The sequence below is a fragment of the Scyliorhinus canicula genome, chromosome 15 (assembly GCF_902713615.1).
Source record: "Scyliorhinus canicula chromosome 15, sScyCan1.1, whole genome shotgun sequence".
Classification (NCBI taxonomy): domain Eukaryota; kingdom Metazoa; phylum Chordata; class Chondrichthyes; order Carcharhiniformes; family Scyliorhinidae; genus Scyliorhinus; species Scyliorhinus canicula.
The window spans coordinates 27,057,296-27,634,011 of NC_052160.1; the positions used below are offsets into that span (position 1 = coordinate 27,057,296).

The 576,716-nt window shown below is 45.6% G+C and overlaps 4 protein-coding genes and 2 long non-coding RNA genes across 13 annotated transcripts; 4 read left to right on the plus strand and 2 right to left on the minus strand.

The window, feature by feature from the left end:
- Window positions 1–55,707: 55,707 nt before the first annotated feature.
- Window positions 55,708–212,249, plus strand: adcy9 (adenylate cyclase 9). 3 transcript variants are annotated; one of them, XM_038819435.1, is made up of 11 exons: window positions 55,708–57,596; window positions 165,374–165,561; window positions 173,712–173,816; window positions 174,625–174,824; window positions 179,709–179,811; window positions 193,762–193,967; window positions 200,382–200,541; window positions 200,989–201,137; window positions 202,628–202,666; window positions 209,133–209,883; window positions 210,132–212,249. In XM_038819435.1, the coding sequence occupies exons 1-11, from the start codon at window positions 55,889–55,891 to the stop codon at window positions 210,156–210,158; spliced, it is 3,636 nt and encodes a 1,211-aa protein (XP_038675363.1). In that variant the 5' UTR covers window positions 55,708–55,888; the 3' UTR covers window positions 210,159–212,249. The 3 variants fall into 3 exon arrangements, with proteins under 3 accessions (XP_038675363.1, XP_038675361.1, XP_038675362.1); XM_038819433.1 differs by having other exon boundaries at window positions 55,709–57,596; window positions 209,133–212,249; XM_038819434.1 differs by having other exon boundaries at window positions 55,709–57,596; window positions 209,136–212,249.
- A 2,790-nt stretch (window positions 212,250–215,039) lies between these two features.
- On the plus strand, window positions 215,040–227,263 carry LOC119978826. The gene is made up of 3 exons (XR_005463579.1): window positions 215,040–216,384; window positions 220,984–221,215; window positions 226,870–227,263. It is a non-coding gene; the product is annotated as an uncharacterized LOC119978826 (long non-coding RNA).
- Window positions 227,264–231,051: 3,788 nt separating this feature from the next.
- On the plus strand, window positions 231,052–449,349 carry LOC119978481 (CREB-binding protein-like). Of its 6 annotated transcripts, none has more exons than XM_038820142.1 (32): window positions 231,052–231,582; window positions 233,997–234,733; window positions 286,752–286,928; window positions 288,119–288,386; window positions 297,588–297,701; window positions 304,741–304,974; window positions 329,833–329,932; window positions 330,464–330,598; window positions 331,495–331,612; window positions 338,569–338,764; window positions 342,873–342,935; window positions 356,799–356,923; window positions 358,067–358,252; window positions 359,813–360,232; window positions 361,376–361,555; window positions 364,439–364,622; window positions 366,057–366,175; window positions 382,750–382,989; window positions 384,171–384,259; window positions 391,066–391,176; window positions 391,325–391,372; window positions 397,251–397,307; window positions 398,095–398,172; window positions 399,604–399,671; window positions 402,185–402,335; window positions 403,759–403,905; window positions 404,223–404,336; window positions 406,793–406,958; window positions 425,182–425,349; window positions 439,992–440,153; window positions 445,171–445,452; window positions 446,332–449,349. In XM_038820142.1, the coding sequence occupies exons 1-32, from the start codon at window positions 231,498–231,500 to the stop codon at window positions 448,570–448,572; spliced, it is 7,563 nt and encodes a 2,520-aa protein (XP_038676070.1). In that variant the 5' UTR covers window positions 231,052–231,497; the 3' UTR covers window positions 448,573–449,349. The 6 variants fall into 6 exon arrangements, with proteins under 6 accessions (XP_038676070.1, XP_038676072.1, XP_038676071.1 ...); XM_038820144.1 differs by having other exon boundaries at window positions 231,498–231,582; window positions 391,096–391,176; XM_038820143.1 differs by having other exon boundaries at window positions 231,498–231,582; window positions 364,466–364,622.
- Window positions 449,350–473,900: 24,551 nt separating this feature from the next.
- trap1 (TNF receptor-associated protein 1) lies at window positions 473,901–506,593 on the plus strand. The gene is made up of 18 exons (XM_038819754.1): window positions 473,901–474,083; window positions 475,128–475,292; window positions 476,935–477,017; window positions 477,179–477,319; window positions 478,324–478,395; window positions 479,399–479,559; window positions 480,056–480,165; window positions 480,731–480,804; window positions 481,331–481,486; window positions 483,635–483,755; window positions 485,213–485,282; window positions 487,086–487,233; window positions 489,924–490,109; window positions 493,707–493,845; window positions 494,162–494,247; window positions 497,159–497,304; window positions 500,294–500,366; window positions 506,085–506,593. The coding sequence occupies exons 1-18, from the start codon at window positions 473,951–473,953 to the stop codon at window positions 506,184–506,186; spliced, it is 2,166 nt and encodes a 721-aa protein (XP_038675682.1). The 5' UTR covers window positions 473,901–473,950; the 3' UTR covers window positions 506,187–506,593.
- A 2,045-nt stretch (window positions 506,594–508,638) lies between these two features.
- Window positions 508,639–513,493, minus strand: LOC119978267. Its single transcript, XR_005463414.1, has 2 exons — window positions 512,608–513,493; window positions 508,639–509,051 (listed from the first exon to the last, which is right to left on the minus strand). It is a non-coding gene; the product is annotated as an uncharacterized LOC119978267 (long non-coding RNA).
- A 15,363-nt stretch (window positions 513,494–528,856) lies between these two features.
- On the minus strand, window positions 528,857–546,961 carry atp6v0cb (ATPase H+ transporting V0 subunit cb). The gene is made up of 3 exons (XM_038819821.1): window positions 546,659–546,961; window positions 537,791–537,974; window positions 528,857–529,656 (listed from the first exon to the last, which is right to left on the minus strand). The coding sequence occupies exons 1-3, from the start codon at window positions 546,732–546,734 to the stop codon at window positions 529,452–529,454; spliced, it is 465 nt and encodes a 154-aa protein (XP_038675749.1). The 5' UTR covers window positions 546,735–546,961; the 3' UTR covers window positions 528,857–529,451.
- Between the last annotated feature and the right edge of the window lie 29,755 nt (window positions 546,962–576,716).

Consider the following 576,716-nt stretch of genomic DNA (forward strand, 5'->3'; position numbering starts at 1 on the left):
CTAATTGCCTTTGAAATGGTGATGGTGAGCTGCCTTAAACTGCTGCAGTCCATGTCAATGGTGACCTATAGGTTGTTGAGGGTGGGGTATTCAGTGATGGTAATGCCGTTGACTATCAAGAGGAGATGGCTGGATTGCTTGTTGAATCTAGTCATTGCTTGGCCCTTGAAGAATGTGAATGTTATTTGTCACTTATCAGCCTAAGCTTGAATGTTGTCTGGATCTTCCTACATATGGGCAAAGATTGCTTCAGTACCTAAGGAGTTGTGAATGATACTGAACACTGCAATCATCAGCAAACATCCCCATTTTTTCACCTTATGGTGGAGGGAAGGTAATTGTGAAGCAGCTGGAGATAGTTGGGCCTGGGACATTATCCTGACAATCTCCTGTAACAAGGTCCTGAGGCTAGATGATTAGCCTCCAATAACTTCAACCATCTTCTATGTTAGTGCAACTCCAAACAATGGAACGTTTATCCCACCTGTCGATCCTAATGACTTCAATTTTGTTAGGGCTCCTTGATGCTAGACTTGGTAAAATGCTGGTTTGATGGCAGGAGCAGATACTCTCACCTCATATCTATAATTCAGCTTTCATCCATGTTTAGACGCTGGTTATAATGAGGTCTTGGGGAGCAATGTGGCCTTGGCAGAACTCAGTGTTGAAAAAAGTTTAATTCATATTGAGCATGACTGATCTCAACTGGAGTGATAGGTACAATTTATTTGAGCTGATGAGATAAATTAGGGCAGGATTCATTTCTTTGATTATTATTGAATAATCCCAGTTCAACAAACTCACACAAGAATTACTATTTTAGAAGAGGTGCTCAAGGGAGCATGGTTCATGCAAACCCATTCTTCAGCTATAATCAACATCTCCCTGAGAGAAAGGAATACAGAAGAAACAATCTTTCAAACAGGAGTGCCTGGGGTTTTCAGAGTTTTTCCCAACGTAACGTTGGCAGGAGATTAACATAAACCCTAGAGAAACAGATTTCCATCCATCTTCTGCTCAAGTTACACCAGCAGCGTGGAAGATCAGCAGAGAAATTGTACTCGGGAACAAGAAAATCCCAGACTGAGAAAAGACCAAATTTGACATATTTTTTGAACAACTTTAGGTAGCAGAGCTAAAGCAACAAGAAAGATACTTTGACAAAGAGTCATCCAGACTCAAAACGTTAGCTTCGTTCTCCCTCCACAGATGCTGTCAAACCTGTTGAGATTGTCCAGCAATGTTTGTTTCAGATTCCAGCATTCACAGTAATTTACTTTTATTTACGCAATGCTGCCCCTCTTCTTGCCAAGGTGAAAACCCAAGTGATGCTGGAAATAGTGCAGATGTGTTTCCCCTTACCCTGGGATAGGGAATAGAAATATTGATATGTTAAGTAGACTTCTGCAATTGTAATTGAAAAGGATATTTCAATGTGTTGTGATCCCCATAGAGACTGATCATTTTAAAAAGATTAATTGTTCCTCCCAGTGACTGACAGAATTGAAGGGCATGATTTCATGTTTTAAGACTTTATCTGGAACAAACCAAAATCAACATTCATCAAACATTATTTAACAGGCCACACATACATCAAATGAGAGAAAAGGTACTTCAGCTAACCAACGCAACTGAAATACTATTTATGAAACCCTTCCACTGTGCTCTCCACTTCTGGTAGATATATAGTATTGTAGGAACCAAACCACAGTCACTCCCAGTTCCCCAGCAGGAAACTTTTCTCTCCCATGTCAGGTTGAAACTTCCAGTGCCCTTCCACAATTGTTCCAGTCCATGTTCGAGCTTTCTGGATCCAATTATCACCAGAAAGACACATCTTGGTCTCCCCGTTTCTCTGCCCATGGCAACCAGATCACATGGACATGTCCAACATGCCATACACAATTCTTACCATATATGTTTATATTTAAAGCGTCCCAAAATTGCTATTATTTACAATATATATGTATTGATGCCACATTTCCAATGTGTCATCACTTGGAAATGCCAAGGGACTTCACATAGGAAGGGGAAAAGGCTGGGCATACCCAGGCTGTTCTAATGCACCTGGGTATTAACCACTGATATAGGTTAATGAAAGCGTGTGGAGACTGCTGCCGAAACCCTCATCCATATTGTTGTTACCTCTAGACCTGACAGTTCTAATGCACTCCTTGTCGGCTTCCCATTTTGCATTCCCTGTAAACTTCACGCCATCTAAAACTCTGCTGCATCTGTTCTAACTCACACCAACATTTGGTTATTTGTGCCCCTTGGATCCTCCCTCCCATCCCGTTGACTCCATCACTTTTCCAATTCAACCTCTTACTGTGTATTAACTATACACTGACCTTCCTTCTAGACACTGAACAATCTGTGCTCAGCAAAGGACTCAGTTATATCTCCTCATGCCCTTACCTTAATTAATTTTGGGCTTGCACAACAATGAATTCTTCTGCAACTGCCTCCACCTGCGTGGTTAGTTCTTTGGCAGGAGTCCTCCCCCCCAGCCCCCCTGTTCAATGGATGGTTTTACCTAATAAGTTCCCTCTCCCTGGACCCCTTCCTCTTACTTGCTCTTGATCTTTTCATTGAGACAACAACCTCCTTAATTTCACCGCTGCCCTCACACAGTCTAACCTCTCTCCTTCTGAACTTGCTGCACTGGTCTCTCAGGTTTAATCTTGACTTTGTTATCAAAGCTGTTGACAAAGACGGTGCTGTTGTTGTCAGATGTAGAATCACAGAATTTAGTGCAGGAGGGCAATTTAGCATAGCCAATCCACCTAACCTGCATATCTTTGGACTGTGGGAGGAAACCGGAGCACCCGGAGGAAACCCACACAGACACCGGGAGAACATGCAGACTCTTCACAGACAGTGACCCAAGCCATGAATCGAACCTGGGGCCTTGGAGCTGTGAAGCAACTGTGCTACCCTCTACCTTGTAAAAGCCTTGTCCTACCTTCCCCTGGACCATGACCCCGCCACCGATCATCAAGCCTGTGTTTCCAGGACTTTCACTACCTGCATCTCCTCTGGAGACCTTCCTCCACAGCTTCCCATCTTATAGTCCCCTAACAGCTTGTCTCTACTTCCTTGCCAAAATCCACAAACAGAACTGTCCTGGTGGACCCATCATTTCAGCCTTTTCCTGTCTCACTCAAATTATTTCTTCCTCTCTTGACTCTACTTTTTCTCCCTGTGGTGAATTATAAACTGAGTAATTCACACTGTGTTCCATTATATGTATTGTGTCCTTGTGGTCTCTGTATACGAGCCGTTGCGCGCTCTGCCCATAGGGGGAGATGAGGAGTTTGTACTGGGCTCCACCCGTGGCTCCTCCCACTAACAGGAAGTATAAAGCTCCGCAGTCGTGAGCCAGCTGCCAGTTCATCTCGTCGCAGGCAGGCTCTGTTGTAAAATTATTAAAACCACTGTTCACTTCCAATCACGTGTCCTGTGAATTGATGGTCACATCAATTTAATAATCTTAGGAAACTTGAAGAAAACTACTATGGAATCAGCCCTCAAACCTGACCGACTGGAACTCGACCCGCAGGCTGCAGAGGCGAAATAAATCTTTCTACACTGGCTCAGATGTTTCAAGGCCTACCTGGCTGAATCAAGCATTTCAGAAACTATGGAGGAGCAGAAACTCAGCCTACTGCACGCAAGGGTGAGCCACCGTATCTCTACTCAACTCAACAGTACTTCATCGTATACGGAGGCCCTGGCCATGCTCGATCGAATGTACGTGAGGCCCATCAACGAGGTCTACGCGCGCCATATTTTTACGACCCGCCGCCAGCGCCCCGCGGAGTCGCTGGATGAATTCCTGCGTGATTTAAAAGCCTTAGCTCGGGACTGCAATTATCAAGCTGTTTCAGCCGCCCAGCATATGGAGCTCGCTGTCTGAGATGTGTACGTGGCAGGGCTCAGGTAAAACTATGTGCGCCAGCGGTTGCTTGAAAAAGGGGCCCAGAACTTGGAGGACACTGTAGAGTTAGCTACAACCATGGAGGTCTCGTTCCGCAGCCTCACCTCGTTCCCCGCGGACCAAACAACCACATCCTGGGCCCCCGACCAGTGACTGCTCCAGGCCTGCGCCGCGCAGCCACCCACCCACTACGCAGCCCCAGTGTGTCATTTTTATGGGCAGCCCCAACACCCTCGGCAGCACTGCCCGGCCCACAACGCGAGCTGCGGTCACAAAGGACACTATGCCTGGGTCTGCCTGGCGAAGAAATCCCCCTCTCCAAACTCTCCCGCAGCCTAGAGCACTCTCTTCCAAAACTCACAGGCCCGCAGGCCCCGAAATGCTGCGGCCTGTAGGCCGACTCCGCCTCCCCTCGACACCTGCGACTCATGGGGGCCGCCATCTTGGCAACCCTCCTCCACGCGGCCGGCCACGTGCGACTCATGGGGGCCGCCATCTTGGACGCTATCTTCTTCGCCGCCCTCCATGTGCGATCCACGGGGGCGGCCATCTTGGGATCCATCCTCTTCAAACACTGAAACTCACCTCGAAGACTACGACCTCAGCGGACAGTCATCACGGGGCCACTCCAGCACAGCTGATCGAGCCGTCGACTACCCGCAACTCAGCGCGGTCACGTTGGACCAGTCGCGTCCGAAACACCTCCGCAACTCAATGATGACCGTTAAAATCAACGGGTACAGTGCACCGTGCCTCTTCGACTCCGGGAGCTTCGTACACCCAGATCTGGTAAGACGCTGTTCGCTCCCTATCTTCCATGCATGGCAAACTATCTCCCTCGCTTCGGGCTCACACTCTGTTCACCTCCAAGGGCCCACCGTCGCGACCCTAACGATACAGGGTGCCAGCTACTCGAACTTCCAGCTATACGTACTCCCTGAACTCTGCACCCCACTCTTACTGGGACTCGACTTCCAGTGCAACCTCAAAAGCCTCATACTCAGCTTCGGCGGGCCCCTACCTCCACTCACTATCTGCAGTCTAGCGACGCCAAAAATCGACCCCCGGCCACTCTTTGCCAATCTCACTCTGGACTGCAAACCCGTAGCCACTCGTAGCAGGTACAGCCTGCAGGATAGGGTGTTTATCAGAACCGAAGTCCATAGGCTCCCACGTGAGGGGATCATAGAGGCCAGTAACAGCCCCTGGAGAGCTCAGGTGGTGGTCGTCAAGACCGGGGAAAAATTCCGAATGGTAGTGGACTATAGCCAAACTATTAATCGGTTCACGCTCCTCGATGCGTACCCCCTCCCCAGGATTGCAGACATGGTGAATCAGATCGGCCAGTATCGCATTTTCTCCACGGTGGATCTGAAGTCTGCATACCACCAGCTCCCAATCCGCCTGGAGGACCGCCACTACACGGCGTTCGAGGCAGATGGTTGCCTCTTCCATTTCCTACGGGTTCCCTTTGGCGTCACGAATGGAGTCTCGGTGTTCCAACGAGCAATGGACCGAATGGTGGACCAGTACGGGCTGCGGGCCACGTTTCCGTACTTGGACAACATCACCATCTGCGGCCATGATCAGCAGGACCATGACGCTAACCTCCATCGATTTCTCCAGACTGCCCAGAAATTCAACCTCACGTATAACATGGAGAAATGCGTTTTCCGCATGACCAGGCTAGCCATCCTCGGCTATGTCGTGGAAAACCGAGTCCTGGGCCCCGACCCGGACCGTATGCGCCCCCTCTTACAACTCCCTCTCCCTCATTGTCCCAGGGCCCTCAAAAGGTGCCTGGGATTTTTCTCTTATTATGCCCAGTGGGTCCCTCAGTATGCGGACAAAGCCCGCCCAATATTTAAGACCACACTCTTTCCTCTGTCAGATGAGGCTTGCCAGGTCTTCACCTGCATCAAGGAGGACATCGCCAAAGCGGCCATGCGGGCGGTGGATAAATCCGTCCCCTTTCAGGTGGAGAGCGACGCCTCAGAGGTCGCCCTCGCAGCCACACTAAATTAGGCAGGGAGACCAGTCGCCGTTTTCTACCGAACCCTCTCCGCTTCGGAACTTCGACACTCCTCAGACAAAAAAGAAGCACAAGCCATCGTGGAAGCTATACGACACTGGAGGCACTACCTCGCAGGTAGAAAGTTCACCCTCATCACCGACCAAAGATCGGTTGCCTTCATGTTTGACAACTCACAAAGGGGCAAAATTTAAAATGATAAGGTTCTGCGGTGGAGGATCGAACTCTCCACCTACAAGTACGATATTATGTATCGACTGGGGAAGCTCAACGAGCCCCCAGATGCCCTGTCCTGCGGCACGTGCGCCAGCGCGCAAGACGACCGCCTCAAAGCTATCCACAATGACCTCTGCCATCTGGGGGTCACCCGGCTCGCCCACTACGTCAAAGCCCGAAATCTGCCTTTCTCCACCGAGGAGGTAAAAGCCATCACCAGGGATTGCCCGATCTGTGCGGAGTGCAAATCGCATTTCTATAGACCAGACAAGGCCCACCTGGTAAAGGCCTCCCGGCCCTTTAAACGCCTGAGCATCGATTTCAAAGGGCCACTCCCCTCGACCAATGTGTACTTCATGAACGTCATCGACAAGTTCTCCCGCTTCCCCTTTGCTATCCCGTGCCCCAATATGACCTCCCACACAGTCATCAGAGCCCTGCACAGTACCTTCACCCTGTTTGGGTTTCCCAGCTACGTACACAGCGACAGGGGTTTGTCCTTTATGAGCGACGAGCTGCATCAGTACCTGCTCGACAAGGGCATCGCCTCGAGCAGGACTACCAGCTACAACCCCAGGGGAACGGGCAGGTGGAGAGGGAGAACGCAATGGTCTGGAAGACTGTCCTACTGACCCTCCGGTCCAGGAATCTCCCGACCTCCCACTGGCAGGAGGTCCTCCCCGACGCGCTCCATGCTATTAGGTCCCTCCTATGTACAGCCACCAACCAGACCCCTCACGAACGGCTATTTGTTTTTTCTAGGGGCACTACCACAGGGGGTTCGCTCCCAGCATGGTTGAAGACACCAGGCCCGGTTCTCCTCCGGAAGCATGTCCGGGCACACAAAACTGACCCACTCGTAGGAAGAGTGCTCCTACTCCACTCCAACCCTCAATATGCTTTCATCGAATACCGTCAGGACACTGTTTCCCTCCAGGACCTGGCGCCTGCAAGATCCAATCCCAGCACTACTACTGCCGAGGTACCCCTCACACTACACCCCGCACAACCCTCCGTGCTCTGCGCCCTGTGCCTATGGGTTTCCGGCGCTCTCCGTCGCCAGTCGAACCAGTCGGGTACGAAGCTCGGACCAAATCACCCCCGGAGTCCTCTATCGTACCCTCACCGACCGCCACCACCCAGCCACCAGAAGAGGCTGCAACCCCGGTGCTTCGCCGATCCCAAAGGACAACTCGGCCGCCGGACCGGCTCAATTTTTAGACCCATCACCCCCGCCGGACTTTTTTTTTTTTTACAGGGGGTGAATGTGGTGAATTATAAACCTAGTAATTCACACTGTGTTCTATTATATGTATTATGTCCTTGTGGGCTCTGTATACGAGCCGTTGCGTGGCTCTGCCCGTAGGGGGAGATGAGGAGTTTGTACAGGGCTCCACCCATGGCTCCTCCCACTAACCTGAAGTATAAAGCTTTGCAGTCGTGAGCCTGCTGCCAGTTCATTCCGTCGCAGGCAGGCTCTGTTGCAAGATTATTAAAACCACTGTTCACTTCCAATCACGTGTCTTGTGAATTGATGGTCACATCACTCCCCTTGTCCAGTTTCTTCCCATCTACCTTTGTGATTCTTCTGGCATCCTATTTTATTTTTAAAATGTCCAGTTTTGTGGTATTAACTTCCTCCTCTTCAATATGGACCGTACAGTCCCTCCACACCTCTAAACCCCACCAGGACAGTGAGGGTTCTCTGCTTCTTGAATGGAGCCCCAAATAGTCCACATCCACCACCACCCTTGTCCGCGAGTTTGAACCTGTTCTCTCATTAAATAATTTCTCCTTCCTCCAAGTAAAGGGTACGGCTATGGATAACTGTGTGGGTCCTAGTTATGCCAATAATTTTGTAGAATATGTGGAACGTTTCTTGCCCAGTCCTACTCGGGTTCCTTTCCGCAACTCCTGTGACATGTCCCTTCTCCAGGACATCAATAACTGCTTTCGGTGCTGCTTTCTGTACTTGTTGGAAGCGGAAAAAATGACCAATTTTGCTTCCAATTTCCATGCTTCTCTCACCTTCACATAGTCCATCGCCAACATTTCCCTTCCCAACCTTTCCTTTCCTTCTCTGTTTCCATTTCTGAGGTAAACTGTCTACTGGTATTCATTATAAGCCCATAGACTCCGAGAGTTACCTCGACTACATTTCCTCACACCCTGCTTCCTGTAATACATTATTCTATTCTTCCAATTTCTCCATCCCCATTGTATCTGTTCTGACACTTATCTTTCACAAAGGTGTTTCCAACATGCCTTTCTTTTTCCTGAAATGGGGATTCCGCATCCTTCCCTCAGCCCAATTCGGCTTTAAGGGCCCTCACACACATCTGACCCATTTCTTGTACTTGTTAACAAAAAATTAGAGTACCAATTTATTTTTTCCAAATAAGGGGTAATTTAGCGTGGCCAATCCACCTAACCTGTACATCTTTTTTGTTGGGTTGTGGGGGTGAGACCCACGCAGACAAGGGGAGAATGTGCAAACTCCACACGGACAGTTATCTGGGGCCGGATTAAATCCGGGTCTTCAGCACGTAAGCAGGAGAAGGGACTTACAGTTGTCTTCCCTAATTTTTTTCTTTTTTTTTCACTGGTCCTTTTCTTCTTATATACACATAGGGTGTGATTTTATGGCCATCCTGTGCCCGAAAGGCAGCTCGCTGCGGTGCAGCGTGGCCGATAGAAGCCGGGAAGACCCTACTCCCAGGATCTACCCGGATTACAATGCCTCACGAGATCTAACGCGATCACGCGAGATGTTGCGATATGAATTCTGCTCATTGTGGGCGAGATCATTTTTAAATAAACCTATAGCTAGTCTCACTTTAATGTGCAGAGTCCGAGATATCCGAGGCGTGGGATCTGTCCCCCTTGTCTTGGTAATCTCGGGTGAGCACTGTTCAATACTGGTCTCCACAAGTAGGGACCACACGGAACTGCAGTCGTGGGAGTCTCCCAGGTGCATGCCCTTTGGGCAGGATGGTACCCTGGCATGGGTGGTGTCACCTGGGTGTCAGCTTGGTACTGTCAAGGCACCCAAGTGGCACTAGCAGCTGGCAGGGGCATTGCCAGGGTGCCAGGTTGGTACTGCCAAGGTGCAATTTTTTGCTTGGGTGCAATCGGGCTGGGGGTGACCTGCATGGGGACCCTCTGAGATTGGAATGCCATTTAAAAATGGCGTTCCAATATCTTGCTATACTGGAGTCCCGGTGAGAGGAGCTCCTCAATGCACAAAATGAGGCTATGTGCGGCCTCGGCTGTGTGTTCCCTGTTGAGGTCCCTTATCAAACGTGAGTTGCATTTTATAGCCATGTGTTTCTTGGTGCTGCGAGTGCAATTCCGGTCCCCGCTTGTGGAGACCAGGATTCAATGGCACTCGCCCGCAATTTCCGAGGCGAAGGAGATAGATCCCATGCCTCGGGAAACTCAGGAATTTGCACATTAAAGTGAGACTAGCTATGTCACTTTAATGTGCAGGTTTGCCAAAAAGTGATCCCGCCCACAATGAGCAGGATTCATATCGCACCGTCTCGCGAGATCGCATTAGATCTCGTGAGGCATTGCGAGTCGGGTAGATCCTGAGTGGGGTCTCCCGGTTAAACATGCTCGCTATGGGACTTTGTTCCCATTTAGTAAAATCGCGCCCAAAGAAACTTTTACAGTCACTTTTATGTTGCTTGCAAGTTTACTCACATACTTGGTTTTTCCCCTCTTAATCAATCTCTTGGTTCTCCTTTGCTGAATTCTGATTTGCTCCCAATCCTCAGGCTTGCTACATTTTTTATCAACTTTATACGACTTCTCTTTGGATCTAATACTATACTTAATTTATTTTGTTAGCCATGGTTGGGTTGCTTTCCTTGTTGTGTTTTTGTACCAAAATGCAATGCATACAATTGTTTGCTAAATATTAGCTGCTGCCCATGATTGTTATGTCTTTTGATGAAGTTTTCCAATCTATCTTAGCCAACTCATGTCTCATACCTTCGTAGTTTCCTTTGATTAGATTAGCACCCTGGTTTCAGATCGGACTTCTTCACTTTCCATCCTAATGAAGAATTCTATCATGTTATGGTCATTGTTCCCTAAAGGACCCCATACAAGTTTATTAATTAATCCCTTCTCACTGCATGATACCAAATCTAGGATAGAATGTTTCCTAGCTGGTTCCTCGACATACTAGGCTAAAGAAAATATCTCATACACAATCCAGGAATTCATCCGCTGCAGTATTATTGCTAATTTGGTTTACTAATATGTAGATTAAAGTCACTCATGATTATTGTTGCACACTTGTTACATGCAACTCTAATTGCTTGCTTAAAGCCATCCTCTACATTACCACTACTGTTTGGAAGCTTAAGACAACTCCCACTAATGTGTTCTGCCCTTGTTGCTTATTAGTTCCACCCAGACTATTTAGATTTTCTGAGCCAATATCTTCTCTCGCTGTTGTACAGATTTCATTCTTAACTAACAACACCTCCCCACCTCTTTTTTTGCCTGTCCTCCCTAAATATTGAGTAACCTTGGATATTCAGTTCCCAGACTTGGCTCAGTGGCAGAAAACAAAGGGTATGATTGACAGATGTTTTTGCAATTGGAATGCTGTTTCCAGTGGGGTTCAGCAGGCCTCAGTACTCGGTCCTTTGATTTTTGTGGTATATATTAATGATTTGAACTTAAAAGGGGGCATTTGAAAGCAACAGAAAAATTGGCTGTGTGGTTGATCGTGAGGAAGGTAGCTAAAGACTAGAGGAAGGCATCATTGAACTGGCCTGGTGCGCAGAAAAGTGGCAACCTGGAAAAGTCTGAGGTGATGCATTTGTGGAGATCAAACAGGGCAAATTAATACAGAATAAATGGGAGGATACTGAAAGGTGTAGAGGAAGTGAGGGACTTTGGAGGTTATGCTGGAGCTATACAAAATGTGAGTTAGACTGCAACTTCGGAACTGCAGGCAGTTCTGGTCACCTCATTACAGAGAGGATGTAATTACATTAGAGAGGGGTATGGAGGTGATTTATGAGGATGTTGCCAGGACAGAAAAGTTGCAGCTATGATGAAAGATTTGGTAGGTTGAGGTTGTTTTCTTTGGAACTGAGGAGGCTGCAGGCAGATTTGATTGAGATATACAAGGTGATGAGGGGTCTGGTTAGAATGGGCACATTTCCCCTAGCAGAAAGGTGAATGACTAGGGACAGAGATTTTAAATTATTAGTAGAAGAATTAGAGGGAAAATTAGGAATTTATTTCTCACCCAGAGGTCTGGAACCCACTGCCTAACAGAGTAGTAAAGCAAGAAACCCCCAACTCATTTATAAGGTCCCTGGACATACACCAGGACTAACCTTGAGGGCAACGGACCAAGTGTTGGAAAGTGTGATTCAGCTGAGTAGTTTAATTTTTGGCCGGCATTGACATGCTGGGCAGGGTGGTCTCCTTCTGTACCCTGAATTTTCTAAATATCTGAAATGGAAGAATGAGCAGGGATGGGGGGAGATTTGGGGTTAGTGGCAGTGAGTTGCTCTGTAGAAGAGCTAGTGCAGACACGGTAGGCTGAATGGTCTTCTTCTGTGTTGTAATGTTTCTACTTTATTCACTCCTCCACATTAGTGCGGTAAACCACTGTTACACCTGTATTAGGTGATGTAAGGTAGGACCTGTACTACAGGTTCGCCGGTAACCCCTGCCTGCTGGCTCCGCCCAGTAGGAGGAGCGTGTCCTCTATTCAGCAGCCATTTCGCCAGCTGCTATGGGAGGCCACACATTTTACTGCAATAAACTACAGTTGTATCCAACCTTAGTCTTTGTACAATTGATCGTGTATCAATTTATTGCAGTAAGATTTTCTAAAAGATGGACCTCCGAATCAAACCACATCGCCTGCAGCTGGATCCGCAATCAAGCGACGCTAAAAAGGACTTTAATCAATGACTAGCTTGCTTCGAGGCCTATATCAACTCAGCGACCACCCCTCCGACGGAGGCTCAGAAGATACAGATCCTGTACTCAAGGTTGAGCACCAACGTGTTTCCGCTGATCCAGGACGCCCCGAATTATGCAGACGCCATGGTGCTCCTGAAAGAAAACTACGCACAGAAAACGAATACACCCTTCACCAGGCACGTACTCGCCACTCACTCTCAACTCGCCGGTGAGTCCATAGAAGACTTCTGGTGGGCCCTAATCCCACTCGTCCGGGACTGTGACTGTCAGGCCATTACGGCCACCGAACATTCCAACCTTCTTATGCGCGATGTGTTTGTAACGGGGATTGGGTCGGACCTCATACGCCAAAGACTGCTAGAAGGGGCCACGCTCGACCTAGCTGAGACTAAAAAGCTAGCACTCTCCATGACGGTCGCCTCACGTAATGCTCAGGCCGACCCCTCCGGCCGCGCGGCCCACCCCTCCCATCTCTCGTGGACCCAACAGACGGCCGCCCCAGCCGGGGCTTCACCCAGCCAGTATACCTGTGCCACACGCCAACCCACGCACCCCGGAGGTCCCCGATGTTACTTCTGCGGCCAGCAGAAGCACCCACGCCAACGCTGCCTGGCCCGCACTGCCATTTGCAAGGCTTGCGGCAAAAAGGGGCAGTTCGCTGCGGTGTGCCAGGCCCGCGCAGTGGCCGCTATCGCCCCCTCCCCCCTGACCTACACACAATGGGCGCCGCCACCTTCGTCCTGGACCACGCGCTGCCATCTTCACCTCCCCGGACCACGGGTAGCCAGTGGGCGCCACAATTTTCACCTCGCGGGGCCATGCGCGACCAGTGGGTGCCGCCATCTTCCCCCACCCCCTCAGTCCATGTGCAGCCCATTGGCGCCGCCATCTTGTCCAGCCCCCGCAAGGTGCGGCCCATGGGCACCGCCATTTTGTCCCCCGCAGGATCTTCAGGCACCGCCATCCTGTTTTCCCCACGGGGCATGGACGCCGACAGCATTCCACGACCTGGGCCCCCCACACTCTCCATCTACTGACGCCAGCGACGACTGACCACAGCTCGCCTCAGTGACGAACGACCAGTCTCGTCCGCACAACCTGGCCACCGCTTCGACCAGTGTGAGAGTCAACGGTCACATGACCTCTTGCCTGCTGGACTCCGGGAGCACCGAAAGCTTCATCCACCCGGATACGGTAAGGCGCTGCTCCCTCGCGGTCCACCCCGCCAATCAAAGAATCTCCCTGGCCTCCGGATCCCATTCCGTCACGATCCGGGGGTTCTGCACGGTCACTCCCACGGTCCAGGGCGTAGAATTCAGCGGCTTCCGCCTCTACGTCCTTCCTAATCTCTGCGCTGCACAACTACTCGGCCTGGATTTTCAGTGCAATCTCCAGAGCCTTACCCTCAAATTCGGCGGGCCCCTACCACCCCTCACTGTGTTCGGCCTCGCGACCCTAAAGGCCGACCCACCCTCCCTCTTTGCCAAACTAACTCCGGATTGCAAACCCGTTGCCACCAGGAGCAGACGGTACAGCACCCAGGACAAGACCTTCATCAGGTCCGAGGTCCAGTTGCTTTGGGAAGGCATCATCGAGGCCAGCCACAGCCCCTAGAGAGCCCAAGTAGTAGTCGAAAAAACTGGGGAGAAACACAGAATGGTTGTGGACTACAGCCAGACCATCAATCGGTATACGCAGCTCGACGCGTGCCCCCTCCCACGCATATCTGATATGGTCAATCAGATTGCGCAGTACCGGGTCTTCTCAACGGTAGACCTCAAATCCGCTACCACCAGCTCCACATTCGTAAATCGGACCGTCCATACACTGCTTACGAGGCGGACGGTCATCTCTATCACTTCTATCACTTCCTTAGGATTCCCATCGGCGTCACTAACGGGGTCTCGGTCTTCCAAAGGGAGATGGACCGAATGGTCGACCGGTACGGTTTGCGGGCCACCTTCCCGTACCTAGACAACGTCACCATCTGTGGCCACGATCAGCAGAACCACGACACCAACCGTGCCAAATTCCTCCACACTGCCACTCTCCTCAACCTCACCTACAACAAGGAGAAGTGCGTGTTCAGCACAACTCGCTTAGCCATCCTCGGCTATGTGGTCCAGAACGGAGTTCTGGGGCCCGATCCCGACTGCATGCGCCCCCTCATGGAGCTTCCCTTCCCCCACTGCCCCAAGGCCCTCAAACGCTCCTGGGGTTCTTCTCCTAATACGCCCAGTGGGTCCTGATGTGACCATCAATTCACTCGAGACACGATAGGAAGTAAACTGTGGCTTTAATAGACTTACAACTGAGCCTGCCTGCGACCAGAAGAACTGAGGGCAGACTCACAAGGCTGCAGCCCTTTATACTTCTGGTAGTGGGAGGGGCCATGGGCGGAGCCGAGGGTGGAGCCCTGTACAAGCTCCACATCTGCCCCTGTGGGCAGAGCCGCGCAACGGCTCACAGACAGAGCCCACAAGGACACAATGCTATAGTGTGAACATAATACTATAGTGTGAATTATATGATGTACATTCACCACAGGTACCAAAGTATGCAGACAAGGCCCGCCCACTCATTCAGTTCATTCACTTTCCCCTTAAGGCCGAGGCACAACAGGCCTTCGCCCGTATCAGAGCTGATATAGCCAAGGCCGGGATGCACGCAGTAGACGAGACACTGCCCTTCCAAGTAGAAAGCAACGCATCAGATATCGCACTTGCCGCCCCCTCAATCAGGCAGGCAGACCAGTGGCATTCTATTCTTGCACCCTTCATGCCTCAGAAATTCGGCACTCGTCCGTCGAAAAAGAGGCCCAAGCTATCGTTGAAGTTGTGCGGCATTGGAGGCATTACCTGGCCGGCAGGAGATTCACTCTCCTCACTGACTAACGGTCGGTAGCCTTCATGTTCAATAACACACAGCGGGGCAAGATCAAAAACGATAAAATCTTGCGGTGGAGAATCGAGCTCTCCACCTATAATTACGAGATTTTGTATTGCCCCGGCAAACTCAACGAGCCCCCAGATGCCCTATCCCGAGGTATATATGCCAGCGCACAAGTAGACCGACTCTGGGCCCTACACAACAGCCTTTGTCACCTGGGGGTCACACAATTGTACCACCTTGTCAAGGCTTGCAATCTGCCCTATTCCGTTGAGGAAGTACGGACAGTCACCAGGGACTGCCAGGTCTGTGCGGAGTGCAAGCCGCACTTCTACCGGCCGGACCGTACGCGCCTGGTAAAGGCCTCCCGCCCCTTTGAACGCCTCAGCATAGATTTCAAAGGGACCCTCCCCTCCACCGACCAAAACACATATATTCGCAGTGTGGTCGATGAGATTCCCCTTCGCTATCCCATGCCCCGATATCGCGTCTGCCACCATCATCAAAGCCCTAAACACAATCTTCGCTTTGTTCGGTTTCCCGCCTGCATCCACAGTGACAGGGGATCCTCATTCATGAGTGATGAGCTGCGTCAGTTCCTATCCAGCAGGGGTATTGCCTCCAGCAGGACGACCAGCTATAATCCCCGGGGAAACGGGCAGGTAGAGAGGGAGAACGGGAAGGTATGGAGGGCCATCCAACTGGCCCTACGGTCCAGGAACCTCCCAGCCTCTCGCTGGCAGGAGGTCCACCCTGATGCACTACACTCCATCCGGTCACTACTGTGCACCGTTACGAATAACACACCTCATGAACGTCTTTTTGCCTTCCCCAGGAAGTCCACATCCGGGGTGTCGCTCCCCATTTGGCTCGCAGCTTCAGGACCGGTCCTGCTCCGTAGGCGCGTCCGACTCCACAAGGCGGACCCGTTGGTGGATAGGGTGCACTTGCTCCATGCCAACCCCCAGTATGCCTATGTGGCGTACCCCGACGGCCAGCGCCGGCCCTAGGGTTGCTGGCGCCCCGGGCAAGCTGAACTTTGGCGCCCTTGGGGGGGGGGGGGGCCGGCCCGAGGGGGGGGGGGGGGGGGGGCGGGGGAAGCGGACCGAGCGGGGGGGGGGGGGGGGGGGGGCGGACCGAGGGGGCGCCTTGGGGGAGGGCGGCCACCGCGCATGCGCTGGTTGGCACCAGCCCAGCTGCGCATGCGCGAGACCGGAGTCTCTGGCGCCCCCCAGCACATGGCGCCCCGGGCGACTGCCCGAGTTGCTGGTGCCTTGAGCCGGCCCTGCCGACGGCCACCAAGATACTGTCTCCCTCAGGGACCTGGCACCGGCAGGTTCCACCCATACACACTTCTCCGGCCCGGCACCACCCTTCCCTCCCCCGGCGCTACCAACATTAACCCCACCAGGACCATCCCTCCTTCCCCTGCCCACGCCAGAGGATGAAGAGGATTTCGACACACTCCCGGAATCATCCAACATTAGGCCAGCATCGACATCACCAGCATCGACATCGCTGCCACCGCTACGTCGCTCCCAGCAGAACGTCAAGTCACCAGACTGGTTGAATCTCTAACTGGCACCAGACTTTCAAAGGACATTTTTTTTTCTTTTCCCTGATAAAACACTGTACATAAATTCACTCCTGTATATAGTTCTCCACCATCCCCGCCAGACTCATTTTTAACAGCGGGTGAATGTGGTAAACCACTGTTACACTGGTGTCCCAAAAGATGGTGCCGGAGCGAGGCGACTCTCTGCAAGCTCTCCCCAACAGATCCACGTTTAACTTAACTTATACTCGTTCTAACCTTTTAAAAATTAATTCTAAAGCTAACATTATTACTAACCTGTTTAATTCCCTTTTCTTCCATGTACTTAATGATCTGTTGAGCTGCTTGCAGAAAAATACTTTTCACTGTACCTCGGTACACGTGACAATAAACAAATCCAATCCGATTAGGTGATTTAAGGTAGGACTTGTACTACAGGTTTGCCGGAAGCCCCTGCCTGCTGGCTCTGCCCAGTAGGAGGAGCGTGTCCTCTATTCAGCAGCTATTTAGCCAGCTGCTGTGGGAGGCCACAGATCTTACTGCAATAAAGCCACTGTTGTATCCAACCTTAGTCCTTGTACAATTGATTGTGCATCAATTAGGCAGACCAAATTGGGTAACTTCTTTGTGGAACACCTCCGCTCAGCCCACAAACATGATCCTTACCTTTCAGTTGCTTGCCATTTCTATTCGCCATCATGCTTTCATGCTCACATTTTGTACCTCGGTCTACTGTAATGTTGTGGTGAAGACCAAGCTGGAGGAACAGATCCTCGTCTTCCACTTAGACACTTTAGAGCCTCATGGATTAAGTTCAAGAACTTCAGCCTCAGAACCCTGTCCTCCATTTTGATTGATCCCCCCCAAAAGACAGAGATGGCCTTTATTCTATTAATACCTACTCTGAACCAATGTTTAGTTTCTTTACTACATAACTACAAGCATGACCCATCCCTTTGCCTTTCGTTCCAGAATCTCTTCTGCATTTAATCTCGCCAGCCCTCTAACCTATCCCTGACTGTACTCCTTTTTTCTTTTTTTAATATAAACTTAAGTGTACCCAATTCTTTTATTTTTACAATAATGGGGAAACTTAGCATTGCCAATCCATCTAGCCTGCACATCATTTTAAAAAACAAAATTAGAGTACCCAATTAATTTTTTCCAATTAAGGGGCAATTTAGCATGGCCAAACCCCCTAACCTGCACATCTTTGGGTTGTGGGGGTGAAACCCACGCAGACAATGTGCAAAATCCACACAGAGAGTGACCCAGAGCTGGGATTGAACCAGGGACCTCGGCGCTGTGGGGCAGCTGTGCTAACCACTGTGCCACTGTGCTGCCCCCTGCACATCCTTGGGGTTGAGGTGGTGAGACCCATGCAGACAGGGGGAGAATGTGCAAACTCCACACGGACAGTGACCCTGGGCCGGGAACGAACCCAGATCCTCGGCACTGTGAGGCAACATTGCTAACTACTGCGCCACCACGCTGCCCCCCCCCCCCCCCGTCCCCCTTTTCAACAGCACAAAATTCTCAATATTTCTACCTTACTTCAGTTCCGAATAGGAGTCATATTGGACTTGAAACTTTAACTCTCTTTCTCTCTACAAAGATGTTGCCAAACCTGCTGAGTTTGTCCACGCTTTCTTCTTTAAATCAGATCTCCAGTAATTTGCTTCTTTTTTTAAACAAGCAATTTTATTGAGGTATTTTTCGGCATTGTAAACAGTTACAGATAACAAACAAAAAAAAGACAAAAATATGCAAACACCTACGTAAACCCAATGCCTCAATTGAACCATACTGCACAAGCCCGCTCCTCTCCCATAGACACTACCCGCCTATTTATCCCTCCTACTCTACTCTAATCTCCCCCCCTTTGCTGACGTTCACTCTCCCGCGAAGAAGTCGATGAATGGTCGCCACCTTCGGGCGAATCAAGGCGAACTTAATTTTTTCCATACCCAGAAAACTAGACATGTCTGAAAGCCATAGCTCGGTCTTCGGGGGTTTAGAGTCCCTCCATGCCAGCAGTATTCGCCGCCTACTAGGGAAGCAAAGGCCAAAACATCGGCCTCTTTCTCCCCCTGCACTCCCGGGTCTTCCAAAACCCCAAACATTGCCACTTCTGGACTCATCACCACCCTTGTTTTAAGCACCCGGGACATGATCCCCGCAAACCCCTCCCAGTACTCCCTAAGCTTAGGACATGCCCAAAACATGTGAACATGTTGCTTCAACCGATGCCAATGCTTATGTAGTTACATTGTATATCTTGTGTTGCCCTATTATGTATTCTCATGAATTTGGTTTAATTCCCTTTTCTTCCATGTACTGAATGATCTGTTGAGCTGCTTGCAGAAAAATACTTTTCACTGTACCTCGGTACACGTGACAATAAACAAATCCAATCCAACATGGTTCGCTGGTCCTCCTGCGCATCTAGCGCACTTGTCCTCTACCCCAAAGAATTTGCTCATCCGAGCCACCGTCATGTGGGCCCGGTGCACGACCTTAAATTGAATCAGGCCGACCCTTGCACATTTTGCGGTTGAGTTTACCCTACTCAAGGCTTCTGCCCACAGCCCGTCCTCCATCTCCCCGCCAAGCTCCTCCTCCCATTTGAGTTTCAGTTCCTCCGTCTGGGACTCTTCCCCCTTCATGAGCACCTTGTAAATATCCGAGACTCTACCCTCTCCTCCAAAGACTATTCTGTCCTGGATCCCCGTTGGCGGGAGGCGTGGGAAGGATGGGACCTGTCTGCGGACAAAATCCCGCATCTGTAAGTACCTAAAGTCACCCCTTGTGTGCCCAAATTTCTCTTCCAAGCCCCTCAAACTCGCAAAGCTCCCCTCCAGGAACATATCGCCCACACTCCTCACCCCCGCCCGCCACCATGTTCGAAACCCTCCATCCATGTTCCCGGGGGCAAATTGATGGTTATCACATATTGGAGCCCAGACAGATGCACCCACCTCCCCATCATGCCTCCTCTACTGGCTCCATATCCGCAGCGTCGCCCCCACTACCGGGCTGGTGGAGTACCTGGCCGGCGACAGCGGTAGAGGAGCAGTGACCAGGGCTTCCAAACTGGTGCCCCTGCACGAAGCCGCCTCCACCCGCTCCCAGATTGACCCCATACCCACCATCCACTTCCTTATCATGGCTATGTTAGCCGCCCAGTAGTAGTTAATCAGACTCGGCAATGACAGCCCTCCCTCGCTGCGGCTCCTTTCAAGCATCGCCTTCTTCACCCGCGAGGATTTTCCCGCCCATACAAAGCTCATGATGATTTTGCCAGTCCTCTCGAAGAAGAACCGTGGGATGAAGATCGGGAGGCACTGGAAGATGAACAGGAATCTGGGAGAATTGTCATCTTTACAGTCTGCACCCTTCCTGCCAGTGACAAAGGGAGTGCATCCCATCTCCGAAACTCCCTCTTCATTTGTTCCACCACTCTCGTCAAATTTAACTTGTGTAACCTGCCCCAGTCTCGTGCCACCTGTATCCCCAAATACCGGAAACTTTCCTCAACCAGCCTAAATGGCAGCTCCTTCAGTCTATTCTCCTGGCCCCTTGCCTGCACCACAAACATCTCACTCTTGGCCATATTTAATTTGTACCCTGAAAACTGGCCGAACTTCCTCAATGTTTGCAGTATACTCTCCATCCCGGCCAGCGGGTCCGACACGTACAGGAGCAGGTCGTCGCATAGAGAGAGACTCTTTTCCACCCCCCCCCCCCCCCATTCATTCCCTTCCATCCCTTCACAGCTCTCAACACAATCGCCAATGGCCAGCGCTAACAACAACGGGGAGAGTGGGCATCCCTGTCTGGTCCCGCGATGCAGTCTGAAATGGTGACCAATTTCTTGAAATAAACAATAAAAGGCTGCCATCTCCGATAGAGCCTGTCGATTGCTCCCCTCATGGTGTTCTTCACTTTCTCGAGGTACAAGAACTCCATCATATCTCCCAGCCACACAGAGGCACTAGGTGGAGATGGAGACCTCCAGCCCTGCAGTACTTGCTTCCAGGTAATTAGGGAAGCAAAGGTCAGGACATCAGTCCCTGTGTCCGTCTGCAGCTGTGGCAAGTCTGACACCTCAAAAATGGCCATAAAGGACAGGGCTGCAACTCAATCTTCAGAATCGCCGATATAGTGCTAAAGAAGGTGACCCAAAAAACCCCAAGAGCTTGGGACAAGACCAGAACATGTGTGCATGGTTAGTCGGACCTTTTGAACAGCGCTTGCATCTATTCTCCACCTCTGCAAAGAAACAACTCATTCTGTATTTAGTCAGCCGCACCTAAAAACTACCTTAAGTTGGATCAAACCAAGCCTCGTGCACGAGGAAGTGGAGTACACCCTGCAAAGGGCCTCACTCCAAACCTTGTCATCTAAAAATGGGCAGCACGGTAGCACAGTTGCTGCACAGCGTCAGGGTCCCAGGTTCGATTCCCGACTTGGGTCACTGTCGTGCGGAGTCTGCACGTTCTCCCCGTGTCTGCGTGGGTTTCCTCCGGGTGCTCTGGTTTCCTCCCACAAGTCCCAAAAGATGTGCTTGTTAGGTGAATTGGACATTCTGAATTCTCCCTCAGTGTACCCGAACAGGCGCCGGAGTGTGGCAACTAGGGAATTTTCATTGCAGCAACTTCATTGCAGTTAATGTAAGCCTACTTGTGAGACTAATAAAGATTATTATAATCTCGCAGGCTCGAACCCAGTTTAAAATATTGGTGAAATGGTCTCCATATCTTCAAAGTGGAAACAACCACTGGATTTGACACTTTGTCAGTGAGAACAGGAGCGAGGCGGTCACTAATGCCCCCAGACCAGACCCCCTACCTGACCTTGATTCTATCTGCACCCACGTAGCCCCTGGGTCACTACACCAACCTCATCTGCATCAGCTGTACAGTAGTAAAATATTGTGTTCAGCAATGACCCCCGACTATCTATCCCTTTGAAGGACTACCCCATGAATCTTCCAGGTCTTGCCTGTCCATATAAAGGATGATATCAACTTCTTGACCATCCCAAAAAAAGATTTAGGAAGGAAAGCCGACAGACACTGGAACAAATTTGTGGCAAATTGTTCATCTTGATCGACTGGATTCTGCCTGCCAAACATAGAAAATATGAACAGGAGGAGGCCATTCGGCCCTTTGAGCCTGCTCCGCCATTCATTATGATCATGGCTGATCATCCAACTCAATAGCCTAATCTCACTTTCCCCCCATATCCTTTGATCCCCTTCGCCCGAAGAGCAAACTGCTTCTTGAAAACATGCAATGTTTTGGTCTCAACTATTTCCTCTGGTAACGGAATTCCACAGGTCGACCCTTCGCTGGGTGAAGACATCCCTCCTCATTTCTGTCCTAAATGGTCTACCATGTATCCTCAGTCTGTGACCCCTGGTTTCAGAATAATAATAATCTTTATTATTGTCACAAGTGGGTTTACATTAACACTACAATGAAGTTACTGTGAAAATCTCCGCACAGACAGTGACCCAGCCAGGAATTGAACCCGGTCCTTGGCGCTGTGAAGCAACAGTGCTAACCTTAAACTAAGCAATTTAAGATGCTATCTCTTAACCTCAGGGATTTGAATTTTCTAAATAAAATATTTATGAAGATGAAATTTCCTCCATGAACCTTGAAATCTTTCTACGGAGAGGAAAGCGAGTGGTCACTCAAAAACAGTGTGTGTGATCCTGCAGAGTTATCCACTTTGGTTCAGTGCCGGGGACTGATCTAGATTACAGGTGGTTTCAAAGGTTGATGACGTATTAAGGGACTGAAAAACAACTCTGGCTGCATTTACTTCACTCCCTTCAATGGTACCAGCAAGCTATCAGCTTTGCTGTATGGAACCTCATGCATTTACACAGAGTAATCAGCAGGTTGCGCTAGTACACCAAACAACAAGCTATAAGTTATATAGTGACTGGGCACCATATTGTTCCATGTGATGGGCAACGGCCAAAGCTCTGAGCCGGTTAAAACATTGACCAGAGCAGCATTCGGCAAAACTTTAAAAAAATTTTTTTATTGAAAAATGTTTAATTTATACAACAACAACGAACCATAATAAAATACCAAAACTAACAATAATATTAGCAATCATAAACATTCGCCCCACCTCCATGAACAACACAGCATATTAACAACAACGCAAATTAACACAGTATTAAGTTACATAATAGAAACTACAATAAGGAACACCCCCCTTCCGGGTTGCTGCTGCTATTGACCAAGTTACCTATCTTTGAGCCAGGAAGTCCAGAAAAGGCTGCCATCGTTTATAGAACCCTTGTATTGATCCTGTCAGGGCAAATTTGACCCTTTCCAATTTTATAAATCCCGCCATGTTACTGATCCAGGTCTCCACACTTGGGGGCCTCGCATCCGGGGGCCTCGCATCCTTCCACTGCAGAAAGATCCTTCGTCGGGCTACTAGGGACGCAAAGGCCAGGACACCGGCCTCTTTCGCCTCCTGCACTCCCGGCTCTACCGCAACTCCAAAAATCGCGAGTCCCCACCCTGGTTTGACCCTGGATCCAACCACCCTCGACACCGTCCCCGCCACCCCTTCCAGAATTCTTCCAGTGCTGGGCATGCCCAGAACATATGGGCGTGGTTCGCAGGACTCCCCGAACATCTGGTGCACCTGTCCTCACCCCCAAAGAACCTACTCATCCTAGTCCCAGACATGTGGGCCCGGTGCAGCACCTTAAATTGGATGAGACTAAGCTTTGCACAAGAGGAGGAAGAGTTGACTCTCTCCAAGGCATCCGCCCAAGTCCCGTCCTCTATCTGCTCCCCGAGTTCCTCCTCCCATTTAGCCTTCAGCTCCTCCACTGACGACTCCTCCACCTCCTGCATTACCTTATAGATGTCAGACACCTTCCCCTCTCCGACCCACCCCCCCGAAAGCTGTCCATCGTCCCCTGCGAGGGCAGCAAAGGGAATCCCTCTACCTGTCGCCTAGCAAACGCCTTTACCTGCAAGTATCTGAACATGTTCCCTTGGGGAAGCCCAAATTTATCTTCCAGTTCCCCCAGGCCCGCAAACCTCCCGCCAATAAACAGGTCCCTCAATTTACTGATGCCCACCCTTTGCCACCCCCTGAATCCCCCATCCGTGTTCCCCGGGATGAACCGATGGTTGCCACCCAATGGAGCCTCCATCGAGCCCCCTGTTTCCCCCCTATGCCGTCTCCACTGTCCCCAGATTCTTAGGGTCGCCGCCACCACCGGGCTCGTGGTAAACCTCTTAGGGGAGAGCGGCAACGGCGCCGTTGCCATGGCACCCAGGCTCATACCTCTACATGACGCCATCTCCATTCTTTTCCACGCTGCCCCTCCCCCCTCCATCACCCATTTACGCACCATTGACACATTGGCTGCCCAATAGTACCCCAAAAGGTTGGGCAGCGCCAGCCCGCCTCTATCCCTTCCTCGCTCCAGGAAAACCCTCTTCACTCTCGGAGTCCCATGTGCCCACACAAAGCTCAAAATACTGCTAGTCACTCTCCTAAAGAAGGCCCTGGGGATAAAGATGGGCAGGCACTGAAAGAGGAACAAGAACCTCGGAAGCACCGTCATTTTGACGGACTGTACCCTCCCCGCCAACGACAATGGCAGCATGTCCCACTTCTTGAACTCCTCCTCCATCTGATCTACAAGTCTGGTGAAATTATGTTTGTGAAGAGTCCCCCAGTCCCTGGCCACCTGCACCCCCAGGTACCTAAAGCTCTCCCCTGCCCGCCTAAGCGGGAGTCTACCAATTCCTTCCTCCTGGTCTCCAGGGTGTACCACAAACACCTCACTTTTACCTAAATTTAGTTTATAGCCTGAAAAGGTCCCAAACTCAGCTAGCAGCTCCATCACCCCCGGCATCCCTCCCACCGGGTCCGCCACATACAGTAACAGGTCATCGGCATACAACGACACCCTATGTTCCTCCCCACCTCGCACCAAATCTCTCCACCTCTCTGAATCCCTCAACGCCATCGCCAGCGGCTCGATTGCCAGTGCAAACAACAAGGGGGACAGGGGGCAGCATTCGGCAAAACTAATCATGAAATTAGATGTTTACCTAAATGGTAATCTTACACCCTACATCTGTTCTGACTCAAACATACTCAACTTCAACTTTTCTTTTTATGCAATACTTTACTCTCCTTTAACGAGGTCGCATAATGTACTGTGTGAAGTGTTGGAACTCGAAAGAAATCATAAAATGAGAGCTGTGCATCTGAAGATGAAATCTTTGACAGATAGGAAGAAAGGGATAACAACAGATAGTGGGTGCGTAAAAGATGGTAAAATATGTTTTTGAAAGGGAAGCAGTAGTCATAGTCATAGAATTTACAATGCAGAAGGAGGCCATTCGGCACCCGGAGGATACCCACGCAGACACAGGGAGGACGTGCAGACTCCGCACAGACAGTGACCCAAGCTGGGAATCGAACCTGGGACCCTGGAGCTGTGAAGCAACAGTGCTAACCAATTTTCCATCATGCCGCCAAAAGTAGCAAAAAGATGGACAGAATATAAATATGAATTACCTGATGATCCAAATTGTGGGATTCCTCAAGATATAGAGGGAAATGATGAAGCAAAAATCAGAGGTATAGAATGCTTTGAAATTGACAAGTTCAGGGAAAGCTCCCAGTATAGATGAAGTAACAACAGATCATTTAAAAGCCCTTGGAGAAACAGAAAGAGCAGGCATAAAAACAATTGTGATCAAATATATAATCATAGAATTTACAATGCGGAAGGAGGTCATTCGGCCCATCGAGATCGCACCGGCCCTTGGAAAGAGCACCCTACTTAAGACCACACCTCCACTCCATCCCCGGAAACTAAGGGCAATTTAGCATGGCCAATCCACATAACCTGCACATCTTTGAACTGTGAGAAGAAACCGGAGCACCCGGAGGAAACCCATACAGATACGAGGCGAACGTGCAGACTGTAGCCACCTGGGTTGGCCACTTCCCGACTTTAAAATGGAGATTCACTAAGAACGCAGGGAAAAATGGACAGGTACAGGGAAGCAAGCAGAATGCAAAGCTTCCTGTATATTAAGACTCGCAAAAAACCAGACAGCACTGAAACTAACGACCATCTGCATATTGATGAGCGATCCCCGGGAACAATAGCAACAGTTAAGATAATCGAGGCAAAGCCAGACTCCTCGGCGCCAGCGGTAGCCAAAACAAAAGAAGCCAACGGACACTTCGGAACCGCCCAGCGATCAGGGAACAGCCCCAGTATTGGGGAAATCAAACCAATCGATTGGAACATAGTCCAATCAATTGGATCCAGGTACGGGGTCTTCCCAAAAGTGCGCAAAGCCCCTGGGGACTATAGAGTCCCCAAGTTCAATTCGGTCTCTTGGCAAGTCTTCTTAGCAGCCGTCAAAGAACTCGACCGTGACTCTCAACTCGGAGAGACTTGCCTAGCAGCTGCACCAACGAGTAAGTGTCCAGTCAATGCACGCTACGAGATAGGCGCTCCTAACCCTTAGTCCATACCAGCTGGAAGCCTGCAGTCTCAGGATCGAACGAGAGGCCATTGTTCCCTGACCTAGTGGGTTCCTTTTCCAAAGCTAAGTATTGGCCTTTAGTGGTAGAAATAGTCTAGTTCTGTAGTATTTTATGCATGAGTAGCGATTGACTGTGTATATAATAAATGTGTTTTGAACCTTACTAACTGGTGTATTGAGTTATTGATCAGCACTTGAACTTGAACCTCATGGTGGTATCATAAAGATACCTGCCGACTCTAGAGCAAGGTTATAAAACAGAGCAATTACGTGTAAAGCACACTTAGCAAAACGAGCAACAAGACTCCACACAGACAGTGACCCAAGCTGGGAATCGAACCTGGGACCCTGAAGCTGTGAAGCAACTGTGCTAACCATTGTGCTACCGTGCTGCCCCCAAAGGATAAATTCCAAGTGACTTGAGACATTCATTAAGATACCCAAGAAACCTAAAGCAATGGAGTGCAATTATTTTACAATGAGCTTAATCAGTCAACTCATTCAAGTGATCATGAAAATCTTAATAGAAATAAATATGTAACATATTTGAAGCAGAAAATGATAAACGCTATCTGGATTTAGACCTGGAGCAGGAACAAGAGGTAGAATATTTAACGGAAGAACAATCTTTGATAGAGGTAAACAAGAACATTTACATAGGCTTCATAGATTTTTTTTTTAAATTTAGATTACCCAATTATTTTTTCTATTAAGGGGCAATTTAGCGTGGCCAATCCACCTACTCTGCACATTTTTGGGTTGTGGGGGCGAAACCCACGCAGACACGGGGAGAATGTGCAAACTCCACACGGACAGTGACCCAGAGCCGGGATCGAACCTGGGACCTCAGCGCCGTGAGGCGGTTATGCTAACCACTAGGCCACCGTGCTGCCCTATAGGCTTCATAGATTATGAAAAATTATTCAGTTGTGTTTATCACCAAAAGCTGAAAGGCACATTGCTGAAATATCACATTGAGAGTGAAGATGTGAGATTCATCCATTGTCTATTTTGACAAAAAATAGCAAGCATCAGGCTAGATGATGGACAATCATCTAGGTTTCAAGTGAAGAGAATGACAAGGAGGGCAACACGGTGGTGTAGTGGTAGTACTGCTGCCTCACAGCGTCGAGGTCTCAGGTTTTATCCTGGTTCTGGGTCACTGTCCATGTGGAGTTTGCACATTCTCCCCGTGTTTGCGTGGGTTTTACCCCTACAACCCGAAGATGTGCAGGGTAGATGGATTGGCCACGCTAAAGTGCCCCTTGATTGGAAAAACAAATACTCTATCGGAAATTGATACTCTAAATTTTAAAAAAGCTAGGGAGAGGGGCAGCATGGTGGTGCAGTGGGTTAGCACTGTGGCCTCACGGTGCCGAGGTCCCAGGTTTGATCCTGAGTCTGGGTCACTGTCTGTGTGGAGTTTGCACATTCTACCCCTGTTTGCGTGGGTTTTGCCCCTATGTTCTATACAAAGCTTTAAATTGAGGGGTGGTAGATATAGGACAGATGTCAGAAGCAGTTTCTTTACTCAGAGGGGCAGCAGGGTAGCATGGTGGTTAGCATCAATGCTTCACAGCTCCAGGGTCCCAGGTTCGATTCCCGGCTGGGTCACTGTCTGTGTGGAGTCTGCACGTCCTCCCCCTGTGTGCGTGGGTTTCCTCCGGGTGCTCCGGTTTCCTCCCACAATCCAAAGATGTGCGGGTTAGGTGGATTGGCCATGCTAAATTGCCCGTAGTGTCCTAATAAAAGTAAGGTTAAGGGGGGGTTGTTGGGTTACGGGTATAGGGTGGATATGTGGGTTTGAGTAGGGTGATCATGGCTCGGCACAACATTGAGGGCCGAAGGGCCTGTTCTGTGCTGTACTGTTCTATGTTCTATGTTCTAGAGTAGTAGGGGTGTGGAACGCCCTGCCTGCAACAGTAGTAGACTCGCCAAATTTAAGGGCATTTAAGTGGTCACTGGATAGACATATGGATGAAAATGAAATAGTGTAGGTCAGATAGGCTTCAGATGGTTTCACGGGTCGGCGCAACATCAAGGGCCGAAGGGCCCGTACTGCGCTGTAATGTTCTATGTTCTAACCCAAAAGTGTGCAAGCTAAATTGCACCTTAATTGGAAAAAAATGAATTGGGTACTCTAAATTAATAAAACAAAAGCTAGGGAGCAGTTAGTATTGGAGCCTCATCAAGTGAAAGGTATAAGTAATGGTTACACAGAAGAGAAAGCTAGCTTTGAAAAGCAGATTCGGGGGAAAACTGAGATCCCGCATCAAATTGCATAGAAATTCCAGCATGCCAGTAGTCATCTATGTGAGCTAGAAGGGGAGCGACAACTACCTCAACAAGAGAGGGAATTAATCGCAAGACAACAGGTTGCAATGAAAGAAAATGTAGGAATTGTGGAGCTCCAAGATGCAGTCAAATTCCTGTCATGGTAGTGGTGATACTGGGATCTGATCAGGAGGTACAGATGAAAGACTGGAAAGGTCTCACTTCACCATTTCACAGAGAGCAACTTCAGTGGTGGAATACTGAATCCAGAGGCTGAAGAGCTAGTACAAATATAGCCAGAATATTCAGCAAACTTTCAGCATACAATGATTGTTATCTTGCACTGTCCGAAGGTACCAGTTGTTACCAATTATTTTGGCTATCCTCAACAGGCACCAAAGGAAGCAGAAACAGTTTATAAATGTGAAGAACTCTTGACAACTGCTGGAGCCTTGATCAACAACCTATCTTCCGATCAAGTGAGGAATTCTGCTGGCAGGGTCAGGCGACTGCATATAACTGAACTGTTGATGATGCTTTTGTTGTGGAATAATATGGATGAAATCTTGGAGGCTGCCTGTGTGTTTGGAAATCTCTCTCACTTCATTATCATGACTGTGGCATGTGAGAAGGCTAATTTGGACTATATTTATCTGATGTTTGCCTGGCTAAATAATAAAATGATATAACATGTAGGATGTGCGGTGAATGTATGCTATTACAATCCACCACTGTACTGTGTTGTATTATGTTGATGCCCTTGTGGGCTCCGCCACCTCGGGGGTGGTATATAAACCTGTAAGCCTGTAGGTGGCACTCAGTACAGAGCAGTCGCAGGCAGGCACAGATCTAGCATATTAAAACCACTGTTCACTTCTACTAATTGTCTCGTGTGAATTGATGGTCGCATCAGGATGTAAGTCGTATGTAATCTTAAGAAATGTTTAACGTTAAAATGGTTTTAGAGCTAGGCGAGCTAGCTCCCGGCAGCGCAGTGCAGGGTGTGCATGTTTGATTTAGTAAAGGGGTTGGGTTACGGGGTGTTGTTACTAGGAGAGGGGGGTGAATGTTCTGCTGACGAACATTCGTCAGACCGGTGGAGGCGCGGAGCATGGGCTGGAGGCAGGCCTAAAAAAGGGGATGGCTGATCGGTGGAGGGTGGATGATCCCCCTAACTAGGCTGATCACCTGGAATGTTCGAGGGTAAATGGGCCGGTCAAAAGGGCACGTGTGTTCGCGCATCTTAGGGGGTTGAAGGCGGACGTGGTAATGTTGCAGGAGATGCACCTTAGAGTAACGGATCAGGTTGGACCTGGGTCAGTCAGGCCTTTCACTCGGGACTAGATTCAAAGATTAGACGGGTCGCAATCCTGATCAATAAGCGGGTGGTGTTTGAGGCTGGTTGCATAGTCTCAGATGTGGGAGGTTGGTACATTACGGTCAGTGGGAAGCTAGAGGGGGTGCAAGTGGTATTAGTAAATGTGCTTGCGCCAAATTGGGATGACGTGGAGTTTATAAAGAGAATGCTAGGGAAGATACCGGACCTGGACTCGCACAGGTTGGTCATGGGAGGGCACTTCAACACAGTTATGGACCCTGGCTTGGACCGGTTAAGCTCAAAGACGGGCAGGGTGCCAGCAATGGCAAAGGAACTAAAAGGGTTCATGGAGCAGATGGGAGGGGGGAGGGGGGGTGGAAACATAGAGATTTGGACAGCCGAAGGTGAAGGAGTTCTCCTTCTACTCACACGTGCATAAAGTGTACTTCCGGATTGATTTCTTTATTTTGAGCAGGGCCTTGATGGCTGGGGTGGTGGACACGGGGTACTGGGCGATTACAATCTCAGACCATGCACCGCACTGGGTTGACCTGCAGGTTAGTAAAGACAGTAACCAGTGCCTGCACTGGAGGTTAGTTGTGGGACTTTTGGTGGATGAGGAAATGTAATCAGAGCTATCTGCAGGTCAATGACACGGGGGAAATTTCAGCAGCGGTGATGTGGGAAGCACTGAAGGCGGTGGTTGGAATGGAGCTGATCTCGATCCGGACCCATAGGGAGAAGGTGGACAGGGCAGAGACGGACCGACTGGTAAAGGAGATACAACAGATCGATAGGAGGTATACGGAGACCCCAGCGGCAGGCCTTTTAAGGGAACAGCAGTGGTTACAGGCAGAGTTTAGCTTGCTGATCACAGGGAGGGCGGTGGAGCAGCTGAGAAAGGTGAGGGGGGCGATCTATGAACATGGAGAGAAGGACAGCAGAATGCTTGCACAGCAGCTTAGAAAGAGGGAGGCAGCTAGGGAGATAGGAAAAGTAAAGAACGGAGATGGGAACCTGGTTGGTGATTCAGTAGGAGTAAATAAAGCGTTTAGGGATTTCTATAGCAGGTTGTACAGGTCCGAACTCCCTACGGGGCCGGAGGGGATGAGGCACTTCTTGGAGGGACTGTATTTCCCAAAGGTAGATGTGGAGCGGGTAGAAGGGCTGGGGGCCCCAATCGGGCTGGAAGAGATAGTGGAGGGCTTGAAGGCCATGCAGGCGGGTAAGGCCCCGGGGCCGGATAGGTACCCAGTGGAGTTTTATAAAAAGTTCTCGTGGATATTGGGGCCGGTGTTGTTGAGGATGTTTAATGAGGCAAGGGAAAGAGGGGTGCTGCCCCCGACGATGTCACAGGCAAAGATTTCGCTGATTCTGAAGCGGGCCAAGAACCCTGAGCTGTGTGGGTCCTACAGGCTGATCTCCCTGTTGAATGTAGATGCCAAGTTGCTGGCCAAAATCTTGTCCTCCAGGATCGAGGATTGTGTTCCGGACGTTATTGGAGAGGACCGGATGGGGTTTGTTAAGGGCAGGCAGTTGGTGGCCAATGGTCACCAATGGTCAGGTTCTTGTATCAGTCTCCTGTGGCAAGTGTACGGACGAATAGGACAACATTGGACTATTTTAGACTGCACCTGGGGACGAGACAAGGGATGCACCCTCTCCCCACTATTGTTTGCGCTGGCTATGGAGCCGTTGGCAATTGCTCAGAGAGCCTCGAGGGGCTGGGGAGGACTGGGGGGCGTGGAGCACAGGGCTTCGCTCTATGCGGATGACCTGCTTTCGGACCCAATGGAAGGGATGGAAGAGATCATGAGGATTCTAGGGGAATTTGGCCGGTTTTCGTGGTATAAATTTAATATGGGAGAGAGTGAGATGTTTCTGGTCCAGGCGAGGGGACAGGAGGCAACTGGGAGAGCTGCCGTTTAGGTTAGTAGAGGGAAGCTTTAGGTACCGAGGCATCCAAGTGACGCAGAAATGGGACCGGCCCGGCTAGTGAACTACATGAAGGACGATTTTCGGAGATGGGACACGCTTCCGTTGTCTCTGGCTGGGAGGGTGCAAACAGTGAAGATGACGGGCCTCCTGAGATTCCTATTTGCATTTCAGTGTCTCCCCATCTTTATTCCGCGGTCCTTTTTTAAGCGTGTCAACAGAGTAATCATGGGCTTCGTCTGGGCTGGCAAGACCCCGCGAGTAAAGAAGGTAATGCTTGAGCGGTGTCGGGGAGAAGGCGGCCTGGTGCTGCCAGTTTTTAGCAACTATTACTGGGCGGCTAATATAGCCATGGTGATGGGGGAGGGGTCGGCATGGGTGCGTATGGAGGCAGCTTCATGTAAGGGCACCAGTTTGGGGGCGTTGGTAACTGCGCCTCTGCTGTCCCCACCGCACGGTACTCCACCAGTCCAGTGGTGGTGGCAGCCCTGAGAGTTTGGGGCCAATGGAGGAGGCATGTGGGAGCATCGGTCTGGGCCCCAATCTGTGAAAATCACCGGTTTGCCCCAGGGAGTACGGACCGGGATTCTGGTTATGGCGGAGAGTGGGGATTGAGAGGATGGGGGATATGTTCATAGAGGGGGGGGGGGGGGGCGGGATTCTGCCATAATCGGCGGGGCGGGCAACTCCGGAGGGACGGAGTGGCGTGAACCACTCCATCGTCGGGCCTAGACCCTGAAGGTGCGAAGACACCGGAGTGGTTTGCGCCCCGCCGGCCGGCCGGAAAGGGGCTTGGTGCCACACCAATTGCCGCCGAAGGGCCTCTGCCGGTTGGCGCGAGTTGGTGCATGCGTGGGAGCGCCAGCGTGTGCTGGCGCCATCCCCGCGCATGCGCAGAGGGCTTCGTTTCCGCACCGGCAATGGCGGACTGTTACAGCCGCTGGTGTGGAAGAATAGAGTGCCCCCACGGATCGATGGGCCCCGATCGCGGGCCAGACCACTGTGGGGGCACCTCCCGGGGCCAGATCCCCCTGCGCCCCCCCAAGAACCCCGGAGGCCGCCCGCGCCGCCAGGTCCCGCCGGTAAGGGACCTACTCTAATTTACGCCGGTGGGACTGGCAAAAACGGGAGGGTCGGAGAATTCGGGCAGCCCCGGGGCCCATTGAGATGCGCCGGTCCGATTTTTGGTGGGCTGGAGAATTTAGAGGACGGTGGGGGCGGGATTCACGCCGACCCCCGGCGATTCTCCGACCCTGCGGGGGGTCGGAGAATCCCGCCCGGGAGCTTTCCGAGTATGAGGGCATTGGAGGAAAAGTTTGGGTTGGCGAGGGGAAATGAATTCAGGTATCTGCAGGTGCGGGACTTCCTTCGTAAACATGTGTCAACCTTCCCGCTCCTACCGCCAAGGGGGATTCAGGACAGGTTAGTTTCCAGAGGGTGGGTAGGAGAAGGGTGCGTCTCGGACATTTATAAGGAGCTTATGGGGTTGGACGAGAATGCAGACCGAGGAGCTGAAGTGCAAGTGGGAGGAGGAGCTGGGAATTGAGATAGAGGATGGTCTATGGGCAGACGCATTGAGTAGAGTCAACACTCCGCAACATGTGCCAGGCGCAGCCTGATACAATTTAAGGTTGTTCACCGGGCTCACATGACAGTGGCCTGGATGAGCTGATTCTTTGGGGTGGAGGACAGGTGCGCAAAATGTGCGGGAGGACCGGCGAACCATGTCCACATGTTTTGGACATGTCCAAAGCTTAGGGGATTTTGGCAGGGTTTGCGGATGTCATGTCCACGGTGTGAAAAACAAGGGTGGCGCTGAGTCCAGAGGTGGTGATTTTCGGGGTGTCGGAAGACCCGGGAATCCAGGAGGAGAAAGAGGCAGACATTCTAGCCTTTGCTTCCCTGGTAGCCCGGAGACGGATACTATTAGCTTGGAGGGACTCAAAGCCCCCGAAGTTGGAGACCTGGCTATCGGTCATGGCTAGCTTTCTCTATTTGGAGAAAATCAAGTTCCCCTTCAGAGGGTCAGTTAGGGTTCGCCCGGAGGTGGCAACCATTCGTCGACTTCTTTGCGGAAAATTAATTGGCAGTGGGGGGGGGGGGGGGGGGGGGGGGATAGTTTAGGTTAGAGTAGGGGGTCAATAGGGGTGGGACATGTACGAGAGGTGAATGGCTTTTGCACTATGTCTATGGTTTCATGTACATTGTTTATTTTGTTGTTGTTACTATACCAAAAATACCTCAATAAAATGTTTATTAAAAACAAACGGGTTTTAGAAAAATGAAGCCATCTGTTTTCATTGCTGGTTCATTTCTTTTAAGGCGGGAGGTGTGACAATTGGAGGATTTTAGGAATATTGGCTTCTAAATATTTGGACAAGAGTTAAAATCCTGGGGATATAGTGCGTGGTTGCAATGATCATGGTTTTAAAAAGGATTTTGTTTTGCTTCTCGGCAGGTGAAATTGACAATGGAATGTGTTTTTCAGTCTAGGCTAATGGACTGTGGTTTGACTGGAGAATTCCCCAGGGAGTTAATGTGCTTTTGCAGCCTGCAGAGGTCATTTGTTTTTTTTAGCTTGGGTAAGGAGGTCATTCCTGGATAGAGTTCAGAAAGGCTGAGGGGCAGTGAGTTTTGGAGAAGCTCAGAGAGAGAGAGAGAGTTCTGATCTGCCTGACTCTGAGTTCACAATTCTTTCCAAGTAGGCTAGTAAAACATGTGTCAACCTTCCCGCTCCTATCGCTAAGGGGGATTCAGGACAGGGTAGTTTCCAGAGGGTGGGTAGGAGAAGGGTGCGTCTCGGACATTTATAAGGAGCTTATGGGGTTGGACGAGAATGCAGACCGAGGAGCTGAAGGGCAAGTGGGAGGAGGAGCTAGGAATTGAGATAGAGGATGGTCTATGGGCAGACGCATTGAGTAGAGTCAACACTCCGCAACATGTGCCAGGCGCAGCCTGCTACAAGACAAGGCAGATGCTTAAACACCTAGTTGTAGCAGCTATTCGAAAATATTCAGCCAGAGTCTGAAGCGGTGCTAACCGGAGCCAAATCTGGTTTACAAAACACGTATTTCCTTATGCCCTGCTCATTTTAAGCTGAATTTAAGAGCTGTATATTTATTTTCTTGTTGTTTAATGGGAAGTTGTGATAAGGGGTAATTATAAGCGGTACTCACCGACAAATATGCAATTGAGAATGTGTAGGAGAGAGACAGCTTGTGTGTATGTTTGTGTGCTACTCTCTGAGTCGGCGAATGTGGGTTGAAGTGCCACTCCAATATTTAATCTAAGTCTAGAGGGGCCCAAATGGTTTTCAGTGCATTCATTTAAATGAATGGAAAAATCAAACTGAACTCAATTACAGGGTGCATTCTTTAACATCTGATCCGTCTGCATTCTCAGTACCGAGCTGATCTACTGGCAACAGTTCCTGAAGCAGGGCCAAGACTTGGAAAATCTCCTATGCAGCCTGCATTTCACAAACCTATTACAAAATAAGATTGGTTAGTTTGATCCATTATGTTAAGTGAACAATTCCGTTGTTGAGCCGATTATTTGTCATGGGGATTTTTCTTATTATTTTAGCTATAATGAGGACAACATATTATTGCACTTTATAACTTGCATTCTGAGTCCAAATACCCTGAATGATGTAAGGCGACTTTCCCCCCATCTGATGTCTCTTGGGGAGAGTTTAATCTGGAGCACTCAACTTGAATAATTGCCTTAAGGCAGCATGGTGGCGCAGTGGTTGATACTGCTGCCTCATGATGCTGAGGACCTGGGTTCAATCCCGGTCCTGAGTCACTGTGGAGTTTGCACATTCTCCCCGTGTCTGCGTGGGACTCACGCACACAACCCAAAAGATGTGCAGGGGAGGTGGATTGGCCACGCTAAATTGCCTCTTAATTGAAAAAAAAAGAATTGGGCACTCTAAATTAATTATTTTTTTTATTGATTAATTGCCTGGATTGGAGCTCGTCTTTATTTACATACTGTATTTTATGTTCTATGTACAAACAATTTACTGGGATGTATTCTGTGAGTGATGCTATGCTTGTCTGAAGCAATTTAATTTGATGGGTTTTATTTGTTTAGCTCCTGCTGTCAAATTATACGTACATTCACTGTTGCCGTCAAAAGTTTCAAGCTCAAGTTGTGTGGGGGCTACATTGGTCACTGTTCACACACATTCAGGTGAATAATTATTGAAACTTTAAATAGTCACCTTAATCAGTAAAACTCTTGCAATAATTGAAAGAAAAGCGTATATGGAGTAAAATTAATTAGTTTATATAGTTCAACATTAAATGCATCTATTAGACAAAGTGCTGAGAAGAGCTGAGCTCAGCAGTAATTTGTGACTAGACTCTCCGGTAATTTGCTACTCAACTAATCCAATATACAGTGTCAGGTCGTAGGATGATGCAGGACTGTGCTCATCTTTCTCCTCATAACAGGCTCTTACCGCAACTTGTGAGCAATGCCACTGAAGGTTTTCTAGTATTTAATAAAAAGGCACGTCTTTCAGGACCAGTGGGAGGAAACCGGAGCAGCCGGAGGAAACCCATGCAGACATGGGGAGACTCCGCACAGTCACCAAAGCCGGGAATCAAATCTTCCCAGTGAACCCCTTAGAAGGAGTATCAGAGTTGGAAGAACTACCATTTAAAGTGACCCAAACCAAGTTCAGTTACCTGGGATACAAGTACCCCAAAAGTGGATAAGGCTCCATAAGTGGAACCTCTCCAGCCTGGTGGAGGAGGTGAAGAGAGACTTGCAAAGATGGAACTCACTCCCTCTTTCACTAGCGGGACGGGTACAGACGGTCAAAATGATCATGCTGCCTAGATTCTTTTTCGTATTCAGATCACCCTGATCTTCATCCCCAAATCCTTCTTCACCAGGGTCAACAAGCTAATCATGGCCTTTGTCCGGTGGGGCGGTACAGTGGGCAAAGAGCCCCTAGGATATGCAATACCACTTTGTAGCGAGGGCGACACATGGGAGGACTGGCCCTACCGAACCTCTTATTCTACTACTGGCCGGCAAACGCGGAGAGGGCGAGGGGGTGGCTGAGGAAACTGGAGACAGACTGGGTCCAGTCGAATGGAGAACGCCTCCTGTACGGGGACGTCTTTCCGAGCGCTGGCCACCACACTACTCCTGACCCCCCCCCCCCCCCCCCCCCCCCCCCCCCCCCAAACACACACACACACTCTAGGAGCCTGGTGGTAGTGGCCATATTAAATACTCGGAACCAATTCAGGCGTCACTTCAAGCTTGGTGGTATGTCTAGAGAGGCTCCCATCGGCAACAACCATAGGTTCACACCAGCGAAGATAGATCCCACATTTGGGGCGTGGAGGGAGGACAGAGGACATTGAGAATAAAGGACACATACATGGACGGTAAACTGGCTAACGTGGGGGAACTCTTGGAGAAGCCCCAACCCCCAAAAGGGAACGAGCTCTGATACCTGCAGCTAAGTGGCTTTCTCTGCAAGGAGATACAAACGCTCCCCCAGAGACCCAAATACACACTTTTGGACACAATGGTAGGGCTGGACTGGTTAGAGTACGACATTTACAGATGACACACAGAAAAGGTCAGTACCATACTGGACGAGACCAGATGGAAATGGAGGGAGGTTCTGGGAATGGAGATGGGGGAGGGCTCTGGATCAAGGCGCTGCACAGGATCAACTCCACCTCCTCTTGCACTGGGCTGATACAGCTCAAGGTGGTGCACGGAGCTCAACTTACTAAGAAACTCATGAGCAGGTTCGTCCTGAAGATGGAGAATAAGTGCAAGTGGTGTCAGGGGGCCCGACCAAACACATTCACATGTTCTGGTCCCGCCCCAGACTCAGAGTTCTGGATGGTCTTTTTTGAGTCCAGGGATATGGGGGTCGAGATGGAGCTTTGCCCATCTGTGGCAGTTTTCAGGATGTTAGAGCATCCAGAGCTCTACACAGGGAGGGGGGTGGATGCCCTGGTTTCGCCTCACTGAAAGCCAGGTGTAGACTTCTGCAAGATTGGAATTCGGCCGCGTTCCTGAGGCTAGTGAAGAAGAGAAGATAACATTCTCAATCAGAAGGTCTGAGGAGATATTCCATGGCACATGGAAGAAGTTCACAAACCTCTTTTGAGGACCTGTTCGCAACCAGCAACTAACTATGGGCGGGAGGGGAGTACTGCCGGGATGAAAGTGAGATTGCGTAAAGCAGATGAGAGATGAGGAGGAAGGTCATTCACCAGAGGGAACGCAGATCCTTACTTCAGATAGAAAACCGAGGAGGCGGACAAATCTAACCTCCCTCGTAAACTCCATGGGGAAACAGGATTTCCCTCCCCCCATCAAGAAGAGTGCAAATATAAAGAAAGTAAATAATTCCGTCATTGATTGTAAACACAAATGTAAATAAGATAATGCGAGCTCGGGAACCTGGGTCACAGTGAGAACCTGTTGTACAGTTGTTTATAAAGTTGGTGTTGCTTGATTTATTCTTTTGCATTTTTGCCAATGGCTCTGTCTCTTGTGTATAAATCTTGTTACTAAATGTGAAAAACTCCAATAAAAATATAAAAATAAATGAAAAACTCCAATAAAACATTTTTAAAAAGATGACAGGGCGAGTTCTCCTTTTTTTTTCTTTCTTTTTTTTTATAAATTTAGATTACCCAATTATTTTTTCCAATTAAGGGGCAATTTAACGTGGCCAATCCACCTACTCTGCACATTTTTGGGTTGTGGGGGCGAAACCCACGCAGACACGGGGAGAATGTGCAAACTCCACACGGACAGTGACCCAGAGCCGGGATCGAACCTGGGACCTCAGCGCCGTGAGGCGGTTGTGCTAACCACTAGGCCACCGTGCTGCCCTGAGTTCTCCTTTTTAACCACTCTATTAACAGCCGAGATCTTGTTCGTATTTTGGCAAATTAATACAAAAATACCGTGAAAGTTCGGCGGTTGATTCGGCGGATCATTTCTCTAGAAACTGATCTGAGTTCAGTCGTCGAATATTACAAATCATTGAAGGTCAAACTGAGTGACTGGAAAATAGACCAGGAGGCAGAACATTTGCATTGTGGGATTGCCGGAGGGGACGGTGGGCAGTACCATTACTGAATATTTTTCGGGCATGTTTTGCAAGATGGTGGGTGAGTGTGTGTTCACATCCCTCCCAGAGTAAGACTGGGCCTATTGCTCTCTGCGACCAAAGCCTCGATCTGGTGATCCGCCTTGGGCGGTTATCGTACGATTTCATAGCTTCAAAGAAAAAGTTACAAACAACTACGAAACAGAACATCTGGAGGCCTTTTTCATCGTGGCCGGAGACTTCAACAAGGCCAACCTCAAGAGTGTACTCCCAAAATTCCACCAGCACATCCCCAGTCCCACTAGGGGTGACAACACTCTCGACCACTGCTACTCAAAAATCAAGGGCGACTACCATTCCATCCCCCGATCGCACTTTGGGAAATCAGACCATAAGACGGTGCTCCTTCTCCCGGCATACAAGCAGAAACTAATCCAGCTAAGAAGGTCGTGCAGTGCTGGTCTGAGGAAACAGAAGAGCTCTTAAGTGACTGCTTAGAGACAGTGGACAGGTCCATATTTAAGAAATCAGCGACCAACTTAAATGAGTATGCCACCACCGTCACAGACTTCATTAGCAAATGTGTGGACGACTGCGTGCCAAAGAAATCAGTACGTACGTTCCCAAACCGGAAACCATGGCTCAATCGCGAGATTGACCCTACTGAAGGACAGATTTGAGGCGTTCAAGTCAGACAACCCTGACCTATATAAGAAATCCAGGTACGACCTCCGCAAAGCTATCCGAGATGCCAAGAGAGAATATCAAACCAAGCTAGAGTCACAGACAGACTCTCGCCGATTGTGGTAAGGACTAAACAACATAACGAGCTACAAAGCAAAGCCGAGCAGTATCTCTGGCAGCAGCGCACCCCTCCCCGATGAATTCAATGCATTCTATGCTCAGTTCGAGCAGGTAACCAACAATCCACTGTCGAGTGCCCCAGCAGCCCATAACTCACCCATACCCACCATCACAGCTTCCAAAGTCAGATCGGCCTTCCTGAAAGTGAACCATCGGAAGGCGACGGGCCCGGACAGGATCCCTGGTCATACACTCAGATCCTGTGCGGACCAGCTGGCAGAGGTATTCGCAGATATCTTTAACCTGTCACTAATCCACTCAGAGGTTCCCACCTGCTTCAAGAAGACACCATCATACCGGTGCCAAAGAAGAACCAGGCAACCTGCCTCAGTCGTAATGAAGTGCTTCGAGAGGTTGATCATGAAGCGCATCACCTCCATACTCCCAGAACACCTTGATCCACTGCAATTCACATACCATCGCAACCGGTCCACAGCAGACCCCATTTCCCTGGCGCTGCACTCATCCCTAGAGCATCTCGACAACAAGGACTCCTACATCAGACTCCTATTTATTGACTACAGCTCCGCCTTCAACACCATAATCCCAGCCAAGCTCATGTCAAAGCTCCAAAACCTAGGACTTGGCTCCTCACTCTGCAACTGGATCCTCGATTTTCTGACCATCAGACCACAATCAGTAAGAATGAACAACAACACCTACTGCACAAGAGTCCTCAATACAGCCCCGCAAGGCTGCATACTTAGCCCTACTCTACTCCCGTACACACACGACTGCATGGCAAAATTTGGTTCCAACTCCATCTACAAGTTTACTGACAATACGACCATAGTGGGTCGGATCTCGAATAACGACGAGTCAGAATACAGGAGGGAGATAGAGAACCCAGTGGAGTGGTGCAGAGACAACAATCTCTCCCTCAATGCCAGCAAAACTAAAAAGCTGGCCACTGACTTCAGGAAGCAAAGTTCTGTACACACCCCTGTCAGCATCAGCGGGGTCGAGGTGGAGATGGTTTGCAGTTTCAAATTCCTAGGGGTGCACACCTCCAAAAATCTGTCCTGGTCCACCAACGTCGACGCTACCACCAAGAAAGCACAACAGCGCCTATACTTCCTCAGGAAACTAAGGAAATTCGGCATGTCCACATTAACTCTCACCAACTTTTACAGATGCACCATAGAAAGCATCCTATCTGGCTGCATCACAGCCTGGTATGGGAACTGCTTGGCCCAGGACCGCAAGAAACTTCAGGGAGTCGTGAACACCGCCCAGTCCATCACACAAACCTGCCTCCCATCTATTGACTCCATTTACACCTCTTGCTGCCTGGGGAAAGCGGGCAGCATAATCAAAGATCCCTCCCTCCCGGCTTACTCACTCTTCCAACTTCTTCCATCGGGCAGGAGATACAGAAGTCTTAGAACACGCACAGACTCAAAAACAGCTTCTTCCCCGCTGTCACCAGACTCCTAAATGACCCTCTTATGGACTGACCTCATTAACACTACATCCTGTATGCTTCATCTGATGCCGGTGCTTATGTAGTTACATTGTATACCTTGTGTTGCCCTATTATGTATTTTATTTTCTTCCCTTTTCTTCCCATGTACTTAATGATCTGTTGAGCAGCTCGCAGAAAACTACTTTTCACTGTACCTTGGTACACGTGACAATAAACAAATCCAATCCAAAAAGAACAGATTCTTAGTTGGGCTAGAGAGCATCAAGATTTCAAATAGAAGGGCCACTTCATCAGGCTGTACCAAGGTCTGAATGTGGACCTAGGGGCTGGTTTAGCTCACTGAGCTAAATCGCTGGCTTTTAAAGCAGACCAAGCAGGCCAGCAGCACGTTTTGATTCCCGTACCAGCCTCCCCGGACAGGCGCTGGAATGTGGCGACTAGGAGCTTTTCACAGTAACTTCATTGAAGCCTACTCATGACAATAAGCGATTTTCATTTTTCATTTCAAAACGAAGAGCTGCCTTCCACAAAGTGAAAGCCATCTTGTATAAAAATGGAGTCAGATTCGGAATGGTTTACCCAGCTTATCTTCAAGTGACTGTTGGGGAGAAGGAACACTTTTTTTGATATGCTGGAAGAGGGAGACTCCTTTGTTCAAAAGCTCAAATTGGGCACTGTTTAATCTATTTTATGACCCTGCGGACGGGCACTTCATATTTTATGTTTTTTCATGTTCAGAGTATGGGTGTGCTCACACCTTTGGTTAAATTTGAAGGTTCTCAGCGATCGTTTTTTTTCTTTTTGTTTGTGCACGTTTATTGTTCACTTCCTCATTTCATCCTTGTTGTTGGGTTTGATAATTGAACACTATCATGGCATTGTAACCTAGATAAGGTATAACTTTCCAGTTGGGAGTCTCCCTGCTAATGAAGGGGTTAGCTAACAGCAGCCGAGATAGAGGGTTTTCTGCAGCAATAATCTATGAGAATGAGTTTAAAGCGTATAGTTAGTTGTGTTTTGTTAACTGGAGGTTTTGGGTTTTTTTTTTTTTACTATTTCGATATGGTATAATGAGGTGGGGGAGAGGAAGAGGTTTTAGTGTTAGTTTGCTGACGGCCTCGGTGAGTTCTCCTTTGTAGAGACCTCTGACTTGGCTTGGTGGCCAACTTAGGTGGATTTCTTTACTTCACCTCATCAGGTATGGTTTGGTATTCCTCTTTGGGAATGGCTGACTCCAGATTAAGGAGTGGTGGGAGACCTCCAATTCATTTGGTTACCTGGAATGTTCGGGGTCTGAATGACCCAGTAAAACGGTTGAGGGTATTCACCCATCTTAAGAGCCTTAGCTCCAATGTTGTCTTATTGCAAGAATACCACTTGCGGGACCAGACCAAGTTGCTTTAAGAGTTGGGTCGGGCGGGTTTTTCACTGCAGTGTTAATGACAGGGCCAGGGGCACAGCAATTTTAATTAAACAGAGTTCAATTCTTCTCCTCTTGTATTATATCCAACCCTAATGGTTGTTATATTATTGTTTTGCTGAACACTCCGGTAGTCATGGTGCCCCTAACTGGGATAACACAAATTTTATCAATTCTCTTTTAAACTCTCTTCCCAGCCTTGACGCACACCAGATAGGAGGCAACCTGAATTGTGCTTTGGACCCCTAAATCAGATCGTTCCAAACCTAAATCTCTTGTCCCATCCAAGATGGCCAGGGCCTGGCGACAAGACACCACTCTGCTGTCAGACAATAAATTTTGTAAGCATTTGTCTAGCTCCATAGGGGATTATATTAAACTAAACAAGTCAGACTCAATTTTTCCCTTCATGCTTTGTGAGGCTCTTAAGGCAGCCATTAGGGGGGGGTAATTATTTCTTATCGGGCATATATGCTGAAGACGGCGGGATTGGAGCAGCAGAGGCTGGTGGATTCCATCCTAGAGGTGGACCACCGATACCCGCTTGATCCTACTCCGGAGTTACTGGCAAATAGGAAAATAATTACAGATCCAGTTCAAGCTGGTTTGCACTGGCAAGGCTGTGTGTCAGTTACAACGCTCCAGGGGTGTGTTTTATGAGAATGGGGAGAAGGCCAGTTGGATACTGTTGCGGGGGACGACTTACCAGGGGTAAGCAATAGGGCACAGGTCTCTGGCACTGAGTCTGTCCCTGTTGCTCAGAAGGGAAGGGAGAAGAGGAACAGAGCACTTGTCATTGGGGACTCCATAGTTAGAGGAACAGACAGGAGGTTCTGCGGGAACGAAAGAGACTCACGGTTGGTGTGTTGCCTCCCAGATGCCAGGGTTCGTGATGTCTCTGATCGTGTTTTTGGGATCCTTAAGGGGGAGGGGGAGCAGCCCCAAGTCGTGGTCCACATAGCTACCAACGACATAGGTAGGGAGAGAGATGGGGATTTGAGACAGAAATTCAGGGAGCTAGGGTGGAAGCTGAGAGCTAGAACAAACAGAGTTGTTATCTCTGGGTTGTTACCCGTGCCACGTGCTAGTGAAGTGAGAAATAAGGAGAGAGAGGAGTTGAACACGTGGCTACAGGGATGGTGCAGGAGGGAGGGTTTTGGTTTCCTGGATAATTGGGGCTCATTCTGGGGTAGGTGGGACCTCTACAAACAGGATGGTCTTCACCTGAACCGGAGGGGTACCAATATCCTGGGGGGGGAGATTTGCTAGTGCTCTTCGGGGGGGTTTAAACTAATTCAGCAGGGGGATGGGAACCTAAATTGTAGTCCCAGTGTACAGGATGTTGAGAGTAGTGAGGTCAGGGATAGGGTTAAAATTTCGAAAGAGGGCACCGGCAAGCAGGACGCTGGTTTGAAGTGTGTCTACTTCAACGCCAGGAGCATCCGGAATAAGGTGGGTGAGCTTGCAGCATGGGTTGGTACCTGGGATCTCGATGCTGTGGCGATTTCGGAGACATGGGTAGAGCAGGGACAGGAATGGTTGTTGCAGGTTCCAGGATTTAGATGTTTCTGTAAGAACAGAGAAGATGGTAAAAGAGGGGGGGGTGTGGCATTGTTAATCAAGGAAAGTATTACGGCGGTAGAAAGGACGCTTGAGGACTCGTCTACTGAGGTAGTATGGGCCGAGGTTAGGAACAGTAGAGGAGAGGTCACCCTGTTGGGAGTTGTCTATAGACCTCCGAATAGTTCCAGAGATGTAGAGGAAAGGATTGCAAAGATGATTCTTGACAGGAGCGAGTGTAACAGGGTAGTTGTTATGGGGGACTTTAACTTTCCAAATATTGACTGGAAATACTATAGTTCGAGTACTATAGATGGGTCAGTTTTTGTGCAGCGTGTGCAGGAGGGTTTTCTGACACAGTACGTAGACAGGCCAACAAGGGGCGAGGCCACATTGGATTTGGTACTGGGTAATGAACCCGGCCAGGTGTTAGATTTAGATGTAGGTGAGCACTTTGGTGATAGTGATCACAACTCGGTTATGTTTACTTTAGCAATGGGCAGGGATTAGTATATACCGCAAGGCAAGAATTATAGCTGGGGGAAAGGCAATTATGATGCTATTTGGCAAGATTTAGGATGTATAGGATGGGGAAGGAAACTGCAGGGGATGGGTACAATCGAAATGTGGAGCTTTTTCAAGGAACAGCTACTGCGTGTCCTTGATAAGTATGTACCTGTCAGGCAGGGAGGAAGTTGTCGAGCAAGGGAACCGTGGATTACTAAGGAAGTTGAAGCACTTGTCAAGAGGAAGAAGGCGGCTTATGTTAGGATGAGACATGAAGGCTCAGTTAGGGCACTTGAGAGTTACAAGTTAGCCAGGAAGGACCTAAAGGGAGAGTTAAGAAGAGCGAGGAGAGGACACGAAAAGTCGTTGGCGGATAGGATCAAGGAAAACCCTAAGGCTTTCTATAGGTATATCAGGAACAAAAGAATGACTAGAGTAAGATTAGGGCCAATCAAGGATAGTAGTGGAAAGTTGTGTGTGGAATCAGAGGAGATAGGGGAAGCGTTAAATGGATATTTTTCGTCAGTGTTTACACTGGAGAAAGACAATGTTGTCGAGGAGAACACTCAGGTTCAGTCGACCAGGCTAGATGGAATTGAGGTTCAAAAGGAGGAGGTGTTAGCAATTTTGGAAAGTGTAAAAATAGATAAGTCCCCTGGGCCAGATGGGATTTATCCTAGGATTCTCTGGGAAGCCAGGGAGGAGATTGCAGAGCCTTTGTCCTTGATCTTTATGTCGTCTTTGTCGATAGGAATAGTGCCGGAAGACTGGAGGATAGCAAATGTTGTCCCCTTGTTCAAGAAGGGGAGTAGAGACAACCCTGGTAATTATAGACCTGTGAGCCTTACTTCGGTTGTGGGTAAAATGTTGGAAAAGGTTATAAGAGATAGGGTTTATAATCATCTTGAAAAGAACAAGTTGATTAGCGATAGTCAACACGGTTTTGTGAAGGGTAGGTCATGCCTCACAAACCTTATTGAGTTTTTTGAGAAGGTGACCAAACAGGTGGATCAAGGTAAAGCTGTTGATGTGGTGTATATGGATTTCAGTAAGGCGTTTGATAAGGTTCCCCACGGTAGGCTATTGCAGAAAATAAGGAAGTGTGGAATTGAAGGTGATTTAGCGGTTTGGATCAGTAATTGGCTAGCTGAAAGAAGACAGAGGGTGGTGGTTGATGGCAAATGTTCATCCTGGAGTTCAGTTACTAGTGGTGTACCGCAAGGATCTGTTTTGGGGCCACTGCTGTTTGTCATTTTTATAAATGACCTGGAAGAGGGTGTAGAAGGATGGGTTAGTAAATTTGCAGATGACACGAAGGTCAGTGGAGTTGTGGATAGTGCTGAGGGATGTTATAGGATACAGAGGGACATAGATAAGCTGCAGAGCTGGGCTGAGAGGTGGCAGATGGAGTTTAATGCGGAAAAGTGTGAGGCGGTTCACTTTGGAAGGAATAACAGGAATGCAGAGTACTGGGCTAATGGCAAGATTCTTGGTAGTGTAGATGAACAGAGAGATCTCGGCATCCAGGTACATAAATCCCTGAAAGTTGCCACCCAGGTTAATAGGGCTGTTAAGGCATATGGTGTGCTAGCCTTTATAAGCAGGGGGATTGAGTTTCGGAACCACAAGGTCATGCTGCAGCTGTACATAACTCTGGTGCGGCCGCACCTGGAGTACTGCGTGCAGTTCTGGTCACCACATTATAGGAAGGATGTGGAAGCTTTGGAAAGGGTTCAGAGGAGATTTACTAGGATGTTGCCTGGTATGGAGGGAAGGTCTTACGAGGAAAGGCTCAGGGACTTGAGGTTGTTTTCGTTAGAGAGGAGAAGGCTGAGAGGTGACTTAATAGAGACATATAAGATAGTCAGAGGGTTAGATAGGGTGGACAGTGAGAGTCTTTTTCCTCGGATGGTGATGACCAACACGAGGTGACATAGCTTTAAATTGAGGGGTGATAGATATAGGACAGATGTCAGAGGCAGTTTCTTTACTCAGAGAGTAGTAGGGGTGTGGAACGCCCTGCCTGCAACAGTAGTAGACTCGCCAACTTTAAGGGCATTTAAGTGGTCACTGGATAGACATATGGATGAAAATGGAATAGTGTAGGTCAGATAGGCTTCAGATGGTTTCACAGGTCGGCGCAACAGCGAGGGCCGAAGGGCCCGTACTGCGCTGTAATGTTCTATGTTCTATCTCCTGGCTCATCTACTCAAATGGCAAGCAGCCTCACGGGAGATCCCCAGGATACGCATTAAAGGTGGCAATTTTGTTTCCGTCCCTCTCCAGGTCAACACAGCTTTTAGATTTTATTGCTACGACCGGTGTAAGTCAGAATCCCCGGAAATAAATCGATCATGGCCGACGTCTTGGATGATCTGCACATCCCAACTGTTGAATTGGGCAAGAGTCGTCAATTAGATTCCCCATTGTGCCAGGACGAGATTTTAAAATATATTCGGCCGATGCAACTTGGCAAGGCCCCGGGTCCTGATGGCTTCCCGGTCGAGTTTACAAAAAACACTTGGAACAGCACATGTCCTTAATATTGGAAATGTTTAATGACTCAGTGTCTCGAGGTTCATTGCCTCAGATTCTCACTCAAGCATTAATTTCTTTGCTCCTTAAGAGGGACAAGAGCTCAGCCAAATGCGGTTTCAACTGACCCATCTCACCTCCAAACACGGACGTTAAGCTGCTGGCAAAGATCCTGGTGCTCTGGCTGGAGCCTTGCCTCCCAGGTGTAATTTCGGAGGATCAAACAGGCTTTGTGAAAGGCTGACAATTATCGGCTAATATTCACTGCCTTTTAAACGTTACTCTTTCCCCCTCCCCAGCACTTGAGACTGAGGTTTATAGTATTTCTGAATGCTGCAAAAGCACTTGATAAAGGGGAATGGGATTATCTATTTGAGATTCTTGGGAGATTTAGATTCGGCCATAAATTTGCCTCCAGGATTCGTCTGGCGTATAATGCCCCTACTGCCAATGATCGCATGAACGTTCTACACAGATTTCTGATTTCTACTTTTATTTGGTCAGGTAAGATTCCCAGAATCTGCGGTGTTCTGCTCCAGAGAGACAGGTGGATGGAAAGCTTGGCTCTTCAAAATCTTTTGTTTTAATATTGGGTTGCTAACATCCAAAAAATTGTGCAGTGGATGGATTAGTGACCCCAACTCGATTTGGGACAAAATGGAGGCTCACTCGTGCACTACCTCTACTTTTCATTCCATCCTTACTGCATCACTGCCCTTCTCTCTTGCTAGATTTTCCTCAAATCTGGTGATGCACTCCTCTCAGGATTTGGATGCAGTTTCATCAGCACTTTAAGCTTTTTTCCTGTCTTCTGGCCTATATTTGTAACAATCATCTCTTCCTATCTTCTGGCTTTGACCCTTCATTTAAATAGTGGAATGCAAAGGGTCTTATATTTTATGGACCTATTTGTAGAGGGGAGATTTGCCAGTTTTATAGAGCTGGCTGACAAATTTCAGTTGCCTAATTCTAGCTTCTTTCGTTATTTTCAGATTTGTAACTTTTCCCATAAAGGTTTCCTTTCCTTTGGCCCCGCCATCCTCCTTGCTGAAGGAGGTTTTATCCTTGGCTCAACCTGGCAAGGGCTCTAATTCAGACTTGTATGGCGAAATTCTCTCATCAGAGCCGCAATTCTCCGGAAATATTTCTCAGTGTGATGAGCGGGAACTGTTGCAAGCTTCTCGGTGCTCAGCCCGGCAAAATACAATGTTAATTGGTCCACTTAATGAGGCCCCATGGGACTCGTGCTGCAAATGAAGGATAACCAGTCAATTTGCTGGGCCTGCGCTCGCCAGCCCCCTAACAAGGTCGAGGAGCACTTGCACAGCCAACCTCAGTCACCTTGCAGCCATGGTACCCAAGGTTTGGAGATGCAGATCTGAGAGGCCAGGAAGGATGTCCTGTTCCTCCAAAGGTCCCGGAGGGTGAGCCACAGGGCTGCCAGTGCCGACTGGGATGAAGTGGCAGCACCGACAGCTCAGGAAGCATGACCAGGAGGACTTGCTTCCAGTGCCTCCAGAAAGGTCAACGGCCTACATCGGGCCTCACAGGGTGAGTGGCCACCCGCCCTGGGACCTTCCCACCCCCCACAAGCAGCCCCCCCCAGCCCTCCATGTGTCCCTAAACCCTCCCTTAAAAGCCCCCTTCACTGGTAGCTCTCAGGCGAATATTGCTTAGCTGAGGTTCCCATCCCACCTGGTGCTTCTGCCTGGCTGGGCGATTTAATGACATTCCTGCACTTAGAAAAAATGAAATATACCATCAGGGGGTCGGTGGGGATGTTCTACCTTAGATGGCAACCATCTATTTCCTTTTTTAAGGATCTAGACACCATCAGCTATTAAGGGGTTTAGTTACAATTTTTAGGTTTCAATTTGTGTTTTTCATTGGTTACATTTGTAACTTTTTGACATTGTACTGTAGGAATTCATATTGTTCAAATAAGAGACATGGGTTCGGTAGTAGTGTGTGATTGAGTTTTATGGCAAAAATCAAGTTAGTGCACTTCATGTGGTGAACCACTGTGTGCACCTGTATTAGGGGATGTAAGGTAGAACCTGCACTACAGGTTTGCCGGTAGCCCTTGTCGGCTAGCTCCGCCGACAAGGAGCCGTATAAATATGCGTGTCCTCCTTCTGATCAGCCATTTCGCCAGCTGCAGTAATAAAGCCACAGTTGTACCAATCTGAGTCTTTTGTGCAACTGATCGTGCATCACTTCACAAACTACAAACATACAAAATTAAAGAAGCAAAAGCCTAGCAGGGCATAAGAAAGAACAAAGGCGAAGAGAGAGAGAGAAGAGAAGACACACAGGCAACACACAGTTGTGTCAGTAACCTTCCACCTGTGTTTAATACTGCCCCCTCTTTGTTTAAAATTTTTGAATTGTGATTTTTAAATGGGGGGGGTTTACCATCACTCACACTGATATCCAACTTACTGGCTGTACTCCCTTTGCAGTCTAACTGAGAGGCTGGTGTAAGGTTTCACTGCCAAGCTGACTTTGACTCTGAACAATGCAAGCTTGTATTTCAGCTGCAGTTACAATATTTTTAAAACCTGGATTTTAACTATTTCCCTACAGTGAGCATAAATATCCGGTGGTTGATTGCTTGTCATATTGTTATGGCTTTTATATAATACTTCCATAAATATATTTGAAAAGAAATAGCTTAGTGAATAAATGCATCATGTGATGTGATATTCAGCCTTAAGAGACCAGAGGCCCCAGGGCGAAATTCAATGGAAAAATTTCCAAGTTAATTTGTGTCGTGTTTTTCAGGGAGTTTCCCGCCGGCTCGCTCCCCATCGCTTTCCAATGACACTTGGTCTCTTTTTTTGAGCCCTAGGGAGTTCCTCACTGGTTCAGCCCACACTCACAGGACACAATTCTCTGGCCTCATTTCGTTCTCGCTCAAGCGAAACGAGGCCAGTGAATAGCGGGAGAGGCAGAAAACGAGAATGACATTACTCGCCAAATAGTTTGCGATGCAGCCGCCCCGCTCCTGTAGGCGAAATTGAGATCTCGCTGTAGTGTGGCGAGAAGCCAATAATCACCATTTAAATCCTATTTCCATAACATTAACGAGAGCCACAGCATTGAGTACTCTAAATTTATTAAAAAAAGAACAGCCAGATTTCTTCATGGGGAGGAGGGCCGACACCCTTGCCTCCCTAATTGTCTGTCGGAGAATCCTGCTTGGCTGGCAGTCAACAACACCATCCAAAGCTGCAGACTGGCTGTCCGACCTATCGGAATTTCTCCAAATGGAGAAAATTAAATTTGCCATCCAAGGGTCGGATGAGGGCTTTGACAAAACATGGGAGCCATTCACTAGGTTGCCCAAGACCTGTTTGTAGCCAACAACGAAGAAGGATTGCACCAACATAACAGCAGCAGGATACAAGTACAGATGAGGGAAGAAGACAAGCTAAATTACCAGGAGGTGGGGGCAGCAGAATCAAAAAAAATACTCGGGAACAAAAACAGAAAATCGTAACCACTACTGTAAATAATGCAAGTTGTCCACGCTTATCCTTGTTTCGTACACCACATAAAACTCAATAAAAACATTTTAAAAACATGTTTAAAATCTCATCCAAAAGACACTACCCAATAGTGCAGCACTATAGAAGACGCAGAAGGAGCATTGTTAGCCCCATGCGTGGTTCACAGTGGTGGAGGATGGGAGGGTTGGGGGTTGAAGGGGGAGGGTTGGACGGCGCATGGGGAGTAGGGATGTGGATTCTTCCTGGGGGGGCATTGTCTACTCACTCGTGCTGCCCGTTGAAGGTCGTTGGCCTTTCAGCACTGGAGGCCAGTCCTCCTGATCACATACCCCGAGCTCACAGCTACCGCCACCTCATCTCAGGCAGCACTCGCTGCCTTGTGGCTGACTCCCCGGGACCCTCGGGGGAACAGGACATCCCTCCACTGCATTTAGGAGCCTTCCCAGGTCAGCATCCCTGAATCTTTGGGCCTGTCTCCTGGATGTGAGCTGGCTGAGGTTGGCTAAGCAAGTGCTGCTCGACCTGGTTAGCAGAGCAGGGGGGGGGGGGGGGGGGGGGGGGTGGCTGGCAAGCACTGTGCAGGCGAATCAGCTGGTGAGCCTTCATTTGCAGCGAGAAGCCCGTGAGACCGCGTTATGTGGAGCTAACATTGAATAGCATTGCCGAACTCGATGGGACAAATGCCGGGAAGCTCGCGGCAGTTTCCGCCCGTTACAATGCTTAGAACGCAATTGTCCGGAAAGGTTTCTAAGTGGATATGTATTCTCTTGAACACACGACCCTCTGACCCAGAGGCAAGAATACTACCACTGAGCCAAAGTTGGCCAATATAGAATAACAAAATTAGTTTTAAGAAGAAGTCAAAATACCAGTAAAATTCAAAGACTTTCTCAAATAATAAACCCAGAATTTGAGCTACTCTCACACATTAAATCATGATACATGGCACAAAGACTGTTTTATATAAAATTAGGTTAGTCCCAACCAATGAGCAGTGCCGTAAATGTGCTAGTGGTATATCAAAAATTAATGTAATTTTCTGTACATCACACTGAATAATCAGCAAATTTAAGCAAAGGGGCTTTTCACAGTAACTTCATTGAAGCCTACTTGTGACAATAAGCGATTATTATTATTAAATATTAGGCAAATCTTTCTCACAGTAACTTTTATTTCTAAATGTATAATTGGAGAAAAGAACAAGTAAACTTTTGGCAGACATGATCTGATTATATAAAAAATATAATAGAGAAAGCACCTCATAAAATCCCTTTCAGCTGCTGTTTCTCCCCCTGCCAAGATTCAAAATAAACTAGCATAATGAAAATATGAATATTTAAATATTGCAGACAAAAATAGACAACTGGTGAACTAATGTTTCAGAAGCTTTATTGAGGTTTTAAAAAGCAGTCTTGGCCTGTCTCAAATTTCTGAACTTGAAGTTGTCACATTGTTCTGGAGTGCTCATTCGTAGATTTGGGTGGATGGTGCATTCTGAGCATATTCAAAAGTTCTAACACATATATCAGTTGGATGCTATCACTGCCTTGATAATTGGATACCATGGGCGAAATTCTCCGCAACGCCTGACGCCGGAGTGAAACCCGGAGTGTTTCACTCCGGCGTCAGAGGCCGCTCCCCCCCCCCCCCCCCCCCGGAGGGGCTAGGAGTGGTGTTGCGGGAAACTCGGCCGCCGGGCCTTGACGCTTGCGTCAAAGCGGTGCGCCGAGAATGACGCGGCCGGCGGCGCCTAAGTGACATCAGCCGCGCATGCGCAGGTTGGCCGGCTCCAACCCGCGCATGCGTGGTTGCCGTCTTCCCCTCCACTGCCCGCAAGACGTAGCGGCTTGATCTTGCCGGGCGGCGGAGGGGAAAAGAGTGCGTCGTTTACAGACGCCGGCACGACGATCGGTGGGCACCGATCGCAGACCTGTCACCTCCTGAGCACGCCCGTGGTGCTCGATCCCCTCTCCGCTCCCCACAGGCCCCACACTTACCTGTCGCACGCTGTTCACGCCGGCAGCGACCAGGTGTGGTTGCTGCCTGCGTGAACCCGTTGGGGTCGTCAGGCCGCTCGGCCCATCTGGGCCGGAGAATCGCCGGTCGCCGGGAAAAACGGTCACACACAGTACCTTACGGACAGAGACTAAAAGCAGACTGTTAGATTTGGCAAAAACATTGCTGTTAACATTACCTGACAAAATGTGAAAAGATGAGGTAATTATGGTGGTGGCTAAGCATTTAAAGTTGCCTGAGACACAGTCTGATTCAATAGAAATGGCAAAGATCCAGTTGCAGATTAAGCAACTTGAACATGAGAAAGAATTAAAGCACCTTGAATATGAACGAGAGAGGAAAAAGAGAGAGAAGAAAGGAAAACAGGAAGAATAGCCCTACCAAAACAAAAAGAAAGAGAAAGGGAGATACAGATCAGGGAAAAAGATAACGAGAGAGAATTTGAACTTCAGAAAATGGCCATGAAACATGACAGTCAGTTAAAATTGGCAGACGTAAAGGGAAACGTACAGTTGGAGGATAGTGATGAGGATAGTGAGAAAGAGCGTCACAGTCGAAGGCTTGGTGGGGACCTATTTAAATATGTCCAAGCATGCCAAGCTTTGATGAGAAGGAGGTGGAAGCCTTTTCCATTTCATTTGAGAAGATAGCTAAACAAATGAAATGGCCACAGGACATGTGGGTATTACTGATTCAAACAAAGCTGGTAGGTAGGGTTAGTGAAGTGTTTGCATCACTACCGGAGGAGGTATCTGGGATGTATGAGGAAATGAAAAAATCCATCTTAGGTGCATATGAACTAGTGCCTGAAGCCTACAGTCAAAGATTTAGAAATTTAAGGAAATAATTTGGACAAACATACATGGAGTTTGAAAGGCTCAGAGTAATTTTGATAGGTCGATAAGGGTTTTGAAAATAGACCAAACGTATGAAGCTCTCAGAGAAATTATGCTTTTGGAGGAGTTTAAAAATTCAATTCCTGATGTAGTGAGAACTCATGTGGAAGAGCAGAGGGTTAAAACTGTGAGATTAGCAGCAGAAATGGCAGATGATTATGAATTAGTTCATAAATCAAAGCTTGGTTTCTGACATAGTTTCAGCCTGTGAGGGATAGAAACTAGGGACATGAGAAATACTCAAGTGGTACAAGTAAAGGTGATCTGATGGGAGATAATAAGGAGAGTGTACCAGAGATTATAAAAGAAATCCAGGAGGGTGGAAAAGAAATGAAAAATTTCAAATGTAGAAATCCAGGAGGGTGAAAAAGAAATGAAAAATTTCAAATGTTTTCACTGTAATAAACTAGGCCATGTAAAATCACAGTGTTGGTGGTTGAAGAAAAGCACTGAAGGAAGGCTGATGTGGTAAAACAGGGTAAGACAGTAGGGTTTGTTAAAGTGGTAAAGGAAAGCCCAAATGAAGCGAAGGATGGGCAAAAGATTGTACAGCCTGATCAAGAGGTGATTGATAAGAAGGTGCCAGATCTCTTTAAAGAATTTACTTGTGTGGGTAAAGTTTACTCATGTGTATCAGGAGGAGCAAGTAAAGAAGTCACAATTTTAAGAGATACGGGAGCTAGTCAATCTTTAATGGTAAGAGATGAGGAGTTATGTAGTTTGGGAAGAATGCTGCCAGAAAAGGTGGTAATATGTTGAATTCAGGGTGAGAGGAGTAGTGTTCAATTATATATGGTAAGGTTGGAAAGTTCAGTGAAGAGCAGTGAAGTGGTAGTAGGAGTAATAGAGAAACTATCTTGCCAGGAATACAGGGCGCAATTCTCCGCACTCACGACGGTGCGGAGAATAGCGGGGGTCGTAAAATTTTACGGCTACGCTAGTCCGACGCCCTCCCGCTATTCTCCCCCCCCCCCCCCGACTCCCGATACGAATCGCTGCCGCCGTTTTTTTTACGGCCAGCAGCGATTCTCAGCTGGCCGATGGGCCGAGTTCCAAGCCCTTTACGGCTGTTTTTACGAACGGCAAACACACCTGGTCTGGCCGTTCGGTGGGCACCGATCGCGGGCAGCGGGTCCAATACCCGCGCACTCTTTGTCCTTCCGCCACCCCGCTGTATCACTTCGCGGGGCGGCTGAGGGGCATCCCGGCCCGCGCATGCACGGGTTTCGCGCAAATGCGCGATGATGTCATCCGCGCATGCGCGGTTTGGAGTCTTCCAATCCGCGCATGCGCGGCTGACGTCATATGACGCGTCAGCCGGCGCAAACGATGCTGGAGTTTACGGCGGCGGCATGCTAGCCCCAACCGGGGACCAGAATCGGTTCCCGGTCAGGGAGGTGGGGGCTGGCGTCAAACCCGCCCGGATTTGACGCCAGCCTTACGATTTCTCCCTGTGTGGGAGAATCGCGCCCACAGTTTATCTTGGGTAATGATATAGCTGGATCGCAGGCTGGAGTGATGCCTACTGTGATTGATAAGCACGGTTGCGGCGATTCTCCGGCCCGGGGCTTGGAGAATCACCCCCCTTGGGTCTGGACGGATAATCTTCCAACAATCACAACCTTCTTCCTTTGTACTAGGTATGACTCCAACCAGGAGTTTTCCCTGTTTCCCATTGGCTTCAATCGACTTCCACTGCCCTGCGTACCACAGGTCGCAACAGCTCACTATTAAAAACGTTCTGCTCCTTACATATCTCTTGATTATTGACCTCCTGTCAATTAAACTCATTCATGATTTTGAACACCTCGAACAAATGTCCACTTTACCTTCTCTGCTCAAAGGATAACCCACCCAAGTCTCTCCATGTAAATAAAGCCTTCATCCGTGATACTATTGTAAAAATCTCCATTTTTTAAATGATGGACTTATCCCATTGAATTATGAGTTCTACGCTAAATGACGAACTTATTTTACCTTTCTGACGGTGCAGTTTGTTATTCAGCCACTACTTCGCCTCAATCTCTTCACATTTAGCGCCTTCCCGCCTCCCTGTGCCGGCGCTTGCGTACTGGAGGCTCAGGCGCGCGGATGGATCACGTGACCATGCCCGTTGGCAGTTGGGATTTTATTTGACTGAAGGAGCAGACAGCGCGCGCCTGCGCATGAGCGAAGTTTCTGGCGACGAGTTCCCGGATGAGAGCTCCCTCCCCCTTTCCCCTCAGTCCCGGCCGCGGCGGAAATGGTGGATGGAGCGAGTGAGCGGCCGTACACTACACAGCACAACACGGCGAGAGTATTAGCGGCGGGGCGCCGACTCCGGCTGCCACCACAGTCCCCGGCGGGTCGCGGACACTCTACATGGCGGCCCAGCAGTTGCGCGGCACCGAGGTTTACTGCGACGCCAGCGGAGACTGCAATCATGTTGCTGTCAAAATCAAGAGCCACAACAGCCAGCAGCAGCAGGAGGAGGAGGCGGGGGCTCCTCAGCACCAAGGCCCAGGGCCCATCAAGTACAGCATCTCGTCCAGCTGCAGCTCGGGGGAGTCAGCCAAGCGAGCGGCCCGCAGTCCACGGCGTCGCCGCCGCCGCAAGTTTCCTCAGCTCTTCGAGCGGGCGTCGGGCAAGTGGTGGGACCCCGCCTTCGATTCGCGGAACTTGGAGGACGCGTGCCTGGAACGTTGCTTCCCGCAGACCCAGCGCCGCTTCAGGTACGCGCTCCTCTACCTCATGGTGGCCGCGCTACTTTGGGCCATCTACTTCGGCTGCAGCGTGAGGGAGGTGGACCAGGCTCTGGGGGTTGCTTTCCTGGCGCCCACCCTGCTTTTCATGCTGTGCTGCGTTGGCCTCTTGGCGGTCACCTTCAGCGGACTCTACTCCCACCACTACGTCCGAATCTCTTTGCTCTTCACGCTGCTGGTCTTCGCCTTGTCCCTGGCTACCCGCTTCCAGGCAGGCAGAAGCAGCAGCCTGGGCTGTAGCGGGAACGACAGTCGGGCCCCTTCTCTCTGCTGGAGTTACCTGTCGCCCGTCGGGAGTTTCTCTATCTGCGTGGAGGTACTGCTGCTGCTCTACACCGTCATGCCGCTGCCCCTATACCTCTGTTTTCTCTTCGGCGTCTCTTACTCGCTGCTCTTCGAAGTATTGGGCTATCACCTGGGCAGCGCGGAGTGGCCCCAGCCGTCGGACTCCGTTCAACACCTGCTACTGGAGGCTCTGGCCAAGCTTTTCCTACACGCCTGTGTCCATGCTGTGGGCATCCACCTCTTCACCATGTCGCAGGTACGCTCCCGCACCACGTTCCTGAAAGTGGGCCAGTCCATCATGCACGGCAAGGACCTGGAAGTGGAAAAAGCTCTGAAGGAACGCATGATTCACTCGGTTATGCCCAGGATGGTGGCGGACGAGCTGATGAAGCAAGGGGACGATGAGAGCGAGAACTCCTTTAAGCGTTATTCCACTTCCAGTCCGAAAAGCAAGAAGAAGAAAACCTCCATCCAGAGAGCGCACATAATCTTCAGGCCCTTCACCATGCAGCGCATGGAGCCCGTCAGCATCCTGTTCGCGGATATCGTGGGCTTCACCAAGATGAGTGCCAACAAATCCGCCCACCTGCTGGTCGGCCTTCTCAACGACCTTTTCGGACGCTTCGACCGTCTCTGCGAAGGCACCGGCTGCGAGAAGATAAGCACTTTGGGCGACTGCTACTACTGTGTGGCTGGCTGCCCTGAGCCCCGCTCCGATCACGCGTATTGTTGTATTGAGATGGGACTGGGCATGATCCAGGCAATCGAACAGTTCTGCCAGGAGAAAAAAGAAATGGTTAACATGAGGGTCGGGGTGCACACGGGCACTGTCCTATGCGGCATTTTGGGAATGAAACGCTTCAAGTTTGATGTTTGGTCCAACGATGTTAATTTGGCCAATTTGATGGAACAGCTCGGGGTGGCCGGAAAGGTCCACCTTTCCGAAGTTACGGCCAAGTACTTGGATGAACGTTATCAGAAGGAGGATGGGAAAGTGCTTGAGAGGGTTGGCACCCAGAGTGTGGTGGTCGATCAGCTGAAAGGTAATTCATTAATTTCTGTCTCATAGTATTTGATGGAATATTAGTTAATTGACTGGGAGACAAATTGACAATGGATCACTCTTTATAAACCGTTTGAGTGTTTGTAGATGTAGCGAAGAAAGTTTATATTATTAACAGTGTGTTCATTATTATTAGGTGTTTGCCACTGACGTTTTCAACAACTTTATGAAGTGTTTATGAATTGATTTCCTGCTGTTTTTCCCAGAAGGGACATATTCCTGGTCCAAAAATCACCTGGTGCTTTGTAATTGTACCAATTGGACGTAATGCTGCTTGTTTTATTAACGCTACCCTCCATAAAAGGTGGGCCCCTTCCCTTTCATGAAGCTGCACTGCATTTCATCTACGTTTTTGGGTCATCAAGTAAAGCACTTAGATTAATTTGTTTAACAGCAAACAGAAGTCTTGTCACGAGACTGGCATTTAATGGGACTGTGAAATTTTCAATATTTGACTATTTTAATGACTAGAAATGCCCAGAAGTGTAATTCAAGATTTTGTAATTCCAAAAGTAAGTTGCTGGAGGGATAACTGGGAGTGGAAGAGATGGTGTCTGGTAAATACCAGTAAATGGAGAATACCATTTACCAATGGAGGTCACCAATATATCTTGCAAAATGAACTAATACATAAGTACTCAGGAAGTAAAGATCAGTGTACCTTTTATTTCTAATCTTCAACATTTACTCTTAAGTATAAAATAGCGTGGGCTGCATGGTGGCCTAGTGGTTAGCACAGCTGCCTCACGGCGCTGAGGTCCCAGATTCGATCCCGGCTCTGGGTCATTGTCCATGTGGAGTTTGCACATTCTCCCAGTTTCTGCGTGGGTTTCGCCCCCCACAACCCAAAAATGTGCAGAGTAGGTGGATTGGCCACACTAAAATTGCCCCTTAATTGGAAAAAATAATTGGGGGGTACTCTAAATTTATGGAAAAATTTTTTTTAAAGTATAAAATAGTGCTGTACACATGACGGCTTCTGGGTAACATGTAATTGCTTCCGGTTGGGAAAGTGATTTGCTCAGTAGAAAATTCTGGTGTTTAGAGTGCTGGATAACATACAGTTTAATGTATTTAGCACAAGGTGAAATACTAGAGGTGGATTGGAGCTAGAAATAGTATCTTAATTAGTAATAATAGTTAAGTGAGTGGTTTTGTCTTTACAGATAGCTGTATTACCCAATCTGAGATGAGTCAAAAAGATGAGCGCTTGGGTTAAATTAAGCTCTAAAGCAAGCAGTGGTGTTGGAGTTCATAAATTCATAAGATGTAGGAGCAGAATTAGGCCATTTGGCCTATCGTGTTTCCTCCACCATTTGATCATGGCTGATCTCATCCTGGCCGTAATTCGACGTCCTGACCGTTCTCCTTAACCCATTACCAATTAAAAATCTGTCTTAACTCTTCAAATTTACTCACTGTCCCAGCATCCACCGCATTCTGGGGTAGTGAATTCCGTAGACTCGCAACGCTTTGTGAGAAGTAGTTACTTACTCATCAACTCCGTTTTAAATTTGCTACCTCTTATCCTAAGACTGACCTCTCGTTCTAGAATGCCCCACAAGAGGAAGCATCTGCTCCATGTCTACTTTATCCATGCCTTTTATTTTGTATACCTTAAGTTAAGGGCTGTATGCTCTTTCACCCAGGAAAGTATCTTTTCAAAGTTGGAATCTGAAGGAGTCTGACAGAAATATCAATAAAATGAACCTATCTTTGGAAAAATGGTTATTAGTTTTGTCATCTGTCTCAATCAGAACTTTAGATCAGGGAAAAAGAGAATTTCAAATATTTTTTTCTTAATGTATGAAGAGCTAATTCTGAAGAAATTGTAAACAAGCAAGTTGTATAATTCACTGTAAAGATATTTTCAGTTACCCTGCCAGCCATCATTGAAAAATTAAGATCTGTTGTGAAATACAAGGGCTACAGAACCAGTGCTTCAGTTAGGCCAGGATTCCAGGTTATGGAAGTCAGGTTTTATTCAGACTTTAACATGTTGTATGAAAGATAGTGAGAATCCAGAAATAATCCCTTGTGCTTCAAAATATAATTATTGTAAAAGAAACATTTCTACATGAAAAGTTTACAAAACTGCAGGATAGTAAGTCAACTGCCAAAGCAGAACTTTGTATCCAATGTACATCTGATGCAAGTTGTTATCTCTGGTTTGAGCCAGGCATCATGAACGTCTCCAGAGATGAACATCCCCAGAGACCTAATGAAGAAATAGGGAACCAGCAAAGATTTCAGTTGGTTAGCAATAGTTTTTTTAAAGGACAATTTAATGTGCGCTAACATTTTGAAAGCTAGATTCCTGCCTCATTCCAACTGGTCTAGGTTCCATAAGCTAAAACTTTTTCTGAAACTGATTGGCATCATAGACAAGGTTGGCTTCTTTGGGTCCCTGTCTGTGATTGGTTACAGGACTGTTAATTAATGCTATTCCATTGAGTGAGAAATTGCTCAACACTACACCCTTCCTAGTTCCTTACCCCCTCCACCCAATCAAAATGATATGTGAGAAATAATTGACTGTTATCCCTTAAACCATATATGCTACAGGGTACCTTTGAACAAAAATCAAAATCATTCAAATGTTAAAGATGCAAAATTTGCAGAATGCTAGATGATTTGCCATTGTCATCTCTTGATCTTGTTTGTGAGAGTAAGTCATTTTGTTTACCATTTCTTTTGCAGCTCATTCTGGGTAAACGTGTCTGTTCCTGTGTGTTAACTGTGAACTACATTTAACTTCCATAACATAAAGTAAATCAAAATCCCCTCTAGGCAAAATCGGGTTACAACCTGATTTTGTGCAGCACTAGGCACAAGGTTCGCACTACTGCCTCAGGGACCTGGGTTCAGTTCCAACCATGGGTAACTGTGGAGTTTGCACATTCCCCCTGTGTCTGCATGGGTTTCTTCCCACAGTTCAAAGATGTGCAGGTTAGGTGGATTGGTCAGGCTAAATTGAACATTAGAACCAAAAAGATTAGGTGGAGTTACGGGAGAGTTGGCCTGGTGAGGGTGCTCTTTCAGAGGGTTGGTGAAGACTTGATGAGCGGAATGGCCTCCTGCACTGTAGGGATTCTCTGATAACCTGATTAGCACCTCAGGATCATTATATACTGGTACAGGTAATATTTTATTTGTGTGATACTATAAAACCTATAGTATTTGTTCACAGTTTAGTGTTATCTAATTGTACTCCCCAAGAACTTCAGGAATCTCTAAAGCAACTTATCTGCCAAACACATTTCAAATCAATTTTTCTCATGCTTCAATCCATTGCTTTATTTGCAATTCGTTGCTGTGCTGGTATTTTTAGAAAAAAATTTCAACTGCGAATTATACGAAGAAATTGTTATTGGGTGAATTATTTAGAAAGTAGTGATTATGCAGTATGGAAACTGGATATATGAAATCTAATTGGCTTAAAACCTCTAACTGTATGTTAGATAAATGTGCCACATCATCCTGTAATTGAAGTGTAACATTTTTAAATGCTTCAAAGTTGCATCTGGCACAGCTTTCGAGAATGCTACTGAATATCGTTCTTTATTTCATCTGCAGTCAGCACCTATCCATATTATTCCTGCGGCCATAAAAATGCTGTGGCTAATACAATTAAGTGCGAAAGCACATTTAGGCATTTGAATATCTTTTAAAATATAGTAATCTTTATTAGTGTCACAACCTTTGACGCGTTGACCACACCACCCACCTCCAACACTTGTGCTGTGGGGTGAGATGTGGATTTATTAATTGTGCCCCTGCAAATCAGGATGCAACGTTGATGTGTGTTATATGCAGGGAAGTAATAGCAAATGAAAGATTAAACCCCTCAAAAACTTCAAAGGCATTTGAAGACTACGCACAACGAGTTTGAGGACAAACCTCTTTTTTTTTCAATGAATACAGTGAGATCTTAAATCATCAGCTGAAGTCCTTAGCAGAAATATAACATTGAATGACAAAGTGAGATTGTGAGGACCAAGCAAGCTCACCTGTCACATTAAAAGGTAAGCAAAAATGGTGTGTCGTGAAGAGGCCTGTGTGGGTCCCGTTGGATGGCGGTTGGTAAAAATGGGTCCCGGGCAAAAAGGATGGAAAAACACTGTCCAAGAATGTTTGAGGTAATTTGATTGATATTTATTGTCACATCTACTGAAGTACAGTGAAAAGTATTTTTCAGCAGCCAAGGGAATGTACAGAGTACATTGACAATGGTACATCAACAAATAGTGATTGGTTACAGTGCGGAAGAAGGGTCAAACGAGCAGCCATGGTGTCGTGAATAGTATTCTTCCAGGGAACAGATCAGTCCGAAGGAGAATCATTAAGGAGTCTAGTAACTGTGGGGAAGAAGCAGTTCCTATGTCTGGATGTGTGGGTCTTCAGACTTTTGTATCTTCTGCCTAATGGAAGGGTCTGGAAAAGGGCAAAGCCTGGGTGTGAGGGATCGCTGACAATGCTGTCTACCTTTTGAGGCCACGGGAAGTGTAGACAGAATCAATGGGAGGATGGCAAGCTTGTGTGATGCATTGAGCTGAGTTCACCACACTCTGCAGTTTGTTGCAATCTTTGGCCAAGCAGTTGCCATACCAAGCTGTAATGCAGCCGGCTAGGATGCTCGGTACAGCACATTTGTAGATGTTTGTGAGAATCGATGCAGACATGCCGAATTTCTTTACCTTCCGTAGGAAGTAGAGAGGTTGTTGGGCTTTCTTGACTGTTGCGTTAACGTGAATGGACCAGGACGGGGGTTGTGGTGTTGTGCTACAATTCCTGAAGTTGAGCAGTTCCTTGGTCTTTCCAAGAGGTTGTTTTTGATACACCATGCAACTAAGTGATCTATCTCCCTTCTCTTGTTTGAGATACGACCCACCACAATTGTATTATCTGCAAATGTATATATTGAATTGAAGTTGAATTTTGCCACAGTCGTGTGTTGGACTGAGCATGCATCCTTGCGGGGCCCTGGCGTTGAGGACTGTTGTAGAGGAGATGGTGTTACCTATCCAGATAGATTGCGGTTTATTGGTGAGGAAGTCGAGAATCGAGCTGCACAGGGCGGGATCAATTCCAAGGTTGCAGAGTTTGTTTATTAGTCTTGTTGGGATAATGGTGTTGGAGGCGGAGCTGTAGTCTATGAACAGCAGTCTGATGTAGGTGTCCTTTTTGTCAAGATGTACAAGAGTTGATTGCAGGGCCAGAGAGATAGCATCTGCTGTGGATCGGTTGCCGCGGTAGGCAAACTGCAATGGATCGAGACCATCTGGGAGGCTGGCGTTGATCCATCACATGACTAGCCCCTCGAAGCATTTAATGATAACAGATGTCAGGGCTACCTGTCAGTACTCGTAGAGACACACTACCTTGTTCTTCTTTGGTACTGGTATTATGGTGCTCTTCTTGAAGCAGGTAGGGACCTCTGAGCGGAGAAACGAGGTATTGAAGATATCTGTGATGGGAAATGGGAAAGCAGTCTATGGACATCTGGGACTATGGCAACTTTACCTTTACCTCACAGCACTAGGGACCCTGGTTCAATTCTGGCCTTTGGTGACTGCCTGTGTGGAGTTGGCATGTTCTCCTCGTTTGTGCAGGGGTTTCCTCCAGGTGCTCCAGTTTCCTCCCACAGTACAGGTTAAGTGGATTGGCCATACTAAAATATTGCTTAGTGTCCAAAGATGTTCTGGTTAGATTGGGTTACGGGGATAGAACGGGGGAGGTAGTGATCTTTTGGTGCGTCTGTGCAGATTTGAGGGGCCGAATGGACTCCTGCACTGTCTCTACACGCAATAGGGTGTGTTAGAGAGTGAGCAGGAGCCTTAGTTAATTGTTTAAAAATCCCCCCCATTTGTTTTGGGATCAGTTCTAAAGCGGCAAATAACAATTCGACTAACCAGCACAAAAGAGGCATCTATAAGTCTAGTATATCTCAGTGACATGTGTGGTCTTTGCATATTTTGATTGACATGTAAGCGAATTATTTTATTTTTCAATGATATGCCTGCACTTATCCTTCTCCAAAAGATGTAACTAGGCATCTCCCATTTGACATTTTTGCCTTGTATTGCTACACCAGCTGGAAGCGAAATGACCAACACAAAATGAAGGTCCCATTATCCCCTGTCTTATAATGCAAAACCTGCAATGAGGCTAACTTTTATTCTTTCATGGGATGTGTGTCACTGGCAAAGCCAGAATTTGTTACCTGCCCTAATGGCCCTTGAGAAGGTGTTGGTGAGCCAACTTCTTGAGCCACTGAGTCCACCTGGTACAGGCACACTGGTGCAGCTGAGAAAGGAATTCCAGAATTTTTATCCCATGACAGTGAAGAAATGGTGATATGGTTCCAAATCCGGGTGTGTGACTTGGAAGGGAGTTTGCAGGTGGTAGGTTTCCATTGTATCTGCTGCCCCATCCCTTCTAGGTGTTAACCTTCGGGCAGCACTGTGCCTTCACAGCGCCAGGGTCCCAGGTTGGATTCCCTGCTGGGTCATTGTCTGTATGGGGTCTGCACGTTCTCCCCGTATCTGCGTGTGTTTCCTCCAGGTGCTCCGGTTTCCTCCCACAGTCCAAAGATGTACAGGTTAGGTGGATTGGCCATGATCAATGCCCTTTGTTACCAAAAAAGGATAGGATGGGTCATTGGGTTACGGGAATAGGGTGGAAGTGAGGGCTTAGGTGGGCCGGTGCAGACTTGATGGGCCGAATGGCTGCCTCCTGCACTGTATATTTCATGTAATAATTATGGGTTTGGAAGGTACTGTTGATGGAGCCTTGGTGAGTTTCTGCAGTGTATCTTGCATATAGTACACACTGCTGCCAATGTGGATCAGTGGTGGAGGGAAATGAATGTTTAAGTTGATGGATGGGCTACCAATCAAGCCGGTTGTTTTGTCCTGGATATTGTTCAGTTTCTTGTGTTGTTGAAGCTACTCGTATCCAGGCAAGTGGGGAGTATTCAGTCACACTCCTAGCTTGTGCCTTGTGATAGACAGACTTTGGGGAATCAGGAGGTGTTACTCTCCACAATTCCCTGTCTGAACTGCTCTTGTAGCCACCGTATTTAAGTGGCTGGTCCAATTCAGTTTGCAGTAAATGGTAAGCCCAGGATGTTGACAATAGAGGATTTGGTGACAGTAATGCCATTGAATGTCAAAGGGGCAATGATTAGAGTCTCTCTTGGGAGGTGGTTATTGCCATTTCTGTAGCACAAATGTAACTTGCCATTTATCAGCCCAAGTCTGAATGTTGTTACAAATGGTGCTGAACATTGTGCAATCATCAGCAAACATTCCCACTTCTGACCCTATGATGGAGACGAGGCCATTGATGAAGTGACTGAAGATGATTGGGCCTAGGACACTATCCTGAGGAACCCCAGCAAATGACCTGGGGCTGAGATGATTGGCCATCAGCAACCACATTTATCTTCCTTTTGTTCTCGGTATGTCCCCAACCTGTGGAGCTCTCTCCTGGTTCCCATTGACTTCCATTTTGCCAGGACCCTATGGTCAAATGCTGTAACTCTCACCCAACATCTGGAGTTCAACTCTACTCCATGTTTGGACCAAGGCTGTAATGAGGGCAGGAGCCAAGTTGCTGTGACAGAACCAGTGAGTAGGTTATTGTTACGCAAGTGCTGCTTGATAACACCTTCCATCACTTTTCTGATTGTCAAAGTAGGATGATGGAATGCTAATTGGCTGGGATTTGCCCTGTTTTTTTTGTGGGCTGGACATACCTGGGTGATTTTCCATATTGTCGGGTTGATGTCTGTGTTGTAGCTCTATTGAATATGTTTCTGCACCCACGAGCGTGCAACTAATTGTATGAACCGTAGTAAAGCAGCGATAATTACATAATTAATGTATAGGTGACTGGATTAATTCTTTCAATTGGATGCTTGTGCTCAGTTCCTACATGTATACACACACCAGTAATTGATACTTGGCGTCTCTCTGGAGAGACTGCCTTTGTTTAACTTTTTAAGAATGGATCTTACAGCTGTGTAACTCTTCTAAAGAATGCAAGCGTGAAATTAAAAGATGACTTGGGATCACAGTTGCCATTGGGTAGTGATCGGATTTTTTCCACTCCCTAGAACAGAGCCACCAATGTCAATCAGCGCGAGCTCGTATACTGTCATCTTAAACTGTCGTCAGTTAATTCTGCAGAGTGGGAATTGAACCGGGAAGATAGCCCGTGCACCAACTCTGTTGCTTTGCAAACTGAGCCAGAAAAATTAAAACACGTATGTGTGCAACTGCGTTGATGTGCATGCTATGTAGTGCAAGTGTTGATCAGCACTTATTGCTAATCTGTCGGGACCAGTAATGTTTTGGATATGCAGACCCCTACATCAGTAACAGATAAATGATCCACTCCCTTCCTCGGACCCTTGTAAATGCACAATTTCCTGTCTGTTCCTGTCGAGCTGAATGGAGAGTAATGTAAAAATTGCAATAATCAGGAGTGAAAGTTGTGTGGTAGGAAAAGAGGTTAACCATAGCTGTATGATATGGGGGAATGATGGAGGCAGATTCACTCATAGCCATCAAAAGATAATTGGGTAATTATTTGAAAAGAAAATTTGCAGGAGTATGGAGCAAATGTGGGAGAGTGGCAGTAAGTAAAATGCTCCTACTGACTGAGAGCTGGCACAGACACACTGAGCCAGATGGTCTCCTGTGCTGTAACAATTTGGATTAGGTGAGTTATGGATAACCATAATGAGTTTGCAAAGCTTTCTTAGTTTTAAATCGATTTACAGCAAGATGTTTATTATTTGGCACGTATTGGGACTGGGCGGTGCCAGTTAATCAAAAATACTTGTTAACTAAGAGTTCCATGAGGGCAGCATGGTGGCCTAGTGGTTAGCACAACCGCCTCACGGCGCTGAGGTCCCAGGTTTGATCCCGGCTCTGGGTCACTGTCCGTGTGGAGTTTGCACATTCTCCCCGTGTCTGTGTGGGTTTCGCCCCCACAACCCAAAAATGTGCAGAGTAGGTGGATTGGCCACGCTAAATTGCCCCTTAATTGGAAAAAATAATTGGGTAATCTAAATTTTTTTAAAAACTAAGAGTTCCATTTACCAGTTGAATACAGTGCAATTGTTGTAACATGAACTAAAATGCAAATACTCAGGAAGTAAAGAACAGTTTACTTCAACAGTCCATTAAAACATAAAATATTAAATAGTACGGTATACAGGTATGGGTTCCAGGTAACTTTGTTAATTGTTTCTTGTTATTCAGGAAAACATCTGAAGTTCCTGCTACGTAATTCCGGTTGAGCACTGGATAACACACAATTTACTGTATTTAGTAATGGCCCTGTTTTTAAAAGGAAAATTAAAAACTTTGCTATGCTGCCTCATTGAAACATTGGGCAGTTAAACTCCAGAAAGTCAAAAGTTTAACTTGATGCAAAACTCAGTCACTAAGTTTTTGTGGTCAAACTTTTTTTGTAATTGGGAAAATAAAAGAATGCCCTGGTCATGCAGGGATTAACATTTTACACAACTGTCAATTTTGGGGTGCTGAGGTTTTTTCTCCGTTGATGTAAATCTTCGAACCTTCGCGGTTACAGCATTGAAGGAGGCCATTTGGCCTGTCCTGCCCTTGTCAGCTCTCTGCTAGAGCAACGCTGCTGGTCCCATTCGCCCAGTTTTCTATTTATTGACTCTGCCTCCACCACCTTCTTGGGTGGCCTTTCCAACATCCTAACCATTTGCTATTGAAAAACAATTCTCATCATGTTATTGCTTTTTTGCCAGTCACAAATGAATCCTTTTATTCTCATCCTTCTGCCAACGCAACCAATCTCTCCCCTGTCCACACTATTCATACCCCTTTTGATTTTTGCACACCTCTATCAAATCTTGTCGTCTCCAAGGACTACAGCCCATTTTCTCCAATCAATGTAACAGAAGTTCCTCATTCCTGGAACTATTCTTGAGAATCTTTTCTGCACCCTTTCTAATGCCTTCACATCTTTCCTGAAATGTGACACCAGATTAGTTTTAGTACTCCAGTTGAGACCAAATCAATGTTCTATAGAGGGTTGCCATAACTTCCTTTTGTACTCTGCACCCCATTTATAAAGTCCAGGATTCTATATGCTTAATTAATCGCTTTCTTGCTACCTTCGATGATTTGTGCACATACTCCCAGGTCCCTCTGCTGTGGCACATTCCAAAGAAATTGTACCGTTTATTTTAAATTGCCTCTTCTCATCCTTCCTACCAAACTGACTTCAGACCTTTTCTGCAATGAATTCTCTGCATGAAATTTCATGTCCTACCTGTCCACATGTTCCATCAGCTTCTCTGTCCTCTTGAAATTTATCACTATCGTCCTCACAGTTCGTAATTTTCAAGTTCTTGAAAATTTTGAAATTGTGCCTGTTCACCCAAGTCATCAAAAAAAGCAGGGGTCCTAACACCAATTCCTAGGGAACCCCACTGTATAAACCCTCTTCTAGTACGGAAACAACCATTCACCATTACTGTTTCCTGTCACTCAGCCAATTTTGTATTCATGCTTACAAAAGCAGCAGAAACATGGGGACGCAATCCTTCCAAAACACCTACTTCGATTTATTTAGTAATGGTCCTTTTTTAAAAGTAACTTGTACCACATTACTATGTTACCTCATTAACAATTTGCATTAACTTAAATCTCCTGAAAGACAGAGTTTGACTTGAGAATGCGAAGTGCAGTTACTCCATTTTTGTGGTTTAACTTTTTTTTTGTAATTGGGCCAGACTACCAATTATATATTTTGAAGTCCTGAAGCTCCCTGCTTGACACCACTGGTGTGGGAGTGTTTTCACATTGCAGACTGCAGTAGTTCAAGTTGGTGGCTCAACACCAACTTCCTGAGGTCGATTAGGGATTGCTGAGGATTGCCGATGAACACTGAACACTTGCATCCAGTGAATTAGTAAAAAGAAAAGCATCCATGATAGTCTTTTGTACACATCACACCTCTAGAATTCTGTGGAGTTGATCTTGCTGGCTATTTCGGGGGAATGTTATTACTTTTTAGTCTTCACTGGCTTGCACTGACTTGGATATACACTTTGATTTGGGAAACAAAGCCTGAATTATGCTTTTTGGGAATGTCTCCTAGCTTTATATGCTGCATTGTTGACCTGCATTGCTGCTGTGGTATGATAGATGTGGACTCAGGCTGAACTGTGATTCCGTCTGTGATCTCTCTCCATCTATACTGTGTAAATCCTGTACTCCTGCATGGACATATTTCCATATCTATTCCCAAACTCAACAATTGCCCACTGCTGTTTATCACTATACTTCTGTCCTTGAACTTCCTTAGCATATGAGCATTGTGTATTTCCCTACTTGTTGTAAAGAGCGTTTTCCATCATGCTTGTACCACCCCCATTGCTCCTAGTTTCTCTCCTTCCTATTCTGTCTCTATTGTTACCTCCTTTAATATTTAAGATGTTTTTCTGTGCAATGAAAGTTATATGCTGCATTGTTGACCCGCATTGCTGCTGTGGTATGATAGGTGTGGACTCAGGCTGAATTGTGATTCCATCTGTGATCTCTCTCCATCTACACTGTGTGAATCCTGTACTCCTGCATGGGCTAGGTAGCCGATGAGTCAACAAGTTTTGGAAGCATGGAAATGGGCTCATTGATTTTCAAATTCCAAGCAGTTGAATATCCAGCTTTTGTTTTTATGCAGGAGGGAGGGGGGGACGTGTTGGTAATAGCTTCCACGCGTTTCACATTTCCACGGAATTCATAAAACTAAAGGTCAAAAACTGCAATGCAAGACTGCTTTCCTGCTCCATTCAGTTTGGTGCTCTTTGTTAAATGGAGGGAGTGTTTTATAGTTCAGTACGTAACTGGCTAACAAGGACTAAAAACTGTGCATATATAACTGTTTATTTGAGACTGTTCCAAACTTCTGGAATTCTGGACTCTAAACAGAGGAACTTTGAAGAGTGCTTCAACATGTCTATAAATGTTAGTTTTCCATTTGTACTAAGCTGGTTTCTATCATTGTGGCTTTGAAAGAAAGTATTAGTATTATGCTTTCACTGGGAGAGTGATATCGAGGCATGTTTCTTTCCACTAACCTGCTGACTTCTATCTTCCCTTCCTGGCTCACATGGTTCGCTGATATTGTTAATGGTTCCTCCCTATGTACTGTCCCTCTCTTTCAAACCTACTAGCATCACCTTTCTCAAAAAAACTGACTCGACTGTCCTTGCAAACTAGTGCCCCATCTCCAACTTCACATTTCTCTCAAATCCTTAAAACGTGTCATCTCCAAATCAGCGCTAATCTTTTCCTGAATTCCATGTTTGAATCCCGCAATCGGGTCAGTTCCTGCCACAGTAACAAAACATCTCTTAACAAAGTCCAAAATGACGGTCTGTAATTCTGACGAAAGTAAACTATCCTTCATCCTTAACCTGTCTACAACCTTTGATCCGTTGACCACACCTTCCTCCTCCAATGCCCCTCCAACTGGGTGGAACTGCACTCACTTGGCACCGCTCTTATCTATCTAACCGCAGTCAGGGTTTCATTTGCAATGACTTCTCTTCTCTGTCCCTATCCTGCACTATTAACTGTCTTCCCTGAGGAGTTGTACTTGGCCATGTCCGATTTCTCATCTATATGGTGCCTCTCAGCGACATCATTCGAAAACAACAGTTTGCAGATGTATGCTGATGAAATGCAACTCTGTCTCAGTACCACTTTTCTCAACTCCTTTACTGTCCTTAAATGATCAGACTGTTTGTCTGACATCCAGTGCTCGATGAGCAGAAAACATCTCTTGTTAGACAGTGGTATTAATCATCTTTGTTTTCAATTCCTGCTACAATCTTAGCTCCCAAGCTAACAACTCCATTTCTCTCCTGAGTAGTTGTCTGAGGCAGAACCAAACTGTTCAAAACTTTGTTGTCAAGTTTGACCCCGAAATGAGCTTAAGGCACAGACATTGTGCTACCACGAAGCTTGCTTATTCCACCTCTGAAGGTTAGCATTACTTCACCTTGCCTCATCACCTACTGTTGTAACTTTCCTCTATGCCGTTGTCTCTAGCCTTGACTTTTCCAAAGCTCCTCTGGTCAGCCTCCCAGTCTATCCTCCATTAACTTGGTCATCCAAAACTCTGCTGTTCATGACCGTACTTGCATAATTATCCCTTTTGTTCGCTGACCTACATTTTCAAGTCCCTTCATTACCTTGCTCCCCTACATCTAATCTTTTCCAGCCCCACAATTCTGAGATATCTGCACTGTCTCTAATTCTGGTCTCTTGTGAATCCCGATTTTAATTGCCTTACCATTGACAAATGTGCATTCGGTCCCCAGGCCCTGTGCTCTAGCACCCTCCCATAACTTCTCTGCCTCTCTTCTCTTTCAGTACAATCTCTAAAACCCACCTCTATGATCATGGGCAGCCATAATATCTCTGAGGCTTGATGTCAAGCACATGGAATATTTTATGTCAAAAGCTGTTATGTGAACACATGGAGTGTTTGCTAAATGAGCTAATTGTCCTCTTCCCCTGCACTCTTGAAATCCATGATAATCTTGCATTTTAACCACACTGTGCAGATTGCAAATTATGTTGCAAAGTCCACCATCAACTCCCTGCCCAAACCACTTTAAATGAATTGTACGATGGGTGCTGCTGAACCAGACATATCAAGCAGTCCCCTTATTGATCTATGTTGAATTAATGGCTATTATCTGTGGTAGAGATCCTCTAAATGTGTACCTAGTTTAGGGAGTGGAATAATGTGAGGTTCTTGGTTCTCGTGTTGGAATTATCTGTGTAGAAATTGGGTTAATTCGTAAAGCTGAACCATGCGCTAATTGGGAAAAATATTTTGAAAACTTTGTTAGCAATTGGCAAATGGAAAGTGCTCGAGAAAAATAGGTGATTTTGGGACCTACATTGCCGAGAGTTTCCTCGTCTCCTGTCTGGGTCTGCTATGTTCGTAAACAACTGTGATTGTCAGGATGGCAGATGAACTTGATGGAGCATGGGCTCTTTTTTGTCTAGAATTCCTATTCGAGTATCGTTAAAGAATATAATTGATTTATACTGACTATATGGTCAGTATAAATGCACTCAGTTGATGACAGCAGTAAATATGTTGAATATGTTTTTTAGACGTTTGATTCACTGGGAAGTTAACTTGGTTGCTCTCATTCAGGAAATAAATAAAAGCTCCAGGTTGCAGATGATAATCGCTTATTGTCAAAAGTAGGCTTCAATGAAGTTACTGTAAAAAGCCCCTAGCCGCCACAGTGGGACCTGTTCAGGGAGGCCGGTACGGGAATTGAACCCGCGCTGCTGACCTTGTTCTGCATTACAAGCCAGCTGTTTAGCCCACTGTGCTAAACCAGCCCCTAGATAGAGGAATGCACTCCCAGCCTGACCCCTCCCATCTAGCTAAGTACTAAACATAACTATTTGAGGGATTGCACCAAACTAGTTGATGTAGTTCATGTGCAGATGAGATTTCAAATCTGCTTGCAGTTATTGGAGCATAATTCTTCAGTATTCTTGCCGGATTGTTGTCAGAGCCCACAACCATTGCAGTATCCAGTGCCCTCAGCTGTTTTTTGATATCACATGGAGTGAATCAAATTGGTTCAATGTTAGCATCTGTGATGCTGGGCACCTTGGGAAGAGATCAAGGTGGATCATCTACGAGGGACCTCTGGCTGAAGATGGCTGCAAAGGGAGCCTTGTCTTTCGCACAAATGTGATGAGCTGCCCCATTGGGGATGTGGATATTTGTAGATATTCTTCCAGTTAGTTCTTTAATTGACCACTACCATTGTCTGCAGAGCTTCGATCTGATCAGTTGGTTGTAGGATCACTTAACTCTTGTCTATTGCACTGCCTCCATGTTTAGTAAGCTAGTCTGTGTTGTAGCTGATGCCTCATTTTTTGGTATGCCTGGAGTGCTCCTGCACTCGTCATTGAACTGCATTTGATCTTTTTGCAATCTAAATACAATTTTAAAATATCTTTTATTTGACCTGTTTGGATTTAATCACCAAACTTGAATAGTTTGCAGCATTGCCATTGACCACCTTGTGTTGTAGAACTGGTCAATTAGCTTAGTATCTGTATGAAGCCTGTCCCCCAAATTTACACTTTGCTGTCTTCCCTCCCCACTCTAACCTTTTTAGCCACTTTTCCTCCTCCGGAATTGCTGGCTCACTTTGCTCACTTCACCCAATTGGCTATTCATGCATGAGTGCATGGAAGTGACTATCATTAGACTATTAACTGTGGATAGTTCCTTAGCTAAGCCAGATCCTGTTCTATTTGATTTTTATGTGCTTACACGTCCAGCTGGAGTCACTGGTCAGGAACATGAGCAGTGGAATGATTGTAGTGTTTTGGCAAAGGCCAGCTAACTCCGACTGGAAGCATTCATTGGAAATGTCAGATTTGTAAGTAGTTAATACTAGAAATCTGTATTCTGTGTTATTTCAACATTATGAACTACAATGCTGTAAAGAAAAGTTATTTAGGCAAATTCTAACTATCGTAAAATCTGGATCACAAACCACACCTCGTGTTATCTTTGAACAAAGTGACTTTCTCTGGATATACTAAGAGTGCTGGCTCTTTACAGTAATTCTGTTTTGTATGTTTTGATGCAGCTTACTTATACATGAGAAAATAAATTAATTATTTTTCTTAACTTATGGATGATTTCTCCCTCTTCTACGCACCCAACTCCATCCACCACCTTTTGAAGCTGTTTATGCATTTCTGTGCCTTAGTTCCAGGGGTGTTTATCTCACTCAGTTTGTCATTGTTGTGCTTCAGTAGTGTCGGACTGAGCATCTCACCGTGCCATCATTTTGCACCCATTTGCATGTCCATTGAAGGTCTTTGGTAGAGGATTGATGATAGGATGTCAAATTAGTCTTTTTCCTCTCGCCTTGGGCGCACAATCTCCAAATTAATTGGCAGAGGTCAGGTTATTCGGGAACTTGACAAAACTTATTGATCTGTGGTACTTTTGTGCAATTTATCCTGTAAAGATCCTTTAAAAATAAATTCATTTCTTAGGGGAGATTGCCGATAACATTGTTATGATCATACAATAAGTCCCTTTTGTTGCAAATTGTCCAGCAGAGCACGAGAGTCAGGATATAAAGTTAGAGTGACACTCTTGTATGTCCAAGGATTAATATATGCTGCGAGACTCTACCCAAAGATAAACCAGTTTTGGGCAGCAGTAAACTCGGGCTGAAAACTGTAGCCTTTTCTGGGTGGGTTCATTAGTTTCTTTTCTGTTGATCACAGTATCTTCTATATTTTGCGACACAGGCTGACTCATTTTAAAAGATTGTGAGGCACAATGACTTCATTCTATGGGAACTTGATGAGCCACTGGGAAAGATTGCTGTATGTCTGAAAAATGATGTGCTGAAATGTGCACAACATTAAGAACATCTCCGCTGGGATGGGAATGGTAGAATTCAGTTGGCGTAGTTCACTTGGGTGCCAGTGATTAAGGTAGTACTAAGAATGTTTTGCTAAGGGAATACAAGTAGTGAGGGGCTAAATTAAAAAAATAATCTTTGGTTTACCACCTGAGCCACTAATAAATTGGTTTGGGATGAATAAAATCAGAGAGTTGAATGTGTGACTCGGATTAGTGTGGGAGAAATGGATTTCAATCTATTGAGCACTGGCACCAATATTGAAAAAAGAGGGCAAGCCCATTGGGATGAGTTTCACTTGAACTGCTGGAACCAGTGTTCTAGCAAATTTAATAACTAGAGGGGGATTTGGAGTAAATTGTGAGGTGGGGGCTTGGGGAAGGATTCATGTGAGGGGAGAATTAGAAAATTAATGAGAAAGGACAGGTAATACAGTGTGGGATAGGGCTATCTGGTAATAACCAGCGGGTGACCAAAAGACGCACCAAATAGGGTCATAGTAGCCATACAGCAAGACAATGGAAGCCTCTATCTGAATACTGAACTGCTTGTAAAATTATGGATAAATTGATAGCACAAATAGAAATTAAAATGTACTTTATTATTGGCATTAGAGAAATGGGTGCAGAGCAATTAGAACTGGGAAATGAATATCCACAGGTAACCGATGTTTCTGAAGGTGAGGAAGAAAGCATAAGGTAGCTTTGTTAATCGAGGCTGAGATGAGTACAGTATGAGAAATGATTTTTGGCTCAGAAGAACAACATGTAAAATCAGTTTGGGTGGCGATAAGAAATAGCAAGGGAAATAAGTCACTGGCGGGATTAGTTTATAAACACTCTTAACAGGTACATTATTCGGGGCAGAGTATAAATCAAGAAATAATGAGGACGTATAAGAAAGGTGCTGTAATAATTGTGCGTGACTTTTATTCATCATACAGTTTTGGCGGTCGTCCATCTCGAGAAACGGTGGACTGTGCCCAGGGCGCAGGTCATTTCTGAATTGAACATCGTCTATTGCAGCTGTAGAGCTCTATTTGTGAGTGGCAGTTCCTTCCGCACCTGCTATAGATGAATTGCGTTGGCCTGAAGTAGACTCTTTTCTTTTTCCTTCCCACAAGCTCTCGTTTCTGCCATCTGGTCATTTATTTTGCCCTCTGCTTTTTCCACACCCTTCCCAGCTGCAGGCAATCTGGTCAGCAGCAAGAAGTTCCCATGCATCGATTCCAATTCTAGTCAACTTGAAATCCTGTTTGCAGACATCCTTGTATCGCACACATGGATGACCCGTTAGTCTCATGACAATAGCAAGCTCACCCAGAGCCTGTCTTTGGGGATGCAGCCATTATCCACTCAGCTCACTTAACCTAGCCAATGGAGTTGCCTCTGACTCAAGTTGGCAAACATGCTGGTGATCCCTACACACCAGTGTACTTCCTTATTTTGCACTCTTGCCGTGCCAGGATACTCCCAATACCCATCTGAGGCAGCAGAGGTAGAATCTTTTCAGCTCCTTTCCTTAGCTTGCACAAGAGTGATCACAATATTTTGTTGAGGGGGGAAACGTAGTCTGAAGCCAGTGTATTAAGCTTAAGTACATGCAATTAGAAATGTATGAAGACTGAGTCAGCTAAAGTAGACTGGAAAATAGGTTAAATGGCAAGACAGGTGGCAGGCTAGAAGATTGGGAACATTTTCCAAAACAGCAAAGGAATACTAAATAAAGGAAAATGAGTAAGCTAGGAAGAAATATTAAAACACATGGTAAAAGCTTTTAGAGGCAAATATAAGAGAGTAGCTAAATTCCTTAAAGATGCGACCTGGAATTTAATGGGAAATAAAGAAATGGCAGAGACTTGTACTTTGTGTCTTCTGCGCTAAAGACAGATTCAAAGAATTCCAATAATTGAGAGTCAAGGACAAAAGATGTGATAGGCCTGAATACTAGGGTCTTTAAGAGATATTGGATACATTGGTTGCAATCTTCCACAATTCCCTAAATTCTGGAAAAGTCCTAACCGATTGGAAAGCCACACAAACACTGCCCCAGTCAAGAAAAGATGAAACCAAAATCAGGAAACTCGAGGCCAGTTAACCTAACATCTGTATTGGGGGCATGCTGGAACCTATTATTAAGTAGGTAGTAGCAGGGCATTTAGAAAACACAATGCAATCAAGCCATATCAACATGGTTTTATGAAAAGGAAATTGTGTTTAACAACAAGTTCTTTGAAGATGTAGCAAGGAAGGTGGATGAGGGGAAATGAGTAGACAGTGTATTTGTATAATCAGTAAGGTTCTACATGAAAGGTTAATACGCAAGTTAAGAGCTCATGACATTGGCGTAATAGATTAACAGATGTGTTAACATGGACAGAGGATTAGCTAATGAACAGGAAAAATTCCAAATAAATGGGTCGTTTTCAGGTTGGTTGTAACTGGTGTAGTGTCGCAGGAATCCGTGCTGGGGCCTGGACTGTTTACAATTCATACTTATGACTTCCCTCTAACATCCCTCCTACATCTTCCTTTATGAACCTTATAGTTATGCCCCCTTGTAACAGCTACATCCATCCGAGGAAAAAGTCGCTGAACATCCACTCTATCTATCCCTCTCACTATCTTATACACCTCAATTAAGTCACCTCTCATCCTCCTTCGCTCCATTGAGAAAAGCCCTAGCTCCCTCAACCTTTCTTCATAAGACCTACCCTCCAAACCAGGCAGCATCCTGGTAAATCTCCTTTGCACCCTTTCCAATGCTTCCACATCCTTCCTATCATGAGGTGACCAGAACTGCACACAATACTCCAAATGTGGTCTAACGAAGGTCTTGTACAGTTGCAGCATAACCTCACAGCTCTTAAACTCAATCCCCCTGTTACTAAATGCTAACACGGGGCAGCACGGTGGCACAGTGGTTAGCATTGCTGCCTCGTGGCACCGAGGTCCCAGGTTCGATCCCGGCTCTGGGTCACTGTCCGTGTGGAGTTTGCACATTCTCCCCGTGTTTGCGTGGGTTTCGCCCCCACAACCCAAAGATGTGCAGGCTAGGTGGATTGGCCACACTAAATTGCCCATTAATTGGAAAAATGAATTGGGTACTCTAAATTTATAAAAAAAATAATAAATGCTAACACACTATAGGCTTTTATCACTGCTATCCACTTGGGTGGCAACTTTCAGAGATCTATGGACATGAACTCCGAGATATCTCTGCTCCTCCACATTCTTCAGAACCCTGCCGTTAACCCTGTAATCCGCAATCAAATTTGTCCTACTAAAATGAATCACCTCACACTTATCAGGGTTAAACCCCATCTGCCACTTTTCAGCTGAGCTCTGCATCATATCAATGTCTCTTTGCAGCCTACAACAGCCCTCCACATTATCCACTACTCCACCAATCTTGGTGTCATCAGCAAATTTACTAACCCAACTTTCAACTCCATCATCCAAGTCATTGATAAAAATCACAAATAGCAGAGGACCCAACACTGATCCCTGTGGTACACCGCTGGTGACTGGGCTCCAGGATGAAAATTTACCATCTACCACCACCCTCTGTCTTCTATGTGATAGCCAGTTACTGATCCAATCGGCCAAATATCCCTCTATGCCATACCTCCTTACTTTCTGCATGAGCTGACCATGGGGCACCTTATCAAACGCCTTACTAAAATCCATGTCTACGACTTCAACTATGTACTTAGTTACCCCTTCAAAGAATACAATCAAACTTGTGAGGCAAGACTTGCCCCTCACAAATCCGTGCTGAATATCCTGGATTAAGCTGTATCTTTCCAAATGATCATAAATCCTATCCCTCAGGACACTTTCCAATAATTTACCTATGACCGAAGTGAGACTAACTGGCCTATAATTCCCAGGGTTATACCTATTCCCTTTCTTGAACAAGGGGACAACATGCGCCTCTCTCCAGTCTTCTGGCACTATTCCTGTAGACAGTGAGGACATAAAGATCAAAGCCAAAGGCTCTGCAATCTCATGCCTCGCCTGCCAAAGAATCCTAGGATATATCCCATCACGCCAGGGGACATATCTATCCTCGAGCTTCTCAAAATTTCTAACACATCTTCCTTCCGAATATCTACCTCCTTCGGCCTACCAGCCTGTATCGCACTATCCTCAAAAACGTGGCCTCTTTCTCCTTTCTGAACACTGATGAAAAGTATTCATTTAGGACCCCTCCTATATCTTCAGACTCCATGCACATGTTCCCACTACTGTCCTTGTCCGACCCTAACTTTACCGTGGTCATTCTTTATTTTATTCCTCATGAGTGGAAAAAGCCTTGGGTTTTTCCTTGATCCTACCTGCCAAGGACTTCTCATGCCCCCTCCGAGCTCTCCTAAGCCCTTTCTTGAGCTCCTTCCCAGCTATCTTTTATCCCTCAAGTGCCCCAACTGAACCTTGTTTTCTCATCCTTACATAAGCCCCCTTCTTCCTCTTGACAAGACATTCAACCTCATGGTTCCCTCACTCGACCATTTCCTCCATGCCTGACCGGGACATGCATATCAAGGACATGCAGTATTTGCTCCTTGAACAAGCTCCACATATCAATTGTGCCTATCCCTGACAGTTCCTGTTTCTAGCTTGCCTAATCCACCTTGCTGCTCAATTCTTGCCTAATCGCATCGTAATTACCCTTCCCCCAGTTATAAACCTTGCCCTGCCGTATGTTCCGATCCCCCTCCATTGCTATCGTGAAAGTCACCGGATTGTGGTCACTATCTCCAAAGTGCTCTCCCACAACCAAATCTACCACTTGGTCCGGTTCATTTACCCCGTATCAAATCCAATGTGGCCCCACCTCTAGTCGGTCTACCCACATATTGTGGTTAAAAACAGCTCCATCCAAACTTTTTGAATTATAGTGGTTCCAATCAATATTTGGAAAGTTAAAGCCACCCATGACAACTACCCTGTGACTACTGCACCTATCCAAAATCTGCATTGCAAACTTTTCCTCCACATCTCTGTTACTGTTTGGAGGCCTATAGAAAACTCCTAACCAAGTGACCGCTCCTTTCCTATTTCTAACTTCAGCCCACACTACCTCAGTAGGCAGATCCTCCTCAAACTGCCTTTCTGCAGCCATTATACTATCTTTGATTAACAATGCTACTCCTCCACCTCTTTTACCACCTTCCCTAATCTTACTGAAACATCTAAACCCCTGAACCTCCAACAGCCATTCTTGCCCCTGTTCTATCCACGTCTCCGTAATGGCGACAACATTGTATATCAGGACTGATTTTTGGTGATGTGCACGAGATTTGAAGCTATCAACCATCCCCACTGTGGCCCCGTTGATGCTGACAGGGTGTGTACAGTACTTTACTTCCTGAAGTCAATGACCAGCTCTTTAGTTTTGCTGGCATTGAGGGATAGATTGTTGTTGTTGCACCACTCCACTTGGTTCTCTCCCTCCTGTACTCTGACTTGTCTTTGTTCAAGATCTGGCTCATTATGGTTGTGTCGTCAGCAAACTTGTAGATGGAGTTGGAACCATATTTTGCCATGCAGTCAAGTGTGTATAGGGAGTATAGTAGGGGGCTAAGTACGCAGTCTTGTGGGGCCCCGGTATTGAGGACTATCGTGGAGGAGGTGTTGTTTATCCTTACTGATTGTGGTCTGTGAGTCAAAGTCGAGGATCTAGTTGCAGAGTGAGGAGCCAAGTCCTAGGTTTTGGAGCTTTGATATGAGCTTGGCTGGGATTATGGTGTTGAAGGCGGAGCTGTAGTCAATAAATGAGAGACTGATGTCGGAGTCCTTGTTGTCGAGATGCTCTTGGAATGAGTGTCGGGCCAGGGTGATGGTTTCTGCTGTGGACCGGTTGCGGCGGTATGCGAGTTGCAGTGGATGTAGGTGTTTTGGGAGTAAGGAGTTGATGCGCTTCATGACCAACCTGTCGAAGCACTTCATGATCAATTGTCAACTCCAGAAAAGAACGTCAAAGATAGATATTCTGAGTGAAACTCCATAGGGGATAGAAATTATTCATGTGGGTTGCAGAATTAGAATTGTTGAAGGTAAAATAATTTGTTTGCATTTCTGTTTGAGAACATTCAAGATCATGCAATGCCGTCATGGAGACAGGATGTGGTGATTGAACTTTCTTTTGTTTAATTTATCTGTGTTTACTGCCAGAAGCAAGCATTCCGGGGGTGGGGTGGGGGCGGGAAGTAAAAAGTAGTTTAATTGTGTAAGGAATTATAAACTAGTGTTAAACTAATACTGTTTGCCTTTAAAAAATTTTGTATGCAATGAAACTTGCTTTTTAAAAAAAAAACACAGACATTTTACAGCGTGGCTCTGGCTGTTAATTGCTGAACGATTGGATTTCTTCTTTAAATTTTAACGACCCCTAACAGGATATTAATAACAACAAACACTTGCTCAGTGCATCTGGACAGATGTTTCTTGCAAATAAAATAGATTACCTTGATCTGAAGTCTGACATCCTACAGCATGTGAAAAGTATAAGCACTCCACAAGTATGCCAATATATCAATGTGCTACACCACATAGTTTAATACCAATCTGCAAAGTTCTCAGCTACTCCACTACGGTATGTGAACACAAATCTCGCCCACATAGAAAAACTGACCGGGAATGAATGCTGACTGTATACCACACACAAAACAATGCATACTAGTATCTGCAAAGTTCAGCAACAAAGCCATGGGCAAGATATTGCACTGGAGAAACAAGCTTTCACTAAATTTATTTATCTTTTTAAAAATTAAATTTAGAGTACCCAATTATGTTTTTTTTCCAAATAAGGGGCAATTTAGCCTGGCCAATCCACCTAACCGGCATATCTTTGGGTTGTGGGGGTGAAACCCACGCAGATATGGGGAGAATGTGCAAACTCCACACGGACAGTGACCGAGGGCCGGGATTCGAACCCGGGTCTTCAGCGCCGTAGTCCCAGTGCTAACCACTGCGCCATATGCTGCCCGTTTCACAAAATTTATTAAACATTCCTCATCTTGTCCCAACACTTTGAGCAATGATCAAGCAGAGGCTATGCACTTTCCCATTTTCTTTCCTTAACAGCATCATGACATTAATCACCTGTACAATTGAAGAGATGCGAAAGTTGGAAAGACTGACCTCAAATTGAAACAGTGGTATTTGAATCCGAAATAAAGCACAGCCGATCAGGAGTAGCTGATAATGAGCTGATTTTCAGCCTGTTTGTTGTACCTGTTAACTTCAGTCAGTCGAATGCTGGGCTGACCTGAAGTGTATCCCCAAGATAAAATACTAAAAATAAATTGTATCACCTACAACCCTGTAATCACTTCAGTTTACTTAACAAACTTCCAATCAACTAAAACTTGAATGTTGTTGGCAGTTGCAGGAGTAAAATATGAGCTGTTTATAATAACATGTCCAAATTGTTAGCGCTGCTTGGGGCATTTGCTACGGAGACTTGGACAACATTTCTAAAAATTTAAATTCACATTCCTGCAAATTTGTATACATTTCAAATTGCTGGTAACTATTAGATTATAGTGTTCTGATTTAGAATTATTCACCAATGCTTCTGGATAACAGGTCAAAGTGACTTTTTTCAAACAGGACAAATCAATGCATAAGAAATGTATGCACAAATATGACTCGAGTTATCTGGCATGGGATTCTGAGCTGCAATTTGGGAAGTGTCATGTTTGAAATCAGTCTGAATCGCTTTTATAGCCCTGACATTCCTAGCTGACGTAAAGAAAAAGGATCATTTATACGTTTTACATTATGGCTAATAAATTAAATGCGACCAGGTTCCCATCTTTTTTGACATAGAACATGCAGTACAGAAGGAGGCCATGTGGCCCATCAAGTCTGCATCGACCCACTTAAGCCCTCACTTCCACCCTCCCCCCGTAACCCAATAACCCCTCCTAACATTTTTTGGTCACTAGGGCAGTTTATCATGGCCAGTCCACCTAACCTGCACGTCTTTGGACTGTGGGAGGAAAGCAGAGCCACCGGAGGAAACTCACGCAGACACGGGGAGAACGTGCAGACTCCGCACAGACAGTGACCCAGCAGGGAATCGAACCTTGGACTCTGGCGCTGTGAAGCCACCGTGCTAATCACTTGTGCTACCGTGCTGCCCAACTGGAATTTGCAATGTCTTTTATGTTCATTCTCTGTATGAGACTACAATGGTACGATCTGTTATATGTCTGAAGACTTGACTGCATCATATTCTTTGGGGTTTTTAAACAAATTGTCTATGTACATTTTTTTGTTGATTAAGGAGTTTAATTTCCCCCCCTTTTTATTGCATATAAACGGTTGTCCCCAATTTCAATTTCTTCCCATGCCTTGCTACCGAAATAATTCTGAAATACACATTCCAGCCTATACCCCTTTGAACATTTTAGAACATATCTGCGTAAAGTAAAGCAGTCCAGGATTAAAATATAAATTCCCAATATCCGAGTACGGTCAAAACCTTTCTTTCACACTGCTGGCCCCATCAATGTCTACAACTTCAGGATGTGCTCCCCTGATATCACAGCAACCTATATTCATAAAGTACCCATAATGTGTAAAAAGAATCCAGTGCACTTCTGAGAAGTATTTTCAAACAAAATATGATACCAACCCTGAGATATTTTGACAGGTGGACAAAAATTTGGTTAAGAGATTGGTTTTAAGCAGTGTCCTAAAGGAGGAAAGTGAGGTTGAGTGCAAATAATTGTAGAGAGGAAATTCCCAATGGGGACTAAACTATGGAAGAAGTAATGGTGGTGTGTTTAAAATGAGCTTCTGAAGAGACGAGAACTAAATGAGCGCAGGTATCGTGTGGTACCCCAGACTTTTCATACAAATGTGGATTTCCCCCCCCCTTTTTGCCGCAAAAAACATTTCAGTTTCAATTATTTAGATTCAGGACCTAAGTCTCAGAATCAACAACTTCATTCCCCCCCCCCCCCCCCCCCCCCCCCCCCAAAAAATGAGCATAACTAGATTGCCAATTAACTAATTTCACATTCCACAATTCCTGGTCTAGATGGTGTTTTCTCTTTGATCTACAACATATTGGTCCAAAAAATCATTCTGTATACACTCCAGGAATTCCTCCTCTACGGTATTGTTACAAATTTGATTGGCAGGAATTCCTCCCCTGTGCTGTTGTTACTCGATTTGCCCAATCCATATGCAGATTAAAGTCACCCATGTTCCTTTATCATATGCATTCCTAACTTTCTGTGTAATACCATTCCTAACATCACCACTGCAGTTTGGGGTCTATATACAACCCGCTGCTACTGTTTTTTTCCCCCTTGAGGTTTCTCAGCTCTACCCATACAGATTCCATATTGTTGTATCCTTCGTTATGTTTATGTTAATATCCTCTTTAATCAGCAATGTAACCCCACCACCTATCATGAAGTTATCAAGGACCATAATCTCAGGATTATTTTTGTAGCCATGTGAAAATTGACATAGGACAAATTAGATTAGAAAGTTGAATGCATGGCTTGTAGGTAGATGTTGGAAAAGTGGATTCTTCGTAAGGCACTGGTACCAGTACTGGGGAAAATGGGTTCTGTACTGCTGAAACAGTCTTTATTGGCCTCTGCACAGTTTGGGTGTTTTTACGAGTTACATAACGAGGGAAGCAGAGAGGGTTTTCATAGTATCATAGAATTTACAATGCAGAAGGAGGCCATTCGGCCCATCGAGTCTGCACCGGCCCTTACAAAGAGCACCCTACTCAAGCCCACGTTTCTACCCTATCCCCGTAACCCAGTAACCCCCACTTAACCGTTTTTGGACACTAAGGGCAATTTTTGCTTGGCCAATCCACCTAACCCGCACATCAGGCAGGAATAGAGGTGCCAGCCACCTGCCTGCCCAGAAGGGGAAAAAAGCAGTAATACTGGTCCAAACTGTTTTATTCCCTTCTGGGTGAGTTCAGCGACACCCTTGCATCCTGCCCACCCGGTCAGCCTCTGGTGGCAGACTGGCTTTTTTTTATTGGGTGAAAAATGTGGAGATTGGGAACCTTCATTTCAAGCACCCTCTCCAATTACTTTTGGTGCTGCTTCCAAGATAGGCCAATTATTGCCCCTTAGGCTTCAGGAGCCAGCCCACCATCCTTAATTGGATGGTGAGCTCCTTTCCCGTCCATTAATTGGCCAAATTAAGAACAATCGCAAGTGAGTGACTGTTTCCTACACAGTGCAAACTTCAGCCTGACTGCAGAAACATAAAACGTGTCCAAGAAAATCCTGCCCCAACTAATTCATGGCAGAATCCTTCTCGGACAAGTGGGGCTTGTCTGAGAAGACAAGTGGGGCTTATAACAGACTGAAAATGAAAAGACTGCTAGCAGCAGAATCAAAAGGACATGCCCACACCTGGATGAGTGACATGGTCACATTCAGAATTAAACTTGTTGGGGAATGTATGAGGTGATTCACTTTAGATCCATTACCATTCGGGACAACCTTGTTTGACAAGCCATTATCCCATTAGAGTCTGATGACCCATTTGTCCGTCAATGGAAGGCTAGTTGCATATAAATGGCATAGCTCTGGTCTTTTGTGTAGACAGGAGTGGGTAATCAAACCCACATTACAGTTTGAGTTCCAGTCTGGACATCCCGGAAGAGAACCTTTTGTTTGAAAGGCTGGACGGAGAGAGAGAGAGAATCGATTTGGAACAGAGAGAAAGGTGTGTGAGCAGCCATGAAAGAGGCATGAAAACTGTCACACGGGAATAGGATTCTGAAAGAGATGTCCTAACTGAAGAAAGATTGCTTCTTAAATGCAAGTGTTGCCTGTGTCTGTATGTGCAAGTGGAATGAGAGCTGTATTTTCATGCAAAGTGTTTTAATGGGAACTAGTGTAAGGTTAAGAAACTATATGTAATCTGTTGGTGCTAGAATTGTGAAGTAAAAGTTTAAATATCGTTTTCTTTTGTTTCAATAATGTTTGTTTACAAAATAACCAAGCCCTGTTTCTTATATTATCACTCCTGGAACAAATCAATCTTCAGTCTTCAAACGTTTTTTTTTAAAGTCACGTGTCTGGTTAAGTCTTCTCTTGGCCATTGTTAAGGGCTGACCAGAAGTCAGTCACAAGAGTCACAGGAATCCCAAATGGCTTTTAGCAACAAAATATTTATTAAATGTGAAAAGTTTGACTACAATACAATACTCTTTCACTCCCCCATAAGATATAGCAGCAGAATTAGGCCACTCAGTCCATCAAATCTGCTCCATCATTTGATCATGGCTTATATGTTGCTCATCCCCATTCTCCTGTCGTCTCCCCATAACCCCATATCCCCTTCTTAAACTAGAAATCCCCAAGAATGTCAGATGTGTGATTGAGGTGCTGTTAACCTACAGGGCTACAGATCAAGAGCTGGAAGGTGGAATTAGCTAGATTATGTCGGTCTTAGAACATAAGATCTGGGAGCAGGAGTAGGCAATTCGACCTCTCAAGCCTGCGCTACAGGTTCAATGTGATCATGGCTGATCTCATCATTGCCTCAACTCCACCGTCCTGCCCGTTCTCTGTAACCCTTCAACCCATTACTAATTAAAAATCTGTCTACCTCTTCCAACCTAATTGTTCTCCCAGCACCCTCCGCACTCTGGATAGCGAACTCCACAGATTCACGAGCCTTTGGAAGAATTTCTCCTCATCTGTTGTAAATCTGCCATCCCTTATCCTGAGCCTAGGACCTCTCCTTCTCGAATGCCCACAAGAGGAATCATCTGCTCCACGTCTACTTAATCGATAACGTTTAACATTGTATATACCTTAATTTGATAGCCCCAGATTCTTTAAACTGGGGAGTGTGCTCAACTCGCGTCGTAAAGACAAACCCTTCACCTCTGGAATCAATCTAGTTGAGCTCCCCTGAACAGCCTCCAATAACACTGCATCTTTCCTCAATATGGAGACCAAGACTGTGCACAATCCTCACGATGCTGTTTCACTGATGGCTTGTTGCAAAACACTTCCATACCGTTATATTCTTGTCCTTTAGCTTTAAATGCCAACAATCCATTTGCTTCCTTCATCACCTGCTGCGCCTGCTTGCTAGTTTTTGATGAATCATGCACGAGGACATCCAGATCCCTCTGCACCAGGGCACCCGAAGTCTCTCCCCATTGCACAATAAGTTGCTGTTTCATTTTTCTGACCGAAATTGATGACCTCGCACGTATCCACATTAAACTCCATCTGCCACATTTTGGCCCACTCACCGAACCTATCAATATCCATTTTTAAAGTTTCTCTTTGCAGTTTACTGTCCCACCTATTTTAGTGTCATCTGCAATTTTGGCTATAGAGCCTTCTATCCCTGTATGCAATTCGTTAATTGAGATTGTAAATAGTTGGGGCCCAAGGACCGAACCCTGTGAAAATCCACTAGTTACATCTTGCTATTCAGTAAATGACCCATTTTCCCCGAGTCTCTGTCTTGTGGCCGTCAGCCAGTATTCTAAGTAAATAAATTACCCCAAGCCCCATGTGATCTAACCTCGTGTATTAAGATTCTGGAATGTGTTTGATGAGGTGCCGCACAGAAGTCCAGATATCCTACATCTACAGGATCCCCATTATCCACTTGGTTTGTTACATCTTAGAAGAATTTAGCAAATTAGTCAAACATGATTTACCTTTCATAAAACCATGCTGACGTTAATGGATTAAATTTTTACTTTCCAAATGGCGTGATATTCCTTAATGATCGATTGTAACAATTTTCCAACAAATGTTAAACTAACTGGTCTGTAATTTCCTGCATTCTGCCTTCCTCCCTTTTTGAATAAGGGCGACATGTTAGCATTTTTCCAATCCACGGGAATCTTTCCCATGTGCAGAGAATTTTGGAGTATTATAACCAATGGATCCACTATCTCTGCTGCCATTTTCTTTCTCACCCTAGGATGTAGGCAATCAGGCCCTGGAGACTTGTCTGCCTTCAATCCCAATAATTTGTTAAGTACTATTTCCCTATTGATGCTGATTGTTCTAAGTTCCACCCCCTCTATTACCTCTGAATTACCCGTTGCAAAGGGATGGTAATAGTTCCTGCCACCATGACAACTGAGGCAACGTATGCATTTAGCATCTTTGCTATTTCTGTGTTCCCCACTATTAACTCTTCGGTTTCATCTTCTGAGGGACAAACATTTACTTTCTTCCATTTCCAAGTGACACTCTTCCATTTTATGTACGTAGAAGCGTTTCCTATCCTTTTTGATATTTTGTGCTAGTTTGACTTAATTTACCGTAGTCCTTTTTATTTCTTTTTTAGTAACCCTTTGTTTACATTGCACACCTTAGTTTTTGTCTTTACATTGTCTTTGGTCTCCTTGCTTAGCTATGGACCTTTTTTTATTTACCTCTCTTACCATCTGTCTTCCCCTGTGGAATATATTTTAGTTGTGCGGAATTGAGTATCTTCTTAAACAACTGCCACTGCTCATCAGCTGTCCTACCTTTAAGCCTTCCTGCCCACTCTACTCGGGCCAAATCTGTCCTCATGCCTATGTTATAACCTTTGGTTAATTCCAGAACACTCGTGTGGGACTCCAAATTGAATTTTAAATTCTACCATACTAGGGTCACATTCCCTACATGATCCTTAACTATGAGGTCATCGATTAATCCTCACTCATTACACAATACCAAATCCAGAGTAGTCTGTTTCCTGGTTGGTTCCATAACATGTTGTTCCAAGAAACAATTTCTAATGCGTTCAATTAACTCTCCCTCGAGGCTACTCATGCCAATTTGATTAATCCAGTCTTTGTGCATATTAAAATGACCCATGATTATTGCTGTACCTTTCTTACAAGCCCCCAGTATTTGCAGTTTATACTGTGTGCCACTGCAGACCTACTGTTTGGGGACTTTTATCTTCACAAATGTACATTGGTTTTAAGGATAACACAGGTTGCACAATAAATCTTATGCTAGAATGTTCTCAATAATCTCTGTCCCTTTAGACCCACAGGCTGATTGTGGTTAGAGACTCTCTACTCTGAAACCAAGTGGCCGATACCACTCAATCAAACATCTGTGGATTTCTTCTCTAATCCTTCCAGATGATTGTCATATGAGTGTTTCCAAATTTCACTCTCGGAAAGACACGCTTTAAAATCTTTCAAACTTGCTTTCCACCTTCCTGGTTTTCCAACTATTCTTTCAGTATTTATTGTCTTGAATTGTCACAGCATCCAAACTTTACACAAGCTCTCGGGTACTCCGTCCACAACAGAATAGTACTGTTTCCAAAGGTTGAAAGTAAGAACACCTAATTCACAATTACTTCCAATCTTTGTCTGTCTTTTCACAAGCCAATTTCACCCAGGTCTGTGCTTTCAGCTCTTGTAGCTTTGGTGACCAGTGCCATGTTCCACTGGCAGTTCCCCGTTGTTCCTTGACTTCCTGTTCCTGTGCTATGTTGCTCTTTGTTCTTTAAGAGGTGCTGATAGTTTGGCCAAGGGTGTATCATGACCGTCACAAGTTTGGAGGGCCGAAGGGACTGTTCCTGTGCTGTATTGTTCTTTGTTCTAGTTTCCTGGAGTTTCTTTTCTATCCCCTGGTTTCAGGAACTAACTGTTCTTTTGGTTCTGGACTTGCTTTCTTGCTCATTATTCCATGGTATTGTTTTTCTGCTTCAAGCAGTGATTAGAGCTGTTGTTCTCTAGCTTTAACTCCCTGAATCCAGTTAAAGTAAAACCTCAAAAAGCCTTCCTACCCTATAGGTGCCCTTGGTTGCTTAGCAATATCTCTTTCCCTAAACTTCTGTTTACTTTTCCCAGCACAGTAGAAACACTGTTTGAACTGAAACCAAAACCCCCCATACATACAAACACCTTTCTTTAATATGAATCTAACTGAGGTGTAACTGCTACACAAAATACTATATACCTGCGGGAAGTGCACCCAACTCCAGCTCCTTAGAGACAGTGTTAGGGAACTGGAGCTGGATGAACCTTGGATTATCTGGGAGGCAGAGGGGGTAATGGAGAAGAGTTACAGGGAGGTAGCCACACCCAAGGTACAGGACAAGAGTATCTGGGTTACAGTCAGGGGAAAGAAAACGAACGGGCAGGCAGTGCAGGGATCCCTCGTGGCCGTTCCCCTTCAAAACAAGTATACCATTTTGGATGCTGTTGGGGGAGGGATGACCTACCGGGGGAAGGCCCTAGCGGCCAGGTCTCTGGCTCTGGGGCTCAGAAGGGAAGGGGGGAGAATAGAAAAGCAATGGTGATAGGAGACTCGATGGTTAGGGGAATAGATAGGAGACTCAATGGTTAGGGGAATAGATAGGAGATTCAGTGGTCGCGAGCGAGACTCCCGGACGGTATGTTGTCTCCCGGGTGCCAGGGCCAGGGATGTCTCGGATCGTGCCTTCAGGATCCTTAAGGGGGAAGGTGAGCAGCCAGAAGTCATGGTGCACATTGGTACCAACGACGTAGGTAGGAAAAGGGGTGTGGATGTAATAAATTAGTTTAGGGAGTTAGGCTGGAAGTTAAAAGCCGGTGCCACGTGATAGCGAGGCTAGGAATAGGGAGAGAGTGCAGTTGAACACGTGGCTGCAGGAATGGTGTAGGGGGAAGGACTTCAGGTATTTGGATAATTGGAGCCATTCTGGGGAAGGTGGGACCTGTACAAGCAGGATGGGTTACATCCGAACCAGAGGGGCACCAATATCCTGGGAGGGAGGTTTTCTAGTACTCTTCGGGAGGGTTTAAACTAACTTGGCAGGGGAATGGGGACCGGACTTGTGGTCCAGCAACTAAGGTAGTCGATATTCAGGACGTCAAAGCGTGTAGTGACGCAGTGGGGAAGGTAACACTGACAAAGGAGAGTACTTGCAGGCACGGAGATGGGTTGAAGTGTGTATAGTTCAACGCCGGAAGCATCAGGAATAAGGTGGGTGAACCTAAGGCATGGATCGGTACTTGGGACTATGATGTGGTGGCCATCAGGGAAACTTGGATAGAGGAGGGGCAGAAATGGTTGTTGGAGGTTCCTGGTTATAGATGTTTCAATAAGATTAGGGAGGGTGGTAAAAGAGGTGGGGGGGGGGGTTGCATTATTAATTAGAGATAGTATAACAGCTGCAGAAAGGCAGTTCGAAGAGCATCTGCCTACTGAGGTAGTATGGGTTGAAGTCAGAAATAGGAAAGGAGCAGTCACCTTGTTGGGAGTTTTCTATAGGCCCCCCAACAGCTGCAGAGATGTGGAGAAACAGATTGGGAAACAGTTTTTGGAAAGGTGCAGAAGTCACAGGGTAGTAGTCATGGGTGACTTCAACTTCCCAAATATTGAGTGGAAACTCTTTAGATCAAATAGTTTGGATGGGGTAGTGTTTGTGCAGTGTGTCCAGGAAGCTTTTCTAACACAGTATGTAGATTGTCCGACCAGGGGGACGCCATTTTTGATTTGGTACTTGGTAATGAACCAGGGCAAGTGATAGATTTGTTAGTGGGGGAGCATTTTGGAGATAATGACCACAATTCTGTGACTTTCACTTTAGTAATGGAGAGGGATACGTTCGTGCAACAGGGCAAGCTTTACAATTGGGGGAAGGGTAAATATGATGCTGTCAGACAAGAACTGAAGTGCATAAGTTGGGAACATAGGCTGTCAGGGAAGAACACAATTAAAATGTGGAACTTGTTCAAGGAGCAGATACTACGTGTCCTTGATATGTATATCCCTGTCAGGCAGGGAAGAGATGGTCGAGTGAGGGAACCATGGTTGACAAGAGAGGCTGAATGTCTTGTTAAGAGGATGAAGGATACTTATGTAAGGCTCAGGAAACAAGGTTCAGACAGGGCGCTGGAGGGATACAAGATAACCAGGAGGGAACTGAAGAAAGGGATTAGGAGAGCTGAGAGGGCATGAAAAATCTTTGGCGGGTAGAATCAAGGAAAACCCCAAGGTCCTTTACACATATGTGAGAAATATGAGAATGACTAGAGCGAGGGTGGGTCTGATCAAGGACAGCAGCGGGAGATTGTGTATTAAGTCAGAAGGGATAGGAGAGGTCTTGAACGAGTACTTTTCTTAAGTATTTACAAAAGAGAAGGGCCATATTGTTGGAGATGACCGTGTGAAACAGCCTTGTAAGCTCGAGGAGATACTTGTTAGGAAGGAAGATGTGTTGGGCATTTTGAAAAACTGGAGGATAGACAAGTCCCTCGGGCCTGACGGGATATATCCAAGGATTCTATGGGAAGCAAGAGATGAAATTGCAGAGCTGTTGGCAATTATCTTTTCGTCCTCACTGTCAACAGGGGTGGTACCAGGGATTGGAGAGTGCCGAATGTCGTGCCCCTGTTCAAAAAAGGGAATAGGGATAACCCTGGGAATTACAGGCCAGTTAGTCTTACTTCGATGGTAGGCAAAGTAATGGAAAGGGTACTGAGGAATAGGATTTCTGAGCATCTGGAAAGGCACTGCTTGATTAGGGATAGTCAGCACAGATTTGTGAGGGGTAGGTCTTGCCTCACAAGTCTTATTGAATTCTTTGAGGAGGTGACCAAGCACGTGGATGAAGGTAAAGCAGTGGATGTGGTGTACATGGATTTTAGTAAGGCATTTGATAAGGTTCCCCATGGTAGGCTTATGCAGAAAGTAAGGAGGCATGAGATAGTGGGAAATTTGGCCAGTTGGATAACGAACCAGCTAACCGATAGAAGTCAGAGAGTGGTGGTGGATGGAAAATATTCAGCTGGAGCCCAGTTATCAGTGGCGTACCGCAGGGATCAGTTCTGGGTCCTCTGCTGTTTGTGATTTTCATTAATGACTTGGATGAGGGAGTTGAAGGGTGGGTCAGTAAATTTGGAGACGATATGAAGATTGGTGGAGTTGTGGATAGTGAGGAGGACTGTTGTCGGCTTCAAAGAGACATAGATAGTATGCAGAGCTGGGCTGAGAAGTGGCAGATGGAGTTTAACCCTGAAAAGTGTGTGGTTGTCCATTTTGGAAGGACAAATATGAATGTGGAATACAGGGTTAACGATAGGGTTCTTGGCAATGTGGAGGAGCAGAGAGATCTTGGGGTCTATGTTCATAGATCTTTGAAAGTTGCCACTCAAGTGAATAGAGCTGTGCAGAAGGCCTATAGTGTTCTAGCGTTCTAGCATTAGCAGAGGGATTGAATTTAAGAGCCGTGAGGTGATGATGCAGCTGTACAAAACCTTGGTCAGGCCACATTTGGAGTACTGTGTGCAGTTCTGGTCGCCTCATTATAGGAAGGATGTGAAAGCTTTGGAAAAGATGTAAAGGAGATTTACCAGGATGTTGCCTGGAATGGAGAGTAGGTCTTACGAGGAAAGGTTGAGGGTGCTCGGCCTTTTCTCATTAGAACGGAGAAGGATGAGGGGCGACTTGATAGAGGTTTTTAAGATGATCAGGGGAATAGATAGACAGTCAGAGACATTTTCCCTGGGTGGAACAAACCATTACAAGGGGACATAAATTTAAGGTGAATGGTGTAAGATATAGGGGGGATGTCAGAGGTAGGTTCTTTACCCAGAGAGTAGTGGGGGCATGGAATGCACTGCCTGTGGAAGTAGTTGAGTCGGAAACATTCGTGACCTTCAAGCGGCTATTGGAGAGGTGCGTGGATTACGGTAGAATGATGGGTTGTCGAGTAATTTGTTCTTAATCTCGGACAAAAGTTTGGCACAACATCGTGGGCCGAAGGGCCTGTTCTGTGCTGTATTTTTCTATGTTCTAATACAAAACTCGATCACTTAAACTACCTGTTTCCTGACGTGTGAGTGGGTGCTCTCATTAAAAATGAGAAAAAGGTAAGACTTGGAATTATTTGTTGAATACCAGAACAATTTTATTATAATAAATATATACATACAAGACATAGAAACGTGTTTTTGTAAGTTTGTACCTAATTGAACAATTTTTTTTTTTTTGCGGTTGAATTTTTTAATATAATGTTTCTCAGGGGTTCCTTCAATACTTCCTGGGAGGTCAAAAGTGTTCCACAGATTGAAAAGTTTGGAAACCGTGAAGCAACACAACAGATGTGGATTGAATTTGAATTGGTTTTTGGAGCAGGCAAGGAGCTGGATTAGCGGTTTCCCCCTGTCCACACTCTTGAGCTCTGGCTTTGTAACTCTGATAAAGGAATTTTAAAAAACTGTTCCCTGGGTTCTCCCCTCTGCCTGTATTTTCTTGTTAGCCTGCTTGCAACTGTAAAAACCTTGGTTGATAGCAGTGTGCACCGGGTTGGAGAGGCAATAATTTACTTTCTATTTACACTATCAGCAGGAACTATTGACCTCACAATCTGGAATGTGGGTTGTGAATACAGTAAGGATCAAACATTTGTCAATGGAGTACTCTATAGCCCCTGTTGCTCTCTCCAGTTGGTGAGGTTACAATAAATTAATACAATTCCCAACTTGGTCATTAGAGTTTTTTTAAATAAACATTTTATTGGGGTATTTATGATTTTATAACAATAACAGAAGAAATGAAAATAAAAAATGAAAATCGCTTATTGTCACGAGTAGGCTTCAATGAAGTTACGGTGAAAAGCCCCTAGTCATTCCGGCGCCTGTCCGTGGAGGCTGGTACGGGAATCGAACCGTGCTGGTGGCCTGCTTGGTCTGCTTTAAAAGCCAGCGATTTAGCCCAGTGAGCTAAACCAACCCATGTGCATAAAATATAAACATAGGGCAATGGTTATGTTCCTCTCTCCCCCCCCTGACAGTTTCCCTAAAAAAGTCAGCAAATGGCTGCCACCTCCGGACGAACCCTAACATTGACCATCTCAGGGTGAGCTTTACTTTCTCCAGACAGAGAAAGCTAGCCATGTCAGTTAGCCAGGTCCCTGACTTGGGGGCTTTGAGACCCTCCAAGCTAATAGTATTTGTCTCCGGGCTACCAGGGAGGCAAAAGCCAGAACGTCTGCCTCTTTCTCCTCCTGGATTCCCGGATCATCCGACACTCCGAAAATCGCCACCTCTGCACTCTGTGCCACCCTTGTTTTTAACACCTTGGACATGACATCCGCAATCCCCTACCAGAATCCCCTAAGCTTCGGGCATGCGCAGAACATATGAACATGGTTCGCTGGTCCTCCCGCACACCTTGTGCACCTGTCTTCTATCCCAAAGAACCTGCTCACCGGCCACTGTCATGTGTGCCCGGTGAACGACCGTGAACTGTATCAGGCTGAGCCTGGCACATGTTGTCGACGCGTTGACCCTAATCGACGCATCCGCCCAGAGACCATCCTCTATCTCGCCTCCTGACTCTTCTTCCCATGTGTGTTGAAGCTCTTCGGTCTGCGTTTCCTCTGACCCCATATGTTCTTTATAAATGTCCAAAACGTTCCCTTCTCCCACCCGTACTCTGGAAACTATCCTGTCTTGTATCCCCCTTGGCGGTAGGAGTGGGAAGGTTGAGACCTGCCTGGGTAGGAAATCTCGTGCCTGCAGGTACCTAAACTCATTCCCACCCGTCAATTCAAATTTCTCCTCCAACTCCCTCAGGCTTGGAAAGTTCCCCTCTATAAACAGATCTCCCATTCTCTCGATCCTTGCTCTTTGCCATCCACGAAACCTTCCATCCAGATTGGAGACCAGACTGATGCTCCCTCTGCTCCCACATGTTTCCTCCATTGCCCTCAGGGTCGCCACCACCACAGGGCTGGCGGAGTACCGTGCCGGCAGGAATGGAAGAGGCGCATCCCCTTTTTTACTCGCGGGGCCTTACCCGCCCATACAAAGCCACACATCACCTTATTAACCAGTTTAACCCATGGAATAAAGAGGGGGAGACACTGGAAGACAAACAGGAATCTCGGGTGGAGCGCATTTTCACTGTCTGTACCCTCCCAGCCAGTGATAGCGGGAGCATATTTCACCTTTGGAAGTCTTCCTTCATTTGGTCTACTAGTCAGGTCAAATTTAACTTATGTAGCTGTTCCCATTCCCATGCCACCTTGATGCCGAGGTACCAAAAGCTTTCCCCTACCACTCTAAACGGCAGCTCCCCCAGTCACCTCTCCTGCCCCCTTGCCTGGATCGCGAACATCTCACTTTTCCCCATGTTCAATTTATAACCCGAAAACAGGCAAATTTCACCAGAATCCTCAATTTCTCCTATTCCTTCTAGTGTGTCAGAAACATATAGAAGCAGGTCATCTGCGTATGGCGAGACTGTGTTCCACCCCTCCCCGAACAAGCTCCTTCCAGCCCATTGAGGCTCTCAGCGTAATTGCCAGCGGCTCTATGGCCAGCGCAAGCAGCAGTGGAGAGAGGGGGCAGCCCTGCCTCGTCCCGCGGTGCAGCCTAAAATAGCCCGATGTCAACTGTTTGCACACTCGCCACGTCGCCGGATACAGCAGCCTAACCCAGTCGATGAAGCCCCGTTCAAACCCAAACCACCCCAGCACCTCCCACAGATATCCCCATTCCACGCGATCAAATGCTTCTCTGCGTCCATTGCGACCACTACCTCCACGTCCCTACCCTCTGGAGGCATCATGATCACATTCAGCAACCTTCTAACGTTGGCCGCCAAATGCCCTTAATGTCCTTAATGAATCCCTTCTGGTCCTCCCCAATCACACTTGGAACGCAGTCTTCAATCCTCGAGGACAACAGTTTGGTGTCCACATTTAATAAAGAGATCGGTCTGTAGGACCAGCATAGCTCCAGGTCCTTATCCTGCTTCAAGATCAGTGAGATTGTGGCCTGTGACGTCGTCGGGGGAAGCGCCCCTCGCTCCCTTGCCTCATTAAATGTCCTCATCAGCAGAGATCCCAACATCCCAGAGAACATTTTGTAAAACTCCACTGGGTACCCATCCGGTCCCGGGGCTTTACCGACTTCATGGCATTGAGCCCTTCTGCTATTTGTTCCATCTCGATCGGGCCCTGCAGCCCTTCTACCAACCCTTCGTCAACCTTCGGGAACCTCAGCCCCCCTAAGAATTGCCTCATCCCCTCCGTCCCAGCTGGGGGTTCTGACTCATACAGTCTGCTATAAAACCCTATTAACCCCTGCTGAATCTGTGACCAGGTTCCCTTTTTTTTTACATAGAACATACAGTGCAGAAGGAGGCCATTCAGCCCATCAAGTCTGCACCGACCCACTTAAGCCCTCACTTCCACCCTATCCCCGTAACCCAATAACCCCTCAGAACCTTTTTTGGTCACTTAAGGGCAATTTAGCATGGCCAATCCGCCTAACCTGCACGTCTTTGGACTGTGGGAGGGAACCAAAGCACTCGGAGGAAACCCAAGCAGACACAGGGAGAAGGTGCAGACTCCGCACAGACAGTGACCCAGCGGGGAATTGAACCTGGGACCCTGGCGCTGTGAAGCCACAGTGCTAATCACTTGTGCTGCTGAATAATTTTTTCCCAATTAATACGCAATTTAGCAGGGCCAATCCACCTACCCTGCACATCACTTTGGGTTGTGGGGGTGAGACCCACATAGACACGGGGAGAATGTGCAAAATCCGCACCGACAGTATCCCGGGGCTGGGATCTAACCCGGGTCCACAGTGGCGTGAGGCAGCAGTGCTAACCAATGCGCCACCGAGCCGTCCTAAATCTCTGTCCCTTACTTTCCAAATCTCCCTGACTGCCTCCCTGTTTCTGAGCTGCTGTGTGAGTATTCTGCTGGTCTTCTCTCCATATTCATATACCCCCCCCCCCCCCCCCCCCCCCCAAAGCTTTCCTCAGCTGCTTCACTGCCTTCCCTGTAGTTAACAAGACAAACTCCCGGTTGGAGCCTTCGTCGTTCCCTTAAAAGCCCTGCCTCTGGAGTCTCTGCATAACTCCTGTCGACCTGAAGTATTTCCCTCATCAGTCGGTCCGTCTCTGCTCTGTCTACCTTCTCCTGTGGGCCCGTATCGAGATCAGCTCCTCACTCACCGCCGCCTTCAGTGCCTCCCAGACCATTACAGCCGAGACTTCCCCCGTCCTTGAGCTCGACCGGTCTAGTCCTGGGTCAATGACTGTGTCGAAGGCCCCCCCCCCCCCCCCCCCCCCCCCCCCCCCCACATGACCAACTTATGCGTAGCCAGGTCCGCGATCTTCCCCAACATCCTCCTTATGAACTCCACATCATCCCAATTTGGGATGTACACATTCACAAGTACCCCCGGCAGCCCTTCCAGGGCAGCACGGTTGCACAAATGATTAGCACTGTGGCTTCACAGCGCCAGGGTCCCAGATTCGATTCCCTGCTGGTCACTGTCTGTGTGGAGTCTGCACGTTCTCCCCGTGTCTACGTGGGTTTCCTCCGGGTGCACCGGTTTCCTCCCCCAGTCCAAAGATGTGTGGATTAGGTGGATTGACCATACTAAATTGCCCTTAGTGATCAAAAAAGGTTAGGAAGGGTTAGTGGGATAGGGTGCAGAGGGCTTAAGAGGGTCGGTGCAGACTCGATGGGCCGAATGGCTCCTTTCTGCACTGTATGCTCTGTTATTCCCTAACCGCGATGTACCAACCTTCCACGTCCGAAACTATTCTTCCCGCCTCGAATAACACTCTTATTAATCAGGATTGCGACCCCTCTAGTCTTAGAGTCCAGCCCCGAGTGGAAAACCTGTCCGACCCATCCCTTCCTTTAATCTAATCTGATTGGTTACCCTAAAATGAGTCTCCTGTAACATTGCCACATCCGCCTTCAATCTCCCCCCCCCCCGGTACGCCGATCAGCCATCACCTTGCACCACCGTCAGCAGAGCAGTCCCTGTCTCTCTCTCCTCCTCTCTCTCTTTCTCCCCCCCCCCCCTCCCCAAAATAGCAGCACTATACAAACAGCCCCCAATCCAACAAGCATAACATCTGCTCAACCCCCACTGCGCTTCCGTGAGCCAGCCTGCCGAGCTAGCTTGGTAGCCCCCACCCATTGCGGCAGACATTTTCCCACCTATTGCCCCCCCCAAAAAACTCGGACACACATATGCAAAGGTAAACAAACCCAGCCCAGTTAACCGAAAGAAACACATCAAAAAGCAAAAACCCACATCGAAAATTCACACCTCCATCTCCCATCGGTACAAATGCAAACTTTAACTTACACAAATATGCGGCAGCCCCAGGATGAATACAGAAGGCATTACAGATATAGTCCAAAAGCAAGAACTGTTTTAACGTTAACGCTGCAGCAAAGTTCAAACACCTTAGTCCACACCTTTCCTTCTGGAGAAGTCCATTGCTTCCTCGGGCAACTCAAAATAGATATGTTGCTCCTCATAAGTGACCCAAAGACGGGCCGGATGCAGCAGTCCAAACTTCACCTTCTTGAAAAGGGTCGACTTTACTTGGTTGAACCCTGCTCTTCTCCTGGCTACGTCTGTGCTCAGGTCTTGGTAGGTATGCAGGATGCTGTTCTCCCACTTGTAGCTCCGTGTCTGCTCGAGTTATGAGAGACAGAAGTACTGGGCTGCCATCACACTTAAGTTTAGCTATTCAGCGCTCAGTGCTTCCACACCGCATCTGTCTGTTCGCTTTGAAATAATCTGCCTCTTGGCTAAACCTGTGTATTTACTTGGCAGTGGCTGGAAGACTGGGGTAGCTGGTTCAATCGTTATTGCTTTAGGGTTTAGGAAAATATCTGTTGCAGGGATTCAAGTGGGCATTGAGCACAATTTTAACACAACAAGCCTCCTGCTGTGACAGAACTTTCCAAACTGGCAGCCTCTACCACTCAGAGGGACAAGGGCAGCAGGCGCATGGGGCATACCACCTGTAAGTTCTTTGCCAAGGCACACACCATCCTAAATTGGAACTATATCCCTTCACTGTTTGCTGGGACAAAATCTTGGAACTGCCTTCTGTTATGGGCTAGGGTTTAGAGCACCCCAAAGTGTATCATGGAATTCACCTGACCCACAACTTTTAATAGATTGTGGTATGGGGAGCACATGTCCCACTCTACAGGTGTGGTACAGCAGAAATGGAATTATGTTTATTCTATGAACTCAAGTTAACCTTTTTAAAACATACAGTGAACATCTTAGCAACCATTAATTCAAATACAACCCCCTAAGAATACAACACTAAGTAATCCTTTAAGCTTTCCTTTTAACATCCATAAGACTTAAAACACCTTTTACCAGAAGCACATTAGGTCTGCATTCACTACTGAGAATATTTGTAATTCTGAATTCACCAAATGATCAAGAGATAGTCTTTTGATAGCAGAGAGATCAACCGTGCACCTGCTCTGTCTGGCTTCAGCTCCAACACTGGAAACAAAACTAAAATACACTCTGCAGCAAACAGCCTAAAACGAAAATAAAAAGCTTGCAGAGATTCTCACATATCCTGCTGTGATTGCAGCTTCTCCAAAACTAAAATGAAACCCACCCTACAGCAAAAAGCCTAAAGCGAAAGTAAAAAGCTGACAAACAGCCCAGCTCCACCCACACTCTGACATCACTGCAGTAATAAACACCCATTTCTTAAAGGTACTCTCACTGCAGATATTTATATACACACCCATTTATAAACACCCATTTCTTAAAGGTATTCTCACTGCAGATATTTATATACACACCCATTTATTAACACCCATTTCTTAAAGGTACTCTCACATGACACTTCTCAATACATTGTGTGTGTGTGTACCTAGACCGGATGGACTGCAACGATTCAAGAAGGTGGATCCCCACTATCTTACTAAGGGCAATTAAGAATGGCTAGTAAATGTAGGCCTTGCCAGCAATGCTCACGCCCCATGGAAGAATTATTTTTAAAAAGGGTTGTCTCCAGAGGACTCTGTGAAATATTTGTCTTTCGTATAAATCCTGCCAGTCAAATCAACTTTGGGCTCGTGACCATTTTTGGTATTCTAACTTAATGGAGATTTTTTGCGGCTTCAGTTCAGAGTACCTCTGGGCATTTTCTTGCTGTTTTTCTTTCCACGTTTTCAAAACATTATTCAGTTGAACTTCCTAGCTTTCTTATTTTAATAAGCAACAGATCAATGCATGTGACAGCAGGTTAATAGTTTATGATGAGAAGATTGTAGTACTGGAATTATGCCAGACTGTTCGGGTATTTTGTGTTCCCTTCGAAAGTAAGATATTCGGCAAACTGTTCCCTTTAAGCCTAAATTAAATTTACTTTGCCTGCAGATATTCCCATTATAACCGTGGGAATTGAGTAGTGTTGTGTTGCCTTGGTTAAAGAGACCATAATCTATCTCTGCTGATATACAGGCTGCACATTTTAAACATTGCTGCCAACTGAGGGCAACAGCTGTGTTTTTTTTTTGTCTCATCAGCTAAAGTAACCTTTGTTTTAAATATATTGCTCTTCTGTTTTCCACAGTGAACACAGATCGAATTGAATAAAATCACTTCAAAATAAACCAAACAATGCCAGTCTTGTACTGCCTTTGTTCTTGCCACTCAAATGATCTAGGATAGCATTTGTTTAGCTTCAATATACCGTAACCTAATAAGATTAAAATTTGCCCTGTGACTATGTAAATGTTTCCAACAGGCCCTCCAAAATAAAAGCCGATTCATATATATTATACTACATGAAGCTCAGAAGCCTTGATTACAATGTTTAACAGTTGGAAGTCCACATCCTCTTCAAAGTGTTTTGGTGCAGAGGGATTTTGTGGTCAACAAAGTAGATTCCCAGAATCCTTGCTCCATATAGTCCTCAAAAGACTGAGCACCAGGAAATGTGATGGCTGCACGTATCTGATTTGAGATTACATGGCAGGTAAGGGAAATGGTTTTCAACCTGATAAATATGCTGACCGTTCCTATATTATGAAGTGACTTAACTTCAAAGAATCTTCATTGACTGTAAAGCACTCGAGACATCCTGGAGTCATGAGCAACACTTTATGCTTTTCTTGATAACATACTCTCAGCTATCTTCATCTTGCTGTAATTTACCCTGACATCTTGTGTACACAATGGTCACTGAAATATTAGGAATTGCTGAAGTCTATGCAGTTTACTAACCAATTTGTTTTCTTGACATTAGATCTTAGAATGTGACTGGTTTTTGTGGCAGCCTGGTGGTGTGAAGCTGCAGCTGCTTGTTTTGCCCCAAATAATGGCTGGTGTGTTGAAAATGGCAGGTGCACTGAGACTTGCACACCAGTTTATTGGGTGGAACCGTTGCTTCATTTGAGGCAAGTGCCGGGAATGGTCCTGTCTGTATTTTAATGAGTGAAAAAAGAGAAATAGCACAAGTGACTTGGTCACCATACTGCGATTGTTCATAAAGAAGTACTTCCATATTAACTTGCCTCTTTGACTGATTTATGAGCTATGTGCATCCTGGGAGAGCTCAACTTATTACTGGTTTCTAATAGTTACAGTAAAAACTTGCTTCCAACTTGCACTTACTCCTACTGAGTCCATTATGTGGATGACAGTGAACACTTGGGAAGGTATGGGTAAACTGTGGCTAGTCAACAGATCTGTATGAGATTACTTTAATAACTTAATTAAATTCTTGAATGAAATAACTGTGCTTACATGTTTTCCAAGCACCGTTAACATAATAAAACATCCCAAAATGCATCACTAACATTCTTAAACAAAATGACACTGAACCGCCATGCAACAATTGGGTCAGCTGACCAAAGTCTTGGCCAAGGATAAGTGGTAATAGCAAGGCGATAGCCCAGTGGAGAGACGGAGAGGTGTAGGGAGGTTATTCCAGAACAACTGAAGATTTGGTCACTTGTCGGTGCAGCAAAATCATAAATGCTCAGAATTAGTTGAAGACTGATTTCTTGGAGAGTTCAGGGTGACACTGTTGTCTCACCGCTGGGGACCTGGGTTCAATTTCAGCCTTGGGTGACTGTCTGCGTGAAATTTGTGTTCTCCCTGTGTCTGCGTGGATTTCCTCCGGCTGCTCCGGTTTCCTCCCCCAGTCCAAAGATGTGCAGATTAGCGGATTGGCCCTTAGTGTCTAGTAGGATTACTGGGTCCCGGGGCTAAGGTGGAGGCGTCGGCCTAGATAGGGTACTTTTCAGAGGGTCAGTGCAGACTCGATGGACTGAATGGCCTCCTGCGCTGTAGGGTTTTCATGGGTTGTTGGACTGGAAGGGATTGCAAGGGAGGAATGTGGCGAGGCCATGGAAGGATTTTAAAACAAAGATAGAATTTTGGAAGACATAGCTTGATTGGGAGCCAATGTAGGTCACGCTCATCTGTCTTGCACCATCCCTGCTCGTATGCAACCACTCTGACCTCTTGTCATCCTATACCGAGGTCGACCCCTCTTTCTGTTACTCCATTTTGTCACTTGGCAGAGTTTGCTAGCTTTCAGCTCTGATCAAATGGCTGAAATACTGACATTTCCTTCTCTAGATATCATTTTTTGGAGCCATTTTTGCTCTTGTATTTTCAAACATTTCTTTTGTTTTATGGTTTGTGTTTGGAATTTTAAACATTTGTCTCAGCATCCACATTACAAAGACCTCTATTTTCTTTATCGTTATTTATTGTCCACGTTTCTGAAGCGTACGGGCAAGTGGGTAGAATATGCAGCTTCTAATAAATTTTTGCCTTGTTAACAAGCTTGAGCTTTCTTGATAACGCCTCCTTCATCTTCACAAAATTACTTCTGATTACCTCTGGCCTCTTCTGACTTTGGCATTGCATCTACCATCTTTTATTATAATTTGTCCTCTGGAGCCAACTTATTTACTTGTTCCAGGGTCACACCATCCTCTTCAATCTTCACTCTTCTAAAGTATCCCTTCTGACCACCATTATTTTTGTCTTTTTGTTGTGTGTACTCAATTGATATTCTATAACTTCTGGATTTGATTTGATCTGCGATATTTTTTAGGGCCTCTTATTCTGCAAGTGGAGCTGTGTGGTCAGTGTGACACAGATTTTGTATTCTTGCCCCTGATTTTTACTCCTGGAAGAGCACCTGACTCAATATTTGTTCTCTGTAATTTTGGTGACACAGCCGTGCCATTCTCCTGCATTTGAAACATCTGTCCATCGTCTAGTCTAATGCTTACTGCTGGTCCCAATATAGGCACTGGATAATTAAAAAAAAAAAATTTACAGGACCCAATAAGGGGTATTTTTTTAGCATGGCCAATCCACCTACTCTGCACATTTTGGGTTGTGGGGGTGAAACCCATGCAGACACGGGGAGAATGTTCAAACTCCACATGGACAGTGACCCAGTGCCGGGATCAAACCCGAGGCCTTGGCGCCGTGAGGCAGCAGCGCTTGCCACTGTGCCGCCCCGGCTCTGGATAATCCGAGAATAGAATCCCTACAGTGCAGAAGGAGCCCATTCATCCCATCGAGTCACACTATCCCTGTAACCCACCTAGAGCCAATTTAGCATGGCCAATCCACCTAACCCGGGTCCCTAGCACTGAGGTAGCAGTGCCACCGTGCATCCCTGGATCAAGAAAATATGTGCATGCAGAAATGTTTTTTTCCCAGTAAATTGCAAGCTGTTTTATGTACAGTTGATAAGTTATTCTGATTCTGCTTAAAAGAAGGGAGAAAAACTCAAGCCAATAATTCTTGCAGAGTTACTGGCGCAGTTGACCCAAGTTGTGTGCACAGTTTTTTCAGGTGGCGCCTGGTCTGACCAGCTTTCATGGTGTTTTCATTTGCCCACATGTTGCAGGTGATTGCATAACTTGGAAATCGGACTCCGAATGAACAAAATCTGCATACTAAGTCGTAGATTGCACAGCTTTTAATTTGTACAGTGGGTGTTAGTGTAAATCACGTGGCTGTGTCATTGCAACTTTGAAGTTCTAAAACTTCTCAACTTGTCACTGCTTACCTTAAAGCACTGTGCAAGAGAAGCTTTTTTTACCATTTGGACTTCAGTTAAGTATAGCAGTGGCACAATGAAACTTGTCATCTTATGTCCAAAGTATGAAGTAAACAGAGGTACAATTCTAGATTTTGTTTTAAATTCTGATTGAAAATCTAACACTTTTTCTGTTCAATCCCTTCTTTCTTCCTCTTGCATCTCAAGAGTTCTGCAAAAGATAATGCTGTACAATGGGCACATGCTTTATCACGATTGTCAGTAATGATATAAATGGGACATGTAAATATTAAGACGATCACACTGTTACCTGCTTGACATGTTAAGAGTTTAAATGAGCAACCAATCCATCAAATTGACTCACTACTTGTAGAAAATAGTAAAATGTGGTCCAGGTTGTTGTTGGTGAATTATCTGACCAGGGCTTCATTTCAGAAAGCATTGTTATTGAGAATGCATCTAATTATCAGTTAATTGCAGATTGGTGATTATAGCTCTCAGCTGACCGAGGAAGCCAAAAATATCAAATGGGTTTTTGTTATTAGGAATTAACATTGATAGGATCTGAACAATCACAAAATATTACAGTTAGGTGTCTGTTCATTGTTCTGCTGTGAATCTTGCACATGGGAAGATTCACCAATGTTTAGCTTGTGTGATAGGTCAGAATATTTACATTTTATTTTGTGTAAGAAGTGTCACTTTAAAGGCGGTAAGCAGATATTTTATTTACACAGTCAACAGTTTTGAATGTGCACGAGTGTTTGTGTGCGCAATACATTTGTTTGGAGTGTGCTTACTGTTAAGTAGGCAAATGTGACAGTGGTTTTGTGGACAGCAAGATCCCATAAATGAAGTAATCTGTTATTGATTGAAAGGGATATGGTCTTGAAAACTGTTAGAAGTGACACACATTGGAACGATGCTGTTGGACATATAAAGTCCATATCAGCCGCTAGAATAGACAATTATTACTGGTTTGATGTCCTTATCTGAAGGTTGTCAACCTGACAATCCAGGATGTTTTAAACAAACATTTTTACATCAGCCGAGATAGTGTATCAAGTTCGCAATTTTGATTTCAAGACAAGAGTGCTACCAGTTGTGAGCCAAACTGATTCCTTGAGTTTTGATAGAGGAGGTAAAGCATTCTCCTTCATGCTTTATTATTAAAAATGTTGGTTTAATATAGCTGCATTTGAAAAATTAATTGCGCGGGACTCTTAAGTGGGGGAGTTTAGAGTAATTAAGATCTAGCCTCGAGGATATTTTGTGGTGAATTTTTATTACACAATCACAAAACCTGAATTGTAAATATATTCCCTTTAATGTTTGAATTCAATTTATAATTAACTATATTTAAACTTGTTTTGCATCTGCCTTTCTGCTGGCTGTTTTCAAATGTGTATTGAAACCCCACATTGATTTCAGGGAATGAGTAACAAACGTATTCACTCCGCTCCTTCCACACCAACCCCATGATTCTCGAGTGGTTTATCCTTTCTGTATCTTCACTTGAACATGACTTTCCACTAGAAAGGGCAGTTGCTCTTGCGTTCCCAAAGCCTCCTTTGCAACATAAAATGATATAGTGCCTTAACACAGCTGTAGGAAATCGCAAAGAAACTTTACAGCAATTACTTTTGAAGTAAAGTTATTGTTGGGTAGGCAGGCTTGCTGTCCAAACAAGACATTTCCATATGCTTCGAGACTGCTCCTCCCTGAACCAAGTGTGAGATTAAGCATTTTATTGTCCCACTCGGGTGCAGACCAATATTGCTCATGTCATACTAGTGTTACGACACTCTCAGCTAGTGCGTAGTCAATCCCAGTCCCACTTGACCTGGAGTCGCAACACAATTGAAATTTACAAATAATTTTAAGAAAATGCCCTATGTCTTTGGGGCTGCCCAATAACTAAAGTCACCTGGTTTATAAATACAATTTTATTAATAACAAACTATAATTAAATATGCAGCAAATTCAACTGATTAACTATTATCTAATTCCTAACACCCCCTCCACTCTTTAACTCACCCTCCCCTCCTCCTCTCTCTATAAATACATGCGCGCAGAATCAGTCACTTGCGTGACCCGGTCACGTGCGCAGACACGCATACAGGCATGCACAGACATGCGCACTGACACAGGCGTGCACGTAGGCGCGCAGGCAGAGACACAACACGCACAGACATGCATATAGGCATGCAGGGGCACACACACAGGCACGCACGCCGCACACAGACACACACACACACGCAGGGGCGCACACAGACACACACGGGAAAGAGGGGTATAAAATAATGATAAAAGTAAAAGGATAAGGGTCTTTGTTTCAGATGGACATCTTCCAGTACACCTTTCTTCAGTATGGACCTTCAATTCCACGTTACCATGAAAAGCCCTTAGTCGCCACATTCTGGTGCCTGTTCGGGTACACAGAGGGAGAATTCAGAATGTCCAATTCTCCTAACAAGTAAGCCTTTCAGGACTTGTGAGAGGAAACCGGAGCATCCGGAAAAAATCCACGCAGACACAGGGAGAACGTGCAGACTACGCACAGACAGTGACCCAAACGGGAATCGCACCTGGGACCCTAGCGCCGTGATGCAACAGTACTAACCATTGTTCTATCGTGCAGGGTACCAACAGGAAGGGTCATTGCAGAAGGAGGCCATTCGGACCATTGAGTCTCTACCAACTCTCCGAAAGAGTGTTCTATCTAGGCCCAGTTTCCTGTCCCATGTCTGGCATGATCATGGCCAATCCATTTAACCTGCACATCTTTGGACAAATAATTGCCTGTGTCTAGTTGCCAGTCCTAATTGGTATAACGTTGTTGCTGCAGTAGCCATTGCTAAAATGTGTCCAGAATTAATTTGATATTTGAAAAGATTCTGATGCTTCATGGAAGCAGCTAAGAAATATTAAAAACCATAGTAAATAACTACAAAGCTAAGATCTTAATTGGGTTGGCAAGAGTTTGAACTGTAGCATTCTTTCTCCAAGGAAATTAACTATTGTTTGAACATGATATAGGGGGAGTAAAAGCATCAGGAGCTGAGTTAGCGGCTTTGTTTTTTTTTAATAAACAATGTTATTGAGATAGTTTTTGGCTTTGTAAACAGCTAAGATATCAACAGAAAGAAAGCAAAAAAGGCAAAAATGTGCAAACATCCACGTACATTCAATACTTCAATCGTAACATACTGCACAAGCCCGCTCCTCTCCCACCGGTACTACCCGCCATTTTATCCCTCCTACTCTACTCTCCCTCAAAGAAGTCAATAAATGGTTCCCACCTACGGGCGAACCCCTGTACGGATCCCCTCAAGGCGAACGTAATTTTTTCCATACCCAGGAAGCTCGACATGTCCACAAGCCACAACTCGGTCTTCGGGGGCTTTGAGTCCCTCCACGCCAATAGTATTCGTCGCCGGGCTATCAGGGAAGCAAAGGCCAAAACATTGGCCTCTTTCTCCCCCTGGACTCCCGGGTCTTCCGAAACCCCAAAAATTGCCACCCCTGGACCTATCATCACCCTTGTTTTTAGCACCCAGGACATGATGCCCACAAATCCCTCCCAGTACCCCCTAAGCTTAGGGCATGCCCAAAACATGTGAACGTGGTTCGCTGGTCCTCCCGCGTACCTAGCACATTTGTCCTTTATCCCAAAGAATTTGCTCATCCGAACCACCGTCATGTGGGCCCGGTGAATGACCTTAAATTGAATCAGCCCGAGCCTGGCACATGTTGCGGTCAAATTTACCCTACTGAGGGCCTCTGCCCACAGCTCGTCCTCCATTTCCCCGCCTAGCTCCTCCTCCCATTTAAGTTTCAGTTCCTCCATCTGGGACCCTTCCTCCCTCATGCGCACCTTATAAATATCAGAGACTCTACCCTCCCCTTCTTCCCCCCTAGAGACTGCTCTGTCTTGGATCCCCATTGGTGGGAGGCGTGGGAAAGATGGGACCTGTCTACGAACAAAGTCCCGCAACTGTAGGTACCTAAAATCATTTCCCCTTACCAGCCCAAATTTCTCCTCCAAGCTCCTCAAACTCGCAAAGCTCCCTTCCAGGAACATATCGCCCACCCTTCCTACCCCCACCCGCCGCCATGCTCGAAAACCCCCATCCATACTCCCGGGGGCAAACCGATGGTTGTCGTAGATTGGCGCCCAAACAGACGCCCCATCTCCCCTACATGCCTCCTCCACTGGCCCCATATCCGCAGGGTCGCCACCACTACCGGGCTGGTGGAGTACCTGGCCGGCGGCAGCGGTAGAGGAGCCGTGACTAGGGCTGCCAGGCTGGAGCCCCTGCACGAAGCCGCCTCCACCACTCCCAGATAGACCCCGTACCCACCATCCACTTCCTTATCATAGCGATGTTGGCCGCCCAGTAATAGTTAATCAGACTCGGCAAAGCCAGCCCTCCCTCGCTGCAGCTCCTCTCAAGCATCGCCGCCTTCACCCGCGGGGATTTTCCCGTCCAGACAAAGCTCATGATCATCCTGTTAACTCTTTTGAAGAAGGACTGTGGGACAAAGATCGGGAGGCACTGAAAAACAAACAGAAATCTAGGGAGGATTGTCATCTTTACAGTCTGCACCCTCGCTGACAGCGACAGCGGGAGTGCATCCCATCTCCGAAGCTCTCCCTTCATTTGCTCCACCACCCTGGCCAAATTTAACTTGTGCAGCCTGCCCCAGTCTCGCGCCACCTGGATTCCCAAATACTGGAAATTTTCCTCAACCAGCCTAAACGGTAGCCTTCTTAATCTGTTCTCCTGGCCCCTTGCCTGTACCACAAACATTTCACTCTTGGCCGAACTTCCTCAACATTCCCAGTATACTTCCCATCCCGGCCAATTGGTCCGACACGTACAGGAGCAGGTCGTCTGCGTAAAGAGAGACCCTATGTTCTACCCCACCCCTCACCATCCCCTTCCATCCCTCTGCGGCTCTCGGCGCAATCGCCAGCAGCTCTATGGCCAGCGCAAACAGCAGCGGGGAGAGCAGGCAGCCCTGTATGGTCCCTCGGTACAGCCTAAAGTACTCCGACACTTCTCTGTTAGTCCTGACGCTGGCCTTTGGGGCCTGATATAATAATTTGATCCAATTCACCAGTCCCTCCCCGAATCCAAACCGTCCGAGCACTACCCATAGATAGTCCCACTCCACCCGGTCAAAGGCCTTCTCGGCGTCCATCGCCACCACTACCTCCACCTCCCTGCCTGCCGGGGGCATCATTATCACATTAAGTAATCTTCCAGGTTGGCTGCCAGCTGCCTACCTTTCACAAACCCAGTTTGGTCCTCCCCAATCACCTCCGGTACGCAGTCCTCCATTCTAACCGCCAGTACCTTTGCCAGGAGCTTGGCGTCAACATTAATCAGGGAGATTCACATGTAGGACCCACACGCCTCCGGGTCTTTACCCCGCTTTAATATCAGTGATATAGTGGCTTGCGACATTGTCGGCGGCAGGGTCCCTCTATCCCTTGCCTCATTGAAAACCCTCACCAAGACCGGGCCTACCAGCTCAGAAAACTTCCTATAGAACTCTACTGGGGGCCCTGGGGCTTTTCCCGACTGCATGGCTTTTAGGCCCCCCAATACCACCTCCACTCTAATCGGGGCCCCCAGCTCATCCACTCATCCCCCACCTACTGTTGGAAATGCTAATCAGTCCAGAAACCTTTTCATCTCCTCCGGTTCTTCCGGCGGCTCCGAAGTATACAGCTTGCGATAGAAGTCCCGGAATACCTTATTCAATCCTGCCGGGTCCTCCACTTTGCGCCCCTCCCCATCCATCACTCTACTTATTTCCCTGGCCTCCTCCCTCTTCCTGAGTTGCTGTGCTAACAGTCTGCTAGCCTTTTCCCATGCTCGTACACCACGCCCCTCGCCTTCCTAAGCTGTTCCACGGCCCTACTTGTGGATAGTGCCCCCAGTTCCGCCTGTAGTCTCTGCCTCTCCCTGAGTAAAACCTCCCCCGGGGACTCCGCGTGCTCTTCATCTATCCGACCCATTTCCCTGACCAATCTATCCATCTCTGCCCTGTCTGCCTTGGCTCTGTGGGCCCCAATTGAAATCAGCTTCCTCCACACTACTGCCTTTAGCGCCTCCCACAGGGTCACCACTGTGACCTCCCCCGTGTCATTCACCTGCAGGTAATTTTGCATACACCTCCGAAGCCTCTCACAACCTCCGCCAACAGCAGTCCCACGTCTAGCCTCCATTGCGGGCGTTGGTAGTTCGGCCCCCCCCCCCGATCTGCAGGTCTACCCAGTTCAGGGCATGGTCTGAGATAGTAATTGCCGAATATTCCGTGTTCTTTACCTCCCCTATACAATCCCTGCTTAGTACAAAGAAATCTATCCTAGAATATACTTTATGGACGTGCGAGTAAAATGAGTAGCCCCTTCCTGTCGGCTGTCTGGCTCTCCAAGGGTCCACTGTCCCCATTTGCTCCATAAACCCTTTCAGCTCCCAGGCCATTGCTGGGAGTCTACCCGTTCTGGGACACGACCGATCCAAAGCCGGGTCAAGGACCATGTTAAAGTCCCCCCCTTATTAGCCTGCGAGAGTCCAGGTCCGGGATCTTCCCCAGCACTCTTTTAATGAAGTCCACGTCATCCCAGTTCGGAGCATATATATTCACCAGCACCACTCTTCTCCCCTCCAGTCTGCCCCCCCTGTCTGCAGCTATGCCTTCCGCCTCAAATTGCACCCGCTTGTTGGTCATGATTGCCACCCCCCTGGACTTCGAGTCCAAGTCCGAGTGGAAGACCTGGCTAATCCAGCCCTTCCTTAGCATGGTCTGGTCAGACACTTTCAGATGTGTCTCCTGCAACACAATAACGTCCGCCCTCCGAGCCCGCAAGTGCGCCAACACCCACGCCCTCTTAACCGGCCCATTCAGTCCCCTGATGTTCCAGGTGATCAGCCTGGTCGGCCCCACCCCCCCCCACGCCGGTCAGCCATAGCCTTTCTCGGGCCTGCCCCCGGCCCGTGCGTCGCGCCATTCCTGGCCCGCCTGTTGGCTGCCTCCACCCTCGACCTCCTTTCCAGTGCCTATTTCAAGTTCCTCCCACGTCAGCAGAACAACCCCTCCCCAACAACATCCCCCGATACCCCCACCCCTAACATCCACTGGCTGTGACCCCCCCCCCCCGAACCTGACTCCCTTGACTAGCCAATTTGCTAGCCCGGTGACTCAACACTCCGGCGCCTTCCTGTCTCATTCCCATTGTTTCCCCGTCCTCCTCCCCACTCCCCAGCGCCCCATCCCCCCCTCCAACCCACTGGAGCAAACTCACTGGCACAGGAAGGCATGGACATCAACAAAACAAAACCCCCCAACCCACGTCCTTGGCCCCCCTCCTTGCTGACCGGCCCCCTTCGTTACCGTGCCGGCTCCAGTGTCCTCCGCAAGCCACGTAGAAAGTACAAATCCGCCCAAAAAGGAAAAAGAGGAAAAAAACAAAAACATAAGAGGAAAAAGAAAACGGAAAAAAACCTAAACCAATGTCCATGAACAAAGGAAAGAATCCCAAATGTTCCGCTTGCCACCTTTGACCCAGCAAACCGTTGAACAGCAGTCCAGGCCCATTCGACGTACCTTCCCATGGTAGTCCTCGGGCCCTAATTCGCGCCCGAGGGGCCTCTTTTTGGGACCAGCCCCGATCCCTCGCAAAGTCCATCGCTTCTTCAGGCTCGGAGAAGTAGTGGTGTTGACCCTGGTGCGTGACCCAGAAACGAGCCGGGAACAGCAGACCAAACTTCACGTGCTTCTTGAACAGCACCTCCTTGACATTCTTTAAAGGCTGCTCGCCGCCGAGCCACCTCTTGGCTTTGGTCCTGGTAAATGCGGAGGACACTGTTGTTCCACGCGCTGCTCCTGGTGCTCTTTGCCCACCGCAGCACCCGCTCCTTGCCCACGAACCTGTGGAACCAAATCACCATCGGGGGGGGGTCTGCCCGGCCGCCCCTGCCTCGCCTGCACTGTGTATGCCCCTCCAGCTCTGGCTGGAGCAACAGAGAAAACTGCACCACTTTACCGATGATCGTGAGTAGGCAGACGAGGCAATGGCCCTGCTGGATTTGTCCTGTTTCTTGTGTGCAAGACCTATGTGGGCAATATTCCACATTGCTGGGTGAATGCCGATTGTTGTAGCTGTACTAGAACAGCTTGGCTCGAAGTGAACCAATTTCTGGTATGACTATTAGTATGACACTAAGGCTGTTGCTTGACTAGCCTGTGAGACGGCTCTCCCAATTTTGGCACAAACCCTCAGATGTTAGTAAGGAGGATTTGCAGGGCTGGGTTTGCCATTGTTTCCTGTGCCTAGCTTATGCAGAATGCCCTGGTTTCAGCCAAACCTGTTACTGGACAGAACTCTACTCTTGGATTATAGTATTTGCAAAATGAAGAGAGGAAAGAGATACGCATGTTTGTACCCATATGTTTCCGACTGAACAATCCGATATTAACATGTTCAATTGTATTTGTTTTCAAATTCTGCTGAGAAGTGATATGGAAATAAATTGTCTCAGTTCCAAATATATACTTGTGGTAATAAGGATATACTTTAATTAGCTGCTTACAAAGAATATCTTTATGTTGTGGACCATATACTGAGATGTTGAATACTAGTTATACATATAGGAGTTATGTCATGGTTTTAATTCAGAATCCTTGGAGCTCTCATTGCAAATTCAAGTTGTCATTGTACAGTTTTAATTGAAGTGTAGAAAATTGAGGAGCCTAGACAGAGTAGATAATGCAGTAGATATTTCCCTTGGAGGGCAGTAAACAGGGGGAGACATTGATTTAGAGAAATTTGTAGAACAAACGGGTGGGAAATTTTCTCACCCAGAAGATGATGGAATTCTGGAACTCATGGCCTGAAATGGTGGCAGGGGCAGGAATGCCCTCACCATTTTGGAAAAGTAGATGCACCTGAATTTCTGTAACTGGCGCTGTGAGGCATCAGAACTAACCACTGTGCTACCCCTGCCATCATGATGCCACATTTCAGCAGTCTTGAGGCCTACATCTGCTTAAAAAAGCATCTCAAATCTGTTTTTTCCCAATCTTTGATTCTGGGCGAGATCCCTTTCCCATTCAATGGAAGTAGTCCTCCTCCATTTGAGTATTTTAACATTTGATTTTGCCTAGTTCTTTTCCAGCTTTGATTCTAGGGATGACACTGTTTCTTATATTCAGAAACTTGTGGGCTTAAGCCCCACTGCACAGACTTGAGCACAAAATCAAGGCTGACACTCCACTGTAGTGCACAATTGGAAGTTCTGTCATTGATGAGATGTTAAACTGAAGCTCTGTCTGCTATCTTGAGTTAATAGAAATGATATAGGGGCATTGTTTTGACAAAGAGCTGGGAATTCTCCCTGGTGCCATAGCCAATTTTGGACAGTATCTTAAAAAAAAAGATCTGGTCATCACATTTCTGTTTGTGTCACTTCTTAATTGTTTTTATATTTGGATTGTCTTTTTTTAAATATTTAAAGTATCCAATTCATTTCCCCCCCCCCCCCCCAATTAAGGGCAATTTTGTGTGACCAATCCACCCACCCTGCACATTTGGGTTGCTGAGTTGAGACCCACAGAGACGGGGGGGATATTATGCAAACTCCACACAGATCGCACGCTGGGGCTGGAATGAAACCTGGCTCCTCGGCGTCCTGAGGCAGAAGTGCTAACCACTGTGCCACTGTGCTGCCCTGTATTTCAATTGTCTTGAGGTCATGAAAGGTGCTACATTAAAAAAAAAAATTTGACCTCTAAGCCTAATAAAGTTGTGATCATTCGTTTCCAAATACTTTCCAAGTTTGCTCCCCCCCCCCCAAAAATCCCCATTTATACTGTTATTACCCGAGTCTATGTTGGGATAATTAAGTCCCCCAGTATTACTAAAGCTGCTGCATCTTTCCACGATTTGCATGCAAATTTACTTTCCCTTCTCCGTCCCAATATTTGGTGGCTTTTGTTAAACACAGCTGCCACTTTATTCATTCATCCTAACTACCGTAAATAGATTCTGTCTTTGAAATCTCAAGCACGTCATCCTTTTCTAGTGCTGTAGTAGTATCTTTGATCAAAACTGGCACACCTCAATCTCCTTTTTGCCATACCTTATTGTATCTTGAACACATTCTATCCAAGAACATTAAGTACCCATTCGTCTTGTTTGAGCCAGGCTTCTTGTTATTATCAATATCGCATAGTCCCATGTGGTTACTTATGCCTGCCCCTCACCAACCATATTTTTTTATAAGTGCATTTACAAACAGTAACGGTAGCACAGTGAGTAGCACTGTTGCTTCACAGCTCCAGGGTACCAGGTTCGAGCAAGTGACTGGGTCACTCTGTGTGGAGTCTGCACGTTCTCCCTGTGTCTGAGTGTGTTTCCTCTGGGTGCTCCGGTTTCCTCCCACAAGTCCCGCAAGACGTGCTTGTTAGGTGAATTGGACATTCGAAGTCTCCCGAATAGGCGCCGAAATGTGGCAAGTAACTTCATTGCAGTGTTAATGTAAGCCTACTTGTGACAATAAAGATTATTATTAAACATATATTGGTCCATTGCAGAGAGAAACTGAGCTAGCATTTCAGTTTGATGACCCTTCATCGGAATCAAGGAAACAATATAGATTTTGAGCAGAAGGGAGGAGGGGGAGTAAATACAAATGGATGATCTGATAGGATGGAGGACAAGGCAGATGATATGATAAAGTTTCATGATAGAAAAATGGAATGGAGTGGAATGCGCGAAGTAAAAAAACATTGAGGAGGCTTCAGGCCAATCCACATCCAATGACCTGCTCTGTAAATTCTGCTCTCATTTAAACAACTGTGACCAATTCCACCATAGCAACTGAGGCAATCCACAATAATCTAAAACTATAAACAAATGTTCTAAATAAAACAACACACAGCATTTTTAAAAAGAAAGTCAGTTTGCTTTATGGAATGAGATGAGCCCAATCCCACTTTACTAAATACTGGTTGAGAGACATGGAGGAAAATGTATGCTCAACCATGTCAAAAGTTGCAGACACCAACAACTACTTACACCAAAGACACCAATAAATATAATATGTCCCAAGGCACTTCACGGTATTGTAAAGCAAAGTTAGATCCAAGGTTAAGTAAGGTGATATTAGAGTAGGTGGCCAAAACCTTGGTCAGAGGTAGGTTTTAACGAGCATTTTAAAGGAACAAAGCGAGAGGGCTCAGTTTAGGGAAGGAATCTCTGAGTTTAGGCATCAGCAGGGCCCTGGGAGATAAATCATGGGCCCTGGTGTTTCTTCTGTTTCCAAGTCCCTTTAGATCAGTTTACGAAAAAATGTTTGCGCATCACTTTTTTTTCAGGAGGGTGATGCCGTTAAATGCCATAAAGGCAATGAAACTTCTTTTTAAAGAGACACGTGAGCATACACGTCAGGCACTGGAGTAGGCCCTTCGCCCTGTCAATTCAGCTCTGGCACTTGATGATAAGATCATGGCTGATCCCATTATGGCCTCCACTTTACTGTCTATCCCTAAAGCCTTTGATTCTTGACAGATGAGGGAGTCCATCGAACTTGGCCTTGAAAAATATTCAATGACCCTGCCTTCACAGGGGAAGACTAACTAACTACCCGTAGAGAAAAAACTTCTTCTCCCCTCCGTCTTAAATAGGAGACCATATAAACATTTAAAATAGTAGCAGAAGTAGACCATTTGACCCCTAAAGCCTGCTCAATAATATTGTGGCTGATCTGTTTGTGTTCAGAATTCCACATTCACATCTACCCCGATAACCTTTTGGTTTCCTGTACCTTATGGCCTGCTTAAATTGCCTTCTGGGACTCACCCACAAGAGGAAACATCCTTTCCACATTCACCTTGTCAAGACCATTCAGGATTTGTACTCCTAAATCCAGTCACCCCTCGCTGTTCTAGATTCCAGTGGAAATGAGCCCAGCCTGTCCAATCTTTCCTCCTAAGATATTCATTCCAGTTATCAATCTAGTAAATAAAAGCAAATCACTGCAGATGCTGGAATTGGAAACAAAAACAGAAAATACTGCACAATCGCAGCAGCTCTAACAGCATATGTGGAGAAAGAAGGGAGCTAATACTGGATAACTCTTTGTCAAAGCTAGAGAGAACTGGAAAGAGTCAGATTTCTACTGTTGTGGAGCAGTGGGGTTGAATAGGGGACCAGCGACAGGTGGAGATTGACAAAGGTGTCGCGGACAGAAAGACAAAAAGAATGTAAACGGGGGTGATCTATAGTGGTACATAGAGATTATAATGTGTGAATGACAAAGAAAGGTGAACAATGTGTCAACGGGCAACTGGGAATACGGAAAAGATGTGGAGAGGGGGACAATGGTGAGGGTAAAACAAATCTATGGAAGAAATAAAGATAAATTGACAGAAATTAAAATGGGGTGAAGGTGGACGAGAGAGTTCACAGTCTGCAGTTGTTGAACTCAGTGTTAAAGTCTGTGCCTCGTCGTGAAGTTTGCGCTGGGTTTCACTGGAGCATTGCAGTTGGCCAAGGACGGAGGAGGTTGGTGAGTTGAAATGGCAAGCGACAGGAGGCTTGCTTGCAGATGGATCGAAGGTGTTATGCAAAGTGGTCACCCAGTGTGCGTTTAGTCTTTCCAATGACGAGTAGGCCACAGGCTACCTTCTATCTGTCCGTAAGACGTACAGAAACTCTCCTCCATTTTTAACCAATCCGCTTCCAGCTTTTTCACTCATTTCCTCATTCTTTCTGCGGCGTCTGCCCAGTGGTAGAATTGGAGTTTTGGAAGGCCAGGCCCCACCCCCATATTCTTCCTCCTCTGTAGTATCCATTTGTGAATCCTTGTGTTGTCTCCTCCTATCCCCCTCCCCCAACAAACGTACACACGTGTTCCATTTGTGGATCCATGTCCAGACGTAAGGCCCACCCCAAACCCAGTGGGCTCACAGGGAAGAGTCCCCTCTGATGCATCTACAAACTCCTTATGTACTGAAGTCCAGTGAAAAGTGTTCTGCATACAGTCCGGACATATTGTTCTATATATGATAACACATAGGACATACTTAAATACACAATGTAAATACATAGACACAGGCGTGAAGCATACAAAGTGTAGTATGACTCAGTAGAGAAGAGTGTGAAGAGATCAGTTCAGTCCATAAGAGGGTCATTTAGGAGTCTGGTAACAGCGTGGAAGAAGCTATTTTTGAACCTTTTAGTGTGTGTTCTCAGACTTTTGTATCTCCTGCCCAAGAGAATAATCTGTGTGGGAAGGGTCTTTGATTATGCTGCCCGCCTTTCCAAGGCAGCAGGAGGTTTAGACAAAGTCGATGGATGGGAGGCGGGTTTGTGTGGCAGACTGGGCTGTGTTTACGACTCTGTAGTTTCTTACAATCTTGGGCCAAGCAATCTTGGGCTCTGAAGCAGCCAGATTGGATGCTTTCTATGATGCATCTGTAAAAATTGGTCATGTGGACATGCCAAATTTGCTTAGTTTCCTGAGGAAGTATAGGCACTGATGTCCTTCCTTCGTCGTAGCATTGATGTGGTGGACCAGGACAGACTGTTGGTGATGTGCACACCTAGGAATTTGAAGCTGTCAACCATCTCCACCTCAGCACCATTGATGCAGATGTGTACAATACTTCTTTGCTTCCTGATGTCAATGACGAGCTCCTTGGTTTTACTGATGTTGAGGGGGAGATAGTTGTCGTTACACCACGCCACTAGGTTTTCTATCTCTCTCCTGTACTCTGATTCATCGTTGTTCGAGATACGACCCACTGCGATCGTCTCATCAACAAACATGAGGGAAGGCTGCAATGGGAAACGAGGTTAGGTGTGTGGGCAACCATGGAGTAGATTGTAGAAAGTGCAAAGTTATTCATTTTGGTCGTAAGAATTAAAAAAAAAACAGAATTTTAAAAAAAAAAGTATTTTATTAGCCACATGTATCAAAATAGATTACAACACATAAACATACTTCCCAGCAATCAACTATACAGCCTGTACAAATCCCACACACCCCCACCCCCGGCGTTGCTGACCGCCACTCCAGTAAAAGTTGCCACCGTGCAGAGAGGTAAAGGCCACAAAATCGACTTTCCTCTTCTCCATGAGCTCCGGCTTCTCTGAAACCCCAAATATCGCCCCCAAAGGGTCCACCATCATCTCCTCTGCTATCCTGGATAAGATCGTGAACACACCTGCCAGAATCTTCCCAATTTTTTGCAACCCCAAAACATGTGCTCGTGATACGCTGACCACTGCCCACACCTCTCACCTGTTACCTCCTGAAAGAACCCACTCATTCTTGCCCAAGTCATATGCACCCTGTGTACCACCTTAAACCATACCGGCTCATCCTTGCACGGGAGGCGGTCCCATTTACCCTACACAGTGCCTCACTCCATACTCTCCAATTGATCACCCTCCCAACTCTCTTTCCATTTCTCCTTGATCTTCACCTGCCCCCCCCCCCCCCCCCCCCCCCCACCCCACACACACGCACACGCAGCAGTCACTCCAGCAGGGTGTATCCCACCATTCCTCCAAGTACAGATCCCTTGCCTTGACCAGCCACACTTTCCCTTCACCTCCTGTATAAACTATCCATCCATCCACCCTCCCAGCTCAAACCCATGATTCTCCACTGCGGCGTTAGCACCAACATCCCTTCCAACCCAAAATGCCTCCTCAAGTGATTCCATATCTTCACTGTGGACTGGACCACCGGGCTCCCTGAATACCTACTCTGAGCGATTGGCAGCCTGCCGTCACCATAGCCCTCAAACTATACCCATTCCAAGATTACTCCTCTATCCCAACCCACTCTCCTTCCCACCATCGCTACCCTTATCCACATTTTTGGCCAGAATTTTTGTTTTAAAGGTGTGAAAGTTGTAAGTGTTGATGTTCAAAGTGACTTGGGTGTGCTTGTACAAAGAATAGAAAGTTAGGATACAATTGCCTCGAGCAATTAGGAAGGCAAATGGCATGTTGGTCTTTATTGCAAGGGGATTGACAGAAATGTCAGGAATGTACAGGAATGAAGTATTTACAATTGTACAAGGTTGTGATCAGGCCACATCTGGAATAGTGTGTGCAGTTTTGGTCTCCACATTTAAGAATGAATATACTTGCATTGGAGGCAGTACTGCAAAGGTTCACAAAATTGGTCCCTGGAATTAGGGACTCGTTCTGTGATAAGAGGCTGAGTAAATTGGACCTATATTCTGTGGAGTTCAAAAGAATGTGAGATGATCTCATTGAAACATACAAAATTCTGAAGGGGCTTGACAGGGTTGACCATGGCTGTTTCTGCTCGGTGGGGAATGTAGAACATGAAAGCAAAGCCTTTGCTTAAGGAATTAGGACTGAGATGAGAAATAATTTCACTCAAAGGGTTGTGAATCTTTGGAATTCTCAGCCCCAGAGGGTTGTGGATGCTTTGTAGTTTAATTTTTTCGGCTGGGATAGACAGATTTTTGGTGTTTCAGAATCTAAGGATATTCGGAGAATGCAGAAAAGAGCAGTTGAAACCCAAGATCAGTCATGAGCATATTACATATATAGATACATAGAACGTACAGTGCAGAAGGAGGCCATTCGGCCCATCGAGTCTGCATCGACCCACTTAAGCCCTCACTTCCACCCTATCCCAATAACCCCTCCTAACCTTTTTGGACACTTAAGGGCAATTTAGCATGACCCATCCACCTAACCTGCACGTCTTTGGACTGTGGAAGGAAACCGGATCACCTGGAGGAAACCCACGCAGATACTGGGGGAACTTGCAGACTCCACACAGATAGTGACCCTGCGGGGAATTGAACCTGGGACCCTGGCGCTGTGAAGCCACTGTGCTAGTCACGTGTGCTACCGTGCTGCCCATAGTTGATTGGAGGAGCAGGCTTGACTGGCCATGTGGTCTGCCCCTATTTTTGTGGTGTTCTGTTTATGCCTGAATAATTTTTTTTCATGTTTGCAGATAATGATCTAAATTGTATGGTAATATTTGTGTGGGCATGGACCCTGGTAGTTTGCACCTTGTGCACACCCCGCTCCCTCCTGGGACCTAGTAGATGAAGTCCACAAAATGGGGAGCAATTAAAATCTAGGATCCTCAAAACTAGAAGATGGGCAGACTGGCATCACAATGGATTGTGAGGTTGGAGGAGATTGAGACAGGAGTAAATCCATGGATGAATTTTAAAACCAGGTGTTGCTTGACTCGGACCTAACATAGGCCAGCAAGAATGGATAAAAACAAATAGGGATAGATTTCCTTGTCAGGGAAACACTGGATGTCAACTATTATTTTGTTAAAAGCCACTTTTATACTATGACAGAATGGGAAACTGATTGGAGGGATTCAGACAAGGGAGCCAGGAAAAATGTTCTTAGATTTGAGAGGCGCAGTATCGTTCAGAGACTTGTGTCGAGGAAAGGAAGTTTGGAAATGGGGAGGTAATTTGCATGAATGAGTACCTGCTCTTTGGAACGCCTCTCTTCGGTCTGCAAGTGTCATCCTTTCAGTAGCCTGTCATTTTAATTTTCTACCATTCTGAACTTGTTCCAATGAGGCTCAATGCTTACAAACTTCAAAACACAAGTGTCCAATATTAAATGTGATTCTGCGGTTGGATAGCACTTGCTAAGCAATCCTGATTGGACTTGAAAGAACACTTGACAACCAATTTAAGATTCATTTGAACTTGCAAGTGTGGCTCACTTCCACATGCCAGAAGCTACACAGACTGTTGCAGACAGTAGTGTCCATGCATTGTTCCTTTTGCAGCTAAACAAACACTTGGACAGCAATTCCCTGTTTCATTCCCTGGGGCAATGCCTTGCCCAGAATCAACCTACCTGATTTGAATGTCAATAAAAGCTTGGCAGTTAATTGGTCCCTGGTGCATTCTCCATTGCACATCCTCTACTAATCATAGTCTACTTGTCAACTCTCCTAAGCAGTATAAATTGTTGTTCCCTTTATAATTGGTATTTTTGCAAATCTGAACTGATTAGATTAGGATGAAAAATATTGATAGCATGCCCCTTTTTTTTCCAGCAATGCCATCCTTTATTTGTTGCACACACACACACACACACACACACACACACACATGCTCCAAACATTTCTAACTTGCCTGGAACTTTAACTGTTTTTCTCTCCACAGATGCAGCTAGACAGAGTATTTCAAGCATTTTCTGTTCATTCTTCAAATTTCCAGCATCCGCAATATTTAGTATTGCAGTACGCTGTAAGGATTGTGGGGTCAGAGGTTGTTTTTCTTTTAACGGAGCTGCCAGACTTGTAGGAGAAAGGGCGGTACCTGATTAAAGAAGTGTTAACAATATCAGCTAACATGGGAACTAGGGAGGAAAATTGTGTGGTCAGCATTTCAGTGGGACAATGGTTGAGGGAGCAAAAGATGGGTGTCATGTCATGGCCAAGATGAGCTTGAGGAGTGATGGGAGGGAAACTGTAGAGCAATGCAAGTTTGGGTTTAAGAAAAGGGAAAGCGTTGGAGGCCATTTGGAGGGATTCAAATTCCTGGACATTGGAACTGGTTCTGAGGGAGGTGGGACTAGTACAAACTGGGCAGTCTGCACCTGGGCAGGACTAGAACCAATGGCCTGGGGGGGGGGGGGGGGGGGGGGGGGAATGGATAACCTCACATTTGTCAACGTTGTATTCCATCTGCCAGACCCTAGCCCATTCACTTAACCTATCCAAATCCCTCTGCAGACTTCCAGTATCCTCTGCACTTTTCGCTTTACCACTCATCTTAGTGAGGTTATCCATTTTGGTAGGAATAACAGCAAAAGGGGTTATTATTTAAATGATAAAATATTAAAACATGCTGCTGTGCAGAGGGACCTGGATGTCCTAGTACATGAGTCGTAAAAAATTTGTTTCCAGGTGCAACAGGTGATGAAGAAGGCGAATGGAGTTTTATCCTTCATTGCTCGAGGGATGGAGTTTAAGACTAGGGAGATAATGCTGCAACTGTATAAGGTGTTAGTAAGGCCAGACCTGGAGTATTGTGTTCAGTTTTGGTCCCCTTGCCTCAGAAAGGACGTACTGGCGCTGGAAGGTGTGCAGAGGTGATTCACTAGATTAATCCCAGAGTTGAGGGGGTTGGATTACGAGGAGAGGTTATGTAGATTGGATTGTACTTGTTGGAATTTAGAAGGATGTGGGGGGGATCTTCTAGAAACATATAAAATTATGAAGGAAATAGATAGGGTAGATGCAGGGAGGTTGTTTCTATTGGCGAGTGAAAGCAGAACTAGGGGGCATTGCCTCAAAATAAGGGGAAGTCGATTTAGGACTGAGTTTAGGAGGAACTTCACCCAAAGGTTTGTGAATCTATGGAATTCCTGGCCCAGTGAAGCAGTTGAGGCTGCTTCATTAAACGTTTTCAAGATAAAGATAGATTTTGAAGAATAAAGGAATATGATGTTTGGGTGGGAAAGTGGAGCTGAGTCCACAAATGATCAGCCATGATCTCATCGAGCCTGCTCCTCCATTTAAAGGGCCAGATGGCCTACTACTCCAAGTTCTTGTGTTCTTGTTTTCTTATTTGGCCCAGTGGGAAGGGAAGTGGCACAGGCAGCTTAATTGGTCTCAATTTTGGTGACAAAAGTCAGTGAACTCTTCACACTTGTTGGAGGTGAGGGTGGAAAGGTCGGGGAAGGAGGGTTAAAAGAGTGTTTGCAGTGAAGGAAATGAATCAAGGTTATCTTTGCATTCCGGGATGATTCTGCTTTGTTGTTCAGTCAGATCTGGCAGTAAACCATTCGGTTGCCATATCAAGTCTCTAATTTGAGTGTGCAGGCGCGAGGGCTGTATCGAGGGAATGCTCGGGATGAGAAAGTAATTGTTTTAGTGGGGACTATGGCATCCTAGGTGGAGGTGAGGGTGATAAGAAAATCAGCAGCTGCAGAAATTTCATGATGAATGGAGAGCCAAAAACTAGCCAGTTGGGATTTTGAACATATTGTTAAATAATCTCCTGGATTCTCCTAAAGAACTGCCACTGAGGTTGAGATATTGCTGCCAGTCTGTGTTAGGTAGGTACCCCAGTTTGAGTTAGAAAGAAGGTGGGGTGGGCACAAAGGTGAGATTTGAGTGACCGGGATATAACAACCTCTCTGGCAATCTTGCTCAGACTTACATTGATTGGGCAGGTATAGCTTGCCCTGGACGATGATGGATTTTGAGTCCTGTTGTCCCTTAAGCACAACTGGCTTTAATAAGGAATGAGAGTCCTTTGAGGGTTTGGCAGCCACCACCTGGGATTGTATTGTGCAATTGATTAGTATAGTGCACATCAAACAATAACTCACCCCTCATCTGAGTGCTCCCATTGAATATGGATAAATATTTCCCTTTGCTTTTAATTAAAGAAATACCAAGCCAATCTATAATGGATTTCCAGAAATAAATATTCAAATATAGCTTTTGCTGGGTCATTGCACCGACTCTAAAAACAGTGTAATGCTGTTCTACTGTGCCTGCAGATAAGCAGGATAGCAGCTGATTGGCAATGAATGCTACTTTTTCTGGAGTTCAGTTCAGGTAGGCAGTTGTGAACTTTCTAAACATAGTGATATCGCAATGTTTATAGAGAAAATCCATGGAGAGCCCCAGGTCAAGCCACTGTATAGCTTCAGGAGAAACTTGTATATGCTGTTCACGGAACACATGTTTCAGAAGTATAGCTTAGTTTATAATTTAGCACATGGCTATGAAAGCTTTATAAGACGGGCTTCTCCCACACTCTCCCAGAACCTGCACAGCCCAATTCTTCTCTCTCTCTCTCTCTCTCTCTCTCTCTCTCTCTCTCTCTCTCTCTCTCTCTCTCTCACTTCTCCTCCTCCTCCACCTCTCTCTGTCTCTCTTCTCTCTCTCTCTCTCTCTCTCTCTAAACTAGGCAGGTCATTGAATATTCTATTATGTATTGATATTTGTTTGGAGTTTTGTTTCCTATTTATGCAACAGCAGCAGCAGCCTATGAAAAAAATCATAACTTTTACAGCACAGTACTAATAAAATGTTATGCTGTTTAGTTTATTTGGCAGCATCAGTAACCAATTCAGCAAACCCCCCCCCCCCCCCCCCCCCCCCCCCCGCCCGAATATCTCAACAGGCTGTAAGCAAAACTGGCAGACAAATGCTCAAAATAAAGGTTTACACTTGACACAACATGCATGCTTCAGCTAGGCTATGCATCACTATAGAGAGAAAATTTAAGTACCTTCATAATTACGTCAATATTGGTCACCTGTTGTGTAAAATTAATTAGCTTATTGATATTTGTCTTTATAATCATTGAAAATAAATGCTTGTCACTTATAAATGATAAGACTAAGTTTCCCTCCAGTTTGTTTAACTCATCCATGGTGAACATCCAATCTGCGTTTCCTGTATTTAGATTGCGATATGCAACCACAAAAAAACACAAAATTCAGCCGTGCCCAGTCATAAGTCACTGAAGACGCAATGGCATCAATAGGTCTTTAATTTGGAGATTCGCTTTGGCGAGCGCAGAGGGTCTTTTTGTCCGCTTTGTTTTGAGATCTGCAGTTCTGGTTGGTACTTGAAATTCGTTGGTCCTGGCACCATTTTATGCCAAATTATGAAAAATTAAAGTGCAGGTTACTCCCAAGTCTTGTAATCAGGAACACCATGACGTTGGATGTTCAGTCACCACCTAGGTGACCCACCCCATCCCTGAAAGCAGAAGATCCACCCAGCGATAGGTCAGGCACTGGAAATGTCCAGATGAAATGTAAGCTTCTCCGAACAACCATCAGTTTGTGTATTTATTCTTCAGTTCCCTGGTCCTTGCAGGGAATTTAAGAGCGCAGTTCTTCTCCCGGGGGGGGGGGGGGGGGTCCGCCTGCCTGCCTGCCTGCCTGCCTTATTGACCACAAACTGGTTCCTGAAGCTTGTAGCTGTGAATGGAAGGAGCATCCCAGCTTCCCAAGAGATGGCTCGTTTGTTGTTGGGTCAGGATTTGCAGACAAACACAGGCATGTTTTTTTTTTCCAATTCTTTCATGAGATGTGGGTGTCTTTGGCAGGGCCAGCATTTGTTGCCGATCCCTAATTATCTTCAACTGAGTGGCTTGCTCGGCCATTTCGGAGGGCAGTTAAGAGTCAACCACATTGCTGTAGATCTGTCCGACTGAGTAAGGATGGCAGATTTTCTTCTCTAAATGACATTAGTGAACCAGGTGGGTTTTTCCGACAGTTGACAATGATTTTATGGTCATCCTTTGCGACCCATGCCGGCCGTCCTTTGCGACCCACCGTTTTTGCTTATCTTTAATGCAACAGGTGAGCTTGCTTTTGGTTCTCATGATTTCTCTCACTTTGTCATTCAATTTTACTTCACCTGATGAGTTAAGTTCTCGCTGCATCCTTTGAAAGCAATCAAGAGGTTTGTCCATGCTTAGTCTTCAAATGCCTATGAAGGTTTGAGGGGTTTAAATTTTTATTCACCAGTACTTCCCTGCAGATACCACACATGGGCTTTGCATCCTGATTTGCATTGGCACAATTACCAAAGCCATACCTCAAGAAATCATCTTTAAGCTGCTTTGTTCCCGATTTCAGTTTTGTCGTAATGGGTTGTTCACCCAATAGGAGCCCTGGAGCTCTGTATTCCGCTCAGACCAGCGCTGCTTTGTCCTGCCATGGATTCTCCTAAGCAGTTATTCAGTTCTGAGATCCTGTGTCTCTGGCCCTCTCTTCCTTATTACAAAATGATCCATCTTCAGTTCTTCACAGTCTTGTTGCCTTGCTTGCTAGCAGCTACAAAATGGAAGAATCTCTCTCCATGATTTCGCACCCAAAACATGGACGTACAGGGCATGTGATGTCAAAGTACATGCCGGGAGTGTGACCTGCTCTCTGCCATCACTTCTGGTCAGAAAACACCATTGCTTGTATTTAAAAGCCGGTCGAGGCTGGCATTATTCAAAGCCGCAGCTTATCGCTCCGCAATCCTCCTGGCACCTGTCCGTTACCCACCCAGAGATCAGTTTGAAAAACCCTGCACTACACCACCTCCCCTTGTGTAATTATTGACAGTTGATCATTTTCTTGCTGTCACTCACCATTGCAGAGTTCATCTAAACTGATTTTGATAAGGCTGGTACTAGGTGAACCTTTATCATAAGAGGTGTTGTATTGTGGTGTTCAGCTAGTCTTGTGTGCTGTCCCACATGTTCTAGAAAGTCTCCAGTATCTGTTCACCTTTTAAGACCTTGTTCTATTTGAATCACGCTGCAACAATAGTCTTGTGAATCAACTGCATTTGAATAATTGTGTTCACCCACTGAAGCTCTATTTTGTGCAAGCTATTTGGGAATTATGGCCTGTTCGATCCACAACTGGGTTAATATTAAAAGCGCAAAGTTACAGGACTATAAGAGTGCAAAAAAAGAGTGGTATTATTTGATTGCTCTCAAGTAACTGCTCCAGACACCAGATAGATAGAGGACCCCTGTGTTGTATCACTGCTCAGTTTGGTCCTCCTTTTGCCAGTGCTGACAAAGGAGAATAGAGAGGTATTCCCAATATCCTGGCCAATATTTATATCTCTTTAAAAAAAAAAAATTTAGATTACCCAATTATTTTTTCCAATTAAGGGGCAATTTAGCGTGGCCAATCCACCTACCCTCCACATCTTTGGGTTGTGGGGGTGAAACCCACGCAGACACGGGGAGAATGTGCAAACTCCACAGGGACCCAGAGCCGGGATCGAACCTGGGACCTCAGCATCGTGAGGCAGCTGTGCTAACCACTAGACCACCGTGCTGCCCTCCATATTTATATCTAAATCACCACCACAAAAACTGATCATCTAATCATTACTAAATTGCTGTTTATGGAAGCTCGCTGTGTACAAATTGGCATCCAAGTTTCCTATATTACAACAGCGACTATTTTTCAAATTCAATCATTAGCTGTAAAGCAGTGGCCATGAAAGGTCATATATAATGCACTTCTTAAAATTAGTGTGACTAGTGTTTTACTCAGTGTCTTTGCCTTTTGGGTCTTTGAGAGCTTGAAACCTTTAAGATACCGGACCAGACCTCAACCAATTCTTTAAAAATGTGTAAAACTGTGAGGAAAGGATAATTCACCCGAGGATTGATGACTCCGACCAATGGGTCTCTTTAGAATCAACCAGATTAACATCAAAGAAAATAGCTTTACAATTCCTGGCTTGGGTCACTGTCTGTGCGGAGTCTGCACTTTCCCCCCATCTCTGGGTGGGTTTCCTCTGGGTGCTCTGGTTTCCTATGTCCAAAGATGTGCCGGTTAGGTTAATTGGACATTCTAAATTCTCCCTCGGTGTACCTGAACAGGTGCCGGAGTGTGGCGACTAGGGATTTTTCACAGTAACTTCATTGTCGTGTAATGTAAGCCTACTTGTGACACTAATGAGGATTATTATTATTACATTTGTCTGTTAAACTGTTCTTAAACTTAAGGAAAAGCTAAAAATGACAATCTGTACCTGCTACTAACTCCAATTAAGCCAATACAGTTCATGCCACTTATAAAGTTAACAAAACAGATTTTCATAGCTGTTAAGATCATTGGAGAGAGCTCCTTTCAAGAGCAGATTCCGTACACTTCTGCTCAACCTAAATATTTGGCAAAGCTACTTTTCAACTTTAAATCCTTCTGTCTTGTCAGATTCAAATTCTATGGCAAAGTGCAAAACTACAGACAGACCTGGCTCCTCCCATTAATTACATCTGTATCCCACTCTGATGTCACATGACCTTAGCTAGGACTAAAACAGCCACTCATAAATTATCTACTCTCCAGTGAATCACAAACAATCATAACAATATCATACTTGTCCTCATTTGTAACCAAATAAGTGGTTGGAATCAATCACGACCTCACATTTCACAGCTCCCTTATTACATCTTTAGCAGGCGCACAGTTTGGATACCTTTAACCAAGGCTCTTTAATAATATTCTTGCAACAAGTGTATACGTTAACCCAGGCTTTTTAAAAACAATCCTGCAAAAGATAAATACAACAAACAGCAATTACTACATTCATCACCCCTTTCGTACAATTAACCAAGGCAGGAAGAGGAAAGTTTTAGTATTGCAAAAGCAACCATCTGGCATTTTCCCCTTTGTTTAATTTTGAAAATATTTATAGAGATCTGGGGCTAGAATACAAGCTTTCCTGTTATTGATTAACCAACATCATTCAATTTTGCTTTGTTTACACCTCTTTTTTTTGGTTGGGTACCATGGACTTCTCTCTCCTGTCCGTTCTGAGATTGATGGCATCCAGCCCTGCTCATTGCTGGTATAAGCTACACTGCTGAGAGACCGAGCAGTAACTGTGCACACGAGTCTGCATCTGAGCTCGCTGTGGCACTGTTCAGTGGGGTGACGGTACACTGCCAATTCCAAACTAAATTTATTAGCATGTCCTTTACGTCCTGCCAGTAGAAGATACCACTGGAGAACCTTGGGAGTCAAACTTTTAGCACCTGGCAAAGCCTTCTGAAATTGGCCCTGACTAATGACCGCATAGATTTTTGCAATAAGTTACTTTATTTCCAAGAGCATTGCCAGCTGGACCAGATTTTTCTCTTGACTATTCAAATAATTTCCCCATCTTGCAGTTAGTCTGGAAACTACATGAACCTAACAGAAAATATTTTGCTATAATTTCAAAATAGACAGCAGAATTGAAAATGTTAGTATAAGTATTTATTTACATATCATTCAAAATGATGTAGAGTCCTAAAGGTATGCAGCACAAAAAAGGTCCTCTGGCCCATTGGTTTAGCTGGTTGGGGCTGGTTTAGCTCAGTGGGCTAGACAGCTGGTTTGTAATGCAGAACCAGGCCAGCAGCGCAGGTTCAATTCCCGTACCAGCTTACCCAAACGCGCCAGAATATGGAAAATAGTGGCTTTTCACAGTAACTTCATACTGAAAATGAAATGAAAATCACTTATTGTCACGAGTAGGCTTCAAATGAAGTTACTGTGAAAAGCCCCTAGTTGCCATATTCCGGCGCCTATTCGGGGAGGCTGTTACGGGAATCGAACCGTGCTGCTGGCCTGCTTGGTCTGCTTTCAAAGCCAGCGATTTAGCCCTGTGCTAAACAGCCCCTTGTGACAATAAATGATTATTGTGTCTACGCCGTTCAGAAACAACCACCCAACTTTAAAAAAAAATTTAAAGTACCCAATTATTTTTTTGAATTAAGGACCAATTTAGCATGACCAATCTGCCTACCCTGCACATCTTTGGATTTATGGGGGTGTAACCCACGCAGACACTGAGAGAATGTGCAAACTCCACATGGACAGTGACCTGGGGCTGGGATTGAACCCGGGTCTTCAGCGCGGTGAGACAACAGTGCTAACCACGGTGCCACCCCGAGCCACCCAACTATTCTAATCCCATTTTCCACCACTTAGCCACATAGTCTTCTACGCCGTGGCATCATAATTGCACATCGGCCAACCTCTGGGTGATAAGGATTTTCCTCACATCCCCTCTAAACTTCCTGCCCCTTACTTAAGTCTATGCTCTCCTGGTCATTGATCCCTCTACCAAGGTAAAACTTTATTTGTTTACTCTGTCTCTGCCCGTCATAATTTTATACATCTCAATCATGTCCCCCCCTCAGTCTCCTCTGCTCCAAGGAAAACAGCTTGTGATGAATGTAGGAATTTCACTTGTATTATATTATAGGTATTTGGTGCAGTAAGCGTTAAAGCCTGGGTTGGTGTATGGGTGTGTTGCCTTTTCTTACCCTTTATGTGAACCACAAGCTGTTTCTTATATTGATCAAATGACCACACAACCAGTATGTTAGTTCAAAAACACAGTTTATTAATAACACAAGACTTGTATCTCTATGCAATAATACACGAGGTTCCGTACTAAACAACACCTAACGACTGAGATGACCTTTACTTAACTTCGAGTGACCGGCACTGTGCGAGATGAGGCCGTTATCTGGGTCCACGTGGTCGGTTGGAAGTTGTTGGGTTCGTCTCAGCTGGGCTCGTCCTCCAGGATGGTCGCGAGTCCTTGAACTTGGTTGTTCTGCTACAGTTGGCCGCGCACAGGCCGGTCCCAAAAGAAACAGATCTCTAGTGCACAGGGGTTTTTAATCCTTCGTCTCTTTCACACCCTTTTGGGTGGTCCTTACTCCAGGTCCAATGGATAGATGGGGTTTTCAATCACCCTCATCGATCTCCGCCAATAGGAGGCGGATACCTCGATAGCTGGCGGGTCCCAGCTATCATTGTCCCAGGCACGTAGCGTTTCCAAATAAGGGTGGTGGCGCCTGTTAGTCTGCTACTGTTGTAACTCCTTGATTCAAACTCTATTGTCCTGGGGGAAATGGTTTCAACTCTTAATAGATACAAGTTTTGGTCAAATCTGGTTTCTTTGCACAATGTACAGAGGCTGTGTACCTGTCTGTAACCCAAATTGATCACAATTCCCATGGTGTTTTGCAGGTGGCCATTTTACACGGCTGCAGGTGACAGCTGCAATCATGGTTTAAAATAAATATTAGTTTGAAAGGTTGAGAGCCAGGGGAAATATTAAAGCATCATAAAAAGCTTGGGCGAATGGAATTTTGTTTTGAATAAGAGCATTCCCTGTTGAGTTAATTAGATTTCAGCTTAGTATGGTGATGACCTAGCTCCATCCAGCAAAGGCTTTAGGCATTTTGATAAAGCAGTCCAGTTCTGAGCTGAATGAAGCTGTGTCTAGAAGTCAAACAGTTTGCTCTCTCTGCAGTTCAGTTAAAAGAGATTAACAGTCTTTAAAGTAGTGCAGACTTGTCTGCGAACAAGACGGTGCTGAAACAATCCGAGAAGCACTTCTGAAGACATGCAGCAGAGTTTCTGCATGGGTCTGTCAGGAGTCGGATCTTTTTTAAAAGTAGTATCAAGAGATCACTCTTAAAGAACATCTCTGTAAAGTAAGTATTTCTATGTGCCATTGGTAGTTAAAATGTATTGAGTGCTGAGATTTTTTTTTTTCTTGTTAAAGTGGGGAAAAATGTATCAATTAAGGGTATTGTATTCACTGCATTGAGGAGTATTGTTTAAGGGGTAATCAAGTTATTTGCTGGTATGATAAATATATTATGTTATGGGCCAGGGTTTAGAGAACCCAAAGTGTATCATGGAGTTCACCTGACCCACAACTTTTAATAGATTGTGGTATGGGGAGAGCACGGTCCATTCTACAGGTGTGGTACAGCAGAAATGGAAACGTATTTTTTAAAGCAGAATAATGTTTATTCTATGAACTCAAGTTAACCTTTTTAAAATATACAGTGAACATCTTAGCTACCATCAATTCAAATACAACCCCCAAAGAATACAACACTAAATATTCCTTATAACTTCCCAAATAACATCCAGAAGACAGAAGAAACACCTTTTAACAGAAGCACATTAAGTTTACATTCACTACTGAGAACATTTATAATTCTGAATTCACCAAATCATCAAGAGATAGCCTTTTCATGGCAGAGAGATCAACAGTACACCTGCTCTGTCTGGCTTCAGCTCCACACACAAAACAAAACTAAAACACACCCTGCAGCAAACAGCCTAAAACGAAAGTAAAAAGCTGACAGACAGCCCAGCTCCACCCACTCACGACATCACTGCAGTAGTAAACACCCATTTCTTAAAGGTACTCTCACTACAGATCTTTGTAAACACCCCATTTATAAACACCCATTTCGTAAAGGTATTCTCACATGGCACCTTCCACCCCCTCCCAAGAAAAAAATGAACCATCAACCTCGAGATGGTTTCATTTTTCACCTTTTCACTATCCTTTAAGAAATGCACACAGTAACTATACTTCTTAGTTTTAAAAAAAACAACCACGCAAACAGGTACAACAATATAGTCCATTTTTTGTTTTTCCTCCAACTGGAATCCTCCTCGATTGAAAGTCTCTTTCAACAAGAAGGTCCCTGCACGATCCATCCATTCCCTTACGCCTCGGCATTTCTCTTTAAAGTCAGATACGTTAGTTCAATCTGATCACAGAGTCCCTTATAATTCTCCAACACATGAACATTGGTTATGACAGCTTTCAGGCAGTCAAGTGCCTGTTGAAAGTCCGCCGTCCATTGAAATTTTCAACATTTCTTCAGCAAGTCCATCAGTGGAGCAATCCCCTGCAAAACCGTTGCACAAATGTTCGACCAAATCCACTCATGCCAAGGAATCGCATTATTTCCCTTCGGCTTGAGGGTATCGGAAACTCCTCAATAACTGTTGTGTTCACATCCTGTGTGACCATTCGACCCTGTCCGATTGTATGGCCAAGGAAAGTTACTTGGGCTTTTCAAAATTCACTTTTGGCTAGGCTTATCACCAAACCCTGAAGTCGATCGAATAACTCCATCAGATAGAACATAGAACATAGAACAGTACAGCACAGAACAGGCCCTTCGGCCCTCAATGTTGTGCCGAGCCATGATCACCCTACTCAAACCCACGTATCCACCCTATACCCGTAACCCAACAACCCCCCCCTTAACCTTACTTTTATTAGGACACTACGGGCAATTTAGCATGGCCAATCCACCTAACCCGCACATCTTTGGACTGTGGGAGGAAACCGGAGCACCCGGAGGAAACCCACGCACACAGGGGGAGGACGTGCAGACTTCACACAGACAGTGACCCAGCCGGGAATCGAACCTGGGACCCTGGAGCTGTGAAGCATTTATGCTAACCACCATGCTACCCTGCTGCTGATGTTTTAAATGTTCTGTCCATGTCTGGCTGAAAATTACCAGATCGTTGATATCTACCGCACAATTGGGTAATCCTGAAACAAATTTGTTAGTTAACGGTTGAAATGTGGCTGGGGCGTTTTTCATGCCAAATGGCATAACTTTGAATTGGTATATACCATCTGGAGTCACAAAAGCTGAAGTCTCCTTCGCTCTTTCCAATAAAGGTACCTACCAGTAACCTTTAAGTAAATCCAGTTTGGAAATGAAAGCTGATTGTCCCACTTTCTCAATGCAATCCTGCAAACATGGGATATGATAAGAATTTGTTCTTGTAACTGCATTAACCTTTTTATAGCCCACACACAACCGTTGGGTACCGCCCGGTTTAGGCATCATCACTATGGGTGAGCTCCATTGGCTGCAACCCACTTCAATTATGCTATTTTTAAGCATAAACTCAATCTCTTTGTTAACCTGGGCCAATTTTAAAGGGTTAAGTCTATAGGGATGTTGTTTGATTGGAAGAGCATTTCCCACATCTACACCATGAATAGCCATTTTAGTACTTCCCAATTTATCTCTACAAACTTGCCCACGTGATATCAATAACTCTTTCAGGTCAGTCTGTTTTTCCTCAACAATTTATCGCAATTTTTAAAGAACAACCTCATTTTCCAATTTAACTTGAGGTATGTCAAATTCACAGTCATCTGGATTTGGTTCATCACTGAGTTTGAAACATTGAAACTTCCTTTTTCACTCCTTCCCTTTCAAAATACTTTTAAGCATTCACATGACACACTCAGTGAGTCTTCCTTCTATCTGGTGTTTTTTACCACATAATTCACTTCACTTAATTTCCTTTCAATCTGATCAGGTTCACAAAACATTTCTTTTAAAGGTTCACCTACCACTGGTAACAACACTAAAACTTTATCTCCAATGGCAAAACTACAAACTTTAGATTTCTTGTCCGCGACCCGTTTCATCACATTTTATGCAACTTTCAAATATTGTCCAGCCAATTCACCTGCTCTATTTAATCGTTCCCTAAAATTTGACACGTAATCCAATAGTGTAATTTCCGATTTCTCACTCATCAATTTGTCCTTAATCAATTTAAGTGGTCCTCGTACCTCATGACCAAAATTTAGTTCAAAAAGGACTGAATTTGGTTGACTCATTAGGTGCACCCCTAATTGCAAACCGTACGAATGGAATTCCTTTATCCTAATTCTCTGAATAATCGTGACAATAAGCCCTCAACATTGTCTTTAATGTCTGATGCCACCTTTCTAACGCTCCCTGCGATTCTGGATGGTACGCAGTTGATGTAAATTGTTTTATTCCTAAGCTATCCATAACTTCTTTGAATTACCTCGAGGTAAAATTTGATCCTTGATCCAATTGTATTTCTGTGCTAGTCCATATCTAGTAAAGAATTTAAGTAACTCCTCCACAATCTTATTAGCTGTAATATTATGTACTGGAATGGATTCTGGAAACCTAGTAGACACATCCATTATAGTCAAAAGATATTGATTCCCACTTTTTGTTTCAGGAAACGGTCCTACGCAATCAATTAAGACCCTTGTAAAAGGTTCCTCAAATGCTGGAAGGGGTATTAAGGGTGCGGTTTTATCACTGCTGGAGGTTTCCCTATCATTTGACATGTGGTACATGATTGACAAAATGTAACTACATCTTAATGTAGTCCAGGCCAATAAAAATGTTTTTGGATTTTAGCTTGAGTTTTCCTGATTTGCAAATGACCTCCCACTGGTACCTCGTGCAACTCGCAACACCTCCTTTCTATACCCTACCGGCAATACTACTTGATGAACTTCTGCCCACTTTTCATCCGCCTGCATATGTAAAGTTCTCCATTTTCTCATCAAGACATTGCTTTTATGTTAATAACACTCTGGTATACACTCAGATTCCTCTTCCATATATGCTTTCTGATATATCCGTTTTATTTCTCTATCTTTTTGTTGTAACTCTGCCTATTTTCCTGAACTAAAAATATCCGTCTCGACCTCCACCTGTTCTTGTTACAATGCGATCAAAAATTGTTTCTGATAATTGCACTTCAACTTCATCTTCACTCTTTGACTTCTCTTGTCTTAACCTGTGACTTTACAACCTTGTTACTACAGAATATGGAAAAATGCCAGGATATTCATCCTTCAACACTTCAGTTGTCTGATTTTCCACTGGCTTATCAACCACAGTAGGCATCACTCCCACCTGCGATCCAGCTGTATCATTACCCAAGTTAAACTGTATTCCTGGACAAGATAGTTTCTCTATTACTCCTACTACACCACTCTTCACTGGACTTTCCAACCTTACCTTATGTAACTGAACACTACCCACATTTGCTCCGGCTGTGTCTCACTCGGGATGTGCTCTCTTCCACTGCTCATGTGCAAAGCAGCCCAGGACCACCCCTTCTCTTGTAGGATCTTCTATGTACTGGCTGTAACTATTTTCCTGGATGCATTTTATTCCACTTCCTCTAAACCTTTCACACGATGAGTCCCCACTTAATGTTGGGGAAGTTAAAATCCTATCATTATCCTATTACTTTTAAACCTCTCTGAAATTTGCCTACATATCTGCTTTTCTATTTTCTCGGACTGTTGGGGGGCCTAGAGAACACTGCCAGCAATGTGATTACTCCTTTTTAGCTTTTACGTTCTACCTACATGGTTTCATTTGAAGAGCATCTAAGATGTTATCGCTCCTTTCTGTTGTAATTGATTCCCTGAACAAAATTATGAAAGTCTCCTGTTTTACCTCCTTCCCTATTGCGCCTGAAGATCCTATAAACTGGAATATTGAATTGCCAATCTTGCCCCCCTCTGAACCATACCTCAGTGACTGCAATTACATCATACCCCCATGATTTAATTTGTGTCTTCAACTCATTTGCAGTCTTAATCCGACTTCTTGCATTAAAATAAATACCATCCAATTTTGCCAAACTCCCATGTCATTTAACTGGCCTATAACTTCTATGCGTCCCTGACTCACTTGTTGTCTCTCCAATTTTTTTGTTGTGCATCTCTCCCTGCTGTACCTTATCTTAGGATCCCAGCCCCCTGCCAAGTTAGTTTAAACCATCCCCAATTGCATTAGCAAACCTCCCTGCAAGGACGCCGGTCCCATTTTGGTTCAGGTACATAGAGTTTGTAATTTTCTGCTTTCAAACTAGAAGTTACTTACTTGTTAGCCCAGTTTGATCAGTTTGAGAGATTTTGAGAGTCAAATCCAATGGAAATTTTCAGCACAGCTGCTGTCATATATTAAATATTGGTCCAATTGCATTGAATTTGGATTTCTTGTCTGTTTTTCTCTGAATTTTCCATTGAATTGTAGTGGATTCAGGAAGGAATGTCCAAGCAGCTGTTTTAACTTATCCCTTGGAATGAGCAAGGATTCTAGTTTTCGGATACAGGTGCCCAGGGCAGTCGGATTTGTTGCTTAATGACATCTTGCCTGCAAGATGTTGAAATAGCCAGTGTTACTTCTCTTCTGCCACTCCCTACATCAGCGCATGGAACAATTGGGAGTTTCATTTTTCGATGTTCCTTTACCGCCAGTTAGTACATAAAGATGGAGAAAATATTTGAATACTTCATCCACGTGACCAGGGAGTAGTGAAATTGTTCACCTGAAATGACAACTGTTGAGATGTCTCAATTCTACTTTTGAGACCTGCTGTATGTTTCTGCACTGTGATGAGGAACTTGAGATCTGAAGGCAGTTTGTCTGTTTGTAAGTGAGACCCAGTTCTCATCATGCCGGTTTTCATTATCTGCTTTCATTGGGCCTAACGGTAGATCTAGGTAGTATATAAACACAGAAGAATAACACATACATTTCTCCTCCCTTCCAAATACATAGAACGCAGGACAAATGTCAAAGTACCATAAAACATAAGGAGCAGAATTAGGCCACTCGGCCCATCGAGTCTTCCGCCATTCAATCATGGCTTATATTTTTCTCATCCCCATTCTCCTGCCTTCTCCCCATAACCCCTGATCCCCTTATTAATCAAGAACCTAGCTATCTCTGTCTTAAAGACACAGTGAATTGGCCTCCACAACCTTCTGCGGCAAAGAGTTCCATAGATTCACCACCCTCTGACTGAAGAAATTCCTCCTCATCTCTGTTTTAAAGGATGGGCATTTAGTCTGAGATTGTGACCTCTGCTTCTAGTTTTTCCTACAAGTGGAAACATCCTCTCCGCGTCTACTCTATACAGGCCCCGCAGTATCCAGTAAGTTTCAATAAGATCCCCCCCCCCCCCCATCCTTCTAAACTCCAACGAGTACAGACCCAGAGTCCTCAACCGTTCCTCATATGACAAGCTGTTCATTCCAGGGATCATTCTTGTGAACCTCCTCTGGACCCTTTCTAAGGTCAGCACATTCTTCCTTAGATACAGGGCCCAAAATAGCTCACAATACTACAAATGGGGTCTGACCAGAGCCTTTTCCAGCCTCAGAAGTATATCCCTGGTCTTGTATTCTAGCCCTCTTGACATGAATGCTAACATTGCATTTGCCTTCCTAACTGTCTACTGAGCCTGCACATTAACCTTAAGAGAATCGTGAACAAGGACTCCCAAGTCCCTTTGTGCTTCTGATTTCCTAAGCATCTCCCCATTTCAAAAATAGTCTATGCCTCAATTTCTCCTTCCAAAGTGCATAACCTCTCACTTTTCCACATTGTATTCCATCTGCCAATTCTTTGCCCACTCTCCTAGCCTACCCAAGTCCTTCTGCAGCCCGCCTGCTTCCTCAATACTACTGACCCTCTGCAGATATTTGTATCATCTGCAAACTTAGCAACAGTGCCTTCCGTTCATTCTTCCAGATCATATGTATATTGTGAAAAGTTGTGGTCCCAACACCGACCCCTGAGGCACAGCGCTAGTCACCGGCTGCCATCCTGAAAAAGCCCCTTTGTTCCCACTCTCTGCCTTCTCCCAGTCAGCCAATCCTCTATCCTTGCCAGGATCTTACCCTTAACACCATGGGTTCTTAACTTATTTAACAGTCTCCTATGCGGCACCTTGTCAAAGGCTGACCATTCTTTTACCATTCCTGATGAGAACAAGTGCCTGATATGCTGTTGATCATGGCGTCTAAAACAAATCAATTCTTTCAACCCAACTGTGGAGTCGAAAGGTTCGAAAACCACAGGACATGAGATAATGAGCTTCATAGTGGTACTAGCCTGCAAAGTGGATGGAATAAAATTAAAGCCAGTGGTAATTTTCAAATGTAAAACCATGCAGAAAATCAAATTTTTTGCATGAGCTTTTTGTGCATGTCCATGGCAACTGTTTGATGGGTGAAGGTGGAGTGAAATTATTGATCGACAATGTGTGGAATTGGTGTCGTAGTGGCTTACAAAGAACAAAGAAAAGTACAGCATAGGATCAAACCTTTCAGCCCTCCAAACCTGTGCTGATCATGATGTCCTAACTTTAAAAAAAAAACCTTCTGTCCTATCCCTCTACCTCCTCTCAAATCATGTACTCATCCACATGCCTCTTAAATGTTGCTAATGTGCCTGCTTCCACCACATCCTCTGGCAGCGGGTTCCAGGCACCCATCACTCTGCATGAAAACCTCACCCCATACATCTCCCTTAAACTCCCCCTCCCCCTCAACTTGAACTTGTGCCCCCTTGTAATTCGCACTTACACCCTTGGAAAAAGCCTCTGACTATCCACCCTGCACATGCCTCTCATAATCTTGTAGACCTCTATCAAGTCTGTCCTCAGTCTCCATCTTTCCAGTGAAAACAATTCTAGTTTATTCAACCTCTCCTCATCGCCAACACCCTCGAGACCAGGCAACATCCTGGTGAACCTTCTTTGCACTCTCTCCAAGTTTCCATGTCCTTCTGATAATGTGATGACCAGAACTGCATGCAATACTCCAAATGTGGCCGAACCAAGGTTTTACATCGCTGCAACATGATTTCCCAACTCCTGTAGTCAATGCCCTGGCTGATGAAGACAAGCATGGCATATGTTTTCCTTTTTTTTATGTTTAAAAAAAAATAAATTTAGATTACCCAATTATTTTTTCCAATTAAGGGGCAATTTAGCATGGCCAATCCACCTACTCTGCACATTTTTAGGGTTGTGGGGGCGAAACCCACGCAGACACGGGGAGAATGTGCAAACTCCACACGGACAGTGACCCAGAGCCGGGATCGAATCTGGGACCTCAGTGCCGTGAGGCAGTTGTGCTAACCACTAGGCCACCGTGCTGCCCTGGCATATGTTTTCTTAACCACCTTGGCCACCTGTGTTGTCAGTTTTGAGGAACTGTGGACCTGCACGCCCAGATCCTTCTGTGTTAATATTCCTAAGGGTTCTGCCATTTACAGTTTAATTCATACCTAGATTTGATCCTCCAAAATGTCATCTCACATTTGACTGGATTAAACTCCACCTGCCATTTCTGTGCATAAGTCTCCAATCTAACTATATCCTATTGTATATCCGCTGACAATCCTCGGCACTATATTGTATATCACTTTGCCAAACTTTGTGTTATCCGCAAACTTGTTAATCAGACCACCACATTTTCCTCCAGATCATTCATATATACTACAAACCGAGGACCCAACACTGATCCCTGCAGAACACCACTCGCTACAGGTCTCCAATCTGAAAAACACACTTCCACCGCTACTGTCTTCTATAACCAAACCAGTTATGTATCCATTTAGCCAGGCCACCCTGAATCGCATGTGATTTTAGTTTTTGTACCAGTCTGCTACATGGGACCTTGTCAAATGTCTTAGTCCATATAAACTACATCCACAGCCCTTCCCCCCTCAATTTTCTTTGTCACCTCTTCAAAAAAACTCAAATCAAGTTGGTGAGACATGACCTTCCCTGTACAAAATCATGCTGCCTATCACTAAGTAGTCCATGTTCCTCCAAATGTGCACGTATCCTGTCCCTCCGTATCTTATCCAAAAGCTTCTTCACCACTGATGTCAGACTCACCTGCCTATAATTTGCTGGATTATCCCTGCTTCCTTTCTTAAACAAAGGAAAAGCATTGGCTAGTCTCCAGTCCTCTGGATCCATGCCTGTGGTCAAAGAGGATGTGAAGATATCTGTTAAGGCCCCAGCTATTTCTCCCCTTGCCTCCTGGGATAGATCCCATCCGGCCCCAGGGACTTGTCTACCTCAATGCAGCTTAGGATACTGAACAATTCCTCCTTTGATATATTGACGTTCTCAAGAGAGTTCACACACCTATCCCTGACCCCAACATCCGCCATGTCCTTTTCCCTGGTGAATACCGATACAATGTACCCATTAAGGATTTCACCCACTTCCTGTGGTTCCATGCATAATTTTCCTCCATTGTCCTTGAGCGGGCCTACTCTTTCTCTTGCTACCCACTTGCTCCTAATATATGTATGAAAAGCCTTGGGGATTCGCTTGACTATGTTTGCTGAAGACATTTCATGGCCCCTTAGAGCCCTCCTAATTCCAGGTTTAAGTTCCTTCCTACTTTCACTGTTCTCTTCAAGGGCTTCGTCAGTTTTCAGATGCCTAGACCTATTGTATGCTTTATTTTTCCTTTTGACTAAGCTTACAATTTTCCTTGTCATCTATGGGTTCCTGAATTCTGCCATTTCCATTCTTCATTTTTGCGGGGACATGCCTGTCCTCATAGAATTTACAGTGCAGAAGGAGGCCATTCGACCCATCGATTCTGCACCGGCTCTTGGAAAGAGCACCCCGCTTAAGCACACACCTCCACCCTATCCCAGTTAACTAGTAATCCCACCTAACCCAAGGACACTTTAACGTGGCCAATCTACCTAACCTGCACATCTTTGGACTGTGGGAGGAAACCGGAGCACCCGGAGGAAACCCACGTAGACGGGGAGAACGTGCAGACTCCGCACAGGCAGTGACCCAAGCCGGGAATCGAACCTGGGACCCTGGAGCTGTGATGCAACTGTTCCTGTCTAATTTGGATGTAATTCAAATTCTCCCAATTAAGCACCCTCACTCACAGGCCACTCTTGTCCTTATCCATTACGACCCAAAATCTTTCCTGAGCTCCACCCGTAATGCCTCACTATAAGACCCCTCCTGTGTCCTCCCTCAACACAGCCGTGATCTGCTCCCTAATTAGCAATGCAAGTCCTCCATATATTCTATTTCCCATCTGTCCCTTCTAAAACAACGGTATTCTGGAATGTTAAGCTGCCAGTCCTGTCACTCCTTTAACCATGTCTCTGTAATTGCAATTATGTCATAGTTCCATGCAATGATCCAGGCTCTCAGTTCATTTGTCTTACCTGTTATATACTATTCGTATTCCAGACCTACAGTCCCACTGAGCCCTGTGGATTCCCCCTGCCTGCTCTTACTCTGCGCTACGCTTATCTCATCTCTCTTTTTTTCTCTCCAGTCTCTACACTTAACTGCTGTTCTGGTTCCCCCTCCGAATTACTAACCAAGAGGTCCTGCTTTTTAGCTCCCGAGCTAACTCTTAATTTTCTTTGCAGGACCTCTCCCTTTCTAAACCTCTTCCCTCTTCCTGCCTATGTCATTATCACCAATGTGGGCAATGACATCTGTCTGTTTGCCCTCCTGTTTAAGGATGTCCTGTAGCTGTTTAGAGACATCTAGGACCCTGGCACCAGGGAGGCAATGCACCATCCTAGTGTCCTGTTTGTGGCCATAAAAACACCTTCCTGTGCCCCTGACTACTAAACCTCCTGTCACTTTCTTGGACTTGGCCTGACCCTGCTCTACAGCAGAATCAGTTGTGATGCCACAGGCCTGGCTGCTGCCGGTATCTTCTCTGAGAGATTATTTCCCCCCACCCCGCACACACACACATACACACACAGCATTGAAAATGGTATACTTGTGTAAGAGGGGAATAGCCACAGGAGGCTCTTGCCTTACCTGCCAGTCTTTCCCGGCGGTCACCTATTTAGTTATCTGAACCTGTGGTGTGACCACCTCCCTGAAGCTGGTGTCTATCACACTCTCTGCCCCCTGTATGCTCCGTAATGTGTCCAGCTGTTGCTCCAACCGAACTACGTGGTCTGAGAAGATGCAGCTGGTCACACTACCCACAGACATAGCCGTCAGGGTTGCTGGAAAGCTCCCTGACCCCTCACATCTGGCAGGAGGAGCATTTCACTGTCCTAACTACCATCTCTGCCTTTGTACACTTGAAGAATAAGAATCTTACCTTGTCCTCCTCACAGTGCATTTTTTTCAGGTTAGAGGAGGAGCGACAGAAATGCCATTGTAGGGTTTTGGGCTTAACCGCTCCTTGACACCATTTCTTCGGCTACCCACAGTACAGTCGAGGTGACTGTGTTAACTTCTCCCAGGATCATCTTCTGCCGCCTCTGCCGGATGATCTTCCTCCTGTTTGTCACTGGAGGGGTTCTTCAGTTACCCACAGTGCAGTCGAGGTGACGAAGTTGACTTCTCCCTGAATCCTTTTCTGCCACCTCTATGTAAAGAATGCAGCCTATTAGTGTGGGACAGCTTCATATTTGTCTGTAAAGGATTAACTGATGGCCCCTATAACCAATGAGATTGAGGTACCTGCAAAGAAATAACATTCTCATTGCAGTTATACCAGGGGATCTAACACCTGTAGTTCGACCTTTAGATGTGTGTCCCAAGGACTTCCGGTGGCAGCGATGTTCGAGTGAGCCGCACATTCGGCGGGCTCTCACTCCGGCGGGGCTGAACAGCTGATTCCCCGCGATAGCGGGACCAAGGGGGCGGCAAAAAGGCTGCCGGAAAAGAAGAGGAGAGCGGGCTGCAGCAGATGGCAGTGTGGGAGGCCAGCAGGTGAGGAAGAAAGAGAGAGAGAGAGAGAGAGACGGAGGCAAGGAGGAAGCTGACCTGAAGGGTAAGATGGCGGACCCATGGACCTTCCTTCCTCCAGGACAAAGAAAAAAAGTTTGGAGTTGCTGAGGAGGGACAGCTTGGACCCACTTCAGATGCCCAGGAGGTAAAATTCAAGGAGCTGGGCGAAGGAAAGCGGCAGCGAAGGCGCTGAGGAGCGGGCTGCGGCACATGGAAGAGCGGGATTCCAGAAGGCAGAAGAAGAAGGAGATAAAGGGACAGAGACAAGGACCTGAAGAAAATTACCTGGGACCTAAGATGGCGGACACACGGACCCCGGACTCAGCAATCCAGCTGGCGCTGGATAACATGCTCCAGGTAATGAAGTCCAGTTTTGAAGCGCTGAAGCGGGACAGCTTGGACCCAATCCAGAAAGCGGTGGATCAGCTGAACCAGAGGCTGGACGCCCAGGATGTTAAAGTTAAGGAGCTGGGAGAGGCGGTGGAGGAGCAGGCGGATGCGCAAACGGTTGCAGCGCTAGAAGTGGACGGCCTGAAAGAGCGGCAGAGAAGACTGCTGGACAGAGTGGAGGAGCTGGAGAATAGAGTCCGCAGGAACAATCTGAGGATGGTCGGCCTCCCGGAGGGGGCGGAGGGAGCTGATGCTGCAGCGTTTGTAGCAGACCTGCTGAAGCAGCTGATGGGGGCCGAAGCCTTTCCGCGACCGCTGGAGCTGGAGGGGGCACACAGAGTGCAGGCAAGGCAGGGGCGGCCGGGCGGACCCCCCCCCCGCCCGATGGTGATTAGGTTCCACAGGTTTGTGGACAAGGAGCGGGTGCTGCAGTGGGCAAAGAGCGCCAGGAGCAGCACGTGGAACAACAGTGTTCTCCGCATTTATCAGGACCTAAGCCAGGAGGTGGCTCGGCGGCGAGCAGCCTTTAAGAATGTCAAGGAGGTGCTGTTCAAGAAGCACGTGAAGTTTGGTCTGCTGTTCCCAGCTCGGCTATGGGTCATGCACCAGGGTCAACACCACTACTTCTCCGAACCCGAAGAAGCGATGGATTTAGTGAGGGACCTGGGGCTGGTCCCAAAAGGAGGCCCCAAGGACGCGAGTTAGGGCCCGAGGATTTCTGTGGGAAGGAACGCCGAATGTGCCTGGACTGCTGCTCAACGGTTTGCGGGGCCAAGCGGAACATTTGAGACTCTTTCCTTTGTTCATGGACATTTATGTGCTTTTTCTCTTTTTTCTGTGGTTTTTTTCTTTTTTTTTTCCTGTTTGGGCTGGTTTGTGCTTTTTGTACAGCTCGCGGAAGACACTGGAGCCGGCTTGCCCCTGTGGGTGGGGAGGAGGACGGGGAAACAAGGGGAATGGGACAGGAAGGCGCCGGAGTGTTGAGTCACCGGGCTAGCAGATTGGCTAGTCAAGGAAGTCAGATGGGGGGGGGGGGGAAGTTACAGCCAGTAGATGGCAGGGGGGGGGGTATCGGGGGATGGGGTTAGGGGAGGGGGGGTTGTTCTGCTGACGGGAGAGGGACTTGAAATAGGCACTGGAAAGGAGGTCGAGGGTGGAGGCAGCCAAAGGGCGGGCCAGGAATGGCGCGACGCACGGGTCAGGGGCCGGCCCGAGAAAGGCTATGGCTGACTGGGGGGGTGGGATGTGCCCCCCGACCAGGCTGATCACCTGGAACGTCAAGGGACTGAATGGGCCGGTTAAGAGGGCGCGGGTGTTCGCGCACTTGCGGGCCCTGAGGGCGGACGTAATTATGTTGCAGGAGACACATCTGAAAGTGTCAGACCAGACCAGGCTAAGGAAGGGCTGGATTAGCCAGGTCTTCCACTCGGACTTGGACTCGAAGTCCAGAGGGGTGGCAATCATGATCAACAAGTACGTGCAATTTGAGGCAGAGGGCATATCCGCAGACGGGGGGGCAGATACCTGATGGTACGGGGCAGACTGAAGGGGAGAAGAGTGGTGCTGGTGAATATATATGCCCCGAACTGGGATGACGTGGACTTCATTAAAAGAGTGCTGGGGAAGATCCCGGACTTGAATTCTCGCAGGCTAATAATGGGAGGGGACTTTAACATGGTCCTTGACCCGACTTTGGATCGGTCGTGTCCCAGAACGGGTAGACTCTCAGCAATGGCAAGGGAACTGAAAGGGTTTATGGAGCAAATGGGGGCAGTGGACCCCTGGAGAGAGGGACAGCCAACAGGAAGGGGCTACTCGTTTTACTCGCACGTCCATAAAGTATATTCCAGGATAGATTTCTTTGTACTAAGCAGGGACTGTATGGGGAGGTAAAGAACACGGAATACTCAGCAATTACCATTTCAGACCATGTTCCGCATTGGGTGGACCTGCAGTTCGGGGGAGCGAGCTATCAACGCCCGCAATGGAGGCTAGATGTGGGACTGCTGTCGGAGGAGGGGATCTGCGAGAGGCTTCGGAAATGTATAAAAAATTACCTGCAGGTGAATGACACTGGGGAGGTCTCAGCGGCGACCGTGTGGGAGGCGCTAAAGGCAGTAGTGCGGGGGGAGCTGATTTCAATTGGGGCCCACAGAGCCAAGGCGGACCGGGCAGAGATGGATAGATTGGTCAGGGAAATGGGTCGGATAGATGAAGAGCACGCGGAGTCCCCTGGGGAGGTTTTACTCAGGGAGAGGCAGAGGCAGAGGCTACAGGTGGAACTGGGGGCACTATCCACGAGCAGGGCCGTGGAACAGCTTAGGAAGGCGAGGGGAGTGGTGTACGAGTATGGGGAAAAGGCTAGCAGACTGTTAGCGCAGCAACTCAGGAGGAGGGAGGCGGCCAGGGAAATAGGTAGAGTGAGGGACGAGGGGGGGGGCGCAAAGTGGAGGATCCGGCAGAATTGAATAGGGTATTCCGGGACTTCTATCGTAAGCTGTATACTTCGGAGCCGCCGGAAGAACCGGAGGAGATGAAAAGGTTTCTGGACGGGTTAACATTCCCAACAGTTGGGGGGGGGGGGGGGGGGGGGGGGGGGGGGGGGGGGCGAGTGGAAGAGTTGGGGGCCCCGATTAGAGTAGAGGTGGTATTGGGGGGCCGAAAGGCCATGCAGTCGGGGAAGTCCCCGGGGCCGGATGGATACCCAGTAGAGTTTTATAGGAAGTTCTCTGAGCTGGTGGGCCCGGTCTTGGCGAGGGTTTTCAATGAGGCAAGGGACAGAGGGACCCTGCCGCCGACAATGTCACAAGCCACCACATCTCTGATATTGAAGCGGGGTAAAGACCCGGAGGTGTGCGGGTCCTACAGGCCAATCTCCCTGATTAATGTAGACGCCAAGCTCCTGGCAAAGGTACTGGCGGGTAGAATGGAGGACTGTGTACCGGAGGTGATTGGGGAGGATCAAACGGGGTTCGTGAAAGGTAGGCAGCTGGCGGCCAATCTGAGGAGATTGCTCAATGTGATAATGATGCCCCCGGCGGGTAGAGAGGTGGAGGTAGTGGTGGCAATGGACGCCGAGAAGGCCTTTGACTGGGTGGAGTGGGACTATCTATGGGAGGTGCTCGGACAGTTTGGGTTCGGGGAGGGATTGGTGGATTGGATCAAATTATTATATCAGGCCCCGAGGGCCAGCGTCAGGACCAACAGAGAAGTGTCGGAGTACTTTAGGTTGTACCGAGGGACCAGGCAGGGCTGCCCGCTCTCCCCGCTGCTGTTTGCGCTGGCCATAGAGCCGCTGGCGATTGCGCTGAGAGCCGCAGAGGGTTGGAAGGGGATGGTGAGGGGCGGGGTTGAACACAGGGTTTCTCTTTATGCAGACGACCTGCTCCTGTACGTGTCGGACCCAGTGGCCGGGATGGGAACCCAGTGGCCGGGATGGGAACTATACTGGGAATGCTGAGGGTATTCGGCCAGTTCTCAGGATACAAATTAAATACGGTCAAGAGTGAAATGTTTGTGGTCCAGGCAAGGGGCCAGGAGAACAGATTGAGAGGGCTACCGTTTAGGCTAGTTGAGGAAAATTTCCGGTATTTGGGAATCCAGGTGGCACGAGACTGGGGCAGGCTGCACAAGTTAAATTTGGCCAGGGTGGTGGAGCAAATGAAGGGAGAGTTTCGGAGAGGGGATGCACTCCCGCTGTCGCTGGCAGGGAGGGTGCAGACTGTAAAGATGACAATCCTCCCTCGATTTTTGTTTATTTTTCAGTGCCTCCCGATCTTTATCCCACAGTCCTTCTTCAAAAGAGTTAACGGGCTGATCATGAGCTTTGTCTGGGCGGGAAAGTCTCCGTGGGTGAAGAAGGCGATGTTGGAGAGGAACCGCAGCGAGGGAGGGCTGGCTTTGCCGAGTCTGGTCAATTATTACTGGGCGGCCAACATCGCTATGATAAGGAAGTGGATGGTGGGTACGGGGTCTATTTGGGAGCGGGTGGAGGCGGCTTCGTGCAGGGGCTCCAGTTTGGAAGCCCTGGTGACGGCTCCTCTACCGCTGCCGCCGGCCAAGTACACCACCAGCCCGGTAGTGGTGGCGACCCTGCGGATATGGGGCCAGTGGAGGAGGCATGTGGGGGAGATGGGGGCGTCTGTCTGGGCGCCAATCTGCGACAACCATCGGTTTTCCCCCGGCAGTATGGATGGGGGGTTCCGAGTATGGCGGCGAGCAGGGGCAGGAAGGGTGGGTGATATGTTCCTGGAAGGGAGCTTCGTGAGTTTGAGGAGCTTGGAGGAGAAATTTGGGTTGGTAAGGGGAAATGATTTTAGATACTTACAGTTGCGGGACTTTGTTCGTAGACAGGTCCCATCTTTCCCGCGCCTCCCGCCAATGGGGATTCTCGACAGAATAGTCTCTAGGAGGGAAGAAGGGGAGGGCAGAGTCTCTGGTATATATAAGGTGCTCATGAGGGTGGAAGGGTCCCAGACAGAGGAACTGAAACTTAAATGGGAGGAGGAGATAGGCGGGGAAATGGAGGATGGGCTGTGGGCAGAGGCCCTGAGTAGGGTAAACTCGAACGCGACATGTGCTAGGCTCAGGCTGATCCAATTTAAGGTCGTTCACCGGGCCCATATGACGGTGGCTCGGATGAGCAAATTTTTCGGGATAGAGGACAAATGCGCTAGGTGCGCGGGAGGACCAGCGAACCATGTTCAGGGCATGCCCTGAGCTGAGGGGGTACTGGGAGGGATTTGCGGGGGTCATGTCCCAGGTGCTAAAAACAAGGGTGGTGATGAGTCCAGGGGTGGCAATTTTTGGGGTTGCGGAAGACCCGGGGGTCCAGGGGGAGAAAGAGGCCGATGTGCTGGCCTTTGCTTCCCTGATAGCCCGGCGACGAATATTATTGGCGTGGAGGGACTCAAAGCCCCCGAAGACGGAGTGGTGGCTTGTGGACATGTCGAGCTTCCTGGGTATGGAAAAAATTAAGTTCGCCTTGAGGGGATCTGTGCAGGGGTTCACCCGGAGGTGGCAACCATTTATTGACTTCTTTGCGGGAGAGTGAGCGTCAGCAGGAGGGTGGGGGGTAGAGTAGAGTAGGAGGGAAAATATGGCGGGTAGTACCGGTGGGAGGGGAGCGGGCTTGTGCAATATGTTACGATGGAAGTATTGAAAGTACGTGGATGTTTGCACATTTTTGCCTTTTTTGCTTCCTTTCTGATGATGTCTGTAACTGTTTATAAAGCCAAAAACTACCTCAATAAAATTGTTTATTAAAAAAAAAGATGTGTGTCCCAAGCCATTCAAGGATCATGTTTGCATCAAATGGAATAGGTCAATAGCAGAAAGGAATTAATAAAAAGTGGAAATATGTGCACTGACCTGCTTGATGTTTTGTGCATTTATTAGATTTTTCAAAATATGTAAAATCCAATTCACTGGATAGTGGAAGATGAGTTTTTTAGTAGGGATGATTCTGAAAGTGGAAGTGCCACATCAGATTCAAAGTGCGATCCTAATGATGCCGATGAACTGCCAGATGTCGGGGACAATGAATTTGGCAATTTTTTAGAACACTCTGTATTTAACAGTATATTTGTACAATTATTTTATTAAATAAACAGTACCACATGAATTCAATATGAATTACCAGTGTTCTTTTTGCATTTCAAAATTATGACCACCAACTCTGAATTCATAAGCCGAACCCTATTTTTCAAACCATTTTTAGAGCCTTCAAAGGTTGACCTATATGCCAGCATCCTGTGCTATCTGTCTGTAAAGGATTAGCCGATGGGCCTTTTGTATCTGCTTCAAGTTCTCATTTAGGACCTTTAAGTATTGTCCCGTTGGGGAAAGTGGTCCTGTAGATATTGTATTGTGAGAAAAGAGATCCTGCTTGTGTGTTAATTTCAATGATGCTTGAATGAAAGCTGTTACAAACCACATACCAAACATCCAACTGGACTGTTCCTTTACTATAATTTGTATGGTTAAAATTAGCATTGTTTCTAGTTCCCAGGCTTTAATATCCTTGTAGGCCGTGAGAAGGGAAGGACCTACCACTATTCGGCGCTGAATTTCTGAAACCTCTAATTTTACTTGGATTACTTAAGACCACAGATTTATGTTAAAGCGATATTTTCAGTGCTAAAAGTTTTAGTTGCAGAACTTGAATTATTGAGCTGCTAGCATTTGTCCGCAGTAATGATACGTATATTTTAAGCCTTTTCCTCCGTTCAAGTGTTGTGAATTTCTTTCTATAAGGTTTTTGTTTCAATTTTTGGTTGCCGTATTTGTAACAGTGCATCTAGAGGTGACACTATGGTTCACCAGGATGAGTCCTTACTTTAATACAGTTTGTCCCCAGTGGTTGGAAGAGATTAAGCTAGTTTATTCTGTCTAATTTAAGCAGCACTTGCCTGGATCCTAGATTGTTTATACCATCTGCTGGAGAGTGATGTCATTTGGAAGGGGGCTGGGAGGAGAATCAGTTGAAAAGAAGAACTGACTATTTGCAAAGAATTTTAACAGAATCCAGCTGGCATGAGCCAGGAGATCACACTCATCCCTGTTTCTCAATCTGTGCACTGCTTTGATTATGATATGCATCTAATACCGGCAATCACCATAACATTTTTTATCCATGCTTTGTTAGGCATGGCTATCTTTGATAAATATGTAGAGGTGCAAACAATAATTGTTTAAGCCTTTTGCTTTATAATTGACTTAAACAATTCTTATTTGCACTTCTACATGTTTAACAAAGATAACTATGCTTGCATTGCGAGGAAGGTTTGAAAGTATCAAGCTAAGGCTATGTTGAGATTCTTGTGAACATGCTAGCTTGTGCATGGACAGCACGTTAGCACAGTGGGAAGCACTGTTGCTTCACAGCTCCAGGGTCCCAGGTTTGATTACCGGCTTGGGTCACTGTCTGTACGGAGTTTGCACATTCTTCCCATGTCTGTGTGGGTTTCCTCCGGGTGTTCCGGTTTCCTCCCACGTCTCGAAAGACATGCTGTTGGGTGAATGGACATTCTGAATTCTCCCTCCGTGTACCCAAACGGGCGTCGGAGTGCGGAGACTCTGGGCTTTTCACAGTAACTTTATTGCAGTGTTAATGTAAGCCTATTTGTGACAATAAATATCATTATTGTATCCCTTGTTAGAAGATCCTAGAAATATGACCTGCACAATTTTTGTTACAGTCACCACTTCATCAATGACAACCAATTGTTTTCGCACCAAGTTTTAACTTGATAATATCCAAGGAGGTTCATAAAATAAATTTAGATTCCAAGCATTCATCAAGTTAAGACAGTTTACGGACTTCCGGTGACGGCGGGCGGGAGGCAGCCGCACATTGGAGGGCTCCCGTTCGGGAACGGCATTTTTGGGATTTAATGCCCAGTCCCAGGGGCAATGGAGGCGGCAAAAGCAGGGAGAAGGCATGGTGAAGGGAAATGTCGAAAATAATTTTTTTTTTTTAAATGGCCGTGAAAAAAGCGGCTGAAAGTCCGTCGGGGAGTGGAAAGGTCACCGCGGGGATGGCAAGGAAAGTGGAGGCTGAGGCACCAGGGGAGGCCGCATAGCCCACGGCTGAAGAAATAACTAAGGTGATGGCTGTGGAACTCGAAAGGCAGTTCATAAAACACATGAGGCGATGAGGAAGGAGATGGTGGCGGTATTGAAAGTGCTGGTGGAGGAGGCGATTGCTCCGGTGAGGACGACGGTATTGGAGCAATGTGAGGCACTGGAGGAAGTGGAAGAGACGTTATTGCAGCACAGTGATCAACTTCCCTCGATGGGGAAGGAGATGCGGAAGGTGATAGAGATCAACAAGGGTCTGTGAGCCAAAACGGACGACTTGGACAACAGATCCAGGCGACAGAATTTGAGGATTGTGGGTCTGCCCGAAGGAGTGGAAGGCCCGAGGCCGACTGAGTATTTTGCCACGATGTTGGCGAAGCTATTGGGGGAGGGTGATGATTCCTCCCGATTTGAACTGGATCGGGCTCATTGGTCGTGGAGGCCTATACCAAAGGAGGGTGAGCTGCCAAGAGTAGTGACTCTGTGTTTCTGTAGTTACAGTGTAAAGGAGAAGGTCCTGTGCTGGGAAAAGCAGAAGCAGGTGGTGCAGTGGGCTGGAGCTGGTATACACATATATCAGGACTTTACGGTGGAGCTGGCAAGGAGGCGGGCTGCCTTCAGCCGGGTGAAGAAGGCAATGTCCATCAGCAAGGTGCAGTGCGGCATTGTAAATCCAGCGAAGCTGATGGTGACCGATCAATCCAAGGACTTTTATTTCGGGATGGCGGAAGCAGGGGAGGAGTTTGCGAAGGCAGAAGGACTGTGGCAGAATTGAGAAATAGTTGTGTATTGATGTAGCCTCATGTAACTATTTTTTCACTGCGTGCTGGTGTATATGCTAAATGAGCCAACGTTGTATATATTTGGACAAGGGAAGAGATGGGACTTTCATTTGCAATGATGGTTCTTTGGGGCTTTTGTGTGCATGTGGGGTTTGTGTGCGAAGGGGGATTTCTTGGTTTTCCTGGGACCAGGCAAGGGGGAAAGAGACCCGGGCGGGGGGGGGGAGGGGCTGTGGCCATCTGAGCTTGGCAGAACATGTTCCGATTAGTCTAGTTGGGGGGAAGGAACACAGGTTGGAGGGAGAAGTTTTATAAGAGGAAGTGGAGGGGAGGAGTCGGGGGGGGGGGGGGGGGTGTTTACAATTCATGGCTGTCATTTACAGTACTCTATTGGGGATTGGATGGCATTGAATGTTTGGGGGGGGGGGGGGGGGGTTGTGGATGGTGACCATGCATGGGCGATTCCTGATTCCTTTTTCTTTTTTCCTTTGTTTTTCCCACTGGGAAGGTTTGTTTTATTTGATCCTTAATTGTCAGGTGGGCCATTGTTTGGGGCGGTGAGAGGATGGGATCGTTGTTGTTGATAAGGGGATTGATTTTGTATTTGTTACCGTTTACTGCTTGTTGGTGGGGTGTAAATTCTGAAGAATAATGTGAAAATGGAGAATAAAAATATTTTTTTACAAAAAAAAGTTAAGACAGTTTACATCAAAGCATGGTTAAAGCAACAGGTTTTACAGATAAGAGAGATAGAGAGACATTGGAGATAGCTATGGGCTCTGGTAGAGCAGAGAGATGGCCCAGAATGCACAAAAGACTAAAATCAGAAGATTGAAAGGGTATATAGACTGTGGTGTAAGGCTTTGAGAAGGTCAAAGGAAAAAGTGGAGTGAGGGCAGGAAGGGGTTTGAGCTCCGTAAAGGATTCTGAATTGGGGGATTTTGAATCTGTGATGGTTTGCAAAGACAGCGTGTGGATCAGCAGGACTTGGTGCAAAACTGAATTCATGAAGTGGATATTTAAATGAGTTATCATTTGTACATGGTGGAAATGGACAGGCTGTTGGCAGGACATTGGCGAACGATGTTAATGAAAAGCTAAATGTTCTTGATTGTTCTGCTGTTTGAAATTGAGCCTAGTGTCAGACAGGAGGCTGAGTTTGCATGCTGTCAAATTGGATCTGACTGAGCAGTTAAATAGAAGAACTCGGTCAGGGCAGTTATGTAGGGCAATTGTTCAGAACTCCTCATGGTAGTCCAAGTGGGCTGAGGTGGGGGTGCGGAGTGGGCTCTCGCTTCAGTGGTGCTGAGAGAGTCTGGATGATGGCTGCCATTGAAAATGTTGCCTTGGTTGAAGATCTCAGCTCTGCTATGCAGGTGTCAGAGCTCACTGAGGAATTGCAGGGTATCTTTGGAAGAGCGGTGGAGGTGCATGGAAAGTACTTGAACTTGCAAGACCAATTTCCCAGATGAGGGCCCGCCATCCTGACTTTGAGATCCTACCGCATGGTGTGCCATTTATCCTGAATGGTTCAGGAGGTAGCAGTCAGGCAAAGTGTGTTTGTGGGCTTGGTCCCTTGCAATAAGTGGGAGGTAAGTTCCCGATTGAGTTTGAACATTGGTTGCCATGTTTTAATTTTGAGGTATTTGAATTTAAGAATCCGTGCCTTTTATCATCAATAGCCTGGGCAAAGTTTGTATCCTGGGGAGGACTGGGTTCATTCAGACTCCTGAGGATAAGCCTCCTTTTGTTTGGGTCTCTCTTTGATCCTCTTTTGAGCTGTTGGGACAAGAAGATTTAATATTGGGGCACACAGAGATTAGGTTGGCTAATTGTGGTTGGGTTGTTGAGGAGAGGGATTTAGTATCCTTTCTGCGACGATGGTCACTGAGTCCTTTGCGGCGACTCTACCCTGGGGACTTCTTTCTTTCACTTGTTGCTCGTTCTGGGTGAGTGTGCTTTACACTCAATTTGGCTCTGTTTCGTTCCTTAGCTCTAGAGTCGCCAGGTATCATTAAGATACCGCCACAAGTTTCAAGTTCAGACAATAACTCCATACACCAGTTAGTAAGTTCAAACAAGACACGTTTATTATTATACAGTTATCTACTAATTATGCATATAAAACTACAAGACTAGGCTAATCCTACCACTAACAGGCCAATACTTATCTGGATAAGGGAACTGCCGGATCAGGGAACAACGGCCTCTAGCTTTGTCCTGGATCTGCAGGCTTCCAGTTGGTGTGGACTAAAGGGGTCAGGAGTGTCTACTCTCGTAGCGTGCATTGTGTGACACATACTTGTTGGCGGCTGCTGTTGGCCAGGCCTCTCCTCTCCGTGGTCAAGTTCGAGAGCTGCTACAAAGGTGTTCTTGTTGGGAGGGCCGGCGGAGAGGCTGGCTGAGAGAGAGCTGGGGTCGGGGTCTCTGTCTTCTTGTACCTCTCCCAGGGTCTCGCGCCCACGTGGGCGGACCCTCTATACACTCTCAATCAATTGGGTCTCTTCCCAATCGATTGATTTGAATTTCCCCAATAATGGGGAAGTCCCTCGATCACTGGCCGGTTCTTGGGGCTTATTGTTTTGGACTTCTCTTGGCGCCGAGAAGTCTGGCCTTCTATTCACTGTAGCGATTTGAGTTAACTTGTTTCCATTGTACCTGGGAATCACCCGGTATCACCTCATTAGTATGCTAACTTGTTTTCTTTCACAGTGCTGTCTGGTTTCTGCAGCAGTTAGAATACACAAGCGCTTTTGCAAGCTGCTTGCTTTTGCAACATGTCCATTTTCCCTGCATTCTTTGTAATCTTCCATTTTGTGTTGAGCAGTGGCCACTCCAGGTGGCTACACACACTTCATCATCCGGGTGAGCAGGGTGCCTTTTCTAACCCTGGTTTGGTAGGGGAAGTTCCTCTGGTTGTACTTTGGAGGAGGAATTTGGCATTCTCAATTGGATGCCCAATTGTTGACGGTAGTTCTTCTTTTCTGGCTGGTTCTATAGTGATTCAACCTTTTCCCAGTACTGGTAGATAGATTACATAGAATTTACAGTGCAGAAGGAGGCCATTCGACTCATCGAGTCTGCACCGGTTCCTGGAACGAGCACCCTACCCAAGGTTAAAACCTCCATCCTATCCCCATAACCCAGTAACCCCACCCAACACTAAGGGCAATTTATCATGGCCAATCCACCTAACCTGCACATCTTTGGACTGTGGGAGGAAACCGGAGCACCTGGAGGAAACCTACGCACACACAGGGAGGATGTGCAGACTCCGCACAGACAGTGACCCAAGCCGGAATCGAACCTGGGACCCTGGAGCTGTGAAGCTATTGTGCTATCCACAATGCTACCGTGCTGCCCGTAAGAGTTCCCTGGTAGGGACGGTGCATTGCCCAGAATGGAGTGGAAGTGTTGTTTAGGCTGGTGTGCAGGTTTTTGGGTTAAATGGAGGCCCTGGGGTATAGTTTCCTGTGTGTTGGGGTGTGCTCGACTAGACAAGTTCTGATGCTGTGGCTAGTATTCTATTGCCTCTGAGGGTTTGGGGTTATCCCTTTTAGTTGGTGCTTGTGTGATGAATGTAGGAATTTCAGATATATTGCATTATATGTATTTGGTGCAGTATAGTTAAAAACCTGGGTTAGGGCATGTTGGTTGTCAAATAAGCTCATTTGAACTCGTCGGAATAGAGCATAGTAGGCTGCCATTTGAACTTCCCTTTCCATGAAAGGCTGTGTAGTCCAAAGTTGTGGTCATGGAGTAACTTCAAAAATGCATTAACTGTTCCATTTGTTGTAACTAGTTGTGCAAATGTATCAAACAGTTTATAATTCCATCCTACTTTAATGCAGATGTTGAAATGTTTTAGTCTTCCTCGACAGTTATGGCAAAGAATCAAGTAGGCACTTTTATTTTTAGTTATGTCAGTAGCAGCTTTGTCGATATTTACAGGATAAGGTGCATTTGGGAAAGAAATCTAAAAGAATCACCTTTTGTGCTGTTGATACATTTATTAAATCACAGTCTTTAAGTTGAATAGGCACTTGCAGTGCAAGTTGCGAATTATACAGTAAGATTGCTATTGTACTGCCATGATAGTTTGTTTGCTCTTGTTGGGGAGGTGTCCATGTTATAGTAACGACATTACATTCTGTTCTTTTTGGCTTATTGAGTTCACAAAAATTACTCACAAACCAAATCTAGAATTGGAGGCATCGTGTGTTAGTGATTAAAATTTTCAAAATTGTAACAGACTGAGGACTAGTTTGTCTGACAAAGACCAGATTATTGGCATGCCAAAGCATCAATCTATTGAAGTTGAAATATAATAATACTGAAAAATAAAGTTATTTTGTGCTGCTCATTCCAATCCATAAAAATTCAACAGCTGGGTTAGATAGATCTTTTTTCATTTGTCCATCCAGAATGATCATTGTAGCCTCTGATTTTCCTAACTAATTGTTTCTCTATTTATTCACATATGTATGATTCAAGCTGCACTCACCTCGGAAAGTGGAGAATATTCCACTTGTTTCATGTAGATGGTTGAAATGTCTTGGGGAGTTCTTCCTGGTGCTCTTCCTGCAGGATACCAACCTCTGACCGGCTCTCTTAGCCACATATTTGTGGCTTGTCCAGTTAAGCCTCAGGTCATTGATCCACAGGGTGCTGATGGGGAATTTGACCATGGTAATGCCATTAACTTCAGGGAGATAGTTTGACTTTCTCTTGTTGGGGATATTCATTCTGTTACTTGTATGGCACAAGTTACCTGTCATTTCTAAATCTAGGCCTGAATATTGTCCAAGACTTGCTGCATGTGGACATGGACTGCTTCATTTTCTGTGAAGTTATGAATTGAACTGAACACGAATCATCAAACATCCCCACTTCTGATCTTGTGTTGGAGAGGTACTAATTGAAGCAGCTGAAGATGATTGGGCCTAGGACACTACCTTGCGAAACTCCTGCAGCTATCTGTCTCCTGGGTTTGAGATGATTGGCCTCCAACAACCACCACCATCTACGTTTGCGCACGGTATGGCTCCAGCCATTGGAGGGTTCTCTACCCTCTTGATTCCAATTGCCTTCAACTTTAACAGGCTACTTGATGCCACACTCAAGTCAGATGCGTCTTGATGTCCAGGGCAGTTCTTTCTGCTCACCTCTAAAATTCCGCTCTTTTTGTCAATATTTTGAACAAGGTTTAGTGCTGTTTCATCTTACAGATGCAAATGATGGAAAACTGTCGGATTTTAACTGACTTCTCTTGCTGACCTCCCTTCAGAATTCCATTGCTCCCATGTTGACATATATTTTTAGGATAGAGGCCTGGATGCTGGATAAACAACTTGCACTCATTTAGCACCTTTAATGTTGAAAAGTGTCACAAGGTATGTTATCAGACAAAAATCAATCTAAAGGAGCCGATATTAAGTGGGGGGACTTTACTCGTGGATTTTAAGGATGTTCCTATAGGAGAGAGAGATGAAGATATCTAGCACGACAATTCCAGAGTACCGATCAGAGACAAGTGAAGGTGTAGCTAACCAAAGAGATTAGGGAGTGCACAAGAGGCCAGTGCTAGATAAATACAAGGTTTGTAAGGCAGCAAGTGGATATAGAGATGGGAGGAAGGACAAGAGCTTGAATTTGAACATAAAAATGAGAATTTTCCTTTCAAAACAGATCACACTGGAATTGGTGAGCAAATAAATTCTGGCACAGATGGTCAGGATACTAAAGCTTTGCTAGTTGGGTGAGTCATTCAGAGTAGCAAAAGCTGTCTATAGCATCTACTGGAAATATTTATGTTCCTCTGTCATAACTGAGCAAGTGCTTTGGGAGAACTAACACAGTAATGTTTCTTGGGGGGAGGTATTTACAGTTGATTTGTAGACCTCAATTTCCAATCTGAAAATTTGAACATTGCTTCTGCTGCAAAGCAAACCAGTCATCTTCTACAATATGCAAAATTCAGTCTGTCTTCAAACAATAGAGGCGGGATTCTCCCAGCCTGGGGGCGGGCCGGAGAATCTCCACAACCGGGCCCCGACGCCGGCATGCGATTCTCCACGGTGATTTGGCACGGCGCTGGTCGTGGGCCGCAGCCGGGCCACCGATTCTTGACCCGGGGTGGGCCGAGCGGCTTGTCTAAAAAGGCAGAGTGTCGCCGGCGCTGTCCACACCTGGTCGTAGCCGGCAGGAACTCTGCGCGCAGGGTTGAGGGGCCCCCTGTTAAGGGGGGGTGGGGGCTCCGGTGGGGCCTGGTCTGCGATCGGGGCCCACCGATCGGCGGGCCGGCCTCTCGCTCCCCGGGCCTATTTTCTTCCACGCCGACCCCTGAACTCCCACGCCATGTTGCGTCGGGGCGTTGAGGGAGGCCAGCACGCATGCGCAGGTTGGCTACTGCGCATGTGCGGGTCCCACGGCGCACAGTTCGCGTCGGGATGGGAGACTTTAGCGGCGTGAACCGCTCCAGCGCCCCGCTGGCCCCCTGTAGGGGCCAGAATCAGTACTCCCAGAGGCCTGTTCACGGCGTGGACTCTGCCGCCGAATGGGAGAATCCTGCCCTAGGAATTTAAACAACATCTATCTGCTTAGTAACCAGCTGGGCGAGATTCTACTGTTGCCATATAAGGAAATGCCTTAGGACAGCCATAGTTTTTTAATTGTATTCTTTTGAGCACCAGATTACATAAAATGATTGACTTAAATCTGCTGAGATAGGATGTGGGAGCTCCTGGTTGCTATTGTAACCGAGGACAGTTTGCAGTAAGTGCCTGTGGCTTGAGGAGCTGCAACCAGAGTCATTGAGCTGGAAGCCAAACTATGGACACTGACACATTGGAGGGAGAATGTTACCTGGACGCTTTGTTCCAGGAGGTGGTCACATCTCTTCGGATTGGGTTTTCTGTTTTGGTCAGTGGTCTGGGACAGTGAGACAAGCAAGGGGATCATGAAGGTAGAAGTGGAGGAGCCTCTGCCCTTCTAATTGTCCAACAGGTCATGGTGCTTGCAGCCTGCATGGACAAGAGCTGATTGTAAGTGGATGAGCAAACTGACCATGGCACCACAATTAAGGGAGCAATTCAAGTAGGGAGAGCTAACAGGAATGTAGCAGCAAGGAGAGAGATACATGTCTTTGCATCTGAGAGTGAGTCCAGAAGGCTGTGCTGCTGCTAGGTTTGGGGACATGTGAGGTGATGCATTTTGGAGGACTAACAATTCACGGGAATACACAAAATACGATAGTACGTACAGCGGACCAGAGTGCATGTCCAAAATCCCTGAAGGCAGGTGAACAAGTAGATAAGGTGGTTAAGAAGGCATGTGGTTTCCTTGCATTTATTAGCTGAGGCATAAAATACAAGAGCAGGGAGGTTATTATGGAGCTGTATAAAAGGGTTGTTATACCACAGCTAGAGTACTGTGTGCAGTTCTAGTCACCACACTAATTGAAGAATGTGATTGCAGTCGAAAGGGTGCAAAGGAGATTCACCAGGATGCTGCCATGGTCTGAAGTGTTTCAGCATGAAGAGAGGCTAGGCTGGGGTTATTTTCCTTGGAGCAGTGAAGGCTGAGGGGGTGTCCTGATTGGTGTATAAAATTAAGAGGGACACAGGGTAGATAGGAGGAAACTTCCCCCTTTAGAGGGGTCAGTAACCATGGTGCATAGATTTAAGGCCAGGAGCAGGAGATTTGGTGGGGATTTGAGGAAAAACCTTTTCACCCAGAAAGTGGGTGGAATCTGGAACTCACTACCTAATAGGATGGTAGAGGTGGGAATCCTCAACATTTAAGAAGCATTTAGATGAGCACTTGAATCGCCATAGCTCACAAGACTACAGACCTTCATGTGCTGGAAAACGGGATTGGAATAGATAGGTGCTTGATGGCCAGTGGAGACACGATAGGCCGGAAGGCCTTTTTCTATGTTGTAAAAACTCTGACTGAGATTCCAAATGGGTCTGGATTCCTGGGATACTAGCATCAGTATTGGAGAAGGTTGGAACTATTCTGATGGAATGGTGACTACCTCAACCTTGCTGGGATCGGTGATGTGGTGAGTCATAGAAGTAGGACAGTGCTGAATGCTTTAAATTAAATAGTGGGGTGAGGGAAGATGTGATAAACAAAAGCGAGAGAAGTTAGGCCTTAAGACGCAAGAGTAGACTTAGGCCATTTGGCCCATCGAATCTGCTCCGCCATTCAATCATGGCTAATATGTTTCTGATCCCCATATTAATCAAGAACCTATCTATCTCTGTCTTAAAGACAGTCAGTGACTTGGCCTCCACAGCCGTCTGCGGCAATGAGTTCCACAGATTCTTCATTTTCTGGCTGAAGAATTTCCTCCTAGTTTCTGTTTTAAAGGATCGGCACAGTGGTTAGTACTGCTGCCTCAGCATCAGGGACCCAGATTCAATTCTGGACTTGGGTGACTATCTGTGTGGAGTTTGCACATTCTCCCTGTGTCTGTGTGGGTTTCCTCCAGGTGCTTCGGTTTCATCCCATTGTCCAAAGATCTGCGGTAGGGTGGAATGGCCATAAATTGCCCCCAAGTGTTCAAAGGTTAGGTGGGGTTATGGGGATAGGGCAGGGGAGCAGGCTCATTTGGAGGATCAGTGCAGACCTGATGGCCTGGATGGCTTTCTTCTGCACTGTAGGGATTCTATGGTCCATCGCTTCAGTCTGAGGCTGTGCCCTTGGGTTCTAGTCTCTCCTACTAGTGGGAACCTCCTCTCCATGTTCATTCTATCTTGGCCTCTCAATATTCTGGAAGTTTCAATGAGACCCCCTCCCCCTCATCCTTCTAAACTCCCAACGAGTACAGACCCAGAGTCCTTAACTGCTCCTCATATGATAAGTTTTCATTCCGGGGAATTAATTCCTGAAATGTGTACATGATTGTTCTCGAACAGTATGTGGAGGAACCAACTAGAAATTAGGCTAAGTTTGATCTCGTTTTGTGCAAAGAAAAAAGGCTAATTAATATTCTCATAAAGGAGCCTTTAGGAAAGAGTGACCATATTTTGCAAGAAGTTTGAAGGTGATGTCATTCACTCCGGAAGTAGAATCTTTAAACAAAGGAAACTACAATGGTACAAGTCAAGTTGGCTGAGATAGATTGAGAAACGACATTAAAAGGTATTAAGGATAGAAAGGCAATGGCTAGCATTTGAAGATTTCAGATGTGACTTGCAACAAATTTGCATTCCTTTTAAGTTACAGAACGCTAGCAGGATAAGGTGTCCAACCATGGCTCGAACAAAGAGGCATATAAAAGTTACCAAAAAAGTAGTAAAGCTGAGGATTGGGAGGATGTTAAAATTACGTAAAGGAGAACCAAGAAATTAATAGAAAATAGATGGAAGTCAACCAATGTGGAACATAAAAACGCATTGTAAAAGCTTCTATAGGTATGTAAAAAGGAAAAGGTTAGTAAAGACTAATGTGAACTCAGCACAGGGAGTGCATGGAGAATTTATAATTGGTATTAAGAAAATGGTAGTGAAACCAAATAAATATTCTCTGTCTTCACAGAAAAAGATACAAAAACCTCCCTGAAATATTGTGGAGCCAAAGGACTAGTCAGATTGAGGACCTGAAAGAAATTAGTATGAGTTAAAAAAAAAAAGTAGCGCTGGAGAAATTAATGGGACTGAAAGTTGGTAATCTTCTGAACCCGATGAATCTATACTCTGGAGTGTTGAAAAAAGTGGCTGTAGAGATGGTATATTCATTGGTGATCTCTTTTAAAATTCTATAATGATTCCTGCAGATTAGAAGAGAGCAAATGTAAGCCCACTATTTAGAAAGGAATAAGAGTATGACTAAAGGGTGTTCTTGTTCATAAGTCATTGACAGCTAACATGCAAATGTAACAGGCAATTAGGAAGATATATGATATGTTAAACTTTAAGTATATGAGTAATCTGTTTATATCTGAAGAGGCCACATCAAACATGAAATTCACTGTCAATAGAGTTCTGCCCTTCTGCACTGTTCAGGGAGATGTTACAGTAAGGTGTATGAAATATTTCCCTGGAAGTTTACTGACTTCCACATACAATGCCAGACTACTGACCTGTTGAAGATGTTTATTAGAGGTTGGTGGCAAAGGTTTCTTCAAGCTTCTGAAAAATACCTGCAGGCACTTCACCCTGTCCTGTGTCTGTTCTGGAATCTCTGCTGTTAAGTAGAAAATGTATTGATCATCACTAAAATGCTGCTGCTCCTATTTGAAATCTTTTTGGCCTGCCAAACAGACTGTCATGAACTCCATATACAAACGCAGAGGCCTATTAATCCTTTTGGTTTTGTGGCTCTCTTTTTCACTTTCATAATGGATTAGTTGGGAGTCATTCCCCTCCAAAAGGAAGTACAAGTTTTTCCATCGTTTACCTGCAGTTGTATAGAGAGAGCCTTGGTGTGACCACACTTAGAGTATTGTATGGAATTTTGGCCTCCTTACCCAAGGAAGGATGTACTCATCATAGAATGCAATGACGATTCATCAGACTAACCCCTGGGATAGCGAGATTGTCCACATGGAAAGATTGAACAGACTATGCGTATATTCTCTAGCATTTAGAAGAATAAGATTTGAACTCATTGAAATGGACAGAATTCTTACAAGGATTGACATGGTGGATGCAGGAAGGATGTATGCTCAGGTTGACAGTCTCCGATTAAGGCGTAGGCCATATAGGACTGAGATGAGGGAGGAATTTCTTCAATCAGAGGTTGGTGAATCTTTGAATTTGCTACCCCAGATAGCTGTGGAGGCTCAGACAATGGAGTATGTTCAAAGTATAGAAGCCAATAGATTTCTAGATACCAATGACTCAGAGTTAAATGTAGATGGCAGAAGGATGCCAGTATAGCTTACCCAAAATCTTAAATTTCTGTCCTCCAATGCTTGTTCGATCAGCCTGTTGATAAATGCCTGTTAACTATATGGTGAATGATTCCACAATTCATTTTGAGATTATAGATAATCAGCAATGGAACATTCTTGAAATGCGCAGTCCGTAATGCTGCATCTTAAATAGAGCGACATAGAACATAGAAAAATACAGCACAGAACAGGCCCTTCGGCCCACGATGTTGTGCCGAACTTTTGCCCTAGATTCGGAACAAATTAATCTACACCTCATCATTCTACCGTAATCCATGTACCTATCCAATAGCTGCTTGAAGGTCCCTAATGTTTCCGACTCCATGCCCCCACTACTCTCTGGGTAAAGAACCTACCTCTGACATCCCCCATATTAGACTCATCATCAGAGCAGCAGCATTTCACAATGAATGGAGCCCATTATTGCAGACCAATGTGCCTTTGTTATTTTTGCTTTCTGTACATACCCAGCATGCCCTGTTATTTCCGGTTTTAAAAACTTTTTTTTCTCCAGGAGATTTTCACATTATCTTCATTGCAGTGTTAATGTAAGCCAACTTTGATATTAACAAACATTATTATTATCTCTATTGTTCGTCAGCCCTTGGGAGTTAAACTGATGTGAGAATGAATGTTTGCATTTAATGAGCTGACTGATTTTTATATTGCATGCACTGTACAGTGTTCAATTGAATGACTGACCTGATCATCAAATGTTTGTGCAAGAGGTATTGATTTTTACATTGTTTGGGTGTGGGGAGATGGGAGAATGCTCAATATCTAAGAATACTCTATCTAAGAATACTCAACATCAGGTGATGTCCCGGAGGACTGGAGAATAGCAAATGTTGTTCCTTTGTTTAAGAAGGTTAGCAAGGATAATCTAGGGAACTACAGGCTGGTGAGCCTTACGTCAGTGGTAGGGAAATTACTGGAGAGAATTCTTCGAGACAGGGTCTGCTCCCATTTGGAAGAAAATGGACGTATTAGCAAGAGGCAGCACGGTTTTGTGAAGGGGAGGTTGTGTCTCACTAACTTGATAGAGTTTTTCGAAGAGGTCACAAAAATGATTGAATCAGGAAGGGAGGGCAGTGGATGTTGTCTATATGGACTTCAGTAAGGCCTTTGACAAGGTCCCTCATGGCAGACTGGTATAAAAGGTGACGTCTCACGGGATCGGGGTGAGCTGGCAAGATGGATACAGAACTGGCTAGGTCATAGATTGCAGAGAGTAGCAATGGAATGGTGCTTTTCTGGTTGGAGAGCTGTGACTAGTGGTGTTCCGCAGGGATCAGTGCTGGGACCTCTGCTGTTCGTAGTATATATAAATGATTTGGAGGAAAATGTAACTGGTCTGATTAGTAAGTTTGCAGATGACACAAAGGTTGGTGGAATTGTGGCTAGCAATGAGGACTGTTGGAGGATACAGCAGGATTTAGATCGTTTGGAGATTTGGGCGTAGAGATGGCAGATGGAGTGTAATCTGGACAAATGTGAGGTAATGCATATTGGAGGGTCTAATGCAGGTCGGGAATATACAGTGAATGGTAGAACCCTCCAGAGTATTGACAGTCAGAGAGATCTAGGTGTACAGGTCCACAGGTCACTGAAAGGGGCAACACAGGTGGAGAAGGTAGTCAAGAAGGCTTACGGCAAGCTTGCCTTCATTGGCCGGGGCATTGAGTATAAGAATTGGCAAGCCATGTTGCAGCTGTATAGTGTTCAAATCTGGTCGCCACACTACCAGAAGGATGTGGAGGCTTTAGAGAGGGTGCAGAAGAGATTTACCAGGATGTTGCCTGGTATGGAGGGCATTAGCTATGAGGATTGGTTGAATAAACTCGGTTTGTTCTCACTGGAACGACAGAGGTTGAGGGACGACCTGATAAAGGTCTACACAATTCTGAGGGGCATAGACCGAGTGGATAGTTGGAGCCTTTTTCCCCAGAGTAGAGGGGTCAATTACTAGGGGGCATAGGTTTAAGGTGCGAGGGCCAAGGTTTAGAGGAGATGTACAAGGCAAGTTTTTTTTTTTACACAGAGGGTAGTGGGTGCCTGGAACTCGCTGCCGGAGTAGGTGGTGGAAGCCAGCACGATAATGACATTTAAGGGGCATCTTGACAAATACATGAATAGGATTGGAATAGGGGGATATGGATCCCGGAAGTGTAGAATATTTTAGTTTAGACAGCCCACATGGTCGGCACAGGCTTGGAGGGCTGAAGGGCCTGTTCCTCTGCCATACTTTTCTTTGTTCTTTGTTCTATCATGAAATGCCTCGATTCCAAGTTGTTCAATCAGAGAATGGATGTGTTCAATCTGGATGATCAGCTAGCTAAATCATTGCAATAACTTTAAATGTGTGATTATTGCTTGACAAAACATTTGTTTTATATACTGGATTGTACTCCAAAGTTAGTTCAGCTCCACATTTCTCTGCCTGTTGAGTTCTAAATCTCTACTGTTGGTAGAGCATAGGGAGCATCCCAGAGACTTCTGGATCACTCATCATCCCTTCTGTGGTGGGTTTGAGTGATGTTGACATGGGTCTGGGAACAGATTGTTGCACCTAGCTGTACAAGGAAGGGAAAACACCATGGGCCAAATTAAAATGGCATAAAAGGGGAAATGTGAGGTTCATCCTGATAGAATTGCTATTTTTCTTTCACTTCTGTGGCAATGAAAGGTTCCTTTGTCTAATGAATTCTAACCGTTCATGGGTACAAAAATGTTTGTGGGGCTGCTATCAGCATCACCAAATCCAATATCTAGGACTAAACTAACTACTGTGTCAGCCATGTTGCATAATGCAACCTATTTTCTTTGGCAACAATTTGCAGATCTCCAGAGATGTAATTGACTTTGCTTTGAGCAATTCATAGTTTGCCACACCAAAAAAACAATCTCTTTCTAAAGTGCACAGTTTGTTCAGCGTCCCATTTCAGTTTTGTTTTTGTAACACACTTGAACTCTAGTTGCATATTTCCTATTGTGGAAAAACATTTTGATTTGACAATCTCCTGTTTGTTTTCTTCACAGGATTGCAGACGTTCCTTATTTCTGGCCGCAAGTTAGTTCATTCATTGTGTACCTGTTCCCACACGGTACTATCTCACCTTGAAATGGGAGACACGAGTCCTCCTACAGTCCCCAAGAAGCAGCCAGAAACTACAAGTGAGACCGCTGCTGAAATTGGGCAAGCAAGCACCATGATGGATAAAGCTAAGGTGAGTTCAAGCGGGTTCAACTAGACCATAGGTTGCATATTATGGAAATAATTGCAGAAGGGAAAAGAGAAAGGAATTTTATTCCACAGTCAGTCCTGGTTTAAAAACAGCTTGACTGAAGGAGTTTTAAATCTATTTAAGACTAATGTTGATCTGGTTGGAAGAACCCACTTTGGTGAAATTACTATCACAGATCTCAAGGGAAATAAGTCAATAACCATTTCTGCTAGTGTTATGGGCAAGGGTTTAGAGAACCCCAAAGTGTATCATGGAGTTCACCTGGCCCACAACTTTTAATAGATTGTGGTATGGGGACCATACGGCCCACTCTACAGGTGTGGTGCAGCAGACATCTAACAGTACTTTTAAAAATAAAATAATGTTTATTCTATGAACTCAAGTTAACCTTTTTAAAAACATACAGTGAACATCTTAGCAACCATCAATTGAAATACAACCCCCAAAGAATACAACACTAAGTAATCCTTACTTTCCTTTTAACTTCCATAAGACATAGAAAAAACCTTTTAACAGAAGCACATTAGTTTAAATTCACTACTGAGAACAGTTATCACTCTGAATTCACCAAATGATCAAGAGACAGTCTTTACATGGCAGAGAGAACAGCGTTAGACATTCTGTGGCTGACTGCAGCTCCAACACTGAAACGAAACCAAAAAAAACAGACACTTCCAAGCTTTTCTCAAAGTGAAAATAAAAGCTGATAGACAGCGCAGCTCCACCCACACCCTGATATCACTGCAGTAATAAACACCCATTTCTTAAAGGTACACCCACTACAATTATTCTATTAAAAAACACCCATTTCTTAAAGGTACTCTCACATGACACTAGTCTAACTCCTTCACATTTTTGTCTCCGTGATGACTTTAAGCATTAGGTGCTGATCTCGGCATCAATAAAACTTCTCCGATATTTTTGGGTACTTCACCTTATTTAAGAATCATAAGTTCCATGCTTTGGCAACCTCCTGTAGCCCTGCTTGTCCTCTTCTTTTTAGTCTGGTAAACTGTACATACCAAACACTAACTCTGGCATCATCACCGTCTTTAGCTGGTACACCCGTACTTTGGAAACCTCTCCTTAAACTTCATTGCCTTATTTCATTTCTGCTACTTTTCAAGCCCTTTTCAAAACCCATCTCTTCTTTGCCTTATGTTCATCCAAATTTGCGTAGTGCCGCATGATATTTTGTTCCTTTAATATTGCTACATGAATGCAAGTTAGATTTTTTTAAAAAGGGGGCCAGTCAGGTAAGACCTCCTATTTGTTGTTTGAGATGCTCATTCTGATGGGAACACTAAAATCAGGCAGAGTGAAAACATTTGCGGAAACACCATTAAATGCAAAGTCATTCTTGAAGATGAAATACTAGAAATCAATTTGTGGCAAGTTTTAGAAAATAGGGCAGCACGGTGGCACAGTGGTTAGCTTCACTGCTCCGAGGTCCCAGGTTCAATCTCGGCCCCAGGTCACTGTCCGTGTGGAGTTTGCACATTCTCCCCATGTTTGCATGCGTTTCGCCCCCACAACCCAAGGATATGCAGGCTAGGTGGATTGGCCACGCTAAATTGCCCCTTCATTGGAAAAAATGAATTGGGTACTCTAAATTTATTTTTAGAAACAGTTTTAGAAAATAATGTTAAAGCCAACCCCATTTCTTTTTGAACATCTGTTCTCCAAACTGGTGACGTTACTTTTGAAAATGTCCAACATTGTCAGTTGTGAGTGAGTCAAGCTGTGTGATGTCAAACTGCATATTTTATGTAACCGAAGATGCTTGTAATCCATTTGGTGACCAAATGAATATGGAATTTGATTCAGTAAGATAATAAAGAAATTTTACTCGGTAATCACTCATCCCCATAAAAAAATAATTTTATTTTTATCCTTTGTTGCATTTCCAATGTTCTACACTATATTTTTCTGTATATAAATCATTTAATGTGCATACCATTTCATATTATGAAATTCAAATAAGCAAATCATACTCCCCGATTACTTGATTTGTCAGCTGAGCCATACAGATTAGGAAAGCCAAATCAGCTGCTAGCCACATCACAGCCAGCCAAGCTACCTACTGGGGAGCTGTAGAGCTAGGAAACAGGAGAAAGGTTGAGAGCAATGTACTGGCTTTATCCAGCTCATTGGCGCCGTCATCCTAATAATAAAAGGTTAGAGTTGTGTTAGACGAGGTTTAGTGAAGAATGGTTGGGATGGTTCCAGATCTTGGGGACCATGTCAAGAATGGCATGAAAAGCAATTTAATTTTGGAGCAGAAACTGTGGAGACACTTAATGAGGGTTTTCGAAATGAAACATATTAAAGGTTGCATAAAGTAAGTAATATTTGATTTGGCTAATGAGCATGAGTGCAGGATAGGAACATGGGAATTAGGAGCAGAAGTAGGCGAACCATCCCTTCAAGCTTGCTCTGCCATTCAATCAGATCGTGGCTGATCTCTTCCTGGTCTGGAATCCACCTTCCCACCTGTTGCCCATATCCTTTTAACCTGTTTTTAAAAAATCATAAATAAATCTATCTCCTTGAAACTATTTAATGACTCAGACTCCACCACACTATGGGGCAGTAAGTTCCACAAATTCACCACCCTCTGCGTGAAGTAGTTCCTCCTCATCTAAATCTATCACCCCTCAAACTATATCCATGACCTCTAGTTCTAGATTGCCCCAAAATGTGCAGCATTTGGTCTATGTTTACTTTATCAATCCATTTGTTATTTTACACACCTAGATCAGATCCGCTCTAATCCTTCTAAATTCGAGCGAGTATATGTCCAAACTGTTTGTTCTCTTCTCATACGTCAACCCTTTCACCTCCGGAATCAATCTGGTGAACTAGGATGTAAGAACAACATTCATATACTTCAAGCAAAATTGAAAATTACAAAATTCCGCTCCCAACAAAATAGTAGTAGTTGGGGCAAGACTTGTTCGGATAATGGCATCTAGAGGGGTTGGGGATGCTTTCATTGACCAGAAACTGAACCAGCAATATAAATACTGTGGCTTCAAGAGCAGGTCAGAGGATGAGACTGCTGTAACGAGTATCTCACCTCCTGCCTCCCCAAAGTTTGTCCACCATCTACAAGGCACAAGTCAGGAATATTCTCCACTGCCCAGACGAGTGTGGCTCCAACAATGCTAAAAAAGCTTGATACTATCCAGGATAAAACTACACTTTTCGCTTCATAGTCAGTGAATTATTTTGTGTTGTCCTTGTTATATAGGCAAATAGAGCAGCCCTTTTGTGCTCAGCAAATATCCACGGACAATAATTTAAATGAATGGTTAGTCTTTTGGATGTTTGTGGGTTGTTGCCAGAACAAGAGCCTCTTCAAATAGTGTCATAAGATCTTTCACGTTCACCTGAATATGGAGAGGTCCCTTGATGTAACATCTCTTCTAATATACAGTACATTCCTGTTACTGCACCATTATGTCAGCCTATATTTAAATTATTGTGTCTTGAATTGGTACTTGAGCCCACAGTGACTCAGGCATTGGTCTCTGAGCCAAACTAACATTGTTAAACAAGTATGATGGAAAATATAGGGCTTCAACCCAATCTGATTAAAACTACATTAAAACCATGGAGATCTCAATGTTTTTATTCATACAGCATGGATGGAGCACCTTGTATGACACTATTTGTTATTTCACAAAGAGGGTGAAGTAGCAAACCCTCTGCAGTCAATTGTCCAAGTCAGTATAATTAATTGCCAAGGTCATGTGTAGCTTGCTGTCTTCATAGAAATTTTGCAACATGCACATTGTGTGCCATTTAAAAAGGGAGTAAAGGGGTGGTAGGACCTACATTCTCACAGTTGGCTATTTACCAGAGTAAATCTCTGCCAGCTGTTTGACACTTATGTGATTTTAATACTCTCTCCAGATGCAATGTGTTTTGCTGAAGCTATGCTGATTGTTCTATTTTGAAAGCCATTGGCAATGCAACTGTGGAGTGCAACCAGGCTAAAACTGTTGGCGAACCTTTGGATAATACTATAAAAGACTGTTTTTTAACAGTTTATATGAATTTCTTATCCCACCTCCATGCAAATAAGTTTTTAAGAGGTAGATTAAGTGGGCCTCCTGCTAATTGGTCCCTATTTGTACTGCTCTAATTAGCCATCAAGTGAGTTCCCATTTTTCATCCTGATCGCACACATTTTGCTCTGTGTGGAACTTATAATTATAGTTCTTTTTTAGTCTCTAACTCCTGTGCACTTTAAACAAGGCACTAAACATATTTACAGAACAAAAGTGTGTCGTTGCTTGACTACACAGCAAAAGCGCTTGGTAATAGCACCAAAAGTAGTAGAAGTACATCAAATAATTAGCATTTAAATAAGGTTAGAACTATAGAACAAAAATAGAAAATACAGGACAATCTCAGCAGGTCTGACCTGACAGCATCTGTGGAGAGAGAAGGGAGCTAACATTTTGATTCTTGTTGACTTTGAGGAGAGCAGATTAAATTTCATCTGCAGCTTTTTCCTCTCTGCCAGCAGTTCCACGGTTGAGGCTGTGGAGTACTGTAGGTCTACCTCCAGTATGGAGTCGATCAGCCGCTGCCTGGTTACCCTTTCCTTTCTGTCCCGAAGGGCCCTACAAACTATTATTTCCCCTCTGATCACGGGCTTCAGTGCCTCCCAGAATGTGGGGAGGGTGTGACCTCTCTATTCTGGTTACAGGTGACATAACTCGATGGCGTAGAATTTTTAAAAATAGTATTCCTTATCAGCAAGGAGAGCTGTATCCTGCCTTCATGGGGGCGAGGGGCCCGGCCCTTCAACCTCACATCCATGTATTGTGGTGTGTGGCCAGAGATCGCTGTTGCGGAGTATACTTTTCTCGTTACCCCTGTAAGCACCACTTTTCCTATGATGACAAAGTCTATGCACGAGTAGGCCTTGTGCACATGGGAGAAAGAGAATTATTTTTCACTCGGGTGATTGAGCCTCAATGGGTCACCCTGCCCCAAACTGTTCCATAAAGGCATTCGGCTCTCGTGTCATTCCTGATGTGGTTTCCACCTAGGGTTGGATGTGTCAATTTTTGAGTCTTGCCTGCAATTAAAGTGACCCACCCTCCCCACATGATGAGTTGGTGGGTGTCTAGGTCAGGGGGTGGGGTCAGCCATACTCGCCCTGTGGGCCTGGCCGTGTTTGCCCAGGCCTGCTCTCAAAGGTGATCGCTGTCAACTTATTTTTCTTTTAAAAATGTTTTTATTGAGTTTTGGGTAAACAGAATATAAATATGAACAAACATTAGGAGATGCTACCACTGGGCTTGTTGAATATTTATTGGATGGGGATGGGAGTGCTGCCGCGGGTAGAGCCTGGAAGGAGGTCCCTCTGCAGGAGTCCTCCTCCAGAAACACCCACTCAGCTTCTGGCTTCTTTATCCACCCCTTTACTCTCTGCACAGTCACTACCCAATGCAGGTTTGGGAGGGCTCGCCATCCATGGATCTCGTTCTCTGCAGTACTCTCTTTGGGATCCTTGCCTTCTTCCCACCCCACACAACCGCTATAATCAGTTTGTCCAGTGAATAGAAAAATGCCTTGGAGTTGTAGATCGGGATAGATCTAAACAGAAAGAAGAACCTGGACAGTATGTTAATTTTGATCGTTTGCACCCTCCCCGCCTGGGAGAGTGGGTGTGTGTTCCATCTCTGCCGGTCCATCTCTGCAGGTCAATCTCTGCAGGTCAGGCTGGACAGCTTCCACTTGTGGATCCCTGTCCAGTGGTGAGTGATTTAGATCCCAAGTTCGCCAAATTTGTGTCGGGCCTGTTTAAATGGCAGCCGCTCCAGCTCTGCCCCTCCCCCTTGCGCGTTCACCAGAAAGATCTCGCTTTTGCTCAGATTAAGTTTATCGCCTGAGAAGGCTCCAAACTCTTTCAGGAGTGCCATGATCATCTCCGGTGTTTCTCCCTGGATGGTGTCATGATCACGTTCAGCAGGCACCTGATGTTCGATGTTAGCTGTCTATCCTTGACAAAGCCCATCTGGTATTTTCCTACCACCTCTGGTATGCAGAGGGGCTGTTTAGCACAGGGCTAAATCGCTGGTTTTGAAAGCAGACCCAGGCAGGCCAGCAGCACGGTTCAATTCCCGTAACAGCCTCCCCGAACAGGTGCCGGAATGTGGCGACTAGGGGCTTTTCACAGTAACTTCATTTGAAGCCTACTTGTGACAATAAGCGATTTTCATTTCATTTCATTTCATTTTCATGCAGCCCTCCAGCCTTTTGGCTAGGAGCTTGGCCGGTATTTACGCGTCTGTGTTCAGCAGCGAGATGGTTCTGTAAGAACCGCATACTGTTGTGCCTTTGTCGTTTTTAGGTATCAGCGATACTCCTGGAATTAAAGCAGAGATCATCCAGCCTTAACTACCGGTATTCCCTTTGACCTGATTGATTTTCTAAGTGATACTGTGTCCCTACTCTGCTATCAGTCTGTGTCCCCTCCCCCTGTCAAACTAGTTTAAATTCCTCCCACAGCACTAGCAAACCCGTCGGCAACGATGTTAGTCCCACTCTGGTTTAGATGCAGACAGTCCCGCTCTTGTTTAGATATAGACCGTCCCGCTTGTACAGGTCACATCTTCCCCAAAGCGGTCCCAAACCCTCCCTCCTACACCAGCTCTTAAGCTCATTCATCTGTGCTATTCTCCTATTCCTGTACTCAGTAGCACGTGGCACTGGGAATAATCCAGAGATTACAACCAGAGAGGTTCTGCTGTTTAGTGTATTGCCTAACACCCTGAATTCTAGGTGCACGACCTCGTGACTCTTACTACCTGTATCATTGGTACCAACTTCTGCCTTATCACCCTCCCCCTTCACGATGTCTGCAGCCGTTCAGTGACATCCTAGACCCTAGTACCAGGGAGGTAACACACCATCCTGGAGTCTTTTTCACGACCACAGAAGCGCCTATCTGTGCCCCTGACAATGGAGTCCCCTGTGACTGTTGTTCTTCTGCACTTTGATCCTCCCTGCTGAACAACCAAGCCAGCCGTGGTGCCGCTGCTGTTGGTTCCCCCCGATAGGCCCCCCCCCCCCCCTAGAGAGGGAGATGGCCACTGGAGATTTTTGCACTGACTGCCTGCCTTTTCTAGCCGTCGCCCATTCTTCTGCCACGCCTTGGACACCTCCACTCATGCTGCTGGCGTAGTGCATCTGGCTCTCCACTGCGGTCGCCATCCTAGTGGTGTTGGCCTTGGTGCCACATCTCCTGCTGCCTCTGGGAAGAATCCAATCACTAATGAGCCTGCTGGAGTGTCGCTGACATCCCCCTCTGAATGTCACGGCCACACCCAAAAGTCTGAATCTAGTCCAGAGTAAATATTTGCTGCCTTCTATTGGCTCCCACATGCAGCCATATGTGCAGCTGAGTGAACAAAGGCTGAAAGCACAGATTTGATTAGTGCAAAGTGTTTTTGTGATCGCTGAACTTTCAAAGAATGAGTGACATTAAACTTTGTGCGTAGCAGAACGTTTCAGAGCTGGTATGAATCACTAGAAATGCAGCATACAAGGGAAGTTAAAATTTGATAATTTCCTTTTCTTCCACCTGTTAACCAGAAAACATCATCTGTGTTGTACTAAATTGTAGGATAGTCCCTATCTGTTTTGAGAGAGATGTGTGCAATGTAATAAAAGAAAATTACTGCGGATGCTGGAATCTGAAACGAAAGGGAAAATGCTGGAAAATCTCAGCAAGTCTGGCAGCATCTGTAGGGAGAGAAAAGAGCTAACGTTTCGAGTCCGATGACTATCAAAGCTCTTTGCTGTGAACTTTGACAAAGAGTCATCGGACTCGAAACGTTAGCTCTTTTCTCTCTCTACTGATGCTGCCAGACTTGCTGAGATTTTCCAGCATTTTCCCTTTTGTGTACAATGTAATGTATGCTAAAAACAGACCCTGATAAGGGAGGTGGTGACTTTCATGTGTGAAACTAGATGGTGAAGGCCATCATGATGTCCGATCATAGACGATATTAAAGCACTTGAATTGGGATGGTGTATAGTGTTTCATGAAGACTACTGAATAATATTTGAGACTTCTTCTAACCTATATCCTGTATTTTGTTTTTCAGCCCATGTGTCTATCCTGTAATGTCATGCTGATCCCTGGATCCAATGCTATTGTGGAGGAAAGTGCTGTACAAAATGGCTGTCAAGATGAGCGCAAAAATGCGAAGGTACCAACCCATAGCAAATGTAGACCCTAAAGTACCAAGATTTGACACCAGATGCAATTTAAAAAAAGAAATTAACTGGATAAAGTTAACGATTTTGTTTTCTATTGAATCCTATAATTCACTTGCTTGAGTTTGGGCTTGGGCTCCAAGGTATTAGCACAGTGGGCTAAACAGCTGGCTTGTAATGCAGAGCAAGGCCAGCAGCGTGGGCTCAATTTCTGTACTGGCCTCCCCGTACATGCGCCAGAATGTGGCGACTAGGGGCTTTCCACAGTAACTTCATTTGAAGCCTACTTGTGACAATAAATTATTATTATTACTATAAGATTGTGCCATGTGGTATGGTTTAATTTATTAATGACTTGTGCTATTACAAAAGCCATGAGAAAGCTAGATAAATACACAATGTAGAAAGGAATTAAACGGTATGCTGATGGGGTTAGGTGAAGTCGAGTAGCGCATAAACACTGGCAAAGACCAAATGGTCTATTTCTGTGCTGTAAATTTAGTGTAATAACTACAAGTGCCTCAGTAATGATATTTTTCATCTTGAGATAGAATTTTACAGATTATAATGATTCCTTAATAGGCATTACTTGTGAGTTGTAATTGAGATATTAATTAATTCCAATACATTTAGTGTTTTCAGCATCTTTAGCACAAGATTATTTTGTCCATATTTCACATTGAGTGCATTTGCTGAGGGTTGCTAGAATTTATCCAAGCATAGGTTAACTGTGTAACACCGTTGAGAAGTCTCTTCTGTTCTGTAACATGGTGAGGTCACAGAGCCATTTCTCTCCTGTAGGCACCAACAGCAGGGCGCAGTCTAAAGGCCCAAAATGGCCTGCTGAGTCCCCCAGAGGAAGAGAAGTTAAACAACAGCCAGACATCGCTGTTTGAGATGCTGCAGAGTGAGAGGCAGCTGGATGGACTGCTTCCACTACGCTCCAAGCAGATCCGGGAGAAAACGGACGCTCAGTTTGTTAGTGTCATTAAGGAGGACAGGTATGTTTTGTTAGGCAAAGTTATGATGTGTTATGCAATCAAGACAGGTGGATAGAGTTGAGGTGCTGATTAGTTGTAATTGAATTGAATGGCAGAATAGGTTTGAGGGGCGCAATGGTCTTCTGTTCCTTTGGAGCAATGACAAGTGGTACTGGCTTTGCATCCATTTTGTCGAACGTCATATGTTATTATGCTCCCTTGCAGTTTTGAGTGGACAGTTATTCACTATCCATGTTCTGCTACAAGCTAGTTCTAACCAGTAATATTAGCAAAGTAAAGAAGTCCCACGATGGAATGCCAGTAATCAGAACCTCAATGGGATATATCTGTGCCTTAACGTTCTATCATTTTACCATTTTGAAGTCTGCAACAACATTTGAGACTTTACTCATTATTCTGATTTCCTGTAAACTTTTAGTTCATAGGGTGGGGCTTTCTGCCTTTGTGCTTAGCTGTCTGTATAGTTCAAGCATTTTGCTCTCCACTATCTTAGCACTCTGTCACATAGTGGCATTCGCTGTGAACAGGAAAGTTCATTACAACCAAAAAGTTACCATGGTAGAAGTCAGGGGTGTGATGAAATGCTCTTCACTTGCCTAGATGGGTGAAGCTCCAGCAACACACAAGCTTGACACTGTTCAAGAAAGAGCAGTCTTCTTGATTGCAACCCCAGCAATCACCTTAAATATTCACACTGTCCACCAATGGCGCAGAGTGACAGCAGTGTGTACCATTTACAAGGTGGTCTGCAGGAAATCGCCATGGCTCCTTTGACATCAGATGTCAAACCTACAACCTCTGCCACCTAGAAGGATGAGCAGGATAAACGTGGGGATACAACCACCGACAATTTCCTCTCCCAAACAAAGCATCCTGCTTGGAACTATCACAGTTCTTTTGCTGTCGTTGAGTCAAAATCTGAGAATTTCCTCCTTGAGTACTTCGAATCAAGAGGCAGCTCAATATAATCCTTTTTCAGGAAATGAGGGATGAACAATTAATGCTGGGCTTGCTAGTGATGCTCACATCCTAATAATGAATTTTTAAAAAATGCTTGACCTGGTGAATTCTAGCACTTTCCACAATCTGTTGTCTTCCCCCCTTCTCCAGAAGTGTGAACTTAACTCATGGCCATTCTAATCACTCGTCATTTATCTTACTACCTGCTAGTGGTCCAAATATTTTTAGATTTTCTAGAAGTTACTTCTAGAAGTTACCACAAGAATACAAAATTCGTGAGAAACCCTTATTCCATCACTCTGAACTTCCTTTGTGAAAATAACCTTTCCTAGGTCCTGTTTGATAAGATATCAATGTTCTGCTCTGTGATCAGTTACTAGTTTATAAATGGAAGCCAGCTGACTGAAGAGCAAGCACCCTTATTTCACTGTCTTTGTCCAGATATTAAAATGTTATAACATGCATTCAGAGCTGTAAAGACAAGTGAATTAATTGAACCTAAGGACTTAGGTTCAACCTGTAAATAACTGCCTTGTGAATTTCAACTTTGTTGCTGAAACTTTTATTGCTACCTTTTTCGCCTCTCGACTCAATTATTCTAATTCTCAATTATTGTGATCTTCCTTAATAAGCCTGCTCACGCAAAATTCTTGTACCCACATCATAACTCATATCAGGTCCCATTCACCCATTACTCCTGTGTTCTCTGTCTTGTATTGGCTCCCAATCAGGCAACAATTTGATGAAATCCTCTCTTATATTCAAATACCTCCATGGCCTTTCCCATCCCCAATTCTGATCTATTTGAGCCCGAAATCCTCTAATTCTGGCCTCTTGTACATCGCCAATTTTGTCAATACCTCTACTATTGACAAGTCAAATCTCCAGCTCTTCAAACCTTAAGCTCTGAAATTGACTCCCTAAACACCTCCGCCTCTCTAGTCTCTTTCCCCCTTTGAGGTGCACCTTACAACTTACCTCTTTGACTAAGCATTTGGTCGCCTGTCCCAATCTCTCCTAATGTGGATCAGTGTAAAGTTTTGTTTGGTGATGCTCATGTCAAGTCCCTTGGGAAATTTTAACATTTATGCAGTACCTTTAATATAAGTTGTTGTTGCTTTTACTAATCTCTTAAAACATCCGGAATTACAGATGAGCAAATTGACAGTAATCTGCCTTGGCTATGACTAGATCACAACTTGAAATCCATGACTGAATCTCCATCACGATTTATGGGCCAGAACTTCTGTGGGCTGGCAATTGCAGTGGGATTGCCACTCCACTCCTTTTATTGGTCTGGTCTTGCATTTCTCGTCTGGATTTATGATCCAGGCCGGTTGAGAAATGTACAGTGTACCTGGTTCCCGAGTTCTTGCAGCACATAACAGCACCATTGGGGGAATTGAAGCCATTCCGCCTTGATACAACGCTGGCTGTCGTAAGCCAGGTATGTTTTTTTGTTAGGACCCAGCAACTTTGAAAAACCAGGGAGAAGGTAAGTGGATGAGGCTGGTGAGGTGGGAGGTGGGAGGTGGTATGGTGGTACGGTGCACTGGGTAATTGGAGTGTGTGTGCGTGCGTGCTTTTACTCCTCCAAACCTTTCTGATGTAACTATTCCGATTTAAGTCATGGTTTCAGATTGTTCCCACTGCAGAGTCATTGCCCATCAGAAGTTTTAACTTTTCCTGGGTTAGCCCAGCATATCATATGGGGTATGCCCTGGAGATCAGAAGTTATGACTATTGTGGCACTTCTAAACTGGCATGATTAGGTTATCCATGGTTGGAAACAAAGCTTTGCTGTATACAATTCCACTTGGCCACCTGTTAACTGCAAAAAAGGAAAAAAATCACTTGCAATTTTCATTTTTGCTTTTCTGTTGATTATTTATCCTGGGGTACCTACTCTTGTTTAACTTACTCTTTATTTTATTGCATGGGCCTGCCTGCCATGCTTCATCTTGGTCTACAGAATAGGGTTGGTATTTAGATACTACAGCTTGCATTCCCATCTGTTTCAAAACAATCGCAGGGATTATTAGATCAGAGAGATTTAAAGCACGGTGAACTACAGTAAGTGTGAAAATGGGAATATAGCCTAATATTTCTGTTCATAAAAAGGGCTAGCTTTGGCTTGATATCTTAAGAAATTAAGCCGTGCTAGGTTAAGAAAGATTGGTTTGTGAGGTGCCCACGCCTTTATAAGATTGTTATAACTCCAATATAGGCTGAGCAGATTAAGAGGAATGTAATGGTAACTTTACACATATTGGGAAGATAAGTATGCTTTTAAGATTTTGTTTTAAAGGTTGTGTGAAATATGTCAAATGAGTTTAGTTGCTAAAAGCAACATGGGCAGGTTTTTCTCAATATCCTTCTCTGGTACTTACTGCTAAAAATTGTCAGTTTATGTGTGCATTCAGCACATACCTCAAGATAATTGCAAGAGTTCCAACCAAACAGTAGTTAATGACAATCCGGTTAAATCTATTTCCTGATTACTCTCCGAAGCAGAAAGAGATTGGATTGTGGTTTTACACGAGGAACATTTTTCATCTGTCCTTTGCATTCAACAAGGTTCAGTTAACATTATACTTTTATTTCATACCCAAACTTTTTTGCTACAGTCCTTGATTTTCAGCTGTATCAATAAAAATAAATGCTCAACAGATCTGGAAGTAACTACAGAAAGAGAAATAAAGATTTATGTTTCAGAAGTGTGATGGAATGCTCTCCACCTGCCTGAATGAGTGCAGCTCCAACAACACTGAGGAAGCTCATTACCATCAGGACAAAGCAAACACGTTTGACCATCCACCCCATCACTTAGAACATTCACTTCCTCCACCACCAACACAGTGGTAGCAGTGTGTACCATCTACAAGATGCACTTCAGTAACTCGAGAGACTCTTTTGATAGAATCATTCAAACCCACAGTTGCTACCACCGCGAAGGACAAGAACAGCAGGGACATAGGAACACCCCCATGCTCCTCTCCAAGCTATTCATCATCCTGGCTTAGATCTTATTGCCGTTATTTCACGGTTGCTGGGTCAAAATCCTGTAACTATACAATTTTGTAAATGATTCAGTACCATCATCTTGAGGACAATTGGGGATGATCAATAAATGTCCACTTCCCAGTGATGTTCATAAACAAAATAAAGAAAAATCGGCTGGTGACCCTTTGTCAGAACTGAGAATACTTAGAGATGTTACAGTTTTTAAGCCAATTAGAGAAAAGGGAGAAAGGAGGAAATGACAAAAGGGGCAGTATGCGATAGGATAAAAGCAGAAGAGACTTGATAATTTCCAGCATTGACAAATCTTTGCTCTTGTTTTAACTGCACATTGTTCAGCATGTTCCATGTCCATCCAATGTCATAGTTTGAAACTAGGTAGGATCAGAAGAATTCTGAAGTATAGCCCACAATCAGTTTCACTCCCTTCACTGTCCATCTTCCCCTTTTGAGAAACCCACTAATTCATGTTTACCAAAGCGGGATCACTCTCTGCAACTTTGTGGATTCACATAGGACTTAAAATCATCACTAACTCTGAGGTAGTGCTGCACTGACATCTTTAGGATGAGACAATAAACCAAGGTCCAATATGTCTTCATGTGGATGTAAAATATCCCATAGCATCATTCAAAGGGCAGTAGAGTTCATCAGGTGTCCTATCTAAGATTTCTCCCTCAACCAAAATCAAAGTTGCAATTTATTGGCTATGAAGTACTTCTGAATTTCCCAAAGAGATCAAAGGTGATTTATATTTGCAAGTTTATTCTTTTTAAAAATAAGTGTGTCCATCTTGCGAGTATGTCTGTCTTCGCTCCTCTCCCATTTTCAAAATACAAGTTTTTGCAATGAATTTGTGGTTTCTCGACAACTCTGATTTGGCTTCATTTTCTCTATTCACAGACTAATGGATGAATACTTCTTCAAACCTCCTATTAACAAGTTCAGCTTGAATTTCTTGGATTCAAGCTTGGAGAAAGCTTATAGAGGTAGCTATCAAGATGAGGTATGGATATAGTTTACATTAGTTGATCTATTTACTAATTTGGATTGGCTACAGAGTGCCTTGTGTAATGCAGTCTTCTAAACACTTAAGATCATCTCTTAAAATAAGGCGGTTCCTACCATTCATTTGTGTTGACTTGAGTAAGAGTAAATTTGACAGTGCCTTTCGATAGAACCTAAAATCAATTTTTTTAAATCCACTCTTGACACGGTAGCATTTTTGAAGTTAACAGCTTAGTTCTAAACAAAGCATTTGCAGTCAAATTAGTATACTTAACCAACTTCATCACCATTGCCACCCCTCCCTCATACGTCATTTCATCCTTCCCATGTTGTCCCCCGCAGGTCATCTGCTCCCTCCCATGCCACCCCCATGCCATTTCAACTTTGGTGCAAAGCGTTTGCCGGCAACTTAGTGTCAATTTATCAGTTCCATCATCACACTTCCTCCCGCCATCAGGGTAACTTTGTTGTTGAGTTTACCTTATCTCCGTCTTTGCTTTGCCCATTAACCCCAACCGTACTCAGCTGCCACAAACCGGCCCTCCCATGTTGTCGTCTCTCCCTCCAACCCCTCCCTAGTCCTAATCCCTCCAGTCAGGGTAACTTTGAGCTCCCAATACCTTCTGTATTTTTCTTCCCCAACTGATTTCCCCCACCCCATCCAAACCACCGATGTACAGCTGCCACTGGTTGTTGGCAACCACACATGCTCCACTTCTGCATGTTCCTGGCTTTGCCCACCAAATCAACCCACCGATCAATTAGAGGGCAGACAGATTTAAAATGGCATATTTTTTGTTATTACGGGTTTGATGTAGTGTGCTATTGTGTTTTCAGGTTTTAATTATATAAATTGATCTCAGGAGACTTATGGGTTCATCACCCCAATTGTTTTGTGCCACATTTTGTCCATTTTTAATATTCTGACAGAATAGAACTGAGGAAGAAACAGGAAATGGCATGATTTTGGATTACCATTTCAAATGATGTAGGGTTTTCCACATCACTTTATGATTTGCCCATATCAAGACATGAACTGCAGAAGGACAATGAAATGAAAATCGCTTATTGTCACAAGTAGGCTTCAAATGAAGTTACTGTGAAAAGCCCCTAGTCGCCACATTCCGGCGCCTGTTCGGGGAGGCTAGTACGGGAATTGAACTGTGCTGCTGGCCTTCCCTGGTCTGCTTTAAAAGCCAGCTATTTAGCCCTGTGCTAAACCAGCCCCTAAACCACTTTGGAAGATGAGAGCACTGTTTGGTTTTGATTTTGATTTAACATTCCCAGAACTGATCTCCAGGTGGGCTTGGGAAGGATGAGAATTATTAATATAAATTCACATAGCTAAATTTGCAGGTATGTTGGATGCACAAACTGCAGTAGGTCCAGCAATTGGTTTGCAATAGAAGTAATTTGCCCAAGAGGTGGTGGGCAAAGAACCCAAATGGGTAAATATGTCTTTCAGCAGAACTGTTCATTTCACCATAAGTCAATGTTTTATATTGGAACAAGCCCTGAAATTACATTGGGAGATTCCAAGGGGTCCCAGTTTGTTCAAATGTTTAGTCCTAAGTCTTGCCCAAACCTGGTAGTATCCAGACTGGAAACTGTAAAAAGTGAATCCAGACTGCTAGATTCTTAGCTTAATTGGAGATCTGCCTGATTCTGTTTGTGGATGGCAGCTGATTTACGTGATAACGCTGCTGTGATATTGCTGGTATGTAGAGGGATGCAGTCTAAAGGTGATCAAATTGTCACTGTGTTTGTCCAAAGTCACTCAAGAAAGACAGATTACATGCAGTGGTGGGCCAGCTGAGGCCCGGGGGACACATTCAGCCCATCTGGGTTCTGAGTGCGGCCCAGGTGACATTTCGCTGAATGCTGCCACATTCCAAAGATTTCCATCCACGTCTTTTTTTCCTACCAGTGTGACTGAAGCGATGCACACTTCAAGCAAGGGTAGATGAAGTAAGGTGCATGCTGATAATCTTTATTGTCACAAGTAGGCTTACATTAACACTGCAATGAAGTTACTGTGAAAAGCCCCTAGTCACTACATTCCGGCACCAGTTCGGGTACACAGAGGGAGAATTCAGAATGTCCAAATTACCTAACAGCACGTCTTTCGGGACAGCATTGACCGTGCGCTCGTGTGTCCAAAGAGTAAATATTTGTTTTATTCATGCATCCATTGAATCCCTACAATGCAGAAGGAACCCATTCGGCCCATCGGGTCTGCACCAATCCACCAAAAGAGCTTTCTATCGAGGCACTCTTTCCCCCATGTAACCCCGCACATTGATCATGGTCAATCTACCTAACGTGCACATCTTTGGACATGACACCAAGGAGCAATTTAGCATGTCCTATTCACCTAACCTGCACATCTTTGGACTGTGGGAGGAAACCGGAGCACCCGGAGGAAACCTACGCAGACACTGGGAGAACATGCAAACTCCACACAGCCACTCAAGGCCGGAATTGAACCTGGCACTGAGGCATTAGTGCTAACCACTGTGCCACCATGCCGTCTTAATGGAAAGTAGATTATCATTTGGAGTTGATGACTGTTCTATTCATATATGAATGATTAAGCATTTTTTATAACTAATTATTTGGCATGTATTAAATATATTTAATCTTATTCATGGGGTTACTAGCCTAGGTTGCCCATCACTAATTAAAAGGACTCCTGTCTACTCCTGATCCCAAGCATTCAGGTTCTTGGTTATTTTCAGCATCCTGTGTGGTTCAGTATTGAGCTTCACTCACCTGATGCCTTGAGGTTTTCTCCCGTGGCTAAAAATGTCGCCCATTATGATGCAAATGCCATCAGATCTAGGAATTCCCAGGTCCGGGCAGCAGCTTTTAAAAGCAGGAACCTGGCATCATTAAGTGCTGTTCTGCTGACTGAGATTGCATGGAAATCTAGAAACTAATTACATTTTTGTTCTTTCCCCAGAGTGTGGTATGGTTATTCTTGTATCAAAAACCTGTTATATAGTCCAGTTCTTAAAAATCACAAAATGATAGTTAAGTTTCTGTCAACTTTTAAACTCCTGACTCTGGTAATTGTGCTATTTGTGGGTTAAATTAACATTCGAGGCTTAAATCTCTTTTTAATCACTTTAATGTTACAGTTCAAGATGGATAAGCTACAGGTTCCAACCATCCATCCTTAATTATTAAAATAATAATCTAGATTAGTGTCACAAGTAGGCTTACATTAACACTGCAATGAAGTTACGGTGAAAATTCCCTAGTCACCACACTGGTGCCATCCTTCCTATGAGAATCTGAGGTTCTGGCTCTGTTCTTATTCCTGTCAAGCAGCTGAAACTATTGTCATTTGATCATTGATTAATCAAATAAACTGAGACTGGGGCTTATTGGTTTCATCTAGATGAACTCAAACTATTAAAACAAGTAGTGTAACACAAGACCATGACAGAGAACAATGTCTCCCAGCCCATGACTATGCAGACAGTCTCCCTTCATATTTGTGCCTGGACTGGATTTCAACTTCTGGAAGGGGCTGAACACACCAAGTCTGACTACTAGTTTTTAACCCCTCAATTCAGCTGAACACTTGTAATGCAGAATTTTCATTTGGCACTTTGTGCTGGCTTTATTGCAAGATGGTGCACTGGATTAGAAGTTACAGCACAAATCCAGCCTGTTTAATCCTGTGCATTTTTGTCTGAGCGCTTGTCTTGACCCACCTTAACTCGTTCCAGCGGTACTTGGCTCAAACACAAGTGTTGTTGGAGTAAAAACAGAAAATGCTGAAAACACTCAGCAGGGCTGGCAGTATTTGTGAGAGAACAGAGTTAATGTTTCAGGTCTGTAACCTTTCATCATGCTCCTGTGTAATGCCCCCTTACAGATCAGTAAGTAAAGCATAATTCTACAGCATGGCTGTTCTTGGATTCCTGGTTTTAAAAATTCTCTTTTTTCTTAAGTGTCTGTTTCATGCATGGTCAAGAAGCTAGGCAACCTGTATTATCAGTCAGCACTGCTGATCTTAACTGATTGCTGGAGAGCAGCTTGGCAAAACCTGGTCTCCATGTCCTTCCCTCCCTTATGGGAAAGCACTGTGCGTCCTTTTGTTCCCCTCAAACTGATCAAGATCGAGGCCTGGATGCAATTCTGCACTCGAGCATTTCAAACTGCAGAAGTTTGCTGTCCACTACAATCGATCATGACCGTTCCTATCTGCACAGATTATCCTCCACACTCCTATCTCACTGTACCATGGAAAATTTAATATTGGTGACCTCTCTACATATTCCAATAGAATTTTCAGTTTATGCAAGCAAATAAATTAATGATGGAACAGTTTCTGATGCATCAATGCTATAAGTCTCTGAAATAGCCAGACTGAGTATGTAAATGGTAACTGATTAAGCGAGTAACTTCTGAAATCCAGTAGCCTTGGGATAGATTAGTAACAGTATTCTGATTCTGTGAGTTTGATGCTAAGTGCATTATCTTTGCTCTGATTCTTTGGCAGCACGTTCCAATGTACACAATATTGCACTTTTCACTTGCACAACCTGTGCTGCTGCTCCTGCCAGGGACACACATCGTGGAGAAATGAGCATGCTGCCCCCTGCTGACACTTGTATAAAAAGATAGTTGGCTTCTGTTTATATAGCTTTTCATCACATTTATCAAACAACACTACATGCTACAGTTACAATTAGTTACTTTGAAATGCAGTTGCATATATCACCAAATTTTAGAGAAATTGTGCTTTTGATTTTTAAAGGACAACATTTCTATAGTTTGAGTACACCATCTGTTTTAAGTATTGTAAGGGAGATTGCTGCATAGTCATGGGCTTAGTGACATTGCTTTCTGCCTTGGCCTTTATTAGATTTGAACAACCTGCAACTGCACAAATGAATTTATCCCCTCATTAACCTCTCCTACCAGACCTGCCTGCTATGTGTGTGGAGCCAAGATTTTCCGTTTCTACTTCAGATTTCCACTGGCTGCAATATTTTTTTGTTTTAGAATCTTCAAGATCACCAGGCATAATGACATTTAAAATCATGTCTTACTGACGCGCTGGCCTTGAAGGGGGCCCAGAGGAGTTTCACAAGAATAATCCCCAGAATGAAGGACTTGTCATATGAGGAGCAGTTGAGGATTCTGGGTCTGTACTCAATGGAGTTTAGAAGGATGAGTGGTGGTGGTGGTGGTGGGGGGGGGGGGGAAATTTACAGAATACTGAGAGGCCTAGATGGAGTGGACGTAGAGAGGATGTTTCCCTTGGTAGGAGAAACTAGAACCTGAGGGCACAGCATCAAACTGAAGGGACAATCCTCTTAAAGCCGCGATGAGGAGGAATTTATTCAGCCAGAGGGTGGTGAATCTGTGGTACTCATTGCCGCAGAAGGCTGAAGTCACTGAATGTCTTTAATACTGAGATAGATAGGTTCTTAATTAATAAGGGGTTCAGGGGTTATGGGGAGAAGGCAGGAGAATTGGGATGGGAAACACATCAGCCACGATTGAATGGCAGAGCAGACTGCTTCTGTATCTTGTGGTCTTGTGGTATGTTCTGAAACTTTCAAAGTATCAAATTGAGCCTATCCTGTTTCCTTTCTTGCATGAGCAAGCTCACATTTGCCCTGTAGAATGTTGATTCTTAATTTTCTTCTGTATGCCTAAACCAAATTGAGAGAAAGTGGATTTTTCCCCAACTGGGGTGAAACGTTCATTTAATGAATTTTCATTTTCTAATAGCTTCTCAAATGATTTGTACAGAGTTGGTCTGTGAGTGTCCCTGTGATCATTAACATTCCGTACTCTTTAAAAAAAATAATATTTATTGGAATTTTTTACAGAAAATATAAAAATGTAACAACAAGCAGTAATATGCAACTAACAGCCCCATAACACCCACAATTCCCCCCATACCGTAACATCACATGTATCACACTCCCCCCACCCCCTCCCCAACAAGAGAACTTAACCATAAATTAAAATTAAATAAATCAAATTTAAATAAAATAAGCAAACATAATCAACCCCCCACCCCCCCGGGTTGCTGCTGCTACTGTCCCAGTACCCTATCGTTGAGCCAGAAAGTCGAGGAAAGGTTGCCACCGTTTAAAGAACCCTTGCACCGATCCTCTCAGGGCGAATTTGACCTTCTCAAGCTTAATGAAGCCCGCCATGTCATTGATCCAGGTTTCCACGCTTGGGGGCCTTGCGTCCTTCCATTGTAGCAAAATCCTTCGCCGGGCTACTAGGGACGCAAAGGCCAGCACACCGGCCTCTTTTGCCTCCTGCACTCCCGGCTCTACCCCAACCCCAAAGATCGCGAGTCCCCATCCTGGCTTGACCCTGGATCCCACCACCCTTGACACCGTCCTCGCCACCCCCTCCCAGAACTCCTCCAATGCCGGGCATGCCCAGAACATATGGGCATGGTTCGCTGGACTCCCCGAGCACCTGACACACCTATCTTCACCCCCAAAGAACCTACTCATCCTCGTCCCAGTCATGTGGGCCCTATGCAGCACCTTGAATTGAATGAGGCTAAGCCGCGCACACGAGGAGGAAGAATTTACCCTCTCCAGGGCATCAGCCCATGTCCCGTCTTCGATCTGTTCCCCCAGTTCCCCCTCCCACTTCGTTTTCAGCTCCTCTACTGACGCCTCTTCCACCTCCTGCATAAGCTTGTAGATATCGGATATCCTCCCCTCCCCGACCCAGACCCCCGAGAGCACCCTGTCACTCACCCCCTTCACGGGGAGCGCAGGGAATCACTCCACCTGCCGTCTAGCAAATGCCTTTACCTGCAGATAACTAAACATGTTTCCCGGCGGGAGCCCAAATTTCTCCTCCAACTCCCCCAGGCTCGCAAACCTTCCATCGATAAACAGGTCCCTCAGCTGTCTAATGCCCGCTCTATACCATCCCTGAAATCCCCCATCCATGTTCCCCGGGACGGACCTATGGTTCCCCCTTAACGGAGCCTCCATCGAGCTCCCCTATGTCGCCTCCACTGCCCCCAAATCTTGAGGGTAGCCGCCACCACTGGACTCGTGGTATACCTCGTGGGAGGGAGCAGCCACGGCGCCGTCACAAGGGCCCACAGGCTTGTATCCCCACAGGACGCTCTCCCCATCCGTTTCCATGCTGCCCCCTCCATCACCCACTTACGCACCATCGACACGTTGGCCGCCCAGTAGTACCCCGAGAGGTTGGGCCTCTTTCCTAAGTTTAGCTTATAGCCCGAGAAGCCCCCAAATTCCGCTAACAGCTCCATCACCCCCGGCATTCCCCCCTCTGGGTCCGCCACATATAACAGCAGGTCGTCCGCATACAGCGATACCCGGTGCTCCTCCCCACCCCGCACCAGACCCCTCCATTTCCCTGACTCCCTCAACGCCATGGCCAGCGGTTCAATCGCCAGTGCAAAGAGCAGGGGGGACAGGGGACACCCCTGCCTGGTCCCACGATAGAGCCTAAAATACTCCGATCTCCTTCCATTTGTGACTACACTCACCATTGGCGCCGCGTTAAGCAGCCTCACCCATTTGATGAATCCCTCCCCAAATCCAAACCTCTCCAGCACCTCCCATAGGTACCCCCACTCAACTCTATCAAACGCTTTCTCTGCGTCCAGCGCCACCACTATCTCCGCCTCCCCCTCCACTGCCGGCATCATGATAACATTGAGCAGTCTCCGCACATTCTTGTTGAGCTGCCGCCCCTTGACAAATCCTGTCTGATCTTCATGAATTATCTCTGGCACACAATCCTCTATCCTGGTAGCCAGGATCTTCGCCAGCAACTTAGCGTCTACATTAAGGAGCGAGATAGGCCTATATGATCCGCACTGCAAGGGGTCCTTATCCCGTTTTAGGATCAAAGACGTCAGTGCCCGCGACATCGTCGGGGGCAAAGCCCCCCCCCCCCCCCCCCCCCCCCCCCCCCCCACACGCCTCATTGAAAGTTCGCACCAGCAGGGGACCCTCCAGGTCCGCATATTTTTTGTAAAATTCTGCCGGGAACCCGTCCAGCCCCGGGGCCTTACCTGACTGCATTTGCCCGATCCCCCTGACTAGCTCCTCCAACTCTATCGGCGCCCCAGCCCCTCTACCAGCCTCTCTTGAACCCTTGGGAAACATAGCCTGTTCATGAAGCGCTCCATCCCCTCTCTCCCCCTCGGAGGTTCCGACCGGTACAATCCCTCGTAAAAGTCCCTAAAGACCCCGTTTACTTCTGTCCCCTTCTGCACTACATTCCCACCCCTATCCGTCACTCCACCAATTTCCCTAGCCGCATCTCGCCTACGGAGCTGATGCGCCAACATCCTGCTCGCCTTCTCTCCATACTCGTATATCGCGCCCTGCGCCCTCCTCCACTGTGTCTCCGCCTTTCTGGTGGTCAACAAGTCAAAATTGGCCTGCAACCTGCGCCGTTCTCCCAGCAACCCGTCCTCCGGTGCCTCCGCATATCTCCTGTCCACCTCCAGAAGCTCTCCCACCAGTCTTTCCCTCTCCTTCCTCTCCCTCTTTTCCCTGTGGGCCCGGATGGAGATCAGCTGCCCCCGGATCACTGCTTTCAGAGCCACCCAGACCATCCCCACCTGGACCTCCCCCGTGTCATTGGTATCCAGATACTCCTCAATGCTTCTCCGAACCCTCTTACACACCTCCTCCTCCGCCCACATCCAGGCGCCAAAGCGGGCGCTGGTCCCGCGCCTCTCCCATCTCCAGATCAACCCAGTGCGGGGCATGGTCCGAAATCGCTATGGCCGAGTACTCTGCATCCTGCACCCTTGGAATCAATCCCCTGCTCAGGACAAAAAAGTCTATCCGGGAATAAACCCTATGAACGTGAGAGAAAAAGGAATACTCCCGCGCTCTCGGTCTCCCAAACCTCCAGGGATCCACCCCTCCCATCTGGTCCATGTATCCCCTCAACACTTTGGCCGCCGCGGTCTCCTACCCGTCCTTGAACTGGACCGATCCAGTGTGGCATCCAGCACTGTGTTAAAATCTCCCCCCATGATCAGGCCCCCTGCCTCCAGGTCCGGGATGCGGCCCAACAATCGCCTCATAAAGCCAGCATCATCCCAATTCGGGGCATATACGTTCACCAGCACCACCTTCTCTCCCTGCAGCCTACCCCTCACCATGATATATCTGCCCTCCTTGTCCGACACCACCTCAGCCGCCTCAAACGCCACCCTCTTCCCCACTAGAATCACCACCCCCCGGTTCTTCGCGTCCAATCCTGAATGATAAACCTGCCCCACCCACCCCTTCCTCAGACGGACCTGGTCCGCCACCTTCAGGTGGGTCTCCTGAAGCATAGCCACGTCCGTCTTCAACCCCCTTAGATGGGAGAACACCCTGGTTCTCTTAACCGGCCCGTTCAGCCCCCTCACGTTCCAGGTAATCAGCCAGATCAGAGGGCAACCCGCCCCCCTCCCCCGCCGACTAGCCATAGCTTGGCAGATGTTCGTCCCAGGCCAGCACACCCCGTTCCCCATGGCGATAGCGCCTCTCCTCCCCCCCCGCCCCCATCGGCTCCTTCCTAGTCGTTCCAGCAGCAACCCGGTATCCCCCCCCCCCCCCCCCCAACCCACCCACCCACCCAGGCTAGGACCCCTCCTAGCCGCAACACACCCTCCATGGTACTTCCGTGAGTCAGCTGACTTCTACTGACCCCGGCAGCTCCCGCCAAAACCTATCCCCTCCCGGCATGGGGTCATCCCCCTCTTGCCACACCTCCTTGGCATTGCTGCAGCGCGTGAAAGAGGACCCGTAGAGGCCCCGCCCCCACCGCAAGCTCCACCCCGCGCCCCGCAGCGCGGGAAACCAGAGGAAAGCCCGCGCTTTCACACTGCTACACCCCACCCTTCTGACGCAGTTCCCCAAAATCCAGTTTCCCCTCAATCCCCAGCCCCGTACAGAAGAGAACATATAAAACACAAACCCCCAACACTCCCCACCTAACCCACAACCATGCCCAACAAACAAACCCACCCGTAAACAGAGCAAACAGAAAACCAGCATACATAACACACATGTCGAAGTTGAAAAAGTTGAAACAGTTGGAACAAAACAGCCACAGCGGAAACACCGCCGGCCAAAGTATGTCCCCAGGCCCTAGTTCGAGTCCAGCTACTCTGCCTGTACAAAGGCCCACGCCTCCTCCGGGGACTCAAAGTAATGGTGCCGGTCCTTGTACGTCACCCACAGGCGTGCAGGCTGCAGCATTCCAAACCTTTTTTTTTTATAAATGTTTTTTTTTATTGAGTTTTCATATTTTATATATGACAAATTACAAATCATTAGAGAGAAAAAAAGAAAACACAAAAATTTAACATGAATATTTACAGGTAAGCATCTTCATAACAACAATTGTGGCCGCCCCCTTTAGCCAGCATACATATTTTACATTCCCCAATATGGCCGAGGCACATGTTTATAGGCATTTATTTATAGTTTGGTTTTGGGCCTTGGCTTGCCATCAAACCCCCATAACGAGCCCGTAACCCCCCCGGGCTACCTTCCCCCGATTCCCGTCCATTTTCCCCTGATTCTTGGCCACCCGACTATTCTTCCTCTTGTTCGTTGGCCACAAACAGGTCCCGGAACAATTGCATGAAAGGCTCCCACGTTCTGTGGAAGCCGTCGTCTGACCCTTGTATGGCGAATTTGATTTTCTCCATTTGGAGAGATTCCGAGAGGTCGGACAGCTCTGGGCGGTGCTGCTGACTGCCAGCCAAACAGGATTCTACGGCGGGCGATCAGGGAGGCAAAGGCAAGGGCGTCCGCCCTCCTCCCCAGGAATAGATCTGGCTGGTCTGAAACCCCGAAGACCGCCACTATCGGGCACGGCTCCACCCTCACCCCCACCACTTTGGACATAGCCTCGAAGAAGGCTGTCCAGTACTTCACAAGTCTGGGGCAAGACCAGAACATGTGGGCGTGGTTGGCCGGGCCTCTTTGGCACCGCTCACATCTGTCCTCCACCTCCGGGAAGAACCTACTCATACGGTTTCTTGTTAAGTGGGCTCTATGTACCACTTTTAGTTGCGTCAGGCTGAGCCTTGCGCACGTGGAGGTGGAGTTGACCCTATGCAGTGTTTCGCTCCAGAGTCCCCACCCTATCTCCATCCCCAGGTCGTCCTCCCATTTCCTTCTTGTTGCGTCCAGTACGGTGTCGTCCCTATCTACCAGTCGGTCATACATGTCACTACAGTTCCCTTTCTCTAGGATACTTGAGTCCAGTAGGTCTTCCAGTAGTGTCTGTCGTGGCGGTTGTGGGTACATCCTTGTCTCCTTTCGTAGGAAGTTTTTGAGCTGCAGGTACCGTAGCTCGTTCCCCCCCAGCTCAGCATTCCAAACCTGACCTGCTTAGCATGAAGCACCGCCTTCGTCCGGTTGAACCCGGCCTGCCGCTTAGCCACCTCCGCACTCCAGTTCTGGTAGATCCTCACTACCAAATTCTCCCATTTACTGCTCCTCTCTTTCTTGGCCCAGCGCAGCACGCACTCCCGGTCACTGAATCGGTGGAACCGCACCAGCACCGCCCTCGGGGGCTCACCTGCCTTGGGCCTCCTGACCATCACTCTGTGCGCTCCCTCGAGCTCCAGGGGCAAATGGAAGGACCCCGCTCCCATCAACGAGCTCAACATCGTGGTCACATACGCCGGGAGATCCGACCCCTCCAGCCCCTCCGCCAGGCCCAGGACCCTCAGATTCTTTCGCCTCGTGCGAACGTCCAGCTCCTCCAAGCGGTCCTGCCACTTTTTATGAAGTGCCTCGTGCAACTCCACTTTCCCCACGAGGACCACGGCCTCCTCTCTTTCAACGGCCTGCCGCTGCAACTCCCGAATAGACTCCTCCTGGGCCGCCTGGGTCCCAAGCAGCTTGGTCGTAGTTGCATTCATGGAGTCCAGCAGCTCAGCCTTCAGCTCAGCAAAACAACGTAAGAGCGAGGCCTGTTGCTCCGGCGCCCACTTCCACCAGTCCTCGGGTGTTGCGCCGGCCGCCATTTTGTTTTTCTTCCCCCGTTTTGTTGGGGGAGTTACTGCAGCCTTTTTCACCATATAGTGTGGGGCAAGTTCTTCCAGGCAACTCCCCCCACCGGGATGTGTAGAAACAGCGCTGTTTGGGGCCCTCGAAACGGCCCAAAAGTCCCTAAATAGCGGGAGCGCCGGCTGCCATTTTGTTTTTCTTCCCCCATTTTTTGGGGGGAGTTACTGCAGCCTTTTTCTTCTTCCCAATCCGGGTGAGCACCATATAGTGTGGGGCAAGTACTTCCAGGCACCTTCCCCCACTGGGATGCGTAGAAACAGTGCCGTTTGGGGCCCTCGAAACGGCCCAAAAGTCCCTAAATAGCGGGAGCTGCCGAACGTGCGGCTTAGCTCCGCATAGCCGCGACCGGAAGTCCAACATTCCGTACTCTTATTAACTCCCCGCATAGCAACCAAAGGAATTAAGTTCCATTTAGACCATGCATACAATAACAGTCAATATTCTGCATTAGCCAAAAAGAGTGTTTACAAAATTGCCGTGACAAAGCTTCCTCCTGACTCTTCTGTTTGTGGAACTACCTGCTTGTGTCATCACCCTTCAGCTTAAATTCAGTATTGGCCATCACAAATCTAATGTTTATAACATGCAGCATGCTGTGGAAAATCTGACTCATTCATTGGTAACCCAATGCAGTTTTCCTTGAGCATTTGTTTTATATTTGTTCTTGGAATTTGAACATTCCTGCAAGGCCAGCATTTACTGCCCATTTCTAATGGGCAAGATGGTGATGTTCCTTTTGGTCTGCTGCCTGTGTTTCTCTAGATTATGGAGAAATTCACCAAGTTACTTGGGCAGCACCTTCCAAACCCACAACCACTACCATCTATAAGGAGAAGAGCAGCAGATAGATGGGAATACTAACACCTGGAAGCTCCCCTCCAAGTTACTTACTATCCTGACTTGGAAATATATCACAGTCATTGGGTAAAAATCCTGGAACTCCCTCTATAATAGTACTGTGGGTGTACCTACACTTCCGAGCCTGCAGCAGTTCAAGAAGGCAGCTCACCACCACCTTCTTATGGGCAACTAGAGATGGACAATATATGCTGGCCTAACTAGTGATGCCCACATCCCGTATATGAATAAGAAAAAAAAAATCTGAATTTGGAAGCCACTTTTGGAAGAACCGTGGCAAATTACTGCAGTACATCTTGAAGATGGTACACACTGTTGTCACTGAGCACTGGGGGTGAAAGGAATGAAAATTAAGGCAGTGAATGAGGTGCTGATCAAGCGTGTTGCTTTGTCTTGGATGGTGTCGAACGTCTGTGCTTTCAACAAATGCCACACAAGTCCTTCTTACAACTGTATCTAGTTCTATAAGTTCAATGTTTTGTATCTGAAAACCTCTTGCTCATTCCAATTATTCTGACTCTAATTCTTTTCTTATAACATTTTGAACATTTTAGTCAGCCTTTGTATTGTGTTCTTGTCGATTTTCCCCCACTGTCCATGTAGAAATATAAAACTTTTCACTCTCCAGTTTTCCAGAAAGGATGCGGCAGCTGAATTTCAATTAGAAATGTTTGCAAATCATACTGAAACAAGCAGAAATGAACAGAAATTATTAAACCCGTATGAAGGGAGAGAATAAGTACATGGATATAACAAAGTGGGAGCCAGACATCTGAAATACAATGAGATTGGCATTTGTAGGACAGTATTTCATTGAACTTGGATGTGACAGACTGGTAATACCATTGCTTGCTTGAACCAATTTCTCCACATCAAACATTTTATACTTGGAATTACATTTGTATGGATCATTACCGTTCCCATCTGTTCTGCTTTACATGTTTGTGATGCCCTGGTACTTGATCTTGTTGAACACATACAGTGTTTTTTATTTTTATTTCTTTCCCCAATAGGTTGTGAACAATGCATCAGAGAAGACGTTTGCCAGTGCCACATTCAGTTCACTCCTTGATGTCTTTCTCTCCACCATAGTCTTCCTCTTTCTCTCCATCACATGTTTCATGAAGCAGGGACTGTGTACATCACCTTCGCATGCCTCTGTTGTGGTTTTTGTCCTTGCGATCCTGCTTCAAGTGCTTTCCTTGGTTATCTCCATCAGGTGAGGCAAGCATGCTGTGTGTAGATGGCTGTGTATTAGGGGTCCATGCTCCATGGGAAAGGATTGTCAGAATGTCAACACCCTCAATAAACCACTGTTTGTGTAATTGTCTGTGCATCTATCCTGTTGTTCATAGGGTATTTCCCACAGGTTACTTAGCTTTAAATATGAGTCCACCTTTGTAAAAGAGAAAATTGGGAAAAAAACACAGAAATCAGGGAGGCCTGTGTTACCATGTTGTTGGTGCAGCGATGAATTTTGTATAACAGCTTAATGATGTTGAATCTCCCATGTTTTTAAAATGCAAGGTGCGTAATTAGGTATTTGGGCTTCGGTTAGGGTGCTTGATTTAACCGCAGCATCTAATCAGTTGTCTGAATTACTATATGATTATTACAAGTTAATGTTGCAGAGTACAGAATTGGGCAGTTGCTTTGTGATTATTATGAGTTACAAACATGGGAATTAGGAGCAGGAGTATGCCACTTGGCTCTTTAACCCTGCTCTGCCGTTCAATGAGATTATGGCTGACTTTATTTTAATCTCAACTCCAAATTTCTACCTACCCCTATTAACCTTTCACCCAGTTGCTTATCAAGAATCAATATTCAAAGATTCTGCCTCCACCCTACTTTGAGGACGATTTCCAAAGACTTCGGACACGCAAAAAAACTTTTTTCCTCATCCCTGCCATAAATGGGCAGCAGTTTTAGATTCTCACACAAGAGGAAGTATACTTTCCACATCCACCTTGTCAAGTCCCCATAAGATCTTATGTTTCAATCAAGTAGCCTTACTCTTCTAAACTCCAGTAGATACAAGCTTAGCCTATCCAGCCTTTCTTTTTAAGATAACCCACCCATTCTGGGTGTTCGTCTAGTAATACTACTTTGAGCTGCTTCCAGTGCATTTACGTCTTTCCTTAAAATACTGTACACCGTACTCCACATATGGTCTGTAGCATAATCTCCCTAATTATGTATTCAATTCACCTCTCAATAAACAATAATATTCTATTAACGTTCCTAATTATTTGCTGTACCTTGTGATTCAAGTTAAGACACCCAGATCCCCTTGCACCTCAAGAGCTCTGCAATCTCACCATTTAGATAATATGCTTTTTTTTATTATTCCTCCTACCAAAATGGACAATTTCACATTTTTCCACATTATATTCCATTTACCAGATCTTTGTCCATTCCCCTAACCTAGCTATATCCCTTTGGAGCTTCCTTATGTACTCTTCAAAATTAACTTTCCTACCCATCTTTGTGTCATCAGCAAATTTAGAACCATACCTTTGGTCACTTTTTTGGTCCTTTTGCATTCACATTTATGTAAATTGTAAAAAGTTGAGGGCCAACACTGGTCACTGTGACACACCCCTCATTACATCTTGCCAGTCAGAAAATGATCCAATTATACTCATCCTGTTTTCTATAAGTTAACCAATCTTTTTATCCATGGCAATGTTACCTCACACCATGAGCTTTTATTTTCCGCAATGACTTTTTGATGTGACACCTTATGAAATGCATTATGAAAATCTAAGTACAGCACTTCCACTGGTTCCCATTTATCCACAGCACATGTTATAAAACTGTAAGACATAAAAGCAGAATAAGGCCACTCAGCCCATCAGGTCTGCTCCGTCATTCAATCATGGCTGATATTTTTCTCAACCCAATTCTTCTGCCTTCTCCCCGTAACCCCTGATCCCCTTATTAATTAAGAACCTATCTATCTCTGTCTTAAATACACTGTGATTTAGCCTCCACAGCCTTCTACGGCAAAGAGTTCCACAGATTCACCACCCTCTGGCTGAAGAAATTCCTCCTCATCTGTTTTAAAAGATCATCATTTAGTCTGAGATTGTTTCCTCTGCTTCTAATTTTTCTTACAAGTGGAAACATCCTCTCCACGTCCACTCTATCTTGGCCTCGCAGTATCCTGTAAGTATCAATAGGATCCCCCCTCATCCTTCCAAACTCCTACGAGTACAGACCCAGAGTCCCCAATCGTTCCGCATACGACAAGCTGTTCATTCTAGGGATCGTTCTTGTGAACCTCCTCTGGACCCTTTTCAAGGCCAGCAAATCTTTCTTTAGATACAGGTACCAAAACTGCTCACAATACACCAAATGGGGTCTGACAAGAGCCTTATACAGCCTCAGAAGTACATCCCTGGTCTTGCATTGTAGCCCTCTTAACATGAATGCTAATATTACATTTGCCTTCCTAACTGCCAACTGAACCTGCACGTAACCTTAAGAGAATCGTGAACAAGGACTCTCAAGTCCCTTTGTGCTTTTGATTTCCTAAGCATTCCCCATTTAGAAAATAGTCTGTGCCTAAATTCCTCCTTCCAAAGTGCATAAACTCACACTTTTCCACATTGTATTTCATCTGCCACTTCATTGCCCACTCTACTAGCCTGTCCAAATCCTTCTGCAGCCCCTTGCTTCCTCAGTACTATCTGTCCCTCTACAGATCTTTATATCATCTGCAAACTTAGCAACAGTGCCTTCAATTCCTCCTTCCAGATCATTAATGTATATTGTGAAACATTGTGGTCCCAGCACAGACCCCAGAGGCACACCACTAGTCACTGGCTGCCATCCTGAAAAACGCCCTTTTATCCCCACTCTCTGCCTTCTGCCAGTCAGCCATTCCTCGATCCATGCCAGGATCTTACCCGTAACAATCTTAATAGGCTCTTAACCTATTTAACAATCTCCTCTGCAGCACCTTGTCAAAGGCCTTCTGGAAATCAAAATAAATCATGTAATCATGCCCATTGGTTCTTCTTTGCCTAACTTCCTTGTTACCTCCTCATAGAACTCCTAACAGGTTTGTCAGGCTTGACCTCCCATTGACAAAGCCATGCTGACTCCGTCTTATTTTATTAAGCACTTCCAAGTACTCCACAATCTCATCTTTAATAATGGACTCTCAAATCTTACCAATGACCGAAGTCAGGCTAACTGGCCTATAATTTCCTGTCTTCTGGCTCCCTCCCTTCTTTTTTTTTATAAATGTTTTTTATTGAGTTTTCATATTTTATATATGACAAATTACAAATTATTAGAGAGAGAGAGAAAAAAAAAGGAATACACAAAAATTTAACATGAATATTTACAGGTAAGCATCTTCATACCAACAATTGTGGCCGCCCCCTTTAGCCAGCATACATATTTTACATTCCCCAATATGGCCGAGGCGCATGTTTATAGGCATTTATTTATAGTTTGGTTTTGGGCCTTGGCTTGCCATCAAACCCCCATACCGAGCCCGTAACCCCCCCCCCCCCCCCCCCCCCCCCCCCCCCCGGGCTACCTTCCCCCGATTCCCGTCCATTTTCCCCCTGGTTCTTGGCCACCCGACTATTCTTCCTCATGTACGTTGGCCACAAACAGGTCCCGGAACAGTTGCATGAATGGCTCCCACGTTCTGTGGAAGCCGTCGTCCGACCCTCGGATGGCGAATTTGATTTTCTCCATTTGGAGAGATTCCGAGAGGTCGGACAGCCAGTCTGCAGCTCTGGGTGGTGCTGCTGACCGCCAGCCAAACAGGATTCTACGGCGGGCAATCAGGGAGGCAAAGGCAAGGGCGTCCGCCCTCCTCCCCAGGAATAGATCTGGCTGGTCTGAAACCCCGAAGACCGCCACTATCGGGCATGGCTCCACCCTCACCCCCACCACTTTGGACATAGCCTCGAAGAAGGCTGTCCAGTACTCCACAAGTCTGGGGCAAGACCAGAACATGTAGGCGTGGTTGGCCGGGCCTCTTTGGCACCGCTCACATCTGTCCTCCACCTCCGGGAAGAACCTACTCATACGGTTTCTTGTTAAGTGGGCTCTATGTACCACTTTTAGTTGCGTCAGGCTGAGCCTTGCGCACGTGGAGGTGGAGTTGACCCTATGCAGTGTTTCGCTCCAGAGTCCCCACCCTATCTCCATCCCCAGGTCGTCCTCCCATCTCCTTCTTGTTGCGTCCAGTACGGTGTCGTCCCTATCTACCAGTCGGTCATACATGTCACTACAGTTCCCTTTCTCTAGGATACTTGCGTCCAGTAGGTCTTCCAGTAGTGTCTGTCGTGGCGGTTGTGGGTACGTCCTTGTCTCCTTTCGTAGGAAGTTTTTGAGCTGCAGGTACCGTAGCTCGTTCCCCCCAGCTAGCTGAAATTTCTCTGTCAGTTCGTCCAGTGTTGCGATCCTGTCGTCCGTGTATAGGTCCCTGACTGTCAGTGCCCCCCCGTCCTGCCTCCACCTTTTGAAGGTGGCGTCAGTCAGTGCTTGTTTGAACCTATGGTTGTTGCAGATGGGAGCCTTGTCCGACATTTTGTACAGGCCAAATTGCTGCCAAATTGGTTCCAGGATTGGAGGGTGGCTGTCACCACTGGGCTGCTGGAGTGTTTTTTGGGTGGGGATGGGAGTGCTGCTGTGGCGAGGGCCCGGAGGGAGGTTCCCATGCAGGAGGCCTCCTCCGCACGCACCCACTCGGCTTCTGGCTCCTGGATCCATCCCCTTACTCGCTCGGCTGTTGCCGCCCAGTGGTAGAATTGTAGATTCGGGAGGGCTAGCCCCCCCCCTGGATTTTGTTTTTTGTATGACCTTCTTTGGGATCCTAGCGGCTCCCAGGGGTGTTACATTAGCCACTTTCCAGTCCTCTGGGACCCTCCCTGCCACCAGTGATTCCTGAAAGATCACCTCCAATGCTTCCACAATCTCCTCAGCTATCTTTTTTTAGAATCCTGGGGTGTAGTCCACCCGGCCCAGGTGATTTATCCACCTTCAGATCTTTCAGTTTCCCCAGAAGCTCTCCCTAGTGATGGTCACTACACTCACCTTTTCCCCCTGGGTCGCCCTTGGGCACGAGTCCATGCGGATTTTGCTGGTCCTTTTTTGGGGTTAATGTTTCTGATCATGGTGGATGGCCCACAGGATGACGCTCATTACATCCCGAGCGACCGTAGAGCGCCCACGTACTCTTGTTTTCAGTCCACGGCATATCCGAGACGTTCATCACTGATAATGGAGCCTTGTTTATGAATGGAAAATTTGCAGCTTTTACAATGTGTAATGGGATTCGCCATTTCCGCACCGCCCCATATCAGCTGGCACTAAATAGTCTCGCTGAGAGGGCCATGGAAATGGTCAAATGGGGGCTAAAGAAGCAGACTGCGTGCTCGATGGATACCAGGCTGGCAAGATGCCAGTTTTCGTACAAGACCACACGCAGTGACTGGTGTGGCCCCTGCTGAGCTGTTCATGGGTCGAACGCTTCGGATCCGACTGTTTGCTGCTCCCAGACATTGGCACTAAGGTGCGACGTAACCAAGAATCGCAGGGGCATTGCCTGGCTCAACGTCGACCTCTTTGGATCTGGCAATGCAGCCGACATTTGCAACTTTGCCGAAGCTGGCTCTCTGGGGTCATCGTCCGTTGATCCACCCAGACGTTCATGCCGTAAACGTCGTTCACCGGCAAGGTACATGCCGGCCAATCCTCCTCATCTGCTCGATGACGACCTGCTGGACCTGAAATTATTTTATCATCAATTGCAGCAAATGCTGCACCAGTTTCTTCTTCTTCACCGATTTTTGCAACTTTGTCGTCTTCTCATCATCACTGTACTTCAAGTGTGTCATTGGACTTTCGGAGGGAGGAATGTAATAACCAGCACAGGACATGTGTGGAGGTGCTTGTTTTCCTCATGCCTGTTGAGGAGTAAGAGTTCCCCCACTATGGGCAGGGTAGCTTACCCATACTTGTATGAAAGATAGGCCAGTGTGGAATCGACTGCCAGAGAGAGTCCGTGGTGAGTTTCTACCAGTGCTGAAGTATATAATTGTTGTGAAATAAATGTAATTTACTTTTACTTACTTTGCACTTCCAGAGCCTTTATTAAAGTTGCATCCTGTACTGTAAGAATTCCATTCTCTAAAGATTGTCCAGCTCTGGTTATTTCAGTTTCATGGTCAGCTCCAGCTTTTATTGGAAAACTAGCTACAGCTCCATCTCCTGGAAATGACTGGTGCTGAGCACACTTGCAGCGACATGAGATTAACTGCTGAAAGCACAACAGGTCAGGCAGTGTTTGTGGAGAGAGCAAGATAGGGTTAACATATCAGATGGTTGATCTTTCATCTTGTGTATTCTTCTGAGTTTTCTCTATGTGTAAGAATACAGAATAATAAAGTGCAGGCACATGCATTCAAGATCCTATGCGACTGCACAGTTCATACTTGGGTCTGGTTATTAGTCAACAGGTTATTTTTTGTTGCCGTTCTATACTCAGTTTAGATGTAAAGGCTATGGATATTTGCTGAAAGTTTATGAAAATAATTTGGAATTGCTGATTTAATGGCAACATGCCCATCAGTTCTAACCTCAGCTCATTGTTCCGTTGTAGAATGGCGTTTTACTTGGATGAGGTGATGCCATGTACCAAACGATTGATGAGGGCAATCTCAGGTTGGCTGCCTCGTCATTTTTTCGGAGCCATTCTCATCTCTCTCCCTGCTGTCGCTGTGTTCTCCCAGTTCACATGTGAATTTAAAACAAATATCAATGTGAGTATTCTTGGATCATAATGGGGAAGATCCACAAAACTAAGTGGTGAATCCATTTGACTAAATTTTCCTTAATTCTAATTGAATTAATTGCTGCTTTGGGTTATCTGGAGTGAGCAGTCTGAAAGGGTGGTGGAAGCAGAGTCAACAATAACTTCCAAAAGGGAAATATGTGCCGTGCAATGGGGATGGTGGGGGTTAATTTGTAGTTCTTTCAGAGAACAAATGAAATGGTCCGAATGGTTGCTTCCTCTGCTGCACATGATTCTATGATCTTCCCACTGTTATATTCTGATTTAGGAAGGTCTTTCAAGTGAATTAATTTTACTATATTGTTTCAAACAATATAAAATGGCAACATGCCATTGATCTTTGCCAACCGAAAGCAGAATTGCTGAATTAACCGAAATGCATCTTTTTTTTTTACTTCTGGCTCTTTTTGTGCAGGTCACCATGTTCTTCTCTTGTGCAGTGATCATCACTTTCATTCACTACTGTAACTTCTGCCAGTTGAGCTCCTGGATGAGATTCTCCTTGGCTACTATAGTAGGCGTGTTGCTTCTCATCATGTTGTATGCGACACTATGTCCTTCCACGTGAGTATCAAATTGTTTCCATTTCATTTGATACAGGGTTGCATTCCTTTGTAAATGTTACATTCATCATTGGTAGTAGGACCTCTCATGACAGGACTTTGTATAAAAAAAGAGCATCAAATAAAGTTTGATGCAACGAGTTTGGCACACCATTGAGTCACCTGTAGGATGTTAGGGTTTGAGTTTCCACCTGCACTGCACTGCCAGGAGGGAACACATACAGAGGAGCATGTTCCTGTGGGAACAGTCCAGCTGTTAACCTGAGGTCAGAAGACACACAAATTGTTGAGGTCAAATAACCATTAGTCTTGTGGAGGAATCTAGAATGCAAGGGTACAGTTTCAGAATAAAGAGTCTCCCATTTTAGATGGAAATGAGGAAGAATTTCTTCTGGGGATATTTAATGTTTGGAATTCCCTGTAAGGCTATGTTAGACAGATTTTTGACCCACAAGGCAGCCAGGTGGGCTGGCAGGCAGGAATGTTGATTTGAGGCGATAATCAGATGAGCCATTATCTTACTGAGTGGCAGAGCCAAGGTTAAAGGGCTGAATGGTCTACTTCTATTTCTTGTACTCTATGTAAGTTAATCAAGTATCCAAATGGCAATAATGTGTAAGTAACCAGCAGAAAAAGAACAATAAATCCCTCCAATTCCGAAAGTTAAAAATATTCTAACTTCCACTATCTTCCTTCTTTGGATCAGCCAGAATAAAAATGCTGAAGTATGTAATTCTGGTGGGGTAAAGTCACTAAACCCACTGTTCAAGAAGTTTTCACCAGGTAGGCCTGCATTTGATCTGGAGCCGAGGATTTCAATTGGAAATTGCATCTGGGCCTGGGTGCTACTGACTCCCAAGTGTTGTTTGCACCTGGCCAAACCAAGCTGTTTAAAGTGTTTGTTGATCTTGAATGCTGCTGCCCAGGCAAATGATCATTTGCTCAGTTGCTAGTCATTGGTGACATAATAGTTTTACAGTGATAGCTTCAGCAAGAACTCCAGATCCACTGTGTAAAGCAAATGGAATGTATTTTGCATGTAAATAATTGAAAAAAGAGGAGCTTTAAGTCAACCATGGGAGGGAGAGCAAATATTCTATAAATATCTGGAAATAGGTTTAATTGGGATTTACATTTTGGAGAGGGTAGAACAAAGCTACTAGCATCTAAAGGAGGTTTTGTATTAGTGATGGTATATCTCAAATAAAACAGCACTTTGCTAAACATTAACCCCCACATACCTGGCCCCAGATGGGGCCTATGAGCAATGTCACATGAGGTCTTCCTAAACTGTCAATCACCTGAGATGTTAAAAGGATAATTATAACTTCTGGGTAAAGGAATAATAAACCTATACAAACTGTATTTTAAGCTAAACAGGTTAACTGTAAGAAATTAGTTGTCTTAGAATGCAGAAAGGAAGGAAATGGTGGATCTTGAATTGGATAATAAAGACAACTGTTTGAGACTACTTTTGTTTTTTACTTGCAGCTCACCTGAAACCCAACCTGAACCTTTAAAACCATTTGGGTAAGATTTAAGATTCATTTTGTGACTCTCAAGATCAGTTTGGAAAGTCTGTTGCAGCAACTAATTTAACAATTATTAATTTTTCAAAACACATTAGGCAGTGCAGGATTACCAATTGATCCATCTTTTGCAACCCTTGAACAAGGTAGTGGATTTTCATTTCGGAAAATAAATCACATTTCCCATAGTACTGCCATTAGAATAATGGCACCTCTCAGAATATTGCATGACCTCAGTACAACACTTAACCAGCAGCCCAGCTTATGTATGGGACTGCAGCAATTGTCTAATGTGTTATTTATTTGCAATAAAACAAAGGCCTTGACTGCCTGTTCATATTCAAGCAGAAAGGTCAATTACCAGGCGGCAAAAATTTAAAGTAATTAGCAAAAAAGTTAGAGGCGAGTTGAGAATTTGTTTTCACCCAGAAGGTGTGGAACCCACTGCCTGAAAGGATGGTAGAAGCAGAAACCCTCTTTGCATTTAAAAAATACTTAGATATACACTTGAAGTGCAGTAACCAAGATGGCTACAGACCAAGAGCTGGGAAATGGGATGAGATTTGATAGCTCTTTGGGCAAAAACACTCATTAGGCCAATTGATGACCTCCTGTGTCATCAATTTTCTGTTTTTCTGATTGTTAAAGATCCCATCGCAGTATTTCAGGAAGTGCAGGGAGTTTGCTTGGTGTCTTGGCCTAATTCATCCCTTAAGCAATGTAATTGGGATAGTTCATCGAGACATTGATCTAATTTTCTGTTCGGCAACATTCTGTTCAAAACTGATTGCCACACTGACTATACTAGTCAGAAGCTATTCATTCTTTGTATAATGCCTTGAGACAGCTTAAGGACACAAAAGCCACATTTTTTTTAATTCACTGGCCTTCAGGGCCTTGTGTTACCCTGGCTGTGATATTATTCCTCTTTAAAAATAACCTGTAAGCATAGGGCATACATAGGGTTTGCACTGAGTGCTGAGCTTGTGGCATTTGAGTGCTACAGTGAGAGTTTGGTGACTGAGGGAGTTAGGTGAGGAGGCAGTAAGGTGCTCCTTACGTTTCATTTCCTATATTTATCAAAGAGCGTGAAGGGAGCCAGGAGTTTAGAGTACAGCTGACTGGAAGCAGAGTCGGAGGGCGGAGGTCCAGTTGGTCCACGGGGCAGCTAATTCTGTAAAGTAAGAAGGGATGGAGGCTAGGGCAGTTGCATGCTCCTCCTGTAGGATGTGGGTGGTGAGGGAAACCACTGGTGTCCCCGCTGACTATACCTGCGGGAAGTGCACCCAACTCCAGCTCCTCAGAGACTGTGTTAAGGTACTGGAGCTGGATGAACTTCGGATAATCCGGGAGGCAGAGGGGGTTATCGAGAAGAGTTACAGGGAGGTAGCCACACCAAAGGTACTGGACAAGAGTAGCTGGGTTACAGTCAGGGGAAAGAAAACTAACAGGCAGACAGTGCAGGGATCCCTCGTGGCCATTCCCCTTCAAAACAAGTATACCGTTTTGGATGCTGTTGGGGGGATGACCTACCGGGGGAAGGCCCCAGCGGCCAGGTCTCTGGCACTGAGTTTGGCTCTGGGGCTCAGAAGGGAAGGGGGGAGCATAGAAAAACAATAGTAATAGGAGATTCAATGGTTAGGGGAATAGATAGGAGATTCTGTGGTTGCGAGCGAGACTCCCGAAAGGTATGTTGCCTCCCGGGTGCCAGGGCCAGGGATGTCTCGGATCGTGTCTTCAGGATCCTGAAGGGGGAGGGTGAGCAGCCAGAAGTCGTGGTGCACATTGGTACCAACTACGTAGGTAGGGAAAAGGGTGTGGAGGTAATAAACAAATTTAGGGAGTTAGGCTGGAAGTTAAAGGCCAGGACAGACAGAGTTGTCATCTCTGGTTTGTTGCCGGTGCCACGTGATAGCGAGGCTAGGAATAGGGAGAGAGTGCAGTTGAACACGTGGCTGCAGGAATGGTGTAGGAGGGAGGGCTTCAGGTATTTGGATAATTGGAGCGCATTCTGGGGAAGGTGGGACCTGTACAAGCAGGACGGGTTGCATCTGAACCAGAGGGGCACCAATATCCTGGGGGGGAGGTTTACTAGTACTCTTCGGGAGGGTTTAAACTAATTTGGCAGGGGAATGGGAACCGGATCTGTAGTCCAGCAACTAAGGAAGCCGATATTCAGGACGCCAAAGCATGTAGTGATGCAGTGGGGAAGGTAACACTGAAAAAGGAGAGTACTTGCAGGCAAGGAGATGGGTTGAAGTGTGTATACTTTAATGCAAGAAGCATCAGGAATAAGGTGGGTGAACTTAAGGCATGGATCGGTACTTGGGACTACGATGTGGTGGCCATCACGGAAACGTGGATAGAAGAGGGGCAGAAATGGTTGTTGGAGGTCCCTGGTTATAGATGTTTCAACAAGATTAGGGAGGATGGTAAAAGAGGTTGGGGGGGGGGGGGGGGGGGTGGCGGCATTGTTAATTAGAGATAGTATAACAGCTGCAGAAAGGCAGTTTGAGGGGGATCTGCCTACTGAGGTAATATGGGTTGAAGTCAGAAATAGGAAAGGAACAGTCACCTTGTTGGGAGTTTTCTATAGGCCCCCCAATAGCAGCAGAGATGTGGAGGAACAGATTGGGAAACAGATTTTGGAAAGGTGCAGAAGTCACAGGGTAGTAGTCATGGGTGACTTCAACTTCCCAAACATTGAGTGGAAACTCTTTAGATCAAATAGTTTGGATGGGGTAGTGTTTGTGCAGTGTGTCCAGGAAGCTTTTCTAACACAGTATGTAGATTGTCCGACCAGAGGGGAGGCCATATTGGATTTAGTACTTGGTAATGAACCAGGGCAGGTGATAGATTTGTTAGTGGGGGAGCATTTTGGAGGTAGTGACCACAATTCTGTGACTTTCACTTTAGTTATGGAGAGGGATAGGTGCGTGCAACAGGGCAAGGTTTATAATTGGGGGAAGGGTAAATACAATGCTGTCAGACAAGAATTGAAGTCAGAAGTTGGGAACATAGGCTGTCAGGGAAGGACACAAGTGAAATGTGGAACTTGTTCAAGGAACAGGTACTGCATGTCTTTGATATGTATGTCCCTGTCAGGCAGGAAAGAGATGGTCGAGTGAGGGAACCATGGTTGACAAGAGAGGTTGAATGTCGTGTTAAGAGGAAGAAGGAGACTTATGTAAGGCTGAAGAAACAAGGTTCAGACAGGGCGCTGGAGGGATACAAGATAGCCAGGAGGGAACTGAAGAAAGGGATTAGGAGAGCTAAGAGAGGGCATGAAAAATCTTTGGCAGGTAGGATCAAGGAAAACCCCAAGGCCTTTTACACATATGTGAGAAATATGAGAATGACTAGAGCGAGGGTGGGTCCGATCAAGGACAGTAGCGGGAGATTGTGTATTGAGTCTGAAGAGATAGGAGAGGTCTTGAACAAGTATTTTTCTTCAGTATTTACAAACGAGAGGGGCCATATTGTTGGAGAGGACAGTGTGAAACAGACTGATAAGCTCACGGAGATACTTGTCAGGAAGGAAGATGTGTTGCGCGTTTTGAAAAACGTGAGGATAGACAAGTCCCCCGGGCCTGACGGGATATATCCAAGGATTCTATGGGAAGCAAGAAATGAAATTGCAGAGCCGTTGGCAATGATCTTTTCGTCCTCGCTGTCAACAGGGGTGATACCAGAGGATTGGAGAGTGGCGAATGTCGTGCCCCTGTTCATAAAAGGGAATAGGGATAACCCTGGGAATTACAGGCCAGTTAGTCTTACTTCGGTGGTAGGCAAAGTAATGGAAAGGGTACTGAGGGATAGGATTTCTGAGCATCTGGAAAGACACTGCTTGATTAGGGATAGTCAGCATGGATTTGTGAGGGGTAGGTCTTGCCTTACAAGTCTTATTGACTTCTTTGAGGAGGTGACCAAGCATGTGGATGAAGGTAAAGCAGTGGATGTAGTGTACATGGATTTTAGTAAGGCATTTGATAAGGTTCCCCATTGTAGGCTTGTGCAGAAAGTAAGGAGGCATGGGATAGTGGGAAATTTGGCCAGTTGGATAACAAACTGGCTAACCAATAGAAGACAGAGAGTGGTGGTGGATGGCAAATATTCAGCCTGGAGCCCAGTTATCAGTGGCATACCACAGGGATCAGTTCTGGGTCCTCTGCTGTTTGTGATTTTCATTAACGACTTGGATGAGGGAGTTGAAGGGTGGGTCAGTAAATTTGCAGATGATACGAAGATTGGTGGAGTTGTGGATAGTGAGGAGGGCTGTTGTCGGCTTCAAAGAGACATAGATAGAATGCAGAACTGGGCTGAGAAGTGGCAGATGGAGTTTAACCCTGACAAGTGTGAAGTTGTCCATTTTGGAAGGACAAATATGAATGCGGAATACAGGGTTAACGGTAGGGTTCTTGGCAATGTGGAGGAGCAGAGAGATCTTGGGGTCCATGTTCATAGATCTTTGAAAGTTGCCACTCAAGTGGATAGAGCTGTGAAGAAGGCCTATGGTGTGCTAGCGTTCATTAGCAGAGGGATTGAATTTAAGAGCCGTGAGGTGATGATGCAGCTGTACAAAACCTTGGTCAGGCCACATTTGGAGTACTGTGTGCAGTTCTGGTCGCCTCATTTTAGGAAGGACGTGGAAGCTTTGGAAAAGGTGCAAAGATTTACCAGGATGTTGCCTGGAATGGAGAGTAGGTCATACGAGGAAAGGTTGAGGGTGCTAGGCCTTTTCTCATTAGAACGGAGAAGGATGAGGGGCGACTTGATCGAGGTCTATAAGATGATTAGGGGAATAGATAGAGTAGACAGTCAGAGACTTTTTCCCCGGGTGGAACACACCATTACAAGGGGACATAAATTTAAGATAAATGGTGGAAGATATAGAGGGGATGTCAGAGGTAGGTTCTTTACCCAGAGAGTAGTGGGGGCATGGAATGCACTGCCTGTGGAAGTAGTTGAGTCGGAAACGTTAGGGACCTTCAAGCGGCTATTGGATAGGTACATGGATTAGGGTAGAATAATGGAGTGTAGGTTAACTTCTTAAGGGCAGCACGGTAGCATTGTGGATAGCACAATTGCTTCACAGCTCCAGGGTCCCAAGTTCGATTTCGACTTGGGTCACTGTCTGTGTGGAGTCTGCACATCCTCCCCGTGACTGCGTGGGTTTCCTCCGGGTACTCTGGTTTCCTCCCGCAGTCCAAAGATGTGCAGGTTGGATGGATTGGCCATGAAAAATTGTCCAAAAATCTATGATTAACCTAGGACAAAAGTTCGGCGCAACATCGTGGGCCGAAGGGCCTGTTCTGTGCTGTATTTCTCTATCTCTATCTATATATTCGGACTCTACTGGTCTTCACAAGGTGATATTGTGAGCTTGTCATAGTACAAGGTGAGCTTGTCATAGTACAAAGTGAGTAGAAAAGTGGCAGGTGGAATTCAATCCATAGAAGTATCAGATTGTGCATTTTGGGAGGGCAAACAAAACAAAGGAATACTCAATAAATGGGAGATTATTGAGCAGGATAGAGGAAGTGAGAGACCTTGGTGTGCATATCCACAAGTCCCTGAAGGTGTCAGGACAGGTACATAAAGTGGCAAAGAAAGCACATGGAATGCAGGATGTAATGCTGGCACTATGTAAAATGCTGGTTAGGCCACAGGTAGAGTTTTCCGTACAGTTCTGGTCACTGCATTACGGGAGCACATAATTGCCCTGGAGAGACTACAGACTAGGTTTACAAGAATGTTCCCAAGGCTGGAAAATTGCACCTATGAGGAAAGATTAGATAGGCTGAGGTTGTTTTCCTTAGAACAGAAGGGTGACTTGTTTGAAGTGTACATAATTGAGGGGCCAAGATAGAGTAGACAGGAATGACCTGTTTCCCCAAGTGGAGAGGTCAGTTACCAGGGAACTAAGACTTAATATGATTGGTAGGTTTAATGGGGATATTAGGTAGAACGTTTTCACCCAGAGGGTGGCAACTGTCTGGAATTTGCTGCCCGATTGGTGTTTTGGGCAGAAGGCAGCTGGATCTGCACCTGAAGCACCGTAACCTTCAAAGAAATGGTCCGGGTGCTGGAAGGTGGGATTAGAATGGGCAGCTAGTTTTCAGCCAGCACAGATGTGGGTTTAATGGTCTCTTTCTGTGCCGTAGCTTTTCTATAATTCGAATGTGCTAGTCCCTGTAGAATCCTCTAAACCTTTTTTTACAGTGAAAGCATGCCTAAATTACATAATGCCTTCATCTCCTCGATCATTCCGGCTCTTTTCATTCTTTCAATGTTAACCTAAAGTTATATCTTGTGATGTACACAGGCTAACATCGGTGTATATTATAGGCAAATCTTTGCTCAGAACTGTATTGTAAAACATGCCATTTGTCTGTTGTTACTTGTCATAAAAAAACTCACTACTTTTTCTTTCTTCCCCCAACCCCTTCCAAAACCCTCCACCCAAGCAGAGAAATTGGATGCAATATTTCAATGTCAGGTGGGAATTCAAAGAACCTGGAATTGATCAGACAGGAAGTGATTTTGGATATTGTCTTGTTGCTTCTGCTAGTCTGGTTCCTGAACCGGGAGTTTGAGGTTAGTTACCGTCTCAATTACCATGGCAATGTGGAGGCAGATCTTCATCGGCACAAGATACAGAGCATGAAGGACCAAGCAGATTGGCTTCTTCATAACATCATCCCAGCCCATGTGGCTGATCAACTCAAGGTGACTCCCCATTACTCCAAAAACCACGAAGATGTTGGGGTCATTTTCGCCAGCATTGTTAATTTCAGCGAGTTTTATGAGGAAAACTATGAAGGGGGAAAGGAGTGCTACCGAGTGTTGAATGAACTGATTGGTGATTTTGATGAACTATTGAGCAAACCCCAATATAACAGCAGTATTGAAAAGATTAAAACCATTGGAGCTACTTACATGGCAGCTTCTGGGTTGAATCCATCACAACGACGTGATAGTAACCACCCACACAGTCACTTGCAGACGCTTTTTGAGTTTGCCAAAGAAATGATGAAGGTCGTGGATGAGTTCAACAAGGACATGCTATGGTTCAACTTTAAATTAAGGATTGGTTTCAACCATGGACCCCTCACTGCAGGTGTTATTGGCACTACAAAGCTACTGTATGATATATGGGGTGACACAGTCAATATTGCTAGTAGGATGGACACTACAGGAGTGGAGTGTAGAATCCAGGTGAGTGAAGAAAGCTATCGAATATTGAGCGAAATGGGTTATGACTTTGATTACCGAGGGACGGTCAATGTTAAGGGCAAAGGTCAGATGAAAACATACCTGTACCCCAAAAGCACAAACAGTGGGATCATCCCATCACACCAGCACTCAGTGTCTCCAGACATCCGAGTGCAAGTGGACGGAAGTATTGGGCGTTCGCCCACAGATGAGCTTGCCAACCTTGTGCCTTCTCTGTCAATATCGGATAGGTCTGGTCGTTACTCAGAGGACACTGAGGCTAAAGACTCGCTTTCTGCACGCCAGAAGGTCAAGAAAGAACCAGTCAAGGAAGCAGATGGCAAAGTGGGTGATGTGGACCCAGAGGAAACAGATGAACTGACAAAGTTACAAATCTCTAGCCGACTATGATGCATCTTTTCATACCACAAACCGGCCTCACCCGGTAGGAACCAGTTCACGTTGGTAGTCTGCGTGACGTGATTATTTCCGGTTTTTAATATTTTCTTTTTACGTCCTGATTTCTGTGTGGATCACAGAAACACAGGATTCAACTCCATTGCAAATGTCCGTGCTGTTTGTGGATATTAAGTGCCTTTGGAAAAACTGAAGTATGTACTTCAGGTAAAATGGAAGGAGGTAACGAGAAGCATGGCATAATTTAGAACCCTGGATAATGTTGTAATTATAACTTTCCTCCCCTTTCTTTGTCATTCTCCTCACCGACCCCAGTCTAATTTGTTTTCTCAGTGCTGTTTTCTTTCTTTTGTATGTTTGTACCCTTCGTTATTGTAATGTTTAACCTCGGCTTCTGAAAATAACCACTGAGGGTGAATGGTCAGTGAATGCCTGGATGTCAGTGAAAGCCTGGAGTAGACAAAGAGGTGAGGAGAATTTGGTCAAGTGAATTGATAACGAGCCCCAATCCTAATTTACTTCAAAGGGTGTATTAATGTGCCACTTCAAACTTGACACAGCATCTGTCTTTTTTTGACTGTATCCACATATCAAAAGCAGGCTGCGGACTGGATTTCAGACACTTAGCCATGGTGTCTGGAGGGGTATGATTCTTTCAAATCTGGGTCAGTAGAACTCTTGAGCCCAGTGTTTGTTCAGATGGTGTATGATAGGATTTGAGTGTTGAGCAGTCTTGTTCAGTACAGTGAGTTGTGTTGATATAAATATTGGCAATAGATCTAGGTTAGAATAGACCTTTTGCTTATTCCCAAAATCTAAATGTTCTAATTAAAAGCCCCAAGGCGCCCTCTGGGTTCCATTTTCAGTTCTTAAAATCAATTATATAGTTAGTCCCATTTAAAATTGGAAGTGTGGAATTAGGCAGGACCACTAGCCAAAACAGTGGAGACCTTTATTAATGAAGATGTTCCAGTCATGGGTCCACCTGACCACAAGCTCCCCAAGGACTAATCTCGTCCTGCAGTAGTCGAGTATATTGCTGCAGTAACAAATCATTCTCCAGCCTTCAGGAAGGGAAAGCAGTAGTCTGATCACTACACTAAAGGAGGTGATTTAAATTTATAAAAGCAACAAATGACATCTATTTCATAGTGTAACCATTTCTAATATTATAGGGTAGTAAACATTCCATCATTACATATATTGTGCATGTGGTGATGGGACAATATGCAAATAATGGCGCCGCCTCTGTCTTCCCAAATCTAATAACGTACAGTATTAAGGTAGTTTTGATACTAGTTCATTGGATGTATTCAGCTACATTGAATTGCCTACATCCCTTCTTCTAAAAAAGTGTATATTTTTTAGCCTTGTATTGCCATTGGTGGTGAGATTTCCCCAACTCTTTTCTCATTCGTTTCTAGCACAAACTATGTTGTGTTTTCTATTTTAATCCTGATTTTGTTTGAAACTCTTGGGTTAAAAGTATTGAAAGTTGCAAAACAACAGCTGTTGATGCTTTTTGATACCATAGCAGAAAATATAAGCCCTTCTGATGGTATGATTGTCCTAGATACTCCTTGATTGGGAAGTGTCAGCACATGCCACTTTTAAAAAATCAGAGTCCTTCATTTAACTTGATCTTGTACATTCCATCAAGTCAAAAGTTGGATTCTGTTCTCCCACTCAGCACATATACACTCTGGGTGAACTGTTAGAAAACTGCCCGGTTGGAATTTACACCGTAACATGAATGTGGGTGTCTTTCCCCAACATTGGGTGAGAATGGATAAATATTTTTCAAAATTCAAATTGAGGATGTAGTGTCAAATAATGTATAGAATAACATTAGATGTTTGTAAGAATGACAAACCAGTGTTGGATTTATGTTTTATTGAACAGTATTAAACTGAATAACCCCAAAGTCAAATATTTGGGGGTCTGTGGCATGATATTGTCCAGTTGTCCATTGGCTTAAATAGGTGGGTCTAGTTTGGAATGAAGATTCAGTGAAAAGTTTTGTGCACTCCTATAGTGTGATCAGGAATCCAGACATTGGAGCTTGGAATGGAAATATCTAAGGTACCTCTTTCATTGCAAAACCTTGATCGTGGCAGCCCAGGTATTCATTTGGCAGAGAGAACTTGTTCAGCATGGGCCAGTCAGCATTGCACATCAAAGCAACACAACCACACAGCTTATGTTTTTCTCTTGGTAAGGTTCCAGGCATTTGACCTGATCAATGTCTCATGAGTGTTAACACAATACAGTCTTAACCAAATTGGACAGGGAGATAAATATCCACGGATGAGAAGTATTCAGTCATCCTTTTAACAGATTGTATCTTTTTGACGGGCATCATGGTAACACAGTGGTTAGCACTGTTGCTTCACAGCTCCAGGGTCCCAGGTTAGATTCCCAGCTTGGGTCACTGTCTGCGGAGTCTGCACGTTCTTCCCGTGTCTGCGTGGGTTTCCTCCAGGTGCTCCAGTTTCCTCCCTCAGTCCAAAGATGTGTAGGTTAGGTGGCTTGGCCATGCTAAATTGCCCTTGATGTCCAGAGAAAAAGGTTAGGTGCGGTTACTGGGTTACGGGGATAGGGTGGAGGTGTGGGCTTAAGTATGGTGCTCTTTACAAGGGCCAATGCAGACTCAATTGGCCGGATGGAGTCCCGCCCTGTAAATTCTATGACTGTGATCTGGTGAAATACTTTTTTTTAAAGAAGTTCACACTATGCCTAATTTAATTCACCTAAAGCTGCCTTTGGCTCAATTCAGTCCAATATCCCCTCAGTATTTTACACCAAACCATTCCCAAACTCCGCTATCCTTCAGCCAAACAAGTTCACTGCATACGCACTGATTTATTAAAGTGTACTCTTTCTGTGGGTCCTTCTTGACATTATTACACCACATAACGTTATACAAACTATACAGGGATTGGGCCCAATATATCTGCAAATTATCGTAACTGAAGCATGTATGGTATAATTAGATTCTTATTTTAATATTCACTGCTGGGCTTGTATTAAAGATTGAACTGAGACTCCAAGCTCTGCTGCTGTAACACATTCTTGAGACTGAAGAGATGTTCTTAAAGCTGTGAGCCTGAGTGAGAAGTTGCTGTTCTCTCATCTAGTCATTGGGGTATCCGAATGAGTTGTGTATTATATTCTAAGCCCCAAATACTTTTGTCTTTCTGCCCACAATTATACTTTCCAATTTCAGTGTCAAATGACACTGAGGGGAGTACAATGGTGAAGATATTCTTGTTGATAAAATGAACATATCTCATCTATTTTTAAAATTCATATTCAACCATTTGTCCCAAGCCTGGAAACAATGGTCTGAGATTACCATCCTGCCCAGCCTATTGGGGTTTACAACAATATAAATGTCACCTGGGCCACGTCAGCATCTCATCGAAAATATCTCCCCTTTATAACAGAGCTCAAAAGGGTTGATAGAGCAAGTGGGGGGAAACATTATCTGATTACATCAAATTTTAATTTTCATGGAAAAATTGTGTTCCTTGCAATTTATCCACTTACGGTTTTGGTTATAGTTTACAGTTAAATTCCCACTTGGGTTTTAAGCACATTTTCTAGAAATACACAATTTATATTGTAATGTGCGTATTCCCTCTCCATCCACCCCTTTACCCATGAGTGCTGGTCAGGCAGCCAGCTCCAGGCTTCTGCTCGTGTTGGTGTCATCAACACCCAAGACGCAATTGGCACAACAGAGATAATGGAGCCTGGATCCCAACATTCTGTGCAGGCTTCAACAGATTGGACTGCCATTTGGTATTTCCCAAGTGAATTTGTGAATACTAAATTCAGCAAGTTTTACTATTGTTGTCCATAAGGATCTTCCCACTGTTGAATTCGGTATTGTAGCAATAAGCAGTGAACCTTCCAGAATTGTCTTCCATAGCATACATGAATAGCTGAATTAAGTTTGAATTCCCCATCCCCCCAAAAGGTACCAGGAAGTTGATAATTAATGGATTTGCAAGCACTTTTTAAAATGAAAGACTGTTGGTTTTAATTACCGTATAATGACTGCAGCTGTAGAGTCTAATGCATTTAAGCAAACACCCTACCCTTGTAAAAGGTGTTGCCTACTGTATACATTCAGATGTGAGCACAACCGTGATAAGCTTCACCGAGAGTGCTACAATGCTGTTGAGTGCAAATTTCCCCAAGCTGAACAATTGCCTCATTTGATGCTGTCAAATCCTAATTTGATGCTGTTCCAGGTGTGGAGAGAAGTGGCTCTCAAAGTTAGTGGTTTTGTGTGGGAGTCAGCTAAGCAGCGTGTAAATAGGCTCAAGAGCCTTTTTCTCTTGCCTCACGACATATATCCAGCCTTAGTGAGCTGACCCCTCCATTAAAACAAACCATCAGGGCGTAGCTCCATTCTTGCATAATACTTTGTGCAGTTTCGATCAATGCTGATCTACCAAATGACACAAGCCCATCATTCTGGAACGACTTGTATTTTTTTTTTAAATCACCTGTTTCTGAGAGATGCTGTTCCATACTCTGTTCTCCTTGTTTCACCTCCCCATCACTCAGTACTTCACTGATGTACAAAAAAAACACCCACCTTGAGTTCTTATATATGCTAATTGCTATGTGCTGAGATGTCCAGCACCATGACGGACAAGTTGGGAAATGGATAATGTAAGTAGGTTTGGCAGGTGAGTTGGGGGTGGGGGGGGGGGGGGGGGGGGGGGGGGGGGAGTGATGTTGCGCAGTGCAGTCGCACATGTTTAGAACCCCACAATTTCATAATTATCCCCATTTTACCTTGACTTCTGAGTATCTCGATGTGTGTGTTGCAAGACACTGATTTGGAGGCATTCTTGCTTTTTCCATTTCAGCTTAACAAAATAAATATTAAATCACACTTGTGCGTTTGAGACTCTACCCAAAGAATGCTGTCACTCACTGGCTTGAGTCATCCAGTGACATTTGCTAAATTCCACAGCTATGGCCAGTGCAAAGATGGATCTTGGAAGACCAAACCAGTCTAAGAACAGCTGTTGAGACCTGCCAGCTGTTGCTAGAACTTGGTCCTAGCTTGTGGTAGTCATGGAGGAGCAGTTCTCTGAGCAACACTACATTCAGTAACTCACTGTGGCCTGCAGGGAATATGGGGTTTACACATTGTAGCAAGGGAGCGCTGCTCAACAGTTGGTCTAACTTGTAAATAGTTTGCCTATGCTTTGATGACAGAAAATGTATGTGAAATATTAAGCTATATGTATATAGATAAACAATATATTATGACATTACTACCAATCTGTAATCAATTGTATATTAAAAACCATTTTACTGTGAATAACAGGAAATGATTTCACCGTAAATGTTCACAGTACAATATGACAATTGGAATACAGTATTCATAATAAAGTTTTACATGAGTTGTGCTGTGAGGCACAGGTATTTAACACTGGACTGCTGGGAATTTCAAGCTGAATCCTACCTGCCCGGTAAGTTCAACTATGTGTGTGCATGTCTTTTTTTTTTTAAAAACTGATGCCCCACCCCAATATGCCCAACACAAAACAACTGTTACACAACAGCTTTAATTAAACGGACACACATTTATATATTAAAGTAATTTACTTTGTAAACAAAGCTTATTTTGGGCTATCTCTAGATACATACATGTGTAAACAACCATCCCCAAACCATGCTTTTTTTTTGCATTGTATCAAAAATTGTACACTGAGCAGTACTGCTTTCTCCCACTCTCCTGCACCAGCCCCACACTCCTGCACTGGGCATTATCTTTACCTGACAGGAAATGCCACATTTTTATTTGATACTGATAGCTTTCCCTGATTGTGTTTACTTTAATTAGATTTGTGGATTCTATATTGGAATTAAACTCGCTCATGGGCAAAACAAACCTCAACTCCGCAGAACTCAGTGCCCACAAATCAATATTGAGAAAGCTGCAAAAATTTGGGCTGGGATCTTAAAAATCGTGTAATCATTTGACAAAATGATGCTGCTTGACTGTATGGAACCTTTCATCCCAACAGGAATAGCAAAATTGTCCATTCATTTATGCAGGTAGGCTTCATTTTCTCACCAATATTTTACATACCCCAGGAGCTCCATTGTAAACATGCCCTAACTTGAGTAAAGCTGTTAAACTGCCCAGCCCAACGTTGATTGGTAACACTCAACCTGTGGGGAAAAATAGTACAATGGTGAATATTAACCAGTGGCATTTTCTTATCATAGGATATGTGCCATATCCTTAAAAGAATCTCTTTAAACTGACTTCCATTCTAATACTCGAGCAAATTCAGCAGTGAATGTTGGGTATCCGTCTTGACTCAATGGTAGTACTCTCACCCGAGACAGAAGGTTCAGTTCTACTCTATAGACTTAAACGTATAATCTCAACACATGCTTCAGAGGAAGTGCTCACATAATGTGTGTTGTATGAGACACTTTTTCTATCTGCCCTCTGGAGTGGATGTAAAAGATCTGATGACACTTTGAAGACTACAGGGGTGTTCTTCATGTCAGCCTGGGCAGCATTATCTCAGAGACAAGACTAATAAATGATATTATACAAATGATCCAGCCACTGATCTCATCTTGCCAACCCCTGCATATCATAAATCTCTATTACTGTACCTCTCGAGCTCAAACAGTAGCTAATTGATAAACACCTTCATATCAGTCTCCTGAGGGCCCCACCATGACAGATGTCAGTCTTCGGACAATATGATTCACACGATATGATATCAAGAAACAGCTGAGCATACTGAATACAGTAAAGACTGTGGATTAGCTGATATCTCGGGGAATAGGGGGAAATTCTTCATGAGAATCTTATCAACACAAATTAAGTTGGTTGTCCTCCAACAATTGCTTCAACCCCAGTATATTGTTCAATAGTGTTTTAGACCCAACTTTCAGCTGCTGCTTCAATTACATTTCTTCATAGAATCAAATGGGGATGTATGCTGATAATTTTTCAGTAACATTTGCAACTTCTTAACTAACAAAGCAACTCTTGCTCATAAGCAGCAACATGCAGGTATAGATTGATAATTAGCATGACACATTTACACCGTACTAGTGACAAGCAATGACAACAAGAGAGGGTCTAACCACCTTTCCTTGATTGATGGGCATTACTGTCATTGAAGTGCCTTATCACCACCATCCTTGGGGTCATCATTGGCCAGAAACTTAAATGGACCAGCCGCAAGCATATCACTAGAGGACAAAGTCACGGAGATCAGTCAGGACTGTGATCAAATATTGTGTATTTGCCTGGATGAGTGCAGCTCAAACAATCCAGACTAAGCAGCCTACTTGATCGTGCATCACCTTAACCAGTCATTCCTTCCGCACCCGTGCACTATGGCTGTAGTGTACCACCTGTAAGAAGCACTTCAGCAACTGGCAAGCCTCCTTCAGCTGCCCTTTCCAAATCCGCAACCTCTATCACCTAGAAAATTAAAGGCAGTAGGAACACCACAACAGTGTTCCTTTCCATTCTTTTTCCAAAAGTGTACTTTTTCTTAAAACTTGTAAAGATACATGGCATAATGTTGATATTATATAAAACTGCAAAGCAGGTCAAATTTGTTCAATTCCAGCTTCTAATTGCAATATTCATTTCACGTGCAGCCTGAGGGGTTTTGCATGTTTCCAGCCCCTCTGTGCACAATGGTGGGGCTTTGGTGACCTTTCCCAATTAAGGCTTTGTGGTTGCTGCTCCAAGCTTTAGTGCATATATCAGCATGTAATCCTGAACCTCGGAATGTGTCAACCTGCGACACCAGTCATCGACAGCTTTTTGGTAGACCAGAATGTTCTAGATAGACCAAAGAGGGTCTTTTACTGAGTTGATGGTTCCCCAACGATTCATATTTATTTTGATGTAAGTGCCTAAGAGCAGACCATAGAGCACAACTCCTCTGTTACAAAGCTGTTTAGGATAATCTCAACAAAAACCATTGCATCTCTTTGAAGATTTGCTTTGCAAAGGCACATTCCAAAAGGAGTTGGGTGACCATTTCTTATCCACCCACTGCTGTCTTGAGGGAGGGTAAGAGACTCCAGGCGTGCAGGAAGGATGTGATGGGTGAGCCCTTCTCAACATCAACCAAGCTACATCTTTGCACTTATTTGAAAGTTCTGGCAATACAGTATTCCCAGATGACTTTGGTAGTCTGTTCATGGAACCATCCAACAGGATGCACCATTTCCTTCCTGCTGATGGACGAGTGGTCAGGGTTTTTTTTTTTGCATTAACTTATGATCAGTAAGTGGTCCAACTGACTGCTGCGTTACACAGCATTTTGACCAGACCCATCCTTCACAACACGAGGGACAGTGAAACCTTCTAACTAGTGGCACATTTACATACCGAGAGTCCACACTGCTTGACGCTTTCCATGCAAAGTTGGCGATGTTTTAATAAAAGTAATATACTGCTGATACTGTAAATATGAAATAAAAACAAAATACTGAAAAATTGCAGCGAACCTTGCAGCATCTGTGGAGAGAGAAACATAATTAACGTTAAGAGTCCTAGGACCATTAGTTAATTGATCTTCACTGTGGCATGCACAAGGTAAGGCTAGAAGTGTCTATTCTGAGGACTCCCACTCAATGCCTTGTGGGGAGTGGATTTGTTGTTCCTTTTAAGATTACTCTGTAGCCAAAGTGAATTGCACAACAACCCAAAGGATCAACTGTAACATCTGTTGCCATCAGTGAGATTCCTCAACTCAGCCCCCTGGCAATGGTCGCTCAACCAGAACCAAGTTCACCAGCTTCAGGAAGCTCCATGCAAATTCCACTCTCCCATCAGCTGGATCAAATAAACCCATCTGATTTACTATCTCTTGACTGTTGCTGTAACCTGCCTATGACCAGCTAATGCAGACAAGGATTTTTTATCTTTGTCCCATGTCTTTTAGGTCTGTCTTTAAGGCCAGTCTAATGATGCAGTTCCTCACCAAATCATTTTTTAAAATGTGTTCATGGGATTTGGGCGTTGCTGGCTTGCCTGTCCCTAATTGCCGTTGAAAAGGTGATGGTGAACTGCTTCTGTCCACGTGGTGTTGGTACATTTACAGTGCTTTTAGATAGGAGTTCCAAGATTTTGACTTGGTGACAATAAAGGTGTGGTGATATAGTTCCAAGTCAGGATGGTGTGTGATTAGGAGGGGAACTTGAAGGTAGTGGTGTTCCCATGCATCTGCTGCCTTTGTCCTTCCAGGCGGTAGATGTCATAGGTTTAGAAGGTGCTGTCGAAGGAGCCTTAGTGAGCTGCTGCAGTGCATCTTGTAGACGGTACACACTGCTGGCACTGGTGGAGGGAGTGAAAATTTCAGGCGGTGGATAGGGTGCCAATCACGCAATCTGCTGCAGCCACCTTAGGCAAGTACAAAATATTTCCATCATGCTTCTGACTTGTGCCTTCTAGATGTTGGATGGGCTTTGTGGAGTAAGAAGGTGAGGTAGTTAGGGTCACTCCTACCAATACTTTCTTGGACACATGCATTCACAAGTGATGAATTAGTGAGGACAAAGTCAAGAAGATCTTTCTCTCCTGGTTCCCTCACCACTTGCCGAAGACCCAGTTGCGTGACTATGTCCTACAAGACTCAGCCAGCCCGATCAGTAGTGGTGCGACTGGGCCATTCTTGGTGATTGACATTGAAGTCCCCCATCCAGATTAAATTCCATGCCCTTGCTACCCTGAATGCTTCCTCCCAAGTGGTGTTTAACATAGAGTACTGATTCATCCGGGGGGGGGTGCTGTGTTAGGCAATCACCAGCTGGTGGTTTCCTTGCCCAACTTTGACCAAATGTCGTGAGACTTCATGGGGTTCAGTGAATGTTGAGGACTCTCAAGGCAACTTTCTCCCGACTGTACAGAACTTGGGAGTTCTTTGTACTTCCTGTGAATGTTGAGCCATTTATTTCCATGCTGGTCTCAACTGGTTATATTTTCAGAGGATTTTTAACTCTAGTTATTGCTTATATTTCCAGTTTCATGGGTTTCAGCTTGCTACGCAGTGGATCTATAGCTGTGTCGTTCTAGTTTCTGCGAGGAGCTTTTATTTACATCCAAGTTATTAAATACTATAATGCCAATGTTAACTCCTTTGAGCACAATCTCTTAAATTTCCATGATCTCTACAATGTCTGTTCCCTGTGGTATCTGATTGTGCCAGAAAGTCCCAATGGTGAAAACTTGAATGTAAAATTAGCCTTTTGGGGAACGGTTGAAGGATCTGTTGCGTTCTAATTGATGAGGGCTTGTGATACAGAAAGAAATTCCTTTTAACTTTGCATGACATGGTAGCAGCCGTGCAATTCCTCCTTCAGGTGATTCATTTATATAAATACCCATGAAAAAAACCCGTATACAGCAATAAAAATGGTTTCATAAATCTGTGGTCATCTTCTCACTCCACAAAGCTCAGGGAGCCAGGCCAACAGCCTTGCGTTAATGACTTATGCACATATACGCCCTGTTTCTTCTGCTCCTGCATCCCCTTTAGAGCTGTATCCTTTATTTTATCTGTCCAAGTTCTTCCTACCAAAATTAATAATTTTGTATTTTTCTGTATTGATCTACATCTGCAACCTGCTTGACCATTAATACAACTTGTTTATGTCCTTTTGCAGTTCTACTCTACCCTCCTCAATTTGCAACGCTTAAAAGTTTTGTATTGTCTTCAAATTGTGCCCTGAACACCCACGGTCTTGGTCATTAATATATATCAGGAAAAACAAGTGTCCCAACTGACACTGAGGGAACACCACTACGAACCTCCCTCAGCTTTAAAAACCTCCATTATCCACTACTATTTCCTGTCACTCAGGATGGATGGATTTGTTTATTGTCACGTGTACCGAGGTACAGTGAAAAGTATTTTTCTGCGAGCAGCTCAGCAGATCATTAAGTACATGGGAAGAAAAGGGAATAAAAGAAAATACATAATAGGGCAACACAAGATATACAATGTAACTACATAAGCACCAGCATTGGATGAAGCATACAGGGTGTAGTGTTAGAGGCCAGTCCATAAGAGGGTCATTTAGGAGTCTGGTGACAGTGGGGAAGAAGCTGTTTTTGAGTCTGTTCTTGCATGTTCTCAGACTTCTGTATCTCCTGCCCGATGGAAGAAGTTGGAACAGTGAGTAAACCAGGTGGAAGGGGTCTTTGATTATGCTGCCCGCTTTCCCCCGGCAGCGGGAGGTGTAGATGGAGTCAATGGATGGGAGGCAGGTTCGTGTGATGGACTAGGCGGTGTTCATGACTCTGACGTTTCTTGTGGTCCTGGGCCGAGCAGTTGCCATACCAGGCTGTGATGCAGCCCGATAGGATGCTTTCTATGGTTCATCTGTAAAAGTTGGTCGGGGTTTAGTCAGCCAATTTTGTCACAATTTTGCTACTTTTCCCTTTTATTCCCTGAGCTATAACTTTGCTCGCAAGTTATAGTGCGGCATGGTAAAACTCCAATTAGTTGAACAGGATTTTCTCGAGTCCATGCTGGCTTTTCTTAATTATTCCGCATTTGCCCATGTAACTTACTTTGCCCCAAATCATTGTTTCTAGTAGTTTCCCCACAACCCAAGTTAAACTGACTGGCCTCTAGTTGCTGTGCTTGTGTTTACACCCTTTTGGACAAGGGTGCAATGTTCGCAATTTTTCAGCACCCTGGCACCAACTCTGAGTTAAAGGAAGACTGAAATTATAGCCAGTGCATCTGCAATTTCCACTCCTCTCAATATGCTTGGATGCATCTCACCCGTCCTGATGCCTTGTCAAGCCTATCCAGTACTACTTCTGTATCAATTTTAAACTTTTGACCTCCTTCCTTGGTAAAGACAGATGCAAAGTATTAATTTAATACCTTTGCTATGCCCTACACCTCCATGTGTTAATCCTCTTTTTAATCCCTAATTCATGGCAGTCCTCATTTACCACCCTTTAACAGTGTATATACCTATAGAAGATTTTGAGATTCCCTTTACAATTGCAGTTCTCTTTTTATACTGTCTTTGTTTCACTTATTTGCTTTTCCACCTCTTCCCTGAACCTTCTACATTCAGCCTGGTTTTCAATTGTGACATCTGTCAAAAGTAAGATTTTTCTACTTTATCTTAATTTCTATCTCTTTTGTCATCCAGGGAGCTCAGGATTTGTTTTCTCCCAGTTACTGTTTTGCCTGTGAACCTTTGACTCCAAAATTTGTTCATCCCAGATCCATCCATACCACATTGAAGTTGGCTTTCCCCCACTTAGTTATTTTTGCTCTGGATTGTTGTTTGTCCTTTCCCATAGCCAACTTAAACCTGTTCCCTAAAAGTTCTCCTGGTGACAGTTGATCTATTTGGCCCATTTGATTTTTAAGAACCAGGTCCCATAGTGCCTCTGAGGAATACTTTCCCCCTCTCTACACTTTTGATTACTAAAACACTTCACACTACTAATAGCCCAGTCTAGATCCTGATAATCAAGATCCTCCATTATAACTACTCTAATGGGCTTAGTAAACTAAAGTTTGATGTGATATTTTTTCCTGAATGATTGATAGGCAAAGGTCAATATGATGTTTGCATTTTTCCATTCGAAACACTCCTTTGTCCAATAAAGCACTTTTTAAAAAATTTTTAAAAAATTTTAGACGGTGGAAATTAGAAAATGATGGAAACTCTCAGCTGCTCATTTGGTGTCTGGAGATCAGAGGGGTTACACATTCCAATCTATAGCCCCTTCATTAAAACGGGGATATTACAGATGAACTACTTAAAAGGAACAGAACATGGGGAAAGCAGTTACACAAACGTGTGCCATCAAAACATGCACTTTTGAATAAAAATCACAGGTCATGTTAGGGATTGCAAATTTCTCCACTTCTTCCTGAGGAAGGATTTGCAGCCTGAACTATTTTACTGTCTTCTTCCTCCCCCCCTCCCCCCCACTGGTGAATTGTTTCCAACTTTTTCAGTTTTATTAGTGGATAGTGGGGCAGCATGGTGACACAGTGGTTAGCACTGCTGCCTCACAGCGACATGGACCCGGGTTCAATTCCAGGTGACTGCCTGTGTGCAATTTGCACTTTCACCTTGTTTCTGCATGGGTTTCTAAGTGGATATAAGAACAAGGAGCAGAAGTAGACCGTCCGGCCCTTCGAGCCTGCTCTGCCATTCTATAAGATCATGGCTGATCTTTTCCTGGTCTCAAAACCCCTTAGCTGCATTCTCGCCATATCCTGTAATTCCTTTATTTTTCAAAAAAAATCTACCCTATCTTTAAATATATTCAATGAAGTAGCGTCTACTACTTTCGGTAGGGAATTCCGTACTTTAACCACCCTCTGAGTGAAGAAGTTCCTCCTTGATTCAGTCCTAAATCTGCTCCCCCTAATCTTGAGGATATGCCCTCTTGTCCTACTTTCATCTACCAGTGGAAACATCCTTTCTAATTCTATCTTATCCATTCCCTTCAAAATTTTATATGTTTCTATTAGATCCCCCCTCAACCTTCTGAATTCCAGTGAATATAATCCCAATCTACTCAGCCTCTCCTCATAGGATAACCCCCTCAACTCCGGAATCAGCCTAGTGAACTTCCTCTGCACCCCCTCTAGTGCCAGCACATCCTTTCTCAAGTGTGGAGACCAAAACTGCACACAGTACTCCAGGTGTGGCCTCACCAGCACCTTGTACAACTGCAACATTACCTCTCTACTTTTAAACTCAATCCCCTTCGCAATGAAGGACAAAATTCCATTTGCCTTCCTAATTACTTGTTGCACCTGCAGACCAACCTTCTGTGACTCATGCACAAGTCCACCCAGGTCCCTCTGCATAGCAGCATGCTGCAGCTTTTTACCATTTAAGTAATAATCCGTTCTATTGTTACTCCTACCAAAATGCATGACTTCACACTTATTGACATTATACTCCATCTGCCAGACCTTTGCCCACTCACTCAATGTGTCAATGTTCCTCTGTAAGGTTTTACAGTCCTCAGTACATTTTGCTCTGCCACACACCGTGTCATCTGCAAACTTGGATACTTTACACGTAGTTCCCAACTCCAAATTGTCTATATAAATTGTTAATAATTGTGGTCCCAACACCAATCCCTGAGGCACACCACTTGTCATTGATTGCCAGCCAGAATAGCACTCATTTATTCCCACTCTTTGTTTCCTGTTAGACAACCAATCCTCTATCCATGCTAGTACTCTACCCTTAACACCATGCATCCTTATCTTATGCAGCAGCCTCTTGTGCGGTACCTTGTCAAAGGCCTTTTGGAAATCTAGGTACACCACATCCACTGGGTCCCCTTTGTCTACCTTGCTCGAAATATCTTCATAGAATTCCAAGAGATTCGTCAAGCAGGACCTGCCCTTCGTGAATCCATGCTGCGTCCGTTCAATGGGACAATTTCTATCAGGGTGCCCTCCTATCTCTTGATAATAGACTCGAGCATCTTCCCCACGACAGAGGTTAAGCTAACCGGTCTATAATTCCCCATCTTTTGTCTACTTCCCTTTTTAAACAGTGGCGTCACATTTGCAGTTTTCCAATCCTCTGGGACTGCCCCAGTGTTCAGCGAATTTTGGAAAATTACCGCCAGTGCATCTGCTATTACTCCAGCCATCTCTTTCAGTACCCTGGGATGCATTCAATCAGGGCCAGGAGACTTATCTATCCTGAGCTCCATTAGCTTGCCCAACACTTGCTCTTTCGTGATAGTAATGGTTTCCAGGTCCTCAACTACCTTCTCTCGGTCAATTGCTGGCATGTTATTAGTGTCCTCCACTGTGAAGACCGATATGCCATGTTAAATTGCCCTTTAGCGTCCAGGGATGTACAAGTTAGGTGGGGTTACAGGGATTGGGCAGGTAAGTGGGCCTAGATAGGGTGCTCTTGAGATTCAATGCAGACTCGATGGACCGAATTGCCTCCTTCAGCACTGTAGAGATTCTGTGATATATCTTTCTATTGAGAGCAGTTCCTTGCAGCAGCTTGAAATATCAGCAAATAAATGAGAACGGTGGTTTAAATTTCTGTGGCCCAGAGCTTGCTAACCATTTGCAGGCAATAAAGGGAAAGTACCTGAAGACCTGCAGTCTATATAACCAAAGTTAGAGTTAAAATGTCTGTCAGTGCGCATTTAGTGGTATTGTCGCTGGACCAGCAAGCCAGAGACCCAGGCTAATGCTCTGCAGACCTAGGTTAAATCCTGCCACGGAAGTTGGTGAAATTTGTATTTACTAGAAATCTGGAATTAAAAGTCTAATCACACCCGCACAACCCATTGTCGATTGTTGTAAAAACCCATCTGGTTCACTGATGTCCTTTAGGGAAGGAAATTCCCTTTAGGGGCAACACAGTAGCACAGTGGTTAACACAATTGCTTCACAGCTCCAGGGTCCCAGGTTCGATTCGCGGCTTGGGTCACAGTCTGTGCGGAGTCTGCACATTCTCCCCGTGTCTGCGTGGGTTTCCTCCGGCTGCTCTGGTTTCCTCTCACAGTCCAAAGATGTGCAAGTTAGGAGGATTGGCTATGCTAAATTGCCCTTAGTGACCAAAAAAGGTTAGTTGGGGTTACGGGGACAGGGTGGAGGTGTGGGGTGCTCTTTCCAAGAGCTGGTGCAGACATGATGGGCTGAATGGCCTCCTTCTGCACTGTAAATTCTATGATTCTGTGAAATCTGCCATCCTTAGTCTGGCCTACGTGACTCCAGATCCATAGCAATATTGTTAGATCTTCATTGCCCCTTCAATGCCAATTAGGGATGGGCAATAAATGCAGTCCAGCCAGCGAAGCTTACATAACATGAACATTTTTTAAAAATGTAACTTCAGACATTGACATACTAATTGTAGCAATTAATATTTTATAAATATTGGCGACGACACTGGCGTGAATTCCTCTGCTCCTCTTGGAAATAGTGTCATAGAACCTTTTTCTTAAGATGGCAGAAAGGGCCTGAGTTTAATGTCTCATCTGAAATACAGCACCACTGATGGTGCAGCACTCCCTCAGTACTGCACTTTGAGAACAGATACGAAAGGACCATATCTTATAGCTATGAAGTCATCACTAATGAAGATATTTTATAGGATGGGTAACATTGGACAACTGTCCCTCACTACACTTTCAAGGGAGATCAGTCCATGTAGTCTCTGCCCTTGATAATCTTGGAGCATGAGTATACTGGATAAGGTACAAGATCTGGTTCTAGCTTCAGCATTGGTACACAGTGGTTAGCACTGTTACAGGGTTATGGGGCTACAGGGATGGGGTGGAGGTATGGGCTTAAATGGGGTACTCTTTCCAAGGACTGGTGCAGACTCGATGGGCCGAATGGCCTGCACTGTAAATTCTATGTATGTAAATCCCAACATAGTCAATAATTGATTCCACCAATGTAATTGGGCTCTATACAAAACTCTGTGATCTTTAACACATTTCTTCCTTTCTTTAGTTCTATTGAAGAGTCAAATGGACTCAAAGTTAACTTTGTTTCTCTCTCCCTACAGATGCTGCCAGACCTTCTGAGTTTTTCCAACCTTCTCTGTTCTTGCTTCAGATTCCAGCATCTGCAGTATTTTGCTTATTTCCATGATATCTTGCTCTGCTCTACATACTCCTTAACACAGCAAAAGCAAAATCCAAATGTTTGTTAATTTGATGGAGCAGTGGAGATTGAACTGGACTCCAGAAGAACATTTATTTGACTTATTTCACAACCTCAGGACATCTCAAAACATTTACAGTCAATTAAGTACTTTTGAAGTGTGGTCACCATTGCAATATAGAAAATGTGGCAGCCAATTTACATGTAGTAAGGTCTCAGAAACAGTAATGAATGTCTAGATTGTTTTAGGTATTGGTTGAAGGATAAATACTGATTAAAACATTGGGGAAAACTTATCTATTCTTCTTTCAATAATTCCATAGAAAGAGAAAGTTTGCATTTATGAGGCACCTTTCATGACCAGAACATTTCAAAGTACTTTACAGCTGTGTATTCTCTTACATCTGAGAGGACAGATTTGCTCTTAGTTTTGTGTCTCATTCAAAAGCTATTCCAATATAGCCCGATTCCTCAGTTATGTAGTGAATTGCACGATGTATATATTTTAAGAATGTCCAATCACATCAACAACAGCTTCCATGATCACCACTTTTAACATCCTAAAGAGTTCCAAGGCAGGGTGGCACATGGCGCAGTGGTTAGCACTGGGACTGCAGTGCTGAGGACCCGGGTTCGAATCCCAGCCCTGGGTCACTGACTGCGGAGTTTGCACGTTCTCCCCATGTCTGTGTGGGTTTCACCCCCACAACGCAAAGATGTGCAGGGTAGGTGGATTGGCCACGCTAAATTGCCCCTTAATTGGAAAAAAAGTAATTGGGTATTCTAAATTTTAAAAAAAAGAAGAATTCCAAGCACAATAGGTGACCAAAAGCCTAGTATAGGAAGTAGGTTTTCGGATATAAAATCAGAGAATACTTACAGTGCAGAAGGAGGCCATTCAGCCCATCAGGTTTGCACCGACCCTCTGAAATAGCACTTAGGCCCACTTCCCCCACCCTATCCCATAACCCTGTAATCCCAATTAACCGTTGGACACTAAGAGGCAATTTAGCATACCCAAGCCACCTAACCTGCACATCTTTGGAGGAAACCAGAGCACTGGGAGGAAACCCGTGCAGATTCCACATAGTCACTCAAGGCCGGAATAGAATCCAGATCCCTGGCACTGAGGCAACAGTGCTAACCACTGTGCCACCCCTTACCTCAAAGACGAAGAGGATCAGGGAGGGACGGTTTGGAATCCAGAGCTTGCTAGAATGTTGTACAGCCGCCAATTAAAGTAGGGGATGGATAAGAGGCCAGAAATTGGTGGAGCAGAGAGGTCTTGGCGGGTTGCACTTTATTTTACAATGCTCTAAAATGGTTTGAGGTGTTTAATGTTAAATGTGATATACATATGTTGTTATAGAAAGTTGTTATAGATGGGGAGAGATAAAGATATGGAGAGATAGTAAAACAGGTATGAGAATTTTTAAATTGAAACATTACCAGACAGGGAGCCAATATAGGTCGGCAAGCACAGTAATAATGGATGAATGGGTCTTGGCGTAGTTAAGACAGAGGCAGCAGGGTTTTGTGGGTAGAAGATTCTTTGGCAATTTTTATTTTCTGTGTTTCCTTATTCACACCCCATCCCTCCAAAAAAACAGTGTTGGTTCTATTACCGATGCACAGTTCCACAATAACCATTGGGAATTGTTTATATTCTATTTAATCAAAACACCTCATTTAGGGTCTTATCAGCTAATTAACATGAATCTACCATACACAGGAAAGAATATTGATTAGCAAAGATGATTCATGTATAATTTCATTTTAATATAGCTAGAGATACCTAATCTGTTATTCCTGAAGCTACCAGGTTTCCATTTACTCGTACCAGTACCAAAACCTCACACACACAATTACTGTCCAGCGATTGCATTCATATATACGATGTACATTTTTCTTCTGCTGCTGTCTTGGTTGTCAGCTTTCGCCACACTCGGTGGTTTTGTGCAACTGGTCACTAGCCCATAGTAAATAAAACTCGTTTCTGAAATAGCCTAAATTTAAAGCTGCTGATATTTGCACTGTTCCTGTTTCACAGTGAAACATGCATGAATTACAGCCATCAAGAAAAGATGCTCTGAATTTTCCCACCTTTGCAGTCAATGGCAACTCTGAATTTTCCCACCTTCGCAGTCAATGGCAGATTTTGGGTATATCCTGAAAGTCCTCTCAAAGGCAGCTCCCAAGTCTGTCAGCACTTCCCAAACTGAGGTGGTTTCAGTGGCTTGGGCATGGATGTAGGTTTGATATGGTCACGTACCCAAGGATTTTCTGTATGGTGAGGTAGCCTGGGTCAATGACCAGTACGACCCAAAGCTCCACTTTAAGGATGCTTGCAAGAGTAATTTGAAAGCCAGGGGCATTGATTATTGCATTTGGGAGGCAAGACAGGAAAATGGCAACATCAGCTGCAGGCTGGTGTGAACAATCATGTTGACCAGTGTTTACAAAACTTAGCAGGAGATGCAATTGCTGAAAACGACTCACAACACACTTGGTAGCTTCACATGTGGCAGAACCTCTAAAAGGATTTGCCTCTTTAGCTATCAGCAGAGGGAAAACCGGGTAATATCCCATCTGAAATTAATTTCCTACTTCTCCATCATCTTTTATAGATGGAAGGTTGCTGGATGTTTGCAGTGTACGGAGTTTTCTTTTTTATTTCCTAAAATATAAAACTTATTTTGCTTCCAAACTTAGCCCAACTTATGAAGTATTGGGAGAGTGATGAAATCCAGGACAATGGATTTATCAGCAATCCTGAATCATTGTGAAAATTTAGGATTCCAAGAAGTGCTCCTCCAATTGTGGCCACTTGAGCATCCCAAATTTTAATCACTCCACCATTGGTGACTGTCTTCAGCTAATTGAAATTCCCTCCCTAAACATCTTTACCCCACTACCACTTCCCTCCTCATTTAAAATGACCTATTTGATCAAGCTTTTGGTCATCTGCCCGAATGTCTCCGTATGTTGGTCAGTGTCATGTTTTGTTTAATAACACATGTAAAGGGCCTTGAGACCTTTTTCTATGGTCAATGTACCATCTGAATGCAAGTTATTTTTAAATAATTACACCATGGAACAGAAATGTATAAGAAACAAAATCATCAATGATACAGATATATCTCTTCTTTGACTCCAGAACATGCAACACTTGCACAACGCTGATCTCCTAATTCGTAGGGAGATGGCTGCTGAATGTTATTGTGCATCTTCCAAACTAGAGCAGTCAAAAGATGTCCGAGCTCTTATCCAATCTCACTGACATTATACGTCAGAATCACCTTTCGAGGACACACTCAAGCTTGAGTAACTAATTGAATATAATTTGAAAGTTGAATATTTAAATAAACTTTCACGCCCACTTTATTTCGAAACTATTTGTGCAAATAGCAATTTGAGAACTGACGGAGAGTATTACATTTTAAATCAGTGTTCCGAATGGTTTTAACAGCGGTTATGTTACTTGCATCAGAAATTATCGTGAAATCATTTTGCACATTAAATAATACATGGCAATGAATACTTCCAGGATTACAACTCATTCACAGTTCCAAGGCAGGCGCGCATGGGTAGTTGATAGTAAACCCACAATGCATTGGTGGCACTCATGATGACGGAATGCACGATCGGCTGCCGTCGCCTTCATTCCTCGTTGGGTAGGCCAATCGGGAGACGGCGCTCCGATCACGTGGAGCAGTCAGCCCCAACCCGAAGCGACGTTCGGGCGTTTCCGACCAGCTCTCATGGCGGTTTCGGCAATCTCCGGGCCCATGGCCCCGCCTCCTACTCCCCTCTCTCGGTGGACGGAACGTCAGGAGGAAAAAAAACTTTAAGATCAACAGCCGCCATTTTGGTGGAAAATTTCATCCGAAATTTCGGAGGAATTGAACGGCGTCGGGAGCTGCGCTCGCTGTCTTGAGGACCCTTCAAAGCCCACATTCGGTTCCGAAATCCACCTTGCCGTCAAATTAGCGTTGATCCAGGCGCCTTTAAGCCGGGGAAAAGCGATAAGAGAAAAGGGATCGGGAGAGGAGGAGGAGGAGGAGGAGGAGGTGGTGAGGGAGGGGGGGTTTTAAAAAAAAATCCGTATCCCCTTCGCTCCGCCGTACCGAGTCTGGGCGAAGTATTGTTTTCATCGCCCCAGTCGGCAGCGACCCGGCGTCAGTCCGCGGCCCGGCCCCGGCCCCACAGCCAAAAATGCGGCCTGACTGACAGGTTCCAATTTATGTATTTTTTTTGCATATAGAAAAAAAAGACGGGGGTGGGGGTCGGCTGGAAGAAATTATTTTTTTTTCCCTGTGTGAGGGGGGAGTGTGGAATGGCGGTGCGGGGTGTCGTGGTGGGGGAATGGCGCTGTGGCTAAGGAGCGGGCTCTTGGTGCTAGTCTCAGGCCCCTGGGCCTGCCAGAGTTGCAGCTGCGTCCGCCTCTATCCCTCCCCCCCTCACCTTTCCATGTTCATTATATGAAACGCGAAAAAGGGAGGGGGGAAAACCATCTATATAGAAAATAAAATGGCCGAGAACCTGCTGGATGGACCGCCGTCTGCCAAACGGCCCAAACTCAACTCGCCGGCGCTCTCCGCCAGTGACAGTACAGGTAAGGAAGGGACATCGCCTGGGACAACCGGGGAGGGATTGGGAGTGTTGGGAGCTGCGTAGCCTCACGAACATCCTTCTTTCTGAATTGCAAATGTTCGACAAGGACGGCATACATGTTGTGTCTGTTTTGAAATTAAGGATCTTGTCAGAAACCTCAAGTAATGGTTGGCTGCAAGATGATTTAGTGAGGGGGAACATGGCAGGATTTGTTTTGCTCCTTCCCCCTCTCCATCTCCCCGCAAGTCACAAAATAAAGCTAGCTGCCTTTGCAGTAATATAATTGGGGAGGTGTGGAGGAGAAATGGCCCAAAAACGTGTTTGCGATCATCATATATTTTAGTTATTGTATATTAAGAAACGAGACAGAAAACGAATTATGAATTACACGCGCAAATAAATTATTGATCAATGTAAAGTAATTGAGGAATTATTTAGCATTTACTTGTTCTATATTTCACAAAGTTCAATTCGGTAATTGATGCACTCAATCATTTTCACACCAGCCAAATACTAACTAAATTTGTCCATAGTTTTGCTATGATTAAAGTTTGCCTTACACCCGCATTTCAACGCAAGTATTCTGTTATAGTAACATCGGAGGAATTATACCGTTGGTTATTTTCGCAACGTGCAAAACACTTCGTTAAAACGAATGGAATATGTTAACACATTTTTAAAAATCTGTAGATAAAGCATTTAAATTATTTAGCAGTAAATACTATTTAGTATTTCAACTATTTTGTGACAAGTGAAGTAGTAACTTATTAAATTACTTTGCTGAAAAGAAGTATTGCTTCTAACATTGTAGCATTTAATGCACCTGATGCTGTGTAAAACGTGCATGTATCGGAAGTAGCAGTCCTCCGTATTGTCATTATTTTGTAAATAGAAACTTGTAGCGAAGGACTGCATTATGGCCAGCGCTAGTTGGCGGAAGCTCAGGGTTTAAATTTAATTCTATACTGGCTAGTGGCAAAACGACACCTCCCAGTTATTGCCCTGTGGACTCTGACGAGCCGTGTAATCGATATGGCTGTCGAAACCTTTAAGTAACAATAATTACAGTTAGTCGTCAGTTATCCCATACATTACAGCTATTTAACGGGACTAAACCAACTAAAATGGCACTGGGACTACAACATACGGAGAGAAAACCAAAATATATGCATTTTTCTTGTACATTATTTGAAGCTCATGTTGAGTATCCAAACTGGCACTGGACTATATAGGGAATGCAATAATAAGTATGCACAATTGAGCTTTTGGATAAGATTTTTTAAACTAGAGTAGTATGTTAATTCTGCAAAGGTGATGTTCGATATTTGTAGTGTACAAATTAAAACAAAATTAAGCAGTTTGCGAGGGTAGCTTTGGAAGTTTGTTTACTCTTTTATAACGGGAGCAAATTAACATTTAAACTTGGCTTCCATGTTATGACAACTCATTGAAATAGAATAATACATTGGGAACGTTTACTGTGTACTGTAGGTGATCGATACTTTAGAGCATTCTGTCTCTGAAGCTTGAACTGCAGCTTATGCTGCTGCTTTGTGTCATGCACAAATATTGAAGAACTATTGATTAGTTGTAAGTTCACTTATTCAGCTGAGTTGGTTATAGTGTGTCAAATAATTTCTAACAAGATTTATGCAACCAGTGGGAAACCAAGATTTAACTTGACTATGTATTGTATTATTTCCTGACTTTTTACCTTTGCTGGAGCTGCATCCACTGTTGGTTGTATGAAGTCTCTTTATCAATGTCCAGTGTCAGATTTGTTGTGTTATGGTTTATAAAACTTACAAAGTACATTCGAAGAATTCACTAGAAACATTTTGACTTGAAAACATGGTTATGCATTTCAGAAGTGCTTACCATTAAACAACAAGGAATACACGTGGTTGTGAGGTCTGGGTAAGTTGGCTGATGATTTGGTGAAATAGAAATTTCTTTCTAAAATAGCCTCAAGACAACAGTCAAATTCAATGTATTGCCCAAGAAAGATTTTGGCTTGTTTCAGTTGATTTAATGTGAAACCAGTACTTAATATGTCATTGTTGTGCAACGGTATGATAAACAGAAACAAAATGCTTTTGCACTGTGGTTATGTTTTTTTTTAAATGACTATTTCCTGAACTCCTATTGAAAGTGGAGAGTAGCAGAGACCATTGCTCACTACACAAATCTTTATATAACTGGAAGTTTATTACCAAAAATTATCTTTAGAATTGGTTTTGGGTAGGTACATGCTAGTGGTAAATACTTGGCAAGGTATCACTCCTAAAATGAGTTTTTAATATTGTGTTAAATTGTGCATCCACGGTATATATTTTTGGGATGCAAAAAGTATCTTTAATACAAAGTGCACATTTACTAATCAGATACTAAGAGTGATTAACTTTTATTTTTTAGATTTTGGATCGCCATTTGATTTAGAAAATGATTTACCCGATGAGTTGATCAGATCATCCGACCCTTTAGGACTACCCAACGGAGGCGAACTGAGCCAGTTAAACAGCGGCATTGGTCAAGACGCTGCTTCTAAACACAAGCAGCTCTCCGAGCTCTTGCGGGCTGGCAGTGGCTCCAATCTCACTGGAGGACTGGGAAATGTGAACTCCAGCAGCAACCCAGGCAGATCAATGGACAATCCTGGCCAGGGCCAGCAGAACAGCTCCAACATGGGCAAAAGCCCTCACAATCAAGGGCTCACTTCACCTTCCAGTCTGGGGATGGCTGCTAGTGGTTCAAGTTCTTCAACCCCTGGTTCTCAAGCACTGAACACACAAGCACAAAAACATGGAGAGCAGAAACTTCATAATGCTTCAGCATCGGGTATAGTGTCTGCCAACACCAGCCCAACTGCTCAGACTGGGCCAGGAGGAATGGGCATCAATACGAATCTCAGTCACACCCATCAAGCTCTATTGAACAGCAGCAACAGCCAAGGTCTAATGCAGCAGTCGCAGCAGGGACAGGTGCTGAATGGATCATTGGGGGCTGCTGGCAGGGGTCGAGGGGGCATGCAGTATTCAAACTCTGGCCTGGGCAGCTCTGGCAGTGTGTTAGCAGAGACTTTAGCCCAGGGATCGGCACAGATGGGTACACACACGGGTCTAAACACACAGCAAGCTGGGGCTATGGCGAAAGTAAGTCTCTTTAACATTTATTATTGATAGTGTTGTACAAGTCCATGTTTATCTAATTATACAGCCGTTACCTGCCTCACAATGTTTGTGAAAGGCTTTAATATTTGGATGAAGTATATTCTTCTGTACTTCTCCTGAGGAACAGCCTCCCTCCTGTCCAGATCCCACTGTGTTGTGCCTGCAAGGTAAGCCCAAGCTGTTTGTTGGGAATTTGAGCCAAGGATAATTTTGAGCAATATGCTGTGCATTGTCAACCGTCATTAAAGAGTGATAGGCTTTTTCACCATGTGTTTTGGGCTAGAATACCTGGTCTCATTCTTACCCACATGTATCACTTTTCAGTCATTCACACACGCACATTCTCTGTGCCCCTTTCTCTTTTCTCTGTAAGTCACAGACCCCCATCTCCTGTCTTTACTGTACCTATATCCTCATAGATGGTCTTTTACTGATTTACTCAATTTATAGCTCATGTCAAACAAAAACTAAGATGGCAGGCAGCATGTTGGAGATTGGAAAGGGGAAGAGGTAGTTCGCTACTTGCTGCATCAAATGAAGGATAGAGCAATTTGTGGAGCAGACAGAGGTGAGTCTACCAGCTGGAAGAAATACTTGTGGGCCTGAGAAATTAGGGTGGCTCATTGTAGTATGGTTAATACAAGGGCAGAGTTGTGGAAATATGTAATGTAGCAAAGAAGATGGAGTTGATAATGAAATGTAGATCTTTTATGTATCAACATTCATGTCTCCTGGGCAAATCACAGTCAATGAATTGTTTTTAAAGTGCAGTCACAGTTGTTTTGGCAACCAATCTGTCTGTAGCAAGGTCTCCAAAGCAAATGCAATGAATAAGTTAAATTATATTTTTGGTGATGTTGACTGATGGACAAATATTGGCCCAGAGCACTAGGAGAACTTTTGAGTAGCTCAGTGACATCTTTTTTTTGTCAGCTAGTCTGCCAGATTACCTTGACTGGGCTTTGGTCTAATGTCTCATCCAAACGTTGGCACCTTTTGAACACACTCTCAGTGTAAAATATTAGATTGGCTAACTTAAGTAGGGTTTGAATCCACAGCCTTCACACTTGGGCAAAGCTGGTTAATAATTTTTTATTGTCACAAGTAGGCTTACATTACCACTGCAATGAAGTTACTGTGAAAAGCCCCTAGCCGCCACATTCCGGCGCCTGTCCGGGTACACCGAGGGAGAATTCGGAATTCTCAGCTGGTACGGGAATTGACCCGCGCTGCTGGCCTTGTTCTGCATCACAAACCAGCTGTCTAGCCCACTGAACTAAACCAGCCCAATGGTACTGGTTGAGAGCTTCATTCTGCCCTTTTCCCTGGCTTGACTAAGTCTTATTGAACTGAAGAGTAATGAATTATGAAAAATTAGTTTTTGTTACTGCCGGTGACTGGGTTACTGCCATTTAATGGACAATCATGTTTATAACATTCATTAGAGATAATGTCCTTGCTTCAGAGTTGCTGACACCTTAGGTTTACTAATCTTTTGAAATCTGACAAAATTGAACCTATTGGGTAAGTGAAGGTTGGAATGCATAGGGGGAAAGTTAATGGGCCCAAACAGGGATGTAGCAATTTATCACTGAGGTTGCACCTGGAAGCAGTTGGTGGAAGCCCAAATTATCAGATTAAACCAAAATACTGCAGATGCTAAAAATATTGCAGATGCTAGAAATCTGAAATAAAAACAAGAAATACTGGAAAAACTCAACAGGTTAGGCAGCATCTGTGGCAAGATACAGAGTTAACATTTCAGGGACCTCCAGCGATGCTGATTGATCTGCTTGAATATTTCCAGGATTTTTTTGTTTTTATTCCAAATTATCTGAGAATGAAGCGGTGGAATTTAGGACTATGAAACAGAGTAATGGATTATTGTGGAACTGAGACCAGCAAACCCTCTCATTAATGCTCAGCCAGAGTGGCCTAAGGCGAAGAAGAGTCAAACAGTTGACCCAAAGGTAATGTCTGTCCTAATCTAGTTAGATCAAACCAGGTGTATTACTTCCACAGGCCAAGCAGGATAGTTGTTTCCATTATTAACTGTAAAAGCAAATGGATGAACATTTGCCATTGACCTGTAGTATCTGAATTACTGTCCATCAGATTGACAGTTTGAGACAGGGCTTCATCATATTTTACATGGCCCAATCAACCAGATCACTCTGAAAGATACATAGCTTCAAGACTCGATGTTTTCAAAGATCGCCTGTTTTTTGTGATACTTAGAAAAGCCAATACAAGAACGGATATGCATTGTGCAGATAAATTAGCCACAAAACTAATTAGTAGATGTGATATTTTTTCTGAACAGGCTTTAGCCCTAAAGTATGAATTGCTGTGTTTTGTAATGATGCTAGATGCTTGTATCTTTTTTTCAATTTATAACTTGGTTCAGAAGTTAATCATGTATCTTGAGGTAGAATCTTTTGCTTGACCTTCCAACATCATCTGCTTGAAGTTTGCCTGACTTTTTAAAAATAAATTTAGAGTACCCAATTCTCTTGTTCCAATTAAGGGGCAATTTAGCGTGGCCAATCCACCTTCCCTGCACATTTGTGTTGTGGGGATGAGACCCATGCATACAGGGGGAGAATGTGCAAATTCCACACGGACGGTGACCTGGTGCTGGGATGGAACCCAGGTTCTCGGCACTGTGAGGCAGCAATGCCAGCCACCGTGCCGCCCCCAAAGTTTGCCTAATTTAAGCAGCTTAATTTTGTCCTTTATGTTGATTTTAGATTATAATATTCCGGATCACTGCCTTATAGACATTTTTACATGTTGGTTTTGAATGTGAACATTCCATCTGTACTGTTATGAAATCAGTTTAGTTACAGCATTTCTGCATGTTTGGAGGAAGAGCCAGCGGGAGTCTTGTAGGAGTGCCATGTTCGGGAGTTAGGAACTGAAGAGGCACAAATGAATCACCCTCTGGCTGCGGCCACTTTCTTCAGTCTGCTTGTTGACTCACAGTGTGGATTTTCAAATCCATTTGCCATCATTCACTGGACTTTTAATAACAACTGTAAATTCTTTGTAAACACAATTTTTGAACTTGGCTTTGGTCATGAGGTTAAGTTTTGGTTTTTTGTGCGGTTGCTGGTAAAAAGCAATGACACGTGACGCAGGCTTCCAAATAACTTTGCACCAGTTTGAACGTGTGGGCTAGAAGTAAGTAGTTGGTGCTGCGGTGTGTGCGTTTAGGTTGAGTTCAAAGGTGTTCGTCGAATTGGTGACTGTGGTTCCACTGCTGCATTGTGGCTTTTAGTTGCATGCAAATTCTGAAGACGGCGTTGTCGCACCACACACACGATTGACTTAATATGTGTATCCACACATAAACAAAACATCATATCTCACTCGATAACTTGCGTTGGCGTGCATGAACAGAATGATCTATTCAAAATACCAATTGTTGAATTTTGTAGGAATATTTCATTCATGCTTAATCACCCTTTTAAAGGGAATTGAAGCAAGTTTTGGCAGTATTGGCTCTTCTTTCTGCCTTCTTGCACATGAAGCAGCCGGATTACTTTATTTTAATACACATTCATAGCCACAATTGTCAAAGCACCAGTAAAGATCATGAAACCCCACACAATAAATACAAAACTTGTTATATTTAGTTGTCATACATTGGTGAGCGGAGTTACAGGCAACATGTTTGTTTGAGCTGGAGTTTGTTCAGGATGGGTAGCTGGCCAGTAGAGTATTTAAATAATCTAATCTTGAGGTAACAAAAGCATGGATAAGAGTTCCAGCAGCAGCTGGGCTGATCTAAAGGCAGACAGTGTTACAGATGGAGGTAGAGCTTGTGCTAAGTGGGTGCATGGTTTGTAATATAGCAGCAGGTCAAATAGTTGTTGCAAGCAGTCTGATTTCATCCAAGCTTGGGAGGGGGTTGGGATTAGGGTTGCTGATTGGGATCAAATGCATTCGTGAAGGTTTCATCACATGACTTGGCCCCATGTTCTAGCCATTCGCTAGCCAACAGGGTCATCCTTGTGACATGCCGCCTTCCTATTACAATTGGAAAGCAAAAAGACCCACTCCCCAATTGGAAGATGCTTGTCTGTCAGCCAAACAGCCTTTGTTCTCCACTTGTAATTTTTTTAATATCTGATGAAGAGAAATGTTAAAATAAAATGACAAAAGCAGTTTTTAATGCTCGGGTGATTTTTCTCCAGGATCATGCACACAAGTGTCTTGGAGATTGATTTTCAATTTCTGTAGTCTCCAGGCCAACCCTGGACCATTGGCAACCCTAGTTCAAAACAGTGTTAGGGAGAGGTGGTGCCTCAATGTGAAATTTAGAATGGGGCAATAGAGAACAAGTATTTAAGAAATGAGATGAATAGAACAAGGTGAGCTGCTCCCAGAGTGGTGGAGAAGGGCCAAGGTGTGACTGTAATAAAGGCCACGCCATTATAGAGAGAGCTTAATTATATCGGGTGGTGAAAGGTATGGCCAGGATAGGTAGTTTCACTATGGTGTCACCACCAATGTGCCACATTTCAGTCAAAACCAAGATGCTGATGCATTCGGTCATAAATAAGAACATAAATGGTCACGGTCGTGTCCACAGGAAGAGTTGAGATACTGGAGGGAACTGTGTGGGACAGTAATCCACTGACAATCCATGGTAGAGGTGGTGAGAGGGCGGGATGAAGGTTGGCAAGATTAGGCTGCTGTGCGCTCACTAATGCCAACCAGAGTGGAAGATGGGCTTGCTGATGATAAGGAAGTAGGAAAGAGCATCTCAGTGGGCCCTTTGTAGAATGCCAAGAGAAATACTGGAGGGTATCTGAGTCTATTTAGGGGAATGAAGCCATGGAGTAGCAGAATACAGTGGACATGACGTCTACTTTGGGATAATGCTGCTGGATTGTTTCAGGAATGCAAATGATCTCCGAAATGTCACTATCAAAACCAGCCACGCAATGTTAAAAACTTGTAGCAGTTCACGTTATGAAGCAATTTGACATTCGTTACTATAGTCCCTAAAGATGGAATTTAATTTGCAACAGATGTTAGGATGAAACCTAATTTACTGTACAATGGTCATTTCCATCACTATACAATGAAGATTGAAGCTTTCAACTCTGTTTCAGTGACACATTAATGCTTGGAAGACCTTTGAAATGTGTTTAAATATGATATCCTTTTGAATTGATTGGTATAAATTGTATACTGATAATTCTGATGTTTATTGTGAGAGAATAAATTGAATTATCTAGTAATTGATATAAGCAGAAACATTTTTTAGGAAGGTGGGAACCTAGTGGCAATAAAATAGAATTACACAATAAATATATCATAAATACAATGGTTACTTTATGATCAGGCATACTTATTTAAAACGTTTATTTTTGTGATTTATGGTACTACATTAAAATAAATGCAAATTGTGGGATAGAATTGAATCAGGTTCTTTCAAAGATGGGAACAACCACAAAGGCGATTTCAAGGTGAACAAAAATATTGTCTAGCTTGGGTTTTGTTTGATACCTGTTGATTTATTGGAAATTCCCCCTTGCCTTTTGAGAATTCCTTAAATTGCTAATAATTTATGATTGTTGCTTAACCCCTTTTACAAGTACATTTTGGAATATACTGTATTGTGATTTGAATGAAATTAATGTTGACTGGTTAAACAGTCAGTAAATGAAATTGTGGGTTAAATGTTAGACTGTTATAGGTTTAACCATATTGTTCATTAAAGCACAGAATTTGAGAATATTTCATTTCTGCATTTTTTTAAATGTCAAGTTTAGGGCCAAAGTCTTGTTTACACTTTTTGTGTTCTATCTTGCTGTCAGTTGGAAATATGGTTAGGTACCAGAAATGAGTACTATTTGGAGTTTTTTTTAGGGCTAAGTGCTGAATTCTCTGGCATACTGTTGATTATACTCGCAAGTGAAAGGGAAAATAATCCCATAGTCATCATTCAGAAGTGGGATCCGTTCTGTATTAAAAGCAAAGTACTGAGGACGGTAGAATCTGAAACAAACAATAAAATACTGGAAATACTCAGCAGGTCTGCAAGCATCTATGGAGAGAGAAAAAGTGTTAACATTTTGAGTCCCGGACTCTTCTTCAGACTTAAAAATAGATAGAAATGTGATGGATTATATACTGTATAAGAGAGAGCACAGCAGCTGGAGCAGAGTAGAAGGTCAGTGATTGGTGGGAGCTAGGAGAGATGGCAACAGAGATATGTAGGTCATGAGAGAGAGGAAGTGTTAATGGCAGGAGAAGGTGCTAGTTGTTGCATCATGGTAAGATATCAATGTGTTAATGTGTGAATAAATGTCAGTACTCGGTGAAAACAAAACTAAAAACAGAGTAACAGATGGCCCGGTTTTTTTTGGGGGGGGTTTGCATTGGGACAAATAATGTTTTGGATATAAAATAAATTAAAAGGATCAAGATGGAGGAGAGCGATCACAGAAGTTTAGGGAGGGAATTCCCGAGTTAAGGCTCTTGGCAGCTAAAGGCTCAGCCCACCAATGGTGGAGCAATTAAAATCAGGATGCACCAGATATTAGAAATAGATGAGAAGGTATTTGAGGGTTGTTGAGCTGGAGGTGACCCAACCTTCCGGAGTGTGGAAGATGGGAGGCCAGCCAGTTGTATGTTTGAATCGTCAGCCCCGGCCCTGGGTCACTGTCTGTGTGGAGTTTGCACATTCTCCTTGTAGTCTGCGTGGATTTCACTCCCGCAACCCAAAGATGTACAGGTTGCCCCTTAATTGGAAAAAAATAATTGGGTACTCTAAATTTATTTTAAAAAAGAAAAAAAATGTTTGAATCATCAGGTCTGGAAGTAACGAGCATGAATAATGCACAGCCTCTGACAAATTGTTTATTGCTATATTTGGAGATTTCAATATATATATCATGGCCTTCACACAAGGAAGGCTAGTTTAGGGCATAACATATTAGTATGAATGAATGATTGGTTAGCTAACAGGGAGGAGAGGGGAGAGAGCAAGAAAAAGTGTTGTTTTTTTGCAATTGACAAGCTATAACTAGTGGAGTGCTACAGGGATCAGTGCTGGGTTCCCGACATTTTGCAACCTAGACAAATAACTTGGATGAAGGGAGAAAATGTGTAGCTAAATTTACCAATGACACCAAGGTAGGTAGAAAGATAAGTTGTCAAGTAGCAACGAGTCTGCAAAGGGGTATAAGCAGGTTAACTGAGCGAGTAAAACTTTGGCAAGTGATTAGAAAGGCAAGTGGAACATTGGTGCATATTGCAAGGGGAATGGAATATAAAAGTAGGGAAATTTTACAACAGCTGTGGAGGGCCTTGGTGAGGCTACACCTGGAGAACTGTGAGCAGTTCTGGTTTCCTTATTTAAAAAAATATATAATCGCTTCATAACTAGTTCAGAGAAGGTTCATTGTACTCATTCCTAGGGTGAAAGGGCTGTGAAGAAAGGTTGAACGGGCTAGGCCTTTACCGATTGGCATTTACAAGAATGAGAAGTGATCTTATTGATGCAAGATCCTGAGAAGACTTGACAGGATGAATACCCAGAGAGTGTTTCCTCACACACATGGAGTGGCATGGGTGGAGTGGCAGAGAGGAAGGAAGAAGAGGATACTCACAACCAGAAAATTTCTTGGCTCCGTGGTTTCTACATGCAAATGTCATCTCATTCCCAGGGGACCACAGGCTGCTCTCCCCTTTGAGAGCTGACTGGTGGTGATTTAACCTGAGGGCCAGCACACCTCAGGCAAGGGGCAAGGTTGAGAAGGTGGGGTATTCATGAATAACCTCAGCCGATACCGGAATTGAGCCTCTGCTGTTGCTGTCGCTATGTATCATGAACCAGCTGTCCAGCCAACTGAACTAATCAACCCCAAGAACATACCAGTCAACATGCTATAAGGACAAACACACTTTATTTTGAATAGAGGTAACCTTGCGTCAATAGTGCTGCTATCAATGATCCAAAAGTATATTGTTAAAAATTAAGAGGATCTTGTCAATCTGAGATGTGTTGTGTTTAGTTTTAGACCATCAGCAAACATTTTCTAGATTGGTTCAAGGCATGTCTGAATGAATATATCTCGGAAACAAAAATTGCTCAAACTTTAGGTAAGATAGAAAGAAAAAATAAAATTTGCCTTCCCTGAATAAAGCTGAAGTGAGAAGATAGGGAATTGTTAAATGAAGAACAGTATAATCCAGTATAATTCCCGTACCAGCCTCCCCGAACAGGCGCCAGAATGTGGCGACTAGGGGCTTTTCATAGTAACTTCATTTGAAGCCTACTTGTGACAATAAGCGATTTTCATATCATTTTTCATTACATTTTTGCATTTTAACATCGATATTAATCTAACTTTTCCAGCTTAACTGCAATGTATAGGTCACAACTTCAGCACAAACAATAAAAATCTTTAATTTGAGATTACTATATGTTGAATAATTATACAAAACAATTTCAGCCCTATCTCCATGTGTCATCCTACCTCCTGCAGTCTGTCTAATTACTTTCAATACTATAGTGTGACTTCCTCTAGTTCTTTTGAAAAATAAAAACATCAGAGGGTTTGGATAGATGTGCAAATCTTTTTCATACTCAACTTTTCAAAAATGAGGGAGATTATTTAGTCACTAGCTCACAGAATACCTTCATCATAGCATTTAACACTTTCCTACATAACTCCAGAGTTGTCTCCAGTTCCCATTATTGCTGGTTGTAATCACTTTTTTTGTGAAGATTTCAAGCTTGACCTCATCTTTTCTCAATTTCTACCCATTTTCCTGCAGTTGTGGCTTAGTTTATGATAATACTATATTTCAGTTTTTTAACCTGTCCGGCTCATGGTTTATTATGCAAACCAGTGTCTGGAGCACAAATGCATGATTCAAGCATTTATAGATTTTAATGGTTTATTATGCAAACCATGTCTGCAGCACAAATGCATGAATCAAGCATTTATAGATTTTAATAAGAATAATTGCTTATTGTCACAAGTACGCTTCAATGAAGTTCCTGTGACAAGCCCCTAGTCGCCACATTCCAGCGCCTGTTCGGAATGTTATTAATGGTATTCCTGAGATTGGCTACCTGTGGTTATCTTGCCTTGGAATTCACAGAAAATACAGTGCAGAAGAGGCCCTTCGGCCCATTGAGTCTGTACCGACACATGAAAAAGACCTGACCTATCCAACTAAACCTATTTGCCAGCATTTGGCCCATAGCCTTGAATATTATGACATGCCGTGCTCATCCAGATACATTTTAAATGATGGGAAGCAACCCGCCTCTACCAACCTCCCAGGTAGTGCATTCCAGACGTCACCACCCTCTGAATAAAAAAGTTTTTCCTCACATTCGCAACCTCCTGCCCCTCAGCTTTAACTTGTGTTCTCTCGTGACTGACCCTTCAGCTATGCTGCTCCCTATCTACCCTGTCCATGCTACTCATAATCCTGTACACCTCGATCAGGTCGCGCATCAGTCTTCTCTGCTCCAGCTAAAACAACCCAATCCCATCCAACCTCTCTTAATAACTTAAATGTTCCATCCCATGCAATATCCTGGTGAATCCCCTTTGCACCCCCTCCAGTGCAGTCAGATCCTTCCTATGATGTGGTGACCAGAATTGCACACAGTACTCCAGCTGTGGCCTCACCAAAACTTTATACAACTCCAACATGGCCTCCCTGCTTTTGTAATCTATGCCTTGATTGATGAATGCAAGTGTCCCATATGCCTTTTTCATAACTTCCCGTCATCAGAGATCTATTGACAAACATGTCAAGGCCCTTTTGTTCCCCAGAACATGCCAGAGTCATGCCGTTCATTGAATACTTCTTCGTCAAATTCTCCTTCCAAAGTGTATCACCTCACACTTTCCATCTGACACTTATCTGCATATTTGACCATCCCATCTATATCTTCCTGTAATCCAAGTCACTCCACTTCGCTGTTAACCACCCGGCCAATCTTTGTGTCATCCTCAAACTTACTGATCCTATCCCCCATATAGCCAGCTATGTTTATGTAAATTACAACTAATAGGAGACCAAGCACAGATCCCTTTGGTAAACCACTAACCAATGGCTTCCAGTCACTAGAGCAGCCTTCTGTCATCACCCTCCCTCTTGCAACTAAGTCAATTTTGAATCCACCTCATCAAATTACCCTGTATCCCATATGCATTTGCCTTCTTTCTAAGTCTCCCATGTGGGAGCTTGTCAAAGGCTTTGCTGAAATCTATATGAACTAAATCAACTGCACTACCCTCATGGACACATTTTGTCACCTCAAAAATTCAATCAAATTTGTTAAGGCATAACCTCCCTCTGACAAAGCCATGCTGACTATCTCTGATTAAATCTTACTTCTCCAAGTGGAGATAGATTCTTTCCTTCAGAATTTTCTCCACCAGTGGTAGGTTTCCCTACCACTCACTGGTCTGTAGTTCCTTGGCTTATCTCTATAACTCTTCTTAAATAGTGGAACCATATTAGCTGTTCTCCAGTCCTCTGGCACCTTCCTCGTGGCCAGAGAGGAATTAAAAATTTGGGTCAGAGCCCCTGCAATCTCCTCCCTCGCCTCCCACAGCAGCTTTGGATATAATTCATCCAGATCTGGAGATTTGTCCACTTTAAGCATGCCAACACCTCTTATACCTTGTCACCCCCTGTGTCAATTTGGATGAGAAAGCAACTTATTTCACTACCCGTCCTAACTTTGCATAAATCCTGTTTCTGTCCCTCAGTTTGAAACTCTCAAAGTCAAAATTAATCATCACTGCAATGGCCGGGAATCAAACCGGGTGAGTTGCTTGGAAGGCAGCTATGCTTACCATTGCAACACCATCGCTCGGGTGGGAATTGGTGGGGATTGTTATTATTTCATTGACATTCTGCAGCAAACTCTTGGTTCATTATGAAAATATGCATGCTGCAAATTATGCATGTCAAAATGTTGGCTTTTCAGGAGGAAGCTGTTGTATAAATGATTGCAGAAGAATAAGATTCACCAAGCATCCCTTTCACTGCAGTAATATACATGTTAAGTGAATTACAAGTTAATAGCATTCTTTGGAAACGTTTTGTTGGATACATTTTTGTACTTACAATAGTGAAGTAGAGTTGTGTTAGGTACCGTTATAAATTTCCAATTTTGACCCTCATTGTTAGTATCCAGTAATTCCAGGTCTGTTGTATTGTGGTTAAAATACAGCTCATGTATTATACCTTAGCACCACACCTTTAGATTAATTTCTCTAGTAGATCAAATTTTCTCCCTACATTTATGACCCGAGTGATTGTTGGTTTACACTGAATTTAGTCTGAACCCCAACTAAAATTGGGTTCAGATTGACCAAGCATTGTCCATTTAAGGTTCTGCATAGTGGAGCAATGCTTCAGTTTTAAATTTCTCAAGTTCCTCTATCCTCAACTTCTCGCTAACCACCTCCAGCCCTAGAACTCATAGAGCAGGCTCGAGGGGCCAGATGGCCTACTCCTGCTCCTAGTTCTTATGTATGCATCCCCTAATTTAGCCTCCTGCTCATCCTCTATTTTTAGCTCTCCACCATTGGTTGTCTTCAGCTGCTGAAGTCCTAAGCTCTGAAATTCCCTCCCTAAATCTCACTCCCCCTCTCTCTTCCTTTAAGGCCTGCCTTAAAACCTACTTCTTTGACTAAGATTTTGGCCACCTTTCCACATGTCACCTTATGTAGCTCATTGTCAAATTTAAATTTCCTATGAAATAATTTGGCATGTTTTACTGCGTTAAAGACACTATATAAATCCAAGTTGTTGTGGTAAGATGAAAAAGGAGTATGCTGATGTCTGGCATCTTTATGTTATTTGCTCACAGCCAGGAAAGTTCAAAATCGTGGATATACTGTATATCTTAAATCTATTCTTTCTTTTTTAAGGAGAACTGCCCAATTAAATAATATCATGATTGAATAGATGGTGCATTGGGTACTGCAAAGGGCAAACTAACATCAGTGGATCAGCCTAATGGAGGGTGGAATGTTGAACATAGTGTAGTTACTAATGTATAAGTAATTGAAGTCTTTGAATAGTGTCTCTCCAGTAAGATATCTTGTGATTGTAAAGTTTTCCTGTTTTCAAGGTTGTATGTTTGTTCAACGAAATGTCTGTTATTTCTCGCCTCCTTTTTCATACCTGTGTCAGTATTGAAGAGGCTGCTCGTCGGTATACTCAGCTTAAGAACAAATGCCCCCAGGCCTGATGCACCCAAACGTTGCTTTTGTACTTTTGTACTTTTGGAGTATATGGGCAATTGGAGAGGTGGCCTTACCTTTGGAGTTACAGTACCAGCAGGATGGTATTGTTAGTAGATTTTTTAAAAGATTTAACAAGCTGTGATGGACCTAACTGGTTGAAACAAAATAGTCTGGCGAAGAAGCAAATAGATGTCTATGGAACTCTGCTATGTTTTAGCTTGTTTGTTTCTCTATGCAAATGCATAGTGGGATAGCAGAATAAGGGCCTGTGGTATGATGGAATCTCTGTTTTTCTCTTTATAATAAAAACTTAATTGAATAATAGATATTAATGAGTGACTTTCAGGCTAGATACTTACTGCTAGGTTAAGAAATTACGCATCAACAGTAGCTGGGAGAGATTTAATTGAAAGGCTGATGAATTTGGTGATGTGCAAAGCATACAATTAGTGCCCTGCAATTAATTTAGGTTCTTGAAATTGCTCAGGAGATCTTTTTTGGTTGATCTCACACGAAGTTGCACATGGGGAACTAAAACCAAGTGTTGTCTTTAGGTCAAGTGAGGTTGGGAGTGAGTGGATGGTAGCATATCATGGTGGGAGAACAGTCCTTTTTCTACTTGTATGCCAGGAGAAGTTCCATGAGCAGCAAAAGTCAGTGTACTTTCCTTTTTAGTATCTTTATTATGAAAGGTAACATACTTAAGAGAGTCAATATAACTCAGAATTGAGTTTTTAGTGTGTGTGTGTGTGTGTGTAACCCTCAGAGAATGGTGAAGATGGCTTCCTCTGAACTGATTTTTATTTAATACCACCAATTTTTTTTTGCCTTAGCATTTCAAATGATAGCAACCTCAGACGTGAGGAAGTCAAAACCTTCTGTATAGCTGGATATTTAAACAGTACATCATTTATTTTGCAACTGATTTCAGCTGGTCTCTGAATTCAAGTTTCAATCATTCAAATCTAAAATATACTATTATTGTAATATTCAACTGTAGTGGTTTCAACTTTGCTTAAAAAAAATTGCGTTTTAATTACAACTTTCAGGACCTCGGGACATCCCAAAGCTCTTCACAGCAATTAAGCACATTTGAAGTGCAGTCACTATTGTAATGTTGGACAAATCACTAACCTAGTTCATTGAAAGTTCAGTTTGCATGTTCTCGTGGAGATTCCTGGCAATTGGCTAAATGGCAGTCCTGGGTGAAATGTCTGAAGTTCTCTATTACCTGTATTATGAACCAATGGTGTTATTTGCCTTTTTCCTATTGCAGAATTGTCTAAAGGATGACTAATGACTGCAATGCAGTGTTTGGAAATTTGAGCATGCAGGAGCAGTTATATATTTTAAATGCAACCTGGTTTTCTAATGGGAGTTAGCCTGAGGAAAGAATGAATGAAAAAAGGGCTACTATTTGGGATACCCATTGTTATTTGGTCCTGAGGGCGTATTCTGTGTTTAGGACCTTAGTATTTGGATCCAGCTATTCTGACTCAAGCAGAGGAAGAAGATAATTTTGAATTATTGTCAGAAATATGACGGGATAGCTTTAAAATTTTGAAAATTTAAATATTTCTACATATTAACGGACGACTTCTTATCATGGCTTTGCTTTTTGAACTGATTCCAGGCAGTCTGGTCATTCAAGTCTTAAAATCAAACCACCCTGCAGAACTAACCCAACTGTTTAATCACAATATTTAGTTAGGCTCCTTCATATATGTTTGCAAATTTTAAAAAAAATAGAAATTAAATCAATAGAGCAACCGACTTGGGATCACTCCAAGAAGTCATACTCGTTCCCATCTCCTCTGCGCCTGCATCCAAAATAAATCACTGAGTAAGCAAAAAAAAAGCAAAGGATGGTTAGCAATTCTTAGCAAGCTGTTTCTATTCAAAGAATCCTGCTGTTGAGACTGGTTCTAGTTTATATACAAGTATAATTTAAATGCTGAACCTGTTATGAGTAACGTTTACCATTGGCTAGTGTGTCTTATGCCAAACATTTGCTGATGTGGAAGTTCTCTGGCTTTTTGTTAACTTTCAAGTTGGATGCTGTAAATTTACCATGGTGCTTTTTTCTTTTGTTTGCTTTTCTGTGCAGTGCAATTGGACAAGTCATTCCACCTTAGCCACATGCTTCCGAAAATATTTCGGATCCGTTCTTCAATTTTATCGTTGGACCCTTCAAAAGAAAACAAAATTACCCAAAAGAATTTGGGTAGACAACGAGCTTTTTGTTTGGCAAATAAAAAAAATTACATGTATTATAGAAAATTTTAATTTCCTTCTGTTACATCCACTGCACCTACAATGGAAAGCAGCTGATAACAATTTGTAATAATCACATAAGGTGTGAAATGTTTTTCAAGGATCCAATTTAGTTTACTTCCACTATCTTGGACACCAAGAATGTATAAACCCTGCTTGGATACCTGATATAGCTTATCCAGAACCAGGAGTTTGCTTTATATTAAATTCCAACATTAATCCTCTCATTGGTCCTTAGCATCATGCTTTGGAGGATTTAAAAAAATTTACCCAAAAGTGTAAAAATTTAATATCCAGTATAGTGCTGAGTCATGTAGATTAGAAGTGCTGTGTTCTGTCTGCTGCCTGTGCTGAGTTAGTTCATCCACTAATATCCAGAGTACTCTACTAGGAAGTGCAGAGTGGATGACTTGTGCCAATAGTATTGGGTTCATGCATAAGCAATTGCTACTTGGATGAACCACCCGAAGGTTGCTTGTGCCCATGACACCAATGCCTTCTGGGGAAAGAGAAGACATTTGCGGGAGAAGAAAAAAACAAAGAAATATGGGGAGAAATGAAAATCGCTTATTGTCACAAGTAGGCTTCAAATGAATTTACTGTGAAAAGCCCCTGGTCGCCACATTCCGGCACCTGTTCAGGGAGGCTGGTACGAGAATTGAACCGTGCTGCTGGCCTGCCTTGGTCTGCTTTAAAAGCCAGCGATTTAGCCAGTGTGCTAAACCAGCCCCTGAAATGCTTATATTTATGAGAAAACATTCAGAAGATTGCCATTTTCAAGGTTTACTAGGTTTAAGCAACAAATGTTCGCCATGCCAGCAATGCTCACTTCCCGTGGAAAAAGTCAAAATAAAAACTTACATAAATCAAATGGGTCTGTAGACCTATTTGTGACTCAGGAACAGAGCTAATGGTCTTTGGTCATTTGGTTTAATGTCACAACTTTGGTAGAATCTTTTAAGTGAAGGAAACATATATCTTACAAAATATGCTATTAAAAATGTGGTTGTAGAAGAATACCAAGAATTCTGAACATGCGTTTACATGAGCTTTTTTAAATTTAGCAGGAAAGCAAGTGTGTTTATTAGGGAGCAGGCTTGGTTCCTGTTTTACCAAGGCATGGAAAGGCTTCCTGAAAAAAATGTCTGATTACCTACATAATCATATTTGCTCCCAACTGAGTAACTGTGGGGACCAACCATGACCCATCAAAAAATATCTGAATTCAGGACCTGTTTGAAATGAAAGGGATTTATTGCAATTATATTATGTATTCATAATCAATTGCCTGGAGGAAAGAGTGTCTTTTGGTGATGGCTATGAATACTAGCACATAATTGTTATGATTGACAAATTGGATTCAGGCCTTGATTAATATATAGTGAATTGTACTTCTTATTTCATTATTTCATTGTAGTGGCTAGGGAGGATGAAAATGTATAAGCTTCTACAAGTTCATATTTATGTTACTGTGAAAAAGATTGAAATGCAAAGTTTTTATTGCCTGTGTGCCACTCAAGTAGTTAGTTGTTTGTCTACGCAGCTAATCTTTGTGTTATTATTGTCAGTTTTTCTTTTGACAGTGTAACTATTCAGGATGATACGCAAGTTAATATTTGCTATCACCAATCTACGTTTTCCCCTGCTAAGGGTCAGGTGGGTTTCAAATACACCAACAATTGCCGAGATAAATAGATGAAAATTGAACCATTTTCGACACGTAACACATTTCATCTGTCACCACTCCAAACACCATTGATATTGAAAGCTGGCTCACACTAATTTAAGTTTGCCCCATTAAAATTCATCACACTTCCTTGTATTTAGCTATCGTAGAATAAACACTTCAGAAATAACACTTTGTGGGAAGCACAGACAGTTATTATAGTGCTTGTGTCGTACTCTATTACTGTGGGAGGAAACCGGAGCACCTGGAGGAAACCCACGCACACACTGGGAGAATGTGCAGACTCCGCACAGACAGTGACCCACGCCAGGAATCAAACCTGGGACCCTGAGCTGTGAAGCAACTGTGCTAACCACTATGCTACCGTGCTGCCCTATTCACTCCCTCCATTCACTGACACACTGGCAACAGTGTGTATCCTCTACAAGATGCACTGCAGCAACTCCCCCCAAGTCTACTTCAACAGCACCTCCCAAATCTGTGACCCCTATCATTTAGAGGGAGAAGGGCAGCAGATGCATGGGAACACCACCACCCGCAGGTTTCCCACCAAGCCACACATTGCCCTGATTGGGAACTATATCACATTCCTTCACTGCAGCGTCAAAATCCTGGAATTCCCTTCCCAACAACACTGTGGGTGTTCTTGCGGCACGTGGACTGCGGGGTTTCAAGAAAGAGGCTCACCAACACCTTTTTTGGGGGAGACTAGGGATGAGCAATAAATGCTGGCCTACCCAATGACACTCGTAACCCGTGAAATAATTTCTTTAATTTACTTTTGAGCAATATCGGCAGCTTTTTGAATTTTTTTCTCTAATACTTTGATTAGATTTGACCACAACCATATTATTCCAATTACTTTTGTTTTATAAATGGTCTTTTGAACTTTGAGCAGCTGCCTGGACTTCTGCAGCTGTATTTTTTTTTAGGTGTTGTTAACTCTTCAGGGTAACTTTGAAATCACAGTCCTCTCAGTCCAACAACTGATTTGGAAATTCTGCAGGCACCTTTGCTGCCTCTGTACTGTCTATTTTGGCGTGGATACATCAGTATTTTTACTTGACTCCGTTCCTTGCTCAGCTGGATCACAAGTAGGTGAAGAATTTTTGCTCACAGGAAGGATTCTTGAACTGTGGCATACCATCCCAAATTGTGGAAAAACTGAACTACCTGCTATATCATTCCCCAATATAAAATCCACGCATTTAATGGGTAATTTATAAACAATACAGAAAATAGAAGATTTCTTTACCAGACCACAATTTAAATTCCCTCTACAAAATGGGATAGGCACACACTTCAAATCGATACCCTTAAACAATACATTTTTATCCAGCTTACTTTCTCAAGACAGGTCCAAACCATTTTAGGGGGGGTTAGGAGGGGTTATTGGGTTACGGGGATAGGTTGGAAATGAGGGCTTAAGTGGATCGGTGCAGACTTGATGGGCTGAATAGCCTCCTTCTACACTGTATGTTCTATGTTCAATTTTCTAACCAGCTTTGAGCTGAACCTTCATATTTTAAGATCAATTTTCTAGGTTCTTCCTTCCCCTTCAAATATAAATCCTTCATCATCCCGCATGTTTCTATTTACGCTCATGGTAAAAACATTAGAGTAATCTGTTTCTCCCAAGCCACACACTCTGGTGCAGCTTTGTTTGGATAAACGGCAATCACATGTATTAATGCCACCAGTTAATTTTATAATTTCCAACAATTTGCCTTCAGATGTCTGATTTTATGACACTGAAACAATCTCTTTGACACCCACCACCACCACCACCTTCTATGCTATCCTTTGACCACCTTGGGAGAACTTGCTCTATTGTTTCTGTTATTCACTTCACTATAGTTTGAACTTTGTTCATTTGCCCCTGGTCTTACCCTTCCAGCACCTGTGTAGGTTTACAAATGAAGATCTAATGCCACCTAGCTGTTTGTGTTAGATTGTATCCATCAGCTAAAATAGCAGTTTCCCATATTCTAGAAACTTTACGATCTTTGAATAACTAGTGGAAAAGTTGCTCTTAAATACCTCCATTAACATTATTCCTCTTGCGTTCACAAAATTTTCAGCTAATTTGATTGAACAGTACCACCGGTCAAACAACATTTCTTTTCCCCCAGCAAATTCTATGAAGGTTTTGGATCTGTCTTTTTCTCAAAAGTCTGGAATTTTAATGGACAGACTTCAGGGCAAGCTCAAAAGCATTAAGTATTGCATTTTTAACTGTCTCATCTGAAGACTTTTTTCTGATGTACATGTATAAATGACGATTGGTTTACCCACCAAACCACTTACCACTATAAAATGAGAGTCGATGTGACCTGTGGTTACCCTAGTTTTTTTCGCTATTTTCTCAAATGAGAGAAAATAGCTCTTCATTCCATCCTCGGTGAATTTCAGCACTTAGCAAAGATTCTTTGTTGAATCAACTGAGTGGTATTCGAATAATCTGAACGTTTAGTTTCTCTTTCACAGCGTAATTTAAACTTTGTGGCTAGTTCACACTTTCTGACTTCCATCTCTCTTTGAAGCTCTGTCTCTGCTTATTCCTTTCCTTCCTTGCTAATTTCTCTCTCCCTCAAGTTCACAATCAAATTCCATTTGGTGTGCTCTTTTCGAATTCTGCAATTGTATATTAGTTATCCCGTGCTGTGTTTTATCTGGGTTAACCTTTTCTTCTTTAAATTCCAAATGCTGTGCTACTGCATCAAATATATTTTTTTAACCGCTGCTATATCTCTAACTTCAACCCTCTATTAGACTAATTTTGGTTAATTGTTGCAAATCACTCCGAGATAAATGTTATCTCAACAGAAAATGTTAGCAATTGCGTCTCAGTAAGTACAATATAAGTAACTGAAATCCTGTTGGCTTGAATCCAAGCCATAATCCCGGCGTTGTAGATTCAAAATCCTACCAAGAGTCCCCAATTATTATGACCATTTAACATTTAAAGAAGAAATCCAAATCCCCCAAAAATTAAGCGACAGAACTACGCCACAATATAAACCCTCACAAGAGTTCCCGTATCTTAGCAAACATTAAAGGTTAATTCACTTTTCCTGGAAAAATACAGCCCTCTGCAATTTATTGTATTTCTCCTTGGTATTCCTGCTATTCCTTGAGGTACAAATTCTCTGGCAATGCGATCGTCCACCTCTTTACAGACTTCACGACAGTGGAATCCTTCACTACCTGTTTGGGTTGATGGCAGCTATCCAACTACCTCCCCACAGCTTTCTAAGCTGTGCATTCCACTGTGGATTCCGTCAACTAACTTCAAGCAAGAGCAAATTGCCCAGCTGCTTTACCCTCATGAAATCCAAATTGAGGAGAGTCCCACCCATAACAATGAAGTTAGTATTTTCTCTACTTTAAATGCAGGCCTAACAGATCATATCCTCCCTGTTGGTGCTCTCAATCCAGTGAGGTGCAGCCTTTGTCAAAGCAAAGTACAGCTGCCTCTGTCTATTCCAAAACTGAATGGCCTGCTTCTATCAGCAGACACGCAGCTAAACCAAACAAAAGAAGACTCCATCTTGAATCATCCCAATGACACGTGGCGTGCTTTGAATGCATCAACCAGAAATGCAAACACTACCTTCAACCTAACACTACCAATCATACTAATAATTTCTATCCCTAATGGAGTTTATGCCTCTCTTTCTCAGAAGTGCTACCCTGGCTTAACCAAGCGGTCTAGAAATAGGTAATCTATTGTTCAGAGTTTGCACTTCTACCTCTGATCTTGAAGATAAAAATAGGTTAGATTTTAACAGTGATTCACACCAAGGTTGTGTGAATTGTATTTACTTCAGGGTTGCTTATCAGTTTCTCAACAAGATGCCTCATTTAACTACAGCTAAAACCTTAATTCCTAAAATTAAAAGTTTTATATTTTAAAACATAGCGTACTGTGTTCAGTCTTGACCCCCCCCCCCCCCCCCCCCCCCCCCCTTATTTAAGGAGAGATGTGCTTGCATTCACGGTAGCAGGGTCATTTGAGATCTCAGGGAATGGCTGTTTGCTCTCTCTTGCAAGTTGCTCAAGCCACAACCAACGATGGAACCATCAAATTTTTGCACCACTTTAGATACTGAAGCAGTCAGTGTCCATATGCAGCAAGAGCTAGACAACGCTCAGGCGCAAGCTGAGAAGTGGTAAGTAACATTCACACCAAGCAATGACCACCTCCAACAAGAGATAATCTAACCAACTCCCTTTTACATTCAATGACATTACCATTACTGGATCTCCCATTACCAACATCCATGGGGTTACCATTGACCAGAAACTGAACTGGATCTGCCATATGAATACTGTGGCTACAAGAGCAGGCCAGAACCTAAGAATTTTGCGGAGAGTAATTGACCTTGCTCCCCAAAACCAGTCAACATCTACAAAGCACATATCAGGCGTTTGATGGACTTTCCATTTGCCTGGATGAGTGCAGCTGCACCAACATTCAAGAAGCTAGATAACGTCCGAGACAAAGCAGTTCATTTGATTGCCATCCCATCCACCACCTTAAACATTCAGTCCCTCCATCACCAATGCACAGTAGCAGCAGGATGTACCTTGTGCAAGATACACTGCAGCAACTCATCTAGCCAGTTTCGACAGCGCCTTCCAAACCCATGACCTCTAGCACCTAGAAGGACAAAAGCGGCAAATGAATAGAAGCATCACCAAGTTCCCCTTCGAATTACATGCTATCCTGATTTGGAACTATATCGCCATTCCTTCTCTGTCGCTGGATCAATATCCAGAAACCCTCTCCCGATCAGAATTGTGGATGTATCTGCTTAACCTGGACAAAATACAAAAAAGTGGAATTGAGACACAATCAGATCAGCCATGATTTTCTGGAATTCTTTCATGGGATGTGGGTGTCATTGGCTAGGCCAGCATTTTTTATTACCCATCCCTAATTGCCCTTGAGAAATTGGTGGTGAGCCGCCTTCATTAACCGCTGCAGTCCCATGTTGATATTGGGGTATATTGGAGGTTAATTTGTGATCTGCAATTAGTTAACCAAGATTTCCTCCAACAAAATTAAGTTTTTCTGCATTGCTGTGAATCCCAGGAAAATGTGCAAATGCTCTCTGGTGACCGATTTGGAAAAACACTACTTCAAAAGGTAGCATCAGCAGTCACTTGGAGTTTGTTTAAACTATTGAGTTAGGTAGGCAGTCCACCTCCCTTGCCCATCCTGCCCCTGCCAGTTATTTCATTTAGGTGGATCCAAGACAGACAGAGGTGGAAAACAACCTTGGCGCACAACTTCCTTGTGTATCTGATCCATTCCGTTGGTGGTGAATCAGGAGAAACTGCCCCACTGTTTGCTGCTATTTATGTTCCAGAAGCTTTAGTCCAAGTATTCAATGTTCTTAAATAGGCTGGAACCACAGAATACTTGTTGAAGAGATGGTCTGAAGAGTGTTGCCAGACATGAATCCTATAGTTAAAGGTGTCAAGGAAACGGATTTTCAGGAAAATTTTAGATCACCTGTCTCCTACCTCAGCCAATCCTTAAGGCCTGTTGCGACGAGTCTTTGCCTTCATGCAGAATGGACTCCTCTACAGAGGCCAGATTAATAGGGACCTGCAGTGCGGCCATTTCTTGTCCGAATGGAAAGCTTACCCCAACATTATCTTTGCCCAGTTGGGTTTAAATAGAGGATTATTTTTAAAAGTAAAAAAAAAAAGGGGCAGCACGGTAGCATTGTGGATAGCACAACTGCTTGACAGCTCCAGGGTCCCAGGTTCGATTCTGGCTTGGGTCACTGCCTGTGCGGAGTCTGCACATCCTCCCCGTGTGTGCGTGGGTTTCCTCCGGGTGCTCCGGTTTCCTCCCACAGTCCAAAGATGTGCAGGTTAGGTGCAGGCCCTGATAAATTGCCCTTAGTGTCCAAAATTGCCCTTGGTGTTGGGTGGGGTTACTGGGTTATGGGGATAGGGTGGCGGTGTTGATCTTGGGTAGGGTGCTCTTTCCAAGAGGCGGTGTAGACTCGATGGGCCGAATGGCCTCCTGCACTGTAAATTCTATGAGAAAATAGCCTTTTGAGGAAAATCTAATGTCTGATTCTTTTCACTAAAGCTGAAATCAGAATTATTTCAAGAAACTGAATTTCTATATAGGTGTCCATGATTCCAGATCAGCTATTCTTGCGTGCATTCATGCGTTCTACTTTTCTAAAAGTAGAATTTCTTTCCTCAGGATGAATTTTGCTCACTAGAGAAATTGGCAGCATTAAGAAATCCACTTTTCTCACATATTATGTTAGCTGTATGCAAGCCTCAATGTGCCTTAACTGCAATTGTTAAAATGAGCAATGGATGGTATGATGACGCAGTGGTGAACACTGTTGCACCACAGTGGCGAGACCCGTGTTCGATCCCGGCCCCGGAGTTTGCACATTCTTCCAGTGTCTGTGTTGGTCTCACCCCCACAGCCCAAAGATGTGCAGGGTAGGGTGGATTGGCCACGCTAAATTGCCCCTTAATTGGGAAAAAACAAAATTGGGGACTTTAAATTTAATTTAAAAAGGAGCAGCCCCTTTTCCTTGTTCAACTGTCATTCCAATTTCTCAAGAGTTATTCTTATTGTTAGTGAGCAAAAATGCCAATCAGGGTAGAATTATGAGGGTTTTGTATATAAACCTTGAGTGACAAAGAGGGACAACTTCACCATTTCATGGTTAGATTTAAATTTCGGGGGGAAAAAAACTCTTATCCCCTATTTCCTGGGAAGCTGGCTGATTGATGGTTGGAATAGTGACAGCTCTGCTCTATGTGAATTGTAATTGGGAACTTGCAGATCTAGATGAAACAGATCCATCCCAAAATCCAGTGTGGGTTCAGAACTGGAAGATCCACAATTGAATGAGCTTCTCAGTCTGGTAGCTGCAAGAGTAATGCCATGAGCAAAAGAGGCCACTATTTATTGCTGCCTTCGATCTCACCAAGGCAATCGACCATGTGAGCCGTGGCAGTCTATTAAGGTGAAGATTAAAATTTCCTTCCAAAGCTGCTCACTGTGATCTGTTTCCACAAAAAACTTGATGGATGAGGTCAGCTATGGTGTGGCAACACCTGAACCATTTTGAGATCCACAGTGGGGTCAAACAAGTTTCTAGTCAGACACGGACGTTCTTTGGCATATTCCTCCCTTTGCTGCTGTCATATGCCTTCAGTCCATCTACAGAGGGTGTCTGCTTATGCACCAGAACTGATGGAAAGTTGTTCAGTCATTTCTGCCTGGAATTGAGATAAAAGTGTGCAAGTTGTCAACAGAGATACGCCGATGATGCCACACCAGCATTCCTTACTGAGAAACACCTTCAGCAACTAATGCCATCATCCATGAAGTTGGCGTGCCACCATCAATCAGCATTGACTTTGTGCTGCTGGAGGTTATTCTTGATAGCTTCACATATCTATGTTCCACAATCATTTGATAAGAGGAACAGGGGTTATGGGGAGAAGGCAGGAGAATGGGAATGAGAATCATATCAGCCATGATTGAATGGTGGAGCAGACTCGATGGGCTGAATGGCCTAATCCTATTCCTATGTCTTATGGTCTTATGCTGAAAATAACACTTATTACAAAAGCTGCAACAGCACTGTCCAAGCTGAGTAAGGAGCACAAAGCTTAAGGTCTACCAAGCCTGCACCTTCCATGCACTCCACAATTGTGAAACGGACAACAGATGCTAGGCAGGAGAAAAGGCTGAACAGTTTCCACCTTTTGCTGTCTCAGACGTATCCTCGACAGCCCTTGGCAAAGCATGGTCACCAACTCTTAAAATCCGGAGCATGCTAATTCCATTAACCTGCACCCATTGCTTAAGCCAATAACGTTTGCACTTACTCAGCCATGTTCATCAGATGGATTATGGCCGTTTACACTTTCTGCATAATGAACTGGCCGCTGGGTTATGACCTGCTGGACATCCATACCTCCACAACAAAAACAATTGCAAGATATGAAGATGGTGAACATTGACAAGTGAGAGATAGTCGCCGACAGCCATAACCTCTGGAGGCTGATTTGTGAGGGGCATTGGGAGATGCGAGGCAAAACAGAAAGCTTATCTGACCATGAAGAGCGTCCAGAGAAATCAGGCCAGCATACCCTGCACCTTCTTAGTCCACTGCATCTGCAGCAAATGCAGCAGAGACTGCCTTCCAGAGTGATGCTCTGAAGCCACACCAGATGATGTTTAACAGAGTTTACCACCAAGGCACAAACTATCATCTCACAAGATGGAAGACAACCAAAGAATTGGGAAACTCTCCACCAAATGTTTAAAGCTCTTGAGGTGGTATTTTATTTCCTACCTTTTTTTAACTAGTTGCTTTGTTAACCTACGGTTGTTGGCTGTAAAGTTAACTCAAGTCCAGCTTTAACGCTAAAATATGAATCCAAGGCAAACGATTACATTCTGCCCAGTATTAGGGTCAGTTTGTAATCCAGTTCCTAAAAGCAGCAATCTGAAGGGACTTAATTCTCTTTGTCATGTGTCTAATTGCCTTTCCATCACCAATATCTGATCTCTTGAAGTTGTGATTTGTGGAATTTCGAGATCGTTTTCATATAGCACTGCCTATTGATTGGACTATATGCCCAAGAGCAGTGGTTGTCAAATCTTTTCAGCCATGGGCATTTTAGGTGGGGAAAAAGATCATGTGGACCACTATTTTATTTCCTCCATTTCAATGCAATCCCCTCTAATTCTTCTAAATTCCAGTGAATACAGACTCAGTCAACCCAGTCACTCGTCATACAACAATCCTGTCATCCCAGAAATCCGTTTGGTAAATCTTTGCTTGCTATTGCAAAACAACCTCTTCAGAATTAGTGAGACAAATGGCACTGCCTTTAACGAAATACTAACCAGATGATGTCTAGTTTCAAACTGAAGAGTTTCAGTCTGATAGCAGTCTCCACGTTCAGCTATTTTTTCTTTGTTTTCAGCCCCAAATGTTGAAACTCTGATTTTGCAGTTGGATGTTGTAACAGTCAATTTCACATTTATAAAACAACATTGTTGTTGCTCATATCAATGTTTATAGTATAAAGGAGTTCGGACAAAACAAGGGTTAATGTGGGACTGGAGAATGGACCTATGCTGCACATGCGGTGGCCGGTATAGTCAGGTGACATCACACAACTTGTGGGAACGAGGGCTCTGGCCTGTTCTGTCATCGCCTCAGCTGTGGCATTGTGCCTTAGTTTGCTTGCATTTTGGACTAGCCTATGAATCACCTGGAGGACCCTCTGCCCTAGAGTTTCCAAGAGAAGGTAGACTTGGCAAGATGTATAAAATTGAATTGGAAAGTGAACATTCTTTGGTTTTTGAGAGGCTTTAAAAGTCCGTGATTTAGAAGCTTTGCCAGATCCATTAAATCCAGAGAATCTTTCATGTTGTCTATTTTGCTTGGATGGCTTTCTGAATTTCAATAATAATTCAGCCCAGAAGTACAGATAATCAACCACAATTTCTTCTGTTTTTATGTAACTCCTTCAAATGAAAACATGTTCTGATCCAGCTCTAACAAATGAGGATGCACATTCTAAAGCTGGACAAAAGATCACATCTGGAGCATGTCCTGCTGGGAACTAGGACAGGTCATTTGTGAAATACGGTAGCTCAACTTTGTGTTCAGAGTTGACATTAATTTGTTTTTGTGTGATTGTTGTGCAGAAGGTGTTGAGGAAACTGACCATTGGTTGTTTTCTTCGAAGAAGTCTGGTTAAATACAGTCCCATGATGAGAAAATTTCTGTAGTTTGCAGATATTTATTTCTTGTGTTTTTATAAAGACATTTTCCTTCCAATCACTTGCTTGGCCTTGAGTTTTTATCTTTCAAACTGCAGCAGTCTTTGCAAACATTTGAATATTGCAATCTTTCTATTAGACTGGTGTTGTCCAATTCCGCTTACAATAGAGGAATTCTGAATCAAAATTCCAAATAGGTCCGAAATGCCTCAGTTGTTATTCGCAACATTCTCATGTTTTCAACACAGTATTTGACATTAGGCACTACATTTGGCGATGCTGCAGTTTTCTGATTGAATATTTTGATGCTCCAAAGTGCTATATCACAGAGAACAGGTACAGGTCGTAGTGGGCTGAATTCTCTGCAGCCTCGCGGCAAAATCGTGTTTGGCACGGGGGTGGAGAATCGACCTTCGCGACCGTATTGCGACTGACGCTGCACCGGTGATTCTCCGGGGTCCTGAGAATCATTCATCTGTGATTCATGCCGCGCGGCTGGGGTGCCACTGCCAGGGGTCCCTCCCAGCAATACCTGATCCTGACCAACCGATTTCTCGACGGCGTGGTTCTAACCACGTATGGCCGGTAGTGACTCTCACATGGCGGCTGCGGACTCAGTCCGCGGCCGCCCTGGTGGGGGGATCCAGCACTGGGGGGGGGGGGGTGAGCCTCATGGGCAGCCGGGGCAGCGACCGGGCTGGTCTGATGCAGCGGCACGCAGTCGATCGGGGGGATCTTGGTCCACGGTTTAATTCCGCCATAAGCACTCGACACGGCCGCTGGAGGCCGCCGCCGCGCGTATGTGTGGACTTTGAACCGGAAGTGCGGGGGGCCCATATCTGCAGCCAAAGCTGCGTAAATTACTCCAGGTCCCTGCTAACCCCTAAAAGTAAGTTTATTTTTTGAAGGAAACTGTGGAGTGAAACCCCAGTGTTTTAATGCCAGCGTGGGGACATAGCCCCATTTTTGGAGAATCTAGCCCAGTAACTTTGTGATTTTGGCTAGTTCTTCATAATGGACTGATGGAGACCCCAATGCTTCTAAACGAGGAGAGAATTTACCTTAGTTCAGCTTGCTAATTCTGAGAAACTGTGTGTTAGGAACTGGCTGTCTGGCCACCTGGCTAGCACACGACATGGAAAAGTCAAACTTTTTAAAATATAGGCAAAGTGAAATAATTGAAATATCTGGTTATGCATTAAGATTTTGTGCTAGGTGGGCTTCAAACTTAATGGGATGTTAAATCAACTTTTTTCTGGTTCGTAGAATCCCGACTGTGCAGAAGGAGGCCAATCAGCTCATCGAGCCTGCACCAGCCCTCCGAAAGAGCATCCTACCTAGGCTCACTCCCCTGTTCTATCCCCACAACCCCACCTAGGTACTACTATAATTGAGCTTTAATTTGAAATATTGATTTGAGAAATTAGTGTTCATAATTCAGTTATTCAAATATTAACCAAACACTAGTGTGTTTTTCTTTTGACTGCTAATGTTGTTCAGTGATGTGGTGATAATGAAATGGAACTGGAATTGCGTTTGGCAGAAAATTACATAATTAAATGTTTTTAGTTATACTGCCAAAGGGTTTGTGAAAATGCGAAGTGGAGAAAAATGTATGGAATAAACATAGAAATTGTGAACAGGTCAATTTGGCCCTTCCACCATTCAGTACATTCAGTATAATCATGACTGATCCTCTATCTCAAGGCCATGCTCCCATTCTCTCCCCATACCCCCGACAGCCTTAGAGTCCAGAAATCTATCTATTTCCTCCTTAAGTATATTCAGTGACTTGGCCTGCACAACCTTCTGTGATAAACAATTCCACAGGTTCACCACCCTCTGAGTGAAGATGTTTCTCCTCATCTCAGTCCTAAATGTGGATAGCACAATCGCTTCACAGCTCCAGGGTCCCAGGTTCGATTCCGGCTTGGGTCACTGTCTGTAGAGTTTGCACATCCTCCCCGTGTGTGCGTGGGTTTCCTCCGGGTGCTCCGGTTTCCTCCCACAGTCCAAAGATGTGCAGGTTAGGTGGATTGGCCATGCTAAATTACCCTTGGTGACCAAAACTGCCGTTAGTGTTGGGTGGGGTTATGGGGTTCGGGTGGAGGTGTTGACCTTAGGCAGGGTGCTCTTTCCAGGAGCCGGTGCAGACTCGATGGGCCGAATGGCCTCCTTCTGCACTGTAAATTCTATGAATAAATGTCTGAGACTGTGACCCCTTGTTCTAAATCTCACAGTCAGAGGAAACAGCATCCTTGCATCCAATTTGTCCAGGTCTGTCAAGAATTTTATACGTTTCAATGAGATTCCCCCTCATTCCTCTAAATTCCAGTGAATATAGGCCCAGTCGACTAATCTCTCCTCATATGATAATCCTGTCGTCCCAGCAATCAGTCTGGTAAACCTTCACTGCACTTTCTCCATGGCAAGTATATACTTTCTTGGGTAAGGAGAGCAAAACTGCACACAGTACTCCAGGTGTGGTCTCAATAAGGCGCAGTACAACTGCAATAAGACATCCTTGCTCTTGTACTCCAATTGTAATAAAGACCCGACTGAGCTTAGGAGGAACTTCTTCACCCAAAGGGTTGTGATCTATGGAATTCCCTGCCCCGTGAAGCAGTTGAGGCTCCTTCATTAAATGTTTTCAAGCTAAAGATAGATAGTTTCTTGAAGACTAAAGGGTTTTGGTGTTCGGGTGGGAAAGTGAAGCTGAGTCCACAAAAGATCAGCAATGATCTCGTTGAATGGCGGAGCAGGCTCGAAGGGCCAGATGGCCTACTCCTGGTCCGAGTTCTTATGTTCTTGTGACCCAACTGCACCTGCATGCTTGCTTTCGATGACTCGTTCGATGAAGGCACTGTTGCTAAGTTTGCAGATGAAAATCGCTTAATTGTCACAAGTAGGCTTCAAATTAAGTTACTGTGAAAAGCCCCTAGTTGCCACATTCCGGCGCCTGTTCGGGGAGGCTGATACAAAGATCTGTAGAGGGACAGGTAGTTTTTTTTTAATAGACAATTTTATTGAGGTATTTTTGGCATTGTGAACAGTAACAATATGCATTAGTGTGCAGATGCCAATTACAAAAAACATAGTGCAAATAACAGTACCACTCTCGCAGATAGACCCGCCTATTCTTCCCCCCTACTCTACACTATTCTAAGCCCCCCCTGCTGACGATTAGTTCCCCGCGAAGAAGTCGATGAATGGTCGCCACCTCCGGGCAAACCCCGATAGTGATCCTCGTACGGCGAACTTGATTTTTTTCCAAGCCGAGAAAGCTTGCCATGTCCGACAGCCATACTTCGGTCTTTGGGGGCTTTGAGTCCCTCCAGGCCAACAGTATCCGTCGCCGGGCTATCAGGGAAGCAAAGGCCACAACGTCGGCCTCTATTACCTCCTGTACTCCCGGGTCTTCCGACACCCCAAAAATCACCACCTCTGGATTCATCGCCACCCTTGTTTTCAGTACCCGGGATATGACGTCCGCAAATTCCTGCCAGTATCCCCTGAGTTTTGGACACGCCCAGAACATGTGGACATGGTTCGCTTATCCTCCTCCCACTTAAGTTTCAGTTCCTCGGTCCCTGTGTCCTCCGCTCCCATAAGCTCCTTATAAATATCTGAGACTCTCCCCTCTCCTACCTCACCCCTGGAAATTACCCTGTCCTGGATCCCCCTTGGTGGAAGGCGTGGAAAGGACGGGACCTGTCTACGTACGAAATCCCGCACCTGCAAGTACCGAAGTCATTCCCCCTCGCCAGCCCGAACTTCTCCTCCAGCGCCCTCATGTTCGCGAAGCTCCCTTCCAGGACCAAGTCACCCATCCTTCCCACCTCCGCCACGTTCGAAACCCGCCATCCATCTTCCCCGGGACAAATCGGTGGTTGTCACATATTGGGGACCAGACCGACGCTCCCACTTCCCCCGCATGCTTCCTCCATTGGCCCCAAATCCGCAAAGCCGCCATCACTACAGGGCTGGTGGAGTACCTGGCCGGCGGAAACGGCAGGGGAGCCGTGACCAGGGCTGCCAAGCTGGTGCCCCTGCACGAAGCAGCCTCCACCCGCTCCCAAACCGGCCCCTTACCCACCATCCATTTCCTTATCATGGCTATGTTAGCCGCCCAGTAGTAATTGCTGAGGTTCGGCAACGCCAGCCCCCCCTCACTACGGTTCCATTCCAGCATCCCCCTCTTTACCTGCGGGGACTTCCCCGCCCAAACAAATCCCAAGATGATTTTATTGATTCTTTTAAAGAAGGACCGCGGAATGAAAATAGGGAGACACTGAAAAATAAACAGGAATCTCGGGAGGATCGTCATCTTCACTGTCGGTACTCTCCCCGCTAGTGACAGCGGGAGTGCATCCCACCTCCGAAACACGCTCCTCATTTGCTCCACCAGCCTGGGCAGGTTCAACCAATGCATCTTACCCCAGTCGCACGCCACTTGTATCCCTAGATACCTAAAACCTACCCCAACCAGCCTAAATGGTAGCTCCCTCAGCCTATTCTCCTGACCACTCGCCTGCACCACAAACATCTTGCTTTTTTCCATGTTCAACTTGTAGCCCGAAAACCGTCCAAACTCCCCTAGCATTTCCATAATCTCGTCCATCCCTGCCGCTGGATTTGACACATACAAAAGCAGGTCGTCCGCGTAGAGCGAGACCTTGTGTTCTATCCCCCCCCCTGACCATTCCCTTCCATCCCCTTGCCGCTCTCAGAGCAATTGCCAGCAGTTCTATGGCCAACGCAAATAGCAGTGGAGAGAGGGGGCATCCCTGTCTTGTCCCGCGGTGTAGTCTAAAATACTCAGATGTCGTCCTGTTCATCCTTACACTAGCCTCCGGGGCCTGATATAGCAGTTTAACCCAGTCCACAAAGCCCTCTCCAAACCCAAACCATCCCAGCACCTCCCATAAATAGTCCCACTCCACCCGGTCAAAAGCCTTTTCGGCATCTATTGCCACCACTACCTCCACCTCTCTGCCCTCCGGGGGCATCATAATCACATTGAGTAGCCTTCTTAGATTGGCTACTAGCTGCCTGCCCTTAACAAACCCCGTTTGGTCCTCCACAATCACGTCCGGTACGCCAGGATCTTGGCCAGGCGTCTACATTAATCAGGGAGATTGGCCGATAGGACCCACAGACCTCCGGATCCTTATCCTGTTTTAATATCAGCGAGATGGTGGCTTGCGACATCGTCGGGGGTAAAACCCCACTGTCCCTCGCCTCGTTAAACACCCTAACCAGCACCGGCCCCAGAATACCTGCAAACTTTTTGTAGAACTCCACTGGATACCCGTCCGGCCCCGGGGCTTTACCCGACTGCATGGCCCCCCATTACTTCTTCAGCTCTAATCGGGGCCCGCAGCCCCTCTACCATCCCCCTGCCCACCTTTGGGAAGGTCAGCCCATCTAAGAAGCGCCTCATCCCCTCCGGCCCTGTGGGGGGTTCCGAGGTATACAGCTTACTGTAAAAGTCCCTGAATACCCTGTTCAGTCCTGCCGGGTCTCCCACCCAGTTCCCTGCCCCGGCCACTACCGTCCCTATCTCCCTGGCCGCCTCCCTCTTCCTAAGTTGCTGTGCAAGCATTCTGCTGGCTTTCTCCCCATACTCATACACCGCGCCCCTGGCCTTTGAGTTGCTCTACTGCCTTCCCAGTGGATTGCGCTCCCAGCTCCACCTGCAGTCTCCGTCGTTCCCTAAGTAGCTCTGCTCTCGGGGAGTCCGCATATTCCCTATCCCTCCGTGTCATCTCCTGCACCAGTCTGTCCATCTCTGCCTATCCGTTCTGTCCCACCCAGAGCACCGCTGCTGAGACTTCCCCTGTATCATTGACCTGTATGCATTTCCCCACTCTCTCACACACCCTCTCCTCTGCCAACAATCCCACCTCTAACCTCCATTGTGGGCGCTGATAACTTTCTTTGCAGACCAGCAGGTTGACCCAATGTGGAGCATGGTCCGAAATAATGATCGCCCAGTATTCAGTATCCCTCACTCCCTCCAAAAAGTCCCTACTCATAATAAAGAAGTCAATACGAGAATAAACCTTGTGAACATGTGAATAGAACGAGAACTCCTGCCCCGTCGGCCAGCTGACTCTCCAGGGGTCCCCCCCCCTCCCCCCATTTGTTCCATGAACCCTCTCAGTTCTCTTGCCATTGCCGGGACCCTGCCCGTTCTGGAGCACGACCGGTCGGGGACTGTATTAAAGTCCCCACCCATAATCAACTTGTGCGAATCCAAGTCGGGGATTTTCCTTTTGATGAAATCTACATCATCCCAGTTTGGAGAGTAAACATTCACTAGGACCACCTTCACCCCCTCAAGCTTGCCTCGGACCATAAGAAATCTACCACCCCCAAATTTAACCTGTCCGCCTCAAATTTAACCCGTTTGTTAATCATGATCGCGACCCCTCTGGTCTTAGCGTCAAGCCCCAAATGGAAGACCTGGCTAACCCAGCCCTTCTGTAATCTAATCTGGTCCACCACTTTCAAATGTGTCTCCTGCAGTAACATTACATCCGCCTTCAGAGCCCGTAAGTGCGCGAACACACGTGTCCTTTTGACCGGCCTATTTAATCCTCTAACATTCCAGGTGATCAGCCTGGTTGGAGGGCACCCTGCCTGCCCCTTCTTGGGCCCACCCCCTGCCCATGTGCCGCGCCTCCCCTGGTCCACCTCTTGGCAGCTCCCACCCCCGACCCCTTCCCTGTAACCTGGTTCAGTTCTCTCCCTTGTCAGCAGATCACTTTGGAAGAAGGAATTTAAGCATAGACTAATTTTCTAAATGGGGAAATGCTTCGGAAATCAGAAGCACAAAGGGACTTGTTCACGATTCACTTAAGATTAACGTGAAGGTTCAGTCGGCAGTTAAGGCAAATGCAATATTAGCATTCATGTCAAGAGGGCTAGAATACAAGACCAGGGATGTACCTCTGAGGCTGTATAAGGCTCTGGTCAGACCCCATTTGGAGTATTGTGAGCAGTTTTGGGCCCCGTATCTAACGGAAGGATGTGCTGGCCTTGGAAAGGTCCAGCGGAGGTTCACAAGAATGTCCCTGGAATGAACAGCTTGTCACATGAAGAACAGTTGAGGACTCTGCTTCTAGTTTTTCTGTACCCGTTGGAGTTTAGAAGGATGAGGGGGGATCTTATTGAAACTTACAGTATACTGCGAGGCCTGGATAGAGTGGACGTGGCGAGGATGTTTCCACTTGTAGGAAAATCTAGAAGCAGAGGTCACAATCTCAGACTAAATGACGATCCTTTAAAACAGAGATGAGGAGGAATTTCTTCAGCCAGAGAGTGGTGAATCTGTGGAACTCTTTGCCGCAGAAGGCTGTGGAGGCTAAATCACTGTGTCTTAAGAAAGAGATAAATAGGTTGTTGATTAATAAGGGGATCAGGAGTTATGGGGAGAAGGCAGGAGAATGGGGATGAGAAAAATATCAGCCATGATTGAATGGCGGAGCAGACACGATGGGCCGAGTGGCCTAATTCTGCTCCTAGGTCTTAAGTTTACAAGGACACCAAGTCCCTTTGTACACCAACATTTTCAATCCATCATCATTTAAATAATATTCTGCCATTCTGTTTTTCCTTTCAAAGTCAATAACTTTAAATTCATCTACTTCTTAAAATAAATTTAGAGTAGCCAATTATTTTTTTCCAATTAAGGGGCAATTTCGTGGGCCAATCCACCTAACCTACACATCTTTGGGTTGTAGGGGTGAAGCCCACGCAGACACTGGGAGAATGTGCAAACTTCACACAGACAGTGACCCGGGGCCGGGATTGAACCCGGGTCCTCAGCGCCATAGGTAGCAGTGCTAACCACTGTGCCGTCCTTTATCAACATTTTCCTGCATCTGGCATGTATTTGCCCACTCAACTTGTCTAAATCACCTTGAAGCCTCCTCACCACTCACATTCCCACCAAGTTTTGTTCTTAGAACCAATACATTTGCTTTCCTCCTCCAACTCATTGGTGCATATTGTTAATAGCTGGGACCCTAGCATTGATCCCTGGGTACCCCATCAGCCACCGCCTGCCACTTCAAGCAAGACCCATTTATCCCTAATCTCTGTTTCTTGTCTGCTATGCAACTCTGTGTATGCCAGTATATTACCCCCAACCCATGTGCTTTAATTATTTGGGATCAAAAGCTTTCTGAAAATCCAAATACTCCACATCCACTCGTTCTCCTTTAGCTATTCTGCTAGTTACATCCTCAAAAAACTCCCAAGTAAATTTGTCAAACATGATTTCCCTTTCATAAATCCATGTTGACTTTGTCTAATCCTTTGATAGTTTTTAAGTATCCTGTTATCACATCCTTTACAACAGATTCTAACATTTTCCTACTAATGTACGGTTAACAGGTCTGTAATTTCCTGGTTTCTCCCTCCTTTTTTAAATAGCCGGGTTACATTTGCTACCCTCCAATCTGTTGGGACTGTTGCAGAATCCACAGAATTTTGGAAGATGCATCCAACCGATCCACTGTTTACATGGTAACCACTGGGATGCAGATTATCAGGCCCTGGGGATTTACATGCTTTCAATGCCATTCATTTCTCCAGCACTTTTTTTTAGTTGTACTAATTTCCTTCAATTCCCCCTTCTCATTAGACCCTTGTTCCCTAGCATTTCTGGGAAGGTATTTGTAACTTCTTCTGTGAGGACAGAACTAAAGTAGTTGTTTAATTGCTCTGCCATTTCCATACAGTTTAATGATGCTGGTAAGGATTTTTTTAAGAAGCCTGTTGTCTAACTTTTTCAGTTCAGTCAAAAGGCCATCAATGTGAGATATTCACTCTGCCAAGCTTGTGTATGACACAAAATTAGGTGGGAAGGCAAGTGGTGAGGATGACTTAAGAGCCTGCAGAGGTATATAAACAGGTTAAGTGAGTAGGCAAAAACTTGGCGTTTGGAATATAATGTAGGAAAACCTGAAGTTAAGCACTTTGGTAGGATGAATAAAAGAGCTGAATATTATTTCAATGGAGAAAGACTCCAGGAATTGATGGTCCCATGCAAAATCGCGTAAAGCTAGCATGCAAGTTCAGCAGGTAATAGGGAAGGCAAATGAAATGTTGACCTTCATTTCAAGGGGAATGGAGTATAAAAATGCTTAAACTATACAGTAAAAAGTAAAGTAAAGTCGCCGTCGTCCCAGATGCCCATAGGCTGATTTTGCCTTTGATAGGGAGAGCTAACTGGTGGTGATTTAACCTGAGGATCACCACACCTCGGGCGAGGGGCAAGGTTCAGGAGGCGGACCTGAATAACTTCAGTCAGAATGGGAATTGAACCCACGTTGTTGGCCTCGGTCTGCATCACAAACCAGCTGTCCAGCCAACTGAGCTAAACCTGCCCTCAGCAAGGCACTAGTTCAACCACACCTGGAATACTATGAACAGATTTGGTCCCCTTAACTAAAAAAAAAATACCCTGGCATTGGAGGCAGTCAGAAAAGGTTCACTCGGTTGATCCGGGTATGGAGGGATTTTATTATGAGAAGAGGTTGAATAGGTTGGGCCTGCACTCTCAAAGTTCAGAAAAAATGAGAGGTAACATTATTGAGACATGTAGGGAGCTTGTCAAGGTAGATGCTGAGAGAATGTTTCCTCTCGTGGGAGAGTCGAGGACCAGAGGGCATAATCTGAGTGCGGGATCACCCATTTAAAACCGAGATCAGGAGGAATTTCTTCTCTGAGGGTAATGAATCTGTGGAACTCTTTACCGCAGAGGGCTATAGAGGCTGGGTCATTAAGTATGTTTATGGCTGAGCTAGAGAGATTTTGAATTAGTAAGGGAATCCAGGGTATTGGGGATAAGGTGAATTAGTAAGGGAATCCAGGGTTATTGGGGATAAGGTGAATTAGTAAGGGAATCCAGGGTTATTGGGGATAAGGTGAATTAGTAAGGGAATCCAGGGTTATTGGGGATAAGGTGAATTAGTAAGGGAATCCAGGGTATTGGGGATAAGGTGAATTAGTAAGGGAATCCAGGGTTATTGGGGATAAGGTGAATTAGTAAGGGAATCCAGGGTTATTGGGGATAAGGTGAATTAGTAAGGGAATCCAGGGTTATTGGGGATAAGGTGAATTAGTAAGGGAATCCAGGGTTATTGGGGATAAGGTGAATTAGTAAGGGAATCCAGGGTATTGGGGATAAGGTGAATTAGTAAGGGAATCCAGGGTTATTGAGGATAAGGTGAATTAGTATGGGAATCCAGGGTTATTGGGGATAAGGTGAATTAGTAAGGAAATCCAGGGTTATTGGGGATAAGGTGAATTAGTAAGGGAATCCAGGGTTATTTGGGATAAGGTGAATTAGTAAGGAAATCCAGGGTATTGGGGATAAGGCGGAAAAGTGGAGTTAAGAATTATCACATCAAATCGGTCATGATCTCATTGCATGGCGGAGCAGACTCGATGGGTCAAATAGCCTACTTCTGCTCCTATATCTTATGGAATCCACATGTGCTGCCTGACCCTGACTACTTTTTAGTACAGCATTTTGCTTTTGTATTACTGCTTCATGGGCTGCAGTTTGGTTAATCCCTACTTAACTGCACTGTGCCTTTACTACATAGACTGCAGTGGTTCAAGGAGGAGGCTGTCAACCATCTTTTCAAAGGACATTGGGGATGGACGATTAATGCTTGCCTTACCAGTAATGCCCATGCCCCATGGAGTAATTGTAAAATAATGTGTGCATATACTGCTTTTTACAAGCCATGCTGTTTTTAGAACCATGTGTTTGTGGAACAGATAAATGTGTGGATACGGTTTCAATTTCATCACAGTCTAGTTTGCCACACACAATCATTGGCTTAGCAATTTGAGAAGCATGTTGATTGTTTAAAGTTGAGTGTTTATGCTGTGTCATGATTTGGAAATACTGTTGACGGGTCTAAACATTGCAACTGTAGTGAGAATAGCAGAAAATTACATCGTAGAATATAAATTGTTTGTATCAGTACTTATGGGAAGTAGAGAAAAATCTGAAATGCAGATAAATAATGTGAATAATCTTTTTTCTCTTGTGTTTGAAACGTTCAAATTATTTCCGTTCTAGGCAGTGCAATGAATAGTTATGCAAGAATAAAACTTCCCTTAGGACAGAATTCAGCCTTTCTTTTTCATTCTCCACTCTTTCTTGAAGAACAATTTTTTTTTGTTTTTATTTTAAAGTACCAAATTCATTTTTTTTCCAATTAAGGGCCAATTTAGCGTTGCCAATCCACCTAGCCAGCACATCTTTGGGTTGTGGGGAAAAACCCACGCAAACACGGGGAGAATGTGCAAACTCCACACGGACAGTGACCCAGAGCCGGGATCGAACCTGCGACCTCGGCGCCGTGAGGCACAGGGCTAACCCACTGCTGCCCTTCTTGAAGAACAATTGACCTAAAACAGTTTTCTTAATCATAGAACCCCTGCATTGCAGAAGGAGGTCTTTAAGCCGATCTATTTGTACTGACCCTCTGAAAGAACACCCTACCTAGGCCCACTCCCCTGCAACCCCACCTAACTGTTCAACATTAGGGCAAGTTAGCATTGCAAATCCACCTAACCAGCACATCTTTGGACTGTGGGAGAAAATCGATGTACCCAGAGGAAACCAACCCAAACCGTAGAAAATGTGCAAACTCCGCACAGCTACCCGAGGTAGAAATTGAACCCAGGTCCCTGCCGCTGTGAGACAGCAGTGCTAACCACATATTAATATAATACATCTATTTGATAACAAAGAAAAGTACAGCACAGGAATGGGCCCTTCGGCCCTCCAAGCCTGCAACAACCATGCTGCCCGTCTAAACTAAAATCTTCTGCAGTTCCAGAGTCCGTATTCCTCTATTCCCCTCCTATTCATGTATTTGTCAAGATGCCCCTTAAACGTCACTATCGTCCTGCTTCCACCACCTTCTCCGGCAGTGAGTTTCAGGCACCCACTACCCTCTGTGTGAAAAAACTTACCTCGTACATCTCCTCTAAACCTTGCCCCTCGCACCTTAAACCTATGCCCCTAGTAATTGACCCCTCTACCCTGGGAAAAAGTCTCTGACTATCCACTCTGTCTATGCCCCTCCTAATTTTGTAGATGTTGAAAGTGTGTTTATTTAGGGCAGCATGGTGGCACAGTGGTTAGCACTGCTGCGTCACGGCACTGAGGATCCAGGTTCGATCTCGGCACTTGGTCACTGTCTGTGTGGCGTTTACACATTCTCCCCGTGTTTGCGTGGGTCTTACCTCCACAACCCAAAGATGTACAGGGTAGGTGAATTGACCATGCTAAATTGACCCTTAATTGGAAAAAAAAGAATTGGGTAAGCGAAAAGCATAAAAGCATCCCCTTCAGGTGTGATTCAACAATCTTCCCAGACACTTTAATCAAACAAGTTTTATTCTAAGAACTTAGTTAACATTTATATAAACACACAGCAAGAATTTTTATCAATTACAAACATAAAGATACCCCACAGCTACAATAATCTATGTATGACACCATAATGAATTCCCCCTTAACTGTTCCAATTCAAAAACAAAATCCCATATTCCAAAAACCCCTTTCCAAGGGCGTGGCCCAGCACTCTGCATTCTCACTTGAATGGGACTTGCTTTCCCTGAGATTCTGACCCCTTCTCACCAGGTTTAAACCCTTCTGGAAAGCGAACTATATCTTTCAAGTTACCAAAACAGGTAACTATAAACAATGCATTTTTTTTCTTGAACAACTCTTTAAAATGAAAAGACAGGCCAAAACATTTATTTTCTCTGTCTGTAGTCCACAGCAGTCAAAACAGAAAACGAAAGTAAAACAAACCTCACAGCTCAACTCCACCCACAAAATGACAACACTGAAGCCATGTGATAAGACAAAAACATTTCTTAAAGGGACATTTCCATGACACTAATAAAGCACTCCAATGCATTTCGCAGGATTAAAAAGCAAAATTTGTCACTGTGCCGGGGTTGAACGAATGCAGATATCTTGGAACGCTGCAGGAGAATATAGAGAGGGAGGAGTGAGGCCATGGAAAGGATTGAAAATAACATGAACATTTTAAAATCAAGGCATTACTTAACTATGAGGCACTGTAAATAAGCACACACAAGGGTTATAAATGAATGGGACTTAGTGTGTGTAAGGACATGGGCAGCAGAGATTTAGGTAACCTCTAGTTTCTGGCAGGTATAATATGGGTGAACACCTGGAAATGCAATAGAGCAGTGAAGTATAGAGGTAACCGAGGCATGGATAAGTGTTTCAATAGCCGATGAGGTAAGGTGTAGTAGTCAGGCAAAGTTATTGAGGTGAAAATGGACGGTCTTAGGGACATTGTTGATATTTGGCCAAATATCGACAGAATTGTAATCTAGATAAGCCTCCAGTTGCCAGGGAGAGGAATGGGGTCAGTGACTAGAGAATGGGGGTTGCAGTGTGACCCAGGGAACAATGATTTCAGTCTTCCCCGTATTTAATTAAAGGGAATTTCAACTCATCCAATACTGGGTGTCAGGCGCGCAATCTGATCATTTGAGATAGTGGAAGAGTGGAGACGGGTGATAGTGGGGCTGAATAAAGTTTTGTCAGTGTTTGTGTGGATATTGATTTTTTTTGGGATGGGAGTAATTAAGGATCTCGTAGTGAAGGCACCCCAAGTTAGCAACAACCATAATATGATTGAATTTTACATTCAGTTTGAGGGAGAGCGGAATGGGTCTGAGAGTATGCTTTTGAACTTGAGAGCAATCAAGAAGCCGTGAATGCTGAGCTGATTAAAGCGAATTGCAAATTAGGTTATGGCAGCCATTTTCAGAATCAAGGCCACAACCCGTTTGGGGGGGGGGGGGGGGGGGGGGGGGGGGGGGGGGTCGTTGGTGGGTGTTGGGAGTGTCGTGGAGCGATAGTTTTCAGCATTCCTGATCACAGGAAGAAGTGCCCAATGGCTGTGACCGGCTTTTAAGATTGCCGGCTGTCCCGTGCAAGGAGTATCCCTCAGCTGGATATAGCAATCTGCAGGTCTGGAGCCCAGCGGGTCCCAGAACAAGATTTGTTTTCAAATTGATGGAGTTTGCCCTCCAAAAGCGGCAGACTGAAGCAGGTCACACGCCCAGTACACTGACGTCACGTGCTCTGGGCACAAAATCACAGAGGAGAGATTTCTCCATTTAGTAGCTGAAAGCAAGGGACAGGATTGTTTTAAAAACTAAAGATGGGTCATTTTGTAATAAGGAAGAGAGGGCCAGAGACACAAACAGATTAGGATCTCACAACTGAATCTGCTGGAGAGAGCTTCACAGGAGAGTCCAGGGCTGGACAAAGCAGTGCTGGATTGAGCTCCAGAGCCTCTGATGCACAACCCATTAAGAAGCTGAAACCAGGAACAAAGCAGTATAAAGATGATTTCATGAGATATGGCTTAATTAATTGCACCAATGCAAATCAGGATGCAAAGTCCATGGGCTGGTTTCTCTGTTTTGGAGACTAAGTCCCCCACGGCAGCATGAAAACGGTGGTCTTTTACACCAGTAAAACTGGCGTTAAACAGTCACCGATTCCCCGTTTTGCTGGGGGCTAGCAGGGAGGCAGCGTAGAGCTCGCATCTCATGTGCCGATACGGCCCTCACCACTTCCAGTTCCGAGGCTGCGCCGTGCTCCACGGTGGACTCAGCCCGCGGACCTGGACTACTAAAGTAGTGCCGCCCTTCGGCCGCTCGCCCGCCCCGGACCGCCCGCCCACAGTGCCCCCAGCCCCGAATGAAGCCCACTTGCCCGCGGATCGGCCTTCTCCCCCCCCCCGATTGGCGGCTCCGGATTGAGTCTGCAGCCGCCAGGCGAGGTTACCGAAAGGGTAAAACAATGAGAGTCCCATGGCATCCGTAACTCAGCCGGTTGGGGATGGAGCATCATGGAGCGGGCCCCAGGCAATGGCCTGAGGCCGTGGATAATCGGGAGTATGCCGCTTTTCAGGGGGCGGAGAGTACAAAAACCGGCACTGCTTCCGATGTTGGCACCAAAACGGATTCTCCGCCCCGTCGCCTAACGTGATTTTAGCGTCGGGGAGCAGAGAATCCAGCCCCATGTGTTATGTGCAAGGAAATACTGGCAAATGAAAGTTTTAAACCCTCAGAACGTGAAAGTCATGGCGAATTCCAGGACAAATCTCTTGATTTTTTCCTACGGATCCAGTGTGAACTTAAATCATCAGCTGAAGAACTTGGCAGAAATGTAACATTGAATGATAAAGCAAGTGCAATCGTGAGGACCAAACAGTCTCACCTGTTGCATTAAAGATAAGTAGGAATGGTGGGTCCAGAAGGTTGACCAGTTGGTAAAAGTGGGTCCCAGGAAAAAAGGTTTTAAAACACTGGATTAAAGGATAGGCCAATAGAGATGCAGTGGCTAACATTTAAGGAATATTTCAGAATGCACAGAATAAATTATTCCCACGAGAAAGAAAAAGTCTATGGGACAGATCCGCCATCCATGGTTAACTGGAAGACAGATCCACCATCCATGGTTAACTGAAAAGGCTAAAGATAGTATCAAACTTGGGGACTTCCGGTGCGGCGGCATGAGGTAGCAGCTGCATTTTGGGTGACTCCCACCCAAGTTCCGTCACTTTGGGCTTATCTGCCTGGTTGGAAGAATTATTTTTAAAACAGACTTTCCCGGAAGTGAAATTGACCACAAAAGAGTGCGATTCGAAATTGATATCAAAGAGGGTCGGACGGGTGAAATTACAAACGTTGAACCCAAGCAAGGAGGCAGCAACGATGGTGGAGGAAACAGCCATGCCTATCGCACTCAACATGATGACGGGGTGGCAGCCAGAGAATTAAAGAAATTTAGTGAAGAAATAGATGATCGCGTCAAGAAACACGGTCAAAAATTGAAGGCTTCATTAAAGCCAAGATGGAGGAAACTTTGGGCCCAGTAAAGGGAGAAACTGAGCAAAACATTTAAAGCGGTAAGCGTGCAGGCGGTGAAATAGAAAAACATGGAGCAGACCTTATCCCAGCATGAAGACAGACTTGCGTCTTTGGAGGCTGAAATGGCGATTGTCAGAGGTAGGAACAAGGGCTTCAAGGCGAAGGTGGATGATTTAGAAAATAGGTCCAGGTATATGAACCTGAGGCTGGTGGATCTACCCGAGAGAGTTGAGGGTGCAAGGCAGACCAAATACTTTGCTGTTTTCCCAATGAATGAGCTGTAATACTTGAAACTGTGTAATTTTACCAATGTGTAAATTTTAAATTTAAACTTTCCTTTTTCAACATTATTCTCTAGCTGCATCTCAGACAATAATTCAACTGCATGTTAGGGATGGTTCATCATTTAAAAATTATTAAACACTTTGTGCACCCTTTTGCTGCACTGGAGATTGACTGGGCCTTGAGTCAGAAGCCACGACTGATGGAGCCACCTCGAGCGGTGATCATTCAGTTTTATAGTTTTCAGAGAAAGGAACTGGCCCTGGACTTGGCCAAGAAAGGCCGGAACATCAACTGAGATGGCAATATGGTCAATATTTGCCAGGACATGGATCTGGCGAAAGCGACGGGCAGCTTTCAATAAGGTGACGTAGGTCTTGTTTAATCGAAGAATGCGATTTGGACCTAGCAAAATTAAGCGTCGTCATGTTTGACTCAAAAATATTTTTATTTCAAAACTCCCGAACAGGTGGAGGACATTAAAAGATCATGGTCTCGATTTTATTAGCGTGGAGGGACTCAAAGCCCCCGAATGTAGAGACTTGGGTTAACGACATGGCTGGGTTTCTCAGCCTCGAGAAAATAAAGTTTGCCTTCAGAGGGTCTACGCTAGGGTTCTCTCAAAGGTGGCAGCCATTCGTCGACTTTCTCGGGGAAAATTAAAATGTCAGCAGCAGCAACCATCCGTGGGGGGGGGGGGTGCTTCATTGGGATAGTGTGGGAAGACTCGCGTGGGGTAATGTCTATATAATTGTTATTGTATATTCTCTTTTTGCATTATGTTAATGTTCACTCTAGTTTGTTTTGTTATTATTGTTACTACTTTTTTATTATGAAAAATTCTGCGAAACCTTAATAAAAATACTTATTTTTAAAAAAAGATCATGGTCTCGCCACGGCTTGAGGGATGCGGGCGGGTGGGTTGGTCGGTTGGAATGTCAAAATTTCACTTTTTATTGTTCATGCTGTTAAGGTGCTGAGTTGGGTTAATGGTGGAGGTGTTCGATGGGTCGTTTGCTCTGTTCTTTTTTAGGATTCTTCTTTACGGGCTTAGTTGCTGGGATGGGGGGGATATTTCCTCAGCTTAAGGCCTTTGTTTATTATGGGTGGGAAAGAGGATCAGGGGGAAGAAATATGCTTGGGCAGATATGAAGACGAAGGTTAAGTAATAGGTGGGACCTGGGTTGGGATGGTCACCTTACTAACACTAGAAATTTAGCTAGTTAAGAAAGCCAAGTTGGGGATGTTCTGAGACTTAGTTTAAGCTCGATGGGTCCAGAAGGGGGAGGGGGTTAGAAGAGATGATAGGCTATCTGTTGACTGCGGGGGGGGAGGGGGGTGCATCTATGACATTTTGCGATGGTAATGATTGACTCCGAGGTGTTGGGGAGTGGGAATAGGCAACCGTGAGGCGTTTGTGCTAACCACTAGGCCACCGTGCTGCCCCTGCGGTGGTCATTTCTGACCATGCCCCACATTGGATGGACCTTGAGTTGGAGGTAGATAAAGGCATGGAAAGGTGTGGCAGCTGGATGTGGGTCTGCTGGCGGACATTTAATTCTGTGCAAGGATCTCTGGATCTATCCATGATTATATTTTGAACAATGAGAATGGCGAGGGCTCTCCATCAACACGATGGGAAGCACTGAAGGTTGTAATTAGAGGAGAAATTATACCTTTTAAAGTCCATGTGGAGCTGGAGGCAAGGAGGGAGTGGGAAAAACTAGTAGATGATCTTATAGAGGTAGATCATAAGTACAGTATGCAGAAACTCCTTCCGAAGAACTATTAGCGGAGAGGACAAAACAACAAACACTGTTTAATCTGATCACTACAGATTGGGCGGTACAACGGCTGAGGTGAGGTAAAAGGGCTATTTACGAATATGGGAAGCAGGCAAGTCTGCTCCAGGCAGATCAACTGAGGAAACAGGAGGCTGAGAGGGAGATTGCCCAGATTAGCACACGGGTGGGGCGGCTGGTCTCAGATCAGGAGAAGGTAAATGAGGTATTTAAGGCCTTTTACCAAAATTTAGACAGGTCGGACCCTCCATGGGATGGAAAAGATATGGTGGCATTCCTGGATGAGTTGGAGTTTCCCACGATGGAGTTACAAGAGGTCCTTGAAACGCCACTAGAGTTGGATGAGATCAAGTAGGCGATGAAGTTGATGTAGTCGGGGAAGGCACCGGGACCTGGCTGGTTCCTGGTGGAACCTTATTAAAAATTCATAGACCTAGTGGCCCCTCTGTTGTTAGGGATGTTTAGGGTCTCCTTGGAGAAAGGTGCTTTGCCACAGATGCTGAGGCAGGTTTCGATTTCCCTGCTCTTGAAAAAAGATACGGTCCCCTTGGTCTGTGGGGCACATCGTCCAATCTCCCTATTATACGGGGCTGTGGCTAAGGTGCTGCCTTAAGACTGGAGCGTAGTCTCCCTAAGGTGGTGGAAAAGACAAAACGTGTTTCATTAAGAGGTTGACAGCGAATGTGAGACGGCTGCTGAATGTGGTGCTTGCTCTGGGGGAGGGTCGGGTCCCGCAGATAATAATCCCGCTAGACACGTAGAAGGCATTAGACCAGGTAGAGTAGGATTATCTGTTTGCGGATTTTGAAAAATTTGGGCTGGGCTTTGTAGCGTGGGTGTGGCTGTTATATACCGCCCCATTTGCAAGTGTTTGCATAAAGTGACCTCTGACCACTTTCGTCTTTACCGGGGCACCAGACAGGGATGTCCGTTATCACCTTTGCGGCTTGCGCTATCTTTTTTTTAAAAATAATTTTTATTGGAATTTTTTGAGAAATATATATCAACAAAACAATAATAACAATAATAATAATAAACACCCCCCCCCCCCCCCCCCCGGCACCCGTAACAACGCATATAACAAACCCCCCCAACCCCAATAAACAACAGAATAAATTAACAATAAGCAAATTAACTTAAACACTATCCCCCTAACCCCCCCACCCCCCCCCCCCCCCCCCCCGGGTTGCTGCTGCTGCTGACCTAGTACCTTATCGTTGAGCCAGAAAGTCGAGGAAAGGCTGCCACCTCCTAAAGAACCCTTGTACCGACCCCCTCAGGGCGAACTTAACCCTCCAACTTAATGAATCCCGCCATGTCATTAATCCAGGTCTCCACACTCTGAGGTCTCTCATCTTTCCACTGCAGCAAGATCCTCCGCCGGGCTACTAGGGACGCAAAGCCCAAGACATCGGCCTCTTTCGCCGCCTGCACTCCCGGCTCCACCCCAACCCCAAATATCGCGAGTCCCCAGCCTGGCTTGACCCTGGATCCCACCACCCTCGACACCGTCCCCGCCACCCCCTTCCAGAACTCCTCCAGTGCCGGGCATGCCCAGAACATATGGCATGGTTCGCTGGACTCCCCGAACACCTGACACCTGTCTTCGCCCCCAAAGAACCTACTCATCCTAGATCCGGACATGTGGGCCCGGTGCAGCACCTTGAACTGGATGAGACTAAGCTTCGCACATGAAGAGGAGGAGTTCACCCTCTCCAAGGCGTCCGCCCATGTCCTCTCCTCAATCTGCTCCCCCAGCTCCACCTCCCACTTAGCCTTCAGCTCCTCTACCGACGCCTCCCCCGCCTCCTGCATTACCTGGTAGATGTCAGACACCTTCCCATCCCCGACCCACACCCCCGAAAGCACCCTATCCCTTACCCCCCACTGGGGCAGCAAAGGGAACCCCTCCATCTGTCGCCTAGCAAATGCCTTGACCTGAAGGTACCTGAACATATTCCCCGGGGGGAGCTCAAACTTCTCCTCCAGTTCACCAAGGCTCGCGAACCTCCCGTCAATAAACAGGTCTCCCAACTTCCTGATGCCTGCCCTGTGCCACCCCAGGAACCCGCCATCCATGTTCCCTGGGACAAACCGGTGGTTCCCCCGCAGCGGGGCCTCCACCGAGCCCCCCACTTCCCACCTGTGTCGCCTCCACTGCCCCCAAATTTTGAGGGTGGCCGCCACCACCGGGCTCGTGGTGTGCGGTTTGCACTATCAATAGAGCCACAAGCCATAGCCCTGAGGTCCTCAAATGCACGGGGAAGAATAGTTAGAGGTGGGGGGGAACACAGGGTCTCGCTGTAGCCCATGACTTTTGTCATGTGACAGTACCTTTAAGAATTGGGTGTTTATCAAATAGCTGCAGTGATCTGAGTGTGGGTGGAGCTGAGTTTTGGTCTGTGACTTTTTACTTTAGCTTTGAGCAAAAAGTTAGTGTGTGTCTGTGTTTTAGTTTTGTTTTCAGAGTTGGAGTTGCATCCAGCCAAACAATTTTGATCTCCCTCTTCATGAAAAAGAATGTCTTCAGATCACTTGCTAATTTAAAAGTGATAACTGCTCTCAGTAGAGAATTTAAACCTGCTGTCTTTGTTAAAGAGGGTATTTGACTTATCGATGTTGCTAGGAAAGATTAAGGGTTACTTATAGAGTACTGTATTCTTTGGGGGGAGTATTTGAGTTGATAAGATGTTTACTGTGCGTTGATAAAATGTTGACTGGATTCATAGAATAAACATTGTTCTGTTTTAAAAGTACTATAGATCTCTTGTATCACACCAGTAGAGTGGGCCCTTGTGCTCCCCATAACCAAAATCTATTAAAAGTTGTGGGTCAGGTGAACTCCATGATGCACTTTAGTGTTCTCTCAGCCCTGGCTCATAACACTTTCTTAAAAATAAATTTAAGAGTATCCAATTCATTTTTTTCCAATTAAGGGGCAATTTAGTGTGCACAATCTACCCACCCTGAACATCTTTGGGTTGTGGGGGCGAAACTCACACAACACGGGGAGAATGTGCAAACTCCACACTGACAGTGACCCAGGGCTGGAATCGAACCTGGGACCTCGGTGCCATGAGGCCACAGTGGTAACCACTGTGCTTCCCTATCCCGTGACTTACTATTTTATGTGAGGGATCTGGAGGTATTGATAGATAACATTATGGGAATTTTGCAACATTTTGGGGCCTTTTCTCGTCACAGGATAAATATAGGAAATATTGAATATTTTATGATTGGGTTGATGTGGCAGTTGAGGGGGGGGGGGGGGGGGGGGGGGTTTAGGGGACTGCCGTTCCGACTAGCTGGAAGTCATTTTCGGTATTTGGGTGTCAGATAGCAAGGGACTGGGGGAACTCCGGAGATTGAATTATATGAATCTGGTGGCAAAGGCCAAAGCAGACTGGCAAAAATGGGACGGAGTCCCATTATCCCTGGCGGGCTGAGTGTAATGGGTTAAAATTAATATCTTGCCGAGATTTGTATTCTGATTCCAGGCCTTCCGATATTCTTACCCAAGGTCTCTTTCAGAGAGATTGACCGTCTGGGTTTATTTGGGGCAAGTAAGGGCCCAAGGATCAGGAGGGCATTGCTCCAGAGGGAGAGACAATTAGGGGGCTTGGCCTTGCCGAATTTTCAATACTCTTATTGGGCAGCAAATGCTGAAAAGAGTAGTTTGGAGATCCGGGTGAGTTTTGGGTTTGGATGGAAGCAGAGTCTGTGAGGGGAGCAAGCCTAGTGGCTCTGATATCAGCTCCTTTATCAGCTCCATCACCAGCGGTACCAAAGAAACACTCATCTAACGTGGTAGTAGTAGCCATGTTGAAAATTTGGAGGCAACTCCACCATCATTTTAACTTGAGAGCCCCCTATAACTCAACCCTATCTGTGTGAATCAGTTATTCGAACCTGCTAGGTAGGATGTGAAATTTAGCAAATGGAAAGCTAAAGCTTCAGAGAAAGTAGGAGACTTATTTTTAGAAGGTCGGTTCGCTAGCTATGGGGAACTGAAAGAAAAATATGGGCTCACAGATGCTGGTAGGTTCAGGTATCTCCAGGTGCGCAGCTGGGTCAAAAAGTACTTTTCAGCCTTTCCGAAGAAGCAGCCTTCTAACTTGCTCGAGAGGATCTTAACCGGCTCTGGTTCAAAGGTGGCCAGCATTTCTGGTGTATACCAGCTGATGATAGGGGAGGAGATGGCTCAGCTCTTGGAAAAGGAAGTTTGGAGTGAGGCACTGAGGAGGATGAACTCAACCTTGTCCTGTGTGTAGCTGAGTCTCATTCAACTGAAAGTGGTGTACCAAGTACACCTTACGAATGCTAGAATGAGTCAGTTTTTTGAAGGGGTGAATGACAGTTTCGATCGTTGTCTGGGGACCCCAGCACATCGTGCGCACATGTTATGGTCGTGCTCAAACCTGGTGGACTTCTGGAGGTCCGTTTTTGAGACTGTGGCAGTGATCCTGAACATTGGGTTGGAGCTTTGCCCATTGGTGGCGATATTTGGGGTTTTGGTTGTGCCGGAACTCTGGACGGAGGTGCGGGCTGACGGCCTGGCCTTTGCCTCACTGGTGGCAAGGAGGCAGAACATCATGGGCTGGAGATCAATTACACCGCTGAGTGCCTCGGCGTGGCTGGGTGGCTTGATGGAGTTTTGAAAACTCAAGAAGGTTCACCGTGCGAGGCCAGTTGAAGGATTTTACCGCAGATGGCGGCTGTTTATATTGTACTTGAAAGAGCAAAGAGCTGGTCGCTGTTGGGTTGGGGGGGGACATGGTGGGTGAAGAGAACAGTAACTAAGGGTTTTTACTGTTATAAGAGAAGAGGGGGTGGGGAGGTGACTCTTATTGTTTAATTGTTATTCTGTGTTTGTTTTTAAATTATTTTTGTTCAAAATTTTTATAAACATAATTTTTGCATAACCATGCGCAACCATTAACATAAAATAAAATAAAAGTCAACCATATATATATATATATAGAGAAAACAGCAATACAACGTAACGAGACTGAGAAACCCAGCCATGTCACTAACCTGGGTCTCCACGCTCGGGGGCTTCCAGTCCCTCCACATTAAAAGGATCTGTCTCCGGGCTACCAGGGAGGCAAAGGCCAACAAGATGATCTTGTTCACCGCTTAAAGAAGGACTTGGGGATGAAGATGGGAAGGCACTGGAAGATGAACAGGAATCTGGGGAGAACCGTCATCTTAACAGTCTGCACCCTCTCCGCTAAAGATAGCGGGAGCATGTTCCCACCTTTTGAAGTCCCCCTCCATCTGCTCTACCAGCCAAGATAGATTAAGCTTGTGGAGGGTATCCCAATTTCGAGCCACCTGTATCCCTAGGTACCGAAAACTCTTCTCGACCATCTTCAGCGGAGGCTCTCCCAGTCTCTTTTCCTGCCCCTTAGCTTGGATCACGAACATTTTGCTTTTCTTCTCATTTAGCTTGTACCCCGAGAAATTGCCAAAGTCGCTCAGAATCTGCATGACCTCCCCCATCCCCTCTAGTTGGTCTGAGATGTACAGTAGCAGATCATCTGCGTAAAGCGAGACCCAATGTTCCTTCCAATCCTGTCTGATCCTCTCCTATCACCCCCAGGCACGCAGTCCTCAATTCTAGCAGTCAAGATCTTGGCCAGCAGTTTGGCGTCTACGTTCAGGAGCGATATCGGTCTATAAGATCTACACTGTAGCGGGTCTTTCTCTTGTTTGAGGATGAGTGAAATCGAAGCCTGTGATATTGTTGGGGGGAGGGTCCCTCTCTCTTTGGCCTCATTAAAGGTCCTAAGTAGGAGTGGGCACAGCAGTTCCAAAGATTTCTTGTAGAATTCTACAGGGTAGCCATCCAGCCCCAGGGCCTTGCCCGACTGCATGTTTCCCAGCCCCTTTACCATCTCCGCCAGCTCTATCGGGGCCCCCTGTCACTCCACCAGATCCTCTTCCACCTTTGGAAACCTCAGTTGGTCCATGAATTGCTTCATCCCCATCCCTCCCGGCGGGGGCTCTGACTCACACAATTACCGTAGAACGCCCTAAAAACTTTGTTCACCCCCTCTGGGTCTATGACCGTGTTGCCCTCCTTATCTCGTATTTCCCCAATTTCCTTGGCCGCCTCCCTCTTGCGAAGTTGGTGCGCCAGCATTCTATTCGCTTTCTCCCCCGTACTCATGGACAGCCCCTTTGGCCTTCCTCAGCTGTGCTACCGCCTTCCCCGTGGTCAGCAGGTCGAATTCCCCCTGCAGCCTCTGGCGCTCTTTCAGTAGCCCCGTCACGGGGGTCTCTGCGTAACTCCTGTCTACTCTGAGTATCTCCCCAACTAGCCTTTCTCTCTCCGCTCTTTCTTCTCACTGTGGGACTTGATAGAGATCAACTCCCCTCTGATAACTGCCTTCAGGGCCTCCCACACCATGGACGCCGCTACCTCCCCCGTATCGTTAGTTTCCAGGTAATTCTATGAGATCATCTTAAATGGCGGAGCAGGCTCAAGGGGCTGAATTGTGTACTCTTGATCCTTGTCCTATGTTTTCGGATGATGTCTCACAAGGACAGTATGTAGATACGAAATAGGAGAGACCGAAGGATAGATCTTTGAAGGGTGCCCAAATAACAATACAGTAGTTGCATCTGAGCAATAAATGTACTTCTGGATCGCTAGAGCTTTAAAAAAAAGTGTTTGAAATCACTTACTCATCATTATTAGAAATCAGTTGTGGACCATTGGTTGGCTGTGCTATTCTACTGTTGTGAAACCATCTTGCTTCACACAAGATGGTGGTTTGTTGAATGTTTTTGGCTTGTGACCGCTGTTATTGACTTTCTTTGCTCTTTCCCAGGTGGAAAAGATTAATAATTTCCAGTCAACTCCTGGACAATGCTATTTCACTGCCATGTTGATTTTGAAATAAAGTGCGCGCATTTTTCCCTGCCGATTTTCTCTTGCCTCTTCCACTCCCCTCCTAATCACAATATTGTTCTGCTAGTAAGTGGTGGCTTCCAGTAACTCGCCTCAGTGACCATTGTTCTTATGAGTCTTGGGAGTGAATGTTGGAAATTTGTTGACGTTATCAAATTCATAGCTAAGTTCAATCTTTTTCTGTCTGAATTTTGTGCATGTCCAACAAGGGTTGCTGCATGGAGATCAGCAGCATGAATCCTGGTTACTCCCTCTACTCTAAACTATCTTTAACATTGCTTTGGCCCTTTTCAACAAGCAGCAGGAGAATAGTTTTTAACTTTTGTAATTAATTCTTGACTTCCTCATTCCTTTCCACCCTCATAAATACAGCATCTTGTGTCTCTGGTATGTTACGTTAAATGTTCACTTCCCAAGAAAAGATCTGGAGATTGAATTAAAGCCATGGTCTAGACTTTCCAATTTCATGGCAATCTTTTCCATTTCTTTTTCATTGTGTTAGGGAGTTTATACAGGCCAGAAGAACCTGGGTTCAATTTCTGCTCTTGCTGAGATCAACTAACTCGGCACAATGTAGCAGGGTTTTTACAATTGTCTTAAATTAATAAGGGAGAGGAAAGTCAGTCAGCTTTCCTGCATGAAAAGCACTTTCGTGTGAGCATCAGATGCAGACAAACTTAGGCTTGGCTGTGATGCCATCCGTAGTCAAATAACATTACGCTCATTGGCTTGAAGAATGGACACTTAGGCAAGTACCTATAGAAGGATATCGAACTGTATTAATGAAAGAGTTAGCATTCCGAGAGGAAAACATTTTTAATTAAGAACAAAAAATGACATTGATGCTAATTTTATTGTGTGGGGGTTTCACAGTCAGGATTTATCTTGAGTGAAAAGATTGTTCGCTGTTTTAAAAATCTGTGCTTTTGTTTTCAAAAAAAATAATGAAAATGCAAACTGAATATTTGAGGAATTATTTTTGTTGTGATGTAAAACTGGAATGTTTCCTTTATTTTGTTGCAGATGGGGATTTCGGGTAATGCAAGTCTTTTTGGACAAAGCTATGGTCAAGCTGGTGGTCAACAATTAGGCGCTGCAGGGGTTGGACCTCCATTACAAAGCAAAAGCAATCTTTCTAATAGCCTGCCTCCATTTCCAGCTGATTTAAAAGGCACTCAAGTTACAAATGTGCCAAACATGGTAAGCAGGCTGTATGTTCCAAACACATTGGTACAAATAATTGAACTGCCCCAAAACGTCCAACATTTTTTGGTTTTTTAAAAATAAATTGAGAGTACCCAATTCCTTTTTCCAATTAAAGGGCAATTTAGTGTGGGCAATCCGCCTACCCTGCACATATTTGGGTTGTGGGGGCGAAACCCATGCAAAAACGGGGAGAATGTGCAAACTCGCACGGACAGCGCGGTGGCATAGTAGTTAGCACAATTGCTTCACAGCTCCAGGGTCTCGGGTTCGATTCCCGGCTTGGGTCACCGTCTGTGCTGAGTCTGCACGTTCTCCCCGTGTGTGCATGGGTTTCCTCCGGGTGCTCCGGTTTCCTCCCACAGTCCAAAGATGTGCAGGTTAGGTGGATTGGTCATGCTAAATTGCCCTTAGTGTCCAAAAATTGCCCTTAGTGTTGGGTGGGGTGACTGGGTTATGGGTGTAGGTTTGGGTGGGGTGCTCTTTCCAAGAGCCAGTGCAGACTCGATGGGCCGAATGGCCTCCTTCTGCACTGTAAATTCTATGATATCTATGATTAGCAATGTAACTGGACAGTGACCCTGGGACCTCGACAGCGTGAGGCAGCAGTGCTAACCAATGTGCCACCGTGCTGCCCACCCAAAATGTTAAACCTGTGGAAAGAAATGTTTTTGTCATGAAGTAAGTTGCAGACCTGCTCTTTTAAAATGCTGGATTCACACAGTTAATGGGGAGACACCTCATGGAAGATCTATCGGCGATATTGTAAGTTTTGTGTCCTTCCAGCTTATTTGTCAACATTGGTAGTTGACATTGGGCTTGAAGCTAAAGTTTGTGTTGTATTTTTAATTTACCCTTCATCTTTTTTTTCTGTCTCCATGAAGTAACTAATTTAATGGAAAATAATTTTGACTTTTTTTTGAAAAAAGAGTAACGTAAATGACGCACTCGTCTGAAAGAAAAGTTTTAAATGTACTCCTTATCAAAAAACTTGGTGTAAATTGCATGGGTGCATCATTTGGCCTTCTAGCCAGTGGCAGAATGCTGGTCTATTTTTGGACATGTTTGTCCTGCAGTTCTCTATATGTTCAATTTTATTTAGAAGCTTTTTGCTTTCCTCATCCAATTTAGAAATTGTCACTGGATTTTGAGTCCTCTTTTCACCGTTTCTTTCTTTTCTTTACAAGTCGCAACAACAGTCCCAGGTTCAACAGGTAGGGATGGTACAAGTACCGTCCCAGGTACCAACACAAGGAATGGCATCTGCACCGACTGCAGACCCTGAGAAACGCAAACTGATACAGCAGCAGCTGGTCCTACTGCTTCACGCCCACAAATGCCAGCGGAGAGAACAGGCAAACGGTGAGGTGCGATCCTGTGCGCTGCCCCACTGCCGAACCATGAAAAACGTCCTGAATCACATGACTCACTGTCAGGCAGGCAAGTCCTGCCAGGGTAAGTGTACTTGGTTGGACTTTTTGTGCACTACTTACACATTTTAATAAGCCAGGTGGCCAAACGTTCAAATACAGCCCCTCTGCAGATATCTATAAAAACATTGAACTGTAAACTGTTTTCAGTATGTCTTTTTTAATAAACATTTTATTGAGGTATTTTTGGGATAGTAACAACAACAAAATAAACAATATACATGAAACCATGAGCATAGTGCAAAAGCCATTCACCTCTCGTACATGTCCCACCCTTATTGACCCCCTACTCTAATCTAAACTACTACAACCCCCCTTGGCCAACGAACGGTTGCCACCTCCGGATGAACCCTACCAGTGACCCTCTCAAGGCGAGCTTGATTTTTTACAAACAGAGAAAGCTAGCCATGTCCGATAGCCAGGTCTCTGACTTTGGGGGCTTTGAGTCCCTCCAAGCTAATAGTATCCATCTCCGGGCTACCAGGGAAGCAAAGGCCAGAACGTCTGCCTCTTTCTCCTCCTGGATTCCCGGGTCTTCTGACACCCCGAAAATCGCCACCTCTGGACTCAGCACCACCCTTGTTTTTAACGCCGTGGACATGACATCTGCAAACCCCTGCCAAAATCCCCTAAGCTTCAGACATGCCCAGAACATGTGGACATGGTTCACCGGTCCTCCCGCACATGGTTCACCGGTCCTCCCGCACATTTTGCGCACCTGTCCTCCACCCCAACGAATCTGCTCATCCAGGCCACTGTCATGTGAGCCCCGTGAACAACCTTAAATTAAACCTGGCACATGTTGCAGAGTGTTGACTCTATTCAATGCGTCTGCCCATAGACCATCCTCTATCTCAATATTCAGCTCCTCCTCCCACTTGCACTTCAGCTCCTCAGTCTGCGTCGCCTCCGACCCCATAAGCTCCTTATAATTGTCCGAGATGCTCAACTTCTGCTACCCACCCTCTGGAAACTACCCTGTCCTGAATCCCCCTTAGCGGTAGGAGCGAGAAAGTTAACACTTGTTTACGAAGGAAGTCCCGCACCTTCAGATACCTGAATTCGTTTCCCCTCACCAACCCAACCTTTTCCTCCACCGGGGCAAACCGGTGATTATCACAAATTGGGGCCTAAACCGATGCTCCCACATGTTGCCTCCACTGGCCTCAAACTCTCAGGGCCGCCACCACCACTGGACTGGTGGAGTACCGTGCCGGCGGGAACGGCAGAGGCATTACCAATGCCCCCAAACTGGTGCACTTACATGAAGCTGCCTCCAGACGCACCCAATCCGACCCCTCCCCCACCACCCACTTCCTGATCATGGCTATATTAGCCGCCCAGTAATAGTTGCTAAAATTTGGCAGCACCAGCCCGCCCTCTCCCCGACTCCACTGAAGCATTACCTTCCTTACCCGCGGGGGTCTTGCCCGCCCAGACGAAGCCCGTGGTCACTCTATTGACCCGCTTAAAAAAGGATCACGGAATAAAGATGGGTAGACACTGAAATACAAATAGGAATCTCGGGAGAACCGTCATCTTCACTGTTTGCACCCTCCCAGCCAGAGACAACGGAAGCGCGTCCCATCTCCGAAAATCATCCTTCATTTAGTCCACCAGCCGGGCCAGATTCAATTTATGCAGCCGGTCCCATTCCCGTGCCACTTGGATGCCTAGGTACCTAAAGCTTCTCTTTACTAACCTAAATGGCAGTTCTCCAGTCGCCTCTCCTGTCCCCTCGCCTGGACCACAGACATCTCATTCTTTCCCATGTTAATCTTATCCCCCGAAAACCAGCTAAATACCCCTAGAGTTCAAGATTTCTTCCGTCCCCTCTATTGGATCCAAAACGTACAGAAGCAGGTCATGCGCATAGAGTGAAACCCTGTGCTCCACACACACCCACCCCCCCCACCCCCCCCCCCCCCCCCCCCCCAAAACCCAGACCCGTCCTCTCCAGCCACTCGAGGCTCTCAGAGCAAGAGCAATTGCCAACGGCAATGGCTCTATAGCCAGTGCAAACAACAGTGGGAAGAGGCTGCATCCCTGTCTCGTCCCCTGGTGCAGTCTAAAATAGTCCGATGTTATCCTATTCGTCCGTACACTTGCCGCAGGAGCCTGATACAGTAACCTGACCCAGTCAATAAAGCCCCGCCCGAATCCAAACCATCCCAGTATCTCCCACAGATAGTCCCATTCTACCCGGTCAAAAGCCTTTTCTGCATCCATTGCAATCACTACCTCTACCTCTCTACCTTCCGGGCGCATGATGATCACATTTAACAGCCTTCTTACATTGGCCACCAACTGCCTGCTCTTAACAAACCCTGTCTGGTCCTCCCCAATAACATCCGGAACACAATCATCAATCCTGGAGGGCAAGATTTTGGCCAGCAATTTGGCACTACATTCAACAGGGAGATCGTCCTGTAGGACCCACACAGCTCTGGGTTCTTGTCCCGCTTAAGAATCAACGAAATCGTTGCCTGTGACATTGTCGGGGGTAACACTCTTCTTTCCCTTGCCTCATTCAACATCCTCAACAACACCGGCCCCAAGATCCCCGAGAACTTTTATAAAACTTCACTGGGTACCCGTCCAGACCCGGGGCCTTACCCGCCTGCATGCCCTTCAAGCCCTCCACTATCTCTTCCAGCCCGATCGGGGCCCCCAGCCCTTGTACCCGCTCCCCGTCCACCTTGGGGAAATTCAGCCCCTCCAAGGTGTGACTCAACCCCTCGGGCCCCGTAGGGGGTTCTGACCTGTACAGCCTACTGCAGAAATCCCTAAACGCCTTATTCACCCCTACTGAATCACCAACCAGGTTCCCATCACCGTCCTTTACTTTCCCTACCTCCCTGGCTGCCTCCCTCTTCCTAAGCTACTGTGCAAGCATACTGCTGGCCTTCTCTCTATGTTCATTGATCGCCCCCCTCACCTTTCTCAGCTGCTCCACCGCCCTCCCTGTGGTCAGCAAGCTAAACTCCGCCTGTAACCTCCGCCGTTCCCTTAAAAGCAGTGCCTCTGTGGTCTCCGCATACCTCCTATCAATCTGTAGTAACTACTTTTCCAGTCGGTCCGTCTCCGTCCTGTCCACCTTCTCCCTATGGGCCCGGATCGTGATCAGCTCCCTTCTGAACACTGCCTTCAGTGCTTCCCACACCACCGCTGCTGAAATTTCCCCTGTGTCATTGACTTGCAGGTAGCTCTGAATACATTTCCTCAGCTGCTCGCACACCCCTTCATCTGCCAAAAGTCCCACATCCAACCTCCAGTGCAGGCGCTGGTTACTGTCTTTACTAACCTACAGGTTAACCTGCAGAGCATGGTCTGAGATTGTAATCGCCGAATACCTCGTGTCCACCACCCCAGCCAGCAAGGCCCTGCCCAAAATAAAGAAATCAATCCGGGAGTACACTTTATGCACGTGTGAGTAGAAGGAGAATTCCTTCACCCTCGGCTGCCCAAATCTCCATGGATCCACCACCCCCCATCAGCTCCATGAACCCTCTTAGCTCCTTTGCCATTGCTGGCACCCCTGCCCGTTTTTTGAGCTTGACCGGTCCAAGCCAGGGTCCATAACTGTATTGAAGTCCCCTCCCATGACCAATCTGTACGAGTCCAGGTCCGGTATCTTCCCCAGCATCCTCCTTTATAAACTCCACATCATCCCAATTTGGCCCATATACATTACTAATACCGCCTGCATCCCTCCAGTTTTCCACTGACCATAATGTACCGACCCTCCCACGTCCGAGACTATTCTACTCGTCTCAAACACCACCAGCTTATTGATCAGGATCGCGACCCCTCTAGTCTTTGAGTCTAGTCCCGAGTGAAAGACCTGACTGACCCAGCCTTTCCTCCGTCTAACCTGCTCTGTAACTCTAAGGTGCGTCTCCTTCAACATTACCACATCCGCCTTCAACCCCCTAAGATGCACGACCACCCGTGCCCTTTTGACCGGCCCATTTAACCCTCTAACATTCCAGGTGATCAGCCTAGTTGGGGGGCGCATTGCCCCCCCGCCCCCGATCAGCCATCCCCCTTTTTAGGCCCGCCTCCAGCCCGTGCTCTGCACCTCCACTGGCACCAGCCCCAGCCCCCAACCTCCTCTCTGTCCCTCAACCCAAGTCGCTCCCTTGTCAGCAGAACATTCACCCCCCCCATCTCCCCCGAACAACAATACCCTGTAACCAACCCCTTTTCTAAGCCAAACATATGCACACCCCCCACTGCGCTTCCGTGAGCTAGCCTGCCCAGCTAGCTTGGTGGCCCCCATCCCTGGTGCCAGATAGTCTCCCACCTAATGCACCCTGCTCATACAAACAAACTCCAACATCAAACAATCCCCCCACAATTGCCCAATAGAAAAACACCAAGATCAAAACAAGCACCTCTCCACCCCCCAACAGTGCGAATGAAAATTGTAACTCAGCTCTACCGCTGGTTCCAAATCAATGCAAATGGCATCACAAACATCTTCCATGAAACGCAAAACGGGAAACTTTTTACAAAAACAGAGAAATAAAAAGAAAAAACAAAAACATGAACGCTGCAGCCAAGTTCAAAATTTCTCAATCCATCACCAGCCCTTTTTTGCAAAATCTAATGCGTCCTCAGGCGTGACCCAGAGAAGACTGGGTATTACAGTCCAAACTTCACCTTTTTCTTAAAAAGGATCAACCTGATCTGGTTGAAGCCTGCTCTCCTCCTAGCCTACACCCAGGTCCTGGTAAACCCGCAGGATGCTATTGTCCCATTTACAGCTCCGTGTCTGATTGGCCAACTGTAGAATGCGCTCCTTATCCGAGAACCTGTGGAATCTCACCACCATTGACCTGGGGGGGGGGGTTCTTCCATTCGAGGCTTCCTCGCGAGTGCTCTGTGAGCCCTATCCACCTCCAAGAGACCGGAGAATGTTCCATCCCCCAGCAGCTTCACAAACATGTCTGCGATGTCCGTTTCTTCGGACCCTTCCGGGAGCCCGACGATTCTTAGGTTCTGCCAGCGGGACCTATTTTCTAGGTCCTCCACCTTCTCAGCGCCTTCTCCACATTCTGGATCACCCGATCCTGGGCGTCAATCTATGCTCCAACAGCTCAATCGACTCTCTTACCGGGTCAAAGCTGTCCCATTTCTGCATAGCAAAGCCTTCCTGAATGACTTTCAACAGCTGCTCCATAGACTGCTGGGTCGACAAGGCAGAGGTCCGAACCTCCACCATGCTGTCTTCCGTTGAAGCTACAGCCCAAGCCTTCTCTATCTTTTTGTTTCTGTCCTTATGAACACTTCTAGTCCTTCTCTCCATGCACCAAAGTGGGAATTCAGAAATTAATTGCCACTAACATCCGTTTTACAATTCAATTCCAGTAGAAAAACGGGGGAGAGATCTAAAAGTCCGACCAGAGCGGGAGCCACCAAATGTGCGACTTACTTCTTCATAGTCGCCACCGGAAATCCCCTGTTTTCAATATGTTAATGGGCGTTTGAAACCTAATTTTAAATTTCTCTTAGCTTTTTTAAAATAGCAAAATGGTGTTGAACACGAGGCTAATCCATACCCTTCAAGGACACTTTGCAAAAGCCCAGGCAGTAGGCAAGATAAGTGCTGCTTTGAAGGATATATAGTACTTCAAATTTTATTTTAACTCCAGTAGTTGGCTATGAGGGGGTATTCTCTCTTTCTAACACTGCAGGTTGGTTTTGATTCATGAAACTCCTTCCTACAACACTGATTTGAGGTGACATATGCTGAACAGAAATTAAGTTCTGTTTGCGTGAATATGAAAATCAAGCCTTTAACATTTAATAACTTAACTGATGTAGTTTCTAATGTAATGTGACTCATTCCCATTCCTCCCCTCTGTTCACAGGTTCCAGAAACAGTACCAAAACAATTACAAATTGCATCCTATGTGACTTGACAAAAATAAACTCTCTCCCACCGCCCCCATCCTTTTTGACCTATCACTTAGAATGTTCAATGAAAAGAGTGTTTAAAAAAGAGGATTGAAGCGTATTTGCGATAAAGTCCCCTGTAATTTGTGATCTGATGTAGTTCTCATGTTTGATAACTGCAGACTTCCAGTGGGCGGTAATGTGCTGAACAATCACACGAAAGGTGGCTCTCGTCTAGAAACTTTTAACTACGGGTCATTTATCGGGAGATCAACGACTAAACCCGCAAACCACACTCACCCAAAATAAACAGCCACCCGAGGAAATGCCCTCAAATCCCACTTAGAAACAGAAAGGACAGCAAGAGCAGTAAGAGTCAGGAGAGAAAAACACAGACAGCGGACACGAAGAGCGAAGCAGAGCAGGACATGGTGGACCGGGAAGGATCACCAACACGATCCCCGACCCACCCACTGATGGGCTGTGGATGGAACCCCAACACAGGAGCATCTAAAACTCAGGGACTCTATTAAGGAGGACCTCATGAGACCGTGAAGGCGGTCATAGTAATTGCTTTAACCCCTTTCAAAGAGGCGCTGGAGAAGGGATTGGAGACCCAAGAGGCAACGGTGCGGGAATTGGAGAAAACAGCTACCAACCAGAGTGACCGGACCGCATCGCTCAACAGAGATGGCAAGGTGGGTGGCGGCCCAAGGAGCACTCAAGTCAAACGTGGAGAACCAGGAAAATAGATCCTGCCGCCAGAACTTAAGAATCGGAGGGCTACCTGAGGGCAGGAGCCCAACAGACTATGTAGTGCAGATGCTGGGGAGGTTGATGGGGGGAGAAAGCTTCCCCAAGCCCCCAGAATTGAACAGAGCCCTCAAGTCGCTCAAGGGTCCAAAACAGTGGAACCACCAAGAGCGATCATTGCAAAGCTCCACTGGTTCCAGGACAAAGAGCGAATTTTGAACTAGGCAAGGAGCACACAGTCCTGCAAATGGAAAGGATATATGATCGGTATGTACCAGGAGGTTGGGTCCGGCCTGGCCAAGCACCGGGCTGAGTTCAGTGGAACCAAGTCAGCCCTGTAGCCAGCAAACTGTGGGTGACCATATGGCAACAGGGAGTACTATTTCAACACGGCAGGAGAAGCAGATGAAGTTGATAATAAGAATAATCTTTATTATTGTCACAAGTAGGCTTACATTAACACTGCAATGAAGTTACTGTGAAAATTCCCTCAGAAGAACATGCTCAGAAGAAAGCAGTAACGGACAGACATGGAACACTAACCGTGTTCTTTGTCTTTGGTGTTCCTTGGGGATGATCATCTGCACATTCTAAGAGGGGGTAAGGCGGAGGGACACCAAAGCAGGAGCTGGGGGGGGAATGGGGACAAAATGGGCAAAAGATAAAAGGGAAAACACTCCCAAAGGGGGAGCCAACCTGACAAGCGAGCATGCAAACACATGATTTTGGGGGGGAGGCACGGCGATACTATTGAAAGGGAGGGAGTGTCTGGCATAAGAGGGTAAAACAACAGATCGGGGAGAAGAAGGGCAAGGGAGGGAGTGGCCACCTGAAAAGCCTGAGGGCCGATGTAGTCTTCCTCCAAGAGATAAACCTGAGGAGAAGGACTGACTGTGGGTAAGAAAGAGCTGGATAGGTGGATAGGACAGACCTCCTGAGTGTATTATGGGACAAGAGCTAGAGGGGGGGCCATACTGTAGAGCAAGAAGACAACATTCACAGCAGCAAATACAGTAACGGACCGGTGAGGGTGCTGTTATGGTCAGCGTTGTTCCTGAAGGGGCACCAGTGATGCTTGTGAATATATACGTACCTAACTGGGACGATGTAGACTTTGTTAAAAAGACCATGGCAGAAATCCCTGACCTAGACACACACCGACTTCAGCTGCGTACAGGACCCGTGAACGGACAAATCTAACCCCCTAATCGAGGAAGCAGTCAGCGATGGCGAGGAAACTGAAAGCCTTTATGGAGAAAATTGCGGGGGGAGGCTCGCGAGATCAGAATGGCTTTGTGGGGGGTAGGTCGTGCGAGATCAGACGGGCTTTGTCAAGGGCAGATAACAAACGGTGAACATCAGACATCTGTTGAACGTGATCATGACCCCACCTGGGGAGGAGTCACCATAAGTGATCCATCTCCCTAGATGCAGAGAAGGCCTTTGACAGAGTTGAATAGAGGTACCTCAAGGTACAAGACGTTTTGGGTTTGGGCCAGGGTTCTCCTCGTGGGTCAAACTATTGTACAGTGCTCCCATGGCGAGCATACGGGCAAACGCCACCAGCTCTGAATACCTTCAGCTGCACAGAAACATGAGGCAGGGATGCACCTTATCCCCGCTTCTATTTGCGCTGGCAATTGAGCCACTGGCCATCGCCCACACATCAGCAAAGGGGTGGAGAGACATCACCTAGTATCCCCATTTTCATTATGTATTATCCTGTATCTTTTCTTTAGACCGTTTGTTTCCCTTTCCTGTATATTTAAAATGTTTCCAGCAATGTTGTTACAAATTAATTGCAAACCAATAAAAACATATTTTTTTTAAAATGACAACTGTAGAAATGGCTCAAAAGGCAAAGCTTTTCTACTATGGCATTCTATATAATTCTAACCAGTATTGATGCGAGAAACATCACTATAATTGTGTCAGTGGCAGCTGATTACCAATTCTTGGCCAATAGGTAGAAGTAAAACTTGTTTTTAAAAAATTAAACTTTCAGGATGAACATGTTTTGTTGTATTGTCTGAAAAATATTTTTTCTCTCCATTCATCCTCTGTTCCTTCAGACTCCTTGGAGCAAATAACCTCCTGGTTGTAAGGAGGCAGGCGTAATCATTGTTACTGTTCAGCTGGCTGTGTGCAAGAGTGGCTGGGTAACTCCTATCTCGTCCCCCCTCCGCTTTGTGCATGTCCTTATGGGGAGCATCTCACGTAGCTGCCATCTTCTCACAGCAATGTTGGAGTTGAGACCATGAACTCAGCCGAGTGGGAAATTTAAATTGTACCCCATTGTGGTCCTGTGGGCCGTCATATCACTTTTTAAGAGGAAAGCGTTTTGCTTTCCTGTGCCACGTACGTTTCTTCAATCGGGCTTGCATGCCATGGTGTGCTGATAGTGTTCACTGGTTCTGTCTCGTGCTGACTCATTCTCAACCACAACAGCCTTTTACTATTGTTTTATAAAATAAGAGCATTTTTAAAAGTAGTTGATTTGCAGTTAACCCCCTTTGATCTAACCCTGTGTCCACTATTTAATAATAGAAATCTGTCTGTTTTTGTTACACAGTTGCTCACTGTGCGTCATCAAGACAGATCATCTCTCACTGGAAAAACTGCACTCGACATGACTGTCCCGTATGCCTACCCCTAAAAAATGCCAGTGACAAGAGGAATCAGCAGAGTAAGTGCCATTGATTTACAGATCCGTGTATGTTTAAAAATTATTAGAAAATTTTAATGAACTTTACCACTCTTAATCATCTTAAAACATATATAGAACTCATCAATAATTGCAATGTTGAAATATAGGTAGGATTATGTGAGTACCAGTATATGATGCCCCTGTTCACTTCAAAATATGGCTTCAATAATGTCAACTCTGGTGAAAATGTTGGCCCGATTTGCATGTAAAGTTTTGTTTATTCATAACAACCCTTTTTTTTTTAAATGCACTTATTTCATTACTCATCTCATCATTCAATGTCATGTCAACCTGTTTTATCTCCTTGGTAAATGCTGAAGCAAAATAATCATTTAATATTTCTGCATTCTCCAATTTCAACCAATTGTTCCTGTCCATCCCTTGATGATCCTATTTGCATCACACCTTTATCTTACAGCCACATCAATAAAAACTGCTGTTTTCATGTTCCTTCATAAATTAATTGCATTGTTCCCCATTGCCTTTCTAATTGTTTTTTAATTTCTCTCCTAATCTCTTCATATTTTCTCTCAATGCACTCTTCTGCTATCTATATGCTTAATGCATGTACCGTATATACTCGCATATCATGCGACTTTTGAAGACCTAAATTGTAACCTAAATTTGGGGGGGGTCGCATGATACGCGAGATACAAAATTCGCGGGTGTTTTACTTGCTGTTTTTTCTGATGGGAAGATGTTCAGCCACTTGACGTTTCCATTCATAAAAACATGAATGGAGACGTCAAGTGGCTGAACATCTTCCAATCAGAATGCTGTGGTCAAAATCTGAAGAGTAGTATTCCTGATCATATAGGTAGTTTATTCAATACATGGCCGTCTTTTTCCGATACAGAATTCGCGGGTGTTTTACTTGCCGTTTTTATGAATGGAAACGTCAAGTGGCAGAAGGATGCTAGGAAAGACAGCTGGAAAGCTGTTCGATTCGCGAACAGCTTTCACAACAGAATCCACTCTGCAGAATCCACAGACAATGATACCATTTGGAAGTTTTAGTTTGGGCATTAATTTCCAAAAAAGTGACTCGCATGATACATGAGATATAGCATAGAATCATGTTTTGGGGACGAAAATTTAGGGGTCGCATGATATGCGAAATCGCATGATACGCGAGTATATACGGTATCTTATAACCTTATATGTTCCTGAGTCATCTGTAGGATGTCACTTGTTTTTAGTTTGTTGTTTCCTTTTCGCAGAATATATTTTCCTGCATTCTGTCAAGCACTTATATTGCTCATTGTTGTTTACCAATATTATTGCCCATTTTATTTCACAAAGTTTTATTCTCAGTCTCTCAAAATCAACTTTTCTCCAATCTATTAATTTTGTTTTTGTCATACTTATGTACTTTCCAATCTTAAAACATTTACATTATGGTTACTATTCCCTGGATATTTCCCTATCTTTACTGTTCCTTCCCCATTATTAGATCCAACAGCGAATCGCCAAATGTTCCCTGTCGCTCAGACAATTTTATATCCATGCTGCTACTGTCCCTTTTATTCCATGAGCTATTTAACTTTGCTGTCAAGTCTGTTGTACGGTAGTGTTTCAAATGCCTTTGGAAAGTCCATGTATACTACATCAACTACATTGCCCTCATCGGCCTTCTCTATTACCTCATCAAAATTCAATCAAGCTGGTTATGATTTTCCCTTAACAAATCAGTGCTGACTTTCCTTAATGAATCTAGATTTGTCCAAGTGAGTGTTAATTTTGTCCAGGATTATAATTTCAAAAACTTTCCCACCACCAAGGTTAACCTGATTAACCTCTAGTTCTGGGCTTATTCTTAAACCCTCTGGCCCACCTCTAAGGAGGATTGAAATATTATGACCCATGGCTCTGTAGTTTTCACCATTACTTCCCTCAGTATCCTCAGATGCATCTTGTCTAGCCCTGGTGGCTTATCAACTTTTAAGTACAACCAATCCTTCTAATACCACGTCTTCATCAATCTTTTGTGCGCCCTGTGTCTCAACTAGTTCATTTACCACTTTTATTTTTTTAAAATACATTTAGAGTTTTCCAAGTAAGGGGCAATTTAGTGTGGCCAATTCACCTACTCTGCACATCTTTTTGGCTTGTGGGGGTGAGGCCCACGCAGACACGGGGAGAATGTGCAAACTCCACATGGACAGTGACCCAGGGCCAGGATCAAACCTAGCTCCTTGGCGCAGTGAGCAGCAGTGCTAACCACTGCGCTGCCGTGCTACCCCCGCTTTTTATTATTGTACCTGCCGCTTATCTTTTATGCTGGCTGTCAGTCTCTCATTTTCTTTTCTTGCTTCTCTATTATTTTAAATTTCCCCTCTGAACTTCCTATATGCAACTTTGTTCTGACTTGTATGACAGATGTCAGATTGATAATATGCAGCCTTTTTCTGCTTCATCTTATTCTCTGTCTTTGTCATCCAAAGCTGTGGGGGTTTTTTTGTCCTATCTTTTCCCCCTTTTATGAAAATGTACCTGGATTATACCAATACAAACACCTCTTTGAAGGCAGCCATTTGTTGAATTACAGTTTTGCCTGCAAGTCTTTGATTCCAATTTACCAAGATCCATCTTTACTCCATTAAAATTGGCACTCTAATTATTTTTACACTGGATTGCTCCTTGTCTGATGCAGAAAATTCTCTTAAACATACTTCAGACACTCTTTCTTACCCTCTGCCCTTTACAATATCCCAGCCCATAATAAAATAATTGAAGTCTCCCATTATAATTTGTTTTTGCACCGCCCCTATGTTTGTTCCCCTATATCTTTCCCATTGGGGGAGGCAGTGGTGTAGGGTAATATTCTGTGGGACCCAGGTTCAAATCCCACTACAGCAGATGGTAAAATTTGAATTTTAAGAAAATAATCTGAAATTAAAAATCTATTGCTGACCATGATCCCATGGTCAATTGTCATAAAAACCCACCTGGTTCCTTTGGGGAAGGAAAAATCTGCCACTCTTAGCAGCCTTTCCTAAATGTGCATTCAGACCCACAGTAATGTAGTTGACGATTGATTGACTTGATTTATTGTCGCGTGTACCGAAGTACATTGCAAAGTATTGTTCTGCATACAGTCCAGACAGATCATACCATAAATGAAAAAACATAGGACGTACATAAAAACCCAATGTAAATACATAAGTACAGACATCAGGGGAGCATACGGAGTGCAGTACTACTCAGTAGAGAAGATGTGTGAGGAGATCAGTTCAGTCCATAAGAGGATCATTCAGGAGTCTGGTAACAGCAGGGAAGAAGCTGTTTTTGAACCTGTTAGTGTATGTTCTCAGACTTTTGTACCTCCTGACCGATGGAAGAAGTTGGAAGAGAGAATCACCCAAGTGGGAGGGGTCTTTGATTATGCAGGATCTGAGTGCACGACCAGGGAATCCGTCAGGACAGGTTGCTTTCCGAAGGTTCACTTTCAAGAAGGCATATCTGACTTTGAAAAGCTGTGACGTTGGTATGGGTGTGTCCGAGGCACATGACAACGGTTTGATGGTTTCCTGCTGGAACCGAGCTTAGAATGCATTGAGTTCATCAGGAAGGAGTGGGCTGCTACCAGAGATTCTACTCTGCTTTGCTTTGTTGTTTAAGCCTTGTCACAACCAACGAGAGTCCGTGTCATTAGTCTGTGACTCTAGCTTAGTCTGGTATTTTCTCTTGGCGTCCTGATGGCTTTGCAGAGGTCGTACCTGGATTTCTTGAATAGGTCAGGGTCACTTGTCTTGAACGCCTCAGACCTGGCCTTCAGTAGGGAGTGAATCTCCCGATTAAACCATGGTTTCCGGTTGGGGAAGGTATGTATTACCTTCTTTGTCACGCAATCTACTACACACTTGCTCTTGAAGTCTGTGATGGTGGCATGCTTGTTTATGTTGGCTGCTGAGTTCTTGAATATGGACCAGTCCACGGATCCAAGCAATCACGTAGGTGGTCTTCTGTTGCCTCGGACCAGCATTGCACAACCTTCTTAATCAGATTCTCCCGCTTAAGTTTCTGTTTGTATGCCGGACGAAGGAGCACCGTCCTGTGGTCCGATTTCCCAAGGTGCAGTCGGGGGATGGATCGATGTTTGTGTAACAGTGGTCAAGGATGTTGGCGACCCTGGTGGGACAGGAGATGTGTTGGTGGAATTTTGGCGGTATACTCTTGACGTGGGCTTGATTGAAGACCCAGCCATGATGAACAAGGCCTCTGGGTATTTTGTTTCACTGTTATTTGTAGAGGTGTACAATTCATCAAGCATCTTCTTCACTTTCTCCTGAGGTGGGGTATAGACCAGCGTGATAATGGTAGAAGTCAACACTCCTGCAAACTAGGCAGCATCCTGGTAAATCTCCTTTGCAACCTTTCCAATGCTTCCACATCCTTCCTATAATGAGGTGACCAGAACTGCACACAATACTCCAAATGTGGTCTCACCAGGGTCATGTATAGTTGTAGCATAACCCCACGGCTCTTAAACTTAAGCCCCCTGTTAATAAACGCTAACACACTATAAGCCTTCTTCACGGCTCTATCCACTTGAGTGGCAACCTTCAGAGATCTGTGGACATGAACCCCAAGATCTCTTTGTTCCTCCACAGTCCTCAGAACCTTGCCGTTGACCCTGTAATCCACATTCAAATTTTTTCTACCAAAATGAATCACCTCGCACTTATCAGGATTAAACTCCATCTGCCATTTTACGGCCCAGCTCTGCATCCTATCAATATCTCTCTGCAGCCTACAACAGCCCTCACCTCATCCACTACTCCACCAATCTTGGTGTCATCAGCAAATTTACAGACCCACCCTTCAGCCCCCTCCTCCAAGTCATTGATAAAAATCACAAATAGGAGAGGACCCAGCACTGATCCCTGTGGTACACTGCTGGTAACTGGTCTCCAGTCCGAAAATTTTCCATCCACCACCACCCTCTGTCTTCTATGTGATAGCCAGTTACTTATCCAATTGGCCAAATTTCCCTCTATCCCACACCTCCTTACTTTCTTCATGAGCCGACCATGGGGAACCTTATCAAACGCCTTACTAAAATCCATGTATACGACATCAACTGCTCTACCTTCATCTACACACTTAGTTACCTCCTCAAAGAATTCAATCAAATTTGTGAGGCAAGACTTACCCTTCACGAATCCGTGTTGACTATCCCGGATTAAGCTGCATCTTTCCAAATGGTCATAAATCCTATCCTTCAGGACCTTTTCCATTAACTTACCGACCACCGAAGTAAGACTAACAGGCCTATAATTACCAGGATCATTCCTATTCCCTTTCTTGAACAGAGGAACAACATTCGCCACTCTCCAGTCCTCTGGCATTATCCCCGTGGACAGTGAGGACCCAAAGATCAAAGCCAAAGGCTCTGCAATCTCATCCCTTGCCTCCCAAAGAATCCTTGGATATATCCCATCTGGCCCAGGGGACTTGTCAACCTTCAGGTTTTTCAAAATTGCTAATACATCCTTCCTCAGAACATCTACCTCCTCTAGCCTACCCGTATGTATCACACTCTCATCCTCAAAAACACGGCGCCTCTCCTTGGTGAACACTGAAGAAAGGTATTCATTCAACGCCTCTCCTATTTCTTCTGACTCCATGCACAAGTTCCCACTACTGTCCTTGACCGGCCCTACCCCCACCCTGGTCATTCTTTTATTTCTCACATAGTACGGTTATAAGAGATACAGGAAGAGGATCTGTGTGAGAGAGCTCGCAGAGAGTCGTCAAGCTCCAGCGTCATCTCGAGTGTCTTGCATACCTTCTGAAATGGGATAGCAAGCCACTCCGTTCAAGGGCAATTAGGGATGGACAATAAATGCGTGCCCAGCCAACGTAGCTCACAACCCCTGAACGAATGATTTTAAAAGTTGATGGCTTGTGGAATGCACTTAGTGATATGATGGTATTTGTTAGCTCTAACCATATAGATTCTGTCCTTCACCCATCAAGGGCATCCTCCTTTTTCAGTGTTAATGTTATCCTTAATCAACGCTGCCACCCATCTTCCTTCCTTTCCTTCCTTCCCTCTCTCTAATGCGGGCAACTTTGGAATTTTCGCGCTTCTCTTGTTTTCTTGCTCGATCATCCTGTTTAAATTTCTTGAGCCTTGACATTTGAAAAGTGCCATTTTTGGCACAGCCACTCCATCATTGAAAAAATCCTAAATCAGAATATTGAGACCTGCACAAATTTATAGGAACATGCATTTAAAATGTAAATGCAGCCCCACAGGCTGCCATGGTATGCACCAGAAGGTTTGGATACTCCGAATCCAGATGGTGCCCTTATGATTGATTAAATGGCATTTGACTTACTCAACTTTGCATCTTTGATCCTTCATGTATCGATTATTCTTGACTCATTTGCATCCAAAACTGACACCAAATCAGATTCCTCTGCAGTGTTCTTCATTGACAATGAAACTGGAGAATTACCTTGGAAACACCACAGTAGCACACCAGTTGAAATATTTTTCATCAAATATTAGAAAAGAGAAGCAGTTTTTTTTTTCATTTTCTTCTGAAACTGCCTATCTCATTCTTCAAAGGAATATAGGAGGCTCAGAATTAGCCAAATACATTGCATGGAAATAACCAAGAAGAAGTGAGTTCATTTTAATTCATCACTATAGCAAGGTTCAAAAAGTGCCCATCTACCATGATTTTTAAAAAAAGCTTTTCATGTCCGTTTCACTTGGGTTAGTGACAGCACACAGATTTCTGTCATTTAGGTTTCAGGTTAACATCAGAAAATTTGCATGTGAAATGTACTCCTCCACAAAAACAACTTCATTGTGAAAAATCATTGATTGACGTGTTATCAACTTTATTTCACTGTAGTGTAAGATGTTCCTGCAAACTGACTATATTCAAGTAAAGTAAACGTGTGTGTATAAATATATATATATATATATATAAAATATATGGGTGTTGTGTAATGACTGGTCAGTAATGTTAATACAAATGTAATGTTTCTAATTTTACAGCCCTATTGGGTTCTCTGCCGAGTGGGTTACCGAACACAGTGGGTGCAGTTGGAAGTGGTCCCCAGGGCACATCCACTAATTCGAACCCTATCGATCCCAGCTCGATGCAGAGAGCATATGCCGCACTTGGACTGCCCTATGGTAATCAGCCACAAACGCAGCCACAGCCTCAGGTACAAGGCCAACAGCCTACACAGCCTCAAGTCCACCCGTCAATGAGGCCTAACCCTTTGGGTAAGAACAGTGATAAACTAGCAGTTGCATGGCTTTAACAAAAAGATGAAATTAAGTGTATGCTAACACATATTTTTCCTCCATTGTATCAGAGTCAGCAGAAGTTTGTGTTGACTAATATCTTCCAACAGTTTATTCACGATGGGGGGACAGCTTGTAACATTTAATGAGAAACGTGTTTGTTTCTCCATTTCTAAATTTATTTCTGTCCTCATTTTAAAAATGCCAAAACTGGCATGGCACTCTCTTTTTAGCCATTCATGGAATGAATGCTGGCAAGACCAGCATTTATTGCCCATCACTATTTGCCCTGAGAAGGTGGTGATGAGCCACTTTTTTGAATCACAGCAGCCTGTGTGATAAGCTGCTCCCACATTTAAGTAAGGAATTCCAGGGTTTTGAAACAGAAATAATGAAGGGAGAGCATTCTATTTTTGTGTCAAGGTGCTGTGTGGCTTGGAGGGAATTTGTAAGTGGTGGTATTCGCACAGGTCTACTACCCTTCGAATCTGGACCACCGAAAAGAATGAGATTTGGAAGATGCTGTTGATAAATGTTGGTGAGTTGCAATCGTGCATCTTATAGATGGTACACATTGCTACCACTGTGTACCAATGGACAATGTGATGCTGATCAAACGGTCAGCTTTGATTTGGGATTTATTGAACTTATCGAGTATAAATGGATTCAACCAGGCAAGTGGAAAGTAATTCACATATATCTGCTGCCTTTTTCCTTTGATGCAGTAGAGATTGTATGTTTGGTAGGTGTTGTCACAGAAGTCTTAATAGGTTGCTGCAGTGCACCTTGCAGATGCATTGCAGCCACAGTTAGCAAATGGTGGATGGGCTGCCCACTTGTCTGACAAATGGTAACCCCTCTGGATGTTGCTGGGGGGATTCAATGATGGCAATGCAGTTAAATGTCAAAGTAAGGTTGTTAGATTCAATCTTATTGGCAATGGTATTGCCTGGCACTTCAGTGGTATGAATGTTACCTGTCACTTATCACCCGAAGCCTGAAGGGTGTCCAGATGTTGCTGCTTGTGGACACAGACTTCTCGTTATCTGCAGAGCTGCGGGTGAACTGAACACTGCATTCATCAGCGAACATTCCTACTTACATTCTTATGATGGAAGGAAGGTCATTGATTTTGTCCTCACCAATCTACCTGTCACAGATGCATTTGCCCATGAAAGTATATGGCAGAGTGACCACCCCACAGTCCTTATGGAGACGGAGTCTGTCCGTATTGAGGTCACGGAGTCTGTCCGTATTGAGGTCACGGAGTCTGTCCGTATTGAGGTCACGGAGTCTGTCCGTATTGAGGTCACGGAGTCTGTCCGTATTGAGGTCACGGAGTCTGTCCTATTGAGGTCACGGAGTCTGTCCGTATTGAGGTCACGGAGTCTGTCCGTATTGAGGTCACGGAGTCTGTCCGTATTGAGGTCAGGGAGTCTGTCCGTAGTGAGGTCACGGAGTCTGTCCGTAGTGAGGTCACGGAGTCTGTCCGTAGTGAGGTCACGGAGTCTGTCCGTAGTGAGGTCACGGAGTCTGTCCTTAGTGAGGTCACGGAGTCTGTCCGTAGTGAGGTCACGGAGTCTGTCCGTAGTGAGGTCACGGAGTCTGTCCGTAGTGAGGTCACGGAGTCTGTCCGTAGTGAGGTCACGGAGTCTGTCCGTAGTGAGGTCACGGAGTCTGTCCGTAGTGAGGTCACGGAGTCTGTCCGTATTGAGGTCACGGAGTCTGTCCGTAGTGAGGTCACGGAGTCTGTCCGTAGTGAGGTCACGGAGTCTGTCCGTATTGAGGTCACGGAGTCTGTCCGTATTGAGGTCACGGAGTCTGCCCGTATTGAGGTCACGGAGTCTGCCCGTATTGAGGTCACGGAGTCTGCCCGTATTGAGGCCACGGAGTCTGCCCGTATTGAGGCCACGGAGTCTGACCGTATTGAGGTCACGGAGTCTGCCAGTATTGAGGCCACGGAGTCTGCCCGTATTGAGGTCACGGAGTCTGCCCGTATTGAGGCCACGGAGTCTGCCCGTATTGAGGCCACGGAGTCTGACCGTATTGAGGCCACGGAGTCTGCCAGTATTGAGGCCACGGAGTCTGCCCGTATTGAGGCCACGGAGTCTGCCCGTATTGAGGCCACGGAGTCTGACCGTATTGAGGCCACGGAGTCTGACCGTATTGAGGCCACGGAGTCTGACCGTATTGAGGCCACGGAGTCTGACCGTATTGAGGTCACGGAGTCTGACCGTATTGAGGTCACGGAGTCTGACCGTATTGAGGTCGCGGACTTCCGGGTGGCATGGTAGCACAGTGGTTAGCACAGTTGCTTCACAGCTCCAGGGTCCCAGGTTCGATTCCCGGCTTAGGTCACTGTATGTGCGGAGTTGCACGTTCTCCCCATGTCTACGTGGGTTCCTTCCGCGTGCTCTGGTTTCCTTCCACAGTCCAAAGATGTACAGGTCAGGTGGATTGGCCATGCTAAATTTCCCTTAGTGTCCAAAATAAAAGGTTAGATGGGGTTGCTGGGTTACGGGGATAGGATGGAGATGTGGGCTTAGGGCAGGGTGCTCTTTCCAGAGGCCGGTGCCGACTCGATGGGCTGAATGGCCGCCTCCTGCACTGTAAATTTAATGATCTGTCCGTACTGTGGACACCCGAATCTATCCACATTGAAAATCTGTCCGTATTGAGAACACCCTCCATCATGTTTTATGGCACTACCACTATGCTACATAGGATAGATTCAAAACAAGTCCAGGAGCTCCAAACTGAGCATCGATGAGGGGTTTTGGACCATGAGCAGCAGACTTGTACTCCACCACAATCTTTAACCTCGTGGATAGCATATCCCACATTCAACCCTTACTATCAAGCCAGGGATTGAACCCTGATTCGATGACGAATGTAGGAGAGCATGCCAGGAGCAGAAATATTATGAACGTTCCTCATTTGCAGATCGGTTATATCTTCATTGTTTTTCAGGCAGCATGGTAACACAGTAGTTAGCACTGTTGCTTCACAGGGCCAAGGATACAGGTTCGATTCTCGGCTTGGGTCACTGTCTATGCGGAGTCTACACGTTCTCCCTGTGTCTGCGTGGGTTTCCTCCGGATGCTCCCGTTTCCTCCCACATGTCCTGAAAGATGTGCTGGCAGGTAATTTGGACATTCTGAATTCTCCCTCGGTGTACCTGAACTGGCGCCGAAATGTGGCGACTAGGGGATTTTCACAGTGAGTTCATTGCAGTGTTAATGTAAGCCCACTTGTGACAATAAAGATTATTATTAAGGAGCAAGCAGATTTAAAAATGAGAAATCAGCATGATGAAGCTGTAACATAGGGTTATATGCATGCCAAACAACGGAAGCAGTATATTATTGACAGAACCAAGTGATCTCACCTGAACAAATCCGATCAAATGTGGTGGACAGTAGGGCAGCACGGTGGCACAGTGGGTTAGCCCTGTTGCCTCACGGCGCCGAGGTCCCAGATTCAATCCTGGCTCTGGGTCACTGACCGTGTGGAGTTTGCACATTCTCCCCGTGTTTGCGTGGGTTTTGTCCCCCACAACCCAAAGATGTGCAGGCTAGGTGGATTGGCCACGCTAAATTGGCCCTTAATTGGAAAAAATGAATTGGGTGCACTAATTTTTTTTTTTTAAATTTGGTGGACAATTGAACAACTAATGGCAGAGAGAGGGCTCCATGAATATCCCCATTCTCAATGCTGGCAGAGCCCCACATCTGAGTGCAAAAGATAATGTTTTTCAACTATCTTCAGCCAGAAGTGCTCAGTGTATGATCCACATCCGCCTACTCCTGAGGTTTTCACCATCACAGATGCCAGTCTTCAGCCATTTCGATTTGCTCCACAGGATATCAAGAAAAAAAAAGTCTTGCATTTGTATCAGGCTTTGCATGATGAATAGGGTCTCTAACTGCTTTACGGCTAATGGAGTACTTTTGAAGTATAGTCACTGTTATAATGTAGGAAACACAGGAGCTAACTGCACAGCAAAGTCCCACAAACAATGACAGTGAACTGTTTGAGAAATAAGATAACTCCACCTCTCTTATCCAAAATAGTGCTATGGGATCTTTTACATCCACCTGAAGATGGGTCCTTGGTTTAAAGTCCCATCTGAAAGATAATACTCTTTATTGTCACAAGTAGGCTTACATTAACACTGCAATTAGGTTACTGTGAAAATTCCCTAGTCGCCACATTCCGCCGCCTGTTCGGATACACAGGGAGAATTCAGAATGTCCAAATTACCGTGCTGCCCAGTATACACCCCTGCAATCCTCACTGAATCACTGAGCCAAACGAGAAACACCATTATCTGCTCACTTCACGATCATTGACTATCTACTTTATAATCACGAGGAATCTGAAGGTTGTGATGCGTTAGTTATACAGAACCTTGGTCAGATCCTCAAGTACGCAGATTCCTTGATTAATTGGGAGTGAAAACATTCAGTTCTGGGCACTGCAATTTAAGAATAATGCATTGGTCCTGGAGTTGATACAACACAGATTCACTCGTATGTGACCAAGATTTAAATGCTTGAATTTTGAGGACAGGTTGCACAATCTTAGTTTGGATTCCCTTGAGTTTAGTTAAGAAGTGATCTGTGCAAAATGTTTGAAATGCGAAAAGGATTCAATAGGATACTGGGATAGGGGTTGGTTTAGCTCACTCGGCTAAATCGCTGGCTTTTAAAGCAGACCAAGCAGGCCAGCAGCACGGTTCGATTCCTGTACCAGCCTCCCCGGACAGGCGCCAGAATGTGGCGACTAGGGGCTTTTCACAGTAACTTCATTGAAGCCTACTCATGACAATAAGCGATTTTCATTTCATTTTCAAAAGAAACCATTTCCCTTGTGGGATATTCCAGAATCAGGAGGTAGGGATAATCTTGACCTTGAGCTAGGTCATTCAAGGGTTAAATCAGGAAGCAATTATTCCATGCACAGGGTGGTGGAAATCTGGAACTCACTCCCTAAAAGGTTGTAGGTCAATTGAAATTTTCATGCCAGAGTTTGACAGATTTTGTTAGATAAGGGCATCAAGCCGGGAATTGAACCTGGGAACCGTGTGAAGCCATAGTGCTACCATGCTGCCTGGGATCTCAGACTGTGCAGTGTTCCTTCTGTCCTGCACTGGAGTATCCTTGATTTTTTTTTTTAGTCTTGGAGTGGGACTTGAACCTGAAACCCTGTGACTCAGGTGACAGTACTCCAACTGAACATGGTTGAATGTACTGGAGACACCCTGGTCTATGGGCCCTGATAACATTTTGGCTGTTCCACTGAAGGTGTGAGCTCCAGAACCAGCCATGCCTCTGGGCAACCTATTGCAGATAAACTGCAACACTGGCATCTATCCTGACAAATCAGAAAATTATCCAAATATGATGTCAACAGAAAAAAGAATAAATCCAATCTAACCAATTACTGCCCCATCAACCTACTTTCAGTCATCAAAGCGATGAATGGGGTCACAGACAATGGTATGAAGCGGCATTCGCTCTGCAATACCTTTCTCACCAGTGCTCAGGGTTCTACTTGGAGAGCTCAGCTCCAGATCTTGTTCTAATCTTGGTCCAAACATGGACATAAGCAAAATTGACATAAGTTGGAATCAGAAGGGAAACTCTATACCTGTACAAAGAAAGATGATTGAGATTGTTTGAGGCCAATCATCTGAACTTGAAGGCATCACTACAGGAGTTTATCTTCAGCTCTTTCATCAATGACCTTCACCCCCCCCCCCCCCCCCCCCCCCCCACTCCCCTCTAGCAACTGACGATGATTTGTTCCTTAAAATATACAATGAAAAGCTGCCAGTTCCAGTAGAATCCCTCGACTGATCCCCTCAGTGTATTTGACCTCTAGGTGCAGAAACTCCATTTGATCTTCTAACTATGCCAAGGTGCTGGATGGGATCGGAGGCCTACACCCCAGCAGATCGCCTCCAGTCACTCAATGAGGCAAAGGCAAGAACAGCTGCCTCTGTCTCTGCCTGCAGCCCCGGTGAGTCCGACACTCTGAATATGGCAACTAAAGGACAGGACTCCAATTCGACTTTCAGAATTGCTGACATGGTGCTAAAGAAGGAGACCCAAAAACTCACTTGTCTGGGATAGGACCAGAACACTTGTATGTGTGATGGCCGGGCCTCCAATCATCCACTTCCGGGTAAAAAGACGCTCACCTTCGCCGTGGTCACTAGCTAAACACTACCTTGAGCTGGATTTAGGGAGAAAGACTGGAAGACGTTGAATGAAAAAACCATGGAAGAATATTCATTTTGATAGACTGGAGCTTCCCGCTAAAGGCAGGGGCAGCTTATCCCACCTTTGCAGATCTGACTGGACCTTGCTCGCCAGACTGGAGTAGTTCAATTTATAGAGCTGGGCCCAGTTCCGGGCCACTCAGACACCCAGATACCTGAAGCTTGATCTGGCAAGACGAAAGGGAAGCGCGCCCAAGTTGGCTCCCCTCCCTGTGGGATTCACCAGAAAATATTCACTCTTACCCAGATTCAACTTGTATCACGAGAAAAGAGCCAATGGTCCTCAGAAGCTCCATTATATCACCCAGAGTAAGGATGATATCTGTCACAAAGCAGTAAGTCATTGGCATTTAGGGACACCATATGCTGCACCCCCCCCCCCCCCTCCCAATTATCTGCTTCCACTTTCTTGAAGCCCTCAAAGCATTAGCCAGGGATTTGATTGCCAATACAAATAGGTGGGGAGACCTCGGAAACCCCTGTTTAGTTCCCCCACCTAATTGAGAGTACCCCGAGCTTAAGGTGTTGGTACACACACTAGCCAAAAGGGCCTTATTTAGTAGACATATCCACAAAACAAACTTTGGTCCAAACCCAAAACTCTCCAAAACTATAAACAGTTACTTCCAGTCCACCCTGTCAAATGCCGCCTTGGTATCCAAAGACACCACCACCTCGGGACCCGGTGCCGCCAGCGGCGAGAGAACTACATTTAACAGTTGGCAGACATTAGACGACTGCTGCCGGCCCTTAACAACCCGTGTCTGATCTTCACCAATCACCCTCTAGGCAAGACCCGAACCTCATCATCAGCACCTTAGCTAATACCTTGGCATCCACATTCAGCGACAAAATACGACCGTATGAACCACATTCTACAGGATCCTTACCTTTTTTCAACACACGGATCAGTGCCTGCACCAGTGTCACCAGAAGGGAGCTCCCAGTCCAGAGGGTCCTGAAACATGTCAACCAGCAACGTGACCAACTGTCCAGCAAACCTCTTCTAAAACTCCACTAGAAATCCATCTGGTCCCCTGGCCTTGCCTTTTGCATCTGCGCTATTACTGCCAAGACTTTCCCAAGACGAAGATTCTTCTGGAAAGCCTCAAACCCACCTTTTACTCTATCCGGGGCAGACACCAGCTTGCCGCTCGAATCCCTGACCTGAATGATCTCCCGGGAGGCCGCCTGCCACCTCAACTGGTGAGCCAGGACACGGCTAGTCTTCTCGCCATATTCATGAAAGACCCCCTCGAATTCCGCGGCTGGCACGCACTGCCTTACCCGTGGGAAACAGATTGAACTGCATCTGTAGTTCCTTCCTATTTGCCAGGGTCACTCGAATACTTGCGGTGCACGTCAGTAATATCATCAACTAGCTTCTGGCGCTCTTCTCTTACCTCCCTATCCCTGTACGCCTTGTATGATATAGTCTACCCTCTGATAACTGCTTTCAAGGTATCCCACAGCATGGAAGTTGAGACAGACCGTTCCCATTGAACCCTACGTACACCTCTATAGCCTTCGAAATATGCCCACAAAACCCCATATCTGCCAGTAGCTCTACATCCAGCCTCTATGCCGGACATTGAATAGGGCCCACCTCTAAAACCGAGTCCACCAAGTGCAGAGCATGGTCTGAAATGATAGTTGCCGAATATTCTGCTTTCGTCGTGCTAGATAGAACACTGCTAGCAGGGGTTGAGGACGCTGAGTACTCGGCAATTGTGGTCTCTGATCATGCACCACACTGGATAGACTTACAGGCAGACACGGGAATATCCCAGCGCCCACAGTGGAGAATAGATACAGGCTGTTTGCGGATGAGTAGATCTGTGAGCGAGTGAGAGAGGCCATTCGGGGGTACATAAAGATCAATTTCACGGGAAAGACTGCAGCTTGGGTGGTCTGGGAGGCACTGAAAGCGGTCATTAGAGGGGAATGTATTTCGATTTGAGCCCACAGGGATAAAACTGAGCGGTCGGAGCTGGACAGGTTGGTAGGAGAAATTTTACAGGTGGACAGGAGATATTCGGAGTCTCCAAATGAGGAGCTCCTGAAGGAGCGTCAGAGACTTCAAATGGAGTTTGGGCTCCTTTCCACAGGAAAGGCGGAGGGTCAGCTGAGGAGTGTAAAAGGGGCAATATATGAACATGGGGAGAGAGCTAGCAGGATGCTGGTACATCAGCTGAGGAAACAAGAGGCAGCGAGAGAAATAGGGAAAATAAAGGATTTGAGGGGGAAGACAGTGACGGACCCAGGGGCGGTAAATGACGTGTTCCGGGAATTTTATAGGCAGCTGTACGAGTCGGAACACCCGGATGGGGAGGAGGACATGAATCAATTCCTGGGGAGGCTAGAGTTCCCGAAGGTAAATGAGGAGCTAGTGGAGGCCCTGGGGGGCCCGATTGGGCTTGGGGAGGTGATAGATCAGGGGTGGGCAAACTTTTCTGTGCAAGGGCCACATTCAGAAATTCACAATTTTAAAGGGCCGCATAGTATATTAAGTAAAATAATTAATATTTAAAATAGCCAAAATAAAAGGTTTTTAAAGAAAAAAAAGCAATTAATTTTTATTAATTAATATTTTAAAGTAGAAACTTCACATGAAACACATGTTGTGCCGAGCAATGATCACCCTACTCAAGTCAACGTATCCACCCTTTACCAGTAACCCAACAGCCCCCCCATTAACCTTAATTTTTTTTTTTAATGACTTGATCTTGGTGGGCCACATAAAGACCTTTGGCGGGCCGTAGTTTGCCCACCCCTGTGATAGATGCATTGGGGCGATGCAATCGGGTGAAGCCCCGGACCTGATGGGTTCCCAGTGGAATTTTATAAGAAGTTCTCTGGGTTACTGGGGCAGCTCCTGGTTAAGGCTTTCAATGAGTCCCAAGGAGCTGGGAGTACTCTTCACCCCCCATTAAGGCTTTCAATGAGTCCCAAGGAGCTGGGAGTACTCTTCACACACACACACACACACACACACACACACACACACACACACACCCCCCCCCCCCCCCCCCAACGTTATCACAGGCATCAATTTCTCTCAACCTGAAGTGTGACAAGGATCTGGAGAACTGTGGATCATACAGGCCAATATCCCTCTTGAATGTAGATGCCAAATTATTGGCAAAGATCCTGGCCAATTGAATAGAGGATCGTGTCCCAGAGATAATTGGGGAGGATCAGACGGGATTTGCCAAGGGCAAGCACCTGACATCCAACATTAGACGGCTTCTTAATGTAATTATGATGCCAGCGGAGGGGCGCGAGGCTGAGGTCGTAGTTGCCATGGACGCGGAGAAGGCTTTCGACCGAGTGGAGTGTAAGTATCTATGGGATATATTAGGCAGGGATTTCATAGAATTTACAGTGCAGAAGGAGGCCACTCAGCCCATCGAGTCGGCACCGGCTCTTGGAAAGAGCACCCTACCCGAGGTCAACACCTCCACCCTATCCCCATAACACAGTAACCCCACCCAACACTGACGGCAATTTTGGACACTAAGGGCAATTTATCATGGCCAATCCACCTAACCTGCACATCTTTGGACTGTGGGAGGAAACCGGAGCACCCGGAGGAAACCCACGCACACACGGGGAGGATGTGCAGACTCCGCACAGACAGTGACCCAAGCTGGAATCGAACCTGGGACCCTGGAGCTGTGAAGCAATTATGCTATCCACAATGCTACCGTGCTGGATTTGTGGAGTGGGTCCGGCTACTGTACCAGGCCATGATGGCAAATGTAAGAACTAACCGAGTTCAGTCAGAATACTTTAGTCTTTGTCAGGGGACAAGGCAGGGATGCTCGCTCTCCCCATTACTGTTTGCCATGGCCATAGAACCCTTAGCAATGACTCTGAGAGCAGCGAATACCTGGAGGGGAATAGTAAGGGGCAGGGGGGTGGAGCATAGGGTCTCTCTCTGTGGGGACAATTTGCTGCTTTATATCACGGACCCAGTGGGCGGGTGACCGAAATCATGGAGGTATTAGGAAAATTTGGGCGATTTTTAGGCTATAAATTAAACATGGGAAAAAGCGAGATGTTCGTGATTCAGACATGGGAGCAGGAAAGGAGGCTGAAGGAGCTACCTTTTAAAGTGGTTGGGAAGAGTTTTAGGTATCTGGGGATTCAAGTGGCCAAGGATTGGGGACAGTTTCACAAGTTAAATTTGGGCAAAGCAGTGGATCAAATGAGAAGGAATTTTTGTAGATGGGACATGCTCCCATTGACGCTGGCGGGTAGGGTTCAGAAGGTGAAGATGACTGTCCTTCAAAGACTGCTTTTCTTTTTTCAGTGTCTCACGATTTTTGTCCCAAAGGCTTTTTTCAGAAGTATGAATGTGGCGATATCGAGGTTTATACGGGTGGGTAAAATCCAGAGAGTAAAGAGGGCACTCTTCGAACGGGCCCACGGGGAAGAGGGATTGGCTCTCCCGAGTTTTATTAACTATTACTGGGCTACCAACATATCGATGGTTGGGTAGTGGGGGAGGGGTCGGTCTGGGAGCGGATGGAGGCAGCATCCTACAAAGGTACGAGTCTGGAGGCTTTACTGACGGCGCCCCTGCCGTTCTCACCAGCTCGGTACTCCAGAAGTCCTGTGGTGGTGGCAGCCCTGAGGGTGTGGGAGCAATGGAGGCAGCATATGAGACTGGAGGGGGCGTCAGTGTGGTCACCGATCTGTGACAATTACTGGTTTGTCCCACGGGGGGCTGGATGGGGGCTTTAAGGTATGGCAGCGGGCAGGGATTGAGAGGTTTGGGGATCTATTTATCCAGGAGGGCTTTCCGACCTTGGAGACATTAGAGGAGGAGTTTGACTTGCTGGGAGAGAACGGGTTTCGGTATCTTCAAGTGCGGGACTTTGTGCGGAGGCAGGTCCCAAGCTTTCCTCGCCTCCCCCTGAGGGGACTACAGGATAAAGTGCTGTCAAAAACAGGGGTTGGAGGTGGGAGGGTTTCGGACATATACAGGGAATTGTTAGAGTGGGATGGGGCCCCTATCAGAGAGGTGAAGAGGAAGTAGGGAGAGGAGTTGGGAGGGGAGCTGGAAACTGAACTGTGGGGGAAAAGCCTTGAAAAGGGTAAATGCATCCTCATCCTGTGCTAGACTCAGCTTGATTCAGTTCAAGGTAGTCCACAGGACCCACATCACGGTAGCCCGGATGAGTAGGTTCTTCGAGGAGGTGGAAGACAAATGTGGATGGTGTGGGGGTAGCCCGGCCAACCAAGTTCATATGTTTTGGGCATGTCCGAAACTGAGGGAATTCTGGCAGGGATTTGCAGATGTTATGTTGAAAGTCTTGGAAGGTCGGGTAACTCCGAGTCTAGAATTGGCAATATTTGGCGTGCCGGAAGATCCGGGGGCAAAGGGGGGGGGGGGAGGGAGGCCGATATCCTGGCCTTCTCCTCCCTGGTGGCCCGGAGACGGATCTTGCTGAGATGGAGGGACTCCGAGCACCTGAAGTCAGGAGTGTGGGTCAGCGATATGGTAGGGTTTCTCAGTCTGGAGAAAATCAAGTTCGCTCTGAGAGGATCAATACAGGGATTTGTTCATCGATTTCTTCAAGAAAAATTGAACGTCAGTAGTAAGGGCGGAAAGGGAAAAGGAGGGGGGGGGGGGAAGGAAAATAGGAGGCATGGCGTTGTTAGATAAGGACAGGGAACTTAGCATATGGGTAATTGGGGATAGGGCGGGAGAAGTGGGGTACGTGGTTTATTGTGTGTTATTTTAGGGGGCATTTTGTGCGTCGACCCGCATGGTTTTAGAAATATCAATATGTTAAATTGTAAAAAAATTACAAATGCTTCAATAAAATATTTTTTTTAAAAAGACGTCTATCCTGGAATGTGCTTTGTGAACTGGGGGGAGGGAACTAATTTTTTTTTAGCCCCCCCTGGATGCATGAACCACCAGGGGTTCCCCCCCCCCCCCCCCCCCCCAATATCTCTTCCCCACCTAACCTGTACGTCCCTGGATTGTGGGAGAAGCCGGAGGAAAACCATGCAGACACGTGGAGAAAATGCAAACTCCACACAGAGAGTCACCCAATGCTATAATTGAACCCTGGAGCTGTGAGGTAGCAGGACTAACCATTGTGCCGCCATGTCACCCTGAATGGGGTGTAACTTGGTTCGATTGGCTGGCTGGTGCCAATTAATCGTCCAAAAGGCCGTATTCTGCCGGCTAACAAGTGGTGATTGGATCTTGCCTGAGTGGAATGATTTCCAGAGTCCTAAAGAAAGCACACACCTCTCTCTCTCTTTTTTTCCCCCTCTCTTTTGTCTCTCTTTTTTCTCTTTCTTTTCTTTCTCTCGCTTTTCTTTCTCTTTTCTCCCCCTCTCTTTTCTCTCTCCACGCTCTCTCTCTCCACGCTCTCTCTCTTCACGCTCTCTCTCTTCACGCTCTCTCTCTTCACGCTCTCTCTCTCCACGCTCTCTCTCTCCACGCTCTCTCTCTCCACGCTCTCTCTCTCCACGCTCTCTCTCTCCACGCTCTCTCTCTCCACGCTCTCTCTCTCCACGCTCTCTCTCTCCACGCTCTCTCTCTCCACGCTCTCTCTCTCCACGCTCTCTCTCCACGCTCTCTCTCTCCACGCTCTCTCTCTCCACGCTCTCTCTCTCCACTCTCGCTACGTGCTCTCTCTCTCCACGCGCTCTCTCTCTCTCTCCACGCGCTCTCTCTCCACGCTCTCCACGTTCTCTCGCTCTCTCTCCACGCTCTCTCGCTCTCTCTCCACGCTCTCTCGCTCTCTCTCCACGCTCTCTTGCTCTCTCTCCACGCTCTCTCTCTCCACGCTCTCTCTCTCTCTCCACACTCTCTCTCCACGCTCTCTCTCTCTCTCTCTCCACGCTCTCTCTCTCCATGCTCTCTCTCTCTCTCCACGCTCTCTCTCTCTCCACGCTCTCTCTCTCTCTCCACGCTCTCTCTCTCTCCACGCTCTTTTATTTCTCTCTCCAGACATATTCCTCAACCTACAGAGAACCTGAATGAATGGATCTACCATTTTAGGCTTCAGGCAGAAACTTGGATCTGAAGGCTTACTTTGGAGAAAGATCTGCTTAAAGACAATCATCTGAAACTAAGACTTTTTTCCTTATTATTTTCCCCCCTTTCCTCTCTGTGTTTGTCTGTCTTGTGTGTGTAATATATATATAGAATTAGATGATAGCTAACCAGTTGTTATTCAAACTTGTCTCTTTTTAATTTGTACTGTAACTGCATATTTCATTATAGTGTAGTGCTTTTTATAAATAAAAAGTAATTGTGTTTATATTTACATTTTTTTTAAATTTAGAGTACCCAATTTGTTTTTTCCAATTAAGGGGTAATTTAGCGTGGCCAATCCACCTACCCTGCACATCTTTGGGTTGTGGGGATGAGACCCATGCAGACACAGGGAGAATGTGCAAACTCCACACGGACAGTGACCCGGGGCCGGGATTGAACCCGGGTCCTCGGTGCCATGAGGCAGCAGTGCTAACCACTGCCCCATTGTGCCACCCGTGTTTAAATTTACAAACATGGTGACTATATATTAGGCAGCCATGGCCCAAAGACTTCTGGGATTTTTCTAAGAATTATTGGTCATTTCAATTGTGTTGTGACTGTGTCAAGGGTGCTGGAATGAACACATCTTAGTCCAGGGTGTCGTAACATAATTTGGGGGCTTGTTCGGGATATTTGGAACAGCAGACTGCGACGTTTGGGTTACAGTACCAATTAAAAAGAGACACAAGTTTGTAGCAATACCGCAGATGGCTCTGGAAGCTGCTGAGATCTTTCTTTCGGTGATTGATTTGTCTCGGGTTTATTTAAAATGGCTTTGAAAAGACAATCTAGTCAAATTGACAGGTGAATTATAAGTAGAGTCACCAGCTAAAGTTAGGACAGTGGAAAAGACTGAAGTGATTTCTCAGCATTTAAATTTGAAAAAGATGCTAGAACCACAGGAGAACCCAAAATGTTGTGTAGCATCAAAGACATTTTCTGGTGAGGACATTGAGCTGGGAAGAATTTGGTTGCAGTTGGAGCATGGGAGGGAATGTAAAAGAAATGGGGATGTAGGGAAAAAAATGGAGATTGAAATGAGGAGGTTGGAATCAGAGAGGAAAAAGCATCAGAGAGAGAGTTCCATCTTAAGGCATTAGAAATTAGAGGGGAGCTTAATCTTAGAATGGAACCCAGTGACGATGTGTTTACATTTATACAGGCTCTCCCAAAAGTCAAAGAGCAAGAGGTAGAAACCTTTTTTTTTTTCGGGCTTTTGAGAAAATAGTAAACCAAATGGAGTGGCTAGAAGAAAAATGGACATTACCCATGCAAAGTAAATCGACAGAGCGGGCACAGGAACTTTTTGCTTCCTGTCAAAGGGAGTGTCTAAGAATTATGACGAGGTAAAGATGCTATTCTGGCTGCATACAAATTGGTTCCCGAAGCGCATATGCAAAAGTTTCAGAATTTAAGGAGACAACTGGGACAGACGTATGCCAAATTCAAAAGTGTTAAGCAGAACAATTTTGATAGATGCGTAGAAACATTGGGAGTTACACCAACGATGAGGCTCCGAGAAGTCATTCTCTTTGAGAAATTTAAGAATTCCCTACCTTCTGTGGTAAGAACCCATGTTGAAGACCAAAGAGTGACGACTAGTGGACAGGCAGCGACTATGGCTGACGATTATGAGCTGATCGATAAATTTAAACCTTTATTCCATCACCCCCATAATTTTGAAACGGATAGGAAGTGGGAGGGTGAAAGAAAGGCAGGTAGCCAAGGTGAAGAATGGATAGCTAGGAATGCGCCAAGATTTCTTCAGGCCACAAAGCAAAGTACTGAGGATGCAGGTGAGACTCGAAAGCCTGTGTGTTACTATTGTAATAAGGTGGGACACGTTTGTTCAGCATGTTGGAAGATGCGAGGGAAGCCCATGGGACTTGTTGGGAGTTTATAGGGAGGATTCTGAAAAGAGAACAAAAGTGGCAAATAATACAGGGCAGACTGTAGCTTTAACTGGACTTTGGAGATCTGAGGTAAACACTGCTGTGGGAGCAGGTGTGATGAATGAGGTAGCGAAGAGGTATGCAGAGTTTTTTGTCTTCGGGGAAGATCACCCCATTTTCATCAACTGATGTAGCTGAACCTGTAGCTATCTTAAGGGACACAGGTGCTACTCAAACTCTCTTGGGTATTAGTGAATGGGTTAGGTGGGGAATATATCCCAGTTCCATTGTACAAAGTACATTCGAGTGTGACTTGGTGTCCGGTCCTCTAGCTATCAGAGTGGTTAAGAAATTCCCAGTGGACGGAGTAGACATACTTTTGGGGAATGATTTGGTAGGAGTGAAGATGGTAGCTTCACCCATGATTACAGAGAGTCTGAGGGAATTAATGCAAATAGCACATGAGATACCAATGGTAGGGCATATGGGAATTAGGGAAACTCCTTGGTCATTAAATTAAAAGAAAGAAATGTTGAAATACATTAATCCCACATCAAATGAATCTTATTCTGCTGATACTGATTAAATTATCTCTACAAGAATGATTCCTCACAGGGTTCGTCAAAGATAAAATCTAGTAGAAAACCTGATTCTTAGAACTCCCAAGATTGAAGGTGATCCTAAGAAAGGGGAGTCCGAATCGAATAGTAATAACAGTGATGGAGATTCAGAAGAGGGCTCTGAATCTGATTTGGATTCTGATTGTGTAGAAACGATAAACAAATTCTACCAAATAAACCTGTCACTAACTGATCTTGAACAGATGGCAAGTAATTCTTCCAAAGCTTGGAAAGAAGAAGGCAAATCAGAAGAAGAATGTGAATTGACCCTTTCTCAAAGTAATTTGTGACAGCCTCTTGCAGTAAACCTATTGCCATTCACGTCAGGTACAAAGATTTCCCAAAGCATGCCTGTTGTGAAGAAAAATATGCATAACAGCATGGCATCAGCTATTGGGGATGAGGACTGCAATGATTGTGAACTGGCGCTGAGCAAACAGCTGATTAAAGCACATCCTTTTAAAAGCCCACAGTGCCTCTTCAAGGAAGCAAATAACTGAAGAGATTAAATAATTATTGATTGATTCCTTTTGAAAAAGAGGTGGAAGGTGGATGAAGAACCTTGCAGTGTTTCTGCACTACATCTGTTGACAAAAAATAGAAAGTTCATGAAACCAATGACGTGCTATCCTCTGATTCTGAAAATAAAGAACAGTGAAATCTGGAAAGCACAAGTTGTATAAGTCCGTGTTACTAAATAGAGATAAGAGTTCTGATTACGAAGACTCCAATAAAGAGGTAAAGGCTGTAAAACAAATAACGGTGCATATAAAGCCAACTAACTGGGAACATTGAACGCTCATCTTTACTTGTCACTGAAAATAACCATGTGAAGGAAAAGAGAAAACGTAAAGCTGGAGGGGTTGAAAAGTGTTTATTGATTAAAAAGGAACCAAATATTTCCCTCGGCATTGACAATACTACTTGCAGTTTGGTTGCAGAAGATCCTCAAAATTTGAATAAACACTCATTGGACAATCAGAAAAGACTGACTGCATTACACGAGAGACAGAAACTCCTTAAGGAGCCTTCCCGTACCAGCCTCCCCGGACAGGCGCCGGAATGTGGCGACTAGGGGCTTTTCGCAGTAACTTCATTGAAGCTTACTCGTGACAATAAGCGATTTTCATTTTTTTCATTTCTAATTTGGACAGTCAGAAACCTGATAAAGGGAGCAGGTTGTCTTTAATTTTGAAGACGAGAGTGAAAACAAGGCACAGTTTGAAGATATTAGAGGGCGTTCTGAAACCAAAGATGCAAACTTATCAACAGAAGAAGGACAGAAAGAAGATCTAATAAAAATGCTGAAAGAATATAGACAGAGTTGTAGGGACACACCAGGGGGCGTTCTGTTAACTAATTATGACTCAATTCTCATATAATTTAAGAAGTATTTGGATGTGCACTTGCAATCCCAAGACATACATGGCTATGGGCCGAATGCTGGCAAATGGAATTAGAATAGTTAGGTGGTTATATTTGACTGGCATTGACTCAATGTTTTGATTTGATTTGATTTATTATTGTCACATGTATTAGTATACAGTGAAAAGTATTGTTTCTTGCGTGCCGTACAAACAATGCATACTGTACATAGGGAAGGAAGGAGAGACTGCAGGATATAATGTTACAGTTATAGCAAGGTGTAGAGAAAAGATCAAGTTAATACAAGGTAGGTCCATTCAAAAGTCTGATAGCAATAGGGAAGAAGCTATTCTTGAGTCGGTTGGTACTTGACCTCAAACTTTGATATCTTTTTCCAGACGGAAGAAGATGGAAGAGAGTATGTCCGGGGTGCATGGGGTCCTTAATTATGCTGGCTGCCTTTCCAAGGCAGCGGGAATTGTAGACAGAGTCGATGGATGGGAGGCTGGTTTGCGTGATGGATTGGGTTACGTTCATGACCTTTTGTAATTTACTGCGGTCTTGGGCAGAGCAGGACCCATACCAAGCTATGATACAACCAGAGAGAATGCTTTCTGTAGAAGTTGGTGAGAGTCATAAATGACATGCAAAATTTCCTTAGTCTTCTGAGAAAGTAGTCGTTGGTGCGCTTTCTTAACTATAGTGTCAGCATGGGGGGACCAGGACAGGTTGTTGGTGATCTGGACACCTAAAAACATGAAGCTCTCGACCCTTTCTACTTCGTTCTCATTTATGTAGACAGGGGCATGTTCTCCACTACGCTTCCTGAAGTCGATGACAATCTCCCTCGTTTTGTTGACATTGAGGGAGAGATTATTGTCGTCGCACCACCAATGGGCTGAAGAGCCTTTTCTGTGCTGTGTGATGTAGACATAACAAACTCTGAATAAAGTCACATCCATCTCTACTAAAACCATGAAGACTGCCTCAGATAGAGACTGAAATACAGTGCTTGTTTGATATGTTGTGGAAACAAGCGGAAAAGCTGTGGTTCACATAACACCAAGTGGAGTTTGGGAGATTGAAGGCCATGTTAGTGGGCGAACCAGTGCTGGCCAGCCCGGACTTTTCAGACCATTAAAATGGCCACAGAGGCCAGTGACCCGGGGGTAGAATAGTGCTATTAGCCTCTCGGTACTTTGAAGTATATGTCCAAAATGACAATAAACAAAGCTTAGTTTAAACAGACCATAATCTGCTTGCATTTGTAGAGAGGTTTAAAACGTTCAGCGCTAGATAATTCCTTTGGTAATTATTATTACAACAGTTCAATGTGATTGCAGATGCTTTGTCACGCGCTTAAGAGATGTTACTAATGTAGAGACTGGGAAGGGAACTTGTATAATGGGGATGGATGGATGTATTTTTGATTTAAGTCTTACATACCTCATAATGAAACGTTTGTGTCATGACGTATCATTTATTTTAGGGAGGGAGGAATGTAAGGGTTCTTCCTGTTGATTCCCTTATTTCCCCTTTCTTTATTTTTGCCGTTATCAATTTTGATCCATGGATGCTTAATGGACATGTATCTTTTAAGTCAAGCAGCAGGGAGAATGAAGAATTCAAGAAGTTGCAACTTAGTATATGAGAAGCTAGCTTTGGACAGCTAGACCCAGATTTTGTGGCACCCAAGAGATGGGTGGGACTTGGTTTGATTGGTTGACTGGTAGCCAATGAATTGGCCATAAGGCTATATTTTGCTCGGTAACAGGTGGTGAAATCTCGCCCACGCTCTTTCACTCTCCTCTTTGACAACATCTTTCAACCTAGCAACCTCTAATACCTAGAAGGACCAAGGCAGCAGACGAATGGGAGCTGCACCACCTGCACGTTTCATCCAAGTCACACACCATCTGACTTAGAACCATATTGCTGTTATTTCACTGTTGGTGGGCCAAAGACTTGGAACCCCTTCCAAATAGTGTACCTGCACCACATGAACTGCAGTGGTCAAGGATTTGGACCAACAGCACCTTCTCTCGGACAGATTAGGGAAAGGCAACAAATGCTGCCCTTGCCAGCAACACACATCCTATGAAAGAAAAAAAGCCATGTCAGAGGCTGGGAAATCTGCAGCGAGTAACCGACCCTGGCAGCAGTGTGCACCATATACAGCATATACGGCAGCAACTCTGCAAAGCCTCCTATACCACCTAAAAGGTCAAGAACAGCAGGCTCATAATGCCCAGGTTTGCCTCCAAGTCATAGACCATCTGAATTGGCAACATAGCACGTTTCCTTCTTCACCTCTGGGTCAATATCCTGGAACTACCAACCTACCAACATTGTAGAAGTATCTTCAGCCCATAATTGTGGCAATTCAAGAAAACAGATCACCACCACCTTCTTCTCTAGGATAATTAGGAATGAGTAGTAATTGCTTTGCCAGTGACCCCAACATTTTGTAAATGCATGCATAATTTTTTTAAAGCTAAAATTTGTTCGGTTTAGGGCTGCGCTGGAGCGGAGATGATTAGCCTCCAACGACCACAACTATCTTCCTTTTTGCTACGTATGAAATTTCCCTGATTCCCTCTACCATTTAAAAAGGCTCCTTGATACCAAATTAAGTTAAATACTGCCTTGATTTTGAGGACAGTTACTTCCATCTCAGCCGTTTCTATCTCCATGTTTCTATCCTGTGATAATGTCTGGAGCCCGGTGGTCCTGGCGGAATCAACCTGTATATTGGAAGCACAGACCAAGGAAAGGGAGGATTTTTTTCTGCTACAAATTCCCTTCCGTTTGCCTTGATGTCCAGTGTGAGCAAATCCCTGCAAGGTATTCCCGCGCCCGCAGAACGCCGGGACCCATCCGGATCGCAAACTTGCCCCCCCCCAGCAATCCCTCTACCTCAACCAGCACCCGGGACCCTGCCAGACGCGACCCCGGAAATGTAAACAGCGCCCTGGACCCCGGTAGCGCCCTGGACCCCGCCAGACGCAACCATCTACCTTCCACAAGGGCTGACGTCTCCCATCGGATCCCAGGATCATCCAGCAGCAGCCGCCGACTGAGGAAGTGAGGGAAACGCAGCGGTCTGCAGGTTAGACTGAAGCAACGCGGTTCAAGACCCCTCTCCCCAGCATACTCCTGGCAAACATCCAAGCGATTGAAAACAAGCTGGATGAACTTAACGCCAGACTTACCTCTCCGAGGGATGTAAGAGACTGCTGTGTGCTCTGTTTCACAGAGACATGGCTCACCCCCACCTCACCGGACTGTGCCAGACAACCTGAAGGCTTCTCTATTCACCGGGCGGACCGCACGGCATCTTCAGGCAAAGCAAAGGTAGAGGGGTTTGCCTCCTCATCAACTCCTCCTGGTGCTTGGACCCTGGCGACCTACTGCTCCCCAGACCTGGAATACTTGACCGTAAAGTGCCGCCCATACTATCTTCCACGTGAGTTCACTTCAGCCATTATCACAGCGGTCTACATCCCACCCCAGGCAGAAGTGAGGAAGGCGCTGGATGAACTGTACACAGTCATAAACAACTATGAAACAGAACACCCGGAGGCCTTGTTCATTGTGGCCGGAGACTTCAACAAAGCCAACCTCAAGAGTGTACTGCCAAAATTCCACCAGCACATCTCCTGTCCCACCAGGGGCGACAACACTCTTGACCACTGCTACTCAAAAATCAAGGTCGCCTACCGTTCCTTCCCCCGACCGCATTTTGGGAAATATGACCATAAGACTGTGCTCCTTCTCCCGGCTTACAAGCAGAAACTCAAGCGGGAGAATCCAGCTAAAAAGGTTGTGCAGCGCTGGTCCAAGGAGACAGAAGAGCTCTTACGTGATTGCTTAGAGACAGTGGACTGGTCCATATTTAAGAACTCAGCGACTAACTTAAATGAGTTGCCACCACCGTCACAGACTTCATCAGTAAATGTGTGGACGACTGCGTGCCAAAGAAAGCAGTACGTACGTTCCCCAACCGGAAACCATGGCTCAACCGCGAGATTGACTCCCTACTGAAGGACAGATCTGAGGCGTTCAAGGCAGACGACCCTGTCCTATACAAGAAATCCAGGTACGACCTCCGCAAAGCCATCCGAGATGCCAAGAGAGAATATCAAACTAAGCTAGAGTCACAGACAGACTCTCGGCGGTTGTGGCAAGGACTAAACAACATAACGGGCTACAAAGCGAAGCCGAGCAATATCTCTGGCAGCAGCGCACCCCTCCCCGATGAACTTAATGCATTCTATGCTTGGTTTGAGCAGGTAACCAACAATCCGCTGTCGAGTGCCCCAGCAGCCCATAATTCACCCATACCCACCATCACAGTTTCCAAAGTCAGATCGGCCTTCCTGAAAGTGAACCCACGGAAGGCGACGGGCCCGGACGGGATCCCTGGTCGTGCACTCAGAGCCTGCGCATACCAGCTGGCAGAGGTATTCACAGATATCTTTAACCTATCCCTACTCCACTCCGAGGTCCCCACCTGCTTCAAGAAGACACCATCATACCGGTACCAAAGAAGAACCAGGCAACATGCCTCAATGACTACCGCCCGGTGGCCCCAACGTCAGTTGTAATGAAGTGCTTCGAGAGGCTGATCATGAAGCGCATCACCTCCATACTCCCGGAATGCCTTGACCCACTTCAATTCGCATACCGTCGCAACCGGTCCACATCAGACGCCATTTCCCTGGCCCTACACTCATCCCTAGAGCATCTCGGGGCAGCACGGTAGCATTGTGGATAGCACAATCGCTTCACAGCTCCAGGGTCCCAGGTTCGATTCCGGCTTGGGTCACTGTCTGTGCGGAGTCTGCACATCCTCCCCGTGTGTGCGTGGGTTTCCTCCGGGTGCTCCGGTTTCCTCCCACAGTCCAAAGATGTGCAGGTTAGGTGGATTGGCCATGATAAATTGCCCTTCATGTCCAAAATTGCCCTTAGTGTTGGGTGGGGTTACTGGGTTATGGGGATAGGGTAGAGGTGTTAACCTTGGGTAGGGTGCTCTTTCCAGGAGCCGGTGCAGACTCGATGGGCCGAATGGCCTCCTTCTGCACTGTAAATTCTATGTAATCTATGTAATCTCGAAAACAAGGACTCCTACATCAGACTCCTATTTATTGACTACAGCTCCGCCTTCAACACCATAATCCCAGCCAAGCTCATATCAAAGCTCCAAAACCTAGGACTTGGCTCTCCACTCTGCAACTGGATCCTTGACTTTCTGACCAACAGACCACAGTCAGTAAGAATGAACACCAACACCTCCTCCACAATAGTCCTCAATACCGGTGCCCCGCAAGGCTGCGTACTTAGCCCCCTACTCTACTCCCTGTACACACACGACTGCGTGGCAAAATTTGGTTCCAACTCCATCTACAAGTTTGCTGACGATACGACCATAGTGGGTCGGATCTCGAATAACGACGAGTCCGAATACAGGAGGGAGATAGAGAACCTAGTGGAGTGGTGTAACAACAACAATCTCTCCCTCAATGCCAGCAAAACTAAAGAGCTGGTCATCGACTTCAGGAAGCAAAATACTGTGCACACCCCTGTCAGCATCAACGGGGCCGGGGTGGAGATGGTTAGCAGTTTCAAATTCCTAGGGGTGCACATCACCAAAAACCTGCCCTGGTCCACTCACGTCGACACTATCACCAAGAAAGCACAACAGCGCCTATAATTCCTCAGGAAACTAAGGAAATTCGGCATGTCCACATTAACCCTTACCAACTTTTACAGATGCACTACAGAAAGCATCCTATCGGGCTGCATCACAGCCTGGTATGGCAACTGCTCGGCCCAGGACCGCAAGGAACTTCAGAGAGTCGTGAATACCGCCTAGTCCATCACATAAACCTGCCTTCCATCCATGGACTCCATCTACACCTCCCGCCGCCGGGGGAAAGCGGGCAGCATAATCAAGGATCCCTCCCACCCAGCTTACTCACTTTTCCAACTTCTTCCATCGGGCAGGAGATACGGAAGTCTGAGACCACGCACGAACAGACTCAAAAACAGCTTCTTCCCCACTGTCACCAGACTCCTAAATGACCCTCTTATTGACTGACCTCATTTAACACTACACCCTGTATGCTTCAACCGATGCCAATGCTTATGTAGTTACATTGTATATCTTGTGTTGCCCTATTATGTATTATCATGTATTTTCTTGAATTTTATTTAATTCCCTTTTCTTCCATGTACTGAATGATCTGTTGAGCTGCTTGCAGAAAAATACTTTTCACTGTACCTCGGTACACGTGACCATAAACAAATCCAATCCAATCCAATCCCTGAGTGGAGATTACGGTTTTTTTCTAAACAAAGAGGGATAAAATTTATTTCCTCAGAGTTACCATAATGGACGTTTTGGAGGCCAAAGAGCAGCGTGGCAGTGATTTTGGAACTGATTTCTTGTTTCCACTCTCGGCAAAGATGTACGGGCTGAGAGGATACAAGAGTAGGGGGACTCGCGAGACTAAACCGATGGACTATCTCCTTTCTAGCTCATGTAAAAATTCCTTTGCCTTGCATGCAGTGACCATTTCCAACTGAGGGGAGAAGGTTTTACCCATGGTTCCTCCACAGCTGACCAGGTAGCCATGTAAGAGGGCAGCCTGTGGATGCTCACCAACACGGCACAGTGGCAAGCACTGCTGCCTCACAGCGCCAGGGACACTGGTTCGATTCTGGCCTTGGGTGACAGTCTGTATAGAGTTTGCATGTTCTCACCGTGTCTGCATGGGTGCTCCGGTTTCCTCCCACAGTCCAAAGATGTGCAGGTTAGGTGGATGGGCCATGATCAATGGGCGGAGGTTACAAGGATAGGCTGGGGGAGTGGTTTTTCGGAAGGTTGGTGAAGACTCAATGACCGAATGTAATGAATCCCTGCACTGTAGGGATTCTATGGTTCTGTGCTACTGTTAATTTTTATTAAAAAACAATCTTTGTTCCAGGATATACAATACTGTTTGACAGCAAGTTTAGATTAGGCAAGAGCCTTAAAATAACTGCAGAAAGGAGAAATGGCTGGTTTTGTGTCATAGAATTTACAGTGCAGATAAAGGCTATTCGGCCCATCGAGTCTGCATTGGCTCTTGGAAAGACCACCCTAAGGGCAATTTAGCCTGGCCAATCCACCTAACCTGCGCATCTTTGAACTGTGGAAGGAAACCGGAGCACCCGGAACAAGCACATGCAGACACGGGGAGAACGTGCAGACTCCGCACAGATTGTGACCCAAGCCGGGAATTGAACCTGGGACCCTGGAGCTGTGATGCAACTGTGCTAACCACTGTACTACCGTACTGTGTTGAGATTTTTTTCCCCCAGGATGTTTAAACCCACACCTCCCCCTTTGCAAAACCACCCTGAGTACCACCAGATCTCCAAAATTACAAGACATCATATTCCAGTTTGAAATATATTCTTTCAGTTTCTGATTATGCATTTTATTTTGGGAAAATATTTGTAATGTTCATCCAGGTGACAACAGTGGGGTATAACTGGAAAGTTGAGCTTTTTGGGTTATGAATTGGCACTGCTTTACTGACTACTCCTTCCTCACGGCAGGTACGAACCAGATGAATGTGGTAGGAGGGATGGGTGTTCCAACCCCTGATCCGTCAAACTTGATTGACTCTGCTCTTCCACCTTCCCTTGGTACACCAAAGTAAGAAATCCTAATTTTTACTAGCAGCATAGTATGGTTATTTAGTTTGTGTCAGTCCTGTATCGCAATAGACATTACAAAAATGTGAACTGGATCTGCAAAGTTACATATTTTGACTACTTTACTTTTGACTAAATGTTGGAACGCTGCTTTTAATGAAAAAAAGCTTGCCCTCTCTGCGCTGCCACACCCTCCCATGCTGTCTGACGCTCTTCTTGTCCCGTGCTCTGTCGCTCTGCCTCTCCCCTCCCTGCTCTCTCTAGTGCTTTGCCTGTCCCCCTCCTATGCTATCTTCCTATTTTTCGATAGGAAGTTGAATAACCAGTGGAAGATAAAAAATTTGTAAGATTATGGGCAAAAGGGCAGGGGAGTGGGACTAGCTGAATTGCTCAGAGAGCTGGCATGAACTCAGTGGGCCAAATGATCACCTTCTGTGCTGCAGCCATTCCATCATTTTAAAAATTGAGATTTATAAATAGCAGTATCATCAAATTCTTTTTAAATAACTCCTGTTTGCATGCTTTTTTTTAGTCAAATGATGAGCGATGGCTCAAATGTTGGTAGCATTGGCACGTTGCCGACTGCAGCACCTTCCACTAGTGCTGTACGAAAACCATGGCATGAACATGTAACTCAGGATCTGCGCAATCACCTGGTTCATAAGCTGTGAGTATTTGTCATTAGTGGAAAAGATTCGAGACATTTCCACTCAGTGCAAGGCCATAAATTACTCTGTAATCCTCCTCCAATAACACTTCATTTGTTTGCATTGTACTTGTAAGACTAATGTTTTAGTCAAACTGAATTGATAAAAATCTGAGTTGGGTCCAACGTATGTGTAAAATATAAATTAAAAATAGGTGTGAAGTGGTGTACAATCTGATTGAAAATCTCTAGCAGAAGCACTATTGAATGCTAAACACAACAGTATCTTACAAGCAAGTACCATTATCACCATCAAAATATTGTGGCACTTTCAATGTCTATAGTTAAGAGAGGGTATAACTGTCTGGCCTATTGGGTTGGAGAGTGTTTTTTTTTCATTCATGGGATGTGGGCATCTCTGGCTCGGACAGCATTTATTGGTCATCCTTAATTGCCCTTGAATCGAGTGGCCATTTCAGAGGGCATTTTAAGAGTCAACCACATTGGATCCAGAGTCACATGTAGGCCAGACCAGGTAAGGACAGCAGATTTCCTTCCCTAAAATATATTAGTGAACCAGATGTGATTTTATGACAATCAACAATGGTTTCATTAGTCATTAGACTTTTAATTCCAGATTTTTTATTGAGCTCAAATTTCACCATCTGCCATGGTGGGATTTGAATGCAGGTCCCCAGAGGTTTACCCTGGGTCTCTGGAATACCAGTGACAATACCATTATGCCATCGCCACCCCTGATGTTGGTAAAGGATCCCATGGCACTGTTCCAAAAAGAGCAATGGAGTTCTCCCCCATGTCCTGGCCAATATTAATCCCTCAAACCAACATCATTAAAGATTACATGATTAAATTGAATAGGAAGTTGGTTATTAATCCATATGTCCTATTTTCCACAGTGTGCAAGCCATATTTCCAACCCCTGACCCAGCAGCACTGAAGGATCGTCGCATGGAAAACCTTGTGGCATATGCTCGGAAAGTGGAAGGAGATATGTATGAATCTGCTAACAGCAGGGTTCGTATTCTCACCAAAATGAACTTTACCACTTTTTCCATCATTGCAAACAATGCTGTTAAATGCCGCATTTCAAAATAAGGAAGAAAACTGCATATGCTGGAAATATGAACTCGAAACAGATGCACAGCTTGTCCATCAATATCACGAGGTTAATATTTAGGATGGAGAATTTTGGCAAAAGGTTCTGCCTGAAATTATTACTCATCAGAATTATTACTCATCAGATACTGAAGGATCTGTTGTACATCTCCAGTTTCTAACTTACTTTGAGGTGCTCAGCTAAGACTAAGCAATATCATAAGTGTTCTGGTTGGTCCAAGTGAGCACACTGCTTTGAATTCCCATTCTTGGGCAGCTTGGTGAATTAGTCAAATACCTGATATGATGTTAACTCCTTACACCACTGAATCTTCTTTGCAGGAGAGGTGAACCATCTAAATCCATACTGAGCTGCTACCTTTGAGTACCAGAACACAGCCTCAAATAATTAAATCAAAATCATCTAATCATGTTGTAATGACAAAAACCGGTGTGTAACAAGGGCATTGCATGTAATTAGCCTGTGGACCAAGAGCTGAGGGTCTCATCCTTCAGTTAAGTGGCCCTACTCTGCTTATTGTTGCATTGAACTAAAGATGTCTCCTAATTAACAGCTTTAATGTGATTCCCTGCTGTATTTTTGACAGTATTTACTAATACCAACAGGTACTTTCGAACTTCTTCTGTTATTCCAAGAACTGATGTAGTTGACCCGAGGGCTAGCCTATGAATAAATTATTTAATTAAGCCTCATTAGGATCACATACACACTGGATTGTTAGCGTCATGAAATTGAACAGGGGCCTTGGTTTATTCTTGCTTTATTTAAAATGACCACTCCTGTACTACCTGTGTCCTGAAGACTTGCCTTGTTTCATCTTATTTTTTGAAGTTTACTTCTTAATTAAGTTGTGATCACTAACATGTGGTTGGTAGGAACCTGTTGTATACCATGACTACTTAGTTGTCTAAGGTGAATGGAAGTAATTCCGTGTTCCCTAAAACTAGCATAGGTTGTTTGTGTGAAAACCTGTTTGACTTTTGCTTTATTTCCCACCCCCAAACATGCTGACAAAATGAACACAATTTGGCAGAGAGTAAGTTAGATTCATTTTGTTAAAGATAAATAAATATTTTTCAGTGCTTAGCAGAATCTTGAAATTTTGGTTTAATTTTCTTTAAATCCTAAAGTTGTAATCCATGCAACAAGTACAAAATTTCTCCATTTGGAAACTAAACTCCCCCCATCCCAACCCCCCTCGCTGGTATGTCGAATTCCATGAAATAGCATTCCAGCCACTGACAGGTATGGAACTAGCAGCATCGAAAGACCTTGTTAATTTTCAAAATATGCACATATTCCCTTTGTAACATGCAAAAGTGGTTTCAATATGATTCTGGATAATGAGCATTTTAAAGTTCAGAAATGAAATGTATCAGTGAGCAGTTGAATTCATAGGAAATGCAAAATACTACTCATGCTAAAAATCTGAAATAAAAACAGAAATTTGAAACACTCAGCAAGTCAGGCTGCGACTGTACTGAAAGAAGCAGGTTCTGCTGTAGAGGGAGTGCAATGAAGGTTCATTGGACTGATTCCGGAGATGAAAGGGTTGTCGTTTGAGAAGAGATTTAATGGAATGGGCCTATATTCCCTCGAGTTCAGAAAAATTAAAGATCTAATTGAAAGATGCAAAATGTTCGAGGGGCTGCATGGGTAGATGCTGGTACAGAGTTTCCCATGGCTGAAGAGTCCAGACCCAGGTGTGTGGTAAAAGACACGAACATATGTATGAATTGAGAGCAAGAGTAGGCCACTCAACTCTTTGAGCCTGCTCAGCCATTCAATAAGATCATTGCTGATCTGATTGCAATCTCAGCTCCAAATTCCCAATTACCTCTGATAACCTTTCACCCCCTTGCTTATCAATTATGTTTACCACTGCCTTTAAAATATTCAAAGATTCTGCTTCCACCTAGTTTTGAGGAAGAGAGTTCCAAAAACTCTCAAACTTCTGAGAGAAATGCCTTCTCCTCATCTCAGTCCTAAATGGACAACCCCTTACTTTTAAACAGTGGCCCCGAGTACTAGTTTCTCCTACAAAAGGAAGCATCTTCTCCACATCGACCCTGTCAAGACTGCTTGGATGTTTCGTTCAAGGCGCCTCTTACTCTTCTAACATCCAGCAGATACAAGCTTAACCTGTCCAACCTTTCCTCATAAGGCAGCCTCCCCACCCCTCCTCCCCCCAACTAATCCCTAATATTAGTTTAATAAATCTTCTCTGAGCTGTTTCTAATGCACTTACATCCTTCCTTTAAATCAGGAGACCAATTCTGTACACAGTACTTCAAATATGGTCTCACCAATGCGCTGTAGGGCTGAAGCATAACCTCCCGACTTTTGCATTCAATTCCCTTTACAATAAATGATTGATTTTATTAGCTTTCTGAATTGCCTGCTGTACCTACATACCAGCCTTTTGTGATCCATGCACTAGGACACCCAGATCCCTCTGCACCTCACAGCTTGGCAATCTCTCACCATTTAGATAATATGTTTTTTAAATTTTCCTGTTAAAATGGACAATTTTATACTTTCCCACATTATACTCCAAATGCCAGGTCTTTGCCCACTCACTTAACTTATCCATATCTTTTTGTATCCGCCGATGTCCCCATTACATCTTACTACTTACCTATTGTTTTGTCAGGGGCTGGTTTAGCACAGTGGGCTAAACAGCTGGCTTGTATTGCAGATCAAGGCCAGCAGCGCTGGTTCAATTCCCGTACCGCCGTCACCGAACAGGCGTCTAGGGGCTTTTCACAATAACTTCATTGAAGCCTACTTGTGACAATAAGTGATTATTATCATATTATTATTGTCATCAGCAAATCGAGCTGGTCCCTTCATCTAGGTCATTTATATAAATTGTTAATGGATGAGGTCCCAGCACTGATCTCTGAGGCACATCAAACATCACACCTTGGCAACCAGAAAAATGGATTGGCCTTTTAGGACTGAGGTGAGAGGTATCTTGACTCAAATGGGTGTGAATCTGAAATTCTCTATTGGCCATGGACGATCTGTCGTTGGGTATATTCAAGACTGGAATGTTAGATTTTAAGGCACTATGGGAATCAAAGGATTTGGGGAAAGTGCAGGAAGCTGGAGTTGAGGTTAAAGTGCAGACTGGTGTTCAATGGTCTACTCCGATATTTTTTTATGTTCAACATTTTCCTTTCCAGGTTTAATTTATAGTGTTAATATAATAGATCAGGAATTTGAAATTTTGTTTAGTTCTACGATTTGTCTTAAACACTCCAGAAGTTTGCTGGTTTATGCTTAAATTCCACTTTGGTTTACTCGTATTTTCTTTATTAACATTAAAGCTGTAGTTTGGGGCATAAGATCTCTGCAAATTCCAGTTGGTATCGTCAAGAAGGTGGTAGCAATTTATTTTGCATTGACACTGGGTCTGGTGGGTGTTTGTCAATTTAGACTTTAAATTGGTCTTCAGATGTAGAGAGGCTGTGTTTGAAATTTATTGTGAGAAATGGTTCATATAAGCACAAAGCTAGGGAATGATTTATTTAAGTTTAAATTAAATTTAGAATACCTACATGTTGGAAGGGTGGTTTCTAAAAGTTTAAAGTGCTCCTTGCTTGACTGGAGTACAGGATATATTAGAAGATGTCCTCATAGTGGATATCTTAGTTTTGTCTCTTCAAGTCATGACCATGATATTGTTATGGGCCAGGGTTCAGAGAACCCCAAAGTGTATCATGGAGTTCACCTGACCCACAAGTTTTAATAGATTGTGGTATGGGGAGCACACGGCCCACTCTACAGGTGTGGTACAGCAGAAATGGAAAAGTATTTTTTAAAGCAAAACAATGTTTATTCTATGAACTCAAGTTAACCTTTTTAAAACATACAGTAAACATCTTAGCAACCATTAATTCAAATACAACCCCCAAAGAATACAACGCTAAGTAATCCTTAATAACTTCCCAAACAAGATCCAGAAGACAAAGGAAAAGCCTTTTAACAGAAGCACATCAGGTTTACATTCACTACTGAAAACATTTATAATTCTGAATTCACCAAATGATCAAGAGATCATTTCATGACACAGGTATCAACAGTACACCTGCTTTGTCTGGCTTCAGCGCAACACTGAAAATGAAACTAAAACAGCCTGTTTAGTTTTAGCAAACAGCCTAAAATGAAAGTAAAAAGCTGACAGGCAGCCCAGCTCCACCCACACTCTGACATCACTGATAAACACCCATTTTTTAAAGGTACATTTCTGAAACACCCATTTCTTAAAGATAATCTCACATGACAATATCCATCTCCAGAACACATTGGAGTAGTTTATGTTAATTTTAAATGATGCTACGGCTTGTATTTCTTAAATGTGGCTTTCCAAAATGTGGAGATGTTTGAAAATTTAACAATTGTTCCATTAGTTTTAATTGAAATTTTGAAACATTTTTTATAAATTTACCTAGACAATTCAGCTAGGTGCTGCAATCCTACACTTCAGCTTAAGCTTTTGATATTCCAACAAAATAGATGAATTGGGTATTCATTACCAAAAGATACACGGGGAATGAGGTGGAAGGGAGCAAACCGTATTCGCATTTGACCAATAGTTGGTATTTCTGTTGTGGAATACCACAAAGTTCCATAAATGTTTTTGAACATTGAAGCATATGCATATGGTCTGGCTCCAGACCAGGCACCGTCTTTGCCACTTTGCTCCGCTCCAAGCAACCCTTGACCCCACCTAACCGGGCTTGGCCTGAATGTTCGACCTGAAATCTGGCAAAATCTGAAATCCAACATGGTCTCGGTCCCGGAGTTTCCGTATTTGAGGTTCCGTACCTGTAATTCATTGTTCATAAACTCTGCAATTTGTGACCTTGGGCTTAGTGGTTCCGAGGCTTGTGCTGAATCTTAATTTTAAAACTGTAACATTTAATCGGTTTCTCCCCCAATACTTCATGCTGATTAAAAGACAAATGTTAGTGGAAATCTCAAATTTAGATAGACAATGGTGGAAGTACACATTAGTCCATAAATAAGGTGGGTTACTGGAGACAGTTTACCAGAACAGTTTTAATGAAGTGTATCCACCTGAAGTAATAATTCTCTTTCAGACACAGCTTAATCTGTTGTGCATCTCCTTCATTTTCTAGTTGTGTTCCTAATTTAGTTCAACTACTCTGCAGGACTTAATTTAGTTGTCCCGTGAGGTCTATGTTTCTCTGGAGCAAAAAGAATCCAAAAAGTTTTCTAGATGCATCAAGTAAAATTAGCTAGCTCTTAGCCATAAAATAAATTAGACTATTCTGAACAAATATGTATATATTAATGTCCAGGTTATTCCTCCTTTCTCTCTCCCATCTCCCATTCTCTACTTCCTTTCACCTCCTCTCTAGAAAACATCTCTCCAGAAGGTGTCTCATTGGGGGATATGATTCCACGGGTTCCATAAACTCAGCTTCGTACTCATTCATATTACTATGAACTTCAACTGTTAGTGTCAGGCTAATTCACTACAAGGAGCATCAGAATCGAGCCTAATCCTGATTGTACTGATACCCACATATGTGCATTCTCATTTTCCTTCACTCTCCTCTTGTCCATTCCACCTCTGAGGTACTGTTAAGTCTCGGCAAGTAGGTGCCTCAGGTAATGAGAGCAGCTCAGCAGATATCAGGGATTGAACCCAATAAATGCCTGTTTTCTTTTTGGCCTTTACCTGTTGAACATTTTGGAGTGCTTCTCTTATGTTTTCCTATTATATAATGTAATGGTAATAAATGACTCAGACTTCAGAAAACACAGTAAATCCTTGCAGACTCTTGTCAGGAGTATATGTTGCATGTTCTATTAAGTTGTGTTAAATGCAGGGCACCTCACAATTCTATGGAGTATGGACCTGGGAAGAGAAACATAAAAAGGATATAGGGAAAAATACTATTTAATATGATGCTTTGAATAGTGTCTCTAAAAGTGACGAGGGCACAAATAATTTGTGATTGTATTAGAGACCACAGATGCCTCTAACATTCCATTCACTTTCTTACAATATAGGGTTAGGGTTTTATGGTGGTTTTAGTGTACTGGAGTCCATGGTAGAATCCCATCCTACACGTCAGCTTAGATTTTTGATATTCCAACAAAATACATGAATGTGTCATTCATTTATCAAAAGATGTTTGGGAGGTGCGGGGAAAGCAAACAGTATTTGCATTTGGGCAATAGTTTGGTACTTCAGTTGTGGAATACCACAAGCTCTGTAATTTTGCACATTAAAGCATCTGCTTGAAAAGCTTTGTAGCATGTGTGTTATGGAGCTGTGGAACAGTTCTTCTGCTTTGGGAAATCCCTGGTCCATGATTTTCTGCACATTAATGTCAACACACAGAAAATCACAGGCTGTGGGCACTATTGGTGTACACATGCCAAGAAAGTTTCCCCTAAGGTTCCAAGCATGAATATGCTAATCAGTTTTCATTTCTACAAATTATGTTCTTTAATAAAAGTCACAAATGTTTCTTCAACTAACATAAGATTTGCAACCATTGTCTTTCCAATTATCAATTCAATGTCATCAATCATCCATCTCTGATCCAAAATCAGATCAATGCTGACCTTGATAAACAGCTAGTTGGTGGCTGGTGATATGTTTTCCAATGTATTGAGGTCAAGTTGCATTGAGGTTGATGCCTTTTAATTTAGCTCCAGCTCATCGCACCCCATGACTTGTAAAACTAAACCGAATGATAGTATGCTAAGTAGAAAATAACAGCCTAAGCAAAGAGAGTAGCTGGAATTGTAAAGCAGTAATTGGGAGGAACATTTATTAAGTTTTGATGTTCTATTTGCCTCTGTTTAGGATGAATACTATCACCTACTAGCAGAGAAGATTTACAAGATTCAAAAAGAGCTGGAGGAAAAAAGACGCTCTCGGCTTCAAAAACAGCAGCAGGGAATGTTGCCAAACCAGGGTACCTTGACAGGACCGGGTGGCCAGCCACCTGGCATGTCTCAGGCGCCAGGTATGGCTCAAGTACAGCCTGTACGACCACCTAGTAAGTATATTTGCTGTGTGGTGAACACACTATAATATTTCACTTGCAACAAATGCTAGTGTTCATAAAGCAAGCGCTTCAAAAACTATCAGTCGGCTTTGGATCGGTGGTGGCACTCTTGCCTGGAGTCAAAAAATTGTGGGTTCAAGCTCCATTCCAGAACTTTTGAGTACATAGTTCGGGCTGAAATTTATTTTAAGGGCATATTGCATTGTCAGAGGTGTCTTATTTTGGATGAGACTTTAAACCGACCCTACCTGTCCTTCCAGATAAATGTAAACAATTCCAAAGCATTATTTGAAGACGATCGGGGGTGGTTCTCCAGGTGTCCTGGCCAATATTTATCCCTCATCAATGTCATGGGACAGAAGGCTACTCATCCTTCAGGAATATTTGCCATTCAGTTAACTCATGGCTAATATGTATCTCAAATCCATTTACCCTCCTTTGCTCCATATTCCTTGATACCCCAAAAAATGTTTTGATTCCAGTCTTGAAAATTTCAATTGAGCCATCACTCCTTTGGGGAGTGAGCTGCAGATTTCTACTGCTCTTGAGGGAAAAGTTCTTCCTGATTATACTCAGTGGCAGAGCTCTCATTTTAAGAATGCGCTCTATTTCTGGTCATTACTTTTTGTGAGAGCTTGCTGTGTGCCAATTGGTGCCACATTTGCCTACGTTACAACAGTGACTGCACTTCAAAAGTACATTATTAGTGGTCAAGCACTCTCCCATTTTTTTGTCTCTCTCTCGCTGCATGTAGTGTCCTCGTTGTCCAAGGCTTGCTAATACTGGCTTATGCAAAGGTATCAGTGGGGCAAGGCAACGAGGTAGGCCCCAAGAACTACCTTAGCCGGTACCAAATTGAACTCTCATTTTCCATCCATCTAGCAATTGAGCTTTGGGACATCCTAGATTTGTGAAAGATGCTGTGGAAATGGAATACAGCTGTACTTTGTTAAAACCTATATTTGCATCAGGAATTAAGTTTTTAAAAATATGTTTTCTTCTCCTCTCCATTTTCAGGATTTCCCTATAACTTTTGTCAACTTCTCAATGAGCTCTAATTTCATCAATTGCAGTTTACATACTACTCTCCTTTTTTCATATCTCAGTCTATATAAAAATGAGTTGTGGAATTTCGACAATAAAAACATTTTAAGATGCCGATTCAGAATTATAAACTTAGTTTTCACAAGGGAATCTGAAATTAGACATATATTGTTAACTATTTTAGCTTCAGGTACTGGCAGGTTTCTTATTCCCTTTAATAGCTGATACGGAAGATCGCTGGTCATTTAAAGGACTTTAAAGTCAAATTCAAGTCAAATGGAAGATTATGAAGTCACTATGATAAGTGCTGGAAGAATGCCTTTCAGGCAGAGCAAATCAACAGCATTAAAATCTGAAACCAAAAGAGAAACAGCATTAAAATCTTGTAGTGATTGGCCCGGTAGCACAGTGGTTAGCACTGTTGCTTCCCGGCTTCGATTCCCGGCTTGGGTCGTTCTCCTTCTGTGCACCCGAACAGGCACTGGAATGTGGCGACTAGGGCCTTTTCACAGTAACTTCATTGCAGTGTTAATGTCAGCCTACTTGTGACAATAAAGATTATTATTATTACTTTAATGCAATTTTTTAATCTGTAACTCCAAAAATCTAGTCGTGTTTGCTGATGACCCTTTGACCCAATAACTCATCCCAAATGAATCTCTTATCGTTTTCCCCTTCCCTTCCGAAGGACAGTGCCCCACTCAACTGTATGGTTCCAAGATACCAGCAACTCAGTGGCTCCTCTGACATTTTTATTCAACAACCTGAAAACTGTCAGGCTGCTCCGCCATCATAGCCATCCTCAGTCTCGTCCTTGCTTCATTTCCTACTGATTTTCTTTTTTGTTCGTGGCATCACTGGTCAGTATTAATTTCCCATCCCAATGTCAGCACGGTGGCACAGTGGTTAGCACTGCTGCCTCACGGCGCCGTGGTCCCAGGTTCGAACCTGGCTCTGGGTTACTGTCCGTGTGGAATTTGCACATTCTCCCCATGTTTGTGTGGGTTTCGACCCCCATATCCCAAAGATGTGCAGGGTAGGTGGATTGGCCATCCTAAATTGCCCTTTAAATGGAAAAAATGAATTAGGGTACTCTAAATTTATTTATTTTTTAATTCCCATCCCCAATTGCCCTTGAGAAGGAGGTGGTGAACTGCTGCTGTCTATGTGGTGCAGTATGCCCACAGTTCTGTTGGGGAGGGAGTTTCAGGATTTTGACCCAGCGACAGTTAAGGAGCAGCAATATAGTTCCAAGTTAGGGTGGGATGAGGTTTGGAGGGAAACCTGCAGGTGGTGATGTTCCCATGTGCATGCTACCCTAGTCCTTCTTGATGGTAGAGGCCACAGATTTGGAAGGTGCTATCACAGAAGTGATGACCAGTTGATGTGGTGCAACTTATGAACAGTAGACACTGCTGCTACTGTGGACCTGTGAAGAAGAGGGTGCCGACCAAGCAGGCGGCTTTGTCTTGGGTGGTGCCAAGTTGTTACCGCTGCACTTACACTTTCAGATGGCGAGTATTCCATCTCACTCCTAACTTGTGATTTTGAGATGATCTACTTCTCAGTTTAAGCCATTTGGTAGCAATCAAGAATTGGAATCATGGCTGACATCTTCCTTGTTCTAAGAACAGGGCGATGCATTTTTGGGAACTTGCACCAAATTTTTTTTGTGGGTTTAGAGTTGTAGATATCTGCATCAGTAAATCCTATGACCTTGAGTTAATTCCCCGAAATCTTCGTCAATGTATTGAATCTCACCGGTTAAACGAAACCATTATAACTGTGGATGTGAGTTTTATCGTATGATTTCCCTCTGCTTCCCATGGCAGTCTGGCAAATGGCTTCTAATGCCAATATATTTGGCATTAGACAGTGGCTAAGGCAATAAACTGCGAGAAATTGATCTGTAAATATAACGAACATTAAATATGAGCAGCGGAATCACAATGCATCACATTGACTTTAGGTTCCTCCTGCACTAACAATCAAAACAAAATAGCATGAAAGTACAGTCCCATTAGCATCTGGCATGTGGGATCAATGAACCAAAACACCTTGAATTCAACTTTGAATTTTGGGAAGATTTTTTTTCAATTTAGAGTACCCAATTCTTTTTTTTTTCAATTAAGTGGCAATTTAGCATGGTCAATCTATCTACCCTACATATCATTTGGGTTTATGGGGGTGAGACCTATGCAGACACGGGGAGAATGTGCAAACTCCACATGGACAGTGAACCGGGGCTGGGATCGAATCCGGGTTCTCAGCGCAGTGGGGTAGCAGTCCTAACCACTGCGCCACCGTGCCGCCCTCATGGGGAAGATCTGAAGGAACTTTCAAATGACTGTCTGCCAGGCTACTGTACAAGATAATGAGCACCAGTTTATGGATCTAACAGTGGTGTATATTTCCATTCCAGTATCATTTATGAAGAATGCCCTCTGTCGTCCAATATTATTTAATCCATTTCCACCATTTTCCAAATAAATGAGCAATGCAAAATGGTTAAACTGATAGCTAACTTCTCACTTTTTTAACTTAAGCATCCTTTCTACCCTGACCCTTCATCCTGCCACACTCCTTTAGGGAAAGAACGTAAGTTGCCTCTTTAAATCAGAAGTATCTGAGATCCTTGAAGACAATGCAGTTGGGAGGATAATATACTGCTGTAGTGACAGCACTGAAGACCTGACCTGGGGATTTTGCTGGTAGATTTTACCCACATAAGGGAGTACATCCTCCCTTTGTGGAAAATGAACACCTATATAAACAGTTTATTTGGTTTTCACATATTTACAAACTGTTCTTAAATGGACTTAACTGTATCTGTGAATCACCATGGGAATATTCTGCAGAATTTCTCCTTAGTCCTTAAAGGTAATTGAGAAAAATCCTACATTATTTGCACACAAATGCCATTACTGATTTTTAGCCAGGGTTATCCGTTAGTTATATTTTACTGCTTCTCGTAGATGTTTTATATAAGAAATACTTTTGGAAGATGAGCCTTTGGGTATGTGTAATCTGACAACAGTTTTTTGTTTTATTTTAGATGGGCCCTTGTCTATGCCAAATGTGCCAAATCAGATCATAAATAGAATGCCAGGATCTCAAGGCAAGTACATTTTTTATAGTTTTTCCTAATAAACAGCAAAATCCTTTATTAAAATTGATGAATGGATCACAACATTCAGTTTCATAATACTCTGAGAACTGGTTCGCACTGCTGCCTCACAGCACCACGGTCCCAGGTTCGATCCCGGCCCTGGGTCACTGTCTGTGCAGAGTTTGCACACACGTGTTTGCGTGAGTTTCGCCCCCCACCCCCCCCCCCCCCCCACAACCCAAAGATATGCAGGGTAGATGGATTGGCCACGCTAAATTGCCCCTTAATTGGAAAAAAATTAATTGGGTACTCTAAATTTATTTTTTAAAATAATACTCTTGAGAACTCTTACATCAAGGTCTATGTCTGGGGAAATACATTTTTGTATGTCAATATTTTCCTGCAGTACCTGTAAGCCTTTACAACATTAAAACTCTGTCCAATATTGTTCAATACCCCAAAAACTTCAGTTCCACCTGTGATTGGTTTCCTGTGATCCATGCTTGGATGTGCACTTTATGGGAAGGAATTATCTGGCCATTTTGCCTGCATGCAGGAGGCCCTTAGCCATCTAGGCTCAAATTATCACCTTTGTGAAAGAACAGCAGAGATGGTTGGAAGGGAATCTAGTGTTTGATATTTTGAGTTGAAATGTCTGGCTACCTGCTGAATTTCCAATGGATACAAAATCTTATGTGATCCGCAAAAAAATTAGATAAATCTACTTGGACTTCACAAGGCTTTTGATAAGGTCCACATGGGAGACTGATAGCGAAGGTAAGAGCCCATGAGATCCAAGGAAGTTTGGCAAATTTTTTTGGGATCAAGAATAGGCTGAGTGGCAGGAAGCACAGGTAATGGTCGAGGGGTGTTTTTCAATCTGGAAGCCTGTGTCCAGTGGGGTCCTGCAGGGAACCAGTGTTCGGGCCTTTGCTGTTTGTGGTTTGTAGAAATCATTTAGACATGAATCCAAGAGGGTTGATCAGTATGTTTGCGGATGATACGAAAATTGACGGGGTGGTAAATAGTGAGGAGGGTAGCTTTAGGTTGCAGGAGGATATCGACAGTCTGGTCAGATGGGCTGATCAGTGGCAAATGGAATATAAATCCAAATAAGTGTGAGGTGATGCACTTGGGCAAGACAAACAAGGCAAGAGAATACATGATGAACGGCAGGACCCTGGGAAGCACTGAGGACCGGTGCGTGTTGTAATCCTATTACTGTCACAAGTAGGCTGACATTAACACTGCATTGAAGCTACTGTGAAAACTGGTATTTAAGGTAGTAGCTGGATACAGCGGTTAAGAAGGGATATGGTAGGGGAGGCAGAGAGCATAGAGTCTCACTCTATGCAGATGATCTGCTCCTCTACATCTCGGACCCACAAAGCAGCATGGATGGAATCATCGCACTCCTGAAAGAGTTTGGAGCCTTCTCGGGCTACAAACTCAACATGAGCAAAAGCGAGATCTTCCCAGTACACCCGCAAGTGGGGGGGGGGGGGGGGGGGGCAGCACTAAAGGGGCTGCCATTGAAACAAGCCCGACACAAATTCCGCTACCTGGGGATCCAAATAGCCCATGACTGGAAAGGGATCCACAAATGGAACCTCACCAGCCTGACGGAGGAAGTAAAAAAGGACCTGCAAAGATGGAACACGCTCCCTCGCGGGGAGAGTCCAGGCGATCAAAATGAACGTACTGCCCAGGTTCCTCTTCCTGTTTAGATCCATTCCGATCTACATCCCCAAGGCCTTTTTCAAAGTGCTGGACAAACTTATCATGGCGTTCGTATGGGGGGGGGGGGGGTAAAAATGCTAGGATCCCAAAGAAGGTCCTACAAAAAACAAAATCCAGGGGGGGCTAGCCCTCCCGAATCTACAATTCTACCAGTGGGCGGCAACAGCCGAGCGAGTAAGGGGATGGATCCAGGAGCCAGAAGCGAAGTGGGTGCGTACGGAGGAGGCCTCCTGCATGGGGACCTCCCTCCGGGCCCACGCCACGGCAGCACTCCCATCCCCACCCAAAAAACACTCCAGCATCCCAGTGGTGACAGCCACCCTCCAATCCTGGAACCAACTGCGGCAGCAATTTGGCCTGAACAAAATGTCGGACAAGGCTCCCATCTGCAACAACCATAGGTTCACACCAGCACTGACTGACGCCACCTTCAAAAGGTGGAGGCAGGACGGGGGGACACTGACAGTCAGGGACCTATACACGGACAACAGGATCGCAACGCTGGACGAACTGACAGAGAAATTTTGGCTAGCCGGGGGGAACGAGCTACGGTATCTGCAGCTCAAAAACTTCTTACGAAAGGAGACAAGGGCGTACCCACAACCGCCACGACAGACACTACTGGAAGACTTACTGGACGCAAGTATCCTAGAGAAAGGGAACTGTAGCGACATGTATGACCGACTGGTAGAAAGGGACGACACCGTACTGGACACAACAAGAATGAAATGGGAGGACTACCTGGGGATTGAGATAGGGTGGGGACTCTGGAGCGAAGCACTGCATAGGGTCAACTCCACCTCCACGTGCGCAAGGCTCAGCCTGACGCAACTAAAAGTGGTACATAGAGCCCACTTAACAAGAAACCGTATGAGTAGGTTCTTCCCGGAGGTGGAAGACAGATGTGAACGGTGCCAAAGAGGCCCGGCCAACCACGCCCACATGTTCTGGTCTTGCCCCAGACTTGTGGAGTACTGGACAGCCTTCTTCGAGGCTATGTCCAAAGTGGTGGGGGTGAGGGTGGAGCCATGCCCGATAGTGGCGGTCTTCGGGGTTTCAGACCAGCCAGATCTATTCCTGGGGAGGAGGGCGGATGCCCTTGCCTTTGCCTCCCTGATCGCCTGCCGTAGAATCCTGTTTGGCTGGCGGTCAGCAGCACCGCCCAGAGCTGCAGACTGGCTGTCTGACCTCTCGGAATCTCTCCAAATGGAGAAAATCAAATTCTCCATCCGAGGGTCAGACGACGGCTTCCACAGAACGTGGGAGCCATTCATGCAATTGTTCCGGGACCTGTTTGTGGCCAACGAACAAGAGGAAGAATAGTCGGGTGGCCAAGAATCAGGGGAAAATGGACGGGAATCGGGGGAAGGTAGCCGGGGGGAGGGGGGGGGAGGGCTACGGGTTCGTTATGGGGGTTTGATGGCAAGCTAAGGCCCAAAACCAAACTGTAAATAAATGCCTATAAACATGTGCCTCGGCCATATTGGGGAATGTAAAATATGTATGCCGGCTAAAGGGGGCGGCCACAGTTGTTATTATGAAGATGCTTACCTGTAAATATACATGTTAATTTTTGCGTGTTTTTTTTTCTAATAATTTGTAATTTGTTGGATATAAAATATGAAAACGCAATAAAAAACATTTTTTTTTTTTAAAAGAAGGGATATGGTATACTTTCTTAGTCGAGGCATAGCGTTTAAGAGCAGGGTGGGTTATGCTGGAACTGTATAAAACATTAGTTAGGTCACAGCTAGAGTATTGTGTGCAATTCTGGAATCCACATTATAAAAGGGATGTGATAGTGGAAAGGATGCAGAGGAGATTTAGGTATGAAGAGAAATTGGAAAGACTGAGGTTTTCCTTTGAGCAGAGGAGACTGAGGGGAAACATGATTGAGATGTATAAAATTATGAGGGGTATAGATAGACAGGAAGAAACATTTCCCTTTGGTGAAGCGATCAATGACCGGGGCAGGAGGATTAGGATGATGTGAGTCTGGAACTCACTGTCTGAAAGGGACAGAGACCCTAGTAATGTTTAAGAAGTATTTAGATGTCCACTTATAATGCCAAGGCATACAAGGCTATGGGCCAAGTGCTGGAAAATGGGACTAGAATACCTCGGTGGATGTTTTTGGCCGGCGGAAAAGCGATGGGCCCTTTCTGCACTGTAACCTCTTGACTATTAAGTTTCTACCAATTGTTGGAAGATTAGGAACTTTTAAATGTAATTTTTTTACATTGCAGCTTTAAGATTTACACACCTTGTGAAACTAAAGGCTCCTGTGTAAGTTGATATTTGGTTAGTATTTACTGACTGCAATTTCCTTAAAATACCCAGCACTAACCAGTTAATTTTTTTCACCTCCCTCCTGTTCTCACTTTTAAAGGATGTATGAGCTTGAGGCCAATGTCCCTTTGATCAGCATTCCTTCCTTTCCCTGTGATAAATGTGACTTTTGTGTAGGGCATTATGGTAGGAGCTGTGGCTCGGGTGAATTATTCTCTCACCTCTGAGTCACACGGTTGTGGTTTCAAATCCCACTTCAGACATTTGAGCACAAAATCTACACCAACAGCCCAGTGCAGTACTTGGGGAGGGCTGTATAGCCAGAGTGTCCTCTTTAGGTGATACAGTAAATATTCTAGTTTATCTGCTTTCTTAGGTGAATATCAAAGATCCCTTGATAATATTTCAAAGAAGAGCAAGAGGTTTACCATATAAGGCGCCACTAGGTAGCAGTGCTCACAGCATGATTAAACTTTGCATACTTTTAGAGGGAAAGAAGACTGGTACTGAGGCTAATGTTTTAAACTTTGGGCAATTTTGAGTGCATGAAGACGGGGTTGGCTAAAATGACCTGTGAAATTAGGTTAGGTGATAGGCCTGTAGAGATACAGTGGTGGACGTTTAAGAAGATACTTAATAGCACTTTGCTAATATGCATTCTAGTCAAAAAGAAAAACTGTCTGAGGCTAACATAGAAGTTAAAGATAGTATCAAATTCAAAGAGAATGCGTACAATTCCTCAAAAATTAATGGCAGGTCAGAAGATTGGACAGAAAATAAAAAAACAGCAAAGAATGTCCCCCAAAAAATGAAGGAGCAATTGGAATATGAGAAAGCTGGCCAGAAGTATAAAAACAGAATTTCTACGGGTATTTAAAAAGGAAAAGAGTAAGTGAGGATTGGTCTCCTCGTGAGAGAGTCTAGGGAATTCTTATCGTAGAATAAGGAAATGGCAGGTGAATTGAACCTATATTTTGCAAGAGTCTTCACTGTAGAAGACACAAATAACATCCCAGAAGAAATTGTAAAGCAAGAGGTGAAAGGGGGGGAGGAACCTAAAACAATTACAATCACCGAGGAAAGGGTACTGAGAAAATAATTAGAATTAAAGTTAGAACCGCACGGTGGCGCAGTGGGTAGTACTGCTGCCTCACTGTGCTGTGGACCCAGGTTCAATCCTGGCCCTGGGTCACTGTCCGTGTGGAGTTTGCACATTCTCCCTGTTTTTGCGTGGGTTTCGCCCCCACACCCCAAGATGTGCAGGGTAGATGAATTGGTCACGCTAAACTGCCCTTAATTGGAAAAAAATGATTGGGTGTACTCATTTTTTTTAAAAAGAACTAAAGTTGACAAGTCCCCTACTCTTGATGGACTTCATCCTCGAGTCTTACAAGGATTGGCTGCTGAGATACACTGATTTTAATTTTCCAAAATTCCCTAGATTCTGGAAAGGTCCCCCATCAGATTATAAAATTGCAAATATAACTCCTGTATTCAAGAAAGAAACTGCAGGTCGGTTAGACGAATGTTTCTTGTCGGAAAAATGCTGGAATCTTATAACGAAAGTTGTAGCAGGGCAATCAGGCAGAGCCAGAATGGTTTTGTGAAAGGGAAATTGTTTTACTAATTTACTAGAGTTCTTTGAAGAGGTAACAATTAAAGTGGAATCTGTAGGTGTGGTGTACTTGGATCCAAAAGACATTTGACAAGATGCCACATCACAGGTTACTACATAAAGTATGGGCACATGGTGTAAGGTGTAACATATTACCGTGGATAGAGGATTGGTTTGCCAACAGGAAACTGAGTACACAAAAATAGGTAATTTTCAGGTTTGCAAGTTAAGAGTAGATTGCCATAGGGATCAGTGATGGTGCTTCGGTTATTTGCAGTCTATATTAATGACTTGGATAAAGGGACCAAATATATGGTCGTTAAATTTGTTGATGCCACGAAGAAAGGTAGAACAGTAAATTATGAAGAGAACATGAGAAGCCTGCACAGGGGTATGGACAGGTTAAGTGAGTGAACATAAATTTGGCAGATGGAGTATAATGTGGGTAAATGTGAGGTTGTCCACTTTGGCAGGAAGAATAGAAAAGCAGCATATTATTTAAATTGACAACAATTGCATAACACTGCTGTGCAGCACAATCTGGGTGTCCTGATACATAAATAATATAGTACACAGGTTCAGCAAATGATTAGGAAAGCAAATGGGCTGTGTGGATGGTTAACGGTTGCTTTGTCTTGCAGGGACCTTGTTTGGGGGGGGGGGGGACACTTTGAATTTGGTTCTGCTTTTGGGTGACTTTTTCTAAATGACTGTTTCTTCACTGTTTTTTCTGATTGTTTACTGGGGAATGTGATACTTTTAAAATGTTTATTCATGTGGGAGGGGAGAGGAGAAAACAATAAGGAGACAGACTGCTTGGTCCCAGAGGCGGGAGCTACCGAGTCAGCATGGGTCAGCTGACTCTCGGAAGCGCAGTGGGATTGGGTTTCTGGTATTGTTGCTGGGGGGGAGGCTGCTTTGCCAACAGGGGAGGAACCGTTACGGGGGAACAAATAGTAGCTCGGGAACGGCGGCAGTCCACCTCCACCCCCCCCCCCCCCCCCCCCCCCCCCCCCCCCCCCCCCCCCCCCCCCCCACCCCCCCCCCGGGTCCAGGCTGATCACAAGGAACGTGAGAGGACTGAATGGGCCGGTCAAGAGGACTCCCATGTTCACACATTTGAGGGAACTGAAGGTGGACATGGCAATGCTACAAGAGACACACCTAAAGGTTACAGACCAGATGAGATTGAGGAGGGGGTGGGGTTAACCAAGTGTTCCACTCAGGACTGGACTCAAAAGACCAGGAGGGTAGCGTACTTGATCAGCAAACGAGTGACATTCGAGGCAGGGAGAATCGTGTCAGACAAGGGGGGTAGGTACATAATGGTGAGTGGGAAGCTGGAGGGGGTGCGAATGGCACTTGTGAACATATATGCTCCAAATTGGGACGACGTGGAATTTATGAGGTGGGTGTTAGGTAAGATCCCAGACTTAGAGTCACATAACCTGATCATGGGAGGGGACTTCAATACTGTCATTGATCCAGAAGTGGACCGGTCAAACTCCAGGACAGGGAGGAGGCCGGCTATGGCAAAGGAATTGAAGGGTTTGATGGAACAGATTGGGGGGGGGGGGGGGTAGATCCATGGAGGTTTGCATGGCTGAGGGCGAAGGAGTTTTCCTTTTTTTCACATGTCCACAAGATATACTCTCGCATCGACCTTTTTGTACTGAGCAGGGCTCTAATACCGAAGGTGGTGGATACTGAGTACTCGGCAATTGCAGTGTCGGACCATGCCCCGCATTGGGTGGATCTACGGGTTAGTGTGGAGAGAGGGCAACGCCCACTGTGGAGACTGGATGTGGGGTTGCTAGCGGACGAAGCCATCTGTGGGCGGGTTAACAAGTCCATCCAAAACTACCTGGGAACAAATGATATGGGGGAGGTCACTGCAGCGACGGTCTGGGAAGCTTTGAAGGCAGTAGTCAGAGGGGAATTAATCTCGATACGGGCCCACAGAGAACAGACGGAACGGGCTGAGAGGGACAGGTTAGTTGAGGAGATACTCCAGGTGGACAGGAGATACTCGGAGGCCCCGGGCGCGGGGCTACTGAGGGAACGGCGGGAGATTACAGGTCGAGTTTGGGCTATTGACCACGGAAAGCAGTGGAAAGGTTGAGGAAGGCAAGGGGGGACGATCTATTAGTACGGGGAAAAGGCAAGCAGATTGTTGGCGCACCAGCTCAGGAAAAGAGAGGCAGCCAGAGAGATAGGTAAAGTAAAGAGTAGAGATGGTAATACTGTCCTGGACCCAGCGGGGGTGAACGAGGTGTTTAAGGACTTTTATAGTAAATTATATGAGTGGGAGCCCCTGGCTGGGGTCGAGGGGATGAGGCAGTTTCTGGATCAGTTGAGGTTCCAAGGGTGGAGGATGACCTGGTGGAGGAACTGGGAGCCCCAATTGAGACTGAGGAAATAATCAAGGGGCTGGAAGGCATGCAGTCGGGGTCTGACGACTACCCGGTGGAATTCTATAAGAAGTTTTCAGAGAAATTGAGCCCACTGCTGATGAGGACATTTAACAAAGGGTGTCCTCCCCCCAACAATGTTGCAGGCCTCGATTTCATTGATCCTGAAACGGGAGAAGGATCCGGAGCAATGCGGGTCATACAGGCTGATTTCTCTACTGAATGTGGATGCCAAACTGCTGGCTAAGATACTGGCCACAAGGAGAGAGGACTATGTCCTGGGGTGATAGGGGAAGACTAGACGGGATTTATTAAGGGCAAGAAACTCTAGGCCAATGTTCAAAGGCTTCTAAATGTTATTATGATGCCCTCAGAAGGAGAGGAGGTGGTGGTAGCGATGGATGCGGAGAAGGCTTTTGATCAGGTGGAGTGGAATTACCCGTGGGAGATGCTGGGAAGGTTTGGGTTTGGTGAGGGCTTTATTGACTGGGTGCGGTTGCTCTATCAGGCACCAGTAGCGAGTGGGGGGGGGGGGGGGTAATTGTTGTATGGCTGAGGTGTGTGAAGATTGGGCTGGGGGGGGGGATGTTTATTTTACCATGTTGATGTCATTGTTTATGTTTCTGTAATAAAAGTTTTCACATACCTCAATTAAATATTTTTTTAAAAAGGAAGGCAAATGGAATGTGGTTATTTATTGCAAGGAGAATGGAATATAAAAGGGAAATTTTTGCTCCAGTTGTACAGGGCATTGATGAGATCACATCTAAATCAATTGAGGCTGAAGCATTCGCAGCAATCTTCGGTCAGAAGTGCCAAGCGAATGATCCATCTCTGCATCCTCCAGAGGTCCCCAGCATCACAGATGTCTGTCTTCAGCCAATTCGATGCATTCCATGTGATATCAAGAAATGGCTGATACAACAATGGCCATGGGCCTGACAGTATTCCGGCAATAGTCCTGAAGAAGTGTGCTCTAGAACTTGCATGCACCTAACCAAGTTGCTCCAGTACATCTACTCGGCTGTGTGGAACATTGCCTAGTTATGTCATGTACACAATAAACAGGCCAAATCCAATCTGGCCAAATAGCACCCCATCAGTCTAATCCTGATGTTCAGCAAAGTGATGGAAGGGGCCATTAACAACGCTATCAAACGGCACTTGTTCAGCAATAACCTCACTGACACTCAAGTTTGATTTCCACCAGGGTCATTCAGCTCTTGACCTCATTGCAGCCTTGGTTCAAACATCGACAAAAGAACTGAATGCTTGAGGTGAGGTGAGACTACCCTAGAAATTAAGGCAGCATTTGACCAAGCAAAACTGGGGTCAATGGGAATCAAGGGGAAATCTCCCTGCTGGTTGGAATCATGGAAACACAGAAAATAGGAGCAGGAGAAGGCCATTTGGCCCTTCAAGCCTGCTCCACCATTTGTTATGATTATGGCTGATCATCCAACTTAATAGACTAATCCCACCTCTCTCTCTCTCTCTCTCTCTCTCTCTCTCTCTCTCTCTCTCTCTCTCTCTCTCTCTCTCTCTCTCTTCTCCCCCACCCCCCACCCCCCATACCTTTGATCCCCTTCATCCCAAGTGTACTGCTTCTTGAAAACATAAATGTTTTGGCCTCAACTGCTCCTAAATGCTGTACCCCTAATCCTCAGACTATGGCTGCTGGTCCTGGACACCCACCCCCGTCGCCATCGTGAACCACCTTCTTGCATCTACCCTGTCTAGTCCTGTTATAATTTTGTAGGTTTCTATGAGACACCCCCCCCCCCCCCCCCCCCCCCATTCTTCTGAACTCCAGCGAATACAATCCAAACCAACTCAATCCCTCCTCATATATCCGTTCCGCCATCCCACGGGTCAGTCTGGTAAACCTTCGCTGCACACCCACTAGAGCAAGAGCAACCTTCCTCAGATGAGAGCAAAACTGCACACAATATTCCAGGTGGCCTCAGCAGGGCCCTGTATTATTGCAGCAAGACACCCTCGCTCCTGTACTTGAATCCTCTCGCAACGAAGGGCAACATACTATTTGCCTTATTTACCGCCTGCTGCACCTGCATGCTTACCTTCAGCGACACCCAGGTCTCATTGCACATTCCCCTCTCCTAATTTATGGCCATTTAGATAATAGTTTGCCTTCCCATTTTTGCTACCAAAGTGGATAACCTCACATTTATCCAAATTATGCCATTCATCTACCCATTCACTCTCACTGGAGAGAGGATCTCTCCATCCTTCACAAAGCTCACCCTCCCACCCAACTCTGTGCCATCTGCAAATTTGGAGATATTACATTTTGTCCCCTCATATCCAAATCATTAATATATATTGTGAATACCTGGGGTCCCAGCACCAATCCCTACGGTACCCCACTAGTCACTGCCTGCCATTTTGAAAAAGACACGTTAATTCCTAATCTTTGTTTATTGTCTGCCAGCCTGTTTTCTATCCATCTCAAGACACTACCCCTAATCCCATGTGCTTTACTTTTACACACCAATCTTTTATGTGGGACTTTGTGGAAAGCCTTCTGAAAGTCCAAATAAACCACATCCATTGCCCCCCCCCCCCCCCCCCCCAATCAACTCTACTAGTTACGTACTCAAAGAATTCCAGTACATTTGTCAAGCATGATTTCCCCTTCATAAATCCGTGCTAACTATCCGATCCTGCCACTGTTTTCTGCTCTGCTATAAAATGTTTGATAATGGATTCTCAAATTTTCCCCACTACTGACGTCTGATTTACTGGTCTATAATTCCCTGTTCGCTCTTGCGCCCCCCCCCCCCCCCCCAACCTTTTTTTTAAATAGTGAGGTTACATTTGTTACCCTCCAATCTGCAGGAACTGTTCCAGAGTCTATAGAATCTTGGAAGATGACCACCAATGCATCCACTATTTTGAGGGCCACTGGGGATTTATCAGCCTATAATTCCATTAGTTTCTCAAACGTAATTTTTCTATTAGTATTGATCTCCTTCTGTTCCTCCCTATCACTCAACCCTGCATTCCCCAACATTTCTGGTACAAAGGAAGATATTTCTAGTGGTTGGAGGTCAATCCCCTCAGGTCCAGGACATCACTTCAGGAGTTCTTCAGGGTAGTGTCCTAGGCCCAACCACTTTCAGCTGCTTTGTCAATGACCTACCTTCCTTCCAACATAAAGCCAGAAATGGGGATGCTGGCAGATGATTGCACAATTCAGCACTATTCGCAACTCCTTAGACACCAAAGCAGTCCACGTTCAAATGCAGCAAGACCTGGACAATATCCAGGCTTGGGCTGACCAGCAGCAAGTAACATTCGTGCCACACAAGTTGCAGGCAATGTCTGTTTCCAACAAGAGAAGATCTAACCATTGCACCTTGACATTCAATGTCATTACCATCACCGAATCTCCCATTATCAACATCCTGGGGTTACCATTGAACTGGACTAGCCATATATATATATACTGTGGCTACCAGAGCAGGTCAGCGGCTAGGAACCCTGCGGGGGAAATCACCTGGCCCCCAAAGCTTGTTCACCATCTACAAGGCACAAGTCATGAGTGTAATGGAATTTGCCTTGATTGTCCAGGTGAGTGCAGCTCCAAAAAGACTCTAGAAACTCTCCGCCGTCTAGGACAAAGCAACCCACTTGATTGCTACCCCTTCCACAAACATTCAATCCCTCCAACACCGACAAACAGTGGCAGACGTGTGTACCATCTACAAGATTCACTGCAGGAACTCTGCAAGGTTCTCTGCAAGGTTCCTTAGGCAGCATGATCCAAATCCACAACCACTAGCATCTAGAAGAACATGGGCAGCAGGTACCTAGGAATGGCACCACCTGGAGGTTCCCCTTCAAGTCTCTCACCATCCTGAATTGGAAATATATTGCTGTTCCTTCACTGTTGCTCGGTCAAAATCCTGGAATTCCCTCTCTAGCAGCACTGTCGGTGTGTCTACACCTCGAGGACTGCAGCTGTTCAAGAAGGCAGTTCACTACCACCTCCATCTAGGGATGTGCAGTAAATGCTGGCCTAGCCAGCGATGCCCACATCCCATGAATTATTTTTTTTTTAATGTAATGTTTTTGGTCTCCTTATTTAAGAAAGAACATAATTGCATTAGAAGCAGCTCAGAGAAGGTTTACGCGACTCATTATTGGGATGTAGGGGTGATCCTTTGAGGAAAGGCTGGCCTGTATCCATTGGAGTTTAGAAGAATAAGAGATGATCTTATTGAAACTTATAAAATCCTGAAGGGATTTAATGGGGTGAATGCTGAAAGAATTTCCCCTTGTAGGAGAGACTTAAAACTAGGGGACACAGTTTGAAAATAAGGGATCCCCTATTTAAGATGGAGATATGAAGAATTTGTTTCTCTCAGAAGGTCAGGAATCTTTTAAATACCCTTCCACAGAGAGGGATGGAGGCAGGATCATTTAACATTTTTAAGACAGAAGTATATAGATTTTAACTAACAAGGGAGTAAAAGGGTATAGGGAGTAGTCAGGAAAGTAGTTGAGGCCACAATTTGATCAGCCATGATCTTATTAAATTGCTGAGCAGGGACTTCCGGTGGCGGTATGTAGGGGAAGACGCACATGAGGTGGCTCCAGGGTAATACATTTTTATCCCTTTCCACCAAGTTTCTGTGGGTATTTGTGTTTAAAATCCCACCTTATCGATGGTATTTGGTGCTCACATAAGGGAAAGTTGAAGAAAGAAATTTGTGATGGCATCTAGATTTCTAGGGGCTCTTCTCGCCTTTTGCCTCGTTAATGACCCGGAGGCATGTTCTGCTTGGGTGGAGGTCTCCTATTCTGCACAGTGCCTCAGCCTAGTTGATTGACCTCATGGACTTTCTACGTTTGGAGACGGTCAAGTACACAGTTAGGGAGTCGGTAGAAGGCTTCTACCTAAGATGTCAGCCATTCTCTTTTTAAAGAAATAATCACTCAATTATTAAGGTTTTTTTTAGTTCAAAGTGGGGGTTGAATTGGATGTATTGATTGTAATCTTTTTACATCATGACTTGAAGTTTTCTAATTAAAGCGGTTGGCTGAGCAGGCTCAGGGAGTCAAAAGGCCATCCAGCTCCTATATTTTCATACATATGTATGAAATATCCTGGTCAATATTTCTTCCTCACACAACATCACAACAAAAAATGATTATGTGGTCACTATCACATTGCTGTGTGTGGAAGCTTGCAGTGCCCAAATTGGCTGCTGCACGGTGGCACAGGCTTTTATTTCAGCAAAAAAAGATTTAGCAAAGATGAGAATTCTGAATTTGGTGAGCAGCAGACAATGTAGATCAGCGAGGACTGGCTTGTTAGACAAGTGGAGCAGTGTGGGAGAGGATATTAGCAGAAAAGCTTTGGATGCACAGAAGCTTATAACGGGTAGGTCATAAGATGCCAGATGAAAGAATATTTGAATAAGCACACCTGGACAAGGAGGATGGTACCAGTGGCAGATGGGTTGTGCTAGAGAGAAGTGAATTATCATTAACCATCAGCAAGGATCACACACACGAGGTAATGTGTATGTGCATTTGAGTGAAGTACCAAGAGTCCCTGGAGCCATAGATACCATGGCCAATTGGGAGGGGAAAAATTGTTCACTGAGGAAACTAGTGGAATGAACCAGAATTCTGAATTTGGTGTGACATGGAATGTGTTAATCTGGTGCTGTGTGCATAGCATCAAAGCAACTCCCACCTTGCTCCAAAATCCATTAATGGGAAATTGAAAATTAAATTAGTACAGCTCCATTTTAGCTAACGAGAAAGATGTGTTTGTTCTTTCAGGTATGAGCCAGTTTGGTTCCATGTCATTGGGGAATGTTCAAATGCCTCAGGGGTCCATGGGACCACGTGGAACACCTCCCATGAACCATACAGTACAGATGAGCAACATGGGATCTATTCCAACGGTAATTACTTTTCTGTTCAGCAATTCCATTGCTCATGAGACTAGAAAATCACCATTACCTCAAACATATTTACTAATGAGGAAAAGACTACAGACCTTGATTATGCAATATGTCTGCCAAATTTATGAGACACATTGCCCAGTGGAAGTGAAGCTCAACGGTTTCAGAAATTGTAAAATGCTCCAGCATAATAGTAATCAAGGAAACCTGGCACCTAATATATGGATTTAAGATTCATGGCTATCTTGTCTTTCTGCATAGCATCCTCTGCACATTGTTTGGGTATTCCAAACCAGTACCAATCCCTGCAGCCAAGTTCCTTCAATATTTAAATCTTGGTTGTGTCCTTCTCTTGTAATGTGTGCTAACATTATAGCCTGCAAGGTTCAATCTCCATCTTTAAATTTATCAATGAAAGGTAGCATTGATGTACTTGTATACCACTTTCACATTAAAACATTTCTCAATATATTTATGTGCAGGTAGATGTAACACCATGCTAAACCATCAGTGAATTTAAAAATAGTTGTGAGGAGCATGATAAGTCTTTATTTTTAAGTGTTTGTTGAGGGAGGGAAAATAATTGAAACCAGGAGACGGTGTTTCCCGTTTGTCCATTCTTCCACTGGGCTCTTCCTCTCTACCTTCGCCCAATTGCCACCGGCACTATCTTTCATAGTATTGTGACCACCAGACTTGATTACTCTATTGCTGTCCTGGCTGACCTCTCATTATCCACCCTATTTTTTGAGCTCATCCAAACTCTGCTGCTGATATCTGCCACACACTGCTCCATCTGCCCATCATCCCTGTCCCCACTGATCTTTGTTGTCTACACCCCAAATGTCTCCAATTAAAATTCCCATCCTAATAGAATTTATTATAATTATCTAACTCCTGTTCTGTTAAATTATTGCTTTCCCAATAGAAATGTTGCATTTTGGAGAAGGTATTAATGATATAAGTTGGCATTGTTCATTATTGAGTTCTAATCCCCTCCTCTAATCTATATCTTTTATATCTCAGGAGTGGGGAGTGAAATATTCAGGTCTAGTATGTCAAAGATGCTGTATGAATGCAAGTTTTATGTCTACCGTTTCTTATTTTCTAGTACGAATTATAACACTGTTTAATTTCTTCCAGATGGGAATGCCACCTTCCCGATTGCCACAACCCCAGGGCATACTGGGAGTGCATGCCAACAACATTGGTCAGCCTCCCCCCCAGAACCAATTTCTGAATCAGAACCAGTTCCCTGCAGCCTCTGGTGGAATGAATGTGAATAACGTGGGTATATCTCAAACTACAAACCAGCCTGGAATGAACCAGGTACACTTAATGCATTAATGTTTTTGTAATGGCTGTAAGTGTAGTTTCCTTGGGTTTCTTGTGTCATAACAAATAAATACAGTGCACTTAAAGTTGCATCATTGTGTCAGATTTTTAAATTTTTGTAGAAGTAACCATGATTTTGAAAGGGACAGGGAAATGCTCCTAATCAGGTGGCACTGCTGCATACGACGCTGAAGACCCGAGTTCGATCCCGGCCCTGGGTCACTGTCTGTGTGGAGTTTACACATTCTCCCCATGTCTGCGTGGATTTCACCCCCACAAGCCAAAGATGTGCAGGTTAGGTGGCCACATTAAATTGCCCCATAATTGGAAAAGATAATTGGGTACTCTAAACTTATAAAAAATAAATAAAAGCTCCTAATTAGGCAACTTAGTGGACTAATTTCTTGCTACGTACGTATGCCAACATCAAGCCACTGGTACTGGAGCCTTATGCAAGTGAAATACTATGTGTTTGAGTTGCTGTTCCTTAAGGTTTTGACAGAATGCTTCTAGAAGTTAGTTTTGCCCTCATTTCGTGCTTTGAATGCAAAAGGTGCTGGAATGTTGCAACTGAGTAATTGAGTCAGGACAAGGTAAATGTTTGAACAGGGTGTATTTATATGTGAAATACTCAGCAGACCTGAGAGTATCTATAGAGAGATACAGATTTAACTTTTCAGGTCGGTAACTTTTCATCAGAAGTTTTTTGAAGAACAGCCATTGACCTGAAACATTAACTCTATTACTTTCTCCGTAGATGCTGCCAGACCTCCTGAATATTTCAAGCATCTGCGATATTTTGCTTTTGTAGGATTCTAATATGGTTTGCTGGCTCAGAGTCATTAATTTCTCTTGTTCCTTCCCCCGTCCTTGGCTGACATCAACTCATTCACTAACGGAAGCTGGAGCGTCAGAGGGTAGATAAAATACATGATATGTAAAGTTGAGCAGACTGTTTGGTCTGCTTCTTGGTATGTTCCAACTCTGACCAATATTCATGTTTGGATGAAACCCTTGCATTTTCCAGTTTTCTTTAATTTGTGAGCTCAAAATTTTTTTTATTTTGAAAATGTACAACATCTAAAAGATGGCCAGGATTAAATTGGCAATAGTGACCAGAAATTGGATCTGTCTATCAGGGATAATATATTTGAAGTTTTAAAAGATGGTGATATAGTTACTAAAGTTGCCTGTTCCATATAGCATGAAATGTGCAACCAAAATCAAGAGTGTCAGTATCCAATATGACTTGCAGAAGTATTTTGTTTGGATGCCCTGAATTCATTGTTGAATGAGCTGTCTAAAATGGCTTGAACGCTAAGTGATGTAGAATAAGTGTTTTAGTCAACATGCTGGTGCTCAACTAATGCCATTATGAAGTATCCTGATTGCGTTATTGTGCCTTGTGCATTTTTAATACCTCCTCCATTTAAAACATAGTTAATTGAACTATTTTAAACTTCTCTCAGTTATGAGCATAAATATGTAAAGTGACAGCAAACCCAAGACCTTAATGGCTTAGTAAGTTGTCTTGTGTTTTTTTCTTTGGAGCAGACTCAGGCACCTGGCACTTCACTTCCTTTGAACAATTCTGTAAGCATGATAGGACTACCCAATGCACAGATGCATTGTCCACCGGTTTCCCAGCCAACTCTCCGGCAAACCCCTTCTCCTGCTTCCGTCTCTGCCTCTGTTGTCGCTACTGCTGCTGGAAATATACCATCTATTCAGCATCCAACCTTATCCAACATGAGTTCTCCTCAGCCAACAACTTCCCAATCTCAGGCCTCCACTCCAGCTTCCTCCTCTGGTCGAGCCTCGACACCAACTCCAGTGCGGAGCACAACCCCGAATCAGACTCCGCCCCGGACCCAAACTCCAACAAGGCCTCCAACTCCAGTACAGTCGCAGCAGTCGGTACCAACACCACAACCAATGCAGCAAGCCACTGGACCACCACAGCCTGCCACTCCTGTAAGTAAAGTTAGAAACAAAAAGGTTTTGTTTGAGAAATAGAAGTACAAGAGTTGTAGCCTCTGAAAGTTGTTGAATCAACTTATTTTTCTTCCACCCTGGTAAATATTTAATCGCAGTATTTCCCCAGTAACTTCTCCATATTTCTGATAACATTTATGAATATTGCACGTTGAACCCTGAAGTTTTCAATGTCCTTCACAGCTACGGACCTTGTTAATCCATTATTTTTGGCTGATCTGGAAATGCTCCTTGTTTCCCATGTCTAATCAAATATATGAAAGACATATGATTGAGTTATTTTTTTAAGTTGCACTCAGCCAAGGGTGCTATCAAGGCACTTAATATTTTACTGTGAGACTGGCTAGTTGCAACTTTGTTCCTATGAATATGAACCCACATGATGAGACTGCTAATTCATTTATGCTATCAGTCTGATCGGGAGTGCCCATGGGTTGGAAATTGTCGGACTGGTGAACTGAAATTTAAACTTCCTAAAGTAATTTTCTGAAGTGAGGCAAAGCAGTAAGAACACGGCTGTTTTTTATGATATGTATGTTTGTTGGCTGTAGGTGGCCAAGCTCTGACCTCTTCCACCTGATGAGCATAAAAGACTAAATTAATTTTCTTGATTGGCCCGGAAGCCAAGAGTAGAAATAGTTGCCTGCCTTTTAGGAAGCTGTCGGATAAAAGACATTTTTTTTGACTGAATAATATTAGACCAATATAAACCCTGCTTTCCCAACCACTTCTTGAGCCATTGATATACCTGTTGTCACTCCTAATGATAACTTTCTAAAAGATGTGTCCTGTGTGCAAAAGGATTAGATATAAAACCAATTAGTAATTATGCCAAGATGTTCAATATATTATGAAACATGGGCATTTTTATATTCTCTGCAGTACAATTGGATGCCAAGCATCTACACAACAACTTAATTTATATTTAAAATACAATGTTGCCTCCTTTTATTTGTGTGCTGTAAATGGTAGACTAAAAGTAATTATTAACTGTCATCTGTGTTGCACTTATTCACCAGCTTTCTTACACAAGTGAGTTATAGGTTATTTTCACAGCTGCTCATTGTAATTCATAGTTATTTTTACAATTGAATATTTTTATTTTTCTCCCAAATGTTAAAGCTCTCTCACTCTGCAGCAAGTGCAGATGGTAAAGTAGCTACCCCGACCTCTGTGGCTAGTACAGACACAAACTCACAGCAACTCATAACCGAAGCACCACTGTCTGAAACCAAACCGGAGGTCAGAGTGGAAGAAATGGAATCAGAGGTACCAGAAACACAGACAGAAGACAAAACTGAGGTATGAAGACTAACAGATGTCACCTTAACCTTTTCAAGTGTTGTAGTAGATATAACTTTATCCATTAGTTAGTTGATGAAATATGGTAGTTAAAAACTAGTTGGACATTTTCCCAAGTTAACTTAATCTTTTTTGTGTCTTAACATTTGTTCAGAAAGGCAGTGCAATGTGGGAACTATTTACAGTTGACCTAAAGAATCCTTACTGCCATATCTAGAAATCTTACAGGCACTAAAGAGGACTCGGTACATGCAATGTGGGCTACCAATGTAGTGTATTGACATTTGGCCACCTATAGGTTGCATTGTCCTGCATGTGTGCAGTAGTATTCTACCATTAGTGGATTTATTTTCTCTGGTTTGAATGGCTTTGGAATGGTCCCCCACCTGTCTGAGGGAACAGTCTTTGGAGTTAGAGGAATGCAGGGTATAGATTGGGCTAGAGATGGAGAAGATCGCTGAGGTAGTCTGCAGCAGAGCACTGGAAGGGCTTAAAGGCCCTAATGTCAAGTTACCTCACTGGCCCAAAGTGGAGTTTGGTATGGATAAGTAATAACTGTAGGAAAGGACTCTGGCCAAAGAGCAGCTGGAATTGAAGTTTGAGAAGCTGTTTAAGAAATTGGTTCCCAACTGGCTTGGAAAATGCAATTCAGATTCTCATTCAGATTGTTTCAGATTCTCATTCAGATTAATTTAGATTCCCATTCAGATTGATTCAGGTATATGGTGGAAGTAAGCTTCTCCGCCCTGTGCCTCGGCGTAGCGGGATAACCTGCTGCAATTTTTGAATCTCGAGAAGGTGAAGTTTGAGCTGAGGGGAAGGATGGAAGGGTTCTACAATTCACGGGCATTGATTATCTTGGCACTTTCAAGAATTGGATGCCATCGAACATTGCGGGGTGGACTATTCGTGGCGGGGGGGTTGAGTATATTGTTTACTGTGTATGGAATGGCCATTGATTCTATTTTGGTCTTTTTGTTTTGTTGTATTTGGAATATATGGTTGAAGTTTGGGTTTGTATGTTGAAGGGGGTGCTGGTTGGGGGATTGTTACTTGTATCAGTTATTGTTTTGTTGTGTATTTGATGAAAATGTGGAAAAAGAGAATTAAAAAACTTCTTTAAAAAAACGTTGATTCAGATATGAGACGGGCACTGTGGTGCAGTGGCTAGCACTGGTGCCTCACAGCACTAAGGACCCGAGTTCAATCCTGGCCCCGGGTCACACTCTATGTGGAGTTTGCACGTTCTCCGTGTCTGTGTGGGTCTCACCCCCCCACAGCCCAAAAATGTGCAGGGTAGGTGGATTGGCCATGCTAAATTGCCCCTTAATTGGAAAAAAAATGAATCAGGTACTTTAAATTGATTTTAAAAAAACATTGATTTAGATTCCCATTCAGATTGATTCAGATTCCCACTCAGATTGATTCAGATTCCCATTCAGATTGATTCTGATTCTCACTCAGATTGATTCAGATTCTCACTCAGATTGATTCAGATTCCCACTCAGATTGATTCAGATTCCCACTCAGATTGATTCAGATTCCCACTCAGATTGATTCTGATTCCCACTCAGATTGATTCAGATTCTCACTCAGATTGATTCAGATTCTCACTCACATTGATTCAGATTCCCACTCAGATTGATTCAGATTCCCACTCAGATTGATTCAGATTCCCACTCAGATTGATTCAGATTCTCACTCAGATTGATTCAGATTCTCACTCAGATTGATTCAGATTCTCACTCAGATTGATTCAGATTCCCACTCAGATTGATTCTGATTCTCACTCGGATTGATTCAGATTCTCACTCAGATTGATTCAGATTCCCATTCAGATTGATTCTGATTCCCACTCAGATTGATTCAGATTCTTACTCAGATTGTTGAACTGATTAACCTGTTTATTGTGAATGCTGAACATTAAATGCCAAGACTACCGACTTCCAAATTATGTTTACTCGAGACTAATATTACAATCTCTGACCAGACCCCAACAGTTGCTAAGATACCGGACAGAAACCCCAATATTATATTTAATTTGTGAGACTGAGGAAAAGATACTTTGCGCCAGGAGTGATTGTACAAATAAGGTTATGGTATATTAAAACAAAAACTCTATTACTGCCACAATACTGAGCAAACTTTAACTCCGTCCAAGAAAATAGCTTAATAACCAGTTAAGCAATGCTTAACAATAATAGGAAATACTTTAACTTTGAACTGATCTTTTGTCTTCAATTAAGCAAAAACCATCTTGGGTCAAAAATCACTTTTAAATGCAATTAGCAAACCCAGGAATATTTGCTGTATAGGGATATCTTGGATAAACGGATTTGTGAGAGAGAGGAACCAGCTTGCAAATTATTTTTTTTTGGTTTTGTTTTTTTATAAATTTAGAGTACTTAATTCATTTTTTCCAATTAAGGGGCATTTTAGCGTGACCAATCCACCTACCCGGCACATCTTTGTGTTGTGGGGGCAAAATCCACGCCAACACGGGAAAATGTGCAAAGTCCACAAAGACAGTGACCCAGAGCCGGGATCGAACCTGGGACCTCGGTGCCGTAAGACTGCAGTGCTAACCACTGCGCCGCCGGGCTGCCCAGCTTTCAGATTCTTGCCTGTGGCAAACTACTGTTTAACTTGCCAACATTTGGCAAAAAACACCTGTTCTGTTCACAGTCTAATGTTTTCAGTAGCTGCTAGTCTGTTCACAGACAGATCTAAACTGAATACTTGACTACCTCAGCCCCGAACTCCTCCCATTAACTACATAATGTCTTATCCCAATAACTGGGTTATGATCATCTGACAGTTAGACATGAGACTGCTTGCATAGTTATTGCCATGTAAAAATGTTTGTTTTGCTTCTACCTGCAGAATGATGAAGTGTCTTCATGTCCACAGTTGAAGGAAGAGAGTAATGAGAGTCTTGAGACTAAGCAAGAGCCCATGGAGGAAGAAGAGAAACCAGAGATCAGAACTGAGCCCAAAGAGGAGGAGGAGGCCGGTGCCAATCCATCTTCTCAGTCATCAGCATCACCACCTCAGTCACGTAGGAAGTGTAAGTGTTTGGGTTACCAAAAACAGCTTATTCAAATACATTCTACAGATAAGGGCTAAAGGATGTTACTATGTTTATGAGGAGATGGGGATTCGAAAATACAATATGAAGGAATTCAATAGTGGTTCGCACTGCTGCCTCACAGTGCAGGGACCCGGGTTCAATTCTGGCCTCGGGTGACTGTGTGGAGTTTGCACTTTCTCCACGGTGTCTATGAGTTTCCTCCGAATGCTCCGGTTTCCTCCCAAAGTCCAAAGATGTGCATGTTAGGTGGATTGGCCATGCTAAATTGCCCCTTAGCATCCAGGGATGTTTATGTTAGGTTAAGGGCAAGAAAGTGGGCTTGGGTGGAATGCTCTTTCTGAGGGTTGGTGCAGGCTCGATGGGCCAAATGGTCTCCTGCACTGTAGGCATTCTATGATTCTAATACAGTCCTCTCCAATTCACCGCTTCATTCACCTGAAGAAGGAGTTGTGCTCCGAAAGCTAGTGATTTGAAACAAACCTGTTAGTCTTTAACCTGGTGTTGTAAGGCTTCTTACTGTGCTCACCCCAGTCCAACGCCGGCATCTCCACATCATGAATATTACTGCTTGTGAACTTGTACATCTATGTTTTCCATAGAATCCCAACAGTGCAGAAGGAGGCAATTCGCCCCATCGAGTCTGTACCAATCCTCTGAAAGAGCACTCTACTTGGGCCCACTCCCCTGCCCTATCCCAATAACCTATCCACCTAACCTGCGCTTCTTTGGACACGGTAAGTGGCAATGTGGAGGAAACCGGAGCACTCTGAGGAAACCCACAGACACTGGGGGAAGATGCAAACTCCACCCAGACAGCCACCCAAGACCATAATTGAACCTGGGGCCCTGGTGCTGATGCAGCAGTGCTAACTAATGTGCCACCCAGCTTTGTGAAGCTTTACATTGTTTTGCAATATCTGAACTTTATAGGTATTCCTATTCTAAATAGCAGTTAAAACCTGTGGCAAGTGTTTATTTAGTTGATATCATCTAATTTTGTCACTTCTGGGCAGCACGATGGCACAGTGGTTAGCAGTGTTGCCTTCGGCGCTGAGGACCCGGGTTTAAATCCCGGCCCTGGGTCACTGTCCTTGTGGAGTTTGCACATTCTCCCCGTGTCTGCGTGGGTTTCGCCCCCACAACCCAAAAAGATGTGCAGGATAGGTGGATTGGCCACTCTAAATTGCCCTTAATTGGAACAAATAATTGGGTTCCCTAAATTTATTTTTTAAAATCACTTCTGATGTGATGTATAATGTTAGAAGCTACTGCAACCTTTTCGTTAAAGCATAATTAACTACATTAGAGCTGCAATGTGCCATAGTTTTAGTGGTTAGGCAAAGTGACTGTCTCTGAAACAGGGTACAATTCGTTGGTAAGCTCATGTCATTTTGTATTGCTTCCTGATAGTTTTCAAACCAGAGGAACTACGGCAAGCTCTTATGCCCACACTTGAAGCATTGTACCGTCAGGACCCAGAATCATTGCCATTCCGGCAACCTGTGGATCCTTCACTTTTAGGAATTCCTGTAAGTACTGGCAGCTAAATATTAATTAACTATGCTACCCTGTGCAACTGGAAAAGTAACTAAGGACAGCTTTCACTGAATGAAATTTAAACCATATTTTGAATTATTGAATGCTTTTTGTAACAGTAATAGGGTTCCTGTAGTCTAAAGTGTTAAAATAAGTAAACCTGATGTATTAACCTGGCACAATTGGTGGCATTCTCACCTTCAAATCCATAATCTAAGGTGATATTTTGTGCAATTCTGCCGAAGTGCTGCACTGCTGGAGGTGCTATCTTTCAGGTGAGTTGATAAACTAAAGCCATGTTTGCAAGCAGAGATGGACAGGATCCCATGGCACTGATCAGATAAGAGCAGGGCAGTATCCCAGCCTCCTGGCCAGCATCTGTCCCTCCAAGCCACACATAGTAGATTAACTGATCATTGACTAAATTGTTAGTTGTGAGCCTCACTTTTGACTGCTACATTTGCCCGCATATGGGACCACAATTCAAAAGTGATTTATTTGTTTGAAAGAGCTTTGAGGTGTTTTAAAGACATGGTAAGATGCTATATAAATGCACGGTCATTTTTTTTTTCTTTTCACGAAAATTAAACCTTATTGGCCCAGCAACATGACAACATCCCACAAAACACAACTAAAGTGACTGATTTTCATCAAACTTCAACTTTATGGCAACCAAACTTTGTCACTTCATTCCTCGTGGATTCAGGCTAAATGAATTGGTAGGATTCACTGATAGCAATCTCGACTGACTTCTGCACAGCTACTCAGTCGGTGATAATATTCTGTGAATATCCTTTTGGCACTCTATTCATGTTCAGAAGTTTGGTGTTTTGAATAAGCCAAAAACTGGACTTGTTTTGTTCTCCACGTCCCTCATCTAGAAGGAGGAGAGCATGCCAGGGGATCTCCGGAGAAGCTGTAGTAGATGCCATCTTCAAAAAAGGAGACAAGACCAATGCCGGTAACTATGGGTACCTTTGCTGTCCGCAGCAGGGCAGGTCATTGCAAGAGCCCTCTCAATCACCTTCTCCCCTTGGCTGAAGAGCTCCTACTAGAACCACAATGCAGAGTTCAGATAGCAAGAGGCACAGTGAGCTTCACAACAGGACAAGTCCAAGAAAAATGCAGAGAGCAACAGCAGCCCTATTCATGGCCGCCTTTGTTCTCACAAAGGACTTTGACTCATGGGGAGGGGCTGTCGATCATCCTTCTCAAATTTGGCTGCCTGCAGAAATTGGTCACAATTCTCTACCTGCTGTAAGATGACATGCAAGCCATGATCCTTGCCAACGGATCTGTCAAACCCAATACGAGTGCAAACTGGGATCAGATAAGTCTGTGTCATCGCACCTCCATTCCCGAACCAAGATCACCCCAATCTCTGTCTTCAAGCTGTTGTCTTCAAGCTGCAGTATGCTGACGAGTAATAATAATATTTGAGTATGCGAACACTCGAGGCCAAGCTCCAAACTATTGTCAGTGTGTTCATTGAGGTGTATGAAACATTGGGCCTTGGACTAATTTTCCAGAAGACAACGGTTGTGTACCAGCCTGTTCCTGCTGCATAACACAGCTGCCCTGACTATCAAGATCCATGGCGAATCATTGGACAACATTGATCATTTGTCATAACTTGGGAGCCTAATCTCAGCAAGATGAAAATCATCATTGACTGCAGGGCAGCACAGTGGTGCAGTGGTTAGCACTGCTGCCTCACGGCACCGAGGTCCCAGGTTCGATCCAGGCTCTGGGTCACTGTGTGGAGTTTGCACATTCTCCCTGTGTATGTGTGGGTTTCGCCCCCACAACCCAAAGATGTGCAGGCTAGGTCGATTGGCCATGCTAAATTGCCCCTTAATTGGAAAAAATGAATTGGGTACTCTAAGTTTATTTATTTTTAAATTGATTGCTGTGCCAGCCATCTCAGGAAAAGCGTGTTTGATGACAAAAGATCATAAACATGGCACAAAGCTCATGGTCTACATGGCTGCAGTAATACCTGCCCTTCTGTATACATCAGAGAAGTGGACAGTTTACAGCAGATACCTTAAATCGCTGGAGATATTTCACCAGCGATGCCCCCGCAAATTCATTGGCAGGATAAGCACTTCAATATCTGTGTCCTCTCTCAGGCCAATATGCCCAGTATCAAGGCACTGGTTATGGTTAATCAGATAAATTGGGTGGGCCAGAACATCTACATGCCCAACACAAGCTGCCAGGGAGGCAGAGGAATTATTTCAGGGGTGCCCTCAAAGCCTCCCTGAGAAATGCATTACCCCACCAATTTGTGGGAATCTCTTGCTCAAAACTAGCCAAACTGAGAAGAAGGTGCCAACCATTTTGACCATCTCCCAACAGGCCTAGGTGAAGGCCACGTGCAAACAATGGAAGGAGTTTACCAAAATCTGAGCATCCAATCCACTCGCCTCATCAAACACTACCTGCGCCACCTGTGACTGTGTGGATCCAGAATTGGACTTTCTAGTCACCTCAGGACCTAGAACGCTGGAGTGGAAGAAAATCATTATCAGTCACAAGGAACTGCCAAAGAAGAAGGATCGCACATCTCTTCAAAGATGACTGTGGCTGGGATCTAAAATTTCAATACTCCATTTTGCAGCACAGATTGCAAAAAACAACAAATTGTACATCGCTTTTCAAAGAACTGACGTTTTATTTCTGTTGTATGCAGTGTAGATGATTGTGCAACATTTTATGATACAGGACTTCAGGTGGCGGCTATAAAGGAGTACGTCGCACATTTGGTGGCTCCCGCTCTGGTCGGACTTTTGGACCTTTTCCCCTGAATTTCTACCGGATTTGAATTGTAAAACTGATGGCAGAGGCAACTGTGTACTGAATTCCCACTTCAGTGCATGGAGAGAAGGACTAGAAGTGCTTGTAAAAGTAGAAACATAAAGACTGAGAAGGCTTGGGCTGAAGCTGCAGCAGGAGACAGCATGACGGAGGACCAGACCTCTGGTTTGTCGACCCAGTGGTCAACGGAGCAGCTGATGCAAGTTATTCAGGAAGGCTTTGCTAAGCAGAAACAGGACTGCTTGGACCCGATAAAAGAGTCAATTGAGCGGCTAGAGCTTCGATTGGACGCCCAAGATCGGGCGATCCAGAAAGTAGAGAAGGCGCTGGCTGAGCAAGAGGAACATCAAACAGCAATGGAGGTGGAGGTGGGGATGCTGAGAGACCAGCAGAAAAGGCTCCTGGAGAAGGTGGAGGACCTAGAGAATAGGTCCCGCCGGCAGAACTTGAGAATCTTTGGGCTCCCGGAGGGGTCCGACGGAACGGACGCAGGGGCATACATAGCGGGTATGTTTGAGAAGCTGCTGGGGAGGGGGCATTCTCCCGGCCCTTGGAGGTGGACAGGGCTGAGAGAACACTCGCGAGGAAGCTGCGAATGGGAAACCACCCCATGGGGCAATGGTGGTGAGATTCCCCAGGTACTTTGATAAGGAGCGCATTCTACAGTGGGCCAAGCAGACACGGAGGCAGTATCCTGCATGTTTACCAAGACCTGAGTGTGGAGGTGGCCAGGAGAAGAACAGGCTTCAACCAGATTAGGTCGATCCTTTTTAAGACAAAGGTGAAGTTCGGATTGTTGTACCCGGCCCGTCTCTGGGTCACGCACAAGGAACAGCACTTTTATTTGAGAACGCGCTGGACTTCGCGAAAAGGAAAGGACTGGTGGTGGACTGAGAACTTGAACTTTGCTGCAACGTTCTTGTTTTGGTTTTTTTTTTGGCTTTTCTGGGTTTTTTTTTTAAGTTGCTTGTTTTTCATTTTGTGGAAGCTGTTTGTAATGCCTTTTGCATTGATTTGGGACCAGCGGTAGAGCTGAGTGAGTTACGGTTTTCATTTGCACTGTTGGGGGATGGAGGTGCGCTTGTTTAGATTCTGGTGTTTTTCTGTCGGGCAATTGTGTGGGGATTGTTTGATGTTGGAGTATGTTTGTAGGGGCCCGGGGAGGGAGGGCACACAATAGGTGGGAGACAATCCGGTGACAGGGATGGGGGCCACCAAGCGAGTTGGGCGGCCTAGCTCACGGAAGCGCAGTGGGAGGGGTGCATATGTTTGGTTTATTACAGGGGTTGGGTTACAGAGTGTTGTTACTGGGGGGGGTAAATGTTCTGTTGACGAGGGAGGGCCGCGGGCTGAGTGACAGAGAGGAGGTTGGGGGCAGAGGCTGCCTGGGGGCGGACCGGTGGAGGGGCAGAGCATGGGCTGGAGGCGGGCCCAAAAAAGGGGATGGCTGATCAGCGAGGGGGGGGGGGGAGCAATGAGCCCCCAGCTAGGCTGATCACCTGGAATGTTCGAAGGTTAAATGGGCCGGTCAAGATGGCACGTGTGTTCGTGCATCTTGGGACTGAAGGCGAACGTGGTAATGTAGCAGGAGACGCACCTTAGAGTAACAGATCAGGTTAGATTGTGGAAAGGCTGGGTCAGTCAGGTCTTTCACTCATAGATAGAGGGGCCGCGATCCTGATCAATAAGCGGGTGGTGTTTGAAGCGGGTAGAATAGTCTCGGATGTGGGAGGCCGGTACATTCTGGTCAGTGGGAAACTGGAGGGGGTGCAGGTGGTATTAGTAAATATGTACACGTCAAATGGGATGATGTGGAATTTATAAAGAGGATGCTGGGGAAGATACCGGACCTGGACTCGCATAGGCTGGTCATGGAAGGGGACTTCAACACAGTTATTGACCCTGGCTTGGAACGGTCAAGCTCGAAAACGGGCAGTGTGCCAGCAATGGCAAAGGAACTAAAAGAGTTCATGGAGCAGATGGGGGGGGGGTGTGGATCCATGGAGATTTGGGCAGACGAGGGTGAAGGAATTCTCCTTCTATTCACACGTGCATAAAGTGTACTCTCGGATTGATTTCTTTATTTTGAGCAGGGCCTTACTGGCAGGGGTGGTGGACACGCGGTACTCGGCGATCATAATCTCAGACCATGCTCCGCACTGGGTTGACCTGCAGGTTAGTAAAGACAGCGCCAGCACTGGAGGTTAGATGTGGGACTTTTGGCTGATGAAGAGGTATGCGAGCAGCTGAGGAAATGTACTGAGAACTACCTGCAGGTCAACGACAGGGGGCAAATTTCAGCAGCAGTGGTCTGGTAAGCACTGAATGTGGTGGTCAGAGGGGAGCTGATCTCGATACGGGCCCATAGGGAGAAGGTGGACACGGCAGTGACGGACTGACTGGTAAAGGAGATACTACAGATTGATAGGAGGTATGCAGAGACCCCAGAGGCCAGGCTTTTAAGGGAACGGCAGAGGCTACAGGCGGAGTTCGGCTTGTTAATCGCAAGGAGGGCGTTGGTGCAGCTGAGGAAGGCGATGGGGGCGATCAATGAGCATGGAGAGAAGGCCAGCAGACTGCTTGCACAGCAACTCAGAAAGAGGGAGGCAGCCAGGGAGATAGGGAAAGTAAATAACGGAGATGGGAACCTGGTTGGAGATTCAGCTGGGGTGCATAAAGCGTTTAGGGATTTCTACAGTAGGCTGTACAGGTTAGAACCCCCTATGGGGCTGGAGGGGATGAGGCACTTCTTGGAGGGGCGGAATTTCCCAAAGGTGGGCGGGGAGCTGGTAGAAGGGCTGGGGGCCCCGATCGAGTTGGAAGAGATAGTGGAGGGTCTGAAGGCCATCCAGTCGGGTAAAGCCCCGGGGCCGGACGGGTACCCAGTGGAGTTTTATAAAAAGTTCTCTGGGATATTGGGGCCGGTGTCGATGAGGATGTTCAATGAGGCAAAGGAAAGAGAGGTGCTGCCTCCAATGATGTCACAGGCCACGATTTCGCTGATTCTGAAGCGGGACAAGAACCCAGAGCTGTGTGGGCCTACAGGCCGATATCCCTGTTGAATGTGGATGCCCAATTGCTGGCCAAAATTTTGTCCTCCAGGTTGAGGATTGTGTCCGGATGTTATTGGGGAGGACCAGATGGGGTTTCTTAAGGGTAAGGAGTTGGTGGCCAATGTAAGAAGGTTGTTAAACGTGATCATGATGCCCACAGAAGGTAGGGAGGTGGAGGTAGTGATCGCAATGGATGCAGTAAAAGCTTTTGATCGGGTAGAATGGGATTATCTGTGGGAGATACTGGGATGGTTCAGATTTGGGCGGGGCTTTATTTACTGGGTCTCAGCTTGCTGTACCAGGCTCCTGCGGCAAGCATACAGACGAATAGGACACCATCGGGCTATTTTAGACTGCACCGGGGGCAAGACAGGAGTGCCCCTCTCCCCACTGTTGTTCGCACTAGCTATAGAGCCGTTGGCAATTGCTGTGAGATCCTCAAGGGGCTGGTTCGGGGGGGGGGGGAGGGTCGTCGGTCGGAGCACAGAGTCTTGCTCTGTGCAGGCGACCTGCTTCTGTATGTATTGGACCCAATAGAGGCATGGAAGAAATCATGAGGATTCTCGGGGAATTTGGCCGGTTTTTGGGGTATAAGCTAAATATGGGCAAAAGTGAGATGTTTGCGGTCCAGGCGAGGGGACAGGAGAGGCGATTGGGGGAGCTGCCGTTTAGATTAGTAGGGGGACGCTTAGGTACCTAGGCGTTCAAGTGACGTCGGAATGGAACCGGCTGCATAAATTAAATCTGGCCTGACTAGTGGACCAAATGAAGGACGATTTTCAGAGATTGGACGCGCTTCCATTGTCACTGGCTGGGAGGGTGCAGACGGTGAAGATGACGGTCCTCCCGAGATTCCTGTTTGTATTTCAGTGTCTCCCCATCTTTACTCCACGGTCCTTTTTTAAATGGGTCAACAAAGTGATCACTGGCTTTGTTTGGGCGGGCAAGACCGCGGGTAAGGAAGGTAATGCTTGAGCAGAGTCGGGGAGAGGGTGGGCTGGTGCTGCCAAATTTTAGTAACTGTTACTGGCGGCGAATATAGCCATGATCAGGAAGTGGGTGATGGGGGAGGGGTCAGCATGGGAGTGTATGGAGGCGGTTGCATGCAAGTGCACCAGTCTGGGGGTGTTGGTAACTGCGCCTCTGCCATTCCTGCCAGCACGGTACGCCACCAGCCCCGTGGTGGTGGCGGCCCTGAGAGTCTCGGCGCAATGGAGGAGACATGTGAGAGAAGAGGGAGTATCGGTCTGGTCCCTATTCTGTAATAATCACTGGTTTGGCCCGGGAAGTATAGATGGGGGTTCTGGATATGGCGGAGAGCAGAGATTGAGAGGATGGGGGATATGTTTATCGAGGGGAGCCTTCTGAGTATGAGGGCGCTGGATGAGAAGTTTGGGTTGGCGAGGGGAAACAAATTCAGGTATCTGCAGGTGCGGGACTTCCTACGTAAACAGGTGTCAATCTTCCCGCTCCTACCGCTAAGGGGGATTCAGGACAGGGTAGTTTCTAGAGGGTGGGTAGAATAAGGGAGCATCTCTGACATTTACAAGGAACTTATGGGGTCAGAGGAGACGCAGACTGAGGAGCTGAAGAGCAAGTGGGAGGAGGAGCTGGGAGGAGAGATATAGGATGGTCTATGGGTGGGCGCGTTGAGTAGAGTCAACGCGTCCGCAACATGTGCCAGGCTCAGCCTGATACAATTCAAGGTTGTTCACCGGGCTCACATGTCAGTGGCCCGGATGAGCAGATTCTTTGGGGTGGAAGACAGGTGTGCAAAATGTGCGGGAGGACCAGTGTCCACATGTTCTGGACATGTCTGAAGCTTACGGGATTTTGGCAGGGGTTTGCAGATGTCATGTCCACAGTGTTAAAAACAAGGGTGGCACTGAGTCCAGAGGTGGCGATTTTCAGGGAGTCGGAAGACCCGGGAATCCAGGAGGAGAAAGAGGCAGACGTTCTGGCCTCTGCTTCCCTGGCAGCCCGGAGATGGATACTATTAGCATGGAGGGACTCAAAGCTCCCGAAGTCGGAGACCTGGCTATCGGACATTGCTAGCTTTCTCTGTCTGGAGAAAATCAAGTTCCCCTTGAGAGGGTCACTGTTAGGGTTCGCCCGGAGGTGGCAACCGTTCGTCGACTTCTTCGCGGAAAATTAATCGTCAGTAGAAGTTGGGGGGAGGATTTAGTTTAGCTTAGAGTAAGGGGTTAATAAAGGTGGGACCTAGGACTTCCGGTGGCGGCCATGCGCCGGTAGGTTGAGTTTTCGACACCTCCCGCCACTAATGGGTCCTTTTAAGGAGCTTTGACGGCCCCTTTTCGATGTAAACAGGCAGGCAAAGGGCGCTAGAAGGCTCCCCACAGCAGTTTATGGAGGGGACCAGGAGCAGGACAGCCAAACAAACGACCAGTGAGAAGCGGCAGGAACGGGCACGGGATCAGAAAATGGCGGCTGGCTTGGATCAGGCAGCGTGGGCCCAGTGGTCGCGGGAACAGTAGGAGTTCCTCATAAGCTGCTTTGCTGACCTGAAAACGGAGATGCTGGCCCCCATGAAGGCCTCAATAGAGAAAATGGTTGAGTCCCAGAAAATTCAGGAGAAGGCGATCAAGGAGATTGAGAAAAAGGTCTCGGATAACGAAGGCAAGATACTGGGCCTGGCCGTCAGGGTGGAGGCACACGACGCCCGAAATAAGAGGTGGCAGGAGAGACTGGAAGACCTTGAAAACAGGTCCAGGAGGCAGAACCTGAGGGTGCGGAGGGGCGGATGCGAGCACATTCGTGACCACGTTATTGGGGACCCTGATGGGGTCAGGAGCATTCCCTTGGCCCCTGGAAGTGGATGGGACGCACAGAGTCTTTGCAAGGAAGCCCAAAACAAATGAACCGCCGAGGGCCATGGTGGTAGGGTTCCACCGCTTCTCAGATAAGGAATGAGTCCTGCGATGGGCTAAAAAGGAGCGAAGCAGCAGGTGGGAGAACAGCGTAATCCGCATCTACCAGGACCTGAGAGCAGAACTGGCCAAGAGGCGCGCTAGATTCAACCGTGCTGAGGCGGCCCTCCACAGCGAAGGGGTGAAGTTCAGGCTGTTGCATCCGGGGAGGGTGTGGGTCACGTATCAAGATCGCCACCATTATTTTGATACACCGGACGAGGCGCGGAATTTTATCAAGCAAGAAAAGTTGGATTCGAACTAAAGGACAGCCGCACTGGGACGTTACTCTGGTGGGGATGGTAATTGCCGAGTAGCCGGAGGGAGCGACACTATGCTGTCGTCTCTTTTTTTTTTTGTTCCCTGTTTCTTCAGCCATGTTTTCGGCTTTTGTGGAGCTTAGCCGCAGGGGGAAGAGAAGGGCCCTACACTTGGGCTGCTCTCCTGGCAGCTGGAGCCGTTTCTTTTGTGGGGCCGGGTTTGCGCCCGGGGTTTGGTGTTTGTTTCGTTGGGGGGAGGGGCTGGAAAATATTCTTTGGGGGGCGTTGAAGCAGATAGGTTTTGCTTTCCACAGGGAGGGAGGGGCTCAAAAAAATGAGGCAACTGAGTCATCAGAGAGGTGGGAGCGGCCGGCATCAGCTGATTCACGGAAGCGTAATGGGGGGAGAGCCAGTGTCAAGCGGGTGCTTGCCAAGGGTTTGGGATCACGGGGCTGCTTGGGGGGGGGGGGGGGGGGGGGGTGCTGCTTGGCTGACAGAAAAGGAGCCAACATGGGGGAACAGGGAGAGTCGGTGGGGGGGCCTCCAATGGGAGGGCTCGAGTTAGCGGGGGACACGGGCTCGTGGCTGGCCGAAAAAGGGAGATGGCTAATCAGCGATGGGAGGCGGGCATGTTCTCGCACTTGAAGGGGTTAAAGGCAGACGTAGCCATGCTACAGGACACACACCAAAAACTTGCGGACCAAACAAGATTGATAAAAGGGTGGGTGGACCAGGTGTTCTATTCGGGGCTGGATTCAAAGACCAGAGGAGTAGCAATCCTGGTCAGCAAACGGGTGGCTTTTGAGGCAGGGAATATTGTGGCCGACAAGGGGGGCAGAGACATAATGGTGAGCGGGAAGCTGCAGGGGACCCAGGTGGTGCTAATGAACGTTTACGCCCCAACTGGGACGACGTGAAATTTATAAGACGCACGCTGGGTAAAATTCCAGACCTAGACTCACGCAATATGATTATGGGGGGTGACTTTAACACAATTATAGACCCTGTACTGGACCGGTCAGACCCCAGGTCGGGGAAGCGACCAGCGCCGGCTAAAGAACTGAGGGGATTCATGGAACAGGTGAGCGTAGAGTCGTGGCGATTCGCCCGACTGAGGGCGAAGGAGTTCTCTTTCTTTTCCCATGTCCACAAAGTCTACTCCCATATAGATTTCTTTGTGATGAGCAGGGCGTTGATCCCTAGGGTGGAGGGGACAGAATACTCGGCCATTGCAGTCTCCGATCATGCTCCACACTGGGTGGATGTGGGGGGGGGGGTGTTGACGTGGGAGCAGTTAGAGGTGGCGGCCTCATGCAAAGGTACCAGCCTAGGGGCACTTGTAACGGCACCTCTGCCGTTCTCGCCGGCCCGCTACTCCTCTGGTCCGGTGGTGGTGGCGACATTAAAGATCTGGGGTCAGTGGAGAAGGCACAGGAGGGCGGAGGGAGCCTCAGTCTGGACCCCGATACGCAACAATCACAGACTTGTCCCGGGCAAGATAGATGAAGGGTTCCAAAGCTGGCATAGGGCAGGCATTAAAAGGATGGGGGACCTTTCCCAGCCTGAAAGCGCTGGAGGAGAAATTTAGTTTGTCCCCTGGAAACAATTTCCGATACCTTCAGATACGTGCCTTTCTGAAAAAATAGGTGGTATCATTTCTGCTGCTACCCCCACGCAGGATACAGGCTAGGGTGGTCTCCGGCACCTGGGTAGGGGAGGGGAAGGTGTCGGGCATCTTCCAAGAACTTCAGGAGGTGGAGGAAGCCCCAGTGGAGGAACCTAAGGGCAAATGGGAGGAGGAGCTAGGCGGGGAGCCGGATGCGGGCCTGTGGGCGGATGCCCTAAACAAGGTCAATTCCTCCTCATCATGTGCCAGGCTTAGCTTAATCCAGTTTAAGGTGGTCCACTGGGCACACATGACGGCAATCAGGATGAGCAAGCTCTTTGGGGCTGAGGATAAATGTGCGAGGTGTGTGGGAAGCCCTGCAGATCATGTCCATGTGTTCTGGGCAAGTCCAGCTCTTAAGGGATTCTGGCAGGGTTTTGCTAAGGCAATGTCCAAGGTCTTAGACACGCAGGTGGTGCCGAGTCCAGAGATAGCGATCTTTAGTGTGTCAGACGATCCGGGAGTTCAGGAAGCGGAAGAGGCCGACGTCCTGGCCTTTGCCTCCCTGGTAGCCCGGAGACGGATTATTTTTATGTGGAGGGACTCGAAGCACCCGAGTGTAGAGACCTGGGCTAGTGACATAGCTGGATTTCTCAGTCTCAAAAAAATAAAGTTTGCCGTGAGAGGGTCCATGGCAGGGTTCTCTTGGAGGTGGCAGCCGTTCCTCGACTTTCTCGGAGAGCAGTAAAGGTCAGCAGCAGCAGCATCCCGGGGGGGAGGGGGGGGATCCCTACATTGTATTCTTTTCTTTGTACATATGGTTAACACTTATTTTGTTCTGTTAATTGTTGTGTACGGTTATGCAAAACTTATGTTTTTCACAAAAATTTGAATAAAAATAATTAAAAAAAAATAAAGGTAGGACCTGTAAGGAAGGGAGGCGTCTTTTGCACTATATTTATAGTTTCATGTACATTGTTTATTTTTTTGTTGTTACAATGCCAAAAATACCTCAAAATGTTTATTTTTTTTTAAAACATTTTATGATACAAATATATGTAACATGGAGTTAATTGCTTCTGTACATAATTTTATTTGTGAATCCAATGGACGTTGTTTATGCTAACTAAATATATAAAAGTTGGGGAAATAAAGTAGTCTGCTTTTTGTTTTTCCCAAATAGATGTGACCTTTCCTTTGCATTAAACACATACAATCATCTAACCTCAGCTGCTATGCTTCCACCTAAGATATACTGGGAGCAGTGTATAATTGGTCTTTCCTGGTGAATGTATGCAACAGCGATTCGTCCACGAGAACGCAGAGGTTTCTGTTTCATTATCTTTCAGTCTTAATAAGAGAGGCTGCCTGGATTTGACAAATTACTACTAAATCAAAAAGAGTGTCAGTTTCGTCTTAATTCTTTGTGCTAGAGGAAACTAGTGGTTTAGTGGTTTGTCTGAGAAAATGAAAATCCTCTACTTTTTCTGACGACCACAGATCAATTTGATATCAGTAAATTGCAACTTTGTTAACCACACCTCCTGTTTTGTGTAAGAGTTGTAAATTGTAGTAAGTTTGTTGATCCAAGTGAGACTAATTCAGAATTAATTATCTTAAACATTTATTCTCTTGAATAGTTGGTAAGATAACCTTATTTGAATAACAAAATCAAATAGGCAGTTATGGACATAATCCTGATGTTTGAAAGTTTACTCCTGAGTCCAAATTACAAATAGCACATTAAAAGAAAACTCCCCTGAATTCCTCATTTAAAAAATGTCTCATTGAATATCCGGTTTGCTTTTGTGTGTCATACATCAGTAGGGTATTGCACGATAGCGATGTGTTAAGATATCTCCACTCATGAAGCTGACCGGATCAGTGGTTTACAGTCATCCACAAGTAGTAATATATAACTAATTGCAGTGCATCGCTGCCTGATGAGACCACTTTATGAAGGATATACTTGCAACTTTTCCTACTTTACAGAGTATTGGGAACAAAACAACAATGGGTGAGCAAAATTGATTGTGCTTTTGTTCATCATCCTGAGATGCCATGGTTTCAGAGTGGATAAAACACCAAACTTCTCCTCATACTCATAACCTTTTAGTACTTAAAATACATGACTCCATTCCTGTGCCACTATCTTACAACTTGGGGGAAAAAATTGCCAAATTAACTGTCATGAGTTACCACACAAATACACACATTTTAGTTCCATGTCATTGTAGAAACCAACAATTCTGATCACGAATGGAGATAAAAATAGAACTGGGCATGATGGAAATCTAAATTTTAAAAATTGAAATATATGACAGGTTTATCAACACCTGAGAAAAGGAAAAAGAGTTAATGATTTAGGTGGAAGATTGGTCGATCTGTCTTTCTCTTTCCAGATGCCAACAAATCTGTTGCATTTCTTTAATTTTCTGTTTCTTTGTTGCACTGACCCTTAACTTATATATAATTAAATATATATAATTTGATGGTCCAGTCAAGGGACCTAAACTTAAAACTCAGTGCTTGATATTTAAAACCTGAAAGGTGTGCCCTCCACAAATTTTAATGAGCAGTGCCCTTACTGTAGTACCTCTTGGGATAAACACAGCTTTTTTTGAGGAAAGGCTATTGAAACATGTTCAGTTTTAATGCTGTGAGATATGAAATAGCAATTAATTTTGCTTGCCTTCACATTACATGACAATGAGAATCAAAGTGATGCAGTTGATTAAAAGTGTTTGTAATGAAATCAATTATGCATCAAGACAAACAAAACCAGCTACGGTTCCAATAATATGCTTGCAATAAAAACTTCATGCTTAAGCTGGTGGAATAAGCAGAGACCTGACCCGTGAACATGAGTCGCATGCCAACAAAAGGAAGAGAATGCAAACAAAATTAATATTTAGTATGGTATATTTTTTTTATAAATTTAGAGTTCCCAATAATTTTTTTTCCAATTAAGGGGCAATTTAGTGTGGCCAATAACCTACCCTGCACATCTTTGGGTTGTGGGCGTGAGGATTTTTATTTTCTTTTGTTTTATAAATTTAGAGTTTCCAATTCATTTTTTTCCAATTAAGGGACAATTTAGTGTGTTCAATCCACCTAGCTTGCATATCTTTTGGGTTTTGGGGGCGAAACCCATGCAAACATGGGGAGAATGTGCAAACTCCACACAGACAGTGACATAGAGCCGGGATCGAACCTGGGACCTCGGCGCCGTGAGGCAGCAGTGCTAACCCACTGCGCCACCGTGCTTCCCCTGTGGGGGTGAGGATATGCAAACTTCATATTGACAGTGACCTGGGGCCAGGATCAAAACCGGATCCTTGGCGTGTAGGCAGCAGTGCGAGTCAGTGATTATATTCAAGTCGGGGAGTTAGACATATTTTTGATTGACAAGGGAGTTATGAAGGTCAAGGCAGGAAAGTGGCCACAATCAGATCAGTCATGATCTTATTGATTGGCGGAGCAGACGTGATGGGTTGAGTGGCCTACTCCATGTCCTATTTATTATGATCCTATTAAAGGGTCCTTCAGGGGTACAAAATTATGTGACAGGCACGATGGTGAATAGAGTATCAAGGCTATCAAGAATATTGAATGCAGGCAACCTCCAATGGGTCATTAGCAATCAAATAGCCTTTCCTCATAGAACTGTACAGCACAGTACAGGCCCTGGGGCCCACGATGTTGTGCCAAACTAGTCTGAAACAAAGATCAAATCAACCTACTCTCAATCATTCTAGTGCACTCCATATGCCTATCCAATAACCACTTGAAAGTTCCTAAAGTGTCCGACTCCACTACCATAGCTGGGAGTGCGTTCCAGGCCCCAACCACTCTCTGAGTAAAGAACCTACCTCTGACATCCCTCCTATATTTTCCACCATGAACCTTATAGTTATGCCCCCTTGTAACAGCTACATCCACCCAAGGAGAAAGTCGCTGAACTTCCACTCTACCTATCCCTCTCATCATCTTAAATACCTCAATTAAGTCACCTCTCATCCTCCTTTGCTCCAATGAGAAAAGCCCTAGCTCCCTCAACCTTTCCTCATAAGACCTACCCTCCAATCCAGGCAGCATCCCTGTAAATCTCCTTTTCACCCTTTCCATTGCTTCCACATCCTTCCTGTAATGAGGTGACCAGAACTGCACACAATACTCCAAATATGGTCTAACCAAGGTCTTGTACAGTTGCAGCATAACCTCACAGCTCTTAAATTCAATCCCCCTGCTAATAAATGCTAACACACTACAGGCTTTCTTCATGGCTCTATCCACTTGGGTGACAACTTTCAGAGATCTGAATTCCAAGATCTCTCTGCTCCTCCACATTCTTCAGAACCCTGCCGTTAACCCTGTAATCCGCATTCAAATTTGTCCTACCAAAATGAATCACCTCACACTTATCAGAGTTAAACTCCATCTGCCACTTTTCAGCTGCATCCTATCAATGTCTCTTTGCAGCCTACAACAGCCCTCCACATTATTCACTACTCCACCAATCTTACCAATTCTGCAGCTTCTTATGAACATGTGCCCACAAGGGCCACTCATCTCCTGACCTCATTACGGCCTTCGTTCAAACATGACAAAAGAGCTGAATGCAAGAGGTGAGATGAGAATGATTGCCCGTGACATCAAGGCAGCATTTGACCAAATGAGACACCAAGGATCCCGAGAAAACTGGAGTCACTGAGCGTCATGAGGAAACGTTCTTCACTGGTTGGAGTCATACCTAGCACAAAAGAAAGTGGATGTGGTTGTTGGAGATCAATCATCTTAATTCCAGGACATCACCGCAAGAGTTCCTCAGGGTATTGTCCTAACCCAACCACTTTCAGCTGTTTCATCGATTACCTTCTCTCCCATCATAAGGTCAGAAGTAGGGATATTCATTGATGATTGCTCAATGTTGAGCATCATTTGTGATTCCTCAGATACTTGAGCAGTCCTTGTCCACTTACAGAAAGATAAGTAATATATGTGCTCCACAAATGCCAGGCAATGACGATCTCCAACAAGAGAGCATCTAATCATTTCCCAATGACATTCAATGAATTCCTGTCTATCAACATCCTGGGGGTTGCTATTGAGCAGAAGCTGAACTGTACCAACCATATAAATACTGTGGCTACAAGTAGCATACCAGAAGCTTGAAATTCTGTGGCAAGTAACTCACCTGACTCCCCAGAGCCTGTCCACCATCTATAAGGCAGAAATCAGGTTTGTGAGAGAATACTGTCCACTTGGCTAGCTAAGTGCAATTCCAACAACACTCTAGAAGCCTGATACCATCCAAAGCAGCCCGTGTCTTAGGACTATTCAATATTCACTCCCTCCACCACCAATGCACAGTGGCAGCTGCGTACCATTTACAAGATGCACTGCAGTACCTCCCAAAGTCTCCTTCGACAGCACCTTCCAAACCCGCAATCTCAAAGGACAAGGGCAGCAGGTGCATGGGAACACCACCATGCAAGTTCCCTTCCAAGCCACACACCAGCCTAATCTGGAGACAGATCTTTGAGCTCTCTGCCGAATAGCACCGTGGTGTGCCTACACATGGACTCAGCAGTTCAAGAAGGCAGCTCACCACCACCTTTTTGAGGGCAATTAGGAATGGGCAATAAATGCTGGCCTAGCAGTTATGCCCAAACCCATAAAAGAATACATTTTAAAACTTCTGATTTTAAAACAAAGATTAATTTTTCTCAGTTCTACAGTCATGTTTCTCTTGAGCTTAGAAATAAATATTGCGCTTCAGGTTTTGATTTGAAACTTCCAAAGGCAATTGTGTTATCCTGAAGACTGCAGAGTGTTGTGACTTTAGTTACTGAATGAATGTCGCTTCTTTTTCCCTGTCCCGCTCCATGTTCTTCTTAGGACTATTTTGACATAGTGAAGAATCCTATGGATCTATCAACAATAAAACGCAAGCTGGACACTGGGCAGTACCAGGAGCCTTGGCAGTATGTGGAAGACGTATGGTTGATGTTCAACAATGCATGGTTGTACAACCGCAAGACCTCACGTGTATATAAATACTGTACAAAATTAGCTGAGGTCTTTGAGCTGGAAATTGATCCAGTCATGCAATCTCTTGGCTACTGCTGTGGTCGGAAGGTAAGATTATTTATAAAAAATGTGAACTACTTTTAACATTTAATAAAATGAATTTATTAAACTGTAACTGATGGAATATTGATTGGATACAATTCCCACCTCTTTTGCTGTGTTTCTTCACTCATTGACGTGACGTGCTATTATCCACCTTTTTTATCGCAATCATAAAGTCTGCCAGTTCTAGAAAATTGCCATACAAGATTGTGTGAAAAAGTGAACTTTATTCCTTTATTAGCAATGGGAACTGCTAAATATTCTCTTCTCCCAACATGCTTCCCCTTTTGTTTTCAACAAAACGCTTCTGGATATTTGCTGGCCTCTCTAAAGATTGAAGCTGTGCAGTAAAGTAAATTGTAGCAACTTTTCTCCTCGCAAAATTGCCCCAATACGCATAGAAATGAGTTAAACTTGGGAAATTGGGAATCTTCACCACGGGAATAAACTGCCAATAAAGACAATCTGATTACATAATAACTAGATGAATTTCTAGAGGAAAGATGGTGTTGAGGAGCATCATGAGGATAGAGCAAGTCAGATCATGATCAAAAAGACAGCTTAGTGAAGCTTAATGGCCTTCTGAAAAATCTTCAGGTCCTGACACGAAGTAGGAAAATGTTAAATTGTGCATAACTAGTATCTCTAACCCTGGTTTTGTGTGGTGAATACCTGCATGGTCCACCCTAGTCAAGCATGTATTGATTTTATTAGAATTGTGGATTTCTCCTTTTTTTTTTACAGCCCATATTCTGTATTAGATTTAGCACATTTAAAATGAGTAAGAAGCATAATTAGTAGGGCAGCACGGTGGCACAGTGATTAGCACTGCTGCCTCACGGCGCTGAGGACTCTGGTTCAATCCTGGCCCTGGGTCACTGTCCATGTGGAGTTTGCACATTCTCCCCGTGTCTGCATTGGTCTCACCCCCACAACCCAAAGATGTGCAGGATAGGTGGATTGGCCATGCTAAATTGCCCCTTAATTGGGGGCAGAAAATATTGGGTACTCTAAATTTATTCTTTTTTTAAAGAAGCATAATTAGTTCATGTCCCTTTGAGTGACTTTCATGTCATTTCAATATTTGCTGTTGAGGTGAAAAGGCTGAAGTTTTAAGATGTTTGCATCTGAACTAAATTATCCCAATGTAGATCACATCAAATTGTTGTTTTGTCTTTTCTTCACAGTATGAGTTCTCTCCTCAGACATTGTGCTGCTATGGAAAACAACTGTGTACAATCCCTCGCGATGCCACATATTTCAGTTATCAGAACAGGTAAGGAAGGCTAAATGTTGTGCTGAGGAAAGGAAAGGCAGCAAAGACCTATAACAAAATTATTCTCCTCCCAGTGACAAACCAAGTTCATTACCTGGCTACAGGGAAACTTTAGGAAGAAAGTGTGATGCTTTATTTAGAAATGTAGGATTAATTAACGCTATGGGGATGGAAGTCAATAAATTTGGACCCAATGAGGGATGTGATTGAGCTGTATAAGGCTCTCATTTATAAGATATTGATAAGCTGGTCCTTCTTTTGTCTTACATACTTTGGAGCTTAAACTAGATGTACTTGTATAGATTAGTGTACACAAAAGAGTGCTTGCTTTCAGGCTGACTATGTGTGGGATACACTTTGTGCTTTGGGGTTTAAGATAATATTTGAATTACTGTTTCAAGGATGGGTAGATATATATTTAACTTTTTCTGTCTTAAATGTGTTTACGGGGAAGAAATGAATATTTATGATTTTGTCTGTGAGTGTTATAAAATTTCATGAATTCCCTGTTGTCATACTTTGGGTGTCTTTGGAAATCAGCCTGCTGGGAAATATGTTTTCAGTGCCTGGAAATGTTGATTTTCAGAAACCACAGCTCATTTTGAAAATGAACTTACAGGCATATCCGTTCTGCTCAGCTCTAAAGTATGATCCCAAAAACTTGTATTCTGTTTTATAACCTTGTTCTGTGTGTGCACATACCATCATTAACACTGATTAGTTAATGGTTTTATAGTTTGGGGATGAAAACCTTTAGCAGCTAAAATAGCATTCTTGATTGGGGAAGCTGGTGTTGAGTTGCTGTCCAAAATGTCCGTTTGTTTCTTTGCGCTCTTGGCAATCAATACTTATGTTTTTCCTTTGATTGTGAACGTTAAAGAATGAAGATTTGAACAGATAGGCATTCAACTGTTTGCATTAATTGTGTTATATTTCAGGGTCTTTCTGGATTATTTCCTCAACCGCTGTCAAGCGTCTGATAGAGATTATTTGTCAATAGTGTGTAGGGCACCTGGTTACAATGGTTAAAATTCATTCATATTTCTGATTGCAACAGTTGTTGACATTTTTACTTCTTGTTCACTATTTGCTCTTCATTTTACCTATCTGCCTGCAAAAATATATTGTCTCATATTTGAGTTAGCTGTTCTAAAATCTTCATATAGCAACATTGCATAGGTTTTCTATCCTAGGTAACATTCCATCCTGAACCTCTTTATGTGATGTTGGTTATGGGAGAGGTCACTGTGGTCCAGAAGTAGCTCCATTCACTTAAATGGTGGCTGGCACTTGAAATCAGCTGGGCCTAGGGAGATGATCCAGAAGCACCCAGGCCTATAGGAGGAATGAAATGAACAGGCTTGTGCTGCATCACATATTAGATAAGTAGATCACTTGAGATTGAAACATTAATAAAATGGTAATGGCTACATTTAGGATTAGCCCTTCAAAGAGCTGACTAAATCAACCAATATTTCAGTTGCTTGATAGTGTTTTTGAATTTATAATATTGTTAACTCGCTATCCAGAATTGTGTACTTATGTTACTATCATAGAAAAGACAAAAGTAGTTGAGACACTACCTTGATTTAATCTTGGCTGTTGAGCATTTGATGTCTTTGTCTATGTTTTAACCCATTTGAAAAATGTTAATTTACCACCAATAATGGCAAATCATCTATTAAAGTGTGAAATAGCAGAAATAAAGGTATACTATAAAATGGGAAATGTGTCTCAGGTGATTTAGCCAGGTAATGCACATGGTTTGTCATCCAAGATTTCCCGTTACCAGTTCTTGAGTTGGAGAATCTGAGATTGATGTAGCCAAACCTTAAACATATTGTCTAATGTCAGCCTGCTTTTGTTGCTATGTTTTAACTCAAGAATACTTTGTGTGCAGAGCTGTGGCTGTATGAGCTGCTGGACGGGGAAAAAATGATAAGCAGGGTTTTAATTGGCACCAGCAAGGAATGTAGGGTATATTAGATACCAGATACTGTTCTCCGTTGTTTTGCTTTTAAAATTTGTATCTGAACTTGGAAGCACTGTGCTTGTCCAAGAACATATCCCGACTGCATTGAACAGCCTATAAGCTCTGCCATTCTCTGACATAGAATCATAGAATTTAAGTGCAGAAGGAGGCCATTCGGCCCATCAAGTCTGCACCAGCCTTGGAAAGAGCACCTAACTCAAGCCCGCACCTCCACCCTATCCCCGTAACCCCACCTAACCTTTTTGGACACTAGGTACAATTTAGCATGGCCAATCCACCTAACCATTATTAAATAATTTGCAGGATTTACATTGTCTATGATAATAAGTGTCATGAGTAACTCATCTTATGCTAGAGGCCATTTTATTTGCCAAATTAAATGGGAAATATTGAATCACAAGCAAGGGGCTTTAACCATGAATACGCACATATGTACTGCAGCAATTCAGATACTGGAAGTGTAACAAGATGGTGTTAATGTGCCGAAGATGCCATAACATAACTGTACACGTACGTACTGTGTCATCTCCAAATCTCCCCAGACTTTAAGAAACAGTTCTGCAATTACCCAGCAGAATGGTCAGCATTCATTTTCAATCAAATTAATCAAAGTTCTTTAGAATTTTGACTCGGCTAAGTGGGATGTGTCCCCATGCGCAGCAATTCTGCCAGCTGCACAGATATCGCACTGTCATTTTGATATTTCATGGGATGTAATTATTGAAAGGTAATTTAGATTTTTACGTGGTTCTAGACGTGAAAACACTCGCTTGATTTTAATTTTGACTGCCAGAAGTTTTCTTTCTTTCTGTGTGCATACCTACTTGATGAACGTTTTTAAGTTATATGCTCGTGCAACTAAATTAAATGCAGCTTTTCTTCCAGAATGTGTGCATCAATTCACTGCTGCTATTTGAGTGAGACTGTATGTTTGTAAGTGCTCCTGGGTGTTGTACAGATAGATGAATGAACTTGCTGGTGCCATTCAGAACCTTGCAGTGAGGCAGGAGCTCGGGTGTGTGTGCATGAGGGAGCCAACAAGAGGGTGTCAGTTCATGCTCTTCATCCACCTATTGGTTGTTTCTTGTTTATTTATGGTCATGTGGACACAGTTGAATTCACAGCAGTGCCAAGCTTTTACCATATAGCAGTGTCTTGTTATAACCATGAACAGTAATATTTTTCTCAGTATGAGAACCTTTTTAAAGTGTGGTTCCAGTAAATGTAACAGGAATTTTCCTTATCTAAGGGCTCTCTACCATTTAATATGTGTTTAATATCCAGGATTGTAGTCAAATTTATTTAGGTATAGCCCATTGTTTTGAAAGAAGATACTAAACTGATTTGGACAATGCACAGCCTTTCCATTTTCACCATTTTGGATGGCTGATTATAGAACTCCTAAAGACAATAAAGGACTGGAATCAGTTAACAACATCTACTTTAAGTGTGTTAATGGCACTGGTGACATTTTACCAGCAGTATTCACAGTAATCCCTGTGACTTTGAGTAGTTAAATTTGCTACATCACTTGTAACCTCAGATGTATATAAAATCCTGTTGCCAAATTATGATTGCTTTTGCCTCCCTGCAGCTTCTGATGTATTATTGCAAATCACGATCTGCATAATGCTCCATTTAAGAATAAAATGTGTTTAAGATAGTTAAACTTTTTACAGGAACCACACAATGTTTGCTTAGGCCTAAGGGTGTCACAATGGTGCAAGTAATTATTTAACTGCAGTTAACCATGTTTTGACGAAATTGTTTCTTGGGATCAGCAACTGTAGGGATATTTGAACTGTCCCAAACAGTTGTGTGGCATTTATTTCTGTTTGGAATCTGCTAACTTAAATCACAGATGAGAGCTTAGCTACCACTGTTGAGCATTTGTTAATGTAGTGAATGTGCTCTGTTTACAGACTCTACATGGCTAACGCAGTAAAATGTTCTGGAATTTGCATTTTGCTGCAGCACAAATGTTGGAAAGAATTACAACTTAGGAGGAAATGTTGCAGTATAGACAAGCTTCTCAGAGAAAGTTATCTTGAATAAATAAGGCCCCAATAATAAACTTTCCAAGACTTTATCCTGTGAAGCAAATCTGTTCCATCACTGTCCATCTTGAGGCTTTTCAAAAAGATTTTTTTTGAATATTCTTTTTCTTTGGTGAAATTTATAAGCTGCTGGTGTTAGTGTAGTGGACAACTTGTATTGCAGAGGACCATGTTTCTGTCCAAACAAGCCTATGGGACAGCAGGCTTGGCTGAGCATCTTATCTAAGGTGTGAGAAAATCTAGCACAAGAGCAGCAAGCACGGCTAATGACAGTCACTGTTGTTTACTTCCAGCTGCCCGATCGTGGAGCAGCGGAGACGAAGGAAACTATAGGACTATATATAGCCTGCAATCTCATGTCTGACACCATCCTATAATTGTGTGCATGCAGGGTTATCTGTGCACAAGTATATCTTGCAGCCCAGGGTGTATGACACAGTAAAAGCAATTCTGCCTCTCTTTGTAGTGTCAATAACCAAACCACAAATACATGAAAAACAAGAGCTGCAAAGTAATTCTGTATTGAATAATCCAAAGTAATAGGGTTTGTTAGGGCACGGGAAAATCTTCAATTATGTATAGTTCCTAACTCATAAATCACACATTCTGGTTTTGTTGTGATGTTAGATTTTTGGATTGTGGCACCTTTGGTTCTAATATAGATTTTACAATGATTTGCATATATCTGCTGTGTAATTTTTGGTACTGCTTTGTGGATGCATTCACATTCCCTTTGCTCACCCCTCACCTTCAAACTCCCGTGAATCTTTGTCTTGCATAGTTACCCTCACTTTTACTACAGGTGACCAGATTTGCTTTGTTCTGTGGCCATGCAGCTTATCGCAGCCCAGCCAGCTTCTTTGTTATTTTATCATTCAAATTTTTAGCATGCATTTGGGTTTTCTAATGGTCCAGAGTGCGTAGCAGTGATTTCCATTTTGTTTTAGATATCAGTAGTTGTTTCCAGACTAAGCAACTGGTTCAAATTTTACATTGAAGGTTTTGATTTTCAAGAGGTTTTCTGACTTTTAAAATAAAAGCAAAACTGGAAAGGGATAACAAAAAATTACACTGTAAGAAGTAAAACACTAAAAGCAAGCAACAAGGACTAAGGAATAGGAAAAGACAGTTCAGAACAATTGCACTCTAAGTAGGAAAACTAAAAGTAAGTGACAGGGACTAAGGAATAGGAAAACGCCATTCAGTCCCCCGTTCTGACATTTAATTCGATGATGGCTGATCCATACCTCAATTCCATTTATCCATCTTTGCTCATGTTCCTTGATACCCTTATCTAACAAAAATTTCATCAGTCTTCGTATCAGATTGACCCCCAGCATCCACAGCTTTGTGGAGAGGATAGCTCTATATTTCCACTACAGTTCTACTTCCACCGCAAGCAACCCATGAAGTGGTTGCCTCAGAGAGGTTCTTGTTGGAAAATCAGCTTTGGTGTTTAGCCTTGTGTGGGATGCACTGGCCAATCTCATTTATTTTCAGATTTTAAAAAAAAAATACTCCCCCAAGATAATCAAATATTATTTGCACTGATTGGTCCAAAATAGATCCTTTGGCAACAAGCACTCGTGACAGTTCAGAAACTCCAAATGCTATATGTTACATGACATTCAAATATTTTAAGGATTTGAATGATGCCATGTACATTTATAATTTCTGTCAGTTTTATATAGTTCTGTTTGTTGCAAGGCTGCCCTAGGCATTCGGTGGAATGACTGGATGCAGGAATCGAGCCATCTTTTGAGGGTGATTAAATTTATTTGAGAGAGGGGTACTTAAAGAGCAAGTTTGGACTTTTTTTTTTAGAAACAATTTTGTTGCAGAATATTCTAAGAAATGTTCTGAACTTTGGAATAATACACTCATACTTTTCAAATTTGCTTTGTATGTGACAATGGTGTTTGACCTCTGTCTTGCCTGCTAATTTTGTTGAGGCCAGGTCTCCACCATTGAACAAAGCATTTATGCTCCCCAGGAGCATTTTTAACAAAGTACAATACCTGAGCCATGAATACTCTTTCTTACGATCATGATTTTGCAACCCAAAATAAGTGCCTCACCTAGGCAATCAAACCATGCTGGGCACTAGGAATGAGTCGTAAAGAAACTACATTCTACCACTTGTGTGGGCAAATTTTGCAACTTGTCGATCAAATTTCAACAAGGCAGCATGCAGTTCAGAATATTGATCAAGGACTCGGCTTTGCAAGCTGTATCTTTATAACATATTTAGGGAAGAACTCATTAATCCATTGACAATCAAGTAAATTTAAAAGTAGACTTAAACCTACTGAGATTTAGTGCAGTATGGGTTATTACCCTGCTATGTAAGCACAGGAATCATAAACCAGCCCAAGAAACATGCTAAAGATTGATTGATAAAAACACTAGTAATCCAAATGATGCAACATGCCCATTAATCAAATTTTAAGAATTTAATTATGTAGTGGTGTTGCTTTTTAACCTATCCAATGAGACCAAATGCTAATCTATGCTTTGCCTTGGCTTTCTGCTCTGTGTTGTCTTGGTGTTCCGTCTTACTTTGTCTGTGCTGTTTGTTCCTCCCCTTTTTTTCTTAACCCTCCCACCCCATTGTCCACATTGACCTGACCCAACCTGGTAAAACACTGACCTATAAACTCATCAATCAACCAACCAATCCTCTCGCCGTGGTGATCTGCCCTCCTCTGTGATTGGTGGCTCCGTTGCTGGGCTGGCTGTGTTGTGTGGACGAGCAGTTCACCCAAATATGGCCTTCTTGCTGACAGGTATCACTTCTGTGAGAAGTGCTTCAATGAGATCCAAGGCGACAGTGTCACTCTGGGTGACGATCCTGCACAACCACAAACGTAAGTAATGACTTTACTTTCTATATGTTGCCATTTCCTGTGTAAAATGGAATTAGCAATGGCCACCTCAACCTTTTTGTGTCCACATTTTTCAACAAATACATCCTGACCTAAGAGCTTGTTTTTCCAAATATCCCCTGCTGTGCAGGACTGGAACATGTTTGGAAAAGTGGCCTGGGATGAATAACTCTGAAAGGTTGGTGGGAAACTTTTATTTTACCAATTTCACTATTGCATTTGCTGAGAATTAGTGGTGGTTCTATATATTAAAAATATTGCAGTCACAATGTATTGTGTTTTGGACACTAATATCTAAGCCAATCTGTGCAAAGGAAAAGGTTCTTTTGCATTTTTATATCTTTTATCCAGATGTGAAATCCAGAACATTTTTGACTAGTGGTCAGTTCTTGTAACTTATAGTCATCAATCACTGGGATGCTGGTCATGTCTGCAGTGCAACTTTTTAAACGTTCAAGTTACCAAATAAGTCTCAAATTAAATGAACTTGAACATTGCACACAGCCAAGGTGAAAAATTCTCTCGTTTGAAATAGCTTGTGTTTGATATGTCATTTACTCTGCAGCCTGCTCAGATGTCCAATTTTCCAACTTGTTTTGCTTTCACAAATCCTCGTTCACCAGCCCCAAATAAGCTGATAAGATTGCAAAATGTCACTGAGACACTGTCCAGTTAAGAGCTTAGTATCTTGAACAGTAATTTCCTTTCGCCAAAGAAATATGTATCTGCTCTTTTGAAAAGGTCCTGACAGAAGAACAAAATGGTGGATGACACCTTAGTTCTTTAGTCAGTTATGGTTCAGTTAGTAGAACTTTTGCCTCTTCAGTCACAAGGTTCCAGGTTCAAGTCCCACTCCAGGAGTTAAAACAAAAAATCAGTGCTGGCACTGCAGTACAGTATCCAGGAGATACTGCACTGTCAGAGGTGCAGTCTTTGGGATGATGTATCAAACCAAGGCCTCAACAAGCTGCTCAGGTGGATGTAAAAGAATCCATCATGGTACTCTTTGAAGAAAAGCAAGGGAATTATCCTGGCCAATACCTATTCCTAATTCAACAGGACTATTTGGTCAACATCACATTGCTGTTTATGGGGTTTGCTGTGTGCCATTTGATTGCCACATTTCCTACATTGCAATAGTGACTACATTTCAACGGTACTTCATTGGTTATAAAGCACTTTGGGGCATCCAGTGATTTTGAAAATACTATATAAATTGAATTATTTCTTTCCCTCCTCTTGGCAGCAGCCTTTTATACTATAAAATGTTGCAGTCAATCTATCTAAGTAGTCCTGTGTCTTGCTGAATAGTTCTTCTAAAGGGTTTGAAATGAGTCCTTGCCTTTTTAAACAAGATTTTTCACTTTGAGAAGTCTTCAGCTTCAATTCAACCTAAGTTATCAACCTCAACTGGTCCCTGGACCAAACCTTACAATTTTTGCATTTGAAATTGGCCACGGCCTACTTCTATATTCATTTCGTTCAGACTTTGGTACCAATTTTAAGATCTCTCCACCTTGACTAGAGCACCGTACAGTTTCAGAATGACAACCTTCCATTTGTGTTCTTCTGACTGTACAGTACAGTTAATATTATTTTCTACATAACCACTATAGCATTATGTACCGAGGCTCACCATTACCTAGTTTGGCACATGTTCATATCGCCTTTTTTAACAACGTGGTCTCGTGTCAGCACCTTTGACAATAATTTGCTAACTTGTGCTCATTTTGTGGAACACCAAACTAACTGTAGGTGCCCAGACATCTTAAAGTAGCTTGAGTTCAGGGCATTTTTTAAACTGCTGTCCCTCCTTCTGAGGTTAAATCATTGTAATGAAGTGTGTAATTACATAAAACCTTAACATTGAGTCATTTAAAAAGTAATTCATTGTGTGAAGAATCTTGTATACAGTTCTATGTGAATGCAAGTTTATTTTCAAGGTTTTCAGCTCCTGATGCTATAAATCAGAACCATCAGATGTAGCCTTTGGTTTAAAATCCAACATCTTTCCTGTAAAAGACTTTGAAGGAAAGTAGAGCGCTGCAGCAAATCCTATGAGTAGAGTTGGCATCCAGTCACATACGTAGACTTTGTGTCAAGAAAGATACAGCCCATCTGGACGGTACAGTGGCGCAGTGGTTAGCACTGCTTCCACACGGCGCCAAGGACCTGGGTTATAGAACATAGAACATTACAGCGCAGTACAGGCCCTCGTCACATTTTCTGATGTTTAAAAAAGGGTTATTGGGATATGGGGAACAGGTAGGAAGGTGGATTTGTGACCAGGAAGAGATCAGCCATGATCAAATTTAATTGCGGAGCAGGCTCAAGGCTGAATTGACGACTTGTGCTCCTAATTACTATCCTTAAAATGAAGCCAGAAATGACAGCCCTGATTCTGGCAGTTGCATCAACCATAATCACACACTTCTTAGATTTGTTGAAATTCATTGTCAATTCACTCAGCTGACATGCCATGCAGGTGGTACAAAGTTAGGTGGGGATGCAAGCTGTGGAGAGGACACAGGCTAGAAAAAATATATATATATATTATATGTATCAGTTAAGTGAGTGGGCAATAGGTGGAGTATAATGTGGGGAAATGGAGGTTATTCACTTTTCTTGTAAATATGGAAACACAGAATATTTTTTTAAAGACATGAAGCTTGGAAATGTTGATATTCAAAGAGACTTGGATGTATTCATACAAAGAACACACAAAGTTAGTATACAGGGACAGCAAACATTCAGGAAAACAAAAGTTGTTGGCCTTTTATTGCAAGGGGATTGGAGTACAAGAATAAAGAAGTCTTGCTACAATTGTTCAGGGCATTGGTGAGGCCACACCTGGAATATATGATGTGCAGTTTTGGTCTCCATGTTATAGGAAAGGTGGTTAAGAAGGCTAATGGGAATTTTGCCTTTATTAACCAAGACATTGAATATAAGAGCAGGGAGGTTATGTTGGAGCTGTATAAAATCCTGGTTAGACCCCAGCTGGAGTAGTCTGTGGTTCTGGTCACCATTCTATCAGAAGGAAATGATTGCACTGGGGAGGGTGCAGAGGAGATGCTCCAGGATGTTGCCTGGCTGGAGTGTTTAGGCTATCGAGAGACTGGATAGGCTGTTTTATTTTCCTTGGAGCAAAGAAGGCTGAGTGGGGACCTGATTGAGGTCTATAGAATTATGAGGGACACAAATAGGGTGGATAGGAAGGTACGTTTCCCCTTAGTGGAGGGGTTATAACCGGGGGGGGGGGGGGGGGGGGGGGGGGTGCGCAAAGATTTACGGTAATGGGAAGGAAGTTTAGAGGAGATGTGAGGAAAAACATTTTCACCCAGAGGGTGGTTGTAATCTGGAACTCACTGCCTGAAAGGGTGGTAGAGGCAGGAATTCTTACATTTAAGTATTTAGATAAGCATTTGAAATGCCATAGCATACAAAGCTACGGGCCAAGTGCTGGAAAATGGGATTAAAATTGTTAGGTGCTTGATGGTTGGCATGGATGTGAAGAGCCTCTTTCTGTGCTGTAAAACCATGATTCTGTGAAAGCTATCCTCACATTGGAGGCAGTGAAGATTCACTAGATTGGCTCCTGGAATGAGAGGGTTATCCTATTACAAGGGGAAGAGTAAATTGGATCTATATTCTCTGGAGTTTAGAAGATGAGAGTTAATCTCATTGAAACATTCAAGATTATGAGGGACCTGACAGCGTAAAAAAACAAGAGGTTGTTTCCCCTGGCTAAAGAATATAGAACACAGGGATACAGTCTCAGAATAAGAGGTCTATTATTTAGGACTGAGGTGAGGAGAAATGTCTTCATTCAAAAGGGTGTGGATCTTCAGAATTATCTGCTCACAAAGGTTGTGAATGCGCTATCATTGAATCAGTTCAAGGCTGAGATAGATAGAGTTTTGGTCCCTCGGGGAATCAAGGGATATGGAGAACGGGGGTAAAGTGAAGCTGAAGCCAAAGATCAGCCACGGTCATATTGAATGGCGGAACAGTCTCAATCGGCCGTAAGGTCTTCTCCTACTCCTGTTTCTTATACTCCCCCCCCCCCCCCCCCCCCATTTAATGATATATCAATGGGCACGCAGATGTTCCTTGTCACAGTACTGCTCTTAAAAAGACTATTTTGGTTGCCTGATATTTACACACCCAGTTGTCTACACACCCAGTTGTCCTATCAAAATGCTTATACAGTATTCAAAGTTTTTAACAGGGCAAATCATAAAGCATTATATTTGTCAGGACAGTTTCAGCTTCTTGATCGGGAAGTCCCAGTATTGTTTGCAGAAGGTCCATGTAGCAATTCGTAGCATAGTGTCTAGCACTATGGCTTCACAACGCCAGGGTCCCAGGTTCGATTCCCGGCTTGGGTCACTGTGCAGAGTCTGCACGTTATCCCTGTGTCTACGTGGGTTTCCTCCGGGTGCTCCGGTTTTCTCCCACTAGGCCCGAAAGTCGTGCTATTAGGTAATTTGGACATTCTGAATTCTCCCTCCATGTACCCGAACAGGCGCCGGAATGTGACGACTAGGGGCTTTTCACAGTAACTTAATTGCAGTGTTAATGTAAGCCTACTTGTGACAATAAAGATTATTATTATCATTATTATGTCATTGAATCTTGCACACAGAAGGAGACCATTCAGCCCAGCATGACCGTGCGGCTCTCTGAAACAACTAAGCAATTAACCTCATTCCCCTGCTCTTTCTCCATAGCCTTGTACTTTCTTTCCCCTCTTCAAGTACTTATCCAATTCCATTTTCAAAATTACAATTGAATGTGCTTGTACTTCCATCTCGGGCAATGCATTCCAGATGATCATAACTACTTAAAAAAGTTCTCCTCATCTCACCTCTGGTTCTTTTATTAATAGAGATAGAAGCTACTTTAGTCAGGGGATTCAATTCACAAACACTCAGTACATGAACTCGTCGAAGGTGCCTGAAAAATTTAGCTACTTGACTGACATGGTGTAGCTTGAGCTTGTATCTTGTTCTGTAAATGCTTGTTCTAGATTCCTTTGAGTCATTACTGTTTTGTGACTTATTTTCACTGTTACAATGCTTGAATGTACTTTTGTTCACCGTTGGTGAGCATTGTACTTTAGAGGATCCCACCACCCATCTCATTCTTGATATTTAGTGAGGGAAACTGAAAGGTCAAGTCAGAAATTTTCATCAAAAGTCTGCCTGAAAGTTTCATTTCCTCGGGGACGGCACAGTGGCGCAGTGGTTAGCACTGCTGCCTCATGGCGCTGAGGGCCCAGGTTCAATCCCGGCCCCGGGTCACTGTCCCTGTGGAGTTTGCACATTCTCCTCATGTTTGCGTGGGTTTCCCCCCCCCCCCCCCCCCCCCCACAACCCAAAGATGTGCAGGGCGGGCGGATTGGCCACACTAAATTGCCCCTTAATTGGAAAAAAAATGAATTGGGTACTTTAAATTTATATTGAAAAAAAATTCATTTCCTCAGAAAATTGAGAGGCTCCCACCATTGCTGCAACTTCTTTGAAAATATTTAAGTTGCAACATCAGCCAAGGCCCTTATTTGCAGCTTGAAGAATGCTTGTGTGTTTATGCAATTCGCAAATAAACATAAGCACAATCACAACTTAATTTGTATTCACATTAGGTGATTTCTTCTTGCTGATTTGTACGTGAAAATATGCTATTTCCCTTGAGTTCAGGGTTTTGCTTGAAAATAATCTGCTAGATTTTCTATCAGTTCCCCCCCATGGAGGGAGAGTTGGTTAATTAGGATGCATCCCAAATTGCTATCTCGAATCTCTTGATGACTTTTTCAGAAGTTGCATGTAGAGGTATGTGTTCAGAATCTGCTGTACATTGGATAACATTTGTTGCAAACTAAATTGAACATTGTATGCAGGTCTAGAGCATATTGGACGTTGACAGGGGGTGAGGGGTTGATGGGGTGAGGAAGCATGCACATATGGCACTGTACTAAGAATCTAGAGTGGGGACAAAATGTAGTGTATTGCTTTATGAATCAGAACCCCTTACTGATTTTTCTTTTCTAACAGAACCATTTCAAAAGATCAGTTTGAAAAAAAGAAAAATGATACATTAGATCCTGAGCCGTAAGTATTCTGGGTATTACTTTTTATGGTCATGTTGGATGGAATTTTGCACTCCCTGCTGGCCGGATAGCCGGTGTAGTGGTGGTGGCACCACCTGTGCATCCACCTCAATTAATAACTTGAGGGCTTCCGCCTGCTGCAGCTGGGATGTTTCCTGCAATGAGAATGCTAGGACCAAGTCTCCAGTCTGCACAGCAAGAGTTGCACCGTGCCCCCCCCCCCCCCCCCAAAAATCCCAAACCACATTCCCATTTGATTGGCAGATAGTATTCGGAGGTGGGACTTCCTCAGGTTGGAAGCCCATCTCAAGCCAATTAAAGACCAACAGCCATTAAGTGGCTCTGGGATCAACCAAGTGGAGGGAGATCTCTCTCTCTCTCTCTCTCTCTCTCTCTCTTACAATGTGGTGAAGGGACCCCACCTTCATTGTAAATTATTACTTGACCTCATATTGGCTTCTCCCTTTATCCGAGATTATCAATCATCACTTTGGCCGCTGAATAGCTTTTCTACTTGCCCTATTCCAGTTGAATTTTGTGAGTGCAGTTATGAGCAATGTTTAGGGATTACGAACAAATTATCCTAATTTGAATTATTTGGGCAGTTTGCAGTTCAGTTTATCCTGCCTTAGAGTAATCCTGTCTTAGAGTAATGAAAACAGTTTACTGCAGGTTATTTGTCGCCCTCTTTTATTGCTCTAAAATTGAGTTGAATGTTTGATATGATTATCAACTTTGATTAGTCAAGTGCAAAACTGGACATCTAACATTTTATTTTCTCATTTTAGCTTTGTTGAATGTAAAGAATGTGGTCGCAAAATGCATCAAATCTGCGTTCTCCATAATGAAACTATCTGGCCTTCAGGGTAGGTGTTGTTGCTGGATCGTTAGGTGACTTTTAATATTGATTTTTTGGTTAAAAGTTTCCCATCGTGGCAGGTTCTCATTAAGAGCTCATTTGATCTCAATTTCCCAGCATACTGACCCTTCCATCATCCCTTAAATTCATAACTGTTTCTTAAATATGTTGGATGTACTGGCCTCAAACCTCCCTGACAACCCATTCCAATTGTTGATCATCCTGTTTGATAAATATTACCTGACGTATCTAAAGTAGGTTTTTCTTTATCACGTTAAGTATCTCGTACTTATATATTGTTCCCTGATGTGTTGTCTCTTCACAAGCTGAAGAATACTAACCAAGTCATTTTTGTGGCTTTTAACATGAATTCATGTGGCTCTATATGACCTTGGTCAGAATGAAGCCCTTTTGTTGTGTCAACCAGAACCGCACTTGGCACTCCTGGACTGCTACCAGGACTACTGCACTGCTATCAATTTTGGGGAGGTTAATGTTGAACTCAGTTGATTTGCCAATAGAATGTCACATCCTATTTGCTTTGTTTCCTGCTAACATTCTTCAGATCCAATGAGTGACAAGCCACCAAATACCCTTAACATCTGTTATCTATGAATGTATCTACTTGTCATTGTGAATGAGTTCATTGAAACATAAGCTTCTGAGGAGGCTTGAGTGCTGAGCAGATGTTTCACCTCGTGGGGTAATCTAGAACTAGGCGGCAGTTTCAAAATAGGAGGTCTTCCGTTTAAGACAGAGTTGAGTAAGAAATTCTTCTCTCGGAGGTTTATTAACCTTTCAAATTCTGTACCTCAAAGGACGATGGAGACTGGGTCAGCTGAATTCGACAGATTTTTCATCAGTGTGGCAGTCAAAGGTTATGGGGGTCAGAAAAAAATTAGAGTTAAGTTCATAATCAGATCAGCCAGATCTTACTGAATGATGGGATCAGGCTCGAGCGACCAAATGGATTGCTCTTGCTCCTATTTCTTATGTTCTTATGGATTCCAAGTGTTTTATGTATACCGGCAAGGATTCAAAACAGCAACTTGCATTTGTATATCCTCACAATACATTGTGGTTGTGTAATGAATATCCCTGGCATTTGTCAAAACTCAGATAGCCAGATGGTGTAGGGTAGAATACTGGAACCTAGTCTTCATTCCCTTACAGGCTTTACTTGCGTACCATGCATCTCCAACAAAAACATGTACTCACACAGGCGATTCCCCAATTAATACCCACCTCCTGAATACAATTAATATATATCAGGTGGTCTGCTAGTCTACTAGCAATTAAAAATAATTCTCCCTCTTATATTTAGAACATTAATTTAAAAGTTTAGTTTTTGTCTTTTAAATGCTAGCTATCTGTAGACCATAACCTTACAGGTGTTTTGTATGCAAGCTACCATTTTTAAATATATTTCTTTCTGCAGCTTTGTTTGTGACAATTGCTTAAAGAAAACTGGCAAAACTAGGAAAGAGAACAAATTCAGCTCTAAAAGTAAGTATTTATATATAGTTTAGTTCATTCTGTGGTGGACTGGCATCATTGGCATTTAATTGGCAGCTAAAATGACTTATTTAGTGCTTTCAAATTTCTATGTGTGTAACACTCGTGATTACAGTGCTACTGCTCCTTGGATCCCACTTTTAACCATTTTATCATCTTTCGGTTCTGAAGAGTTGATGAATGAAAACAGTGGAGCCTTTGATCAAAATCTCTTGAGTACATGTGACTTTGTGAGGTGAATTTTGCAGCACATTTTAATGACCAAGACAGAAACAGGATTGGAATAGGTAGGAAACAGGACAATTTGGGTTAGAATAAGAAAGCAGGCAATTGGGAAAGGAGAGAAAATGTTACAATAGAACATGTACAGGGAATGCCACTGAAGGTTGTGGAACAGTAACTGGGCTTTTTTCTTTAAAGTGTATCAGTTGTAGCTTATTTGGTAGCACACTTGCCTCTGATCACAAGGTTTCAATTTCAAATCACACTACAGGACTTGAGCACAAAACTTAAGGCTGATGCTCTGCTGTGGGCGGTGCCACCTTTTGGCTGCACCTGCTGCTCAAGTAAATGTAAAATATCCCATGGGACTATTTTAAAGAAGAACAGTTCTGTCATGACTGATATTTATCCCTTAATATCACAAAAATCTGATTATCTGGGAACTATCATATTGCGGTGTGTGTTTGCTGAGTGTAAATTAGCTGCCATGTTGCCTACATTACAGCAGTGACTACACTTTACGAAGTACTTCATTGGCTGTAAAGCACTTTGAGACGTCGGAAGTTGTGGAAAGCATAGAAATGCCAATCTATCTTTTTAAAAGGTCAATACCTGACTTAAACCTGTAACTGCCTGACTTGGGTGGGAGTCAGAGAGCCATAGATTTTCAGAGACTCTGTTCCATTTATGAAACCTGCAGCCCCATAGTAAAGGATTGATATCTATGACTGTGCTGAGTTACTTTATTGTATTATTCTCTGTTTGGGTATCCTTTTAAGATTATGAAATGAGCGTTTGTTTGGTTCTAGAACTCTGGATTGGATGCAGTTAAATAGAATTGTAACTATTGCACAAAGGTGAAAACGGTTACACTATAAACCAAATTATTGATAAATCTAGCCTGGGATTTTCCATGGAGCCTATGGAGAATTTGGGCCATCTTCCAGCAATTAACATGAAAAGGCATTTGCACTGAATGGTCAGCATCTGCCTGAGGTTGTGGTGGAATTACATAATTATCAGAACTGAAAACAATTGCAGAGCTATGGGGAAAAGGCAGGGAGAATGGCACTGGCTAAATTCTTGTAGAGACAACACGGACTCAACAGTTTGGATGTCCTCTTATGCTGTAACTATTCTGTACATTAAATGAACATTGACCCTAATTACTTAGTTAGAGACTAGATCTCATTTAACCTGTGGTTGCCACTACAGTTAAATAGCCTTAAACCAATAAATATACAGTTGAGTAGGATGTCAGTAGACCTCACTTTATGTTTTATACTATGAAAATTAATATCTGAAACATCTAAGGAGCACATGGATTTGACAACATAAAATTGCTACATCAGTGATACATGGTTAGGAACATGGTATCAAGTTAGAGCAATTTCCGTATAACGTGCCTGTTCCCTATTTCCCTGCAAACAGCTATTTTGAAATATAAATCACAGGTGTCAAAGTGACTTGGAGAACTGGCATTTAAAATAACATGACGTTGCAGCAGAGGACACTGCCACACTGCCTATTAGGTAATCAAATTAGTACTTGGCTGAATTAAAAATGGATTCTGATTTTAAAATTTATGAATACTGCTTGGTGAAAGTCTCTGAACTGAAGAATATGCATTCTAAATCCTCAAATAGTCAATGCTTTTAGTCACCCTTTATCATATGTAACACAACCTGCTGGAATTTCACCCAAGTAACTCGATATAAGCTGATCACTATTACATTGTCACTATTCACCAGAATTTTCTCTTGTGCCTGCTGCACCTGTAACCTTTCTCCTTTCGTCAATTTGATCGGACTCTGGTCTGCCAGTTCTCAGTGCTAGTTCTCATTGTTGATTTTAAAGCTGTATCTATCCCACTGGGCGGCTACATGTGGGAAGCTGCATTAGAATAGTAAAATGAGCCAGTCCATACTGCACCTGCAGTAGCTGTTTGGGATATGGTGCTGCTGCTTCCACTATGATAGAATTGCTTTATTACATAGAAATCATGAGGGAGAATATGATCCATCTATGAAATAGTCATCCCCCTTTCTTTTATCCCAAATAGGAGCAAAATATTCTGGTGCATAACTATCTATCGATAGATTTTAGACCCTGTACAATATGGCTACCACACTTCAATAATCATACTGTTTTCTGTCAACTAATGACCATAATGTACCTTACAGGAAATCAGAGATTCTCCAAACTTGAGTAAAGGGTAGTTTGTGAACTGAATTTCATTCTTGTTTCTGATATGTTTGCTTATACTGAGTTTCTGTTCATAGGGTTGCAAACAACCAGGTTAGGGAATCATTTAGAAGACAGAGTGAACAAATTTCTGCGACGCCAGAACCATCCAGAGGCAGGGGAAGTGTATGTTCGTGTGGTTTCCAGCTCAGATAAAACTGTGGAAGTTAAACCAGGAATGAAAAGCAGGCAAGTAAAGCAAGCACCTGGAAGTCCTTGAGTAAATTCTCTGGACATGAAGCACTGAAAGTTTTATCATTTTCTGCTTGAGAAAACTCCTGAAGACTGAACCTGGTGAGGGGAGAGGTGGCGTGTAAATCAACAAGAGGAGGTGGTCACATAAATGATGCAGATGGGCCAAGGAGAGGAATGCTCCAGAATAATTCATTTATTTTAATTAATAGCAGAAGCGGGTCAAATGGGATTTTGAGTGAAATGGTTACTACCCTGGGAGCAGTGGTATATGTTAGAATGCAGATAGCCAGGTGGTGAAGGCTAGAATACTGGAGCCAAATGTTTAGACACTTTCAAGCTTTCATTATGAGAGACACATAATTGTGCACTTCCAACCCAACAACCATAGTTTCAGCCTGGTCCTGTATGCATGAACAAGGTAAGTCCTCAATTAATGCCCACCATTTGAATACAATTGAACACCCCAATTAATGTACAATTTTAAAAAATAAATTTAGAGTACCCAATTATTTTTTTTTTAATTAAGGGGCAATTTAGCGTGGCAATCCATCTAACCTGCACATCTTTTTGGGTTGTGGGGCTGGAACCCATGCAAAGACGGAGAATGTCAAACTCCACATGGACAGTTACCCGGGGCTTGGATCGAACCTGGGTCCTCGGCTCTTGTGAGCTAACGACTGCGCCGCTGTGCCGCCTCACAATTAATATACAATTAACAGTGTGTCTGAGGACCTTAGAAGAAATTGAGGTTGAAGATGGAGCATTGTTTGGAGGATCAATCGGTTGATAATTTTCTTGAGATGACGCAGGTAGATTTGAAGAGAAGGGAGCGTGAATATTAGTGTCAACATGCAAGGAGCGAGGAAAGGGAACTGAGTGGTCATGAGTGAAGGATTAGAGAAAGCAAGCAGAAGATGAGCAGAGACTAACAAAAGCAGAGGGTTCAGACTAGAGTGAGTAGAAATGGGCATGGTGGGTGTAAGGAATGGGATGTAATAGAAAAGGCACATGTAGCGATGGTAATCTTAGAAGCTAAAATAATTCAAATTAAAGTGCAATTGTGACATTATAGTGGTTTCTGCTGAGTATTTTAGATACATCAGACTAACTAGTGAAATTAGGTTAGCTATACCCATTGATGTGTAGAAACCTAGACTTACTCCTCCAGCTTTAAGCAGTGTTGTACGGAGTTAATGTGACTAATTTTGGAAAAGAGAAAAAAGACTAAAAACATGTCCCAGTTTCGAATGTTTACTTCAATACCAAGAGTTTGGATACTATTTTCTCAATTCCTCCCTTCCTTAGTTTTACAGTATTTGTTAACTGGCAGCATTATTTTGCGCTTGCCAGGGAAAATTGTGATTTAATCTACTCGCCTTCAAACGGTGCATAAAAGTGGTTCCTTTTCTTGTTTCAGGTTTGTGGATACAGGCGAAATGTCAGAGACCTTTCCTTATAGAACCAAAGCACTTTTTGCTTTTGAGGAGATTGATGGTGTGGATGTCTGTTTCTTTGGAATGCATGTACAGGAATATGGCTCCGACTGCCCAACTCCTAATACAAGGTAGTGGCATACCATACATACAATATTTTAGCAGACTTACATGTAGCTTATCCTTAGATCCTCTTTATGTTCAGTCCATAGTGGAACAATTATTTGACCAGCTTTTCCAATGGAGAAGTTCAAAACCTTTTGAAAAGTGACTTTGAAACAAGAATGAGGTGGAAAAATAAATAAATGTTTATTGAAAGAGAAAAGTGCACTTTAAAACAGTAGCCATTTTATTTTGTCCCCATAATATCAAGTTTTTGGTATAATGAAGCCAGAATGTAGCCATTTTAATCACTGGTTAATTCTATTTCTCTCGCACAACTTTGCAGGCGTGTGTACATATCTTACCTCGACAGTATTCACTTCTTCCGCCCAAGGTGCCTCCGAACTGCAGTCTATCATGAAATCTTAATTGGCTATCTGGAATATGTGAAAAAACTTGGGTGAGTTTCATTTTAATAAAGATAGAACTTCTGTAATTTATTTTTCTTTATGGATAACTGGGAGCAAACTATGTATGGATCTTATGCCCCCTCTTCTATTTTATTGAACCATCAAGTCCCACCCCTAAATCTGCTGGTGAAACAAACACTTTTTCCCGTCCTGAACTGCTCAATTTGTTTTTTACTAATTTAGAGTACCCAGCACTCAATTTGTTTTTAAAAAGTGTATACACCGAATTGGGTTGACACCACATTCATTAACAAAGTGCTGCCGTCTAGCCCAGATCTTGATTCACATCAGCTAATTATGGGGAGGGAACTTCAATTGTCTTTTGGTTCCTAGATTGGATAGGTCGAGTACCAAGTCGGAGTCAATCGGGGTGACAAAGGTGTTATTGGTGTTCATGGAACAGATGCGGTGGGGGATGGGTTGGCAGACCTGTGGAGATTTACATTTCCGAGAGATAAGTGAGTTTTATTTTCTCATGTCCATCGGGTCTAATCCCAGATTGACGACTTTGTGGCAGGTAGGTCTCTTTTCTCCGGGGTGAGGAGGACTTCTCCTTTGTTTCCCTTAGCAATCAAGCTGCTGGCCATTGCATTGAGTTCGTCTACCAGATGGAGGGGGCTAGAGCATGGGGGGAGGGAGCATAGAGTGTCCTTGTATGTGGACAATCTGTTACTATATATTACGGGCTCTCTGCCAATGTTTTTTTTTAATCATTAATTGTCACAAGTCGGTTTACATTAACACTGCAATGAACTTGCTGTGAAAAGCAGAGATAATGGAGCTGCTCAGGAAGTTTGGCTCCTTTTTGGGGTATAAGCTAAATGTGGGTAAGAGTGAATACTTTCCAGTGAACCTCCCAAGGATGGGAGCTGTTCTGGAGAGGCTGCTGTTTCGTCCAGCCAAGACTAGCTCCTGGTATCCGTGTAGCTCGTGACTGGACCACGCTTCATAAATGTAACTTTCCTAGTCTGGTGGATGGGGTGAAGGCCAATTTGAAAAAAGTGGGATGCCCTCCCTCAGACCTTAGCGGGAAGAGTACAGACGATGAAGAAGAATATTCTCCCGAGGGTTTTGTTTTTGTTCCAGTGTCTCCCAGCCTTTCTTCGTGGGTGGGTACACTTCGGGAAGGTTTTTTGAAAATATTTATATTAAGATTTTTAAATTTTATACATTAAAAAGAAAAAAACACCCCATCCCAAACAAAATTAGTACAAAAAAATACAATCACTCGTGCCCGGCCCCGGGTTGGGATTCATTGTATTGTTGTTGTGTTTGTTATAATGAAGATTTTGTTTGAATAAAATATATATTTTTAATGGATTGAAAGAACCTTCATTTTATTCCTGGTACAATCATCATTTTGTTCATGCTTTTTCAGCATTCCCAACACTGGCAATAGTTACCCTTCACAAAATTTATATATGTTTGTACTCTCTTACTTGCTGTTTTTATAGCTAATAAAATATTTCTTCAAGGTTAATTTTCCCAGTTTATCCAGATATGTGTATATTACCAAGCATAATCATTTTTGAGCAACACTGGGTGTGTGAGGATAGCACAAGACAGAAAAGAGTGGCATACCATGATAGCAGATCATCCGGTAGGAGTAGCTAAAAGCACCATCAATCACTTTTTGGGCATTGGAAAGTTTATACTTAGTACTGAGGCTGTATTTTCTGGCTGGAGGGTCCAGAGCTATAGCTCTTAGACTCGGAATTAGGGATCAACCATTTATTTATTTTTTATTTTTTTAATTTTTCCAATGAAGGGGCAATTCAGCGTGGCCAATCCTCCTACCCTGCACATGGTGAGACCCACGCAAACACAGGGAGAATGTGCAAACTCCACACGGACAGTGACCCGGGGCCGGGATCGAACCTGGGTCCTCAGGACCGTGAAGCAGCAGGGCTAACTACTGCGCCACCGTGCTGCCTGGGATCAACCATTTAGAACTGAGATTGAAAATAAATGTATTCACTTAGTGAGTAGTGAATCTTCGCATTCTGTACCCCAAATTATTGTAGGTGTTCAGTTGTGCAGTATTTTCAAGCTTGAAATTGATAGATTTTTGGATACTTGGGAGAAATTAAGGAATGTATGGATCAAAGGGGAAAGTGGCATTGAGGTAGTTCAGTCATGATCTTATTGAATGGTGGAGCAGGCTCAAATTTCCTAATTTTTCCCAGTTCTAATAAAAAGTCATCAAGCTGAACCATTAACTCTGTTTCTCTCTCCACAGATGTTGCCAGACTTGCTTTGTATTTACACTATTTTCTGTTTTTCCAGCATCCACAGTAGTTTGCTTCTGTGTTATTTATGTTTTTTTTGATCAGTTTATATTTAAACTGGAATCAGTACATCTACTTGCCCGTTCCTTATGCGATTTAGATCTGCGCTATAATAGTCTCTGAAAAATGCATTTCACTATGTTCTCTGTTTCCCACAGCTTTACACAGGGCCATATCTGGGCATGCCCTCCCAGTGAAGGTGATGATTACATCTTCCACTGCCACCCAGCAGATCAGAAGATCCCTAAACCCAAACGATTACAGGAATGGTATAAGAAGATGTTGGATAAAGCTTTCGCAGAGCGAATCATACATGATTATAAGGTATATTCTGAAATTCTGTTATCTTCCTAACGTTTGCTTTAAAATTAAGATTTTATGCATTTCCCAATGTAATTCATTCAATTCAGTTTGATATTAATTTGTAATGCTGACTACTGCCCATTTATGTAATGCAGTGTTTGAAGGTACACGCTTCTGACTTCATGTTAATCTTACAGTCATCAATTGTTGAAATGTTCCACCTCCCAAGTCTCTTGTAAAAAGTAACTCGAGTTAGAAACCGCCTTTTATCTGTTTGTAAATTCATTTTTACGGGATGTGGGCTTTGCTGGATAGGCCAGCATTTGTTGCCCATTCCTAATTTTACTTGAGAAGGTGGTGGTGAGCTGCCTTCTTGAACCACCCAGTCCATGTGGTGTAGGTACACCCACAATGCTATTAGGGAGGGAGTTCCAGGATTTTGACCCAGCAACAGTGAACGAACGATGATACATTTCCAAGTCTAGGTGGTGAGTGACTTTGCAGCATCTAGATAATGGTGTTCTCATGTATCTGCTGCCCTTGTCCTTCTGGATGGTAGTAGTCGTGGGTTTGGAAGGTGCTGCCTCAGGAGCTTTGATGAGTTCCTGCAGTGCATCGTGTAGATTTAAAAAAATAATAATTTTTATTAAGATTTTCAAAAACATATCCAAAACAGAAAATAACAACAAGAAAACAATATTAACAACAACAAAAAGAAAAACACATTAACCCCCAAAACTAAAGGCCCCCCCACAGTAACTACAAAAAGGAGAGATAGATAAACACCAGGCATATCCAGTAAACACATATACACATTTCTCCCTTCCCCCGAAACAAACCCCCCCCCCCCCCCCCCGGTTCTGCCAGGAAGTCCAGGAAAGGCTGTCACCGCCTAAAGAACCCCTGTACTGATCCCCTCAGGGCAAATTTCACCTTCTCCAACTTGATGAACCCCGCCATATCATTGATCCAGGCCTCCACGCTTGGGGGCCTTGCATCCTTCCATTGAAGCAAGATCCTGCGCCGGGCTACTAGGGACGCAAAGGCCAGAACACCGGCCTCTTTCGCCTCCTGCACTCCCGGCTCCACCGCAACCCCAAAAATTGCGAGTCCCCAGCCTGGCTTGACCCTGGATCCTACCACCCTCGACACCCTCCTTGCTACCCCCTTCCAAAACTCCCCCAGCGCTGGGCATGCCCAGAACATATGGGCGTGGTTTGCTGGGCTCCCCGAGCACCTACCACACCTGTCTTCGCCCCCGAAAAACCTACTCATCCTCGTCCCAGTCATGTGGGCCCTGTGCGGCACCTTGAACTGTATGAGGCTAAGCCTCGCACAGGAAGAGGAGGAATTCACTCTTTCCAGGGCATCCGTCCACGTCCCCTCCTCAATCTCCTCGCCCAGCTCCTCCTCCCATTTACCCTTCAGCTCCTCCACCGAGGCCTCATCCACCTCCTGCATGACGTGGTACACGTCCAAAATCCTCCCCCCTCCAACCCACACCCCGGAGAGCACCCTGCCCCGTACCCCACGTGGGGGCAGCAGATGGAACCCCTCCACCTGCCGCCTGGCAAACGCCCTAACCTGCATGTACCTAAACATGTTCCCTGGGGGGAGCCCAAACTACCCCTCTAACTCACCCAGGCTCGCGAACCTCCCATCCACAAACAGGTCCCTCGTGCATCGTGTAGATGGCACACGCTGCTGCTACTGTGTGTTGGTGATGGAGGGAGTGAATGTTTGTGGAAATGGTGCCAATCAAGCAGGCTGTTTTTTCCTGGATGGTGTTGAGCTTCTTGAATGTTGTTGGAGCTGCACTCATCCAGGCAAGTGGAGAGTTGCAGCTGGTGGGCAGGCGGACAGAGTCAGGAGGTGAGTTACTAGCCACAGGATTTCAAACCTCTGACCTGCTCTTGTTGTAGTCACAGTATTTTAATGGCTATCACAGTTTCTGCTCAGTGGTAACCGCCAACGGTCAATGGTTTGATTCTCTCTTATTGGAGATGGTTTTTGCCTGACACTTGTGTGGAATGAATGTTGCCATTTGTCAGCCCAAGCCTGGCTTGTCCAGGTCTTGCTGCTTTTGCATGTGAACTGCTTTTGTCTCTCAGGAGTCGCAAATGGTGCTGAGCAATGTGCATTCATCAGCAAATATCCCCACATCTGACCTTATGTTGGCGGAAGGTCATTGATGAAGCAGCTGAAGATGGTTGGGCCCAGGACACTACCCTGAGGAACTCCTCTCGGGACTGAAACGACTGACCTCCAACTACCAAAACCATTTTCCTTTGTGCTCGGTACGATTTCAACCAATGGAGAGTTTTCCCCCTAATTCCCCTTGACTCCAGTATTGCCATATTTAATTATGCCTTGATGTCAAGGGCAGTCACTCTCACCTCACCTCTGCAGTTCAGCTCTTTTGTCCATGTGTGAACCATGGCTGTAAGGAGGTCAGGAGCCGAGTGACCCTGGTGGAACCCAAATTGAGCGTCAGTGAGCACGTTATTGCGAATTAAGTGCTGCATGATTGGCTTGTCGGTGACCCCTTCCATCATTTTACTGAAGATTGACAGTAGACTGATAGGATGGTGATTGACCGGATTGGATTTATCCTGCATTTTGTGTCCAAGACGGACCTGGGAAAGTTTCTACATGACCAGGTAGAAACCAGTGTTGTAACTGTACTGGAACAGCTTGGCTAGGGGCACGGTAGGTTCTGGAGCACGAGTCTTCAGTACTATTGCCGGAATGTTGTCAGGGCCCATAGCCTTTGCAGTATCCAATGTCTTCAGTCATTTCTTGATGTCACATGGGATGAATCGAATTGGCTGAAGAGTGGCATCTGTAATGCTAGAGGCCACTGGAGGAGACTGTGATGGATCATCCACTCGGATTTGGTCACCTTCACCTTTTCCTTTGCACTGATGTGCTGGTCTCCTCCGTCATTGAGGATGAGGATATTTGTGGAGCCTCCACCTCCAGAGATTCTTTAAAAATATTTTAATTCATATTTTTCATTTATATAATACAAAATAACAGAACAGGATAAGACACAATTACAAATATAAAACCCAAAAACCTAGTCTAACTCCTCACGGAACCATTTCTCCCCCCCCCCCCCCCCCCCCCCCCCCCCCCTCTTAGCAACTAGCAGTGATCAATTCCTTGAAATAAAGAATAAGCAGCTGCCATCTTTGATAAAACCCCTCAATTACTCCCCTCGTGGTGTACTTTACTTTCTCGAGGTATGGGAACTCCATCAGATCTCCTATCCACACTGAGGCACTGGGCGGAGAAACTGGCCTCCAGGCAATCAGTGAGGCAAAGACCAAGACATCGGCCCCCATGCCCGTCTGCAGCTCCAGCAGGTCTGAAGCCTCAAATATGGCCAGTAAGGGACAGGGCTCCAGCTCACAAAATTTTAGAATCGCCGACATTATGCTAAAGAAGGGAGACCCAGAAACCCACAAGCTTGGGGCAAGGCCAGAACATGTGGGCCTGGTTAGCTAGATATCTTGAACAGGGCTCATACTTGTCTTCCACCTCTGCAAAGAAGCGGCTCATTCTGAATTTAGTCAGGTGCACCCAAAAACTACTTTGAGTTGGATTAAACCATGTCTTGCACACAAGGACGTGATGTTCACCCTGCTCGGGGCCTCACTCCACAACTCGCCACATAATACTGGTCCTAAATTGGGGCAGCAGGGTAGCATGGTGGTTAGCATAAATGCTTCACAGCTCCAGGGTCCCAGGTTCGATTCCCGGCTGGGTCACTGTCTGTGTGGAGTCTGCACGTCCTCCCCCTGTGTGCGTGGGTTTCCTCCGGGTGCTCCGGTTTCCTCCCACAGTCCAAAGATGTGCGGGTTAGGTGGATTGGCCATGCTAAATTGCCCGTAGTGTCCTAATAAAAGTAAGGTTAAGGGGGGCTGGTTGGGTTACGGGTATAGGGTGGATACGTGGGTTTGAGTAGGGTGATCATGGCTCGGCACAACATTGAGGGCCGAAGGGCCTGTTCTGTGCTGTACTGTTCTATGTTCTATGTTCTAACTCCTCCTCCCACCTAGCCTTGCATCGCTCCAGCAACATTGTTAATGCCCACAGACCAAACCCAATACACAACTTCGATTCCATCTACACTCCCATGGCTTCTTTATTACTACACCAACCCAACACTTCCGCATTAGCTGCCCAATCTTAAAATATCAGCTTCGGCAACGACAAGCCCCCTGGCTGTCTATCCCTTGAAGGACTGGCCTACAGACTTGCCCGCCCGTATAAAGGACATAATCAACTTTTCGGCTCCCCCAAAAAAGGATTTAGGTATAAAGACCAGCAAACTCTGGAACAAGAACAAAAATCTTGGGAAAATATTCTTTTTAATTGACTGGACCCTGCCCGCCAAAGACGGAGGAAGACTATCCCACCTTTGCAAATCGGTCTTGACCCTGCCTAACAAACTCACACAGTTCAGTTTATGGAGACAGGCCCAATCCCGGGCTATTGGGATTCCAGGTACCTAAAGCTGGAACCAGACTTTCAAAAAGGTAGCATCCCCAGATTAACTCCCTTCCCCGAGGGGTTTACTGGAAAACGCTCGCGTTTTTCCAAGTTTAGCTTGTCGCATTAAAAAGAGCCAACGCTGCTCAGCAGCTCCATTATATCGCCCACGATGTGGGCCGGGTCCGTCACATAAAGTAAGAGATCGGCAGCATACAGGGACACCCCTTCCCTCACTATCCCCCTCCACGTATCTGAAGCCCACAGGGCAAGGCCAAAGGCCCCATCCCCAGTGCAGCCAAGAGAGAGGACATATAATGCCTCGTTCCCCTATTTAATGAAATGAAATGAAATTAAAATCGCTTATTGTCACAAGTAGACTTCAAATGAAGTTACTGTGAAAAGCCCCTAGTCGTCACATTCCGGCACCTGTTCAGGGAGGCTGGTACGGGAAGTGGAAGTACTCTGAGCTCATGGGATTGGTGCAGACACTAGCTGTTTGTGCCTTGTACAACAGCTGTACTGAAGACACAAACTTGTGCCGCAACCCGAATCTCTCCAAGACCGCAAAAAGATACTCCTATTCTACCCTATTGAATGCCTTCTTGGCATCTAATGCAACAATCATCTCTGGATCAGGCCCCTTAGACAGGGAAAGCACCACATTTAGCAATTGGCACATATTAGATGACAATTACCGGCCTTTGACAAAACCTGTCTGATCTTCCCCAATAACCTGAGGAAGACATGGTTCCGGCCTCAGTGGTAACACCTTGGTTAGTTATCTTGGCGTCGATATTAAGTAGCGAAATTATGTAAATAGAAATAGGGATGAGGTACTAAGGAGTGATTATAGAGAGATAGAGGTTAAGAAGCAGGACCTAGAGGGTGGTAATTTTTGGATTACTTCCAGTACCACGTGCTACTGAGGATAAGAACAGAAGATGAGATAAGAACCGGCATATGAATGCGTGTCTAAAGAATTGGTACAGGGGGCAGGGATTCAGATTCTTAGATCATTGGGATTTTTTCTGGGGTAGCGGTGACCTGTTTAAGAGGGACTGGTTGCATCTGAACTGGAGAGGGACCAATACCATGTGGAGCAGTTATGCTAGTGCTTACAAGGTGGGATTAAACTAGATTGGCAGGAGGGTGGGATCTTCAGCAGGGAAACAAATTAGTGGCTGAAAGGAGATGCATACTCAGCAACGGCAAGTTGAATAGATAAGATAGGCAGGAGAACATCAGGGAAAACGTGTTGGGTTAAATTGTATCTATTTCCACGCAAGCGGGCTTCCCAGTAAGGCTGATGAACTCGGGGCATGGATAGGTTCGTGGGACAGGGTTATTATAGCCATAACTGAAACAAGGCCATGGGAGGGACAAGACTGGTAGTTTAATGTTCGAGGGTACAGATGCTTTAGGCGGACAGAGGTGGAGGAAAGAGAGGAGGGGAGTTGTATTTTTGATTAAAGGGAGTTTCACGGCAGTAGTCAGTGATGAAATAATCGAGGGATCATCCAGCGAGGCTTTGTGGGTGGAAATAAGATGGAGATGGCGACCTTATTGGGGTTGTACTATAGTCTCCCAAATAGTCAACGGGAATTAGAAGAACAAATATGCAGAGTGATTTGGGAAACTTGCAGAAGTAGTCAGGTTGTCGTAGTAGGAGTTTTAATTTTCCTAACATAGTCTGGGACTGCCATAGTGTTAAGGGCTTAGATGGGTGGAATTTGTTAAGTGTGTTCAGGGGCCTACTCGGGAAAGGGCAAAACTTGACCTAGTCTTGGGAAATAGGGCAGGGCAAGTGCATGGAAGAAAAGGGAATTAAACAAAATTCAAGAAAATACATGAGAATACATAATAGGGCAACACAAGATATACAATGTAACTACATAAGCATTGGCATCGTTTGAAGCATACAGGGTGTAGTGTTAATGAGGTCAGTCAATAAGAGGGTCATTTAGGAGTCTGGTGACAGTGGGGAAGAAGCTGTTTTGAGTCTGTTTGTGCGTGTTCTCAGACTTCTGAATCTCCTGCCCGATGGAAGAAGTTGGAAAAGTGAGTAAACTGGGTGGGAGGGATCCTTGATTATGCTGCCCGCTTTCCCCCGGCAGCGGGAGGTGTAGATGGAATCAATGGATGGAAGGCAGGTTCGTGTGATGGACTGGGCGGTATTCACGACTCTCTGAAGTTCCTCGCGGTCCTGGGCCGAGCAGTTGCCATACCAGGCTGTGATGCAGCCCGATAGGTTGCTTTCTATAGTGCATCTGTAAAAGTTGGTAAGGGTTAATGTGGACATGCCGAATTTCCTTAGTTTCCTGAGGAAGTATAGGCGCTGTTGTGCTTTCTTGGTGATAGCGTCGACGTGAGTGGACCGGGATAGATTTTTGGTGATTTGCACCCCTAGGAATTTGAAACTGCTAACCATCTCCACCTCGGCTCCGTTGATGCTGACAGGGGTGTGTACAGTACTTTGCTTCCTGAAGTCGATGACCAGCTCTTTAGTTTTGCTGGCATTGAGGGAGAGATTGTTGTCGTTACACCACTCCACTGGGTTCTCTATCTCCCTCCTGTATTCGGACTCATCGTTATTCGAGATCCAGCCCACTATGGTCGTATCGTCAGCAAACTTGTAGATGGAGTTGTAACCAAGTTTTGCCATGCAGTCGTGTGTGTACAGGGAGTAGAGTAGGGGGCTAAGTACGCAGCCTTGCGGGGCACCGGTATTGAGGACTATTGTGGAGGAGGTGTTGGTGTTCATTCTTACTGACTGTGGTCTGTTGGTCAGAAAGTCAAGGATCCAGTTGCAGAGTGGAGAGCCAAGTCCTAGGTTTTGGAGCTTTGATATGAGCTTGGCTGGGATTATGGTGTTGAAGGCGGAGCTGTAGTCAATAAATAGGAGTCTGATGTAGGAGTCCTTGTTTTCGAGATGCTCTAGGGATGAGTGTAGGGCCAGGGAAATGGCGTCTGATGTGGACCGGTTGCGACGGTATGCGAATTGAAGTGGGTCAAGGCGTTCCGGGAGTATGGAGGTGATGCGCTTCATGATCAGCCTCTCGAAGCACTTCATTACAACTGACGTCAGGGCCACCGGGCGGTAGTCATTGAAGCTTGTTTGAGGGCAAAGGGACCTCGGCAAGTGGGAGGCCTTTAAAAGTGAAGTAGCTAGAGTTCAGTGTCTATATCTTTTTCTCAGGGTAAAGGGCAAGGCTGGCAGGAGTAGAGAACCCTGGATGATGAAACATGTTGAGGTTTTGGCCAGGGAAAAGAAGAAGACATGGATCAGGTACATGCAGCTGGAATCAAGGGATTCCCTGGAGGTGTACAGGGGATACAGGAGTATACTTGAGAAGGAAATTAGGAGGGCAAAAAAGAGGTAACTTTGACTGAAAGGATTAAGGTGAATCCAAAGGGATTATTTAAGTATATTAAAGGAAAAAGAATAACTAGAGAGAGAATTAGGGACCCATCAAGGACCAAAGTGGACACGTGTGGAACCGCAGGAGATGGGCAAGGGCTCAATGAATATTTCTCCTCTGTTTACCGTGGAGAAAGCCATGAAGACTTGGGAACCTGGGAAGGTTAGTGCGATATATTGGGGACAATTTGCATTACAGTAGCGGAGGTGATGGATGTATTAAAATGTATGACAGAAAGAAGGCGATGTTGGAGAGGAACCGCAGCGAGGGAGGGCTGGCTTTGCCGAGTCTGGTCAATTATTACTGGGCGGCCAACATCGCTATGATAAGGAAGTGGATGGTGGGTACGGGGTCTATTTGGAAGCGGGTGGAGGCGGCTTTGTGCAGGGGCTCCAGTTTGGAAGCCCTGGTCACGGCTCCTCTACCGCTGCCGCCGGCCAAGTACACCACCAGCCCGGTAGTGGTGGCGACCCTGCGGATATGGGGCCAGTGGAGGAGGCATGTGGGGGAGATGGGGGCGTCTGTCTGGGTGCCAATCTGCGACAACCATCGGTTTGCCCCCAGCAGTGTGGATGGGGGGTTCCGAGTATGGCGGCGAGCAGGGGCGGGAAGGGTGGGTGATATGTTCCTGGAAGGGAGCTTCGCGAGTTTGAGGAGCTTGGAGGAGAAATTTGGGTTGGTAAGGGGAAATGATTTTAGATACTTACAGTTTCGGGACTTTGTTCGTAGACAGGTCCCATCTTTCCCGCGCCTCCCGCCAATGGGGATCCTCGACAGAATAGTCTCTAGGAGGGAAGAAGGGGAGGGCAGAGTCTCGGGTATATCTAAGGTGCTCATGAGGGAGGAAGGGTCCCAGACAGAGGAACTGAAACTTAAATGGGAGGAGGAGATAGGCGGGGAAATGGAGGATGGGCTGTGGGCAGAGGCCCTGAGTAGGGTAAACTCGACCGCGACATGTGCTAGGCTTGGGCTGATCCAATTTAAGGTCGTTCACCGGGCCCATATGACGGTGGCTCGGATGAGCAAATTTTTCGGGATAGAGGACAAATGCGCTAGGTGCGCGGGAGGACCAGCGAACCATGTTCACATGTTTTGGGCATGCCCTGAGCTGAGGGGGTACTGGGAGGGATTTGCGGGGGTCATGTCCCAGGTGCTAAAAACAAGGGTGGTGATGAGTCCAGGGGTGGCAATTTTTGGGGTTTCGAAAGACCCGGGCGTCCAGGGGGAGAAAGAGGCCGATGTGCTGGCCTTTGCTTCCCTGATAGCCCGGCGACGAATATTATTGGCGTGGAGGGACTCAAAGCCCCCGAAGACCGAGTGGTGGCTTGCGGACATGTCGAGTTTCCTGGGGATGGAAAAAATTAAGTTCGCCTTGAGGGGATCTGTGCAGGGGTTCACCCGGAGGTGGCAACCATTTATTGACTTCTTTGCGGGAGAGTGAGCGTCAGCAGGGGGGTGGGGGGTAGAGTAGAGTAGGAAGGAAAATATGGCGGGTAGTACCGGTGGGAGGGGAGCGGGCTTGTGCAATATGTTACGATGGAAGTATTGAAAGTACGTGGATGTTTGCACATTTTTGCCTTTTTTGCTCCCTTTCTGATGATGTCTGTAACTGTTTATAAAGCCAAAAACTACCTCAATAAAATTGTTTATTAATAAAAAAAAAAATGTATGACAGTGAGGACAAGTGCTGGAGGGCCCGCAAATGATGTCCACATGTTTTGGGCATATCCGAAGCTTGGGCTTCTGGCATGGATTTGCCGACGTCATGTCCACAGTGCTAAAAACAAGGGTGGCCCCGAGTCCAGAGATGGCGATCTTTGGAGTGTCGTACGATCCAGGTGGCGAGAGAGGCTGACGTTTTGGCCTTTGCCTCCTTGGTAGCCCGGAGACAGATCCTATTATCGTGGAATGACTCGAAGCCCCCGAAATCGGGGATATGGGTTAGCGACATGGCTGGGTGAGAAAATTTAATTTGCCCTGAGAGGCTCAATGTTAGGGTTCGTCTGGAGGTAGCAGCCTTCTCCAGGGAAAACAAAACTGTTAGCAGATACAATGGGGGGTGGGGGGGTTAGTTTAGTTTAGTTTATGCTCTGAACTATGTTTACATTTGTATTTTTTGTTATCATAAAATCATAAATGCCTTAATAAAATGTTTTTTTTAAATGTATGACAGTGGATAAATCTCCTGGCCCTGACCAAGAACACTGTGTGAGACTAGAGAAGAAATTGCAGGTGCCCTGGCTGAGATATTTGCATTATCGTTAGCCGCGGGTGAGGTACCAGAAGACTGGAGAGTAGCAAATGTGCCCTTATTTAGGAAGGGTTGCATAGAAAAACCTGGGAATTATAGACCAGTAAGCCTAACATCTGTGGTGGGTAAGTTACTAGAGAGAATTCTGAGGGATAAGATATACAGGCATTTGGTAAGATGGGTTTGATTAGGAGTAGTCAACACGGCTTTGTCCATGGGAGAATCATGACATACAAATTTGTTAACAGTTCTTTGATGGTGTGACCAGGAAGGTTGATGAGGACAGGGCGATAGACGTAGTCCATATGGACTTCAGTAAGACCTTTGGTCCAGTTTCACATGGTATTTACTATTATTTAGAAAAACATAGTTTGATTAAAGATAGTCAGCACAGCTTTGTGAGGGGCAGGTCATGCCTCACAAGCCTCATTGAATTCTTTGAGGATCTGACGAGACACACTGATGAAGGTCGGGCAGTGGATGTGGTGTATATGGATTTCAGTAAGGCATTTGATAAGGTTGCCCATGGAAGTCTCATTCAGAAAGTTAGGGGGCATGGGATACAGGTAAATTTGGCTGTCTGGATACAGAATTGGGTGGCCGAAAGAAGACAGCGAGTGGTAGTGAATGGAAAGTATTCCATCTGGAGGTTGGTGACCAGTGGTATCCCGCAGGGCTCTACCCTGGGACCTCTGCTCTTTGTGCTTTTCATAAATGACTTGAATGAGGAAGTGGAATGGTGGGTTAGTAAGTTTGTCGATGACACAAAGATTGGTGGAGTTGGAGATAGAACATAGAACAGTACAGCACAGAACAGGCCCTTCAGCCCTCAATGTTGTGCCGAGCCATGATCACCCTACTCAAACCCACGTATCCACCCTATACCCGTAACCCAACAACCCCCCCCTTAACCTTACTTTTTTTTATTAGGACACTACGGGCAATTTAGCATGGCCAATCCACCTAACCCGCACATCTTTGGACTGTGGGAGGAAACCGGAGCACCCGGAGGAAACCCACGCACACAGGGGGAGGACGTGCAGACTCCTGTGTCGAGGTTACAACAGGACATTGACAGGATGCAGAACTGGGCTGAGAAGTGGCAGATGGAGTTCAACCTAGATGGCAGCATGGTAGTACAAGTGGCGAGCACTGTGGCTTCACAGCGCCAGGGTCCCAGGTTCAATTCCCCACTGGGTCACTGTCTATGCGGAGTCTGCACGTTCTCCCCGTATGCATGGGTTTCCTCCAGTTTCCTCCCACAGTCCGAAGACATACAGGTTAGGTGAATTGGACATGCTAAATTGCCCTTAGTGTCCAAGGGGTTATTGGGTTACGTGAATAGGGTGGAAGTGAGGGCTTAAGTGGTTCAGTGCAGACTTGAAGGGCCGAATGGCCTCCTGCACTGTATGTTCTATGTTCTAGATAAATGTGAAGTGATTCATTTTGGAAAGTCGAATTTGAATGCTGAATGCAAGGTTAAAGGCAGGATTCTTATAAGTATGGAAGAACAGAGGGATCTTGGGGTCCACGTACATAGATCCCTTAAAGTTGCCACACAGGTTGATAGAATGCATAACGTTGGCTTTCATTAACAGGGGGATTGAGTTTAAGAGCCGCAAGCTTTTGCTGCAGCTTTATAAAACCCTGGTTAGACCACACCTGGAATATTGTGTCCAATTCTGGTCGCCTCATAGGAAGGATGTGGATGCTTTGGAGAGGGTGCAAAGGAGATTTACCAGAATGCTGCCTGAACTGGAGGCATGTCTTATGAAGAAAGGTTGAGAGAGGTGACTTGATAAAGGTGTACAAGATGATGAGAGGTATGAATAGCGTGGATAGCCAGAGACTTTTCCCCAGGGCTGGAATGGCTGTCGCGAGGGGACATAATTTTAAGATGATTGGAGGAAAAGATCAGGGAGATGTCAGAGGTAGGGTTGTTACACAGAGAGTGATGGGGGTGTGGAATGCACTGCCAATGGAGGTGGTGGAGTCAGAGCATTAGAGACATTTCAGCGACTTTTGGACAGGCACATGGACAGCAGTAAATTGAAGGGGTGTAAGTTAGGATAAATGGTCGACCCAACATCGTGGCCGAAGGGCCTGTGCTGTACAGTTCTATGTTCTATGGTAGGCTGGTAGGCTGCTCTGGAAGGTTAGATCACATGGAATCCAAGGAGAGCTGGCAAATTGGAATTGACTTGATGGTAAGGAAGCACTTGGTAATGGTGGAAGGATGCTTGTTGGGACTGGAGGTCTGTAACTAGCAGTGTGCCTCAGGGGTCAGTGCTGGGCCCATTGCTGTTTGTTATCTATATCAATGATTTTGATGAGAATGTACAAGACATGATCAGTAAGTTTGCAGATTACACTAAAATAGGTGGTATTGTAGCCAGTGAGGAAGGTTATCAAAAAATTGCAGCAGGATCTTGATCAGCTGGAGAAGTGGTCCAAGAAATGGCAAATGGAATTCAATACAGATAAGTGTGAGGTGTTGCATTTTGAAATGAAATGAAATGAAATTTTGGAAAGGCAAATCAAGGTATGACTTTCACGGTGAATGGTAGGACCTTAGGGAGTATCGTGGAACAGAGGGACCTTGGAGTTCAGGTGCACGGTTCTCTAAATGTAGATAGGGCAGTGAAGAAGGCTTTTTGCATGCTAGCCTTCATCAGTAGAAGTTGGGAAGTTATGTTGCAGTTGTACAGGACTTTGGTGAGGCTGCACCTGGAGTATTGTGTTCAGTTTTGGTTGCCTTGCTATCGGAAAGATGTTATTAAACTGGAGAGAATGCAGAAGAGATTTACAAGGCTGTTGCCAGGACTCGAGTGTCATTTGAGAGTACCTTTATGAAATGGGTGTTTATAAATGGGTGTGTATATAAATATCTGTCGTGAGAGTTCCTTTAAGAAATGGGTGTTTATTACTGCAGTGATGTCAGAGTGGGTGGAGCTGGGCTGTTCGTCAGCCTTTTACTTTCGCTTTAGGCTTTTTGCTGCAGGGTGGGTTTGGTTTCATTTTAGTTTTGGAGAAGCTGCAATCACAGCAGGATGTGTGTAAATCTCTGCAAGCTTATGAGTGTCCATTTGCTGATTTCAATGTGGTAACTGTTCTCAGTAGTGAATTTAAACCTGAGGTGCTTCTGTACAAGGTTTTGTTTTAAGTCTTATGGATTTTAAAAGGAAGGCTTAAAGGATTATTTAGTGTTGTAGTCTTTGGGGGTTGTATTTGAATTAATGGTTGCTAAGACGTTCACTGTATGTTTTAAAAAGGTTAACTTGAGTTCATATAATAAACATTATTCTGCTTTAAAAATACTTTTCCATTTCTGCTGTACCACACCTGTAGAGTGGGCCGTGTGCTCCCCATACCACAATCTATTAAAAGTTGTGGGTCAGGTGAACTCCTTGATACACTTTGGGGTTCTCTAAACCCTGGCCCATAACACAAGGGACTGAGTTATAGTGAGAGATTGGATAGGCTAGGACATTTTCTTTCGAGCGTAGGAGACTGTGGGATGATCTTAGAGGTATATAAGATCATGAGAGGCATGGATAGGGTGAATGCACTCAGTCTTTTTCCCAGAGTTGGGGATTGAGAAGTAGAGGACAAAGGTTTACGGTAAAAGGGGAAAGAATTAATGGAAACCTGAGGAGCAACCTTTTTACACAGAGGATGGTATGTATGTGGAATGAGCTGCCAGAGGAAGTGGTTGAGGCAGAGACATTGACAGAATGTAAAAATGTAAAAAAGCACTTGGACAGATACATGGATAGGAAAGGTTTGGAAACACATGGGTCAAATGCAGGCAAATGGGGTTAGCTTAGAGGGGCTTTTGGTTGGTATGGACCAGTTTGGGCCGATGGGCTTGTCTCCGTGCTGGAGATTCTGTGATTCTATGAAATAGGGCGGTACGGCCCACATTCCACGGGGTCCTTATCCTTTATTTGATAGAAGTGAAATTGATGCATGCACCAGCATCTCAGGTAGGGAACCTCTTGTCACCGAGTCCTCAAACATCCCCAATAATAACAGCACCAGCTGTCTACCAAACTTCTTGTAAAACGCAACAGGGAACCCATCTTGCCCCAAGGTCTTACCTGTCTACATCCATCCTATTGCTATCAAGACCACGCCGATTCATAAGCGGATGTGGCAGGACAGACTTAGATTTGATCTTTTGGTTGTGGGATCGCTTAGCTTTGTCTATCACTTGCTGCTTGTGTTGTTCGGCATGTAAGTAGTCCTGTATTATAGATTCAGGTTGACACCTCCCATTTCTTTATGTTTGGTGGTAATGATAGAGTGTGAGATATGCCGGGCCATGAGGTGACAGATTGTGGCTGAGTACAACTCTGCTGCTACTGATGGCCCACAGCACCTCATGGATGCCCAGTCTTGAATTGCTAGATCTGCAATTTAGCACGGTGGTAGTGCCACACAACGAAATGGAGGGTATCCTCAATGTGAAGACGGGACATTGAGCCGTAGTCATTCTACCGATACTGCCATGGACCGATGCGTCTGCAGCAGGCAGGTTGGTGAGGATGAGGTCCAGTATGTTTTTCTCTCTTGTTGGTTCCCTCACCACCTTTCACAGAGCTATGTCTATGAGCTATGTCGTTTAAGACTTGACCAGCTTAGTCAGTAGTGGTGCTATGGAACCACTCTTGGTGAAGCCCCCTACCCAGAGTACATTCTGTGCCCTTTCCACCCTCTGTGCTTGCACCAAGTGATATTCAACATTGTGGAGTACTGATTCATCAGCTGATGTGGTAACCAGCAGAAGCCCCATGAAGCTATGAGATTTCATGGGGTCTTGAGTCAATGTTGAAGACTTCCAGGACAACTCCCTCCAGACTGTGCCACCACCTCTGCTGGTGGTGGTCGTGTCTGGGACATGTGAATATGACTATACAGTAGTCCCCCGTTATACCGCGCTCCGCAATACCGCGGTTCGCGATATACCGCGGGGGGGAATTATGGACCCCAACTGTCAGTTGTGTCAATTTCAGCGGCCGGCTGATTATTTCAGTGAGAGCAGCTTCCCTCGCTGGATCAAAGTGAGCCGGCCGCTGAAATTGACACTGCCTGCTGCTCTCTCCCTCCAATCAGAAACATTAAAACTTAAAAGTTGGATTGGAGGAAGAGAGCAGCGGGCAGTGTCAATTTCAGCGGCCGGCTCACTTTGATCCAGAGAGGGAAGCTGCTCTCACTGAAATAATCAGCCGGCCGCTGAAATTGACACTGCTGAGGGGGGGGCGGGTGTTGGGGGGGAGAAGAGGGGGGGCGGGTGTTGGGGGGGGTGTTGGGCGGGGGGGGGGGGGGGGCCGGTGTGGGGGAGACCCCCCTGGGGGTGTGGGGGAGACCCCCCTAGGGGTGTGGGGGAGAGAGGGTGGACCTGCGGGTGTTGGGGGAGAGAGGGTGGACCTGCGGGTGTTGGGGGAGAGAGGAGGGCCCTGCGGGGTGTTGGGGGGGGGGAGAGGTGGGGGGGGAGAAGAGGGGGGGCGGGTGTTTGGGGGGGGGGGAGAAGAGGGGGGGCGGGTGTTTGGGGGGGAGGGAGAGGATCGCAAGATGGCGAGGTTTTTGCACTGAATTGATCCCTTAAGTGATGCTGTTTGGAGCTCCTTGGTCCTGATAGGGTCATCCATGACAGCAAGGTTGGTGTGGGGGGGGGGGGGGGGGGGGGGGGGGGGAGAGAAGAGGGGGGCGGGTGTTGGGGGGGGAGAGGAGGGGGGCGGGTGGGGGGAGAGGAGGGGGGGCGGGTGTGGGGGAGACCCCCCTGGGGGTGTGGGGGAGACCCCCTGGGGGTGTGGGGGAGAGAGGGTGGACCTGCGGGTGTTGGGGGAGGAGAGGAGGGGGTCGGGTGTTGGGGGGGAGAAGAAGAGGGGGGCGGGTGTTGGGGGGGAGAAGAGGGGGGGCGGGTGTTTGGGGGGGGGAGAAGAGGGGGAGCGGGTGTTTGGGGGGGGGGGGAGAAGAGGATCGCAAGATGGCGAGGTTTTTGCACTGAATTGATCCCTTAAGTGATGCTGTTTGGAGCTCCTTGGTCCTGATAGGGTCATCCATGATAGCAAGGTTGGTGTGGGGGGGGGGGGGGGGGGAGAAGAGGGGGCGGGTGTTGGGGGGGAGAGGAGGGGCTGCGGGTGTTGGGGGGGAGAGGAGGGGCTGCGGGTGTTGGGGGGGGAGAGGAGGGGCTGCGGGTGTTGGGGGGGAGAGGAGGGGGGCGGGTGTTGGGGGGAGAGGAGGGGGGCGGGTGTTGGGGGGGGGAGAGGAGGGGGGGGGGTGTTGGGGGGGGGAGAGGAGGGGGGCGGGTGTTGGGGGGGAGAGGAGGGGGGCGGGTGTTGGGGGGGAGAGGAGGGGGGCGGGTGTTGGGGGGAGAGGAGGGGGGCGGGTGTGGGGGAGACCCCCCTGGGGGTGTGGGGGAGACCCCCCTGGGGGTGTGGGGGGACACCCCCCTGGGGGTGTGGGGGAGAGAGGGTGGACCTGCGGGTGTTGGGGGAGAGAGGAGGGCCCTGCGGGTGTTGGGGGACGGGGGAGGAGAGGGGGGGGGAGGGGGCGAGCCGGAGGGTGTGGGGAGGGGGCGAGCCGGAGGGTGTGGGGGGAGAGGGGGCAAGCCGGAGGGGAAAAAAAGAAATTGACACTGCCGGCTGCTCTCTCCCTCCAATCAGAAACATTAAAACTTAAAAGTTGGATTGGAGGGAGAGAGCAGCGGGCAGTGTCAATTTCAGCGGCCGGCTGATTGTTTCAGTGAGAGAGCAGCTTCCCTCTCCGGATCAAAGTGAGCCGGCCGCTGAAATTTTAATTGGATCCACGATGGGGGTTTTGCTGTGGATCTGAAGTCATATGTAGGCCACACCAGTTGAGGACTGCCGATTACCTTTCCCAAAGGGCATTAGTGAACCAGCTGGTGTTTTTACGACAATCAACGACTGTTTTATCCTCATCATCAGACTTTTAATTCCAGATATTGGATTCAATTACCACCATCTTCCATGGCGGGATTCACACCCGGGTCCCCAGAGTATTACCCTGGGTACTCTGGATCACCAGTCCAATGGACAATACCACTACGCCATTGCCTCAAATTGATACTATCCATTCAAACTACAAAAATATCTGTATATGTAATAACCTGAATGGTTCCTTCAGACACATGTATGTTCTCCATCTTACCCAAGAGCCAGGGCAAACTACATCACCTGTTAATAAGAGTGCACTGCACAAGGCCTGTAACAACTTAAATTCTTCTCTGGTTTATAATAATACAGTTGTATGGTAGGTAGCTTTAAAGTATTTAATGTTCAGGATGGAAAATCATATTAATTGATGCATGAAAAGAGAAATTTTCTGCCAGGTTAAAATTTTACAGTATGTTATGATTCAAGCATTTTACAACACACTTTCCCAACAGTTTCAGATCACTTCCTGTGCATTGACCTTGAGGCCATGAATTAAGAAGGCTAACTTTGTTTGTTGATAGTCCCTTATATCCATACACTGCTCAATTCCTCCTGCTTAAACTTGATTACAGAATAGTTCATTCAAACAATCAGTTATCTATTTCATAGAGTGCAGAAGAAGGCCATTTGGCCCAACGATTCTCTCTCTCACTAAACCAAGTGATTTTAAATGCAGATTATTTTTTGAAGTCAGCCAAATTAATCTGATTGGCGTTCATAACTAGCACAAGACTCATACAAATGCTTTGTTATCCAGCTAGCACTTACAGCTCAACAAATTACTCTGAATACAGTGAAACATGAAACTTTCTGTAACTTATCAAAAACTGGGGAAAAAAAGCTTATCTTAAATATAGGGAAAGTTTCCCATATTCAGAGGTGACTTCCTAAAAAATAGTGATAATTAGATTTGAGGCAAATTAATCTTCTTTAATAATATATATTTGGTTGTGGAAGGTAACATGTTTCTGCCCATTGAAATAACATACTATTCAATTCTATGCCATTCCTTGACCAATCTTCCCTACTTGTACAAGATTAAACAAAGGCTCCTTTGCTTCATGTAGCCCAAGAAATTGCATGTGTTTGTTTATTTCTTCTTACTTTCCTGGCAGGATATCTTCAAACAAGCGACAGAGGACCGGCTGACCAGTGCAAATGAGTTGCCTTATTTTGAGGGTGACTTTTGGCCCAATGTCCTGGAAGAAAGCATAAAAGAGTTGGAGCAAGAAGAAGAAGAACGCAAGAGGGAAGAGAACAGCATACCCAGTGAAATCCCTGATGTGAGTTTTGTGGGGAGACTGACCTCATGATTTTCTGGATCACTGTTACTTTGATTAGATTGGAGAAGATTAAGAAGTCACATGGACTCAAAACATTAACTGTGCACTCTCTCCACAGATGCTGCCAAACCTGCTGAGTTTATCCAGCATTTTCTGTTACTTAAAATTAAGAGAAGATTTGAGATAGATGCTCAAAATCATGAGGGGTTTTTAAACAGAATAGATAGGGAGAAACCTATCCTGCTGGTAAAGGATCAAGAACCAGAAGGCACCAATTATAGGTACTTTGCACAAAAAGCAATGGCTACAATTTTGGTCCCCCTACCTAAGAAAGGATATACTTGCCATAAAGGGAGTGCAGCGAAGGTTCACTGGGGTTGACGGGACTATCCTACGAGGATAGATTGGTTTGACTGGGCCTATATTCACTTGGGTTTAGAAGCATGAGAGGCGATCTGATTGAAAAGTATAAAATTCTAACAGAGCTGGACAGACTAGATGCAGGGAGGCTGTTTTCCCTGGTTGGGGAACCTGGAACCAGGGGCACAGTCTCAGGATACGGAGTAGACAATTTAAGAATGAGATGAGGAAATGTTTATTCACTCAACGGATAGTGAACCTGTAGAATTCTTTACCACATCATGCTGTGGAGGCCAAGTCACTGAATGTACTCAAGAAAGCAATAGATACTTTTTTTAGAATTTAATGGCATCGAGGGGTATGGGGAGAAAACAGGAATGTGGCATTGAGATCAAGCATCAGCCATGATCATATTGAATGGCAGGACAGGCTCAAAGTACTGAATGGCCTACTCCAGCTCCTAGTTTCTATGAAAAACTTTTTTCCCTGTAGTGAGTGGTTAGGATCTGGAATGCAGGCCAGAGAGTGTATAATGGAGGCAAATTCAATCCTGGATTTAAAGAGAAAATTGAATTATTATCTCAAAAGTAATATTTGCAGTAGGGTGGGAAGAGGTAGGATGGGGAGGGAGATGAGGGGGATGGTTGAGACAGGATTAGTTAGTGGGGGGAGGGGGCTGGCGAACTGTGTATGTAAGTCATGTTGACTGGGTGTGGTTGTTGGTTGGGTGGGTGTTTCTTACTTTGTTGTTTTTACTCTTGAAAAGTGTTTTTTTAAAAAACAACAATATTTGCAGGATAAAGGCAAGGACTAGGTGAGTTGCTCCCACAGAGAGCAGACACTAGCGTGATGGACTGAATGGCCTATTTCTATGCTGTAACCATTCTGTAGTTCTGCAATGAAGATTTGCTTTAGTCTTCACATACAAGCTGGAAACCAATGAGGAATCTCACCAATCTGCAGTTGATGCCTTGCTGACCACCTGATATTTTGCAAGCAGCACTTTTCCTTGTTCCTGCTGTTCAAATTCAGTCGTAGCGAGCAAATAAAAATTCTTGCATGGGGAATGGGAGCACTCGTTTCAAGTTTTGCATCTCATATGACCCAACCTTGATTTTACAAACTGATCTTTTTCACCACATTTTTTCTTAAAAATAATTTTTATTCAAATTTTCACATTTTCACAAAAAAGAAAACAGTAACAGAAAATTCTAAGAACAAACCCCCCCCCCCCCCCCCCCCCCCCCCCCCCCCCCCCCCCCCGCCCCCGTGTATACAAAAGAGAAAAAATAAATAAACGGCCGTCGTTGGCAAAGATTCAAACCCCCCCCCCACCCTACCCTCGGGTTGCTGCTGACCTTTTGATTTTACCGTTCTGCCAGGAGATCTAGGAATGGTTGCCATCTCCTGAAAAACCCCTGCACTGACCCCCTTAGGGCAAATTTCACCCTCTCCAATTTAATAAACCCCGCCATATTGTTGACCCAGACCTCCACGCTTGGGGGTCTCGCATCCTTCCACTGAAGAAGAATCCTCCACCGGGCTACTAGGGACGCAAAGGCCAGAACACCGGCCTCTTTCGCCTCCTGCACTCCCGGCTCCACTGCAACCCCAAATATTGCGAGTCCCCAGCCTGGATTGACCCTGGATCCTACCACCCTCGATACCGTCCTTGCTACACCCTTCCAAAATTCCCCCAGTGCTGGGCATGCCCAGAACATGTGGACATGGTTTGCTGGGCCCCCAGAGCACCTAATACACCTGTCCTCGCTCCCAAAAAACCGGCTCATCCTTGTCCCGGTCATATGAGCCCTATGCAGCACCTTAAACTGTATGAGGCTAAGCCTCTCACAAGAAGAGGAGGAGTTCACCCTTTCCAGGGCATCCGCCCACGTTCCCTCCTCAATCTCCTCACCCAACTCCTCCTCCCATTTACCTTTCAGCTCCTCCACCGAGGCCTCGTCTACCTCCTGCATCACCTGGTACGCTTCCGAGATCCTCCCCTCTCCAACCCACACCCCCGAGAGCACCCTGTCCTGAACCCGACGCGGCGGCAGCAGAGGGAACCCTGCCGCCTGACAAACGCCCTTACTTGCATGTACCTAAAGGTGTTCCCCGGGGGGAGCCCAAACTTCCCTTCCAGCTCACCCAGGCTCGCAAACTTCCCGTCTATGAACAGGTCCCCCAGCCTCCTGACACCTGCCCTGTGCCAACTCAGGAACCCGCCATCAATTCTCCCCGAAACAAACCGGTGGTTCCCCCGTATCGGGGACCCCATCGAGGCCCCCACCTCCCTCCTGTGCCTCCTCCATTGCCCCCAAATCTTGAGGGTAGCTGCCACCACCAGGCTCGTGGTATACCTCGTTGGAGGGAGCGGCAGAGGCGCCGTTACCAGCGCTTCCAGGCTCGTGCCCACACAGGATGCCATCTCCATCCTCTTCCATGCTGCCCCCTCCCCATTCATTACCCACTTTCGCTGCATTGGCAACCCAATAATACCCACAGAGGTTAGGCAACGCCAGCCCCCCCCCCATCCCTGTCCCGCTCCAAGAACACCCGTTCAACACCTTGGAGTCCCGTGTGCCCGCACAAACCCTGTTAACCCGCCTAAAAAAGGCCTTCGGGATAAGGATGGGGAGGCACTGGAACAGGAACAGAAACCTCGGGAGCACCGTCATCTTAACTGACTGCACCCTACCCGTCAGAGACAGCGGCAGCATGTCCCACCTCTTAAACTCCTCCTCCATTTGCTCCACCAGCCTTGTGAGGTTAAGCTTATGCAAGGCCCCCCAGCTCCTGGCCACCTGAACCCCCAAGTACCTGAAGCTCCTCTCCGCCCTTTTCAGTGGGAGCCTCCCAATCCCCCCCTCCTGGTCCCCCGGGTGTACCACAAACAGCTCGCTTTTCCCAATGTTAAGCTTATACCCTGAGAAATCCCCAAATTCCCGGAGAATCCCCATCACCACCGGCATTCCCTCCACCGGGTCCGTCACATACAACAAAAGGTCGTCCGCGTAGAGCGACACTCGGTGCTCCTCCCCACCCGGTCCAGCCCCCTCCAATCCCCCGACTCACTCAGCGCCATAGCCAGGGGTTCAATTGCCAGCACAAAAAGTAGGGGGGACAGGGGACACCCCTGCCTCGTCCCTCGATATAATCAAAAATACTCCGACCTCCTCTTATTCGTGGCCACACTCGCCATCAGGGCCTGATACAACAGCCTCACCCAACTGACAAACCCATCCCCAAACCCGAACCTTTCCAGCATCTCCCACAAGTACCCCCACTCGACCCTATCAAAGGCCTTCTCTGCATCTAGCGCCACCACTATCTCCGCCTCCCCTTCTACCGCCGGAATCATTATAACGTTCAAGAGCCTCCGTATATTAGTGTTCAGCTGCCTCCCCTTCACAAACCCCGTTTGATCCTCGTGAATAACCTGCGGCACACAGTCCTCTATCCTCGTGGCTAAGATCTTTGCCAACAACTTGGCGTCCACATTCAAGAGTGAGATCGGCCCTGTATGACCCACACTGCAGGTGATCCTTGTCTCACTTAAGAATCAAGGAGATCAGTGCCCGAGACATCGTCGGGGGCAAAGCCCCCCACCCCCTTGCCTCGTTAAAGGTCCTAACTAACAGGGGGCCCAGCAGGTCCGCATACGTCTTGTAAAATTCAACCGGGAACCCATCCGGCCCCGGCGTCTCCCCCGACTGCATGTTCCCTATCCCTTTGACCAGCTCCTCAAGCTCAACTGGCGCCTCCAGACCCTCCACCCGTCCTCCTCCGCCCTGGGAAACCTCAGCCGGTCCAAAAAGCGCCCCATCCCCCCCCCTCCTCCGCCGGAGGTTCGGACCGATATTGTCTCTCATAAAAGTCCCTGAAGACCCCATTAATGTCTACCCCCCTCCGCACCACATTTCCTCCCCGATCCTTAACACCACCAATCTCTCTGGCCGCATCCTGCTTACGGAGCTGGTGTGCCAGTATCCTGCTCGCCTTCTCCCCATACTCGTACACCGCACCCTGAGCCTTTCTCCATTGAGCCTCCGCCTTCCTGGTGGTCAACAAGTCGAACTCAGCCCGAAGGCTGCGCCGCTCCCTCAGCAATCCCTCCTCCGGGGCCTCCGCGTACCTCCTGTCCACCCTCACCATCTCCCCCACCAATCTCTCCCTTTCTCTCTGCTCCCCTCTCTCCCTGTGGGCCCGAATGGAGATCAACTCCCCCCCCCCCCCCCCCCCCCCCCCAACCACCGCCTTCAGCGCCTCCCAGACCGTCCCCACTCGGACCTCCCCATAATCGTTGGCCTCCAGATACCTCTCGATACATCCTCGAACCCGCCCCCTCACCACCTCGTCCGCCAGCAGCCCCACCCCCAAGCGCCACAACGGCCGCTGGTCCCTCTCCTCCCCCAGCTCGAGGTCCACCCAATGCGGGGCATGGTCCGAAATGGCTATCGCCGAGTACTCAGCATCTACTACCCTCGCAATCAGCGCCCTACTCAAAACGAAAAAAATCGATCCGGGAGTAGGCCTTATGCACATGGGAGAAGTATGAAAATTCCCTGGCCCTCGGCCTCCCGAACCTCCATGGATCCACCCCTCCCATCTGGTCCATAAACCCCCCCTCAGCACCTTAGCCGCCACAGGCCTCCTACCTGTCCTGGAACTGGATCGATCCAGTGGCGGATCCAGCACCGTGTTGAAATTCCCCCCCCCCCCCATTATCAGGCCCCCCCGCCTCCAAATCTGGAATCCGGCCCAACATGTGCCGCAAGAAACCCGCATCATCCCGATTGGGGCGTATACATTGACCAGCACCACCCGCTCCCCCTGCAGCTTGCCGCTCACCATCACGTACCTCCCGCCGCTGTCTGCCACCACACTCGACGCCTCAAACGACACCCTCTTCCCCACCAGGATCGCCATCGAATGAAACACTTGGCCCACCCACCCCTTCCTCAACCTAACCTGATCCGCCACCTGAAGCATAGCCACGTCCGCCTTCAGCCCCCTCAGGTGTGCGAGCACGCGGGACTGTTTGACCGGCCCATTCAGTCCCCTCACATTCCAGGTGATCAGCCAGATCGGAGGGCCACCTGCCCCCCTCCCCCGTCGACTAGCCATCACCCTTCCGTAATCCGCCACGTCCCCGCTCAGCCCGTTCCCCACAGCGACAGACCCCCATCCCGACCCCCTCTGCACGCTCCAGCTCCTTCTTGGCCATTCCAGCAGCAACCCGGTATCCCCTCCGTAAGTCAGCCGACTTCTACTGACCCCGGCTCTTTTTCACCACATTTAAACAATGCAGAATCTGTGATGGGAAATTTGAAATTCAGTCTTCACGTGGAATCAGCGGAGAGGCTCATTATTTTGGTTATGATTGCCCTTCAGAACCTGGTGGCCATTTGAAATTGTGACTCACATTTTAATCACTGCTGTGGTACTGGTCTAATGTGAATTTAGATCCTGGTTAATTGGATCAAGAGCAAAAAATGCTTGAAGTGCAATATTGCAGCTGGCACAAAGAGAATACTGTTTTTTTAAATCTAGAGTACCCAATTCATTTTTTCCAATTGCGGGGCAATTTAGCGTGGCCAATCCACCAACCATGCACATCTTTGGGTTGTGGGGGTGAAACCCACGCAGACATGGGGAGAATGTGCAAACTCCACATGGACAATGACCCGGGGCGGGATCAAACCTAGGTTCTTGGCTCCATGATGCAGCAGTGCTAACCACAACGCCACCATGCTGCCCCCAGGCCTTGGTTATTTGCAATCTGAATGACTTAGATGAAGTTGATAGTAATGTATACAATTTGCAGATGTTACAAAGCTAAATGGGAATAAAGGCTATGAGGACGACACACAAGACTAAAGAGATACAAGACCATAGACCGTGAGACATAGGAGCAGAATTAGGCCACTCAGGCCCATCGAGTCTGCTCCGCCATTCAATCATGGCTGATATTTTCTCATCGCCATTCTCCTGCCTTCTCCCATACCCCCTGACCCCCTTATTAATCAAGAACCTATCTATCTCTGTCTTAAAGATACAGTGGTTTTGCCTCCACAGCCTTCTGCAGCAAAGAGTTCCACAGATTCACCATCCAGCTGAAGAAATTCCTCCTCATTTCTATTTTAAAGGATCGCCATTTAGTCTGAGATGTTGTCCTCTGGTTCTAGTTTCTCCTACAAGTGGAAACATCCTCTCCACATCCACTCTATCCAGGCCTCGCAGTATTCTGTATGTTTCAATAAGATCCCCCCTCATCCTTCTAAACTCCAATGAGTACAGACCTCATACGACAAGTTCTTTATTCCAGGGATCATTCTTGTAAACCTCCACTGGACCCTTTCCAAGGCCAGCACATCCGTCCTTAGATGCGGGGCCCAAAACTGCTCACAATACTCCAAATGGGGCCTTATACAGCCTCAGAAGTACCTTCCTAGTCTTGTATTCTAGCCATGACATGAATGCTAACATTGCATTTGTCGTCTTAACTGCCGACTGAACCTGCATGTTAACCTTAAGAGAATCGTGAACAGGGATTCCCAAGTCCCTTTGTGCTTCTGATTTCCTAAGCATTTCCCCATTTAGAAAATAGTCTGTGCCTAAATTCCTCCTTCCAAAGTGCATAACCTCACACTTTTCCACATTGTATTTCATTTGCCACTTTATTGCCCACTCTCCTAGCTTGTCCAAATCCTTCTGCAGCCCCCTTGCTTCCTCAATACTACCTGTCCCTCTACAGATCTTTGTATCATCTGCAAACTTGGCAACAGTGCCTTCAGTTCCTTCTTCCAGATCATTAATGTATATTCTGAAAAGTTGTGGTCCCAGCACAGATCCCTGAGGCAAACCACTAGTCACCGGCTGCCCTTCACAAGCTGTTCCAAAAAACTATCTCTTCGACATCCCATAAATTCCTTTTCTTGGGATCCACGACCAACCTGATTTTCCCAGACCACCTGCATATTAAAGTCCCCCATGGTTATTGTAATAGTGCCTTTTTTACGCGCCTTTTCTATCTCCTGATTTATTTTCTGCCCCCACCCTGGCTACTGCTGTACATAACTCCCATCAGGGTCTTTTTACCTTTGCGATTCCTCAACTCTACCCACAGAGATTCTATGCCTTCTGATCCTATATCGCTCCTTGCTATCGATTTAACTTCATTCCTTACTACAATGCAACCCTCTCCCTTTGCCCATCTGCCTGTCCTTTCGATGGGACATATATCCTTGGATATTTAGATCCCAGCTCTGATCCCCTTGTAGTCACGTCTCTGTGATGCCCACAACATCGTACCGGCCAATTTCAATGTGTGCAACAAGCTCATTTACCTTGTTCCGTATACTGCGCGCATTTAGGTACAACACCCTCAATCCTGCATTGACCACCTCCCTTCTCACAATCTCCTCCTTCACTGTACCCTGTACTGTGGCCCTTTTTGATTTTTGACTATGGCTTCTCTGCCTTACACTGTCCCCTGACTGCTTTTTGTTTCTGGTAACGTTTTACTTCCCTCTGACTTCCTGCATCGGTTCCCATCCCCCTGCCACATTAGTTTAAACCCTCCCCCCCAAGACATCGGTTCTAGTCCTGCCCAGGTGCAGACCATCCAGTTTGCCCTGGTCCCACCTTCCCAGAACCGGTTCCAATGCCCCAGGAATTTGTATCCCTCCCTCTTGTACCATCTCTCGAGCCACGCATTCATCCTATCTATCGTAACATTTCTACTCTGACTAGCTCGTGGCACTGGTAGCAATCCTAAGATTACTACCTTTTGAGGTCCTACATTTTAATTTAACTCCTAACTCCCTGAATTCAGCTCGTAAGACCTCATCCTGTTTTTTACCAATATCGTTGGTGCCTATGTGGACCAGGACAGCTGGCTGTTCACACTCCCCCGACCCCAGAATGTCCTGTAGCCGCTCCGAGACATCCTTAACCCTTGCACCAGGGAGGCAACATACTATCCTGGAGTCTCAAATGCGTCCACAGAGCCACCTGGCTATTCCCTTTACAATTGAGTCCCCTGTGACGATAGCCCTGCCATTCTGCTTCCTGCGCAACAGAGCCAGCCACGGTGCCATGAACCTGGCTGCTGCTGCCTTCCCCTGGTGAGCCATCTCCCCCAACAGTATCCAAATCGGTATATCTGTTTTGCAGGGAGATGACCACAGGGGACACCTGCACTGCCTTCCTACTCTTGCTGTGTCTTTTGGTCACTAATTTCCTATCTCCCTCAGTAATTTTCACCTGACCAACTCGCTAAACGTGCTATCCACGATGTCCTCAGCATTGTGATGTGCCAAATTGAGTCCATCCGCAGCTCCAGAGCTGTCAAGCGGTCTAACAGGAGCTGCAGCTGGACACACTTCTTGCACGTGAAAGAGCCAGGGTCAGTGGACATGTCCCTGAACTCCCACATCTTACACAAGGGTTTGGGATCTCCTGCCATGTCTTAACCCTGAGGTTAACTTATGCAATTACAATGCCAAAAAACAAAGGAAACAAAAAAACAAACAATGAAAAGAAAAACTACTTATCATTTACCACTACTTACCAGCAGGTCCTCTCCTGGTCAATCCAATCACAGCCCTCCTGTGACATCACTCTTCAGTTTCTCTCTGGTCTTTACTGAATTCCCGCTCTTTTAAATCTCTGGCTCCTCTCCCGCTCTTTTAAATCACCGGCTCCTCTCCCACTTTTAAATCACCGGCTCCTCTCCCGCTTTTAAATCTCCGGCTCCTCTCCCGCTTTTAAATCACCGGCTCCTCTCCCGCTTTTAAATCTCCGGCTCCTCTCCCGCTTTTAAATCTCCAGCTCCTCTCCTCTTTATATACCAGTTAAGTGACTGGGCAAAATGGTAACGGTCTAATGTCAAGATGTCTGAGGTTTTTGATTTTGGTAATGGGAACAGAAAAGCAGAGTATTTGTTAAAAGGCATGACACTTTTAAATGTTGATGTTTAGAGAGGCTTGGGTGTACTTGTACAAGGATCGCAGAAAGTTGGCATACTGGTTCAGCAAGCAATTAACACAGATGGCATGCTGGCCTTTCTTAAAAGGGGACTGGAATACACATTGAGAATTTTCTACAATGGCATAGGAGTTCAACAAGATCATACCGAGAATACTATGCACAGTTTTGGACTCCATATTTTAAAAAATACAGCAAAATTGACTCGATTGGTTCCTGGAATTCTCGATGTTGTCCTTTGAAGTGGGACGGAGTAAATTTGGCTTATAAACTGTGGAGTTTAGAAGACTGAGAAGTGGTCTTACTGAAACACACAAGAATCTGAAGGAGCTTTCCAGGATAGATACTGAGAGTTTGTTTTCCCTGTCTTTCTAGGATTATTTAGGATTGAGATGAGAAATCTATTTACAGAGGATATTTATGAATCTTTGGAATTTTGTACCATAGATGATTGTGTATTGACTATATTCAATAAGAAGTCTTACACCAGGTTAAAGTCCAATAGGTGTGTTTTGAATCACTAGCTTTCGAATCACTGCTCCTCCCTCAGGTGAATGAAGAGGTAGGTTCCAGAAACATATATATATATATATATATATATAGACAGAGTCAAAGATGCAAGACGATACTTTGAATGCGAGTCTTTGCAGGTCCAAACTCCAAATTGAGCAACTGGAGAGAGAGATAATCACAGGTTAAAGAGGTGTGAATTGTCCCAAGCCAGGAAAGTTGGTAGGATTTTGCAAGCCCAGGCCAGCTGTTGGGGTGTGAATGTAACGCAACATTAATCCAAGGTCCCATTTGAGGCCATACTTGTGTGCGGAACTTGGCCATAAGTTTCTATTCGGCAATTCTGTGTTGTCGCGCATTCTGAAAGCCACCTTGGAGAACGTTTACCCAGAGATCAGCGGCTGAATGCCCTTGACTGCTGAAGTGTTCCCCGACTGGAAGGGAACATTGCTGCCTGCCGATTGTCGCACGATGTCCGTTCATCGGTTGTCGCAGCGTCTGCATAGTCTCACCAATGTACCACGCTTCGGGACGTCCTTTCGTGCCGCGTATGAGGTAGACAACATTGGACGAGTCACACAAGTATGTACCTGGTGGGTGGTGTTCTCACGTGTAATGCTGGTACCCATGTCGATGATCTGGCACGTCTTGCAGAGATTGCCATGGCAGGGTTGTGTGGTGACATGGTCGCTGTTCTGAAGGCTGGGTAGTTTGTTGCAAACAATGGTTTGTTTGAGGTTGCGCGGTTGTTTGAAGGCAAGTAGTGGAGGTGTGGGGATGACCTTGGCAAGATGTTCGTCTTCATCGATGATGTGTTGAAGGCTGCGAAGAAGATGTCGTAGTTTCTCCGCTCTGGGGAAGTACTGGACACGAATGGTACTCTGTCGGTTGTGTCCCGTGTTTGTCTTCTGAGGAGGTCAGTGCAGTTTTTTTGCTGTGGCGCGTTGGAACTGTTGGTCGATGGGTCGAGCGCCATATTCCGTTCGGACGAGAGCATCTTTCAGTGTCTGTAGATGTCTGTTATGCTCCCCCTCGTGTGAGCAGATCCTGTGTATATGGAGGACTTGTCCATAGGGGGTGGTTTCTTTAATGTGTTTAGGGTGGAAGCTGGAGAAGCAGAGCATCATAAGGTTATCCGTGGGCTTGCGGTAAAGCAAAGTGCTGAGGTGACCATCCTTGATGGAGATGAGTGTGTCCAAGAATGCAACAGAATTTGGAGAATAGTCCGTGGTGAGTCTGATGGTGGGATGGAACTTATTGATGTCATTGTGTAGTTGTTTCAGTGATTCTTCGCTGTGGGTCCAAAGGAAACAAATGTCATCGATGTATCTGGTGTATAACGTCGGTTGAAGGTCCTGTGCGGTGAGGAGGTCTTGTTCAAACTTGTGCATGAAGGTGTTGGCGTATTGAGGTGTGAATTTGGACCCCATGGCTGTTCCATGTGTCTGGATGAAGAACTTGTTGTCGAAGATGAAGACGTTGTGATCCAGAAAGAAGCGGATGAGTTGCAGAATTGCGTCTGGAGATTGGAAGTTGTCGGTGTTTAGTACAAAGGTTGTTGCAGCAATGCCGTCATCATGGGGGATGCTGGTGTAGAGTGCCGAGACGTCCATTCTGACAAGCAATGTTCCTGGTTCAACTGGTCCATGGGTGCTGAGTTTCTGTAAGAAGTCTGTCGTATCATGACAGAAGCTGGGCGTACCTTGTACGATGGGTTTCAAGATGCCCTCGATGTAGCCAGAGTGGTTCTCACACAGGGACCCATTGCCTGATACGATAGGACAGCCTGGTGTGTTGGCCTAGTGTATTTTCGGGAGGCAGTAGAGATCTCCAATCCGGGGAGTACGTGGGATGAGAGGACGTAGGGTGTTTTGAATGTCTGGATCTAAGGTCTTGATCAGTCTGTTGAATTGGCGGGTATGTTCCTTGGTCGGATCTGCTGGTAACTCTCTGTAGTGTACTTGGCTTGAGACAATTCACACCTCTTTAACCTGTGATTATCCCTCTCTCCGGTTGCATCGTTTGGAGTTTGGACCTGAAAATACTTTCTTTTAAATGTTTTTATTCTCCATTTTCACATTTTCCTTCAAAATGTACACCCCACCCACAAACCGTAAACAGTAACAAATACAAAATCAATCCCCTTAACAATAACAACAATCCCATCCTCCTACCGCTCCAAACAATGGCCCACCTGTCAATATATGCATCCAATAAAACAAACCCTCCCACGGTGGAAACAAAAGAGAAAAAGAAAAATGGAGTCCGGGACCGCCCATGGTCACCATAGAGTCCACTCTCCTCCTCTCTCTCTCTCTCTCTCTCCCCCCCCCCCCCTCTCTCTCTCTCTCTCTCTCTCTCTCTCTCTCTCTCTCTCTCCCCCCCCCCCCCTGCTGCCACCACCGCCAAACACTCAACGCCATCCAACCTCTGAAAGAGTACTGTACATTATACCCAAGAGTTGTAAACCCCCCCCCCCCAACTCCTCCCGTCCACTGCCTCTTGTAAAACTCCTCCCCCCAACCTCGGTTCCTTCCCCCCAACTTTCCACCCCGGCTAGACCACTTGGGCCCTGTTCTGCCAGGCTCCGATGGCCGCAGCCCCTCCGCCCACCTCACTCCCGTTCACTGACCGGTTTAAACCGGCCAGCGTGGAGGCCCCCGCCCGGGTCCCTTTCCCCCTTGCCCGGCCCTAGGAAAGCCCAGAAATCCTCTTTTAGCACACACACCCCGCATATCCACCTACACCCCAAAGAGCCCTCACTTCGAGTGAAAGTCCCATCACTTCCCTTGTCCAAATATATATACAACACTGGCTCCTTTAGCCCATACACCCGCATGCAGTGAAACAAAAAAAGAAGAAAATACAGTCATGAGGTTACATCGGCACATGGCCATTTTTCAATTTCCCAGTTCTGCCACAGTTCTTCTGCCTTCGCAAACTCCTCCGCTGCTTCCGCCGTTCCAAAATAAAAGTCCTTAAGCTTGTAAGTCACCCTCAGCTTCGCTGGATATACAGTGTCGCACTGCACCTTGCTAATGTACAGTGCCCTCTTCACCCGGTTGAAAGCAGCCTGCCTCCTCGCCAGCTCCACCGTAAAGTCCTGGTATGCACGTATACCAGCTCCAGCCCACTGCACCACCCGCTTCTGCTTGGCCCAGCATAGGACCGTGTCCTTCACACTGTACCTACGGAAGCACAGAGTCACTACACTTGGAGGCTCACTCGCCTTTGGTACAGGCCTCCATGACCGATGAGCCCGATCCAGTTCATATCAGGAGGGATCCTCCCGGGGCAGCACGGTGGCACAGTGGTTAGCATTGCTGCCTACGGCGCTGAGGACCTGGGTTTGAATCCCGGCCCTGGGTCACTGTCCATGTGGAGTTTGCACATTCCCCCCCGTGTCTGCGTGGGTTTCACCCCCACAACCCAAAGATGTGCAGGGAAGGTAGATTGGCCTCTATAAATTGCCCCTTAATTGGAAAAAAATAATTCGGTACTCTAAATTTTGTTTTAAAAAGGAGGGATCCTCCCCCTCCCCCAATAGTTTCGCCAGCATCGCAGCAAAATACTCTGCCGGCCTCGGCCCTTCAACTCCTTCGGGCAGCCCCATAATCCTCAAATTCTGTCGCCTGGAACTGTTTTCCAGGTCTTCCATTTTTCCTCACAGATCCTTGTTAATCTCCATCACCTTCCGCATCTCCTTCCCCATCGAGGTAAGTTGATCACCGTGCTGCAATAATGTCTCCTCCACTTCCTTCAGCGCCTCTCCTTGCTCCCGCACCCCCGCCACTGCGCTCGCCACCTCCATCCTCACCGGGGAAATCGCCTCCTCCACCAGCACACTCAAAACCTCCCTCGTCTTCTTCCTCATTGTCTCCATGTATTTTGTAAACTGCCTTTCGAATTCTGCAGCCATCACCTTAGTTATTTCTTCAGCCGTAAGCAATGTGGCCTCCCCTGATGCTCCAGCCTCCATTTTCCTTGGTGACCCTGCGGTGACCTTTCCACTCCCCGACGGACATTCAGCTGTTTTTTTTACGGCCGTTTTTTTGCTCACCCTCGACATTTTCCTTTACTGTGCCTTCAGTGTGCCTCCTTTGTGCCTTCTCCCTGCTTTTGCCGCCTCCGTGGACCCTGGGACCGGGCTTAAAGCCCCAAAAATGTCGTTCCCGAACGGGAGCCCTCCATTCCGCGGCTGCCTCCCGCCCGCCGGCACTGGATGTCCGCACCTGAAAAGACTTAATTACCTGCAAAGACTCTCATTCAAAGTATCGTCTTGCATCTTTGACTGTCTATATATGTGTTTCTGGAACCCACCTCTTCATTCACCTGAGGAAAGAGCAATGCTCCGAAAGCTAATGATTTGAAACAAACCTGTTGGACTTTAACCTGGTGTTGTAAGAGTTCTTACTGTGCCCACCCCAGTCCAACACCGGCATCTCCACATCATGACTATACTCAAGGCTGAGAAGACCCCCTTGTCGGAATCAAGGGAGTGGACAGGGAAATGCGGTTAAGGTAGTTCAGCTATGATTCAGCCATGACTTAATGGGCCATATGGTTTGCTCCTCCTTTTTCTTATGTTCTTGTCTCTATTTACTGTGACAGGAAAGTCTGCAGTTAACTAGAATTCAAGCACAAATACCTAGCATCTATATTTATGTGATGGAAATAAAGCCATACGGAAAATTGTTACTTTTGGAAGGTCAGTCATAGTGAATTACTACTCAATGTTAGGCATCTAAAATAGTTTAAATATCCTTTTAAACCTATTCCAGGGAAAGAAAGGAGACAGCAAAAATGCAAAGAAAAAGAACAACAAGAAAACAAATAAGAATAAAAGCAGCATTAGCCGAGCCAACAAGAAAAAACCTGGAATGCCGAATGTAGCTAACGACTTGTCGCAGAAGCTGTATGCCACCATGGAAAAGCATAAAGAGGTACTGAGGACAGTTTTAAATTCTACCTACCAGAACACCATTTTCTTTTTCACATTACGCTGGTCTTTTTTGACTAGTTTTTGATCGTATTTTTAAGTGCGTTTTTGTTTTAAAAGCCAGAACCCCTCGGGTCGAAGGGGGATATAAATAGCGAGGATTCATTCTATTTTTTGAGAAGTATTTTTATTGATTTTCGTTTGTATTTGTTTTTTATAAACAAACTTAGAGTACTCAATTATTTTTTCCAATTAAGGGGCAATTTAGTGTGGCTAATCCACTTAACCTGCACATCGTTGGTTTGTGGGGGTGAAACCCATGCAGATACGGGGGGGGGGGGTATTCAAATTCCACACAGACAGTGACCTGGGGTCGCGATCGTACCCGGGTCCTCAGCGCTGTAGACAGCAGTGCTAACCACTGCGCCACGTGTCACCCATTTTCATTTGTATTTATAACAAAAAGATAAGATCCTGGTGTCAAACAAGTCTTCAAAGAAGCTGGTGAATTGCCTCTATGTATTGTGTCCCAATTCTCTGATGGCGAATTTTATTTTCTCCAATTTGAGGAATTCCACCAAGTCTGACAGCCAGACTGCAGCCTTGGGTGACGCTGCTGATCTCCAGCTGGGGCCTCCAGTGGCCGTCAGGGAGGCAAAAGGCTAGGGCATCTGTCCTTCCAACCGTAAAGTGTTCTGGCTGTTCCTCCACCCAGAAGAGCGGCACTAGCGGGCATGGCTCCACCCTCACCCTCACATCCCTGGACATGACTTTGAAGGAGGCGTTCCAGTACCCGACAAGTTTGGGACAGGACCAGAACACGTGGATGTGGTTGGCCGGGCCTCACTGGCACTGCGCACATTTGTACTCCACCTCTGGGAAGAACCCGCTCACCCCATCGCCATGTCCAGCACCTCCCCCACCTTTTCTGTGATTCATCCAGAGGGGCCTTTACCTCCTCTAACATTCGTCCATACATGTTGGCACAGTCACCGTCCCCTAATTCGCCTGCTGCCAGTAGTCTGTCCAGTAGGATGTGTCCAGGTAACTGGAGGAATGTCGTGGTCTCTGCGGAGGAAGACCCTCAGTTGTAGGTATTGGAGCTCATTCCCTTTCAGGAGTTGGAATTTTCTGTTAGTCCCCCCAGGGCGCTACTCTGCCATCTACATACAGGTCTCCCACTGACAGTACCCCTTTGTCCTTCGTCCTGTCTTGACGTTTTGAAGGAGACGTTAATTTTTGCCGGGATGAATTTATGGGTTTTGCAGATGGGGGCCACAGCAGGATTGAAATGGTGCCTGAGCTGGTTCCATGTCCATAGTGTGGCCACCACCACCAGGATTCTCGAGCATTTGGCTGGGAGTGGGGCCATGGCCAGTGCTCGGTGGAATGTCCCCATACAGGAGGTCTCCATTCACATCCATTCCGCCTCTGGCTCTCTCCCTCTCCCGTACCCTTCTGCGTTTGCTGCCCAGTCGTAGAATAGGAGATGCAGCAGCACCAGGCCCCCATATTCTTCCTTCTTTGTAAGACACTCTTGTGTATTCTGGGGGGTTTTCGGCACACACAAACGGCGTAAATAATTTATCTACTTTGGTGAAGATCGGGAGGGATATGAATAGGAAGAGGAATCTCAGCCGCACGTTCGGTTGTATTGCCTGCACCCTTCCCACCAGAGAGAGCGGGAGCGAATCACACGTCCGCAGGTCTCTGTTCACCTCTTCCACTAGGATTGACATGTTCCACCTATGGATCCGTGTCCAGTTGTGGGCTGTCTGAATCCTCCAGGTATCAGAACTTGGCTTGGGCCAGCATCCCCAGCTCTGGTTCTCCCCCTGGGGAATCACAGGGAAGATTTTGCTCTTGCTCAGGTTATGTTTATAACCGAGAAGGCTCCGAACTCCCTTAGGAGTTCCTCCCATGCTGGCATGGGGGTTTGAGACATAGAGGAGCAGATCATCCACATAGAGGGGGACTCTGTGCTCTATATTTACCCTTTGGATGTCTTTCCACCCCTTCGACGACATGAGGGTGACAGCCAGTGGTTCGATTGCCAGGGCAAACACAAGCGGGGACCATGGACATCCCTGCCTAGTGCTGCTCTGCATTCGGAGCTGGTGACGTTTGTCCATATGCTCACCATGGGAGCGCTGTACAGTCATTTCTCCCATCAAGCAGAACCCTGGTTCGAACCCAAACCGTTCCAGCACCTACATTCGACTCTGTCAAAGGCCTTCTCTGCGTCCAGGGAGATGATCACTTCTGGTGTCGTCTCCCCGGGTGGTGTCATAATCATGTTCAGAAGACATCTGATATTTGCCATTAGCTGTTTGCCTTTGACAATGCCGCCTGATGTTTGGCGACTACTTCTGGCAAGCAAATCTCCAGCTGCCTCACCAGAGCCTTCGTCAGAACTTTGGCATCAGTGTTCAGGAGTGAGATGGGTCTATATGACCCACACTCCATCGAGTCCTTGTCCTTTAAAGGGATCAGTGATGTAGAGGCCTGTGCCAGCATTGGCAGCAGGGCCCCTCTCGACAGCGAATCATTGAACATCTGCAGGTGCTGGGCCAGTGCTGCCGCGTACATCTTCTAGAAGTCCACAGGGAATACGTCCAAACTTGTCCCCCTTGTCTGGCGGGGTTGGTTCACTGTTTTCCCACTGGAGAGCAGGTCAAATTCCATTTGTAGTTTTTTCCTGTCCGCCAGCAGCTCCACGATCAGGGCCGCGGAGGACCGCTGATCCACCTCCAATATGGAGTTGAGTGCCTAGCCACCCTTTCCTTCCTGTCCTTGAGAGCTCTGTGCTATTATTTCCCCAATTTCCCGAGCATCCTTGAGACATATTCCATCGGGTTCCTGCCCTCTGCATCCTCTGGCAGGCTAACAATTCTCAGGTCCTGTCGACGGACCCTGTTTTCCTGATCGTTAACTTTCCCCTTTTCTGGATCATTACCAACCTTGCTACCTCGGCTTCGAGCAAGGCGATACGCTCGTCCTGGTCAGTGGCCAATTTCTCCAGTTCCCGCATCGCCGCTTCCTGGGTCTCCAGTCTCCGCTCTGCCCTGTGTATCACTTCTTTATGGGGCCCAATGTGGTTTCTTTTGCTGACCTCATGGCCGACAATTTTTCTTTTTTTTTCATAGATTTAGAGTGCCCAAATTTTTTTTCCCCAATTAAGGAGCAATTTAGCGTGGTCAGTCCACCTAACCTGAACATCTTTGGGTTGTGGGGGTGAGACCCACGTAGACACGGGGATAATATGCAAACTCCACACGAACAGTGGCCCGGGCCGTGATCGAACCGGGTCCGCGGCACTGTGAGCTCATGGCCGACATAAAGTCCTCTTTTATTAAGTCTCTGTGTCTCTATCGAAAGAAGCTCCAACAGTTGCTCCATCAACAAGTGGGCCAGCGTTTGTGTCCCGCTCCGATCTGTTTTGCCCAGTGCCTCCCCTTGTTCTGAGGTTGTGGTTTTCCTGTTCCAACATTGCTGTTTTTGCAGCTCTGCAGCTGGTTTGACCCCATTTTGGTCAGTTGAGTATTAATTGGGGTGAGGCTGAGTGGATTATGTGATAGTTTTGTGTCCGTTTGACAGGTTAAAGGGCCTGGTAAGAAGTTCTCGAGAGAGCCATTTTCTGTGTGACCACTCGGCTCAAGGCCGTCACTGGATTCACTATCTTGATTGTGAGGCAGGATTCACCATCTTGATTGTGAGGCAGCAGACACTGCTGCAGCTGTGCACCTGACAGTATTGGTTAAGGCCAAGATCGACCTCAGGTGAAAACCATCCCTGGGGGCCAAACAACCTACAAATGCTCACGGTTAATGCTCAAATATGAATAATGCCCTTGAGAGACATAACAAAATACAGCACACACCCATAAAACTGTAGCCTGGTAAGAAATCAGCATTCACTGGAAAGGTCGGGAGAAATTTGGTGAAGTAGAAGGGGAGAACAAAAATAAATAGATTTCAGATTCCAGAATAATCTTTCTTAATCATATTATGCCTTGAGGTATTAATTAATCTTTTATACTTGTAGATTTGTAGCTGTTTTGTTTGCTGCTGCAGTTCAGCAGTGGCATTGCCAGGTAACAAGGTTTTGGAACATTGGCCGTCCTTTGTTCCAGTCTCTTCACTGTTGAGACTCCTGGCTCTATTAGAAAGCAAATTTTCCAATTTGAAGTGTGTGCGCATGAAAAAGAGCGACAGACACAGAGGAAAAATAACTGGCAGAGTGGAAGTGAGAAGGATCTATCCCCTTCTAGGTTAACCATATTGTGCCAGAAGTAGTCTGGAGAGTTTTGTAAGCTGCACTATTTCCACCATCTGATCGAAGCAGACTGGGAAAGGTGCAAGTACGTAACAGCCACAAAAAAGTGCTTCACAGTTACTCCTTCAAAGTTCTGTTAGATGGTGAATCACTTGTTATTCAGATATTTTTTGTGGATAAAATGGCAATGCTAAAATAAGCCAGCCAGGAAACCATTTTGGGCCCTGTTTTGCCCGTTTAAACCCTCTTGCCTCCTTTTGATAAATTTAGTTGATGTTTTGCCAGGATTTTTTTTAATGAATCCTTGTACACTTATTATTATGGGGTATATTGGGAGAACTCTGGTGGAAGACAGGTACGTATAATAAGACTAATCCCCAGCTCCCCATAACCTTACTCCGTGTCCCCTCTGCAAATCAAGACCTAAGGTGACCATCAAGATCTACCTCAGGGGCCCATACTCCTTGTATAAGCTCTAGGTTTTATCCAAGTTTTTTCTTGAGGAGAATTAATTACTTAAGTTCACTTTATCCTCAATTTATAATTGCAATTTAGATGTGATGATTTATTGGATCGTAGGAGATATCAGTTGTGAGGTTGTTCCATTCAACTGTGGACAGATTTTGACTTTACTGGTTCAGTTATATTTATTTTTAAATAGAATTTCCAAGTTGACATTAATGTTCAAGAAATGCATCAATTTCCGCAATCTTTGCTGTTCTCTTCTAATAGCACTACTTTTTCAGGTATTTTTTGTGATCCACTTCCATGCTGGACCAGTGGTGAATACCTTGCCTTCTGTGGTGGACCCTGACTCCTTACTGAGCTGTGATTTGATGGATGGCCGTGATGCTTTCCTTACACTGGCCAGGGACAAGCATTTGGAGTTTTCTTCATTGCGCCGTGCAAAGTGGTCCACCATGTGCATGCTGGTGGAGTTGCACAATCAAGGCCAGGACCGATTTGTCTACACGTGCAATGAGTGCAAGCACCACGTAGAAACACGGTGGCACTGCACAGTCTGTGAGGTAAGATTGGCTATATCCTGCCATTCCTCTGTTAACAAATTGAGTGATCATTGTTAATGAACCACCTGTACCATTTGAGAAGAGGTCTTGGGAAAATAAAAAGTATTAACCGACTTCAGTTGGTGACGTCAAAGTTCAGAAATCGCTAGTTTGTGCTGGGTTGAGAACAGTTAACCAAGCACAACAAGAATCACTAAAATAAAAGCAAAATACTGAAGGTGCTGGATATCTGAAGTATAGACAGAAAATGCTTTGAGTTCTGAAGAAGTTTTATCGGATTCAAAAGTTAATTTTGTTTCTCTATCCACAGATGATGCCAGACATGCTGAATTTTTCCAGCACTTTCTGTTTTTATTACAAGGATCACTGCCCTTGCCGACAGAATTACTGGGAGTGGGAGGGGGCAATCACCATCTAGTGTAAAGTGTGTGTCCGTGATTGGATGGAAATGGAAGGGTGCTAGACAATAATGTCCTCTCTAAGTTCATTTAGCCTGCCAATGCTTACTGCGCAGTTCAGACGTGGAGAATGCCCATAGAGTGAGGTACTAAATAGAGTCCTGAGCCATAAGAGCCATAACCCAACAGGAATGAGCATCTTCTGGGAAGAAGGGGATAATAAATGATAGAAACTATCTCCGAAACTGTTCTCTCTCACACAATTTTTTAATTAAATTATTTTCTACTCTTAAGCTAAAATGTTTTGAATATTGATCTTCTCAACCTCAAAATTCTAAATGCTATAAGGTTGAATTAATGCATGGTAAGACAAACATGTTTATATTTGTGCCTTGATAAATAGTTGTGTCAGCTACTGGTAAATTTTCAGCTGTTCGTTCAAATACAATGGTTCTCACTTTTAATTCTTCTTCTGATCCAGGACTACGACCTGTGTGTCAACTGCCACAACATTAAAGGCCATGAGCACAAAATGGTTAAATGGGGCTTGGGGCTAGATGACGAGAGCAGTAACCAACCAGATCCACTTTCCAAGAGCCCGCAAGAGTCTCGTCGCCTCAGCATCCAGCGCTGCATCCAGTCTTTGGTCCACGCGTGCCAGTGCCGCAATGCCAACTGCTCGTTGCCGTCCTGCCAGAAGATGAAGCGAGTTGTCCAGCACACTAAGGGTTGCAAACGCAAGACCAATGGAGGTTGCCCTGTCTGCAAGCAACTTATTGCCCTCTGCTGTTATCATGCAAAACACTGCCAAGAGAACAAATGCCCGGTGCCATTCTGCCTCAATATAAAACACAAGCTACGTCAGCAGCAGCTCCAGCACCGACTGCAGCAAGCGCAGATGCTACGCAGAAGGATGGCCACCATGCAGCGTGGAAATGTGCCTCAGCCAAGTTTGCCTTCTCCTACCTCAACCGCCCCTGTTACACCTACTGGACAACAGCAGCCCAGCACCCCTCAGACGCCGCAGCCTCAACCCCCACCTCAGACCCCGCCATCCAACAGCTTGCCAAGTGGCTTCCCCAATCCACCAAGGACTCAAACCCCCACCACTGTCTCACAGGGAAAACCTACAAACCAGGTTGCACCACTTCCCCAAGCCCCTCCTGCTCAACCTCCACCAGCCGCGGCATTGGAAGTGGCCAGGCAGATTGAGCTGGAGGCCCAGCAGCAGCAGCAGCTTTACCAAATGGCAAACATGAACAATGGTCTAGGGATGGCACGGCAAAACATGATTGGGCAACAGATTGGGCCTGTCAACCAGATGCCGGCCGTGGGTATGAAGGTTGCCCGGCCGCCAGTGGGTCAGGTGATTCCTGGCATGCAACCAGGGCAGTGGCCACAAGGAACGACACTATCACAATCACAGCCTCTGCAAGCTGGTATGAGGAGCAGCATGCAGATGACATCTCCACAGACATCAGCAGGGCAGAGGATGCCAGGAGTCCAGCAACCTCCACGGAGCAACATCCCCCCAAATGCTCTCCAGGATCTCTTACGAACACTGAAATCACCCAGTTCTCCTCAGCAGCAACAACAGGTGCTTAATATTTTGAAGTCCAACCCACAACTTATGGCAGCATTCATAAAGCAACGAACAGCTAAGTACCAGGCTAATCAACCTGGCATGCAAACGCAACCTGGCATGCAACCTCAACCCCAGCCCCGAATGCAGCAAGCGGGCATACACACTCAAGCAAGCATGCAGAATCCACTGCAGAATCAGAATCTGAACCCCATGCAGGCAGGTACCCAGCGGCCTACCTTATCTCCACAGCAGCAAGGCTTGGGCAGCATGAATGCTCAGGGTCAAACCATGAACATGATGAATCCCGGACATAGCCCTACCTTGGCAACTATTAACCCACAATTTAGGCAGCTGCTGATCAGGCGCCAGCTCATTCAACAGCAACAACAACAACAACAGCAGCAGCAGCAGCAACAACAGCAGCAACAACAAGGCAGTGGCATGGCTGGAGGAATGGCAGGTCACACCCAGTTCCAGCAGCCACCTGGAGCAGCTTACCCACAAACTATTCCACAGCAACGCATACAGCAGCACATGACCATGCAAGGTGTGTCTATGGGACAACTCACCCAGATGGGACAGATAAACCAGCTGAGTCAGCCAGGAATGGGAACTGACGGGACTCCAACCATCCAACAGGCGCTACAGCAACGGATTCTGCAGCAGCAGCAGATGAAGCAGCAAATGGGCTCACCAGGTCAGCCCAACCCAATGAGCCCCCAACAGCACATGCTCTCAGGACAGCCGCAATCATCTCACCTTCAGAGCCAACAGATTGCCACTTCCCTTAGCAACCAGGTGCGGTCGCCACAGCCGGTACCCTCACCACGGCCCCAATCCCAACCTCCACATTCCAGCCCATCACCAAGGATACAGCCACAACCTTCTCCCCACCATGTTTCTCCCCAGACCGGCTCCCCACACCCAGGACTAGCAGGGCCCCAGGCTAACCCCATGGATCAGGGACACTTTAGCACCCCGGAACAGAGTGCGATGCTTCCACAACTGACTAATCCTGGCATTAGTGCTATACATAGTGGCGCTGCCGACTTAGGACTGGGTGCTGACACTTCCAGCCTATCGAGCTCCACTATTACATGTGACACACTAGAAAAATTTGTGGAAGAAAACTTGTAGCATTTGGGAGCAATTTTTCCTGAGACTTTTGTACTGAAAATTTCAGATGTCTGGGGATGATCAATCCCTAGAAGGAACTGCAACTTCCTTAGACATTGAGGGATGACTTGCTGTTAAAACACAAAGAATATATTTTTTGTTCAGACTGGTTGCACATTCTGGTTGTGTTTGTTTTTTTCCCCTTTTTTGTTTCCTGTTTGCTTTTGTTGCTAATGACTCATTGCCTAATTTTTTTTTAATGGAGAAAGAGCAAGTTCGTTATATTATTCATATTTTTTATTTTGTATTTTTCAGACTTTCAGCATTTTTGTGTTTAAAAACCAGGAAAAAAAATCCTGAAAAATGCAACATATAATGTATACCAATAATTTTCTGACGTGTTCTGGGAAGGTTTTTCTATAGTGAAGTCTGTGGGGGCGTTTCAAGTATTAAATTTGTATAGATAGGAATAGACCATTGCACACATATACTGGCAAATGCCAAACTTTGTCTTGCAGATGTAGAAATTGTTGCTTTGTTTCATGATAAACTGGTTTTAGTGAAACTAGGATGATCACTGATAGATTGTGCTGATTTTAATAGAAGAAATATCCTTTCCTTTCCTCCTTTATTCTCTGTGAAACTTGAAATGAGAAGAAAGCAATTATAGTGTAAATCATGCAAGTTATATAATTACTATAAATAAGGAAACAAAACTCTCAATCACTGTATAAACTGGTTAAAACTCATTTCTTACTTATATACCATATTGTTAAATAAACTGTGTGCAACAGAAAACAGGTTTGTACTTCTTTAGTATTTAAAGAGGTGTTTATAAAAATAAAAGGGAATACATGTTTAGGTTCCTCCTCTCTCTCTCTCTCTCTCCCCCCCCCCCCCCCCCCCCCCCCCCCCCCGCCCCCCGCCAAACACCCCTTATTAAAGGTCGTGGTGAGTCTTATTAAAGGTGTTGGGCTCCAAAATTCAGTTTCCAGAATTGAAAGAACTTACTTATTAAAAAGGTATTTTAAAATGGAAACCAGTGAAGACTGAACTTTGACACTGTGTTTATGCCACTGACCTCTGTTGATTGTCCATTCACTAATCCCCTTCTTGTACCCTGCCCCCTTATACACATACACCTCCCTTCCTCCTGTCAGAGTACCCAAGAGAAAGGGGAGAGCAGCGACCAGAGACCTGCATCCATGATGGGAGAGCCAGTGCGTGCTGCCATGCTCTCCCTTCATGCAGTTTTCAGTAAAGTCATCTTGTTTTTATTCTGGAGTTTTATTTTTTTTAAGAAAACAGAAAATTGAATTCTGGATTGCTGCAGTTTTTATCGGGTGTGCAAAATTTTGGAAACTTGATTTCTATGCAGCCTCAATCTATTGTCACCAACTGTGTAACTTGTGTATACAAGGGTATAGAATGATGGTTGCTGACAGCCCTTTACTGCCTTCGTTGGATTTGCTGAAAATCTCTTGAATTCTTTGAAGGTTAATATGAGCTGCCTGCATGCAGGTGTTGATGTATATGTTTATGAATTGCACAAATCGATTAAGTACGCAACTGTGGAAGGTTAAAACCTCGTGCCCTAATACTGGGCACATCGACTGCAGACAGTTGGTGTGTGTTTGGGATTTTTTGGTTGTTTTTGTTTTAAGTATGTATTTCTGTTTGTGTTTAATTTTATGTAGCAATGTTACTGTGTACACATAGGAGGGTAGACAGTACTTGCCTTCTGTGGGATCCTTGCAAGCTTGTTTTTTTTTAAGTTACAAGATCCCATTCATCTGACCTATTTAGACTACAGTTAAGATCGGTTAAAATAAAATCTGCATTATTGTAACATGTATAAAGTACTGCAGCAACTGTGTATTCGTTTCTTCCTCTTCTCCCTGCTGTGCAGCTCAACTTCCGTAAAGGTTTTTGTTTTTAAAATGTAGTTGGCAATCATTGGTGTCTGTTTAATGTGCATTGTTCCTCATTCCCCAGTTCCTATACCTTGAACAATTTGCCAGTGTTTCACTTTACTTTATATCTTTTCTTTTTGTGTTTCATGTATCTCTGCAAATATTTATTTTAGAATTAACATGAAAAAACTGTATGTGCTCAATTAATATGAACTATACAGAAAGTATATTTAAAACCTGACAAAATGCAGCCCCAGAAGCAGACCTGGTGCCCTGTTGCACCAGACCTGCTATCTGATGCTGCATACATACATAGAAAATAGAAGCAGGAAGAGCTGATCATCAAGTTCAATACCCTGATCCTGCCTCTTTCCCCCCCCCAGCATCCCTTGAGTCCTTTAGCCCCAAGAGCTATATCAAACTCCTTCTTGAAATTACACTGTTTTGGCTTCAACTACTTTTTGTGGTATCGAATTCCACAGACTCTCTGGTGGAGGCAATTTCTCCTCACCTCAGTCCTAAAAGGTTTACCTCAAACTATGACTCCCTAGTTCTGGACTCCCCCATCATTGGGAACATTCTTTCTGAATCTACTTGGTCTAATCTAAACATACTGATTTCCATAGCAAAATACTGCAGATGCTGGAAAAACTCAGCAGGTCTGGCAGCATCTGGAGGGAAAGCAAACAGATTTCCATGCTTTGTGTGGGGAAAATGTTAAATCTGATTTTGGGTGAGCATGAGGAGACTGGGAGACAGGTTTCAGACTTGGATACCAGTGGTTGCATTTTTTGTCTTCCATTGATCTCAAGGGGTCTGTCTGTTAAATTAATTCTAACGGATATATTGACCTGTCATTTAAGTCAGTTTTCCTTGAGTAGTCTTCTATTCTTCATTTCTGGGACATGGATTAAGCCTAAACAGATAGAATAATTTATGGTCTCAGCAGAATCCCAAATAAAATAATCTCAATCATATCCTAATACGTGCATTTATATATCGTCTCTTGTGACCTCAGGACATTGCACGGTGCTTTAATAACAACAAAGTAGTTTTTAAAAATAAATTTAAAAGTACCCAATTCATTTTGTTCCAATTAGGGGGCAATTTAGCGTGGCCAATCCACCTACTCTGCACATCTTTGGGCTGTGGGGGAGAAACCCACACAAACACGGGGAGAATGTGCAAACTCCACACGGACAGTGGCCCAGAGCCGGGATCAAACTTGGGACCTCGGCTCCGTGAGGCAGCAGGGCTAACCCACCGTGCTGCCCTACGATGAAGTAGTTTTGAGTATAGACATTGTTGTAATGTGGCACAGCAGGAAATCCATGGCACAGAACTGAACATAAAAGTGTAATTTAGCACCACTGATTGGAAAGGGGACAAGGAGGCAGATGGACAACATGGCAGTCTAATACTGCTACAATGGGAAAAGTCCTTCGGTTGAAGGCATGTTGTTAGACAGCACTTGGAACAATTCTGTGATGCCTTTGGAAGAAAAAAGAAATTCCCGTCACTGTTACTCTTCATCTGGGTGCGTTTTCTCTGTCAAACTGACAGGAGGATGGGAGGAGACACCTGTGGAACGCAACCACTGACCATGTACCCACGGTCAAATTGCCTGTGTCTAGGGCAGCACTGTGGTGCAGTGGATAGCACTGCTGCCTCACGGAGCCGAGGTCCCAGGTTCGATCCCAGCTCTGGGTCACTGGCCGTGTAAAGTTTGCACATTCTCCCCGTGTTTGCGTGCGTTTCACCCCCACGACCCAAAGATGTGCAGGGTTGGTGGATTGGACCTGTTAAATTGCCCCTTAATTGGAGAGAAATGAATTAGGTACTCTAAGTTTACTTTTTTTTTATTTTGTTTTTTTTAATTGTCTGTGTTGGAAATACTACTTAAAAGCTGTTTCAACCAGTGGATGGTCCAAAAGACAAGGTCTGCATGTTGAGGTACGAGTGTGCAGTCTCCTTGTAAATGCCTTGCCAACAAGGCTGTTCATGAGAGATTTGGGACTTTGAATATTGACTGAGGGGGAGGTCTAACGTTTGAAACTCTCATCTGTCCTCAACTAACATCCTCCTCCCGCATTGACATTAGCCAAGATTTCTCAATGGACGATATACTTCATTTAGAAGCTCGTTTTGAGATTTTCTAGAGTCTGGCTTTACAACTATTATTTCACCTGCATGAAAACACGCAACAGCAAAAAAACTGTGAAGTGTCAACACAGTCACTTGCAGATGAACTTCCATTTCTGGAGTGGAGAACAGTATACAGATGAAATTATCCCAGTGGTTGTGTGGATGAGGTGTAATGTTCAGATGTCGGCCATCCCACCATCCTGACACCAGGCTCACTAATGTAATCCATGCTCATATACCAGATCAAAAAGCCTGACAAGGTTTGAAATTTTATTTGGTAAAAATGATCATGAAAGCTATTATAAAAAACCAGCTAGTTTGCAAGGTCTTCAGGAACCTGCCACCTTGACTGGCGTACATGTGACAGCCCAGTGCTACACATATGGCTGACATCTAATGCCCTCAAACCAGCAAGAGATGGGCACTAATCTAGTGTCACTCAACATCCAGGAGTAAATATTGTATATCATCTGATGCTGTCTTACACATTGGGCTGTGGGCTTCTGTGGCTGATGGGAGGGTTGTGATTATTGAGTGTCTCTGTTTTGTGATGTTTTTAATCCTCCCTATATCTCTTTAAAATTTCCCCAGTTCTAAACTCAACTTCAGAGGAATGTGAAGAGTCACAGATCTTTGTGTGCAATCAAAACTTTAAAAGTTGGTACAATATTCCACATACTGGAGCTGAGAAACATGTGGTACTGCCAAGACTGTGTGGTGTTCTGAGACTTGGCTCCCTATTGGCAAGAAACTTCAAACTTCTACAGTCTACTCTGATTGAGTGCACAGATAACCAAGTACAAGCCCTTGTGTGTGATCTTCAAAAAAGCTGCAATCCCATCCCATTTAATTCTTTATAACAAGGGAATCATACTGTACCACTGTCTTGGATAAAGGGACTGATTTGTAACAATTTGCATTCAGAGAGTGCCTTTAATGTAGATAACACACGGCAAGAGGTTTCTCGGGAGCCTACTCAAATTTGTTGTCCAGGTCAAACATGGTCATATAAACCTGCTGGCAAGCTTCTGCCCCCTCTCAATCAATATTCTTCCATGTTGAACATAGCTTGAAAGAAGCGCTGAGGATAGCAAGGGTCCAGAATGTAATCTGGGTGGTTCATCACCAAGAAAGATTTGGTAACACCAATACCAAGCAAATTGGCTGAATCCTGAAGGATATATCTACCATTCTGGACTATGACAGGTGGTGAAAGAAACAACACAACAAAAGTCCACGACCTCATCAATCTGCTTGGCTCAGTTACATTTGTCGTTGGTAGGATTGACCACCATACAGTTCTTGTGAAGGCCAAGTATCAACTTCAGACTGAGGACACCTTCCATTATGTTGTGTCATCCTACTACCATAAGTTAGACTCACAAAAGATCTAGCAGCTTGAAACTGGGTATCCTTGAAGTGCTGTGGGCCAGCAACAGCAGCAGAAATGTATTCCAATGTGATTTGTAATTTCATGGCCTTGTCCTGACAATCAACATTTAAATCCCTCACCAGGGTACATGTTGTGCTCTAGATACCCTCAATGCTTCTTTCCAGCATATTCAATGTGGAGGAATACTGATTGAGAGGGGGCAAGAGCTTGCCAGCAGGTTTACATGCCCACATCTGATTTGGACAATCAATTTCAACATACTCGTCACTTGATCATTACCATCAAACCTGGTTCAATCAGAAGTATAAACGAGGAGCATTAGGTATACCAAAGAATGAGGTGCCAACCTGGTGAAGCTACAACATGTGTAATCATAGTGTTTTTATTGTTCCCTCATAAGCGGTTTTGTAGCTGTTAACGGGCACAAGAGAACGATTGTGTGACTTCATTAGCCATTTGCAAGGGCAAATGGGCAGTCTAACATCGCAGCCTGTAGTGTTGACATCTCCTGAACAAAACAGTCTCTGACACCAGCTAGACAGCTGCCCCAGTGTCCACTTCCATCTTCACCAGCTGACCATTGGCAGATTTGTCTTTGCACATGGTCAAAGCAAATAATCTGGCACTAATGGAAGAATTTAACTGGAAATGATCAGATTAAATTGGGTCGAGGTAAATCTCATGACAGATTCCAAATCAGGCCCACCCAAAATCTTGAAGAATCATGCTATTGTCTTCAGTGAGCTGCAAATCAGGAAGAATATCTCATTCAGCTGAAGATCATGAAAGAAAATCAGGTGAGTTGCTTAAAGGCTATGTCAGTGCCGTCATAGTCAGCCCTAAGGTAGAAACAGAATTAAAAAGACTAGTCAGAACAGGAGTGCTAGAACCCGTTAATGTGAGTGATCAGGCTATGCCGTGATGAACAAAAGACGGATCTGTTTGCATTTGTGGCAATATCAAAGTCACTATTAATTCTACTGTGTAGAGCAATACCCTCTACCCCTGGAGGCCAACACTTCAGTAAAATCCATCTCCGTGAAGTATATCTTCAAATTAATGTGGATTAGGATTGTTACGACCACCTGGGCTAATGCACGGTCAATTCAAGCCCCACTTGACCTGGAGTCGCAACACAATTGTAATTATTAAATAATTCTTAGAAAAATACGTGAAGTCTTTGGCCCTTGGCTGCCCAATAACTACAGTCCCCAGGTTTGTAAATTTAAACAATCTTATTAATAATAACTAATTAAATATGCAGCAACTGCAGCAGGTTAACTATTATTAATTTATACCCCCCCCCCCCTTAAACTCACTCCACCCTCTATATACACACACAAAGGCAGATAAACGGGAAAATAAGGATGAAAAATAATAAGTAAAAGGAAAACAGTCTTTGTTTCAGATGGTGGTCTTCTAGCACACCTTCCTTCAATTTAAGCTTTCAGTTCAAAATTTCTACCTTTGTTCAGTAATTATTTTTACTGTAGATTCAATCAGGTCTCAGCAATTTCAGAAATTCAGCAGCCAAGCAGCTTTTCTGAAGAAAACAAGAGAGCCGGTCCTTTCCTCTGAGCATCCAAGAACCAACTGTGCTTTCCTTACTTCTCTGAAAAATCATCCCACTTGGGCAGAATACGGCCTTTTGGCCAATTCATTGACAACCAGCCAACCAATTCAAACCGGGTGCCAGATCGTCCGAGTACTACTTTGTAACTTTTGGGTTCCTCACTTTACCTGCTTGACTTACAGGGCGGGATTCTCCGAACCCCTCCCGGCTGGGTCAGAGAATCGCCGGGGGTCGGCGTGAATCCCGCCCCTGCTGTCCTCAATTCTCCCGCCCCCCAAAAATTGGCCCGGCGTGAGTCGCGCCGCCCGCCTCGGAGAATGGCGGAGTCCGGCACAACTCAATGGACCCCGGGACTACCTGAATTCTCCAGCCCGCGATGGGCCGAAGTTCCGCCTATCTTTTGCCAGTCCCACCGGCATAAAGGGGGGGGGCGCGGGTGGATCTGGCCCCGGGAGGTGCCCCCATGGTGACCTGGCCCGCGATCGGGGCCCACCGATCCGTGGGCGGGCCTGTGCCATGGGGGCACTCTATTGTTCCACACCGGCGGCTGTAGCAGTCCGCCATTGCCGGTGCAGAAACTAAGCCTCCTGTGCATGCGCGGGGATGACGCCAGCATGCGCTGGCGCTCCCGCGCATGTGCCAACTCGCACCGGCCAGCGGAGGCCCTTCAGTGCTGGTCGGCCTGGCACCAAGCCCCTTTCCCGCCAGCCGGCGGGGCGCAAACCACTCCGGGGTGGGCCTAGCCCCTGAAGGTGCGGAGGATTCTGCACCTTTGGGGCGGCCCGACGCCGGAGTGATTCACGCCACTCCGCCCCGCCAGGACACCCTGCCCCGCCAGGTAGGGGAGAATCCTGTCCATAGTATCCATGGATTAAAATGATAACAGCAAAAATAAAGGGGGAGGAAAGGGAATCAACAAGAAGAGCCCTTACAAGATTCACAACAGTTATTGATGATTGTGACATAAAGGGTTATTTTGATAACAATTGGGATCACTTCAGCAGCAACCTTGTTCCAACGAGCTATGGGCTAAATCTTAAGCTGTTTAGACTGAGTCCAGTGTTACCATGATGACATCTTGGTTACTGGGAAGAATGAGGAAGAACATCTGCGCCACCTAAATGCCACACTCCAGAAATTAGAAGATTATGGATTAAGAGTCCGAAAGGACACGTGTGAGTTTGTCCGATCTTCAGTTGAATATCTGTGTCATGTCTTCAAAGGCCAAGGAATTGCATAAGTCACCTTCAAAAGTCAAAGCTATTACTGAGGCACCAGGGCCTCAAAATGTCAACTAACTTTGGTCTTTCTTCGGCTTACTAAATTACTATGGAAGGTTTGTCCCTAATCTAGTGACTGCAAGTGTTTTAAACTCTACTGTCAATACAAAGAGGGGATCAATGTGGGAGAGTGTTCATGCAAGCCAAAAAGGTGCATGAGCCAAAGTGTCAGAAGCCCTGACACATTTTTGATCTAAATTTACTCCTGCACCTGCAACTGTAACTGGCATGTGATTGGGGCAGTGGTTTCCCATATAATGCCCACACGTGAAGGGAAGCCAATAGCCTTTGTGTCCAGGACTTTAAATAAAGCCAAAAGCAATTATGGGCTGATAGAGAAAGAAGCCCAAGGAATCATTTTTGGAATAAAATTGTTTTGCCAATTCCTGTATGGGGGGAAATTCACTTTATTGACGGATTTCTAGGCCTTCCATCACTCGCAGCGAGCAGAATGCAGAGATGGGCATTGCTCTTGTCAGCACACATATATACGATCAAGTATCATCAAGTCAAACCTTCATGGGAATGCAGATTAACTCCCTACTACCCTTACCAAATAGTTTGTCGATAAGTGGTTCATGTGGAAACGGTTTTTGATTTGATTTATTTATTATTGTCACATGTATTAGTATACAGTGAAAAGTATTGTTTCTTGCATGCTGTACAAACAATGCATACCGTACATAGGGAAGGAAGGAGAGACCGCAGAATATAATATTACAGTTATAGCAAGGTGTAGAGAAAAGATCAACTTAATACGAGGTACGGCGCCGAGGTCCCAGGTTCGATCCTGGCTCTGGGTCACTGTCCGTGTGGAGTTTGCACATTCTCCCCGTGTTTGCGTGGGTTTTGCCCCCACAACCCAAAGATGTGCAAAGGTAGGTGGATTGAACACGCTAAATTGCCCCTTAATTGGAAAAAAAAAATGAATTGGGTACACTAAATTTTTTTTTAAAAACTTAATACGAGGTAGGTCCATTCAAAAGTCTGATGCCAGTAGGGAAGCAGATGTTCTTGAGTCGGCTGGTACGTGACCTCAAACTTTGGTATATTTTTCCTGACGGAAGAAGGTGGAAGAGAGTATGTCCGGGGTGCGTAGGGTCCTTAATTATGCTGGCTGCCTTTCTGAGGCAGCGGGAATTATAGATAGTCAATGGATAGGAGGCTGGTTTGCGTGATGGACTGGGCTACATTCATGACCTTTTGTAGTTTCCTGCGGTCTTGGGCAGAGCAGGCTCCATACCAAACTGTGATACAACCAGAGAGAATACTTTCTATGGTGCATCTATCGAGGTTGGTGAGGGTCTGTCTCATCATTGTTTGAAATTTGACCCACTACAGTGGTGTCATCAGCAAATTTGAAAATCATGTTGGAGGGGAATTTGGCCACACAGTCATAGGTGTATAAGTAATATAGTAGGGGGCCAAGGACACAGCCTTGTGGGGCACCGGTATTGAGGATGATCATGGAGGAGGTGTTCTTGCCTATCTTGATTGATTGTGGCCTGTGGGTTAGAAAGTTCAGGATCCTGTCGCAGAGGGAGGAGCCGAGGCCAAGGCCACGGAGTTTGGAGATGAGTTTCGTAGGAATGATGGTGTTGAAGGTTGAGCTGTAGTCGATAAATAGGAGTCTGACATAGGTGTCTTTGTTATCTAGGTGTTCCAGGGTAGAGTGCAGGGCCATGGAGATGGCGTCTGCTGTAGACCTGTTGCAGCGGTAGGCGAACTCTAGTGGATCAAGGCAATCCGGGAGGCTGGAGTTGATTCGTGCAATGACTAACCTGTCAAAACACTTCATGTTGATGGATGTCAGAGCCACTGGACGAAAGTCATAAAGGCACGCTGCTTGACTTTTTTTGATGGTCGTCTTCTTGAAGTAGATAGGGACCTCTGTTTGTTGTAAAGAGAGGTTGAAGATGTCTGCGAATACCCCCGCCAGCTGATCGTGCAAGACCTGAGTGCTCGTCCGGGTACCCCATCCGGGCCAATGGCTTTCCGTGGGTTGACCTTCGAGAGAGCTGCTCTGATGTCTGCAGTGGTGATCTCAGATGCAAGTTCATCGCGGCTTCTGGGATGGAGGGCTCGCTCTTGCTGACCTCTTGCTCAAAGCGGGCATTGAATGTGTTGAGCTCATCAGGGAGGGGTGCGTTGGAGCCAGCGATTTTACATGCCTTCATCTTGTAGCCATTATGTCTTGCAGAACTTGCCATAGACGACGGGGATCTGTGTGGCTAGCCTGGGACTCGAGCTTGGTCTGGTACTGTCTTTTGGCATCTTTGATGGATTTCTTTAGATCATATCTGGCTTTCTTGTAGAGGTCTGGGTCGCCTGACTTGAACGCCTCAGACCTAGACTTCAGCAAGCAGTGGATATCCCTGTTCATCCAGGGTTTCCGGTTGGGAAACATGCGGATTTGTTTCTTTGGCACACAGTCTTCTACACACTTACTAATGAAGTCAGCTACTGTAGTGGCATACTCATTCAGGCTGGTCGCAGAGTTTTTAAATACTGACCAATCCACTGACTCTAAGCAGTCCCGTAGGAGATCATCCGATTCCTCAGACCCACTGCAAGACTTTTTTTGACGGATTCTTCTGCTTCAGTTTTTACTTATAAGCCGGGAGCAGGAGCACAGCCTTGTGGTCAGATTTGCCAAAGTGTGGGCGGGCGATAAAGTGGTAGGCATGTTTGATATTTGTGTAGCAGTGGTCCAGGATGTTTGGGCCTCTGGTGGAACAGGTGACGTGTTGGTGGTAACTAGATAGTACGCTCTTGAGCTTGGCCTGATTGAAGTCCCCAGTTACAATGAACAAGGCCTCAGGATGTTTCATTTCAAGGCTATTTGTGGTGGTGAATATTTCGTCCAGTGTGATTTTCAAGTTTGCATGAGGTGGGGTGTAAACTACCGTCAGGATAACGGAGCTGAACTCCCGCGGAAGGTAGTAGGGGCGGCATTTTAGCATCAGGTATTCTAGGTCCGGGGAGCAGAAACTCTCCAGTGTTGCTACATCTAGGCACCAGGAGGTGTTGATTAGGAGGCAGACCCCACATCCCCTTGCCTTGCCTGAGGCCGCCGTACGGTCCATTCGGTGGATTGAGAAGCCCTCTGGTTGTACGGCACATTCCGGTGAAGCAGGAGAGAGCCATGTCCCCGTGAAACAGAGCACACAGCAGACCCTCAGTTCTCTTTGAAAAGTGAGTCTGGCTTTAAATTTGTCTAGTTTGTTTTCTGGAGATTGGACATTAGCTCGGTGTAAGCTCGGCAGAGGGGCTTTGGGGCTGCGTTGTTTCACTCACCTGCAGGCCTGCACGTTTTCCATGCTTCCTGGAGTGACTGCCTCTTTTCAAGCCTGGGTGACAGTGAGAGTATGCAGTGTTAAGGGAATAGTTCTGTCCAATGAGGTTATTCACTCTGGTCAGTGTGTGGATGGAGGATTATGGCTTTTAGGTTTATCAAACCTACAGAACGTAAAGATCAATGCCCCATTAAAGTGTCTTATTTTCATTTTCTTTGAAAACATTGGTTTCTTATTGTTATGATTAGGGTGGCACAGTGGTCAGCATTGCTGCCTCACTGCGCTGAGGTCCCAGGTTCGATCCCGGCTCTGGGTCACTGTCCGTGTGCACATTCTCCCCGTGTCTGCATGGGTTTCGCCCCCACAACCCAAAGATGTGCAGGGTAGATGGATTGTCCTCGCTCAATTGCCCCTTAATTGGAAAAAATTTATTGGGTACTCTGATTTTTTTTAAAATTATTGCTATGATTGTAGCCAATTTCCTGATGTATAGTATGTCACATGATATGTGGTGACATCACCAGAGGCACTTAAAACACATACTATTTTTCCTTCTTCCTCCACCGTGATTTCCTACCAACAGTTGTGGACAGGCCCCACAACAGCGTGCGCTCCATCTCCCGCCCCACTACCCTCGTCCCCTCCACTCCCTCCCAGAACAAGGATAGAGCACCCTCGTTCTCACATTTCATCCCACCAGCCTCCGTACGCAAAGTATAATCCTCCGCCATTTTCACCTACTCCAGCGTGATGCCACCACCAAACACATCTTCCCTTCACTCCCTCTGTCAGCATTCCGCAAAGACCGTCCCTCCAAGATAATCTAGTCCTCCACCATACCCAACTCCTCTCCCATCACCCATTGCACCTTCCCATGCAATTGCAGAAGGTGTAACACCTGCCCCTTTACCTCTTCCATACAGCGTTTCACTTGCATCTCTTCCAATCTGGTCTATTGCATTCGCTGCTCCCAATGTGGTGGTCTCTATATCGAAGAGACCAACGCAGACTGGGTGATCGCTTTGCTGAGCACCTTCGGTCTGTGTGTATTCAGGACCCTGACCTTCCTGTTGCTTGCCATTTTAACGCAAGACCCTGTTCCCATGCCCACATGTCTGTCCTTGGCCTGCTGTAATGTTCCAGCGAAGTTCAACGCAAATTGGAGGAACAACATCTCATCTTCTGGTTAGGCACGCTACAGCCTTCCGGCCTGAACATCGAATTTCAACAACTTTGACTGCCTTTTACCATTTATTTCTTATCTTTCTAAAAGACTCTTGTACTGGTGTATTAATAATATCGATATATAATTGTGGTTAAATAATCACTGTTCACGGTGAGTAAAAGTTAATATTTGATAAAATTTGTCGTCCCACTGGGCGTATAAGGGGAGGGATGTCATGTATTGTAACTAATGGCCTTCTGTATAGTATGTCACGTGACATGAGGTTGACATCACCAGAGGTAGCACCACCTCTGCAATAAACTCTGACAACTGGTTAAGTAACCTATGGCAACCTGGTTATCCTTTATCTCTACTGTGAAGTAAAGGCAAAACCCCTTAAAACGTAATCATAAAAATGTTGGGGTTGGGTATTTGACTGACAATTAAGATCATCCAATGAGGTAGCAAAGTACATGTTCCATTTCCAATTGGAGGAGAATTAAGGCCAGGCAGGCACCAGAGGAACAGTGTATCAGGCAACCACTAATGTAGATGTGGGGTGAGAGGTTGAAACCATATAAAATACATCCACAGTTGGGTAAGTTGAGATGCAAAGTAAAGCTCTCCCTACAAACTGTGTGGTGGTGTAGCCATTTGAAACGCAGAACACATGCAACCAATCTGCGCACAGTCACGGTGCCTTTTAAGACACACATGTCTGTGGCCACACAGCAACTTTAAATGAATGGCTCAGTGCATGAAACAGACCCATACAACTGTTTTCCTAACAGACCAGACCCCAACTTTTTTTTTTCAGGATACTGGACTAGACCCCAACTTCATCTATTTGTAAAACTGTGAGGAAAGAATACTTCGCCCCAGGAGTGACGACTCTGACCAATAGGTACCTTTGATGTCAAAACAAATGGCAATCACAACACAGAATCTACATTATCAAAGAAATAGCTTTACAATTATCAGTTAAACAGTTCTTAAATAAAAAGAAAAATTTGACTTGCCATCTACATCTGCTGCTGATTCCAATTAAGCAACCCAATACAGTTCAAATGTTCTTACAAATAAAGTTAACAAAACAGGTTATTTGCTTAGCTGCGTAGAAATGTTTGGAGAGTTCCTTTCAAGAGTAGATCTAGTACACTTTTGTCTTGTAAGACTCAAATCCTATGGCAAATTGCTGTTCAATTTAAAATATTCTAGCAGACTGCAAAACTACAGACAGACCTGTCTCCTCCCATTAATTACAAATTTGTTTGAGAGTACCCAATTCAATTTTTCCAATTAAGGGGCAATTTAGCATGGCCAAACCACCTACCCTGCACATATTTTGGGTTGTTGGGGTGAAACCCACGCAAACACTGGGAGAATGTGCCAACTCCACATGGACAGTGACCCAGAGCTGAAATTGAACCTGGGACCTCGGCGCCATGAGGCAGCAGTGCTCACCACTGTGCCACCATGCTGTCCTGTCTCCTCCATTAATTGCATCATCTGTATCCCACTATGTTCCATGATCTGCTTAGCTAAATACAATCCCTCATAAATTATCAACACTCCAGGGAACCAACCAAAATATAAACCATGTTCCATTAGCCCTTTATCTGTAACCAGTAATTGGTTGGAATGAATGATTACGCTTCTTTTATGACTTCTTAATTACAGCTTTAGTAGACACACTGCCTGTATTTCAAACCAGAGTTTTTTAATAACATTACTGCCACAAATATATTAACATTTCTACATTCATTACAGAATTAAAAATTAGAACATGGGCAGCACGGTGGCACAGTGGTTAGCACTGCTGCCTCATAGGCCAGGGGCCTGCATTGAATCCCAATCTTGGGTCATTCTGTGGAGTTTTAACGTTATCCCCTTGTCTGCGTGGGTTTCCTCTGGGTGCTCCGGTTTCTTCCCACAGTCTCAAAGATGTACATGTTAGATGGATTGGCCATGCTAAATTGTCCCTTAGTGACCAAAAGGTTAGGTGGGGTTACTGGGATGGGGTGGGAGCGTAGGCCATGATAGGGTGCTCTTTCAGAGGGTCAGTGCAGACTTGATGGGCTAAACTGCTTCCTTCTGCACTTTGGTGATTCTATGATTCTAACATTACACTGTCCTATCATACACTCCTCGGGCACTTACAACATGGGTTAGACATGTAGTAAAGTATCCTCTAGTCTACACTGACTGATCAAACACTCCCATGGCAAGTAATAATAATAATCACTTATTGTCACAAATAGGCTTCAATGAAGTTACTGTGGAAAAACCCCTAGTCACCACATTCCGGTGCCTGTTCGGAGAGGCTGATATGGGAATTGAACCCGTGCTGCTGGCCTTGTTCTGCATTACAAGTCAGCTGCTTAGCCCACTGTGCTAAACCGGCTCCTCAGTATAATCACAGGTTAGATACAGAATAAAGTAATCTCGTATTACGTTGAACTTTTCTCTACACCTTGCAATAACTGTAACAGTCTCTTCTTCCCTATGTACGGTATGCATTGTTTTTTTTAAAATAATTTTTATTGAAAAATTTTGATTTTATACAACATTGACGCACCTTAGTAAAATACCGAAAATAACAATAATATTAACAATCATATACATTCGCCCCATCCCCATGAACAACCCAGCATTTTAACAACAACGCAAATTAACACACTATAAAGTTACAGAATAAACACGACAATAATGCAACCCCCCCCCCCCCCCGCCCACCCCCGGGTTGCTGCTGCTATTGACCCAGTTACCTATCTCTGAGCCAGGAAGTCCAGAAAAGGCTGCCATCGTTTATAGAACCCTTGTATTGATCCTCTCAGGGCAAATTTGATCTTTTCCAATTTTATAAATCCCGCCATGTCACTGATCCAGGTCTCCACGCTTGGGGGCCTTGCATCCTTCCATTGTAACAGAGTCCTTCGACGGGCTACTAGGGACGCAAAGGCCAGGACACCGGCCTCTTTCGCCTCCTGCACTCCCGGCTCTACCGCAACTCCAAAAATCGCGAGTCCCCACCCTGGTTTGACCCTGGATCCAACCACCCTTGACACCGTCCCCGCCACCCCCTTCCAGAATTCTTCCAGTGCTGGGCATGCCCAGAACATATGGGTGTGGTTCGCTGGACTCCCCGAACATCTGGTGCACCTGTCCTCACCCCCAAAGAACCTACTCATCCTAGTCCCGGACATGTGGGCCCGGTGCAGCACCTTAAATTGGATGAGACTAAGCCTCGCACATGAGGAGGAAGAGTTGACTCTCTCCAAGGCCTCCGCCCAAGTCCCGTCCTCTATCTGCTCCCCGAGTTCCTCCTCCCATTTAGCCTTCAGCTCCTCCACTGACGACTCCTCCACCTCCTGCATTACCTTATAGATGTCAGACACCTTCCCCTCTCCGACCCACACCCCCGAAAGCACTCTGTCCATCGTCCCCTGCGAGGGCAGCAAAGGGAATCCCTCTACCTGTCGCCTAGCAAACGCCTTTACCTGCAAGTATCTGAACATGTTCCCTTGGAGAAGGCCAAATTTATCTTCCAGTTCCCCCAGGCCCGCAAACCTCCCGCCAATAAACAGGTCCCCCCATTTGCTGATGCCCGCCCTTTGCCACCCCCTGAATCCCCCATCTGTGTTCCCCAGGATGAACCGATGGTTGCCACCCAGTGGAGCCTCCATCGAGCCCCCTGTTTCCCCCCGATGCCGTCTCCACTGTCCCCAGATTCTTAGGGTCGCCGCCACCACTGGGCTCGTGGTAAACCTCTTAGGGGAAAGCAGCAACGGTGCTGTTACCATGGCACCCAGGCTCGTACCTCTACATGACACCATCTCCATTCTTTTCCACGCCGCCCCTCCCCCCTCCATCACCCACGGTATGCATTGTTTGTATAGCATGCAAGAAACAATACTTTTCACTGTATACTAATACATGTGACAATAATAAATCAAATCAAAATCTTTTTTTTGGTAAAATATTTTATTAACGCATTTGTGATTTTATAACAGTAACAGTAAACCATATACAAACTATAACCATAGTGCAAAGATCTCCTACCTCCCTCACAGGTGCCACTTTCCTAGAACAGTCATCTAGTAAATCGCCCCCCCCCCCTTGCTGACAGTTTATTTTAAAGAAGTCGACAAACGGCTGAAACCTCCGGACAAACCCGAGCATTGACCCTCTTAGGGCGAACTTGATTTTCTCAAGACTGAGAAAGCCAGCCATGTTGTACACGTGTTGACCCTGTTTAACGCATTCACCCAGAGACCTGCCTCTATCTCTCCCCCTAACTCCTCCCATTTGATCTTTAGCTCCTCTGTCTGCATTTGAGTTCTTAATAGATATCTGAGACCGTCCCTCTCCCACCCATATTCCCGAAATGACCCAATCTTGTATCCCCCGTGGCAGTGGGAGCGCGAAGGTTGGAACCTGCCTTCGCAAGAAGTCCCGAATCTGCAGATATCTAAACCCATTCCCTTCCGTCAACTCAAACTTCTCCTCTAACTCCCTCAAACCGGGGAAGCTCCCATCTATAAACAAATCTCCCATCCTCCCGATCCCTGCTCTCTGCCATCCCCGAAACCCTCCATCCAGTCTCCCTGGGGCAAACCGTGGTTGCTACAGATTGGAGCCCAAACCAATGCTGCCTCCGCTCTCACATGTTTCCTCCACTGCCCCCAGACTCTCAGGACCAGCACTACCACCGGGCTTTGGGCTTGTGGAGTACCGGGCTGGCGAGAATGGCAGAGGTGCCGTGGTCAATGCCCCTTAACTCTTAATGCTGCCTCTACTCGCTCCCACACCAACCCTTCCCCCACAACCCACTTGCTAATCATGGCTATATTTACCGTCCGGTAATAGTTGATAAAGTTCGGCAGCGCCAACCCACCCTCCCTCCGGCCACGCTCCAGCATCACTACCTTCACTCGTAGGGTTTTACCCGCCCAAACAAAACCGGAGATCACCTTATTTACCCGCTTGTAAAAGGCCTTTGGGATAAAGATGGGGAGGCACTGAAAAACAAACAGGAATCTCGGGAGGACAGTCATTTTCAATCCCCGTACCTTCCCCACCAGTAATAACGGGAGCATATCCCACCTTCGGAAGTCCTCTTTCATTTGTTCCACTAACCGGGTCAAGTTTAGTTTATGTAACAGTCCCCAGTCTCATGCCACCTGGATCCCTAGATAACGGAAACTACCTCCCAACACTCTGAACGGCAGCTCTCCCAGTCTCCTCTCCTGCCCCCTTGCCTGGGTGGCAAACATCTTGCTTTTCCCCATGTTCAATTTGTACCCCGAAACACAGCCAAATTCCCCTAAAATCCTCATCATCTCTCCCAACCCCCTAACAGGTGGAAAACATACAGGAGCAGGTCGTCGGCGTATAGCGAAACCCTGTGTTCCACCCCACCCTGGACCAGCCCCTGGAAGCTCTTAACACCATAGCCAGTGGCTCAATGGCCAGAGCGAACAGCAACGGAGAGAGGGGGCATCCCTGCCTAGTCCCTCGGTGCTGTCGAAAATAGCCCGACGTCAGCCGGTTCATTCGGACATTCGCCTCTGGTGCCTGGCACAGCAGCCTGACCCAGTCGCTGAAACCCCAAACCACCCCAACACCTCCCACAGATAGTTCCATTCCATTCCAAGGCCTGCTCTGCGTCCATTGCAACCACTACCTCCACCTCGTTTCCCTCTGGGGGCATCATGATTACATTCAAGAGCCTTCTAACGTTGGCCGTTAGCTGCCTACCCTTAATAAACCCCGTCTGGTCTTCCCCTATCACCCTGGGACACAGTCTTCTATCCTTGAGGACAAGATTTCAGCTAACAGTTTGGCATCAACATTCAACAGGGAAATCGGCCTGTAAGACCCGCATAGCTCAGGGTCCTTTTCCCACTTCAGGATCAGTGAGATCGAGGCCTGTGACATTGTCTGGGGACGAACACCGAGCTCTCTTGCCTCATTAAACGTCTTCACCAACAGCATCTCGGAGAACTTTTTATAAAACTCCACTGGGTAACCATCTGGTCCCAGGGCCTTGCCTGACTGCATGGCCTCCAGTCCATCTGCTATTTCAATCCCTATCGGGGCTCCCAGCCCTTCTACCAACCCTTCGTCCCCCTTTGGGAACTCCAGCTCTCACAGAAATTGCCTCATTCCTTCCACTCCTGCTGGAGGGTTCCAACTCGTATAGCCTGCTGTAAAACTCCTGTCTACCTGAAGTATTTTCCCGACCAACCTATCCGCGTCTGCCCTCGCTTCCTTCTCCCTATGGGCCTGAATCGAAATCAGCTCCCCTCTGACCACTGCCTTCAGTGCGTCCCAAACCATTGATGCTGAGACCTCTCCCATATCGTTAATCTCCAGGTAGTTCTGGATGGATTCTCTGACCCGCCTGCACACCCCCTCATCCACTAAATCCCACATCCAATCTCCATTGCAGTCGCTGACCACCCTCCTTGCTCACCTGTAGGTCCACCCAATGTGGGGCATGGTCCGACACAGCAATCGCCGAATACTCTGTGTCAACCACTCCCGCCAGTAAAGTCCTATTCAAAATAAAAAAGTCGATCTGGGAGTATGTACATGTGAGAATAAGGAGACCTCCTTCGCTCTTGGCTGTTCATACCTCCATGGGTCTGCCCCACCCATCTGCTCCATGAACCTCTTTAGTTCTTTAGCCATTGCCAGCACCCTGCCTGTCCTCGAACTCAACCGGTCCAACCTTGGGTCAATGACCGTATTGAAATGGTCCCCCCCCCCCCCCCCCCCCCCCCCCCTCCCCCCCCATGATCAGCTTGTGTGAATCCAGATCCGGGATCTTCCCTAACATCCGTCTAACAAACTCCACATCAACCATCCCCCTTCGTAGGCCAGCCTCCAGCTTGTGCTCCACGCTCCCTCCGCCCTGCCTTCAGATAGCTGTCCCCGACCACCCATTTATCTCCAAGCAATCGCCCCTCCCCTGTCAGCAGAGCAATTTCCCCCCACCTCTCCCGTTAAAGGCACAATTCATGCAACCCCCTTCAACAAACAAAACACCTGCTCACCTCCCACTGCGCTTCCGTGTGCCAACCCGTCCAGCTGGCTTGGTGACTCTTCCCCCCCCCCCCCCCCCCCCCCGCCTCCCCATGGCGCCAGACACTTTACTTCCTATCGTTCCTCCCCCCACTTGGACATACCTGTTTGAAAGACACATTTCCACCTTGTCTTGCAGCCTTTTCTGTTGCTCTTTCATCAGCCCCACCTGCACCGCCAGCGCAGTTAGGTGTTCCTCATGCTCAGCTACCATTTCCTTCACCTTCTGGACCGCCCGATCTTGGGCTTCCAGTCTCTGCTCCACCCGAGTGACCGACTCCTTGATCGGGTCCAGGCATTCCTTTTTTTTTGCTTGGCAAAACCCTCCCGAATAAAATCCACCAGCTGGTCTGGTGTCCAATGGGCAACCGAGCCAGAACTCTGCAGATCCGCCATGCTTTCCTTTGCTGCAGATCCGCCATGCTTTCCTTTGCTGCAGATCCACCATGCTTTCCTTTGCTGCAGATCCGCCATGCTTTCCTTTGCTGCAGATCCGCCATGCTTTCCTTTGCTGCAGATCCGCCATGCTTTCCTTTGCTGCAGAATCTGCACATGTCGGCTCGGTTCGGTTCTTCCTTCCCTTACGTCCACTTCTTACAGTGTCTCCATATACTGCGTGGGATTCCTCCTCATACACTCCTCATACACTGGCCCCTCAACAAAATTCTGGAAAATGTCCGGGGGAAAAGGTCCAAAAAGTCCGTCATGAGCGGGAGCCACGAAATGTGCGACCTACTCCCTCATGGCCGCCACCGGAAGTCTAAAAGCCATAATCTTCAATGTATGAAGTCACAAGACCAGCAGATCATCTGCAAAGGGGCCAGATAATTGTTTTTTTCTCTGGAGCAAACGACCGCAGAACTGTGTGGCTCAGATGATAAAGCTGTTAATGGATTGATATGAAAATGATTTCAGGCCTCTGTGCAAGATCATTCAGTACAATTGAATCACTGAGAATGCAGGAGAGTGGGGTGAGGCTAACGTGTTGACCTGTGCTCTAAAACTTTAAACTCTGTCTTGCTCACAAACAATTGAACCCAAGCTAGCCTCCAGCTGGATTTGGTGTGCACTAACCTTTTGAGTGAGCTGCAGTTTATGGAGGGCTGAAGATAAGGAAGCCAGCCAGGAGTGTCGCATTGTCAGAGACCTGTCTCTCAGATGGGACATTGAACTGAAGCCCCATCTGCCCTCCGGTGATGAATTATCCCCTGATAATATGAATCTGTTACAGACAGTATTCCTCTCAAACGAGATCAACAAAAATAGATGACCCATTTGTTCAAGTCAATGTTTTTTGGGGGGTTCTTGCCGGTGGCAAATCTCACTTTTTAATGTCTGGGGGATAAAAGAGCGGGAGGAGAGCGGTGGAGATACAGGGTGAAAGAGCACGAGGAGACCGGCAGAGATATAGTGTGAGAGAACGTGAGGAAAGCGGTGCAGACACGATGACAGAGCAGTGGAGACACGGGGTGACAGAGCGGTGGAGATTTTTGATATTTGGTGTATTTATTGTCACATGTACCGAAGTACAGTTAAAAATATTTTTCTGTGGCCAAGGAAATGTACACAGTACGTACACAGACAACAGAAAAAAGTAGTAAGTAGTTACAGTGAATGCAAAAAAGTACACAGTATGGAACAAGGGCAAAATAAAGCAAATATGACGTAAGCAAAAGCAGCATAGAGCATCGTGATTAGTGTATTTCAGGAACAGATCAGTCTGAGGGAGAGTCGTTGAGTCTCATAGCTGTGGGGAAGAAGCTGTTCCTAAGTCTTGATGTGCAGATCTTCAGACTTCTGTATCTTCTGCCTGATGGAAGGGTCTGGAAGAGGGCAAAGCCTGGGTGTGAGGGGTCTCTGACAACGTTGTCCGCCTTCTTGAGGCAGCGGGAGGTGTGTACAGAATCAATGTGCGGGTGGCAGGCTTGTGTGATGCGTTGGGCTGAGTTCACCACACTCTGCAGTTTCTTGTGATCGTGGGGCGAGCAGATGCCATGCCAGGCTGTGATGCAGCCGGATAGGATGCTCTCTATGGCACATCTGTAGAAGTTTGTGAAAGTCGATGCAGACATGCCGAATTTCTTTAGCTTCCGTAGGAAGTCGAGACGTTGTTGGGCTTTCTTGACTGTTGCATCATCGTGGGTGGAGCAGGACAGACTGTTGGTGATGGTGACCCCCAGGAACCTAAAGCTATCAAATATCTCCACTTCGGAGCCATTGATGTGGGGGTGTTACAATATTTACTCGCTATAAATATGGCAGTTAATAAGGTTGCCCTTCCTTTATCTAGATATCGATATTATATTGCTTTCAGAGTCGCCAGGTATCAAATGATACCACCACAAGGTTCAACCGGATATCGATCAAAGACCCAACAACCAGTTAGTTAGTTCAAGTTCAATAATACTTTATTTACACACAAGATTAACTTATAGATGCAACATAAACACTATGAGCTAAATTACACCTAACACTATGACAACCTGTACGTAACTTCAAGGAACCCGGCTTAGGTCAGAGGAACAGTGGCCTTTGTTCGAATCTGGATCTGCTGGATCTGGAGAAGTAATTGCGGTTCAGCTGGGCTCATCCATCTGGTAGCGAGCGTTGAACCTGGACTTGCTTCTGGTCGTGGTGCTGCAGTTGGAGATAGATGTTGCCGGAGCGGCAGGTCCAAAAGAGATTGAACACATGGCAGTGTCTCTCTTTATCCTTGAGGGATTTCACGCTCTTTTGGGCAGTCTTTAGGTTTGGACCCAATTAATTGGGCAGTTCTCGATCCGTGCTTTCGATCTGGGCCAATAAAGGAGCAAGTGCCTTGATGGCTGGGCATGTCCTAAGCGATCATTGACCTTGCTGTTCATGCTTCCTTACTCAGGGGAGTGGCACCGATGTGTCTGGAATCGTCTCGGATAACTGAGTATCGGTCCTTTGCCTTACAGAGATTGGCCATTAAAATGCTAATTGGTTGTGGGGTTCGATACCGTCTGGATTCTTTGCTCACAAATATACATTCAGGCTCTGTACCTGCCTGAATCTTACATTGGCCATATTTCCCTTTAGGCTTTGCGAACGTCCATGTTGCTTGTTTTAAGTGGCCATCCCAGGTGGCTACAGGGAGGGGGGTCGTGCTACGCTTCCTGAAGTCGATAATCAGTTCCTTGGTTTTGCTGACATTGAGAGAGAGGTTATTTTCAGTACACCATGCAACCAAGTGATCTGTAGTCTGACTTGTCGTTTGAGATACGACCCACCACAGTCGCATCATCCGCAAATTTATAGATAGAATTGGAGTCAAATCTTGCCACATAGTCGTGTGTGTATAGGAAGTACAGTAGAGGATTGAGCACACAACCTTGCGGGACCCCAGTGTTGAGGACTATTGGGGAGGAGGTGCTGTTGCATATCCTGACAGATTGTTCGTGATGAAGTCAAGGATCCAGCTGCACAGGAAAGGGCCAAGTCCAAGAGGGGATCTGATTGAGGTATATAAAATACTATAAGGGATCGATAGAGTGAACATAGAACAAATGTTCCCCCTTGTAGGGTAATCTAGAATGAGAGGTCACAGATTAAGCTTCAGAGGCGTTGATTTAGAACTGAGGTGAGGAGGAACTACTCGCAGAGGCTGGTGAATTTGTGGAACTCGCTGCCCCATAGTGTGGTGGAGTTTGAGTCATTAAATAGTTCCAAGAAGGAGATAGATATATTTCTGGTTTGAAAAGGGTTAAAGGGATATGAGACCAGGAAGAGATCAGCCATGATCTGATTGAATGGCGGAGCAGGCTCAAAGGGCTGAATTGTCTACTTCTCCTAATTCCTATGGTAATATGTTCTGCAGAGCCTAGACAGCTAATTAACAATGCTTATGATACCTTGTGTTCTAGATCCTGTGTTAGTACTTTGGAAAGAGACTTAGCAACTAATATTGATGAGGAGACATGGGGTAGTGTACGGGATTATGCCATTAAAATTGTTGTATGCATTGACATGAAGGGGGCTCAATTCCAGATACTGCACCACTTGCATATCACACTGTGTTTGAGACACAGATTTGATCCTGCTACATCCCCGATGTGCCTGGTAGTCGAAGGTGATTGTATCCACTGTGTATGGACTTGTGCCAAGATTCAATTCTACTGGTCTGGTGTAGTTGAGATAAGAGGATATTTGATAGAGCCTTAATATTTGTTCCTTTGTTCCTAATTTTGGGTCTTCCATATTGGAGAATTATTGATAATGAAAAAAGGTGATAACATCCTAACTTCAGCAGCTCGTAAAAATATCCTCTGCTCCCGTGTCAGTGACAAGGGAGTGGCACTTGGTTAGGACTGCTACCTCACAGTGCCAGAGACCCAGGTTCATAGAATCACAGAATCCCTACAGAAGGAGGGCATTTGGGTCATCAGGTCTGCACCAACCCTTTGAAAGACCACCCTACCTAGGCCCAATCTCCTGTCCTAATCCTGCAACCCCAGTCTAAGGGACTTTAGCATGGCCAATCCACCTAACCTGCATGTTTGGACTGTGGGAGGAAACCGGCGCACCCGGAGGAAATCCACGCAGATACGGGGAGAATGTGCAAACTCCACCCAGTCACCTGAGGTCGTAATCAAATCTGGTCCCTGGTGCTGTGAGCCAGGGACCTGGGCTTTGGGTCATTGTTTGTGTGGAGTTTGCACATTCTCCCCGTGTCTGCGTGGGTTTCCTCCCACCGTCCGAACATCTGTGGGTTAGGTGGATTGGCCATGATAAATTGCCCTTTAGTGACCACGGATGTGCACGTTAGGGTTACGGGATAGGGCGGGGTGACGGCGAGTGGACATAGACAGCTTATTCATTCAAAGGGCCAGTGCAGACATGATTTGCCAAATGGCCTCCTGCACTGCAGGGATTCTATCTTTCAATTTAAAATTGATGCATTCTGCAAAATGAGGTATCTCCTATGTTAAATTTATAGGCTTCGCGTTTCTGACCTGTTCCTGCAAGGTTTCCCATGAGCCCTATTGCCAGCCACAATCTCGCTATGTATAAATATGTGCAGCTTGATATATCCAATCTTGTTTACATGGCCTTGTTCTTTCTCCCCCATTTTCTGATTGATCCAGTGTTAAAATTGGAGGCACTAGTTCTTAAGGACAGCTGATCTGAATGTATCCAATATTGCTTCTTATTTGTTCTGTACTGTACCAGTTGTGCTTTGAAAATTTTGTTGCGATACTTGTTTAAAAAAATGTAAAATCATTTATTAAAAAAAGAGGATCTGTAGCTGAGTGAACTTTTAGGATTTACTGTGAGCAGCAAACAGTTCATCTCAGAGACACAGTTTGTCATTCATTTAGGGGAATTGAAGAAATATTTTCGAAAATAACTCTCTGATCCGATTAAGTTAAAATGTCTTCTCCGTGAGAATGAGGGAGATGATCAGTTCTGTTTTTCTCTTTCTGGTTTCCACTTGCAATCAGGCGCTCAGCGGGGCAGCCGGGCCGCGCTCCAGCCCAGGGAGGACCCCCACGGCCGCTCTGACGTCACAGGCGCGACTGTCATGGCGCTGGTCGGCGGAACTCGCGGCTTCTCCGCCCTTCAGGCCCTGTCTCGAGCCCGGGCCGCCTGCTCGCTTCGGGCCTGGGGCCCAGCTCGGGCCAGCAGTCGGGAGCTGGGGAACAGCACGGCGTCAGGTGAGAGGACAGGGGGGAAGGTGAGAGGGCAGGGGGGGGGGAGGTGAGAGGGCAAGGGCGGGGGGGGAGGTGAGAGGGCAAGGGCGGGGGGGGAGGTGAGAGGGCAAGGGGGGGGGGGAGGAGGTGAGAGGGCAAGGGGGGGGGAGGAGGTGAGAGGGCAAGGGGGGGGAGGAGGTGAGAGGGCAAGGGGGGGGGAGGTGAGAGGGCAAGGGGGGGGGAAGGTGAGTGGGCAAGGGGGGGGAAGGTGAGAGGGCAAGGGGGGGGAAGGTGAGAGGGCAAGGGGGGAGGTGAGAGGGCAAGGGGGGGGAGGTGAGAGGGCAAGGGGGGGGAGGTGAGAGGGCAAGGGGGGGGAAGGTGAGTGGGCAAGGGGGGGGAAGGTGAGAGGGCAAGGGGGGGGAAGGTGAGAGGGCAGGGGGGGAAGGTGAGAGGGCGGGGGGGGGGGGAAGGTGAGAGGGCGGGGGGGGGAAGGTGAGAGGGCGGGGGGGGAAGGTGAGAGGGCGGGGAGGGGGGAAGGTGAGGGGGCAGGGGGGAAGGTGAGGTCAGGGGGTAGGTGAGAGAGCAGAGCAGAGCAGGGCATTGAGAGGGGACTGGAGGGAAGGTGGGAGGGCAGGAATATGGAGCGAGAAATGGGCATTGATAACTTCAGCCGGGCTCTGTGTCGCTGTATCAATTGTACGAGAGGTGATTGAGCTGACCAGCAAGGCAGCATTACTTAATCATGAACATTGCAGACTGCAGCCTTGATTGAGGAGCTGAGCGAGCAGACTGAGTGAGTGGAGGAGAAATCCCAGTTAGAATGTGTTCCCAATGTAACAGAGGAATCCCAGTTAGAATGTGTTCCCAATGTAACAGAGGAATCCCAGTTAGAATGTGTTCCCAATGTAACAGAGGAATCCCAGTTAGAATGTGTTCCCAATGTAACAGAGGAATCCCAGTTAGAATGTGTTCCCAATGTAACAGAGGAATGTGATGGAGGTCTCTCCATAAGCAGAACTTCTCTTTTTTTTTTTTTTGCTGACGTCTTCTTGCTGGTCATCTTTACAGAGAGAGAAGCTTCCAGGCTCCGGTGTTCCATCTTTTTGAATCACCATTGGGCCCGTATTGCCACCACGAGTTCTTTCTCCTGCCACTCTTACAGCACACAGACGGCACAGAGTCAGGAGGAAGAGTCGTTACATAACATCATCACTGACTCTGAGAATGTAGAAGGTAGGTGGAGCCAACATCATCTAGGAGTTACAAGGAGTATCAGCTTGCCTTCTGTGGCTTATACGACAGGAAGGGGGCAGTTGGCCCATTGTATGTGTGCTGGTGCTTTTGTTCAGCTACCCAATCAGCTACACTCCACTTCTGTCTCCATAACCCCAAAAACCTTTAATTTCAAGTATTTATCCAAGTAATTCAATTTCATTGGTTCATCAGTGACCTTCCTTCAATCATAAGGTCGAAAGTAGGGATGTTCCCTGATGTTTGCAGACTGCACAATGTTCCCCATTTGTTGAAGCAATGTACGCCAATAGCAGCAAGACCTGGACAACATTCTGGTTTGATTTGATAACAGGCAAGTAACATTCATGCTGCACAAATGCCAGCCAATGACGACCTCCAACGAGAATCTGAGCATCACCCTTTGATGTTCTATGGCAGTGCCATCATTGAATCCCCCACTATCAACATCCTCAGGGTTCCCATTGACCAGAAACTGAACTAGACTAACCATATAAATACTGTGTATGTAAGAATAGGTCAGAGGCTGAGAATTTTGGGGCAAATAACTCGCCTCCTGACTCCACAAAGCCTGTCCACAATCTACAAGGCACAGGTGAGGAGTGCAATGCAATACTATCCATTTGCCTGGGTCAGTGCGGCTTGAACAGTGTTCAAGCAGGTCGGCACCATCCAGGAAAAAGCAGCCTGATTGATTGGCACCCCATCCATCACCTTCAGCATTCACTCCCTCCACCACTGACACACTGGCAGGAGCGTGTACCATATACAAAAGGCACTGCAGCAACACCCCAAGGTTCCTTCAACGTCACCCCAAGGTTACTTCAACGTCACCCCAAGGTTCCTTCAACGTCACCCCAAGGTTACTTCAACGTCACCCCATGGTTCCTTCAACGTCACCCCAAGGTTACTTCAACGTCACCCCAAGGTTACTTCAACGTCACCCCAAGGTTACTTCAACGTCACCCCAAGGTTACTTCAACGTCACCCCAAGGTTCCTTCAACGTCACCCCAAGGTTCCTTCAACATCACCTTCCAAACCCACAGCTTCTACCACCTAGAAGGACAAGGGCAGCAGACCCACCACCTGCAAGTTCCCCTCCAAGCCACACACCATCCTGACTTGGAAATATATCGCCGTTCCTTCTCTGTTGCTGGGTTAAAATCCTGAAACTTAATCCTTTGGGGCACAGTGGGTTACCTAAACCACCTTCAGGCCAATTAGGGATGGGCTGGTTTTGCCAGTGACACCTACATCCCATGATAGTTGGTGGGGTGTGGGGAGGAAATCCTGAATGAAAGTAACCATTGAATCTGCTGCCACTGCACCTTCAGGCAGCACAATCCAGATCGTCATCATTTATTCTGTGTAAAAGCCTCTTTGTTTCTCCTGCCCGTGGTTCTTTTTTCAATTATCTTAAATCTGTGCTTTGCCAATCCGCCTCACAGTAACATCAGTTTCTCCTTATTTACTCCATTAAAATCTCTCATACCTTTGGACATCTCTCCTAAATCTCCCTTTAACCTTCTCTGCTCTAAGTAGAACAAATCCAACTTCTCCAGTCTCTCCATTTGTAATCCATTTGTTGTTCGATTTTCCTTGAACATTTTTTTTTTTGCGCAGGGTCTTTTTCCAAGTATGAGTTTCAAGCAGAGACTAAGAAGCTTCTGGATATTGTGGCTCGGTCCTTGTACTCTGAGAAGGAGGTATGAAATGTAAAATCTTCCGTTTTTAAAAAATCCACAAGAAACCGTGCCTGGCTGGCTTTCTTGATGCAATTTCAGCTGGCCTCTGGTCTTGGGCCTGTTGTGGGTCATAGTGTTTGCCTCAACATAAATGTATTTGATTTACTTGCTCCATAACTTAGGTATTTATTCGTGAGCTGATATCCAATGGAAGTGATGCCCTTGAAAAGTTCCGTCACAAACTTGTAAGCTGTGCTCAGGAACAGGGCCCTCTGGAAATTCACTTGCAGAGCGACACCGAGAAGGGAAGCCTCACCATCCAGGTAAGGATGCTAATTGCTTTCTCTTATTTAAAGTAATGCTTTAGTTTGAGACCCCCATCTGAAGTACAGCTTTTGGCTCTGGGCACCAACCTTCGGAAACATGTATTAGTACAAAAGCAAAATATTGTGCATTCTGGAAATCTGAAGTAAATATAGAAAATACTGGGAATGCTCAGTACGTTTGACAGCATCGGGGAGCAAGAAACAGAGTTAATGTTTCAGGTCAATGATCTTCCAGCTCTGATGACTAGTTCTAATGATATATCATGGACCTGAAACGTTAACTCTGTTTTTCTCTCTCCGCAGATGCTGCCAGGCCTGCTGAGTATTTCCAACATTTTCTGTTCTTATTATTGAAGGAGATGTTGGTCCTGGAGAAGGTGAAATGCAGATCCACCAAAATTGTACCAGGGCTAAAAGGGTTAGAACATAGAACAGTACAGCACAGAACAGGCCCTTCGGCCCTCAATGTTGTGCCGAGCTTTGTCCGAAACCCAGATCAAGCTATCCCACTCCCTGTCATTCTGGTGTGCTCCATGTGCCTATCCAATAACCGCTTGAAAGTTCCTAAAGTGTCCGACTCCACTATCACAGCAGGCAGCCTATTCCACACCCTAACCACTCTCTGAGTAAAGAACCTACCTCGGACATCCCTCCTATATCTCCACCCTGAACCTTGTAGTTATGCCCCCTTGTAACAGCTCCATCCACCCGAGGAAATAGTATAGAACAAAGATAAATTACCAGGACGCACAGTATAAACTAGGTGTGTATTTCACTGTGTTTAGAAGGTTGAGGAGTGTCTAATCGAGGTTTTTAAAATGTTAAAAAGATTGTATAGTGTTGACTTGGAGAAAGTATTTCCTGTGATGGGGGAATGCAGCACTCAGCCTTTGCTAATGGATTCTGTACAACCCAGTTCCTAATACAACGTAATCCTGAAACAAGCAATTCTGACCTCAAACCCTTGGTTTTAACAATGTTCTTAATGTATCTCCTCGCAGGATACTGGTATAGGGATGACCAGGGAAGAACTCATTCAGAATCTGGGAACCATCGCACGTTCTGGATCCAAGGTTGGAAAATCGTAGAATTGGTGTATACCCCCCCTCAACACACGCACGCACGCACACACACACACACACACACACACACCCATGCTACCAAGTAGTGGCGTGGATCATTCCAGCTGACCCCTGCAACCATGCCCAATTGGCCACTCACAGGCCTGCCAGACTGTGTTTGCTATTTGATCTTGGGGTTTCACACTCGGGATGTTTGAACAGGATAGGTACCGGGAGCAGGAATCTAGGCAGCTACCCCATAACCATCCAGGCCCCAGGACTTTAAAGACAGAATAGCCCCCCTCCCTGCTACTGACAACGGCTCCATAAGCAGAGCCCAGAAATTGGGCAGGAATTTCCACGCAACCCATCGTGTGTTTCGCCGCGGCGGAGGTGGGCGACCATTGGGCGGTGGTGGGATCTTCTTGTCCCACCGATGTCAACGGGGCTTCCTGTTGAATGCATCACTTTCCATCACAAAGGGCGGGGGTACGCCATTGGAAGGACTGGAAGATCCTGCTGGCATGAACGGCCAGAAAGGTCCGGCCATTGAATCTGAGGCCTCTCTGATCATGACTGAGCTTTCGAATGTCACGTAGCTTCCATATCGTTAACTGTCTAATGACAGGCATGGGGTCCCTCAGCTTGTACGTCTTTCCACTGTATTTGAATTTATTCTGCACCAAGTTCTGTATTATACATTTGAAAAAGAGCAGCAAGGACACTTGCGCAACATGTTGTTATGATCCGATGTGCATGACCCAAAATGGCAGTGATTCAATAATAACATTCAAAAAATGTGATATTTACTTAAAACAGAATAGTTGGTCTCTGGGGAAAGAGCAGTGGATTGGGGCTAATTGAGGTCTTTCAAAGAGCCCAAACAAGCACACTGGGCCAAATGTGATTGTTCTTCTTGTCTGTTCAACTATAGCTACAAAGCTTTGAATGTATTTGCTTGATTTTCCTCCTTTGCCTTTTAATTGAAAGATTCTGTTTCCTTTCTTGATGCTAGGCTTTTCTGGAGGCTTTGCAGAACCAGGCCGAGGCTGGAGCTGGGATCATCGGGCAGTTTGGGGTTGGATTTTACTCTGTGTTCATGGTGGCTGATAAAGTGGAGGTGTACACACAGGCAGCAGAGAGTGGCAGCACAGCATATAAATGGGCGTCTGATGGGTGAGGAGACTGCATCCACGCACCTCCACAGTTTATGCAATGGGCAAGAAGCTGGTGGCAAGTTAGGGGAACATGCAAAATCATTAATTTGCATAGTGTGAGTGTTGCTGGCAATAACATCACTTATAATGCTTCTGGATTGTCCTTGAGATAGTGGTGGTGAGCTGTTGCCTTGAACCGTTGCAGTCAGTGAGGTGTAGGTACATCCACAGTGTTGTGGCTGTTGGAGAGAGTTCCAGAATTTGGATTCTGATCTTATAAGGGAACATTAACGACAAATATCTCTTAAGGGGGTCCGAGAATTGGCCTCGTAGTGGTGGGGTTGTGGAGGGAATGTGAGGGGCACTCTGGGTAGTGAGACAAGTGTCAAAGGAGGGCCCCCTAGAGAGCTGTGGGGTGGGGGGCTGCAAGGGAAAGTGGTTGGGGCCTCGAGGGGCATTCTTGATTGGTTGGTAATGCTGCTGTGTTGTTGATTATCCAATTTCTGTGCCTCCAGTTCTGGGATGTATGAAATTGCTGAAGCCACTGGAGTGAGACCGGGAACCAAGATTGTCATCCAGTTGAAGGAAGATTGCAAGGAGTTTGCAAATGAAGATCGGATTAGAGGTAAGAAATGAAACAATACCTCAGCAGGTAAACATGTTTGCAGGGTCAGACCTGGTGTCATTTCTGCTACCATCTCTCCTGTTGCTCTTGCGGGACGTAATTTGAACATACAGCTTTTTATGAGTAAATTATGAGATCTTTATGATCTAATAGAGGATTTCAAAATGATGAGCGGTTTTGGCAATAGCCAGAGGTCTTGAGCTGTTGGCATTGGGCGTGGTCAACTTCAGGTGGTGGAAACTGATTCCGTCAATCATTTGAAAAGGGAGGTGACCAGCTAGCTGAGGGTGCCGAGCTTACAGGGTTACAGATAAAAAGGAGAGATGTGAAGAGCCAGCAGATCACAAAGAGCAGAATGGCCTCTTGTGCTCTAAATTTCTGATATTCAGTCGCAGGGTTATTGCATTGAAATGTTATCCTGTCACTGGTCAACATCTGGCTGGATGGAATAACCAGGGAGCCGGTGAGGAAAGTGTGATCACAGGGACAGGGAAGGTCCTGCCTGCTGTCTAACTGTGTTCAAGCTGGCAAACAGGCTTAACTCTGCATTTGGTTTGTATTCCAGAGGTGGTGAACAAATACAGCAACTTTGTCAGCTTCCCGATCTACTTGAATGGGCGCCGGTTGAACACACTCCAGGTGAGTAGGTGACGAGGACTCTTCACCCCATTGGAATAGAAATCAGATGGCAGAATGTTGGGGCCTGAGATACAAGGTGGCAGTAACACTTTAAAAAAAAAAATAAAAATTAAAATTTAGTGGACCCAATTATTTTTTTTCCAATTAAGGGGCAATTTAGCGTGGCCAATCCATCTACCCTGCACATCTTTGGGTTGCGGGGGTGAAACCCACGCAGACATGTGGAAAATGTACAAACTCCTCACGGACAGTGACCCAAGGCCGGGATTCGAACCCGGGTCCTCAGCGCCGCAGTCCCAGTGCTAACCACTGCGCCGTATGCTGCCCCAGGTGGCAGTAACACTGAGGATGAAATTATTAACTCCAGTGGGAATGGGTGGGAGGTTGGCTGGTGGGTTGGTGTCAGTGAGTAATTGGCAGGGTTAATTTGGGGGGTGTATTGTGTGGGATCTATACCCAGAGGATCAACCTGATTGACAGATTTACTTGGTGCACTGATTTAAGGAAGAGTTTCTATTTTATTCAGGCTTTGTGGATGATGGATCCGAAGGAGATCAGTGAGTGGCAACATGAGGAATTCTACCGCTATGTTGCAAAGGCTTATGACAAACCACGCTACATCCTTCATTACCGCACTGATGCCCCACTCAACATTCGCAGTGTCTTCTATGTGCCAGACGTGGTGAGTGTTGTTGGTCAGGGTCACAACAGCTCCTAAATTCACTTCTACACTGGGCAAGTATAGAAAGGCTTGTAATCCTTTGTTGCTCTTAGAGAGTTGGGGAGGCTTCTGTTTATTGCAGAACCGTCTGCATTTCCTGGAAACCTACAGGGGGTCAGGGGAAGAAATAGCTATGTTTATGGAGCACCTTAAAGAGCATCAGGGCTCACCAGCCAACAACGCACTTTCTGAATATTTCTGAAGTGTAATCGCTGTTATAATTTAGGAAACATAGCAGCCAATTTATGCACAGCAAGCTCCCACAAACAGCAGTGTGATATTGACCAGATAATGAAGGATGGTGGAGGACAAATTTCTGAGGACACTGGGGAGAATTCCTCCTGTTCTTCCAGTGGTGCCACAGGAGCTTATGTACCTTGGACAGTGCAGCTCTCCCTTTCTACTGCACTGCAGTCAGCCTGCATCATGGGTGTTTTTATGTAAAAAGTAACATTAAATAATAGGGGGGGCGTGGTGAATAGGTGACTGAGGAAGGGGGGACTGAATGCAGTGTGGGAAGTTGGCTGTTCGTGCTGGCAGCGTTGGAGGGAGCAGAGGGTGGGGTGGGGTGGGAAGAAGGTCCATCCCAGGCCCCTCACTGGGGATTTTACCCAGTCCCAGGCCCCTCACTGGGGATTTTACCCAGTCCCAGGCCCCTCACTGGGGATTTTACCCAGTCCCAGGCCCCTCACTGGGGATTTTACCCAGTCACAGGCCCCTCACTGGGGATTTTACCCAGTCCCAGGCCCCTCACTGGGGATTTTACCCGGTCCCAGGCCCCTCACTGGGGATTTTACCCAGTCCCAGGCCCCTCACTGGGGATTTTACCCGGTCCCAGGCCCCTCACTGGGGATTTTACCCATCCCAGGCCCCTCACTGGGGATTTTACCCAGTCCCAGGCCCCTCACTGGGGATTTTACCCGGTCCCAGGCCCCTCACTGGGGATTTTACCCGGTCCCAGGCCCCTCACTGGGGATTTTACCCAGTCCCAGGCCCCTCACTGGGGATTTTACCCAGACCCAGGCCCCTCACTGGGGATTTTACCCGGTCCCAGGCCCCTCACTGGGGATTTTACCCAGTCCCAGGCCCCTCACTGGGGATTTTACCCAGTCCCAGGCCCCTCACTGGGGATTTTACCCGGTCCCAGGCCCCTCACTGGGGATTTTACCCAGACCCAGGCCCCTCACTGGGGATTTTACCCATCCCAGGCCCCTCACTGGGATTTTACCCAGTCCCAGGCCCCTCACTGGGGATTTTACCCGGTCCCAGGCCCCTCACTGGGGATTTTACCCGGTCCCAGGCCCCTCACTGGGGATTTTACCCGGTCCCAGGCCCCTCACTGGGGATTTTACCCAGACCCAGGCCCCTCACTGGGGATTTTACCCGGTCCCAGGCCCCTCACTGGGGATTTTACCCAGTCCCAGGCCCCTCACTGGGGATTTTACCCAGTCCCAGGCCCCTCGCTGGGGATTTTACCCAGTCCCAGGCCCCTCACTGGGGATTTTACCCAGACCCAGGCCCCTCACTGGGGATTTTACCCAGACCCAGGCCCCTCACTGGGGATTTTACCCGGTCCCAGGCCCCTCACTGGGGATTTTACCCGGTCCCAGGCCCCTCACTGGGGATTTTACCCAGACCCAGGCCCCTCACTGGGGATTTTACCCATCCCAGGCCCCTCACTGGGGATTTTACCCAGTCCCAGGCCCCTCACTGGGGATTTTACCCAGTCCCAGGCCCCTCACTGGGGATTTTACCCAGACCCAGGCCCCTCACTGGGGATTTTACCCATCCCAGGCCCCTCACTGGTATTTTACCCAGTCCCAGGCCCCTCACTGGGGATTTTACCCGGTCCCAGGCCCCTCACTGGGGATTTTACCCAGACCCAGGCCCCTCACTGGGAATTTTACCCGGTCCCAGGCCCCTCGCTGGGGATTTTACCCAGTCCCAGGCCCCTCACTGGGGATTTTACCCGGTCCCAGGCCCCTCACTGGGGAATTTACCCAGACCCAGGCCCCTCACTGGGGATTTTACCCGGTCCCAGGCCCCTCATTGGGACTCGGTGTGAAGGTGTTACTCTGGAATTTATTTTTATTCCCTTTGACTCTCTAGAAACCGAGTATGTTCGATGTGAGCAGGGAGGTGGGCTCCAGTGTGGCATTGTACAGCCGGAAGGTGTTGATTCAAACTAAAGCCAGCGACATCCTACCCAAGTGGCTCCGATTTTTGCGTGGTGAGTATCCAGCAGCTGATTCCTTATCAACTCGTTAGCAGAGTCTGACTCTCAAATGCCGTTCATTTAATACACTTGTTACAGCAACAGTATAACCTCCTCTCCATCTGCCTCTTGCTCCCTTAACCAACCATCCTGTTTGCTACCTTTATCGTCTCAAGGTTCTGCCTCCAATACAACAACAGCAGCATGGTAACACAGTGGTTAGCACTGATGGTTCATAGCGCCAGGGTCCCTGGTTCGATTCCCGACTTGGGTCATTGTCTGTGCGGTGTCTGCACGTTCTCCCCGTGTCTGTGTGGGTTTCCTCCGGGTGCTCCGCTTTCCTCCCACAAGCCCTGAAAGATGTGCTGTTAGATGAATTGGACATTCTGAATTTGCCCTCAGTGTACCCAAACAGGTGCCGGAATGTGGCAACTAGGGTCTTTTTACAGTAACTTCATTGCAGTGTTAATGTAAGCCTACTTGTGACAATAAAGATTATTAAAACAAAAGGTGGGTCCCACACTGGGGGTTTTCCCGGTGTCGGAGGGTCCCTCACTGGGGGTTTTCCCGGTGTCGGAGGGTCCCTCACTGGGGGTTTTCCCAGTGTCGGAGGGTCCCTCACTGGGGGTTTTCCCAGTGTCGGAGGGTCCCTCACTGGGGGTTTTCCCAGTGTCGGAGGGTTTATCTGGGGGGTTTATCCAGTTCCAGGGCCATAAGTACCAGTAGAGAATTTTAGTTGATCTGTTATCAGTATCACAGTCACCACGGGCCTGGTTGAGTTCAATTGGCTAGATAGCTGGCTTGTGTTGCAAAACAAGGCCAGCAGCACGGGTTCAATTCCCGTACCAGCTGTGGTTATTCATGAAGGCCCCGTCTAAGGCAGCACACTGGCGCAGTGGTTAGCACTGCTGCGTCACAACGCCGAGGTCCCTGGTTCGATCCCAGCACTGGGTCACTGTCTGTGTGGAGTTTGCACATTCGCCCCCACAACCCAAAGATGGTCAGGCTAGGTGGATTGGCCATGCTAAATTGCCCTTAATTAGAAAAAAATTGGGTATTCTAAATTTAAAAAAAATGAAGGCCCTCCCTTCTCAACCTTGCCCTTCGCCAGAGGTGTGGTGATCCTCGGGTTAAATCACCACCAGTCAGCTCTTCCCCGCAAAGGAAGAACCTATGGTCATCTGGGACTATGACGACTTTACATATCACAGCCGCTGATGATTTTCCCTACTGCTGGAAATGCCATCCATCAGGTTTCTCCTGTGTCCTTGCTTAGTCCTTTCAGTAATCCTGGTGCTAGTAAGTGAACAGTCCAGAGAATTTTATAGCGACGACAAGAAATGTAAATCCACACAGTCTAATGGGCCCCAACTGCAGGGATTAAACTTTGACTCCACTCTAGTGTCGTTGGATGATCAGTAATGCTAAATGTGTTTTTCATATCACTTATTTTGCTTTTGTGCTTGTTTCAGGTGTTGTTGACAGTGAAGATATCCCACTGAACCTCAGTAGAGAGTTACTGCAGGAGAGTGTGCTCATCAGGTATGCAGGCTTAGAATGTCAAGCTGGAGCCAGGTGCTGAGTGACTCCATTAGATTCCAGCCTCTCACGCGTTCCTGGGTCTCATGTATATATCCAACCTTCCATTCCCTCAATTAAATTCCAGCCTCTAACTTACCCCTGAGTATCTGTTATTCTACATATAAATCCCCTCAACTCAATTACATGCTAGCAGTTAACGTTTTAATCATTCACAGGATGTGAGCGTTGCTGGCAAGGCCTACCCCTAATTGCCCTTGTGAAGGTGGTGGTGAGTTGCCTTCTTGAACCCCTGCAGTCCATGCACTCCCACTGTACAGCTAAGAAGGGAGTTCCAATATTTTGACCCAGCGGCAGTGAAAGAATGGCCATACAGTTCCGAGTCAGGACAAGGATTAAGGCCTGTAACTTCCTCAGAGTGGCAATCTCTGGCAGATTTCCACTCTTGACTGACTTAACCACGCTGTAATTGCAAAGCCCCTGTCTTGCCAAACCTTCCTCGCTCAGGCTGGGTGAGACAGGAGCAACGAGGTGCGCCATTGGCTACATTGGTGAGGAGTAACTGGGGAGCAGAGGAGAAAGAAACAGCCGCTTTTTACAGCACTGCCTGCCTAAAGCAGGTTTTTAAAGGTACAATTAGAAGGGAGACAGTACTCACGGCGCCGAGGTCCCAGGTTCGATCCCGGCTCTGGGTCATTCTCCGTGTGGAGTTTGCACATTTTCCCCGTGTTTGCGTGGGTTTCACGCCCACAACCCAAAGATGTGCAGGGTAGGTGGATTAGCCATGCTAAATTGTCCCTTCATTGAAAAATTAATTGGGTACTCTAAATTGTTTATAAAAAAGAGAGACAGTAAGTTTAAAACATAAGTAGTTCAGGAAACACGGGCTGACAGGTCCCCAGCGGGCTCGTGTGTGTTGCAGGGGGTGACGTGCCGGTCTGGGTGTTTAAATAGTTCCTCTAGAATTAGAAGTGTTTTTTCCCTCTAACTCTTTCAGAGTAACTATCAGGATAAAACGGGCAGAACCATCCAAAGTTAGCAGTTTAAATCACTTCTGTCGAATGGTTCCCAGTGCAGTGCAATTGTCCAGAGGAAGTTACCAGTTTTGGGCAATTAGAACAGTACAGCACAGAACAGGCCCTTCGGCCCTCGATGTTGTGCCGAGCAATGATCACCCTACTTAAACCCACATCCCAACAATCCCCCCATTAACCTTACACTACGGGCAATTTAGCATGGCCAATCCACCTAACCCGCGCATCTTTGGACTGTGGGAGGAAACCGGAGCACCCGGAGGAAACCCACGCACACACAGGGAGGACGTGCAGACTCCACACAGACAGTGACCCAGCTGGGAATCGAACCTGGGACCCTGGAGCTGTGAAGCATTGATGCTAACCACCATGCTACCGTGAGGCCCATTGTCGAGTAAATCCTTACATGGTGGGAACTCCCAGAGGGATTCCCTTGCGCATCATTGGGATACCCCCTAAATGTGATCCTGGGGAACTGGGACGTTATGGACCTAAGTATCTATTATGATCATCACCTTGCATAACTCAAAAGTAATTGTAGACCTCTCACTGCTGCCCCCTGCTGGGTTCAACTAAATCAACCTGAGCTGTAGGTCAGACTCGAGACCTCCTTCACTGCCTGGATCAGTATGACACAGGTCCGTTCATTTACCCAAGAGAGGGGCAGCAGTTTGGTAAACATTCTGGGCCACTGTCCTGCCAGGTCCGGTGTAACCTGGCCCCTACCCTTCCTGGGCCGATGTGACTCACGGATCTTTGTTGCTGTCCACAGGAAGCTGCGAGATGTTCTGCAGCAACGACTGATCAAATTCTTTCTGGACCAGGGGAAAAAGGAGCCCGAAAAGTTCATCAAGTTTTATGAGGATTACGGACTGTTCATGCGCGAGGGGATTGTGACGACTGCCGAACAGGATGTGAAGGTTTGTTGGCTTGGAATCTTGATATAATGGCAGTGAGGAAATGAGTGAGAATCCTGATTGTGTTCTCTACGGGACAGGGGAGTGTATGTCTTTCTGTAAGTTTTCAGCTCTCCCTCCCTGAGCAGATCATGCTCTCTGTTTGTACGGATGATTTGCACTTGGATACAGGGACTGAAATCTCAGAGTTGACTGATTACATGGAATTACAGGATTTATCAGTGAGAAGGGCTCAGTAAAGACACACAAACCTGTGGATCAGGCAGACAATGGTTAAAAAGGAATGAACGTGAAGCGAACACTGGATGGAAAGATGCTGAAGGATAGAGATAGTCAAATTCACGATTCCCTGAATGCCCAAGTGTAGCTAGCTAACGGGAAAAGGAGGCTGGTGGGATTGGCGGCTGGTGTTAAAAGTGTAAAAAGTAATTATTAAAGTCTGGAATGCGCAGCCTGGAAGAATGGTGACAGCAGATTGAATAAGGAATTGAATAAATATGTGGAAGGGGAAAGCTTTCAGACAATGGGGTGCAGGCCCGGCGTGGTAGCACAGTGGTTAGCACTATTGCTTCACATCGCCAGGGTCCCAGGTTCGATTCCTGGCTTGGGTCACTGTCTGTGCGGCGTCTGCACGTTCTCCCCGTGTCTGCGGGGGTTTCCTCCGGGTGCTCCGGTTTCCTCCCACAGAGTCCTGAAAGACGTGCTGTTAGGTGAATTGGACATTCTGAATTCTCCCTCCGTGTACCCGAACAGGCGCCAGAGTGTGGCGATTAGGGGCTTTTCACAGTAACTTCATTGCAGTGTTAATGTAAACCTGCTTGTGACAATAAAGATTATTATTGAGGAAGGTGAAGGCTGGAACTAATTGACAGCTGAGTGTGAGCACAGACGTGTGGACCGCATGCCCACCCTCAGCGATTCAGTGAAATGGTAAATTGGACAAAACATTCGTGGGATCACAATAAGAGACCACTGTTTGGTGCTCAATGAGGGCACTAAATCCATGGAGAATGTACATTGCTGATTCAGCAGATTAACACCAAGGACTGGCAACTCTGAGAAAGGGTGGCATGGTGTAGCAGTGGTTAGCACTGCTATCTACGCCACTGAGGACCCGGGTTCGATCCTAGCCCTGGGTCACTGTCCGAGTGGAGTTTGCACATTCTCCCCGTGTTTGCGTGGGTCCCCCCCCCCCCCAAATTATTGGGTACTCTACATTTATAACAAAAACTAATTCTGAGCAGAAGCTTGAAATACAGCGACGGTTTCCACTGGAGCGGAGACGGTGAACAAAAAATTAAATTGATATTTTTTAAATGAAGAGTTTTGATATAGTGAGCAGGGTTAGGCTGGTTCCTCTAGTTAGTGAACGATTAATACATATCGGAGAAAATGAGGGAGTGGCTAAGAATGTGATATAAGAAGTAAGTGCAGGAATACACCATACACCCACTAGAATCCTCTCCGCTATTCCATACAATCCCAGCTGATATCATGTCTCAAGCCCACTTTTCCGCCTGCTCCCCCTATCCTGTGTTTCCCCGAGGTTAAAGGTCTATCTCAGCCTTAAATATACTCAATGATGGAGCATTCACAATCCTCTGGGATGGAGAATTCCAAAGATTCACAACCCTTTGAGTGAAGAAATTGCCCCTCATCTTGTGGCTCCCCCTCCCCCCAGTCGATCCCCCCCCCCCAGACAGGAAATACAAATTCTCTGACTATTCTGTTGAGCCTCTTCACAATCTGGTATCTTTCAATGAGATCACCTTTCATTCATATAAATTCCAGAGAGTGTAGCCCCAGCTTACTCCTCTCCATTCTAGGTTCGGAACCTTCACTGTACCCACTCCAATGCAAGTTTATCCTTGAACGTGGAGGCTAAGACAGTGCACGGTGCTGGTGTGGTCTCACCATAGCACTCTGCAGTTGCAGCGAGACTTCTTTATTCCTGTACTCGAATCACAAAGTCCAACATGCCATTTGCCTTCCCATTTGCTTCCTGTACCAGCATGTTGACATTGTGTTCTCTGGACGAATACACGAAGACCTTACTGAACATCAACGTTTACATGTTTCGTGTCTCCGTGGGTCTCACCCCCACAACCCAAAGATGCACAGGGTAGGGTAGATGCACACTCTAAGTTGCACCTTCATTGGGGAAAAAAAGAATTGGGTACTCTAAATTTACATTTTAAAAAAAAGAATGGACTGTTTGCCACCTGGAACGGTTGAAGCAGTGACCATTTTATTGGAAAATTGAACAAATATTTGAAGCTGGAAGATACTGGGTGATGGGGGAAGAGGATTGAAATTAGTTTAGGTTTGCTATAGTCTCCTGTCAGGTTAAGACCTGGTTTTACAGATTGAGACCCTATGCCCACCTTTACACCATACAGACACAAGGTGCAGGAGCCAACTCGGTTGAGGGTATGAGGGAGGCACCTTCAAGTGCCCCAGTCACTGCTTGAGATCATAATGAAACACAGACTGGGATTTCAAGCTGGAGTCTCTTACCTGGATGATCCAGCTCTGTGTCCTTGTAGAATCATAGAATTTACAGTGCAGAAGGCAGTCCTGCTGTTTGTGTAACCGCAGTTGCTGAGATAAGTGGTGAACCAGGTCATTGAGTATCTCTCAAGTCCCGATTGAGGCTGAACTGCTACCTTCAACTAACTTCCTTCTGTGTTTAGGAAGATATTGGAAAACTGTTGCGGTTTGAATCGTCAGCGCTGCCAGCGGGTCAGGTGACCAGCCTAGCTGAGTACGGCAGCCGGATGAAAGCAGGAAGCCGGAATATTTATTATTTGTGTTCCCCAAACCGTCACCTGGCAGAATATTCACCGTACTTTGAAGCCATGAAGAAGAAGGAAATGGAGGTGAGTAGGAGCAGGGTGTATTTCCCAAACACTATAAAATCCTGCCTCCCTTAATGTGCCTGAAGGTGGGAATGGTGTGTACCCGGGTTTATGAAGGTGGGAATGGTGTGTACCAGGGTTTATGAAGGTGGGAATGGTGTGTACCCTGTGCCTGAAGGTGGGAAGGGTGTGTACCCGGGTGTCTGAAGGTGGGAATGGTGTGTACCCAGCATCTGAAGGTGGGAATGGTGTGTACCCTGCTGTCTGAAGGTGGGAATGGTGTGTACCCGGGTGTCTGAAGGTGGGAATGGTGTGTACCCGGGTGCCTGAAGGTGGGAATAGTGTGTACCCGGGTGTCTGAAGGTGGGAATGGTGTGTACCCGGGTGTCTGAAGGTGGGAATAGTGTGTACCCGGGTGTCTGAAGGTGGGAATGGTGTGTACCCACCCGGGTGTCTGAAGGTGGGAATGGTGTGTACCCGGGCGCCTGAAGGTGGGAATGGTGTGTACCCGGGTGTCTGAAGGTGGGAATAGTGTGTACCCGGGTGTCAGAAGGTGGGAATGGTGTGTACCCGGGTGTCTGAAGGTGGGAATGGTGTGTACCCAGCATCTGAAGGTAGGAATGGTGTGTGCCCAGTGCTTGAAGGTGGGAATGGTGTGTACCCGGGTGCCTGAAGGTGGGAATGGTGTGTACCCGGGTGCCTGAAGGTGGGAATGGTGTGTACCCGGTGTCTGAAGGTGGGAATGGTGTGTACCCAGTGTCTGAAGGTAGGAATGATGTGTACCCGGGTGTTGAAGGTGGGAATGGTGTGTACCCGGGTGCCTGAAGGTGGGAATTGTGTGTACCCAGTGTCTGAAGGTAGGAATGATGTGTACCCGGATGTCTGAAGGTGGGAATGGTGTGTACCCGGGTGCCTGAAGGTGGGAATGGTGTGCACCCGGGTGCCTGAAGGTGGGAATGGTGTGTACCTGGGTGCCTGAAGGTGGGAATGGTGTGTACCCGGGTGCCTGAAGGTGGGAATGATGCGTACCCAGTGCCTGAAGGTGGGAATGGTGTGTACCCGGGTGCCTGAAGGTGGGAATGGTGTGTACCCGGGTGCCTGAAGGTAGGAATGGTGTGTAGCCGGGTGCCTGAAGGTGGGAATGGTGTGTACCCGGGTTTATGAAGGTGGGAATGGTGTGTACCCAGTGCCTGAAGGTGGGAATGGTGTGTACCCGGGTGCCTGAAGGTAGGAATGGTGTGTACCCGGGTGCCTGAAGGTGGGAATGGTGTGTACCCGGGTGCCTGAAGGTGGGAATGGTGTGCACCCGGGTGTCTGAAGGTGGGAATGGTGTGTACCAGGGTTTATGAAGGTGGGAATGGTGTGTACCCGGATGTCTGAAGGTGGGAATGGTGTGTACCCGGGTGCCTGAAGGTGGGAATGGTGTGTACCCGGGTGCCTGAAGGTGGGAATGGTGTGTACCCAGGTGCCTGAAGGTGGGAATGGTGTGTACCCGGTGCCTGAAGGTGGGAATGGTGTGTACCCAGTGCCCGAAGGTGGGAATGGTGTGTACCCAGTGCCTGAAGGTGGGAATGGTGTGTATCCGGGTGTCTGAAGGTGGGAATGGTGTGTACCCGGATGCCTGAAGGTGGGAATGGTGTGTACCCGGGTGTCTGAAGGTGGGAATAGTGTGTACCCGGGTGTCAGAAGGTGGGAATGGTGTGTACCCGGGTGTCTGAAGGTGGGAATGGTGTGTACCCAGCATCTGAAGGTAGGAATGGTGTGTGCCCAGTGCTTGAAGGTGGGAATGGTGTGTACCCGGTGCCTGAAGGTGGGAATGGTGTGTACCCGGGTGCCTGAAGGTGGGAATGGTGTGTACCCGGGTGTCTGAAGGTGAGAATGGTGTGTACCCAGTGTCTGAAGGTAGGAATGATGTGTACCCGGGTGTTGAAGGTGGGAATGGTGTGTACCCGGGTGCCTGAAGGTGGGAATTGTGTGTACCCAGTGTCTGAAGGTAGGAATGATGTGTACCCGGATGTCTGAAGGTGGGAATGGTGTGTACCCGGGTGCCTGAAGGTGGGAATGGTGTGCACCCGGGTGCCTGAAGGTGGGAATGGTGTGTACCCGGGTGCCTGAAGGTGGGAATGGTGTGTACCCGGGTGCCTGAAGGTGGGAATGATGCGTACCCAGTGCCTGAAGGTGGGAATGGTGTGTACCCGGGTGCCTGAAGGTGGGAATGGTGTGTACCCGGGTGCCTGAAGGTAGGAATGGTGTGTAGCCGGGTGCCTGAAGGTGGGAATGGTGTGTACCCGGGTTTATGAAGGTGGGAATGGTGTGTACCCAGTGCCTGAAGGTGGGAATGGTGTGTACCCGGGTGCCTGAAGGTAGGAATGGTGTGTACCCGGGTGCCTGAAGGTGGGAATGGTGTGTACCCGGGTGCCTGAAGGTGGGAATGGTGTGCACCCGGGTGTCTGAAGGTGGGAATGGTGTGTACCAGGGTTTATGAAGGTGGGAATGGTGTGTACCCGGATGTCTGAAGGTGGGAATGGTGTGTACCCGGGTGCCTGAAGGTGGGAATGGTGTGTACCCGGGTGCCTGAAGGTGGGAATGGTGTGTACCCAGGTGCCTGAAGGTGGGAATGGTGTGTACCCGGTGCCTGAAGGTGGGAATGGTGTGTACCCAGTGCCTGAAGGTGGGAATGGTGTGTACCCAGTGCCTGAAGGTGGGAATGGTGTGTATCCGGGTGTCTGAAGGTGGGAATGGTGTGTACCCGGATGCCTGAAGGTGGGAATGGTGTGTACCCGGGTGTCTGAAGGTGGGAATGTGTGTACACAGTGCCTGAAGGTGGGAATGGTGTGTATCCGGGTGTCTGAAGGTGGGAATGGTGTGTACCCGGATGCCTGAAGGTGGGAATGGTGTGTACCCTGTGCCTGAAGGTGGGAATGGTGTGTACCCAGTGCCTGAAGGTGGGAATGGTGTGTACCCGGGTGCCTGAAGGTGGGAATGGTGTGTACCCTGTGCCTGAAGGTGGGAATGGTGTGTACCCAGTGCCTGAAGGTGGGAATGGTGTGTACCCTGTGCCTGAAGGTGGGAATGGTGTGTACCCGGGTGTCTGAAGGTGGGAATGGTGTGTACCCTGTGCCTGAAGGTGGGAATGGTGTGTACCCGGGTGTCTGAAGGTGGAAATGGTGTGTACCCGGCTTTATGAAGGTGGGAATGGTGTGTACCCGGGTGTCTGAAGGTGGGAATGGTGTGTACCCGGATGCCTGAAGTTGGGAATGGTGTGTACCCGGGTGCCTGAAGGTGGGAATGGTGTGTACCCGGGTTTATGAAGATGGGAATGGTGTGTATCCGGGTTTCAATTTTACTAATTGATTTTCTTTACCCAGCCCTTGCTCCCTGATATATCCCTTGTCCCAATGGGTTCCTGTCAGTTATATTCCCCGTCCTCCTGGCCTTGCACCCAATCCATGGAGAGATCAGCAAATTTTCCCACCCCATATGAATCATTCGCTCTCTATGTGACTTTTCTGACTGGACCAGCCAGAGGACGGATCTTCATTTTGGATTTTAACTCTGTGCTTTCGTGTGTGGACAGGTTTTAAACTAACCCACATCCTCCCTGTTTGATTCTGGTAGGTTCTCTTTTGCTATGACCAGTTTGATGAACTGACTCTCCTTCACCTCCGGGAATTTGACAAGAAGAAGCTGATTTCTGTGGAGACTGACATTGTGGTGGATCATTATAAGGAGGAGAAGTATGAGGACAGCAAACCAGGTATGGTGCCCTGAATGAAAGTACAGACTGAATATGTCTCAGACCCCCCCCCCCCCCCCCCCCCCCCAACCAAAATGATGTTAGTATGTGTGTCTCTGTTCCTCTGGGTCTGTGTGTGACACTCATTTGCCCGTGTGACTGTTTTTCTCATCTTAATTCTCAGTATGCAGCAGAATCAAGCTCGATGAGAAATGGCTGTGACTTTAAAAAATAGACAGTAAACTACAAAAATCTACAATGTTTCATTCATCACCGTACATCAGTAGTTTCATCAGTATGGGTGATTGCACTAACACTAGGATTAATTGTTTCATAGTGACTGAGCGCCTGAATGAGTCGGAGGCTGAGGGCCTTGTGGCGTGGATGCGGAATGCACTTGGAGAACGAGTGGCGAATATTAAGGTAATAATAACGCTGCCATTCGATTCCTGTCCATCTGCTCAGCAGCACCAATGGTAGCACAGTGGTTAGCACTGTTGCTTCACAGCAGCAGGAACGCTGGTTTGATTCCCGGCTTGAGCCACTGTCTGTGCTGAGTCTGCACGTTCTTCCCGTGTCTGCGTGGGTTTCCTCCGGGTGCTCCGGTTTCCACCAACAAGTACTGAAAGACAGGCTGGTCGGTGAATTGGACAATCTGAATTCTCCCTCAGTGTACCCGAGCAGGCAGCGTGGTGTGGCAACTGGGGATTTACACAGTAACTTCATTGCACTCCGGCGCCTGTTCGGGTGCACTGAGGGAGAATTCAGATTGTCCAATTCACCTAACAAGCATGTCTTTCGGGACTTGTGGGAGGAAATCGGAGCACCCGGAGGAAACCCACGCAGACACGGGGCGAACATGCAGACTCTGCACAGTGACCCAAACCAGGAATCAAACCTGGGACCCTGGTGTTGTGAAGCAACGGTGCTAACCAATGTGCTACCGAAATATTAAGAAACAGACACATGAACTTGTAAAGATTCAAAAAACTCCATAACAGCTGATAACCACAATGTGCTCTCCCCCAGACTATTCTTCCTCGCTAAGTCATTTGCCTCCTCCAGTGTGTTGAAGTAATGATCTATGTCCTTAAACGTAACCCACAGTTTTGTCCGGTACAGCATTCCGAACCGTATTTGGCCTTGTTAAACCCAGCTTGATGTTTAGTGGTGATATCCTGATAAATTCAAATGGAGCGTCCTTTCCAGCTACACTCGTGTGGCCTTCATCCACTTTAAAATTCGCTCCATGTCAAAATACAGGCGATTGCACGGATCTCAGCTTCTGGTGCAGCAACCAGTGGGCCCAACCCACTTGGAGGGTGGTGTTGATATCCTTCCCCAACCCCTGGTGGGGGCAGTTTGCAGAGACACCTTCCCTGACTCGGCTTCCAAAACATCTTTGCCATGTAATCTGTGGTGTTCAAACCTTCAATTTCCTCTGGTAACCCGACTATCCTCAGGTTCTGATGCCTGGATCAGCTCTCCTGCCTGGATCAGCTCTCCTGCCTGGATCAGCTCTCCTGCCTGGATCAGCTCTCCTGCCTGGATCAGCTCTCCTGCCTGGATCAGCTCTCCTGCCTGGATCAGCTCTCCTGCCTGGATCAGCTCTCCTGCCTGGATCAGCTCTCCTGCCTGGATCAGCTCTCCTGCCTGGATCAGCTCTCCTGCCTGGATCAGCTCTCCTGCCTGGATCAGCTCTCCTGCCTGGATCAGCTCTCCTGCCTGGATCAGCTCTCCTGCCTGGATCAGCTCTCCTGCCTGGATCAGCTCTCCTGCTCGATCATCCTGGCCTTCAACACTTTGTGGGCCTCCGCCAGCATTGCTATTTTTGCCTCTAAAGAGGCAATCGGTCGCTGTGGTCCGAGACCACCCTCCCCACCTCCTGAATCGTTGTGCCCTGTGACTCCAATTGCTGCTCCATCCTTTCCATTGCCATGCGAAGGGGAGCTACTGCCACCTCAATCACCTGAGGCAGCTCTTCCCGCATCACCTGCCTATGCTTCTAGATTTCTCCCAAGGTCCAAAAACCAAATCTCCAAGCACTCGCCTCAATGGTCGCCCCAGAAGTCAGATATTAGCTCTGTTACTAGCTTGAAATCTGAAATCAATCATGTTTTATTAGGTATTAAGGGATTGTGGAGCTAAGATACACATCAGCCATGATCTTATTGAATGGCAGAATGGGCTTGAGGGCTGAATAGCCTCATTTTCCTATGTTTGAAACATCAGAGTGGTTCCTAGATTTTCAGTAGAAGCGTTTCATATGCAAATCATGTTCTTTGCCACACCTCGTTTCTCTGCAGGTGATCAGTATTCCTCACAACCCACTTTGCTGTTTTTCACAGCTCCCATTCTCTGACACTAACCCACCAAGATGTACACATTTAACCACCTGTTCAAACAGTATCCCCTACCTTCCTATGATGGTGATGAAACAATAAGCCGTTTTCACAAAGCAGACTGCTTTAGTTCAACATTGAGCGCAGACTAAAGAACACAGTGTAAGTGTAAATGCCATTGTTCCTGAGCAATGTTACCATTCAAATATCTTCATCAAGTGGTTCTTCTCCTGAGCCTGGACAGCAAGTTTGTCAAGCTGCGCAAACATTGAGAATTAGCACCACAGAAGGCGATTATTTGGCTCATTCTGGCCATGCTGATTGAAAAGGAGCTAGTCAGCCGAACTCTATTTCCTAGCTCCTGTTCCGCTGCCCTGTAGGCAATTCAGGTGCATATCCAAATTATTATAATGTGATTCGGGTTCCTGCATCTACCATCCTTTCAGACAGTGAGTTCCAGACCCCCATCTCCATGTGGCGGGGAAAATAACTTCCCCTCAGCTCCTGTCTAATCCTTCTGCCAATTATCTTCAATCTACCTCCCCTTGTTATTGACCCCTCTACTCAGAGAATTAAATTCTTCCGATCAACTTCATCCAGGCCCCTCAATTTTACACACCCCCTCCCTTCAAAGAGCCCCGAGCCAATCCAATCTTTCTTCATTGCTATAATTCTCCATTCTTGACATTATCTTTATCACCTTTCCTCCCTCATACAGTTCCGATATGATTGGTGAATGTCAACCAGGAAGATCCCACGGAAAAATATCACAGAATAATACTAAAAGATTGGCCGATATTTAACAAATGTTATGCATTTCTAATTGGATAATTGACTCGACCCTCTTGTTTTAGTGATGTTGGTTTCGGGAGAGTGTTGTCTGAGACACAGATAGACACTGTTCTGGAGTTAGTGTGTGAATATTTTGACGGCGCCTTGGTTTGTGTCATCAAACAAATTCAGGTTTGCTTTCTGCCCCATGTGTTAACCAGTTGACGCCACGGTTGGACACACATCCTGCTATGGTAACCCTGCTAGAGATGGGTGCTGCGCGGCACTTCCTGCGTACACAGCAGCTGGCCAAGACCAGTGAGGAGCGGGCACAGATTCTGCAGCCTACCCTGGAAATCAATGCTAGGTAAGGTGCTTCTGGTGCCAGGCTGGGCCACGGGGCTGGGGTGTTGAGTGGGAAAAGAAGGGGGCACTCTTCCTGCACAAGTAATCACTCTGAAAAAGGTGGTGAAGAGACATCTCTCACTCTCTCTCTTTCATTGTCACTCTCTCTACCGCTTGTCAGTCTGTCTCTCCATGCTCCCCTTTCCTCCTCCCGTTCTTCCCTGACGCTTTCTATCCTGGCAACCGCAGTTCACCCCCCCCCCCCCCCCACTCCTTCTCCACTCCCCAATGGGCAGCACGGTTTCATAGTGGTTAGCACTATGGCTTCACAGCGTCAGGGCCCCAAGCTCGATTCCCAGTTGGGGTCACTGTCTGTGTGGAGTCTGCACGTTCACCCCGTGTCTGCGGGGTTTTCCTCCGGGTGCTCCGGTTTGCTCCCACAGTCCAAAGACGCGCTTGTTAGTTAATTTGGACATTCTGAATTCTCCCTCTGTGTACCTGAACAGGTGCCAGAATGTGGCGACCTGGGGTTTTTCACAGTAACTTCATTGCAGTGTTAATGTAAGCCTACTTGGGACAATGAAAATTATTGTTATAATAACTCCTTCTCTGTGCCCCCGCTCCATCTGTGCCCCCGCTCCATCTGTGCCCCCGCTCCATCTGTGCCCCCGCTCCATCTGTGCCCCCGCTCCATCTGTGCCCCCGCTCCATCTGTGCCCCCGCTCCATCTGTGCCCCCGCTCCATCTGTGCCCCCGCTCCATCTGTGCCCCCGCTCCATCTGTGCCCCCGCTCCATCTGTGCCCCCGCTCCATCTGTGCCCCCGCTCCATCTGTGCCCCCGCTCCATCTGCCCCCCCGCTCCATCGCTGCCACCCCGCTCTATTCCATCTCTCGCCCCTGCTGCATCGCCTCTCCCCTGCTCCTTCTCTCTCACTTCCCCCCTTGCTCTCTACCCCCTCTCTATCTCTCTCTCTCTTTCTCCCATTCTCTCTTTCCTCTCTCGCTCTCTCTCTCTCTCTCTGCTTCTCCCCCTCTATCTCTATCTCTCGCTTCCCCCTCTCTCACTTCTCCCTCTCTCTCGTTTCCTCCTCTCTCTCTCTCTCTCTCTCTCTCGTTTCTCCCTCTCTCTCTCTCTTTCTTACTTCCCCCTCTCTCTTTCGCCTCCTCCTCTCTCTCTCGCTTCCCCTCTCTCGCTCTGTCTCTCTCGCTTCCCCCTCTCTCCCTCTTCTCCCTCTCTCTCGCTTCCCTCCCTCTCTCTCGCTTCTCCCTCTCTCTCGCTTCTCCCCTCTCTCTCGCTTCTCCCTCTCTCTCTCGCTTTCCCCTCTCTCTCTCGCTTTCCCCTCTCTCGCTTTCCCCTCTCTCGCTTCCCCCTCTCTCCCTCTCGCTTCCCCCTCTCTCCCTCTCGCTTCCCCCTCTCTCCCTCTCTCTCGCTTCCCCCTCTCTCTCTCTTGCTTCCCCTCTCTCTCTCTTGCTTCCCCCTCTCTCTCTCTCTCGCTTCTCCCTCTCTCGCTTCTCCCTCTCTCGCTTCTCCCTCTCTCGCTTCTCCCTCTCTCGCTTCTCCCTCTCTCGCTTCTCCCTCTCTCGCTTCTCCCTCTCTCGCTTCTCCCTCTCTCGCTTCTCCCTCTCTCGCTTCTCCCTCTCTCGCTTCTCCCTCTCTCGCTTCTCCCTCTCTCGCTTCTCCCTCTCTCGCTTCTCCCTCTCTCGCTTCTCCCTCTCTCGCGTCTCCCTCTCTCGCTTCTCCCTCTCTCGCTTCTCCCTCTCTCGCTTCTCCCTCTCTCGCTTTTCCCTCTCTCGCTTTTCCCTCTCTCGCTTTCCCCTCTCTCGCTTCCCCCTCTCTCTCTCGCTTCCCCCCCCTCTCTCTCGCTTCCCCCTCTCTCTCTCGCTTCCCCCTCTCTCTCTCGCTTCCCCCTCTCTCCCTCTCGCTTCCCCCTCTCTCCCTCTCTCTTGCTTCCCCCTCTCTCTCTCTTGCTTCCCCCTCTCCCTCTCTCGCTTCTCCCTCTCTCGCTTCTCCCTCTCTCGCTTCTCCCTCTCTCGCTTCTCCCTCTCTCGCTTCTCCCTCTCTCGCTTCTCCCTCTCTCGCTCTCCCTCTCTCGCTTCTCCCTCTCTCGCTTCTCCCTCTCTTGCTTCTCCCTCTCTCGCTTCTCCCTCTCTCGCTTTCCCCTCTCTCGCTTCCCCCCTCTCTCTCTCGCTTCCCCCCTCTCTCTCTCGCTTCCCCCTCTCTCTCTCGCTTCCCCCTCTCTCTCTCGCTTCCCCCTCTCTCTCTCTCGCTTCCCCCCTCTCTCTCTCTCGCTTCCCCCCTCTCTCTCTCGCTTTCCCCCTCTCTCTCTCTTGCTTCCCTCTCTCTCGCTTTCCCCTCTCTCACTTCCCCCCCCTCTCTCTCTCGCTTCCCCCCTCTCTCTCTCTCGCTTCCCCCCCTCTCTCTCTCGCTTCCCCCTCTCTCTCTCTCTCGCTTTCCCCCTCTCTCTCACTTCCCCCCCTCTCTCTCTCACTTCCCCCTCTCTCTCTCTCTCACTTCCCCCTCTCTCTCTCTCTCACTTCCCCCTCTCTCTCTCTCGCTTCCCCCTCTCTCTCTCTCACTTCCCCCCTCTCTCTCTCTTGCTTCCCCCTCTCTCTCGCTTCCCTCTCTCTCTCTCTCTCTCTCTCGCTACCCTCTCTCTCTCGCTACCCTCTCTCTCTCGCTACCCTCTCTCTCTCTCGCTTCCCTCTCTCTCGCTTCCCCCCTCTCTCTCGCTTCCCTCCCTCTCTGTCGCTTCCCTCTCTCTTTCTAGCTTCCCCCTCTCTCTTTCTCTCTCGCTTCTCTCTCTCTCTCTCTCTCTCGCTTCCTCCTCTCTCTCTCTCTCTCGTTTCTTCCTCTCTCTCTCTCACTCTCCCTCTCAACTTCAGTCTCTCGCTCTTCCCACCCCCTCTCTGCCCAGATCCCCCTCAGCACAGTAGGTTTGTATGTGCACATCGTGGTCATTTTGGCTTTGTAGAGGATACATTCACTCATTGACTTGTACCCTGTCTTTCAGTCACACTCTGATAAAGAAACTGAATGAATTGCGAGACAAGAATCCAAAGCTAGCACAGCTACTACTTGACCAGGTGAGTGCAGCTACCCAGTCACCTGTGCATTGATCTGCCCTAAGCCTGTGACCGTGATGCTGCTGGTGACAACCAGGTTACAGCTTAAGGCATGAAACAGAGCGACGCTCCCTCATGCTGCCCTCTGCCAGTGCAGCTCCCTCCGGACTGACCCTCCGACAATGCAGCCCTCCCTCGGTACTGACCCTCCGCCAGTGCAGCCCTCCCTCAGGACTGCCCCTCCGCCACTGCAGCCCTCCCTCTGACAGTGCAGCCCTCCCTCAGGACTGACCCTCCGACAGTGCTGCCCTCCCTCGGTACTGACCCTCCGACAGTGCTGCCCTCCCTCGGTACTGACCCTCCGCCAGTGCAGCCCTCCCTCTGACAGTGCAGCCCTCCCTCGGTACTGACCCTCCGCCAGTGCAGCCCTCCCTCTGACAGTGCAGCCCTCCCTCTGACAGTGCAGCCCTCCCTCGGTACTGACCCTCTGCCAGTGCAGCCCTCCCTCTGACAGTGCAGCCCTCCCTCGGTACTGACCCTCCGCCAGTGCAGCCCTCCCTCTGACAGTGCAGCCCTCTCTCGGTACTGACCCTCTGCCAGTGCAGCCCTCCCTCTGACAGTGCAGCCCTCCCTCGGTACTGACCCTCCGCCAGTGCAGCCCTCCCTCTGACAGTGCAGCCCTCCCTCGGTACTGACCCTCCGCCAGTGCAGCCCTCCCTCTGACAGTGCAGCCCTCCCTCGGTACTGACCCTCCGCCAGTGCAGCCCTCCCTCTGACAGTGCAGCCCTCCCTCGGAACTGACCCTCCGACAGTACAGCCCTCCCTCTGACAGTGCAGCCCTCCCTCGGTACTGACCCTCCGCCAGTGCAGCCCTCCCTCTGACAGTGCAGCCCTCCCTCGGTACTGACCCTCCGCCAGTGCAGCCCTCCCTCTGACAGTGCAGCCCTCCCTCGGAACTGACCCTCCGACAGTGCAGGCCTCCCTCAGGACTGACCCTCCGACAATTCAGCCCTCCCTCGGGACTGACCCTCCGACAGTGCAGCCCTCCCGCGGGATTGACTATCCGACAGTGCAGCCCTCCCTCGGGACTGACTATCCGACAGTGCAGCCCTCCCTCAGTACTGACCCTCTGACAGTGCAGCCCTCCCTCAGTACTGATCCTCTGACAGTGCAGCCCTCCCTCAGTACTGACCCTCCGACAGTGCAGCCCTCCCTCGGGACTGACCCTCCGACAATGCAGCCTCCCTCGGGACTGACCCTCACCAGTGCAGCCCTCCCTCGGGACTGACTATCCGACAGTGCAGCCCTCCCTCAGTACTACCCTATCGAGAATGCAGCCCTCCCTCGGGACTGACTATCCGACAGCGCAGCCCTCCCTCAGTACTACCCTATCGAGAATGCAGCCCTCCCTCGGGACTGACTATCCGACAGCGCAGCCCTCCCTCAGTACTACCCTATCGAGAATGCAGCCCTCCCTCGGGACTGACTATCCGACAGTGCAGCCCTCCCTCAGTACTACCCTATCGAGAATGCAGCCCTCCCTCGGGACTGACTATCCGACAGCGCAGCCCTCCCTCAGTACTACCCTATCGAGAATGCAGCCCTCCCTCGGGACGCCCCTTGCGAGAATGCAGCCCTCCCTCAGTCACAGGATTAGGGGATCAGCCTTGAATCTGCAGCCCAGGTCAATGGAGTGTCAAACCCATGACCATCGGACTCGGGTCAGAGAGAGGTATGGCTGAGACCGGAAAGAACGATAAGAGAAGCAAACGGTCTTCCATCCTCGGACAGGTGGCATTGTGACTTCCTCTGCTCCCTCGGAGGTATATCAGTGCAGTGGGGAATCTAAACCTCCAAATACCTTGTTGTCATTAAATGTTTAATCATTCTGTGTAATGCATCCTGCCTTTGTATTCAAACTGAGAATTAGGAACAAAGAAAACTGTTCTGTGGCTTCCATGACAAGTCCCCCGATTTATGAAGGAGTATAGGCATGTCAGTCTGCTGCCATGTTCAGTGTTTCATTATTGCAGCCACTGACACTGTCATCACCCGGAATGATGACAAAATGTCTCCTTTTGGTGCAGATCGTGCTGTATTGCAGTGGCTGCAGTGCTGACTGCCTGCCACATGGTGGTGAAAGTGAGCTGAGTAAAGTAGTGATGCAGCGTCTTTGCTGGTAGAGGTTGGGACTGCAGCAACTAAAAGCAAATGACCAGACATTTTGAGTTGCAGATTATTTTTTTTCTTGAGGAATAAGGCTTGCTGTTTCTGTAGTAAAGCCAGCTGCGTGGAGATGGACCAGTGCTGTTTGAGTGGGAGGAGAGGGGCATTGGGATTTTAGGGATTTGATTTGTCCTCTCTCTGCAGGTCACTGAGCATTGGGTTAAAGCAGTTCTGGGCAATTTAGGCTAATGAGTGGGCCTCCTTCATCCAGCGGGTCGCAAGATTAAAATCGGGCATGTTCACTCACTGTGACCCTTGAATAAGATTGAATACATTTAATACACGCTGAATATTTCATAATGAGTTATAGAAAATGCTTCATCATTCATACGTGAATGGAACTGTCATCAACTTCAAGTGGTCAAAAAATTATACATTGGGCATAGGAGCGCACGGCTCTCACAGTCAATGTTGTGAGCAATCAGCACGTACCACGCTTCACTTGCCCTTGTTTCACATGCCTATCGCTTCAGCCGTACCGGTCGGAAAAAACCAACGCGGATGGAAATCAGTGGAATGCTGCAGCCCTGCACGTGGGCACCGGTCAACAAAATGCTTCATGGCCTGCACCCGGGACCCTGGGCCCCCGGGCCGCAGATTTCCCACCGCTAGCTAAAAGGCTTTTATGTGTATGCTGCACTCCGATCCTATTATGGAAAGCTAGTCGACCTAAAGGCTGAGAAATCCTCATGAGCAGATGGTCTACACCCATAGGTCTCAAAAGATGTGGCAATTTGGATTTGGTTATTATCAGGTGTACTGAGGTACAGTGAAAGGTATGGTTCTGCGTACAGTTCAGACAGATCATTCCATACATGAACAGAAAATACCTCCGGGTAAACATAAATACACAATGTAAATACATAGACACCGGCATCGGGTGAAGCATACAGGAACGTAGTATTAATCAGGTCAGTCCATAAGAGGGCCGTTTAGGAGTCAGGAAGAAGCTGTATTTGAATCTGCTAGTGTGTGTTCTCAGACTTTTTTTTATAAATTTAGAGTACCCAATTTGTTTTTTTCCAATTAAGGGGCAATCTAGCATGGCCAATCCTCCCAACCTGCCCATCTTTTGAGTTGTGGGGTGAAACCCACGCAAACACGGAAAGAACGTGCAAACTCCACACGGACAGTGACCCAGAGCCGGGATCAAACCTGGGACCTCGGCGCCGTGAGGCAGCAGTGCTAACCCACTGCGCCACCGTGCTGCTGCACGTGTTCTCAGACTTTTGTATCTCCTGCCAAATGGAAGAAGTTGAAAGAGTGAGTAAGCCGGTTGGGAGGGACTTTTGAATTATGCTGCCCGCTTTCCCCAGGCAGCGGGAGGTGTAGAGCCTATGGATGGGAGGAGGGTTCGTGTGATGGACTGGGCTGTGTTCATGACTCTCTGTAGTTTCGGGCTGAGCAGTTGCCATACAAGGCTGAGATGCAGCCAGGTAGGATGCTTTCTATGGTGCATCTGAAAAAGTTGGTAAGAGTCAATGTAGACATGCCGAATTTCTTTAGTTTCCTGAGAAAGTATAGGAGCTGTTGTGCTTTCTTGGTCATATCACCAATGTGGGTGGACCAGGACAGATTGGTGTTGAGGTGCATGGCTAGGAATTTGAAGCTGTCAACCATCTCCACCTCGGCCCCATTGATAAAGACAGGGGTGTGTACGATACTTTGCTTCCTGAAGTCAATGACCAGCTCTTTTGTTTTGCTGACATTGAGGGAGAGATTGTTGTCGTTACACCACTCCACTGGGTTCTCTCTCTCCCTCCTGTATTCTGACACTCGTCATTGTTCGAGATCCAACCCACTTTGGAGCCAACTTTTGCCACGCAGTTGTCTGTCTAGTGAGTATAGTAGAGGACTAACTACGCAGCCTTGCGGGGCCCGGTATTGAGGACTATCGTGGAGGAGGTGTTGTTGTTTATCCTTACTGATTGTGGGCTATGGGTTAGGAAGTCGAGCATCTAGTTGCAGAGTGAGGAGCCAAGTCCTAGGTTTTGGAGTTTTGATATGAGATTGACTGGGATTATGATGTTGAAGGCAGAGCTGTAGTCAATGAATAGGAGTCCTTGTTGTCGAGATGCTCCGAGGATGAGTGTAGGGCCAGGGAGATGGCATCTGCGATGGACTGGTTGTGGCAGTATGCAAATTGCAGTGGATCTAGGCATTCTGGGAAGATGGAGTTGATGTGTCTCACGACCAACCTCTCAAAGCGCTTCATAATAATAGATGTCAAGGCCGACGGAAAGTAGTTTCCTCTCCATCCTGCCTTGGAACAATGTCAATCACTTTTTCTTCACCCCCTCCCAGAGGGAAGTTAGGGGTGATAAATCCTAGCCTTGCCAGCTACATCCACATCCTTGAGTTTTAAAATGTGTTATTTTGTCAGTGTAGTACATAACCCCTTACAGAAAGCTGGTACTGCCGAAGCTCAGGGGACAGAGTGATCCCCTGGACTGTAATCATCAAATCTTTACGGCACAGGAGACCATTTGGCCCATCATGCAATGCTGGCAGTTGTGTTTGGTCCCACATTTATGTCCAAAATCCTGTAAGTTTCTCATTGTTAAGGACCCATCTAACTCCCTTTTCAGATTATTGTAGAATCGGCATCTTTGCAAGTTGGCATTCCAATTTCCAACAGCTAGTGTCAATCACCTAGACGCCGATTCCCTGTGTATTTTGCCCAAACCAGCCGGTCCCGGGAAATTGCATGGCTTTCGATCATTAGCAGATTGTATATGCTGATGTACAACTGTGTGGACCTTGCGAGATGTCCTTGCTCCTGTTAGGGTAGCGGGATCTCTGGGCGATTGCTCCTCCCAGGCCTGGATTAGGGTCCCGTCTCAGGGTTACGAACCATGACAACAGCAGAACCAGCAAATGTTCGGTGATAATGGTGAATGAACTAGAAGCTTGAGGGACAGTGGTTGCTTACAGGCAGAAGATCCATTCTTGATTAATAAGGAGATCGGGGGTTATGGGGAGAAGGCAGGAGAATGGGAATGAGAAAATATCAGCCATGATTGAATGGCGGAGCAGACTCGATGGACCGAGTGGCCTAGTTCTGTTCCTATGTCTTCTGGTCTTATGGTCATTGGGATAAGGACTTGTGTTTCCTTTAAGCACACATGAGGAAGACAACAGGAAACCACCCTGTGTGTATTCCCTAGTCACATTTCTCATTGAACTTGAAAATGGCAGCAAATGGAGAGGTGTGCATGGGACTGTGAAAGGACCTGCCCTTAGGCAGGTTATTATTTCTTTGTTCCTATATCATTGCACTGCTTTTTCGGTTTATTGTTCTGTTCTATGTTTCCCTGCTTGTCACACTTCTCTATGCCCCTCCCCATGTTGATGTAGGTGATGTGCTAACCTTAGCGTAGATCAGCCAGGAGCGAATTTCCCACAGCCATACGACCTGATTGCATTTGAAAGCCTATGGTTAGCAGGGGGAGGTTAGACTGCAGTGATTATTTGGGCTTTGGTCTAACCATGGTTCTGCATTCTTCCTTTCAGATTTATGATAACGCTATGATCGCTGCGGGGCTGAATGATGACCCCCGACCTATGGTCAACAGATTGAACGAGCTTCTGACCAAAGCCCTGGAAAACCACTAAAGACTGAGGGAGAGGCTCTAATGCCTCTGGTCACCATGTGTGACGTCCAAGGACCATGAAGAAAGACAATCCATCGCCACTGACCTGTGTTTGGCATTGTACTATGTGCAACAGCATGACTCGAAAGTTCTTCAATCACAAACACTGTTGACACAAATTATATATCTTGACATGAAAAATCCTGCAAGTAAAATTTTTCGGAATTATGGAGCTGCAGTTCATTGTGATGTTCCCTGTCGATGTCCTGGATTTTTAAGTCCTGTTTTACTCATTTGCCACAAGGAGACAATGTTCCTTTTTTCTGTAAATCTGGTTTCTTGGCAAAATAATTAATTGCCAAATACCCAATTACTTTGGGGAGGGGGGGGGAGTGAATTTGTTTAGAAATAAAACGTGCTGACTGCTTTTGATGTTGGGATTCGGAAGCTGCTGCATGTAGGTGGAGAGGTGTTGATGTGTTCATGGGTGTTGGAAATAATTGACCTATTTATGGAGTTGTGTCTGCTGCAGAATGCGAGACAGCTGCTTCACTCTGAGGTTTAGAAAGAAATCGCTGAATTTTAAAGAGGGATCTTGGTGTTTTTCAGAATATTTTGTCACCTGCACAAAGCCTGTGAATGATATTGTTTGCTAAGAATATTGGTGACACCAGTCTTTTTGACAAAATAGTCTGCAATATTCTCCTTCCTGAGCTCTGATTTCACAGGTACCAAGCCCTGGCCGAGATCCAGTACACCCTTACCCCTAGGAGGTTGAGGGCAAGAATGAGGCAAGAACGTCTATGTGCAAGAGATGATCCCACTCTGCACAGACTGGGATCTTCGGAATTTGTGTGAGGTTTGTGATGCTGGATGTGAAGATTATGAATCGATTATATTCGCCCTTTTACACAGGAAAACACTGAGGCCAATGAGCGTCTTTGCATTAACATCTAGAGCAGGATTTTAATAAACCTCTGTTGGTGTATCAGTTGTTCTATAGGCTGCGAAACAGCAAAATAATAACGAGACATCCGAGTGCAGGAAATTCTTCCCTGGTTTTAAACGTTACATTGATGAGTTTTAGAAGCTGAGGGCAGGAACCAAGCAGACAAAGGGCCACAAACTGGCAGCAACTGTGATGTTTTGGCTTTTCTCTCCCAAACTCCAAAGATGCTCCTCGCTGGGATGTAGTTTCGCAATCACTGGTCCCCCTCCAGTGCCACACCCAGACTGTCAACCATGGAGTGCATTGCAGCAGATCACCAATGCAAGATTCCTCAGCCTTGTGACCCTTAACTGCACAGTTTGGGTGACTTTTACTTCTCTTCTTTCTATTTCTCTCTCTCTCTCTCTCTCTCTCTCTCTCTCCTCTCTCCCCCCCCCCCCCCCCCCCCCCCCCCCCCCCCCCCCCCCCCCAAAATCATTAAGGGCCTGGGGACCTTTGCATTTTCCTTTTCTCCACTTTTATAAAAAGGCTGCATGCAGCCTATCTCTGAACACGAGAACTGAGACTCAACTAAGTGTTAAAATGATTTATTTTGAAAAAGCCGCTACTAAAAGCAGGAAATTGTCTTTTTTAAATGCATTCTTGGGATGTGGGTTCTCTGAAATCTATTGTCCGTCCTTGGTAACCATGTTATCAATTTTGATACAACTGAGTGACTTAAGCCCGTAGTCAATGGTGGTGACATTGGATTTGCCAATGAACCCGGAATGGGGAGGATGGTAGGTTTCTTCTCCATAGGATGAGTCAATGGGTTTTCACATTTCAGCAACTTCGCAGTCACTCTGATCCCGCGTGATTCCAGAATTAAAGCAAAATAGTTTGGAAGCTGGAAATCTGACCTAAAAAGAGAAAATGCTGTAAAAGCTCAGCAAGTCTGGCAGTATTTATGGAGCGAGAAACAGAGTTAACATTTCGGGTTTGTACGTCTCCTTGTCAGCTCTCTCCTGACTTCAGACACGCATGCTGTCAGACCTGCTGAGATTTTCCAGCATGTTTTGTTTTTGTATATTCCAGATTTTTAAAAACTGAATTCAAATTCTCATTGTCTTGATGTGGTTTGGCCTTGTTGTCTGGGTGTGATTGCAGAGTGTCGCTCCCTCTACCTAGCCCTTCAATCTCAATAATGAGTAGTAGCATCAATTATACTACCGTGAGGTGATAGTGTTTCAATTCCAAAATCACTCTTCTGAGTTCAAATTAATTCTGAAATGCAGACATTGGACTAGAACCTAAACCCATGTTACCCACAACAGTGTTTCTTCCATTAGGTCTGACCTGGATTTGAATCTTGGTCCCAGGATGGCTCTGCTGGTATCTACCCCACTGTGTCACTCTTTGAATCACTGTACAATCCCTTCTGATGTTCTATTGGACAAGTCAGGTGCCAGAGTGGAACCCAACTCAATAGACCCGAAGTTTTATTTTTTGTTTAGAGACGTGGATTAAACAGTCACAGAACTGCAGGTGAATTTGTAACAAAATAATACAACATTTATTAAACAAGAAAAGGTTGACTATAATGCACTACTTTTTCACTCCAGCAAAACCTTTACACGTACAGATTTGTAAGGATGACAGACACGTTACAAAATCTATTTTATGATCTTAGTAAGTACACAGTCCATGTAAACTAATAGGCAAATGGTGGTCAGGCACCCCACACTCTGAAACCAAAACCAACTTCAGGTTTCTCATTAAATGCCCCACATGCTTGTCAAGATTGAGCCAAGTGGACTCACTGTAACTCTTGGCTTTCACACGAGGGTTTCCACTCTTGAAGAACACACCTTGGAATCTTCTCCCAAACAATGCTTGCTCTCGATGTCTTCACCAAGAATCCACTTCCAGGACTTCAACTTCTTTTGGTTTTTCTCTGCCCTGGATCGTCAATTGCAATTCACACAATCTCTCAGGTACCCAGCCATGCCAATAAAACACCACTGCCTCACGGGCTGTATGAAGTTTTAACAAATCCAATCCACTGCTGCTTCACGGCACAGAGGACCCGGATCACGGCCTTGTGTGGAATTTGCACATTCTCCTCCTGTCTGCACAAGTCTCACTCCCACAACCCAAAGATATGCAGCAGGCCACGCTAAATTGCCCCTTTTGGAATTTATTTTTAAAAGGTTGTCACCAATCTTTTGGTACCTTGGATATCTGGCTTCTCCATAGCTAAATTAAAATCTGGTTCCTGAAGCTGTCTCTTCAGTTCGGACCCTTTTCATTTCCTGAAAAGGACCTTGTTCAAATTTTTAAAAAACATTTTTAGAGTACCCAATTATTTTTTCCAATTTAGAGCGGCCAATCTACCTATCCTGCACATCTTTGGGTTGTGGGGGTGAAACCCACGCAGACACGGGGAGAATGTGCAAACTCCACATGGACAGTGACCCAGGGCCGGGATTCAAACCCGGGTCCTCAGTGCCGTAGGCAGCAATGCTAACCACTGTGCCACCATGCTGCCCCAATTTTTTTAAAGTTAAGCGTACCTAAATCTTTTTTTCCAATTTAGCATAGCCAAATCACCTACCCTGCACATTTTTTGGAGGTTGTGGAAGTATGATCACGCAGACAGGGGGAGAATGTGCAAACTCCACACAGACAGTGGCCTGGGGCTGGGATCGAACCCGGGTCCTTGGTGGCCTGAGGCAGCAGCGCTAACCACTGCACCACCGTGCTGCCTATTCAAATTACAATTTTATACCCTTTTAACTTCACAATCTTCCTGGGACTCTCCTGTTGCATTCCCTGGATTCTGGGGCTTCTTGAAAAATCTGCTCTATGCAGTTCCTTGTCTTGTGTTCAGCTCCTTCTGGCACTAAGTTCTTCCCACCTCAGTGTGGCCCCTGGTTGCAAAGCAACAGCCTAGTTTTTGAAACCCTTGTATTTGCTTTAACGTCATATACCCTCATTACCATGTGAAATGAAATTAAAATCGCTTATTGTCACGAGTAGATTTCAATGAAGTTACTGTGAAAAGCCCCTAGTCGCCACATTCCGGCGCCTGTCTGGGGAGGCTGGTACGGGAATCTGAACCAAACTGAAGTTATTAACCCTTTCAAATGCAGCAACACAATTTGTTTTCTTTTTAAAAATCTAGAGTACCCAATTCATTTTTTTCCAATTTAGGGGGCAATTTAGCGTGGCCAATCCACCTACCCTGCACAACCTTTGGGTTGTGGGACAACCACGGGGAGAATGTGCAAACTCCACACGGACAGTGACCCAGAGCCAGGATTGAACCTGGGACGTCCGTGCTGTGAGACTGCAGTGCGACCACTGCGCCACCGTGCTGCCCTACAGCAACACCATTAAACTTACTTGAAGTTCTACCTTTTTTATAATGCTCACATAATTACTTAAAACTGCCTTTATTTCCTGACAGTCACCCTGTACTCATTGGCTCCCAGCAATGCTTCGATTTTAAAATTCTCATATCACTCTGGCATCTCCCCTCCCTATCTCTGCTAACCACCTTCAATCCTACAATCCCCAAGAAATATCTGAACTCCCAAAAGTTCACTGCCTCTCTCACTCTTTTACAATTTTATTTAAATTTTCTACATCTTGTGGTCATCTGCGCTAATATTTCCTTACATGGCTGGGTGTCAGGTTTTATTTGATAATTCTTCTGTGAAATACCTGAGGACATTACTGTGCGAAAGGTGGTATCAAAATGCAAGTTACTGTTACAAAGAACAAAGAAAAGTACAGCACAGGAACAGGCCCTTTGGCCCTCCAAGACTGCACTGACCATGCTGCCCTTCCAAACCAAAATCTTCTACCCTTCCTGGGTCCATATCCCTCTATTCCCATCCTATTCATGTATTTGTCAAGATGCCCCTTAAATGTCACTATCGTTCCTGCTTCCACCACCTCCTCTGGCAGTGAGTTCCAAGCATCCACTACCCTCTGGGTAAAAAACTTGCCTCGTACATCTCCTCTAAACCTTGCCCCTCGCACCTTAAACCTATGCCCCCTAGTAATTGACTCTACCCTGGGAAAAAGTCTCTGACTATCCACTCTGTCTATGCCCCTCATAATTTTGTAGCTTATTAAACTCGATCGGCGTTGCTCTCCGTACCTTTCCCCTTCGAGTTTCTACCTAGTTTGCCAAATACATCTCTGCTATTCACCTCCACCACATTCTAACTAACTTCCGGAAAAACTACCCAACACTGGCAAACTTGGCACGATGGCTGAGGATTATTTTCAGAAGGATCATCCTTTTTAGCTTAAACCTGACAATTAAATATTTAAAACATACAAGTAGCAGGCTCTCAGAGATGTTAAGGAAATATTGACAACCTCTGTCCTTGCTGGTTCTCAACTCTTTCCCATCCCCAGCATAGATCCACAGCTTTGTTTCTGCCGGAGTTATTTGCAGGGTTAGCTGCCTGCGCTGAGAGTCTGATTTGAGTCATTCGTGTTAATTACTCTGCACCAGATACTGTGTGCACTGGCTGTAATTGGTCCAGTTTATGTGTTACAAATCACATTCCTCTCTATTCCTATACGCTCAGATGATCAATGAATGACAGCAAAATCAAGGTCAGTATCAGTACTAACCCTGAGTGCACACAGGCCACCGTCTCGTACTGTGGTACACAACTGGGAGAAGGCCTCTAATCTGAGTCCTTGTGTCATGGCTGTGTCCTACACATACAAACAAGGAACAGGGGTAGAGCATTCAGCCTCTTGAAATGAAAATGAAAATTGCTTATTGTCACGAGTAGGCTTCAATGAAGTTACTGTGAAAAGCCCCTAGTCGCCACATTCCGGCGCCTGTTCGGGGAGACTGGTACTCTTCCACCATTGAATAAGATGATGGCTGATCCGATCGTAACCTCAAATCTGCATGTCGCCCACCCTCAATAACTTATCACCCTCCCTTGCTTAGCAAGAATCTACACACCTCTGCCTTACAAATATTCAAAGACTCTGTTTCCATCACATTTTCAGGAAGAGTGTTCCAAAGACTCATGATCCTCTGAGAGAAAATATTTTTCCTTGTCTCCGTTTTAAATTGCCGAACCCTTATTTTTAAAAATAGTGACCCTTGGATGGAGATTCTCCTGCAAGAGGAAACATCCTCTCCAAATCCACCCTGAAAAGGCCCTTCAGGATCTTATTTGTTTGTCAAGTCGTCACTTACGCTTCTAAACTCCAGCAAATACCAGTCCAACCTTCCTCCTGAGGCAGCGCACCCAATCCAGGCAGTAGTCCAGTAAACCTTCTCTGAACTGCTTCCATCGCATTTACATCTTTAAATAAGGAGACCAATATTGTACATAGAACTCCACAAATCTGGTCTCACCAACACCCTGCACACCTGAAGCATAACCTCCCTACTTTTGTCTTCAATTCCCCTCACAATAAGTGATAACATTCTATTAACTTTGCGATTTACTTGCTGTACCTGCATACTAACCTTTGTGATTCATGCACTAGGACACCCAGATCCCTCTGCACCTCAGACTCTGCAACCCCGCCATTTAGATAATAAGCTTTCTTCATCTTCCTGCCGAAACCAAGAGGGACTGTAGGTCAGTAAAAACCAGAACATTGAAACAATAATTATCCACTCATTATTCACATCGATTATTTGTCATTTTTTGAATTCAGCTGCAATTTGTTGACTGGGAAGGAAATTAATTTTAACAAATGGTATGGGCAGCACGGTGGGGCAGTGGTTCGCACTAATGCCTCAGCGTGTGAACCCTGGTTCGATTCCAGCCTTGGGTGTCTGTGAAGTTAGCACATTCTCCCTGTGTCTGCATGGGTGTCCTCCTACAGTGCAAGGATGTGGGGGGGGGGCAGAGAATGAGGATATGGAGGGGAGGATGGGGATATGGCGGTGAGCGGGCCTAGGTATGGTGAGCATTAGGACAGTAGGTGCGGACTCAATGGGCCAAATGGCCTCCTGCTGCACTGTAGGAATTCCCTGGATTGTGACCTTGTTGCCTGAGAAAAACAGAGGACATGAGAAGGACATTCGTAGCTCCAAGTGGATTGAGTGATCTCTTCCGAATTGAGGTTTCCCACAGTAATTCCTGGATGACTCCAGAGGCTGTGTCTGACTCCGCTAGAGGCATGGGGCCAGGAACATGCAATGGTATCAGCCATGGCCCACTGGATAACACTCACTTCTAAGTCAGAAGGTTGTGTGTTCACAGCTCCATTCCTGAACCAGGACACAACAATCTATGTTGACCCTCCAGTATAGCACTGAGGGAGTCCTGCACTGCTGGAGGTGCAATCTTTGAGATGTTAAACAAAGGTGCTGTTTTGCCAGGGGCAGCATGTGGTGCAGTGGTTAGCACTGGGACTGCGGCGCTGAGGACCCGGGTTTGAATCCCAGCCCTGAGTCACTGTCCGTGTGGAATTTGCACATTCTCCACATGTCTGCATGGGTTTCACCCCCACAACCCAAAGACGTGCAGGGTAGGTGGATTGGCCAGAACCGGGATCGAACCTGGGACCTCGGCCTCATGAGGCAGCAGTGCTAACCACTGCGCCACCGTGCTGCCCAAAAGGCAATCTTTTCCACATACATTGCTGCAGACAGAAGTCAGTAAGTCACAATATTCTTGAGTGCCCCAGTCAATTAGCAAATTCCTTTGTCAGCATTACTGGGTGGGGGAAGTAAATTTAAAAACTAGGAAAACCAACCAACCGTTCTAACCCAGGCTCCCTGCAGGAGACTGCAGAGAGGACAAACTCATTCGAAGGACTTCACTCACTGCAGTTGATGGTGACTTCTGTGTTTTTCAGCCACAACCTGGTCTGGATTAGCATTAGACAAATGGAATATTTAACAAATTGTATCTACATAGCCTCAATACTGATTTTGCCTGTTCTTGAATGATTCCGTGACTCCTCAACACTTTAACCTACTGCATAAACAATATATAGAGTGCAGGTCAGTATCATTATTCATCTCAATGGTATTTACCAGCCTTGATAATCATTACAACAAAAAATGTTCAGTAAATGTGGGCTAATCCTCTGCTTAACCAATTAACCATCACACCAATGAAAATCAGAACATGCATTTATAGAACACCTTTCAGAATTTCCCACTTTTGCAGCTAGTCAAATACTTTTTGACTAAACTTCACTTTAATAGAAAACATGGCAGCAATTTGCATGCAGCAAGATTCCCACAAACTCCAATCTGAGGACAAAATGATCTGTTTAAGTCCTGTTGGCTGAGAAAGAAATATTGAACAGGGCACCAAGAGAACATTGGTGTCAGGGATAGAATATTCTGAACTTTTACCAGGTAAAAGAGTTGTGCTTTTAAATTTATTGTCGGGATGTGGGTGTTGCTGACAATGCCAGTATCTATTACCCATTTTTAGTTTCCCTAAAAGATTGAATATGCCAGATCGCCTCACATGCTACAATCAGATCAGATAACACATTCTGTTATCTTACCTTTATTCCAGCATCAGCTCACACACCATCATTCACACTTGCTTTGTCTTTTGTCCAACCCGGTTCCCATCTATTCCTACCTTTTACTCTACTCTGCATCCTCTTATACAGTATACAATCCGACGTGTTTCCCCTCTCTTTAGCTGTAAAGAAAGAGTCAAACAGACTTGTAACGTTAACTGTTTCTCTGGGGTATTTCTGCTTGTGCAATGTAAGGGAAGCACAAGTGGTATTTCTCTTGATTCTTTTTGCAAGTTTTTTCTTAATTGTTAGGATCACGGATGGGAACCAATTTGTAAAACTGTGAGGAAATGTGACAGCACCACAGGAGTGATAACACTGACCCATAGGCATCTTTTATGTTAAAACAAATTTTAATTTAAATACAGAATCAGTCACCAGTCACATTTGCAACAAACAAATAACTTTAACAGTTCTTTTTAAAAATAAATTTGGAGTACCTAGTTCATTTTTTCCAATTAAGGGGCAATTTAGTGTGACCAATCCACCTACCCTGCACATCTTTTGGGTTGTGGGGCCGAAACCCACACAAACACGGGGAGAATGTGCAAACTCCACATGGACGGTGACCCAGGGCCGGGATCGAACCTGGGACCTCGGCGCCGTGAGGCAGTAGTGCTAACCACTGCGCCACCGTGCTGCCCTACAGTTAACAGTTTTTAACTAAAAGGAAAACTTTAACTTACTACCTACACCTGCAACTATATATTCCAATAACACAAACAAATATAATTCAAGGACCATTTAACTTTAAAAAAATAAATTTAGAGTACCCAGTTAATTTGTTTCTGATTAAGGGGCAGTTTAGCGTGGCCAATCCACCTACCCTGCACATCTTTGGGTTGTGGGGGTGAGACCAACACAGACACTGGGAGAATGTGCAAACTCCACAGGGACAGTGACCCAGAGCCGGGATTGTACCCAGCTCCTCAGTGCCGTGAGGCAGCAATGCTAACCACTGCGCCGCCATCACCACCTTCTCAAGGGCAATTATAATTGGGCAATAAATATTGGGCTAGCTAGCGACGTCCACATCACATGAAAGGATACATTTTTTTACAATGTGAAATTCTCAAACTGCCCTTGTAGAGTTTGAATTGAGGTTGTCTGGATTAGCAGTCCAGTAACATAACCACCACACTACAGTACAGTACAGTTGAATGCCTCATTAAGGAAGGCAGATGAATGGTGACATCTCAAGTAACCAGATCTGACAGCACACAGTGAGCATCTCAGCAGTGTGGAAAACGTGATACTGCTCACTCTCTTTGTCAGCCTTCTCCCAGGCAACAGCAAAAAGACACGAATCATGGATCACAATCTGCGAGTCAGCCCAGCATTGCTGGTATCACACCTCACTGGTGAATATGTTAAAATCACGGGGACAGCAAGAGGTGTGGGCAAGAGGTATTTAACTTCATGGTCCTGTGGACCAACTGCTGTAAGGACTAGGTAAATAATGAGGCCAGAAAGTTGGCTTAAGCAGCATGTCAGCAGACTGGAGCCAGGCTACTACGAAATAGATCGTCTGCAAGAACTGAAACAGGAATAGAATCAAAATGTTGGTTGAGTTATGATTGGCGGCAATTACATTCAGAAGTATGTACAGGATTGTGGCAGAGAGAGTTTAAGCAGTTAGCCACCACGTAGTAAAACAGGATCGGAAAGGAGGTAACCTCCAGATTGTTGCTTGTGCCACGAGCTGCCAGTTTGAGGAAAGAAGATCCAAAAGGAGTCACCCACCTGGGGCATCAGAGTTATTTCTGGAATGAGGGAATTGTCTTCATCTGGACCAAAACTGAGCACAGTCTTTATTGAGAGTTACAGGGAGGATTTAAATGAATGCAGAGCTCTAGCCGAAAACCGAGAGGGAGATCAGAATTAATTTAACTGTTTGGATAGAAACAGAACGCTTATCTGAAATTAATAGTGAGTATCAAAGGAGAAACAGACTTACTTAATCACTGTTAATTCTGCAATTAAAAGTATTAATCTGAGTTTTAATCTCATTTAATTAAAACTAAATTGATTTGAGCGACAGATAAACACACTGAGCAGCTGACTTATGCTTAAGAAGTGCTGGCAATTTAATATCACTGGTTCCAACATTTTAAAGGAAGATAGGAAGAAGTAAAGAGAGTGGGATATCAGGGAAGAATTCTTTCACAACGGCAGCACGGTGGTGCAGTGGTTAGCACTCTGCCTCACTGCGCCTCGGTCCCAGGTTCGATCCCGGCTCTGGGTCACTGTCCGTGTGGAGTTTGCACATTCTCCCCGTGTTTGCGTTATTTTATATGTCGAGCTATTAATGAAAAAACTCCATTTAAAAATATCAAAATCCTCTGACCTTTGTTAAAAACACAAAGTCAACCTGCTAATCGATTTGCATTCCCTAACCAAATTTCACTGAGATTAACAGTAAGCGGAGATACTCACTCCCTATCCTAAATAAAATAGGGTTGTATTTGCTAACATTCCCATCTCTTGAACAACACCCAGTACAAGTTGGTGCGTTAAATGTGTTTATTTGTTTGATGGATCAGTCGGTTTATTTTAAAGCCTGCCTTTACTCATTTGGAATCCACCACCCTTATTACCCGTGGGCCTACTTGGCATTCCTGGTGCTGCTCCGGGATCCTGTGTACACCCTGCCCTAGGGTGGGACAGCACACGCTACATTGTCCACGTGGCAACCACACTCAATCTTACTTCTCATCTCAGACCAAGTTCACCACCAGCCTCCTCTCAGTCGTTTACTCGTCTAATGCACTTTTCCATTCAGAATGTTGATTAACTTTCGATCATGGGCAGAAGAACCAAACTCGCAGCCCACTCTTGATACTCACTGTTGAAGAGTTGTTGGGGAGAAGCGGGCGAGGTACTGTTCCTTCTGGTTGAAGAGCAACTCACTGCTTGAACTGTAACTTTTAAAAAATAAATTTGATGTGCCAATTCTCTTTTTCCAATTAAGGGGCAATTTCTTGTGGCCAATCCACCTATCCTGCACATCTTTGGGTTGTGGGGGTGAGACCCACGCAGACCCAGGGAGAATGTGCAAACTCCACACGGACCCAGGGCCAGGATCGAACCAGAATCCTCAGCGCAGTGAGACAGCAGTGTTAACCACTGCGCCACCGTTGAACTGTAACTTAAAGATTGTTATAGTATCAACTTTTTTTTAAAAAGTAGTATTTCAGAATTTCCAGCCATTTCATCTTTCTCTGTATCCCCACCCCAACAATGGAGTACAGAGGTTACCACCCCAGGCTAGTGTTTAATCATGCCCTGGGGTAATGTTAAGACAACAGTTTTCATTTTTGAAATTAGGATAAGTGTCCTAACGTGTTTCACAGAGGGTGAAGCAAAAATAAAGACTCCAAGTCAAAGGAGGAGACAATAGGAAATGTGACCAAAACATTGATTAAACATGTGAATGCTGAAGAAGTAGAATATTAGAGAGATAGAGGGGCTTAGGGTACAAATACTAGAGCATGGGTTACCATAGTTACCATAGAATTTACAGTGCAGAAGGAGGCCATTTGGCCCATCGAGTCTGCAACGGCTCTTGGAAAGAGCACCCTTCCCAGTTCTTTGTTTATTTAAATTAATATTATTAAGGTTTTGCTACAAAGAACATGCAGACTTTGTACTGAATCAAAGTCAATTTATTTACACTACACTATAAATTGTGAATTCTTAAGTATGCTGAAAAAGCTAAATATTAGATCAAATAACTACAATACACAGAACTACTGAAGAATACCACTGTTTCCAGCCCCCTCTACTAATGAAATGAAATGAAAATTGCTTATTGTCACAAGTAGGCTTCAAATGAAGTTACTGTGAAAAGCCCCTAGTCGCCACATTCCGCCACCTGTTCGGGGAGGCTGGTACGGGAATTGAACTGTGCTGCTGGCCTGCCTTGGTCTGCTTTCAAAGCCAGCTATTTAGCCCTGTGCTAAGCCAGCCCCTAACTAAGTCACTCCCAGATCATGTGGACCACCGTGTGGGTTGTGAGGTGTGCTCTTACTCCATCTAGTGGCTGGATGCTGTAATTACACACTATTCCACATGCTCATTCATATATACAAAGATGATATCATAGATATCATAGAATTTACAGTGCAGAAGGAGGCCATTCGGCCCATCGAGTCTGCACTGGCTCTTGGAAAGAGCACCCCACCTACTATATATATACAAGGATGATATGCTGATATCATTACAGGGTTAACTGTTTTAGGTATACGGTAGATTTGTGGTTATGTTACTGGATGAGTTGGCCAGACATCCAGGTTAATGATCCAGAGCCATGAATACAGTTTCAGCCTTCTCTGTACTTCAGATTGAGAGGTTACGTGTGAGCTAATGTTTTTATTTGGAGATTCATTTCTTTGAGCTTGCAGTTGGAATGTTGCATCAAAAGAGTGTAAACTTATCGGGAAGGACTGGATATCAAGCACTTTTGTCTGTGATGAATGAGGACAAACCAGGGAAATTACTTCAAGCTTAGTCTGGCCATAACACAGAGGGTAGTGGGTGCCTGGAACTCGCTGCCGGAGGAGGTGGTGGAAGCAGGGACGATAGTGACATTTAAGGGGCATCTTGACAAATACATGAATAGGATGGGAATAGAGGGACACAGACCCCGGAAGTGTAGAAGATTTTAGTTTAGACGGGCAGCATGGTCGGCGCAGGCTTGGAGGGCCGAAGGGCCTGTTCCTGTGCTGTACTTTTCTTTGTTCTTTGTATAAAACTACAGGATATAAATTTTTTTTTTAAAATTAGTTTTTATTCAAAATTTTTCAATCAATTTTACAAACCACTGCAAAAAGAAAAACAATGAAAAGAAAACATCGCAACAAAACAAAAAACAACTTAACCCTTTAACAATTTAACAAAATAAGGTGGGGTATTTGCCCTTTACAAATGAAATCCATCCACCGCCCAAGCCACACCCCACCCACCCACCCCTCTGGTTTGCTGCTGCTGCTGACCTCCATCTAACGTTCCGCGAGAAAGTCAAGGTACGGTTGCCACCGGCTGGAAAACCCCTGCAAGGACCCTCGCAAGGCAAACTTTATCCTCTCTAACCTGAGAAACCCAGCCATGTCACTGACCCAAGTCTCCACACTTGGGGGATTTGCGTCCCTCCACATTAACAAGAGCTGTCTCCGGGCTACCAAGGAGGCAAAGGCCAGAACTCCGGCCTCTTTTGACTCCTGCACTCCTGGATCATCTGATACCCCAAATATCGTTATCCCCCAGCTTGGTTTTACCCGAGTGTCCAAGACCTTGGATATAGCCTTTGCGAAGCCTTTCCAAAATCCTGTAAGTGCCGGGCATGCTCAGAACATATGGACATGGTTTGCTGGGCTCCCTGAGCACCTCACACACCTGTCCTCCACCCCAAAGAACTTACTCATTCTCGCCACTGTCATATGCACCCGGTGCACCACCTTAAACTGAACCAGGCTAAGCCTGGCACAAGATGAGGAGGAACTGACCCTGCCCAGGGCGTCTGCCCACAGGCCGTCATCCAGCTCCTCACCCAGCTCCTCCTCGTATTAGCCCTTCAGTTCCTCCACCGAGGCCTCCTCCGCCTCCTGCAGCTCCTGATATGTTTCCAATATCTTTCCATCCCCCATCCACATGCCCGAGACCACCCTGTCCTGTATCCTCCAGGCAGGCAGCTGCGGGAATTCACCCACGCGCTTTTTCACGAACACCTGAACCTGCATGTACCTAAAGGTGTTCCCCGGGGTAGCCCAAATTTCTCCTCCAGCGCCCCCAGACTAGCAAAAGTCCCTTCAATGAACAAGTCCCCCATCCTTCTGATACCCGCCCTGTGCCAACTTAGGAACCCCCCGTCTATTCTACCGGGAACGAACCTGTCGTATCGGGGCCCAAACTGAAGCCCCTACCTCCCCTCTGTGTCGTCTCCACTGCCCCCAGATCCTCTATGTCGCTGCCACCAGCGGGCTCGTGGTATACCGCATCGGCGAAAGCGGCAACGATGCCGTTATCAGTGCCCCCAAGCTAGTATCTTTACAAGACGGCGCTTCCACGCTGCCCCCTCTCCCTCCACTACCCATTTCCGAATCATAGATATATTCGCTTACAGGATATAAATTTAATATTTCTAAACTGATACCGAACCAAAAATAATATTTAAAGGATGAAAACATTTATTTTAATCTAATATGTACTATACTTAGTCAAATTCATTTGGGGATTAAAAGTGCTAAATTAATTAAAAACACCTCAATTTTTTGGGGGCAGAGCAGACCATTCCCATTAGTGGAAGGATTAAAAACCAAAAGGGCAGAGATGTACGATGATCAGTAAGAGCAACAGCGACATGAGGAAACGTTTTACAGTATAAACAGGCCCTTCGGCCCATCATGTCCATCAAGCACCTATCTATTCTAATACCATTTTCCAAGGGCGTCATGGTGGTGCAGTGGTTAGCACTGCTGCCTCGCGGCGCCAAAGACCTGTGCTCAGTACCAGCCCCGGGTCACTGTCTGTGTGGAGTTTGCACATTCTCCCCATGTGTGCGAAGGTCTCATCCCCAAAACCCAAAAAGATGCGCAGGGTAGATGGATTGGCTGTGCTGAATTGCCCCTTAATTGGAAAACAAAGAATTGGGCACTCTAAATTATTTTTAAAAGGGGGGGAAAATACCATTTTCCAGCACTTGGTGCGTAGCCTTGCCTGCGATGGTGCTTCAATTGCTGATCTAAATGACTCTTAAATATTGCGAGGGTTCCTACTTATGGAGTGCATGGTGGTTGGGGGGGAGGATTCATGGAGGTTTGGTAGGCCGAGGGCCAAGGAATTCTCGTTTTTCCTCCATGGGCAAAGGGTGTACTCTTGAATCGACTATTTTATGTTGGACAGGACGTTGTTGGCAGGGGTGGTCGGTTCGGATCATGCACCACATTGGGTGGACTTGCAGGAGAATCAGTTTGTGTGGGCGGGGGGGGGGGGGGGGGGGGGGGGGGGGTCAGCGGCCGCAGTGGAGGTTGGAGGTGGGGCTGCTGGCAAATTAGGAGGTTTGTGAGTGGGTGAGGGCTGCTATTCGGGTATATGTGGAGTTGAATGACATGGGTGAGGTTTAGGCCGCGGAAGCATTGAAGGCATAGTAAGGGGAGGAGGGGGAGTTTATTTCGATAAGACGGAGCGGGCAGAGATGACGAGGCTAGTTGACGAGATTTTGCAGGTGATTAGGAGGTATCCGGAGGCCCCAGAGGCGGGGTTGTTGAGGGAGCGACAGAAACTTCAGATGGAGTTTGGGCTGATATCCAAGGGTAAGGCAGTAGGGCAGTTGTGGAGAACGAAAGGGACGGTCTACGAGTACAGGGAAAAGGCAAGTGGGATTGAGGAAGCAGGAGGCAGCGAGGGAAATCGGAAAGGTGAAGGATGGGTGGGGAGGGGGGCGACATGTTCTCGGACCCGGTGGAGGTGAATGGGGTGTGCGGGGACTTTTATAAGAGGTTTATGAGTTGGAGCCCCTGGCCATGGTGGAGCGAACGAGGCGTTTTTTGGAGGGGTTGGAGTTCCCCAGAGTGGAAGAGGACCTGGTGGAGGGACTGGCGAGCCCCCATTGGGCTGGTGGAGGTTGTGGATGGTATGGGGGCGATGCAGCTGGGAAAGGCCCCAGGTAGGTTCCTGGTGGAATTCTACAAAATGTTTTCGGGGGACTTGGGGTCCCTGCTGGTGAGGGCGTTTAATGAGGTGAGGGAGCAGGGGCTGCTCCACCCGACGTTATCGCAGGCCTCGATCTCCTTAATTTGAAAAAGGGACAAGGATTCAGAGTAGTGTGGGTCCGATAGGCCAATTTTGCTGTTAGATGTGGACGCCAAGTTGCTGGCTAAGCTCTTGGCCTCAAGGATTGAGGACTGTGTGCTGGGGGTGATAGGGGAGGACCAGAAGGGGATTGTTAAGGGGAGGCATTTGTCAGCCAACATCAGACGGCTATTAAATGTGAAGTGAGGAGGTCGCCATGGATGCGGAGAATGCCGTTGACCGGGTGGAGTGGGACTATCCGTGGGAGGTGCTGGGGCGTTTTGGGTTTGGGCACGGATTTGTGGCTTGGTTCCAGTTGTTGTACCGGGTGCTGGTAGTGAGTGTGAGGACAAACCGGGTGAGTTTGGAATATTTCAGAATGCACCGGGGAACGAGACAGGGATGCCCACTCTCCGCACTGCTCTTTGCCTTGGCTATAGAGCCATTGGCAATAGCGCTGAGAGCATCATGGGACTGGCAGGGGATAGTGGGGGGGGGGGGGAGAGAATAGGATTTCACTATAAGCGGACAATACGATGCTCTACATTTCAAACCCTTTGGAAGGTATTGGGGGGATTATGGGTATATTGGAGGAGTTTGGGGAGTTTTCGGGATATAAACTGGATATGGGGAAGAGCGAGGTTTATCCGATTTAAGCGAGGGGGGCAGGAGTAGAGGCTGGGGCAGTTACCATTTAGAGTAGGGGGGGGCGAGCTTTCGGTATTTGGGCATTCAGGTGGCGCGGGGGTGTGTGCAGTTGCACAAGTTGAATTTGGTGCAGTTGGTGGAACAGCTGAAATGGGATTTCAGAAGGTGGGATATGCTCCCGCTGACGCTGGCGGGATGGGTGCAATCGGTGATGACGGTTCTCCCGAGGTTCTTGTTTGTGTTCCAGAATCTCCTGATCTTCATTCCTAAGCCTTTTTTCAGGAGGGTTAATGCACTGATTTTGGGGTTTGTCTGTATGGGGAAGACCCTGCGGATGAAGGAGGTGCTGCTGGAACAGGGTTGGGGGTGGATTAGCTCTCCCAAACTTAATGAATTACTATTGGGCAGCGAATATAGCTATGGTTAGGAAGTGGGTAGTGGGGGAAGGGTCGGTGTGGGAATGGATGGAGACAGCCTCTTGTAAAGACACAAGTTTGGGGGCACTGTTGACGGCACCTTTACCGTTCTCACTGGCCAGGTACTCCACAAGCCAGGTGATGGGGCGGCCCTGAGGGTGTGGGGACAGTGGCCAGCACCTGAGGCTGAGGGGCCCTCGGCGTGGGCACCGATTTGAGGGAATCATAGGTTTGCTCCGGGAGGGGGGGGGGGGGGGGGGGGGGTGTTCCGGTATTTGCAGGTGAGGGAAGCAGGTACCATCTTTTCCTCACCTGCCTCCCCAGGGGCTACAGGACAAGGCGGTGTCAAAAACATGGGTAGGTTCGCGAGGAATCGGGGGGAGGGGGGGATGGGCTTGCCCTGCCAAATGTTAGTCATTATTACTGGGCGGCCAATATTGCGATGATAAGGAAGTGGGCAGTGGGGACAGGGGCGGCTTTGGAGCGGATGGAGGCAGCCTCATGCAGGGGCACCAGCTTGGTGGCGCTGATAACGGCACCGTTGCTGTTCCCGCCGGCGAGATATTCTGCCAGTCCCGTGGTGGTGGTGGCCCTGAGGATCTGGGGTCAGTGGAGGTACGTTGATGCAGTGGGTGCATCGGTTTGGTCCCCAATATGTGACAACCATTGGTTCACACCTGGAAGCCTAGATGGGGGATTTTGGTTATGGCAAAGGGAACTGAGAAGATGGGGGACCTGTTTCTGGAAGGGAGCTTCCCTAGCTTGAGGGCGCTGGAGGTGAAGTTCGGGTTGGCAGCAGGGAACAATTTTAAATGTCTTCAGGTGCGGGACTTTCTGCGCAGGCAGGTATCAGCCTTCCCACTCCTGTCACGAAGAGGGATTCAAGATAGGGTAGCGTCTGGGGGATGGGTGGGGGAGGGGTGCGTCTCGTACATCTACAAAGAATTAATGGGGGCGGAGGAGACACATACAGAGGAGCTGAAGCGTAAGTGGGAGGAGGAACTGAGGGGGTGAGATGGAAGACGGAGGCACTGAGCAGGGTCAACGCTACATGTGCCAGGCTCAGCTTGATCCAATTTAAGATGTTGCACCGGGTGCACATGACAGCGGCCCGGATGAGTAGATTTTTTGGGGTGGAAGACAAGTGTTCAGGTGTGCGGATGGACCAACGAACCATGTCCACATGTTCTGGGCATGTCCAAAACTTAGGGGATATTGTCCAGGGTATTGAAGACAAGGGTGGAAGTTAGTCCAGGGGTAGCGATCTTTGGGGTGTTGGAGGACCCGGGTGTTCAGGAGGCGGGAGAGGCTTTTGTTCTGGCCTTTTCCTCCTTGGTAACCCGGTGACGGATATTACTGGCTTGGAGGGAGTCTAGGCCTCCGAACTCAAAGGCCTGGTTAACAGACATGGTGAGCTTTCTCGGCCTGGAAAAGATCAAGTTCACCTTGAGGGCGGGGGCGGGGGAATGGATGTCGGCGGTTGCTTTCTGATTACTGTCCTTTGTGCTCGCTTGATTTTGTACTCCCACGCACACAGGGGGAGGACGTGCAGACTCCATACAGACAGTGACCCAGCCGGGAATCGAACCTGGGACCCTGGAGCTGTGAAACATTTATGCTAACCACCATGCTACCCTGCTGCCCCACTCTTTCTCACAAGAGTAAAAAGCCTTTAGGTTTTCCTTGATCTGACCCGCCCAGGACTTCTCATGCCCCCTCCTAGACCTCATAAGCCTTTTTTTTTTAGCTCATTCCTTGCTACCTTGTAACCCTCAAGCGACCCAACTGAACCTTGTTTTCTCATCCTTACATACTCTTCCTCTTGACAAGACATTCAACCTCTTTTGTGAACCATGGTTCCCTCACACGGCCATTTCCTCCCTACCTGACAGGGACATACCTATCAAGGACATGCAGTATTTGATCCTTGAACAAGCTCCACTTTTCATTTATGCCTTTCCCCGATAGTTTCTGTTCCCATCTTATGCTCCCTAATTCTTGCCTAATCGCATCATAATTACCCCTCCCCCAATTATAAACCTTGCCCTGCCATATAGCCCGATCCCTCTCCATTGCAATAGTGAAAGACACCAAATTGTGGTCACTGTCTCCAAAGTGCTCTCCCACAAACAAATCTAACACTTGGCCCGGTTCATTACCCAGTACCAAATCCAATGTGGTCCCCCTCTTGTCAGCCTATCCACATATTGTGTCAGGAAACCCTCCTGCACACACTGTACAAAAACTGCCCCATCCGAACTGTTCGACCTATAGAGGTTCCAGTCAATATTTGGAAAGTTAAAGTCACCCACGACAACTACCCGGAGACCTCCACACCTATCCATAATCTGTTTTGCAATTTCTTCCTCCACATCTCTATTACTATTTGGGGGCCTATAGAAAACTCCTACCAACGTGACCGCTCCTCCTATTTCTAACTTCGGCCCATATTACCTCAGCAGGCAGATCCCCTTCGAACTGCCTTTCTGCAGCTGTTAAACTATCTTTGATTAACAATGCTACTCCTCCACCTCTCTTACCATCTTCCCTTCTCTTACTGAAACATCTGAAGATGGTCCCAAATCCAGAAGTGGCAATCTTTAGTGTCGGAAGACCCAGGGCTGAAAGCAGCTGATATCTTGACCTTCGCCTCTCTGGTAGACCGGAGACAGATCTTATTGAAATGGAAGGACTCTTGGCCACCGAAACTGGGACTGTGGGTGAGTGACCTGGCAGAGTTCCTTCAGCTGGCTCAAGTTCACCTTGAGCAGGGCTGTGGACGGGTTTGCCTGGAAGTGACAGCCACTCATCAATCTATTGATCTCAATCTCCAACATTTCAACCTTCTTTGGTTGAAAGCATCAGCCTTTTTGGGGGGGGGGTTCAGTGGATGGTTCCAGTAACTTTCCTGTGAAGTGCTTCCTGATTTCACACTGCTAACCAAGAGTTTGACTACGCAACAGCAGACTGGGATCTGATGGCACCAGCTATTGAAGCCAGAGGGACCGTCAGAGCTGAAATACAGGATTCACCTCCCAGCTTAAAGATTAGTTGATAAGGCTGATATTTTAATGCTCATTCCTAGTTGTTTTACAAGTCAGAAAAAACAGCCAAGCAAAAACTACTCAGAACAGAGTTCTTATTACAGTAAATAACAAATTACCGAGTTAATAACTGGAAATGCTTGCCTATTACTACTTGTTGCTATCTAATAACTAACAAAGGATTGAGGGGGAGTAGATAGCATTGGGTGTCACTTTATGCAGACAACCTGTTACTGTATGTGTCAGACCCCCTGGAGAGCATGGAGGATTATGATTATGGGCCGACTAGGGAAGTTCAGGGAATTCTCAGATTAGGTTGAACGTCAGGAAAAGTGAAGCGTTCCTGGTGAACGAGCTGGGTCACAGAACCAACCTGGGGAGGGGTGGGTTACCATTTAAAGTAGCCAGAGACAGGTTTAGATATCTGGGGATTCAGGTAACAGGAGAGTGGGCGACATTGCACAAAGAGAGTCTTAACAAAGCTGGTGGAGGAGGTTAGGGAAGATCTAAAGAGGTGGGATACACTGCATCCAACTCTGGCAGGGAGGATCCAAGTGGTGAAAATGCATGTCCTGCCAAGATTCCCATTCATATTCCACACACTTCTGATTTTTGTACCAAAGACCTTTTTCCAGATGCTGGATGCAATTATCTTAGACTTTCTAGGGCAGGGAAGGTGCCAGGATAAAGAGGACCCTGTTAGAGGCAGAGTTGGCATTACCAAACCAGCTGCATGGTTACTGGGCAGCAGATGTGAAGACAATGAGGTGGTGGTGGGAAGGAGGGGGCAGAATGTGTTAGGACAGAGGAGGAATTCTATAGGGGTTCCAGCCTGCAGGCTATGGTGACAGCAGCAGTACCACTGGCACCAAGGAAAGGGTGAAACACTAGCACAGTGGTTAGCACTGTTGCTTCACAGCTCCAGGGTCCCAGGTTCAATTTCCAGCTTGGCTCACTTGTCTGCATGGAGTCTGCACACTCATCTTCATGGCTTCCTCCAGGTGCTCCAGTTTCCTCCCACTAGTCCCGAAAGACGTGCTTGTTAGGTGAATTGGACATTGAATTCTCCCTCCGTTTAGCCAAGTGGGACTAGGGGCTTTTCACAATAACTTCATTGCAGTGTTAATTTAAGCCTACTTGTGACATTGAAGATTATTATTAATACACAGAATGCCTAGTGGTACAGTCCACAGTGAAGGCCTGGAACCAGTTGAGAAGACACTTTAGGGTAGAGGGGTTGTTGGTGTTAATGCCGTTGAATTACAAATTCCAGCCAGGGTAAACAGACAGTTTGCATAGGAAGTGGGCTTATTAATGGGAGGAATCTATATCTGGAAGAGAGGTTTGCCAGTACAGAGGAACTGAAGGAGGTAGAGTTCCCAAGAGGAAGTGAGTTTAGATACTTGTAGGTAAGGGACTCGAGTTTGGAAAGAGTTCACCAGCATACTGAAGTATGTTCTGCTGGAGTGACAGCTACTTCCGGACATTGAAGGAGAGGGCAGGATGGGAGACATTTGGGTGGCCTGGAGAGGAGAGAAACTGGGGGTGTGGAGTGAGGCACAAGGCAAGGACTTCCTTGTGCATGAGAATGAGCCGTGCACAATTCAAGGTGATACACAAGGTGCACAATACTCTGGCAAGAATGAGTGGGTTCTTCCAGGGAGTGGCAGACAAGCATGAGCAGGGACCAGCAAACCACACATGTTCTGGAGCTGAGAAAATAGATAGTCAGGGCAGGAGTGTTCATGACACTAACGAGGATTGTGGTGGGAGAGGTTGGGCCGAACCCTTTGGTGACAATATCAGAAGCCGGAGCTGATGGAGGGACAAAAGGCTGATGTTGTGACAATTCACCTCTGGTTTCCCAAAAGATCTTACTGGAATGGCAATTGGCAATGTCACCAGGGGTGGTGGCCTAGCTGGGAGACTTGTAGGACTTTGTTTGGAAAAGATTTAATTGAGAGATTCAACAGAGGACTTTGAGGCAGGGTGGGGAATGTTCATGACCGTGTTTAAGGACTTGCTCATCAGTGCGGTGGGGAAATGTGTTGGGCAGTTATGTTTTGCAACTGAATAAAATACATTTATAAAAATTCCATAATAATGTTTTGACTATTTGTGCAGCTTTTTAAAACTTGAATCAGAACATCTCCAAAAGTGAACTATAACAAGCCACTAATGTCCTTGCATTACCTACGAGTATGTCAGCATTAAGCCTGTGATTATTGGACCCCTATCTCGATGTTCAGGACTTGGCAAGCCAGTAAGTGAATCATATGCATTGAAAGAACACGGGAAAATTTAGAAAATAAGCAAGTTCAACTTAGTTGAGGAAATTTTTATTTGGAAACATCAGAAATGTGACACGCAACTGGGTGCACATCTTTATGAATAGGCATACATCTTACTACTGGAAACATTTACATGTGCCTCAGGATGTTAAAAACACAAGTAGAACTCACTCCCAATACCAGTACACAAAAGTAGGATTATGATCAGATCCAATCTTTAACCAATTATTACATCCAGGGAGATCTGAGCAAATACAATTACTGACAGTGCAATAATCTACTATATCATCATAGGGACTCCAGAAATCTTGCTCCATAATAACAATGTATGAACATTTTAAATCTTTTATAAATAAAATTAAGTGGAAGAAATGAAAACATTACAATCCTAATTGAATCCGAGTGCTCCTCAACTATAATATGGATTGGAAATTGCACATGTGTTTAGGAGCCACTGAACCCGGCTCTTAAAACCAATACAATTCAATACCGAAATACACACAGGACAGACAATCACTAACATACATTGCGCATTTACAAGAGATTGACTACCAAAGTGATACAACTGTACACATTCTGGAGTTAAGACCATTAGAATGACGGAGCTTAATGCTGTATTTGCAGGATTTATTTTGTGGAAAGGATCAGAGCGACAATCAGGCCATAAAGCCCCAACACTTCGGCAAAAATGAGGATCAGGATCATCCCAACAAATAACCTTGGCTGCTGTGCAGTTCCTCGTACACCAGCATCACCTACTATGCCAATAGCAAAGCCAGCAGCAAGACCACTCAGGCCCACGCTCAAACCAGCACCCAGCTGAAGGAAGCTCCTGAAACATAAAAAAGCAGTTTGAGACATATGCCAAAAAAAACCTCCAATCCTTCATGATTTTTTATTATGCGGCTCCAACTGCAATTAAACATCTAGGTATTAAAACATTAAAACAGTATTTCATGACAAATATCTTCACTCCCCATCCTGGAATCCTCTACATACAAACAAACATGTCAGTCTAATCGAAACAAAATATTATTAATAATCTTTATTGTCACAAGTAGTCTTATAGTAACTTCATTGCAGTGTTAGTGTAAGAAGGGGCAGCAGGGTAGTGCACTGGTAGCACTGCAGTCTCACGGCGCCGAGGTCCCAGGTTCGATCCCAGCTCTCGGTCACTGTCCGTGTGGAGTTTGTACATTCTCCCCGTGTTTGTGTGGGTTTTGCCCCCACAATCCAAAAGTGTGCAAGGTAGATGGATTGAACACGCTAAACTGCCCCTTAAATTGGAAAAAATGAAGTCGGTACTCTAAATGTATTAAAAAAGTTACTGCAAGACTTCAGGAGCCAAGTCTGTACTGAAGATCAGACAGTAAAATATTTAACTATAAATTGCATAGAGTTAGAAAGAGAACATCACTCATTTATATATGAGTGTGAAGGGCATACTGGGCAATGTCCCAAACCTAGATGTTAATCACGTACAGAACTAATATACACTAGAATACAAACCACACAGATCAGTTACTACATTATCCACCAAAATGAAGAGAATTCCAGCTCAGTGCCTGGTGCAGAAATATTCATCTCAAATCACCTGTTGGCTTAATGCAGACATAGAAGAGAAGGAATTTTACCTTCTCATGACCTTTTCATACAGGTCAGTAACAAAAAAGGGAAAATGTAAATGCTGCTGTGCATAGCTGTCCCAGCATGCCCACATCCTGGTCAATTTGAAGCTGAAGCATCATTAAGCAACATGGTCACCAGGATTTTCAGTCTGCAAGTCTTCTTACATTGGGAGATAGACCGCAGGTGAAAATTACAGAGAAAGATAGAAAATGGGTGACCAAAAGGCAGAGCAAGAGTCAGAGTCAGAAGGCAGTGCAGGTGTCCCCTGCAAAACAGATACACCACTTTGAGGCAGATGGCTCACCAGGGGAAGGCAGCAGCAGCCAGGTTCATGGCACTGTGGCCATCTCTGCTGCACAGGAGGATGACAGGAAGAAGAATGGCAGGGAACTCAATCGTAAGGGGAATAGACAGGCGGTTCGAGCTGAATTCAGGGAGTTAGGAGTTAAACTAAAAACTAGGACATCAAAGGTAGTAATCTGAGGGTGGCTACCAGTGCCACGAGCTAGTCAGAGTAGGAATGTCAGGGTAGATAGGATGAATGAGAGACACGAGAGATGGTGCAAGAGGGAGGGATTCAAATTCCTGGGGCATTGGAACTGGCTCTGGTGGAGGTGGGACCAGTACAAACCGGACAGTCTACACATGGGCAGGACAGGGTGTGGTGTTTGTTAGTCCTGTGTGGCAGGGGGATGGGAACCAATGCAGGATGTCGAAGGGAAGTAAAACAGGGACAGAAACAAAAAGGAAGTGGGAAAAAGTAAGGCAGAGAAGTCACAGTCAAAGATCAAAAAGGGCCACAGTACACGTACAATGAATAGGCCTAGGCCCAATAATACTAAAAGGAATAAAACGGGAAGTAAAAACAAATGGAAAGCAAAGCAGGTCAACAGAAGGAAAATTAGGAGAAAAGTTAAAATGAAAAATAACTTGGTTACTGATTAGAGGTATTAAGATTCAAAACCAGTATAAAAGCCAACACAAGGGTACTTTACCTGAATGCTCGTAGTTTTCGGAATAAGGTAAATGAGTTGATGGTGCAAATCATCATGAATGACTGTGATTTAGTGGCCATTACTGAAACATGGTTAAAGGATGGTCACGACAGGGAGTTGGATAACCAAGAGATCCAAACTATTCGGAAGGCAGTGGATGGCAATGACATTTGGGCTGTAGTGAGGGATGCCATCGGTGCTATGGAGGATAAGGTTGAACCATTTGAGTGGAAATCCAGAGTATTAAGGTGAAAAGTCACTGATAGGAGTAGTCTATAGGCCACCAAATAGTAACATTATGGTGGGATGGGCAATAAACAAAGAACTAATTGATGCATTTAGAAATGGTATAGCAGTTATCACAGGGGATTTTAATCTACATGTCGATTAGTTTAACCAGGTCGGTCAAGGCAGCCTTGAGGACGAGTTTATAGAATGTATCCACAATAGCTTCCTAGAACAGTATGTAATGGAACCTACGAGGAACAAGCGATCCTAGATCTGGCCCTGTGTAATGAGACAGGATTGATTAATGATCTGTTAGGCATCCTCTCAGAAGGAGCAATCACAATATGGTGAAATTTAATACAGACGGAGGGTGAGAAGGTAAAATCAAGCACTGAGGAACAGTGGAACACCTTCCAAGTGATTTTTCACAGGCAGAAAGCACATAATTATAGGACAGTTAGCTTAACTTCAGTAATAGGGAAGATGCTGGAATCTATCATCAAGAAAGAAATAGCGAGGCATCTGGACGGAAATTGTCCCATTGGACAAAGGGCAGGTCGTGCTGAACTAATTTGGTGGAATTCTTTGAGGACATTACCAGTGCAGTAGACAATGGGGACCCAATGGATGTGGTATATCTGGATTTCCAGAAAGCATTTGACAAGGTGCCACACAAAAGGTTGCTGCACAAGATAAAGATGTATGGCGTTAAGGGTAAAGTAGTAGCATGGATTGAGGATTGGTTAATTAATAGAAAGCAAAGTGTGGTGATTAATGGGTGTTTCTCTGCCATCAGTAGCTAGTGGTGTCCCTCAGGTTTAAGTGTTGGGCCCACAATTGTTCACAATTTGCATTGATGATTTGGAGTTGGGGACCAAGTGCAATGTGTCCAAGTTTGCAGACGACACTAAGGCGAGTGATAAAGCAAAAAGTGGAGAGGGTACTGAAAGTCTGCAGAGGGATTTGGATAGTTAAATGAATGGGTTAGGATCTGGCAGATGGAATACAATGCTGACAAATGAGGTTATCCATTTTGGTAGGAATAACAGCAAATGGGATTATTGTTTAAATGATAAAATATTAAAACATGCTACCATGCAGAGGGACCCAGGTGTGCTAGTGCATGAGTTGCAAAAAGTTGGTTTACAGGTGCAACGGGTGATTAAGGCGTGAAATGGAATTTTGTCCTTCATTGCTAGAGGGATTGAATTTAAGACTAAAGGTTATGCTGCAACTGTGTAAATATGTTAATGAGGCCACACCTGGAGTATTGTGTTCAGTTTTGACCTCCTTACCCAAGAAAGGGCGTACTGGCACTGGAGGGTGTGCAGGGGAGATTCATTAGGTTAATCCCAGAGTTGAGGGGATTGGATTACAAGGAGAGGTTGCATAGATTGGGATTGTACTTGTTGGAAGGATCTTATAGAAACAAAATTATGAAGGGAACAGATAGGATAGATGCAGGCAGGTTGTTTCCACTGGCAGGTGAAAGCAGAATTGGGGACATAGCCTCAAAATAAGGGGAAGTAGATTGAGGACTGAGTTTAGGAGGAACTTCTTCACCCAAAGGGTTGTGAATCTATGGAATTCCCTGCCCAGTGAAGCAGTAGAGGCTCCTTCATTAAATATTTTCAAGATAAAGATAGATCGTTTTTTTTGAGGGAATAAAGGGTTATGGTATTCGGGCAGGAAAGCAGAGCAGAGCCACAAAAGATCAGCCATGATCTCATTGAATGGCAGAGCAGGCTTGAAGGGCCAGATGGCCTACTCCTGCTCCTAGTTCTTATGTTATGTTCTTATGAGTTAACAGCAACAATGTACTTAAAACCATTAGCTTAATTTACACCTCATCCACATAGCAACACAATCACACATCTCCACACATCTCAGTGGAAAACTGTGTCGCTGTAAAGTATTTTAAGGCAAAGACCATCACATGGCTAAACAGCATCAACTAACACCTCAAATTAATTATCTTTTAGTATCTAATGTAAAGTGACAGCACTGACATAAGACAGGCAAAAAATGGCTCAGTACTTTATTCAAGAACCTAGCAAGAATCCATGTCAAATATAACCATTTCTAATAGGAAATGAGGGTCTGAATTTAGCCTTTATACATGGCACATTGCATTCAAATTCCCTTTGCAGCTTTCAGTATTGTAGCTATCACGCCTATCGTCACCTACAAACTTTCTTCTGCATTTCCCCATGTCTTGTGCAAGGGAACTGTACTTCATGGAACAACTGTCCGAATATTAATTCATCCCAATCATTTAGACCATGCAGCAACTCCATTTTCAGGAGCAGCAGTGGCTAGCACTGCTGCCTCATGGCACTGAGGACCCAGGTTCGAACCCGGAGTTTGCACATTATCCCCATGTCTGCATGGGTTGCACCCCCACAAGCACAAAGGTGTGAAGCATAAGGTAACTGTTATTTATTTTTTTTTTTTTTAATTAAAAACACCCATTTTCACCATAATCATTAAAGCACCCTAAAAGCTACATTGGCTGTCTACCCTGCTGATCTTTAACAATTATACAACTGCTATAATTTTTCTATATTAGATAATAATTCTCATTGTTGCATTGAGGATACTAATATTTATAATCTTTTGTTTCCAATAAGTGGTGTGTTGCTGGAAGTACAAGACACCCTGGCTTCAAAGTCCAACTACAACCAGTTAGTCGGAATAAGGAGCACAATGCTGCACTGACCCGCCACTGTTCCAGCTCCATTGGCTTAGACACCTTGCATGTTTATGCCAGAAAAATCTCAAAACAAATAGCTCATTCCCACTTGCATGTTACATGAGTGGCAACTGAACCTCTCCATTAGCATTGAATGAAATTTTCCCTAAATTGAAAAGCAGAATTTTAGCCATGTCTCAGCAGACTGCTATCTTGGCTGCATTACTCATTCTATAATTATAGAAGCAGATTCATCAACAAAGCCAGCTACATTAGCACTTGCCCTTCTTCAGAAGAGTTAGAATCTCATATCCCATTTCCGTATTCTTCTAGGGACCTATTTTTAGTTTAAGATTGGAATGTGCCAAACTTTAAAATGAAGTCTCATGCTGCCAGATATGTCTATCAGGTGTCACCATCTCCACATAACTGCAAATATCTTAGAGCCATTACCCCTTTCTATTGACAAAGCCCAAACACTAGTGCTCAACGAGAGTCAGATCTTTCACACAAGAAAAATATTAAATTGACATACTAGTTGTCATGGAAGTTGAGTACGTCACTGAGTGGTCTCAATGTCGCTCTCTACATCGTCCAACACCACCTCCTTCAGACATGGTTATAAACCAATGTCACTTTTAAGCCATTCCAGTTTCTCAAAACCTACAATGCCTTTTGTTTAAAGAAAAATCACATTTGAATGAGTTTTTTCCCCTCGCTCTACATTCAAATCAGTAAACAGAAGCAACCCCAGAATAGACTTTTTGCAACCAAAGAAACTGCTCAGTTTAATTTATAGTCTGATGCACTATCCTTTCCCCAATTCTACAACTTTAATCAGCTCAGTCACATACACAATAATTAGCACTGTTGCTTTACAGCACCAGGGTCCCAGGTTCGATTCCCGGGTTGGCTCATTGTCTGTGTGGAGTCTGCATGTTCTGTGTCTGCGTGGGTTTGGGTTTCCTCCAGATGCTGTGTCCTCCCACAAGTCCCAAAAGATGTGCTTTTAGGTGAATTGGACATTCTGAATTCTCCGTGTACCCGAACAGGTGCTGGATTGTGGCAACTAGGGGCTTTTCATAGTAACTTCATTTGCAGTGTTAATGTAAGCCTAGTTGTGACACTAAATGATTATTATGATATTGCAAAAGCTACAAATTCCATCTACACCTTCACATGATCAGTTTTTAAACATGATTTTTTCTTTGTGGAAAATATCTGTTGCTTCCAATTGTTTTCTTAAATATTTAACAATTTCATCTTTTAACAATACTTTGCCACAGATAATAAGTACTCACATTAAATCGTTACAAGACTACTTTTCTCCAATAGCTGGATTAGCATATGCAGGCTATTGAGTTCACCAAACAAAAACAGCATCAATTAGTTTGAAATGGGAGGGATCAGGATGCCCAAGAAAAAAGACTAGGTGCATCCCAATTGCTCCCCTATCAATTTTAATGTTGCACATGATACAAAAACTGATAGGATGGTGAATAGGGATGTCTTTTTATACAGGATATTGGGTGCCTGGAACTCACTGGTGATGGAAAGAGGTACGAGTGACGTTTAAGGGGTGTCTTGACAAATACATGAACAGAATAGGAATAACAGCCTCCCCGAACAGGCACTGGAATGTGGTGACTAGGGGTTTTCCACAGCAACTTCATTGAAGCCTACTCGTGACAATAAGCGATTTTCATTTCATTTTTGTAATGAGGAGATAGCCTCAAGATTACAGGAGGCTGGGCATCATGGTAGCGCAGTGATTAGCACTCCGCATGGACAATTTAGTGTGTTCAATCCACCTACCTTGCACATCTGTGTGTTGTGGGGGCAAAACCCAAGCAAACATGGGGAGAATGTGAAACTCCAGAGCCAGGATCAAACCTGGGTCCTCAGCACCTACTGCAGCGTGCCACCATGCTGCCCTTCAGATGTCCAAAATTACGAGTTGGGGCATAGATTTAAGGTAGGGGGCACGAGGTTCTGATGGGGTGGCAAGTAAGGGATTGGGGGGGATAAATGGCCCTTTTCCTGACTTGGGTGGATGTTTATAGCAGGATTTCCAATCTGTTTCTTTTCTACATCAATATTGAAATGACCTACACTTGGTGTACAGGGAGTAACTGGAAACTTTGCAATGACAAAATGTGGGAACTGTGAACGTTGGGAACAATAGTGATCGACTTCAAAAGAGGACCTGCAAAGTGGCAGCTCAAATTTAACAAGGAATGAAGAAAAGTACAGCACAGGAACATAACCTTCGGCCCACCAAGCCTGTGCTGACCATGCTGCTCATCTAACCTAAAACCTTCTACACTTCTGGGGTCCGCATCCCTCTATTCCTATTCTGTTCATGTATTTGTCAAGACACCCCTTAAACGTCACTCATACCTCTTTCCATCACCAGTGAGCTCCAGGCACCCAATATCCTGTATAAAAAGACATCCTTCACATCTCTTCTAAACTTTTCCGTTTAAAGCCATGTCCCCATGTAATTGACTCTTCCACCCTGGAAAAAAAAGGTTCCGACTATCCACTGTCCATGCCTGTTCCAGTGAAAATAAACTGAGTTTATCCAATCTCTTCTCAGTTAATGCCTCCATACCAGACAACATCCTGGTAAACCTCTTCTGTAGCCTCTCCAAAGCCGCCACATCCTCTGGTAGTGTGGCAACCAGAATTGAACACCAATTTTAATGGGAGTGCGATGCAGGAGCAGAGGGACCTTGGAGAAGAAATCACCAAAGACGGAAAGGCCGGTTGTGTCCAGGGGGAGAGAGGCTGATGTTTTGGCCTTTGCTTCCCTGGTAGCCCGGAGACAGATGTTATTGGCATGGAAGGACTCAGAACCCCCGAAAATCAGGGTGGCAACATGGCTGGGTTTGAGGCTCGAGATAAAGTTCGCCCTCAGATGCTAGGGTTTGCCTGGAGGTGGCAGCCATTTATTGACTTCTTTGGCGAAAATTAAGCTGTCAGCGAGATCAGAGGAGCAAGACTGTTCAAGGAGAAGATTTGATAGGGTAGATATGGGGAAATTGTTCCCTTTGGCAGAAGGACCAAGAAGTAGAGGATAATGATTTACGGTCATTGGTAAAAGGAGAAAGGCACAAGGAAAAATATTTTATGCACTGTGTCGTCAGATCCAAATTGAGGCCTAAAAGAGAATTGGATCATTATCTGAAAATAATTTTATTTATTTTTTTTTTTTTTAAAAAGAGCTACAGGAAAAAGGCAAGGAAGCCAGACTAGGTGATATGCTCTTGAAAGGACAGACCATATGGCTGCAACCCTATTATTCTACGTTTGTAGTTAATTCTCTTGGACGAAATTTTGAATAGATGAGCTGAAAGAAAATGTTAACCATCTTCATGTGTATCAGACAATAAAGCAAACTCCCAGTTAAAGAGACTTACTTGAATAATGTTATCTTTTCTGTGAGTGAGTTGGCAATTAGTACTGCCACCACCAGTCCGTAGATCGCAATAATACCCGCCATCACAACAGGAATGATGGATTTCATGATTAGCTCAGGCCTCATCACAGACATAGCAGCAATGCCTGTTCCACTCTTTGCGGTACCATAAGCAGCACCTAGAGCTAAAAAAGAAAATATTGGGAAGTCAGAACATTAAAATCAGCCAAACAATTACATTAGAGTCCCAAAAAATAACATCCTTATACTGTCTGCACATCACTGGTTCCATGTACACATTGATCCAGAGCTTTGTAATGCACACCCTGAACAGAAATTGTTCATTCACTAAGCTGCGAGAAGTCAATAGAACAGTAGGGAAATGGAAGCAGAGCAGCATGCAAAATCTCATCAAGTTAATGCACAGCTCTCACCTTGTAGCTTGGCAATAGGCATAGTAAGACAACAGATGGCACTACAGCTGGCACTGGGGGATTTTACCAGATCAGCTACTGCAAGTCACTGGCTCCTAAATTACCATCTGATTTGGTCACCGAGTTTAGTATTGAGTTCCATCACCATCACAAAATGAGAACCTGTCCAACACAGGCCATTGAACAAGGTGTTGATCTACTTGTTTCCAATTTCCTTCCATTACAAATTGGTTCCTTTTGCAGACAGGAATTTATGATTATTTGCTCCAGGAATACTGCATTCCTACAGGCTCAAAATAATTTACTAGAGACAACAGAACACTGGAGTACAGATTTTTCACTTGGCCCACTAAAAGATGCCTGAAAGCAGGAAGCAAAAACCCTCATTGTATTTTTTTTAAAATATTTGCATATGCACCAAGGTGCCACAACCTTTGGGATACAGACCAAGAACTGGAAATGAGTTTAGGCGGGATAGCTCTCAGCCAGAACAGACAGACAATGGCTGGCTGAGTGGTCTCATTCTGTGCTAGATAATTTATGTTTAACTGTAGCCAGGATTGTCAAATTACAGCTGGCTGCAACACCAACAGCCCCAATAAGATAATGTATCCTAACAGTAGGATGACTGAAACTACCTTGGCCATGGTGTCACAAGTTGAGCTTATGTAGTATTTTTTATCTGCTTCAATGTGAGAAACCACATGTGTTTGACCTGCAAAAGGTTACATAATACTGTATTAGATGCAGTGCAAACAAAACCAGACGGTTTAAACCAGCACTATTATTACAAATCTCATCTAATATTAAACCATTTACACAACTGTTCACTACAGTCAACTCTGCACCCTGCTGAAAGTGGACACCCAGTTTCCTGTTATAACTCCACTTGGGGAGAAATTAACCAATTAGAAAACTATTTGAAAACTCCCTATACTGAAGTTAATGCTGATACCACGGCTGGCATAGATTTGTGGATGACCCTCTGCATTAGGCCTGGGTAGTAGGATCAACTAGAAGGAACACTGCATAACAGTTTCCTCCAAGTGAGAGGATAAACGTTAATCCATATAGTCAGAATTTACAGTGCAGAATGAGGCCATTCGGCCCATCGAGTCTGCACCGTCTCTTGGCAAGAGCACCCTACCCAAGGTCAACACCTCCACCCTATCCTCATAACCCAGTAAATCCACCCAACACGAAGTGCAATTTTGGACACTAATGGCAATTTATCATGGCCAATCCACCTAACCTGCACATCTTTGGACTGTGGGAGGAAACCGGAGCACCCAGAGGAAACCCATGCACACACAGGGAGGATGTGCAGACTCCACACAGACAGTGACCCAAGCCGGAATCAAACCTGGGACCCTGGAGCTGTGAAGCAATTGTGCTATCCACAATGCTACCGTGCTGCCCCATAATGAAGCATCATGATTCAGTGGAAAAAGAACATATTTAACAACATCAATGCAGACATCAACACCAGACTCCTTCCTAATTTCTATGGCATTAACTGAAGGAAACAATCCACATCAGACATTACACCAATCCAACAGCTTTAATGTCATTTCTGCTGGTGCTAGCCGACAAGAAACCAGAATTATTGAATTCCTTTTCTACCCTGCCATAGAATAGAATCCCTTAGTGCAGGAGGCAAATTTGGACCAACGGGTCTGCAACAATCCTCCGAAGAGCTCACCACCTATCCAATCCCCACAAACCATTGATAATGGCCAAATAGAGAATGGAATCAAAACATTCATATTTGGAAAGAGAACCGTCTATGAAAGTAGTCTTACAACACCAGATTAAAGTCCTGAAGGAGCAATGCTCCGAAAGCTAGTGATACAAAACAAACCTGTTGGACTTTAACCTAGTGTTGCAAAACCTCTTACTGTGCTCACCCCAGTCCATCACCAGCATTTCTATATCACATCAATCAAAGATAATCGCTCCAGAAGATTTTTATTTTTTTTAAACTTGAGGAAATCAATGTTTACAATCTTCAGCAATTCATACAATTCAGCAAAGACTATTTTGCCCTCGAGTTCAACAAGATAATGGAACCCCCCAAATAACCACATGCCAGCCAACTTTCTCTTGTGGCCTCTTAAAAAAAAATGCATCTTCCATTAAAGTGTACACAAACCTGGATATTGTAACCCTGCAGTAGACAAACTCTGTTGGAATGTCAGCACCTGGATGCCTTGAGATCATTTTGTAACGGAAACATCCTGCGCTATTGAACCAAATGCTAATCTCCAAAAGCTAGGATTGCAAGTACATGAGGTCAGAGAGATTTGTGGAATTATTTTACAGTTGCACCCAAGATCAGGGAATGTAGTTTTTTTTTCCCCAAAAAGCTTTGCAATAAGAGGACAGAGAAGGGTCAATGTGGTGGTATAGAAGCAGGTGGAAACAAGAATGGGCCCATCCAACCTCAAACCACCATTCAATTAGATCATTCACCTCCATCCCATTTAAGTCTTTTCAGCACACAAGACAAATGAACAATGAGAATTTCAGTAATACAAAAGCAAAATATTGGAGATGCTAGAAATCCGAAGTGACAGAAAATGCTGGAAAAATCAGATCTGTGGAGAGAGAAACAGAGTTAACATTGGGGCCATAGGAAACTATTTCACTCTCCACATATGCAGTCAGATTGTTTATTTCAGTCTTATGTTTTTATGTTTGTCTTTATGTTTAACTAGTGGTTCTCAATGCTGGATGATGTTCCATCCTTCTGCTTTTCCATCACTGATGGAGCTTTTAGTTATTCCTTTCCACAGTAACACCCTACGCATGCTATCCCTCCCTTTATTTAAAAACAACTACATGGCATGCTTTATTCTCCCTTGGGAGATGCCCTGAACTTATGCCCATGGCGCCATATTGGGTCAGGGAATATTATTTCAAAATATAAGTTTAGATTACCCAATTATTTTTTCCAATTATGGGGAAATTTAGCATTGACCTACACTGCACATCTTTTTGTGTTGTGGGGGGTGAAACCCACACAGACACAGGGAGAATATGCAAACTCCATATGGACAGTGACCTGGGGCCAGGATCGAACCTGGGTCGTCTGCGACAAGACAGCAGCGCAAACCACTGCCACCATGTTGCCCAAGTCCTGGTAATATAACAGTGTTGGAAAACAATCTTGTAAATTTGAGTTGGTACCAGAAAGTAAATTTACCATACAGTTGATGAGTTGCAGTATAAACTCAGCTGGTTCATTCATTTTAAGGAACCTCCAGAATGCTACAAGGTAATCCAGGTGGACCTTAGATTTCATCTCATTTCTATAGTTATAAATGAAAGGTAAAAGTCAATGAAGCAAATGGTATAAAGAGCCCAAGGAAAATGGTATTCTCCTGGAGGAAGAATTGAGGGATGTGACAGGGCAGTAAGGCATGGTAAAAGGCAGCATTGCTCAACCAATGGTCATTTCTGGTCTTGAAAATTCTGGTGTTCATTTCTCTAAATTAGGCCATTGTACCTTCAATTAGAGATAAGTGAGAAGGAGTGAAAATTCAACATAAAAAATAGGTTTGTGAAAATACTGGTTTGTGAAAATACTGCAGTTATGCCAAAGACAGCTCTTAAGCAGAATTACCCACTCAATATATTTCAGCACACATCATGCCAACTTGGTGTAGGTGGAAATTTTCACTGACAAATTTAGTGAAGGAACAACTTGCTTCAACAAGTCACAACCTAAAGACACACTTTGCAACCAACAGGGCCTGCTAAAACAGCTTAGGACAAGATAATTCTGATAGTTGTTTATTAACATCACCGTTGCCTTTAGAACAGTACACAGTTGTTTAGATAAACTTGCAAAGTCAAAAGGGACACCTTGCCTTTCTTTGTATAAAAGGTCAGGAGACAACAATCAGGCTAGGTGGTAACTAATACAAGACTTATTAAACGGTCAACAATTAAGAGTTACACAGAATCACCATGCACTAAAAATGGCCAGTGTTACAATTGAGGTTTGGGGTTTGAGAGATTTTGCAAAGTGGGTGGATTAGCCACATCTTTTTATTAAAACAGTAGAAAATATATACAAGGCCAAACGATACAAACACTTGTGTTGGAGAAACAGGGCACCCTCCCCTCAGTACCAGCGTACGTGGAAGGGGGGGTGGGGGGAGAATACTCTGATTATTAAACAGTTCACAGTTGTACTAAAAAACAAACGGCACACACACACACTAAACTTTGCGCCGGAGAGACCAGATACCCAACAGAAGGGAAAGGCTGGCTAAATTGCCCCTCAATTGGAAGAATTTGGTACTCTAAAGTTATAAAAAATATAATAGAGAGCTTTGGGGGCTGTAGCTTTACATTTAGGGTAAATGAAAGGGGTGCCTGTGACCCCTTCTGAAGGCTTCCTGACAGTACGTCAGGGTGGTTTCATTGATAGAGATCAAAGGAATGTTTGGATTATTTTACTGAGAAGTTGGTATTATGTTTGGAGACAATGGCAGCACTCTAGATCAAGTCTCCCCAAAGTCCCAGAAAGGTGTTGCAAATAATTTGCAAACAGTGGTGTTATAAACTGTTCCATTTACTTTTAGGATGGTTAAGGAGATTATTCTTGGAAGGCCCACCTTCACTACCTTACCCCTAGCCCAAGGTGTGGTGATCCTCAGGTAAACCCACCACCAGTCAGAACTCTTCCTCAAAAGGGGAAAGCAGGTCATCTGGGACTGTGGTAACTTTACAACTTTACTTTTAGGATGAAAGGAAATTGGGGGTCAAGAATAGCTCACTAGGATTTTTACCTTATATTAAAAGGTTGATGGTTTAATTTTACAATAGGGAAAGAGGAAGTCATTTTCGAGATCAGGTTACAGGCTTCTGCACTGATCAATGAATGGTTCTGTATGGTCAGAGAGAAAGGGCTTTGGCTTTGTGAGCTACCACATCACTAGTCAAAGATGGCTGCGAGACATGTCTCAAGGATTTCAGGATCTTGGTCTTGGCATTCCAGAAGGGACCATCGGAATAGGCTTTACTGCTAGGAGAGAATTTCAGAAATTCTGGAAGCTGGGACCCAAAACAGTGAAAACATGAATCCACTGGAAGCAGAATACAACTGCGGAATGCTGTCACCCAACACTTCACAATAACTATATGGAGCACAACTTTCTGTAGTTTAAATTTAAAACTGCCTACAAAACAGGGTTGGGTTACTAGATTCGTTATTCATTACAATAAAAATCTTTAAAACATGAAAAATTGTGTCATCTTTTTCAGCCATTAACTGAATGTTTTTTTTTAATTTAGATTAGCCAATTATTTTTTCCAATTAAGGGGCAATTTAGCGTGGCCAATCCACCTACTCTGCACATTTTTGGGTTGTGGGGGCGAAACCCATGCAGACACGGGGAGAATGTGCAAACTCCACACGGACAGTGACCCAGAGCCGGGATCGAACCTGGGACCTCAGCGCCGTGAGGCGGTTGTGCTAACCACTAGGCCACCGTGCTGCCCTCTTAACTGAATGTTTAAGCAATTCAAATTTCCATCAGTCTCTACAAAGATAAACATCTGGCAAATGAGCATTTGGCAAATCATTCACCTTGACCAAGCTGACAATAGTTAATATATCAATGATAGTCACATTAACATGGGAGGTAGTGTCCAGAAAGAACTTTAGACTAAACCATTCAAGCCTTGCTTTACACGTGTGCTGTGCAGCACGGCAGCATCGTGGTTAGCACAATTGTTTCACAGTTCCAGGGTCCCAGGTTCGATTCCCGGCTTGGGTCACTGTCTGTGCGGAGTCTGCACGTTCTTCCCGTGTCTGCGTGGGTTTCCTCCCACGGTCCAAAGATGTGCAGGTTAGGTGGATTCGTCATGCTAAATTGCCCTTAATGTCCAAAATTGCCCTTAGTGTTGGGTGGGGTTGCTGGGTTATGGGGATAGGGTGGAAGTGTGGGATTGGGTGGGGTACGCTTTCCAAGAGCTGGTGCAGACTCGATGGGCTGAATGGCCATGTAAATTCTATGATATACATTCACATGCCAGATAATAAAGAGGCTATCTAAGTATTAACCTGCCTTCCACAGATTCTACCCAAGTTCTCCACACTTTTGTTTTCAATCATCACCACCTGCAGTATTTGGTCTTTGTTCTGGGGTTACTACCCCCCTTTCTAAATAAACTATTTTCAGACTGGATCCAGTGTACATTATGTTAGTCTTAATTTGAAAAACAGACATTTATTTCCTATCTGGAACGAATATATTTCAGGCAGTTGGTATTGATGTGCTAGTAAAACGCCATTGACAGTTTTCAAGATGGCTGCTTAATTTATGTCACTGTAGGAATAGTACACATTCCGAATAAACCAAGAAGAAACCAGTGGGCAGAAGGAAAAGCCTCCCCTCTCCCCCTCCCAACGCGCAGGTTAACAGGGTTGGGGTGGTGGAAGTGCGCATGTGGACAGAGCCTCAAGATGGAAAAAGGTGGCCAGCTAACTCACTAGGCCAGTGAGTGCACCTGGGTTTTCCTCCCCTGCTGAACCTTCACTTTGAATGGTAATTTCCACTGTATCTGAAAATTTAAAATTCACTTTAAAGAGCAGCAAGCAGTCTGTGTCAATACATAGAATCTCATTTGAACAAAGCCAAATAAACTAGGTTTCCAAAATATTCTAAAATAGCATTTGAGGACTATTTCATGGATGTGCAGACAGGGAGAAAATAAGACAGATAAATTAGTGATAAAGGACAAGCGCTACACTAACATTTTGGTGCACGCCAACTAAACTTTAAAGGTGTCATTTGTCAACCCTCAACTTGGGGTCTCTGCAAGCACAAGGAACAATCATGTTCAAATTGTATCCTTTGAATTACTCAGAAACATGGAGTGTAGGATGCCTTGTTGCTTTCTCTATGGCAATGCCTTAGCCAACCAATTACCCCATTTCTCCCTAGTACAAATTGTTCTGATCATTTGAAATTTGGCATTCTTGCATTTATCCTGATGTGTGCAAGATGAAAAGCTTCAGTAACATTGCTTTACAGCAATATTCAGTTCTATACTTAGTGGCCATTTCGATATAGCATTCACACATCGCATCCAAAATGAACAAGTATTGACTAAAAATCTAAATAGACCAAGACTGCTGCCAACTGGCTCAAAATTGGCTATCAAACTACAACTCTCCCTAAACCTACCAGATTCCTTCCCTCCAGTTCTATTAGCTCTCACTTGAACGTGACACTCAGGAATGTTTTATAGACCTGTGCAAACCCTGCCCAGTTTAAGGTTACTTATTCAATAAAGGAATTTACATTATTGCGACATAGTGGAAGATTAAAGCAAGTCAGGTGGACATGAGACACCAAAATAAAAAAAATTGAAACTCAACGAGGGGCATTATATGGCGCTTGCTCAGAATGCACACACCCTCAAGCGTTTTAGGGCAGACCAATTTCAGTTCCTGCTGTAGTGGATGGAGTCCACCTGTGAAACCACACCACAATCAAATAAATGTCCCTTAGAAAAAGGAACGAAAAAAATTACCAACTATTTTCTTGCATGAATCCAAGAAATCGATCGCTAAAAAAAATCGCTTTAAATTACCATCATAAATTACCATTTTCCTGCAGGAACAAAATCTGTCAAGATTAAAATTAGATTAAAGACTATTGGCTTGGGGAGCTATATTCCACACAAGTAGAGTTTCAGCAGGCAAAATATAATTTCCAGGGGGATTATGCAAATCCCCGATCTATGATAATTTCGTGTAGTGACACCGTGACAGCATTACAATAAATCAAGGGGCTGTGGCCGTTGTCTTTTTTTTAAAAAAACCTCTGGAGTAAAAACTGCGGCATTTCACCATAATTCTGCGACTCAAAGCGAAACAGAATGTTGCAAGCCACGTACAACGTTAGCACCCACACCCAAAGTCATATGATGGGTTCGGGACTGCCCGCTCCGGAAATCGCCGAACCCTCCCCGCCCCAAACCACGCAGAACGGCGATGTCCCAGGGAGATCGCAAGGCGGAAACACCCGAACGCCCCACCTGCTTCCCCCCCCCCCCCCCCCCCGTGACGGAAAGGCACGAGCGCCAGCACCTGGTGACGGAAAGGCTCGAGCGCCAGCAGCTGGAGGGTGACCGCTCACATACGCAGGCGACAGCGTCCGCTGCAGGAAACACCGTCAGCGGCGGCAGCCCGTCGCTTGGCAGAGGTGAACAGACATTTAGATAGAAATAAATAAATAAATAAAAAGCACCCAGGCTCACTCGCTCCGCGCGGCCATCTTATGTATAAATATACACGGAAAAAAAAACCGAGCCTGAACCGAAACCATCCCCAACCCAATCCCGGTGCGGCTCGAACGTCGATTAGGCCGGACAGCAGCGAGCGGCCTGCAGCCAAAAACAGGGGCAAGACTCACCGCTAAAAACCATGGCAGCAGAGGCGCCCATCACGGCGAAAAAGGGCGAGTATTCGGGAATTTCGGCGGTGGACATCTTGTCGGCTACCCGTGCAGAACTAACACTAACTACCGGTGATTTATATAAAGCGGGCGGCTTGTCGCCTTTTTTTTCCTCCTCTTGCTCGTCTCTTTTCTCCCCCAACCTTGTGCTGTTTCTTCGTCCCGCTGTTGCCCCCCGAACCTCCGGTTCCCCAACACCACTGCCACCCGTCACACAGGGAGAAGTTCCGCTCCTGCCCGACCCTAAATACAAACTACCAACAAAATGGCGGGGCGGGGAGAGGCACGTGACCGCGCCCGGGGATCCTACCACTATTGTGGGGAGGATAGGGGGGGTGGTATCAGCGCACGGCCATTCAACTTAACCTGGCTCTTTGATTTACCACCCAGAGGCATGAGGCTTCGCGCCTGGTCGGTATTTTGGAAAATGCATCCTCCCAGTGTCTTGTGCCTTTAATGTGGCCGGTGCAGTGGTTATCCGCCAGCCTTCTCTCCCCCCTTGTCACCCCTCTTGTGTTGGTTGCCGCCGCTGCAGGCGGTTCTGTGAATCAGCCTGATGACTGCACAGGGCAGAAAGGGAGGTTCACATGAAAGGCTTTTCACTGCACTGGATAAAAGTACAACATCACTGAACCTCTCTGATCATGCAAACCCTCTACGGCGTTTAGCTGCTGCCATTACAACTTGCATTCCTTGAAAGTGTTCAGCATTTTTATTTTATCTGTGCAAGAATCAAATGTGCAGGAAGGTGGCTTTTCATTCAATCATTCGCATTCAACTCTTTGGCCAACACTGATATCTACATATATGGATGTAATCTCCAGTTGACATTCAGGATACCCAAATCACAGAAGTGGCAGAATGTGTGTTGCATTGCCCGAAGGGCTCAGGATTTTTATTGCAAACTCAAGGTCATCTGTGTAACCCAAAGAGGTAGTCTGATGACTACAGTAAATGGTTTTCTTTTGCATTGCTTCGCTTGAATTTAGTTTTAAAGTAAGGTTATCATGCAACATAATACGGCGACAGGCACACGGACCAAATATAATTATGCTATGATCTGAGGAAGGCCGAGTGGTGTCCATGAAGTTCCTGTCCACAATTTAGATGTAGTCATCAGGTGACGGTGATGTGCTACTTGATGTGGTTAGTGGGCAGTCCCTGCATGGTTCACCCTGAGTAGCTTCAAGTTGCAAATTACAAACCCTAACATGCACAGTTTACCATTCGGTCTTGACTCCGGGTATAAAAACAATTTCCTGTACCAGCCTCCCCGAACAGGCGCCGGAATGTGGCGACTAGGGGCTTTTCACAGTAACTTCATTGAAGCCTACTTGTGACAATAAGCGATTATTATTATATTCAACTTTATTCAAAATTATATTAGCATTTGTAAAGAGAAAAGCCTGGTTGATATCATCACCAACAAGAACAAAATACTGGACAATCTCAGCAGGTCTGACAGCATCCGTGGAAAGAGAAGGGAGCTAACATTTCAAGTCTGGATGACTCTGTCAAAGCTGGAAAGAACTGGAAATAGGGTCAGATTTATACTGTTGAGGGGGTGTGGTGCGGTGGGTCTGGATAGGGGGCCAGCAATAGGTGGAAATAAACAAAGATGTTGTGGACAGAAAGACAAAAGGAATGTAAATGGGGGTGATTAAAGGCTAAGAAGGGGGCTGATAGTGACACATGAAGAGATTAGAATGTATGCATGGCAGAATAAAGGTGAGCAGTGTGTCAAAGGGGCAACTTGGAACAGGGAACAGATAGCATCACCATACTGACTGCAGTGGTTCAATGCAAAGCCTTACCAACACTTTGTAAGGGCAACTAGGGATGTGCAATAAAGTGGCTTTGCTAACATCTCTCACATCCCAAGAACAAACAAATAAGAAAGTCTTGTTACAGGGAATCGATTTGATTTCATAATTACAAGTTACAATGGCAGGATTTCTACACAGCCTAAGTTCCACATGGAAAGCTGCCGCAGAAACTTCAGGCTGTGGATGTCCTTCTTAAAATGGGAGGTAGCTTTCGTTATTATTTATGTGATTCATGATGGGAAGGTCAGATGCTGTGTAGCAGGGTTGGTGCAGGACACTCTTGTTTCTGTATTGGCCACCTAGAAAAAAAATAAATCACATTATACAGTGCTTTTCACAAACTCAAGATATCTCAAAGTGCTTTATACCCAATTAATTGTATTTGAAGTGTGGTCAGTATTGTAATGTATAAAACATGACAAGTAATTTGCAAACAGCAATGACCCAGATAACAGCAATGTTATAATGATAATCTGTTTCATTGATGTTGTTTCAAGAATAAATATTAGTCAGGACACCAGGGAAAATTTGCTATTCTCCTTTGAACAGTTCCATTGGATCATTTACAACCCTATCAGAGAGCAGATGGGACCTGAGTTTAATAGGGCATCAGGAAGGTGCCCCAACTGTGCCCTCGTCCCTCTGTACTGCACCAAGAGTGTGAGCTTGGATTACGGGCTAAAATCACAGAATTATTACAGTGCAGAAAGAGACCATTCAGCCCTTCACGTTTGCACTGGTTGTCCAGGAAAAGTGCAGGAAAAGTCAAGACCTAGGGGACACAGTTTAAAAATTGAAGGATCTCCCATTTAAGAATCGGGTGAGTTTTTTATTCTCTTAGAGGGTTGCTAGTCTGTGGAATCCTTGCAGAAAAATACTTTTCACTGTACCTCGGTACACATGACAATAAACAAAACCAATCCAATCCAATCCAAACTGAGGAGGAGTTCAGAGAGGGACAGTCAAAACTGATTGAAAAACAGTGTTGCAGAAGGATCTCATTAATAAGGGTGATTTTGCAATCTGTTGCTCGAAGCAGGTAGTTACATTTGCAGGGTTGCATTTTGGGATGTCATGGGCCATACTGCTGCCTCCTTGTGACCATCAACATCCAGTCATCCCAGTAGCACATTGGTAACATTGCTAGATTAGTTATTGAGAGCCTTGGATCAATTTTCTGGAATGTGAATTCAAGTAACAACTGCTAGGGGTTTTAGGTTTAATTAATAAATATGAAATAAAAAGTTAGTCTTTGTAATGATCATCACAAAACTACCCGATTGTCATAACAAAAGACTGGTTTTCTAATCTCTTTCTGGAAGGGACTCTGTCATCCTGCCCAGTCTGGGTACATGTGGTTCCAGACCCACAGCAACGTATGGTTGACTCTTCACTCCCCTCTGAAATTGCCTAGCAAACCACTTAGCTGTATCAAACCATCACTATAGTTAAACAAGAATAAAACCAGACAGACCAGCCAGCACTGAAGGCACACCCTGCTCATTCAACCATGCAAACGCCTCCTCACCAACATCTAAGGACTTGTGCCAAAATTGGAAAAGCTGTCCCACAGACTAGTCAAGCAATAGCCTGACAATTATATTCATTGAATTATAACTTATAGCCAATGTCCCAGACTCCTCCTTCACCATCCCTGGGTATGACATGTCCCACATGCAGGCAGACTGCTAAAGTGGCAGCACAGTGGTACACACTCAGGAGTGAGTGGCCTTGGGAGTTACATAGATTTTACATAGAATTTACAGTGCAGAAGGAGGCCATTCGGCCCATTGAGTCTGCACCGGCTCCCGGAAAGAGCACCCTACCCAAGGTTTACACCTCCACCCTATCCCCATAACCCAGCAACCCCACCCAACACTAAGGGCAATTTTGGAAACTAAGGGGAATTTATCACGGCCAATCCACCTAACCTGCACATCTTTGGACTGTGGGAGGAAACTGGAGCACCCGGAGGAAACCCACGCACACACGGGGAGGATGTGCAGACTCCGCACAGACAGTGACCCAAGCCGGAATTGAACCTGGGACCCTGGAGCTGTGAAGCGATTGTGCTATCCACAATGCTACCGTGCTGTACCAGCTGGACGGTCTGCACCTGGGCAGGACTGGAACCGATGTCCTAGGAGGGGTGTTTGCTAGAGCTGTTGGGGAGGGTTTAAACTAATGTGACAGGGGGATGGGAACCGATGCAGGAAGTTGGAAGGTAGTATAACAGGTACTGAAGCAAAATAAAGTAAGGGGGAAAGTGTAAGGCAGAGAAGCCATAGTCAAAAACCAAAAGGACCACAGTACAAGGTACAGTGACTGAGGGGAGCTCAGTCAATAGGCCCAGTAATACTAAAAGGAATAAAACGGGAAGTAAAAACATTAATGGTAAGCGACGCAGCAGGTTGTTACATGAAAATATGGGTTCAACGACAAGGAAAATTAGGAGAAAAGTTAAGAGGAAATATAACTTAGGAGAGGTGACAGATCAAGGTGTTAAGATTCAAAACAGAGCTATAAAAGCCAACATAAGTGTACTTTACCTGAATGCTCGTAGTATTCAGAATAAGGTAAATGAGTTGATGGCGCAAATCATCGTGAATGACTATGATTTAGTGGCCATTACTGGAGCATGGTTAAAGGATGGTCACGACTGGGAGTTAAATATCCGAGGGTATCAAACTATTCGGAAGGACAGAGTGGATGGTAAGGGAAGTGGTGTAGCTCTGTTATTTAAGGGTGACATCCGGGCAATAGTAAGGGACGACATCGGTGCTATGGAGGATAAGGTTGAATCCATTTGGGTGCAAATCAGGAATAGTAAGGCGAGAAAGTCACTGATAGGAGTAGTCTATAGGCCACCAAATAGTAACATTATGGTGGGGAAGGCAATAAACAAAGAAATAACATGCGTGTAGAAATGGTATAGCAGTTGTCATGGGTGATTTTAATCTACATGTCGATTGGTTTAACCAGGTCGGTCAAGGCAGCCTTGAGGAGGAGTTTATAGAATATATCCGCGATAGTTTCCTAGAACAGTATGTAATGGAACCTACGAGGGAACAAGCAGTCCTAGATCCTGTCCTGTGTAATGAGACTGGATTAATTCATGATCTCATAGTTAGGGATCCTCTCGGAAGGAGCAATCACAATATGGTGGAATGTAAAATACAGATGGAGGGTGAGAAGGTAAAATCAAATACTCGTGCTTTGTGCTCAAACAAAGGAGATTACAATGGGATGAGAGAAAAACTAGGTAAGGTAGACTGGGAGCAAAGACTTTATGGTGGAACAGTTGAGGAACAGTGGAGAACCTTCCAAGCGATTTTTCACATTGCTCAGCAAAGATTTATACCAACAAAAAGGAAGGACGGTAGAAAGAGAGAAAATCAACCGTGAATATCTAAGGAAATAAGGGATTGAAGGAAAATGAAATTGAAGGAAAAAGCATACAAAGTTGCAAAGATTAGTGGGAGACTAGAGGACTGGGAAATCTTTAGGGGAGCAACAGAAAGCTACTAAAAAAGCTATAAAGAAGAGTAAGATAGATTATGAGAGTAAACTGGCTCAGAATATAAAACAGATAGTAAAAGTTTCTACAAATATGCAAAACAAAAAAGAATGGCTAAGGTAAATATTGGTCCTTTAGAGGATCAGAAGGGAGTTTTAATAATGGGAGATGAGGAAATGGCTGAGGAACTGAACAGGCTTTTTGTGTCGGTCTTCACAGTGGAAGACATAAATAACATGCTAGTGACTGATAGAAATGAGGCTATGACAGGTGAGGACCTTGAGAGGATTGTTATCACTAAGGAGGTAGTGATGGGCAAGCTAATGGGGCTAAAGGTAGACAAGTCTCCTGGCCCTGATGGAATGCATCCCAGAGTGCTAAAAGAGATGGCTCGGGAAATTGCAAATGCACTAGTGATAATTTACCAAAATTCACTAGACTCTGGGGTGGTCCCGGCGGATTGGAAATTAGCAAACGTGACACCACTGTTTAAAAAAAGAGGTAGGCAGAAAGCGGGTAATTATAGGCCAGTTAGGTTAACTTCGGTAGTAGGGAAGATGCTGGAATCTATCATCAAGGAAGAAATAGCGAGGCATCTGGATAGAAATTGTCCCATTGGGCAGACGCAGCATAGGTTCATAAAGGGCAGGTCGTGCCTAACTAATTTAGTGGAATTTCTTGAGGACATTACCAGTGCGGTAGATAACGGGGAGCCAATGGATGTGGTATATCTGGATTTCCAGAAAGCCTTTGACAAGGTGTCACACAAAAGGTTGCTGCAAAGATAAAGATGCATGGCATTAAGGGTAAAGTAGTAGCATGGATAGAGGATTGGTTAATTAATAGAAAGCAAAGAGTGGGGATTAATGGGTTTTTCTCTGGTTGGCAATCAGTAGCTAGTGGTGTCCCTCAGGGATCAGTGTTTGGCCCACAATTGTTCACAATTTACATAGATGATTTGGAATTGGGGACCAAGGGCAATGTGTCCAAGTTTGCAGATGACACTAAGATGAGTGCTAAAGTGAAAAGTGCAGAGGATACTGGAAGTCTGCAGAGGAATTTGGATAAGTTAAGTGAATGGGCTAGGGTCTGGCAGATGGAATTCAATGTTAACAAATGTGAGGTTATCCATTTTGGTAGGAATAACAGCAAACGGGATTATTATTTAAATGATAAAATATTAAAACATGCTGCTGTGCAGAGAGACCTGGGTGTGCTAGTGCATGAGTCGCAAAAAGTTGGTCTACAGGTGCAACAGATGATTAAGAGGGCAAATGGAATTTTGTCCTTCATTGCTAGAGGGATGGAGTTTAAGACTAGGGAGGTTATGCTGCAATTGTCTAAGGTGTTAGTGAGGCCACACCTGGATTATTGTGTTCAGTTTTGGTCTTCTTACTTGAGAAAGGACGTACTGGCACTGGAGGGTGTGCAGAGGAGATTCACGAGGTTAATCCCAGATCTGAAGGGGTTGGATTACGAGGAGAGGTTGAGTGGACTGGGCCTGTACTCGTTGGAATTTAGAAGGATGAGGGGGGATCTTATAGAAACATATAAAATTATGAAGGGAATAGATAGGATAGATGCGGGCAGGTTGTTTCCACTGGCGGGTGAAAGCAGAACTAGGGGGCATAGCCTCAAAATAAGGGGAAGTAGATTTAGGACTGAGTTTAGGAGGAACTTCTTCACCCAAAGGGTTGTGAATCTATGGAATTCCTTGCCCAGTGAAGCAGTGGAGGCTCCTTCATTAAATGTTTTTAAGGTAAAGATAGATAGTTTTTTGAAGAATAAAGGGATTACGGGTTATGGTGTTCGGGCCGGAAAGTGGAGCTGAGTCCACAAAAGATCAGCCATGATCTAATTGAATGGCAGAGCAGGCTCGAGGGGCCTGATGGCCTACACCTGCTCCTAGTTCTTATGTTCTTATGTTCTTAACATTGACTTCAGGTGCCATGAAGGCTCAGGCATCAGGTCAAATATGGGCAAGGAATCCTCACTCCTGCTAAATCACCCAGCCATCGCCAGCTCAGTGTTTATCAAACTTTTTTTTGTGGGACCCACTTTTACCAACCAACCAACCTTCAAGACCCACTGCGGCCGACATTCGCAACACACCATTTTTGCTTACCTTTAATATGACAGGTGAGCCTGCTTTTGGAGCTCACAAACTCACTTGCTTTGTCATTCAATGTTGCATTTCTGGGTGGGGGAACTTCAATGTCCCTTACCAAGAGTGGTTCAGTAACTCCTCACAGAGTCCTGGAGAAAACATCTGCTAGACTGCACCTGTGGCAAATAGTGGAAAACCAGCATACCATACAGTGGAAACAGCATGCTTTAGACTGAGCTAAGCGATCCCACAGCCCACAGATCAGATCAAAGCTCTGCAGTCCTGCCACATCCAGTCAGAAATGGTGGTGGAGAATTAAGCAACTAACTGGAGGAGGCAATTCCAGAAATATCCACATCTCAATGATGGGGAAGCCCAGCACATCAGTGCAAAAGACAGGGTTCAAACATTTGCAACCATCTTCAAGCCAGAAGTGTTGAGTGGATGATCAAATCTTGGCCACCTCCTGAGGTTCCCACTACCATAGATGACAGGCTTCAAATAATTTGATTTGTTCCATGTGGTGTCAAGAAATGGCTGAAGGCACAGGATACAACAAAGGCTTTGAGACCTGAGAACATCCCAACTGCAGTACTGAAGACTTATGCTCCAGGACCAGCTGGCATGCGTACGCTGTTCTAGTGCAGTTACAACACATGTATCTACCTGACAATATGAAAAATTGCTCAGGTACTTCCTGTCCATAGAAAAACAATCCAATCAAATACTGCCCAATCAGTCCACTCACAATCATCAACAAAATAATGGACGGTATCGTAGACATTGCAATCAAGTGACATATACTCAGCAACAACATACTCACTGATGTTCAGTTTGAGTTCCACCAAGGTCACTTAGCTCTAGACCTCCAGACAGCATTGGTCCAAACAGGGGCTCTTGTGCTGAATTCCAGAGATGAGGTGAGAGTATCAACCATCAGAGATGTCCTGTTGGAGGTCCGTCTATGACCATTCTGTCCTCCAAAACTATCGAAGATACCGTAATCATATCTGATAGAGTCTTCCATCTCATGCAAAACTGGACCCTGGTCCTTAGAGAGTTGTGCTCCTTGGCTCATGGGTGGTAGGCAAGGGGGAACGAGGGACTGATTTGTCTGGCGGGGCTACCTCTGGTGCGGGCTCCTTGCCTTTGAGGTGGTTCACATGCTTGTGTACAGTCCGTTCTCTGATTTTGACAGCATAGGAGACTGGTCACGTCTTCCCCACTATGGTCCTATCAGGCGCCGTTTCCAAAATTCCGGTCGTATATGGTGTCCTCTGACTTGAAGCCCATCAGGAACTCTGGCAGTGCTACCCCGCTCATAAAGTCTTTTAGAAGAATGAGAGGGGATCTCATAGAAACATATAAACCCTGATGGGACTGGACAGGCTAGATGCGGGAAGAATGATCTCGATGTTGAGGAAGTCCAGAACCATGGGTCACAGCCTAAGAATAAGGGGTAAGCCGTTCAGGACTGAGATGAGGAAGAACTTCTTCTCTAAGAGAGTTGTGAGATTGTGGAATTCTCGAGCATAGAAAGCTGTTGGGACCAGTTCTTTGAATATATTCAGGAGGGAGCTGGACATGGCCTTTGAGGCTAAAGGGATCAAGGGGTATGGAGAGAAAGCGGGAGTGGGATACTAAATTTGCATGATCAGCCATGATCATATTGAATGGAAGTGCAGGCTCAAAGTGTTGAATGGCCTACTCCTGCACATATTTTCTGTGCTTCTAAAACATGTGGCATGGTCCAATAATTAAATTTTAAGAATGCCAGTTTTGTTTCTACTGACCCCGTGGTTTGTTTTTTTGATGCCACTCTTAAAGATTTGCACTGACTGCTCTACAAGTTGACTAAAGGACTTCGAATCTGGTGCTGCCGGGTAGATAAGGCGTATGATCACACTGAAAATTAGGGCTAAACAGGCAGTCATGGGGATTACCTTTTTTTGCTGGTCATCTACTACAATACCATTCGCCTGGAAGAAATACCACATCTGTTCGGTACTGAGCCCAATCTTCTTCAACTGCGTCAAAGGCCTCTAGCCTTCCAATAAGTGACATTTTTTAATTCTCTCCGACCTTGCTCTTGTGCTGAGGAATTCAAGTGTGGTCCCGATGTCCAGAATTGCAGCTGTACTTTTTCCTCGTCGCCAGTATAAAAGCTGAGGCCATCCAAGAAGGTGATTCAAACGCAAGTTAATTATAACCAAAAGATAGGGCAGCAGGTGGCACAATGGTTAGCACTGCTGCCTCAGGGCATCGAGGACCCGGGTTCGATCCCAGCCCCTGGGTCACTGTCCATGTGGAGTTTGTACATTCTCCCGTGATTGCGTGGGCCTCACCCCCGCAACCCAAAGATGTGCAGGATAGGAGGGTTGGCCATGCTAAATTGCCCCTCAATTGGAAAAAAGTAATTGTGTTCTTTAAATTAAGGCAAAAAAAAATTATACCCAAAAGAAAAGGCTACAATGCGGCGTACAGCACCTAGGTCCCAACCTAGACGACCAATTATGCCAGTCCCAATCCGGGCCTTTTAAGGGCCTCCGCTATCAACGGGAGAGCTTGTATTCCACAAGCTCCACAGGGAGATTGCTCGGGACATCCCTGTGGATCTCGAGAGGGTTATTACAGAGCAGAAGTAGGCCACTCTGCCCTTCGAGATTCTTCCGCATCTTTGGACTGTGGGAGGAAACCGGAGCATCCGGAGGAAACCCACGCACACACGGGGAGAATGTGCAGACTCCGCACAGACAGTGACGCAAGCCAGGAATCGAACCTGGGATCCTGGAGCTGTGAAGCAACTGAGCTAACCACTGTGCTACCATGCTGCCCCTGCCCCAAACATGGGGAGAATGTGCAAATTCCAGACAGACAGTGACCCAGAGCCGGGATGGAGCCTGGGACCTCGGCGCCGTGAGGCAGCAGTGCTAACCACTGCGCCACCATGTTGCCCTGTATATAATAGTTAATGTGGTAAATAAAATAAGTTTTGTTTTCTTCTACAAGTCGTGTGGACTCCTTTCATTGCCCTTACAAAACTCACCTTCTTCCAGGGGGCCTGCACATACTTTCTTTTCAGATAACAGTCTAATTCCCTTTTCAATGATCCAGTTGTTCCTGCCTCGACCATACAGTCAGACAGTGCATTCCAAACCTGAACCACTCACTGCATAAAAGTGTTTCTCCTATCACTTTGCATATTTTACTAATTACTTTAAATCGGTGCCCTCTTCTTGATCCTTGCATGAATAGGAACAGTTTCTACTTACCTACTCTGTCCAGCCCCCTCATAATTTTGAATACCCCTTATCCTCCTTTTCTCCAAGGAAAACAATGCTAATTTCTCCAATCTATCTTCAGAACTGAAGTTCCTCATCCCTGGAAGCATTCTCGCAAATCTTTTCTGCACCCTCTCTGATGGCTTCCCACCTTTCCAAAAGTGTGCCGCCGAGGACTGGGTGCAATACTCTGTCTGAGACTACACTAGTGACTTATACAAATTCAACACAAAGTCCTTGCTTTTGTACCTTCTGACCCTATTAATAACGCCCAGGATAATGTATGCTTAATTAACTGGTCTCTCAATTTCTCTTGCCGCCTTCAGTGACCTACACACATACACCCAGGTCCCTCTGCTTTGCACCGCTTTAGAGTTGTACCCTTTTTGCTTTTCCATATTCTTCCTACCAAAATGCATCACCTCTCCGCATTGAACTACATCTGCCACCTCTATGTTCCTTCGAAGTTCTACACTATCCTCACAGTTCACAATGCTTTCAAGTTTGTATCATCCGCAAACCTTGAAATTGTACCCTGTACACCAAAGTCTAGGCCATTAATATCTACCAGGAAAAGCAAGGATTCCAACACTGACCTCTGGGGGGAATACCACAACAAACCCTCTTGCAGTCCAAATAACATCCATTAACCACCACTCTCTAGTTTCCTGTCCCTCAGGTAATTCCGTTTTCATGTTGGTACTGTCCTTTTATTCCATGAGCTATAACCTTGCTCACAAGTCTGTTTTTTTGCATTGTGTAAAATGACTTTGGAAGTCCATATGCACCACATTAACAACATTAGCCTCATCGACCCTCTCTGTCACCCACTTCCTCATCAGTTCGTCCAGTGTCGCCAGTCTGTGCCCTACGTGGAAGTCCCCGACCGTCAATGTGCCCCCATCCTGCCTCCATCTTTTGAAGTTGGTATCTAGCATAGCTGGGGGGAATCTGTGATTGCCGCAGATGGGGCCCCCTTTGCGTGGCATGGGGCACCGATCTGAACACAAGGCTTTATTAATCATTTGTTTATAATCCCTGCAAAGGTGGACCAACTTGGCGGGCTTGAAAATGGGTCTACTGGCGCAGCCCAGTCTGTGAACTGCACTGGTCATATTATCCCAAGGCTCTCTAACCACTCAAGTTTGGCCTCTACTTTGGTAAGTAAAGCATATGGGACAGGCCGTTCCCTGAAATATTTGGTAGGGTGTTTCTTTTTAAATAAATTCAGAGTACCCAATTTTGTTTTTCAATTAAGGGACAATTTAGCCTGGACAATCCACCTAGCCTGCACATCTTTAGGTTGTGGGGGTGAGATCCACGCAGACATGGGGAAAATGTGCAAACTCCACACGGACAGTGACCTGGGTCCTTGGCGCCGTGAGGCAGCAGTGCTAACCACTGTGCCAATGTGTCGCCCTTGGGTAGGATGTTAAATCATTGCCCTTGCTCCCTTTATTCTACCAACAATTCAGGTATTTGCCAATTACCTCGTACAGTCTACCGCTTCCTGGTTGAAATGTTTGTAGCCAGCCCAAAACAGATCATCTAGAACCGGTTTCTGCCCAAGCGGCTGGGTCATGGTCCTCGTACAGCTTTGAGCGGGAGTTGGGCAATCTGCTGCCCATACGTAACCAGGGTCATAGTGGTCCCCATAATCTTCAAATGGGAGAGAGCAGAAGTAGAAAATTAAAAAACAAATGGCGTTTATGCAGTTATAAAAAAAAGTATTTTTGATAACTAAGTTATATTTAAAGAACATAGCATTAACCTTAGTCCTTTGGATTATGAATGCTCCTGTAAATACTGCATTGTATTCCAGGGACTAATGGATTCATTATATATATAAACCAAAGTCCTGTGGAGAAGGCAGAGCCAGAGTCATGAGTTTGATCACAAGTTGTCACCCAGTTTCCTAGATCCTACTTTGATAAGGGCATTGCCGGCTCATGAGAGAGAATATCTGTACCATGCCTCTCATTCCACTCCAGTTCCTCTCTCAGGGATTTTCTACTTTTATTTGCTTTTCTAATTTCCTTTTATCGTCCTCTGCTGTGGAAACCCGGGCTTCATTCAAGGACAGAACAGGATTGGCAACGCATTGGTGCCTCAGCTGAGCAACCACGTTCCACTTGTCAGCTCAGGTGGGCTGGATCTTTCACTGACTCACTGGATCTTGCACTGACACTGGATCTTACACAGACACTAGATGTTATGCTGACACTGGATCCTACACTGACTCTGGATCTTACACTGACACTGGATCTTGCACTGACACTGGGTCTTACATTGACACTGGATCTTGCACTGACACTGGGTCTTACATTGACACTGGATCTTGCACAGACACTAGATCTTACGCTGACACTGGATCTTACACTGACTCTGGATCTTACACTGACTCTGGATCTTACACTGACACTGGATCTTGCACTGACACTGGGTCTTACATTGACTCTGGATCTTACACTGACTCTGGATCCTTCACTGACACTGGATCTTACACTGACTCTGGATCTTTCACTGAGGCACTGGATCTTTACACTGGATCTTACACAGACACTGGCTCTTACGCTGACACTGGATCTTACACTGATTATGGATCTTACGCTGACACTGGATCTTACACTGACTCTGGGTCTTACACTGACACTTGGTCTTACACTGACTCTGGATCTTTCACTGAGTCACTGGATCTCACACTGACACTGGGTCTTACACTGACACTGGATTTTTGTGTTGAATATAGGATTTTAGATATATTGGACTGTAAGTATTTGGTGTGGTAAGTTTTAAAAGCCTGGGTGAGAGTTTTTTTGACTGCTGAAGTCATGTTTTAAAAATAATCTTGTTTTGAAAGACAACAAAGGTTTTAGGAGCCCGAAGTGCAATTAACCATCATAAAAGCTTGGACTAATGCAATTTTGTTTTAGTTAAGGGGCTTTCCTGGGGAGTTAATTTGTTTTCAGCTTTGTGAGATGATGTCATTGCTGGGTGGAGCTAGGGCATCAGGGAGATGGAGAAAGTTAGGTTAGTTAATTAAAAGTGATTAACTGTCAGTTAGTGAAAAGTGATTAATTGTATTTAAAGCAGGGCAGCACGGTGGCGCAGTGGTTAGCACTGCTGTCTCACGGCGCTGAGGTCCCAGGTTCGATCCCGACTCTGGGTCACTGTCCGTGTGGAGTTTGCACATTCTCCCTGTGTTTGCATGGGTTTCGCCCCCGCAACCCAAAGATGTGCAGGGTAGGTGGATTGTCCATGCTAAATTGACCCTTAATTGGAAAAAATGAATTGGGTACTCTAAAATTTTAAAATAAAATGTATTTAAAGCAGTGCAGACTTGTCTGAGGACATGGGGAGCTGAAACAAAGCAGTTGAAAACGGTTCTTGAAGACGTTCAGCCATAGTTTCAGGAGGGGTTTGGATCAGAGTTAGATCTGTTCTTTAAAGCAGTGCTAAGAGATCTCTTTCTCAAGGAATAACTATGTAAAGCAAGTATTCTTCTGCGCCTTTGGTACTTAGGATGGATTGAGTTCAGATGGTCTATTTTCTTGTTAAGTGGGAATAAAGATAGCAAGTAAGGTTATTCATTGTATTGATTAGTATTGTTTGAGAGGTAATTGTAAACTATTTTCGAGTGTGATGTTAAAGATTTGAATACTATGTTAGTAATGTTTTGTTTTAAAATACGAAATCTCTATTTTTCCTGGGGCAAAGTATTCTTTCCTCACAGTTTTACAAAATTAAAACAATATATTGGAGTTTCAGTCCAGTATCAGTCCTGTTGGGGTCTGGTTAGTAATCATAATATCTTACACTGACACTGGAGCCACACCCTCTCTGAAAAGGCTGCCCTCCCCCAGTGCTCCTCTGGAGTCCCAATCACAGCAGGTACCTAACTCATGGTGTGGGGTTGTATGTGTTCAAATCTCTCATTGCCTCACCCCGCTCTATTTCAGCAACCTCCTCCCAACCAATAAGCCTCCGAGATCTCTGCATGCCTCCAATTCTGGCCGCTTGCACATCCCCGATTTCCACCACTGTTCTGCCTCTGGCTGAACAAGTCTTCAATTCACTCCATAAACCTCTCGCTCCTCTTTCTCTCTCAAGACTCACGGTGGCGCAGTGGTTAGCACTGCTGCCTCATGGCACCAAGGACCTGGGTTTGATCCCGGCCCCGGGTCACTGTCTGTGTGGAGTTTGCACATTCTCCCTGTCTCTGTTTGGGTCTCACCCCCACAACCCAAAGATATGCAGGCCACGCATAATTCTCTCTTTGACCCGAAGTTTTCTTTTGTGTCTTGGTATCACTCTCATTTAAGCATTGTTGGGCTGTCACAATGTGAGTCATTCCATTTAGTTATTTCCTTGTTCCTTCATCAGCATTCATATGGGTCGAATGTTAACCTAACTCCACCAGAAAATGATGGCATTGGAACAGCTGTCGATTTAACACTCTGCTGACTTCACTAACATCACACGTTGGGATGTTTTATATAGATGAAATGAAAATGAAATGAAATGAAATGAAAATCGCTTATTGTCACAAGTAGGCTTCAAATGAAGTTACTGTGAAAAGCCCCTAGTCGCCACATTCCAGCGCCTGTTCGGGGAGGCTGTTACGGGAATTGAACAGTGCTGCTGGCCTGCCTTGGTCTGCTTTCAAAGCCAGCGATTTAGCCCTGTGATTAGAGGCTCAATACAATTATTGCTATAAGGTTTGCATCCACAGCCTACTGAGTGAAGGGGATGATAAATGTCATATATTTAAAGCATTTCTCGCCACACACAACCAGTTGCCTCAATCAAGTTAGAATCAATGCAGATATCAAGTGGCACTGCAATTAACTCCAGTTTAATTGAGTGGCTGCTTTTCAGACTCTGCTCTTTGCCACCCAGCTCTTGTCAGTAATGTGCAGCCATTTATCTGGGGGTAATTCGATCCTCTGCTCAGTTAATCCGGAGCAATGGCTACAGCTGCAGAAAGGGTGGTCTGTCAGGAGAACGACAGAGATGTTTCCGGGGAGAGCGGCATCTGGGTTTCACATCTCTACCTCCTTTTCTCTGGTAAAGGGCGGGGCGAAATGGTGACAGGGAAGAATCTGGCTCCTGAGCCACCTTGACGATTGGTTTGTCAGCTGCCATGCAGTGTGCTGGGAGCCCAGGCTGGTGTGTGTGTGTGACTGGGTGATTCAGGCGGCTGCTTTGCTAACACGTTACTGCAACACTGCAGAGATGTAGGAGAGCCCGCCCGCCACAGCTTTTCACCTTCATTCTTGGCCAGCAGCTGACGCATTATGACTCAGGAATGACCCGAGGTTTCTGCTGCCCGGGTCTCCGCCTGGTCAAATCCTGACAGCACTGTGTGAAGTTCCAGTCATTTTATTTCAGGTTCACAGCGTCTGCAGCTTAAAAAAAATAATAACCTTATTTAATCTGCACTCTGAGGCAATGTTGTCGGTTTAAATGTATTCCTCGTGTTTTTGTGTGTGACACCCACACTGTATAAGCGACGTGACTATAGGATGTGGAATTGTTCCGGATTTTGACCTCCCCCCTCCCTCCCCCCTCCCTCCACTTCTCCTTTTCGAACCGCTCGTTCATTCTAAACCAGCGAGGACACAGCCTCCACAGTTATTCATTCCCACTCACTGAACCAATAATTCAACATGATCCTCCTCCCCCTGGCCAACAAACGTGATGAAGCCACTGCTGGGCTGTCGTGATGTGCATCATTTCATTTCGTTATTTCCCCATTTGTTTTGTCTGCATCTTCATCGGGATCATTTTAATCTAACCACCGGAAACTGATAGGATTGGAACAGCCGCTGATTTCAACAGTGTAAATCAGGTTGCTGACCCCAATACATTCGCTTCCATGCGCTTATCCACCATCCTATTATTCTATATTTGTCTGTCTGAAATGTCCATCATGCACCTTTCTTTATATATATATATACATATGTGTATGTGCATCTATGTTTTTATATATATATATAGTATGATAGAATGGTTACAATACAGAATGATAGAATGGTTACAGCACAGAAGGAGGCCATTCGGCCTGATGTACCCTGGGCTGGCCCCCTCAAAGAGCAATTTACTGAATCACGTTCCCCCACTTTTTTCCAGTAGCCCCACAAATTTGCATCATAAGTAAATCTGGCGACAGTACGATCCATCCCTTCATCCTAGTCATTAATGTAGATTGAAAGTAGCTGAGGCCTCAGTGCTGATCCCTATTGTACCCCATTAATTAGTTTGCCAACTTGAAAATTACTCATTTATCCCAACTCTTTCCTGTTCACTAGCCAATCCTCTATTCATGCTAAGATATCACCCCAACACCATGAACTCTTATCTTGTACAGTAATTTTTTATGAGGCACCTTATTGAATGGCTTTTGCAAATCTAAATACACTGGTTATTTCCCGAGACATAAAAGAGATCATAAATGGTTTTAATCAAACCGTACCCTTTTTGCTTACTTAAAAAGTGGACTTTGTGGAACCAAAAGATGGTTGCTACCAGTCACATGATCTACAAGGTCATATGGAAAAAGGCTCCACGCCAGATGATTAGGTGCTGTAAACCATACATAATAGGACTCTGTGTCTCCAATGAGGAGGTTAAAAAGTAGAAGACAAGGAAACTAGTTTATTTTGGAAGGCCCGGGCTGAAACCACCCATTCTACTTACCAGCACCATTCCAACATGTCCCCACCATCCTGGTTGACTCTAGGTCACTGATTATAGGGTACATGACTGCACAGCAATAGTCCAAGTGCCAAAATGAAGTCAGGTATCACTGGCTGGGAAGTGGCATCTTGGGATGATCTATAGGCCTTGGAACCGTCTGGTTGTGGCTATTTAGATCTGCAACTGTTTTAGTTTATCTTCTCAATATTCATAGCTCACTCATGGGGCAAGGAAACTAAGTAAACACAGCTATTTCAGAGTGACACAGCATAGAGGACACCACTCCATCATAGCAACAGTATCAGTTGCAACAACAAATATTCTAGCTCAGAAATGCTTAACATTTGATCCTGCTGAAGGCTAGTTTGCCTGATGGTTCACCCGGTTTAGTACTAAATGGCACGGATTGGGACATCATGGGCCAATCCTTGGTTTGTGATGATGACTTAGAAAGACTTGACTTATATAGTACCTATCATGACTTTTGGACCAACTAAAGCATTTCACAACAAATTGAGTACTTTCCTTTGAAGTGTCGACACTGATTGCTGTGATGGAGTGGTGTCCTCTATGCTGTGTCACTCTATGGGAAACATGGTACTGAATTTGGTGTGCACGGGAAAATTACCATGCAGAGGACACCACAGTTAGCCTCAATACACCCAGGTTATTGAGAAATCAGCAGAATTCCCTTTGCAATCAGTAGCCAGTGAGAACAGCACTGAGATTGGCTCTTATACATTCCTGGCTCCATTCCTGATCAGCTGACTCACAAGCAGTGAATGGGCCATAAACCAAGGACTGCCCACATTTATGGGATTGTACCACAGCATTTGGTGTGGACTACAGAACAGAATCTGCTGGAGGTTCTGAGGCACATAATCTGAAACCTAAAGAATAATGCTGGGTGTGTTTACAGGAACTGAATATATTGCTTTCATTGTACACAGTACCAGTTTACAATGCACAGCCCATGATGATGACATTACGTTAATCCGCAGTTTTCAACAAACTTCCAACTAGCCCACTGTTAGTGTGCTCTGGATGTTCTATTAAGACAAGAAAGGATTTGCATTTTCGTAGCCTCTTTTGCACCTTCAGGGCCATCAACGTGTAACACAATGAGTTACCTTTCGAAGTGTAATCTGGTGAAACAACTTCATTGAAGCCTACTTGTGACAGTAAGCTATTATTATTATGTCACTTGCTGTCTGTGGAACAAAGCAGTGAATAGTATCTGGCCTCCTCATCAATGCTTTTCAATGCACCTTCAACAAAATTAGGAAGTGATATTAAGGGCATGTGAAAGACATAATATCAAGCTCAAGTCACACGTGGCTCCTAATGTTATACCCTGGGTTACGCTATTGATAAAACATTGGGCAGTACTAACACACTCCTAAACGTATGTTCAGCTTCCTTTCAGTAGTACTGCTGGCCCTTAGAGAAAGTCTAAGGCAGGCCTGAATATAATATCACACTAAGTTAATGCTCATATTCAAACACACTCGCGAGCCATTACTCTCACATCAGTAATTGGCAAAACAGTAGAATTGATCAGCAGGAGCAAACCTTTAAAAAAAAAAAAAATTTAGAGTATCCAATTAATTTTTCCAATTAAGTGGCAATTTAGCATGGCAAATCCACCTACCCTGCACATCTTTGGGTTGTGGGGGTGAAACCCACACAAATACAGGGAGAATGTGCAAACTCCACATGGACAGTGACCCAGAGCCGGGATCAAACCTGGGACCTCGGACCTCAAACCTGAGGATTTCTGTGCGATAATTAACAGGTAATTAGCAACTATCGTGGCCACATCCTACTCAACTTTGTATATGCCATTTCTGCTCATCATCTTGCTCTCATGCCCACATATCCCTCCTTGGCCTGCTGCAGTGCTCCAGTGAAGCCCAATGCAACCTGAAGGAGCAGCACCTCATCATCCAATTAGGCACGTCACAGTCTTTTGAACTCAACATTGAGTTCAGCAACGTTTAGACTGTGAACGTTCCCCTCCAATGTAACTTCTTTTTTTTCCTTTGCTTGTCCCACTGCAAACCACACTTCCCCCTATGGGTCATCTGTCACTTGTTCTTTAATTTTGCTTTCACTGAACACTGATCTTTGTTCTCTTATTAACACATTCTGCTATCTTCACCCGCACCTTCTTTAGCCCTTAATTCTACCATTAATACTCGCTTTGTCTTATGTCTATGACATCTTTCTCAATCTTAAATTTATGGGCAGCACGGTAGCACAAGTGGGTAGCATTGCGGCTTCACAGCACCAGGGTCCCAGGTTTGATGGCCCGCTGGGTCACTGTCTATGTGGAGTCTGCATGTTTTCCCCTCGCCAGCGTGGGTTTCCTCTGGGTGCTCCGGTTTCCTCCCACAGTCCAAAGATGTGGAGGTTATAAAATTGCCCTTAGTGACCAAAACAAAGGTTAGGAGGGGTTACGGGGATAGGGTGGAAGTGAAAGCTTAAGTGGATCGGTGCAGACCCGATGAGCTGAATGGCCTCCTTCTGCACTGTATGTTCTCTCCTTAACTCCGACCTATCGCTAACCTATTCTGCTCCAACACCTCCACCCCCTCTCCTACTATATAATCCGTTACATTTCGATCCCTCTTCAGTTCTGAAGAAGAACCATTCGGACTCAAAACATTAACTCTATTTCTCTCCACAGATACTGAATTTATCCAGCATTTTCTGTTGTTACTTCAGGTTTCCAGCATCCACAGTATTTTGCTTTTATTACAGCAGTACTGAGGTTATATTCTGAGGGCAGCTCAGTTAATAGTATCCAGTAGCTGATGGGAAGCTTTCAACTAGACTAATGGGTAGATGCATTTGTTCTGTGTGCGAAGGTGACAGAGAATCACCAAGCAAGGAACTTTAATAGCAGGATCAAGCTCTCTGAATGATTGAGATGCTTATCTTAAACTAGGATTTACATAAGCAGCATGACTCAGATTGACTCAAGACTAAAAGGCTTGTGGTGTTTCTCTCAGCTATTAATGATTCAGTACGCACTATGTGGTTTGGGATTGGCTAACGTTGGGAAAGTGTTGGTATTTTTAGGTAGATAGAATTAAATTGTTTTGGGTGCTAACTGGTGTGTGCCTCCCCAGTATGCCCCCATCCACCTCCCCCTCATCAATAACTGCAGCAGAACACCCACAGTGGCCTGAGCAAGACCAGGTTTCTGCCATGCTACCAGGGGTTCCAGCAGTTATAGAATCGTACAATACCACAGTCAGTCACTCTGTCCATGATGCCTGTGTCAGCTCTCTGAAAGAACTGTACAGTTAGCCACATGCACTTGTTTCACGCCTCTCAATCCTGCAAATATATATCGAATTTCCCTTTGAAATTGATTATTGAATTGGCTACAACCATCCTTTTAGAATGCATTCCAGATCATAATAACTAATTTGGGTAACAAATTGACTGTGTCTTCGGGTTCTTTTGCCAATAACCTTGTATCTGTGTCCTGTAGTTAGTGACGGGTGGAAATCTGCCAGTTGAAACAGTGTCTGATTATTTGCTCAATTAAAACCCCTCAAAACTGCATTTCCTAATTAAGTTAGGGTTGGGGATATGGAACACTTTCCACAGAATATTAGGACCACCCACTGGTGAGATACTGAGCAGTCCTCCCAAGAATTGGGCAGCAGGGTAGCATGGTGGTTAGCATAAATGCTTCACAGCTCCAGGGTCCCAGGTTCGATTCCCGGCTGGCTCACTGTCTGTGTGGAGTCTGCACGTCCTCCCCCTGTGTGCGTGGGTTTCCTCCGGGTGCTCCGGTTTCCTCCCACAGTCCAAAGATGTGCGGGTTAGGTGGATTGGCCATGCTAAATTGCCCTTAGTGTCCTAATAAAATAAGGTTAAGGGGGGGGGTTGTTGGGTTACGAGTATAGGGTGGATACGTGGGTTTGAGTAGGGTGATCATGGCTCGGCACAACATTGAGGGCCGAAGGGCCTGTTCTGTGCTGTACTGTTCTATGTTCTATGTTCTAATAGAACATTGCTATGTATTGGGTGAACAGGAGGATGGTTAAGATTTTGCAATTGGCCTCAATGCTCTGGGACGGGAGGGGTGTAAAATCAGCCAGAGCCCCCCCCCCCCCCCCCCCCCCCCCCAACATTTGATTATCTCATTGATTATTATTGGGTTCAGTGAAGCATTGCTTCAGTCTATCATGCAGTGAGTTATTAATGTTGAAATTCCAAAGTCTTTGCTAGTTGAGCACAGGATCAAAGGTCAAACTCACTTCCACTGAGAAAACAAGATTTATGTTTGCTTTCTATGTTCAGCTGATAAACCTGGGTTTGTGGAGCGACATGGCAGACTGGTGATGATTAAACACTGCAACAATTTCTCAAAAAAAGACTTGCATTTACATAGCACCTTCCCTGGCCACAGGACATCCCATGGTGCTTCCAGATCCCAGGAATCTTACTGTCCCCTCCCTTCCCCTCAGTTTCCCTCCCCCAGTGTACCCTCACTTTCTCAAACTGCTCATGCTGGTGTTCAGAACCACTGGCTAACTGGCCATTCTTCATGTGAAAGCTTCGATCACAAGTTTTGAATGGCTAATTAGCTATGGGGCATCACTGTCAAGCTCACCTGTTTTCACCCTAATTTCACAATCAAGTACTTTGGAAGTGTATTAACTTTTGTATAATTTACTGTAGGAAACGCAGCAGTCAATATGACTTGTGTACAGAGATCTACGCTGACATTCCAGGGGAGTACTGTACTGGGGAGGGGTCTGCACTGTCGAGGGTGCTGTCTTTCAGATGAGACATCAAACCATGCCCTATCTGTTCTCTCAAGTGAATATAAAAGATCCCCACCCCTTTTCTTTATGGGAACATATTTGTTTTGAACCCTCCCTACCTCCTTGAGTACCTCCCTCTGCTCTGATACCGATTTACCTTCAAGTAATTGTTTCCAGTCTGCTTTTGCCAAATCACATCACAGTTTAGTAAAATCGGCTTATCCCTAATTCAAACCCTGTATGTTTGGTCTATCTTTGTCCTTTTCAATGTTACTAAATTATGATCACCCTGACCAAATTGCTTTCCAACAGTCATCCTTTCCAATTGCCCAGCTTCATTTTCTAAAAATAAATCCAGACTGTTCCTTCCCTTGATAGGCTTGGTCTGTACTGAATGTAGCCCTCTATAACTTCTACACTGATTTTATCTCAGTTAATATTAGGTTAGTTGAAATCCCCATTTCCTATTTTGCGTTTGAGTAAATACGTATTCCTTAAAAAATACTCTAGCAGGGCAGCACGGTGGCCTAGTGGTTAGCACAACCGCCTCACGGCGCTGAGGTCCCAGGTTCGATCCCGGCTCTGGGTCACTGTCCATGTGGAGTTTGCACATTCTCCCCGTGTCTGCGTGGGTTTCGCCCCCACAACCCAAAAATGTGCAGAGTAGGTGGATTGGCCACGCTAAATTGTCCCTTAATTGGAAAAAATAATTGGGTAATCTAAACATTGCTTTAAAAAGCAAAAAAAAAATACTCTAGCCACCCTGACAACATTTTAACTGTCTTTTTCATAAAGCTCTTGTATAGAACTTTATCAAATGCTTTCTGGAAATCTAATCTTAAAAAAAAGTAGCAGAGAAAAAAATGGAAAATGTTGAAAATACTCAGCATGCCAGGCAGCATCTGTCACCAACTAAGAGTGTCAACACTTTCTCTCTCCACCTCCACAGATTTCTAACTTCAGTAGTATTTTGCTTTGTAGGAGAGGGGGTGAAGTTAACAGCAAGGAGCTGTGCAGGCTGTGTGGTCACGTGTATATCGGGACTGTGTATCCACTGGAAATCTTCCCCACCATGGGCAGACACATGCCATGTAAGAGCTGCTAAGATCTCTCAGTAAATGGTTCAACCTGTTAGTCCTTTGTCATCATTTCTATACCACCCAGCAACTTTACAGGGTGATTAGGCAATATTAAGGTTGGGAAACAAGTTCCACATTGTTGCGGCTGGAGAACCAGCCACATGGTGTGTCTTGATTTCAAGAGCATATTTATTGGAGGAAGTAAGGAGGCTAATAGTGAAACGGTGTGGCCAATATGTGAACAGAAACCACAGCAAAATGAAACTTTGCTGATACTTCGGCTCGAGGTAACATGACACCTTGCATACAAATTAGACACCTCAATTTAAACATATTTACACAGATGTTATAAATGGATACATAAAGAGCTTTTACACAACAGTGTATTAACAATTAATTCCAAACAGGAGTTGGTTATTACATTGAAATGCTGAATTTTGTTCCTGTTTTTCCAACTTCAGTTCCTCTTTCACCAGGGCTGGAGGTCAGGGGATTGCAATTCAATGTGGCATGTTTGCTGGAAATATGTTTTGCAAGAGAATTGTTGCTTTCTTTTCCCATTTTCTCCAAGTAAGAAGTTTTACAACACCAAGTTAAAGTCCAACAGGTTTGTTTCGAATCACTAGCTTTCAGAGTGCAGCTCCTTCCTCAAGTGAATGAGTGAGTGGCAGTGATAATAGAGTTGTGCAGTTAGCAATGGATTGTTGTACACCTCACCCAGCACAGGATAACATCACTAGACACTCCCTCACGGCACCAGAGCTCCACATAGTTGTGGCTAGAGAATGAGTCGAACAGCCACATGATGTGTCTTGATTTCAAGAGTGTTTTTATTGGAGGAAGTAAGGAAACTGATAGCTCACTGCACTCCACACACAGCACAGGAGTACAGACCCCTCAGTGGAGGCTAATAACACTGTACAACTCTCATAGGGCAGGGTAATAACACTATCCACCCTTCACATAACATGGCAATAACACTGTTCACCCCTCACAACACTGCTAAGTGAAAATACAAGAGTGGAATGTTTCAGTCTGTGCACCACTGACTGCAACTTCAACTGAAGTGTGAAAGTTTGGTGAGAAGAGGAAATTCAGTGAGGAGGGGAGAGAGGTTCTCCTTTGCTTTTTCTAACTTTCTTTTAGAAAATATTTTATTGAGGCACTTCTAATTTTAATATTTTAATACTCTAAACAACAGAGCGGTCCAACACACACAAAAACCCCACAGTAACATACCCAACTTCCCCCCGCCCTAACTCCTAGCTACTCATATATTAGATTCCCTGCCCTTATTCTTCATTTTTCTAACTTTTTTATCCTGTAGGGATTGGTGTACTGCAGGGGAGGAAGTGAGCTGCTGGTGAGTATCAGGAGAAATCTGGTCAGTGGTCAAGGATTTTTTCAAAGGTTTAAGAAAGTATTGGAGTTTCTTTATAAACATTTTATAAGTATTGGAGTATTTGATCAGATTAATAAATATCTAAAAGAAAATCATTAAAAAAAAATAAAATTAGAGTACGCAATTCATTTTTTTCCAATTAAGGAGCAGTTTATCATGGCCAATTCACCTACCCCGCTCGTCTTTGGGTTGTGGGAGTGAGACCCACACAAACACGGGGATAATGTGCAAAGTCCACACGGACAGTGACCCAGAGCCAGGATCGAACCTGGGACCTCGCCGACGTGAGGCAGCAGTGCTAACCCACTGCGCCACCATGCTGCCCTAAAAGAAAATAAATAATTGAACGGGATAATGAAGCAATTATTAAAGCTCATTAGTATGGTGGTGTGACAAGGTTGCAGCATATGGAAGCTGATGGATACCAGGGATGTCCAGGGGAACCATAGCTGCAGTAAGTGTCTGTGGTTTGAGGAGCTTTAGCTCAGAATTATTGAGCTGGAGGCTGAGCTGCAGATACTACGACACATCAGGGAGGGCGAGAGTTACCTGGAAGCTTTATTTCAGGAGATGGTCACAACCCTTAGGTTAGGATCTTCTGGATTGGAAAGTGATCAGGGACAGGAGGATGTGACTGCTGCTGAGACAGGTAAGTGGACCCAGAAGACAGGAGTGTCAGCCTCTGTAATTGTCCAACAGGTTTGAGATTCATTCAACTTATTGGAGAGAGTGAGGGCTGCAGGGTGGATGAGCTGATTAACCATGGCACTGCGGTACAGTGTGCCATTCAAGTGGGGGGGAGCACATAAGAATACAGTGGTAGGAGGGGACAGTATAGCGAGGAAGATTGACACTGCTCTCTGTAGCAAGGAGCAAAAATCCAGAAGACAATGTTGCCTGCCCTCTGCTCAGGGCTGGAGAGGTACTTGCAGTGGAGGGAGAAGATCTATTGGTTATGGTCCATGTAGGGACTGACATAGGCAGGATGAGGAAAGAGGTTCTGCACAGTCAGTAAGAGGAACTAGGCACCAAATTAAGAAGCAGAATCTCAAAGGTAATAATTTCTGGATTATCATCTGAGCCACGTGTAAATTGGCAAAGGACAAATAAGATTAGAGAAGCGAATGTATGGCTCAAAGATTGGTGTGGGACAAGTGGCTTCTGGTTCGTGGGGGACTGGCACCAGTACTGGGGAAAGAGGCATTTGTACTGTTGGGAAAGTGTACACCTGGACCGTGCTAGGGCTGATGTGCTAATGAGCTGCAAAAGTAGGGAAGTAGAGAAAGTTTTAAACTAAGTAGTGGGGAAAGGTATCAAATTCAGGAAGATGTGGTGTAGCAAAGATTAGAGACAAGGCAAGATAGATTCTAATATAGGTAATAGTAACAGACCGTGGTAGGAATAGACAGAGGGTATATATCTAAGTGTAAATCAGCAGATAAGGCTAGATGGTACAAAAATAATAAAAGTCCATTGTGCCTGGCGAATTGGTAATAAAAAGTAAGAACATAAGATGTAGGAGCAGAAGTAGGTAATTCGGCCCATTGAATCTGCTCTGCTATTCAATGAGATCATGTCTGATCTGAAATGATAATCCTCAACTCCCCTTTCCCACCTTATCCCCATAATCCTTGATTCCTTTACTGATGGGGCTATGGTGGATGAATTAAACAGGTATTTTGCATCCATCTTCACTATAGAGGGCACATCTAACATCCCAGAAATATCTGTAAATCAGGAAATAGAAAGGAGGGAGGAATTCAGGAAAATTACAATCACCAGAGAAGTGATATTGAGCAAATTGTTGGGTCTGCAGGAAATCCCAGGGTCCGGTTGGAGAGGTCTTGAAAGAAGTGACTAAATTAGATAATTGATGCATTGGTTTTAATTTTCCAAAATTCGAGGGCAGTATGTGGCGCAATGGTTAGCACTGGGACTGCGGCGCTGAGGACCCGGCACGGAAAATGTGCAAACTCCACACGGCCAGTGACCCAGAGCCAGGATCGAACCTGGGACCCCGGCGCCGTGAATATTTAACCAACTTATTGGAGATCTTTCAAGGAGTCACATGTGCTGTGGATAAAGGGCAAGCGGTGGCTGTACTTAGATTTCCAGACAGCATTTGATAAGGTACGGAAAATAAAAGCTCATGGTGGCTGTCGCTGGTAAGGCCAGCATTTATTGCCCATCCCTAGTTGCCCTACAGAAGGTGGTGGTGAGGGGGCTTCCTGAACCTTTGTAGTCCTTGAGGTGTAGCAACACCCACGGAGCTGTTAGGGAGGGAGTTCCAAGCTTTTTAAAAATAAATTTAGAGTATCCAATTATTTCTTTGCCAAATAAAGGGCAATATAGCGTGGCCAATTCACCTACCCTACACATCTTGGGTTGTGGGCGTGAAACCCACACAGACACGGGGAGAATGTACAAACTCCACATGGACAGTGACCCAAAGACGGGATTCGAACCCAGGTCCTCAGCGCCGTAGGCTGCAGTGCTAACCATTGTGCCACGTGCTGCTCTCGAATTCCAAGGTTTTGACCCAGCGACAGTCAAGGAGCGGCAATATATTTCCAAGTCAGGATGGTGAGTGACCTGAGGTGAACATCTAGTTGGTGGGGTTCCCAGGTATCTGCTGCTTTTGTCCTTCTAGATGGCAGTGATCGTGCGTTTGGAAGGTGCTGCCGAAGGAAGCCTGGTCAGTTCCTGCAGGGCTGCCACTGTTCGTCGGTGGTGGAGGGTTTGAATGTTTGTGGAAGGGGTAGCAATCAAGTGGGCTGCTTTGTCCTGGATGGTGTTGAGCTTCTTGAGTGTTGTCGGAGTGGCACTCATCCAGGCAAGTGGGAAGTATTCCATTACACTGTTTTTTAAAAATTTGTTTTTATTAAAGATTTTTTCAAACAGAATTTTAACATAACCAATAACAGAAAAATAAAAGGAAAATATTTAACAAAACTAGGTGGCTGTTATTCTTATACAGACAGAGAATATACATTAAATGAGCAGTACCCCACCTAAGCCCCCCCCAGGTTGCTGCCGCTGCTGACATTTTAACGCTCTCCTAGAAAGTCAAGGAACAGTTGCCACCGCTGGGAGAATCCCAACAAGGACCCTCTCAAGGCGAACTTTATTCGCTCCAGGCTGAGGAACCCAGCCATATCACTAACCCAGGTCTCCATGCTCAGGGGTTTCGAGTCCCTCCACATTAGCAAGATCCGTCTCCGGGCTACCAGGGAGGCAAAGGCCGAAACCTCGGCCTCTTTTGCTTCCTGCACTCCCGGATACTCCGCCACCCCAAAGATCGCTATTGTTGGACTCGGCTTCATCCACGTGTCCAAAATCCTGGACATGGCCCTCGCAAAACCCTGCCAGAATTCTTTAAGCGCCGGGCATGCCCAAAACATATGGACATGGTTCACTGGACTTCCTGAATATCTCGCACAGCTGTCCTCCACCCCGAAGAACTTACTCATCCTCTCCGTCGTCATGTGAGCCCAAAGTACCACCTTAAACTGAATTAAACTGAGCCTGGCACATTGATGAGGAATTTACCCAGCCTAGGGCATCAGCCCACAGGCCCTCATCTAGCTCCTCACCCAGCTCCTCCTCTCACTTGCCCTTCAGTTCCTCCACTGGGGCTTCCTCCACCTCCTGCAGTTCTTGGTAGATGTCCGACACCTTCCCCTCTCCTACCCAGATGCCAGACACCACCCTGTCCTGAATCCTACGAGGGGGTAGCAACGGAAATGTCCCCACCTGTTTTTTGAGAAAGTCGCGGACTTGGAGGTATCTGAAGGCGTTTCCAGGGAGGCCGGTTGAATTTCTCCTCCAGCGCCTTCAAGCTTCAGAAAGTTCCACCTTTGAACAGGTCCCCATCCTTCTAATGCCTGCCCTGTGTCAGCTTTGAAACCCCCCATCTATCTTGCCCGGAGCAAATCTATGGTTGTTCCTGATCGGGGTCCAAACTGAGGCCCCCTATTCCATTACACTCTTGACTTGTGGCTGTAGATGGTGGACAGATTTTGGGGGGTCAGGAGGTGAGGTACACGCCGCAAGATTCCAAGCCTTTGACTGCTCTGGTAGTCACATTATATATATGGCTTGTCAGTTCAGTTTCTGGTCAATGGTAACCCCCAGGATGTTGATAGTTGGTGATTCCGTGAAGGTAATGCCTTTGAATGTCATGGCGCGATGGTTAGATCCTCTCTTATTGGAGATGACCATTGCCTGGCACTTCTGTGGTACGAATGTTACTTGCCATTTGTCAGCCCAAGCGGGATATTGTCCAGTTCTTGCTGCATGTGGACATGAACTGCTTCAGTATCTTTTTTTAAGGGGCAATTTAGTGTGGCCAAACCATCTCGCCGGCACATCTTTGGGTTGTGGGGGTGAGACCCAAGTAGACACAGAGCGAGTGAGCAAACTCCACATGGACTGTGACCTGGAGCTGGGATCGACCCCGGGTCCTCAGCGCCGTGAGGCAGCAGTGACACCATACCATCCTTAGATATCACCTTCTAAACCCAAGATCACTACCATCTACAAGGAAAAAGGCAGTGTACACATGATAACACCACCGTCTGGAAATCCCTCAAGTCACTCATCCTTTAAAAAAAATAAATTTAGAGTACCCAATTATTTTTTTGAGGTTAAGGGGCAATTTAGCATGGCCAAGCCACCTACCCTGCACATCTTTGGCTTGTGGGGGTGAAACCCACGTAAACAAGGGGAGAATGTGCAAACTACACACGGACAGTGACCCAGAGCCGGGATCATACCTGGGTCCTCAGCACAGTGAGGCAGCAGTGCTAACCAATGCACCCCGTCACTCACCATTCTGACTTGGAAATATATCACCATTCCTTCACTGACACTGGGTCAAAAACCTGGAATTACCTCCCTCCCGGCACTGTGGGTGTACCTATACCGGACTGCCGCGCCTAAACTGGGCAGCTCAACACCACCTTCCCCAAGGGCAATTAGGAATGGGCAATAAATGCTGGCCTAACCAGTGAAGCCCACCCCCCAATGAATGAATAAAAAAAGGATATTGGCCTTCACCCACTAGAATGGTTATAGATCTATAATGTATTAAACAACCTTATGTGTATTGAACAATTTTTTTCATTACAAGTTCCTACAGTCACAGTTTTAATGGTACCAGGAATGTGGAACTTCATTTAAGTGTGCAGATAAGAAAAGCTGGACTTTCCAGGTAGATTTAATAGAGGTGTTCAGTATAATGAAGGACATTGATTAGGTAAATCAGGAGAAATTGTTTCTCGTGGCAGAGGGATTGTTAACTAGAGGACACAGATTTA

What these genes read in the sequence shown, in the direction of transcription:
- trap1 (XM_038819754.1), top strand. Translation starts at nt 473,951, where the DNA reads ATGGCGCTGGTCGGCGGAACTCGCGGCTTCTCCGCCCTTCAGGCCCTG. An exon ending in ACCCTGGAAATCAATGCTAG is followed by an intron (nt 497,305 to 500,293) that starts GTAAGGTGCTTC and finishes CCTGTCTTTCAG; the next exon opens with TCACACTCTGATAAAGAAAC. An exon ending in CACAGCTACTACTTGACCAG is followed by an intron (nt 500,367 to 506,084) that starts GTGAGTGCAGCT and finishes TCTTCCTTTCAG; the next exon opens with ATTTATGATAACGCTATGAT.
- LOC119978481 (XM_038820142.1), top strand. Translation starts at nt 231,498, where the DNA reads ATGGCCGAGAACCTGCTGGATGGACCGCCGTCTGCCAAACGGCCCAAA. An exon ending in TTACAAATGTGCCAAACATG is followed by an intron (nt 286,929 to 288,118) that starts GTAAGCAGGCTG and finishes TTTCTTTACAAG; the next exon opens with TCGCAACAACAGTCCCAGGT. An exon ending in GATACATTAGATCCTGAGCC is followed by an intron (nt 397,308 to 398,094) that starts GTAAGTATTCTG and finishes TTCTCATTTTAG; the next exon opens with CTTTGTTGAATGTAAAGAAT.
- adcy9 (XM_038819433.1), top strand. Translation starts at nt 55,889, where the DNA reads ATGGCGGCCCAGCAGTTGCGCGGCACCGAGGTTTACTGCGACGCCAGC. An exon ending in CCATGATGGATAAAGCTAAG is followed by an intron (nt 165,562 to 173,711) that starts GTGAGTTCAAGC and finishes TTTGTTTTTCAG; the next exon opens with CCCATGTGTCTATCCTGTAA. An exon ending in ATGAGCGCAAAAATGCGAAG is followed by an intron (nt 173,817 to 174,624) that starts GTACCAACCCAT and finishes TCTCTCCTGTAG; the next exon opens with GCACCAACAGCAGGGCGCAG.
- atp6v0cb (XM_038819821.1), bottom strand. Translation starts at nt 546,734, where the DNA reads ATGTCCACCGCCGAAATTCCCGAATACTCGCCCTTTTTCGCCGTGATG. An exon ending in TGCTGCCATGGTTTTTAGCG is followed by an intron (nt 537,975 to 546,658) that starts GTGAGTCTTGCC and finishes TTTCTTTTTTAG; the next exon opens with CTCTAGGTGCTGCTTATGGT. An exon ending in GAAAAGATAACATTATTCAA is followed by an intron (nt 529,657 to 537,790) that starts GTAAGTCTCTTT and finishes TTTATGTTTCAG; the next exon opens with GAGCTTCCTTCAGCTGGGTG.